The 545658-nt window shown below is 43.4% G+C and overlaps 14 protein-coding genes and 4 long non-coding RNA genes across 42 annotated transcripts; 10 read left to right on the forward strand and 8 right to left on the reverse strand.

Annotated features, from left to right (window-relative positions):
• The first annotated feature begins 25589 nt into the window (after window positions 1–25589).
• On the forward strand, window positions 25590–31379 carry LOC130518928 (zinc finger protein 17-like). Of its 2 annotated transcripts, XM_057021874.1 has the most exons (9): window positions 25590–25867; window positions 26352–26554; window positions 26642–26731; window positions 26923–27015; window positions 27168–27278; window positions 28048–28171; window positions 28253–29270; window positions 29548–29597; window positions 29904–31379. In XM_057021874.1, exons 1-9 carry the CDS (start codon window positions 25834–25836, stop codon window positions 31139–31141), a joined length of 2961 nt encoding a protein of 986 aa, XP_056877854.1. In that variant the 5' UTR covers window positions 25590–25833; the 3' UTR covers window positions 31142–31379. The 2 variants fall into 2 exon arrangements, with proteins under 2 accessions (XP_056877854.1, XP_056877855.1); XM_057021875.1 differs by lacking the exon at window positions 26352–26554.
• On the reverse strand, window positions 31319–33675 carry apex1 (APEX nuclease (multifunctional DNA repair enzyme) 1). Its single transcript, XM_057021895.1, has 5 exons — window positions 33545–33675; window positions 32920–33060; window positions 32681–32847; window positions 32408–32600; window positions 31319–32257 (listed from the first exon to the last, which is right to left on the reverse strand). Exons 2-5 carry the CDS (start codon window positions 32987–32989, stop codon window positions 31743–31745), a joined length of 945 nt encoding a protein of 314 aa, XP_056877875.1. The 5' UTR covers window positions 32990–33060; window positions 33545–33675; the 3' UTR covers window positions 31319–31742.
• A 140-nt stretch (window positions 33676–33815) lies between these two features.
• Window positions 33816–36813, forward strand: osgep (O-sialoglycoprotein endopeptidase). Its single transcript, XM_057021900.1, is given in 12 exon segments — window positions 33816–33966; window positions 34350–34469; window positions 34553–34672; window positions 34974–35149; window positions 35263–35358; window positions 35433–35486; window positions 35569–35646; window positions 35727–35792; window positions 35881–35971; window positions 36264–36339; window positions 36411–36509; window positions 36680–36813. Coding segments are annotated over 11 exon segments (1011 nt in total). The 5' UTR covers window positions 33816–33966; window positions 34350–34354; the 3' UTR covers window positions 36720–36813.
• A 44-nt stretch (window positions 36814–36857) lies between these two features.
• si:ch211-214j24.10 (uncharacterized protein LOC558894 homolog) lies at window positions 36858–40254 on the reverse strand. Its single transcript, XM_057021896.1, has 4 exons — window positions 40103–40254; window positions 37973–38749; window positions 37853–37885; window positions 36858–37694 (listed from the first exon to the last, which is right to left on the reverse strand). The coding sequence occupies exons 1-4, from the start codon at window positions 40116–40118 to the stop codon at window positions 37645–37647; spliced, it is 876 nt and encodes a 291-aa protein (XP_056877876.1). The 5' UTR covers window positions 40119–40254; the 3' UTR covers window positions 36858–37644.
• Window positions 40255–41453: 1199 nt separating this feature from the next.
• Window positions 41454–43020, reverse strand: LOC130518942 (uncharacterized). Its single transcript, XR_008948179.1, has 2 exons — window positions 42828–43020; window positions 41454–42098 (listed from the first exon to the last, which is right to left on the reverse strand). It is a non-coding gene; the product is annotated as an uncharacterized LOC130518942 (long non-coding RNA).
• An 832-nt stretch (window positions 43021–43852) lies between these two features.
• On the reverse strand, window positions 43853–325915 carry nav3 (neuron navigator 3). Of its 9 annotated transcripts, XM_057021866.1 has the most exons (41): window positions 325670–325915; window positions 264006–264095; window positions 251958–252414; window positions 141237–141354; window positions 138936–138988; window positions 123958–124030; window positions 119634–119808; window positions 113409–113477; window positions 106642–106784; window positions 99306–100416; window positions 95806–95921; window positions 89606–89714; window positions 82763–82996; window positions 82449–82568; window positions 71716–71851; window positions 70662–70968; window positions 68526–69249; window positions 67285–67701; window positions 66544–66585; window positions 64994–65151; window positions 64716–64910; window positions 64582–64634; window positions 64158–64181; window positions 63916–63993; window positions 60308–60391; window positions 59177–59288; window positions 58184–58308; window positions 56830–56853; window positions 56262–56428; window positions 55089–55242; window positions 54319–54505; window positions 52479–52576; window positions 52308–52403; window positions 51086–51254; window positions 50764–50999; window positions 48695–48849; window positions 48546–48617; window positions 48200–48396; window positions 47438–47556; window positions 46988–47191; window positions 43853–46844 (listed from the first exon to the last, which is right to left on the reverse strand). In XM_057021866.1, exons 3-41 carry the CDS (start codon window positions 252171–252173, stop codon window positions 46725–46727), a joined length of 6990 nt encoding a protein of 2329 aa, XP_056877846.1. In that variant the 5' UTR covers window positions 252174–252414; window positions 264006–264095; window positions 325670–325915; the 3' UTR covers window positions 43853–46724. The 9 variants fall into 9 exon arrangements, with proteins under 9 accessions (XP_056877846.1, XP_056877847.1, XP_056877844.1 ...); XM_057021867.1 differs by lacking the exons at window positions 264006–264095; window positions 325670–325915 and adding an exon at window positions 261061–261281; XM_057021864.1 differs by lacking the exons at window positions 251958–252414; window positions 264006–264095; window positions 325670–325915 and adding an exon at window positions 178051–178537.
• Window positions 100328–107009, forward strand: LOC130518944 (uncharacterized). The gene is made up of 2 exons (XR_008948181.1): window positions 100328–100467; window positions 100880–107009. It is a non-coding gene; the product is annotated as an uncharacterized LOC130518944 (long non-coding RNA).
• A 14348-nt stretch (window positions 325916–340263) lies between the features above and the next one.
• e2f7 (E2F transcription factor 7) lies at window positions 340264–346427 on the forward strand. 2 transcript variants are annotated; one of them, XM_057021888.1, is made up of 14 exons: window positions 340276–340603; window positions 341066–341158; window positions 341456–341498; window positions 341547–341749; window positions 341839–342001; window positions 342081–342320; window positions 342402–342557; window positions 342635–342778; window positions 342872–343048; window positions 343143–343224; window positions 343837–344125; window positions 344229–344346; window positions 344476–344852; window positions 345035–346427. In XM_057021888.1, exons 2-14 carry the CDS (start codon window positions 341066–341068, stop codon window positions 345179–345181), a joined length of 2232 nt encoding a protein of 743 aa, XP_056877868.1. In that variant the 5' UTR covers window positions 340276–340603; the 3' UTR covers window positions 345182–346427. The 2 variants fall into 2 exon arrangements, with proteins under 2 accessions (XP_056877866.1, XP_056877868.1); XM_057021886.1 differs by having other exon boundaries at window positions 340264–340603; window positions 341456–341749.
• A 386-nt stretch (window positions 346428–346813) lies between these two features.
• On the forward strand, window positions 346814–353804 carry csrp2 (cysteine and glycine-rich protein 2). The gene is made up of 6 exons (XM_057021897.1): window positions 346814–347073; window positions 348812–348933; window positions 349997–350165; window positions 351828–351957; window positions 352931–353024; window positions 353647–353804. Exons 2-6 carry the CDS (start codon window positions 348822–348824, stop codon window positions 353721–353723), a joined length of 582 nt encoding a protein of 193 aa, XP_056877877.1. The 5' UTR covers window positions 346814–347073; window positions 348812–348821; the 3' UTR covers window positions 353724–353804.
• zdhhc17 (zinc finger DHHC-type palmitoyltransferase 17) lies at window positions 353805–371353 on the reverse strand. The gene is made up of 17 exons (XM_057021889.1): window positions 371199–371353; window positions 367148–367251; window positions 365735–365857; window positions 365360–365437; window positions 364762–364906; window positions 363862–363926; window positions 362706–362868; window positions 362470–362595; window positions 361800–361942; window positions 361518–361620; window positions 359144–359266; window positions 358450–358512; window positions 358274–358367; window positions 356732–356815; window positions 356494–356651; window positions 356314–356408; window positions 353805–356217 (listed from the first exon to the last, which is right to left on the reverse strand). Exons 1-17 carry the CDS (start codon window positions 371259–371261, stop codon window positions 356079–356081), a joined length of 1869 nt encoding a protein of 622 aa, XP_056877869.1. The 5' UTR covers window positions 371262–371353; the 3' UTR covers window positions 353805–356078.
• A 5743-nt stretch (window positions 371354–377096) lies between these two features.
• Window positions 377097–422933, forward strand: osbpl8 (oxysterol binding protein-like 8). Of its 10 annotated transcripts, none has more exons than XM_057021876.1 (24): window positions 377097–377438; window positions 388726–388829; window positions 396664–396700; window positions 397665–397835; window positions 411206–411279; window positions 412064–412144; window positions 412494–412595; window positions 413318–413521; window positions 413823–413907; window positions 414435–414600; window positions 414686–414911; window positions 415223–415407; window positions 415629–415710; window positions 415808–415906; window positions 415989–416085; window positions 416182–416280; window positions 416364–416461; window positions 416815–416904; window positions 417052–417188; window positions 417268–417453; window positions 417701–417854; window positions 419748–419850; window positions 419931–420036; window positions 420106–422933. In XM_057021876.1, the coding sequence occupies exons 2-24, from the start codon at window positions 388785–388787 to the stop codon at window positions 420230–420232; spliced, it is 2754 nt and encodes a 917-aa protein (XP_056877856.1). In that variant the 5' UTR covers window positions 377097–377438; window positions 388726–388784; the 3' UTR covers window positions 420233–422933. The 10 variants fall into 10 exon arrangements, with proteins under 10 accessions (XP_056877856.1, XP_056877858.1, XP_056877857.1 ...); XM_057021878.1 differs by having other exon boundaries at window positions 417701–417788; XM_057021877.1 differs by having other exon boundaries at window positions 396670–396700.
• A 15248-nt stretch (window positions 422934–438181) lies between these two features.
• Window positions 438182–441198, reverse strand: LOC130518943 (uncharacterized). Its single transcript, XR_008948180.1, has 2 exons — window positions 439517–441198; window positions 438182–439173 (listed from the first exon to the last, which is right to left on the reverse strand). It is a non-coding gene; the product is annotated as an uncharacterized LOC130518943 (long non-coding RNA).
• On the forward strand, window positions 441176–452798 carry nap1l1 (nucleosome assembly protein 1-like 1). 5 transcript variants are annotated; one of them, XM_057021894.1, is made up of 17 exons: window positions 441176–441331; window positions 443022–443102; window positions 443176–443204; window positions 443519–443613; window positions 444872–444974; window positions 445676–445817; window positions 446548–446628; window positions 446913–447047; window positions 447204–447275; window positions 447355–447494; window positions 447734–447879; window positions 447959–447978; window positions 448816–448938; window positions 449051–449083; window positions 449166–449216; window positions 450199–450235; window positions 451195–452798. In XM_057021894.1, exons 1-16 carry the CDS (start codon window positions 441191–441193, stop codon window positions 450202–450204), a joined length of 1398 nt encoding a protein of 465 aa, XP_056877874.1. In that variant the 5' UTR covers window positions 441176–441190; the 3' UTR covers window positions 450205–450235; window positions 451195–452798. The 5 variants fall into 5 exon arrangements, with proteins under 5 accessions (XP_056877874.1, XP_056877870.1, XP_056877871.1 ...); XM_057021890.1 differs by lacking the exon at window positions 450199–450235; XM_057021891.1 differs by lacking the exon at window positions 450199–450235 and having other exon boundaries at window positions 446919–447047.
• Window positions 452799–453188: 390 nt separating this feature from the next.
• Window positions 453189–456388, forward strand: phlda1 (pleckstrin homology-like domain, family A, member 1). Its single transcript, XM_057021899.1, has 2 exons — window positions 453189–454000; window positions 454948–456388. Exon 1 carries the CDS (start codon window positions 453515–453517, stop codon window positions 453971–453973), a length of 459 nt encoding a protein of 152 aa, XP_056877879.1. The 5' UTR covers window positions 453189–453514; the 3' UTR covers window positions 453974–454000; window positions 454948–456388.
• Window positions 456389–496751: 40363 nt separating this feature from the next.
• On the reverse strand, window positions 496752–499952 carry LOC130519500 (uncharacterized). Its single transcript, XR_008948343.1, has 2 exons — window positions 499447–499952; window positions 496752–497655 (listed from the first exon to the last, which is right to left on the reverse strand). It is a non-coding gene; the product is annotated as an uncharacterized LOC130519500 (long non-coding RNA).
• Window positions 499953–517251: 17299 nt separating this feature from the next.
• On the reverse strand, window positions 517252–528126 carry LOC130519435 (cAMP-regulated D2 protein). 2 transcript variants are annotated; one of them, XM_057022874.1, is made up of 9 exons: window positions 527990–528126; window positions 525463–526130; window positions 524855–525056; window positions 524414–524547; window positions 523824–523951; window positions 522855–522973; window positions 522276–522416; window positions 521695–521867; window positions 517252–518528 (listed from the first exon to the last, which is right to left on the reverse strand). In XM_057022874.1, exons 2-9 carry the CDS (start codon window positions 525931–525933, stop codon window positions 518076–518078), a joined length of 1821 nt encoding a protein of 606 aa, XP_056878854.1. In that variant the 5' UTR covers window positions 525934–526130; window positions 527990–528126; the 3' UTR covers window positions 517252–518075. The 2 variants fall into 2 exon arrangements, with proteins under 2 accessions (XP_056878854.1, XP_056878853.1); XM_057022873.1 differs by lacking the exon at window positions 527990–528126 and having other exon boundaries at window positions 525463–526234.
• Window positions 528127–533646: 5520 nt separating this feature from the next.
• LOC130519470 (uncharacterized) lies at window positions 533647–540069 on the forward strand. Its single transcript, XM_057022926.1, has 19 exons — window positions 533647–533799; window positions 533876–533958; window positions 534042–534102; window positions 534367–534521; window positions 534591–534655; window positions 534721–534814; window positions 534962–535216; window positions 535446–535739; window positions 535925–536173; window positions 536534–536845; window positions 536982–537103; window positions 537586–537802; window positions 537878–538033; window positions 538183–538373; window positions 538454–538605; window positions 538674–538931; window positions 539120–539273; window positions 539616–539745; window positions 539895–540069. Coding segments are annotated over exons 1-19 (3087 nt in total). The 5' UTR covers window positions 533647–533797; the 3' UTR covers window positions 540032–540069.
• A 1102-nt stretch (window positions 540070–541171) lies between these two features.
• Window positions 541172–545639, forward strand: krr1 (KRR1 small subunit processome component homolog). The gene is made up of 8 exons (XM_057023102.1): window positions 541172–541298; window positions 543346–543521; window positions 543617–543751; window positions 543862–543987; window positions 544326–544409; window positions 544806–544862; window positions 545097–545267; window positions 545532–545639. Exons 1-8 carry the CDS (start codon window positions 541223–541225, stop codon window positions 545637–545639), a joined length of 933 nt encoding a protein of 310 aa, XP_056879082.1. The 5' UTR covers window positions 541172–541222.
• The last annotated feature ends 19 nt before the right edge of the window (window positions 545640–545658 follow it).

A 545658-nucleotide genomic window follows, 5' to 3' on the forward strand; every position in this document is an offset into this window, starting at 1 on the left:
TTGCACAAACAGAGCTCAAATTCCACATGAACAGTCGCGCCTTCTTATAGAGACAGAACCAACAACACACCCACTCATAATGTTGCTAATTTCCCTGGTGGACACCCCCTAAAGGGATCAATAAAGTTATCTTGAATCTTGAATCTTGAAGTCAGTTTGAACAACGTGACACTTCTATCACAGGCATGCTAAAACAGGCCAGACAGGTTTGTTTTTATCCCGGTGACAAACGTTGACCTGTGCAAGGAAAATACCCAACAGATTTCAACATATTCCGCTTGTTTGTTCCAGAAATAAACAAGACACAGAGAACTTTTTATTTTTGAAATGACTAATCTTGTCCCTTCGCAAATCGACCTGAGACATTGCGGGGAAATGTCCAAGCAGAGGACAGTGTCCCCTAATGTCAGAGCTTGTTTGTTTTTTGGTTTTTTTGAGACAGTCATGTTTTCATGCTTTTTAGTGCACGTAACTCCCTCTGCCCCTCACAAGCACACAACTGACAACGGAAAAATCCATAACTTTAGTTATTGAGAAAAGGATTTTAATGTTTTGTTAATCAAAGTCTAAATATTTTAATCTTTTTATATGGTAAAAAGCTTGTTTCAATCCATGTCTCATTTGATTCCAATCTAATCATGACATAAAATCATCATCAAACATTATTGTACCAAGAGTACAGATACAATACATATATTTAATATGTAAATATTTTAGATTTTTCAGCTTTCCGGTTACAAAGTTGGAAAGCAAGATGGCAACCTCGGCAAAAGCTGTTCTTGCACTTGCCTCATCCGAATACAAACAACTTCTGGACAAACATGTGGTCCTTCTGCAACTTTCAAACATGGTGGATGAGGTGGAAACACAAAGCGTGGCAATCGTTTTTCTCTCTCCATATTTCATTGTTTACAAAAAGCATCGAAGAGTGAGTGCTATGTTTACTCTTTACTCTCGGGGCAGCCATCTTTGAAAGCCAACTTGGGGGTAGTGATGACTCTCTCTCTCTTTCCAAGAAGGAAATTCGACCTTGGGGGTCTTCCAACTGAATTTTTCAAATTGAGACTCAGAAATTCCGACCTCCGAGCATGAATGGAAGGTGACCCACAATCTTCTAACTTTGTATTACTACTGTACTGTATTGTATTGTACTACCAAGTCAGTAACTAACATCATTTAAGAGACTACTACTCTACACTGATGACAATTACTGTAATCTAATCTCCCTGTAAGTTTCCTTAAACTTTCTGCCTGCCCTTAGTTTCGTGAATAAAGCATCAGAACCATTGGCTTCTTAATGTATTCCGACCAATAGTCCGTCCCAGATCCTGTTAGTCTTACAAACTCAGACCTCTCTTTCCAAATACCTTTTGCCACCTCAACCAGCAGTCCTTTCACTGAGTGTTATCCTTGAACATCGGTCCTTCAGGCTGGATTAAATGCAACCTAAGAAGATCACTGCCACTACTGCCACCCTGGCAAACCTGATGGCACTGCTTAAGCGCCAAGTACGCATGGCACTTCATTCTGTAGGACTGCAGCCCGCTCAGGCATCAACAGCCAATCCTGTGATAATGCCGGAACCGGCTGCAGTCCTGTAATACCTGTACGGCACCCTTTAGTGCATGTCATTGCCTCAATAACTCTGACCAATACACTACAGGCAACATTGTCTCTTTCCTCACAATTCCCTAGTGGTCCAACATTGCCAAATGGCTTACACTTTAACCGGCCTTCTGCTAATCCTTTAGAGTAGTTTACCAACCTGCTTGTAGCTGTGGCCATGGATTCCCCCGACCTTCCCTGCCAGGGACAGAACATACACTCAACAGAACTTGAGTAAATAAAATTTCAAGCAGAACACATGTCTAGTCTTTATCAGACTGATACCCTCCGACCAGCTAGGATCAGCCCAACCCAAAGAGAAGCTACCGATTGTGCATTTCTATGTAGCTCAGAAAGTAAGCAGGGAGCAGTAAACTGTATTTGATTTAGATTTGAAGATTTGAAGCATCAATCACCTCTTTAAATAGTAAATTAGACATGATGTGATTTTCTCACAAACACGCGTAGCAAGAGAAAAACATTGATGTTTCAATGTAAAGAAGATAGGAGCTGAAAGAGGTTAGGAACTACAGTCAAAGTAACTAAAAAAAATCTTTAACTCCATCTGATCCAAATGGCAAACAAAGGGTTAAGAAAATGTTTGGTTATAGGAACAGCAACCAACCCCCTCCGGTAGTGAAAGGGACTTATCTCTCACCTGGGGTCCATTGGCGCTGCAGCATCAACCGATAACGATCTTCTCAAAAATGTGAAGTGCCTTTGACAAATGAATACCTTGCCCCACTCAGACACTAACTCAAACGAAGACGAAAAAGCTCTTTAGAGTAATGGCACTTGGCACCCCACGCTATGCCCCACTTCTTTTCCATAGAGCTGACCTTGCACTCGTGCAAAAGGAGTACTCCCCAGGATTAGCAGCACAGAGGGGAAGTTCCCTAAGAACCCTGCACAATCGTAGGAAAGCCCTACAGGACAAGGTCCAACAACACTATCTGAACAAATCAGGGCAACTCCCACAGAAATTGGATCAACCAACAATATGATGATCATAGGATCTGAGAGATTTTGATTAACAAGGAGTTTGGATCATAAAGCAACCTATTATGCTATGTAACCTTGAATTACTACCGTACTGTACATTCTGACAGACAGCCTATCCTAGATGCTGTTCGTCAGAAGAACTCAGACCCCTCTTTCCAACCACTTTGATTCTTTAACTGGAATCTTCGATAAGCCAATTGATAGTTTTTTTAATCGTCTAAATAACAATGGAAAGGGGCCTGCAGCAAATGTTTAGGCGGAGTTACATAGTAACACCCATTTTGGCCAGTACAGCTTGTAATTGTCTTTGTTATCAGCAAAGGTTTTCAATTCTTGAGAGATTCTTGCCATTCTTTCTTCAAAATGTCTGAGATACCTCAGGCAAATCTTCTTAGAGGTCTTTTGCTGCTGTTTGGATTTGCTTTTCTAGCAATTACAAGTACTCTAATAGTTTTATTAGTCTTTGCTTGAGCTCCACTGTTGCAGTTAACCGTTATTACTGCTTTAGAAATGACTTCATTTCATTACTTGAGTCAGTTGTTTCCTTCAACAGATAAACCAACCAACTCATAGCTTCAATCACACCCTAGATCCAGTTCTGACTTATGGTGTTGAGGTAGAACATGTGTCAGTGTTCCCTCAGAACCCACTCCTGTCAGACCATTCTTTGATCACTTTCACATTTATAATTAAGGATTCTTCTATGCTCAGAGAACAGTCTGACTATAGCAGATGTCTTTCAGATAATGCTGTAGCTAAGTTTAAGGAAGCGATCCCTGTGCTAATAGGGAGAAGCGGTAGACAATTGATGCATGTTGACAATCATATCTTCAAACAGTAGTGAATGATGTTTCACCCTGATGAACACATATTGTCGTAATTCATTTTAACAGGTGGCAGGTTAGCTCTCCCCTCTTTACGGCTGCTTGCTCCACCTCTACAGCTTATGATGGCATCTATGTGGAAAGTTCTGAAGAAGCGAGATGTCCCGAACTACTGGACTTTAGCAGAATATGTCTCTTTGGTGGTGGACGTGGTCCCAGATATGCTCATGCACAAGCACAGACTGCAGCTGCTCCTTGGATTAAGAGCCAGGGTAGCTAGTCGCATATATGTGGCATCATGTTTTTTTCTCATAAAAGAACATTTTATGTATTTTTGTTGCTTTATTTCTCCTCATCAGTATATTCTGGAGTTGTGCCGAAATGACCTGATGGATCGTGACTTGATCTTGTCCCACCTGGAGAAAATCAAATCTTGTCCTCTGGTAAATGTGAGTATCAGAAATCTTGATTTGATTTCACACAAAACAATTCATATAGTTTTCAATGTTTGTGCCTCTTTGATCTGTAAACATACATGGTTTCCAGAATGAAATAACATGTACGACCTTGACAGGGCAATTCTCAAAGTCATAAAGGACGATGTGAAAAGTATTAACCAGTAATCTTATTATGATTAAACCAAAGGTGGATGAACCTGGACCTGACATAGTGGTTAACTTTGTCGAGCTCATCCACTCTCTGCTCAAAGACCCTGAAGCCAGGCAGGAGTTCTTCACGGTAACATTTTGCATATACAGTACATCTGGAAAACCACTTATCCTCAAAAAAAAGACAATTATTTATTTGAAGATCTGTACTGGTAGAAGCTGCAGTACAAATGCCGCGAACCAAGCTAAGATAACACATGTTTGTTTCTTTTGCAGGAGGTTTTCCCTGTTGAATATGGAACTCAGTACGACAATGATTTGCAGACACTGTTTTCTGAGTTCATCTATCGCCTGAATCAGCTGCTGCCAGTTCCTGACATGGAGCAGGTGAGATGAGCCCTTTTCTTACAATTTATCCTCCTACACAAAGTAAGGTTTTGAAGGGAAAGTCCTCCCTTCGTGAATCAAAGTTGCTACTGTAAATCAAGAGTAACATGCTATTATTGAGTTTTATTTTTAAATGTCCTCACTGTCAGAAGGAAAGAACACTTTTACCTGTAGGACTAGAAGAAAAGAGCTCAAGAGGATCTTAAAGGAAAAAATAAATGGTCATGACTTTGAAGCAGGTTTTTGCTCTTTTGTATTATCAAATACGTGATCTTGTACATTTGCAAATCCAGCGTTAGACTTATCAATGATTCAGAGCAACCTCCATTATGCAAGAATCGCTCTGTCCTGTATGAGCGCTGGTGTCTGGATATGGAAAGTGTCACTAACTCAAACGAAGACGAAAAAGCTCTTTAGAGTAATGGCACTTGGCACCCCACGCTATGCCCCACTTCTTTTCCATAGAGCTGACCTTGCACTCGTGCAAAAGGAGTACTCCCCAGGATTAGCAGCACAGAGGGGAAGTTCCCTAAGAACCCTGCACAATCGTAGGAAAGCCCTACAGGACGAGGTCCAACAACACTATCTGAACAAATCAGGGCAACTCCCACAGAAATTGGATCAACCAACAATATGATGATCATAGGATCTGAGAGATTTTGATTAACAAGGAGTTTGGATCATAAAGCAACCTATTATGCTATGTAACCTTGAATTACTACCGTACTGTACATTCTGACAGACAGCCTATCCTAGATGCTGTTCGTCAGAAGAACTCAGACCCCTCTTTCCAACCACTTTGATTCTTTAACTGGAATCTTCGATAAGCCAATTGATAGTTTTTTTAATCGTCTAAATAACAATGGAAAGGGGCCTGCAGCAAATGTTTAGGCGGAGTTACATAGTAACACCCATTTTGGCCAGTACAGCTTGTAATTGTCTTTGTTATCAGCAAAGGTTTTCAATTCTTGAGAGATTCTTGCCATTCTTTCTTCAAAATGTCTGAGATACCTCAGGCAAATCTTCTTAGAGGTCTTTTGCTGCTGTTTGGATTTGCTTTTCTAGCAATTACAAGTACTCTAATAGTTTTATTAGTCTTTGCTTGAGCTCCACTGTTGCAGTTAACCGTTATTACTGCTTTAGAAATGACTTCATTTCATTACTTGAGTCAGTTGTTTCCTTCAACAGATAAACCAACCAACTCATAGCTTCAATCACACCCTAGATCCAGTTCTGACTTATGGTGTTGAGGTAGAACATGTGTCAGTGTTCCCTCAGAACCCACTCCTGTCAGACCATTCTTTGATCACTTTCACATTTATAATTAAGGATTCTTCTATGCTCAGAGAACAGTCTTACTATAGCAGATGTCTTTCAGATAATGCTGTAGCTAAGTTTAAGGAAGCGATCCCTGTGCTAATAGGGAGAAGCGGTAGACAATTGATGCATGTTGACAATCATATCTTCAAACAGTAGTGAATGATGTTTCACCCTGATGAACACATATTGTCGTAATTCATTTTAACAGGTGGCAGGTTAGCTCTCCCCTCTTTACGGCTGCTTGCTCCACCTCTACAGCTTATGATGGCATCTATGTGGAAAGTTCTGAAGAAGCGGGATGTCCCGAACTACTGGACTTTAGCAGAATATGTCTCTTTGGTGGTGGACGTGGTCCCAGATATGCTCATGCACAAGCACAGACTGCAGCTGCTCCTTGGATTAAGAGCCAGGGTAGCTAGTCGCATATATGTGGCATCATGTTTTTTTCTCATAAAAGAACATTTTATGTATTTTTGTTGCTTTATTTCTCCTCATCAGTATATTCTGGAGTTGTGCCGAAATGACCTGATGGATCGTGACTTGATCTTGTCCCACCTGGAGAAAATCAAATCTTGTCCTCTGGTAAATGTGAGTATCAGAAATCTTGATTTGATTTCACACAAAACGATTCATATAGTTTTCAATGTTTGTGCCTCTTTGATCTGTAAACATACATGGTTTCCAGAATGAAATAACATGTACGACCTTGACAGGGCAATTCTCAAAGTCATAAAGGACGATGTGAAAAGTATTAACCAGTAATCTTATTATGATTAAACCAAAGGTGGATGAACCTGGACCTGACATAGTGGTTAACTTTGTCGAGCTCATCCACTCTCTGCTCAAAGACCCTGAAGCCAGGCAGGAGTTCTTCACGGTAACATTTTGCATATACAGTACATCTGGAAAACCACTTATCCTCAAAAAAAAGACAATTATTTATTTGAAGATCTGTACTGGTAGAAGCTGCAGTACAAATGCCGCGAACCAAGCTAAGATAACACATGTTTGTTTCTTTTGCAGGAGGTTTTCCCTGTTGAATATGGAACTCAGTACGACAATGATTTGCAGACACTGTTTTCTGAGTTCATCTATCGCCTGAATCAGCTGCTGCCAGTTCCTGACATGGAGCAGGTGAGATGAGCCCTTTTCTTACAATTTATCCTCCTACACAAAGTAAGGTTTTGAAGGGAAAGTCCTCCCTTCGTGAATCAAAGTTGCTACTGTAAATCAAGAGTAACATGCTATTATTGAGTTTTATTTTTAAATGTCCTCACTGTCAGAAGGAAAGAACACTTTTACCTGTAGGACTAGAAGAAAAGAGCTCAAGAGGATCTTAAAGGAAAAAATAAATGGTCATGACTTTGAAGCAGGTTTTTGCTCTTTTGTATTATCAAATACGTGATCTTGTACATTTGCAAATCCAGCGTTAGACTTATCAATGATTCAGAGCAACCTCCATTATGCAAGAATCGCTCTGTCCTGTATGAGCGCTGGTGTCTGGATATGGAAAGTGTCACTAACTCAAACGAAGACGAAAAAGCTCTTTAGAGTAATGGCACTTGGCACCCCACGCTATGCCCCACTTCTTTTCCATAGAGCTGACCTTGCACTCGTGCAAAAGGAGTACTCCCCAGGATTAGCAGCACAGAGGGGAAGTTCCCTAAGAACCCTGCACAATCGTAGGAAAGCCCTACAGGACAAGGTCCAACAACACTATCTGAACAAATCAGGGCAACTCCCACAGAAATTGGATCAACCAACAATATGATGATCATAGGATCTGAGAGATTTTGATTAACAAGGAGTTTGGATCATAAAGCAACCTATTATGCTATGTAACCTTGAATTACTACCGTACTGTACATTCTGACAGACAGCCTATCCTAGATGCTGTTCGTCAGAAGAACTCAGACCCCTCTTTCCAACCACTTTGATTCTTTAACTGGAATCTTCGATAAGCCAATTGATAGTTTTTTTAATCGTCTAAATAACAATGGAAAGGGGCCTGCAGCAAATGTTTAGGCGGAGTTACATAGTAACACCCATTTTGGCCAGTACAGCTTGTAATTGTCTTTGTTATCAGCAAAGGTTTTCAATTCTTGAGAGATTCTTGCCATTCTTTCTTCAAAATGTCTGAGATACCTCAGGCAAATCTTCTTAGAGGTCTTTTGCTGCTGTTTGGATTTGCTTTTCTAGCAATTACAAGTACTCTAATAGTTTTATTAGTCTTTGCTTGAGCTCCACTGTTGCAGTTAACCGTTATTACTGCTTTAGAAATGACTTCATTTCATTACTTGAGTCAGTTGTTTCCTTCAACAGATAAACCAACCAACTCATAGCTTCAATCACACCCTAGATCCAGTTCTGACTTATGGTGTTGAGGTAGAACATGTGTCAGTGTTCCCTCAGAACCCACTCCTGTCAGACCATTCTTTGATCACTTTCACATTTATAATTAAGGATTCTTCTATGCTCAGAGAACAGTCTTACTATAGCAGATGTCTTTCAGATAATGCTGTAGCTAAGTTTAAGGAAGCGATCCCTGTGCTAATAGGGAGAAGCGGTAGACAATTGATGCATGTTGACAATCATATCTTCAAACAGTAGTGAATGATGTTTCACCCTGATGAACACATATTGTCGTAATTCATTTTAACAGGTGGCAGGTTAGCTCTCCCCTCTTTACGGCTGCTTGCTCCACCTCTACAGCTTATGATGGCATCTATGTGGAAAGTTCTGAAGAAGCGAGATGTCCCGAACTACTGGACTTTAGCAGAATATGTCTCTTTGGTGGTGGACGTGGTCCCAGATATGCTCATGCACAAGCACAGACTGCAGCTGCTCCTTGGATTAAGAGCCAGGGTAGCTAGTCGCATATATGTGGCATCATGTTTTTTTCTCATAAAAGAACATTTTATGTATTTTTGTTGCTTTATTTCTCCTCATCAGTATATTCTGGAGTTGTGCCGAAATGACCTGATGGATCGTGACTTGATCTTGTCCCACCTGGAGAAAATCAAATCTTGTCCTCTGGTAAATGTGAGTATCAGAAATCTTGATTTGATTTCACACAAAACGATTCATATAGTTTTCAATGTTTGTGCCTCTTTGATCTGTAAACATACATGGTTTCCAGAATGAAATAACATGTACGACCTTGACAGGGCAATTCTCAAAGTCATAAAGGACGATGTGAAAAGTATTAACCAGTAATCTTATTATGATTAAACCAAAGGTGGATGAACCTGGACCTGACATAGTGGTTAACTTTGTCGAGCTCATCCACTCTCTGCTCAAAGACCCTGAAGCCAGGCAGGAGTTCTTCACGGTAACATTTTGCATATACAGTACATCTGGAAAACCACTTATCCTCAAAAAAAAGACAATTATTTATTTGAAGATCTGTACTGGTAGAAGCTGCAGTACAAATGCCGCGAACCAAGCTAAGATAACACATGTTTGTTTCTTTTGCAGGAGGTTTTCCCTGTTGAATATGGAACTCAGTACGACAATGATTTGCAGACACTGTTTTCTGAGTTCATCTATCGCCTGAATCAGCTGCTGCCAGTTCCTGACATGGAGCAGGTGAGATGAGCCCTTTTCTTACAATTTATCCTCCTACACAAAGTAAGGTTTTGAAGGGAAAGTCCTCCCTTCGTGAATCAAAGTTGCTACTGTAAATCAAGAGTAACATGCTATTATTGAGTTTTATTTTTAAATGTCCTCACTGTCAGAAGGAAAGAACACTTTTACCTGTAGGACTAGAAGAAAAGAGCTCAAGAGGATCTTAAAGGAAAAAACAAATGGTCATGACTTTGAAGCAGGTTTTTGCTCTTTTGTATTATCAAATACGTGATCTTGTACATTTGCAAATCCAGCGTTAGACTTATCAATGATTCAGAGCAACCTCCATTATGCAAGAATCGCTCTGTCCTGTATGAGCGCTGGTGTCTGGATATGGAAAGTGTCACTAACTCAAACGAAGACGAAAAAGCTCTTTAGAGTAATGGCACTTGGCACCCCACGCTATGCCCCACTTCTTTTCCATAGAGCTGACCTTGCACTCGTGCAAAAGGAGTACTCCCCAGGATTAGCAGCACAGAGGGGAAGTTCCCTAAGAACCCTGCACAATCGTAGGAAAGCCCTACAGGACGAGGTCCAACAACACTATCTGAACAAATCAGGGCAACTCCCACAGAAATTGGATCAACCAACAATATGATGATCATAGGATCTGAGAGATTTTGATTAACAAGGAGTTTGGATCATAAAGCAACCTATTATGCTATGTGTGAGAAGAATTATTGTTGTTATTACTATTATCGTTTCAATGCTATAGTAAGTATAGTAAGTAGATTTAGAATGTTTAATCAAAAAGAATGTATGAGTGTTTGACTCAAGTATTGTAGCTGTTATGTTCCCAGCACTGGGAGGTACCATGTTCAAGGACACGAGGAAGTCGTAGAGATAGGAGGAGAAGGAATCATGAAGTTGTTTTGATACCAATGTTGTGTGAACCAAATAAAAGAGGAGAGCGAGCAGCAGACTGACGGAGTTGAGAGAGGAAGCTTGAACTGCTCGTCAGCTCTCCCTTGCAAGGCCTCCGGTTGTCTGTGTGGTTGATCTGAGTCTAGTAAACGAACAGCGCGGGTGACCAAACATCACCCTCACAAAAATTGGTCCTTCGAGCCGGATCCCAAGACCTGGAGAGGAGCGCCGTGGGACGACCGAACGCCGAAGTCTGTGCACAGCCGGAGTCAAAAGGACGTCCGAAGTGAAAGACCTTTCATCACGAGTTGACGGAAGGCCGGTCTTCGTCCCTCCCAGGGCGACCATCTCCAGTGACGGGAGGAAGGCACTAAAACAACTCAGAAAGAAACCATAGCGACAACGGAGTGAGTATAAGACACAAAAAGCGCTACACAGAAAATACCGCGGTATTGCCTGCCTGGTCATCGGGAGAGAAGCAGAGGCAAGATACACCCGCCTCCTCGGAGGTAGAAGCCTGGTGTATACTCTCCTGATCGAGAACGATTGACTATAAGGCCACGGCAGGGGGGCTGAACTAGATATCCTGTATGGATTGAGGGTTGTTCAGTCGGGAGATCAGGCGTCTCCATTCAAATACATAAAAACTGATGAAATAAAGTGCAAACATGGGCAACCAACATTCCACAAAAGGTGCTGAATTCAAAAACCCAGCATCATGTAAACACATGGAAGACAAATATCCAGGTTCATGCTCATATGTTCAGCTGTGGATGACTAAGTTCGATTGGGATGGTAACTTAGACAGGCCAGGCAATATTATAAAATTAAAAGAAGTTACTATACTAACGGTACTGAAACACAGCAAGTCCTCATGTGCGTTAATGGCAAGAAATGGGGCACTGTTAGAGGAGATTGGGTCCCAGTGGATCCAGCCACTCAACAACCATGGCAGCCTGGCAGCCAAGAACTAAATGACAGACTTGACAGACTGTACGAGCGCATGCGAACTACTTTTACCAGACGAGCTGACTACAGCGCCATTACGGCCACGAGACAAAAGACTGACGAAAGTTTTGAAGACTATAGCATGAGAATGAAAGATGTGTTCCGAAAAATAGTGGAATTCCGTATGCGGAAGAACTAGAAGGTCCCTACCAACAGCAGTTAAAGCAAGCTATACATGGGGGATCAAAATCAGAGATAAAATCATGGGTAGAGAGACAATTAGTTGATTTCGGAACTTGTAACCTAAACCGCTATGAACAACATGCTATGCATGCTGAAAGACAATGCCAAAAAAGTAAGAACCAATCAACAGGCATGTTTTTCAATGCCAACCCTCTCCCAAGCCGAGGCCGCGGACGTGGGCGAGGCCGAGGCGGAAGGGGAGGAGGAGGCAATTCCCGTGAAAATGATCGGTGTCATTATTGTAAAAATTATGGACACTGGGAACGTGATTGCAAAAAGAAACAACGTGACCAGGGATACAATAGAGGACAGCAGCAAGGTTCTAATCCACCTCAACAATGACTAGAACCGGAAAAAGATGTCACAAAAATTAAAACAAATCAGGGCACAAAATTTGACCAATTTGAAAAAGATGACTTAGAAGATGTTTTAGACTTAGAAACCATCTTCCTGTTTGCTGAAGGCAAACCAGAAATACAACTGACCGTGTTAGGTAATTCTTTAACATTCTTAGTAGACACGGGTGCAGGTAAATCAGTAATTAGAGATCCAATAGCCCTGGCACCAACTTCTACACAGATTTTTGTGAGATCAGCAAATGGTCTCATAACTAAAGAAAGAATGTCAGTTCCTGTAGATGTTTGTGACCCTGTAAGTGGAATCACACTTAAAGCTCCTTTCGTGATCTCCACCACATGTCCCGTAAATCTGTTAGGAAGAGATCTTATCTCTCAGCTTCAGTTGATGATTCGTACCACAGCCGAAGGGATGTGGTCTGTAGATAGAATGGTTAATCTGTGGGTAAGAGAAGCAGATGATGTCATTCTTAGGACTAGTGAATTTTTGCAGATCATGGATCTTAGATTATGCGAAAATAACTGCCCCTTTACAAGCATTGATGTATGATAATCCCTTAGCAATGACTGATGTGTTAACTTGGACCCCTGAAGCTGAAGAAGCATTTACACACACAAAGCAGGCCCTTGTAGGTGCTGGAGTGTTAAAGCTGCCAGACTATCAGAAGCCTTTTGAGCAGGTCGTAGATTGCAAAGGTAATTTTATGACTTCAGTTTTGTTGCAAAAACACGGAGATAAGCGGCAGCCAGTGGCCTACTACTCCCACAAGCTAGATCCCGTAGTTTGTGCACTCCCACCATGCGTTAAAGCAGTGGTGGCAGCATCTGAGGCAGTAGAAGCCTCCGCAGGAGTGGTGCTATATCATGAGCTAACTTTGCTAGTTCCACATGCAGTATCAATACTGCTGCTACAAAGTAAGATAGCATTCCTGTCGCCCGCACGTCATCTTTCCTGCATGGCAGTGTTGCTGTCTCAGCCGAATCTGACGATTCGTCGCTGCACGACCTTAAACCCAGCAACGCTGCTACCCACTGCAGAAGAGGGACACCAGCACAACTGCCTGGATGAGGTCTCCACCAAGGTCCTGCCGCGACCAGATCTCAGTGATGTCGCGTTGACTACAGGACAGACACTATTTGTGGATGGATCATCGAGAAAGGATGACTGTGGACGCACTAGAACTGCCTATGCAGTAGTCACAGCAACTGAGGTGGTGGAGGCGAAATCACTTCCCTCCTCCTATTCTGCTCAAGCAGCAGAACTCGTCGCACTCACACGTGCCTGTGAACTAAGCAAAGGACAAGATGTTACCATTTATACAGATAGTCAATATGCTTTTTCCACGCTGTTTGTGTTTGCTCAACAATGGAATTTAAGAGGGATGAAAACGTCGACCGGCAAACCGGTCATGCATGCAGAACTGTTAAAAAAGTTATTAGCTGCAGTACAGCAGCCACGTAAAATAGCTGTATGTAAATGCACTGCACACACTAACAACACAGACGCAGTCTCACAAGGCAATGCCTTTGCTGACAGAGCCGCAAAGGCTGCAGCAAATAACAACACACTTCTTGATAATGAGGAATCATTTACCTTAGAACCTGCAGATAATGATATTCTAAAAGAAATGCAACAAAGTGCTCCAGAAAAAGAAAAGGCCATGTGGAAGAAGCGAGGAGCCAAACTGGATGATAAAGGACTGTTAACCATAGGAAACAAGCCAATCCTTCCCCGGAATATGCATAAATGGGCAGCATTAGTGAGCCATGGGCCATGCCATGTCTCAACAGGAGGGATGGTACAGATGGTTAATGAACATTATTATACTATAGGATTTCATACATACTCAAAAAAGTTTGTCCACAATGTGCTATTTGTGTAAAACACAGCCCACAGGGAGCCCTTAAGGCCCCTGCAGGCACTACACCATTACCAAATCATCCATTTCACACAGTTTTTCTAGATTTTATTCAGCTAACACCATGTGAAGGTAAACAATATTGTCTAGTAGTGTTAGATGGATTTACTAGGTGGGTAGAAATTTTCCCCACAGCAAAAGCAGATGCACTGACAGTAGCAAAAGTTTTATGTAGAGAGATCATTCCCAGGTTTGGCATCCCGAAGGTCATCTGGAGCGACAATGGAAGCCATTTTGTAAATGAGATAGTGAAAACTGTAGGAGTAACTTTGGACATTGATTTGAAGAATCACTGCGCATACCACCCTCAGAGTGCAGGATTGGTTGAAAGAGTCAACGGTACTATTAAGAACAGACTGAAGAAATGTATGGACGAGACAGGAAAGAACTGGATGTTTTGTCTCGACCTGGTGAAATTATGGATGCACATAACACCACACAAGAAAACAGGCATCACACCCTTTGAAGCATTATATGGGCGGCCTTATTGCCTACCATACTTTGCAACAACAAATGAGCTAAAACATGTTGAAGAAACAATAGCAGATTATCTGAAAAAAGTGTTACTTAACCGATGTGTGAATACAGTAAATGTTCTGCCTAGTCCTGTGTCTTCCACAGATTCCACCACCCAGGAACCCATTCAACCGGGCGACTACGTGTGGGTGAAGAAGTTTGTGCGGAAGAGGTGGAACACGCCTAGATGGGAAGGTCCTTATCAAGTACAGCTGACCACAAAGACTGCAGTTCGAGTGGACGGAAAACTGTCGTGGATACACCTTTCACATTGTAAAAAACAGAAAATTCTTCCAGGTGAAGGCGAGGGAGCAGTGGCGGACTCTCCGTAAACGGCTGACGGCCTGTATAGGTCCAGCAACGGCTGAACCCCGTCGGAACCTGTGAAGAGGATCTAAAAGGAAATGAAGTTGTTCTTCCTAATTGTGGTGAGTGCTGTGACGGCAGGACTCGTGAGTTTTGGTCTTTGGAATTTCCGACAGGAGGGAGGTAATCAGGGACAGAAAGATGCTCTGAGACAGGATGAGAGCTACGCGCGCGCTAAACGCACCGTAGTTAGCCACTTAGAACATTCATGGTTAGAACAAAATCCAGAGTCCTCACACACTTACAGTTTGAATACATGGTGGCGCTATGCTAATTTCACAGCTCGGACACAGAATCATTCTCGTTGTTATGTTTGTTCTATGCTACCAGTTTCCGTGCATACACCGCGAGTAACTGCTGAACCGATGACAGGGAGTGTAGGACAGTGCTTCGTCCACATAGGGCTAAGCCGTGACACGAACTTCACACTCAAGTTGTTGGACGGAACGTGGTTCACTCGCAGCAACTGCACCCAAGAGCCACTACGGACAATGACAGGGAAAGCCAACAGATTCAGATTCCCTGTGCTAGGTGCAATAAACCACACATACTGTTATGCACGGAGTGGTGGTAGAGACTTAGGGTCATTACACAAGGATGTCTGTAAAGTTGTTTATACGTCATGCACACTGGGAGTCAATCGTGATGTGAGGTTTAACACTCCAACTGGTCGGCCTTATCGGAGAACGTGTCTACAGCAAAATAAAAGTTCCGAACAGTGTGAACAGGAGTGTATTGATGATCCCCGGCACTTATGTGGTGCATATACCTTAGATGAAGCAACACAGAGGTGTCCAGAAGGTTATAACTGTACATGTAACTATCCCGCTTTCGCGCCAGGAGACAAAGGCACGCAATTAGTGGATAAGGGATGGTGGTTATGTGGACACAATGCGTATGCAGACCTACCAGCAAACTGGTCAGGAGTGTGTGCTCCAGTACATCTCAAGGATCACACAGTCATAATTTATGCTGCTAATGCTAGCTCTGCACCACAGTTGCGTTCCAGGAGAGATTTGAATGACGAGTTCAAACCACATGACTCAGTGTGGGGCACAGATGTACCACGAGAGTTTAAGCATTGGCCAACCGGAAATAAAGTGATCATGACACTCTTTCCGTGGCTAGGAATAGGAAAGAACATATTGAGATTGGAAACAGTTGATTACAGGTTGAAAGTATTTGCTAATTTGACAAAAGTTGCTCTCACAGGAGTCAAGGAAGAAATGACAGCGCTAAGACTGATGACCATGCAGAATAGGATGGCCTTAGATCTCATAACGGCCCCCCAGGGAGGAGTTTGTGCAATGGTAGGAGATTACTGTTGTACGTTCATCCCAGAGAATGATGCGGACGGTCACCTGATAGATAGCGCATTGAGAAATTTAACTAAACTACAGAGAGCTATGATTGATGATGGTAGTCCCCCACCAGACTGGCTTACAGGAATGTTGTCAAGGTGGAGGGAACTGTTGTTCAAGATAGGAATGATGATAGGGATAGTGCTGCTAGTATTAGCCATACTAGCTTGCTGTGTAGTACCTCTTGTTCGGGGTTGCATTGGCCAGCTCGTGGGATCAGCTGTTACTAGTACTTTGCTGCAGGTGGAAGAACGATCTCTACTGGACAACGATGAAGAGGAATCAGAAGAAGAATGGACAAATGTGATGCAAGATGTAAATGAAATGTTTAAGATGTCTTAAGCTGTACCCATGTTGAACTCTGAGTGTAAGAAATGTGTTTCTAGGAAAATGACGTAATGCATTTAAATTTCATGAAATGAAATGATGTAATACTGACAATGAGAATCTAGACGCATTTAACGATAAACAGGAGGGAAATGTGAGAAGAATTATTGTTGTTATTACTATTATCGTTTCAATGCTATAGTAAGTATAGTAAGTAGATTTAGAATGTTTAATCAAAAAGAATGTATGAGTGTTTGACTCAAGTATTGTAGCTGTTATGTTCCCAGCACTGGGAGGTACCATGTTCAAGGACACGAGGAGTCGTCGTAGAGATAGGAGGAGAAGGAATCATGAAGTTGTTTTGATACCAATGTTGTGTGAACCAAATAAAAGAGGAGAGCGAGCAGCAGACTGACGGAGTTGAGAGAGGAAGCTTGAACTGCTCGTCAGCTCTCCCTTGCAAGGCCTCCGGTTGTCTGTGTGGTTGATCTGAGTCTAGTAAACGAACAGCGCGGGTGACCAAACATCACCCTCACATATGTAACCTTGAATTACTACCGTACTGTACATTCTGACAGACAGCCTATCCTAGATGCTGTTCGTCAGAAGAACTCAGACCCCTCTTTCCAACCACTTTGATTCTTTAACTGGAATCTTCGATAAGCCAATTGATAGTTTTTTTAATCGTCTAAATAACAATGGAAAGGGGCCTGCAGCAAATGTTTAGGCGGAGTTACATAGTAACACCCATTTTGGCCAGTACAGCTTGTAATTGTCTTTGTTATCAGCAAAGGTTTTCAATTCTTGAGAGATTCTTGCCATTCTTTCTTCAAAATGTCTGAGATACCTCAGGCAAATCTTCTTAGAGGTCTTTTGCTGCTGTTTGGATTTGCTTTTCTAGCAATTACAAGTACTCTAATAGTTTTATTAGTCTTTGCTTGAGCTCCACTGTTGCAGTTAACCGTTATTACTGCTTTAGAAATGACTTCATTTCATTACTTGAGTCAGTTGTTTCCTTCAACAGATAAACCAACCAACTCATAGCTTCAATCACACCCTAGATCCAGTTCTGACTTATGGTGTTGAGGTAGAACATGTGTCAGTGTTCCCTCAGAACCCACTCCTGTCAGACCATTCTTTGATCACTTTCACATTTATAATTAAGGATTCTTCTATGCTCAGAGAACAGTCTGACTATAGCAGATGTCTTTCAGATAATGCTGTAGCTAAGTTTAAGGAAGCGATCCCTGTGCTAATAGGGAGAAGCGGTAGACAATTGATGCATGTTGACAATCATATCTTCAAACAGTAGTGAATGATGTTTCACCCTGATGAACACATATTGTCGTAATTCATTTTAACAGGTGGCAGGTTAGCTCTCCCCTCTTTACGGCTGCTTGCTCCACCTCTACAGCTTATGATGGCATCTATGTGGAAAGTTCTGAAGAAGCGGGATGTCCCGAACTACTGGACTTTAGCAGAATATGTCTCTTTGGTGGTGGACGTGGTCCCAGATATGCTCATGCACAAGCACAGACTGCAGCTGCTCCTTGGATTAAGAGCCAGGGTAGCTAGTCGCATATATGTGGCATCATGTTTTTTTCTCATAAAAGAACATTTTATGTATTTTTGTTGCTTTATTTCTCCTCATCAGTATATTCTGGAGTTGTGCCGAAATGACCTGATGGATCGTGACTTGATCTTGTCCCACCTGGAGAAAATCAAATCTTGTCCTCTGGTAAATGTGAGTATCAGAAATCTTGATTTGATTTCACACAAAACGATTCATATAGTTTTCAATTTTGTGCCTCTTTGATCTGTAAACATACATGGTTTCCAGAATGAAATAACATGTACGACCTTGACAGGGCAATCTCAAAGTCATAAAGGACGATGTGAAAAGTATTAACCAGTAATCTTATTATGATTAAACCAAAGGTGGATGAACCTGGACCTGACATAGTGGTTAACTTTGTCGAGCTCATCCACTCTCTGCTCAAAGACCCTGAAGCCAGGCAGGAGTTCTTCACGGTAACATTTTGCATATACAGTACATCTGGAAAACCACTTATCCTCAAAAAAAAGACAATTATTTATTTGAAGATCTGTACTGGTAGAAGCTGCAGTACAAATGCCGCGAACCAAGCTAAGATAACACATGTTTGTTTCTTTTGCAGGAGGTTTTCCCTGTTGAATATGGAACTCAGTACGACAATGATTTGCAGACACTGTTTTCTGAGTTCATCTATCGCCTGAATCAGCTGCTGCCAGTTCCTGACATGGAGCAGGTGAGATGAGCCCTTTTCTTACAATTTATCCTCCTACACAAAGTAAGGTTTTGAAGGGAAAGTCGTCCCTTCGTGAATCAAAGTTGCTACTGTAAATCAAGAGTAACATGCTATTATTGAGTTTTTTTTTTAATGTCCTCACTGTCAGAAGGAAAGAACACTTTTACCTGTAGGACTAGAAGAAAAGAGCTCAAGAGGATCTTAAAGGAAAAAACAAATGGTCATGACTTTGAAGCAGGTTTTTGCTCTTTTGTATTATCAAATACGTGATCTTGTACATTTGCAAATCCAGCGTTAGACTTATCAATGATTCAGAGCAACCTCCATTATGCAAGAATCGCTCTGTCCTGTATGAGCGCTGGTGTCTGGATATGGAAAGTGTCACTAACTCAAACGAAGACGAAAAAGCTCTTTAGAGTAATGGCACTTGGCACCCCACGCTATGCCCCACTTCTTTTCCATAGAGCTGACCTTGCACTCGTGCAAAAGGAGTACTCCCCAGGATTAGCAGCACAGAGGGGAAGTTCCCTAAGAACCCTGCACAATCGTAGGAAAGCCCTACAGGACAAGGTCCAACAACACTATCTGAACAAATCAGGGCAACTCCCACAGAAATTGGATCAACCAACAATATGATGATCATAGGATCTGAGAGATTTTGATTAACAAGGAGTTTGGATCATAAAGCAACCTATTATGCTATGTAACCTTGAATTACTACCGTACTGTACATTCTGACAGACAGCCTATCCTAGATGCTGTTCGTCAGAAGAACTCAGACCCCTCTTTCCAACCACTTTGATTCTTTAACTGGAATCTTCGATAAGCCAATTGATAGTTTTTTTAATCGTCTAAATAACAATGGAAAGGGGCCTGCAGCAAATGTTTAGGCGGAGTTACATAGTAACACCCATTTTGGCCAGTACAGCTTGTAATTGTCTTTGTTATCAGCAAAGGTTTTCAATTCTTGAGAGATTCTTGCCATTCTTTCTTCAAAATGTCTGAGATACCTCAGGCAAATCTTCTTAGAGGTCTTTTGCTGCTGTTTGGATTTGCTTTTCTAGCAATTACAAGTACTCTAATAGTTTTATTAGTCTTTGCTTGAGCTCCACTGTTGCAGTTAACCGTTATTACTGCTTTAGAAATGACTTCATTTCATTACTTGAGTCAGTTGTTTCCTTCAACAGATAAACCAACCAACTCATAGCTTCAATCACACCCTAGATCCAGTTCTGACTTATGGTGTTGAGGAGGTAGAACATGTGTCAGTGTTCCCTCAGAACCCACTCCTGTCAGACCATTCTTTGATCACTTTCACATTTATAATTAAGGATTCTTCTATGCTCAGAGAACAGTCTGACTATAGCAGATGTCTTTCAGATAATGCTGTAGCTAAGTTTAAGGAAGCGATCCCTGTGCTAATAGGGAGAAGCGGTAGACAATTGATGCATGTTGACAATCATATCTTCAAACAGTAGTGAATGATGTTTCACCCTGATGAACACATATTGTCGTAATTCATTTTAACAGGTGGCAGGTTAGCTCTCCCCTCTTTACGGCTGCTTGCTCCACCTCTACAGCTTATGATGGCATCTATGTGGAAAGTTCTGAAGAAGCGAGATGTCCCGAACTACTGGACTTTAGCAGAATATGTCTCTTTGGTGGTGGACGTGGTCCCAGATATGCTCATGCACAAGCACAGACTGCAGCTGCTCCTTGGATTAAGAGCCAGGGTAGCTAGTCGCATATATGTGGCATCATGTTTTTTTCTCATAAAAGAACATTTTATGTATTTTTGTTGCTTTATTTCTCCTCATCAGTATATTCTGGAGTTGTGCCGAAATGACCTGATGGATCGTGACTTGATCTTGTCCCACCTGGAGAAAATCAAATCTTGTCCTCTGGTAAATGTGAGTATCAGAAATCTTGATTTGATTTCACACAAAACGATTCATATAGTTTTCAATGTTTGTGCCTCTTTGATCTGTAAACATACATGGTTTCCAGAATGAAATAACATGTACGACCTTGACAGGGCAATTCTCAAAGTCATAAAGGACGATGTGAAAAGTATTAACCAGTAATCTTATTATGATTAAACCAAAGGTGGATGAACCTGGACCTGACATAGTGGTTAACTTTGTCGAGCTCATCCACTCTCTGCTCAAAGACCCTGAAGCCAGGCAGGAGTTCTTCACGGTAACATTTTGCATATACAGTACATCTGGAAAACCACTTATCCTCAAAAAAAAGACAATTATTTATTTGAAGATCTGTACTGGTAGAAGCTGCAGTACAAATGCCGCGAACCAAGCTAAGATAACACATGTTTGTTTCTTTTGCAGGAGGTTTTCCCTGTTGAATATGGAACTCAGTACGACAATGATTTGCAGACCTGTTTTCTGAGTTCATCTATCGCCTGAATCAGCTGCTGCCAGTTCCTGACATGGAGCAGGTGAGATGAGCCCTTTTCTTACAATTTATCCTCCTACACAAAGTAAGGTTTTGAAGGGAAAGTCCTCCCTTCGTGAATCAAAGTTGCTACTGTAAATCAAGAGTAACATGCTATTATTGAGTTTTATTTTTAAATGTCCTCACTGTCAGAAGGAAAGAACACTTTTACCTGTAGGACTAGAAGAAAAGAGCTCAAGAGGATCTTAAAGGAAAAAATAAATGGTCATGACTTTGAAGCAGGTTTTTGCTCTTTTGTATTATCAAATACGTGATCTTGTACATTTGCAAATCCAGCGTTAGACTTATCAATGATTCAGAGCAACCTCCATTATGCAAGAATCGCTCTGTCCTGTATGAGCGCTGGTGTCTGGATATGGAAAGTGTCACTAACTCAAACGAAGACGAAAAAGCTCTTTAGAGTAATGGCACTTGGCACCCCACGCTATGCCCCACTTCTTTTCCATAGAGCTGACCTTGCACTCGTGCAAAAGGAGTACTCCCCAGGATTAGCAGCACAGAGGGGAAGTTCCCTAAGAACCCTGCACAATCGTAGGAAAGCCCTACAGGACGAGGTCCAACAACACTATCTGAACAAATCAGGGCAACTCCCACAGAAATTGGATCAACCAACAATATGATGATCATAGGATCTGAGAGATTTTGATTAACAAGGAGTTTGGATCATAAAGCAACCTATTATGCTATGTAACCTTGAATTACTACCGTACTGTACATTCTGACAGACAGCCTATCCTAGATGCTGTTCGTCAGAAGAACTCAGACCCCTCTTTCCAACCACTTTGATTCTTTAACTGGAATCTTCGATAAGCCAATTGATAGTTTTTTTAATCGTCTAAAAACAATGGAAAGGGGCCTGCAGCAAATGTTTAGGCGGAGTTACATAGTAACACCCATTTTGGCCAGTACAGCTTGTAATTGTCTTTGTTATCAGCAAAGGTTTTCAATTCTTGAGAGATTCTTGCCATTCTTTCTTCAAAATGTCTGAGATACCTCAGGCAAATCTTCTTAGAGGTCTTTTGCTGCTGTTTGGATTTGCTTTTCTAGCAATTACAAGTACTCTAATAGTTTTATTAGTCTTTGCTTGAGCTCCACTGTTGCAGTTAACCGTTATTACTGCTTTAGAAATGACTTCATTTCATTACTTGAGTCAGTTGTTTCCTTCAACAGATAAACCAACCAACTCATAGCTTCAGTCACACCCTAGATCCAGTTCTGACTTATGGTGTTGAGGTAGAACATGTGTCAGTGTTCCCTCAGAACCCACTCCTGTCAGACCATTCTTTGATCACTTTCACATTTATAATTAAGGATTCTTCTATGCTCAGAGAACAGTCTTACTATAGCAGATGTCTTTCAGATAATGCTGTAGCTAAGTTTAAGGAAGCGATCCCTGTGCTAATAGGGAGAAGCGGTAGACAATTGATGCATGTTGACAATCATATCTTCAAACAGTAGTGAATGATGTTTCACCCTGATGAACACATATTGTCGTAATTCATTTTAACAGGTGGCAGGTTAGCTCTCCCCTCTTTACGGCTGCTTGCTCCACCTCTACAGCTTATGATGGCATCTATGTGGAAAGTTCTGAAGAAGCGAGATGTCCCGAACTACTGGACTTTAGCAGAATATGTCTCTTTGGTGGTGGACGTGGTCCCAGATATGCTCATGCACAAGCACAGACTGCAGCTGCTCCTTGGATTAAGAGCCAGGGTAGCTAGTCGCATATATGTGGCATCATGTTTTTTTCTCATAAAAGAACATTTTATGTATTTTTGTTGCTTTATTTCTCCTCATCAGTATATTCTGGAGTTGTGCCGAAATGACCTGATGGATCGTGACTTGATCTTGTCCCACCTGGAGAAAATCAAATCTTGTCCTCTGGTAAATGTGAGTATCAGAAATCTTGATTTGATTTCACACAAAACGATTCATATAGTTTTCAATGTTTGTGCCTCTTTGATCTGTAAACATACATGGTTTCCAGAATGAAATAACATGTACGACCTTGACAGGGCAATTCTCAAAGTCATAAAGGACGATGTGAAAAGTATTAACCAGTAATCTTATTATGATTAAACCAAAGGTGGATGAACCTGGACCTGACATAGTGGTTAACTTTGTCGAGCTCATCCACTCTCTGCTCAAAGACCCTGAAGCCAGGCAGGAGTTCTTCACGGTAACATTTTGCATATACAGTACATCTGGAAAACCACTTATCCTCAAAAAAAAGACAATTATTTATTTGAAGATCTGTACTGGTAGAAGCTGCAGTACAAATGCCGCGAACCAAGCTAAGATAACACATGTTTGTTTCTTTTGCAGGAGGTTTTCCCTGTTGAATATGGAACTCAGTACGACAATGATTTGCAGACACTGTTTTCTGAGTTCATCTATCGCCTGAATCAGCTGCTGCCAGTTCCTGACATGGAGCAGGTGAGATGAGCCCTTTTCTTACAATTTATCCTCCTACACAAAGTAAGGTTTTGAAGGGAAAGTCCTCCCTTCGTGAATCAAAGTTGCTACTGTAAATCAAGAGTAACATGCTATTATTGAGTTTTATTTTTAAATGTCCTCACTGTCAGAAGGAAAGAACACTTTTACCTGTAGGACTAGAAGAAAAGAGCTCAAGAGGATCTTAAAGGAAAAAATAAATGGTCATGACTTTGAAGCAGGTTTTTGCTCTTTTGTATTATCAAATACGTGATCTTGTACATTTGCAAATCCAGCGTTAGACTTATCAATGATTCAGAGCAACCTCCATTATGCAAGAATTGCTCTGTCCTGTATGAGCGCTGGTGTCTGGATATGGAAAGTGTCACTAACTCAAACGAAGACGAAAAAGCTCTTTAGAGTAATGGCACTTGGCACCCCACGCTATGCCCCACTTCTTTTCCATAGAGCTGACCTTGCACTCGTGCAAAAGGAGTACTCCCCAGGATTAGCAGCACAGAGGGGAAGTTCCCTAAGAACCCTGCACAATCGTAGGAAAGCCCTACAGGACAAGGTCCAACAACACTATCTGAACAAATCAGGGCAACTCCCACAGAAATTGGATCAACCAACAATATGATGATCATAGGATCTGAGAGATTTTGATTAACAAGGAGTTTGGATCATAAAGCAACCTATTATGCTATGTAACCTTGAATTACTACCGTACTGTACATTCTGACAGACAGCCTATCCTAGATGCTGTTCGTCAGAAGAACTCAGACCCCTCTTTCCAACCACTTTGATTCTTTAACTGGAATCTTCGATAAGCCAATTGATAGTTTTTTTAATCGTCTAAATAACAATGGAAAGGGGCCTGCAGCAAATGTTTAGGCGGAGTTACATAGTAACACCCATTTTGGCCAGTACAGCTTGTAATTGTCTTTGTTATCAGCAAAGGTTTTCAATTCTTGAGAGATTCTTGCCATTCTTTCTTCAAAATGTCTGAGATACCTCAGGCAAATCTTCTTAGAGGTCTTTTGCTGCTGTTTGGATTTGCTTTTCTAGCAATTACAAGTACTCTAATAGTTTTATTAGTCTTTGCTTGAGCTCCACTGTTGCAGTTAACCGTTATTACTGCTTTAGAAATGACTTCATTTCATTACTTGAGTCAGTTGTTTCCTTCAACAGATAAACCAACCAACTCATAGCTTCAATCACACCCTAGATCCAGTTCTGACTTATGGTGTTGAGGTAGAACATGTGTCAGTGTTCCCTCAGAACCCAGTCCTGTCAGACCATTCTTTGATCACTTTCACATTTATAATTAAGGATTCTTCTATGCTCAGAGAACAGTCTTACTATAGCAGATGTCTTTCAGATAATGCTGTAGCTAAGTTTAAGGAAGTGATCCCTGTGCTGATCCCAGGACCACTGTGTGTTTCCCCAGGGATCAATCATTATAATCTTAGCCCTGCTGAGGTTGACTCTATTGCTGAAGGTGCAGCAACCTCACTGAGAATCACGCTTGATTCTGTTGCCACCCTGAAAAAGAAAATAGTAAATCAGAGGAGGTGTGCCCCCTGGTATAAGTCACATATCAGGACCCTCAAGCAGAAAGTGCGAAGACTGGAATGGAAGTGGTATTCTTGTAAAATAGACAGCTATGATGTAGCCTGGAAAGACTGTCTATTAGTTTACAAAAAGGCCCTCTGTAGGGCTAGAACAGTTTTTTTTTCTTCTTTAATTGACAAAACAAGAACAACCTCACCAATAATCCTCCCAGCTGTGTTTTTATTCATATTCTTATTCTTAGTACAGCTCCCTTTGCTTTTTGCAAAAGGTTTCTGTGATTTTACTTGCATTCGTTCATGAGTGGCAGAACAATATTGGGCTGACTAAACTCGTTCAACCACGTTTTGAGTCTTTGATCAATTTATTTTTCAAATGTTGCTTCCCCCAAACCCATATTTTAATCAGCTACATCATAATCGTACACAGCCATTAAAAAACATTTATAAAACAACAAAATTAACAAACTACACACACTTTGCATCGACCATTTTCACTTAAAAAACACACCCAGGAGGCACCAGAGGGTGGCGCTATCACTCCAAAGACTATAGTCTATCTCAAAGTATAGTAGCGAAGAAAAACTTGTCATACAAACATTTGTCTTATAGAATTTAACAACATATTTTCTGTAACTATGCAGCCTGCACGTTTGATCCCGTGTAGAAATTACAGTTTCTAGTTTTGCGTGGATGAACAATACTAAGGTTTTGTCAACTGTGTGTTTGTAGCAGACGGGCTGACAGCTGCTGAGCCAAAGCTAACCGATTCATTTCCCAACGCTGGTTTGTGACGATGGACTCGGGTGTTTTTGCTGCTCATTCCGGAGGTTTGCTTGCTTTAAAACTAATAACCGATTAAATGAACTTTGAGGAAACTTTTCAATTACCAGCAGCGAAGCTAACGTTGACTTTACTGACTGTAAAGTCTAGTTAGCTATGTCGCTGTGTTTCTCCATCCATCGTCAGCCTACGTTGCAGAACGCCGAGAATGCACATTTTATTATTAATGTCGCGCCCTAATTTATTGGAGAAAACGATAGCTAATTCGTTTTTAGCAACATTGGCGTGGTGTTATTGAACACGCACTCAGTGAGGTTGCATTCAAAGCACTCGACTTGCAGATGGAAGTTGGAGGCTGGACAGATAAAACAGCGAAAATGTCTTTTATATATATATATATATATGTGTGTGTGTGTGTGTCACTAATAGGGAGAAGCGGTAGACAATTGATGCATGTTGACAATCATATCTTCAAACAGTAGTGAATGATGTTTCACCCTATTCACATATTGTCGTAATTCATTTTAACAGGTGGCAGGTTAGCTCTCCCCTCTTTACGGCTGCTTGCTCCACCTCTACAGCTTATGATGGCATCTATGTGGAAAGTTCTGAAGAAGCGAGATGTCCCGAACTACTGGACTTTAGCAGAATATGTCTCTTTGGTGGTGGACGTGGTCCCAGATATGCTCATGCACAAGCACAGACTGCAGCTGCTCCTTGGATTAAGAGCCAGGGTAGCTAGTCGCATATATGTGGCATCATGTTTTTTTCTCATAAAAGAACATTTTATGTATTTTTGTTGCTTTATTTCCCCTCATCAGTATATTCTGGAGTTGTGCCGAAATGACCTGATGGATCGTGACTTGATCTTGTCCCACCTGGAGAAAATCAAATCTTGTCCTCTGGTAAATGTGAGTATCAGAAATCTTGATTCCACGCAAAACGATTCATATAGTTTTCAATGTTTGTGCCTCTTTGATCTGTAAACATACATGGTTTCCAGAATGAAATAACATGTACGACCTTGACAGGGCAATTCTCAAAGTCATAAAGGACAATGTGAAAAGTATTAACCAGTAATCTTTTTGTGATTAAACCAAAGGTGGATGAACCTGGACCTGACATAGTGGTTAACTTTGTCGAGCTCATCCACTCTCTGCTCAAAGATCCTGAAGCCAGGCAGGAGTTCTTCACGGTAACATTTTGCATATACAGTACATCTGGAAAACCACTTATCCTTAAAAAAAAAGACAATTATTTATTTGAAGGTCTGTATTGATAGAAGCTGCAGTACAAATGTTAAGCTAGCTAGCAAGCTAAGATAACACATGTTTGTTTCTTTTGCAGGAGGTTTTCCCTGTTGAATATGGAACTCAGTACGACAATGATTTGCAGACACTGTTTTCTGAGTTCATCTATCGCCTGAATCAGCTGCTGCCAGTTCCTGACATGGAGCAGGTGAGATGAGCCCTTTTCTTACAATTTATCCTCCTACGCAAAGTAAGGTTTTGAAGGGAAAGTCCTCCCTTCGTGAATCAAAGTTGCTACTGTAAATCAAGAGTAACATGCTATTATTGAGTTTTATTTTTAAATGTCCTCACTGTCAGAAGGAAAGAACACTTTTACCTGTAGGACTAGAAGAAAAGAGCTCAAGAGGATCTTAAAGGAAAAAATAAATGGTCATGACTTTGAAGCAGGTTTTTGCTCTTTTGTATTATCAAATACGTGATCTTGTACATTTGCAAATCCAGCGTTAGACTTATCAATGATTCAGAGCAACCTCCATTATGCAAGAATCGCTCTGTCCTGTATGAGCGCTGGTGTCTGGATATGGAAAGTGTCAAAACCGTTAGTGGTGGGAATTCATTCCTGGTTATAAATGGAAGTGGAATTTTCTCATTTTTAAGATTTAAGTTAGTGATCTTCAAATACTGTGCAGCTTAAGCAAATAATGGAGGACTTTGTAGCTACGATATTATAGAAATAAGAAGGAAATATTCAGAATGAAAAAGAAGAAAGATAGAATTTAAATACATTTTCTACACCTTTCTATGAATTAGTCAGGCCTATTTGAGGAAATTAAAATGATCATTAATATTGGTCTTTAAATAGGTGCAAATACTCTTCAGATAAAAGCTGTTGAGGCAAACATCATCACAGCTAAGAACAGTCGTACCTGTAACAGTCAAAATGAACAGTAAAAGAACTGTGTGATTACTCCTTCCAGACAGTTTCCTGGCTTGGAAATGACTGTTCCCCCTTAGGAGACTGTGAGCATTCAGTTTGTGAACCAGCAGATTTGACCAATTTACTCCGGCATCACAAAAATCTAGGACATTTGGAGCAGCATGGTAAGCAAACTAGTTAACCTTGTCTCCCCCCCATCAAGAAGAAACCTAGTGTCAGTAACTCATCATCTCTCTACTGTGCAGTTCCACCTTCCGGCATGGGCGAAGGGATCCTTTCCACCCTCTCCAGCAGACTAACAAAGCCTACGGCACGCTCAGATCCTCAGCAAGGCCTGTCCGATGAGCACGGCGTGTCCTTTGTAGACGACGTAGCAGTTGAGATAATAACGGTAACGGATTACTCGGAGGTTGAGTTAAGCACGAGCGCCGATAAAGAGGACGCGAGGGTAGAAAACAGCGGCGAAGGAAGCGACATAAGCAACAGGGCTGAAGAGACGGCCGCAGCGCTTCCTCGTGAGCAAATCGGGGAAGGAGAAGAAGCAGCTGCACAGAGTTTGATGGACATTACCCTTCCGGGTAGCCAGGACTATTTAGCATCTCCCCAACAAGCTTCCCTGGGGCCCCACGACTGCCTGGATTGCAAAAAGAAGTTCAAGTTTGCGTCGTCGTTGACCGCCCACAGGGTCATCCACACCGGCGAACGCCCTCACCGCTGCAGCAAATGCGGCCGATGCTTCTCCTTCAGGCAGTCCCTCGACCGCCACAGACACACGCACAAAACCGGCCGCAAGTACAGGTGCGCGTGCGGCGAGGCCTTCCGGTCTCTGCCGGCCTGCTCGCAACGCCAGCGGGAACAAGAGGACGCCGGCGTTCCCACGTGTCGGCAGCCGACGCCGGCCAGACGCCCGAAGAGTCCCGCCGATGACGATCCGAATGCAAACAGGTCTTCGGAGAGTCCCGCAGGTCACCAGGAGGTCGCAGGCGGTGGCCGTTCAGGTGAGGTTCCGGGACCGGATGGCGAGCTGTTGGTGAGCAACAGTAGCGAAGGAGGGCTTCGGAATGTCGGGGATCACGTCGCTGAGCACGCCGGCGCGGCCCCTGAACACAACCAAGAAGCCACGCCGGCCAAAGTCCGCACAAGCGGGCGTAAACGCAAACCAACCATGAAGATCCAGGTGCTGAACTTGGAGAAAGGCACTCAAAGATGGAAAAAGAGCGGCAAAACTGGCGGAGCGGAGCTGACGGATTTAACCTCTAGTTGGTGAGATTCTCTGCTCTCTTTAACCACATCCGTGTTTTATCCCTGTAGGATTTATCTCCCGGTTTGTTTGATAAAGTACAGTGTAGTTATTAATATTTTGATCTTGAACTGGATGGCAGGAGATTGATGACATGAGGAAATAGGAACACTTTAATAGGTTAAAAATGCCTTAGTGGAAAAATAAGCGAAATTCAAGACTTAAATCCGAAATATTGTGTTATTTAGAGAAATATTAGTATTGGTGCAAGTTCCTTATTGTCACTTTTGTGTTTAACAGTGCAGAACATTCTTATGGGTCATCCATTGCTTCAACACAGGGTGTTGAAAGTAAGTATTCAGATAAATATTAACAAAGTCGAGCGTAGCAAATGCACCGTATAAAGTTTGGTCCGCTTATTACGGAATCTGCTCGGTAATATTTAATACTAAATAGTTTTAAAGTGGAAACCAACACAGGTTTCCCCACATGCCCTGGAAAACCTGGAAGATTGTTTCCAAACATGGAAAATGAAGGAAAAAAAGTCAAATGTTCTGCTTTTTGCGTTAAAATTTACGCACACGAGTGTATGACGTAACAACGATCGAGTGTACGGTAGTTTTTCATATATTTGAACTCATTTGAATCTTCTTTAGGGTTCTCAGCTGCTTTCTCCTGCCCAAAGTGTTCCCGTCGCTCCCCTGATGGGGTCCAGGTCCCGCAGGACGACGACAAGGTCCACTCTGAGACCGAGGACGAGAAGCTGTCCGTCACAGATGAAAAAGGACGTTTTGGTTGCCCGGACTGTGAGAAGAGCTTCAAGTTCCAGTCCCTCCTCAAAGCGCACCGGCGCATCCACACGGGCGAGCAGCCCTTCCTCTGTCCCCAGTGCGGCTGCAGGTTCTCCTTCAAACAGTCGCTGGAGAGGCACAAGCTGACCCACACGTCCGGCCGCAACTACGATTGTCTCATCTGCGGAGGCTTCTTCAAGTCCCTCCTGGCTCTGAAAGAGCACAGCAGCTCCCACGTGGAGAACGGCGAGTACCTGTGCCGGGAATGCGGCCGGGCGTTTGCATGGAAGTCCGCGCTGGTGAGACACATCAAGACTCACGGAAAGGACGTGGACATGCCGGAGAGTTCCTATAAATGCCCTCATTGCCAGCAGGTTTTCAGCTCCGCCGGCTACCTCAACAAGCACCTCCTGAGCCACAAAGAGCGAACGCACACCTGCAGCTGCGGGAAAAGCTTTAGCTACCGCGCGGCGCTCACGGCGCATCAGCGCACGCATCAAAAAGACCGGCCGCACGTTTGCGCGCAGTGCGGGAAAGGCTTTCTCTACAAGGGCGGCTTGTTGAGCCACATGAAGATCCACTCGGAGGAAAAGCCCTTCATGTGCTCCTTCTGCGGCAAGAGCTTCAAGAGGGAGCGCAACATGAAGAAGCACGAGCGCTGCCACACCAGGGAGAACGTCTTCTGCTGCTCGCAGTGCGACAAGAGCTTCGTTTACAAAGCCACGCTGACCAGACACGAGCTGACGCATTCGGGCGAGAGGCCGTTCCTCTGCTCCGACTGCGGGAAAGGGTTCTTCTCCCACGCCGAGCTCCTGAAGCACGAGCGCTTTCACACGGGTCACAAGCCCTTCCAGTGCCCCCACTGCGGCAAGAAGTTCACCCAGTCCTGCTACCTGACCATCCACCTGCGCTACCACACCGGAGTCAGGCCGTACTCGTGCACGGAGTGCGACAAGCGGTTCCTCAGCGCCAACCGCCTGAAGAGGCACCAGCGGATACACACGGGGGAGAAGCCCTACCTCTGCGTGGAATGCGGCAAAAGCTTCAGGCAGTCGTATAATCTGAAGATGCACCAGCGGACTCACATCGTGAAGCTAACATAATTGAGCCATCTGGAATATTTACCAATTTACCAAGAGAAACCCAGGTGAAAACTGGTAGGATAGAAAATCTGGCGTGAATGCAGCCCTTGGAACAGTATTCGCCCCCCCTTGGATCACGTTGAAAGTTACATTTTGTTGATATTATACGGATTATTTTAATTGAACCAAGCAGAGGAATGTGTTCAGATCTTTAATGTCATTTCAGGTAATGAATAAAATATTGTTTCGCATTTACAAACCTTTTATTGCGGACTTGTTTCCCCGATAGAAAATGGGCTTTAACGTACTGGGGCGGTTACCGGCAGTTCACATTGAAAAAGGAGCTTATACATTTATAGTGTCAGAAATTTGCGCGTGTATCTTGAAGTTTACATAGCAACTTAAGCCAAATACAAACAGCACTATTATTTTCTTGTTTTTTTTTTTTACATTTTTGACCAGTATGAGGGTTTCATGTGAAAACAAACTAGAAAAAAACTGCTTCTGAACCTACTAAAAGAGAAAACAAGGACAGTTTCTTGCATGGTAATAAACCACTCACCTTTACACTTTCACACACACTAAGTGTACTTTTACAGATGGGATACATAAGCGATGACCGCTACACTACGATGTGCAGAGTGATGGGGCAGTGGTCACTTCCCCTCACCTGGTTACGGATCTTACTGTCGCACAGGGCGGGCAACAAACTGCTGGACAGCACGAAGTAGTCGAGTCTCCAGCCCACGTTTTTGTCGCGAGCGTTCATCATGTAGGTCCAGAAGGAGTAGGCGTGGGTCTGCTCGGGGTACAGCTCGCGGAAGCTGTCCACGAAACCGGCTTCCAGCAGCTGGCTGAACCCCTCGCGCTCTTCGGCGGTGAACCCTGCGTTCTTCTTGTTTCCTTTGGGATTCTTCAAATCGATCTCCTGGTGGGCGACGTTGAGGTCGCCACACAGCACGACTGGCTTCTGTATGTCCAGCTCGCTGAGGTACGTCCGAAAGTCAACGTCCCACGTTTTGCGGTAATCCAGGCGCACAAGGCCTCTACCGGAATTGGGCACGTAGACGGTCACCAGGAAGAAGCTGGAAAACTCGGCTGTGATGACACGACCCTCCTTGTCATGCTCCTCTTTGCCTGGAACGTTAATAAAATAACATTTAGATAGATTTTCAGTTGAATACTGAGGATGTCTTTACTCAAAACCATGAAAGGTGAATCAATAGATTAAATATCTGATGGTTGATTTGGAATATTGAGGTTATTTTTACAGTTGTCACCACTCACCAATGCCGTATGTTACTTTGATGGGTTCAGTCTTGGAGAGCATGGCCACACCACTGTAACCCTCCTTGTCATCTGACCCAGCCCAGTACTTAAAAGGGTACTCGGGCATTGAGGTGATATCAGCAGGGAGAGACTTTTCTGCACACTTGGTCTCCTGGAGGCACAAAACATCTGGATTCTCCTCACGAACCCACTGCAAACGACAGCCGTGTATCAGAAAACAGAGGGAAAGAAAGTGCATTTTCGACGCCATCGTATTCTTCCAAAGCCTACATCCAAGCCCTTCTTTTTCACCCAGGCCCTCAGCCCGTCCACGTTCCATGAGGTGATCTTCATGTTGGCATCCCGTCCATCTTTGCTGGTCATTTTATCAGGAGGGTCCTCGTACAGTATCGGGGCCTCTGGTTCCTTTGTCTTCTTGGCTTTCTTTGGAGGAGTTGCTGGACATCAGAGGGACACGGTTACGGTTTGGAAACTCAAAAGTTCAATTGCATCCTAATGTCAGAATCTACCTGAATCTGGGTCGTTCTCTCCAGCAGCGGCAGCCGTCGCTTCATCCTCTGCCTTCTTGCCTCTTCTCATGTTTGAACTGAGCCTGGATGCAAACACACCACGCACACACACAACACGCACACGCAGCAACACAGACGCCGCTGGGGGGGGGGGTAATCAAAATCGAGTAAAAGACAAACGGTGGTTATTCAAGTAATCATTAATGAGTTGACGTTCATGTGAAGACTTTGATATTGTTTAGTGGTGCTTAACAGTGCATAACAACTCTGGCTATGCAAGAGAAATCTAAAAAATTAATAAATACATATATATATACGTATACTTCGTAGTTGGCGAAGTAGGACCACGTATACAAAGTTTAAAGCAGTGACAATGAAAATAATAGTCCAGTTTAAGGTTAAAAACAATAAATAATCGGATATTGGTGATTTAACCATGCTAACGCTAGCTTCCTCTTTGTGACAAAGGAGCAGAGCCAGCACGGCCTGCGCTACAAATGAATTAACTAGCAGCTTCTAATTAGCTACCTATATTTGGTTCATCACTGAATGCAAATGTAAATAAGTGCGCATTTGTTCAACCGACGGTGATGCTTTTTCGAAAAGGAAATGCAAATGGTCTTACTCGCACTGAAAAACAGGATGCAAAAATCAGTCCGTGTAGCTTTAGAGTCACTCCCACAGAAACACTCGCCTCTTAAACAGACTTCAAGCCATGTGGTTGTTAGCTGTGGCTTCTGTCTAGATTTGTGCCGGAATAAAATTCTAAAAATAAAGCCCTTTATTTATATTGATTTTATTTAATTCATAGAAGTATATATTGATTTTAAAATAAATACGTAAGTATTATTGGACCAATTTGTCAAGCAAAATGTTTTTAATTATTTGATTTGCAAACGGGCGTCTCTAAAACTACTAATGTTTGGGACCTCAAAAGCTTCACGTAGTATTAGCGTTACAAAATTTGCTACCGGTGGTAACTTATTAAAAACTATTGTAATTGGGATGAAGATTTATTAGTGTCACCTTTTGAGGAAAGTTGAGAAGGTAAATGCACTCATTTGTGCCACTGTAACATTACTACGAGTTAGTTTTAATGACATGTTCTGTTTGATTCGTTGCACGGCTACAATAGGTTCACCTCACTTATGACCATTTTAACAGTGTGTAGACGATAAATGTTACTGTCTGCTACATATGTTTATGTAGCATGTAGTGGAGTATGATCAATTAAATGTCCCTTCGTTTCATGGGGCATAGAAAGGGCTACTAGTCCAATTTGAAAGGGAAATACTTAATCTCACACTTATTTTACTTCCAATACAACCATCATTTATTGTTTTTGTCATAATTCCCGGTAAACCTCAGGTCTGCCAACGAAGTAAAAAAAGACACGGTTTGTATCAATGTGTATTTACTTGCCTTTTCAGCTGCCATGCCTGTAGTAATCGGTTTTGAGGGCAGTGCCAACAAGATCGGCATTGGAATCATTAGAGATGGCGAAGTGCTCTCCAACCCCAGACGGACCTACATTACCCCTCCTGGTCAAGGCAGGTCCCCGTGATGTGCTAAAAGTAGTCATTTTGGTTTAAAGTCAGACTTGAATGTGTGAAGTTCAGACTTTTTCCTTCAGGGTTCATGCCAAGTGACACTGCCAGGCACCACCGTGCTGTCATACTGACTGTCCTGAAGGAGGCCCTTGAGCAAGCAGGGTTGAAGCCTGCTGACATCGACTGCGTGGCTTACACTAAAGGTAGCATAAGATGCTAGCTCTTATTGTGGTATCTATAACTATTCTCTCCTCTACCTGTCCTCGCCCCCTGCCCATCGGCCTGCCATCAGCAGGAGGGTCCCCCTATATGAGCCTGGTCCTGCTCAAGGTTTCTTCCTGTTAAAGGGGAGTTTTTCCTTGCCTCTGTTGCTTGTTGGGGGTCAGGCTCTAGGATTCTGTAAAGCACCAAGAGACAATTTTGATTGTAAAAGATGCCACATAAATAAAGATAGATCGATTGATAGAGAGAGAACTGCTCTTCACATTTCCTCACACCCTCCAGGTCCAGGGATGGGGGCCCCTCTGGTGACGGTGGCGCTGGTGGCCCGTACAGTCGCGCAGCTTTGGGGCACGCCGCTGCTGGGGGTCAACCACTGCATCGGACACATTGAGATGGGTCGACTCATCACACGCGCCGACAATCCCACAGTGCTTTACGTCAGCGGAGGAAACACACAGGTGTGTCTGAATGTTGAATTTCACCCTGTTTTTTTTCTTTAAATGTAGGTTTTCTCATGCATCTTATAAAGTACAAATATAACAGGACAGATTGTCCACCTATCCCCATGCAGGTTATTGCATATTCACAGAGAAGGTACAGGATATTTGGGGAGACGATTGACATTGCAGTCGGCAACTGTCTGGACAGGTTTGCACGAGTAATCAAGGTGTGTGCCGTTGTCCCATTAAAGCCACAGTCTTTTACTGTGCGTGACCTGTGCGCCTCAACATGTTTTCCCAGATTTCTAATGATCCCAGTCCAGGTTACAACATAGAACAGATGGCTAAAAAGTGAGTGGATCCCACCAAACAGCCTCGGACTGTATTATGTACCTAAACGTATTTTTTAACTGATAAATTCTTGGGTTGGTATTTAGAGGAAGTCATTTGTGGAGCTGCCATACACAGTCAAAGGAATGGACGTCTCCTTTTCTGGTATATTGTCGTATATTGAGGTGAGTGGAACTCTTTAGAGCTCCGTCAAGACAAATTTCTGTCTGAGGCGTTTCTTGACCGGTTTGTCTTTTTTCCACAGGACATGTCTCACAAGATGCTGAGCTCTGGTCAGTGTACAGAGGAGGACCTGTGTTTCTCCCTGCAGGTACCAAGACCCAGCAAGCCTCTCTGATATCGTCCTGCTGCGTCTTTCCTAACCAATCTCCATGTCTTTTGACGTATCCTTTATACAGGAGACCGTGTTCTCTATGCTGGTGGAGATCACCGAGAGGGCCATGGCTCACTGTGGCTCCCAAGAGGTCCTGATCGTCGGGGGTGTTGGATGTAAGTAACCGCCCAAACGCTAACAAGATTCTCGATAGGTCTGAGCTTCTGGTCTATATCTGTTGGAGTATCTTTTAAAACCGGTTCCCCGAGAGAGCGAGCTGATGTGTTACACGGCTTTGCTAACGCAGGTGCTTCACTACTGCACCGACGCCACTAATGATCTACTTTGAGGGTTTTTGAGCTTCACTGCTGTGATGCTCTTTGGATTCACAAGTTTCTCCAAGTGAATCTAAACTGTTTTCCCGGTTTGAGTTTAGCCAGAGGAAAATATGTCTCCTCTGCTCTACAGGTAACCTGCGTCTACAAGAGATGATGGGGGTGATGTGTAAAGAAAGAGGAGCCAAGCTGTTTGCCACAGACGAACGGTAATAATCATCCACCTGGGAAGTGACCCACCTTGATCCCCCACCCAAAATAACCTGTCACTCTGCCACAGGTTTTGCATCGACAACGGAGCGATGATCGCTCAGGCTGGGTGGGAGATGTTTAGATCTGGTCAGATTACAGAGTTGGAGGACTCGTGGATCACACAGAGGTAACGTCCAAATGACCCGTTCGTCCATGCCGACTACACTTGTCAGTGGTGACGTTAACAAAATAGTCTGTGTGTAAGATTTTGGACATCATCAAATGTCAGAAGCAAAGATATTTTTATATAAAAGAACTCTTCATATTATAATAAAGTGTCCGTTTGTGCTGTTACAGGTACAGAACTGATGCTGTGGAGGTGACTTGGAGAGACTGATGGCTTGAATTGACTTTTTTTGCCTTACATTTTGTAAATCTTTGTCCTAAAACTGTACCAAGGAAGCTTTCTTAATAAAACAAGTCAAACATGAGTTTTCTTCCATTAGACTGATAAGGAACCGGCAGGTTTGAAAGGTTGATTCAGCAAAACGTTTATTAAGCAATACTGTTCACTTACATTCCTCCTCTTTCTCCAGTGTAATTTTTTTAAATTCAATAAATTCTTCTCAGAAAGAAAACAAAACAAAAATAACCTAACATGGTGAGATCCCTTGAGTAATATTCACTCAAACAGGAAAGCAAATAAAAACAAAGAACACAGCGTTAAGGTGTGATCTTCACTGTGCCTGACTACACCCCTCTGTAAACTGAAGACAGACTGAAGTCCTCTGCAAATATTAACCATAAAACTCAAACACATGATGGACAGACGGCCTTCTATATGTAATGGAGACGGGGGAGGGGAGACGAGGACGATGTGTCCTTCTGGGGAGGGTTTCCCGTACGTGGGCGTTGGTCACGGTCAAGTTTTATTTAAACAAAGTGCTTGATTGACCACTCAATTACCAGAGGACACAGATTTGATAAAACTGCAGCTTTCAAAAACAGGAAATGTTACATTACAGCTTCTCTGATTAGTTTTAAAAGAAAAGGACCAGCTCTGGACATACAAGCTTAAAAAAAAATGGTGAAATCAGATCGAATTAAGGCAGGTTCTTTTTTTTTTCCCCAAAAGGCATTAAAATAGTCCATTGCTGATTAAGATCTTGAGGGAGTTAGTCCAAAGTGTCTCAGTGTGGCTTTGCATGTAGACAATATCCTGAGTGCAGTGTGTGAAAGGGACTCAAACGTGTCCGTCTTTACATGTGCATGTAGGTGTGTGTTGCGTTTGCACTTTTATTTGCCGTGGGGTCGTCACACTGCTAGGCCGGGTTTTCCTCTGGCTCCTTGTACCAGATCACCTTTGCAGGAACTGCAAAAACAAACATGCATGTTCAAAAACCTACTGAAACACCTCTGTAGTGGTGTCACTCATTCACACTCTTGTATTAAAAACTATATATTTACTGCCATTTCAAAACATGTCTTTCAAAATGTGGCTGAAACCAGCTTCAGTTTTGTAAATCTTACCTTTTTTCTGGTTATTACAGACAGCATTCCATTCTGGGGAGACAGAAAGAGACCATGAGAGACAAGTTGACATCACACCGCATTTAAGCGGGACTTTAAAGGCAAAGCCCCAAAGCTCACCTCTACTGTGATAGCTCAAAGCTTCCACTAGATGGCGACAACTGAGCAACATCTTCTCACTGCTCTCCTCCACTTCTGGCTGTGTGTAGGTGGGGGCGCAACTCGTAGCTTGAACGGGCGTTTCTTCGGGTGTCGCTGCTCGAAGAACTGTGTCGGGCTGTGCCTCTACCTGAGGGTCGGCATCTGTGCTCTGGGTGGCGAGAGGGCCGGGGCTCTCTGCGGATGGTCTTGCCTCGCTGATGAAGCTGAGCCCCCACTGGTTTTGTAGCAGCACGCCGATGGCAGGGCGCTCCTCCGCCAGTATTCCGCTTGCCGTCTTTGCTTTTACCTTAGAGGCGTAGCTAACAGCTGGCTGCAGCTTGGCTGGGCTGTCCTGCACGGGAAAGGCAGGCGGGGGCTTGAGCAAAGACAGACTGTCCTCCACCCACCTATCCTTTTGGGTTCCCTTCTGTGGCCGCTCGTTTACTCGGTTATTCCCCTTCTGACTCTCCCTGTTGACGCTGCGGCCTTTGTGCAGACCCTTGCGCTCCTTTTCCTTGCGGAAGCTGATGGTTTGCGCGTGGCCGCTCCCGACCGTGTTACCGTCGGGCGAGATCTGCCGGGGATTTTTGTCGCCTCCGGAGACGCAGCCTCCACCGCCGCCGCCGCCGCAACTGCCCGAACCAGGAGACAGGCGACGGTTGCGGATGTGTGGCTCTGGGTTGTTGGCTGAAATGAGGACTGCTGCGTCGCACAGCGTATCCGACTCACACACAGTGCTGCTAGCTTCCCAAGTACCTGAGAAAGATTCAGACATCCGGTCATTTATACTTTCCATTGCATTATGGATATTCTATTTAATGTAAAACTTAGAACGCACTTAAAACTAACACTTAAGTAAAAAAAAATATAGAAAAGCCGTTTTCTAGAATTAAGGGAGCACAAGGACATGAACCTACATCATATAGACAAACGTCCCAACATCTGGAGTTCGATTTACCTTCTTAACGCCAATTAAAAAAGGACTTTTTTTGTATGAAAATGACCAGAATTATAATCAAAACTATACCTTTCTTAAAATAAAGTTTTTCATTTTGGACACAACCATTTAGAATCACTATCTAAATGTATAGACAGGGTTGATGTCACATTTTTAAAACACAAATAATTCCGGAAGTGAGACACGCTGTTGTCGCCATTCACGGTTATTAGAGCACCTGTACAGCGGAGTGATATTGTCTGTAAAAAGTCCCAGCGCTGCTGTACTCCATATCAGCACTCCTGGAATGTCTCCGTGTCCAATCAAATGACTTGGTCGGTACTAACTGTTGTGTAACAAACATAAAGCTCGTAATGTCAAAAATAGATTTTAAACTGCTGAATGTGTGCAATAAAACGAGAGTTGTTACTTACTCAATTACCCATAGAAATATATGCCTGTATATATGTACTTGTTTTGTCAGCAAAATCGTTCAGTCTACTGCAAATGTCTTGAAAATGAAGAGTCGACATGTGCTCAGTAGCTTAGGAGACTTAAAATGTGGACATTTTAGCACACGACAGCGAATCGAGGGAATGTAAAGCAATGCAGACGTTCGATACTAATGGCCTGTCCCCTCCTTAGCGCCACAGCTTGAAAGCAGATGGGGTGGTCCATTGAGCCCAAGTCAGCCACCCTTTTTTTTTTTGAGAAATTTCGAGAAGCTGGCCGACGGTATAGCCTCACTGACCTAACGATAAAATGGCTGCTTTATTCGCGCCTCTTAGGATATAATAAAATAATGTGGTCCGCGTGTGACACGGTTCTTTAGGTTTCTGCCACAACCGGTGCTAGCAAACTTTAATTAGCTCTGAACATGATGTAGCGAACTACAGTAGACCACGCTATCAAATAATAGGTCATATCGATTATTCTAGTTCGACAAAATTTCAGTTGTCAAAAGTAGTCGACAAGAAGATGGCGCGTTTGGATAATTTCGTACAATTGATAGCTAGCTAGCATGTTAGCCACACTCAAAGTTTCGTAACCTCCATTCAAAGCGGCGAGCAAGTAGCTATCGATAGAACTAGCACCGTCAGCAAGACAACAATTTAACGCAATGGAAAGTTGAGAATTTCAGCATGATAACTCCAAAAGTTGTACAAACTTACCAGTTTTGATATGCATGTCTTTACAATCAAAGTGACGTGGAAGCTAAACCGTTTAATAACTTTTGTTTACAACGTAACGACGACTGCCTTGATGAGTCTTGTGTGGCCACCCGGAAGCAACACGACAGTGGGGTGGGACAGGAAGTCCTCATGGATAAATCTTCCGGCGGGAAACTTGGATGGTTTTTTTTATCATCCATGTCTCACCCTGAACTGTGCGATTACTGCACGATTGGTGGTGTGTTAAGAGCTGGCTAGCGTTTATTAAAACGACGCATTTTGATATGCAGTAATCTTCGTAAGCTTTGACAGTTTATTCATTCATCTGCTTGTAGCTTTAAATGTGAACATTTGTTCACTTTTAAAAGAAACATCTATTTCCCCCTCCCGATTTAACGGAAATGAAAAAAGGATGTTGTGTGTGTGATGTACTTCTGATTCCAAGTAATGCACCATTGACATGCTCAACACTAGCACAATATCTGTCTTTAACAGAAGCAGACGTGGTAAGCTCTTAAGATATTCGCGCCTCTACTTTGTACCGCCTTGAGTTAAAATGGTATTTATCTTCACTGCAAAAAAGACACATTTTTTCTAAAATAAAGGGAAAAAGAAGTAAACTATAGAAGTAATAGGTATTTTAATTTGTGTGAGCTAGTGTCTTTTAACCTATAAGAACTTGCTGTCACACTTTGAATGCCCTCAGCTCCACCTTATCTAGTTTTATGTTTGACCTTATTTATTTTATGTTTGAACTTATATCCCGGGGGGGGGGGGGGGGGGGGGGGGGAGAAATAAAGATCATGGTGCGGCGATCAGGCGATTGTCATGTGACTGAACAGAAAGCAACTCAAATTGACGGTATCACCTCCATACAAAGGTGATCTCAGGAGCCAATTTGCAAAAGCTTGTTTTTCCTGATGCTAAAGTTTTAACATATGTAAGTTTCAGAGGTTTAATTAGATGCATGTCCTATTTAACCGTTTGTGACCGTATTTCTATATGAAACTAATACAAAAGAAAATAAAATCAAGGGCAATTTTTTTATAGTTGAAATCAGGAATATTTCTAACTCTTTCACCCAATTCAAGAAACATAACCATGCAGATCTTTGATTAAATAGGAATGTTTCCCCTTTTAACCAGCCACCCAGGAGGGCACCCCCATTTGAAACCAGCTGTGCTTAAGGTTTTTCTTTGTGTTTCTGTAAAGCACCGAGCGACAACCATGATTATAAGAGACAATATATAAAGTTGCATTGAGCTGAATAGCATCTGACTGTTGCCTAATCCATTAATAGATAATAATCTAATTAATCTATTAATAGATAATACATTAACATATTTAATACTTTCATAGGTCTGGACAAATCTTTATTAATTCTACATTTCATTTTTCCAATGTGCAAATTAATTTTTCATCTGCTTTCTAAGCTGTTCTTCATCACATTTGAATAAAATTTCCCTGCAGTTGTCATTACAACAAATCATTAGATTGTTAATGAGCAATAAACTTTTTTTAGAATTCAGACTTTTCTCAATCATGTTTGTTCACAAGAGAAAGCAACTGCCACACTTAAAAAAAAACAACTTATCATAACCAGGCTTAAATATCGACATGTTAAACATTTCAAAATAATTAGATATTCAAAAACAAGGAGCAGGTCTGCTCTAATCAGTAACATTCGCAATCATAACACTGTGACTTAGGGCTGTGCTGCCACGATATCATCATATTTCAATTGAAATTCTTTATTTGCCCCCTTCCCAATGTTAATCCTTCCATGCAGGCAGATGTTTCACAGCAGCTGGTGGATCTTTGGGGGAATGTGTTCTGTGGTTCAAAGTTTCACTATTAAATGAGGACGTCATGTATAAGAAGTCGCAAGTCCAACATCAATCATTCGGGACTTCAAACATGATATCCAATAAAGTTGAATCCCGGCATTAAGAGACGCAGGACTCCATTTGTTCTGCTCCAAAGTCTGGTGGATAATCTTTAACAGAAAAAGAGAATTATTTCTCAGGGAGCATATTTTACAGCAATTATAAAACAGAACTATGAGGTGATCAGAAATGAGAAAAACCCAAAAGATGCAGAGTAAAACCCGCTTTCTAATTAAAAGTGTTCAAAAACGTACTAATGAGAAACTAAATATGCAGTTTGTAACGAACACAGAGCATACCCTTATCTTTAGTTAATATTTGAACAGGAGGGGCTACATAAAAAGTACCAAGAGAGATCGCACTTATCGGCTTTGTTGAGTTTATCTAAAGCACAAATTTGCACTTTCAATAGATTAACCAGAGGCTGAAGCTACTGGAGACCCCAAACCTCTTAAAACCGGAGTAACCATTCATTTAACATCTCTAATTACAGAGCCGAATCGTTGGTCATATGCCTAACATTAATCCCACTTCCCTGCCTATAATATATGTATTATCAGAACACCAGTTACACTTAAAGTGATCTTAAGCCATCCAATATGTTATTTGATAATCCACTTTGAGATAGTTATTTGAACCAAAAGTGATCCGTATTTTAAGTCTATCCCTTAATCAGAGGAGGCGCTATCACCCAATCGAGAAACGGGAGGGGGTAGATCGGGGGATTCCTCAGGAATCTACACAGCTGGATCCGATCGATAACCAGCCGATCAAACCGATCGGAGTTCTGTAACTTCCGCCTTCACGCTAACGAGAAAATTCTGCAGTTAGCAACTCACCTTTTCACGGAACAACAAAATAAACGAAGAAAAAAAGCATTATGTCGAACACCAAAAACACCCATAAGTCAAACCAGTACGAGTGTTTGGGTAAAGACACCGAGTCTTCTTTAGGGTGAAACATCCTATGATTGTCTTGCGCTCCGGTCGCGGGCGTTGCCGAGGCTGCCATCTTAGCAAGGACTCCGGCAACTTCCCGGAAGTGCTTTAACCATCTGCCCTTCAAAGTAAAACATCTTTGTAATAAAACCTTAACTTCAGATTAAAAAACAAACAAACAAATAAAAAAACCCAAATGTACTAAATAATGTCTTACTATTTAAAAACACGAGATAATGTCTCTGGTTATTTCATCGATTACATCGACTATTACTGACATTATAAAAATAATCGATTTACTTCCAGAATATAACAGTATGTTTGCAGTCTTTACCCTCAACTTTAGGTTTTCTTACATACCATGACATTAGAAAATTAAATGTTTAATATATTGTTTGAGAAAAGCTAATTTTGATGGATGGTATCACAAAACTTAACATTGGACGAGTCTCTCACTTAATCTAATGTCTGGCTTTGATTGTTTTGTCACATAGTTAAGTGAAAATGAATTAATATCAATATATTGAAGCTCAAGACTCATTTGCTATGAGACCTTCGAGTACTCGGTTGTCTATGACGCCTTACATTTTGGAAGTTAGTCCTTAATTGTACATTTTAGATGTTACCACTTGATGGAACTAGAGATAATTGACTTTTTCCCAGGATACAAAAGTGAAAGTCTTGACGGTTCATCAGTTGCTCTCAGTGGTTTTGGAGTTACTTTGTTATTTCCGACAAAATAGCAAAGGATAATGAAAGTATATAAAGACTTCTGGAACTTCTGGTTTTAACCAAATCTTTATCTCCACATAGAACAAATAACCTGAAGCACGTTCCTCTCTCTCTCTCTCACATACACACACATACACACACACACACACACACACACACACACACACACACACGGTAGCAAAAGCTCAACAGTGTTTGCTTGTGTGACACCAAATACCATTTATTAGGGCTTTACAAAGACTACAAAATCTTTCAGATGAGTTAAATCACTGTCTCTGTCTATTTACATGATATGTTACATATAAATGTACAAAATATAAAACATTTAAAGACAAATGTTTTACCCAAAAAGAAAAAAAAGAAGAAATCCTCTCAAAACAGAGTAAATGCTATATGGTTTCCAACTGAGATGTAACTGCCAAGTGTTGGGTCTTAATCGTCAAGACTATGGGATAAACTGTTAATGCTGTTAACGCTCTGTGAGATTAGGAACAAAGGTGTACAGGAGGAGTGATTTTTTTTCCTTTTCTCTCTTTTAATAAGCATGGTGTAACTGTAGGCAACGCGATACCACGGCCAGAACCTCCTTTATTAGGCAGACACAAGGCTGTGCAGAGCCACCAAAGGCTTGGCTGCAGAGACACCAGTGAAGCTGAACACAGGTAGGATTGTAGAATAGTGTCCTGAGGTTGAGTCAACATGTTATCTTGGTCTTTGATGGGCTCTGACGGACCAGTAGCACCTATTTGTTGTTGGTAGTACAGTACGGTGTCTCGTCAGCTGCGGTGCATCAGACAGTCAAGCCTAACGTGGCAGTAAGCTTGTGTTAAAAAAAAAAAAATCCAAAAAGGAAGTGCTTCAGAGGACCGTCAGGTGTTCTAAAAGACATTCCAGATAGCAGGAGGGTGGAAATACTGAAAAATACTTTTCTTCTTAGTTTGTGATTTTAGTGAGTTAACAGACAGTGCCTTACTGTACACCATACATCTCCTGCACTAGCAAAGCATCCAATCACCACAAGACAGATACCTGCTTCTGACAGCGTGTTGAGTTTTTGCATTTCTTTTTTTTTCTTCTCTCTTCCTGTTTTTAAGTACAATAATTTATTCAGCGGGTTAAGCATATTGTTACACCAACAGGGCAGAATGCATCTTTGATTCACTGTGCAAGACTTAAATATTTACAACCCGACCCCGTCTCAAAGTGTGCAAAACCAACCCACTCAATAAACAAAGGGGAAAAATAAAAGTACAATGGCTTCCGTCCAACACACACAAACACACGTAATGATAAAGATCTCTTCTTAAAGCATCCCCTATTTAAAAAAAACATCAAAACATGCTCCTCAGGCTAGAAAAGAAACAACAACAACAAAAAAAGGTTGTGCTCCTGGTAGTTCAAGTGAGCCCAGCTCAACTGGACAAAAAAAACCCAAACTAACCTAAACGAATACCCAACCTCCGCCAGGTCAGAATTCAAATACAGCGTTGATGCCTTTATGCTAAAACTGCCAGAAATAACAAAAAGAAGCCGCCTCTTGTCATCCGCCATCAACATCTCCGTGTCTCACTACAGACAGGGGGAGCAGATTAGATTGTCTCCCAAACTTGAACACATTTAAGGCAGAGAGAAAGCACCGATATCGTTGTTCCCCTGATCAGCTATGGTTAACACACATTTGAAAATACTTTCAGTTTTCCTTCTCTTTTGTTTTTTTTTGGCAGATTTCACGACAACGCAGATGCTGAATGAGACTATCAAATGTCGGCTTTGTTCAATTCCATACTGCGTCGTTTTTTCTTAAACATTGATTAATGTTGTAAAAACTGAATAAAATCTTTCCAAACAACAAAACAAACCTGAAAAACTGAATAAAACCTTTTTAACTCCTGCTACACCCGTCAAGGCTTGGTTTGTCACACTGTTGCGGTGTGCTATGACAAAGTATCGGATGATTAAAGTTAAAATAATGAAGCCAAAGGACGAATATTTAACTTTCTTTCTTTGTTTTATCATCCGACTTCTATTTTGTTGCTCTTGAACTTTCCAAATGGGTATATTTTTTTCCACAAAAGCACTGGCTGACATGTTAAACCCAAAGCCTGACAGATGTTGTGCACGGCATTCCAGTGAAAATCACGGCCATGCTGGCCCAGAACGTTTCGACAAACTAGTGCATGTCCACATACTCATCACCAAAGTTTACAGCCAAGGTCAAGGAGGAGCAGCCTGTCGTGAACTTTGTTGGAACGTACGAGCTTGCGTGTGCACATTTGGCAGTAAAACAAAGGGAAACATTGGCAGGTGTTTGTCCTCTTCCTCAGTTTGGACACACAAACCATTGTTGTGCTTGTCGGACACGGCAGCAAGTAGCAGCTGAGCTCCATGTGTGATCCTGGAGGCTCAGGTCTAGTGTTGACGCTGAATGTATAGATCACTGTTTATGCTCAGAAAAGGGTGATTCGCTTAAATCACATGGGAGCCGATTAATTTGCCTGTTGTGCTGCTGAAAAAATGAATTCAATACGCTGAGAGCCTACACGATGACCACTAGAGGGCGCAAGATCACCTATAAACCCTTCAGGCAGGATCAACCAATTCGAACCTCTGATTGACTCACACTCTGACCATGTTTAAGTGTGTGTGCTCGTGTGTGTGCCCATGCCTATGTGTATCAATGCTAGAATGTGAAGCACCTCTGTAAACAATAAAAAAAGAATGTCTCCACACACTGTAAACATGTGAAGTTATTTCTGTGGTTAAAATAAAGGTCCAGTTGTGTCACTCTTTCTCTCTGACAACTAAAGCTTAAATAAGGGGATGAATCTGTATCTGAGGCGCAGGTATGAAAAGTTGTATTACAGAATGTGATACATCCTTTAAAACGGCTCGTCAACTTCAGCATGTCTTGACCGCGTTATCATGTAAAACACAATATACTCTGCGTTAATAACCCGCTTCCTTTATAAAAGTGTCACTGGGTGTACCATCTTGCATCACAAAACTTTTCATATTCGGACCAGAAAACAACAGGAGCAAAGGTTGACCAAAGGACCGGGATCCCCGTCATAGCGCCGACTCCAGTGAGGAGTCCAGCTGTTCATCGTGGTGACTGGTGCTGTCGCTGTCGCAGCTCTGTGTGCTCGAGTAGTTCGCTGCCTCCTGCAGGCGTAGCAGCATGTTCATCTAAAAGGACGATCCAACAAGAAAATTTAGAGTTATGTTCGGTTTTTAAATGCAGGTAAATGCAAGAAGGCCTGGGGTTTGAATCCCCTAAGGGACCAGGGGCTTTTCCGAGTGGACTGATTGTGTTATTACATCTTCCTCACCAGGGGGTCTCCTTCTGTGTCGCTCTGAGACACTTGCTTGGACGAGGCTCCCTCTTTGGACGAGCTGTAGCCGTCGTATCCCACGTCCTCCGGCCGCAGCTGGAGCAGCGACTGTCCTTCGCGTTGCAGCGAGGTGGCGTTCCACGGATACGTGTCGTTCACCCACTTGGATGGATCCTCCCAGGCCGCTCTTTTGCCGTACAGCTGCAGGTGTGATGGAGGGAGGATACATATGTCTTTATGAATCAGAGTACCGACTGCACACCAAACTAGATAATTCTATAGAGGAAAATTAACATATGAGAGCCAAATATAGTTAATGTGCAAAACAATTCAGTTTGTAATGTACTGTTGGACTGTTGTCTACACATGGTGTTCATGGATTGGTAGGTTAAAACAGTTATTTCCTTTTTTTCTTTGTTGTAAACCGTTTATATGGTCTGGACTCACCTGCAGGCCTTCCCTGACAGCTTCAAGCAGGTAGGGCACCAGAGAGTAGTTCCACAGGTCAGTGAACCAAACCCTAGACCCCTCCACATCCATAGGACAAGAGAGGAAGAGGCGCGGGCCTGAAGTTACAACAAATATGAGAGAGTCAGCTTTTGATGGGTTAGAGGTAAAGCTAAAATCCATCTGCCATGGTGTGTTTATGTTTGTGTGTTCTTGTATTTGCCACATAATGAGTACCAAACTACTCATTCTACTAGGAAACTGAGGACATTTTTGGTCGGGGGTGCATTTTGGTTGGTCCTCACATTTCCAAAGTGAGACGTGGTTTTAAAGTTGAGGTTAGCACTGGATAAGGGGTCGGGGTTAGTTGGGATTGTTAGGACTAGGGTAGGGTTAGTGGGGTCAGGGTTAAGGTTGCTGGGTTGTGTAATCTCCAGTACGCAGATGCAGTCTTGTAAACCGCTGTGGTTCATACTTAAACATCCATACCCTGAAGTACACACTTTCTCCTATCGCTTTTGCTCTGACTGGCGGAGGTGAAAAGCATTGTGGGATATCTAGCGGTCCCAAGTCCCCACCAGTCATATCTGATACATACTAGATACAATGGGCAGAGCAAGTACACTTCAGGGTACTTGCTCATACTTGGGCGAGAAGTACTGAGAAGTATGCATATTAAGAAACAGCCATCATGTCCATAAAAGTCCTCAGAAAGATAGAAACACACGCGCGTCTGTGTGTGTGTGTGTGTGTGAAACCGACCTATGGTGACATCAGAGGAGCTGTGTGCCTCCAGGAAGCAGTTGAGGTGTTGCCAGGTCTTGGGTATCCAGTCGATGATCTTAATCAGGTCATTGCTGCGCATGTTCTTATTGATCTCCGTCTCTATCAGCTTTCGCCGCAGGAACCGGCCCAGGAAACCTTTGACTGGTTCAGTGTGATTCGTGCACAGCACCCACCTGGAGCAAAAAAACAGTTGCGTTCTTACTTTACTACTTACATTTAAGATTAAATCAAATGTGATTATACTGACTCTAAGGCTTTTTGGTGGCGTATTGTCATTGAATGATTTTCAGGTATTTGGTACAGTCCAAATGACAAAACAAACCTGAAATTGTGGTGCAGCTCGAGGTTAGGAGAGGTAGACACTCCCTGGTTCATGGTCCCTATAACATAAGGGCTAGACAGAGAACACAAGGATGCACGGTCAACCACGGAAATATCATCAGTTTGAAATTCTCGCATTTGCCGTCTCACCATTTGTGGTACTTGCAGTTGAGAAAGCCGTTGAAGATGTCGCTGAGGGAGCCGATGTGGTGGAGGTTGTCCAGGATGACCACTGTGGGGAGCTCTGTGTCTGTCTCTTCTGAGTTGCACTGCTCTGCCAGGCTGGACAAGTACTGACGGAGCTCCTGCAGAGGAAAAACACAACACAGCGTCCGTTAGACAGCGAGAAATTCACCCCAAATGCGTCAAATCTTATCTCATTTTGACATTTGTTTAAAATAAACCATTTTTGCTCTGGATAAACCTTTACATACCGTATTTTCACGACTATAAGGCGCACCTAAAACACTGAGATTCTCTCACAAACCGACGGTGCGCCTTATAATATGGAGCGCCTTGTGTGTGGACTGAGTTCCAAAATCTGCTGTGCGCCTTTGGTGGGTGCACTACGGTAAACGCTCCGCCAATCGATTAGCGGCACACCTACGCGTAAGGATCCCCTAAAATGGCGCCGGTCAAGCAAGACGCGTATGAATGAGGCTTACTTTAAACTGCAGGCCAGCGAATATGCGGCTGAAAATGGCAATCGAGCAATCTTAGTGTTTTCGCTTTATGAGGAGGCGGCATCTCTCCATACGCGCGAGGACAACTGTTGCGCAGCGGCTGCCCGCGGATTACCAGGAGAGGGCGGCCATCTTCCCTAACCCTAACCAGGAGAGGGTGGCCATCTTCCCTAACCCTAACCAGGAGAGGGCGGCCATCTCCCTAACCCTAACCAGGAGAGGGTGTCCATCTTCCCTAACCCTAACCCTAACCAGGAGAGGGCGGCCATCTTCCCTAACCCTAACCAGGAGAGGGTGTCCATCTTCCCTAACCCTAACCAGGAGAGGGCGGCCATCTTCCCTAACCCTAACCCTAACCAGGAGAGGGTGGCCGTCTTCCCTAACCCTAACCAGGAGAGGGCGGCCATCTTCCCTAACCCTAACCCTAACCAGGAGAGGGTGGCCATCTTCCCTAACCCTAACCCTAACCAGAGAGGGCGGCCATCTCCCTAACCCTAACCAGGAGAGGGCGGCCATCTTCCCTAACCCTAACCCTAACCAGGAGAGGGCGGCCATCTTCCCTAACCCTAACCCTAACCAGGAGAGGGCGGCCATCTTCCCTAACCCTAACCAGGAGAGGGCGGCCATCTTCCCTAACCCTAACCAGGAGAGGGTGGCCATCTTCCTAACCCTAACCAGGAGAGGGCGGCCATCTTCCCTAACCCTAACCAGAGAGGGTGGCCATTTTCCTAACCCTAACCAGGAGAGGGTGGCCATCTTCCTAACCCTAACCAGGAGAGGGTGGCCATCTTCCCTAACCCTAACCAGGAGAGGGTGGCCATCTTCCCTAACCCTAACCAGGAGAGGGTGGCCATCTTCCCTAACCCTAACCAGGAGAGGGTGGCCATCTTCCGCACCTACTGCCAACATGGATGAGATCCCTCCGACTTTTAAAATCCCTTTGACCCACAGTAGAGTGGAGAAAAAGGGACCAACACGGTGGCGATACGCACGGGCACGAGAAGTCGTCGTTCACCGTGGTTCTCGGCTGCCACGGAAACGGACAGAGCGCTGGATGACGGAAGGCGAACACTCTTTCACAAAGACTATGAGGCAGCGGCGGGCAAGTTATGCCACCATATGCGGGTGGATTTTAGACGCATGGGCTATGATACCGTCGGTGAGTCCGATTCAGATGATTAAGAAGAGGAATTCGGGATGTTGGACATTGAAATAGCGCAGCTGTTTAATTCAGATACAGAAGATGAAAACTTTGATGGTTTTGTGGCGGGAGAATGAATATTTTGTTCAATAAATGTGTCGAAACTCACTGTTTTACTTCCATTGTCCTTTTTTACTGTATGTTTCAGCATGCGCCTAATAATACGGTGCGCCTTAGTATGTTTTAAATACAGAAATAGCACCCATAACTGAGACTGCGCCTTTTATTACAGTGCACCTTATGGTCATGAAAATACGGTAATAATCTTTTACACCTAGATCCTACTGATTCTCAGCAAGATAAAAACAAAGAGTCGCTCCCATCGGACGTCTTACTTTGCTGGAGTTCTGGTCTACGCTGAAACTGGCCACGTTGTGCTCCGTCACCTCCTGCCCCATCTGGGAAATGATGTACTCCGCCAGTTTGGTGGCCAGGAAGGATTTCCCCGTGCCGCTTGGTCCTGAGAGGATGATACGCCGATGCTCCATCAGGAGGTTGAGGTACCGCTGGACGATGGGTTTGGGGATCAGGGTGTCAAACACCAGGCTGTCGATGCTGTTCTCCTTCACGCCTAGAATGGAGGAAGGAACCGCCTGATGTTAATACATTTTTCTCTTTTGACTCTAGAAGAACCTCCAGGTTTGCACGCCGCGATACCTTTGAGATTGACCCTGATGACGTTATTGTCGCCCACCAGGTAGCCGCAGGGCAGCAGCTCAGGCACCTCAGAGGCGTGCGAGCGGACCACCTCGCCCATTCTGTAGCAGACGATGCTGTCTGAGCTGAGACCCAGGCTAGTGTGAGGATCCACCCGGAACACATACTCCTGCGGGGAAGCAGCAGAGCACACGCAGATAAATATAGGCTACGGTCTTTATTTGTAGCTACATCTTGAGACATATTGTCTGACTGCCCAACACATTTGCGTTAATATTCATCCAATGTACTTTTTAACAAAACTATTTATGTAATAAAGAAAATAATTCCAACCACAAAGATGGTAGATAGATATGCACATAAATAATACATATATGTGATTATTACCGAATCTATCGCCGTCCTTTTATTATTTCAAGTTTAATGGGCACTAGCAACCCCCGGTCAAGAACTTCAGTAGCTTCTCAGTTTGGAAGGTACGGGTCACGGTTCTACTGTCTTCTTTGGTGAGATCATCTAATTTGGTGAAATCATCTAATTTACTAAAGTAGAATGTCAGAAGGTGCTTAAAATGATTATTCCTGCTGATCTCATGGATACGTATCTACTGCTGCAAAAACCTTAGTTTCACAAGAGTGGTCAAAGGAGATATATACATTTAAGTTTTAACATACACATACATATCTAAATCATTTATGCAATACATCACGACAGGCTGTGGTATATGTTCATAATACCACAGCTAAAGGGTGTTCTTTGGCCCAGCTAACGGGCGTTCCACAGCCCAGCTAAGGGGTTCTTCATTGCAATAACTTAGAGATTTAGATTTTCTTGACATTCGTTTTGGCTTGCGTGGATTGTGCACCCACTAAAAACTGTCGGTGTTTCTGAGGAGGCACCAGGAGTAGCTGGGGTGGAGACTGATGGAGATGCTAGGTCTGTATAGTCGTGTTGGCCATAGCGTTCCTGACAGCACCTTCTCTAGGAGTGATGTCAGTTATGGCCTGACCATCCGTCGACACATTCGGGTCACAGTCAAAACCGCAAGATACGCTCATTATACCATGGCTAAGAACAAATCAGATCACCCGAATTCATCTTTCTGTTTTATAATAATACGCCGTTTGATGCTACAGCTCATATCTGGGGTCCACCAATACAGTGAAGGCCAACCCTGACATTGAATTAACAACCAGCAAACAAACAACAAACATCGATTTACCTTAAAGAGGCGGCGGATGACTCCGTCCAGGACGTCCCACTTTGTTTTCCCGCTCACTCCTATAGATCCGATGAGGAACTGTTGGCTCTGTGTGGCCTGAGGAGACAGATGTGATGAGCTCAAGCACAGCTGAAAATGTTGAATATTTACCAAACGTCTTCGCCCGCAAACCTTGGTGGTTTTGGGTCCGCTGCTGATGGCCACCACTATCCTCACGCTCCGACCCTCTTTGCGTAGATTCCCCTCATAGCTGTCGTCTAGGAGAATATCTGAAAAAAAAGGAAAGTTGCAGCTGTTGTTTATGACTTTTTTTTAAATGACCAGGTAATGTCTTTTAGATTTGATCAATATCTTAATATAGAGAAAAATAGAGGCGGGAAAACTATGATAGCGGAAGAGGAAGAGTCAGTAATGACTGAAAGTCACCAGAGAATGAAATGAATGACTCAGTTTTCATCATCCTTTGTGTTGTAAATCAATAAAACCATAGATGAGTTTCCACAGACTCCTGAGAATACTCTGCTCCTCTTACTGTAACCAAGAGCAACATCGAGAAAGCAACACAGAAAACAAGAAACATCACAGAAAACACTCTTTATTGGAATGTTTCCCCCAAATTACTATAGCACTACATCTAAAAAGCTACTTTCACTGAAGCCAATCTGGCATTTCATTCATCTCTCATCTTCCTCTGTACAGAAAAAAAGGCTTTTGGCTCCCTCTAGAGGTGGGCTGCAGGTCATTGCATAAAAAGTGATTTGCGTTAAAAATTTTAAATCCCAGCTTTAAAGTCATCTTCAAATGTAATGTAATGTAATTTCAATTACGTTCTCTTAGCAATCTAAATAATTACATTAGATTACAACTTCATTTTGAGTGAACGCCCTCACTTTTTTCATCAGAATCAACTTCAGTAACTATTTTTACAGGATGCTCACTGATATATTTTTTGATTATTTTACAATTATTTTTTATTTGGTACTTCTTCCCCATTTGTGTAAAATTGTATGTGAGTTCTTGCTACCTTTATACGCAGGGGTTTTTACTATTCGTTGCATTTTAGCAGGAGAACATCACATGATCAGAGAGAGCCAATCACAAGCGTCGGAGGGTTGTTGAAATGAAAAAAACTCTCTGATAAATGCGAACTTTCGTGGATCTTTAAGATGATATTAACGCTGTAACCATGGAAAAGTTCTAAAGGCAATTCAATTACCCATCCCAGTGATGTAACAGTTTACATTAATTTTACGCAAATGTTGTGCTTAAATTACGTAATGCCATTAGATGTAGTTCGTTACTTCCTAAAACTGATGATCAATTTGTAACTGATTAGGTCAAAGCTAAATAAGCCTCCAGAGGTCAGCTTTACATTCATGTCACAAATCAAATGGAAGGATGATGTAAAATATTGGAGGGGAAGTTTCACTTTAGCACGAAAAGGGATGCTAGCAGCTCGATTGTTGTATCACCTGTGACCTTTGGCGATAAATGCTGACACATTTCCCCCCGTGCGTCTGTCAGTTCTTAAGCCCAGACTCCATGATGGGGATATATTTGCATTCAGCTGGCTTCTTATAGCAGAGGCCTCTGTACTGGAGCGATAACGCCACACTGGCCCACTCGTCTTCCCACGTGCCGCTGCTCTTGGCTCATCCCTCCATCAATTAATGATTGCCGGGGCCCTCAGAGAGCGCCGCGGCTTCTACAGTGTGTTAATTACAGGACATCCTCTTTGACTTCTCATATGGAGCAGGCCTGGAGAGATTTGCATCATGTGATGAGTGTTTACCGACAGCTCCGCTGAACAGAACGCGACCATTTCATCATTGCGGTTCCGAACGTAGGACCCACAGATAAAACCGACTCTCTTAAAAGAAGAAGTATCCGAGCCAATCTTATATAAATATAAAATCACGCACTCCCAGTCGGTTCCACTCGCTTCAACCCCTCCGCCCTTCCTGCTCTAACCTCCCCTACACAAGTGCTCCAGAAGTGACGGTGAGCTGACCTGACATGATGGTGTCCGTGATGTTGAGGTTATTCAATGACAGCCCCAGCGACTGACGCGAGGAGGACGAGGATGTGCTGGAGGTCTCGGAGGGCGGCCGGGCCGTCTTGACCGGCGTGGCCGTCGGCGTGGCGTTGCCGCTGGACTTGAGGCGGTCGTTCTCCGCTTTCAGGGTCTCAATTTCATTCTGTTTGTTGGCAAATGAATGAAAATCCAGACTTTAAGCAGTTAACCAATAGCCCCCTCCATTTTGGCTCTCTCCTATTGTAAATCTGAATCAGTGCTATTGGACTAAAGGCTTGTGAGCATCAAGGGAAAGTCTCAGATAAGAAACCTTACATTACTCATCCGTCTGAGGAGACTTTTCGATTCCACATCTACAAAACCCCACTTAACCAAGGCATTTACCGCCCTGTTTGAACATGTGGCCTTTTAAAGATTACGAACCGGCACCAACTCGGAATATTATCGCAACACATCCACGGGATTTATATGAGCCCATCAAATGTGCGGCCGTAGAGATTTTCTTTTTACGACAATCAAACAGCTTGTTTCTCCGCACGCTCCCGCGAAGTCAATTTCAGGTGACACAGCAGTCCGCCTCAGCTGCGGGTGATGAATAGGAATTGTGTTCCAAATCTTGCTAGTTAGCATTTCTAAATATTCATGTGAAATTAGCAATATTATCTGAGTTGAGCTGAAAAGGAACGTCAGAAAAATCAAACACTAGTATGAGCCAAACTGGGACTCATGGGAGGGTATGACCCCACCTGCATGCGGTTCATGGCCTCCCGGATCTGGTCCAGGTGGTGAGCGGAGCTAAGGGCCTCAAGACGGATGTCCGTCAACTTCAGCTCCTTCTCCCGAAGTTCGTTCTTCAGCTGCAGCACGATTTCCGCCTCGGCCTCGGTGCACTCGCACAGCCTGCGGTCGGGATGAAACAGGGAGGAAGGAAGGTGGAGGGGGGGTCACCTCGACAGTTACAGGTCACCAACGCACACACTCTGGAGCTACAAACACAGATTTGCTCAAGGGAGCTAAAGTCCAGAGGGAAAACTGGAGTCGCTGAAGAAAACAGGCAGGTTCGACACGAGAGTGGGTAGGGGCCCGGGGGCCCCGGGACATTTGAGACAGCAACTACTCCCCAATGACTCCTGTCTCTGAAGTTTCCCGCTGTACTTTGCTCATTGACTGTAGCGTTGGCATGCAGAATGGGGGTAGATCACAGCAGGCGTGTGGTCCCGTTACCGAGAAGTCGCCGAGTTCTACAGCAACATCGGAACTCTGCTCAATAAAAACACAAGTGATGGGACACGTCCACATGCCGCCACACATGTGTCCACATGCGTCCACACATGTGTCCACATGCAATCTTTGTGATTGTTGACAAAATGGCCACGTGGTCTTGGTTGTATTTGATGGCAAGCTACATCACAGTGTCACCTAAAACAGCTCCGAAGTGGAAACACAAACCAAATCCAGGGTTATCGTGCGGACAAGAACGCCCGGAAAATGCTGCTTTCAGGCCTTTAGGATGTGAATGCAGGAGCCAATCACAGCAACCCACCCCACTGCAAACGCACTCCGTGGGAGCATGACAACGTGGCGCCTATTACCGAGATCGGTGCTTGTAGATCATGTGACCGTTTTGCTTTTTCTTTGACATCCAAATGGGGGAGGACTTGCTATCGCAAACGCACTTACTAGCGTGTGGACAGCAGGGAGAGGGGGTTAAAAGAAAAAGGAAAAAACACAGAGGTTTGCAAAGGGAGGTGGAGGAATGGTGAGATTTAACAAGACATAAGGGTGGAAAGAAGAAAGAATGAGGAAAAAACCTGGAAAAGTTGTCTCCTTTGGGTTGGATCTGATGCCACATGCAGGCGTGGAGAGAATCACTGGCTCACAGCGAGTGTTTCGGAGTGGGTGCATGCACGGGGACTTACTCTGTGGTGGAAGGAGACGAGCGGAGCGTGGCGACGCTGCCTTGTCTGTTGTCGTGCTGCAGTTTGGGCGAAGACGGCAGCGAATCGGTCATCTCCTCCATCTCGTCGTGAGCCGACTGGGACTTGGTTTTCTTTTTGCTGAACGCCTGCTTGAAGGAGCTGCGCAACTGCAAGACGGATAAGAGAGGAACACGCCCCAGGTCAATATCGCCAGCCTCTACCAAGATAGCAAGTTTCTGGTAGCATCACATCCTGCCAGATCAGGAGGTTACGCCGTGCTGTTTCCAAGCAGTCGTCACTGGTTTGAGTAAAGGGGGGTAAAAAGGAGGCTGCAAGTAGAGGAGGGAAAAAGGGAGAGAGGGAAGGTGATTTATTTTAACTAAAAGAAAATGGGCCAAACAGACGATTGAAATGAGGAAGAAGCTAAGAATAGGGGGAAGGGTGGGGCTGCCGAATCCATGCCGACAGTTTTCCAGTTACGAGGAAGAGCAAGGTGCTCCAAGAGGGGAAGAAAGAGGGTTGGATGGATCACAGCAAACACGCACGAGACACTCTGGGAGCCACTGACCTGAGCCGGGATGGAATCAGCCACCTGGAGACGCAGAACATACCCAAAGTTAAGCCACACAAACCCTCACGCTGGATGTGCAAATCAGGAAAAAAAACGCAGGCGTGATGGGGAGATTGTCAGAAACCCCCAAATCTGCATGAGTTACTTTTATATGGAAGCTTCTTGGTGGGCTACGTGATGATGATGCTCTATAAATGTGAGTTCCCGAGTCCAAATTCTGCAGAGGAGGGGAAAAATCTCCTTCACCATGCCGGGCTAGGCCGTCCATCTCTGTGGCGAGCCATTTAAGTTCAAGGGCAGACGGTTTTTTTGCACTGCAGCACAGGCGACTGGCTGTTTGGCTAAGGCGGGAATGCTAATATGTCATCTGCGAAACTCAAGGGGCTGCGGCAAATAACAGCTCTCCAGCCAGAGACGACGGCGTGCCGCTACTGTGAGGGAAGCGAAGAACGGGGAACACAGAAGAGCGCCGACAATGAGGAAAAGCCACCCGCTTCCGGGATTTGCGGGGCATTTGCGGACAAATTTCACCGCAGAGAGAAAACTCTGAAGGTTGTAAAGAGGACAAAGACACGGTACTCCTGTAAAACTAGCAAAACAAAGTAAGCTAAAAACAAAAAGTAATCCTGTCCTGAGTAAAAGTGTTATATGTGTTTTGTTATGACTGTGTTGTTGTCTTCTAATCTAACGCTGCTGTAGGAAATGTAAATTTCAGAGTGCGCGACAACATTGCTTGACCTTTCTAGTCCTCACTGGTGGATGCTCCTTTAGCTCTGTCTCAGCACAGTAACCTAGCAACTGGGATTATGACTAAAGTCATTCATTAAGATGTATTGTAAACTGGGTTTTATAAAAGCCAGCAACAACATAAAAAGACACAATATGAGTCCTCAACAACATGACCAACACATTTGTAGTGATGATTAAAAAACACAAAAAAAACAGACTATACAGACCTAGCATCTCCAAAAAAAATTAAAAAAAACATCCAGAGTATACATTAGACTAACAAACTAATTATTTCTGAGTTTCTAGCTATTCAATATTTAATGTTAAACGGAATTCCTCCATATTCTTTGATGGCGGCAGCCTTAACAATGGGTAGCAGGGCACTTTTAATCCTTTTGGTGCAGGTTTTATGGGCCTAAACTGCACCTGAATATCTAATATGACTTTGAATCCGCCTACGAACAATGATTAAAAGACTGAGTGAAAAATATAACAGCCTGTCTGCTCGGAAGAAAACAATCATCAACACAAAAAGCAGAGTAACATTTCCTCCTTTTGGTGAGTTTTTTGGACATTGACATTTATAGCAGCATCTGGGGGGAGGGGGGGAGGCTAAACTTACCCAGCTCTTCTTCTTCTTCTTCTTGTCTTCAGCGTCCTTGCCCAGGCTGCCCATGCTGGAGTGACTGGCCGTGCTGTTGATGCTCGACATGCTCTCTGACGAGTGCTGGCGCCTGATACGCAGGTCTGAGGACGAGAGGGAAATCTCTTTCTCAATAGAAGCCGAGCATTTCACGTTAGGTGTTCATCCCAGTTTTCATTGGGATGTTGGAATGAACTCGTTCGCCTTGTTTACTTTGATGCGACCATTTGATATTAGTATTTTATGTTTTTAGGACGATCGTGATTATTTTCATTGTTGCGGCATAAAAATTCCTCTGTATTAATTCGGACGTGTATCGATATGAAACACCGCGAAAACAATCGGCGTCGCAGCCGCAGGGGAGCGCGAGAATAGCACAAAAACTACAAAACCCATGATCCTTTACACTTCTCCTTGCAGGCCTTATGCAGGGAAAAACCTGAAGCTAACAGGGACAACAGGGAGACAGGCGAGGAAATTGAAAAATTCCACAGAGAACTGTGGATTTTCCTGTTTCAGACCGATCTCTAAACTTTGTTCTGTGATTAAAATCAAATTTCCTCCCTATGAGGTGAATACCTGCAGGGACTATTTTCCCCCTTTGTTGCTTGAAAGCCAAAGACACTGGAAGCTTCTATTTGAGTTGTTCCTTGTTTAATACTCCTCCCCCCATCTTTATGTTTTAATACTATGGAGCTTTGTACATTATTACTGTTAACAAGCATTAAAATAAACATCGTACTGTAGGCTAGTTATTGAAGTATTGGAATGTTGGGACATTTTCATATTGCTGCGGTCCTTCTTCATACTTTACACAATGGATCTTTGCAGCACAAAAATAAATCCTCTCTTGGGGCCAATCAGGGTAAATATGTACCCAACAGCTGTGGTCCAGCAAAGGGTTCAAAAGCCTCCTCCGAATATCAGATGCTTTTTGTGTGTTCCAGCATCCCCCGCAGCTCCCTTCATTACCTTTGTGCAGGTGGTCAGGGCCATTCAGCGCCACCTGGATGGCTGTCTGGGCATCCGTGTTCTGTGTCTTCAGCGTTTCTATGGTTTCTCTTAACTCGACCAACTCGGACTCCTGGAGAGCAGAACGTTTGAAAAGTTGATGATACAGCAAAAAAAGAAAAAAGAACAAACCTTGCGGCTAAAATGCGTTGAAAGACGAGCAGCATCATTGGATGCAGACTTGGCAAATTTGGCATGGGCAGAGCTTTTAGGAGAGAAAAGTCTTTTGTTCACACCTATTTTAAGATATTAGTCGGATGGTGGGCCTGAATCCAACCCAGCGCCACCTGCTCCGAAAAGAAAAGCTCTATTCTGTCGAACAAGCACCATCAGATAGACGGAGTCTCCCGTTCTGCCTTGGCAGGAAAACCCGGTCAGAGGGGTTCTACTTTAATTAAAAGTTGGGATGGCCTTGTTTAACAAAGACATCCCCGCAGATCCCGCGCCGCTTTAATTTACAGAGGATTAAAAATCTGCCAAGATTTGTCAGCGCAGTATGTGTGTCTGTTTGGCATTTCCAGACTCCTGTTAGGAGAAAGAGTGCATTGTTTTGGTTTGTTTTATGGATTATATGTGAAAGGGTAGCTCTATCCTGGAGGAGCTGCACTACCTGGGCCAGTTCTGGGGGCTGCAGACGCCGACTCATGCTAGTAGCTTGATATCGGCTCAAGAAAAAAGTAAATCCAGCCAAGAATCGGCCAAACGGGATGATAAAAGGAAATATTCCCTGGGTTAGGGTGAGGGTTACCTCTACCACAGAGGTTGCCTTGCTAATTCCTCCTTTCTTGCACAATCACAAGTCCTACTGAACAATCATTATCGTTATGTAACCGGTAAAGTTAGCAAAACAATAATCACTGTGTTCCCGACTTGAACGGGTAACAATTATGCGCTCCCATTTTTATATACGTATTTTAGCAGCGTAGTTTGAGCAGGTGGAATAACTTTACAAGTCGGCTGTAACTTGCAGATAAAATATCCATTCCGCCTCTGACATTCGGATGATTGCTTTCCCCAGTTTCCCGTTTCTAATCACTGCTTCCCGACTTCATATGCGATGCGTTTCAGGTTCTGGACAGGAAGCTGCGGTACCTTTTGTTCGGCGGTCATGGTGAGGCTCTGCAGCCGACACGTCATGTTACTCAGGCTCTTCTCAAAGGCCGCCACGAGGTGAGCCTGCAAACACACAAAATTCCCTATGGTCAACTCGAAAAGAGCGGAATTTCCAATTAAAAGCACAAAAACACACCATTTAAAAGAAATAAAGAGTGTTAGATAAAGAGAGTGTGCGCTGCATGATGGAGATAACTCAGAACTTTTGTTTTGAGGATCATAGAAGGCTCTTTCTGTGGTACTGATGAGTCCCTGCATCCTCAAATACTTTAACACACACTACAAACACACACACACAAACACACAAGCCTTTGCTTCTTCAAGGACACATTGTCTGTGTTCAGAAATTGATTTTTGGACCAGGCACATTTTGGAAGTCACCATTATTGGTTTTACGCCAAGCGTCTAACGGGAAAAATAGAAGCAACAAAAGCCTCTGAAGTGCTAAAAGACACTCAAGCGTCATGGACGGATCAAAAGGTACTTCCCTCCCTGGCTTCATCTGTCGCCTGGAGAGACACAGCAACAGGCAGGAGGAGGACAAATGCTTGGAGACGTCCCACCATCTGTGCTGCTGAACCTGTCAGTCATTGGTCGTATGGCTATATGTGGTTGTCTCTGCTCGACACACACCCATAGATACGTTACACAACGTGACTTTGCGGAAATTTGGCGAATTTGTCTCCACATGTGCAATAACACAGATTTGTCCTGACACACAGACACACACGTCCTCATATTTGGATTTTCGGGTGGACCTTTAATGACATAATACATTACCCAGCTCCCTCCGTTCACCCTAACCGTCCCAACTAGCCTGCTAACACTAACACAATTCAAACCTCAGCCTTAAAATCAGGTTTTAACCTTCAAATGGCTCGATGAAGTTGCAAAGACAAGCCAAATGACCCAACTTCGCAGAAATGTCCACACTTTGCTAGAATGACTATATTGGCACTAGCAAATACAGAGACACATACGTGTCCTGGTACTTCTATCTTTGTGAGGACTTCAGTAGACATGTGCATTCAGCAGCCCCTTACCCGAACCCTAATCCTCACAATGCCATTCTTAACCCTAAGAATGTGGTGCTCAATATTGGGCAATTACAAGAACACACACACACACACACACACGCACATACATACGCACAAACTGTCTATTCAGCTCTATATTCCTTGACAAATCAGCAAAGGTCTTGACCTTCAGAAATGCCAACTGTTCGAACTCATCTGTTTTGCTCCGTGTCTCTTTCCAAATCCACCTGTTGGCTTTGACTCGATGCCCTCTCACCGCCCACCTGTCTGCTCGGCAGGAGGGGGTTAGTCAGGATAAAAGTGCCCCATTGTTGACCCATCTGGGTGGCTGCTGGTGCTTGGACAACGAGCCCCGTCTTTTATAAACAGATTTTCCTGATCCTGGGGTCTTGGCTAGAGGTTGTCGGTGGACTAAACCAGTAGACCAGACGGCACATGCTGCTGTGTTTTTACAATGGCGGAGCGGCTTAGAAGGAGGGGATGTGTGTTTCTGTGCTCTGTGCCCGTCCTCTCCTTCTCCTTCTCCTTCTCCTTCTCCTCTCCTCTCCTCTCCTCTCCTCTCCTCCTCTCCTCTCCTCTCCTCTCTCCTCTCCTCTCCTCTCCTCTCCTCTCCTCTCCTCTCTCTCTCTCTCTACCCAGCCCCCCCATCAGCAGGAGGGTCCCCCTACATGAGCCTGGTTCTGCTCAAGGTTTCTTCCTGTTAAAGGGGACTTTTTCCTTGCCACTGTAGCTTGTCTGGGGTCAGGCCCTGGGATTCTGGAAAGCGCCTTGAAACAATTCTGATTGTAAAAGACACTATATAAATAAAGATTTGATTTGATAAAAAAGGGAATATTTTCCGCTTTTCCAGCCGATGCCATCCAAGGCAGGACCTTAATAAGGAACGGGTACAAGTGCAATAAAGAAACACTGACTTCGATGTGTGTAGGTGTTGACATAATGAAGCGATATCATGGTGTTAAGTGGTTGACTGTAGGAGAAGAACGTGCGAGCCTGTCGACCCACATATGTGCTCACAGCTCCGCTGAACGTCGGTGCTGGGAGCACATATGGGTTTTGTGTAACTGGTAACATATGGCTTGGCACAGCGTAATGCTAGAGACCGTTAGCTTATTCCGCTGTTGTTTTGATGTCCAGCGGCCCCCATTAAAGGCCAGTGAGCATCAAGAATAGAGGCAGAGAGATGATAATCTCCTGTATCTTGGCTTTTGTAAGGCTTGAAGCTGTGAGACTAATAGTATGAATGTTGAAATTTCATAGTTTGGTTTGTCTAGAGGCTGAATCTTGGAAGAATCCCCTGCGCTTTCAATGGTATTTAAATTCCTGAATAAACACGATTTACATATGAATGCAGTGGGACCTCTACTTATGAACGTCTCTACATGCGGAATTTTCAGGTTATGAAACGTCTCAACGGGAAAATATTTCCTCTTGTTACGAAAGAAATTTCAGGATACGAAAGGCAAAAATACTCTACTGCTGCTACTGGCAGCTCGCGGAGTTTAGCAAACGCAAACATGCTTGTAGCTGCTCTGCCATTGGCTATTGCCTAGCATCTTCCTGTAATCCCACTGGCTAGGAGGGATATGTACAGGTACGTGTGTATCCCAGCGTCTTCTTTGTTGAACTTTTATTCGCTATGGACCCCAGGAAAGTGATGGAGAAAAGAGAAAAAGAAGAAAAGAAGAAGAAGAAGAGAGCTTTTATGTCCATACAAACGAAGCAAGAAATAATAGAAAAGCATGAAAAAGGGATGCGTTTGGTTGACCTCGCCAAAGAATATGGCCGTAACCGGGATTTATTGTGGGTGTTCGAATGTTTGTCCATTAGATGGCGGTGTTACCACAAGTGTTAATGTTCGTTGCTAGTAATGACGGCTAATGTAAGATTAGCCTGTAATAAAGTTCATTTTGTTCCTGGAGAAGCCTTGCACTGAATTCCTACATTTATTGTGCGGTAATCTAATTGTAACATGTATTTGTTACATGTTTTGATGCATTTTTATGATTGATAAAAAAAATTATGTACGAATTTTTGGGGGCTTGGTACGGATTAGGGCGTTTACATGGAAAACGCGTCCCTACTTACGTAATTTTCAGGTTACGAAACAACTTCCGGAACCAATTAATTTTGTAAGTAGAGGCCCCACTGTAATTCTAATTTCATTCTTATTAGTTGTCTCTGATGCGTAAGGACATCTTGTAAAAGGAAATATGGTAGTGAAGGTTGATATATATGTTAAACTGGCCTCAATTGATAGGTTTGTTTCTCTCTGTTTCACTCACACATGATGCGCCTGAGTCTGGATTTAGAAATCTTCATCTCCCTCTTCCCCTTCCACTATGTCCAACAACCTCTGCTTGATTCTACCAATTCAGCTAAATTCACAAGAGGCTCACCTTCCTCAAACAGACACAAGGTGGCTTTAGACGGAGGTATTAACGCAGGTATCAAAGGTTTATTTTCCCTCAGAGGTGTGATAAGAAGCCCTCCTCAACACCGCTCTCATGCAGCATGTTGTCATGCAAATTAAGAAGTAAACAAACTCACGTTAGCCGTCAGCTGTGACGTCAGAGTGGCCACCTTCTCCTGAGAGGCATCCAGTTCCCGACGGAGTTTTCTGATTTGCTGGTAGTAAGATGGAAAAAAACAACGGGTGAATGCACCAATGAAGAGAGATAAGACCTTGAAAACGTGATATGTAACGATCTAACAGTCTAAATATTGTTTTCCAACTCCAAGCTGCGTTAAATCATGAGGAAAGTGCTGCAGACGGGAAAAGAGGAACTGACCTCTGAGTGGGCTTTCTCCTCAGTCTGAAAGGGAGCGAAAGCACAAGTAATTAGAAATGCCATTTATATATTTACAGGATTATTCTAATACAAATTTCAATAATGTGTTATCCCCTAAGTAAAAATACGATATTGGTAGCGCAGAATTTTAAAATTAAATGAACTAACAGATCACTTGATAATGGTTAAAATTAGTTTGTTTCAGTAAGAAAAAACCTAAAAGTATTAATCTGACTTTTAGGAAACTCTTTTATTCCTGTCTTTGATCTGGTCGTATATCTTTCTGATGCTAATCTGCCGCCCAGCTGAAGATAAGAACTACAATCAGGTCTCCGATATAAGAAATCCAGCACTTGTCCAGGGTCGACCTCTGGGTAAAACTTTAACTTGAAGAATGGAAGTTGAGAAAATTTGAGCCGGTTACCGCTGAGTACAACGAAGACGTGCTGGAGACCAGCGACAGTGAAGAGCCGTGGACTGGAAACGTAGAGGAGAGAAATGGGTGTCACACAGGTGGTCAGTCACGCCACAAACCAAACATTCAGGGATTCCCTCCACCTTCGTCAGTGCTGTCCCTGAAGGAACCGGATCGGCTGATGGCTCGCGGCCGTTCTTCCAGCGAGTTGGCGCTGCCCCCCAGTGGGTGACCTTCGCCGTAGAGGTCGAAGGAGTCCTGGGCAGGGATGCTGTTGGAGCGGCTCATGCTGCCGCTGCCTGGCGGCAGGTTGTACTGGTTGATGTTAGTGGGACTCACTGGGACAAAAAGATGTCGACGGCGGCGTCATTACTTATTTGCGCAGGATCGAATTTGAGCTAAAGAATTAGCGAAGCCTTACGGAGGTTGGAGTAGTGGTACTTTCCCGCGTTGGTGCAGGAGGCTCCAGGAGGAGACAGCGGGGACTGGCTGCCTGTGTCCTGAAGGCCTCCTGTTGAGTGAGACCTCAGCCACTCTTTTCCTTCCTCGTGGGACGCCTGTCGAGACGAAGGAGGGTACCTGGAATCCCAAAAAGTGGCGGTCAAAGGTCAAAAGCATTCATGTTTTGCGATGATTCGATCGATGCAAGAAGAGTGGATGTTAAAAAACGGACGCATGCAGCCACGCAATAGAGATGTCCACATGCATTTTTGTCTGCGTGCACACTTGCGCACAGCTTCAGGGCAATGCTGCCAAGCGCTCTGACTCTGCCGCTCACCTCCCTTCTCCCCACTTTAGTGTGGCTCAGCAGCAGAAAGCTCCTTATCGCAGGCGCGACAATCAGCCATATTTAATCCTCTGAAGATTATAATTGAGTTTCCACTCATCCCTTTTCACCACCATCTTCCTTCCAATGGCCCCATTACTACGCTTGTCACATCTGACCCTGCCCCCCCCCTCATCCCCCATGCCTGTTGACATGCTCTCCAGCAAGGACTGGGTGTTTGAACGGGTCTTTACTGGTGCGACACAACAGCATTCATTCCCCAGATGATGTTGAGTGGGAATAAACTGGAAAATCCACTCGTGCCTCCCAAACATCTGTGAGCTATTGACAAAACTAAAAGGGTCACTTCATGATGACGCACGAGAGTGGGGGGACACAGAAATCCTCTGATCATGTGAGGGATTCATACTGCAGTTTTTATTTACAGTTTAATCCTGGGACTTTATTTTTGCTATTACATGTGATGAATGACACTATTCAGGACATTTATAGACCCCAAATAGGAAGTTGCCCCTGGTGGACGGCTGCAGTAAGTGTTACTACGCCTCTTTTTTATGTTAAAAAATAGTGATAATTGCTAAATATTGGTCAATGTAATCAATGCAGAAATGTCATCTGGTGGCATGATGGCTGCATGACATTCACAAACATTTATTCAGCTGTAGATCAGTGGTTCCCAACCTCGCCGGACACGCTGCTCGGGATGATGATGAGGAAGGTCTGCACCTCCCGGGTCATTCATGGCCACACAATTAGCAGCAACAAAAGCCAAAGTAGTGCTAAAAGTTTTGCTTGGAGTCCCTCCTCCATACGTACCGCAGATCTAAAAATAGTGACGTCCCACATGGGGATCAACCAACCACTGCACACGGCTGTAGCTAGGCACTGGTGCAAGTTGCTAAGATTTAGCAGTGGTCTTAATTATTTTAAATTTAAGAGATGCTTAACTGCATCTTTAGATGTAGTCTGATTTCTATATCTGTTTTAGTAAAGTGGCTAAAGTTATCCATTTCTCTTCCTTGCAAACGGCCTCCAGGTTGGGAAACACCACTACAGAAGGTGAAGCAGCATGCTGCTCATGCTAATATTGAAAATGCAACGATGTACATGCAAACGCATTAATGATGCGGGTGGATCAACCAAAAACGGTCTGTTTCTTTTCACTTTGAGAATGCGTGCTGTACCTTAGCCCCTTTTTGGGAAGCGTGTTTCTGTCGAGAGGCATGCTGTTAAAATACAGAGGACGAGTGAATTAAATGAACGACAGAATCTTTTTTCGCTTGTTTGCTTTCCCTGATAACATGAGATGAGGTCCGGCCCCGCGTTGCAATGACACGGACACAGACGACGATGAAAGCAACGCATCACAGTACAACGGACGACAACACAGGAAAGACTGGAATTGATTGTTTCATTTTTGAGACAAACAGCTAGTGAGGCAAAATAAACTCGTGTCCTATCCTGCTCTCTGTGATGGACTGCATGCACACTGTGCAGACGGAACGATGAAAACTGATCAAATGAGTGTCTCATATGAATATACTTCTTTTCTGGCAGGACTTTGACGGCTTTAAATGTGAGATGAAGTGAAGACTGGTTGAGATAATCAACTATTTGTGGTAAAGTTGGCCAGTCGTAAAAAAAAAAAAAAAAACTGAAAAAGGACCTGGGCTAGACTACAGTATATGCTGGGATGTACTAACAACATTTTATGAATAAATGACTAAACCATGCCAGAAAAAGTTATTTAAATCCAACCAAACTGCGTATTGATAACTGATTATCATCTGTCCTGTCAATATAATAATCCGTAAAGCTTTAAAAGTCGTGTGTCTAATCTTCGAAAGCAGGGATGTAATCTTTGTCTCTGATCTCAAATGAAACAATGAATATGTTTTTCGCCCAATCGTAATCCAGTTACTCACCCCTCAGACAGGGTGGACTTGACACTGCCGGTTCGTGTGACTTTGGGCCCATGGTGGCCCAGTGGCAGATCAATAGACTCAGAGCTGGTGTGCAGACTGGTCATGCTTTGGCAGCTGAGCGTGTCCTTACTGCCCGCTGATGAGCTACACACGGGCCACGGCCGAGCGTTGGACGGCAAAGAGAGGCCAGAGGCTGGGCTGGAGGCTGGGGAGTCAGTGCACAGGTCTGGGGTTTTGCCATATAGCGGGCTGCTGCCACCGCTCAGGCCGCCCAGGCTCCCCGTGCCAGAAGAGGGTGAATCCAGACTGGCCTGCCTCGCCAGTGTGCCATGGGGGCTACCCAGAATTGAGGGGCACTTGCCAGAGTCGGGTGTACCCGGAGAGCTGGCCTTGCTGCTGGCTTTGGTGCCAAACAATCTGGGGGTAGAGAGGTGGGTGCAGTCATTCAGAAACGCTCGAAAGGATAATTATGAGCAGTCTGCATGATCGCTACTGGACGATGAAATTTGGCGGTTTCGGGAAGGAAAAGCAGATGACACTGAGATTATTCCGCATGAAACATTGGTCACAACATCGAGGAAAGGATGGATCAGTGTGGCACAGAGAGAAAGAGTTCTACAAACATCCCTACAAGAGCTCGTTATGACTTTCCAGCACAGCACACCCCTGGTTTTTCCGATTTCGCCCTTAAAAAAACGCCCCAAACTTCTTAAAAAACCCGACTCTGCTTCCCATTGTGCCTGTCCCACTCTGAGTGAGTCAGTCTGATTGTAGGTGGCGCCGTCTTTAAGGCACGGAGATGAAATGAGCTGGTTTGACAGACTGGATCTATGGACATGCCTGTCATGAGCATCCTTCTAACGAGTCAGAGACCATACAGACAAATCTTCCTGTGGGAGCTTTGAATATCTAGATGACAGAGGCCTTCTTAAAGACCCGTTCGTGGGGGGTCTGGAGAGTCGCCTTCATTAGCTTAACACTGACGAAGACTAAAAACATCACAGTCGACGATATTAATGTAAAGTTTGGAGTTTAGATTATATCAGATCATTACAGGATCGTTGGAGTTGAACGCTTCCTGAAAAAAATAGGTGAATAAAGCTGACAATTCCTGGAGGGACTGACCCACTTTCTGTGTAAATACATAAATAAAAAGGTGATGAAATGTCGGACTCACAGAGAAACAGACATCGTGAAAGACAAGGACAAGGGAGAAGCTGCAGCTGGCTTGTGGGTCTGACCTGCGGAACGTTGGAGAAGCGATGTCCGGATACTTGGAACCTGGCTGCCTGAGGCCTGATTGGCTGGCCGAGCTGGAAGTGGGACTGGACTTTGGGGAGGTAGACAGTCCCCCTGCTGGATCCTGGTCAGTCACTGACACTTTTTCCTTGTCGGTCTGGTTGATGGTAATAGGACTGGAGCGGTCTGAGATTTTCCCGTCTCTACGTTTTGCGCCCGCTTGTGTTGCCGCTCCGCCCGCCGACTTGCCGCTGACATTTGAATCGATGCTGCTGGAGCTAGAACGATGTCCGCTGCGGGCTGCCGCCGCCCCGCTGGAGGATTTAGCCGGTCTGGGTAAAGAGCGGTACTGTAGAGTCACCTTAGAGCCACTGCAGCTGAGCAGGACACCGTCGTCTTGTGGTTGCGATCCATCCAGGCTGGTCTTGCGTACGGCAGCAACGCCTGTGCCTTTTCCGATGGCGGCGGAGGATTTGGGGGCTTTACCGAGGGTGGCCGAGCCACTGGTCAGAGTTGCACCACTGGAGGTGATTAGGGCGCCAGTGGGACCCGGAATCTTCTTGTATCCAAAAGAACCAGCGGCCGGTGGGCGTGCAATGCCAGAGGGGGGTTTCTTACCTTCGTCTCCACTGCTCTTGCCGGCATCTGAGGGTGAGCGCTGGATGCCTGCTGAACTTTTGGAAGGTACCTTGACCTTCTCTGAAGCCTTGGCATCATCAGTTTTACCTGGCAATTTGCATAAGCACACGATTAGCATAAACACAAAAGCATACTCTTGGGTCATTGCCCATTTTTATCACCTACTGTGATGGAAAAAAGCCAGGTAAAAGCATGTTGAATCCCCAAAGCAGCTTGATCACTTTATCTACTACAAGGCGCTGAATTTGCCAAGTGGAGTGAATATTTAAATACTTTAAAATTTGAAATCATGTCTCTGGAATCCAATATTTGATACACATGTATTGTCGGTTGGGACAGTTATGCAGTGACGAGCTGTCAGGGCCAGCAAGGCCTTCCCTGCTGGCCTAAGCATACTTGTCATAAATATATCAAAAAAAATATTCATCCTAGTCTGTTCTCTTCATGTCATTTTAAACCCACTTGCATGTTATGGTAGCCTTCTTATCCAATCATATTTCGTATTTCATTTTTAGCTTCTGCTTTCAAGGTCAATGAAATCATCATAACAGGCTCCTGTGCACTGAAGGGACACAGTTGTGATAGCCAATTAGATCTCCAAGAACTTGTAGGAACCTGAAAGGTGCAGCTCTGCGGATTATCTGAACTAAACCCGGAGATCTGTTAGCATCCAATAGCTATCGCTGTGTTTTTAAACCCACGATGGCTGAAGGAGAGGAGATAGATTGGGTTGCAGATACTCCACTGCTTCTTTTGAGATGTCAATCTTGACAGTAAAGTGTGTTCAAACTTATGCCAGAAACACGACTGGACAGGCGCGGTTCTCAGCATTAGCCGCCATATCCAAGGAAAAGAACGTACGGATGGAATTATTTTCCAATTATTTTCCTTTATTTTCCACTTTTGACAGTCCAAATGGTTTCTCTTAATTGTGAATGTTAACCTTTGGCTTTTGAATGCTAGCTTATTCTAAGGTGAGCTAATGTGCAGTGGGACTCTATATTGTGTCATATTGATCAGTGAGTCAATCAATCTTTATTTATATAGCGTCTGTTACAATCAAAATTGTTTCTAGGTGCTTTACAGAATGATGGAGTGAAGAGGTGTATTAGTGGTAGGACTATGCAGGACGTCACTGAAGGCACGGACATGAAAGGCACGGCCCGCTACTGTAATTATGCAAGCCTATCAAAATAGATCGCAGTTACCTGTCAGAGGATAATAATTATACATCTGGTGACTAGCTTGTATATCACGCACCTGGCAGAGTTTCTCCTAAAGTTTAACCAAACCAACCAAACTCCGATAGAGTTCTGACGATAATTTATTGATGCATTAAACTACTGGCTAGAGTTTAAATGAAATATTTGATATGACTGTTCATTTACATTGTTTTTTTTATCCTTTTTGATTTATATAAAAAAAAGCCTAATTATACAGTTTATTTCGAATGATCATGTTTGTTTACGTGTGAGAAATATGCCGTTGTGTTGGTCTACCTGTTGTTTTAAGAGCTGCAGAGGTGCCTTTTGACCTTGGGGGCGTGATGCCCACCTGGGCCGTCATGCCCCTCCTCCAGGAGCCCGTCTGAGACATCTGGGCCAGCGCAGCAGCCTTCTGACCGGTCTCCTCATACTGGCACTGAGCTTGAGAGGACGAGGAAGAGGAAGACTTCCAGCGAGAGGAGCCGCTGCTGGGATCCATGCCGGTGTCCAGCTCCTCCTCCACTTTCTTTAGATCCTGAGCTCCTGCCCAGCTGCTGCTCACCTCTGGTTCCGCATGTTTGGACCTGCTTCCTTTCTGGACCTGGAGAAAATTGGCAGCGGACATCGTAAAGAAGGACACAAAAAAGGAGGTGCCAAAAAAAAATCTCAACCCATCTAAAATGCAACAGAGATTTCACCAATACCTAAATGCAGTCTTGATGCCCAGAAACAACACTTATCCCGCCTAATCATCTACAGCTAGTCGGAGAAGCAACAGAACCTTAGAAAAGAACCCTATCTTTGGAGTTGGCCATGTCCACATCTCCTCTTTTTGGATGCATATGAACACACCCTCCCACACACACGCACACACACGTGCAGCAGTAATAAACTAGCCTACCTTGACAGATGGCCTGTCTCCCTAGAAACACCAGAGACTCTAAAGAGCTCCGTCTGTTGAGTATTTCATGAGGGGCCAAAGAAAGTTGGCAAACTGAAGCATCAGCCTGTTCGAGCTAAGCGCTGGCCTTCGGTCTGTAGCTGCGGTCTGACACACAGACGGCTCTAGATTTCATGCTAAATCAACAACACATTTCCATCTTCAGACTTCTGGTGAAGCATCGGCGACAATACCAACAGCTTATGTTGTGTTTCAACATGGTGGTATTGTGATGGCGTTGGGAGGTAAACACTAACTCTCCTGAGGTTTCCAGCCTCCATTGATAAGTACATTTTATTCCTCCAAAAAGAGCTGAAAGTGAACTGCATCTGTAAGAGCCCCTAAACAGGTGCAATGCCATTCAAAATGACATAAAGGACGCTAATTGCTAGCTACTTAGGTTCTTACCTGAGCGCCTCCTCCTCCTCCTCTGCTTTTTCGCGAGGAGCCACCGGCCGAATACACCGGTGTGTTCAGATCATCGGTGCTGATGTTGTCCAACGTGTCGCTCAGCCCACTGCTCACCGAGCTGCTGTCGTCCCAGCTAAAGAGACAAATAAGGAAGAAGACAGGTCGGTAAGGACCACAACTGCTACTATGGTACCCACAGTCTCCAACCTCTGATGTGCTCTGCTCTGTCCAGGATCATTCGTCACTATTATCAGAGTCTGCATAAGTCTTTACAAGTCGCTGATGGGGCCCAGAAATAAAGAGCACAATGTCTATTTCTTCCAGCTCAGGCGCCAGACGTGCGGATCATTTGTAATTACCAAATTCGTCTCATCAAACAGCCCTGCTCCTTTTTCAAGGCCCAATAAGACACGCGGGTATTTGAGTTCCATCCGAAAGAAAAAGAAGTTGTGGCTCATTAATCTGTGAACTTCTCATTAACACCGCCTACGTGTGTGCAGACGAATAAAAGGATCATCATTAGCCCATCGTTAGCTAGCTATTTCAAAAGGGTGACAGACACTGAAAAGCTGCCTTTAATGCTTATATTCAAAAGCATTTTAAATAGTGTCAATACAGCAGAATTAGAGTAAACTCGCAAGATGTTGCCCTAATCAACAAACCCCCCAATTACTGAACACAAGAAATCACCTTTAGTGGTAAAATGAATGGCTTCTTCTTGCACTAAACACTCCATTCTCCCACGACAGTTAGCCAAACCCAAAGAGGTTCACATACAGTAGAGCTCAGGCAGACATCGGTTTCCATGCCAACATTCAAACCTCTGTTTGCTTTTGTGTGTGGAAGACTCCACATTGAAATCACATTACAAATCTGATCAAGCATCCTCCACATGCCTGTTTAAACAGGGAAAGGCAGCGAGTTAAGGAAGTCATTTCTGGCTCCCCATCAATAATTAAAGGTGGCCCGAGACGAAACCAGAAAGCCGGCAGAAAAATGAGAGAATAATGAGTGACACGGACAGAGGACATGTCTCCCTCTGCTGATGGCGTCTACGATGAGTCTATTTTTATGGCTGTAAAAGCTCAGTAATACATTTAATGCGAAGCAAACACCCCGTAACCCAGTTGTCCACTGGCTCGGTGCAGAATAGATTTTCTCCCGACGGATTTGAAATGAGAAACATTTATCTCGCAGTCATCCTCGGACTCGAACTTCGGGACGTGCTCGGCTATCGTGCCTCTGTAATTTCACTGCCTCAATCTGTCATTTCAAGGCTTCATTTTCTCTTGTTTGAAAAGCCGTTGAAGAAAGAAAATAAAACAGCGCCACAGTTTTCAAAAGGCCAAATGAGTCATGAAAGTAAATGAATAGCAGCCAAGCTGTCAATCACGGATTTCCAATTACAAATCTTCAAACAGGCTCTTCATGAAAATCAAACAGAGGGTTTAAGAGGGTTCTGGACACAGAGCTTCTGCTAACAGGGCCAATGAAATGGCTCTTAAATCTGCCCGGCTGGCTTCCTGCTCATCTTCCTCTCTCATCTACGCTTAAGCCCGTCCTTGATGACTCCGCCCGGTTCTTCCTTTTTGATGTAAAGTCGTCTCCACCCACCACTGACACCAACTCAGAACCTTCTCAGACTGTCGGGGTCAACTGTCGGTCACCTGATTGACTTGAGGAGAAGGGAACTACTGTGAAGGCTCCTCAGGCCCGATGGGGCCAAGATCGAGGCTCCCAAAAACAACAGCCGAAAGAGGGACTCATTTAAATCATTTTTCCTTTTGGAATGGAGATAAATCCTACTGGAGAACCTAAAATGGTGCATGTTTGTCAGTTCAAATAAGGGAAAAGAATAGTCTGGCTAGTCCCACAGGCTGAGGAAGCCAGAGCAGATGGCTTCGAAGGAGCTCACTGGCTTCCAGTTTTTGTTTAAACATAAACATAATGAGGAGCAGAGACGCGCTGTTCCTCTCAGGGTGGCCTCCATCACACAACAATGGAATAAGCCTGAACTGTGCGTGATGTGCTAAGAATGCTTTGTCGGTATTTCTTGCTCACTCAATCGACTAAATTCATTGAGTCAGGATGAGAACTGGAGTCCCTGATCACGGCCTTTGGCAGTGAATCCATTTCTCTGAACGTAAGAAAAGTCCCATTAATAGCTGGAGAGATGTTGCGTAATGGAGGAAAAAAGATGACTTGCGAAACGAAAACATCGCCGAGATTCTTTTTGTTATCTGTAAGAATGGGAACACAGGAACCCAATCATGTTCAATCTTACTTCCTTAACAACTGAGTTGTGGATAGAACATTATGTCGCTAATCTACACCGTGGCCTGAACTCTTGGTATCAGCTGTTATCAGCCTCTTTCTGTCAACACAAGTTTTCAGGAAAACCAAATAACATTATTTAATCTGAAGGATATCAGCCTCACTGGTTTGTTGTGCTCTCCTGTAACCATGCCAACCATTAGCTATTGATGAGGCAAAGTGAAAACATTCCAAAACAACAGGTAGATCAGATTTGGTCTGGAGATGCAACTCTTTCGTTATGATTATTAGAATGAACACGGATATTTTTCCTACTGCTTAATCAATATGACGCACTCGCTGAATGTGTGTTTGTTTGTCTACTACAGTGCCCTTAATGCTCAACTTAATTATTAATTCATAATTAGAGTCAGGCAAACGTCTCAGGCGCGAGCGCAAAGGATGTTGGGATACAGCTCGGTTAGGGAGCACCGGTTAAACGCCACATTTAACGATATATCATCTAATAAATTGAGGGCACAAAATAGGGTACAGGAACCCCGACTTAGTGTCCAGACACCCCTACAAAATGGTGTACACCCTAGTTAGTGCACTATATAGGAAATAGGGGTGAGTTGGAAGGGGGCGGCGGGGTCGGGCTGTAAATATATCTGCTTTTTTTCTTTTTTCCTGTAGCGACCGCCGAAGATCGTGTGAGCCACAGAGTTTGCCAGGATAACGGATTGATAAAAACATAACGATATTCAGCCCGTTACAGTCAGCCTCCTGAGAACCTGCCTGACTGTAACGGGCTGAATATTTCATCACCCAATCCCTCCCCCCGCCCACCCTCCTTGGGCCAACTCTGACTGCTCTGACAGGACAGAACAGAAGGCTCTTCCCTTTGGAACCTGCGCACTTTCTCACGCGCGTCGCAGCCGCGGTGGGGGAGGAGGAGGAGGACGGGAGAATCCTTAAAAGCGGCACAGCTGAACTCGCTAACCCGACAGCGAGTCGCGCTTTTGTGACATAACGTCTTAAATTAACAATGAGCAACAATGTGCAGGGCAGAAAGACCCTGAAAACGGCTGCGGCGGACCGCCTGTCCCATCTCGTCCAAGCCTGTCCCATCTCTTCCAAGCCTGTCCCATCTCGTCCAAGCCTGTCCCATCTCGTCCAAACCTGTCCCATCTCTTCCAAGCCTGTCCCATCTCGTCCAAACCACCCAGCATTTCCACCAGTTCAGGCAACGATGTCCCAAATATACCTTCTTATCACTTCTTTGGAGCTCAGCCAGCGAGAACACGTAGGAGACACTGTGCTAAAAAAGTATGACCTGTTTTTCAAAATACCGGACCTGCTGGAGTTCTGTTCATCGGTGGCGATGCTGAGGTGACGCCAACCAAGCATCTCTACCCTAATTAAAGAGCCACAAAGGTAGAGACTGAAGCCATGCAGGAAGACCAGGATGTGCTGCTGTAGCTTCACTCAAGCATGCAAACATTACAGCAGCTCATGAAGTATTCAATATATCTTTTTTACTGGCCCAGAGGAGAAAATACCATTAGCAGCACAAAGAAAGAAGCCAAGACAAGCTCATGAAGGGAAAGGCACTTTTCTTGATAGGATTGATGAATGTTATTTTTTGGGGGCTGTGTGGAGCTAAAGTGAATTTAGAACAAGTAGAAGGGCCACTGGACTCACTCTGTTTCATAACAACAGAAGGACAACGTCACACTTTTTTTAGCCAGTTGAACCAATGAGCATGAATACATGGTGTGAAATGGTGCTATCATCTTCCTTGCTGCATCCAAGGGCATATTAAAGACATTTCTTTGATAAATCTTTAAGAACACCTTTTACCTGAATCACGGATCGCCCCAAGGGGTCACGAATATTAAAGAAAATGTCCCAAAACAAAATAGACGCTCTTCAAATTCCAGATATGAAAGCATGTAATTAGCCAGGCCTTAAATGAGTCTGATGAGGTCATGCCAAACATCCTCTCACTTTTCTTCTGTTGCCTTTTTTCTGGACTGCTGATGAACATCTCTCACAAATCTGTCAGAAAGCAGATTCCCACTCCAACAAAGTATCAGCGCTCATCTGTTGCCAGAAGGACACCCGAGCTGGAAGACGCCGTCAACTCACCTCGTTGGGGGCGGCCGCCGCGAGTCGTCTCGTCGTGGGAGAGTTGATCTTTCCTACGCCGCCTAAACGCCACAGATGGCAAGACCTCACTCAGATGAGAAACGAGTGCTGATGCTGCGAGAGGCGACGGGAGCCGAATGGAAAAGGGAGACAAAGCAAGAAAGGACTACCACGCTCTTCCACTTTCACCTCCTGCTGTTGCCTCGGCTGGCTCCCGCCTCCCCTCCCTGCGCCCCCCCCCCCTCCTCCCCTCCTCACCAGGACTGGCCCGTTAGTCCTTGGAGAGGCAATCAGACTTTCTGTCAGCGGAGGGGCCACAAAGGGTTAATTAAAGGAGGATGACAAAGCAGAATGGAGCCAAATCAAGGAGGTTAGCTGGACGCGAGCCGGCGGCGTCTGTTCACAACTCTTCTGACTGGAAGTGATCTCATGCATATTATGCGATGTGCTCGGAAATGCTCCTGTTGGGACATCATTCATGACTCTCGGGCACTGAAAGATGACGGCAAAGACCGTTTTCATGCTAATGAAAGCAGCGACTAATAGACAACCAAACAAAATAAGGCATCCCTTTACAAAAAGAAACTCTTTTGCGTCCTCAGAAGAAAGAAAAATAAAATGAATTCCAGTCGTCAGTGACTCCTGAATCCAATACAGCTCAGCTCAACACAATTAAAGGAAGCAGAGTGACCTTGCAGGGACGGGCTGCTTGTTGCCAAGCAGTGACAAGCGTCTGATAAAGACGCTTCATACTGCAGTGCAGTTGAAGATGACAACACAGTCTTGTGCTGCCAAATCGCAGCTAAAACCAGCAGCCAGTCCAGGAAAGTGCCAGCGGCCCCACCCAAACACCTCCACTGTGTCCTTAAAGGATGAATTGGGGACCGGTCATTCGAAAAACTCCTCATATGGTGAATTATTTCACAAATAATCCAACATTGCTTCTAATTTGTTGCTTTTCTGAACAGTAATAAAACTATACAAGGTTGATGCAGATGTCTAAATGTTAAATGCGGCCCTAATTTGATTACAGGACTCGCCATTTAACCAGATTACATTTTCATAATCCGCAACAGATCAGACTCTGTGGCCGTAAAGTGAATTAGCAATGACAGGAACTTTGCTGATTTTTATCTTCACAAGCTCATTGAGAGCTCAGGCAGGATGGAATCGCAGCTTTGGAGCGTTGCAGCTGAGCGTAGAAGTGCAGCTTTTAGACACTTTTAGCGTTTGAATAATGGCTCTGAATATTTAGACCAATGCATTAGTTTCCTTTTCAATACAGTGCGTTGTTGTTTTTTTCTAAAATTAAGAACATTCACAGCCACTATGGAATCTTGTTTCCACCACAACAATAATAGTCTTTAAGGGAAGTTTTAAGGGATGATTGGGAATTACAAAAGACAGAAAATCATAATTCTGAGACAAAATTCAAAAGTATGAAATGAGAACTCTTAACCATGAGATAAGAGGGTCATAATTATGAGATATTGGACAGCACAACAAATATACCAGCTCTTCATTTTGACATTTTATTTCTTAATTATGACTTGTTAGTCTCATAATTATTACTTTTGATCTCAAATTAGATTTTAGCTCATAATTTCTAATTTTCGTGTCATGATTGTTACTTTTTCCCTCATAGTTTTGACTCTTTATATTAATAATTATAATAATATATAATAATATTTATGACTTTTCATCTCATAATTTTGAGTTTGTATCTAATCATTGACTTTTTATTTGACAATTATGACTTTATCTCATAATTTCAACGTATTGCCTAATAATGATTTTCTATGTCATAGTTTTGACAGTTTTTCATATACAATTATATTTTATTGTATATATAATGGAGACTTCTCTTTTGTTTTTTAATTGTGACTTTTATTTTGTTGCAGAACCTGCGGAAATGTTACAAATCTCTCCTGCAGACACTTTAATGTTTTTTACAAGAAGAAACCAAGAATTAGAGTGCCCAATAAAACAAGGTAAATGTAATGCTTTTATTTTGTACTTGTTTTATAGCGTTTTATTTTATTTCATCTTATTCCATCACCATAATACACAATTTGCTCATAAAACACAGACGATTTAGTGATGAAAATGAATTTGCCATCCAAGTAAACACTCAGTGACACAGGTTGTGCATCAGCGGCTCAACATTCTGAAAGGACAATTTGAAGTGGGCTAACTTATTCAATTAAAAGTTTGAAATCACTGGAATGCTGTGAAACCAGATCTATTGGGAGTGTTGGAGGTAATGACGGGAGTCCGACACAACAGTATATCACTGCACCGTTAATAGCTGCGCTCACCTTCTCTGTATCTCAAACAACCTTTTTCCTTTCCATAAGTATCATTAAAACAAAACAAAATGAACCAAATAACCCACAAACTGAAGACAAAACAGCCCACAAGACTGTTATTTTAACTGTGGCTGAAGGATGGAGAAGGGAGCAAGACAATAACAGCATTTCTGACTGCAGATGCCAAAATAGGCTGTCGTAATCCTTTATGAGGGGAAATTCCTCTGTTTTAAAAAAAAAAAATAAATAGAAAAGGCACGAACGCCGAGTCAGGGCAGCAGACAATGGGTGACAGATTTTCAGAAACTGGATGAAGCTTTATTTTCTTTTCTTACGTTCCAGACACTTTAGCACAATTTGATGTTTTCAGCTGGAATTAATGGAATTAGATTTAATTCAGACAAAGTCTCGTAAAAACGAGTTGATAATGTCGAGTCAATAATGACTCATGTGGACTAATCGATGGAACGCATGTCTTCATCCTCGCATGCAACAATCATGGAAGGGTTGCACATCCTGAATGATCAATGATCATGTGAAAAAATAGCTTTTTTGATTGTGAAAATTCAGTTGATTTATAAGGGTCTTTGAATCCCCAGGTGTAGATCAATAATTCATTTTAGAGGGGAAGTGCATGAGGTCATTCCATTAAAGCCGTTTATTAGTCAACTGACACACACGACGCAGTGCGAGAATGAATTTAATGTGTTCAAAGATGGTGTCTGACCTTCTTAATTCTTAAATGTGACCCTATTTCTGGTTAAGTCAAGTGTCTGTTGACAGGAGCGCTGACTCGGGCTACAAAACGGAGGGATGATGTCTGTTTATTTCATCACTGCTCGTTCTAAAACAGGTCTCCTCTCCACTGAGGACAGTAATTAATTAGGACGGCAACCCTCCTCAGGATGGGATCAGAAACATTAATGATAAACAGGGCAGCAGCAACAGAAACACCACAGATTAAGAGCAAAATCTGACTCCCAGCAAACAGGAGACATCGTCAGACGCCTAATTAGCTGAAGAAAAACATCTACATGCGAGCACCTGAATAAGTGAGGGACGCGCACATGAATCAGCTGGGTTCTGAAGCCAGTGAGTCCTCTTCTCCTAATTACCAGCAAACTCATCCTTCAGATGGTACGACTGAGGACAAACTCCAGAGAGAAGGGAGGGAGGACTGAGAAGTGCCCGGAAGCTTCAGAACGCTACGACGGGATGGTTGCTGTCAGGTGCGTTTCCCTGCTAAGTGGCGCCTCCGGCAGAGATGAACTGCGCAGGAACCTTATATAACGCCCGGATTTGTCATTGACAGCCCAAACCTTCTCCTCCAAATCTTCTTGCTGCTTACAGCAGCACTGATGAGCCACGCGGCTTCGACTGTCAACACTCTGCAGAGTGATGGCAACACACAGACACACACACGCTTAAATTTCAGTTGGGGGGCAACAATTCACACACCCAAAGTTGTCTTCAATCCCCCAAAGCCTCAAATAACAAAAAATCGCAGAGCCAGCTGCCGTCCTCCAGCCTTCAAGACACGAGTCTGACAGAAAAACAGAGGGCACCCGCACACACACACACACATACACCCACGCACACACACACACACACACACACACACACACACACACACACACAACGCTAAAAGCAAGGCCCTGTTACTTATTCATGCCTCAGCTCAGAATGCCTGCCGGTGTCAAAACACTCTCCTTGGGCATTTTTTTGCTTGACAGCGAAGCCGTGAGCGTGCACTCATCCATGTTGCAAGACAGGAAGGTATTTTTAGAGAGGAGCTTTTAGCCAAGGTGAAATTCACTATTGTTTGGAAATGATCTTAAACGGGATCTAAGCTTCGGTACTTAAGTTGTGGGGAGAAGATGGTCAGCTAAGGTGGTCCTTCCGGTTATTTTTTTGTTTCCATGTACTATGAAGACAAATATTGGACTAATTTTGGTTTGGAAAGCTTAATTTCAAAAGCGTGGACTCCATTAGCTGTTTATTGAGAGCCCAAAGCCTTTTTTCCACGTCATAGTTGCTGTCAGCTCCGTTCTGCCTCCGCATGGGTGCGCAACGTTATAATTTGCTTGTTATGTCTCTGTTTGTCATAAATGCGACACATTTTACAACTAGCAGCAATAAGACAACAAGCCACGGACACAAATGTGACACGGTGTGAAGGTTTCCAACCACGCTAAGAGACGTTGTGTCACTGTTACACATGCTAGCATGTCAGAAAAAGATTTTAAGAAGAACATTTTACAAGATTGAGCTTTTCTAATCATTTGCAGTACACATAACTCTAATTTGGGCCAGGAGATTGCTGACCTGCTGTCTTATCGGAAGCTCCAAACAACGATTCTGGTATTTTTGGAGGCAACAGCGTGGAGATACGGCACCGATGACATTTTTAATTGCAAAAAAAAAAAAAAGCCAGAGCACTCTCAGTCTGCAGAGTATTGACATTTCACGCTGCTCTTCATGGAATCTTCCGTGAAAATTGCTTTTGTAGCTGCTGTTTCAGAATACAATTCCACCATGAGACAAGCATTTTCTGCTGGAATGGGCAGAGCTGATTGGTTCAAAATGGCATCTATCTGAAGCTCGAGCGCTGCAGCAGTTAGATGCAACATCCTGGATTATCTATAATGACACAGCACAGCCACACTGTACCAGTGGAACAGTGTCTACAGAATCGCTTCAATGTCAGTTGGAAGTCTCTGACTGGTCATGTCAACAATTCCCTCTTCTTTCTCTCTAAACTGGCAAAACTACTCATTTATTTTCAAGAATCCTCATAAGTCAAACAAACTGTATAGAATCACTCCGGAATTTCATTTTTAGTCAGACTTTTAGTCGATTTTTATGAGCTCTAGTCCTCTCTACTGAGTATTTCTGCAGAATTACTTATTTGCTGGAGTCATTTTTTCCACTGTTAAATACATATTTCTCAGTATAAATAAAAACCCCTGGCTGATGTGGCACTTTAAAGAGTGGCATTTCTAGAAATTTTTTCAAAGTCAGTGAACATTTTGTTGTGTTGGGCCTCACCTAAGACCTATTTTGTTTGGAGCCAGGGGTGCTGTGCTGGAAAAAAAATAGTGGGAACCAATTATTGAAGGGAGATCCTTTCCTGAGGAAAGACATGCAGCCATGGCAGAAGTGTAAAGCCCGAGAGCAATCTCTTCGGAAATGACTTCCTCTACTAAGCTTTGTTGTATGTCAGTGGGAAGTGACAGCTTGGCCTCTGACAATCACACAGCAACGGGGAAGGGGGGGAGGGCATTAAACCGGTGTATTTTTTGTGCATGTGTGGCTTCAAACAAGTGGGAATGGAGGGAGGAAAACAGCAAGAAGAAGGTTGCAAAGTTCAGGTGTGGATCCATGGGAGCTTTTGCCTGCAGGTGTCTTAAGGAGAATCGGGCTTCAATATTTCCCGTCAACCCCTGAGGCACACCCCAGAGGTCTATATTTGCCCCCAAACAATTGTTTGGATTTATGTCCAGGTGAGGCGAGTCAGGTAAAATATTTAAATACAGAGGTCCTGAATGCCCAGGCTCGGCAAATGAGACAGTCAGATTCACAGGTTTCATTGTTATTCTTATCCTATCAGTTCCTTCCCCCAAGCAAAGTCTGACAGGTAGATTGACAGGGGGCCAGGGGAATTGCCCATCCTCAACTCCAAGTCAGGGCTGGCGTATGTTGACGCTTCGCCAGCCGCAGATTGGATTAGCCCTGCTCCAGGATAACCGGCCTGGCTTACTGTCGTGACAAACCTGACGAGCCCACGACCCAGAGACATCAGATCAGCTGCTTAACAACTGTACACACACACTCAGCAGCAGGAAGCTGAATAATGCAACCCCCCCCACTATATTAAATACGGTTAAAACCAAAAGCACTTTCCAAATGTTCTCCACAAGCAGATACAAATGTGTATATTTTAATTCCTACAAGGCAGTTCTCACTTATCAAAGACACACAAGGCGAGCAGATGCGTCTGACAGGCTTCATCCCTACCTGTCGATGTCACCCGGCACTTCCTTGCTCCCTCTCTGGGATATTTCCCGAGAAGATGCCGCATCTGAAGCCCGGCCCGTGTTCCTTGCATACAGATGGAGGCTGCTGTCTGTTAGGTACCTGCGGAGAATCAATCAGCCAGATTACAGTTGGAGCTGTGCAGTATCTTTATACTCTAATGAGTGAAAGGAAACATATAACATAATTGTTAAATGCGCAATTTTGACTGTGATAGCTTTTTTTTCCTCCCCTAAAAAAGTAATAGCATCATCCCAACCTGGACTTAAACTAGTGAGTTAGTGCTATTTACTAACCTGGAGGGGTCCGAGTGGCCGCTGTAACGCCCTGCGGTCGTACCGGAGCCCGTTGTGCTTCCTCTTGGCGGTGCATAGCTGCTGGGCATCGAGGGAGCGTCGCCTGCTTGGAGGCGGGGAGTTTGGGATTGCCCGAGGCGCCACGCCATAGGAGAGGACCGTGTGGTTAAGGCAGGTAGGCCTCTCCCATTGACCTCAGTGGTCACTGTGGTGTCAAAAGTTGTTTCTAGTGTACTGAGGAGACAGAAAAACCCTGATCAGAAAGCCATTTTCGGACATTGATGGCAGTTTCTTAAAACTCAGAGGAGGGGGGATCGCAGCAAAATGCCTCTAATGGACGGAACCCGCTGAAGCCATCATATCAAGAGCCCTTGTGTGTGAAGGGCGGATCATCCAAGTGAAAGGACACATCAGGCAATAAGTAGAGAGCTGTCTACATGAGCTGAGTGCCACTCTTTTCCCATCACTACAAGGTTCCTGAAAATAGGAGTAACACATGTTTTGTGCAGTTTTTGTGCTTCTTTCACTCTCGTATCGATCCAGAGGTGTTGCCGACCTCTGACCCAACTAACCCTCCTAAATCTTATATTGAGATATTATTATAATTAATGTATTTGCATGATGTGTGTCTATTTACTCCTCCTCCTCTACCCAGCCCCCCCATCAGCAGGAGGGTCCCCCCATATGAGCCTGGTCCTGCTCAAGGTTTCTTCCTGTTAAAGGGGACTTTTTTGTGCCACTGTAGCTTGTTGGGGGTCAGGCCCTGGGATTCTGGAAAGACAATTTTGATTGTAGACGCTATATAAATAAAGATGATTTAGAATAAACAGGAGTATGTGCATGTGTGTGTGTGTTTGTGTATACAGTTTTATCCAGTGTAGTTTTTATTACGTATCAAAAAAGCCACACACACACACACACACACACACACACACACACACACACACACACCACACACACACACACACACACACACACACAGAACCTGTCTTGAGCTCTCTCTGCTGGGAAAAGTGTGCATTGCATCCAAATAGACCCGTCACCTCAACCTCGGCCTTAACGCTGCCCGTCACAAAAAGCATTAAAGTATTTAAACGTATATTTTTAGAGGGAGAGATGCAACCGTTGAGCTGGTGGACCAGATGGTGGCACGGTTGCACCGGACTTCATTCAAAGGCAACACAAACGACACCTCAAAGCAGCGTCTTTCGGCACGGGGGAGAGGAAGGTGTGAGGTCGCCGTGTGTGCTGATCTCAGGAGGTGTTGACAGAAATGTGTTGTGAATATTGTTGGCATCAGTGCCCCTCTCATGTGGGCATCAGTGTTCTGCCCTTTGTCACCCAGCTCTCTCCCTCTGGTAGAAACCCACTAAGAGAGAGAGAGAAGCTAAAATATATCCCACTCAACAATCCAGTTAATAATTGAAAACAAAAATGTTCTATTTATCAGGGAAGTGATCACAGTTCTGAAATAGAGAGCTCATTTTATTACGATATAAAAATGAAATCATTTAACCAGCACTTTACAATGTAGCTGCTAAATCAGCTTATTTTTATCTGCATACAGCAGAGACAAAAAGACAAGAGAGGGGGAGAGAGAGACATGTGTGTAGGTGTGGAGATAAATGAGCAGGCAAACTGAGGGCTACATCAGCAAGCACAGCAAAGGCTTTGAAACAGGTCCAACAAACTAGGCATGCACTAGCATAGAGTTCGTTACAATAGACTCCAGAAAACATGATGATAGGATAGTGGATTGAATAGACAGAATTACCAATCAGTAGCATCACAAATAATGAGTATTTTGGCGTTTCCCACTTAATTTGCTCTTTTTTAGGACGCTGTCACCATTAGAGGATACGGAATCATACCAAAGCCAAAGCTGGGGGCACAGGAAGAAAACAATCCAAGTCGACCATGTGATTTCAACATATATTTTTGTTAATCTTTCATTCTTTTGACTGCTTTATCCCTTTTGGGGTCACGAGGAGGATTCATGTACCCATCCCAGTTGCGTGTGAGTGAAGGCAGGGTACAACCCTAAGGCTTCCTGTTTAAATTATTCATATTCAGCAATACATTTCATCATTTTAAATCAATTATAATAATAAGTGAATTCATTTCAACCAGATAAATCATTCATCCACTGAAATGACTGAAAATTGACTTGGCTTGTGAATAATAGTGTCAAGCATTTTCATATATTATATGAAAATGTATAAATGACACCTGTAGTTAGAATTATAATTAAATCCAAAATGAAACCCCTTGAAGAAAAGGAGTTAACTCAGAACTGCTGTTCTGAAACAAACCTCAAATTGCAATTATATTTTAAAGTGTAAATGATCTTAAATTAAGAATGTTGTGTTTAACATGCTTTTAAAGTAATCAGTGCAGAAAATAAATGTCAGGGAAACTTGAGTCGTTTGAAATCAGATCACTTGAATTTAACCTTGCTTGCTAGCCGATAACCGTTTTGCGTTTATATTTGTTGATGCCAAAAGAATCACCCTTCAGTTTGTATTGAGGATGCAGGTGATTTCACTAAAACACGTAAAAGGGAGCAGTTTGGAGTAATTGCCCGTCACTCTCACTGTCCAGCTTCAATTTAAAGCTTCTCCGCTCCACTGACGCCACATCTATTGTTCACACACGCACTCACGTGCACATGGAGACCAGAATGATCAGCCGAGTCATTTCCCATCAACCAATGAGAACGGATCTCCTCAAGATGGATCAGTGATGAATCGTGTCCGTTATCGAAGATCTAAACATGTCTGGACGGAAGCCTTATGAGCCTTTTAATGCTGGTTCCCACTGATTTTGGAGCTGAATCATGTTAAGATCAGATCGTTTCCTTGTCAAATCATTTTGAAATCGCACTGTATCGCGAACGGAAGCGGATCGCATCGTGTCGTGAGGGGGCTTTGGCGCATCCTCAACGTATTGTATCGAGATGCGTATCCAATCGGCCTCGGTGGAAACGCACAAACAGGCCCAACAACCTGCCACATCCGAGGGAACGAAAAAAGGATCCAGCCTCCTTCCCTGTCTTCCAAATGTAAACACCAGATAAACAAACCTGAACGGAGCTATTTTGTTCAAAATGTCATCTGGCAGCTGCTGCATCCCCCGAGGATCAGACAGGTTCCCCTCAGGCCCCAGTGGGCGGGAACAGCAGCGCACACTTTTCCCTTTTTGGTTTGTTGCTGCATGTTTGCCCTTGAACATTTCGTCTCAGGCATGCACACACATGGACACACACACACGTGGCCTTTCCTTCTCTTCTAAAATGTCAATCAATACTTACTCTCATTGTCTGGGCAGATGAGAAAAGACTAGAGTGAAGTTTAATGTGTATTTTGATCAATATGGTTTGTCTGTGAACTCCCAAATCATCCAGGCGTCAGAAGAATATTGTTTCCACGACAGCTGAGTGGAAGCCGAAAGGTCGTGTCGGTGGCGTTTAGGTGGAAGTCTAGTTTATAAATCTTTTTTTACTGGTGATAATAAGATCAAGGATATTCATTTGATTCCCATCTTTTCTAAACTGTAATTTTTACAGAAGCCAAGAGCGGCCATGTATTTGTTTTGGGAATTTTACTGCGGTTTTCTCGCGATTACTGCTTTTTATTTCCTTATCTTGGGGTAACAAAGTCGTTTTTCTCGTGATAGTACATTAATTTATTTTGTTATCTCGGGGTAACAAAGTCTGTTATCTCGTGATGAAGCATTAATTTATCTCGTCCTCAGATGCCTCTGTCTGGAAAGACTGTATATAAAGTTTAGTTTAACTTCCTGGTGGGCTACAGCTACAGAAGGGGACGGCCAGGCTGAAATTGAGGCGACCAAATGGACCGAACCGTCAGAGTTGCTCATTATCCCTTGAAAACTAAATATTCTGTTATATCTAGATAGCCAAATAATTTGATAATAATGATAATTTGAAATCCTGAGATAAAGAAAGAATAAATTATTGCGAAGAAAAAAAGGACTGCTATCCTGAGACAATGAAATAATAAGTCTTTATTACAAAAAACAGTCTGAGATGTAATTCTGAGATGATTAAATAATAATTCCTTATTATGAAAAAAAGAGAACATTCTTATTTAAGATAATGAAACGAGCTTCTGTTGCACAACAATAGTAAAATATAAAGTAGAATTTACCACTGCCTTGCAGCTACACGATGCTACTTTGGAATTTAAAACACCGAGTATGTTTCTTAAAGGTTGGAACAGCGATTGTTTTGCAGAAAAGAATAATTATTCACTTACAGGAGATCTTTCCTCCCACACTGTTAGCAGCTTACCTCACGACAGGATGGTGAGAGACTCTGTGGACCACCTACTGTCCATAAAAGCTCAGACAAACATACAATCCATAAACCTGCTCCCCAATTTAGCATTCCCACCAATTAGTGGGCAGGAGCTGGTAAAGGGGCGGGGCCAGACGGCTCGGTTGTTATTATTGTTTCAACAACAGCGACGTCACGTCGTCAATGCAACCTTTAAACGGCACCTACTGGAACCTACTGCGTCGATATCAAAGCGATATCAATATCTATGTTCTGCTGACTTACTGGACGGAAGCCAGCGAAGAGGATGTAGCCCGTTCAGGAATACAGTGGAATAACCTGACTCCAGACCGCCGAGAAAAAGACAGTGATGAATATGAGGGTCATGTCTGCTTGAGCGTAACAGTGATTAATTACTTAAGGTGCTTCAAAGCTTCATGGTGATTAAAGGCGTTTCTTATCCAAGGGAACGATTAGGATGGTCTGGCCGGGCTTTTGTCATGGTAGAATTGGTATGCACACTCTGATGGGCCTCCTTCAGCATTCCGACTATCAACATAACGGGCACGCTCGCTCCAACGACTGCTATTTTCACCATAAAAATGGACCTCCAAACAGTCTACCGCCAGCTACAATTTACAGGTTCACACAAATGCGTGTGTCACATATGAGGTCGAGGACTTATCTTATGTAGGGCTTATCAAATTAACTGCAGCAGTCACGCAGTGGTGCTGTATTGATCGGGCCTGGCTGAGACTCCTCAGAGGAATAAAAGAGGTAGAAAACAAACACAAACACGCAGGCGGCCATCTGTCATGGCTGTCAATTGCCCGGCCGCCATCTTCCTCCGCAAATGGGGCAGAATAGAGTGAAAGGCAAGAGGGACAAACATGGAGGCATTGCCCAGGAAGCAAAACCCAACCAAGGGGGTCTGTTTTGTTCGGTTCTCAGGGTGTTGGGCCAAGCGTCCATCAGTTGCAGAACATTAATATAAATGTTTGGTAATCAAAAGAAAGTATATGTTAATAAAAGCAATGCAATCTCTTTAAATCTGAATGATTTTTGTGGGTTCATGTCATATCAAGTCCCTTTCTGATTAGGTTTTATCACATTCTGCCATCAATGGTAACACAAATTGTAACCCTGAGACAGTGGGACAGTGGATTGAGGACAAGAAAGACCAAAGTCGGTCAGTTTATTTTATAATTCAGCTAACTTAATGAAATACAACCCTCTTTTTGAGATCTTGTATTTCAATATTTTAGAACTTGAGGTTAATTAGCACGGGCTCTGAGGAGGAGAGAGCCTGCGTTTGTGTTATTTGACTCAATCTGACTAAACACAGTTAAGTAATCACACACTGTGTGTAACAGGGCCGTTGTGTTATAATGCGTTATAAAGCATTTATAATTACACAAAATATGGTCTGTTACATGCTCAGCTGTCAGAAATACAGCATTTCCGGTCTTTAGTGGCGGGTTTGGGAGCTCCGGCCCGCATTTCTTCTTCTGTGGTGCCCCTATAAAAGTGATGGCGATCCCTCCGCCTCCCCCCTTTTGCACATCACTCTCATGGGAGAGGTGCGTGTCTCATTTTCCATCACATCAGTTCAGATTAGTTACGTTTGGTTCTGTGTTAATCCGCTTACGTATTCTGATTGATTGTTTAATGTGTTTATTTATTCATGTTAGAAATACAACAATGGAAACATACCAGTACATAAACATGATGTTTAGACAGTGTTGACCGCTAGCTTACCCGCTATGACGAGTCGCGCTAATGTTCGTCTTCCCGCCTTCTCTGTCTTTAGGAACTGGAGCGGGCTGTTAACTGTCGACCAACGTTATTATTTGTTGCTGCCAGGTATGTGACTAGTTTTCTGCCCTTTTTTCACATTACTCTCATGGGAGAGGAACTGGAGCGGGCTGCTAACTGTCGACCAACGTTATTATTTGTTGCTGCCAGAATAAAAGAAAGTCCTGGAGTCCTCCGAGAGTCTCTCATTCAACACAACGGAGCGTTCCACCAGTTACATCTGCACGTGGGAAAGTTGGTACTTACAATAAGAACAAAAAAAAAAAAGAACTGGCAGAAAACCAATTTCCCGGGCATCAGACATGAACAGTGTCTGAGTGAAGCTGAGGAGTGTTTGCTGTGAAACAGGTGGGGCTTGAAGCTTTGAAAGCAAGCTTGCAGCACCAATTATACATAACACAAAGTGATGCTGATCTAATGCCAGTACAACTAAAAATAACAAGGAAAAAGGTGCCGGAAACAGATCACAACATTCACATTTGGCCTTAATTTTTTAAAAAGAAAAAGATTCTAAAGTCTAAAGTTATTGATGAGGCCTTCAAAAACCTCCGAAATAAATAATCCTCGAATCTCACTACTGTGGAACAGAAATAAGAGGTTTGTTATGGAGGTTTTTTTTAAACGTTAAAGAGCTTATGGTGATTCCAAAAGCTTAAAAAAAATAGCTTATTTCAAACTGTCAGCATTAAAATGATCAGTTTACATAAGTAACAGGGCTTGTTTGTGCTTACCTGTGGCTGATCTGTGTCCCCCGGAGACTGGACATCGTCTCTTCCAGGTTCTGCCTCAGGTCAGCGATGTTCTTCACTGTCCTCATGCGTCTCGTCTCCGGATCCTCTCCTGGAAACGCGAATTTGACATTATTTACTGATGCGTTTTGATCTGCGCTCTTGAACAGCGGAAGCGACATCTGACATCCGGCATTTTACTGCACGTCTCCATGGGGACAGAGAAGGATCACGGTGACATCCGACCCTCAGTCCCAGCGTTGACAATCGGAAACTCGTACGACGAATTAGCTTGTCAGCTTGCAGCACTTGCAGATTGTGGATACAATGGCTAATGTGAAAGTGACATTTTTTCCTCGGGGGGCCGATGTAGAATGTCGTGCCGTGACGCCACGCTCTCGGTCACGGAGTTAAAGCACATTCTGTCAGAATATCCACGTTTCTTTGTCAGGCATGTCAGAAAATGTTGCCACTTCAGACCGCCATCTCCAACCCTGCTGCCCAGTAAATGAGTGGAGTGTTTTCCTCCCATTCCTCCCGTTATTTAACATTGCGCAATCAAAATATTATGAACAAGTAACAAAAGTAGCAGCTTGTGTATTTCCATCAAGTTTGCCAAGTGTGCCCACATACCTACAGGATGCTAATCAGGATAGCGTATTCATTATTAGCCTAGAAAATGAATGGATGAAAACCTCTTTTCAAATGACAAAAGCCTCACATCAAGTCTCACATAAAATAAAGAAAATGTGCTATGAGGACTGTGAGGTACCCTCAGGGCTCATCTCAGTGAGCTAATGGCGATAACGTCTATCAGCATCAGGAAATGGAGGCCGTTCAAAAGAAATATTTCCCGTAGGTTCTCCCAATTTTAAAAAAAAATCCAAATGTCAAGTGCAACACAACTGGCATCAGGACAACGAGCAGGGATTACAGAGTCCAAGTCTGATGACGGCGTTTGCGGAAAAAAAAATCCATCTCTGAAATTAAGTCAAGAAATGACCTCAATTATCCCGAATCATGCAATATAATGACCTAACAGCACTCTGCTATAATTGAGGTCCTATTTGGTCATTACAAAACAAACCGACTGCGGCGGGTGTTAACATTTGACCCCGAGTCACATGGCCCACTGTGACCGGTAATTAGAGATAAATAAGAGACATATGATCTTTTTTTTTCTCCCTGCCACATGCACTGTAATTCCAGCACTGAGCAGATAAAGCTGGAAAATATTTATGGCGAGCAGGCCTCTGTTGAGGATGATAATAGTGTGTCAACAAGTTTTATTGTACATGGAAATGATGGATTCTCGGGGTTAAAATTGTACAATGACATTAAAATGGTCATAAATGTTTTTTTTGTGTGCGTCAACCCTTTCAAAATTTAACGCCTAATCACAACCCCGCACTGAAGTCTTGGGGAGATCTCGCCGCCTGACAGGTGCGACATTAAATAGCAGCCCAAAGCTGTGTTTTATGTCGCCGTGCACATGTGAGCAATTCACCAAGGTGAACAAATAGAAGCTACATGTCCGTTTGGAGGGTTCGAGTACATCTTTTAAATGCCTCTGACACAGCCATGAATGCACACAGATATAAAAATGCCTGCACCCTGTGCAGAGTGTGTGTGTGCACATTCACACACAGCGAAAGGTGTAATAATAAGATATTGATCATGCTGGTTGTGTGACTCAGGCAAGCGAGGGAGGTGCATGTAATAAAAGCCTTTTCAGTAGGTGAGCCACTGGTTTTCCATCATCTGTGTCTCAAGATGTTCCTTCCCTGTTGCCTATCTGCCCTGGCCTGCTCAAAGTAGATCAACAGTAATCTCCAAACACCTCCCTGCTGTGTATTCATTACTCATTTAGCTTTTTCTGCAGGCAGAACAATCATCACCGCAGTCACAACATGAGAGGGCAGCTGTCTTATCTGTGACATCTTCTCATCATAGCCAGGTAGCACACCTGCACCGGTTGATCCAGAAGCACACAGGATTCTCTCAGAAGAGGTGATGGTTTAGGATTGGAGAAATTCACACAAAAGGGAAATATTAATGCCGAGTAATCTGTACTTTGGCCCGAAGAACCATTTTAGCTAGCTAAATAGTGCACTTAAGAAATATAATTCCTCTTTAAAAGATTTAAAGAAAAAACTGAAAGCTTTTTCAGACCAGACACATTTAACCTTTAACCCCTGAGCAGACACAACTGCGGTTGTCATGGCGTTGTTATGTTGCAGGCCATTAATATTCAGACTATTTATGTCTACGGTCCACCTCACATGCATGCTGACTTACGTGGGCGAGGTTGTGCGTGCAGCACCTGCTCCAGGTCGCCCAGCATGGTAAGGATCACCTCCTTATCCAGCTGAGCTTTCCCCTCACGAGGCCCCCCCCCTGAAACTTCCTCTTCTGCCCAGTATCCACCCTCCTTTTCCGTTCCTCCTTGCTTTCCGCCTCCCCTGCTGGCGGCTGTGTTCGGGTCATCGCCGGCTCCTTTCTCCTCCTTGGTTGAGCGTGCCGAATCGGCCCGTGAGTGGCCGCCGTAAGAAGCGCGCTGTGGTCGGCCGCCTGCGCCTGTGCATCGCCACGGGACCGGGATGAGGGAATGTTCTGACTGTGAGAGCACCTTGGTGAGGGAGAGCGAGAGGGATTGGGCTCTGGTTCCTCTCATACCGCCACCCCTCATGATGGCTTCCTTCCTGGGGCTACTCTGCAGGCTACCTCCCGCCCGTGGGGTAGACGGGGAGTACGAGTTCTGTGGTTGTGGTAGGCACGGCGCCGCCTTATCAAGTTCGAAGGAGTAAACCCGCTGTTCTCCATCGCTTAGCAGGGTCAGGTTGGTGAGCGAGCGCTGCTTGATCCGCAGGTTGAGGTTGTCTGGGAGAGGCTGGGGAGGCCGCCGGGCTGGGCTGCCCCCCTGATAAACTGAGAACTCCGCTCCCCTCTTCATCGCTGCCCACCTGCCTGTCCCCCGCTCGCGTCTCTGCTTACCTTTTTGGTTCAGAGGGCGAGTCCGTGAATCCGAGAGGATCTAACTGTCTCTGACTCACATCTTGGCTGTCACTGAGAGAGCAGATGGAGGGAAGAGGGATGCAGAGAAATGTGTCCCACGCCTCCGGACCGAAGTCCAGGTCTCAGAGGGCTGGAGGACGACGAGCAGAGAGAGAAGCTCCCTCTCAGGCATGCAGGTAGAGAACAGGGTCATCCTTCATCCAGCATATCCAGGTACCCACAAAAAAGCCCCACTTATTTTCTCCCCCCTCTCCTGTCTGTGTGCTTTTTGGTCCGTCTTCTTTGCTCCGCTCTGCTCCTCCACCACAGTGCGAGGCGTGGACAAACAAGTCGTCACATCTCCTCTCCTTCCCCTTCGCACCTCCTTTATCTCATCCCTATTAAATGCCAGTCTCTTCCCATCCACAGTTATCTCTCCCCCTTCGCCTTCTGTCTCTCCTTTAATTACCACCTATGCCGCCACGCTCCCGCTGCCTCCCTCTGACGCTCCGTCACTCCTCGTAGCGGAGAATGAGCGGGTGTTGAAGCCAGCAGCACACTCGCTCTGCTGCTTCACTCCAGCATGCTGCCTGCAGCTCTCTCTCTCTCTCTCTCCCTCTCTCTCCCCCAGCTTCCCTCTCTCTTTTTCTAAATCCTCCTCTTTCTTTTCAATTTCTGTTTACCTCCCTTTGCCTGCCTGCCATTTCTCTTTTCCCCCCTCGCGCTGCCCGCCGCTCCCTCACAGTGTGACAGTGAGTTGGTTGGATGGTGGACCTGTGCGCTCGCACACGCTGCTGCACTGCTGGCCACCCAGCTTAATTAAACGCTATCTTCGGGAGCCCCCAGCTTATCGCGGACCACCACAGAACCATCAACACGTGCTTCAAACGACCCGCCATTAGTCGCCGCACTCATTTTTCTTTCCCAGCCCTGGCTTCTAGAAGCTAGCAACCAATGAAATCCTCAATTAACAACATAGGCATCATCCATCTGGCGCGATCACTTGTTGCAAATTACCCAGGAAAGTTAAAGTGAGTGATCCCATCGCTGCAAATATCCCCAAGAGCGGGATTATCGCTCAGACGCAACTTTATGTTTGCAAGTCTTCAGTCTCGTTTTCACAAGCTTTAATTGTCCTAGAAGCCCTTTATTGCAGCATTTTATTGCTGGTAGGGTCTCCCCTAGTCCACGGTAAAGACTTAACCCTAAAGCATGTGGTATTCCCACTACAATAGCCCTACTAAAAAGAAGAGGGTGGCATTTGTTCCTACACTCCACTACTCATTGGCTTCTCTTCCGAGGAAAACAAGCGACGTGAAACGCGTCGGACCCCAAACAAAGGGAAGGGTCACCGCGGCCGCCTAATTTTATCCTTCAAATGATGGGCTTCGGTTAAGCCACAGCCAGACCAAAATGCCTGGAATGTCACCGCGGACCCGGCATCCTAAACATACAGTCACAAGTTGTTCTCGACGCTGCACTTTGACATCTTACTTTTCATTCGTGCGTGATTTATAACCTAAACATGAGTCCTTTTTATCCACTTATTTCACACAAATGATAAACAGTCAAATATAGTCAAACAGCGCATAGAAGGGTTAATACTTCAGAGATTCTGGCTGACAAATGTTAGCAGACATCGGGATTCTTTCAAATTTGCATTTGTAAATGGCAAGAACCAGCTGAAAGGCTGGACTTGATCTGTGCTGTGGCAGTGCTGGTGTGCTTCCTGGTCCAACCTCTCCGATCCCTGCCAGTAAATTCAGTTTGTGGGCGTAAGCTCTTTTAAAATGGTCAAATGTCCCAAGATTCAACCTCCCAACTGCCCATTAAAGAACAAGGGAACATCTTCCCTCTTTGTAAACAAACCCTTGTGGCAATCCTTCTGGGATAGGACGATGTGCTCAACGATACAACATACATTAAATATATGCAAGAAAATGTACATCTACATCTGCCATTGTCTCTTATAATTCCATGTAAAGCCCATCTGGATATGGCACAAACATGTCAAATACTGGTATGACAGGATAATAAAAGTCTCCATAAAATATTCAAACAGTTTTTCACTTCTGCTCTTGTAAACTGGAGATGATGTACATGGATTGATGTTGCCCATGACTGGTCACACCCCAGACATGAGAGTGTAACAGATGATGACAGCCTGCAGCGGTGTAAACACGAGCCACAGACGCTCCCTGTGTCATGCTGTCAGTGCTGACCTTTTCACTCTGCTGCATCCAACCAGCGCTCAACAGTTCATGCCAACTGGATTACAGCGGTGTCATTGTGTATTCCTAAAGCATGTGATATTATTTGATTGTCTAATTATTACTTTTCTATTAGAATTTTCTACTACAGGCATGTCCAAAGTCCGGCCCGGGGGCCAATCATGGCCCGCGGTAAGATTTCATACGGCCGCAACTTCAGTCTTACGATGTATTATTTATGGCCCGCTGGCACTAACAGAATAAATAAATCACTAAAATGTAATTCCTCCTTTCTTGTAGATCTTGTAAAAGACAAGAGCAAAATTTACTTGTTTTAAACTCAAATGATAACAGACAACTTTGCATTATATTTATCAAACTCATGGAAATTTAAGGTATTCCATACAGTTCAGTGTTCAATGTTATCTGACTCTCCAGATATGAATTAAAGGCAGAATTGTGTTTTTAGAGTTGTTCACGTCTGCCTGAGTGGCTTATATTTGGTTACACTGCCATTTGAAAAATAAAGAGAATTGTGACAATGAAAATTGTTTTCTAATAGTGTACATTTGCATGTAACTTTTCTGGTTAAAAAAAACATCAGAAGGATCTACTGGCCCCCGGGCATCTTCACGTTATCAAATCTGGCCCTCTTTGCAAAAGGTTTGGACACCCCTGTTCTACTAACAATGGAAGAACGAAAACGCAGCTCATCAAGGATGTAGCGCAGGGATAGGCAGATCCAGTCCTGGAGGACTTGATTCAAGCTGGGCTTTCTGTCCTGCAGGTACATTACATTTCACCTGGGTGACAGCAGTCTGTGCCAGGTTGGACACAAAACCTGCCTTGAATCCAGCCCTTGGATTTGCCCATCACTGTAGCGCATTCATGTAGTATATTAACTAGTTTTCAAGTCTGTATGGCTCAATGGCTACAGGAAAGAAATATTAGAGCATACAGCATGTCTGAAATCTTGCATGAAAACCAACCGGTGAATACCTGAGATCTCCTCCAGGCACTGTTTGGCTGTCTTGCTGTACACAAACTCTCCCTTGGTGGGGCTGAGGCAGGGGTCGACTGGGGCCACCGTGGTGCAGTCGTTTTCCGAGAACGTCCTGGAGCCACAGAGAACAAAGAACACACATGGTCGGTTATGAAAGCAGGCTCAGGAATAAGTTCCATTCAGACTGCAGAGGTTGGCCCCTTGTTCCATCTATATCATGTCAGAAATAGCAACAGATCTAATATAGTTGAATTAATATATACAATTTATTGCGCTACAAGAAGAGGTGGTTTTTGTAACAAATAATAAATAATGTGGACTCTAATTGGGAATTGAATTTGATTGTATCTCCGATATTTATTCCACTCACTGTCTGCGGTATTTGTGCGATAATGGTACTTTAATTCCACCTTAAAATGTGTTCACACGTCAATCATCCAGGTCAGATTTGTGAGAGTTAAGGTTTTAATGAGGATTGTGTGTACAAACTGGCATAAGTCTACACTGCCTACAATAAGAGAGAAGAAACTTTATAATTGGCTATTATTGTGGGCAGCCTACATGTAACCACAATTCTATAAAATTAGAAAAACACATAAAATAACTTTTAATAGTGAAAGTCCAATTATATATTATGAAAGTGAATGATATATTTTTAATAAACATCTTCATGTTCATATTATAGTTTTTGAAGCTGTAAAAATGTTGCCGGGGTAAAGTGGAATGTAGGTTTACAGAGTCTGTGCGACAGTAGGATTTCACCTCCCCTACTTTATTTTGTATTTCTGTAACATCGAAGTAGAAAAATCTGGATTTTAGGTCAGTAACATGTTCAGACAGATGGATGCCAGGGTACCCAATTCCAGTCCTTAAGGGCTGCATGCAGTCCAGGATTTCCATCTTACATTTCTGCCAAGGAACTTTGGCTACAAGGTAAATTTGACTACCTGGTAGGACAAAATCTGGACCGGATTTCAGCACCCTTGCTCTATGGCAGGGGTGGGCAAATCCAGTCCTCGAGGTCCGTATCCAAGCCAGACTTTCTGCCCTACAGGTAAACACTTTCACCTGGGGTTCCATTTACCTTGGTGAAAGCGGTTTCTCCCTGGTAGGATGCAAAACCTGGATTCAAGCCTTGATGGACTGGACTTGCCCATCAGAGGAGGTCAGATCCATTCCTCAAGGGTTGAATTCAAGCCGGGATTTGCATCCTACCAGGCAGGAAATGCTTCCACCAAGGTAAATGAAACCCAGGTGAAAGTGTTTACCTGTAGGACAGTCTGGCTTGGATACGGCCCTCGAGGACTGGATTTGCCCAACCCTGCTCTATGGGGATGAGGTGGGACAGTCTTAGAAGTGTCGTGAGAGTAAAAATGGTGCGATAGCGAGCCTCAACCTCAAGCTGCGTCCTGCTGTACCCCTTCCTTATCTCAAGAAAGGACAGAGCCAAACAAACGTGACATCAGTCCTAACGTGCATGTATGCAAAAAAAAAGACAGCTAATGATGCAAATTAACACAGTGAAAACAGGGACAGAAGAACACAAAAAGCAGGAACGAACCCTTTTAAGCATAAATGGAGAGAATGCCCGAAACAGTGAATGTAGAATTAACAAATGCAGAAATGTAAGCTAGAGTCTGGTGTTCCGTCCACATGCGTAACACACGCTGCAGGAAGCTGCACCACCTGCAGAGCTGCAGATAAATACACTCCCTTCCGCAGTGGCGGCAGCATCAGCCTGGGACTTCAGCTACAGTGAAAAAGAGCGTCTCTCGCCGAGCGTGCACGTGGCTGCTGTGGCGATAAACTTGTAAACGCATTTTGCTACTCATTCTTCCCTGCTGTGAATTTGTGACTTGATAACAGCGACCTCCATTCACCCCAAATTTCTACCAGATGCAGCATCCTGACTCTATGCCACAGTTTCAGTTGGGCCCCATAATGCATCAGCTTCTTATTTTGTAGATATATATTCCATTAAAAAAAACAAAAACACAATCACCATTTAACAAATGACTGGATTCATTATAGATTCACGTACGGTATTTGTCTGTCTAGCTTAAAACCAAATCCCACTTGTTCCGCATTCAGAAGCAGAATGTAAGCTGCTCCTGACAGATTTGGCGAAGGTGCTGCAGGCAGAAGCTGTCACACGTCCAAGGAGCAGGCAGATCTGGAGAATCTGTGGTGTAACAACGTCAAACTAGAGAAGTTGTCCGAAATAGGTGGATGACACAGGAGTCATTCCAACGAATCTCAGAGGTCAAAGTGTGGAAACTTTTTTCATCCCAGTTCACTATTGTGTTTACAATTTGGCTCAAGGCTCAGAAGGACACGCATTTGTTTCAAGAACCACATAAATCCAATCTGGAGTAAGTCCTTCCATGGCTATCAAGAAATGGAAAAGAAAGGGAGGCAAAAAAGCCAAATTAAGTGGAAAATGATGGTGTGTAACAAGAGTACTGCCTTCAGTGTTGACTGGTGAGCACGGCTAGAGTAGAAGGCTAGAAACAAGCTTTATTGGCAGATAGCCAGATATCAAATGTGCATAAATCAACACTAAAGAGTGCTTGGAGACCAATAAAACACCGCCGTTCTTTAAATAATCTCACAGACTCTCTCTGAGGTATCTGCACCTCGTTGAGGTTTATGCTAATCGTTCTGCTACACTTGATGGATTTCCTGAACAGAAAGGGAGAACTGACTGTACAGGTTGATGCATCAGAATTTCATTTCTTTTTCACTTCTACCATGATAATAACCCCTTATGTCATTTAGTTCTCAGGTTGGGTTCATAGATTTTAATATCTGGCTTATCTCACAGGCTAAACTGGTTAAAATTTAAGAAGGAAAATCAGTGTGGCTACATGTTTTAATTTACTCATTGGTGTTTGCACAGGCTGTGTGTATTTACACTCTCTCGGTATTCTATTACTCGCTATCTTTCTGGCCATAACCGATAGTGCCAGAACTTACGACCTGTTGGATATTGGACTGACATGCTGACTGAGCACAAAGGATGAGGTAAAATGCGAGGGGGGGAAAAAGGAGGGATGAGGGATTAAGTCTTGTTTAATCGGCTTCCTAACTTCATCTGAGAGAAGTCAGCTGCTTCTTTTTCATTTTTTTTTCTTTTTTACTGGATTACCTTTGTTCTTGTAAGAGGCGATCAGCCCGCTGGGCAGATTCACCCATTTCCTGTGGCTCAACCACTGATGGATAAGGAGGAAGAGGTTTCTCAATGCTGAATAGTCACAGAGATTCTAAGAGAACAGTTAAATATAATTGTAGCAAATTGCAGCCCTTAATTTGCCCAACAATGACTGCGAAGTGACGTGGGGTGAGCAAAAGGGTGTGAGAGTACATGTGTATGTATATGGGTGTAAGTGAGTGAATAAAGTGGTCAAAGAATCAACGACTACATGTAAACAGCAATCAGTGTCACCAATGCAGAATGAGGTCAAGGTTTATTTCACTAGCAACCCGCAGTTCTCACCTGTACATGAAGGGGGCGACGGTCGCCGTGTTAGGGTGGTTGTGCTGCTGCTGCTGAGGAAGTTGAACTACTCCATTCCCTCCTGGTGCTGCTCCTCCCACTCCACCTCCTCCTCCCAGCATTCCAGTCGACCCAGATAAGGCAGAGGTACTGGTGGAGGAAGTCATGCTGGTCCTTTTAGCCTCAGAGCCTCCCACAGAACGCTGCACGTAGAAGCTGCTGCTCGGACCTCCTCCTTTGCTCAGCTTGGGCCCCTCGCCACCTCGCATATTGCCGCTGCTGTTTAAGGCAACCTGGCTCTGACCCTGCGACTGATTTTGAGACTTGCTCGTTGTAGTAGAAGGGGGTTTAAGTCCAGGTTTGGGGATTCCACTGGAAACCGAGGAACTGCCATCTTTCTTTGTGGATGACAGCTTCCCTCCTTTGGGGATGAGGCTGGCGATTTTGGACGATTTCTTGGTGGGGTCAGGATATGCGTCACGCTCCTCTTTGGATGGTTCGCTCTCTTTTGATTTCCCCGATCTGCCTTTCTCCTCTTTGTCTTTGGACGTTGGCCTATTGCCATTGGATGCTTTTGAATATGAAGAGGAAGAAGATGAAGCCTTGGTTGGGGCAGTGACAGATGATCCGGGGGTCTTTGTAGGCATCTGCTTGGAAGTAGCACTGCTACTGACGCTGCCACACACTGACCCCATCGGCGGCAGTCCGTCCTCCCCACACTCCGACAGGTCGTCCTCCTCCTGCAGAGCCATCTCTGCCACAGAGGGCGACGCTCGCGAGGCCGATCGAGGGTTAATCAGACGAAACTTGTCCAGCATCGACCTCTGTGGCCCAGCGCCGCCCAGCATCCCTTTGGAGCCATCGCCACCGTGCTGCAGGAAGCCTTCAGAGGCTGGGTTGGACTGACTTTGGGAGGGGGTATGCGTGGGGCTGGCCAGCATCGATGATGTGGCGCTGTGCTTGAGGTTCATGGATTTGCTGCGCCAGGACTTGCTGGCATTGGGGGACGGGATGGCAGAGGCCAGCTGCTGCCCACTGAGGCTGGTGGTTACTGTTCCACCAGTACCACTTCCATTCATTCCTCCAGCTGCTGGGAGGCCCCTTGCTGCTTCTGAAAAAGCAATGACATAATAAATGCTCTGTCACAGCTGAGGCCTAAAAGGTAACATCAAAAACACAAACATGGAAGACTTCATGTCAAAATGTATCAAACTTTCAGTTCTTTTGGATGAATTCCAGAAGGTTAAAAAGCATCTCTTTTGGCACCAGGTAGGCATCAAACTCTAAAACAAAACTCAGGCCTCGAGGGTTGCAATTCAGCCAGGTTTTTTGACCTACCAGGGAGACCACTCCCTCACATGAAGCCATTTGCTGCCTGGGAGGACACAAAGCCCGGCTGTATTGTGGTCTTCGAAGACTGGATTCTGATATTCTGGATATCTGATATAAATCTTCTGTGGCTTTGAAAAGACCAGTACTTAATCCTGATTGGGCAAATATAACCATGTGGTGTCTCAAAGAGGTTGAAGTGTATTCTAACAACCTATTCCGACCTTCTCTCTGTTGATTTATAGGCATCACTGGCTGTGAACTGGGGATCATCAACCTAGTCCTATGAGGCCCAAATCCCAAACTGGGATCTCTGGGATGGTCAGAAAACCCTACTGGACCTTAGAAGGACTGGGTTACTGTAGACAACAGGTCACCATGGTGCCTTCACAACAACAGCTGGTTCAACATTCGCTCATGTAAATAGAGCATGTGAAGTTCGGAAAAGTAAACTTTTACATTCCAAAAAAATGTGCCGAGCTCCGAAAATACCTGTGGAATTGAAGCTGCTTAGAAGTGTAGAAACAGTGTGTGTCTGATCCAGGGAATTCTCCACTGTGACTGGTCGAGAAAAACGGCGTTTCAGGTAGATTTTAGTGTCTCGGGCTCAAACCAAAAACTGCTGAAATAATTTCTAGCATGTCCGGAGGTGCGAGGACCGTGGTAATATGTTCAATATTTTCCAGAACATGTCCCTTTAACAGTTGTGTTTCCTCGCCGGTCCTAAAGCTGCCCTGTGATGCAGCGCAAAGCTGGTTATTTCTGCCAGGTTTTCAATCAAAGCTTCCAAGGAAATTCAACATACTGAGCCAAACCTCACACACACGTGCACGTACGCACACACATCATTGTACTTCTATCTATGTGAGGACTTTCATAAGCATGAGGCATTCCCCATCCTACCCTAACCATCCAAACTAAACTTTTAACCCTAACCTAATCCTGCACCTAACATAAACTCAATCCTAGCCTCAACCTTATAACCACGTCTTAACCTTCAGGCCTTTGAAGTTTTGAGGACTGGCCAAATGTCCTCACGTTGCTAGTAGAATGAGTATTTTGGTCCTCGGTATGTAGCATGTACAACAACACACACACATAGCCCCCCCCCCCCCCCCCCACACACACACACACACTTCCTCAAACATTCCTTTGAAGTTGTGAGGATCAGCCAAAATGTCCTCACTTTGCTAGTAGAATGAGTATTTTGGTACTCGGTATGTTGCTAGTATAAGAACACACACACACACACACACACACACACACACACGCTATCAATCATGTCTATAAAACAAATGCTTTAGCATCCGCTGCTGGCTGTTGACCCTTGCACACCTTGCTTTTCCTGGCTGATACTTCCACCATCAATACTCTTCTCTTCCCTCTTTCCTCTCAATCTCCCTTACTCTCTCTCTTTCTCACACACACACACACACACCACACACACACACACACACACACACACACACACGAGACAGTTCTAGCAGAGTTCGCGTTAGAGAACACATGTAAGAGGAAACCAACACAGCAGAAAATGAGTGGAAGGGAGGGAGAATCCAAAACTCAGAGATGTGAGAGCAAAGTGAGGAAGGGAGGAACAGTGACAGCATTTGGCTTTGCATCATTAGCCAGAGTGTTCGGCTGTCATTTAGGGGTCGGCTGGCTGCGAGTCACCCCAGGCTTCATTTTAAATCGCCTTCAGAAAGACGATACGAGAGGGTTCAACTTTGGACAACATTTTCGCCAGCTTTGAAATCTCTGAGCCGCGTGTGAGACAAGGACTCTGGCGGGCTGTGCCACATAAAAGACTAACAAAACAATGTAGCGATGGCTCGGAGAGTCCAAAAAACTCCATATGTCTCAATCAAGGTAGTTACTATTTAGTGCTTTTTTTTAGCCGTAAACGCCTGCTAGGCTGCTTCTGTGCCACTTCAGGTAGTTATTATTTTATGGCTGTGTTTTATGTCTGTGGATGTGTAAAATGATTGTAGTTTAAGTGGCATAATAAACATCTTGGCAAAGTCACTTCGGGAAACACATCCAACAGAACCAGCTGAATCCTCTGTTGCAAAACCATCCATCCATCCATCCATCCATCCATCCATCCATCCATCCATCCATCCATCCATCCACCATCCATCCATCCATCCATCCATCATCCATCCATCCATCCATCCATCCATCCATCCATCCTCCATCCATCCATCCATCCATCCATCCATCCATCCTCTACCGCTTATCCGGGGTCGGGTCGCGGGGGCAGCAGCCTAAGCAGAGAAGCCCAGACTTCCCTCTCCCCAGCTACTTCTTCCAGCTCATCCGGGGGGATCCCCAGGCGTTCCCAGACCAGTCGAGAGACATAGTCTCTCCAACGTGTCCTGGGTCTTCCCGGGAGTCTCCTACCGGAGGGACATGCCCTGAACACCTCACCAGGGAGGCGCCCAGGGGGCATCCTAACTAGATGCCCAAGCCATCTCATCTGGCTCCTCTCAACGTGGAGGAGCAGCGGCTCTACTCCGAGCTCCTCCCTGATGGCAGAGCTTCTCACCCTATCTCTAAGGGAGAGCCCAGCCACCCTACGGAGGAAGCTCATTTCGGCCGCTTGTACCCGTGATCTTGTTCTTTCGGTCATTACCCAAAGCTCATGACCATAGGTGAGGGTAGGAACGAAGATCGACCGGTAAATCGTTGCAAAATGAGCAAAATGTTGCAAAACCTCAACTTGTTAAATGGGCGAAAACTCTTAAGACGGAAGCCATATTAACAAGTGATGCTCAACACTGCTATAATATGGATATTTGGGTAACTTGGGAAACATCAGCAATGGTTTGGAAGCCATTTATGAGTCCTCCGCTCCGGCAGGTATGTGTCAGATTTATGATGCCGTCTCCTTATGTAAATGGTCTTTTACTCCCGTTGACATCTACAAATGATCCATCCAAGCCTGTAGCTGTGTAAATGTGGCGACGGCGAGCGCGCTGATATGAGCTGAAGAGTTGGTGCAATCGATGGAACATCAGCTTGTCGCGGGGGGAATAGTGGGGAAGCAAATGAGTTTCTGTGCTTGTGCGCTGATGTGGTACGGAGGGATGTGAATCGTGGTGCGACAGACAAAAGCTCCCCTAGTGTTTTCGCCTGTCCTCTGTATCACCCTCTGTATCATCTTTAGCGATAGCGGCGCGGCCCTGCAGCGGTGTGCTGATGAGAATTAAAGACATTAGAAGCAGTTATTTGATATTTTATGTATGTGTCTTCCCAATTAAATCTGTCCTTAAACCCACCGCCGCCGTTCCCCCAGAGGCAGTCATGCAGGGCCGCTACACTTTTCAACGTGCAGGTACTTGTTGTTGCCATGGCGACATGATTCTGTCCCCCCCCCACTTCCTGTGGACTGGCTAACTTAAACGAACATACAGTTGTATTTATCTTGGACGGTGATAGGTCTTCTTTACCTTTCGGAAATATTTTTATTTTTACTCACAGTTCCAATTTTGCTAACAGGAATCAATAGTTTGGCACTTGAATTTAGTTAAAGCTGGTGCAAACAATTTATTCATGACAGGTTGGGTCATCTATTCATATTTCCTTTTTATAAAAGAAAGGAATGGCAGCATGAGTAATTCAACTTTGTATTTGTGTGTTTGTGTGCGCTCGCTCAAATTAGCACGCTAAAAGCAACAGAGCACTTACGGAGTACCAATAATCTTAAAAAAAACACATGGGAAAACTGAGTGGTTGCTAATCTTCTACTCACCACGTAAAAAAAAAAAGAACACCTAAAATTAATGCTATCAGCACATAATGACCACCGTCACCATCTAACCCTTACGGCACGAGACGGAGTAACTACGGTTTATTTTGAAAAAGCAAACAGCATGGTGGAAAAGGTCAAAAGGTATTTTTACCAAGAAGAAGCCAAACTATAAAGCAGCCAAAAAAGAAGCATGCGTGCGTCCTGAGCCAAACACTTCCTGTATTCTTTTGGCGTCTGCCTGGGCTGCTGCCTGCTGCTGCCCAGAAGCTCCTGACGGTACTGCTGACATTTGCAAGACCCGACTTCTCTTGTCGTTGCTTCTACTTTCGACAAGAGCATCCTGTCATCTCTCCTGCAGTGAATCTCCAACACCTGCTGTCTCGTCTCCGCAATTTCAGGTTTTTCAGCAGGCAGCAGTTGCCCTGTTTCGATGCTACAGAAGTGGAAGAATTCCCCTTAAAGGTTTTTTTTACCCCCTTTTTCTGGTTTTCCCACCAGGACAACCGCTCTGATTTTCAGTTATCATCATAGTGTTCCTTTCCTTGATTAAATTTATTAATTTTGACCTATTTTACAAAGTATAACAGGCCTGATGAGGTTGTACCCAACTAACAACACTTTGATAAAATCTCAGTTAATTAGTTAAAATCTTGCCTGAGACACAGTCCAGATTGTTTTTGTTTAATCATTCCATCTTCCTATAAGATATGGGGTGCCACATGGTGCTAACCATGGTCCTTTAAGTTTTATTGTATTCTTAAACTATAAAAGCCTTTCATCCTTTATATTTCAATTTCAACTCGTTGCCTTTGACACTTGTTTCACTCCAGGTTTCACTCCGCTCAGGGTCTTTTCCCAAATTTATGGAATAAAAAAATAAGAAATGTATGATATTCTCAGATTTTGGTTACTTTACACATTTATTTACAACTACCGTATTTTCTGGACTATATGTCGCTCCGGAGTTTAAGTCGCACTAGCCAAAAAATGCATAATAAAGAAAAAAAATAGATATATAAGTCGCACTGGACTATAAATTGCATTTTGGGGGAAAATTTATTTGATAAAATCCGAGACCAAGAACATACATTTCACCTTGAAAGGCAATTAGCAACCATTAGCATGGATTAGCAATAGGGTTACGGTATGCTAACGTAACACATTCAGCTACATGACCCACAACGAACTGAGTACGTGTCTGCTTTGTTAACGTAACATATTAACAGTTATTCAGATAACTATAGCATAAAGAACATCCGAGCAAGTTTACCAAACAATCAAGTCTAACTCCATAGACGAAGCACCGCTTCTTCTTCTGCGTCGCTAAAGGAACTCGTTCCTCAGGTACACGCCTAGAGCGCCCTCTTGTGCTTGTCAGTGTGAAAATAACAAACATGAAATTCTGTAATAATGTATTTATTTAACATATAAGTCGCTCCGGAGTACAAGTCGCACCCCCTGACAAACCATGAAAAAAAGTGCGACTTATAGTCCGGAAAATACGGTATACATCAAGATTACTTTTGTGACTTCATCATGCTAACTCATCAACACTACAGCCCCCTACATTCTCCTAGGTTACAGTTTACTGTGCCAAAAATTCAGATCAATCCCATAACAAAGAAGAAACCTCAACCAAAGCTAACAAACCGACTCCAACCTGTCTTTGCTTCAATATAGTATTTAAATTTCCCACAGGCTGTGGGCAGAAGTGTCTTCCAACATTGCACAGTGAACATATTGGATGAACTGAAAAAAGTTCCTGCTTTCTCGGTGTGTTTTGAAATCGTTGTGGGCTGAAATGTTTCATACTTGCTATTAATCATCTTTATTAATTTTTTTCTGCATGTGTTATAATGAAAATGAAACAAGTCTGATTAAAAACAGATAACCAGGATGATGATAATTATATACATTGTGTTACATATAAATGGTTGATTGCATTATAATAAATAAATAAATAAACACCATCCAATCACTACAATGTGAGCCAACAGGTCAAATCTAACTCTGATTGTCAGACCCACAATTATGTCAATTCATTTAATTGTGCTTGAGAGAGCAGCTTTAATCAGCACCTCTGTTCTCTCGCTAGGAAACGAGTCTGCATCTACTAATTGTCGTCTGTTATAATTCACATGAACCTGGCATGATTCGGCACCCTGGGTGACGCAGATTCATGTGTCTGAGAAGGTGCTGCCACCCAGTGGTTGGGAGGCAGACTCCATCCCGCGATATGAAGGCAGCTCTCACCTCTGTCGTTGCCGCTAGCATACTGCAGAGGCTTGTTCTTGTCGATGCTGTTGAAGCTCTGGCTGCGGCGGTTGAGATTGGACGACCCCGGGCTCCTGGAGACCCCGCTGCCTGCAGCAGAGACTCTGGAGGGGCCTGGTAACCTGGAGGAAAAACAACCATTATCAGGATATTTCTGACCAGGAAACACGGCAGCTTGTTCACTGCTATAAGTTTTAATCAATTAATTGCTCCCTTAATGCTGAAGTAAATCAGGCAAAGGCTGATTAGAGAATTTTGAAGCAGTCTTCTTACTACTTCTTACTATAACATTCTTTATTCTGTATATAATACATGTGGAAGGTAATAAAATGAATCTATGAAGTCTGCTCCTTCTGTCATCCCTTGTTCTACCTCCCACATGTACAACACACACATTGCCAAGGTTATCTCCGCTGTAGAGAAACAACTGCCAGACGTGTCTGTCTGCTTCACACACACACACACACACACACACACGCACTACTTATTTTCACATAATCTCTTTCATTTGTCAAAAGCTGCCGGTGTGAAATGTGGATTTGCTCTGCTGCAGCTGGAGAACTTTTCCACACCTCCCGAGAGGATGTTGGAAGAATGATCTCATCGGGATCCTGCTGCTGTTGTTTTTTGTGGGATGCACTTTAACACGCGCGCTGTCACCCGGAGAATGGACGGGGAACTGCACGTCTGCAGTGTATCTGCCTCCCTTGCTACCATTTGAATTCAATTTGAGGTAGCGAATGCTGCAAGATTACAAAAAAGATCAATAACGTTGAAAATAACTTTGTAAACTGAGCAGGTGTCGTCCAAGAAATCGCATCATTAAAGGTAACAGAGCTGTTTCCACACGCATGGTGAACAAGGTCGCTCATAAATGCAAGTTTTTTCAGCTCCCTTGGAAAATAGAGCTATCCTCCATCGCCTTTGCTCGATTGTGAGGAAACATGGATGTCAGGAACTATATAAATATGCTTGTAAAGAGAATGATTTGAAAATAAAAAAGGTAACTTGAGGAAGTGTGCCAGAGGGAGAAGTTGTTCCATAAAGCTCAGACTCCATGTTATATTTTAACAAAGGAGTCAAACTACACACCCGTGTACGAAGCCTCGTCAAACACTGCCACCTAGCGAGCAAGCAGTGTAACTACACCAAATCAGCTAATGCTCAGTTTCCTCTTCCTGAATGATCTGATTTATTTGTGTTCAATCAAAAATCACGTCAGTTTTTCTTGCATATTACAGCTGATTCATTACAGAAACAACAGATAAACAAGGTGATTTGGAAAAGATTAAAAGTTTGTAAAAGTAAATGAAAAGCATGAATATTAAAGTTTATGTATCAGCTGTGGTTGCAGCCCCGACTCCAAAAATATTGAAGAACAAAGGAAAGGCTGAGAAAATGGAATGAAAAGGAAAAGAATGAATTAGGGGGCAAATAGTGAAGGTGCAAACCCAGAGGAAAGAAAATGAGAGGTAAACACAGAGGAAATGAGGGTTAGATTGTAATTCCAATGGAAATCAGAGGGAGGCTCTTTTATCATCACATTCTTTCATCTCTCAAAATACATGTTTGATAAAGCATCAGCAGAATGGGGCTGCAGAGGGAGACAGAAGCTGCGGACGGGGATGTTAATCTCGCATAGACCCTGCAGACGAGAGGCGCAGCACAATAACACTTCTGAGGCTTTTGCTCGCTGCTTTTTCAAAAAGGTTTGATTATGTTGCTCACGATGGCTGGGGTGTCTTTACATTTTCTTATTTCCATAAAAATGCAAATGCTGGTACTTATTTGGGGGCAAATGCAAAACTTTTAGTCAGGAAACAGTTTTATCTTGAATCTTGTAACATTTATCGTTTGTTTTATCTATATAAAGGCATAAATGTTATCGTAAATATACTTTTCATGCATAGTTGTGCGTATATGGAGGCCTATGTACAATGATTATGTGCTTTTACGCACAAACATTTATTTTAATGCCTTTCTATACTACTGAGACACTTTAAACCAACTGATATTAGCTTAAAATGGAGATTTTGCTTTTGAGCCATTCATTTAAGTGAACTTCTCACTGAAGAGAGCTTGAGACGTTAACGTTTATCTGGTTCGTGCAGCCATTTCTCTGAATATCAGATAGATCAATCAATCAATCTTTATTTATATAGCGTCTTCAGAATTGTTTCAAGGCGCTTTCCAGAATCCCAGGGCCTAACCCCAGACAAGCAACAGTGGCAAGGAAAAACTCCCCTTTAACAGGAAGAAACCTTGAGCAGGACCAGGCTCATGTAGGGGGACCCTCCTGCTGATGGCCGGCTGGGTAGAGAGAGAGAGAGGAGAGGAGAGGAGAGGAGAGGGAGGAGAGGAGAGGAGAGGAGAGGAGAGGAGAGGAGAGGAAACCATGACCCAGTGGGGTGACAGAGGCCTGTCAGGTGATCATGTTTCCGGACCCCGGCAGCCTTGGCCTATAGCAGCACAGCTAAGATGCTAACCTAATGATTAGGCTCCCTAAGTATGATAATTTGCCTGTCTATGGTAGTAACTGGAACTACAGAATTAGTAACAATAAGCTTTTTCAAAGAGGTAGGTTTTAAGTCTGATCTTAAAAGTAGCGATGGAGTCAGCCTCCCGTACCTGGACAGGGAGCTGGTTCCATAGCAGGGGGCCTGGTAGCTAAATGCTCGGCCCCCCATTCTACTCCTAGAAACTCTGGGAACCACAAGTAGACCAGCATTCTGAGAGCGGAGCGGTCTATTGGGCTGGTAAGGTGTCCCTAGCTCCTCCAGGTAGGCTGGAGCTAGGCCTCTGAGGACCTTGTAGGTCAGAAGAAGAATTTTAAAAATTATTCTAAATTTAACGGGCAGCCAATGAAGCGACACCATTACAGGAGTTATGTGATCTCTCTTATCAATACCTGTCAGAACTCTGGCTGCAGCATTTTGGATCAACTGGAGGCTTCTTAAAGAGTTGTTTGGACACCCTGATAATAAAGAATTACAATAGTCCAGCCTGGAAGTAACAAATGCATGAACTAACTTTTCAGCATCATGCCACGTCAGCAGCTTCCTGATCTTTGTGATGTTCCTCAGGTGAAAAAAGGCACTTCTAGAGACTAATTTAATGTGTGAGTTGAAGGAGAGGTTTTGATCAAAAGTTACTCCTAGATTCCTCACAGAGAGACTAGATGTTAATGAGATACCATCTAGAGTGATCATGTTATCTAATCTATCCCTGAGAGGTTCAGGACCAAACACCATGACCTCAGTTTTCCTGAGTTCAGGAGGAGGAAATTTGAAGACATCCAGGACTTTATGTCTTTAAGACAGGTCTGGAGCTTCACTAACTTCTCTGTCTCTTCGGGTTTCATGGATAAATAAAGCTGGGTGTCATCAGCATAACAATGAAAATGTATCCCATGCTGCTGAATAATGTTTCCTAGGGAAAGCATGTACAAGGTGAAGAGGATTGGTCCAAGTACAGAACCTTGAGGAACTCCATGGCTAACCCTACTGTATGAGGAGGGAACACCATGGACATGAGCAAACTGGTATCTATCAGATAAGTATGATCTAAACCAGTCTAGTGCTGTCCCTTTAATCCCAATCACATGTTCCAGTCTCTGTAACAGGATGCTGTGATCAACTGTATCAAAAGCAGCACTGAGATCCAGCAGAACCAGCATAGAGACCAGTCCATGATCTGAAACTATGAGAAGATCATTAGTAACTTTAAGAAGTGCTGTTTCTGTGCTGTGGTGAGCTCTAAAGCCTGACTGAAACATCTCAAACAGGCTGTTCCTCTGCAGGTGCTGCAGTAACTGAGTCACCACCACCTTCTCTAGAACTTTAGCGATAAAAGGAAGGTTGGATATCGGCCTATAGTTTGCTAACACATCGGGATCCAGTGATGGTTTTTTAAGCAACGGTTTAATCACTGCCACCTTGTAGGACTGGGGTACATAACCTGACACTAAAGAACAATTGATCTGGTCCAGGATAGAACTGCCTATCAATGGTAAAACATCCTTCAACAGGTGTGTTGGGATGGGATCTAAAAGACACGTGGTGGTCTTGGATTTCTGAATTAGCGATGACGCCTCAGAAAAATATATAGGGCTGAAGGAGTTTAAGGGCTCGTTGGAGAACCTGTATGTTCCCACAGTCAGCACATCTGGTGATGGTCCAGTTGTTGGGCTGGTGATGGCCAGTTGTTAGCTTTTTCTCTGAGAGCTAGAACTTTATCAGTGAAGAAGCTTGTGAAGTCTTCACCACTAAGGGAAGAAGGGATACGTGGATCTAAAACACTGTGACTCTTGGTTAATTTGGCCACAGTGCTGAAAAGAAACCTGGGGTTGCTCTTATTTTCCTCAATTAAAGAAGAAAAATAAGCTGTTCTAGCCCTACAGAGGGCCTTTTTATAAACTACCAGACAGTCTTTCCAGGCTACATGATAGCTGTCTATTTTACAAGAATGCCACTTCCTTTCTAGTCTTCACACTTTCTGCTTGAGGGTCCTAATGAGTGAATTATACCAGGGGGCACACATCTCCTCGCTGGCCAGATTGGGGAGGGGACCAGAGAATGCTACGGAGTCCGACATTGTTTTTGCGTAGTTACACACCGACTCTATGTTAATTTTGGTGACCTCCGACTAACGAAGCCAGGTGTCGTTGGCTCCAACGTGAATAAAAACTTACGTTTACGTCTCGCTAGCAGCCATAAATTTGCTTCTGTGTCGCCCGCTCTGGCCCCCGGAATGTACTTGACTATGGGCGCTGGAGTCGGCTTCACGTAGCACAAAACAGAGTCGCCAGTTACCAGGGTCGGTTTCACAGCAGGTGTGTCGCAGAGTGGGGAAAAACGGTTAGCCACGGGAAGCGGGTGGTGGTGCACCGTGGGCCTTTGTTTTGGGCTACGCTTCCTGTGAACCGTCACCCAGCCGCCCTGGCTAGCCGGCTGCTCGGCTGCTGCCGGGGGACCGCTAGCTGAAGCTACGCTAGGCGGCTCCGCAGCAGCTAGCTTCTCCTGGCTACCTGACGCAACTCCAGCTAACTCTAAGCTGCGGAACCGCATCTCAAGCTCACTAAGTCTAGCCTCCATAGCTGTTAATAAACTACACTTTCTGCACCTATTCCCTTCACTAAAGGAGGCACTATTGTATTTTCCGGACTATAAGTCGCACTTTTTTTCCATAGTTTGTCGGGGGGTGCGACTTGTACTCCGGAGTGACTTATATAAATACATTATTACAGAATTTCACATGTTCGTTATTTTCACACTGACGACCACAAGAGGGTGCTCTAGGCACGTGTACCTGAGGAACGAGTTCCTTTAGCGACGTAGAAGAAGAAGCGGTGCTTCGTCTATGGAGTTAGACTTGATTGTTTGGTAAACTTGCTCGGATGTTCTTTATGCTATAGTTATCTGAATAACTTTTAATATGTTACGTTAACAAAGCAAACATTTACTCAGTTCATTGTGGGTCATGTAGCTGAATTTGTTACGTGAGCATACCGTAACCCTATTGCTAATCCATGCTAATGGATTGCTAATTGCCTTTCAAGATGAAATGTATGTTCTTGGTCTCGGATTTTATCAAATAAATTTCCCCCCAAAATGCGACTTATAGTCCAGTGCGACTTATATATCTGTTTTTCTTCTTTATTATGCATTTTTTGGCTAGTGCGACTTAAACTCCGGAGCGACATATAGTCCAGAAAATACGGTAAACATTTCACACACTGAACAGGCAAAGACACCAGGTGAAACAGACGGTGAGGCCATGCTAATGCTAATAGTCGGCGGAGCCCTGTATTTGTTTAATATGGGTTGTTTCGCACTGTTGTTATCAGGTGACTAGAATGTCCCAAGTGTTCAAATTTTAAGTAAAGTGAATACAACACACCGTGCACAGTGCAACCAACGAACGATTGAGAAGACAGGAAGTGACGCAATACGTTACCGGAACACCAAACCATGTTGCATATAGAATATGTAACATCTGATCCAGTCTTGCAGCAATTAACCATATTTATATGAAGAGCAGATAAATCATGTGTACGTGGAGCTAAACTGTAAATGGGGCTCCAGAAAGAGAAAAATGCAGTAAAACTCTGACGCCCCCGAAGACGTTATTGTCCATTCAGACACCAGCAGAGCGCCAGACACACGTCAATACTTTTCCTGCTTTAGAACTTTGCTTCGGGAACAGAAGAGACAATATAAAGCGGGTTAAAAATAACTCCATTGGCCGGGGATTAAACGCCAGATTCACATATGTGACTGTGAGTCAGACGGCAACAAAGCCAGAGTGACCCTCACATCGGAGAAGACGTGGGTTGCTTGTGTGTTTCTTCGTATCTAGAGTACGAGAGTGAAATTTCTGCAAAGCCGCGGAGGTCAGGTGGGCCGTCAGCGGTCTAAAAGGGCAGATTACCACCCGTGGGGCCGGGGCATTTTGGCCATCGCTCAGCGGCAGCGAGGGAGGAATTATTACGGCTTCAGACCAAGTCTAAGCTGAAATAAATGCAGCGAGCGTCAGACAGTTGAACTCTGGGCGTGTGTGGCCACGAAATGTAGGTATATATATAAGCTCACCACCAAATCAGGTTGGGTTACTCTGAATTCTTAACAGGTTCTTTACAAATTTGACTTATTACAACTGAGACAAACTTCTGAAACCTCCTTGTTCTCATTTAAATCAGCTATTGAGCTCTTCCTATAGGACAACATATATCTATCTGCTATATTTACCTTGTGTTTTTCTTCTGTGGTGACCCTATTCCACTGTGGCCCGGAGGACTTGCATATCTTGCTGTGAGACTGAGGGGACAAGCAGAGAAGAGGACAGACAAACTGTTAACACGGGCGGGGGAGAAACTCGCGCAGCAGCAGCCTGCTGGGAATTTTTGGAATCCATGCTTTAATGTAATAAAGTAAGTGAGAGGATGCATTCAGTCAGCCGAGAGGAGGGAAGAATGAGTTCATTAAGAAGAGGAGAGGAGCTGTCCAGTAACCCGCCTGGATGTCTCACATGATGCCCCGCAACATGTTCATCAGCACATGCTTATGACTCAGCTAACAATGGTGGCTAATCCAGTTAAAGCAGGAGGGTCTGAGGAATTTACACCACCGGTGGTGTTGCAGGAAAGGCACGAAAACACACATTTACACACACACATGCATACACAGAAGAGGAGGAAGAGCAGCACCAGTCAGAGTTTTTAGGGGCAGTGAGTCACTGGCAGAGGCAGGAAATAACGCCTTGTGTCAGACCAGACCTCTGCAGTCATGGCTGACAGGAAGTAGTTAAAGCTGCAATTTATGGAAAAGCCTTTAATCTTCATGTATACGGCACGTAAACAATGGAAGGTCGATTGCCCCGGCACGGATGTTGTTTATTCTTGTAAGTGTTCTGACCGTAATGTCCGCGATGACTTCAAGCCAGGGGCGTGTAGCTCGCTGGCTGCTATAAACTCAACTAGCTGCTATTTACAGTTAGCCTCTATTATATACACATAAGGTTAAAACAGTACTCGGAATTGGAGGAGGACTTTTTTTTCTAGTGAAAAACATACTGGACGCATCAGAACAATCCAGGACTGTATGGGCAAAAAGGGGCTTTTAGAATTGTCAGTAGTCCCTCAGCTAGCATGACGCTAGCAATGAATTGCGAATGTTGTGACCGTATCTGCAGTTCTCTCTGTTACAAGAAGTAATTGAGACAAAAATAAAGACATTAAAATGTGTAAATATAGTGCTCAGGTCAGCTACTCGGCCAACATGTTCCTCTTATCTTAAAAAAGACCACACAATTACAGACATATACGCGATATATACATCACATATGCGAGATTCCCATCAATAATGAGCTCATACCTTTTCTGGGCTGAGAAGAGGTCAAAAGATGTCCAGTTTGGATGCCCAGAACTGTTAATCTCTCCAACTCTGCTCAGCAAAGAAACATCGCGCTTCAGCTAAAGGACAGAGGACGCTACAAAACATCCTCGGCTTTTATGCCAACCGGACACAACTTGTTCTCTGTTTTAAGATCGTGGGCCGAGGGTTTGGCATCTCCGACTGAGAAGAGACGCACAGCGTGGACACTTCAGCTTCTGTCTGCATTTTATTTCCCTCCAAATTACAACAGCAGGTCTCAAGCTGCCGTGCTCAGTCTGACATGAAAACGACTTTTTGTTTCGCCACACAGCGCACATTGTAAATTGTATCGCACAATCGCATTATCGACAGGTAAAAAAAGACGAGCAATGGAGGCCTTAGTAACACAGCACACCATCGTTTTAATCAGCGACTCCGCTTTTTAAAGGACTCGGTTGTCTTCAACGGACACATAATGAAACCCAGCCTGTAGATGAACCCAGCCTCCCTCTGGGGAGTCCAGGTCACTTCTAAACACCTGCAACGAAGTCCATTTCTAATTGACCTTGGAGCAGGTCATGTTGATATGCTAACGAGCCGCGGAGGCGAGTCCTGGCAGTTTCCAACGAGGAAGCGTCAATGTACCGTGTTATTAATGAGGGCTGTGATACACGACACGCTGGTTAATGATGTTTGGCAACTAAATCTGCTCTTTAGTTGCACACCTCCACACACGCGCGACACACACACTACATTACTGGTGGGTTCTGTGCTCTGCTAAATGACCTAAATGGCAGCAGGCGCGCAGAAATGACAAATCTTGAAGTGCGATTAATGGCGCCTGTCACACACTATGGTCTGTTTTTATAGTCTTCAGAACAAATATCAAGTGGCAACCTTCCATATGTGCATATAAACCAAGAGGCATTAAAGACGGCTGGAGGACGTATAAACTGATCATGTAAATTTTATATGACAATGGAAAACATCCAATTTATATAGTACAGTGAAACACAAAGAGTGTTTATTTAATCCAGATGACATCACACACACACACACACACACGCACACACACACATGCACACACACACACACACACACATTCTCATATTTCTATTTTTGTGGTGACTTCCATTAACATAATATGTTACCCAGCATCTTAACTATAACCATTCCAAGTAACCTCCTAACCTAAACCTAAGCCTGACCTCGATCTGACAACCACCTCTCCCTTCAAACAGTCCTTTAGAGTTGTTATGAACAGATAAAATGGCCCCACATTGCAAAACTGTCCTCACTTTGTTCGTAGACTGAGTACTGGGGTACTCAATATGTAGCAAATACAAGGACACACACAAATACGCACAGATGTATAGCAGCAGGATCTATGAGGAGAAGAAGGACGGGTATGCTCTGTCACTTTTGATCTGAGCCAGCATACATCACCAAGGTCTGTGATTAACAGTCTGCAACACGTGCGTCCCATATTGGAGGCCATCACGAGCCCATTAAGCGTCTGTAATATCAGTTCCACCTCCTCTGTAGCTGCAGCTTCAAATTCACAGGCAAGCTGATGATTTTACATCTGTAGTGGCGGTTGCCGGGGCAATGGGTTCAGCGCGATTCCTTCCAGTTGTCAACAGCACACAGCCATATGTGGCCGGGGGAATGTCATAAACGGATTATTTCTAGATCACAGCTCAGGAGGACAACCATATAGAAAAATATCAGATAAATACCAACTAAACCATCAAAAATTCCTTTCTGCATTTGCTCTTTTATCTTTATCAAGCATAAATTGCCCCTATCAAAGCCTTTAAACTGCATGCACAATCAAATCGGTTTGAGGATTTAACTAAGGAACAGGACAAGCAGGACAGAAGCATTTACCAGTTCATGATGCCACTGACACTACTCCATTCTCCTCATATGTGAACAAGGAAAAGAATCCAAACACGGTGCCTTGATGCTACACAAACACACAGAGCACACACTAAAACTCTACCCAGTGGACGAGTTGGGCTTTGCCAGGCTGCTGGCCGTCCCGCCTGTCAAACGGCTCCTCCTGTCACGAGAGACAGCGGTGGGCAGCCGTGACGGGCGCCAAACCGCGGGGTCAAGTTGTCCCCGGGACATGTTGAGCTAAAGAGGGAGGGTTCGCTTCGCCCTGCCAGGCCCGAGCCTCGAGCCTTCTACACTGGAAGCCTCGCGTGGCTCCAGGCGGTCCTGATCTGGCTGGTGGGGAGTTCCCCCAGACACACACACACACACACACACACACACACACTGGGTCAGCAGGTGCTTTCTATAGAAAGCTCTGCGCAGCTCACCAAATGTGTGTAGTTGAACCCTAACCCCAACCCCTAACCCGAATTATATTACTTTAAAGGCTGAATTTTACTTATTTTTTAATCTCGCCTTGTTTGACTGTAAGTTTTCCAGACCTGCTAAATCTGTAAACTTCAGTACAGCCAGGCAAGACAGGCAAACACACTACAGCAGATTTAGGGCTGTAGTACTGACCCCCTGCTGGGTGTTTTCACAGAAAGCTCAACCCAGGAGGGTGAAGCATTTTTTAGAGTGTGAGTGATGATGCTCCACTGCCACAGGGTGTAATTTTTAAAAGAGGTGCTCGCTAATGACAATAGGACACCACCCAAACTAGATTTTGACACAAAGCAGCCAAGTTTGGTGGCTGGCTCTAGGTTTTTTTTAAAGGAAGTCTGGGGAATTTCGGCTGCAGTGAAGCCAGAGTCATTTACAGCCGCAAAACCATCAATTTCTGTCGCATTACAAATGACCATCATCATAATATCGACGTTGTGCCATCCTGCCGCAAAAGGTGTGTGTTCATTTGCATAATGATGGGAGGGAAACATGTTTTATTGTGGCCGAGGAGATGAAAAAGAGTGGCTCCATGTTGGAAAATGATGGCACGAAAAACTCCAGATGAAAGAAGACTTTGAAAATGTGTTTGAGATCAAATTGGTTTAAAATAATTACTGTTGAAACTAATGATTTTATCCTTTCATCTCACACCCACACACACACACACATTCTTATCCGTCTATCTTTGTGGTGACTTCCATGGGCATGATGCATTAGCCAGCTCGTGACCTCACCCCAACCCACCCAACTAACCCACCAAACCTAACCTTAACCTAAAGTCAAAGCCAACCTGGAGCTTAAAACCACGTCTTATCCCTTAAACACTCCTTTGAAGTTCTGAGGACTAGCCGGAGTGTCCTCACTTCCCAAAAATGTCCTCACTTTGCTAGAAGAATGCGGATTGTGCTACTCAGTAGGTTGAACGTACAAGAACAGACACACACACAAACACACACAGCCAGCAGCAGCAGTGCACTCAGAGTTCAAACACGCTTCCGACCTCACGATTCCTGCCGACACCGACTCGTCTCTGTCAATGAGCCCATCAAATATATATTTTCTTAATCCCACCCCTGATTTTTTTCCACCCCTGGAAATGTTCAAATTCATTCTCCACACCTTTTCCAGACATCCATGAATCAGAGCAAAGGAGGTGGGGAGTGCATCCCCCCCCCCCCCAAAAAAAAACCCCTCACACAGATTAATGGCCTTCTTTATCACTGACAGACACGGATTGATCCTCTGACCTCGGCCACGGCCTTCAGCATTCAGACATGATTAACTTATCAGCCCAAAGGAGGTAGACGATGGTTGGCCGGGCAACCATGAGGACAGACCATCCATTTAGAAGGAAGCGAGCCTCTTCTCGGAGGCGGTCTCACTGTGGCGTGAAACTTATATTTTTTGGAAAGAAACGTCATTGGACGCTTATATTTTATGAAGGGTAAATTGTGCCTCTTTTACTTTTCTAATGATTTATCAACATCTTGTGTGTGTTAATCTGGCATGTTTGTAACTTTAGACCCATGTGTCTTGATGCGTTTGAGTGCCTTTTTCCACCTGTTGTGTTGGGAGGCAGTGTGGGAATGGGAGGCAGCTGTGGCCTTAATAACCTCTAACATACACACACACAGGCATGCACACACGTACACACATGCACACAAACACACACCGTTGCTACCAACTCCTAACTCAAATGAGCGGAGAACGTCTAAAAAAATCGACTATATCGTCTTACTCGTGGAAGCTCTCTTCAAGTACCGCGACTAACTGCTCTTATTGTGCCGATTTTCCGCTCATCCACTCTCACACACACCCGCTCACACACGGAGCGCGGCCGTGCCGAAAGCTGAGCTGCTCAAAGGGAATGCCGCTCATGTGTGGCATGTCAGGCCCTTCTTAGATGTCCCTCTAAAGCATGTCCCATCTATTTACATCACATGGGCGGGGCTCATTTGTTTATACTACATGCTAGCTGCCTGCACACCAACATGGCTGCTCTACGACACTGTGGCTCAAATTAGCCAGCGCCCTGGTTATAAATGCAAATGTTAACATTGCGCTACAAATCTGACATTTGGTTGGAGATTCGGGTGTCGAGTTCACATTGTAAGAAAGGAAAATAACCCAACAAAAAAAACGTATTTATCTCTCATTAGAATCATAAAACAACAAGGAATCACAAGCCTGCTTATGATTTTGGGACAATATTAAGTAAAATACTAGGTTTTCGGTATTCCTAAACTTGATTTAGTGAGCGAACTCAGCCCCCACCTCAATGTGTTCTTAACTTAATTGAACTAAACAGGTGACATCATTGGAGACTGCCACAATGTCCCAAAGCTGATGTACATTTTGCAAAAAAAAAAAAATCATGAAGATCTTTACTCTTTTTACATTATTTTTGGACACTATAGTAGTGGATACAGTATGATACATAAAGTGCGTGTGTGCATGTGTCCATGCTTGCTATAATAAATCCAGCGGTTACATTCCTGGAGGACCTTGAAACTTTGACAAGTCAAACAGCAAAATCAGCATTTATTTATCCATGACCCAAACGACCTCACGGAGCAAAGCTTTTAATTAGAAACAGTTTGTTTTCAGCTCCATTACAGCGCGAATGCTAAATGCCTTGTCAATTCAAGATGACCTTTGCCCGACACCCAGACCAGCTCCAATCTAATGACGCACAACTTCAGTGGAACCTACCTGGACTGCATTTCTTGTGTTTTGAGGCTGCTGGCGGACGACGTGGAGCTGCTGGTTTGCTGGCTGAGCTCCACCAGGGACTGGTAGTACTGCTGCTGCTGCTGCTGCTGCTGTTTGTAACGTGACAGGATGAAAAAGAGACCCAGGATGCTCTTCAAGTTGCCATTCCTGATCTCTGGAGGGACGAAGCAGAAAGAAACTGTCAGTGTCTGCTTGTGCTTACAACTAGAACCTTGCTATCTCCTCATATTATCTAGTTCTTTTGTAAAACATTATCTGGACTTTTATATTTATATATATTCTGTTTCTTCTCCGGGTCAAGGAGGAGATCCTGCCCCAAGTGGAGGAGTTCAAGTACCTCGGGGTCTTGTTCACGAGTGAGGGAAGAATGGAGCAGGAGATCGACAGGCGGATCGGTGCGGCGTCCGCATTAATGCGGACTCTGCACCGGTCCATAGTGGTGAACAGAGAGCTGAGCCGAAAGGCAAAGCTCTCAATTTACCGGTCGATCTTCGTTCCTAGCCTCACCTATGGTCATGAGCTTTGGGTAATGACCAGAAGAACAAGATCACGGGTACAAGCGGCTGAAATGAGCTTCCTCCATAGGGTGGCTGGGCTCTCCCTTAGAGATAGGGTGAGAAGCTCTGCCATCCGGGAGGAACTCGGAGTAGAGTCGCTGCTCCTCCGCGTTGAGAGGAGCCAGATGAGATGGCTTGGTCATCTAGTCAGGATGCCCCCTGGACGCCTCCCTGGTGAGGTGTTCAGGGCATGTCCCTCCGGTAGGAGACTCCCGGGAAGACCCAGGATACGTTGGAGAGACTATGTCTCTCGACTGGTCTGGGAACGCCTGGGGATCCCCCCGGATGAGCTGGAAGAAGTAGCTGGGGAGAGGGAAGTCTGGGCTTCTCTTCTGAGGCTGCTGCCCCCGCGACCTGACCCCGGATAAGTAGAGGATGGATGTATGTTTCTTCTTGACTACTTTATACCTTCTACGTATAGATGGATGTTGCTAGGGCCTATCCTAGCTGCATGTGGGCAAAGGCAGGGTACACCCCTAGATAAATCGTCAGCTCATCCAGGGCCCCATGTGAGCATTTGGAGGTTTGATATCTTGCTCAAAGGTACTATAAAAGTGTCCCGACCCCTCCCCCAACTACAAGAACACCTCCAAAGTTTTGTCCGCACCCAGGCTTGAACTGATACCCCTCAGCTTCTCAGCTCAGACTGAGCTACCAGCCGCCCGGTGCGTATTGATAAATATATAAAGCAACCTGCAGTGGAGTGGTGGGAAAACTTTTAACAAATGCCTCACTCATGCCGTTTTTCACACAGTTAAGTGTTGAATCAGCAGAGGAGGAAGAATTGATTGCCGTGGTCAATGCACCCATCACTGAAAATGAACCTTCCTATCAAACCTTCTGTGAGCAGGAAGGTCACCAATGGCTGATAAAGAGGTTTTGCTGCTTCATTTTTCAATCTAGCGAGCCTGTAATACTTTCCCCAGACAGCCACAGCTAAGCTGTTTGGCAACTGTAAAAGCTTAAGAAGATGAAACAGCAAAGTGTTGTACTTTTCTTTTCTTTTTTTCTGCCTCTGAGCCTGAGGGGGGGCCTGTGAGCCGTATGGAACAACAGCATTGTCTGCTCTTTAGGGGGCAAAGACATTGCTCAAATAAAGAGCTGCTGACAGCTCAAATAACGTGGGCACAACGAGGATCGGGCCGGCGTGAAGCTCGTATTAGCAATCTCGGCAGCTATCTTTTTTCCTTTTTTGAAGATTTGTCGCTAAATTCATTAAGTACACAGCTGAGAGGGCCGACCATTCGGACGCTTCCAGGCAAAGACACGCTCATTGTTTACCAATTTTCTGCTCGAATGCCCAAAACTACTGAAAAAACACATCGTGCGGCACACTAATAAAGAGATGAAAAAGATAAATATAAAAGATAGACGATAAAGTACAGAGCATTCAGGGCAGTGATTCAGATTTTCTGGTCAATGTTGTGTTTCTACACATCAAATAATCTAGAAAGCAGTAGCCTGATGTGAAAACATATATGAATATGTTAGTTTGAATAAAATGCCTCTACATTTCGTTCTATATATCGGCGATATGATCAAGCAAAAGACAGCTGGATTGTGGGACATCGTCAAAGCCGCCCTCAGACATTTCCATCGGCGTCGCACAGCCGTTTCATCCGTTAAAAGCGAGAGGCCTTTGGTGCCGTGAAGCAGCGTGGAGGGTAACGGTTTCTCCTTGGCTCAGGCTCAATGAAAACATGCCTTTGCTTCTCGAGGCCCTTTCAAGTGGCTGACATGGTTTAACTTGATGTGTTTTCTCCTTACTTGAGGAGGTTCGTTCGTGAGGGGCACAGGACGTTGGAGTTACTTTCCCCCCCCCTTCAGCTTTTTGATAGAAAACCAAAAGCTTAGCCATTAACGGCCTTGGTCAAAGGGCTTCGTTCAAAGGAGCTAATGAAATCGGAGCTAGTTTACACCTACTCTGATCAGGATTTATTGCGGTGAACAGGTCAAACCCTGGGTTACCCAACAGGATTGTAAAGAGATCGAATTCAGCTAAGAACTTACAATAAACAATAAAATAGAAGAAGCTTTAAGGACTTGTCAAATTCTCAGCTTCAGCACCGTTCCTTTGGAGACATATACTCATTTTAATGGCTATACTGTTATCGGTGCCACACACACACACACACACACACACACACACAACACACACACACACACACACACACACACACACACACACACACCTATGACACAGCTGTGAATGATCTTGTCCTAAACAACACGTGCTGTCGTTGCCCCTTCAGTATTTCTGTTCTTCTTTGATTTAACTGGTCACTTATTTTAAACCCCTGATCACACTTAAGTGAACCTTCACAGCCACAACCACAGATTGCCTTAGCAACCGGACTATATGTGTCCGTGACCACGTCGAGTTGGATCTCACAGGTGGAACAACTTGAACCCCTATAGCTCTTTTATAGATTTACATAGTGGACATGCTGTCTTCCATTTCCAGTGATGGGCTTTTATTGGATTTCAGGGAATGAGTAACTCCTGATCAATCCATTTCACAGCCGTTGTGGTTCACACAATCACACACAATTAAACTCTTTATGTTAACATTAAAAAAATGTCCTTTACAGCAAATGTGGGATCATAACTCTCAACTTAATGTGCTTTTCCGGAACTTCAGTTTCCAGCCTCCCATCAGAGGGATGCAATGGGACTGTTAGCGAGGTTATTAGGGAAAAGGGAATGAACCACAACGGGGCATAAAACCTCAAACATTTGGGTAAAAAACCCTTCTAATAATAAAGAAATCTGGCCTCATTTAACAGGTGAGAGGGCAGCGACCAAATGTACCTGACACACAACACATTAGGTGCATCAAGAAATAGGTTGGCAAAAGCAAAAGGAGTAAAACTGAAGGGTGTATTAACACAGAGGGCCAACGCTGGTAAATAAAGTCACCCGAAAGCCCCGACATTTTCAAGGCCCAGTTTGAAATTCCAGGCCTGCTGAGTCACTTTGCTGTATTTAGCTGCAGGGAGGGAGGAGTGAAGAATATAGAGCTGTCGGTCAGTGGGTTAGCCTATTCCTGCCGCCTCGGAGTTCAAGGACACACATGTCTCTTTTATGTTTAAAGACAAAAACAACGTGGGGTCTGGGCAAAGACAGGTCCGCGAGAACTGCCGAGGGCGCCTTCTGCTCGGGTGATTGACAAACAGTGAAATGTTGGCAAGTTGAGTTTGGGGTTCAGCTCATCAATAATGGTTCCAGTAGGGTTCTATGAACTTGGACCATTTTTACAGAAATATTGTATATCCTGATATGTTTAGGTTGAAACTAAAGCATAATTTCAGCTCTGACGTTACAGTTTTTGCTCTTTTTTCAGTCTCACTCAGATTGGAGGGCTGTGAAATAGCTGCACACTGGGCAGTTTGAAGGCGAACCCTGCTCTGGAGGCCTCATCCTCCTACAATCCCTTTGATACTCTAATGATGACCTATGCTGCCATCGTGAAAGAGATGGAGAAACCGTGCGCCCTGCCATGACACCACTGCGGTAAATTCCATTGCCGTGAAGTCTAAAAGTTCTGTGAAAATGGGCTTTCGCTGTTTTTTGAAGATACTTGGTGCCGTTAAGAAGTGGAAAGCTACCCACAGAAGGTCTCAGTGGTACCAAAATGGATTTTCCAGAGATCAGAAACACAACAGGAGGATCCTTCCGCTGCTCCACCGATTTATTCAATTAAGAGCTTGATCAGGAATTTAACTTACACTCTTTGTTCTTCTTACCTTCTGCTGAAAGCCCTTGAACGTTCACTCCTCTGGCATCCAGGAAACTCAGGCAGGCGTCCACATTTTCGATCTGGCGAGGAGACAACCGACAGTTAGACACAAAGGACAGACGGAGTAAAAAAAAAAAAAAGTGCGGATGGTACTTAACATTCGCTGCGCCTAAATGTCCCGGGCCAGAGGGCTCGGGAGGGGTGAGAATGATCAGCGTTATTACGCATAAAGCACGTCATTGTGTGGTCATGGCCAATGACCTCTGCTCAACCCTGGCATCCAGCCTCGCGACATACTGAATGCAGTGTATCGCCACCTACACACCCCAGGGTGCAGTCCGCCTTGGCACGTCACCAGCACGCTAACACTGCATATCCAACGACACAGTTGCGAGTTCTTATAATATTTACACATTCCACTTTAAGGCCCAAGCAACCGCCACTAATACAGGCTGAGCATAACCTTCGGAAAAATCACAGAGGTCGTCGTCATAAGGGGATTTTTGCTATCACGCCAGCCGGCCTCCAATGCCCCTTAGGAGCTCTGTTACGCCAGGGTCAAAGGTCAGGGTGTTCAACCTCATCATAGGCCAGAAAAATAGCAGACCAGGAAACTCAGCGCAACGTCCAGGAAGACATCATGATTCATGAGCTGCTATTCGCCCAAGCTCCCTTTTCTCTTTGCTCATAGTCACTGTCCTTGTATCTACTTATTAGTGGGAGGAAGCTTTCAAAGAATTAGAATAGTGACTAACGTCAGCACAAGCACCATGAAGACACGTGCCTCCCTTTCTTCTTTTACTCCTACTCACATGAACAGCAGTGAATTGACCTTTGTGTACTCATCACTTTTCAATTTTTCCTACTGAGAGACTTTAAAAAACTGTCCAACAGAACTTTTCTTGTCGAAATAAGCGTCACAGTTCTGACAATGCTCTCCAAGAAATGTCTTAATAAAGTGATTAAAGAAACATCGCTGGTTAAAAGACCGTTTTTTGCCACCACGCTAATCCAAACACGTATGTTTTAGCTGCGGTTTTGCTTTTTTCTCCAAACAGACCGAATAAAAGCTGTTGGGTCAGTTACGTTACTTATTTCCAGGTTGATAATTGAGGTCCAGGCTCTGGTGTTGTCGAGCTACGGCTAATTTTACGCCCAGAAAAAGGTAAAGTAGAGCTTGTAGGTGAAGATGACAAAAATATTTGATAGCCACATCGTAATATTTAATATTGTACGTATGTGGAATATGATCATAATACATGAAAATAGCAACTGAGCTGTTTATGCTTCATCAACGAGGAATTTACTTCTGCTACGAAACTTGGGTTTCCATGGATGTAGCATAGAATAATTGAATGAGGTGGAATAATTGCATTTTGCATTTTAACACTTCAATTTTGGGCCAGGGTTTGAAATGAAGTAGCACGCTGACTATTTTTGTCGTTAGGGTCAAACATGCCCTGACAGGAAACGCTACGAACAAATGCTCCTAAGCTAGCAGCACTTTAAATTACAAGACGCACGGAGGCCAGAGGTGGAACATTTGCGGCTCAAGGAGAGCGTCTGAAACTTCTTAAGTGGAGAAAGGGGTGGAGGAATCTGAATTTAAATAGTCTGCTGGAATCTGCTGAATAGCGGGTACTTGTTCTCCGCTATGCTGCTTAATTGCTAATCAGCAGCCAGACGGGGGAGCAGGAATGTCAGTTAATCCGATACTGTTTGATTTTAATGGTAAATTACGGAGTTGCATTAGATGCTTGTTCTTAATAAAGCTCCCTCAGTTAGCCACTGCTGACTTTCTCGTCACTCCCTGATAGTTTATCAAAGTGGGGGTCTGTGCGACACTCACACACAGTTTCTCCATCTGCCTGACACCACAGGGATCCCTACAGCGAGCACCAAATGCCCTTAAATGTGGTCCGCGCTGACATTTGCGTCAGGCAGGCTGCAAATATAGAACCACGTGTGTGCTTGGTTACAAGCTTGTTTGTCCCAGATAAGGTCTCTGAAGTTTGTACGCGGGGAATTTATGGTACACGTGCAGATGATAACGGAACATTTTTAAAATTAAGAGATGGGGTTGGAACGTGTCTTTCCAACAGTTTTAATGTGTTTGAAGGTTCTAACAGAAGAAATGCACTCATTCATATCACATATGAATCCTGTTCCAGCTTCTTGAAAACCTCCAAAATTTCTGAGGCTGTCAGCTCAAACCGCTGTTTGTTTTTTGTCGGCCTGAACTCCAAAACGATGTAAACAAGTGGAATGACGACTGGAGGTGTTGATGACGCTCGGGGCATTAATGTTCCGCAGGCTTCTGGCGATGTTAAACTGCTCGTTTGGTCAGAGGGTTGGCTTTTGTGGCATCCTGCAGCGGCTTCTCCGGAGAAACCGACATCGTTTCGTTTTCCTACGCAGGCTGGCATCAGAGAGATCCACAAAAGCCATTAAAAGCAATTTGGAAAAGGGAATTTTGATGAGGTACGCTCGAGAAATACTTAAAGCGGGGGAAAAAGTTGCGCATTTCGAGAAGTGACAGGCGAACACATGTGCAGCATACGCGGTGGCCGGAAACTCGCCACAAAGCATGAAGCAATAATTAAGGGGAGCAGCTAAATTTCTATAATATTCGGCTTCATTCAGGAGTTTATTTACAAACAGAACATTATGCTGCCCTTCAAAGAGACCAGCATACAGAAAAAGGTCAGATTTCTATTTCCAAGGTCAAAGATGCGGCTCCCCCAATGTCTGGTGAGAGTATTCTACATATGTGAAGACTTCAAAATTAAATTGTCTTCAAAGCGCTTCCATATGCTAACATAGTGCGATGCGAATTTTTCGCGTTTTTCTGTTTATATGTTTAAACCATTTTAAAAAACAGGAAATGCGGTTCATAAAACTGTCACACTGCATGACAAAGTACAAAGAACTGTTGTGGTGGGGGGGTGGGGAGGGGTTACCACAACAGTTCTCTATACGTTGTTTGCTCTTCCATGTGTATCCGGTACTTCCCAGTAAAACTCTGGTATCTACAAGCTAAATGCTACGACATTGCAGTAATGGCTACTTTGCTGTTATAGGAAATCTTAGAGAACATTATAGGATGCATGATAAATGATGTATATGATATATTTCTCTGTATCCATCTACATGTATTGTCATCTAGCTGTGAACTGACGTGCTGACCTCTGACCCCGCTGACCGATTCAACTCTTATAATGACAGTCTGTAGTTTATGTAGTTGCATAATCTATGCCTAGTCTCTCCTCTACCCGTCCTCACCCCTTCTCCTCCCTCTCTACCCAATAGTAATAGACACTAAATAAAGATTGATTGATTGATATAACAGGACTGTGGGACCCTTATTACCCTTCAATGAACAGAAATCCAAATTTTAAACACCTCTGGTCATTTTTAAGATTTGCCGTCTTACCTGCTAGCAACAAAAACTACTTATTTTGAAAGACACGCATCACACACATGCAGCCATATTTCCTTCCTTTGACCAGCTGTCTGAGACCCATCCAGAATGGGTCCGCGAACCACTTTTGGGTCATGAGCCACCAGTTGAGAAACACTGTGATATAATATGAATTATGTTTTATAATCGCTCTAATCTTTTGAGATTCTTGCATCTGCAACTGTAGGAACATAAAAATATAAATCATTGAGCAGTCAGAGACAAGAAAAACAGACTTCCTAACTTTTAAATACAGTAAAGATATCACCCCGAGGTGTTTCTGTTAAAAGAATTTGATTGATATGTTGCTCTTTGTTTACGTTGGATGTGTGTCTGATAACTTATTACAGCAGCACTTTCACAACATATTTCAACACTTTTCCACACTAAAGAGAATAAATTAAAAAGAGAGACTTGGTGAGCCAAAGGAATGAGGCGCCGGCTACGTCTGCACGCTTGCAATTTAGCGATCTTCACGTTCCTCCAGACCTGTGAAAATTGCGCTGGGTCACGTTGAGGTAGTGGATGATATATGAGGGCTGCAAATGGAAAGTGTTATCCACAGGATTCAGCCTACAAATACAAATGGGCCGACACCTTAATTACCGCTTCCCCCGAAGACAGAAAACAATCTCCTTCAAGACGAGCCTGGAAAAGCCAGCGTTAGCGCTTTACAGCACATTAGCAAAGCTCAATAATTGAAGGGTTTTAACCCAAAATGTTAGATATCCACTGGAAAGTAGATGCCACCTTAAATCCCTCAGGCTGTATTAAAAATCATATGACTCACGCTTCACATCTATTTTGACTTCCCTGGAGATGACTCAGCCGTTCTCTTTAAAAGCTCTAACTTTCAGACCTAGCAGTGATCTTCCGACGGCTTCTCCCTGTTCAACTGGAGTTCTTTTTCGCCACTTTTTAATGAATCTGCTCGCTCAGAGTCGGGCTTTGGGCTTCAAATGGTGGTTATTTGTATCTAAGCGGCCTTTGTAGCATTGCACAAGCAGCAAAGAGTTTAGAGGCTTTTTCCTTGTTAAGATCAGAATCAAAGTCAGCCGATGAATCCCGGGAACCCAAACAGATCCGAACCCTTCGTGTATAAAACGCGGCGTTGTCATTTTAAGCCCTTCTAAAACTGATCAAAATCAACACGCTAAAGCTATCTAAAACAAGCTTTGCCTCAGATGTGTCCCAAACTAATTTTTTTCTTTAATTCAGTGCTGAACATGAAGCAGACAAACGCGGCGTTTAAGTTTCTATTACTCTTTCTTGGCACTTGTGGCCTGATGATACAGAGCTCATCACTCACTGCGAATCGTCGCACAACTGGAAAGCTTTTCACAGCCAGAATGTACTTTATTAATCATTTCTGCTCGGCTGCTTTGAAACGCAAACATTTCCGCGCTGACAGAGCCAAGTCCCTCTGCAGGACTGCGATCGAGCGGCCTCCCAAAGGGTTTTTGAAACAGGAGGTGAGAAGTGTTCGCATTGAACAGGCGGAGGGAGCCAGAATCCGAATCACCTCTGTATCAACCCCCCTCTTTGCTTTTTTGACACTCTCACGGGTCCAAAACAATCAAATTCCTTGCTCGCCGCGTCCAGAGCAGACGAAGGCTGACGGGCGTTGAATCGGAGCGGATAAAATTGGACAAAGCTTCAGGGCAGCTGATAGGCAGAAGAACTGCCAGGTTCATCATCTCAAAGCCCAGAGAAGAGAGTTTGGTCCCTCCAGTGTCAGCTAAAGGAACATTTTGTGAGTTTATTGATCATATCAGTGGATGGCAGCATCCTGACTGACAACAGAGGTTCTCTGCTTCTCAAAATCGATGAAGGAGAAGTTAATATTTACTTCCAGAGGGAGCCACACCCTGAACATCCAAGCTCTGTTCATCTCCCTTATATTTCCCCTATTCTATCCCCCCGCCCAATATTTACAGCAGCGAATGACTTGAAGAGTTTCTGTAAAGATCCCCACGCCAACACATGTAGGAGGCAGAGACAGGCTGAGAGGAGAAAGGATAATAACTCTCGTCACTCATCTCTGGGTTAATCACTTTTTTAAAATAAAGTCGGATCTCATTATTGGGCTGCTTGACGATGCCATCTACAAACATTCATATCTTGCTCTGGAGTTCTCCCAGCTGGGATTTTTTCTTTTCCTCTTTTTGTTTCTTTTTCTCTTCATGAAGTTTTTTTTTTGCTTGTAGCCTCCTGACTCCCAGTAGTTCAGTAAACCTGAATATCTCCCACCCACAGTATAATACTGCATTAACTCCCTTTGCCCACTCCCAAATGTAAATGGGTGGGGCTTGGTGCCTGTCACTTCCTCATTCTGGAGGAAGTTAAACTCATTCTTATGTTGGCTTTTTGATATTTTTCTCTACGATTAACTGTTTTTTTCCTTGTAGTCAGGAGGTTAAACATTTTTACGAGTGACATCATTTCCCTTTTTGAACAAACTGAAAGGCTTTAAACGGGATTCACTATGTGAAAGAATATTATATTGAAGAAGTTTCTGCAAAAATGGAGATACAAGTTTTGAAATAGTTGCTTGATTTGTGTGCCACCCTACTTTCACAGTAAAAATATGAATGCATAACAAGAATAATAATAGCTGCAATACTTCTAAAATATACAATAATTCAAAACGTCTGTACGACATCAGGGAAGAGAATATCCTACTTTCACATAGGTGAAAAAAAAGAATATTTTTGTCCTCAACCAGTCCAAGTCCTGGGGGGCCACAAACCAGCCGGGATTTCTCTCCTACACATTGTCTTCCCAGTAGGATGGAAAACCCGGCTGGATTAGACCCTCTAAGACTTGGTCTGGATATCCTCCTTCAGAGCAACACGGGATGGTGACACAGATGTTTACTTGTCAAGGTTTTTATCGATATCCAGGCAGAGGCGCACTGATACACCAAACACTTTTATAAGAAGGGGATTCTGAATGAGACCAATGAGAGAAATCTTGTGTAGTTAGGTAGGTGGGTCAGGCTCCAAAATATGCTTTATTTAAAAACACAATTCTAATCATGAGATTTTGTTATTAACCTTTACGTCACAGTGATCTAAGGATAGCGGCGCTGAACGGGGTTGTGAATCAATGTTAAAATTGCTTTTAATCGAGCGTCGGAGGGCTTCGACCCGCCGACACACTGTTCTGCATGTTCCGCATATCGCCAACATGATGGACAGTGCTGTGACCAAGGGGTGACAAATTCAGCTGTCAGTCCTCTCCGAGCCTCTCGAAAGGGTCGGAGAGGTTACGAGCTGCCGACTGCTACGCAACCGGGCTCAAATCCCGCTGACTAGCGATGATGCATTTTGCAGGGTGAGAAATACTCAACTGACGTGCTTCCCATTGCTTGGGCTCGGTGACAAGGTTGATACTTGTTAATGAAGGCCTGAACCAGTCTGCTTTGATGCTATTTGTCAGAAAAATCGGCAGTAGAGACAATGAGTATATTCAATCACACGCATGATGGTAACGTTGAAAAATAAGCTTACTCAGCATGCATTCAGACACTAATAAAAACGCTAAGCCTTGCTATATTTCACAAAGCTAATACTTGCAGGACTCATTGTGAAGCATTTCTCAACATGGCTACTCCATTACACCGTTGCTCTCGATCATGTGACTGTGCACAACACACAGCTGTGATAAAATTACTTGAATTTGCCGCATGGCTCTTTTTTTTATTGTCCAATCCTCTCTCTCTCTGTGACCGATAAAAGACTGCTACAGGTTTTACAGCAGCTTTTCCCAGATGCTAAACATCTAAGTTCCCTCCACAGCAACGCTTGGTTAAAGGTGATAAATCAGCGATGGAGGATGTTGGTGTCATTTATATTTTCTTTCCACCCCCCCTAATTGTAACATCCCATTGTGTACATTGTCCTTTTGCTATTAATAATTTACTGGTTGGCGTGTCTTGGTACGTTGAACTGCCTGTTTTAGTGTCTAAAAATAAGTCACGCCAAATATTGTTTTCATTCTACTGTGTCATACAAATCTCTACTGTTCAGACAGTGAGTGATTGTGGTCCTAGGCGATCACGAGCCACCGCGTCACGCTGTGGGTGGCTGCGGACGGTGCCAGCGGCTCATGTTTATGAAGGAAAGCAGAGCTAACCCTTGCCAAGAAGGTCTTCTCATGAATGGGTTGCTTATGAACTCTCAGGTGAGAGTAAACACTGACAAGAAAGGTGTCAGATGACATGGAAGGAAGAGAATCCTGTTGATTCCATAATAAGGGGAGGTTTGGGAAAGGTGGCTGTTTTTTTTTTATTTTCTGGACTATATGTCGCTCCGGAGTTTAAGTTGCACTAGCCAAAAAATCCATAATAAAGAAGAAAAATAGATATATAAGTCACACTGGACTATAAGTCGCATTTTGGGGGAAAATTTATTTGATAAAATCTGAGACCAAGAACATACATTTCATCTTGAAAGGCAATTAGCATGGATTAGCAATAGGGTTACGGTATGCTAACATAACAAATTCAGCTACATGACCCACAACGAACTGAGTACGTGTCTGCTTTGTTAACGTAACATATAACAGTTATTCAGATAACTATAGCATAAAGAAAATCCGAGCAAGTTTACCAAACAATCAAGTCTAACTCCATAGACAAAGCGCCGCTTCTTCTTCTGCGTCGCTAAAGGAACTCGTTCCTCAGGCACACACGCCTAGAGCGCCCTCTTGTGATTGTCAGTGTGAAAATAACAAACATGTGAAATTCTGTAATAATGTATTTATTTAAGTCGCTCCGGAGTACAAGTCGCACCCCCTGACAAACTATGAAAAAAAAGTGTGAATTATATTCCGGAAAATACGGTAGGTACCTGCAATTGGTGTATCAGAGGCAAACACGTCAAGCCTGAAGAGGGTGCTTGAGTTCTAGACTGCATCGTCTATAGTAAACCCCTGAACAGAACATCTGTTGATGCCATTCACTTATAATGACTTATTAAAAGCTTCCAATTGAGCTAAAAGCGAGCCTGTAACGACGCCCCGGGTGCTCTTTTCACGCTGTTAAACGAGCTAGCATGTGACGGAGACAACCTGTGCACCAGAACACACACCTTGCGCAGTAAAACAGAAAAAAAAGAAATGCTGACGCCTGCATAAGGACAGAGATGATGGCCTCAGAGGACATATCCGAAGAGTTTGAAGGGTGAAGGGAGTGAACCAGGAGCAGTGAAGGGTTCTGAGCATTTGAGCAGAAGTTCTGTGCAAGCTCTCGGTGCTCATTTTTGACACCCTCATCTGGGGGCCCTTTCACCACATATTGAAGTATTAAATATTAAAAATGCTGACACATTTCTTTCAAGACTGAATCTAATGAAGATTTTATGAAAGAACATGGAATCGGATTAGAAAAAAAGCAAAAAAATTACTACATTTCTCTTTTAGTGTATTAAAAAACTCATCCTTTATGCTTTAAAAGTGGTACTGATAGCTGTTAGCATATACTTGTTTCATAAGGTATCAGAACCCTTAAATAGACATGCAGCACTTCTTCAAATTTACATTTTGTTTCAATTTTAAATCATATGTTATCAAACCCACCCTTAAAAGAAACTGGGTAAATCTAATAATCAAGACAAATTGATTATTATTATTATTATTATGACCCTTGTCATTAGACATGAGTAATTTCAATGATTCCTAAAACAATGAAGGGTAACTATTCAGGGCCCAAACAAGTGGACTCCTGTCACAATTCATCAATATGTTTTATTCCTAAGTAAACAAAAGCACAAGAATTTCTGTGCTGGGGTCACGCTGTAAAAAATGCAGTGATCCATCAGCTAGCGGCTAACATGTTTGGCAGAAGTTATTGTATAGAGAAGTATGTCTTTAAGGCCATATATGGTTTGATCTATAGATAACTTTACTATCACCAAGACAAGATGAATTAAATTCCTTATATAGCATCAGCTGCAGTCTGACCTGGCCATCTGCTTCTGTCTCTGTCCGCTTTAAACCACTTTTTGCTCGTGCACAATGACAGCAGGGATGCTTTGGAGGACTAGAGTTCCATCTATTTAATGGCAGAATTCTGGGGCAAACGACTCTCATGATGGTGGCTTGTCGGGCCAGCTGATGTTTTTAAATACGTGCCACCACAAATACCGGGTCAAGAGCTCGCGTCGAGATAACAATTAAAAGGAAGGGGTTCATGACGGCCTGAGCTGGCGATGAAATGCAAGGCCTGTGAAGATTATGCTGAGAGCTCCATGCCATTTGTCCTCCTGTCAGGCTGCTGTGCAGACCGCCAACAGATGGAGACCAGATGAAACTGGTGGACTTTTATAGTCTCCAAGAAACCCTAGACTCAATTAGGCCTCACAGGCAGCAAATCCAAACATTTATAGGGCCAAAGAACGGACCCGTTTGACTTTTCTGGTGTCAGTGGAAACAACTTAATGGTGTCCTTCTGAAAATAGTAGTGATAAGGTTTTTGTTGGTTTTGGTAGTGTTTTGCAATTCTTAATGGGAAGGCGCTGGAATTTTCATTTGTCTAAAAATGATAAAGTCCACATCAGCGATGGGTTTTACTGTTGAGGAATCACTCATATCAACCCTAAACTCTTTCCTACTGCCGACAATCAAACACGCAGAGCAGGGGTTCTCAACTGGTCTCACTCTGGGACACACATTTTCCCGTTAGTCATTAATTGCGACCCACTTTCAGGGTTTTGGCCCCTTTTTACGTTCAATGAACAGAAATCCACATTTTAAATTTCCCCAGGTTATATTTACACTTTGCCATCTTACCTCCTAACAACAGAAACTTGAAGTGAGTGCCAATCCAATGATAGCTACCATGGCTATGGCTAGGTGGCTACAGGTGTCTGATGTGTGCATTTTAACTTTTTTTTCTTTTTTTAAATAAAAAGAATCAACGGTGCATTAAATATTACTTACATTTTTGACCAGATGTTGGCGACCCCTCCAGAAGGAGTGGGCGACCCATTTTTGATCCCCGACCCACCAGTTGAGAACCACTGTGATAAAATACGTAACATGTTTCTAATTTTTAATGTCTTGTGAGATTCTGTAACTGTAGGGAAATAAAATTCTAAATAATTGAGCAGTCAAAGACACAACTGACTTTCTAAGTTTTAAATACAGTCATCAAATCATCTTGAGGTGTTCCCGTTAAAAGAATTTGATTGAGTTTTGCACTCAGTTTACGTTGGACATGTGTCTGTTAACTCATGACAGTAACATCAGATGCACATCAAATGTTATTTGCTTATTGACCAGCTGTCTGCGACCCCTCCAGAAGGAGTGGGCGACCATTTTTTGGATCACGACCCGCCATTATAGAACCACTGATGTATAGGATTATATCACACATACAGGTGAAAACTCTCAGCGTACATCAAACTGGGTTCACGGATTGATCTACCACAGCCTCACACAGATGAAAAGCAGCGACAGAGGGCTCTGCTCATGATTGGTTTTAATGTCATCTCTCCTTCTGCTGGCAGATGTTGAATCCCCGCATTTTGACAAGTGTTTTGACAAGAAATCCTCCTGCCGAAGCCACTCAAAGCTACAGATCCACCCCAATATGAATAAATGCATGAAAATGAAAGTGCACAGTCATGTGTATTGCTAGGGAAACGATCCGCAGTTGGCTAATGATGTCTGACTCTAATGAGGAGGATTAGCGTTTGTGAGGCATCGAGATTTTCTGCTGAATGGACCTCTTCAGTCATCATCAGCCTGCTGTTCTCCTGTCTGAGCGCCATTCCTCAGAGAAATGAATAAAAACGAACATTCGCATTTCTTAGAAGTCTGAGTTTGCATATATATCTCACCACCACTGCACGTTTGCAGGAAACAGCCAGTAAGGGTGAGAGATTATCACTATTACTGTTGAAACTGATATGGCAGACATCATTGTTGAAATGTGTCTGTTTAAATCATTGAGAAAAATATTACAAGTATATGAAATGAAAATCTTTGTGTTTTCATACCATTTTTCTAAGTAAGGAAGTAATTTTTTTTCATATAGCACTTTTCACGGATAAAATCACAAAGTGTTTTTTTTAGGACACAATATTCTGATTAAGAAAGGTAAAATAAATGTCAGACCACAAAAGTCAACCTGAAGCTGATTTAAAGAATAATGCTTTAATCTGATATTTTTTAAAAATTCTGTAGACGGTGAGACTTTTTGTGTTTTGAGATGTCTTAAATGGTGATGCAGAGAAATTGATCCTAACGAATATCAAAGACACAGAGGTTCCTGATGGGACCCAAAGCCCCAGCAAAATCAATATGTCTTTTTTAGTATTTGAAATCAACGGTGGACAAAGAGTTTTGTAGATTTCACAGCTTACTTATCTAAGATTCAAATAAGGAACGAAATAAGCTGACTACTGTCTGCACAGAAGTGATAGGACACATTTCTTGTTTTAGATTATTAGTCTTTTAAGAGGGAAGAGACATCATCTTGAAACTCAGCAATGCAGTTTTGTTCTCTCGAGGGGACAACAGGGCCAAGACAACTTAATTCAGGAAAAACCACTTTTTTCTGGGTGTCCAGAGGACAAAACATAAATAGAAAGGGTCCCAACAATGAACCTTGAGGTACACCACATGATAAGACATCTGTCTCTGACAATATATCAGACAGAGGCGGTTTTTCAGAGGCAGCAACTTTGGCCTCATCACACCGAAGACCTACAGAAGCAGTGTCCCGGTGCACAGACTCCGTCCCTGACAGAGATTTTGACAGAATCAAAGTCAACTCTTTCATAGATTGCTTCACCTTTGCCTCGACCTCGAGAGACTAGCCTCAACAAAGAGAATGTGGCTGCCGCATCTAAAAAGAGGCAAGGTCAGGAACCAGGAGCGGATTAGCCAGCCATTATTGTTGGGACAAAAATATAAATCAGAACCAGGGGACGGTACCACAATCAGGCAAAAATTTGAACTGCATTAACAGGAGATGCTGCCTGGGTGTCAGACTTTACATAAAGACTGAGGTCAGACTCTTTCATTTTATGATCACTATGGGAGCAAACCAAAGGGGGAAACAAGAAGCCATTCTTCTCTTCCTTGGAGTCCAAGAAGCCTTGTGATAAACAAATAATGTGTTTCTTGTTCCAAAAGCATGGAATGAACACAAGAACCGGCTGATGTTGACAGATGTTTATGAAAAAGGCTACTGTTAGAATTACTGTTCAAGACAGGCACGGTTCTGCTGGATTAATCAGGAGGAAATGATATTTTCCTCAGATGTCTCGGGTCTTCTCTTTTGGACTAAAGCAGGCCTTGTGAATGCAGATCGGCCCGCAGATGCTGTTGCCGTTACGGTTCGGGTCTCCACGGCTTCCAGCAGCTGCTCACTTGGCCTCCGTCCATTCACCTGACCAGCAGCGGCGGCCGCACAATGGTCATTTCAGACCCTGAACGCGCAGAAATACGTGTGGGGGGGGGGAGTAAAAGACACATCCGCCCCCCCTCTGTTTACAGATGTTGCCTCTGTGATGACCACAGCCGCCGATGGTCCAGGTGGCAAGTGGTCTGTGGCAGCCTTCCTAAATCTTACAGCTTGTGTTATCAGCAGGCAGCCAAAAGTTTGAAAAAAGGGCAGTTTTATCCACAACTGACAGCGTTTCAGATTGAAACTTTAACACAACAGCCGCATGTTCAAGGATCCACCTTAAACTCGGGGAGTCGTTCTGTCTATTTAATCCAGCCAAGGGTAAACAAAAATCGACATTAACGCCTCTGAGTTCTGGTTTGTGTTCACTCTTAATAAATGAACAGAGAGCTGTGAACATGAGCTCAGTGCCTGATGTCATCCCGCATTATCACTGATGAAAAAAAAAAAGTTCTCTGAACGAACTGAATGACCTTCTGGATCATAAATACAACGTTGCAAATCCGTTACATGCCCATTAATCCTGCACACTCCTGCTATTGTATCTACAACCAAAGCTGTCAGTGCTCCGTTGCTGAAGTGGCTTCTTTGTTGGGTTGTACAGATGTGATGTGATCTGATTTCACATTTACCAGCAGCAAAATCCACATTTTCAGTAGGTTTTCCTACTGTTGTACATGAATGTGCGTATGTTAAATAGAACAACATTGGTTTTAATGTTCTACAGAATCATTTTATGTCTTTTAAGCCGGGATTCCCACAGTGGTCGTACTGTATTTTACAGCCGCTGCGTGGTTGTAGGCTGTTTCCTTCCCCTGGTGCCCACACTGTGAGCAACTGTGCTTCCTCTAACTTCAGATTCCCAAGCTGGTCAGACGTTCCTCGTCCAAGCAGGTGCAGGATCAATGGGCTTAGTAAGTAATTAAGACAAAGAACTGACTGCACACACACACACACACGCACATTTCCCTGCAATATCAGGCCAGATGCTTGTTTGGAGCTTGCTGCGGATCAGCAGTTTCAGGTCAAAATCTGAACCGGCTAACTAAATCTGAACGAATGTCCAGAAACTCCATTCGCGTTTGTCTTTATTTTCCTCTTTGCTGAGATGGAAAGCTGAAACAGCTGTTTTTTTTGCACGTATTTCCAGTTTGTAATGCAGAAGTCGACGCTACAGCCAGCGACAGCTTAAACAGAAAGATGCAAGCGGAGGACACACACTTTGAGGACCAAAGGCATTCCTCATCCGCTGAGCCGCACTATGAAAGTGTGCCAAATGGAGCTAAATAGCTTTAGTCACTTTTTAAAAGCGGGAGGGCAGATGCCGGGGCAAACAGTTAGTCAGCTCTCGTTAAAGCGAGGAGTAATTACCTCGCAGTGACGACAATCAGCAGTTATACGGCCCGTCATCTCATTAACACAGAGGAAAACGGCAGCGGCGGCACCTCTTAAACTAAAATATGGACTCGAATCATAATAGGAATTTATATTTTGAGGTGTTTTGAAAATGTCTGCAATCATCGTCATTATTTGTAATAAGCAGCAATAAGGATTTGTTTAGGTGCCTTGAACAACAAGAAAAGTCATGAGTGATTATAATGTGCAATAGTTTATTTCAACACCTTTATGTCACTAAAACTAAAAAAAGGTACATTATATATTAATGTTGCTGCTCCACCTGTTGCAGCTGTGCAATATGTGATCATACAATATTGTCCAGGAGCTTTAAGGGTTTTTTAAAAAGAAGTTCTGTGAAAAAATACAGTAAATATACACTGTATTCATTTTGAGCAACTCTGCAAGCTTGAACAATGTAAAAAAAAGAACTCCGAAAGCAGTACAAATTACTAACTCAACTGTAGGAAAGTTTTCTAAAAAATCATTTTAACATCACATCTTTAAAAAAGTCAGAATCATGCTATAGATTAGCCTCACAGGTGGCACCTGTACTATATAAATATAATATAATGTACTCTTAACTGTGGCCAAAAATACACTGTAAGGATGTAAACAAACTTCATAATCATATTTTCTCTCGTAAAACTGTGTGTTGTGTTGTGCTGTGCTGTGCTATGCAATGATGGACAAAGTCAAAAGTGACACTTACCATTTGCGACTGGCTCCGTGGGCTGCCATTGATATCCTCCACCTTCTCATTCGCTGTGTGAAAACACAAATGAAGACTTTTACCATCCTTCCTCGCTCAATAGCACCAAGCTTACGCAAGGGCTTGAATCCAGGTACGCAAATCCAGCAACAGCTCTCATGTGAGGTTAGTAAAGAGTATGTCAGCCATGAGAGTGCTTGTGTTCATGTGTATGTGGGTGTGTGTGTGAGTGCTGAGGTGCAGAGGGAGGCAGGAAAAGTCTGGGAAGTAAAGCTGCCTAATTCGTCAGCTGCCGCAAGAGAATTACTGACAGACCAGCTTGGCCTCATTGTCTGTTTTGGTGAGCTGGGAGGGTAAAGTTTCAACCCAAAACACACACACACACACACACACACTTACAGAAAGAGAGGGAGTGAGAGAAAGAAAGAGATTTCATCAAACCAACTGCATCAATGAGAATGGGAGTGTGTACAATACAGGGAAATGTGTGTGTGTGTTTGTGTGTGAAGTTACATTCACAACAGCCTCTGCCCAGCCATTTTAACCCGTGCCGGCTATAATTATGAAATAGTCATTGAACAAAATGTGTTGAATAAAAAAAACCAAATTTTCTCAGCTAGCAAAACAAAATAACTGCCACTTCCTCCCAAAATGACAACTGCTCCCTGTTGTCGCAGTGTCTGCATATGTCATTTGATTACTATTTTGAGATTATTGGCAATTTTTAGCGAACAAATTAGCAATATAGTTATGACATCAACATTTTAGTGCATGACAGCTTGTAAAAGATTAAAGTACTCATTAGCAAAGTTTGAAATGTTCTTGTATCCACCATTAAAAAGTGGCCACCATTGTGTTGATGAGGACACAAACCAAATGTTACTGAGGTTATTATCGGCGATTTTTATGTTCATTCGTCATAGCTGGAGTCACATGACCGTAATGTGTTGTCGCCTAAAAGTGGTGGGAGCAAATTCATGACAGAACAAAAATAAGTGCGGAGGAGACCCAGAAACACTGCTGACGATAAAGCGAGCGAGAAAGAGAAGACAGGAAGAAGAAGAAGGGAGACGAAAAAGAATCAAAGACATTACAGAGGACAGCGAGATGGACAGAATGGGAGATGGATAGAGAAAGAGGAGGGGAAACCCTCTGAGGTCCAGGGTGACCCCCCCTCCTCCCCCAGGGTGTCACAGACATGGATCTGTGTTGCCGCAGCAGTTAGCCCGGCACCCCAAAAAACAACAGCGTGCTGCTGAGATTTGGCCCAAATACTCGGCGAGACTGACGATCAGCTTCGACTGCAACTCCCCGCTACAGAGAGCAATATGTGTGTGTGTGTTTGGGTGGCCGCTCGCAGACAGCATGAATTATAGACAAACACGGCATTTTATTCTCTCTGATAACACTCAGATTTATTCAACAGTGCTGTCTAAACATTTCCTCCCGACGCTCGGTTACACCTGAAGTGCCGTGTCTTGCTGTTTCCAAAGAAGAGGAGATTTTCTGCTTTGTCATAAAAATTATGCAGATCACGGCTGAACGGGCCGAAGGCGTGAAGTCGATGACTTAAGCATAAACACAAACAGGAGGGAAAGAGACAGAATGGAAGATACAGCAGGAGATAACACAGATCCACGGTGGCGTGTGTGGATATCTGTCTTTCTATTCCTGTGGGGTCCGGGAACCTGTTCTGCTTGAACTGTTGTTGTGGATATGGATTAGGGGAAATTATGCTGCATAATTTTAAGGGTGTCAGTTAAAAGACCCCACAAATATCATTGCACAGACCTGCATGTGTACATATGTGCATGTATCTGTATAGGTGTGTGTGTTCTTATACATGTTACTGTATGCATTGCGTAGACAGAAAGGCATTCTACTAGCCAAATGAGAACATTTTTGGGAAGTGAGAACATTTTGGTTAACCCTTACAACTTAAAAGGGCTGGTTGAAGGTTAAGACTTGAGATTGTGGTTGAGGTTACAGCTGGGTTTACATTTCGGCTAGGGTTAAGTTTAGGAGTTAGTTGGGGTTAGGGTTAGGGATAGGGGTTAGTTGGAGTTAGGTTTAGGAGGTTGGGATTCGGGTTAGGTGTTATTTGGGATGGCTAGGATTAGGGGTTTGTTGGGATGGTTAGCGTCAGGTGTTAGTTGGGATGGTCAGGGTTAGGGGTTAATTGAGGTGGTTAAGGGTTAATTGGGATGGTTAGGGTTAGGAACTGGAGAATGAATTATACCTATTAAAGTCCTCACAAAAAAAGTAATAGTAGGATTTCTCTGTATGTATGTGTAAACCTACCTATGATCTGGATGATCTGAGCCAGCAGGACTCCATCAGTGACGTCCTGGCTCAGGTCCTTGATGAGACGTGGACAGCCAGATTTTGCCAGGTAATGATTAGCCCAGTCAGTGTAAATCTGTAAGGACAGAACACCGTTAAGTGAGTGCGCAAGGAGCGGAGATAAACAACATTAAGTTTCAAACTATAGACACTTTGAGTGTTTTCGGTAATATTTTGTTAAATGTAATCTCTGTGTTCTCCAATCATTGTCCAAATTTCTTCGGTTCTGCCCTTGAGGGTTGACTTAGTCTTGTACTCATCTTCTAACCTCCCATCTCACCAAACAGGTGCCGACTTTTCCTCGACGCCGCTTGTCCCCGGAGCGCGGTGCTCTGTCTCTCAGTAATGTGGTAAATGTCCGGCCCCGACAGCGCTATCCAAACACTCAAGCTGTCTGCACATCTCGACTGCCCAAACACAAATATTTCATCCCGCTTTTGGCGCTCACGGGCAGAACCACGCTGTTCACAGCCCCTCTCCATGGTAATCGTAAAAGAACCCGGCAAACACTTCTGTGCAGCATAGACACTTTGGTGTCTTCAATGAAATCAAAAAAAGTTTCCTTTTTTTATTGGGCATGTATGGCATGGCTTCTTTTTTTATTACCACGAGGCATAAATGGAGCTGAAAATCCAGCAAATTCCTTTAGTAAGTCCCTGGGATGACTCAAAAACCAACAAGAGGAGTATTTCTGCAGAAGCCGGACCAGTGTTGATGAATATGACAAAAGTAGCCACGACTGAGACAGTGGTAACAGGTGGTTGACTCTCAAACCTCTGGATCCGAAGCAGAAAGGGCAGCGTGCTGCACGATCTTTATTTGCACTTAATCTCTTAACAGCCGCTTTGTCTTTCATTAGAACGAGAGGTTGGACACAGGCAACGCTTTGTCTGTCAGGTGACAGACTGATCTTGACAGCTGCTGCCGTTCCTACGGCTCCACGGAGGAAAGATGGGAATCGCATTTGGCCGCCGAATGCTGGGCCCGACCGTCACGGGCCCGTCCGGAAACAAAGGGGTTTTCTCTTCTAGACCAGAGGTCCAAGTCCTGCAATCGTGATGAAGGCAAATCTACGGCGGTGGAAAATTATTTCCGACACCTTTAAGTTTTATGTAACTGGTGTAGTTTTCCCCCTTTTTCCTCAGGTAACTAAATCTCTCATAGTGTACCTGAGAAACCTCAGCAGGAGCTAGAACAGCAATTTGCCCCCTCCCGCTTTGCAGAGGCTGCAGTTGATGAGTTTCTACGGATAGATATGGAGAAACCTCTGTCTCCCAGTTAGGCCTGAGCTAAGATTCTGGTCCACAGATGAAACATAAACACCCCAAATACTAAACCTGCTGTCTGAGACTGTTGTCATTATCCAGAGTTAACAAGCCTGAAGTACTTTAATGATAATTCAGATTGAAGACCTTCTATGAGGTTTTGCAAAGAATGCCTTAATGTCTAAAAGTACACTAAAGCTATAAAGTTCATATTAGAGTAGTAATTGTATTTTTTTTCTTGTGGTTTGTGTCTGGATTTTCTTAGTATAACGCAGCGATCCTGTCATCATTGCAATTCTTTCCCCCAAGGAATTCCCTCATAAAAAAAAAAACTATTTTCCCCTCATTTACCTCACATGCTGGTCTCTATTAAAACTTTTTCTTTCCCGCTCTTTTCTTTTTTTCTTGGAAGTGAAATGTTTGCTCCTTTAAAGATGCCGCCTCCTTTTTCTTTTTTGTTGGGGGAGAGACCTTGTGGTTTCCGTCTGTGATTTTTGCCATGATGAGAAGGGAAAAAAAACAAAACAGGGCCTTTTCTTGCAAAACAGGGCACATACGCACAAGTGAACACACACATTTTAAAAAACAATAAATAAATAAAAATACGCACCACAAAGACGAGCCACATCCCATCGGGGGCAAGTAAACAAACAGGAGATGAAGATGGAAGTGTGTGTTGCTCATGTTGACAATGAAAGTCAGATGAGCCAGCAGGAAGTATTATCGAGGCTTGAGCCTCAAAGTGCTGGATGACTGAGTTCCTCAGACACCAGGTACAAAGGGGAGCGAGTCGGTAGCCATTATTCATTACCTACAACTGCTTCTTTACTGTTCAAAACAGAGCAGCGATACAAAAACAACCCCCAAAACAATGGAAGCGGGTGGCAGAGAACTCCCTTTGTGCTATTCATATGTTACTGAACTGCATGTAAAAAGAGTTTTGTTTTGAGGATATCTTTGTCCTCTGCCAGCTCCTTGAGAGGACTGAATGCTCTAACAAGCCAGGGACTTATAATGTTGGGGTTGATGCCCCATGAGTTACTGTCTGCCACATACAGTCTGTCCTAAATCACAGTAAAGGGTCCACTGGTACTGGATCATTAAACAAGTTCATGGTTTTGACTCCTGATGGCCTACAAACTCAGAGAAGTTGTAAAGGTCCAGTACTTTCAGGGTTGGGTGGCAAAACGGCCACCTTTGTGATCCAGACCTGCTCCAGAAGGCCACACCAAAAAAGTATTAAGCTAACTGATCAACTGCAAGGGTCCTTTACCTCTCCCACTGGGATAGGCTCTAGCCCCTCCTGTGACCCCGTAAGGTAAAAACAATAGAAAATGGATGGATGGTGAGGGTGATCCAACACAAACTGAATCTCAGAGATTTTTTTGGTGATTTCAGTTTGTGCTTCCCAACTCTCCTCTAGCTGAAATATATAAAAGTAGATGAGGTGGATAGCAACGTGGAAAAATTCTCTTCAGGTGAAATTCTAGCTAGGACAGCCATCTGCCTTGACATCTGTTCCACTTCCAATGGGGATATGAATGGAATACAAACACACATCTCCGGGACCAAACGCCATCCATCCAGCCCAGAGGTCAAACGCGTATTTGCGTTTGATTTGTAGAGGCTTTTATTTGCCAAGGTGAGACGCTTCAACTTCAGCAACTGCTGATAATCAGAGGAAAGTAAACTCGAGCGTTGTGGACAGCTCCGCTCTGTCTGCAAATATTTGTCTTGCCGAGAGTCAGAAATGCTCCGCATGTGAATTTAAAATTGAACAAATATGCCTCTTCGTGGAAGTTTCTTCAGATTAAGAGGCGTTATTTTGCCCAGGAAATGCTCCAATCTCTGTTTTTTTGATTCAGTAATGCTGAGTCACAGTTGTGGTCCTATTTTTCTCCTTTATGTACTTATAATAGGAAGCAAAATTCTACTCTAATCATGAATGTTGTTAGTATATATTCTTCTGTGCAAGGTATATACAGTATATATATATATATATATATATATATATACTTTTCTAATTGAGAGACCAGCTAGGGGAAGGTTTCAAACACCCTAAAGGCACTAAAGTCACAAAAGCGTAAGGGGTGAGATATTTTAGGCTCCATCGTTAGAGCCAGAAAACCCAAATCTTCCTGTTTCTCATCCCGAGTTGGCCTCAAAGGTTGGAAGCCAACCCAAGACCTCCGTTGCCCCTCGACTCTGACAAAACAACCACACAGGAAACGTGCCCGGAGATTCCCGCCTCCTGTCCGAGAGGGAACACAGACTCTTCCTCTCGCTCCTCTGACTTGAGCCTGTCAGGCGTCCGCGCAACCTCGTGCTACCGTGAGCGATAAAGCCACCTCCACTAGTACCGCCTGAGACAACTGACATCATATGGGATGTAGGCAGATGCGCACATGCACGCATGCACACACACACACACACACACACACACACACACACACACATGCAAATACAAGCATATTCGCCTGTGTACTTATACTTACCCCCTACTCCTCACTATTTCTTTTTATCCGTCAGACTGCATCAGTCAGCACATGTCCAGTCTCTATAATGATGCTACCCTCACCGATGTCACCACAACTAGCTCTCCTTTCACACTCTCGCCTCTTCCTCTCTCTCTCCCTCTCTGCTCCGCAGGTCTCTCCACTCGGCACAGGAGATCCCAGAAACACCCCTCTCACCACGGAGCAGCAAAACTGCCTTCAACAGTACTGATCACAATGCAGTGACTACAGCTACGCAGGTATTATTGGCAGAAGCTGCAGTTTTGCTGCTCAGCCTCTGGGGGGAGCCGGGTAAAGGCAGAGAAATGACATGCTGGAGAGAGAGAACTTATCACATTTGTCAATGGAGTTTAGCCTGACCGAATGTTCATATATGATCTCTTTATTCAGGGAGACATTCCCACATTTAATAAATAAAGAGCTTGCATCAAGGCAGTTTCAGCATATGCAGGAGTTTGGCCGTGTAATGTTTAAAACAGGTTAGTTCTAAGAGGAAAAAAAGAAGGTGAATAATTAAATGTAAAGTTGCATTTGACTGTCCAGCAGTGAAGGAGCTGTGGTGTGACCAAGTATCTTTCTGAAGACAACCAAGGATAGCGAAAAGGAATGATGGAGACATAGAAAGGAAGGGTGAAAATCCTATAGAAATATAGTTGAACCAAACCAAATGTTTGTAGCAACTTTGCTTGATAAAGAAATATCAAGGAATTTAGAGAACAGCGTCGTAGACCAGTGTAAAAACTCTATGGGTAAAGTGTAATTAGGTTGAAATTTAATGTGAAATATGATGTTGATTTTAAATATTAGGTCAATCTAATTTCTGTGATTCCATTAAGGTTTTTTTCATGCGCAAATAGAAAATGAAAATAAAAGTTGAAATCACGGAAGCTCACTTAATGAAGCGAGGCTGTCCAGCCTTTCGGTCAGTAAAAAAATGAATCTCAAAGCTGCTCAAGTCTGGTGAAGAAAAGGTCCAAAAGAAAGATCACCACTGCAGTTAAACCTAGAATAACTCAGCAGACGCGACGGTCGACTGAATTACCGAAGCACCTGGAAGCCATTTCCATGATATAATGTCTGACACATCTGTATACCCCATGAAAGCATCATTATCTAGTCCTGGACTAGAAAGGCCTCCTTCAAATTCACCTAATCCTGAGGTAATAGAGGCAAGGCGGTTTTCCAGCATGGCTGTACTCCAACACCCAAGAGAGGAGGTTTATCGCCACGGTTCGCACACTTGTGGCCTGGTGCCGGTAATGTTTATGTGACAGTGTTTTTCACAACAGGTTTAAGAGTAACAAATGGACTGAAGACCGGGGAGCTTGCTTGTTGTACTGCCAAGGGTCAGTCAGAGGAACACTTGTATAAGTGTGGGTTTATGTGTACTACATAAGGAGTACCGAATTACTCATTCTACTAGCAAATGAGGACATTTTAGCAGGGTCAGGACATTTTGGCTGGTCCTCACAAATTCAAAGTACTGCTTCAGGGTAAAGACATGTTTTCAAGGTTGAGGTTTGAATTGGGTTTAGGTTAGGGGTTAGTTGGGAAGGTTAGCATAGTGTATTATGTCTTGGAAATCCCCCTCTAAGACACAACTGCAAGTGTGTGTTGAGGGGTTGTTTAGAGGTCTATTTAGCTGTGTATAGGAGAATGATAAGGCAGCAGAGCAGCAAATACTAATAAAAACAAAAAGCCGGTGGAAAACAAAATTTAGAAATAAAAGAGGAATCACAATACAGGAGACTCAAAATAAAGCTATTAAAAACCCATCAAAACACTCAGTGGCTTCCACAGCCAAAACTACTCAACATTTCCAGACAGGCAAATTGAGTACGCATCATTCTTGATTTGGTTATTATTTTAGACGAAAAGTGATTAAAAGACGCTTTGCAGCCCCATCCAAGACATTACATACACACAGGCGGCTCACCAATAGTCAGAGACAAAGGTGAACATGAACAATTTTCCTAACTCCTCTTGGAAAGTTCAACCGTCCAAGGCAGGTAACGACCAAATGACTGCAGAAATTCCTAAAAACTGAAGCGTTCTCTGGTCATTCTCTCACACTGGGATCTCCGGGGAAACTTTGAAAAGAAAATGACATAATTGGCCAACTAGCGGAGACAATCTTGCATTGGACCCACTCGTTCGTGTCACTGATCTGTTGACCCGGAGGACAACAAGTGATGTGGGGAGGACCAGTCCGAAAACACATCCAAATCAAACTCGAGCGAAGGGAAAATCTTAAATCTACATATGAAAAATTACAAATGTGTTTGCTGATAGTTCACATTTACCAGAAGGGGATCACACTTTTCCCTAACCCCCTCTCCTATCATGGTGATTTATAGTACTGTCCAGGATGTGCTCGAATTTCCCCTAGATCTATGTAGAACTTCATACAGCTCAGCTGGGGTGTACCCCCATGTGCTGCATAGTCAAATTCAGCAGCTGACTCATGTTTGGAGGAGGGAAATCCATCAGGCTATGCGAGGAAGTGGATTTAAGCAACCCCCCCCCCTCCTCCCAAACACACATCCTAAAACACAAACACCCTTTCCTTCCTCTACCAGCAACCTTGACCTCAAACCAGAAGATGAGGATTTACACCACCTCACAGCCCGGGGGGTCATTTAGCCTGCAAGGCTGTAAATCCCTGCGCTGAGGTGGTGAAAGCTTCAATCATGTAGTAAACTATAAAAGGCTTTGCAAACGTCACCATTTATCATATCTCATAAGAGAATAATGGAATTTAAGAAGGAAAAACTGATCTGGAAAGGAGAAGGATTTCTGCATAGTCAATGTTCTGCATTTAAGGAACCTAAATGATCTGAACCAAACCCAGGTTTTCAACCAAGTACCAAAGAATTTGTCCATTAGAACAACAAAACGATCCAAGCCTATGACAATATTTATGATGTAGATGGTTTGTCATAGCATGCTAACCTGTTGTAATCTGTCATTGGAGGTCAGGCTACCACATGATGACCTTCAGTTCAGACATGTCTTACAACACATGTACAACAGACTATATTGAATTCCAGCCAGTTGGGTAGTTTAAAAAAACTCCTACAACGGCTCCTTGAGAAGCTGTGCTAATTAGCTAGTCCAGAGGATGAGCTGTGCCAGGTTGAAATTAACATGAAGTCCACAGCATCACCTTACTGTTCCACTAACTTCCCCTATGAAAGGTGGTGGGATAGAGGTTATAACAAGCATCTGGGGGCTTCGGGCTGACACTTGCCTATTTCTGGACCCAACCACGCTCCGATCCTTCCTCGTCTGCAGCTTCCATCCACTCGAATACTGCTAATTAGGGGCGGCAAATGGGTTACCGTGTCATCAGCAACCCCCCCCCCCCCCCTTCTGTGTGAGACACACTGCCAGAAACATACAATCGCAGATGCCCCACAAACAGATCCATATCATCCCACAGAGGATTTGAATTATTTCCAGACACCCCCCCCCCCCCCAAAAAAAAAAAAGAAGCAAAAACAGGAGGACATTACCCATGCTGGTGTGACTCACTGGCCAGGACAGATTAGTCAGACTTTCTCACACCATCTGATCATGTTTCAGTACAGGGGAGGGAGGGGGCTTCAAACCACAAACACTTTCACTGAGAGCTGGACAGATGTACCTGACACCATAGCGATAGCCAGATTATCCTGTTTCCATTAAAGCAACATATGATAAAATACAACCGTTGAGGTGAGTCATCAGGGGGACTTTGTAGATGGGGGGGTTAAAAAGTTTTTAAAACTGTAGATACACACCTGGAGAGTTAAGCTGGCTGGAAACACGCTCTCCAAAACCCCCAAAACCCATCGGCAGCCCAAAAAATGCTACACTTTACTCAGGTATCAGTGTGCAAATCCATTCAAATGACCATTTGTATGCAGAGCGCGACACACGTCTGTTTGGTTTCCATCAGGACAGCCATCTGCTTGCTGAGAAACAAACTGAAGTAGCTCACCAGATTAATGGCCTTTTGATACCGGGCCGTCCAGACCGGCGGGAGCCAATGCCAGTTTCTATTAACGAGACGCGAGGACGGGACACATGGGGATGGCTACAGCGATGCTACACCCTTTTACTTGATCGACTGTTTTATACTGTCCCCGCCATCTTGAAAAGACATAAGCCCCTTCTCAAATAAAATGACAGCGAGTAAAAACGTGCCAACTCCTGCAGCCTGCTAGCGTCCGCACCTGAAGATCAAACTCTGAGACGCGTGGAGCACGAGCAGATGTTCTGCTGGACGGTCCTGGAAGGCTGTCAACTGTCGATCCGCACAGGGACCGGCAGAGGGACCCATCCCTCCTTAACCCAAGCCCTTCATCCTACGGCACATTTATCTTTAGTGGGGCTGCAGGAAGCTGAAAAGCCATCAGAGGTCAGTAAGAATAAACTTAGTGATTCATTCAAGCGTCATCCGTGAATCACTGTTTGAGAGTGAAAGCCAGAGAGGTCGGACACTTCAAACGCACCATGGCCTTGGCTCTTTAGTTAGTAATGATGTACTGTATACTTCCCTGTAACTTACAGCTCAGACCGCCCCCAACCAGCCAGAAAAGGATATATACAGTAGGTGAATAAATAGGACCAGAATGCCTGAAGTTCCCGCAAAAAGGGTCTTAAAACTCACTTTTCTAAAGGATTTTAGAGGGAAAAAACACTGCAGACTGTTGATGCAATGTGCATACGCACCTCCCGACCAGAAGAAAATAGGAATAAAAGAACTCGACACAGAGTCGACACAAAGCTTCACCAATGTTTACAGGATCGTGCAAACAGACGACCAAGAGATCAGGTCCTAATATGGGAAATGTTGGATCCCATGTGCTGCGTTAATATTCGACAGGTCCCTCACAACTATTAGAAATTTATTTGAGTTTGTATCCAAGCCAAACCGAACGGATTAACGACATGTGGCATTTATTTCAAGCAACAGTTGTTACACAGACTAAATGACTCCGGTAATCCATGGAAATGACCTTTTTGATTGAGACGGCATGTTAGAACCCGCCAATAATTTAGGATGCGGAGTTTACATAATCAGCTCGAGCCCGCAGTTATTCCTAATAAATAACCACATCTGCTGTGTAATTCGATGTCTTCCACGTGTCCCCGGCCACAGATTTGCAACGGGTGCTCTGTTTCGGAGGAGAGAGCCTCGGTGGGTGCCACGCTCGCACGTCTCGGCACCGATGACAGAACTACTGCAAGAGGTGTGCGTTAAGGACCACAGAAGAATCCACAGATTGGAAGGACAGCCGACTAAACTTTATCTAATGGTGTCGCTCAGATGGATGCCAGGAAGCGTTCAGGAGCTTAAACCTGTACATTCAAACGGGTCGGTGCTTTAACAATGCCAGAATAAAGGCAGCAACAAAAAGAATCACAGAAACAGCTCTAAACCAACGGTGTCCACACACCCCGAGATTAAACACTCTTCCAGGGACCACTGGGCTGCCAGTTCTGTACTGGCACCAGTAGAGGGACCTGCAGACCAGAAAAAAACCAGGTGTTTAACATTAACGGCTTCTTCCATTGTAACTTGAGAGTTCCTTATTTGTTCTAACGCCATCCTTCCTACTTCATGTTCATCAAACATGACAGCAGCAGCGTTTAACGCAAGTTGCAGACATTCAAGAGACTCTCAGACCTCTGTCTCGATCTCCATCACACCATCATAATTTAAACCATTCATATCCTTTACAACGATATCATTACTGCACTTATGACCACTTAACGGTGAACTCAACATCACCTCCTCTTTAGGGATTCCAGCAACAGTCAGCTCACGCAACAAGTGGTCAAAGCGTTGTGCCGACACATTGCGAAATGATGGGATTAATAATGATGCGGTTAGCTTGGCTGGTCGTTAGCCATCAGCCCTGATGTTTACTGTAAATGTAGCGTAGATGGGCTCCACATCTGTGGCCAGGGGTCTGTGACTGAGCCCTGAATCACCAATGACTCCTGCTGAGTCACTATAAGTGTTTTTACCAAGCGTTTGCCCTCAGTAGACTGCGAGGCGCTTGTTCCTCCAGCCTCCTGTTTTCATCTCCTGTCACGTCTGTCCTGGCTTTCATGAGACTGACTGAGCCTTCGCGCCTTTTGATGACTCAGTTCGCATTAGAGGCTGTCAATCAGTTAGTAAGGGATGCTGTTTCCATCACCAGAACTGCAAATTAAAATCTAAATGTATAAAAAGCCTGCACAAAGTGATTAAAAACCAAAAGGAATCAAAACGGAGATTACATAACATGACTTTGTGTTTAATTTTTGTTCTGTCCTCTTCCTCTGAGCTGTCTGAGCGTGCTGCAGCACGCAGCTGTTACAACAAAGGTCAAAGCTCAGGCGCTTTGCGCTCTGTCAGGATTTCCTTCACCTGCTTTTCGACAAGAAGTGACCCGAGAAGTGGCGTCAGCCAAATGGGACGCGGGCCCGTCTTGATAGATGAATGGAGACAGGACACAGCAAGAAACACACATGTCTGCCTGTGTTGTCCCAGACTGCAGATGCACACATACTAATGGACGCACACGCTCTCCTAGCCACCGCACACAGCTGCAAAATCTGCATTTTTAAGATTTCTATTTAAAAGAGAGAGAGAGAGAGAGAGAGAGAGAGAGAGAGTTGTACTTGTACATTGAACACCAAAATATGAATTTTACTAGCAAAGTGAGGACATTTTTGGGAAGTGAGGCTAGTCCTCACAAAATAAAAAAGGCCTGTTTGAAGGTTAAGGTGTAGTGTTAAAATGTGATGGTTAATGTTAGGGTTAGAGTAGGGAGCTGGATAAAGCATTATGTCTATGAAAGTCCTAACAAAGATTGTACAAGGATGTGTGTGTGAGAGAGAAACAGAGATAGAGAGTGTGAGGGTGCGGGAGAACAGGCACAGTTGAAGAACAATAGCCACTTCAAAACCTCAGCAACAGCAAACACATTGATAATATTAAAAGCATTAGAACAGTACTAAGCTATGAGCTAAGATAGTTGTAAAATTGCATGCTTTATTTCATCCATGGCAGAAAAACAGCTAAGACGTAATCGTCCTGTGTGTATCCTTGTCTGTGCTGTAGTTGAGCCTGTTTAGCTTAACTGTCCTGTCAGTTGAAAGCTGACAGTATTGATTATTCAAGGTTTATCCTGGGATATTGGATATGTTCACATGATCAGATGGAACTTACAGCACCAGACAATGACCAAGAGCAAAAAGTAAAAGATGTAAAATTGTTTCAGAGCTGAAAACACCTGCTGTAAGACAGTGAACCTGCAGAGTTCGGTCAGATTGACGAATGGTTTGGACTTTCCAATTTCCCGACACTTCCTCCTGACTTCTATTGTTTGGCAAAAAAAACCCCAACATGGCGCTTGCAGCGTTTACGCGACACTTGGGCCCGCCAGTTGATACGAGCGACTGCCAATTTGCTCGCATGCAACTTTGTAACGAGAAAGAAAATCATTTGTGGAGAGACTTGCCAAGACCCATGAAGGGACAGAGCCTTTTTTCACTCTGTCCATTAAACCCCGTGTCAGCTAGACAGCTGCAGAGAAATCGGACACATTATATTTGTGATTAGCGTGCTTACTTGAGATCTCCATCACGGGACTGAAAAAACTCACGCAAAAAACTTGGCATTAGCATTGCCACTCCCCTCTGTGGCTGCCTATTAGCTTCCCTAATTACCACTGATCTTCTTAGGGGGCAATAAGATAGGACTTCTGGGTGAGGGAGGCTGTGATCAGGTTACACGAGCCCGGCGGGCTGACAGCGTTATTTATGAGCCATGACCAAAGGATTTAGAGTGAGTGAGCAGTCTTGGTCCACGGGCAGGGGGTCGCGGGCCGAGACGACACAGCTCAAACGCTCATGAGGATGACAGGCAACTGAGATGCCCTGAGGTTAGGGTGGGTCTGTGGTGAGCAAGGAGAAGGACAGGAAAACTTTTGAGCATCTGGCTGAAATGGACATCGGTTTTTCCAGTTTATTTGCCCTGCGTCTAGACCAGCAGGACCCAATAAAATGTCTGGATATTCCAGATCAGAGACTAACTTATTCCAAAAGCACTGATGAAAGGGCGTACTGTGAGATCTCTGCTGGCCAAACCATCATCAACGCTGCACCGGCTTCAGGAGAACAAGGGACACTGTGTACAAGTTTGGCACCTTGTGGCAGACGCGGAGATGGATCTGCAAGTGAGGCAACTTGCATCTTTTCTGCCCCTTGGGGTAGATTTGAAAGCTGGCCTCAGCACAGCAGACAATCATCATCCTTCAAATAGCTTCCATTAAGTAGGGTAATTAGGAGTCTTGAACAGTGAAGAAGAAAAAATATCAGCTTCCTGACTCTTTTCCAAAGGATAAATACATAAATTAAACATCAGATTTCTGGTCCAGGCGATCAAAGACGACCAAAAAGTGTTTGATGTAGGCCGAGGCTGAAATGTGCATATTCAAAAGGAACCATAGTCGGGAACCGATGAGTGGTACATCACATTCTGGCCCTCTATTTGATAATCTCCTACCCACTGATCAAAAGGCCAATCGGACAGCAGCTCTCAACACCCCCCTCTAAATTGATACCACACTGCACTTTAAAATGCAGAGACACCATGAGCAGTATCTGAATGTATAGTGAGGCTTCTTCCTTTGGGAACAGGGAAAATACTTGAGTTTTATCAGTGGCTTGGCGGTAGAGGGAGCATCGAAGTCAGTTACACACTGGGAGCAAAAGTTGGTTTGGCAATCAGAGCAAACAGAGGCTGGTGGGCACCATCTCAGTTAGGCAAGTTTTCCTGGATGAAAAAGGGGGATGTTTTGGTCTCAGCTTTGGTCCACAAACACCGGTTTATTCCGAGCTTTTTCGTGCTGTCAGTGGAAAGGGTCGTCGTGAATGCTCAATGCTCAAATCTGAAGAACCTCAACTCGACGAACTCCATTTCGCACACTAACTTTTTGCCAAAGCCAAAAACCACCTCAGTTGTCCCAAAGTTCCTTTTTTCTATATTGCCATGCAAAAAAAGCCAACAACTCAACACATTTCCCCTCTTTTTGTGACATTAGGACCCGAGCAATCTGTTTTCCTACTCATTTCTAACCTTCCCATGGTTAAGCTAAACCAACATCACTGCAAGCCAAATGAAGACAGCAATTACATGCACGCGCCTGCCGGCACACTATTGCTCTACCGGCAGAGTCAGCGTGGCTGTGCTCAATACTGATTGATCTCTTTTTAGTTATTTAGCTGAGAGAGAATAAACAAAAACCCAAGAGGCGCGCAGCTTCTCCAACCACAGACTGACTAAGCAATCTGATTTCACCAGTACGCCGCAGTGTGATCAGACGACTCCGGCGCTTTGCAGACAATAACGGGTGGCCCTTTCGATGTCATACTTTCAGTGCCATTTTCACGGCGTCGATGTATTTTTTGCTGAAAACCGTTTACGGCATAAAACAACTCTCGACATTTCCAGTATGTTGAAATGCAGCAGAAAACCTTAACTAAGATGAATCAGGCGAATAAAAGCCACTTTTCAGTCGGGCCCGTGTTCAGAGCAACATGAAAAGCCACTCTAGATTGTTTTCTTGCGAGATTTTAGATACCGGTTATGTAAAGTTCAGTATTTGCATGTGGGCGAGGGAGCGCAATCACGGACGAGAAATCAAAAGAGCAGATCAGTGATGGCTCGGTTGTGATTCGACATGTTCACTCATTTGTTTTCATGTACCTCTCTTCTGCCTGGTCAAATGTTACATAAGTAGAATGGCCTTGGGGATGAAACACTTCCTGAAGTGCAAGAAAAAATGAGGATTAGGAATTAGTATAATAGGGAAATGTGCTGGAAAAACAGCTTGGTGAGGAAGGGAAGTGATAGAGAGCTAAGGAGAGACGGCCCCAGCGTGTGTTAAGTAATCAGTAAAGTGCTGTAGTGAATAACAAGTGCCTGCAGTCCTCTGGACGAAGAGGAATACTCTCATAGTCAACTTTGGAGCGCTGCTCAAAGGTGCACATGGATTAAAAAAAAAAAAATCAGTAGCTCATCGAGCTGTCTGAAGCCTTCAGAGAAATCCTGCGATGAACAGATCGAAGGAAATGAGTTTATCAGTGTTCGGTGTTTGGAACATAATCTCTGTGATGAAGGTCTTCACTGCGGGGGAGGGAGGCTTTGATTTGTGCTGTGACCTTTTCACTGAGCTCTCACCAACAAATCCACCTTAAGAAACATGTTATCTCCATAGATGACAGGGACGTGTCATTGTTGCAGGGATGGATGGCAGACGAGGGCTTAGTGGAGCCCCGCGGACTTATTTTGTAGTGGTTTAGGTTTTCTCGGCAGGTACGGTCTTGCCTTTTCCAGTTTTGTTTTCCAGGTTCTCGAAATGTTGTATTATTGACCACAGAACCAGGGCAACCGAGGCTGACAAATGATCACAACTGGCAAAGATAATTGTGTTTGAACAAAACATACACAGATAAATCCAGTTTTTTTTTTTATCGAGCTCTTTTGCAATGCCGATCCTACTCGCGCACACTGTGCTGCCTTAAAATAACATTATGAACTTCGGAACCTTTATTACTTCCAAATTCAAACATTCATTAACTTGTCCAGGCCAAGAAAAACAAGCAGTCTGATACACTGCAGACACATAAACTGATTATAACAGTCAGTTGATATCTAGGCTCTAAAATATAATGAGCCAGCAAGGTTGTGGTGACATTTGGGCTCCTTCCATCTGCTAGACTCAGTAAATGTGCAGTTAAGCCAATAAGGACACATCTGTCAATAGAAAAGTCATTAAACAAATGTCTAATAAAAACACGCAGTAGATGTATCAATTCATGATCCAAAATTCTTGATGGGGAATCTTTTGATAATATTCACCTTAAAACATAATCAAAAATGAATGGGCTGCTGGGGTGATTGAAAACAGACTGTCGCATTATAGCCATGCCATAATTCCTCCATCACGTCTGATGCTGATGTTCTGTACCCTCCTCCCTTTTCGCAACTGTCTCATTTGGTTTCTCTGACTCCACCAATTTCTCGTAACCGTCTGCCATTTCCTTTATCCCTAGTCAAGGCTGAATCCTCCTCTATCGCTCCATCCCCACCGGAGCCTGAATTTCCAGGCAATCGCAAAATTTCGCGAGCTACGGAGAGATGATGAGAGAATCAGATGCTTTCTCAGGTAACCTTTGAGCAAACAAAAGTTCACAGCCAGGAGATGGTCCCTGTCTCCCTATTCTATTCTATTCACCCCAACATTTTCTTATTGTTATCATCACTGTCACAATGCAAAAGCAGAACAAATTGAGTAAAATTGATTTTGATTTGGGGGGGATGGGGGCAATATTAGAAATCCGCGGTTATGCCTGATTTACTTTCATAATAAAATGTAGCTGCCCCATGGTCCCACAAACAATACTGCCACAAGCTGATAGCAATTCATTTTTATTTATGGATATATTTTCAGCAGAGGCAAACCTCGGCTGCAGCTGCATTTGACATATAAATATACTGTACATATAACACAGGCAGTTTGCTGGGAGGCTGTAGTGCAGAGCGCTTTTCAGTATGGACGGCAAGATCCACTAGGAATTGTAGCCCAAACCACATAAATCAGCGAGCAGTATGGATTTCTCAAAATGAAAACCACCTTTCCTGTAAAAATCCGGACATACGAGAGAAAAGAGAACAACTTTAGGGTGCATTTTATTGCCGATTCGCAAGTTCGGACCATTAGGAGATCTGAGAGATATAGGTTAACGGCAGCAAATTTAAAAATGTGACAAAAATGTAACCACTTATGTCAACATGTGAGACTAAAGTCATGCAGGGTCTGGCTTGGGCACCTGACCATAGAATGTACAAAACCACCATCACCACCACCACCGAAAAAAGCTTGATTAATTCAAATTCAGATCTGCACAGTGTCAAACTGAGTGGTTTAATCATTATCTCCATGGATACTCAGTTTTGTTTTCCAATAAAACTCGAAATTATTTTTCTTTTCTTGAGGTCCCTTCTTCTTCTTCTTCTTGACTAACCAAATTTGAATGGCAGCCATCATCCACAAAGGTCAATAAAGTCATTTGACTGTTATATTTTTGGCCTTGAAAATATCACCAAGCCAGACTATTTTAACTCCCTTTGATGGGGATATGAAAGCAAGAGAAAAATCTAGTTTTGCAAAACCATGATGACTTCTTGAGTGGGCAACCCCCTAATTACCACTAAAGCCAAAATTGTTCCACAGTGGCTTTGAGGCCACGTGACGTCAAAGCGTCCATTGCTCCCAAAAAACGAGAGTAAATCAACATTGCCAGTAAAAAAAAGTCATTTTCACCAATAAAAAAAAATTGCTACAGTCTACCCAGATGAAGTGTTTGGAATGTTTGGGCCCCTGAAATTTAAGACCCTGGGCAGCTTGATTTTTGTGGTACATTTTACTAATACTGAAGGACCCCCCCCCCCCCCTGGTAAACTGAAAGGGATATTATAGAGAGCCATGGGGGAGTATTAACTAAACAAATATGGCTATGATTGAACAGTGTCCCTGCGAGAAGCAGCATCTGGCACTTGAACACCCTTCAGTTCCTGTCGCCTCCTTCAATATATCAATTTAATACTGATTCTGCTTGTAATACTCATTATTGGTCTAAATATCGTGCCTACATGAGGAAATGTAGGCACACCTGCCCTCTCATATTGTGCCACATTTCTCAGCATGCCCCCGAAAAGCATCACTGCGAGGAGCGTGCATCACCTCCTGCTCCTGCAATCTTTAACTATTGATGATCGCTCCAACAGAGGTGAGCTCAGGTCGGGCAGGTAAACACAACCTCACCTTCTGTACACAGAAGGTGCGGTATGGTTCTTATTTGTGGAGAGCATTTCTTCCCCTGCAGCAGGATTTGGTTTTGTTAGATTATTAAATTGGTTGCTGTGGAATCAGTGGCTGCTGGGTGCTCAAATGGGGGTCTAGCAGTCCTAGCTAAAGTGCAAATGAATAGGACTCCTAATGCTAAAGTGACAATCAAGTATCTAAAAATTGCTGTCAATCAAAAAGCGACTCAGCCTTTTGACTGATCCTACAGTCATGCTGAAGCCAGGGTGAGGCCAAGGCCACCACTCTATTCACCCCCGGAGACGCTGAGCGTCCAGGGGCAGGACAAAATAATTGCATTTAGGCAATGAAAAGAGCTGTTCTATGCAGTCCCACTGAGGTGGTTGGACACTCAGGTTCTACGGGGCAAAATTAAAATTAATCGAGTCATCAATCGACTGAAGGAACTGAACTCGTCTTTGGCGCATTTGCACGGCGGATTCTCGTTTCAAGCCCTGATGCAGACAAAATGGGGGAGTCGCCGAAGTCCCAGAAATAGCACATATTTTTCCCAATCCATCTTTGCCATTTTAGGGAAAACTGAGCTTGCAGTCTTAGAATCACTGCTGTACAAAATGGAAAATTATGTATAAAATAAATGAATTTATTGCAGAAGCAACAGCAAAGCACAAATGATTGAGTGCACCAGACCAGGCCCACAGTGATGGAAATATGGATAAAACCCATCTTTTACATCTAAAGACATTGAAAAATATGTGTTTGGCATTGAACTCTCCGAGCCAGCAGAAGCAGGAAGCCACTGAAGAAAGAAAATGTGTCATTCTCAATCTGTAAATCATCCATTGGTTTTATTGTGGACAATTTTCCTTGATATTAGATCCCCACAGTGTAGTTTTTCAGTTGATGGAGCCAGTCTTTGTTGCACAATACAAAAACATCTCTGAGAGCCAATCAGTTGTCAGGTTTGTCTGACTGCAGCTCCAGATCCATCAGTCCAGCCATCACTCTGTTTGTATATGAGCATTTCTGAAAGCTTCTTCTAGCCAGGCAAGCGTGTAGTCCTCAGGGCTCGACCTTCGGCCCTGACTATTTGTCAAACAAACTAGCAGTGGCGGAGAGGCCCCTCTCTCACCTTACCGCGAGCACCGGAGGAATGTGGCAGCCGGCACATCGGAATGTTGCGCAACAGTGCAGCACATCAAAAGCTGATATGGTCAATTACTTCCGTAAAGCCTTAAATTGCTGAGGGAGAGTGAAAGTGCTGGGCTTTGAAGAGTAACTTACAGACAGTCCCAGCGCTAATGTTCAGTCACAAAAGGAATTACACAACAAAGGATGGACTGATCAATCCATCAATAACAAATAAGGTGGAATGAAGGAGACAGGCTGGGAAAAAGAGCATCACAACAAACGGATTTCTCTCCAGTCTGTTGCTCTGCAGTGATTTCTTTTGCTTCCTGCGATTTAATCTATGAAGAAAAGCTGCTTTCTACCAACTTCAATGTATGTAATATCTGCAGGGAAATACTGATCAATACCAATACAAACAAATACAATAAAAGATAAATCAGACTCATGTCTCCGATCCAAGGCAACCCCCCTGCAGTCAGAGAATTCGGTGATGTTCTTCCCCCCCCTAGTTTCACTCTCAAATCAAATCAAATCAATCTTTATTTATATAGCCTCTGTTACAATCAAAATTGTCTCGAGGCGCTTTCCAGAATCCCAGGGCCTGACCCCCAACAAACAACAGTGGCAAGAAAAAACTCCCTTTTAACAGGAAGAAACCTTGAGCAGGACCAGGCTCATGTAGGGGGACCCTCCTGCTGATGGCTGATTGGGTAGAGAGAGAGGAGAAGGGGGAGGACAGGTAGAGGAGAGAATAGGCAGAGATCAGGGAAGTACAATAATTAAAACAACTGCTATATAACTGCTGGTGTAAGAGTTGAGTCGGTCAGCAGGGTCGAAGGTTAACTCTCAGTTAAACTCTCAGTTTAATTAAATTAACATGAAAACAGCCTGGAAGGAGGTACCGCCGGAGTTGGATTTTCTGTTACCATTGCCTTATCCTCATGATTCACATGCTGCCAGTTTCTTGAAACATGGGGCCACAGTGCTATTCCGCTTCCAGTCAGGTGATATGATGGGTCAGTCTAGCTGTTATTGGAAGAGAAATACAAATAACCGCACAACCTTTTCAGCAGTATCAGCAATTAGCATCGCATCATTTCTTTGAGCAGCACAAATTTTTTACGGTAGAAATGACATTGATGACTCCAGAAATGTTGGATGATATTCATTGGGTCGACTTCTATAGCTGTAATAAATTGTCTCACTTGTTTGTTACAGCCAGAACCTACAAGCTATTTGGCTGTCACCTTTTTAATCTTGGCACCTTGTTTTTGTTTGATTTCAGCGCCCTGAAAATGTGACAAGAGCTGCTGCAGCAGGCGGTCTTTGTCACCGTGCGGCGTTTGATATCCTGATTGTGTGAAGGAGGGTTGATTTCAAAAGGGTGTTGAAGGTTTGGCAAGATACTCTGTGGAGCACAGACGAAGGAGTCTGTGTCACGAATGGCAAGGTTTCTTAGCAGAAAATGACATTAATTTAATCAGCATTAAAGGAAAAGTTAACGCCTGAACCAAGTACTCATGTGACAGTCAATAGAATCCTTATTTCTTGCATAAAACGATTTGCTTTGTAAAAGCTGCATAAGGCCCTTTTTTTGAGTTTGTCATGAGGAGCAAATCACAAGCTGGCCAGTATCCAGCGGCCAGTAAACCCAGTTAACCTCAAAGCCTTCCAAAACATCTTGTGATCACTGCTAAACACAATTAAAGGCGAATGACGTGCGTAAAATCATTAAAATAACTAGGGAGGGGAAACCATGAGCTGGAAACAATCATTCAAAAAAATGAGAATATGGCATTCACGCATTTCCTTTTCACACAGAACAAGCGGAGTGGAAGCAGTAGCTTGCATGTTTGTTACACATCATTAGCCAACCAATTACAGATAAATTTCAACAAATACCAGAGGACTAATCTTTCATGTCACTGATAAGCTCTGGTATCTCTTATCTCCTCAATGTTACATCAGAGATACACCTCCTATTACCTGTCATTACATTATCACAGCTTCAATAAAGCTGTTAATCTGTTACAAACCAGACCCGACTAATTGAATCGAGAGCATGATTGCAATCTAGTCAGTGTGTTAGAGGATTAACGGGCTCTGTCACCAAGGTAACCTGAGGGGAGGAGGACAGAAGTTGCTATACTTGAGTCAGCTGTGTAAAGACTGTGGAGCATCCCCACTAAATATCCCCACGGTAACGCTCCCTTCCTGCGGCTCTGAGAGCCATCGCTCATTCCTCTCAATCTGCGTCGAGCAGGAAATGAGACCAGATGTAAAAGATGACAGTTCGATGACTTCAGGCTTCCGGTTGCCAGGCAATGTCAGCTCGTATCTCTAATGCAAACTATAAGTTTGAATTTGACAGTGGCAGCTCGTGGCTCGCTCTGTTGCTTTGCAAGGCTTTCATATCCTCTTTATTATTCTGTTGTTTCCTTCCCCGATTTGCCATCCCCGACCCCTTTCAGCTTTCATCTCCCCCGTTCGTGATTTCCTTCCTTTGCGCCTATGTTCGGGGCGGTTTGAAAAGCAAAGCGTCCTCCCCTGCAGCAGCTGCCGGCAGCCACTGTGTGCCAAAGACCTTGAAATGTAAAAAAAGAACTTTGCCACAGACAAATGCAGCCTGTTGTGCTGGGGTTGTCTTGTTGAGTCCAAAATGAATCACTCTTCCATAGGGAGCTGCTAGCGCAGGTGTGCATTACTCTTGTCCCAGCTACTTTTGATTTCAGTGTGATAGCTGTCCCATTACAAACATTGCACTTTTTAACCCAGTTGGTTCAAGCCCATACTATAAGAAGCACCTTGAACCCAGAACCCTCCACTTCTCAGCCTAGTCCCCTACAGACTGGAAGTTCCCCTTCAGAGCACCATCGAGGGGACCTTGAGCAAGGTACTGAACCCCTAAATGCTCATCTAGGAGCCCTGGAGGAGCTGGTGACTCATTCAGGGACAAAGGATAAGGAGCTCAAGATAAAATTTACTTGATGAACGTTAAAGTTTCTATTTAAGTATTTGTGTTCATTCCTGGATGGAAGAGGAGTGCCATCCATATTTATGGAAAACCTTTGTGTAGAAAGTTTAAAAACACAGATAGCATTATGACAGGTATAAAATGAATGGTGAAAACAAGAAATTGAAAGCCTGTATTTTCAAAAACATTGCTTCCTCTCCAGGTTGCTGGGCAACAACTTTTTAAGTTACTCTAGAACTTGTAACACATATGTTCATTAATCCGTCTTCCATAATATTGGCTATCAAAACTATTTCCTGAGTAAATTCCTTCTGATTAAACAAAATTTGCAGCCTATTCAGAAATGTTATTCTTATGTTCAACAATATAAACAAAGAAAGACAAAAAAGAAAGATGACCATCTCTGGCTGATACCGACATGATGGTTAACATTCAACCTTTGACCCGGCGCAGTCCGTCTCCCCCTGAGCCGTTCTCCATCTCTGTCTTGTTAGAAGTATGCGCATCTCAAGAACAGAGTCCCAAAGGGTTTCAATCTCTGACTTCCATCTTAAAGTTTGACAGCCCAAGTGCATCATGGGAAATTGCATAACAGCTGGAGTTGGAGGCCCACATGTGAGGGGGGGGGGAGTAGCACAAGACAAGGATATTAAAGGTTTACCAAGAACCTGCTATATGTTTAAACATAGTTTTTTTTTTTTACAAATGCATTGAAGCAAAAAGGAAAGTTGATAAAAAGTTAAAAGAGACTTTGATTCTTTCAGCTTTTAATGACCACTGTTGCCACCAGGGGTTCATATTTGAAGATCACCACAGCACACCTGGTCACTACTGAATGGGACGATTGTGCAAACGTGTTTACTGTTACATTATTGCCTTATCGCCTTGGGAACCGGGACAAAGATAGGGCCCAAAGTTGGACAGGATGTGCAGTCTAATAATCGTGTTCACGTGGAATCGAATTTATTAACATTAAGCTGCCTTTATGGTTCAGACTGGCAAAACACGCCAAAGATATCGGGGGATTACCGGAATTCTGTATCCCTTCATCACATTCATTCGGGGCATTTCTCATCCAGATGCACATGATACCGAATTAGGGAGTTTCCAAAATGCCAAAAGGGTGCGGAGGTCTTGGGTGTGACCATCATGGTGGGTGCTTTGGTAAATGATCGCAGCCATCTGTTTCAAATGTTAAACATTGAACTTCTGCCCGACAGACTCCTCACTGAAGAAAACACGTTGTCGACAGAAAACATTTTTTGGGGTTTCTGTTATAGACACCCTTGGAAAAACGACTTCAAAGTGATGTGACAGGTGGTGGGCTTGTGAGGGGGGGTGCATGTCATGGGCTGACAGGTATGGATGGGTCACTTATTATCAAAAGGTTTCCAGTTGAACACGCAGGTGTCTGAGGAACCCAAGCCGATCACTGGAGGAGACTACAGAGGACGAGACTCAGGGAGGAATGTCAACATGGACAGCTTCACACACACGCACACACACACACACACACAAACATTACTATATTTCTAGGCCTAACCCAAGTCCCTCTCTAACCCTAATCGAAACCCAATCCTAACCTCAGCCTTAAAACCACGTCTCAACCCTCAAACAGTCCTTTGAAACTGTGAAGACCAGCCACTTATAAGTAAAGTGTCAATTGTTATACTCATTTGTACTGAATTTTCAGATGCTACAAATGGTCCGACTGTATTCAACAGGGTTATTCTGGCGCACACCATCGTTATTTGTTTCCTTTCACATGTGCACAGACACAACAGATGGAAATGACACAGTTCTATATCTCATTTCACTTGTTAGCGTGCAGGTAGCTTCAGCTGCTTCTTTTGCTTTTGTAAGATATCTTATTTCGCTCAGACACGCACACACACACACACACACACACACACACACACACACACACAGAGCATGTCTTAAAGCTAAAGAATTGTATTTCATCCGCACACACACCCACCCCAGACTCCTCTGAAGAAAAAAATAAATATATGTGCCAACTTTGGAGGCCTGAAGCTGTCAAACTGTTGCTTTAAACCGATACATTAAGCAGTTTTCTGTCTGTCACCGCTGACGCTCTAGACGTTAGATACACAGTCCTCAAAGGAAGATATTAGAAAAAGAGTTTCTTTCCACTGTGAAGCTGGAGAAATACACTTCCCGCCTTCCTTTCTCGACGAGGTTATCTTTTAAGGCACATCGCTCAGTGAAGTTCTCTGCATGGGACAGATAGAGACCGGACAGACCAGATCCTCCAGCCTCGTCACGTCCTCCTGCCGCAACAAGTCTCAGCCTCACAAACATCAAAGCGGCGTGTAGCTCCATCAGTTAAGGGGAGCTACTGAAGTGAAGCGACGTCGTTTCCAGATGTGAACGATGCAGGAACACGAGCAGCTACACTTTTAATCTTGAGTGTTGGTGGGAGATGAAGGCTGTGGGAGTCATGCTTCTTTTCACTTGCTGATGAAGCAACACTATCAGCGGCAGAGGCCTGAAAAGTTCCCCAGAGCCATTAAGACATGTTTAAGAAGTCGTGCTTCTCGGTTACCTATAATAACTCATTGTGCTTCGAGGAATGCGCGCTTATCTGGAAAAGGCCACATTTATTTCTGTTCCAACTGGACACAGTAGAGACTGATAAGAAATCATAGAAAAACAAAAAAAGATTCAAAGCCAGATGTCTGATTGCAATTTGCTATGTCACAAAATAATGTATTAATTTAATAAGAGTATAATGAAATATGCTGAAACTTTTCAGTTTCAGTGATCAGGGTGGTATTTTTTATTACTTTTTACTTATTCATTTGGCCTCAAGTATATGATGATGGAAATAATTCAAATAAAACACACATGGATGCACTGAAGGCCTGAAATATATTATTGATACTATAATAGCATTTTTATTGAAGAAATTTGCTCCCTGTGGCAGTTATAGAACATTCTCCTGTTCTCAGTGGTTCATTTCTGGGGGTAGACTATTGCTATTATTTTGGTTGGAGTCAGAACCACAAAAGCAAGAAACAAGCTGTCGTAAAGTCAAATTACTCCTTGAAGTTCTGGGGTAATTCCTCATTTAACAGAAAAATTGACCTCAATTACACTGCAGTAAATAGTTTCTTTGATTGCGTAATTTGCATCTTAATTGCCGCGTACATTTACCGAGTATTAAGAATGATGCGCAATGATTCACATAACAGCTATAAATTCATCTGCTCTCACGGCCTTGTCTTTACAAGGCACTTTGGTTTATATGTTTTAATGGGACTTTCTTTTATTATTTCTTCATTAAACCTTGTAACAATGTTACTCTCTGAGAACTGAACTATAAACCAAGCCGAAACTAATCCCAGAGCTGTGCAAATAATTGATTTTTCTCCATCCAAAATATCCGCTAACATGCAATTTAAGTCCTCTCGTACATTCCCACTATAAAAACTGACCACTGAAGCAGTGACTTCAGCCTCACCGCTCCCACCCGGAATTCACAAACCATGAAGAAATGTGAGGGAAAAACTGTGGTCTCCATTAACCGCCGCTTAATGAAATGCCTGGATAGAGTCTAACACAGCTCTAGCGTCCTCACGACTGTGACATCTGTCAGGCAAAGGCCTCCACTGAACTCTATCTGATGCTGGATGTGACATTCCTCCTCATCCCTTCAACTTTATACAAGACTCATTAACTCCCACCTGCTCACCAGGCCCGTGTTGTGTTCTGCTCTCTTATTGGGTGCAGATTTTTATCAATTTTGCAGCTGAATGCAACATATTTGAGTAAAAATAGCATTTTGTTCCTGCCTGTGTGATTTAGGTGGATGAGAGTTTGTGCTACTTCCAGGTTTCTAGTAAAGTTACTGGTTGAAAATCAGAAGTTTTGCTCATGGATGAAGAGGAATGACAAGGTGCGTTGACAAGCAGCCGGACACAGAACTTGTTCACTGTTTACAAGGACCACTGTGGGGGTCCGAGGCCCCTGGCAGCTGACCGGTGTAAACCCTCGCTCTCAGCTGACCCAGGCGACCACCCGTGCGTTTTATAACCTCTCTCGACTTGTGCAGTGTTGTAAAACTACAAATGCTTAAAAATATAGACAATATGCGGCTACACGTTCAGGCTCTGACTGATTCTTTCAGATTGCTTCTGCTAATTTTGTTGGCAAAATTCAATATTGCAATTAGCAGAATTTGTTCCGCTGCATCACAACTCAATTAAAACTTCCAAAAGTGGCTTTTTAATTCTTGACCCTATTTTCTGTCCAGATTATTGTGTTTGCTTTGACTCAGATACTTACTGATTTAGATGCTAAGTAATAAAGTGACTAGTGGAATGTACAAAGGACTTTAAAAGGACATTGTTATTAAATACTTGAGCCACAGTACAATCGTACATGTCTTATTTGGGCACAGTTTAATAATAAGGTATACATTAATCCTGCCAACTTGGAGGGCCAATACCTTGCTCAAAAGCATTTAAAAGCTTTTCATTCTCAGCGCTCCACCTCATATGAAAACCTCTTTGTTTCCGTGACTCTCCGCGCCATCTTTTCCCCCCAAGACTTCAGTGGCAAAACGCAGGGACGAGCTGTGGAAAGCGCCCAAGTGACGGTGACGACATGATGGAAACTGAAGTTGGAGTTCAGGACAAACAAAATGGGTATAAAAAAGCCATTTTTACAGTAAATGAGAGTTCATTTTATTAGGTGCCATGTAAGAAAAATGGAGACGCCTACTCAGACGGTTGCTAATGACATCCTGCAAAGGGCATATAATAACATTCAGGAGTATGCACTGGTGGATCCTCCTTATGACTCTTCTAGTGAGGACAGATGGAGAAAAGTCCTGATGCAGGAGTTGCACAAGTCCACATGTCAGAAAGCATCAATAAATATGTTCAAGTATTTAAACAAATTTCCTTTAATTACACCCTTCCTGACCTCGGGATGTCATTCCGACCCCTTCAGGGCTCGTGTTGAAACAACCGCAGATGTAATTCCTCGCATTTGGCACCCATTTCCGTCTGGCACGCTATTACACAGCGCACCACTCGACATGCACGGCTCACCAACTCGGCTGCCACCTCCAAGGCAAACATACTTTAATGCCGTGTGGCTAATGCGCCAGCCCGGAACGTTAGCTAAAGTGTCTTGTGCTGAGCAGACAGAGTGCAGCCACTAAGTAAACTGGCTGCTCTCTTAGCTCCGTGTTTAGGCTTGGCAGATTTGAGGACAATGGTGGAAAATGTACCCATAATTCCCTCCTAACGTTCCCCTCATGGCCTGATGCGTCGACTGTCTGCTGACAAAATGACTCATTTGGTATTAAAGCATGCCTCTTTCCACCTTCTTGGTGGTGACAGAATCCTCTGAAGTTAACTTAATAATGTATTAAGGCAGTTTTATCCTAGGCGGTTTAGGTTAAGTGTGGAAAACAAAACACACCGAACTTCGGCAGTAAGTGAAATAACTTCATTAAACTTTTAGTTTCACACACGGGCAGAGATTGCGTCCAAAGAAAATGTCCATAACTGACCAAAAGTGATCAGTTTTTCCCCCGCTGCTCACGGTCCTGAGCTGTTTCCATTGCTCTATTTAGAACAGATGAAAGGTTTATAAGAGCGCGTGCAGTACAAGGTCGGCCGTTGCGGCCAAATCTTGAAAATGTCAGCTTCCTGGAACGGAGAGATTACGTTTAATCATTACACTGTAGTAACACTTTCCGCCTTTCATGCATGTGCGAAATAATTGTGGCGCTAGTGAAGCTGTCCTGGCTGAGATGTTAATGCAATGAGTCAAGTCATATTTCCTTGGAACTCTTTTGAGAGCCTGAAGGTACCAATGATAACAATAGATGTGCCGTTACGGAGCTGCCAGGTGCTGTTGCCCTGTAACTGTTAGTTTACTAAAAGTTCATGACATAACCTGTAGGTTTTATTCAACACATGTCGGTATTGTTAAATCCATTAGCGGGATGCTGCTGAGCATAGGTTTTAAATTATATTACACGCTATGCTGATACGCCAAAAGCAGCAGAAGCTTCCCAGAGTGGGGTTAAAGTGAGCTTATAAGCGCAGCTTTGCTATTAGTCTCATGGCTGAGGTTTGTGCCCTGAAATGAATCCAAGAGCAATTTATCACTGCAGAAAGACCAAAAAATAGGTTTTAATTAATATTAAGCCCTCGATCCAACGTGCAAAAGTAACATGGTTCAATGGGCTCCATCATCACCTCAAACAAGTGAGCAAGTCAGTCCTGCTTAGCAGCCTATAATCTGAGAGGCAGAGCGGAAGTCCACGTAGGAAAGGAATGCAGCTGCTCCGAGGGTGACCCAGATATCAGTCATGGTCTGCAGGTTTCTTACATGTTACCTCAAATGCCCTCGAATATCTCTGACTGAGACTGACCAGCGGACACTGAGAAGGGGCCCTAAAATAAACCCTTGCTCTTCCTCATCATTATCCAACATCTATGTGCAGCAAAAAAAAAGTCATGTGGAGAACCCACATATCCTGTTAAACAGCATAGTCAAGAAAATAGCAGACACACTTTCCCTGCCCTCCCCCAGGTCAGTGAAGGTGTTTATAACATTTTAAATAAACATTTTGTATTTTTTGTGGTCCTCTCTTCTCCTCTCCTCTCCTCTCCTCCTCTCCTCTCCTCTCCTCTCCTCTCCTCTCCTCTCCTCTCCTCTCCTCTCCTCTCCTCTCCCCTCCCCTCTCCTCTCCTCCTCTCCTCTCCTCTCCTCCTCCTCTCCTCCTCTCCTCCTCTCCTCTCCTCTCCTGTCCTCTCCTCTCCTCCTCTCCTCTCCTCCTCCTCTCCTCCTCTCCTCTCCTCTCCTCCTCCTCTCCTCTCCTCCTCCTCTCCTCTCCTCTCCTCTTCCTCTCCTCTCCTCTCCTCTCTCCTCTCTCCTCTCCTCTCTCCTCCTCTCCTCCTCCTCTCCTCTCCTCTCCTCTCCTTCCTCTCCTCTCCTCTCCTGTCCTCTCCTCTCCTCTCTCTCTCCTCTCCTCTCCTTCCTCTCCTCTCCTCTCTCTCCTCTCCTCTCCTCTCCTTCCTCTCCTCTCCTTCCTCTCCTCTCCTCTCCTCTCTCCTCTCCTCTCCTCTCCTCTCCTCTCCTCTCTCTCTACCCAGCCAGCCATCAGCAGGAGGGTCCCCCTACATGAGCATGGTCCTGCTCAAGGTTTCTTCCTGTTAAAGGGGAGTTTTTTCTTGCCACTGTCTCTTGTTGGGGGTCAGGCCCTGGGATTCTGGAAAGCGCCTCGAAACAATTTTGATTGTAACAGACGCGACATGAATTGAGAAAATTTGAGTTGATTTAACCATCCATCCTACATCAGCATTAGCTAAAGCTATAAACCTTTTCATATACATAGTTCTTTTTTGCCTACACAATCTCTCCCCTCTAACCGCTGCAACTCGAGCCACCTCCTGGACTGATGGCTGCTGTCAAGTTGGCAGGAATATAAATCAGCTGTCTGAAATGCGCAGCGAACGACAGGCTGACGTCTCCTGATCTCCGAAATCCTACTCAGAACCATCCAGATGTTTCTGCGTGATGCAGCCACGCATCGCGGCTCAGTCTAATTGCAGGATGCTTCACATGAGTGGCTCCCAAATATCCCTGGAAATTTCACATGAACTTGGAAAAAAAGACGATCATATGGAGGATAACATGCACTAAATAGCTGGACCCCGTTGACCCTTTGACCTGTGTGGATTTACCGGCATAAAATGGATACTGCTGTGTATCCCTAATAGGAAACAGCTGGTCCAGATTGTAATCACTTTTGAAAGGCTAGATTTCCTTGAACACATCTTTAACTGTTGGGTTCTGAGTCGCTTACCTACAGATGTGCTGCTTCTGTGATGAGAGGAGTTCAGGTCCCTCCAAACGCTGAGGAAACACAATTTTTATTCAAGTCATCTTAAGATCGTCCCTGTGAGCTTTTCTGACCCTTCCAGCCTGTTGCACCACTCAGCTTATTCCAAGGTACCTCGCATACGGTAAACCTCTCCATATGAATCATATCCTCTTGACTCACTCTAATTGCAATCAGGTCATCTTTTTAATCCCCCCTCCTCGTTCAATCTTCCCCATATTTTCCACCCTCTCTGTTATTGACTTCACATCATCGGTTTTGCTACAGACAATCAAATACCAAGATCACAGGTATTATGGAGACTACAGCAGTGACCACTGTCTGCCAAGTTCAAGGGTCAAATCCAATACCGACCTTTAGTTCATTCAGTCCATTCGCAGTCGACAACATTATTATACATCTAAGGCCTTTAAAACTGGTACTCAATTTCTTTCTTGACCACTTTATCCCTTTAGAGTCAGGGGAGGGTGCTGGAGCCTCTTCTAGCTGCATATGGGCAAAGGTAGGGTACACCCCTGAGTCACGTTTGTAGGGTTCGGTACCTTGCTCAAGGGTACCTCAGCGGTGATCTGAAGGTGTCCTGGCCCCTCCCATTACATCCTGTGGAGTTCTGTCCGGATCGGGGCTTGAACTGGGAATCCCCAGCGAAGTCACTTACAGATTGAGCTGCTGCCACCAAACCTCCGATACAAAATTTTTCCTTCTGTCTAAAGAGGCAGATGGGTTTGGTTAGATTAGCCATCCGCCAATGGAAAACGTGCACATGGACTCAGGTAAGTGGCACCAGGAACATCTTGTCCTGTCATTAGGACTCAAATAATCGCATCTCCAGTCCAAGACGGACTGATGATTTGTCATCATTATGGGATTGTGCGGAAACATGTTGGCTCTTTTGCAAAAAGGAACTCTGGAATAAGTCAAACCTCCATACAGAAACCCTCATCCTGAAGCCATGACCATTCTTCTTTTTTTTTTGAGGAGGGGGGGTTGCTTTTGGTCTAAAATGAATGACATTAAATAGAATAGGGGTCATTAATGTGGATTACAGAAAAAAACAAGTTGTAACAAACATCTTCTTACAGTGACAACAATCAAGGCTGTTGGGCTGGGAGAGGAAATGAGTAGAACCTCAAAAGGGGTCTCAGAGGAAAGAGGAACAACAAAATGCAAGCGCGTCCAAAAAAGCAGGAATGAGCGGCCACGTGGGAGCAACAAAAACATCTTCCAGTAAATAAAAAAGTCCAGTGTGATTTATCCTGTGAGAAAATGTACGAGTCCGAACAGCAGAGCATTATCAGCCAGGAGGGGAGTGAAGCAGAAGACAGAGGGACAATGGGTGGAATTGGACTTTAGCACGCTATCTCTGGAGTTAAGGCTGTTCAGACGGAGAATTTAAGTCTTATTAAAGACACAAACTGTCTAAATTTGCTGGACATTTATTGATGTAGCAGATTTCATTTGCATCAAACGGGAGAAATAATGCGACAGGAAAAATTAAATAAGAGGAAAATCTAGTTCCACAGTGTCACATCCAAGGGACACAGTCAGAAAAGTGTTGAGTGATAGATCACGCTGTGGATTAAAACTGCATTTATTTACCTTCTCAGAAAGAAAGGAAACAATATCACCCAGATTAAAGCAGAACAAGAACCCACTAGCATTCATACTCCTTCTGTTCCAAACACCAGCATTAAGATGCAACCACCATTTCTCCTTCTTTATAATTTATTCCTATTGTAAAATCCCTCATTGAATTTCATTTTTATTGATGCATATTAGCAGACGTAGACACAGAGCCACAAGTCTCTTTGCAATAGGTCATTTCACACTCAATTTGCTGCTACCAAAAGGCCACGGACACATCAAATGCTGCCACAAAGCTGCACAGACAGGCCGGCGGTCAGAGGGGTTACGCGCCACTGAGTGAGCCTCGGGCCTCCGCATTAGGATCAATGTGTCTGACACGACCTGCGTGATCTACGATCCCTTGGAGCCATCTCGCAGCCTGCCCGGTGTCTGGCCAATGCAAAGCTAAATGATGTCTGTCTTTGTGTTTCAGTATTGAAATCTCAACTTTCCAAAGCGCTGTAAAATTTTACATTCGTACAAGAAAAACGGCCGTGAGGTTCCATTCATGATGCGCGTAGATGTCTTTAAGTTATTAAAGGGTAAAAAAAATACATTTACCACCTGTTGTAAATGACCTCTTTGTTGAGACGGCTCTCTGGTGCTAAAGTTAATTCAAATGCATGCCCACCTAAAATACAAATAAAAGCAATAAATTAATGATCAGTAGAAGGAGGAAGAGAAGAACCTTAAGAATAAGCTATGGTTGTGTTCTGCTTTTAAACCTTTACGACCCTGCGCACGGGGATACTACAACTTAGGCTGCACCTGGTTACAAAAAAAGGATTAGCTCCCAAAGGAGGTGATTTGTGTCATGTTCCAGTCCTTTGTGCTTGCTGTAGCAACCTCTAAGCCATTAGCGTATCATCAGCATTTTTGTACATTTTGTTTAAATTCACAGTTACAACGAAGAGCTAACACCTTCACAACGCTCTAATGATGTCGGCAGTAGTGGGTCTACTGCTGCTGCTATGTAAGCTGTGAGTCAAAACCAGGGATCCGGACTCAAAACATCATCCATTCGTCCTGCATACCTAAAGGCAACACACATCCATGGAGGGATGGTCCTTGTTAACACGTGCTGTGGAATATGCTAGGAAGTTTTCTCCTGTGTCCGGGATTAGCTGGACTCTTTTGACATTGCTTGCAAATACTCCAGATGTTTCCCTGAAGGTGGATCAGAGTGCAAAGAATCAGATGTTGAAAAAAGGTGATTGTAGAGCTGGGGAACAAATAAAAGACAGAGGAGTCACCCGTCTCTAGCATTTCTTGATTGAAGTGGAAAGGTTATCGGTAACAGCTGGAACGGGAGATCTGGGCCAGGTGAGTGTCACTGCTCTCCTGCTGCTTTTGTAATTATGAATATCACAGAGGGGGAGAGAGAGAAAAGGATGATGAGGGGAAAAAGAATGCAAACGAGGGGTCGGTGGAAAATACCAGCAACTGCTTTGCAGGCAGTGGAAACGTAAGAAAGAGCTCAACAGGGAGAGAAAGAGAAGAGGAAGCTAGACTGAGAACTCAGGTGAGGAATGCTGGGAATGGGAGAAGTGACAGGAGGCCGAGCGGAAAAACCGAGAGCTGGGGATGACGAGAAGAGAGGAATGACTGAGAACACAGGGGCGAGAGAAGACGGTGCAGGAGAACGGGTGACCGGGAAAAGCCCTCCCCCGCCCCCCACTAGGGATTGACAAATATAATTTATAGACAATATCTTCAAGGTTTGGAAAAACTCCTCAAGTCTCGAGACCTTTTGCAGTATTTGTGCCCAGTTTTGGACTTTTGATTATTATTTTCATCAGTGATTACCACACTGGTGAGGGTGCTCTTGCCTAATATTTGTTTGCAGGGGTAAAATAAATAATCTCCATAAAGTGTGTACAGAGAGGGAAACCAAAAATCTGTTAGCATTTGACGAGCAGTGATTTAAGGGAACAATCTGGCTGCAGCGTGTTTATTAGAATTATTCATCTCCTGAAGTATTGATATTTGTTTTTGTGTCTTTTGGGACATAGCACAAATGAAACGTTTCGGATTTCAACCCTCTAAGCTTTCTCCTTTTTTAGACACATCTTGCAGCAGCTTCTTCGGCATAAAACACCCCAGACACGCGCGCTGTAACGTACAACATATAAAACGTGCTTCTGTCTGTAATGAATGCTCCTCTTCCTCCTCTGCGCTGGAGCTTCGTCTTTTATGGCACTAACGGACACGTGAAGCCTCCGTCTCTTGGATCGCTTAGCGGGACTACCTTTGAACTTGCGCAAGGCCCGGAGCGTGTGTGTGTGTGTGTGTGTGTGAGTGTGCATGCAGCAGCCTCTGCAGGAGAGCCGGTTTACTTTGTACCACACAAAGAGACAGTTTCCTGCATCCAATCAGGCCTGTCGAGTTAAAAAAAACATCCGAGGAGGGAAGCAAATAATATGATGTGGCAATAACAATGAGCAATGAGACACTTTGTTCATGTTAATCTCAGTTATTTGTTGAATGACGGAGCCTCGGGCTGGTATTTACTGAAATCACCATGTAATCAAATCAACGTCAATACAATACCAGACTATATAACAGAGAAACAACCATTAAAATAATTTGCTGATTCATGCTTAAGGTAAACATCTGTCCAGAGTCAGCAGCTATCCAGAGATTTTTGTGCACGGAATTCTTTTGCAAGGGTCTTTTTTTCCACCGTGTTTTCGAGTCAACGGCGTGGCTGTACGTCCACGGGTATTTTTAACCAGTGTGGCTGTAACGTAAACACCAGCGGGTTCTCCCTCCAAGGCTGCCAACAGAGTGAAATGCAATCAAATACATCGGGGGGCAGAGCATTGGGAAGCATAATATTGTCTCAGATACTCAGTTTTGACCCAGGGGGGGTCACTGAGCAATCAAATGAATTGTGAAGGAATTTTGCAGACTAAAGCAAATAATAACATTAGCTTCCTTTTAGTGGATCTTTTGTGCTTCAAAGATCACATGATCATGACCGTGCAGTGCATATTTTCTATTTTCCTTTCTCACATCTGCTTACTCTCACATCAAGTTAAGGTTTGATATCTTTATTGCGGCTTGCCTCAGAAACACCCCGGGGCACTTCACAGTACGTCCTAAAAAGCACTTCCTGAGCTGGCTGGCTGGAAGAAGTGCAAATATAGCAGCGAGGCTCTTCCTGCTCGTTAGCGTTCACACCTCCCTCGCGACAGCAGCGTCCCTTCCAGATATGGAGCGCGACGCGCAGCCAGTGGGACCACCCATGGCCGGGACGCCGCTCAGACGCACGTGTGCAATCCATCCTGATCTGTCCAACGGAACAGGTCGGCCCGCTCTCTGTGTTCTCTCAGCGCTGTCAGACCAGAGTGTCTGGTTTGTGGGTGAGGAGGTGCACAAGAGAGGAAGTGATCAGACCGTAGCACCTTCTTGGTGCGTGCTGACTCGCAGCATTGGTGGTACTGGGAATATACAACACATCAGTACCGGGAGATTAGGCCACTAAATTAAAAAGCAATCATAGAATTGAATAGGAAACTATAACAGACCTGATACCACAGCAACCAGAGAGGATCAGGGTACTAAACAAGTAAATAGGATGAACCACGGGATAGAATTCTTGGCCCCAGACCTACATACAGACCACTTAAAGATTCCGCTGTTGGACTTCTGCAGACAATCATCTGCTGCCATAGTAATAGTACTTCATGTATACTTGGCACACAACGCACATTTTCCACTCTGAGATGAGACGTCGTTCCGATATTATTATTACAAACAATATATATCACTGTCGAACAGCATGAACAAGTTCATTATTCTTAATGGAAGTGAGAACGCAATCAAGTAATGGCCTGAGCAGAACACTCGGAAGAATCCGGTTCACTTTTACTGGTCCTTTTCTTTAAAAAAAAGTTCTATGAGATCATTCAGGAACTCCGAGAGATAAATCCTGAGGATAAGAAAGCCTATGAAGACCCCCACCCCCTTTCCCGAACAAGAGGAATCATGAAGTTGTAGCAAAACGGTCCCGAAGAGAGCGCGAGGCCAAGAGGCCCACCCAGAGCAAGAGACATGAGGAAGCAGAGATATGTTTACATTTTGCTTACTCACTCACAGTCACCGGACCCTGACATTATTCCCCGAAGCCTCTCCAGCGTCGAAACCGCCGATGCTCGCATCCAAAAGAAACCAGCAACGCACCGAATAACTGAACCAGTGTACACAATAAAAACACGCACACATAGAAGGATCAACAGGATGTTTTTGGCTCTCTAAGTGAGCGAGTGTGCCTGGTGCTTGTCGATGTGTTTAAAAAAAAGAATTAAAAAACAGAAAACAAAAAAAAAACCCAACAACACTCTTTTCTTGAAGAGCGACATTCCAGGATGACAATTCACTGACAACTAAACCTCACAAAAATAGAAGAAACAACCCCCCCGGCTTGTGTACACAATCAGCCACTCCTGAGAGGAAGACACCAAAACCGGTCTGACATGGGTTGACAACAGCGCCAACACAACCTGAGCATGTAAACGCTGAATCAACCAATCAGTCAAATCAATCAAAAGACCCTGACCCACCCTTAAATTCTGTCGGTTGTGTCTCCGTTGTTTACGGGAGATCTGCTTCTCAAAAAAGAGGGAAGGATTGACAGGTGATGCTTTCCCTGTATACCCACACCTCGGATAAAACCTGTGCACACTTGCATTAATCCAGGCAGACTAGAGGTTCGGCAAAGGATTATCTAGCGCAAAACCCACACAGACAGGATAAATACGGCCGAGATTAATGATTCAACTGGTTTTGAATGGCTTCCAAACCCAACTGGGTCTGGGCTCAGTTGTACCCCAATAAGGATAACTTCCTGCACAGTGCTGCGTCATCCTGGAAGTCCAGGCTACATCTGCTAAATACAAGCTTTCTTAATCAAATCACAATGGAAGAACCTGAAGCATGCGCTGCAGATTGGACTGTACCGGAACAGAATCTCAGTCGGATTAGTCACCCGGGAACTTTTCTCCACAGGTTAAACAAATTCGAAATATTCTTTTACCTGAGCTTCTTAACAAAGCAGGTAGCAAGCACCTTATACAAAGGTATCTCTTCAACTCACCGAGTTTGTTTGACCCCAGAGAAACAAGTCGACACACGCCAGCAGTATTGTATATTGGGGGGGGGGTGCATGTGCACAAACAAGCATGAAGTCACAGTCATGCACTGCACATATGCATACAGACACACGGACAAAAGGCCTTGCTAGATAATAATGCTACAAACTAAAAAAAAGGAGTGTCAATCTGAAGGAGTAATGACATCATTTTCTCTCCCTTTTTTCCCCTTTGAAACTCCGTCAGCCCATAATCTCCTTCGGGACAACACAACAACATTAGGCAGACTAACCCTTCCTTCAATACCACCATTTCGTTACCCACACTGACAGGCTAGGGCAGGAAAGACGGTTCTGCTCGTCCTCCACATGGACGTAGCCTTGGTGAGGATGTTTGGCGATACTATAAAGAGACTTTAGGTCTCTCAAACAAACAAAAACGTATGTCACAACAATCCAATCAAGTTTTAAAATCCAGCTGCATAAGCATGCTGAACCGGGAAGCCGGTTCATCAGCGGGTCAATAACGCAACACCCTGCAGGTGCTTTGGACTCACACTGTGAGGATTTAGAGGCAGGAGAGCACAGACCCGCACTTTGATGTCTCCTGCCAACATTTCCTGTAGGTCACATGGAAGACCAGCAGCTTTGTTTAGTCGTCGGGAAGTTTTGTAACGGCAGAAGAGGAGGTGGGGGGGGGAGGGTCGACCGGCCAAACAGGAAAGATTCAGTTTGCTCGGTCTGACACTCATGGATGTGGGATGGGCCACTCGAGCTATTTGGCGGGGACTTTCAAAATCTCCCTCCTCCTCGGGAACGTGTGCGCGGTATTGGGATCGGGCGGAAGAAGCAGACATTTCTGAAAAAAAGAAGGATCTTGGAAAGCCAGAGATCAATATGGGGAACCGCTCAGCTATATTCTTGTTGTGTCTGTTAAGCCATTTGCAACATTTCAACGCTGTTAAGGTTATTACGGGTGCGCTCTGGGAATGAGGAGGCGGTGCTGCTAATACGTTTGAAATCTTACCCTCCAAGGGAGACAAGCAGGGGAAAATAGCATGCACGAGACAGGGATGTCCACCGCTCTGAAGAGAAGGGCCGGATCGTCCCGGAACCTCACAACACACAGCCGAACCGCTAACCTCCCATTTACTGGGACTAACACACGCATACCCTCCAATTAGAGACAGCTTTGGCATGAGGTAATACACCGACAGTAGAGGGTGACTCATCTACTTCCCTCTGAAGTTGATGATGAACAAACTGCAGCATCATCCCACCGTAGCTTACGTGAGTCATCGCACGTGTTTTACAGAGCCGGTCAGACACCTGCTGGCATCGAGCTGGGTTAGTCTGGAAGAGCTCACACCTGCGGAGCATCAGAAGAACCGAGCGACGTCTCTCCACTCACCTTGCAGATCCTGCTCTCCTCTGTCTTAGCTCGGGACTTCCCATCAGGCTTCCTCTCCTGCTGGAACTCGGACTTGATCGACAGCTGGCACGACAGCCTCGGATCGCCCTCACTTGCCCTGAGCTCCTGCTGCTGGGCCATGAAGCCCTGTGAGGTGGCTGCTCTGACTGCGCTGGGGATGGGGAGAGCGGTATGCACTGGCTTGGTGCCCACAGCGGACGGTGGCCTTAGCTTAGAGGCTACGCCAACCACCGGCATGGTACTTCCCAGGCAAAAAAGTATATAATAACAATGATAAAACAGAAGAATGATAAAGGTCTAAAAAGTACTGAGAGGAAAGGGGAAACAAAGGTGCAGGAACTCCTGCTGAGTTCCAGAGTAGGACCGGAAGGGAAAAAAGAAAAAGGAAAAGAAAAGGAACTAAAAACAGCAGTTGCCTCTCAGACCGAGAGGGAAACAACTGTGCTCATTCTGTAGCCTACAGCAAGCAGGACTCATAGAAACTGAGAATGCTTCTCCTTCCTCACATTCACTCCCACCTCCTTCCCCTCCCACAAGCGACACTCCTCCCTTCCTCTCTCTCTCGCTCTCTCTCTCTTCCACTGTCAAGTGTAGACCAAAGTCGGCCAAAAACTGTTCGAGGGGGCGTTGACCTCCTCTGAAAGGTATAACTGCCACTCTGGAAAACTGTGATTACTAAGGCCAGACAGACGGAGCATGAGGAGGAGCGCGCAAGTGTGTGTGCACATATATTATAGGCATTTTGGGGATACAAATGTGATTGTCACCTTGTGGTTAACATATGCAGCCAGAACGCAAATCCCTACAACATGAGTAAGCAGAGATCCTTTAAGATTGACACAAGGATAGAAAGAGGTCAGGGTAAGACAAGTAGAGAAAAAAAGGGAAATCTTATGAAAAAAACAGGAAGAAAAATCCTCCATCAAAGCTCCATCAGATACACTTCATACACACAATTTACATGTGTTACACAATGTTGGAGAAATGGATTTGTACTGGATTTTGTTCAGATTTTCTTACTCCCACAATGAATCTGTATCACAGTTGCATGTTTTGTTTATTTTTTTTATGATTTTTATGGCACAAGTAGCAGGTTTTTTTTTCCTGTTGGGGGAATGTGACGCAATGAGGATTAGCCTCTGTCAAAATCAGACTCACTGTGTGGAGCTTGTGGGTCAGCAACAACTCTTTGATGTGTTACACTGATTACGGTGAGGATTAGCTCTGCTTGCCACAGACAGCACGGCCATCACATGCTAAAACATTCTGAAATTCGTAGCTGGACTTGAAGCTAACAAGATTTATCAGATTTTCATAAATGAGACTGACCACCAGGTGGCGTTTTTTTATTTTAAATTTCAAATCGTTCCAATTTATTTGTTTAGAGGTCATGTTACAACTTCCCTTATAATATGATTTTCTGGAAGCTAGCTTTTTGAACTCATTAGATTCAATCCATAAAAGTTGATATCACTAATGTTCAATGACAACATATAAAGATTAACAGCATGGATTGAAGGGGTGAAAGTGAATGGTTTTTAATGATTCTCTCCATTAATAATGTCTCTTAGGAACAATTTTCTAATCCTTAGAATCTAAAAAAAAAATCCCACATTTAAAAGTCTTGAACAATTTTGTGTGTAATTATCTGTAGAAGTCTCCTTCTCGTAATTATCTAATTCAATTTATCAAAACAACCAATTGCCTTAATTCGTGCAAATGAAATGTAAGGAAGGTCGGGTAGAAATAAAAGCTCAACAGCAAGAAAGACTTTGGTCTGTGAACGCAACACAACTCAGCACCAGGAACTGTCTGTGTTCTATCAGGATACCTGCGGCTTGGTGAGAACCAGATGAGCCAACGTGCATTTGGATTGCATTAGGCAGACATAATATGACATGTTTTTCTTCTTCTCTATAGGTCTCCCCGTATGTGTCAGACATTGGGGGGTGGGGGGTCATATGGAAAGTCTGCATCTGGTTCAGTTTAGAGAGATGTGTTGAAATCAGAGGGACAGAGTGCTGCGTCAGGGTAAACCGGAACCTTTTTTTCCCCTTTTTTACAGTATTGTCAAAAATAAACAGAGTAGAGGTGGGAGGCAAATCAAAACACGACACTTCTCTCCTTCTCTCACAAGTCCGCTCGTAACGGAAAGATCAGAGCGACAGAAAATACCACCTTCTGGTCTGTAAGCTGAGCCAAAACTTACCCTTTTATAGGAGGGTTCAAGTTAGGGCAAGTCTGTATAAATGAGATTGTTATGAAATGGTTATTTTATCCATTAGTACTTCATTTCCCCCCAATTTCATATTTCGGATTAAATTCCCACGACGGTCATTTGTGTTGTTGGGGGGGGGGGGGTCTTACTTGTGCAGAATAGCAGCAACTCTTCAAGCATGTTTTTAATCATGCGCTATCATGACAAAACCTGCAACTACAGGATTGCGCGTGAATGAACGGTTAATGATCTGACTTTGACTGCTGCCTGCTGAGCTGTACGAATCGAAGCATATTGGCCAATGACCAACTTCCCAACGCTGTCTGGAATTGTTAGGAAATCCACCTCTGATGAGGCTGCATCTCTGGGGAACGTAGCTGGAATAAGCTAACAGCAAAAACTCTGAGAAATCGTCAGACACCTTCTCACCTCCCTTCCTCCTCCCTTGTTGCTTCCTAGTCAGGTTACACTGCAAATAATTGCCTCCTGGAGGTAGAAAAAAGACTACCGCTGGCCTTATTTAACAGTATAGAAATCCCCCAAAGTCGACACCAGAGAAGTCGACTTCAGGTTCAATTCCATCAGCAAAAATCAAGTCGGGCAGCTCTGCACCCTGATGCTTGGCCACCACTTTTCTTGAGGTATTTCAACAGCCGGATCGTTGCGCTTGATATGTGTGGAGAGAGGGCGGCGACAACGATATCAGATGTTATCTTGAGGAAAACATTGATAAAAGAAGATTGAATATTCACTGATTTGGAGGTGTGTTCATCTTTGAGTGGTATTTCAAAATACGTGGGAGTCACGCGGCAAGGCAATCCCTCAAGCTGCGGTGAGTTGGAATCGGACAAATACATTAATAAAAATAAAATCGCAGACAAAGCTAGCAAATAATTTCGGGAAACGCTCTCACCTTTTTCCACAATGAGTACATACTTGTCTGTGCTTTGAAGTACATGCAGCCATTTGTGCCGCTTCCACGATTCGAGGTGAAATGCATCGTGGGAGTCCGCACGAGTGACACCCGATGCATTCTTAAGAATAAGGGTGGAGCAAATACACTTCCAGGAAAGTTGGAGCTTACTTGGCAGGTTCGGGACTAAGAACTGGAACCGAACTTTGGTAGGCGATTGATGACAAAAGCGCTAGGAAGCAACAACTGAGGAGTACGCACATTTAAAAATGGCAACAGTCTGCAAACTGGCACAAAATGGCGTCGGTGTTGGAATCTGCGTATCTATAATTTTATCTTATTTTTTAGAGCAGCTATGCGTCTGCGTGCCATCGCAGCTCTTCGCCGTAACGCTAACTGCCTTCAGTGTTGTCCGACGGCCATTGAATCTCACACAAGTGATGAAAAGGTGAAAAGGCTCCTGTGGTTAAAATACTGGCCCTTCCATTTTCTTCTCTTAAAGTACATTATTCTCAAAGTCTCCTCTCAGCTTGTGGTTTTACCTTCCAAAATTCTTTTTTTTTTTTTGAGGTTGAGGGTTAGGCTAGGGTTATTAAAGCAGCTTATAGATGCAGAGAGGCCCAGACCAAAGCAGCTCTGGAGTCATGGCGAAGACAAGAGCTACTTCACACCATCTGAAGACATCCTGCTGCTAAATGCTTTACTTTGGTGCAAAATATGCTTTTGCCACATTTGAAACCCTCCCGTGAGGATTGTGCGAAGCTGTGTCTCAAAGGTTTCTTTTGCTGGAGTTGCAGAAAGAGTTCCACTAAATATACAGTGAGCAGCTGATTCCAGCTTATGCGAGGCAGGCGGCGAAGGTGGCTTGCCGACCACTTTCACGCAGCTAAATAAGAGCATTGTGTGCATAAGACGCAGCGGCCACGTTCTGCTTTTCCAAGGAGCTTCGGCTATGATGAGAAGTCTCCTTCTGTGCTCGTTACCGTCCAGCCTGCATGTAGCTGCAGACTTTAGGACATTCTGTTTATGAGGATGTGAATTATTACCAGTTGCAGTTGTGATTTAGTTGTTTTTTTTTAAATAAAAGGCACCTAAATATAGTATTATTCTAGTTTTTGGTGTTTAGTATTCAATAGTAAAATTGCTAACAATAGCATGAGTGAATTGATTTAAAAGGAAAAGAAAATGATCATTTCTCAAAGGAAATTAAAATGTTTTTGACTGAATCATTGCTTTCAAATTTAGTGTTTAAGGAATACTTATTTGTGAATTCACTTTTTTTTTTACAATGGATATGTTGTTCAGAACTGACCTGCCTAGTTTGCCTAGTTTTTTTTTTATGGCTCCTAATGTGCGTGTGTGAGTGTGTGTGATGCCAAAAAGGTGGAAGGTGTTGACCCCTCTTATCAGCACTACCCTGGTATGTTTATTTTCGCAGCAAACCCACAACCGCAGTGCTGACGTCATGTGACACAGCGGTATCTTTCATGTAAAAACACACACACACACACTCTCTCTCTCATACACACACACACGAATCTTCCTGACTTTCATGGACATAATGCATTACCTAGCTCCCTAACCCTACCAGCTAACCCCCTGACCCCATCCTAAACCCAGTTCTAACCTCAACATTAAAACCAAGTCTTTCCCTCCAACAGTCCTTTAAATTTGTGGGGCCCACGCACGCACACACACACACGCAAACACACACACACAGAGGAGCCACAGGGAGCTGGTTAGATCATCACACCTGGTCCTGCCAGCCCTCTGAATGCTATCAGTCAACCACATGTCAGACAACATGGAAAGTAAAACAAACACGCTTGTCCTGCACAACAGCGATACGAGACCGTACCACCTCTGCGTGCTCGGTGAACACAGGCATGTTCCATTAACATACATCAAGCGCGACCGGGAGGACACAAACATATTCCGCTTTCATCCTCTCGGCAGATTCCTGACACTCAGTCAACCCCCAGGTTCTTCGTGGTCAACAACCCACACAACAACAAGCATTCAACCAAAAACACTGCAGCATCATGGGAAATCTCTGCTCACTTGGTTCCTTATCTTTGGGTCTGACTACAAAATTATGTCAGTTGATATATATATTTTATTATCTATTACATATAACCCAAATGGTGGCTGGCAACCTGTAGTAATGTTGGATTTCAGATTTAAAGATTAATTAAGTGTGTACGATCAGAAACTATGGTATTCAACGTCCTTATTTTCATGCTCAATGAACATAAAGTACTACAACAAACAGTACTACAAACCACAATGCAGTGATTTTGGTGGTTTTTGAAGAAACATCCAACTTACCTTCATTTACAACCATTCGGTTTTTCAAAATAAAAGCACCCATCAAGAAAAATCTGGATTTGTGAAACACAAGCAACTGCTAACAAACGTCACAATCGTCTCATTCTTTTGCTGTTTAACATTTTCTCTCTCATTCCCATGCTGATATGTTTACTTACTGAAGATATTTGATCGCCAACGGCCTCTTGTCTTCAGTGGTTTTAATGCCTTTTTCGTCGCTCAGGATAATTTCTTTACTTCTTGTTAACCAGCTGCTTATTCCTCCCTACAACTGATGTATTTACTCAATCACTCAATAACTCGAATGCCTCGTCTTCACATTCACGCACGAGTGCATTTATTCCCAGACTCTTCCACTTAGATATGCTGCAACAAAATCAAAGTCACCTCACCACTGTTCCAAGCGGAATAATACAAAACTTGTGTGTCTGGCTGCAGAATTAGGGCAACAATGTCGAGAGATGTCAAGAGCTCTGTGTGTGTGAGCGTGTGTGTGTGCGTGTGTGAGAGTGAGAGAGAAAACTGAAAACAAAGCACATCATTCTTGGAATGGAATAAAAAGATGGAACAAACAAGGAAGAAGCGAGCCGAGAATGATGACAGCACATCAGGTTATTGAGAGGCTTCACGAACTGGAAATTTTTCTTCAATACTATATTTAAAAGGAGCCTTTCTGCTCACTTTCACTGCAAATCCATCACTTTATTCTCTGTCAAAGAGCTCCCGAGTTTGCGTCAAAAAAGATGAAGGTGGGGGGGTGAAAAAGCAAAACATCAAATTACACCAGCTAACAAGCTGGAATCCTTGTGGTCGATTTTGGCGTAATACAAACGGCCACATTCCTTTCCCTCGTGATTTGCATCTCTCCGTCTCCCATCTTTAAAAGAAGTGTGCGCAAAGCAGATCCTGGATTTCACAGCTGGGGCTGATAAAGTCACGGCGTGCTGAACGGGACTCTTCCCTCTAAAACAATAAGCAGCAGAGGGAAGGTCGAGGCGATTGAGCCGCTGCTCGAGGGCGGGCAGCACCCCACATTCTTCTGCCATAGAAAAAATGGCACTTGTATATAAAAAAAAACCTGAAATCATTTAATCAAACTGTCACACAATCGATCACTGAGGATATAATACAACAGAACATGAAGAGGCCGGGGTCGTAAACCTCTAGTTTTTTACTATGTGTCAGTAATAAAACGGGATCATATTTAATTGATCATCCCCCTCATCTATCTTCTGCTAACAACCCCTGTGCTGTGTTGTGGCTCTCACTGGATTCCAACTTGGGAAGGTTTTTTCTTTCCATACGACCACGTGATTTTTCTATCTTTTCTTATTCCAATAAGTCGTTGGTACGCCACTATTCAGCTAGCTGTTAAAACGTGTTTTTATCTTACAGTTTAATCAACAGTTTCTGGTTTTCGGTACAGGAAGTGTGTGTGTGGGGGGGGGTCGACCCCCTCTAAAGTGTGGAAATTGCAACCACGGACATGGGTGAATTCCCATTCTGAGCCGGCCTTCACTTTAGAAGCCGTGATCAGGTTTCTCAGATTCTTGCCATTTACTGTAAATGACTGATGGGGATCCCAGGTCTCGATGGCTGTCGTGTGTTTATCTTGTTCAGAGCCTCCCTCCATCCCTCACCAGAGACTCATCCTATGGGATGTATCCCATGCACGCACACGTAGACCTACACACACCTGCTTGTTAGACCTCACAAGCTCAGCACTGCTGCAGGAGGCAGCAGGGAACAATATGTTCCTCTCGACTGAGCCCTGAGGGTTTGGCACAGACGAGATGGTGAAAACTAAGCAAAATGTGACACCGAAGACTTTCTTCAACCCCTAAAATAAGGTTTAAAAGGATTTCTAAAGGCTGGTTGAGCAAAAGCAGTTCCACTAAATTCAAGTTACTGACTTTAGCTAGAAATGCTAATGTGCCATTAAAACAAATGCACGTATATCATTATAAGAAACAAAACCATTATAAGAAACAAAACAAAACCCAGTTGTTTGCTCATCGGTGTCGTCCACGGTTGGCCTGAGGTTCTCTTGGTGTCTCATTAGTGCTGAGGCTCATATAACGTCCCCTTTAACGCCATCTGAGCGCAGGCGCGTGATTAAAGAGCTCGACGTTGCCTGACGGCCATACTTCTAGACGTTGGCGCACAGTCAACAGGCCCAGATGTGTTATAACTGTAAACATGTGCCTGTGGGCTCTGATATATGGAGCGCAGATATATTCGCGTTTACGAACGGTTGCATTGATATTTCACAACAAGGCTCCCAAACCCAGCAGACGGAGCCGCCTGTTGACTGTACAGCATGTTTAGGTTCAACTCAACAACACCGGCCTGTAAAAAGAGGCCTTTAAAAACAGCCCACAGCTGTACTGTAATGCCCCCCCCCCCCTCTTGTAAACTGCACACAGTTATTACATAAGTCAGAGAAATAAAAACAGCCGGCGGGCCTCTTCGCCCGTGCTCTGATTTACGATGACGTCGCACACCGGCTCTGCGAAGGGTCCCCCTCCGCGGCCGTGCGAGTGCGTCCACCTACGACTGCATGTGTGCGTGCCAAGACGTCGTTGGAGGCTGGAGTTCCTCCCCTCTGACACAATTGTGTCGGCTGTACATCCTGTTGACTGGGAGCGCGTCGAAGCAGATGGGACTTATGCGCTCTCGTTAATCTTTGTGGTTCTTTTTGGGTTCGTGACTCATTTACCAAACAAGTTAATTCAAGTGATTTAATCTTGATTTGTAGTTGTTTGTATAGCCAGTATAGGACACTTGTATATTATACTGAGTATTTGCTTTTCAAAATGTTCTCTCTATTATGTATTTTACAACACAACCAGGCAATATCATATATTTATTTTTTTTTTTTTTACACACAAAACAGCTTTACAGATTGTGCAGGTTAATTCTTTATGAAATACATTAACAGATTTGAAAAAGTATTGCACAGAGAACCCGTCAGATGTCTTTAGAGAAGACAAATAATGGGCAAATTAATCTAGGTTTAATCCAAAACTTGAAGTCATTTAAAAAAGCGGTGTTAGGACAATGGTCTGATCACCATGACAACATAATCACCTCTCAATAAAGGCCGTTGTGTCCATGGCTGCAGACCCCAAAGAAAAGCAGCTGAGTGCTATCTTTACATTCAAAAAACACATTTCAAATTCTGAAAGTAAGTCATCCTTTATAGAGATCGTGTGTTCTTGTGCCGTTCCTCTGTAACCTGGGATGTCCTGTCCTGTTTTGGCTTGTCTGTACAAACGGCAAACCTTCCAGGCAGTGACCTCTGACCTTATTTTCAGAGACATTATGTCGCTGTTGTTCCTGCTCATCGATAATGTTGTCATTTTGTTCTCCCTCTCTTGTTTATGGCTCTAACAATGTATGAGAGGCCTTTGTGCTTCACCCTTCACCTCACTGTCCTCACTGGAGAAATTGTTTTTGCTTCTGGAAGGGTTCAGGGTTCAGGCCTGAGTTTTTAGATGCGTTCACGTTTTCTCCTAGAGATGTTTCCTCCTCCAGGAGAGTCCAGACAGTTTGGATTTTCTCTTGAATTCTAGTAAATATAACAGGAAGTGAGCCCTCCACCTGGGAAATTTAATTTGTATGGATCAACAATGATTTTAATGGCCCCAAAAATGTCTTTAATTGCTTTGGCAATACCCATAAAATCCCAGTTCAGTTGGGAATCCAGTTGAATTCATGCCAAAACCACACAAATGAACTGAATGTAATGGTCACCATTCACAAAAATAAAAGATTTTCAAACGGCGGGACGTTCATGTCGTGCAGTTTTGCCTCCTCAACAGGTGGATGAACGTCAACTGGACATAAAACCGAGGAAAAAAGGACATAGCTGTACGAAGAGGATCAGTCAACCAAGATGATTTGATCAGCAACTGATTCTCTTTAAACACCTACATCATCTTTGTTACCATATTTATGTCCAGTCAACTTGCTCCGCCGCCTGGTGTGGAGGCCAAACTACACGGCACTTGGGGGGATAAATCAAAATTCATGTGACTTTAAGCACTTTGTTTTGTCCTTGTATATTTTTGTTTTGCTTTTTTATGTATTATTTTGAATGATGTTTTAGATTTGAAAACCATGTTTTATATTCGCAAAACATTCGGTTTATTAACAAGGTTTTGACATGATAGTAACTCAATTTTGGTCAATTTTAAAAATAGCCAATTTCTGTAGCAAGAGCCAATTTCTGAAGGAAGAGCTTTAGAAATTTGGAGTCAGTGCAGTAAAAATTACAGAAACCATCATTAAATGTTCAGTGTATAAAATCCTAACTTGACCTATAGTGCTAAATGATAAGAAATGAGAGTCGTCTGGGAGTGTTTATATGTTTGCAAGAGATACCAGCTTTAATTAGGCTTCGTTATGTCCAATTTTTTTTCAAAACAGCATTTCCACACATGCTATTATGTAGAACCCTTGTCAAGAATGCAGATCAGAACTTTACAATCTTACAGACACATGCAAAAGTCACATGGAACACAAGTGCTGTGGTTAAAGAGCTAAATCGACTTAGAAATCATACCCCAGAGTAACCATACTTTATTTTGGTCCTACAGGGGAAGTAAATCAAATCAAATAAGAGCCATCAAGCTACAGCTATGCCAAAAAATGTCTATTTTATTCTCTTTACTGGGTGGTTGCCTGCAGACAAATAGTCAGTCGAACTCTCCATGTGCAGCTTTGGGTCGAAAGTCTTCCTTTTTTTTATCAACCATCATATTGTAACTACTAGAAATGTTGCAGTTTATTGAACATCACATAATTAGGCTGTCACCTTAACACATTTTGCTTTGAAAACTTTTTCCCTGTAAAGCCTCATTAGCATAGAAAAAGAGGACAGGATCAATGCTCAACTCAAACATTTCCTATTGTCTTCAGATTAGCAATCAGGTAGCTACAATGCTTCACAGAAACAGCAGCTGACCAACATTAGCTTCTTGTTTCTCTGATATACTCCATCACATGATTATGTACACTATACTCTAGTGATGCTGAGATTTAAACCCCTTTATGCCTATAGGCCCAATGTATACATCAAAAAGCTAAAGGGACTAAAGATCAATTTTGTTGTTGTAAATACTCTGAAGAAAACCAAGCTCAGGCATTGAGTAGCCTAGCTAACAGCATTCCAGCATAGCTAGTCAGCAAAAACACCTTCACCCCCACGTGCATATTGTCCAGTTAAGGTCTTCTCTGTGCCCAGGCAGGCTGCCACAGGCTGGCAGGCCCCAAGCTGTCTGTTCAGGGGAGTTAATCTCACTCTGTAGGCCTGACAGGACGTAGTGTGTGAGCTTCCTGCTTCTGACACTCCATCACCCGTGGGTGGGCACTGGCGCGTGGGCAGCAGGCTATAAAAGGCCAGAGGGACTCAGATCTATGCCCCCTCCAAAGCCTCTTAACACTATGTTTGGACTGTCAGTTTGGAGAGCCTGTGGATCTTTTCGAGTGCGTTTGCCCAAAGGCAGAGCGACCAGACTTTACTCTCGTCACAGAACCGTGACCAGTGTTACAACTGCTGCCATAAAACCACTCCAGCCAGCTGGAACTTCACCTTAGAGGAAATTCAAAAGTGCAGCCAGATAAAGTAACACGAATAATTAACAAGATTTAATCAAAAAAAGTTTGCACTTCAAGATACTATAGTGAAATGGTATTACAAGAAGCAAACACATGTATTCCCACAAATATTAAATGCCTTCATTCCCTGAAGTCCTATACTTTCCTTCAAACTGCAGTTTATATTAGTAGAAAACTAAAAATGTCAAGTACAAGTACCTTCAAACTTCAAACATTTTGTGAGTTTCTTTTGTGAAATTGTAATGGTTGCAAATGCAGCCAGCAGCTGTTAGCGTCACATTCAGAGCAGATATTTCTGTTCAATTTAACACAGCTGCTTAAAAATGAGGAGTCGTTTATTTTGTTGCCTGTAAATTCCACAGAGACAGCAGCGGAAGAAGCGGAGCATTACATCGCTGACTTGCGGAGTGACTGACGCTGCTGTAGGGCTGACCTGAGGGAACAGATAATTCCTCCTTAGTACCTGAAGTGCACACTATCTCTACATCAGCGGACCTTGGTTCAGATAAATCTGTCTGTAAATGCTTCTGAAGAGCTATGTGATGATGATGATGATGATGATGATGATGATGATGTCTGTGACTGACCCACAGACTTCTTATAATCCCCTTATTGATCAATAATTGGGAACTTTGTTGCCTGTAGATGCTGTACAACTAAATCCAGAATAACCACACAAGTGACCATTTCAGACCACAACAACCAAAGTTCATTTTGGTTATTTTGATCCCAAAGTGCATCACACATGTTTGTTGCAACCACGAAGTTTTATTGTATATTGTCTTGAAGAGCGCAACAAATGCAACAGCCTTCTCATCCATATTAAAAGACAACTGGTCTCCAAACATGAATTCAAACAGAACAGATGTTGCTTTGCTAACTGACATTGAGAGAAATGATTTGTATATAAGGAGTCCCGAGTGGATCACATGAATCATGAGAGCGATGATGTTCAGCCATCCGCTGGTCCTCTACTGTGATAATCATCTCTTCTTCTTTTAGTTCTATTCTAGAATCTCTGGCTTCTTTCAGCTTTGATACAACATATTTAAGCTCAGCCATGCATGCACCACACCCCAACACTAATTTAAAGCAGACTACCTCCAAAATGTTTCTTATTCTACCATGAAAATAGCTTTTGTGGCTAAAATATAATAAGGGCTCAACTTTTATTTTGAGAAGTGAATAAAATGTTTCTTACATTTTTGACAAAAGACAAAACAGTGTAGATATACAACAGGTATTGTTACACCTGATTTGATATCTACAAATGTTCTGCAGCCACATGTTTTAATATCCCATCCATTGCTGCTTTGTGGAGGGCAGCAGTGGCGCATAACAGGACACTTTTCGTATAGTAACAGCATTACTGGGGTCTTGAAATTAGGGTTTAGAGGGCTACAATTAATGATGATGATCTTATTGATTCCACATGACCTCTGTTGAGAATGTTCATTGCAGCTCTGAGGAAAATCTTGAAGAGGGGTCTGTCATTTAGAACTACTGGAACTAAAAGGAAGCTTAGGGTGACTGAGCAAGGCATCAATAAGTTGTTAAACTATTTTGGAATAAAGATGAATCATAAAGCATTAGGACAATGGTTCTCAACTGGTGGGGCGCGATCCAAAAGTGGGTCACAGACCCATTCTGGATGGGTCACGCACAGCTGGCCAAAAAAGGTAAATAATATTAAATGCACCTCTGATGGTAGCCTTTTTTCTTTAAATAATATTTTGAAACACAATGCATGTTTGTGTTGCTAGGAGGAAAATGCAAATATGACCCTGGGGCGTTTAAAATGTGAATTTTCATTCGGTGAGGGTTATAAGGGACAGAAACCCCAAAATGGGCTGTGACTTAAAGACCATGGCAACATGTGGGTCCCAGAGTGAAACCAGTTGAGGACCCCTTCATTAGGTCCTCCCAAAATTCAATTAAAGCATCAAACTCATTAAAACATCAAACTCAATTAGGTGTATACTTATATGCTGTGAGCATTCTGAATGTGAATTTAAGTATTATATCACAATCATAAAAATTAATGAATTCAAATTTTACAAGGTGTTCCAATAAATGGACGGGGTGCAGCCAAAGTAGCCAAAAAAAGAAAATCAGAATAAATGTAAGTCAAAAACACTAATAAGCTTATTTACAGTAACTTCCTGCCACACTCCTGGATTTTACAGCAATGCTGAAGGGGCATTAGTGGCCGTCGAAAATTCAAAACGTTACGAGATGAGCTACTCGAATAAACGTTAAACATCTACAAATCAACATTTTGAGCAACACGACTGCAGCAAGTCAAGCTGCATGGAAGAAATCTAGGATGAAAGTATGTAAAAAGAGTCTGAGTTAATATTAAGTTGCAGTGTGGATTTTTTTCTCCGGCTGTGGAATTAAAAGCTTCGACATTCTCAAAGCTGAGTCATGGGCAGTCGGGAGTGACTGATGATATACCCAGACAACCGAGCGAGAGAGAGAGAGATTTTTGTGTGTGTCACATGTATTTATGTCTATATTTGTGCAGTTGTACACAATCTTTTATGTCTTTTTGTCGGCGCTCTAACAGTTTATAACCTTTCATGGATTTGGAACGACTCTGCACTGTCATGGAAAAGGAAAAATGGAACCAGATCCAGGCAGTTATGGAGCGGGAGTCACATTCTCTCATAATTCGTGGAGAAGGATCTGTTTTATTACCCGCTTTGAGAGCAATGCTGCCGATCCACCAGCAGACGTTTGTCAAGTTTAACGTCATCTATCGTCAGCACAAAGAGCCGACAGAAGTTTTGCATAGTCAAATATTTCTCCAGGCCGAAGCAACCGGCCCCGTTTTCCTTTTTTTCCCCCTTCTCTCATTAGATGTGCGATTTAATGAGCTACCCTCATGTGTGCTAAACAGGCCAAAAGGATGGTGTAATATCTCTTTATGGAAAGTAGCGAGATCACTCCGCCGATCGAACCCTGAAATTACCATAAACATGATGAGGAAGAGAAAGCAGGGTAAAAAAAAGAGGCATATTTTGCTGCGTATATTCCGGGCCAGGAATGCCAATTGCATAAACAATTCCTGCAGTGGTGAGATTGGGGCATTAGTCTTTCTGTGGCTGGTGCAAAGGGACGGGAAACAAGCAACCGCCCTGCCCATGAAAAATGAGCAAGAGAAGCCAATTAGGGAACATAAGTCATGCTTGATGGAGAGACCGCAGGATGAAAAGTGAGGTGAGGAGGTGTGTGGGAATACCGGCGGATTGAGAAGCTGTCAATTAGATTTAAAAAATAAACCTCTTGTTAGATTGATAATGCCTGTCCTCTTTAAATGAGTTTTTTTTTCCGACATAGGCCAGATCAGATCATCACTGTAAGGATGGGAAGGGATGGGGGGGATCCCGCTGCCACTAGAGCCACTGTGAAATGGGTCTAATACCCATGCGGACAGAAAGAATAAACACTATTGGCCCGAAGCAGCAAGACGATCTGACCATTTGAAAAAACCAAAAGCGGGGGGGATGTTCGGAGCACACCTAGTTATTATGGTAATAGCCATCTCAGACTGACGTACGTAATGGTTGTGGTGAAAACAGCAGCAAAGTGGACGAGGTCGCGGAGTGCGTTCGGGGGTCTTGGATCGTTCCGCGTCCCAGCGTGACCTTTCGCTTCTCCGCTAATGAGTCTGTTTTTGCTCCGGTTCGCGCCATTCCTTCCTGTGCAGCCGGGTGTTTTTTTCAAGTGTTTTTATGAGAATTCTGTTGTTTTACCTGAGCTGCCCGAGTCTTACGTCATTACCACAGCCCTCAATAACAATGCCACCGTTAGTAACTGTTCCAAACACCATGACAGCCACTGACTGAGCCGTTGAGAAATGAACAATTATAACATATCTAATTGGACAAGTCTGGAATGCCTCATAATGAATTGTGTGCTTTACACAACTGAAATCAGCCAGTTTGGCAGCTACAGAAGTGACAATAAAAAGCTCTCTCTGGCGCTGCAGCAGCAGTTGTCTGGACACGACATGCGGGAATAAAGGCGAGCCTCTTGGGTCTGTGTTAGGAGTACTCAGTAGTCTGCCGAGTTGTTGTGCACAACGGGACAGTTGCTCAGGGACAGGGGGAGCTACAGGGAGGTCCACGCACCACTGCCGCTGGCTGTAAAAGTTACTCTGTACTCTTCTTCTATCGGTGCCCATGAAGTAAGAAAACAACCTCCATCTGAAACAAATACGTTTGCTTGCTTACAGGGCGTTCTGGATACTTTCAGAGTTCAGGTGATCTCTAAGGTTTTTTTGACAATGGCCAAGGTTTCTATTAATGGAGCCTACCTCATTTGGTGGGTGAGGCGTACGGGTTGTCCAGGAATTGGGAATTAGCAGAAGATAACCTATAAACAAGTGTACAGCCAGATTTCTATCAAAACAGACAGCACTTGATACACAGAGAGCAGGTGAGACACACTGGTGACTTCAGTTCATCTACATCAGTCCTAGCTCATCAAATAAGGTTTGGTTACACCACAGAACCAATGAGATGATAGATACAGAACACTGGTGGCTCCTCCTGCATTGATATTCAAAGGAGTTAGCAATAAATAAACATGTGCATGTGAATTGCAATTACAGTGTTCATTTGTTATCTTTAACTTTGTCTCGTGCTCTACAGGCGAAACAAGAGAAATTCGTTATCATAATGGAATAAGATGCCTCAGAAGGGGGCATCAGCAGCAGACAGACTGAGAGCCGAGTAAATGGATTAGTCTCATTCGAACGATTATGGATCAGCCAACATTATTCCAGAAAGCATTGTCAGGAAATAATAAAAACGAGACACATCGTCTATGTCATTAGTCCTGCAGCGTGTCTGACTGTGATTATAGCCCATATTCTGCTTCGCTGGTTATGCAGCCTAATTCTAATCTGGGAGGCATCTCTATGCAGGGCGAGGTTCTACAGTAATGAGCCCAAAACAAATTAACCAGTCACTTTGCTTCAGTGCGCTCTCCTCTCCTCCTCTCACTCTTCATTTAAAATCTTATCACACGCAAAGAAAATGTGTGTTTTTTCCCCTTATCATCTTAAGCAATTACGAGTGACTGGTGGGAGGTGATGAGAATGACCTTTGTACAACAGTGTGGGGAGAGGTGCTTTTTCTGTAATCTCACTATGGACAGTTAAAAGGACAAAGAAGTCACATTTTAAATTCATAAATCACTCGGCTGTAAAACCCATTATTTTATGCATCTGGGCCTCCTTGTGTGTGTGTGTGTGTGTGTGTGTCTGTGTGTGTGTTTGTGTACGTGTGGAAGCATCAGTTTGGTTGCTTGCATCTGTAAAGATGTTTAAGGTTTCTTTTTGACAGAAAAATGATGAGCCTGGTGAGAAGAATTAAATTATTGAACTTCAGGAATTCAAGAGGATATTTCATCAGAGATTCTGTCACTCATGGAGACGTAATTAAAAAGTAAGTGCGCTCACCCCAGCTCTGTAGAAACAAAACCCTGCAGTGTATAATTGGGCCTCTGAGAGCTGTTGAGAAGTTTAAAGGTATAAGAGTGGAACCAAGTAAATCCATCCATCCATCCATCCATCCATCCATCCATCCATCCATCCATCCATCCATCCATCCATCCATCCATTCATTAATCCATCCATGCATCCATCGATCCACCCACCCATCCATCCATCATCCATCCACCCACCCATCCATCCATCCATCCACCCACCATCCATCCATCCATCCATCCATCCATCCATCATCCATCCATCCATCCATCCATCCATCCATCCATCCATCCATCCATCCATCCATCCACCATCCATCCATCCATCCATCCATCCATCCATCCATCCATCCATCCATCCATCCATCCATTCCATCCACCATCCATCCATCCATCCATCCATCACAGAAGGTGCTGGACTCTATCCCAGTAGTCACTGGGTGAGAGCTGGAGATAGACTTAGTAGAGTCCAACAGTACATCGCCGCGAACACACGCACGCACGCACACACACACACACACATCTTTGTGATTTTCAGTGAGTGAGTTTTTAGAGTCTTCAGTCAACCTAAAGTGGATGCTTTTGATCTGTGGGAGGAAACCGGAGTTACCGGAGGAAACCCGCAAATGCACAGGAAGAACGTCCACAGAAAGGCCCGAGACAGAACCCTTCAAGGTTAATAAACTTGACCTGCTCATTTATTTACTGAAAGTTAAGATTGGGTGTTTTAATTCTCCAGGTAGAAATTGATCAATGATTTCATTGTACACGACCGTAATCACTTCAGGACGTTGGGGGGAAAATGGAAAATGGTTTTCAGTCAATTTTTAAAACCAAAATTCCCTGAAAGCTGTCTGTTCAAAACCCCCACCGCATTCTCTAAATATGTGTCCCCAAAAGGACTTGACATCAGCAGGAACGGGGATGCAGATGCTTTGAAATGACAGACGCTTCACTCGCGCCTCTCAGCAAATCCCTATGCACAGCCGACAGAGCTTCATGTGGAGTTTCTTCCTCTTTGGCTCTGCCCAACACCGAGTATCTTATAATGACCGGTTTTGGCCGACTTGTATATGATTGTGATTATGGTTCTGCCGGGACGCTGCTCTGAGCCCATGTGCCAGCTCGAATAATGTCCATGCTGCTCGAATGCCAGCGCATGAGAGAAGGCTTGCAATTCAGCTCAGCAGTAAATGATGTTTCTTTGGCCCAGCTTCTTCTGAAAATGTACATTTTAACATTGTCAGGCCTTGGCTGACAGGCATCTTTAGAACTGTGTAATTAGATACTACTAAATTATAGGAAAATTATGGTTTTATATAATGCCAGACCTATTTTCGTAGTTTTTCTTCATTTTCACCAGTCCAGTCAGCCAGTGCACGAGGCAAAGGAGGTCTCCCTCACACAAAACCTTGGTGACAATAAAAAAAGCCATCTGATTTATAATTCAGCTTTATGCTCCAAATTCACATTTGAGCTTATTTCAAAGGGCAAAAACACACATGCTAAAGTTCCAACGCAACCACTGATGTTGCAAATAGATGCAACAGGCTGGGTTGAGATGTGTTTGCTGCGCTCGGACTTCTCAGGAGGCAAGCTTGGAAAATTGGGATGTGAAAAAACGCTAACACCACCAATATCCAGCTTTTGAGCCGAATCAGCATTCAGTCAAATGACCCTGCAAAATAGTTTTATCGGCTGATGAGTCTTCTTCTCTATTAAAAAGAAAGGGTGAAGGGTGAACAGACTCCTTTTGGTGTGACAGTGTTTAAAAAAAACAGTTTCTTAAAAAACGACACCAGAAAAGTTGAGCAAGGCACTCGAACGTGAAACTTTTAGGGCTTACGTGAGTGTAACCACAGTAAATTATCGGCGTATTTCACCGCCGTCAGGCACAGGCGGGTAAAATGTTTCACTTCAACTCGGTGCAGAGTGGGAAGGCGCGTGAAAGAAACGCGGGTTAGCAAAGAGGTAGAAGGGTTTTGAAGGTAAGGAGGAGAATATGGACAGAAATGATATGATTGAGTGAAAGGGGAATGGGAGAAACGGCAGAAACGGCTATCTTCCTCGCTCGTCCACATGAGCCGCACAGCACATCCACTCTCTCTCACGTGGAGCCTAGTCAGCTTTAAACACACCAGCAAGAATCTCTTTTTTCCCCTGTAGCCCCCCCCAAAAAATATCGCCATGCTTCACAGTCTCTCCCATTCTCTAATGTTTTCTTCATTGAGTCCGCTCTGAAGAACAGACGGCGCGATGGACACTCCATCTCTCCTGACCTTTCATGCTCCACTTTTACTGCACTCAGGTTGTTGAGGATGTGGATAAGAGTGTTGGCGGGACTCGCAGTAATGAAGAAGGAAAGAAGAGATCTATGAACATCTCCAGAGTCCACGTGACTTCATTCTTAAGTGCCAGCGGAGATATCTGGTGGCAGCGATTCGGTATTAAATTAAACCAAATCGAAGCACCCAGAGGTGCAGAGTTATCGCAGTTAACAGAACTGTAAATACATGTAAAAGTCTGAGCGGAAATAAAACTAAATAAAACAAATCTGGAGACAGAGAAGAGCAAGAGTGCGAGAATCGGGTCTACAATGACCTCTCACCTCTGGTTTAAGGATGTGAAGAGCTTTTGGTGTCTTTGTACTGCGCGAATGAAAAGAACTGCGCAAATGTTCATTATAAGTTACTGTGCTGTAGAGTCTAAATGCTAAAGCTATAGCTTCCTACATTGACTTTAACGCGGATTAACTGGGACCTCCTGGTATAAAGGTTTGAGGGTGGCACATCATATATCAGTCTGCAATAAAAGTCTGCAGGTAATAAAAGAGGGTTTGGTGAGGTGGGTAAATGATATTTATATTTGCAGTGAGTAAAACTACAAATATAAAAATGGAACTATTCAAAAAGACCTTTGATTTTGGCTTTATTATATTAGTAAATCGCCTCGATTTTTGACATTTTTACACAACTACAGTGTAAAAACATCAGTGTCTGGGGCTGTGTGTGTGTTCTTGTACTACTTCTTGTACATAATGAGTATCAAATAACGTTTAGCTACTAAAGTGAGGACATTTTTGGGAAGTGGGATATATTGCTGGTCCCCACAACCTTAAGGACTATTCGAGGGTTATGACATTGGTTAGAATTGGCTTTAGGTTAGGGTTAGGGAGTTAGTTGGGTTGGTGGTAGGGTTAGAATTAGAGAAGGGAGAGGGGAATGTGATGTCTATGAAAGTCCCAGCAAAGATAGAAATATGAAATTTGGGAGAATTTGTGTGTGTGTGTGTGGGTGTGTGTTTTAGTGAACCTCAGCTCAAATGACTCATGCTAGTCAAACAGTACAAGCATCAAGCGAGAGTGCTGTTTGTGTGTGTGTGTGTGTTGAAGGTGTGCAGCATTCACACCAGCAGAGCTGATCAGAGCGGAGGAAGTCAGACTGATAAGTGAGGCCTTGAAAGAGCTTAACACGACTCGGCGAAGACAGACACGCTGATAGAAAAGGGAGGCAAAAAGAAGCATGCGATAGAAATAAAGAGAATAAAGAGTCAGCGGCAATCCACAAGAGTCACAGCGATTTTTTTGAACCCATATCAGCTTGATAGCAGTTTCAGGTCACACAGGCCAATAAGATAAATGCAGCCGTTTATGTTGCTAATGTTGCGTTTAAGTTACAGGAAAAAGAGGAAGAATGAGGGTTTAACGGCGGGGGCGTTGAATCAATCCCACTCTGAAATGAAAACTTAAGAGACTGCCAGAAACAGAGATCGCAGAGTGATGGAGACACATACAGACCCGGCCCGAATGAGGAATTAGGTCAGGGCCCTTTTGAAATATTATTTTACCACTGGCAGGAGGTGCTGCAGCGGCAGAGATGAAGATGAGTTACATAATAATGGCGCTCTGCAAAGCAAGTCAAACTTTATGTTAATGACAGTGAGAAAGGCCTGATGAAGGAGAGGGAATGGGTAAAGGGATATGTTGACGACATCTACAAACCGACCACTGCAAGCTAAATCCATTTGTAATATACTTCAAGTGTGCATTCTGTCAAATCCCATCGAGGCTTGGAGAGGATGAAGCAGAGGAGGAAGCCGAGGTGCGTGACTGGAAGATGCAGCTTAAGGGCGAGTTTATCTCGTGGTAAAACAAAAGCCGCTCGTGCACGTTTGAGTGTTCCTCCCTCCCTTATCTGTCAGGAGCCTCAGAGAACTCCGAGAGGTTGAACCTTTCGCGCTTGTATTGCGACTGTATTGAGTTTCATCACTGCACAGGAGGCTGGAATTAAATAAGGACTTTGCTGCAACTCAGCCGTCCACCATGTCTTTGTTTTAGGTCAGGCATGTCCAAAGTCCGGCCCGGGGGCCAATCACGGCCCGTGGTAAGATTTCATACGGCCCACAACTTCAGTTTTACAATGTATTATTTATGGCCCGCTGGCACTAACAGAATAAATAAATCACTAAAATGTAATTCCTCCTTTCTTGTAGATCTTGTAAAAGACAAGAGCAAAATTTACTTGTTTTAATCTTGAATGATAACAGACAACTTTGCATTAGATTTATCAAACTGGAAATTTAAGGTATTCCATACAGTTCAGTGTTCAATGTTATCTGACTCTCCAGATATGAATTAAAGGCAGAATTGTGTTTTTAGAGTTGTTCACGTCTGCCTGAGTGGCTTATATTTGGTTACACTGCCATTTGAAAAATAAAGAGAATTGTGACAATGAAAATTGTACATTTGCATGTAACTTTTCTGGTTAAAAAAACATCAGAAGGATCTACTGGCCCCCGGGCATCTTCACGTTATCAAATCTGGCCCTCTTTGCAAAAAGTTTGGACACCCCTGTTTTAGGTCATCATCGTGGAGAATCCTCCGACTGACAACTGATAGCTGTCTCCTCCGCTCGTTTTGTCGCTTAGGCTCTGCGGTTGTTTCGAGGAGGGGCGGAAGTTCTCAAACTGGTGGAAACTGCCACAATTGGGGCACAACCCGTTTATCCATTCCCAGAGACAAATCTGATTGTGTGACCCCCGCCAAGTCCAACTTGATGAGGAGATAATCACCTCCACAGAGACACACCCTCTTTATAGTTGCATTTAGCTGTCATTATAGCACTGTTATAGCAAAAGCTACTGGAAACAAAGAGCACATTAATTGTATGTGTGAACCAGGATTGATTTATTATTAACTGACTTTGCATTTTGCTGGTAAAATGACTTAATTTAGTAATATAAATGGTTTACAGTGTTAAAGTGTACAGTATTATACCATTTGTTTTTAGCTAACATAACCTTGGTCTTGCCTTGATCATGAGTGGCACATGTGAAACAGTTACAATACACCTAGGCGAACCACCCCACCACCTTGCACCCCCAAACAACGTCCTGAAACACACATCAAAGAAGAAAAAAAAATCACTTTTATGCTAGCTAAAGAGCGACTCTTACGGTACTAGCAGTACAGACATGTTTGCCACAGAGAGCTTGTTTCTCAAGACCAGAGCCGCACAGGCCTGAACAGCCGGCAGCAGCCGGTGCCGAGGAGATCAAGTCGTGCTAGTTTATGTGGGAATAACAAAGAGTGGTGTTTCCTGATGAAAGCCGCTTTCACGGCGTTCCCTCTTCATACAGTAGGGTTAACCATGGAGTTCCACAAGGTTCTGTACTTGGACCTTTTCACCTTGTACACTCTACCCTTGGGTAGCATTTTTCAGCACCATGGAATAAATTTTCATTGCTAGGCTAATGACAACTCAGCTATATTTATCTATCTACAGGTATCGCTGCCTTCATAGCTGTATGCTGATCTACTGACCTCTGACCCCGCTGACCCACTCAACTCTTATACCAACAGTTTCTTATAATTAATGTATTTCCCTGATCTCTGGCTATTCTCCCCTCTACCTTTCTTCCCCCCTCTCCTCTCTCTCTACCCAGCCGGCCATCAGCAGGAGGGTCCCCCTACATGAGCCTGGTCCTGCTCAAAGTTTCTTCCTGTTAAAGGGGAGTTTTTCCTTGCCACTGTTGCTTGTTGAGGGTCAGGCCCTGGGATTCTGTAAAGCACCTATAGACAATTGGGGGCTGCAGGATCGGTGTAGCATGGGGGTCAGAGCTGGGGATTAATAAGACTACTGCGATTTCACACACACTCCTGCTTCCTTTGCAGCCCGGTGTGCAAAGATTTATAGCAGATTTGGGGAGCATGTAGCCGAACTGTTGTTTTTATTATTTTTGGGCATGATGGGAGATGTGGTTCAGGAAGGAGTGGATAGTCATTTCCACTCAGCAGCACACAGCGAAGTGCTGAATCAGACTCGCAAAAAAACCGGGGGAAGCAGGAGATCCAAGCATAATAAACTCAATCTCTTCATGCCTTCTTGTGTGCATTCCTGGACACTGATTTTGTGCAGATTGCAGCCGTCTCTGTATACATCGTGCTGCTAATTTTTCGTTAAGCTTAAGTCCAAGTATAATTAAACTGAGCACAAAAATAAAGAAGGCCGGCAATCCTGGGAAAAGAATCAAAGCTGCTTTCAAGAAAGGCATAAAATTCTAGCTGACAGGACTCACTGGGGAACCTTCAGGAAACTACATACAAGAGAAAGGCAAGTCCAGTGTTTATACTAAATTAGCTTGGAAATGGGGGGAATAAGCACATCATCAGTCATACTCAGGCCTCCTGATGTGATTCTGTCTGGGACTCACCTGCTTTGCATGGAGATCTGCCTTGGAGGGCGGGTTAGGGCTGGCAGCAGGGGTCGCCGAGATGCTGCGGCTGACCCCGTGCAGCGTGGCCCGCAAGGACGCCAGCCACTTCATGGCGGTAATAAAGTCAAGCCTGATGTGCTATAAATAAAAGAGATCCAGTTGGAAGAAAGTAGAGTCGAACAAAACTGGAGGTGCCCAGATGTGCATCCGCTGCTCAGGATTCTACGGTTAAAACATATCAAAATGGTCCACCCGATGTGATCTATGGTCGCAAAAAAAACACACGCAAGGGCTATAAAACCCTGACAGAAATCTAACAGGCGACACTAATCCAGAAGTGGACACACACTCAGTCCACCCCCACCCGCTTGCTTACCCCTGACATACAATCCTTTCCCCACCACTGTGTCACCATCTGTCACTTTCCCTGTGTCCTCCCTCGCGCTTCAGCTACACCAGATCGCTCCGGGCGTGAGCGCACGCCCACCTGAACGGTGATCGGGGGACGGATGGAGTCACTCCATCTCTACTGGATCCTCTACTGGATGGAATGACAGACAGACAGAAGGACTGAGCTGTGCAACCAAAAAAAATCGATAATGATCAGTTTATGGTTGGATGGAGGATTTACATCCACTTTGTTGAAATTAGCTTCTACGCTGATGTCTTTGTTTACCAAAGCAACATTTTCTACGTCCTACTTCTACTCCCCACATTTCAACTATTCAAAAATAAAAAACAAACAAAATAAATTATGCTAAAGCAAGTAAAAATATGCATTTCCACACAAATCCAGTCAGATTTTTGTGACAGTCTTTACAAAGAAAAGGTTTTACAATAAAGGATGTTCCTTTGAAACAAAAATATAAAAAAAATAGTATCAAAAATACGCTCCACACAAGGAAATAGTTGCCAAAATTGAATCAAACTTTCAACAACCACCAAACAACAAAATTTAGTTGCTTTCATTCGCACGTGATCGGTTGAAAGAACTTTTACTTGAAGAAACCCTGGTGATAATCAAGGACGGGTGTTTGTGTCAGGGACACACTTTTCATCAGTATCAAAGTCGCATTCCAGTCCTGAAAGTGGATGTTCCTGTTTCTGAAATGACAACGGGGAAAAGTGCTTGCGGTAACAAATATCAGAACTGTACATTTTGAAAGCCAATAATCCCCTGCTGGTCCTCACGAGCGGCCGGGTGGTATTATTCCTGGCTGGAAGACGCTCTCCAGATGAAACTTAGAAAGGGAGAGTGAGTGGAACCAGTTGAGCCTCCCTGGCTGGGGGAGACGTTGGCATCTGTCTCTGTCTGCGATACTGGTGTGAATATGGCCACGGATTTAATTCATCTCCTAATCCCTCATCTCAGGGCGGCCGTTGCATATGGCACCATGTTGTTAATGGAAACACCGTGATGGTGAGGAGAGATAATGCAGGAATGAGGACACAAGCGACAGTCTATTGGTGACTAATAAATAAACTTTTATCCATCTGACCATTTATGTGCACATCTGGTGAGAGACCAGATTAGTCTAATGTCCCCTGAGACTTTTCCAGTGACAAAGACAGAGGGATATACTGAAATGGGGCCAATGGACATGAAACTCCCCCAACCTGTTTAGTAAAATGCCGAGATGCTTGAATGGCTGTAAAAAGAAACAAAAAACACACACCTCTAAACAACAGTAAAAAGACTTTATGGCAAGCATTTATGGTTAAGAGGCCGTGACATAATCAAGGATAAAATTGATGTCTTTCAGATGGACGGACAGACAAAAGAAGAGAAAAGAAAAGAGAGGAATATAGAGAAAGTCATGTAATAGCCTCTGCAGAGATGCAGCTGTTCAGACCTTAAAGAGAAGCGCAACAGGGTGACTGCAGCACCAGGAAAACAGGATATTTACACCTGGTGTGAATGAGACTGACATACGTCAGCGCTGGGGCTGACAGATTCCTTAAAAACACGACGGGCCTCTATATTATTCTGTTTTACTAGTGTTGGAGGCCCCAGAAGCCTTAGCATCAGACTCAAAGATACTGCTCCTTCAAAGAAAACACTTTTCACCAAACTGTCCAGGCTACAGAGCAGATGACCCTAACCCTCGACATCATTCCCTCCCTCCCCACTTCCCTCTCTCCTCTAGTTAGAATGATAAAGGGAGGAGGACCCAGGGATGAACCTGGGCTCAAATACTGTCCAAAATCACAAACTGATGGCTCACCTTGGCCTTTCGAACCAATTAGGCAAATGGGTCTAGATGTTTGGGCAATGCAAAGAAATGGAAAGAGAAGAAAGATTGGAGTAATGACTGTTTGAAGGGCAAGCTTTGGAAGATCTCCACATTCTTTCCAGTTCCCACAGTGCCGATTCTGTGCCCCGGCGGATGAAAGAAGCCGTCTATACATAAGGAGGTCCCTAAGCGAGGGAGGGCATTAAAAAGGGCTTTTCCAGAGGGGGTATGAACATCTTTCAAAAGTCAGTCAGCAGCATTTAATACAGCAAATGGAAAAATAATATGGACTCTTCAAACTGTGGCTGATTTAAATATTATATTTAGCGTCCTGAAGTGAGAAAGACAAACTGAGGTAATTGTCTATTAGCCACTGGCTCTGGATCAGGTCCCAGTAAACCTGTTTGGTGGCTAATTGTGCTTGTTTTATATGTCCAGGGTTTGTTGTTGTAGAAACGTCCGGAACAACCTGTTGCCTCTTTCCTATGTGCTCCAAACACTCCTTTAAAACCTGTGCTTGAAAATGTTTAAGGGGTACGTTTACAACGGCTGTTATCCTGCACGCAAAGGTACACAAGAAGACCTTAAGAGAACTTAAAAAAAAGAAGGGTTGACTTTGAGGAGAGGTCTTTTTCAGCTCTGATTTTGGTGCAGTGCAGCATGGCCAGGGTTGGGATGGCCTCTCTCATCCTCTGCCAGTGGATCCAGGGGGCAGATGGCACTAGGGGTGTTTTTGGAGGGCTTTACTGGCCCGGCAACAGCTTTTTGGAAGAACCGCATTGTAAACAATTACAGAGCAAAACGGGGGTGGTGTTGGTGGTGTGTGTGTGTGTGTGGGGGGGGGGGGGGTTGGCAATAATGGTGAAAAACGAGGATACTACTGCCGGTAGCTCAGTCTGTAGGGGACTGAGCTGAGAAGCGGAGTCATCTCTGTTTCGTCCCAGTGTGGACAAAACTTCAGAGGTGTTCTGGTAGCTGTGGGGATGTGCCAGGACCCCTTCAGAGCGCTGACCCCCAAATGCTGACATAGGGCCCTGGGGTTTACCCTGTCTTCGCCCATATGCAGCTGGGATAAGCTCCAGCATCCTCCCCGTGATGGTTCCTCCTGGGGGGGTGGCATTGCATATGGAAAATTTAATATTAAAGGGGAAAATGGCACAGATCCAGTTCTGTAAATCAGATTATTTACCAGTTCCATTCATAATCAAGTCAAAGAAAACCTAAATGCAACTGTAGAACGCATTGGGTCAGGAAGCAGTAAAGTCCCAAGAATCCTACCTCTGGTGCGACAAGATCGCCACGAGGTATCCGTCAAGCTTAGATTCTTCTTCTTGTATTCATGCTGCAGCATACCAGCTGGATCAGTGCGGAGCTGCAGGTTAAATAAGCTGGCCCGTCGCCAGGCTGGTTGCCAGTTAATCCAGCAAACACTGGTTGCGCACAGACATGCTGCAGCAGCAGCACGTAAGAAATGCTGCTCGATTTACTGGGTCCACATTCCCTGAATACACAGAACTTATGAGAGTAGGGGGAAAAAAACACTGATTCCTTTCATCTCCTAAAGTGGTTGCTGAGCACAACATGTTCCCAGAATAGATTTTTGGTAATGACTCCTCATGCTGCCTGAATAATTTATCCCTTCTTTTCCCTTGAGTAAGACTGAGAAGCCGTTGCCAAAAATAAAATCTCGAGTAAATACGAGCTCTTCGTGCGTGTGTTTAAAACGAGAGGACGCCTGGGCGTTACAGGTTCACAACATGGCACGATGCTTTTGGCCACCTGATTTTTGATACAGTGAGCAAGGAGGCCACAAGGTGCCCGAGTGGTCCAGGCGTGTTTGTCCTCTCTGCGTGCACTGGCAGGCATCTTAAAGCCTGGATGAAGCGAAACAAGCCGGAGTTAATCGCATTCATAAACAAAGGCGGGTTTAGAGTTGGAGCTGGAGGCGACGCGTCGGGAGGCAGCACAAAGATGACGTCGAAACCCCAGAAGAACAACGCCGCATTGTTTCACTGCCAAGTCAAAGGGATACAACCGGTATTAACACCTGGATGGTTTATGACAGTAAAGCTGTGAAGGCGGCATGTTGTCAAACAGGTCTGACTTCTCGCCCCATAGTGCTGCAGATTCTTTTTAAAGGTGCAGCGGAAGCGCAGTCTGGAGCAAAGATCATCAAGAGCTAATACAGAATACCTTTTTGTGTCATTTCACAATCCTAGAAAACGAAGCGAGACAAAGTTTCAGAAGTGTTTCCTGTTGCAGAGCAGCGTCATAGGTGCTTCTGTCGGTGAACTATGACCTCAGTTACGAGGTCAAATCTAGGAAGAACATTTTTGGATATCATTTATTTCCTTTTTTTCTGCCCTAAGGAAATCTATTTTTGTCAAGGAACTAACTTCAGTGTTGGAATGATGCTTAACTGGGTGCTATCTTGCCTATATGTAGCCTCCAGGATGATAAATTCTGGTCAGAAATGGTGTGTGATCACAGGGTGATTGGTCACTGGACATTCTTTGCTCACTGGATCTTTTCTAGATGTTTGATTTCACAGAAAGGTGTACGTGTAATCGGTACTGGCTGGCTGTCATCGGGTGAAAACACAATTGGAAGCTAATAGTTATGCTCATTGCAGCAATTTAGCAGAAACAACATCATTTTTAGCTGTTTTACCGCTTTTAAGGGGTTAAAAAAAGGAGAAAGAAACTGGCTGGCCAGACAAATCTAATTCTTGCCAGCCGCAGAACCACATATGAGTTGGGAGAATGTAAATAACTTAATCTTTTTTCCCCCACTGTGCTGTGAGAGAGCAGTGACAGCTAGTACCTGCAATGGGACAAAATGAGCTGCAATGTGAGCGGCCGCCCCATCTCACAATATCAGTAACTCAATCCTCTCCTTGGGCTATTGTTAAAAAGCATTCCTATCTCATATTCTGAGACTCTCTTGGGTCGCAGAGTCTAACCACAACCATGCAAAATGCAATCTACCCATAAAATTTGCAAACAGAAGCCCCCCCCCCCCACAAACACAAACGTAAGCAAGCATGTGTGGTCCTTATTCAATTTCCTATGCACGTTGATTTTTTTCCCCCTTAAGGTAAAGCGCACATCTGCAAACGTGAACGCATTTTTAATTGACTCAAGTGGCTTTTGCGGGACAAACAAGTGCTCCGATTACCCAAGAGTTCAAGCTGCGAGCCACACATGGTCGGGATTGAAGCGAGCGACAATCGGCCTGAGTCAGCACACGCATTTTGTTTTAGAAGCGAGTGCGCATCCAGACTTAATGAAGTCATCGCTCCATCCTGCCGCTGAGGTTTTTTGCCGCTGTTGATCGCAGCAGAAATCACTCATTGCTGTCCAAACATGATTTCGTTCTCCTGCTGACACAAGGAAGAAAAGCCTCGTCATTTAGTTTATTAGCACTCGCTCCTGTGCTGTTCATGCAGCTCTGGGAGGCGAAGGGGTGCCAATTCAGTAATGAGGAACAAAAGCGGCACATCTGCTGTGGCTTTGGCCAAAGAGCACCGTGGCGGCCTCAAAAAACAATCTCCAAACTTTTATAAGAACCATAAAAAGACCTCAGTCACTGCTGGGACAGAAAGTAAAGGGGGGATCATAATAATAATAATCTGAGTAAACAGAATCTGCTGGCTGTTTAGAAACTTGCTGGAATGGAAAGTCGACAGTTTGGAGGCAAACACGAGGCATCCGATGGTGGGGTCGACGACTGGGAATATAGAACTTAGAATTCATTCAGCTCAGGAAGCCGAGCGTGCACTGTTATTATATCTCTGGTATCTACGGCCCTGGAAAGGCGGAACGCGGCCAAGCTAATAGAAAGTCTTGGCACTTTGAACAGACTGACATGGCATCATATAAAATCCTGGAGATGTGGCCTTCTTTAATCAGAAGAGTCCAATAAAATAGAGCAGCAGCAGTCGCAGAGATCATATCCTGTCAGTTCAGACTAGGACAAGGAAGCGTACGCAACACTCGCTCAAATGTCAAGATGAAACATGTCACGTTTCCTGTATAGCAATTCGAATTTATGGAAAAACACTGAGTTTACAGTCAGATGTGGGGTCATAACTTCTGCGCTGCGGGCTGCAACCAACAGCTAGACAGCGTATTTTACTGCCATTCGCCATTCACTCGGCATTTCCAGTCTGAGAAACAGGAAATCTCCATCTATCAGAGCTCAAAGAAGATGGTCGGAGGAAACACGTGGGCAATCCACATTCTTCTCTGTCGGCAGTCATCTGTTCACGCAGAGTTTACTGGCTGCTTTAGCACTTTTCTGAAATTGTCAGTCTGCTTTTTGCTGTCCCTCCACAAGGAGGCAAAATGCTGAAAATAATACATTTTTTTCTATTTTAAAACAGCTTACAGACCAGAAGGTGTCGCTTTGACAGTGAAATCTATGTGAAATGCCTGCTATGAAGATGGTGTCAATAAGGACTACTAAACACTACAATCACGCTCTAAAACACCCAAAACCAACTTTTATTTTACATAAAACATTTTGTACATGATCATAGACTTTTATATTAAACTGTGGATCATAAAAGGCAGTGATATATGCTAACTATACCATAGCTAAAGGGTGTTGTTTGGCCTGAAACAAAGTGGTTATAAAATGGCTACCAATAATTTCATTGTTCAATGAGAATATACAATGTCAACTATTTTTTCAATAATTGCACCAAGGGGACAAGAAAGCAAAGAAAGAAAACACAGAGAAATTTTTGGGATTGGTTAGCACTTTGCTAGCTATTCTACTGAACATTTTATTGTACTTGCCAACAGCAGGTTATGAAAAAGATGGAGATTTTCTGGGGTATTGTTTGGAATGGCCTACTCGCAACCGCCCCGCCCCCATATAACCTTATACCACAAATTAATCACAACAGTATAACCAAAATGACTTCCGCTTTAAAGCCATAACTACAATAAAGTGTGCTACAATGTACTTTAAAATGTGTGTTAAAAGCAAAAAAGGTTTTATGGATTGCGTAGCCACAAATATTTGCATAGGTGTTGCTGAAGAAGCCTCAGGAGTAGCTGAGTGGAGGATATTTTTAATGCAGTGACCAAGGAAGATGATCGGTCCATACGGTTTGCCTGTAGTATAGCATTAACGGCCATAAAAGTCTCTCAGAGTGCTCTTTATTGTGGCACGAATCTTTAGGATGCTATATATTCAGAGCTGGCCACTGCCAAACTGGCGTCTTCGAAGCGTTCACACTTAACGACCCAGGCTCGACTGTCTTACCCCTATCTGGGGGAGGAGAGCAAAAACCAGTTGGCGACCGGCTGAAAATCATGTAGTGTGAACAAGGCATTAGGCTAGCATTACTTTAAGTTAGGCCTTTGCTGTTTTTGTTTCTCAGATGTGGAGGGATTTGTTACACACATCTATTTACACAGTGTAGATGCTTGATGCTGTTCTGATGGAAATAGACTACAAGTAACTTTGGAATTCGATCATCCATGAGCAGAGTGCATTGAACAGAAAAAAGCAAAAAAGAAATTGCTGTAATTAGAGTAACTTTAGCTGGTGCTTGGAAGAGTTGGGCTAGCCTGTCAGTCCTGCTGCAGCATGGGGGAAAAACTGTATCATGGCTTTAGAGGTATAGATATTCTTTAGGTTTTAAATAATTAACAACTATCACAGAGTTAAAATCTGGAATTATTTTAATAACATTTGTTGTGCATGTTATAATAGTAGGTTTGAGTAATTATGTGCAGCCACAGAATTTACAATGTCATATAAAAGTTAAGCTTCAATAATTAACCCCCCCACCCAAAAAAAATAAATAATCATGTTTGGCAGTTTAAAGAAGCCTACAGCCTCACTGGGAAAACTCCCACCACCCAAACAGCTCCTCAAATTAAGACGGGGCATGACATGAAAGGGTTTGGTTTGGCAGCGCAGCAGGCGAGCCCAAGAGCTGGGAAACAGAGCTCGGTCCCGGCACACTACCACACCAAACCTCACGCTACATTACAGGAACAACGGGGCCCGCGGCAAAAAAAAATCCAATCCTGTGAACGGCTCAGCGCCATCCTTCATCCCTGCTTCAGACTGGATCACCGACTGTTTCAAGTCACAGTGACAAGGCTCACGATCTTCATTATACTTCAGGAAACTGCAAAAAGAATTCATTCTAGGAGAGAATTTGTAAGAATAGTTCTTGTTTTCTCACTACTAATGACAGTAACCAACTGTTGTTAATCACCATGCAGCTTTATGGTTGGATTTCACTCCTGGAAGGGTTGATCTTGCGCTCCCAAATATACCCGACCATTTATATAATCCAGGTAATGTTTTAAGTTTTACAGTCAACCATCTCTCTGCTTGTCCATGTAGGTTTTCATTCATCTAGATCATACATTTTAATCCATAAAGGTCTAGAGTAGAAAAGCCTCTCACCCAAAAGAGCTAAAGGGCAGAATCCCCATCATAAGGGAGTGGTTTTCTTTAATAAATGTCATTAATGCTTGTTGGCTAGGTAGAGGTCCATCAAAACTAATTGAAGGGGTTGTCCATGAGGTCAATAGGGTCACACGTCCCAGGAGAGGGCGGAATGATTACACCTAGGTCTGGAAGGGTGTTTACCTATTTACGGAGAGAACTCGGCCCTGTGCTATACTGTAGATTTCTTTCAGATGTAGATTTTGCCTTTGGTAGGAACATTTTCAGCCTGGCAACTGATATGATTCAGGGCACCCAGCTTATGTTGTTGAGGGTGGCGCGAAAGTAGATATTGTTCGGTGGGGGTTGGCTTGCTGTACACTTCCACCTCCAGACTTCTGTCTTCCTCTTTGCATACTGCACAGTCAAAGGAGGCCAGAGAATTGTCTTTCACCTCCTCAAGAGTGAACTTGATGTAGTAGTCCACATTGTTGGTGTGGGCTCTAAACACCCCAATACCTTCTTTTTGATAAATGCCCAGGTGTCATCCACAAATCAGTACCAAAGTCTGGGAGATGTCACTCTAAAGGTTTTTAAATCCATCTTTTATTGTTCCCCCATATATAGGTTGGCTAATATTGGGGATACCAGCAAACCTATGGCACGGCCATATTGCTGCCTGTAGTAGTTTCACCTGTAGAGGAAGAAGGTGGCTTTTAGGCAAAGGTCCGAGGCTGGTTATGTTGGGTAGTGTGGGGTCCAATAGGCATTGTTTATGGATTTGTTGCTTCTGATGTAGGAAGAGTGAAGTAGTATCACAGGAGCCCATGCTTCTTTGCAAAATCCTGGGAGTTCTTGATGTGGTGTGATGTGGTGTCTTGCCTCAGCGGAGGAAGGATAGCGGCCAGGAGATTTGCCAAAGTGGCTGTGACCGAGTTGAAGCTGCTGCTGATGGATATCAGTGGGACCTTATAATATACAGCACATACTGTATATATTATACTCACATATTTATACAAAATTCATATCCTATGAATAAGCTAACAGTTTTATTGTGTGTATTTATTCAGTAGTATCCAAAAATATCATCTGAAATCATCCGAACGTTCACTCTGCTCTATATTTTCCAAGTCCTATTTTCGTACCATATTGGGCGATGTTCCCAGCAAGATATTATAACTGATGGGCATTTCACCGGGAAATTTTTACAGTGACGAGGAACAATTCGAAGAGCACACAAGAGTGAGTGGGAGGCAGTCCAGCAGGGCTGTTACATCATTTGATTTCAGGAATCGTAATGAAATATTTTTCCAATATCTAAAAATTGACATCAATCCTAATCAGTCGGATTTAATCGAGTGTATGGGCACGGTTGCATAAACAGTTTGGATAAGTTAAACACTGCTATCGACTTGACTTATTCAACAGGCATGTTCAGCACCGTGCTGCTTCTTCCTCCCATAAACATCTGAAGGACGTTCCTTCATGTGCGTACTCTTAGGTTCTTGTGTTCTTGTGCGCCTGTGAAACGTCGTCGGGCACGTTTCCAATTCGAAGTTTGCAAACTGCCAGGTCTGGTCCAAGTTTCCCAAAAGAGAAATTGCTCTGTTATCATGTAACACACATCAGACGTGAACTCGGCCAGTGGGAGTAGCACTAGTGGTAGAAAGTGTGAACTTCAGATAACCAAGTATGACCTGCAGATTTTATATAACGGGGACAAGACAAAGCTTAATACCTGACTTTCACCCTCTATGAATCACAGCTACTGAGCTGAAACCACAATTTTATGACAGAACTGAGAAAGCTGCAGATATTAGTTGCCTAGAACTGGGAATTGAACCCTGGGCCCTCAGATTAAAAGTCTGATGCTCTACCCTCTGAGCTAGCGAGACTTGCAGTTGCCTGAATCACGATCAATTGTTCAGTATCCACAGGTGATACCTGCTCAACATCTAAACATATTTTGTATATTTCTATGCAGGTGGATGATGGACAGCTTTTACCTACATTTTTGATTGTGTTCCATCGTTGGGTGGCGACTGACGTCGTTGTGGCCGTTTTAAGCAAAGAGCTCCTTTCTTCCTCTCAAAATCAGCTCAGAATTGAAAGGGTTTTACATACGTATCAGCGCTAAAATCGATACAACCCACTTCAGGGGTGTTGAGAAAAGCCCAGAGACAAATGAAACCTGTCAGCAGCGCAGGACGCTCGTATTTCATCCAATTGGCTCGCGCGTTACTGCTGATGTGCAGATGTCGCTGAATGACTCAGCTCTGTTCGCCCACTGTGAGGGTTTTAATGGCACTTAATTGGACATAATGTTATACCACAAACCAAATTTAAAAAGTTATGTCATGTCTTTAAATTTAGATGTGGCTGATTTTGCCTGTGCGCTCCTTCTGACTCAAATTCACCTGACTCAGGATCTTTTCCTCCTGCCTCCCTACTGGGCCTCAGCTCTGCCATGTGGCTTTTGGCTTTCTCCTTTGGGTTTGTCCTGTGGAATGTCGACGTTCATTACAGACCATATCCTGTAATTTTCCAATGGTTAAAATGCCTTCCGGAACAATGAGTTAAATTACTGAGCAGCCCAGTGAGTCCTGAATTCTCCACAATTGGCCTGTCATGTAAAACCAGTCCCACTGTAGCTTTTATCGGTTTACGTCTTGTCAACAGTCTCTCGATTTCCACAAAAAAATTGCTTAACTCGCCTGTCAGAAACACAACCTGAGTAGTGTGCAGAGATGGCAAAGGTACCACGGTAAGTTTATCTGAAGCTAATGGGTCTGCTGCTCATTTTTTTTTGTCTGTATATGTTGAGCTGCTTTACTAATCTGCTGTTTGGATGCGGTCCGTTTTTTTTCCTAATGAAGGGATGTGAAAATGTCAAAGAAACACTGAGCAGACGTCTTTGTGACGGGGTAAGAGCGGAGGGAAACACTGATAGGAGGAAAAGGGGAAAAAATAATGAATGCGGTGAGTAATAAAACAGCGTTTTTGTCCCAATTTGGTCTCCTTATCATCTTACAACCAGAAGTATGAATGGAGAGCAAACATCTACTTTTAATCAACTACAGTGAAAAAGAAATATTACAACTACTCAGTGATAATTTACATTCGTCGTACTGTAAATGAGACAACATAACAGTCCGCAGCTGCAAATCAGTTCACTTTTCCCCTCATAAATGTTATTTATTACATCTGTGGTCTGTTAAAATGTCTTATGTAACAAGACTGAATGTACAAATTGGACGTAAACATCAGCTATGGGCTGAAAGAGAGAAGACCGCTGTCCTGTTAAGGTCAAAGAGATCTGAGTCAATATGACAAACACTGATGTGTAGAATGTTAGCGTAAAAAGTACGTTTATGGGGAAATTAACACCTCATGAAAATAATTAACACCTCATGATATGAAATAAACTGACTGTTGACGACTGTGATTGAGGAGCATTATAAAAGGCTTAACTTTGAACCATTTTATAAGCTGTAGTTGTTTCAAATTCATCTATTTTAGTTAGAAATATAAATGCGTTAAATTATATGTGCGTACTTCACCATATGTCGTTAAAGCAAAACTCTGGACTGAAAATACTTATAATGCATTTTAAATTGCAGCTCAACTCACATCTCTCCTGTTTAAGGGGAGAAAAAAGAAATCAAATGTGATTTATATCGAGAAAACTGTCAACAAATAGCAAGCTAGCTTCATGGTGAGTGTGAAGAAGGCCAGGTGGTGGCACATGCCAACTGGGCATAAATGCTGCAAAACAGAAGATGTTGATGTTCAAAGAGGATTGAACCAAGATGAGTAACAGGTGTTGTTAGGGCCTGCTCATTTCTGGAGTTTGGATAACGGGGTATTTTTCAGTACTAATGACGTTAAGCTTTTCCCGTCTTCATGATAAGACAAAGTCCAAATGATCACAGGAGTTCAGAAGAGTCAAATCCTTTATTCCCTAAAAACAGTGATGGGGAGCACCAAGGAAGAATAAAAAAAACAGTGCTTGTTTCTGTGTTTTTATACCTTAAAACTTCCCTCACACTTTTACTCTTCTAACTTTACTTAATTCATATTTATTGGTGGATTAATTTGGCCTGATCTCATCATAAACCTTTTCTATTGGTGTCAAAAGCTAACGTTTTCCCCATGTATGTCCCTTCCTTTCCTAGTCTCGGATTTATTGGTGTCTTAGATGCCAAGCTTTTTAAAAAAATAAATAAATGAATAAAAAACAGGTGCACATTACTGAAGCGTAGTCAGAAGCATTTCTTCCAATTATTCCTTTAGCCTGTATCCAAAAGTCATTAAAGCTGACACTGTTCCAATCATTTTCTACTAAATTCACAACTATTAGACATAAATGAATATATAAATCAGATACTTTAAGCTGAGGGAAAAAACTCCACTACACTAACTTTGGACTCATTGATTTGTGTTTTGCATTTGTATTTCTTTTTTAAATGTATCATTTTGTGAATGGTGTTTTATATTTGCAAAAGACAAAAGGAAAAACGCATTTGGGTTATTTGCAAGGTTACAGAATGTATTTGCAAAGTGTAGCTGATCACATGACACTCTGTCCATGTTCAAGTCAGTGGATGAACTTAACTGTTGATGAATTATTAAAATGATGAGTCCAAGTTGTTCTTGGACTCTTTAAATAAGTTCTCTGATGCCTCCCAGACTAATGTGAAAGCTGCTAGCTGCTATTTCAGAAGATGCTGTCTGATCTCCCAAAACAAACGTGTGTACATCCGTTGCTGTAGCAACATTGGTACAGTTACTAGCCTAACTGGTACTACCAGTTAAACAGCTACAACAATGGCTAGTTAACTGCTAAAGAGCTTTAAGAGCCAAAACAACTCATCTAGCACAGCCTGGTGCATTGGGGATTTGCCAGGTTCTCTGCTCTTCCACAGCATTTCTATGTGAAGAATCCAGACATTGGCAGACCACGTTAAACATTCTTGTAGACATTTCTCAAATCTCTTCCCCGAAAAACAGTTTCCATCTAGGGTTAGGGTTAGGGTTAGTTTTTCTGACCTGCAGTTACAAATGTTGGCCACCGTTTTACTTTACACTTTTTAAGACCAGTAAACAGCAGCCTTGTCGTGATCTCCCTCCAGTTGCTGGGAATGGACAGCTGGGAGTGAGACCTCTGTTCAGTTTACAGCTACGTCATGTCACATGAAGGAGTGAGCTCTGGGGAGTTTGGAGGCTCGATTCTTTTATAATCACATTACAGTTACAAATCACTTTACGGTTTTGGACTGAAACACAAATCAAGCGCACCTTTCCACCTCATTTGACCTGATTCGTGGGACATGACGACACATGACTTATGTAAAACTGTATATGCTTTGACTTAGAACAAAAATTTGACTTGATTTCAGTCAGACCAGCATGTGTAAATGGATTTTTTTTAGTTTGCTACTGTGTGTAATATAAAGCAAACTAATAACTGCTGTTAGAAAAGCAAGTCTTAAGGTGCTCTGCAACCCTCATACCCTCATTGTATGTTATTAATGTGTATTTTTACCATTTTTGCCTCGCCTGCCTCCACCTCCTTATGAAAAGGACTGATGCAGGATGGGAGCTAACGCACTTTAACGCTTACGTCACCCTCCAACGTCACGTCAGGCCCTGTGGTCAGCCGCTTGACACCCAGATGCTCTAGTAGCAATAATGAGACGGCAGCTTCTCTTGTGGTTCTGCTGTTTGCTGTTGTGTTTACACAAGTGTGAAAGCTGTGTAAATATCAGAGAACAAATGCTGCTCAGCAGCGGGCTTCGCATAGAAGGATAAAAAACATAGAGACAAAAAATGCTGTCAAATTGACTCTGACAGTGGCCACAGGCCTTTAACGGTGTCAGTTCCTGATGCTCCCTACAACATAGAGACAGGAAAACAAGTTAGTTCTTGTCTCCTGTCACCATGAAACTGCCCTCCTGTGTTCCCAGAACATCACAGTCTACTTTCAGGAACCTCGGTCCCACCCTGTGCCGCACACACAGGTCCTTAAACATCATGTGTGTTGCTGTACACTCACCTGCACATTCAGCATATACTGTAATTATTCAGAAATGATTCTATGTCTTTAAATAACCAGAAACCAATCTAGTATAAAGTGAGAAACCAAGGTGTTCACCTCTTGTGTTGTCGTGTCGCTTCCAGTTAAAACCACATGTTCCCATTTTCTCTCGATTGTTACTGATGGCCAACATAATGTTTGTTGCTGTATTTCATTTCCAGCATGTGTGTTCAGATGGGACGCAGCAAAGTGATTGTATTTCTCCTCTGATATAACTATATAGCTCAGCACGGCCCCGAAAGTAAAACATGTTCAAATCGATGTTTTGCTTTTGTTCTGGGGGGGAATTTAAAAGCATTTATTAAAAAGTGCCCCTTAAAGTTTCTCAATACACTAGCTAATGATTTTCTGACTATTTTTAAATGTGGTTCCTGAAACGCGGTGCTTTCTCCTGTCACGTGCGCACCAAATGGGAGAAGCCTGCAGCCAATTTAGATCTTGACCTACATTCTCAACCTTCGCATCACTTTGATGAGTCGGGTCTTATTTAGGGGAAAAACCTCCAGATGTGAATCAGTGACGGATGGATTTCAATCATAAATGTTCACGCTCTCCCGGCTGCAACTGGCTAAAGAGGGGTTTAATGCAATCCTCTGTGTGTGTGTGTGTCTTTTGGACAAAAAAAGACGGTCAGAACTAAAATTGCCAGAACATCTGTCAAACAACAGAGATCTGTGGCAGTGGGATGTCCCCACACGTCTCGCGACCCTCACCCAGGCTGAACCCTGACCCTCTTTAGACCTCCCCCTTGTGGTCACCACAAAGATTAGGTCAGTTGGTGGCGTGTGCTGGCCCCGTTCAGCCGAAGTGATTACAATAATCCACGAACTGCTGTACGCCCGGACCCTGTGGGTTACTTAGGGGGTTTCATCTGCATCAACTAGTCTGTTGTCATAGAATTAATTTCTTTCAATGTTTCAGCCCTCAGTTTTACATCTGCCCAAACTCTGGTATAACTGGTATGGCTACCCTTGCAACAAAAACACACAAAACTGCTGCTGGCACCATAATTAAGTGCATCGTCTGGAGAAAAATCACCCGTGTCAGGCCTCACAAGTATAGCAAGTGTCATGTCCACTTGGCTCCGAATGACCACAACATAAACGGGGAGACCACGCACTTTTAAGGATTTTAACAAAAAGGGATTTATTGAATAAGTAAAGTGAAAAGTCAGAGGTAAAGGTGAAAGCGTGAGGTGCAACAGGGTATAACAGAATCCAACGAGGGTAATCCCAACGAGGCTTTAGCAACGGGACTGGCACACTCAAGTGGACGCGTTCCGCAGGGTTTCCAGTTTCGCCCGGCCGCAGCTGACCCTCGGCCCGATCAGCCCCATCTCCGTCCCCGAACACGGGTTTTAAACCATCACCTGGCTCATCCGGTTAATGAGCCACACCTGGAGTGGTGGCCTCCCAAACAGCTCCAGACAGCTCCATCTGCAGGCCAAACACAACACCAGACCAGGCGCAGCCAAAAACACCATTTCCAAATATTAACCCAGACGTGAGGCCACCTAGTGGGCCGTCACACAAGTAACACAGCATAGCCTTGTGGAAATGTTGAACGTAAAACCCATGTTTTCAAGTTCTCCCGCTAAAATCAGTCCACTCCTCAAACCTCTGATAATGACACACACGTACCTGACAGAACCTTTGACAAAGGAAACGGAACGCCAATCACATTCCAATTTTGTTTTATCGTGCAGAGGCTGTAACATCTGTAGGAACCCTCACAAGTGGTGTTTCCAGCGAGCGGCTCGGCCTTCTCGCTTGTTCAGTGGCTCGAACCGTTTAAAAGTCGGGCCGCGGTGGCGTTCCTCGTGCAATTTTCACTTCCAACGACTGAAGCCGAGCAGCTCCTTAAAAGGCGCTAATCCACACCGGAGTATAAATAGCAGGAATAGTCAAGAGGTGTTTGTGTGGGTTAAATATCAGAATATCCAGAACGGCTTCCGTGTTCTATGTGTGACATTTTCCTTTGCTTGACCTCATCTGGTGACTTTGTTGATATGGACATATTGGACATTTACAGTATGTTTAATTTTAAAAAACCCGCTGATGAAATGGATAAAATGAGCAACAAATTAAATGAAATACATGGTTTCAGATGAAAATACAGCTGCTGGCCATCTCTGGCTCAGCTTTTTTTTCCCCCACAGCTGTGCAGTTAGCGGGGGAGGATGATCGGGTGCAGAGGGAGAATATATGTTCAATGGAGAGGAACGGTCTGGGAAATGAACGTCAGGCAGGTGAAGAGAAGAGCCTGGCAGAAGAATTAAAGTCTCATCCCAGAGCTTAAAGGGGAGATAATTGCAGAAATGCGGAGCGGAGACCGGTTACCCCTCTTAAAGTCTCTTCTGGACCGCAAGAAAGGTTGTTGCTCTGGTTTTAGCTTCTTTTTTTCAATCATCTCACACGGTTGCTGGCAACAGTAAAGACCTTAACGTACATTTCACACCTCAAATCATCAGACACCCCAGTCGCAGACATCAAATTAAAACGCTATTCTATTATTGTGGTTGCCAAAGGATGAAAAAGAATCATTCTCCAGTCCCATTTTCTCTCCGAACCCAATCTGGGATCATCTGGATTACACCACAAAATCCCTTTCCCCCCCAAAAAAAACGTACCTTGTATTTCTTCCAGCTTACACTGCCAATATCAGTAACAATCTGAGTGAGGAGATAATCCGCCCCCTTCTCTGGGGTCCCTCTCAGGCAGACAGCGCCACAGACGCGGATCACTGCTCGCTGAGCGGCGTGCGCATTCAATCTGGATTCCAAATGACTGGAAGTTTATCTCCTTGCCACTTCATCCTGGTACACCTCACTGAATTATCTCACCTTTCAAGGCACGTCCCAACCCACTGGAAGATAATAAAACCAAATTTCCAAATTAATTTCCTCTCCATCTGTTTTTTTTTCTCCTCTGTTCTGTGCTCCTTCATGCATCTCCCCCCATTTTTTTGTCTCGCCTCGAATCCAATTAACTAACTAGACCTTCAAGCAGTGAATACTAATAAACCCCGCTGGAAGAGTGCAGGATGGGGAGCAAACACGATCCGGAGAGGATCTTGTTTTTTGTCTGTTTGCCATCGCCGTATCAGACCAGGATCATGGGGGGAGGGGGGGTGTTCGGTGTGGGTGATGTTATCTCATCTGTTAAAGCGGTCCGGACGCTCGAGCGTGTCGAATTTCAACACTGGGACGATAGACATCAACGTTGGGGGCCCCACAAGCTGACTACACACAGTGACTCAGAACTAGAACGCACAGAATACCACAAGCAGCTAGCGTACGCCCTGAGGTGGTGGCGGCAGCAGTGGTGGCGGCGGCGGCGGCGGCAGCACCTCGAGTGCGCACTGCAGCGACTCAAAAGAGGAAAACAAACAATCTTGTTGAAGACACTATCAATTTCCTCTGCTCTTCTCCTGAACACTAGTAAAAGTGTCACCCTGACAGAAGCACCTGCCCGTTAACGCTACACTTGACTCATCTAATAAAGGAGTTCCAGTTTTAACAGGCCGCCAATACTAGAAAAGCTGCAATTATTCGAGAAAAACAGAAACTCAGGCCTCCATTGTGAGCACTGCCATTTGGGTCGCTGTTCAGGCCGGACATAGCTGAGCTCTGATTGGATTTGTGAGAATGTAATTGATGGCTAGATGCCTGCTGGGAGGGAAATGTCAAGAGGAGACGTCCCCCCTCCCCTGAGTGTGAAGATCCCCAGCAAATGAGGAGGTTTATTTTCTTTTTCTCGGAATCAAAGCCAAACCCTGAGCGCAAGGATTGCGAGGGGAGAATCTCGGGTTTCCCAAACACCAAGATGCAAACGGAGATTTAGAGCGAGAGATTCTGAGGATAATGGCTTCCTACAGGAGGAACAAAGGCTCCTTCACACACCTTTTGGATGTCAGCGTCGCGCTGGTGATGAGAACTTAAGTAACATCATAGGCGAGGACTAGGTGACAAAGCGATGAAGACACTAGCAAAAAGATCGGAAAACGCCAAAAATATTTCTAACCCATGCCTTTTTTTCCATATCACATCTGGGGCAGAAGCAGCTCCACCCTGAAACACTGGTGGAAGGAAGTGATTATTGATTTGGGTAATGAGTTTACCCAACCTGGCACCCAGCAAAGGGTGTCTACTGGTCCAAAAACAGGCACCTGAGAAGTTCAGAGGGCTCCAGTTTTATTTTATTTTATTTTATTTTTCAGCATTGCTTGGCGCTCCTTAGATTTGATTGAAGAAAAAGCTCAAGATATTTTGCAATAATCATGTCTATAAAGGAACCTTGTGGTTTCATTCTCGCTTTAGTGCTTTTAATGGAATCCATTAAAAATTAGCAGAGGTTAAGTGTTTTAGTACAAACAAATGAAATTAAATGATGGGGGATCTAGAAGTGTTTCTACGGCAACAATATAGCTTTATTGAGCCGTTCCCTCTGTGGGGATACCTGTCAGGGTAAGTTTCTTGGCAGACTGCTGTCTTTCATTTTATTGAGTGGTGGACAAATTCTTTAAGACAAATTCTGGTCTGCTCTGATGTGTCTACTTTAGACCATGGACCTATTGGAGCGGTTTGTCGTACCGTAACCAATTACGAGACATCAACATCCCCGAGAAGCAGGTTTTTTGTGGGAATGTGTTCTCTTTCGTGCTGTTATTCATCTGCCCAGTGGCAGTGTTACTGAACCACACTGCCAATAAGGGAGACGATCAGCAAATGCTCTTGGTGAACGGCGCGGAGTCTCAAGCAAACCAAAGAAACAGATTGAAAATGGCAGCGCTGGTTCAGTCTGGGGCACGTGCCCCAAACAGACAGCAATTCTCTTTGAGCATGGAGGTTTTTCCAGACCTGCATTTGACCTCAAACCTGGAGCTAAAGATTGAAAGTTGTGCACTGCAGGTCTCCTTTGAGCAGGGGGTCTTTGTTTAATGTTTTTAATGATCTTAAATGTTAAATCATTTATTATCATAAGATGCCTAAATGCTAAATGTTGCCTAAAAAGGTTCTGTTATCACAAATGGATAGATTATGTTGAGATTTGAAGTCGTCAAATCCTCAGGTGAACAGGGACAAGGAAATGGCAGCAAAGAAATTGTCTCCTGTGTTGAAGACAGGACAGTTGCAGGGTGAAAAACGAACAACATCAGGGTCAAAGGAGTTGAAAAATCACAGCACTCCGGTTCTCAGATGGACAGACTAAAGATTACAAGATCCCCTCTGGCGCTGTTTGAACACAGTGGCTCTCAGCCAGCGTGAGCCAATATAAAATCACTGTGGAGGATGAAATGAAGAAGAAAAGAAAAGACAGAAAAGAGCAGCTGGGAAGGAAGTGTTCTCGCGTCTGTGTTTTATCCTGTATAGTGACAGGGTGAGGGGAGAGGAAAGATGAAGCAGGGGTGAACAGAGATAGGGTCAATCGAAAACAGGCCCCGGGCTTCCATCTAAATTTTTAAAAAAACAAAAAAAACAACAAACTTGTAACCCTTTTTATCACAAACATGAAACTATGTTTCCCCCCCCCCCCCCCACATGCCTCTAAATGGAAACCAGCTGGGAAGAAATAGGCCAAAAAGTCAGGACAGCAGCAGTAATATTGAGTCTGTTACTTGACGTGTTGTCATATGTTGCCCCAGAGTGGTCTATGCCCAAGTCGCGGAGGTGGGATAGACTGGTCTGAGCTGTCCCGCCTCCGAGCTGCACTCAGAGGTGGGACAGCTGGGACATAAAGGACTCTTATTACCACCTTATTAGTGGTGAATGTAGAATGGCATACATAACTCTGGTGCTGCTCTCAATAATTGGACCTCAGTTGAATTGCAAGGCACCAAAATGCTTTGTGAAATGACACAAGGAACACTACGTGTGTGTGTGTGTGTGTGTGTGTGTGTGTGTGTGTGTGTGTGAGATTTGTGCACTTTATGTTAGAACAGGGACGGCTGGCTGTCCAGTGCTTCAGAAGGACAAATATAGTAGGGCAGCATGGGAAAGGCATGAATGGCAGCCAAATAGAGAGAGAGGGAGAGAAAAAGGGAGAGAGAGAAGAGTTGAACAAGTGCACGTCAAAGCCATAGAGGGTCGCATGTCGTCTGCTGGTGTCACTGTGCATCACATAGCACCAGTGGCTTAAACACACAGACAGGAGAGGTCACTGCCACCGTATAAAAAGACTAGATTGTAAGCCACTTTTGGCGCCGCTCAGCAGCTTTAAAAACTTGTTTTAAAAATCTGAGAGTCAAATAATAAAAGCTGTGTGTCGAAACTCCCCTGAAGCATTTTCCCCCTTTCGCCAAGGCGCGATAAAAGTACCCCGACTGCGCGCTCTGCGGTCAGACCGAAAGAAACCGGATAAGCAGAAGCTCTGGGGGGGCAGCGTGTGGGTTCTGAAACTGGGTCTTTTACGAGGTGTGGAATGGGTCGAGCCTGCACCGGCCAAAGTGATACACCCATTCCACCAACCACCATGTTTTCCCAGCAGCACCCCCAACAAAATCTAAATTAAACTAAAAATCAAACCAAAGTGAATTACGATTAAGAGTTATGAGCAATGGAGGCTTCCCAAATTTCCCTTTAAGCTAAAGTAAACTAAATGGCTATTCAGAATATTTATGGAAATGACAGGAAATAAAAGTTTATTTTAATCCTCTAAGACAACCTGTCTCATCTCACGGAACAGACAGGTTTTCTTGGTTTTTCTTTCACCCGGGATCCCGCGTTTCTTGGAGGGAGCCTGGTTGGACCAAAAACCCGGCTTGACTGTATCCCCTCAAGGACTGGGTTTGGGCGACCCTGCTCTAAACTATCGGTCATCAATCTGGTCTTAAGTCTTGTTGGGTTTTCTGTCCAACCAGGTTGACCACAACTTTCACAAAGGATTCTGGGATTCCAGGTAAAAGGTAGCATTCCAGGTAGGAGACAAAAGCCGGCTGGGTTGCTGACCCCGACTCTAAAGTGATCTTTTTACAAAGTATAGGGGCTCAGAGTAGGCGTCTTGAAGAAGAAACAGCCATAAACATCTGGATAGCCACCTGGATATTTCACAGATATGTCTTCAGATAGAAGAAAATCAGTCTGAGGTGATGGTGTGATGGTGCTTATACAAGTCATAATTAATTTTGGGAGGGAAAAGCCATCCAAAGATAGTTTTAAATTGCCTCATAATAACTAATAGAAGGAATTAACCCCAAAATATGTTTTAATAACCTCTGCTACCTTCAAATTTAGAATAACCCCAGGGATGTAATAGCTCTACCCGCCAACAGATGGCAGTGTTCGGTCTGTGATGCTGAGGGGAAGAGAGGCAACAGCAACAGAGCAGCCCCCTGCAAAGTAGGAGGAAGCACTAATCATGGATCTAACCTTGGGAGCTGATAGTTAGTTAAGCTGCAAATGAGCTGTCGTGCCAGAGGTTGGGCGGAGACACGGTGTCTCCCCACTGAACAGGAGATTAACATCATTTTACATTTATATTACAGGCATTTAGCAGATGCTCTGTGTAGCAGTATGGAAAGACCCTTCTTTTTGTCAGTGCTTCATGCAAGAAAACCTTCCTATACTTTATATTTCACCAAGAAAGACTGTGAAAGAAGGAGTGTAAGGCCAGAGAGGAAAAGCGAGGTGAGGGAAGCAAGAACGAAAGATACTGCAGATTAAGAATTCCATGGAAAAAGTCTTCAGCAGTCCGCCACCATGATGAATGATGGGAACTGATGTTGCACTGGAAATCAATTTTTAAGGATCACATCTGTTTGACAGGAAATAAGAGAGAAGAACGCACAACAAGGAAGAGCTGACAAATTATCTTTAGAAAACTCACCTTCAGAGCAGCGCATGAAGAGATTCCTGGTTGTTCTTTAAGGCCTTTTCTACATCGGTCATTAAATAACTGCACTTTTACAACACTATTAATGTATGTATGAGACATGGAAACATATAGTATTCACCGAGGCCTGATTATAAGCTAAGAACTGAGCAGAGTGTGATGAAAAGGTGAACTGTCAATCATCTACTAAAGCAACGGTAAATATGTGGAATGTTGATTCACTGAAGCAACTGAATCATTATACCGCTGATAATTAAGGAGTTGAGTCTTATTTCCATATCACCAGGAACTGACATTGTGGGTTGGGAGCTGGCCTGAGCCATAAACCCAAAGTATCGGATTTACAGCATCCAGCAATGTCATATTTGACAACCTGGGAATGAAAATCAACTGTGGTATTATACCTTTAATGGGGACAATCAGCGGGAATACAGGATGCTAGCCTGCACTTTAGTCCCATGCAATCAGTTCCTGGAGTCCTGTATGTGATATATAAGCACGGTTAAACCTCAGAGGTCGCTCTCACTCAGTAGAAATTCCAGAACCGGGTCATTTCATGGGTGTTGGGTTACCTCGCATTTTATCAACATCGCCCACTCGCCATATACTGAACATTGATCGTAAATATTTGCCTAACCGCAGTCCAGCCGTGATAAATTTGCCCGGTAATTCACCTGCCGGGTGCCAAAACCACACAGTCAAAGCTTGGCACAGAAATATGACAGAAAGCTTTTGATGAGTTTCTCAGCAGATCTTTCAGTTTGAGGAATTCCGGACCCCGGTCATAAGTGTTCGAAAGTGGAAACAGTGCTTGAAAGGGATTGAAAAATATGGAAGATTGATGCTTCAGTTGTCTCCCTGCAAGAAACAAGTCTACAAAACCAAATTCACTTTCTGCATATTCAAACATGTGTTTAAGATCATTTAGATCGAATCAAAGTGTCAAACAATATCATGAGTCACCACTAAAAAGTCATTATTTCCTTTAAAAGTTTTATAACGAAGAAAGATGTGATTTGTGTCAGGTTATTCACAAGCAATTTGCTCAATATGCCACTACAGAAATTTTTAAAAGTCAATATTCATATTGAGTTTGAGTGCTAGTATATAAATATACTTATTAATATAAAATAATAAACTAAATTAAATGTAACTTTAAATATATGTCATCAGTTACAATAAAGACTTTACTGAAATCCAGAGCCTGCCCCAAACAAGCAATAGTGGCGGGAAATACTCCCTTTTAACAGGAAGAAACCGTGAGCAGGACCAGTGGTGGGACCCTCCTGCTGATGGACAGCCGGGAAAAATACACGGAGAGAGTAGTCAGAAAGAGAATAGTCAGGGAGTATAGCGAGCGTCACGTGGTGGAGAATAGTCAGAAAGTTCCATTTACCTTAGAGGTGGGATGGACATTGGGAATGACGTTGCAGCCGAATTATCAGCATTCCAGTTCCCAAATCAGAAAACAAGACGGCAGTGTCTATAAAAGCTATTCTCCCCCTTGTTGTTGTTTAGCTCTTTTTAGAACGGCCTGCATTGTAGATCGCATGTGCCTAATGAAAAATGTCAATTACATGTTACAATTATCTACCCGTATTTTCTGGACTATATGTCGCTCCGGAGTTTAAGTCGCACTGGCCAAAAAATGCATAATAAAGAAGAAAAATAGATATATAAGTCGCACTGGACTATAAGTCAAATTTTGGGGGGAAATTTATTTGATAAAATCCGAGACCAAGAACATACATTTCATCTTGAAAGGCAATTAGGATGGATTAGCAATAGCGTTATGGTATGCTAACATAACAAATTCAGCTACATGACCCACAACGAACTGAGTACTGTCTGCTTTGTTAACGTAACATATTAACAGTTATTCAGATAACTATAGCATAAAGAACATCCGAGCAAGTTTACCAAACAATCCATAGACGAAGCACCGCTTTTTCTTCTGCGTTGCTAAAGGAACTCATTCCTCAGGTACACACGCCTAGAGCGCCCTCTTGTGGTCGTCAGTGTGAAAATAACGAACATGTGAAATTCTGTAATAATGTATTTATTTAACATATAAGTCGGTCTGGAGTACAAGTCGCACCCCCTGACAAACTATGAAAAAAAGTGCGACTTATAGTCTGGAAAATACGGCATACGCTGAACAAAACTGATTTAGTGCAACGAGCTAGTCATATGTGCTAATAAATGGAATATTACACCAGCGTTTACATTGTTATAACATGCAGGCCAGGAATCATTGACCGGGTGGGGGGTTGTGAGGATCCTCCAGAGGTGGAAAGCCAACCTCGTGGGCATTGCAGTTGAAATGGCTGATGTGAAACTCAACTTCAATATGGGCCCATCGTCTGCGTGCACGATGACTTTGCAGCCTTTAGGTCACAACCCGGCTGCATCGGTATCGTTAATTCCATTTCCAGCAGAGCACATGTGGGCCACGGGCTGTCATCCGCCCGACGCAGATCTACAGACACTTTAGTGGGTCTGTCTCAAAGCGAGAGAGAGTCGGTGGAGTGGAGCTCAGGTTCCCATTTGCGTTAGAGAATGGAAACACGCTGAAGGAATTGTGAGAAAGCATGGTAGAGATCAAAACCTCTCTACATTTAACACAATAAATAACCAAAGATCTGAAAGATGGGAGGGGAGGAAGGGGAGGGGAGATATTGCCTGTGTTTATCCCAGCTGTGTTACTTCCAAGATTTTGAAATATTGAGTGACAAATCTAAGAAAACTTGGTCTTCCCGGAATCTACTGAAACCCTTCATCAGCTCTCTGCCTCCGAGTTGGAAAAGTAAGGTGGTAATCATTATGACTCAGGCTGCAGAGTGGTTGTTGCTGCAGGAGTGTCAACAAAATATAACTTATTGACCTCCGCTTTTCAAAGAAAAACCAATAGCCCCATTCCAGCAGACTGGTAGGAGAATTGGAATTCTTCTGGGAAAGGAAAAACCAGGCCACTCAGGGTGACCACCTCTACCAACTGGCTTTGCTGAGGCTTCCTTAATGAGCTGCCTGTCGGAGCTTTTACCAGGAATCAGGAACCTTTGGAGAAATTCTGTTCCTCTGAAATTCAGCCCTGATTGTGTTCACTGGAAAAGCTTATGCTTAAACATCTTAACAAGCCATGGTGAACTGACACGATGTTTTTTTTAAAAAAAGAAAAGAAAAGTTCCAGGAGCCCTAATGGATAAGAGAACTGTCTAAGATGTATCGCTTGCTAAAGTGATCCAGTCAATGGGCTCCAACGATCTTAATGACCCTCAGTTAATTAATTATGCTAGTCTTTGTTTTTGCTAGAAACATTAGAATGTACTCGCAGCCTCCATGATGTAGGATAGATAGAGCATAATCCGGTTGTTTTTGTCCCGATTTTCCACCCTCTCGACCAAGGACAGCCCGGTTATTTTGTATCTCGTAAGATTAACCTGTGGTCTGAGGTGTGTTAAGAATAATTTCATCCCGATAACTGCCTCCGAAGGGAAAACCGGGAAAGCCGATGACTCCCGTTTTAGGACTGGATGAATTGTGAGGTGGATACGGAATGTATTGGGGAGCGAGCTGACGGGAACAACGAAGCAGGCGTAAATAAAAACAAGCATGTTCCTGCTGCCTCCAGGTTTTACCTCCACAGTTTATTTTATTTTTGAAACCATCCCATCATTCCCTCTTTTTATTGGTAGATAACAGGTCATAAAGGGGCATTTCTGGCTTGAATGATGACGTTCTTGATCGGGACACAATCTTTATGTGTGATATGATGTCTAGAGATTATCAGAAGACACCACACACAGTGCCACCAAATACGCTCAAGGCTGATTTTTTTTTTTTAATCTTCATATTTGGGGTGTGTAACTGATGAAAAAATATCTTAAGATTTGGAAAATCTTTGTGTGTTTGCTCCGCTTATAGCGCTGTTAATGAAACAGTCTGGTCAAAACCAAATCTGAATAGCTTAGGTACGGTTCACCGATAATGACTCTGCACCACAAAGCTCACAACCAGTTTTCGGTTTTCCGGTTTTCGTCTGCGTCCTGCTGAGGCAGAACATCACACAGCAAGCGGGTTCAGTGGCTCCTCGGGTGCATCCCTTAACTCAAAAGGTAGAACAGAAAGGACAGAGAGGTGCCGGTGAGGATAGAAGGAAAGAGAGTTTGAAGTGGCGAAGAGTTTTCCAGTTGCGGCCAGATGTGAGCCTGTGGCTGCTTCTCCTCCTTTGGCTGCTGTGGTCAGAGTCTATTAAGGACACATAAGAGAGACGGATGGCCGCTGACAAGCTGAGGAAAAGAACCAAGGCCACGTTCCAAAGTTTGTGACCTCTCCCTTCGCAACAGCAGGTCTTTGTGTTGCCTGATTTGATGGGCACGGCTCCTTCTTCCACTGTTCTCATCCAGCTTTCAGGTTCTGTCTGACATTACTGAGATGTAAGGTCAAGAATATACAGAGCTGACTTGATAGGGTTAGGGTCTGGGTTCAGGGTTCGGGGTTTTGCCCCATGCTGGGGCATTAGCTTTTGACTGCTAATGCTTTCGGGCGCTGTAAAGCCGCACCGCTTCCTGGGTTGTGTATTCTGAGACTCGCTTTACCATGTGCTTGTTTGTGTTTCTGGGTGTGTGTGAGTTTAGGTTTGGGTAAATGAGTATGTGGAAAGTGCTGAAACGGGTGTTCCGCCGACGGTGGCTTGAAGACAGCGGAGACAAAAATGTTCTGCAAAGCAAAAAAAAATAACCGAGAATTAGATGATGAAGTCTTGCGTAAATGTCGGGGTGTTAGCGGAAAGACGAGAGAAATAACGGACAAGCACAGGGGACTGTGTTGGATCGTGGCTGAAGCTAACTTGCGTGGATTCTGAATTCATCACCAACGGGACAGCCTTTCCGCTTCCAATCCTGCTAGCTTCCGACTTCCTGGAAAACCTAAAATCCTGCCTCAGGGGTAATCAACAGACCGCCGCACCACGTGATGCTTGGCACCGTCGTTTGCCGGCTGGCGCTGCCAATCTGGACCCCGGCACAGGAACCACCACGAGAAAGAACCCACCCGCTGCGAGGGACAGATGGACGCCACGGAGCTGGCGTGCTCCTTGGGTTCATTGATTCATGTTGCCCTCATTATATTATTCACAACAGAACAGCAATGAATCAGCTCATTCATAAGATTTATATATATATTTAGCACCAGGATGTAAAACTAAGCATATTTGTCAACTTGGTGTTCAGTGAATGCACCACCTGAAGAAACCAGTGTGGTAGCGGAGTCACTGCTACAACGAGAATTCAGTCCAGATTGCATCACGTACAAGATAGAGGAATATTCCTGTCCAGCGCTGACAGAGAGACACTCAACACACAAGGTGGCTGGGTTCACGTCCCGCGAATGGGCCGCAAGCCAAGAGACACAACCTTTTCCAGATATGAAAGATAAGAAGAGCTCGCTAAATCAGAAAGGATCTCATCTTGAAACAATGACGAGATGCTCGCAGACGATGCAGACATTCAAAAGCGAGCGTTGTCAAACGCATAAAGCCGAACATAAATCTCCATAACAACCAAGGTTCAATAGCAGATATCAGTTGCGCAACGAATGGCAAGCAGAGTGACAAAACACCGCAGATAACGTCTGAATTCCGGGGCGTGTAGAGCGGCACCGCAGGAGCTGCAAAATGATCCTACCAAAGAGACCCGGGGCCGTATAGATCAAGTGTTCTCTCCATTAAAGGGAGTTAAGACGACAGACGAGAACAAAGTGCAACTCTTATCTGCCCACTTCACCTTCATCAACACAAGAAAATGAAGAATGGCTTTTTTTTTTTTTTTAGGAAAAGTGGTGGGAGGTGCAGGCGAGGAGGAAATGTCCCATGGCAGCCTCACCCCCCCCACACACCACCCCCCCCCCCGCCCCTGTGATTTATCCACATCTCCTGTCTGCAGAGCTATTAAGAGCGAGCCAATGTTTCCACATTGTCTTATTGCCCTGTCTAATGCCTCCTCCAACACAGCTTTTAGGTATCTCCACTTTGCAAAGCCCCTGACCACCATGAAAAGACTGTCAGATGAAATTTGCAGCTACCAGGCAGGGTGACACCCCCCCCCCCCCCCCCCACACACACACACACCACACACACACACACACACACACCCTTGCAGAGAGACATGACACACAACTATGAATGCGTTGTAAATAAATGACCACACTTGAACGATGATTTTTCCAAGTATATCGTATCCTCTGAGTCTGGTCGTGCACGGTGGTGCACAAGTCATTCTTTACCCCCCCCCCCGCAAACAGCAGTTTTCTTTAGTTTAGTGAAGAGTGCTTCGAGCGTTGACATCACATCAGTAACGCTCCTCATCTGTCGCGCTGACTCTGTAGAACTGCGTAAATGTCTGCCACGTTAAATCAATCGTGCCGGAGCTGCCCAGGACTTCATCTCAACGGCTGCTCGCCGGTGGTGGCGAGCGTCTGCGGGGGAGCACCGCTGCCCCTCTGCGACCCCGCTTGATTGAAATTGATTCAGGTTTTGACAACGTTTACAAAGGTGGGGCAGAGCGTCGTGGGTGGAATGGAATGTTGAACAGCATTTGGTGGTGACAACAAAGGCTCACTGGTCAGATATCCACATCAATTATATCTGACAGCTCTGTGCTACCGCTAGAAATAATCATGATGGAGGCCAACAAGTCTGGAAGTCTGATCCTGCATCATAATTAGATTTGTGAAAACGAAATCTGAATGATCAGTGACCATGATTAGCTTAAGAAAATGCTTTACCCTTAAATCTACGAACATGATGGCAGGAACACACTTTCTTGTGTAGACATGAATCCAACAACATGAATCCTCCTCTCCTCTCCTCTCCTCTCCTCTCCTCTCCTCTCCTCTCCTCTCCTCTCCTCTCTCCTCTCCTCTCCTCTCCTCTCCTCTCCTCTCCTCTCCTCTCCTCCACCCCCAGCCTGCCATCAGAAGGAGGACCTCCCTATAGGAGCCTGGTCTCTTCCTGTTAAAGGGGAGTTTTTTCTTGCCACAGTATCTTGTTGGGGGTCAGACTCTGGGATTCTGTAAAGCACCAAGAGACCAATTTTGATTGTAATAGATGCTTCACTTCACACTGGAGAATTTTGTGGAGTTTTATGCTAACTGTTGCTCACTCCTAAGTCAAATGGAGATCAGGGGTTCACCCCAACAGCTTCGCAACATTTCTTAAGATGTGTGCTTACCGTGGTTTAAAAGCTTCCAAGTACGCTCCAGTTTTCCCAAAAGTGTAATTGCACCACCCGTTTTATCATTTATAGGACAGATGAGAGTTAGGTGGACTCAGGACAGCTACCCACAATGCATTTCAGCCCATCCAGCAACAGCAGGAGCAATGACGTATACATACGTACTTCAAACTACCAAGAGTGAGAACCGAGGTGGAGCTAAGTGTTTCAGATGAGAGGCAGGAAATACACCCTCACCAGTCCGCCGCAGGGATCGGGCAACGTGCACTCACGCACGGATACCTGAGGGCAATTTAACGCAATGAGTGAGAGAAACCAGAGCAGGCAAAGGAAAAACCACACAGACACTGGAGGAACATGGAACCTCCACATTAAAAGCCCCTGAAATAGAACCCAGACACCATAAAGAAAAGTTTGATGAGGCTGGAGAGCACAATATATCACAGGCAATCAACTGGGTGAAGATCTGCTGACCATGGAAAGTCCTACCATGTGGTTTGGATTATTTCCATACAGCGTAACCTTCCGCCCCCGGTATCGGCACTAATATAATGTGCTGTGACACCATTCAGTGGTGTCTTTATGTTGGCTCCTCACGTGTAGCTGAGCAGTTTGCAGAAGCAGAGAAGTATCCGTTTAAATCTGTATGGTTTCTACAACCAAAGCTATTAAACTGTCCATTTTTAAACCCTTGTGGTATTTTACTCAGAGGCTCTTTGCTACATTAGCAGTAGCCCGCGACACGTAGGAGACCTTTGGCAAATTCTCACTCAAACGAAAGCCTCGCGGCCTTGAAAATAATCCTGGGAAAGAAGGGGTAAAAAAAAAAAAAATCAATGCGTGGTGAGCGATTGGACCAACTTCTACCTCGAGAAGATACGACCCACCGTATCATGTAACGAATGAATGGTTTGGGCTGATTTCGAAGGATTTGGACTTGTTTTTGAATGATAAAACACAGATGACGCGCTGGTCGGACTTGCTGTTGCCCTGCGACCACACACAATGGAAACGCGCATCTCGGTAGACGCTAAAAATCCGTGGCGACGGATTGTTTTTATTAAAACAAGATGGAGAAAAACTCTATGGATGGGAGGAACTGACATTTTCATGTGAGTAAACGCCTGTTTTGTATAAAAAAGCCTCCTTTTGCTCACAGTTTGATGCCCATTAATGCAGTGGGGCTAAATTTGGTGTCACATGACCACATCTGTGCTTAATCAAACATTACCATCCAGGTTTATTGTCTTACACAAATATACGGCATTCAATTCCAATATTCATACACAATCATCGAGGAGCTTTTCTACCTCTCAAATGTTCTAAGCATTTAATAAACAAACGTTTCTTCCTTCAAACTGGTCCTCTTGGATAAATGTCACATATTTTGAGGTGCAGTTTAAAGTCTGACACGTTGAAGGTAATTGCACTCCTTGGCTCAGCCCCAAAGTCCGTAATGTAATTCCATACATGAGCTGGGATGTGTTGCCAAAGACGGATGGGACACAAAAGGACGAGAGTGTGAGACGCTAATAGGAGGAGAAAGGGGCTCGTTGGGGTTAAAGTGTGGCGCTCGCCTCGCTTTGGCTCCGTCTCTTCGGATCAAGTGACGCAGACAGCGCAGGAACCAGAGGACGCAACGATCCTGTCAGAGATGCTAACGTCCATCCGATGTAAGAGGGAAGGCTGTGACGACAACGAAACGCTTTGGCAGGAAAAGACATTCAACGAAGTATAAACGTGACCTAAAGAAGTTAGGAAACAGAGCAGTTAAAAGCACAGGTCGAGCCTTCCACGCCCTTAGATTCACTTTTGTGTTGTTGTCGATCAAAGTGAGTTTGACCTTGAACTCAAGGCCAAGCACAAGACGCATCACCAACAGTTAGTGTGTGACAGAGTAATTAAGAGTGAGGGCAGGAGTGTGTTCACCGCCGCAGCATCCTTTAACCTTGACGAGCCGAGCTACTAATGAACTGCGCTAAGGAGAAGACTAGCAATTACACCTGCCGTCCTGGGATCAAACCAAGAACACACACACAAACACACGGAACCACATTCAGGAGCGTTTGTGTGTTTAAGCTGTCACAGAACCAGGACGCTCAGCGGATACTGAGGGGAAATTTGACGTGAAGGAGGCAACGTTAACCCTGCCGGAGACAAGACAGTTATGTTTAAAAGGGATTTATGTATATTGATCGGTGGAAGGTTCAACTTCGGGTCGACTGGTAAACAAAAAGCCAGTAAGACTTTTTTTAAAAAAAATTAAAATCCTGCCAAGAAAGTGACTTTTTCCCCAATACAGATGATAAGATCATCATTAAAATCCTCTTAGAATTGTTTTGATGCACATTGTTATTTATTTCTGTTGGTAGCGCCACTAAACAGCGCCGAGGGTCCCCTCATTACTCACATGGGTGACTCCGGTATGCTGCCGTGCTAAACGGGACCCTTTCATGTTCACAAGCCACCTCCATCTGCCTCACATCCACAGACGACTTTAGTCAAAATTCTTGTGCTATTTTGTGTCCTAATACTAGCCAGAGACAGTAAAAGAGCCAGCTAATATGCGGCGCCGCAGTATCCCCTCACATACACACACGTCTACCCTAGTCCCGACCCTAATCCCAACTACCTTCCTCCGTTTCATGAATTTTAATGAAGCTACAAGCATGGCATTAACCTTTTCATACAGCTAGCAGACGTCAGATCCTCTCATGTATGACCTGTGATCCATCCCGCCACTAGTTAATTTGGCCTGGCAGAGGGAGGACCCCCCCCGCTGATGGGTGCGAGGTGAACCACCAACCGTGAGACAGGTCCCTAGACGCCCACATGGAGATTAAACACTCACACCGGCAGAGAAGATTTGCCCTGACGTGCTTGAAATAACAAGACCTGCTTTTTGCCCCAAACCGCTTTGTGACGGTCAAGCTAACGACCACGTAGCATCGCAACGCAGCTTCATTAATCGGAGCAAAAACACCTCAGGGGAAGCCGAGGTAAGCTGAAGCTGAATGGCTTTGTTACTGTGGATGAAAAAACACCAGGAAAGTAGCAAAGGTTCACACATACATAAAAATCTTCAAGAATAGTCGCACCAAATGGAAAAAGAAAACAAAAAGGCAAGTTTGGGTCAATGAATTCAAGATGGCCTTTTTAGAAGAATTTCTGGAACACGAAGTCGGACTGTCAAGGACACTTTGCTCTGAGATGAATTAATTAAACCCACAGAGAATCAAAGCCAGGAAGGAAATTCACTTTCTCTTTAGAAAGTTAAAGTCATTGAAACTTGTGTTCGGCGAGACAATGACTGCTGCTTAAAAAGCTCCTGGGAACAAATGATGGCAGATTGGTCTCACTGAGTCTGTCGGTGTCGCCGTTGTGGCTAAATATGCAAACGCAGCAAGATTTGCAAACCATTCCCCAGCTGGCTGTGCACCCGCGCTTATTGTAGTTTATGTTGTTTTATTAGATGTGATAAATACCTAATTACACAGCAATCAGCTGTATCGTTATTACATAATATTTAAAAGAATCCCCAGAAGAAATCCTTATTTTTGCGGTCATTTCGGATATTGTCTGGGATTTCTACATTTCTGGTCTGTTTTGCTTTACATAATTAATCATTGATTTATAATTCAAATCCCTTCCATTGTTTTTGTTCTCTTCTGTATAATCTACATATTAGCATATTGCTAACAGGCTACTGCTTTCAATGCAAAAGAGGGTTGTGATGATTGATTGATTTGCTTCAATATCAACAAAGTTGATAAGAAAAATCGAAACTGCGGACATGAAACGGAGATTCGATTGAAATAAATCCGACGCTAATGTGTGATGCGAACACGCAGGCTCATTAACAGGGAGCGTTTGTCCCTTGCGGAAGGGCGACAGCGGTGTTTGGAGCGTAACCATGGCTACAGGTGACAGTGCAGCTGGAAAATCAATCTTCTTTTTCCTTCTTGCCTGATTTTGGGAGAAAGGGGCTCTTTCTACTAGAAGCTGGGACCACTCGTTCATGACAGAGGAAAGGAAAGTGGAAAGCAGCTCATTCTGATTGTGAGAAGCTATAGTGGCACCTTTTGACAATTCCACAGCATCTGCTGATCTTATGACACAGTATGCGTTTTAGAGAGAACCCGAGAGACCAGAACACGGTGGTAAGAGGGTCCAAATGAGTTTTATTGCGGGGGGCAACACAAAGACAGACAGTCCTCCTGGACTGCGGGTAGCTCAGGAGTAAGGATCCGCACTTCGTGGGGTCCAACGAAGAGTCCTCTGACTCGGGAGTCCGACTCGGCACACTCACCGGCCCAGCAGACGGCATGAAGACGACGAGCGCGCTGTGGAGACCCAGAAGACAGACAGTGCAGGGAGTACGGGTGAGTCCTCAACAGAAGCAGGACTGCCGAGAACTCAGGAACAGGAACAGTCCTCCAAGACTGCAGGGAGCCCGGGTGAGTCCTCGAACCAGGACCCAGGAACCGGGCTCGGCATGCTCAGCGGTCCAGCAGACGGCATGGAGACCTTGAGCGTGCCGGGAAACAAACAGGACAGCAACAAAGACAACAGAACTCTCCGGCACCGATAGGCCGGCGCTCCCTCCTTAAGTAGGCAGCCAGGTGGCAATCGCCCACAGGTGCAGGCAATGAAGCTCCCTAGCGCCCCCTGGAGGAAAAAATCAGACACCACCCTGGACCCCAACACATACAGAATAATGATATAAACAAGTTATTATAGATACACGTCTGCTTCTTTATCTGAATTAGTCCCTTTAAAGTTGACCTGCAGCCTGTCTGAAAACCTCCACAGCACAGATACAGTTGAAAAAACAACAGCTTTACTTTGACCTTCTTAGATATAATAGACTTCAGCTGAACCGATTCTTTCATTCGGGAGCAAAATGGATTTTGAACGGTCAAATGAACAATCAAAGGTCGGCAGCGACCAACGTGAGGCAACGCCGTCTAAAGAGCAGATCACAAAAAGAAAGAGCCCGCCACAAGATGCCCTTTGAGGAGGGAAAACAAGGCGACACATCAGTGGCGGGATGACCGAGTCTGTCCGATAAGTAGCTGACTGACATTTGAACTCATCTACAAAGCGAGATGTCGATTTCCAAGAAGTAAAAGGGGGGGCATTCGCTAGCCTCGCAGCTGCTAGCCCCTTATCGCCATGTTTTCCAACCTGTCATCGTAGGTTCGAGCGACCGCAAAGAAGTTTTTTTTTCCTCCCCTCAACAGTTTATTCCACAAGAAGCGTTTGATGAAAACAATCAGCGACACCTCCGATGATTAAAAGCGCTACTTAAACTCTCGATCGGGAAGGACTTTGACGCCCAATTCTCCACACAAACATAGCTGAGGACTGGGAGGAAGGCGGAGGCAGAAGAGCGGACGCTGATGCGACCGAACAAGTGTCAAGCGGCATTTTAGTGAGGGCGTCGGCCAGAGTGAAGCTGAAAAGTGAAACTGACTGACATTCCACTCGCCTTCCCATTACGCTGCTTGCCCGCCTGTGGCTAATGACACTGAACACCTCAGTGACCTGCAGTGATCCTCCGCAACTGTCACGAGCATTTGGTTAGGTGCACAGAAGCTACACAGAATTCTGGAGGTGCGTTTCATAAAAAGCAAAGAGTTGATCGACATCCATTTGAAATGAAAAAGTTTCGGCTTTCTGCGCTTCAACGCCGCCGTTGCAGTTACACTGATTGGCCACACGGCGAACGGCGCATGCCGATCAGTGCCGCAGAGCCTTAAGGGGATTTTTTTGACGAAGTGTTGGAGTGTCATTGGCGCCGAAAAAAACATTACATGCTGCATTTGTCGCTAACATCATCAGTTTAATATGAATTAAGCAGAGAGGAATATCACCCATCACTGACTGGGAAACAGGACAAATAATAGCTCATCAAACATTAAGTGCTTTTCTCCTTGCCTTATCTATGCAAGTCCTGTCTAACTCGTAATGATTTACCGTTTAAATTAATCAAATAAGTGAGGGTTTTCAGTGCTTTTAGCCAGAGAAGAAAAATCATTGAAAACAAAGATTGTCAACAGAAATACAGACCTAACACTCCCGAGAGAAGTCCAGATTCATTTGTGTTTGCAGTTCGAGGGGAAAAAAAGGGGCTGAAATGTTGGACAAAATTGAAATGTCCCTTCACCGGGTCAAAGGTCACATGAAGTTCAAATGATCATATTCACTGATAAATGTGATTGGCCTTCCAATATTTCAGAGACATCACCGAGCGAACAAGGTTTTTATCATGTTTTAGAAGGATTACAAGGACACGAAGACACCGCTCACAGCATCACGGCCGAGTGTGCGCATGAATTCCACGCTCGCCGTCGTTTCCCTCGAAGCTCTTGCGAAGTCAGACGCTGTACGATTTTCACTGCGGCTGCCAGAGGTGATGGTGCGTCAGAGCGTTTCTCAGAATGATGGATTCCTGCATCTCTCCTCCCACTTCTCTGGCAAACAACCACACAGGCAGCAGAGATCGACGGAACGATACGAGCCTTCGCTCTCTGTCTCCCTTTCTTTTTCCGACTTTACCCCCCCCGGCTCATCTTCCCACTGCACTCGATGGGTGGGAGGCAGAGACATTCGGGCCATTAGTCTGTTCTTAGTCACACTGTAAAAATTGATTGCAAGCGGAGACAAATTAAGGGGGGGAACCGATATATCTCCACAGCATTCGTCCCTGTGGCGAGCCAGGAGGCTTTGGAACCGTTCAATTTCCAATGAGATAAATGGACACGGAGGGGAAGAATAAATATTAGAGATCTGGTCCAACAGTCCTCCCAAGTTAAAAAGCTGCTGTCTTTTCAAAGATATCGCAAAAGGGGGACGTTTTCAGTCCGCGCGGTCACATTCGTGGGGAGGATGTTACCCAAATCTACTTCAAAACCAAAAGAAAACATCTTCTCACAGCAGGTCACGCTGGTTCATTGACGAAATATGTGATTTACAACCTGATATTTGAGAAGGATTTGATTTACGCAGCAGCTTTAAAGCAATTTTGCGACCAACAAACTCACTGAACCCTGCCGATACTGCAAACAGCAGGCTAGGAGGGTGGTGGTCTCTCTCTCGCTCTGCGTGTATGTGTGTGTGTGCGTGTGTGTAGGAGAGAGAGAGAGACTGTTTGTTGCTGAAGAAACAAATGCGGTACGTGCTTATTTGTGCAAGAAACAGGAAGAGAACACTACTGACACCTCACTCCATCACATGAGCTACGAAAATCTCGATATCTTGAATCAAATCTTGAAAAACAGTCCACAAAAGCAGTGGTCAACAATGCAATTAGGTTAACCTCATGTGGTATATTTTAGGGTTAGAGTTAGCTAGGGTTAGTAGGTTTAGGGTTTGCTAGGGTTAGTTAGGGTTAGAGTTAGCTAGGGTTAGCTGGGTTTAGGGTTAGCTAGGGTTAGCTAGGTTTAGGGTTTGCTAGGGTTAGTTAGGGTTAGGGTTAGCTAGGGTTAGGGTTAGGGTTAGCTAGGGTTAAGCCATTTTAGGGTTAGCTAAAACAGAATGTTTTGCTGTAGTTCTGTATTACAACAAGCCCAAATCAGTGTAGATGGAAAATGTTGTGCTTCAAAAGACTGTGAGGAATTGAATGAGATTCAAACAAACAACCTGGAGGCAGAAGTGACAGAAACAAAACCAACAAACCCAGATGAGCCCCTAAACCTGATGACAAAATGGTAAAATCCAAGTTCACGCTCTCTCCTCACACATGTTGAAAGGCTGCTCCATATGTCCAATCCCTCTTTATGGGTGACATTCAACCACGGAGCAGCAAGTGTGTATAAATAAGCTCTGCGGTAACTGTAGCTGTTGTTTAGAATTCAAAATGCATCCCTGCTTCGCTCTTGCACCCATCTTCATGGACATTCTGCCTGAAGCTACTTCACACAAACGCAAGCTAAACCGCAAACGAGGCGAAGGTTAACGTCGGTGAGAACGAGCGCAAAGCAGCAGAGACCGTGCCCAGATGTTGTTCCTTTGAAACATCTGTTTGAACTTAGCTTTGCGGATAGTTAAAGTTAACGCCATGACTAACACTCAAGTCAAACTTTCCACAATTTTTGTTTCCTCCGCTTCGGTTCAGGCTGGTGTCAAGAAGGCTCAATTATGACCAAAGGATTTAAAGTTGAGCCCGATGCGTCTCATGAATAAGAAAATGGATTAAAAACCTGTGTAAAGTATCGAGCCACGCAACCTTGGAACCTTAACAGGAAAACAGTCGGCAACCTTCGTGACCCAGGATGCTTTAAGAAGTATAAGCACCAGCCATGTGAATGTCTCGTGTTTGACGACCATTCAGAGTCTGGACAGATGAATTTCTATTCCCCTTGCTGGCCTCTCATCTAGTCAAGAAACACTAAAGTCGTTTTTCTGAAGACTCAGAGACAGACGTCCTGAGAGGCGGAACTAGAAACACCGCGTGTCCATTAGAAGTGTGATGACTACAGACTGCGACAAAGAGGATTATCCCACCACAGCCCAAGGTAAATATTAGAACAGTCGGGACAAACTCATCATTTCGACAAATAAAGTATTTAACGCTAATAAAAGACGGCATCGGATCCACATCGATATACAAACCCCAAATCTACGTGATTAATACTGTGTTAAACAATACAATGACCTTATTGTTTAATCATCTCAGAGGGCTACACAACTCTAAATGTTATCGAGCTTTGTGTGGTGGAACAGTTGCTGTTACAGTGGAACATAAACGGAGAGGTTTAGACCTCAAAGAAGGAGTGCAACGCAGCTAAATGAGAGCGGAATACGTAGTAAACGGTCTAATAAAGGATCAAATTGAGGTTTATTGCGACCGTTAGCACACGTCAATTGTGGAAATGAGCGTCCACCGGCAGAGGAAATTGAATGAAACGTTTCTCCCTGTTGTTATTGTAGCTATGAAATAAATAAATAGATCTACAGCAGCCAGATCTACATGAGCGTAAAGAGTACAAAGTGTTTCATTTGAGTGACAGATCAGAAAAGACAAATTTACAAATAGACGGGTCAAGGCAAAGATTTCGTTTGCATGCTAATCGGGGACAATCCCCTTCTAGGCGATAGAGAAAACAACGGCTGCATTTTTCCGGGGTTCTTCTCATTCCAAATGTGGGCACATCAGCGGTGAATTGAAGCTAATCATGCTAAATGTATCCCAGCAGCTGCAGCTGCCTTCACTTGGGGTTTGTACAAATTCCCTGCTATGTTTTTTCCGTCTGTGGCTCTTTTTTTTTGGACCTGTCTTTGCAATTATCCTCACAGCTTAGTGGCCGCCTGTGTCCGTCTGCCAATACACAGGTGACACAAGTGTTGGAAAAGCTAATGAGGTGTCCTGAAAGTCCAAAACGCAACTCTCTGACTGGCCTCTGCGACTGGGGCACATCTGCCAGACATGCTAGTGATGTGTTTAACACTCGTGTCCATGTCCTGCATGTCGGGTTCAATTCCCAGATCTGCTCAGGACGGGGACTTCATTGGGTTTTAGAACTCAGGTAGTCTTAATGTAAGAGAAGTGAAACGTCTCCAAGAATTTAACCAAAAATCACACTTTGATGACTTCTAACAATTTGTCTCTGTGAGTGTGTTTCCATACGCGTCTAAGTTGGACAACACTTCTCGATCGAGCGGCATGGCTAATTTATACAACCGGACTTCCTGTTTAAAGAGTTTCCTTTAGGTGGACTAGTCAATCCCTGTTTTCCTATGTTGTTCTTGGGTGGACCTTTTAAGTCGCACCACAAACAATCCAGGAAGTTAGCCATAGCGGTAGCCGCCACCGCTAAATCAAAAATACTTCGCCGTGGTTTGCTAGATTTCTACCCGGCGCGACCACAAACAGCATAATGTTTGTGGTCAAGCACCCCGAGCTATCTGGGGGCGTTAGTCCAACTATCGAGTTCTCTGGTCTGATTTTAATCAAGTTAAGGTGTAGTTTTGTAATCAAACCAAGGCAGGAATTTGGTTTTTGTCCATGTAGCTAGACGCACTTTGTGATGTCTTGGTACGTGCTATTCTCAGCACCCTCTTAAAGTGGGAGATAATTCGTTACTCTTCCAGCTGACTTCAGGTTTGTCTCCCGCCATAGGAGAGCATGCTGGGAAGTGGGTCACTGTCTGCCACCTCTGCCTCCCACACATATGCTTCACCAGCACCGTCTACCCTCGGGAAGAAGCACGGCGTCCCACCAAAGAGCCGAGACGGCGCCGGTGCAAGGGGCCTTACAGCAGAGTTCCCTGCGGTGGTCAGCAGGAGAGGTTCAGCTCAACGACACGAGCACTGCTTGACAACCGTCGCGCTTCCCTGCAAGAAGGCATTTGTGATGAGGATTGCTAGCGGAGTCGATTGAGAGGGGAGGTAACGAGCGGGGGGAGGGGAGGGGGGTCTCTGTTTTAAACAATCGGGCATTTTCCAAGATGGAAGAAAGGAAAATCGGAGGATCAATTTAAGGGTTCCCCGGAGACAGTTCACAGACTACAGAGACAATGTGCTGGATTAAAGGTGACAGTGGCCTTGTTTGTTGAGCTGAGGGCTAAAAGAAAATCAATGGCAGTCAACAGCCTGGACACTTTTCACAGCGATCCCCCTGAAACTGTAGTCGAGCATTTTAACCTTGCACCCCTGACACCCTTAAGGCAACTTCCCAACTTAAGTCGGTATTGACTTGTTATTCTGTTATTCCGTCAGCGTTCTTTCAACAAGCGTTCATCTTATTTCCCGGAACGTCGCGGTCCTCATCTAACGTCACCGCGTTGCATTTTTTTTCCTCCTGCATCCGACAATACGAGTTGTTTACTCAGGCGAAACGGTGCAACGACGCGGCAGTAATGGGCCAGAAAATGAAATGGATTCAGAAACATTCAAGGAGGGTTTTTTGCTATTTTTTGTGTACCGTATTTTCTGGACTATATGTCGCTCCGGGGTTTAAGTCGCACTAGCCAAAAAAATGCATAATAAAGAAGAAAAATAGATATATAAGTCGCACTGGACTATAAGTCGCATTTTGGGGGAAAATTTATTTGATAAAATCCGAGACCAAGAACATACATTTTATCTTGAAAGGCAATTTAAAGTAATAATGGATTAGCAATAGGGATACGGTATGCTAACGTAACAAATTCAGCTACATGACCCACAACGAACTGAGTACGTGTCTGCTTTGTTAACGTAACATATTAACAGTTATTCAGGTAACTATAGCATAAAGAACATCCGAGCAAGTTTACCAAACAATCTAACTCCACAGACGAAGCACCGCTTCTTCTTCTGCATCGTTAAGGAACCTGTTCCTCAGGTACACACGCCTAGAGCGCCCTCTTGTGGTTGTCATTGTGAAAATAACAAACATGTGAAATTCTGTAATAACGTATTTATTTTACATATAAGTCGCTCCGGAGTACAAGTCGCACCCCCTGACAAAATATGAAAGAAAGTGCGACTTATAGTCCGGAAAATACGGTACTTTCCTCCCAATAATTATGTTTACATTTCAATGCTGGATGAGGACACAATAAAGATTTGCCATTAGCTTAATAGGTTTGTGGAAAATGTGGACTAGTTGTCAGCAGAAGCAGGCTGCAGGGGAAAGATCTGGAGATATGAAAACAATCTGTTCTGAATCTGTTGAATAATGCAGCCCGTAGCTGTCAGAGTCAGATTATTATTGTCACCGCATATGGTTTTGTTGATCTGTCAACTATTATTTTCGACAAAATAACACACTGCGCCACTGAAAAGCACTTGAAAAGCACAACTCTCGATAGTATTCTCCAATAAAGCAGCATTTCGGAGGTTACGGTACAGGCTTATTGCCTCGTGATTCATTACAATTGGCCCGTCTTACGTGAGAGGTAAATTGGTTAAATTGGATATGACAGGCGTGATTCTGTTAAAGTCATTCCCTGCTGTGCTCACTCTGATGCGGCTAGCGCTAAAGGGTTCCACCTTTCGCCCGTTGAATCTCCTCAAACAAGTCTTCCAAAAATGGAAAGTATTTCCAGAATGCTTCAGAGTGCAGAGGCCGCTGTAGGAGCGCCTCAGAGATGACCTCCTCCACCTGTCTTTCCCATTCGGCAGTCTGTCGGGAATCTTGTTCATGACCTGGGAACAACACTGATGTGAGCAGCTCGTAGCGCAGTTTTAATGTCCTGACAGACGTCTGAGCGGAAACGAGTTGGATTATAATTAAAAATACTGACAACGCTAACACGCGTGTGCATTTTAAGTAAAGATCACGACAGAATTAATGACACGCGGTTGGGAAACAGATGCTGGGAGACATTGGTTTCCGTATATTACCTGGGGACTATTCATCACACGCATGTTGTCTCTCTGTGTGGTAGAGCTACTAAGCAGTGGTTTACTTTAAAAAATAAAAATACAATTGCAGCTGGGATTATTTTCTCTTTTTTTTGCTCCGCTTTCACATCTCCAAAATGCAGCCAGATGTTGGATGTGTCAGGCATGAAGTTGGGCCTGACCTGACGCCAACTGGCATGTCGGAGGGGAGTGCTCAGTTTAGTAGGAAAAAAAGGGGGGGAAAACAGCTTTAGTATGTGGGCAAAGGAGTTTTATTGCTGTGAACTACCTGTTAACCAGGAAATCACAGAGTGCTGGTCCTACTGCTGGGGTTTTAGGAAATTGTCTATTCAGCCATCTATCTCTTTCTGGAGCTGACCGCTGTACCCTGAATTAGTCACCAGCTGTGTGACAGGAACTATGTGAACTATGTGGTACCTCGTGGTGCTCTGGAGGTGTTTCCATAGCACTTGAACTGAGAAACCTCCTCTTCTCAGCCCAGTCGCCTATAGACATGGCATGACAGTCAATAGGGGACTAGAGTCTGAGCTACTGGCTGAGCTACAGGCTGAGCTACTGGATGAGCTACAAGCTGAGCTACTGGCTGAGCTACAGGCTGAGCTACAGGCTGAGCTACAGGCTGAGCTACTGGCTGAGCTACAGGCTGAGCTACAGGTTGAGCTACTGGATGAGCTACAAGCTGAGCTACTGGCTGAGCTACTGGCTGAGCTACAAGTTGAGCTACAGGCTGAGCTACAGGCTGAGCGACAGGATGAGCTACTGGCTGAGCTACAAGCTGAGCTACAGGCTAAGCTACAAGTTGAGCTATAGGCTGAGCTACAGGCTGAGCTACAACCTGAGCTACAAGTGAGCTACAAGCTGAGCTACTGGCTGAGCTACAGGCTGAGCTACAAGTTGAGCTACAGGCTGAGCTACTGGCTGAGCTACAGGCTGAGCTACAAGTTGAGCTACAGGCTGAGCTACAGGCTGAGCTACTGGCTGAGCTACAGGCTGAGCTACAGGCTAAGCTACAAGTTGAGCTACAGGCTAAGCTACAAGTTGAGCTACAAGCTGAGCTACAGGCTGAGCTACAAGTTGAGCTACAAGCTGAGCTACAAGTTGAGCTACAAGCTGAGCTACTGGCTGAGCTACAGGCTGAGCTACAGGCTGAGCTACAGACTCAGCCAGTAGTACAGATTAACACTAGTGGGAAATTTGGTGTTTCCAATCATTCAAACATGCTTGTTTCCCATCTGTGGGAGGAAACTGGGGTGCCTAGTTTATCGTCTTTAACGAGCCTTCATCTAATAAAATCTGTGAAGTTAGTTGGGACACTCACTGAGATGCACGAAAGGGCCAAAAGAAATGACGCTGTTACTGTGGGAAACAAATATCATTTTGTCCAGCACCCACCCGTGAATAATGTTGATTTTCTTTCAGAGATTGTAGCTGCAGCCCGTGTCGAGCCAGACATGAAATAACATTAGTCTTACAGAGGAGAAACACATCTAGGCAAAAATGGAAAATTTGCTCTGACAATAAGGGACATCACGGGACATAATCCGGACATTCACCTTGTTGTGAGTTCTAGGTTTGATTGACGGTGCTAATCTATGAGGAATTTGAATGTTCGTCCTGTGATGGGTGTCTTCCTCCCAGTCTAATAACATTCCCGTTATGTTGACTTGACGCTGGATTGTCTCCGGGCATAGCGTGTGTGAGACCTGTCCAGGGTTTATTCCAACCTAAAATAGAAACTAAAGGGATACAGTCCAGTAACCTCTGCGGGTAAGTGGCGACTACCATATGGATATTAAGTCATTCAACAATATTTCAGCTAGACCAGCTGCAGAAGAAGACAGGGAAAACCTAAAGGAAGACAAAAAGACAGCAGCTAAGGCCCCCAAAAAGGTAATAAAACCCACCGAGAATGAGCTAAATTGAGCTAAACTGTTATAACGGTCGCATCAACATGTCTGTCCCTCATTAATAATGTCGAAATGATTTGTCATCTGAAATTGGCACGGCCGCATACAGCAACAAGTCCACCACCGAACACCATGAGGGTTACAGAACACTCTCTAAACAGCCAATGGGCGATAAGGACAAACGGACGACCCCGCCATTCCTCCCAGTATACAGGCCGTATCGGTGTCAAGGCAGCAGTGGGGTGCAGACAGCGCATCTTCATTAGCCTCTCGGCAGCGTCGCAGGGTTCAGTCCTCTCACCGTGCCCTGACTCACTTTTTTCCGCTTCCCACTCAACCCTCTTTTCTCTCCTCCAGTCTCCAGCTGGCGTAATTCAGTTCTCTCCCTCTCTGCCTTTGTCTCTCTCTCTCTCTGGAGGGCACCTCTGTCTCTCTCGCTAACCTCTTTCTTCGTCTTTCCTTCAATCACCCTCCGTGTGACCGGAACGCCACCGCTCGTCTGTTGCCTCTGAGGCTTTTTCTTTTTCATATTTTTGGACAAGGCTCCATTTTTTGACATGTTTCCTCTCAACTCGAATCAGATGGCGCGTTTCCGCGGATGTGAAAAAGCGCGTCTTTGTCGTAAAAACCTGCATCTAAAATGGGGAAAGCAGAACGTCCTAAAATGTAAACCGACTCCAGGGCCTGTCCTCGCAGACGTGTCGCTAAACTGGGTGTCATCGTGTACCGTCCCATCTTTCAGGATCCGTCTCGCTCCCGCCTTTATTCATCTGTTTGCTAACATCCAGTTAGCAAAACACTGTCTGCGTTGCTGCGGCTCTTTCAAAAACAGCAGCAATCCCCATCTTCTTGTCAAAATCACTTAACCACGACTGAAACATCCCTCAGCTGAGAAACTGCACTGAAATTAAAGATGAGAGCCATCACTTTGGTCCAGGAAGCTTCTTTTATTTTCTCTTTTCGTTTTTTGGTTTTTTTTCAACAAGGCCAAATTTGCGGTTTCTGTGATCATGTCAGCCATGTTGTTAAGGAAATACTTATTATGTGGTTGGGTGCAGGCCTTGTTTTCTTACGACCTTGAGGGTTCTTCTGAGAGGACGGACCACAGCAACTGCCTCGGGACCGGAGTAAACCCAGCTAGGCTGTGAACTTCCTCTGCCTCATCTACAGGTCAGTTTCCCAGAGACACAGGATGTCCACATCCACCACGGCGGCCTCTTATTTATTTGTTTTCAATGCAATTGCTGTCTCTCAGCTAAAAGCCACACATGGCAGCGATACCAACTATTGCGCAATCACACATAAATTTAATGTGCAGTAATACAAGAACTTAAATGTTTCCCCTTTGTAAACAAGGCTAACCTACTACAGTCGGTCAGATGGGTCATTTGGGTTCAACTGGCAAAAGGATAAACTGCTGTGTTACAATAAGAACATATTTTCATGTAACTTAAAGCAAATAAAACCTGAAAAGTCAGCGCAGGACAAAAAACGATTCATCAGTATTAAAGTTAATATCAAAACTGTCTCTAATTTTTTGCATCCAGCATGTTTAACATGCGGTGACTTGGCCAGAATAAACAAAAACAATGTTTTAATTGTAATATTAAACAGAGCCTATAACTAAGCAGAAACTTGTGGTGATATACATTTATGTGAAAATATGGAATATTTTCTTGGTGTTTTTCGGCCCGTCTTCAGCCACAATATTCACAATATTGCTCTGGCTAAATATTAGAGAAATATTAGTATAGAACTAAATGAATATCTAATGTAATAACAAATTGGTCTATGCCTTTGTCCAAAGTAAAAAGCAACTTGCGCCAATTCAGTCTCTGGCTAATCAATCGCGTGCTTAATTTACACTTTCTAGAGTCGTTATTCCCTTTTGAATAAACAGGAGGAAGTTGGGAAACATTGGAATTTTCATTATTTGGCGTGAAGCAGAAATCAGCGTTTTCTTCACATCAGTAGGAACGAGAGGAAATGAACTCATGGCAGGAGGACAGATGGGGACGTAACACATCAGATGTCATCCTGATATTAATAAATGCCGCTCAGGATGATCACATTTCCAAGAGATGAATCCAGTTTAGTCAACTGCTTTCTTTTTCCCTGGCGTTCGACCACAAAACAAATCAATGGCGTTTAATCGCACTGTGAAGGAGCCTTGAGCGTGAGCCAAAGCTTCAGAGTGTAAATTAAACAAAACAGAGAGACCTGCTGAATTGTAGCGCCCGGAGGACGTAATCTGTACGGCTGGATACACAAGCCGCAGATGGAGGCTAAACGTAGCACCGAGTGATACTTTGCTTCCATCACGTGGGTGGTGGGAGCCTGCGTCAGTCACGAGCGAGCACCTGTGTCGGAAAGCCCTCCGGCGCCGTTGCCCGGCTGTCGTGACAATCCTGTTATCTGCCATTAAGGTTCAGGAGGCGGTATACGAGGGGGGGGGGGGGGTCGTACGGCCTGAATAGTGATGCGCTAGGAGGAAATACAGCACATCTCTGGTGCGTTCACGCCGCCGCAGCTTCAAAAGAGCCTCCAACATGCTGTGAATTAAGCATGCATAATGTATGACAACCTCGCTGCAACAATGCACGCATGTAGAATTCACCCACGCCCATAGGTGCCCCCCACCCCCCACCCCACTAAATCAAAAGCATCAGGCAGAACACGCGAGAAACCATCTGCGGGGACACGTTGACACAAGAAGGAGATGTTTTCCCCCTTTTGCAGCCTGAAACAATGACGTTACGCCACTTCAGCAGATGGAAAACACCTAAATAAATGACTTGATCGGCCACAAACGACACTTCTTGGTTCAAGGTTTTGTTTTTAAATGATCGGCTTCCTACTTTTTGCTCCTCCTACCCGTTATTACAAATGGACTGCAGGCGGCTACGGTGAGGAACATTTTACTGACGTAATTATAATATCTATTAGACAATATTTTAGCAACATCAGTTAGCGTTAATGGCCAGGCCAGCCTTGTGTAGCAGGACATAGAGACACCATTAACAGCATAATAAAGGACATAAAGTTAAAGGTACAGACAAGGTGATGCTCGTTACGGAGCGATGAGGGATTCCATATGTGCACGAGGATCTGTTTGTGGCCTTGTCTTATTTATGATGGTAATATTCCAGGATGTTAACCTGTGTAGGGTTTTGCATGTATAAATGATTTAGGTGGTGGGTTATGTTAGCATGCAGCATAGGTCAGGGCAATCCATCACCTTGCATCTGATTTTAGCCACATCCTAGAGCTTCAACCCTGGAAAGCCTGAACCCTAAAATGATTGCCAGAAAAATCCGAGGGTCTCTGGTGCTCTTCTCCAGGGCTGATGCTAGGCTTTAGCTGCAATGAACCGTAGATATATTGGCTTTGGGAGCAACAGAAGCATTTTTATGGGACCCTCTCTACCCAGAGCATATCATACATTTTAACAGGCTGAGGTCTATAATTAAAAATCAGGACCAACAACCAGAGGAGTTACAGGAAGTGAACAGGAAGACTTAAAAAAATGAATACATACCGTCCAACAGGAAGATAACAGCAGAACAATTATACTTACAGAGTAGCACATTTAAAAAGTTCTCATATTTGAATGTCTTGACAACATTTTAATGGCATCTCAAAGGAACAACAGGGTGGTCAGGGTCAGGATCTATTTTGAGCCCGGGAGAAGAAGCACCAAGGCCAGAGCAGCAGACGCCATGATTCAGACCACGGTACAAAAAAAATGAGTCTAGGATGATAGTCCCCAATGCTTCTGGAACAGAAAACACTATAAATATCCAGATGGAGAGCCCTGAAGGAGCACCTGGAGAACTCCAGCTGGACAACCCCAAATAGTATATCAGTAAGGAGGGGGTCTAGATAGCTGCAGAAGAAGTCTTGTAATTCAACTAGAGCTCCCGGTGAATGTGTGTGGACAAGAATTCCCGCACAAGGGGGAATCAATAATGCGTATTGTTTTCCTTTTACTCTGAAGAAACTTTTCTTTTGTTGCTGAATGTAGGCGTTTGCAGTTCTGCACAGCAGGGGGTGCATCTGCATAGGAACCTGCCAGGTAAATGATTTAATCACCATATGTCGCACATTCTCACCAACTGTAAACAAATCCTCTGATCCCAGCGACACCTGCTGATCTGTTATGAAATTATTCGCCGCTCTTCCAGTTACCATCACATATGGACGTCCACGGGGGGGAGGAGCCACTTTTCTTTCAAACATCTCCTGACAGGCCTCTGTCACCCCACTGGGAAATGGTCTCCTCTTCCCTCCTCTCCTCTCCTCTCTCTCTCCTCTCCTCCTCTCCTCTCCTCTCCTCTCCTCTCCTACCTATTCTCTCCTCTCCTCTCCTCTCCTCTCCTCTCCTCTCCTCTCCTCTCCTCTCCTCTCCTACCTATTCTCTCCTCTCTCTCTCCTCTCCTCTCCTCTCCTCTCCTCTCCTCTCCTCTCCTCCTCTCCTCTCCTACCTATTCTCTCCTCTCCTCTCCTCTCCTCTCCTCTCCTCCTCTCCTCTCCTCTCCTCTCCTCTCTCTCTCCTCTCCTCTCTACCCAGCCCCCCATCAGCAGGAGGGTCCCCCTACATGAGCCTGGTCCTGCTCAAGGTTTCTTCCTGTTAAAGGGGAGTTGTTCCTTGCCACTGTTGCTTGTCTGGGGTCAGGCCCTGGGATTCTGGAAAGCGCCTTGAAACAATTTTGATTGTAAAAGACGCTATATAAATAAAGATTGATTTGATTTGATTTGATTTGACATCTACAAAACAGAATCCCAGCGGCCAGCTCCGTAGGATAAGAACACCGCCTCAGTAAAACAACCGTTGGCAGAAATGGTTCGTTTGACACAGAAAACTGACTGGTTTGATTGGCTGGTCAGAGTGCTTCCTGGAGATGCCTTAGCAACACAACCCTGACCATTAACCACCAATCGCTACCAGCTAATATTCCCACAGGATCAGGTTAGCCGTCCAGTCATAATCACTCTCTGCTTGATCATTCACAGCAGTGGAGGTGAAAATGAGCAGCCGGATTCACGTGGGACTGGGGAATAAAGGAGATGAAGAGGTGTGGGAGGATTTTTTTTCCTTCTTCCAAGCATTTAATGATGTAAAATATCTACCCCTGGGTAGTTTTAGGGAGAGGCTAAACATTCAAACAGCAACTGCACGCTTAAACATGCCTGTGTGGTGTGAAATCTAACTGCCAGGTTTGTCAGCTGTGGGTTTGCTGAATTGTGAGTCAGAGAGATTATAATTGTAAACAGCCTCAGAACTAATCTAATCTTCAATCCCAAATAACGGAACCGAGGCAGATTCACTCTTTAGTTTCATTTCACCCTGTGGTCTGTTAGCTTGGGTCAGCATCACCCTATGAAATAGCTGATAACTGGACTTTAGGGATAATGTTCACGCAGTTACAGAAATCCTTCCAAAATGAATTCAGAAAGAAGAAAATGAACAATAATATCAACATTTGTTTGGTACTGCAGTGACCACTTTGGTAGTCAAACCGAGCTAAATCAAGTCCCTCATACGATGAATATTTCATCCTGAAATCTTTTCAAGAAAAATCAGCTTCCATTCTGTAGCAACAACAGAAAAACCCGCTGGTATGAATATGGCCCCATTTTGGCCTGCGATCTATATGAAAGCCGCAGACATTTGACTGCACAGAGAAGGAATATTTCATTTAATGGCGAATTATCTTCTCATTTGTTGGAGTGCACACAGATACTGTTATCTATTAGATGTTCCATTAAAGCTCTGGAAACATTCAAACATTGATTGGGATGGAAAAGACCTTTCCTTTTGTTATTGCCTGGCTGCACATGCAGCCGCCACATTTGTAACTGGAAATGAAAGAAGGAAAAAAGATGGTACTAGGGCTTAAAAGGGAAAATATAAAAGTGAAACGATCTTTTTATGTGCTGCCGATGTCAGTCCTGATATACAATGCTGCTCTTTTACCTGGGCAATAATTGCACTCATCAAAACCACTTCATTAGACGAATCAGGTCAGAGGTAGAGACGAAGAGTGTGTGTGAGTGAGAGAAAGAGAGAGAGCGAGAGAGAGAGAGAGAGTCCGGGAGTATTTATTCAGTGTGATTCAGTCTCTGATTGCATTGAGGCACTGGCATACGAAGTAGGCCGGTTTGTGAGCTTCTATTTACCATCGATCCAATCATTACTGCTATTTATAAATGTGTCCCCTGTGAGGGCACAGCACCATATTTGTTTAGACTGAGCATTAGCCTCGGCTAGGCCATCTTTCTCTACTCAAAGGGTGCTCTCCATCGAGGTACACTGTGATACTGCGTAGGACAATTCTACAGTCAATCTGTTGACATAGTAGGGTTAGGTTAGCCTTACTCCCAACCAATTTACTATACCTTTAGCTAAAGGATGCATAAAAAAGGTAGTAGAAGGCCAATCGAGAGCAGCTACAGGGCCCAAATTCAAACCAGGCAGCTAATTAATCCAGTATTCAAAGGATATCCAAAGAAAATTCGTCCTACCTTTTTCTGGTCCTCGAGCTTTTGACTGGTCGATTTCTTGCCATGCTTGCTGGCTTCTGCTACATCCATCCCTGGTCCGGGTAAAGAATAACTCCAGCGGAAACTCAGAGGAAAGAAAAAAAAAAAAAGCTGAAGGGGATCCGGGTGGCTACAGTTTGCCGATGAGGGCCTGCGTCCGGCTCGTGCCTTTATCCGGACACAGGTGATCCATGGCATGCGGAGGTTTCCACAATTGTTTTTGAAGTATTGGTGGTGCTTGGAAAGTTTCCCAGGAGCTAGTCTGAGGCAAAACAGGCAGCAAAAACTAGCATGAGAACCTCTTTGATGAAATTCATTCAATGATGGCCACTGGGAACGCTGGTGAGGGCTTCCAATTTACGGGATGTGCTGCTGCACATCATAGGACTATTAAACTACTTCTTCTCTGGTCCGAGCACATGCGCACTTCCCTCCTCATCTGGAGATAAAGAAAAGACATAACTTTATTGAAATGCCCCCCCAAAAAAACAATGAGGGTTATGATTTGAGCTCTACAATTAACACAACAGTTCTTTGTCTCTGGAAAAAAGTCAATATTCCCTTTGGTGCCGCTCTGTACAAATGGTGGAGGGGATCTGCATTTCAAAGTTAATGTTGCCATGGTGCTCTGAAAGCAAGCGGGAAGGAGAAGCTTCCTTCTACTTCATGCCGTTTGATTTTTGGGGGGGGTTGTTGTCCGCCTTTTTTTCTTCTACAAACTGATTTTTCACCAAAAAAAAGGGGGGAACATTTGAGTCATGCTGAGGTTGGGCAAACGTGCATCCTGCGAAGAGTCCAAGCATGGAAATTACCACAAGATGAGTGCTTGGTTCCTCGGTGGACTCTGCCAGGGTTCAAAATGTCTTTTCGGTTTACTTATATCATCTGTAACACAACATCTGTCATTTCAGAAGCTTCTAATGTGCATTTGATGGCTTGTTTCTCAATGAAAATCAAAGCAGCGCCCCCTCCTGAATGTAGAAAAACAGAGCATCAAACACACTCAGTGTCAACGCAATCAATATTCTCAGCTTTGAAAGTCGTTTGGCTGAACAGCCACTAAAATAATCCTTGGAGGCTGTTAGAAAAGCCATCTGGGACACCCCCCTCCACCTCCAGACAGCCTGCTTTTATGGCTTCCCCTAACACTAGTCACATGTTAGCAGTTTCCATTGTCCCAGAACACTTAGCCAGCGTCACAGCGCCATGTAACACAGCAACACTGTCAGTTACTTAAGGGCAATCATGTCATGTGCTGCCAATTCAGAAACGGTTCTTAGGAGACCTAATGAATCAAGCCCGGTGACTGTTAGCTGCCAGCTATCGTGTGTGAAGAGGAGACATTTTTACAGCCGTAGAAATGAAGGAAGTGCTCTCTGAAGACTAGAAGACAGTTTTGAAACCGGTGTTAATGCCACATTCTAGAAATGCTGACTTTGCTCAGCTCTATTGCTCCTGGATTTTCCCTCAGTAGTGGGATAATAGTGCTTTATGAATTCATGCATAGTGCATGATTGCTAATTTATGCCCCTTGTCCTGTTGCATATTTCAAAAGAAATTACAGTGGAAAGCTTGGTTCATTTTGTCCCGCAAGGAAGTGCTATTCTGGCACTTTGACTCAAGACAGTCTCCAATTTTAAGCTACAGGAGTCAAAGGTTATTCCCCATCTGTTCATTTCCTGACAGGCAGCAGCAGGGAGAGAGCGTCCTTACCCAGGTGCAAACACGCACTGAAGCAACAAAACAAAGGTGCAACTCCGCTGCACTCACAGTTAAATCCCATATAACTCATTTGGGCAAAAATGGGAAAATAAATGGTAAGGCAAATTAAATGCGTTGATTCATTGTTGAGATATACAATGACTGTTCAATGCTTGTTTATTCTATAGTGATCCTGTGAGCTGTCGGGAGAAATACAGCTTTAAAAATACCTAAAAGACAACAAATCAGCAAAACAATGGGGTAAGAGGGGTGTTTCCTCCTGTTGTGATGCATAAACCTTAAACACAGCTAAAGAGACGTGTATCATGACAATCAGGCCTGTGTAAAGACAATTTGTGTGTGTGTGTGGGGGGGGGGGGGGATGGGGGGGGAAGGGGGGGCAACTTTTAACAAAACACAACCTCAGTCATTCATGGTTGCCCTGAATATTTGACTGTGGGAGCTCACTGGCCACAATATAAACTAGTAAGGGATTTTTATGGATTTTATACAAGGGATTTAATGTTAAAAGCTTAAAACTGCAACATGAAATTGCAAATGCAGTCCATTCTAAGCAAATGAACCTTTAATTATTGCTGTCATAACTGGGCAGAGAACCGGTTCTCAGGAGCAGAAGGTGGCTATATTCTTGCAAGACGTGTTTGTCCTGTCGCAGTTCAAGCTTCAAATTTACGAGAGGCACCTGCTGCCTTTGCGCTGGGCGCGCAGGTGAATCTGCTTCCTGTCTTCGCCACCGTTTCCCCACAACCAGTGGCCTTTCGCTGCCGCTTTATATTCAACGGGTGTCCGTCATTCGTGAAGTGGTCAATAAAGTTTGATTCACAAGACCTGGGGTGGGCGACTCCACACGGCTGCTTTAATTCCAGGAGATGTAAATGACGGCCCAAGATCCGACCTGATTTCCTCAGGGATTGCAGAGAGGCTGAGGGAAAGGGGGGGGGGTCGGTGTAAATTATCACTTCAATAGGTCAGAGGTGAAAGATAAATGATGCCCTTGCATCACATTAAAATACCATCATGGCCTTACAGCATTAGTTGGACATAAACCTCTTTTTAATCAGCCTCAGTGGGGATTAATTCCAATCAAGCAAACATGACCCTGTCAGTATTCCATTGTTTATTTTCAAAAACAAATATGCATGTATGAGGAGGGACGTATACTGGAGGTGCTGGGAAAGGGCTGACAGATATATTCTGAAGAACTGGGACAGTAGCAGGAGCCCTACCAGCCTCTGTGTGGCGCCCCGGAAGAACCATTAATTATCCAGATATCCAATAAAGGCAATAAGGATTTCTACTCTTCAATGATGGAGAAAACCTTCTGCAAAGATGATATTCTGTTAGCATGCAAAAATGACACTTTTGTAACATTTACAGCAAATGGATATTAAAGAGTACCGTAGAATATATATATATAAATCTCTTCCTCGCCCTCCTGGGCGGTGCCTCCTTCCTTCAGACTCAGGTCCTCTACCAGAGGCCTGGGAGTCTGAGGGTTCTGCACAGGATCTTAGCTGTTCCCAGGACTGCGCTCTTCTGGACAGAGATCTCTGATGTGGTTCCTGGTATCTGTTGGAGCCATCTACTTAGCTTGGGTGTTACTGCCCCTAGTGTCCCAATCACCACTGGGACCAATGTTGTCTTCATGCCCCACATTCTCTCCATCTCCTCCTTCAGCCCTTGGTACTTCTCCAGCTTCTCGTGTTCCTTATGCGACTGGACTGGACTGGTTTACGCCACTGACTTTGGTGCGGAAGGTTGTCGGTTCGAATCCAGGTGAGCCCTTAGGCAAGGCTCCTTACGCATATATGCCTACACCTCGGTATGAGCGGAACATTAACTGAGTCATACCGGCTCGGTGGAACCCCACAACCTCACTGACTAAGAAGCGGCTCTTAGCTCATTGTTCAAATATATATATATATATATATATATATATATATATATATAAACATCAGTTCTGGTATATGGAACATGACTTTTGCTGAATACTCAAGTACCGTATTTTCCGGACTATAAGTCGCACTTTTTTTCATATTTTGTCAGGGGGTGCGACTTGTACTCTGGAGCAACTTATATGTTAAATAAATACATTATTACACAATTTCACATGTTCGTTATTTTCACACTGACAACCACAAGAGAGCGCTCTAGGCGCGTGTACCTGTGGAACGAGTTCCTTTATTGACGCAGAAGAGGAAGCAGCGCTTCGTCTATGGAGTTAGACTTGATTGTTTGGTAAACTTGCTCGGATGTTCTTTATGCTATGTTATCTGAATAACTGTTAATATGTTACGTTAACAAAGCAGACACGTACTCAGTTCATGTCGCTGAATTTGTTACGTTAGCATACCGTAGCCCTATTGCTAATCCATTATTATTTTACATTGCCTTTCAAGATGAAATGTATGTTCTTGGTCTCGGATTTTATCAAATAAATTTTCCCCCAAAATGCGACTTATAGCCCAAAATGCGACTTATATATCTATTTTTCTTCTTTATTATGCATTTTTTGGCTAGTGCAACTTAAACTCCGGAGCGACATATAGTCCAGAAAATACGGTACCTTTACTACATCCTCTACAGCACAAATGTATTGTACATATATTACACCAGTGACTTCACTGTGTTTACATCAAAGCTATGGAAAAACATATGGGACAATAATAGAGGTAAATATTCAAAACTGTTAACAGCGTGCAAAGTATAGATTGTTAAATGATCGCACATATGCCTGTCAAATGTGTGTGTGCACCCAGGAAGTGTGTAGATTTGATTGCGACTTTGCTGCTGGGTAAATTCAGGATGAATGTCTTGAGTGATTATGAGTAATTATCTTTCCAAGCAATTGGGTACAATTGTGACATAAACATCGACAGAACTTTTGAATCTTGATTTTATTTTGCGATAGCACATAGGTGTTAAGAGGATAGGAAGTACAAGAGTAAGAGTAAAGAGTAAATAGCTCCTCCAGACCCGCCCACCCGAAACCCATTCCTCAACCTGACCAGCTGTGCCTGCATTCTCTGGCTGGTTCTCGATCCACAGTGTGGAGACACAGACTTGTGAATTTGTGGAGTTCATACTTTGAAATCCACACCTTCCCCCACTGCTGCTGCTCCTGTAAGCCAAGGTGCAGTGCATTGTGGGATACCTAGCTGTCCACACAATTAAGATGAAATGTATACTTGATAAATGGGGCGGAGCGAGTACACTTCAGGGAAACTTGGAAGATACCTCGCAGGTTGGAACTGTGGTTGATGATGTTTCACATGTGCACAAGAAGGAAAAGAACCAAGAAGTATGACTGACAAATGTGATGAGACTGTTAGTGTTAAAAAAAAACCTGATCAATGGTGACGATGGTACAGAGAATGAATGAATGTGTCACAGCCCCATTCCCCCAGGTCCCTCCTGTCCCTCTGCCCCAGTAATTTGCCTGAAGAACGGACTTTTTCCTGTTTCCTTGTCTGCCTGAGTTCCTGTTTGCCTGTGTACTAACAAAGGGTCACTACCAACGGTTCCAGCCTTCCAGAGTGCTGCTTTTGGGTCCAAATTGCACCTGTCCCAGAATGGATGGATGGATTCTGTCTATGTTTTGATCGATTAACAGCTTGCATGAATCTAATAAAAATCAACCGGCATAAATCAGAATTAAATTTCTTTCTGAATGACCCCATTGGATTTAAAATGTTCAGGTGATGCAGTTTTAATTCAATCGGCATTGATTCCTACTTCATCCAAAATATTAAGGTCCCGTAAACATGGCTATTGTCTGTGAAACGTGGCGTAATGACTAAGGCCGGGCCAATGCATCTGGATTGTCGCCTGGTGTTGGGCTTCATAAAAACCTCCACGAGGATCATTTTAAGGCAGGACCTGGTCTCCGTGTGTCCCACAACAGAATATCATACTTCATGTAGTTCCTAATGAAATCCAAGCGCCCAAGTGCAACGATCCCCATTTTCATGAATCATTCTCTGACCACTGAAGCTATGACTGGAAAAAACACCATTTCTAAGATAAATAACCCCGCTCTGTCTTAACCCTCTGACCCTTCCAAGCACTCCGTCATCTTCCCCTATCATCTTGCTGGGACACAGCCACATCCATCCTGGTCGTCTCCTGTAGCCCCCCCACCCCTCACCCCCCTTTCTGAGAATAGTTTAATCTTTTTGACAAAGATGGAACTCTGCGTATGAAAGCAAAAAGCAAAACCCCTATTCCACCCATCAAGCTGCATTACTACCTAATTACACTTAGATTACATTCATGCGCTTCCATGCTGCCAAACTCCACCCTACCCCCCCCACCCCACCCCCCCGCATGTGCCAAACCCATTCTCCGCTGTCGGCTGTGCCTGTACCAAGAATTATGGAGGCGCGTAATCTTGTGATATTGTGTCGGGATTAACATGAAATCTCATTATGGCTTGGTGAATCACAGAGAAGGGGAGGGTGGCAGAGGATCGGGCCAACGGGAGGGGGGGGGGGGTGTTACATCTTTGTTCACTTTTTTCTGCCAGCTTCTTAAGCTGTTAAAGAAAGAAAGAGACATGGGAAGATAGGGCTGCAACATCTCAATTAGCCATGATGCCATTGTGGATGGGGGGATCTGTTATGCACAGAGGTGTGGTGGCTGGTTCGCCACAAGGGCCTGTTGAACACACACAGAAGGTCTGGACAAAACCAAACAGGTTAGTCAGATTTGTCCAGGCGCATTTTATGACCGACACATCTGTGAAGGTTGCCGTTGCTTAAGTGATTTATTGGCGCCACTGAACCGCACCAAAACGCTCCTCGCCCTGTTAAATAAAACAAGTAGTCAGGCTACATAACATTTCCAACATGTGAATCCCACAGGGACGGCTTCTGGGGAGGACTTGGGGTGGTGGTGGTGGGAACGGGGGGGTTGGGGGAGGTTGTAGAGACACTTTTTTTTCCCAGTTAAGCCTACATGATTCCCTGTGCTCCGACTTCCAAAAATGAACACACACATCAAACAAAAACAATCACACATTCAAACAGAAACATGAGACACATGCACACGTTCTGCGCAGATTTCCCCTCCCCCAATGGTGCGTGAAGCCTCGGGAGCCCCGACGAAATCGCGCCGAGACCCCGACAAGAGTGTTGCAATTCACGGGTGGGGGAAAATGCATACATTCTTTTTGGGAGGGGGGTGTAAATTAATACAGTTAAATATAGCTTTTCTGAGGAAACTATAGAAATAAACTTGAATATATTGGAAATGCTCAGACTGTTGCTTTATAGCAAAAAGCTTCCAGGTATGTGCAGGTTTTTGCAGATTTCCATTCATATCCTTTAACATTTGCGTGCAGAATTGGTCACATGTCTCAGGCGTGTTCCTAACTCTTGCACCGTGATGGCCAGGATATCCTTGGATAGCTCTGTGATCCAGAAGATGTCTGAATGGCACCTGAGATGGACTGAATTGAAAAATGCTGACTGTGCAGTATTTTGGGGTCAAATCCTGTAGACGGTGGATATCACAGTGACACTAAAGCAAAGCCAAAGGCTCGCTGAGGGTACAGCAAGGAGTTCTGGCTCTTCTGACTACCCATCGACCTATTGAAATGAACAAACTAGGAGCTGTGAGTACATCTTCTGCATCCAGCCTGTTTCAGCTGGATTCCAAGGTGGGTGAACATCAAGATCCGCCTGTCACTTATCCCTTCAGCCATCCTGACAGTTATTATATTCCTCATCCTTTATGCAGAATTTGTGCCTACGTACAGTACGCTGAGACCCGTCTGCTAAGCGTTTGGAACAGAGCTGATAGTAGCCATTCATGATTTCAAACAGGCTCTGTTTTATTTTCTAGGAAGTTTGAATAATTCTATATGATATTTATCTGGTCATTAGTTCGTAACACCCGGCTGGCATCCTCAAATGTCTGCTCCACTTTTTAAATTTCAACAAAGTATTTTTTGCGTCAGAATCCACTGGAATTCCTAAGCGCCTCTGTTCAGTTTCTCCCTGAAACACTTGATTTCGTCGGCACGATCATCCCACCGAATGCTTTAGCGGGCGGGGGGATGGGAGGGGGGGTTGCTGAGCGCGGAGCAGACACGGCACATCGGCTACTCCAGGAGTGTTCCAAGATTTTAAAAATGCGACCGTTCAGGGTCTAACAACAGCCTCCCGGGATGGTTCTTGCACATACTTGGCTCACTAGCTGTACATTGATAGTGGTTAAAAGATAAGAAACAGCTTTTTTTATATCCCAGTATAGTGGACAGCATCAATTGATGGAAATTTTACATTTTATAAATTCTCTTGTTCATTTTTATGAATAGTATTAGATCTTAGGAAATATGAATTGTGTTAATTAGTGATTTAAATTAGTAAAATCACAACTTATGGGTGATTAGTTGCATATAAGTCTTGGGCAGAAGGGGTTGTTGCTCATATATACTTTTAGCTCTAATAAACTCCTGGATTTGAGATTCGATCTGGAAACTTGACTTCGACTCGCAGCGGTGTGTCTGTCCATCGTTAATGTTATGGATCACAGACTTGTGTGTGAATGGAGACACTGAGAGAGTCCGCAGAATTCTCTCTGGGGTGTCCAGAATCCTGCAGTGACAGGTGGGGGTGAGGTGTGGTTATGGACAAGAAGCAGGAGAAGACCCTTCAAGACTCCCAGATTCCATTAGCCGGCCTGTGATGAACTGCTCCGCTACCAACACACATACACACATATACACAAAGATGGGACACATCCTCCCCCATCCCACAGCCTCGCCTCTTCATCCCCCACCTCTTCCCCGAGACACTTCGCACCCTCCGTCAGTCGCCATCGATCATACAAGACCTCCTCAGATGAAGGCTCAAAAAACACACGCATACACTGTAACCATACAACCGGCAACGGCACACACGTGTGCAACTCTTTTACTCACTTGCTTGTACGTACACACACACTCCCAGCAACTCTACACCTCTTTCATCTGAAACCAAAAGCCCTCGCAGCACAGAGGAAATCCATTTGGGCCAAAATTAGCATCATGAGATCTACCTGATAGGCAGCAACTTGCACTCATCCCAGCAAAACAAAGACACATGCAGGGTCGTCTGCCTCTGCCCCCGTCCCCCTGCTGTCTTTAAAGGCCGCCGCTAATTTCCCTGCATTCCTGATCAATGCAGGAAAAGGAAGATCATTAATGAGCCAGGGTGAACCAGCACAACGTGGGGGATCAGTCTAATTAAGGACACATCAAAACAAACACCAAAAAAAAAAAAAAAAACTCCGTCAACTTTAGCATGACGCCAACACGTGCGTATCCATGCGGCTTATTTCAGTCAACAAGTCAGAGGAATGAATCCAAAGTGCGGCTCACCTGTACTTTCCCAGTTACTTCGAAAGAGAACTCCCCCAATCCTTGGGCAAAGATCCACAGAGAATAGAACCAAACACCTGCAGCCACAGCCACCTGCGCATCCAACTTGTTAACCCTTGTTGAGTCTCCTCCTGTGCCGGCGCGCGCGAGAGAGAGGAGGCGTCGCAGTCGTAGTATCGCTGCTAGGATGACGTGGGAGAGATGGAGGGAGGAGGGAAGCAGCACTGGTGCCTGGCGTCATTGGAGAAGCCGCATTCTGTGTGTCGGCATGCTCAGAGCAAGGGAACGGAGAAGGTGATAAAGCAAAAGAAAAGGAGGATGGGAGCCCCCTCCCACCTCGCCGCTGAGCCACGTCTCCCACACACGCGCACTCCTTCCCTCGTCCTACTACAGATTGCCCGCACTGATGAAATTTTAATGGTTCTCTTAGGAAGAATAATGAACATGCTACTCCCCGGAGTTGTGTGTATGTCTGTAAGAGGGTTTTCTACACCACACACACCTACAAAAGCATGTAATATACATGCACGCGTGCATGCAACTGCAAAGAGTGTATGTGTGTTTTTTTCTTGAACACAGCTCAGCATACTCCCACTCACACACTGCCTGCAATCCTGCACGGATTCACTCACACACCCTACCTTTCCCCATCTCACACACCCCCACCTCCCCCAGCACATGCGCGCGCGGGTGCAAAACAGCCTGACATCCAACTTCAAACCTCAGTAATGACAGACAGTCGCACGGGGAAGACAGGACGAGGAAAGTAAACACAGAGATCCAACACATCCTCAAAATGCTCTCATGGTGCGCACTCGCATCCGTGCGCACGGTTGCATAGCGGCGGACACACATGAGCACACACCCCAATGAAGTGGAACAAAGAGCACAGAGGCGGCATGTGGAGACACCAGTAGGAACACCGGGATGGGAGCAGAACGCTGGGAAAAAAAGATTCTTCAAAGCACCTTCAGTGGGCTGCAGTAGGGTAGAGTCGGAATCACGGAAATTCCAAATATGAAGAAGGTAACACTGATCTGGTGCATCTGAAAAGCTTCTGAATGCTCTGGCAGACATTGGGGGGGTGTGGGGTTACGCTTTCAATGGCTGTGGTGTCACATAAATGTCAGTAACTGCAATTCACTCATTTTATACCTATATTTCAAACAGGGTCACGCGAATTTCCTCGTGGCTTGTTTTGGCACGTAGCAGTTGTTGGTTTAAATTGCATAAACGCCACAGCACGGCAGAATATGAGATATTGAAATGAGTTTCAGGAGTGTGTGGGTGTGGCGCAGCCTGATCAGATAGATGGTAACCATGGCAACACTGTGTTTGTTGTGCAGAACTGTGTGTCAGTCAGAATGAAGGCCCTTCATGGCAGAGAAAAGGAATAGAGATTAAACCCATAAACGACACCCTTTTTGCAGATGAAGGCAGCAAACGTGGAGGACAAACTAGGTTATTCAATTTAGATGAATTCCATCCACGGCGGGTTCGTGATCGACTGAATTCTCACACAGCTCACCGGTGCCTGGGAAGCCGGTGCTACAGATAAGTCAGAAAAGTACAGAAAATGAGCAACGGTTGCTGTTTCTAGCTTATCGTTTCATACGTTGGGATAGATTTGCTGTAATGCACCCTAACTGTTTTTGTTTTTCCAGCGGCCTTGTGTTTGGGAATGGCTCATTTGGCAGACTCGGCTTGCTAGGAACTCCAGTTCATTCACTGCGCCGATAACCTCTGAGTCACAATAACGTGACGTTGGATGTTAATGAAGCCAATAATGTACAACTAAAGAGTCATAGAAAGAGTGCAGAAGTAGCTCATAATAGGCCTCCGGGCTAGTCCAGACTCAAGCTCAGGCTAGAAAACACCATCGGATCAGTTTGATCTGATGACATCCTGTAAAGTGATTCTGCCTCTCGCTGATGGTGCTGATCTCAAAGTCAAGAGCAACGACCTATCAGCAATGCAAATGTGCGCAAGAGCATCTCCTGTATGTCACAAGGGTGAGGAAAGAGGTACACATAATTACTGTGGTGAATAAAAGTATGTGCAATTCAAAAAACTGTATTGATTTAAGGTTCTGATTAACATTAAAGACATTTAATATAATGTTTTATCTACAGCTGCATGACTGTTTACTACAGTGATGTCATGCATTTGGATTAAAACTGCTGACAAATCAACAAGTGCGTTAACAAGCACGCAGGGAAATCGAATTCCTGCCGTAGTTCGATTACGTCAAATGCATTTGGACGAAGTAGCTCAAAACCCGAAATGGGGATTTATTTTTAAAAGACTGGCTACATCCTGCGCGAGACCGTTGCAATATACATTCCTCACGTGCTCATGGTAGCTCTCAGACGCGGCATTATTGACACATAAACTCGTTCATCTCGTTGATTTAGCTGTGGCTGATACCTCGCTACTTCTTTATTGATTGTGGTGACGTGTAAAACCAAGTAAATTAGTGCCAATTGACGCCGTACGTTCGGGGACAGCTTGGCCCCTCCCATAATCTGACTACCGCAAACACCTTTGCAGACAGAAAGTCCGGTTGCGTACATGCCGGTAAGTGTACTCCGATTTTCGTTGCGCCTCTTTATTTGCCAATGTTTTCGTTTCATTAAGTAGTTTTTAAAAAATGAAAACGAACAATTTCCTGCTTCTCGCGTCTGACGCCGATACCTGATAAACAGGCAAAAATTTCATCATTTTTTTAGAGGAAATGTACTGGGATGATTAAAAAAAAAAGATTTTTAAAAAGGCCATTTCCCCCCAACGCTGATATTATTTTAGCCCTAAAACACTGGTGTTGAGGTTTTGATAAATGCGGATCCTTGATAAATCTGTGCATTTGATCCCTGGTCAAGAGTCAGGACACCATTTAAAGTAAACTACAGGTGAACAAAACAGGAGCAAAAGGCAGTTGTACCTACATCAATCGAGGATTCCTGAAGTTACATCAACGTTTTCCCACTGACCGGGTATCTGTAATCATCTCAGCAGGCGCCACTGCTCCAAGGATCCTGCAAAGGTGTGATACACAAGACAAGGTAAATGAAAAACAAGCATTCGATTTGCTTGAGTTTTAGGGGGGTTCGTTCTTTGTAGATAGGCAGCTCAAGAGTTTCAAACTGCAGAGGCAGAACATTATTTCTTCATCCAGTTAGACGGTAAACCCCTACCTCCCGCAGCTCCCAGCTTTTCCCCCCCAACAATCCCCCGGGAATTCTATCACTCTGTGACCGAAGGTTTATCCAATCCAGGAGGGCTTAAAAGCAACGAAGGTTTGACAGCTAAAAAAGTTAATTTTCTGCGTTCTCGTAGCGGATGTTCCACACCAAGGTGTTGCATCTTCCCTTCTCGCCGTTCTGAAACCACATTTACTTTGTAAGAATTATTCACCTCTATCCCGCCACTTTCAAACGATTTTTTTTGGCCTTTTTCTTTGGCAAAGCAAGGATAAAATATGTTGATTATTGGAGGAGCCCGTTCAAGACCTGACAGTGATGATGGGAATCCAAGGGAGAGGTGGGGAAAACGAAGACTGGCTAGGTTAAAGGTGTCAGGATACCTAGGAACCACTTGGAAATGTCTCCACGATACAAAGAAATGGAGGATTTGTGTTAATTTGGTCCGATTCCTCCTGAGATTAAAAATGAAAACTGAGGCCTTAGGGCAAAAAAAAAACACAATTTCCTAAATGGATGCTATAACTAATGCCAATGTTGTGCCAAAAATCTTTGGCTAACTAGAGAAATTATTGTAAGAAATTTAAAAAAAACATCAGATCAACTCTGACCAATTTAATCCAGATGCTGGATGGGATCCTTTCCATTACCGCTGCTGGCAACATACCAACTTTCTCATTAGTGTCCACGGTGGGAATATTTCAAAGTGGTGCTAAAGGGAACCTGCACATGAGATGAGTCAGGTACTGTTTGATAAGGCTTTTTTTTTAAAAAAACAAAAAACAAAAAACAAATTCTTATTATTAAGTGAGAGCACAAAATGGTTCTTTTTTTTACTTTTCAAGTAAATCCAAAGGCACTTTAAACACGCCAATGTCTTTTCTGGGCTTTCAAAAAGGCAAGAGGCAAGAGGTTTGGTTATTGCACCATTTATGAGCATGACCATGTGCTCTTCCAAACAAACAAACAAAATCTCTTCCTCGCCCTCCTGGGCGGTGCCTCCTTCCTTCAAACTCGGGTCCTCTACCAGAGGCCTGGGAGTCTGAGGGTTCTGCACAGGATCTTAGCTGTTCCTAGGACTGCGCTCTTCTGGACAGAGATCTCTGATGTGGTTCCTGCTATCTGTTGGAGCCATCTACTCAGGTTGGGTGTTACTGCCCCTAGTGTCCCGATCACCACTGGGACCACTGTTGCCTTCATGCCCCACATTCTCTCTATCTCCTCCTTCAGCCCTTGGTACTTCTCCAGCTTCTCGTGTTCCTTCTTCCTGATGTTGCTATCACTTGGGATTGCTACATCTATCACCACCACTGTCTTCCGGTGTGTTATATATATATATATATATAAGATATATATATCTACACACATACATACTGATATACATATTTGGATACACCTAGTGGCTGACATTCAGGGTTGAACCCTGCCATGTGTAGCTGGGACAGACTTCAACAACCTCCCCGTGACCCCTGATAGGGATAAAGCTGTCAAGAAAAAGAATCTTTTGATAGGTGTCTTTTCACCTCATGTAGCTTGACATGTCTAGATATGTGTAGCTGATCTATTTATTTATATATTTTTGCTACCTGTGCTTTTCTTATTTTTCACTTAATGCTGCAATTGTGTCATTTGTGTGATGTTCCAGGTGTATATTGTGCTGTGATTAAAGGTTATCTTAAGATCCAGAACTCTGATGCAAAGTCTTACTTATTTGCATGGCATTATTTTGCTTTTTAATGTATTTCAGTGAGTGAAAAATGGGTCAAATGTCATTCTAAAACACTGAAAAACAGCAATGCTTGGGCTCGGTAGAAAACTAAAGATCATTACCAACTCAACCATGATTTTGCATATAGCTGCACAACAGAGTAGCCTGTGTGGAAAAATAAGATTCTTCGGAGTGGAAAATTGCCCTGTGACAGGCTCCGCCTCCAGTAATCACCTGCTTTACATCCATTTAGAATTCACAGATGAAAAAGATGTCAAACAAAGATGAACTGGAATACTGGTGGGTGTGTTCGTGTCAGCTAATATTCCCAACATTAAGCACTGGAAGCTTATCGCTGGGATCTCTGGAGGGTGGCAGGACTGAGAGTCAATGGCAACACAATCCTTGGAAATTGTACTCTGGAATGCTCTGATATGATTTCACATATATGAAGCCATCTTCTTTTATGAAGGTGGTTTATTCAGTGCTGGATGGTTTCCTAAACTCATCATCAAACGCTGCTGCCGATGGATTCCTTTTTTTAAAAGGACGGACTTGGGACGTGCGTGACCTCTGGTCTTCTTCTTTAATCACTAGTAATATCCTCCGAGGCTGCGGCGCTCTCCAGCTAAAGGTGGATATCCGCTGGGAGATGGAGATGAGAGTGACAGCTTGTGTAACAGGCTCAGTGGTTCTTCTCTGTGCACCGGAGTCTTGTAACAGGTTTTAATGGATTTTTTTTTTTTTAAAGGGCATGTCCAGTGAGTGTGCATACGCTGGCCTACACAGCAGAGGTTCAAGGGTCAAGAATTTTGGTGAGACGCTTCATCTTTCAGTGGTGGACCTTTTTTACACGTACATTTACACAACACACTCCAGGGGGAAACTGCCTCCAGCTGCTGTTCAGCCTGGCAGGCTGCCCAGGCGCCGCCCTCAACGACAACCAGTCAGTCCTTCTTATATCAGCAAACTAGCTAAGCTAACGCTAGCAGCAACTTGCAGTTGATGCTTGTCAAGCATTGACTAAAAAGTTTCTAAACAACTAACAAGTAGGCTAATTGTATTTCTATGCCTGAGATTCTGCTATAGCACTGCTTTTAGTATTGGTAAGCTATAATGTCAGAAAAACTAGCTCTACGAGAAGGACTGACTAGAGACTAATCCTTTGCAGGTTGGTGAGAAAACGAATGATGATATATTGTGTGTGTGTGTGTGTGTGTGTGTATATATATTAATTTTCCAAATCAAGCTCTCGTTTTGCAATAGTTGATGGAATTGAATAGCTGAAATATTCACAATATAGCAATAATGTTTGCTCTTTAGCTCGCTTAGCAGGTTCGTATTTCAAACGATTTGTTGTGCTGTAGCACGTGATTTGATTGGTTGTCTGGTGTTTGGGCAGCCTCCCAGGCTGGAGGCTGAAGGCCGACACAACATATAATTAAAATCCTTTCTTTCAGACTGTGTACAAAATCAAAACAATGAAGGAAAGAGTCTTCCTTCATGGAGCAAAGGTGTTTATTAAAACACTCCTGTCGGATTTCATTTTAGTATCAAATCACACATTGTTTATGCATGTTTTAGTCTGAGACATTTCCTATCTACTCTAAACCTCTAAATAAATACTAAAGTTCATTTTAGAGCTGTGCAGGGCAGCACAGGGGTCTGCTGAGACAATAACGACTGGTCACAATGGTGCAATAACCAAATCCATTAATAACAATATCATGGGTGTGATGAAGGCTATACCCTGATAATGGGCAGGCGTGAGTAGAAAGCTAGTGATTGAATACTCAGCTTAAACCCCACCTAAACAACCCCCACCCGCCAGTGCCCCTCTCGCACCAGTCCCCGTTGTCTTCTCACGTCTCATTTTCTCCTGATCCATCTTGATGACATAAGCATAAGCTGCCGTCGAGGTTAGGGGCCCTGTGGAGAATTAGTGGCTTGAGGAGGATGGATTTCTGTTCTTACCATCAACCTGGCTGCTTTTGAGCTCATATTAATGTTGTAATATGATCAGGAAACATGCACTCATTGTTTGCAGTCATCAGGCCGAAATTGTTAAAAAATGTTATTAAAATCCATGTTTGACATAATTTTGTTAATATTCTAATTGGCATTTTCTCGGTTTTCATGCATCAGTTCCAAATGAATGAGTTTAACGTGCACAACGGCAACAGGAAGTTAGAAGCAAGGCTCAAGTCTGTTTAAATGTTGGATTTTGTATATATTTTGGTCTCAGTTTACGTTGGAACAGTGCTAAAATAATGTCTTTTGTCTGTAGCTAAAGCTAATGCGTTTACTAGCAAAAGCGGGTTCCAATAATGAGGGCGTTCAGTCTGATTTAATAAATAAGCATGGTTTTGGTATGTGTAAATATTCCAGCTTTGAAAGCTTGTTAATAACCCTGTTTATGTAAAGGATTAATTTGTTCTTTTCATCTGTTGCAATCAAAACTGTTTCTGGGGGCTTTACAGAAACCCAGAGCCTGACCGCAACTAGCAACGGTGGCAGGAAAAACTCTTCAACTTGGATGTCTCCCCTTTCAGAAAGGCCCTCATGGGATCATTATCTATGTTCAATGTGAGAAAATACCGTAATGCATAAATTCATGTGCATGAGGTAAATTGTCTCCCATGGTGAGGAAACGATCACCAGGTTGAGCTCGCTGTTAGAGCGAGACAGGCCAGATTGCCTCATTTGTGCTTCTTTCCACAATGGCAGCCCAAAACAACAGCGGGGGGAGATTAAATTATGAGTGAGATTATTTGAGGTAATGAAGAGGTAAATGGAAAAGTGACTGTGCCTTTAAGAGATTATGACAATTAACAGAAGATGGGTTTCATTACATACCAGAGAAAATAACTAAATGTACCAGAATGCATTAGTAGGGGGGTGATTTCCTATGAAACAAAATTGAGCTATCTATTCAAGCCCCTGTTTTTAATGATCAGGCAAATGAGCTTGATGTTGCATTAAAGAATCACATCAGAAAGTGTTGACAAGAAACTAATTAGACAAGCGATCACAGTCATGGGGGGAGGGGGGGGGGGTGTTGTCCCAGAGCAACCGCAGTAAATAAGACAAGCTAATAAAAGCAACATCAAGAGGATTAGCACCATTATGAATAATTGAAGACACGCCTTAAATACCTTCTGGTAGGCTGATCTCGTTGGGCGCCGTCCAAGCCATTCAGCGCGGCACCATTATGCCTCTAACTCCCAGGTGTGTGCTTAAAAATCCCCATGATTCAGGAGCTTTAAGGGCCCAGTCCAGGCCTTTGCTTTTGAGCCACCCGTGGCGTTGTTGTGCTACAACAGTCGCACTCCGTTTGGCATGTTGGAGAATGATTCTGTCCTTGACGGCACTGTAATTGTAACGTGGCCTTAAATGTCCCTAAATATGAATGAACTGTTTCCTGTTTGGCCTGAAGCGACATCCATCACTTCAAATCAATGCCATCGTCCTCACCCCACATGGATCCATTGCAATCCGGCTCCGAACCCACGTCTGAACAAATCCGCTGGCTGCCGCTATGAAGCTGTTAGTACCAGTGTTGTATCTTAGCATTACAGGGAACGCCAGCGAAGGTGTGTCAGTCCGCCTGTCGTGGAAAATGAACAGCCCAGGGGTCGCTCGATGCAAATTCAATTTCAGCGAAGAGTGAATTCACTTTACCGGGGCGCTCTAATTAAATTGCCATGCCTCTTCGTCTATTCTGAATTACACGCCAACACCATGCAAATGCAGAAAAACCAACACCAGATGCAGGTTTGAAAGCGCGACGGCGTCTGGCTCGTCTGACAAAAGGCAGCCCGCGAACCTGAGGCGAGATGAGATTAAACACAACGTCCACAGAGGTAATTTGGTTTCACAGCTCTGCCTACAACTCAAACAACTCCATCATCATCATCATCATCATCATCATCATCTGTGTGTTGTAAACCCCCGACCGCTCCCTGCACGCGCCGTACAAATTGCAGAAATGTGGCTCCACTGTGCAATTTCCACGGCCAGCAGCGCGGCTCTTTCCAACACAAAAGCAAAGGGATCCCATTCTGCCTAACCTTGGGAGGAAACAGGGCGGGTGGGGTGGGGTGGGGGGGTTAAAAGGGGAACCTATGGCATTTAGAAGCTGCGAACCTGTCGATGTGTCGCATCAGGGTTGAGGATTGAAGTGAATTACGGCGTCGCCACCCACAGATCGCAGCTTTGACGGTGGGGGAGGTGGGGCTGGGGGGAGGGGCCGAGGTGAAGGTGAGGAGGTGTGGCAGATGGGGGGGGGGGGTCTAACAGACAGCTGCTGTGTCTGTGGAAAAGGACAGGAATTCATATACTCTATTTTCTGGACTATATGTCGCTCCGGAGTCGCACTAGCCAAAAAATGCATAATAAAGGAGAAAAATGGATACATAAGTCGCACTGGACTATAAGTCACATTTTGGGGGAAAATTTATTTGATAAAATCCGAGATCAATAACATACATTTCATCTTGAAAGACAATTTAAAATAATAATGGATTAGCAATAGGGTTACGGTATGCTAATGTAACAAATTCAGCTACATGATCCACAACGAACTGAGTACGTGTCTGCTTTGTTAAGGTAACATATTAACAGTTATTCAGATAACTATAGCATAAAGAACATCCGAGCAAGTTTACCAAACAATCAAGTCTAGCTCCATAAACGAAGCGCCGCCTCTTCTTCTGCGTCGCTAAAGGAACTCATTCCTCAGGTACACACGCCTAGAGCGCCCCCTTGTGGTTGTCAGTGTGAAAATAACGAACATGTGAAATTCTGTAATAATGTATTTAACATATAAGTCGCTCCGGAGTACAAGTCGCACCCCCTGACAAACTATGAAAAAAAGTGTGACTTATAGTCCGGAAAATACGGTAGTTTCCTCCCAATAATTATGTTTACATTTCAATGCTGGATGAGGACACAATAAAGATTTGCCATTAGCTTAATAGGTTTGTGGAAAATGTGGACTAGTTGTCAGCAGAAGCAGGCTGCAGGGGAAAGATACATATAAGTTGCTCCAGAGTACAACTCACACCCCCTGACAAACTATGAAAAAAGGTGCGACTCATAGTCCGAAAAATATGGTACGTGTCATATTCAAAATTATGAGAAAACAGTGAGCACGGAGGTGATATTCTAACAGCTGAGCAACAAACCCCTTTACAACTGCTCCACATAGATGACAGGTATCCAGGACTGTGGAACATTCCTATTTCTTAAAAAAAAACATCTTTTTTTGGGGGGGGGGACTTAATTAAATACTCTTTTCTAACAGACTATCTAATGCGTGATGTTATATTTCATTGATTATTTGGACATTTTGAAGACTGTGAGAATATGGAAGACCACAGAAGCTCACCGTCTGCTTTAATACACCTGCGGATTGAAATATTTTTCACATTTATTTAGACAACTCATCAAACAAGAGTGATGAATCACAAAATATCTGCCTCAAGGTGACTCATGCAAGTCATTTTCTCCCCCCCCTGCAGAAGGTTTACAGATAGATCTTTATAGATTTTACCGGTGAGGCAGCTTGTCAGATGCATGTTGTTACCCTCACTATGCTTTAAATCTCTCCTCGACCCAGCAACAACAACACCCCCACCGCACACACGCACACACACACACACACACACACACACACACACACACACACCACACACACACACACGCGCAGAAAAGCATTTTCAATATTCATGTTGAGTTGGTTTCTCTAAAGCCGGCAACGGGAGTTCACCAGGGTGGGGCTGGGGCTCACATCAGTAGCAGTTGAGCAGATGGGGGTGGGGGTGGGGGTGGGGGGTCGCATGTGTGAGTACTCCCGATGACGACATGTTTAAAAATAGTGGCTGTGTCATGTGAAATGGGTCTCCCTACGGCACAGAAGGGGGCGATCAATCGAGCGGTGGGGGGAAGGGGAAGGGGTGGGGGGGCAACTCTTCACTCCCGACTGGAGTAAGGTTGTCAAAACCCATCAACTGTCTTCAAGGCGTCCCCCGTCTGGTGCTTCTCCGAGCTGCTGCTCCAAGTCCACGTGGCGGTTTTGCATTTCTGATCAGTGGCGCTGAGTCGACGCGATGCGGCGTCTCGGAATCATTATTTCCTTTTTGAAAAGGCGGAACAAACGCATCTGCTGCATTTGTCATCGCGACTCCAGTCGATCAGGTCCAACCGCCGTCTTCCTGACACCGACAAGGCGCTCCGAAGAACAACAGGATGCGGTGATGAGTCACTTTATTTTGCGTCAGCAGCGACTGGTTAGCCTGGGCGGCGTCGCGTTGCTAACAGAGTTTCACTGGCTCTCCTGTGGCTTGGTGGACACAGCTAGCACCATTAATAACAGTCCTGAAATGCGCTCCAGCACTTGAAAGTTGAACTCTGGTTGCCATACGTGCACGCAATTGTGGTTGAGTCCGAACTTTGATAATAAATCTATACGGATGAAACCAACACCGTTTGGCAAACTGGCCTCGGTTATTATCTAGTCACCTCTGATGGACCTGTAAATGGTCCAATCAGGTACCGAAGCTGGATTCACTGTGGGAAATTTTATGCTGCGGTTGCTCGATTGATGAAGAGCATTAATGTAAACATGGTCCTTAAGACACAGATGGAAAAATCGGATGTCCTGATTGAAACATTCGGTTATTCTCTCCATCTGTGGGAAATCTCCAGCCACCTCTGTTTTTATTGCGATGCAGGCTTCGAAGCTAAGAAATAGACAATAATTCTCGGTTTTATTGGGGCCATTAGGACAACTGTTGCACACAGGACGTATGGAATGTATTGATTCAACATAACTAAGGAAAACTTTTCAGCCAATTATGCCATTTTTTCAAAAACAAATTCAATAAAATAGGTTTAAAAAAAATGATACATACCACAGTGGTTAAAATAATATTAACAATAATTCCCAATACTTCTTTAAAAACCTGTATGAAGCAGAGGATTTGGAACAGTGCCAGTGGGATCTAGAGACCAAAAACACTGACCAGAAATGTAAATTGGTGGTCTGGTAGCACGGGCCAAGAGCCCCGTCAGCTGCGCTCCTACAAACAGTAATAACTCTCTACAATCACTGCATAATCATATGCTTGAGGTCCAGTTAACTCTGCATGTAATACTGCTCCTGCTTCCCTGAGTCTTTTAACAGAGGTGGTGAGCTGCAGCACAGAAGAGACCTGTAATGTGGTCGGGGTCCACAAAACCGTCACACTGGGTCATTATCCTCCATTAACGTCCCAATTACACACCTTTATTCGCATTATAAAGCTGGCAGATATGAGCTGTAACCTTTGTCTGAGGGAGCACTCTGGCCGCTCCCTAGCCCCCTCCTCAGTAATTTAAAACCGCAACCTTGAACCCCGGCACGCCGATTTCCACATCTCTCTAATAGCGGGTGAAGCCTATATCACCGTTACCTGACCTAAAATGTACATACATGTGTTAAAACTTGCAGAAGGAAGTATTTGCTTTAAACTACAAATATTGGATTTGAGTGCTTGTACATGCATGTAAGACAATCAAATTCCTCCGTTATTCCAATTTGGACAGCTTAGCTCGACTGAAATCGGCCCAGAGAAGTCTGAATGAAGTCGGCCTAACACCCCCAGATATCTTGGTTCTGAGTTGATTTACAAGAGAACACTCTACTGTGCCTGATAGCAACCAGTAAGAACCTAAAATGGGAATTCATTTTTGGAACGAGGCAGAGACCACCACGATGCTGATTCACGGACAACTTTACTGATGTAAGCTGGCTCATTGTTGCTGTTGGCTGCTACTTCGCTAGCTAACTTTTTGATGGATTGTTGTGGTGCGAAGTAAAAGATCAACCAGTCTGGCCAAAGAACAACAGGGGTGGGGGCGGGTTGGAGACCTGACTCTGCCCATAATAATAACTACTGTAAACTGGTTTGTGGACAGAAATCTGGTTGCAGTCCGACTGGGATGCGAATGGAAAATGCACTTAATGTCAACCCACAAAAATGCTCATGCTAATATATTGGGCAAACTTGTTAATTAAAGTCAGTTAATGAGATTGTTTTTCAAGCATAGCCACAGATGAACACAGATGTAATTGATCTGCTTTACCTCATTTGGGGGGTCGGGTTAGGATTAGGGCAGAGGTAGGCAAATCCAGTCCTCGCGGGCCAGATTCAAGCCAGACTTTCTGTCCTACAGGTAAACACTTTCACCTGGGGTTCCATTTACCTTGGAGAAAGCAGTTTCTCCCTGGTAGGATCCAAGACCTGGCTGGATTCCAGCCTTCATGGATTGGACTTGCCCATCAGAGGTCAAATCCAGTCCTCGAGGGTTGAATTCAATATGGGATTTGCGTCCTACCAGGCAGGAAATGTTTTCACCAAGGTAAATGGAACCCCAGGTGAACGTGTTTACCTGTAGCACAGTCTGGCTTGAATCTGGCCCTCAAGGACTGGAATTGCCCACCCCTGGATTAGGGTTAAGACCTCATGGAGGTATATTCTAAATCTATCCTTTCCCTCTTTGAAGGGCCTGTCGGAAGCTTTCCAGCTCCTGTGCGGTACAACAGCAAGTTTAGATGATGACGCATTTGAAGCAGAAACAGAATCAAAAACCCAAAAAAGAAGAGAAATGCGAAATAATAGTACAAGTTTAGGAATCACAATGTTTATCAGTTTGTATATAGCAGTAAGCAAATGTTTGGGCACCTCTGGTCAAAATCTGTGTCAATGCAAATATTTAATTACCATATTTTCACAACCACAAGGCGCACCGTATTATAGGGCGCACCTTCAATTAACGGCCTATTTTAGAAATATTTGCATACACAGGGCGCACCGTGTTATAAGGCGCATAGCATAGAAACTGCGTAGTGCCTGTGGTTTCATGACGCATTCACTAGATCGAGCTGCGCTAAAAGGAATGTCAATAAAACAGTCAGATAAGTCAGTCAAACTTTATTAATAGAATACAAACCGGCGTTCTCACAACTCCATTCACTCCCAAAATGAATAAACAGAATGAATAAATATTATTTTTCCCGAGTGACGTAGTGTTTTCGCGTAACACAGTTCGTTTAATAACAGCGAGTTATAACGGGCAGTGCAACATTTTTACCACAAGTGGATAGTGGAGTTTAATAGATCTTCGATTTAGTGCAACATTTTTATCACGTAGTACCGTTGCGGTAAATCAAACGTTAGTGCAAACACAATATACGGTAACTCGAACTCTCGAAGTAGTGCAAAGCGATAGCAATAGCAATATAACAATAGCAATATAACAACGTTGTTCAAACGGTAATGTCCATATTCACAGTATGATCAGCCTTGTTCAGTTGTAAACACACAAAAGAAACACGTAAAGCTCACTTTATCAGTTCATTCCTCATCCAGGAATCCCTCGAATTCCTCTTCTTCGGTGTCCGAATTGAACAGTTGTGCGAATACGGCGTCCAACATGGCCGGCTCCGTCTCGTCAAAGAAGTCATCAGGGTCGGTGTCGCTGGTGTTGTCTGGCATTTCAGTGACAATCCCTGCCTTCCTGAAAGCTCGGACCACGGTTGAGACTGACATATCAGCCCAGGCATTTACGATCCACTGGCAGATAGTGACGTATGTCGCTCGGCGCTGTCTTCCCGTCTTGGTGAACGTGTGTTCGCCGTTCGTCATCCACCGCTCCCACGCAGTTCACAGTCTAGCTTTGAATGCCCCGTTGACACCAATATCTAGCGGCTGGAGTTCCTTTGTTAATCCACTTCTTGCTTTGTTTCCTCGGAAGCTCCGTTGAGTCTTCTTTACCTGGCGCAGGTCGTCTTGTTGCTTCCTCCACTTCCGCACCATTGATTCGTTCACGTTAAATTCTCTTGCCGCTGCTCTATTTCCATGTTCAACTGCGTGACTGATAGCCTTCAGTTTGAACTCTACGTCGTAAGCGTGTCTCTTGCAAGGAGCCATTTTGGGGTCTTTACAGACAGAAATGGTTTGGGACTGAACTAGAATTCCTATTTATCGCTCTTACTGCTGTTACCTCGGCCACGCCTACTGACTACGGTAGCCGCAATTAACCAATATTACCGTAATCCATACAAAAGGCGCTCCGGGTTAAAAGGCGCACCGTAGATTTTTTAGAAAATTCTAGGCTTTTAGGTGCGCCTTATAGTCGTGAAAATACGGTAGGTGGAAGCTGAAATGATCTCCATAAGGCATAAAGGTATAAAGTTTCAACATTTCATTCCATCATATTCTGGAAGCAAGCTAACACCATCTGTGAAAAGAAAAATAAACGTACTGAAGAGACGTAAGATGAGGTTTTGCAGAGGCCTTCACAGGTTCCTGGGTCAAACATCATTGAAAATCTGTGGATAGCACTTAAAACAGCAGTGCTTGAAAAACCCAATGAGATGCACATCAAACATCAGGACCAGTTTGAGTTGTAACCCCTTCAGTCCAAAGTGGAGTTCAGGAAGCTTCCCTCCCAACATGTGCCTTTCATCCACCCGCCAATGTTCCAATAATTAAGCCGGTCAGTAAAACATTATTAGAAACAGGTGGTGAATTCATAAAAACTGGGAAAGAACGTGTTGCCGGGGTCGATGAAACTGTTGATGCAAACACATTTCCAGCTTCAGAGGTGAACTCGGCAGCTTATTGAGAGTGTAAACGGGTGAGTAACAATCACGAAATAAATAAAGATGAATGAAAGCAAGCCTTCCCAACACTCTCCCCCAGTCTGGCACGTTTTCCCCATCCCCCCCCTTCAAAAAACTGCTTTACGTGTGCGAAGCGTGCACGTCGAGCGCAGTGATGAAAGAGGCAGAAATACAGAGCGGAGGGACACGGGTGGCCTTGTGCACACTTCCAATTCTGCAGGATCATCGTTACAACTGTACCCCACCCCACCCCACACACACACGTGCACACAGACACACACATGTCTGCAGCACCCCAATGTGGCAACAATAGGAGGAGATGCTTTATTTCATGGGCCATTTTCTAACAGCACAGCAGTAATGAGGAACAACATTAACATTTTGCTGACACATGTCCCCCCCTCTCCCCTTCCTCATAGGGCATTAATTTCCAGTTTACTGCATGTGGCTTTTGGTGTTCCAGTGAGCTATAAGTCAAGTTTCATGCACCCAATACACTCCACGCCCTAATGGGAGGAGGGGGAGTTACTGGGCAAATCGAGGAGCGTTCTTCATTCTTCATTTCATTGTGCTTCAAATATAAATGTCTTCTTCAATCACAATCACAGTCAACAAGCTGATTTGCCACAACAAAACAGTGGATAAAACACACACACCCCCAAGCACACATATCTGCCTTTTTACTGTATATTTAAAGATTGGTGTACAGTCCTTTCCTAATTAAAGAACAATGTTCTTCACACTGTTTTAAACTATTGGAAAAGAACTGGACTCAGAGCGAGGTTCTAGATTCTAGAATCTAGAAGAAGTACTGGCTGTTTTGGTAAGAGGAAGCCCCTTCACGTCGTACCTCCAATAAAAAATGGATGAAACCAGGCCAGCGTAAGAGTAATTGGTTCCCCTGTGGCCGAATCGCGTTGCTTCAAATTCCACCAAAATTTGCAGCCACGCCGACGCGCTGCAGCCACAGTGGGAAAACCTCCCTAAAAGGTGGTTAAGCTTCCTCAGTTTTCCATCCTTTCACACATACGAGCGGATTTTTCTGTCAGACGCCGACATTCCATCAGCTCAAAGGCTGCTAACGGCTAAGCGGAGTGATGGCCTCATGGCTGGTCTGACAGCTAGCATCTGCACGTGTGCGAGCGCTCTTCCCATCACTGCGAATTCCATTTAAGCCTTTTTTTTCGCGTGAAAAAGGGGGTCGAGTGAATCCATTACGTGCTCCATCTCTTGTTGTGGTTTAATTACGCTGACAGACAGGGAATCAACAGAAATGTGCACGTCGGCACTCTGACAAATGGCCTCAACTGTAATTGCTTGCAAATTACAGGACGTGAGCATCAATATTGGCACAGAAGAGCTGTTGGGGCTCAGAGGCAACGTATGAGAGGGCTATCAGGGCTTTCCAGATGAAGAGCATCGAGTTGCTTAACAAACATTTACTCGTTGCACATTCATCGCAAGATAATCGTTTTAAAGAATATTAATTCTAATTTCTGTGCCGCGTCTTTCACAGCAGGGCAGCCGAACTGTTCGTTGCTGTGAGGAGTAATCCGATCTGGATTTGTTGGGTTGTTTTCAAATAAGTGTCAAAAGTCAGTTATTTTCCATTGGAGGATAATGGATGAAAAGTATCACTTGTGTTGTCGCGATCGATGAGTTTATTCGTTAATTCGTCCACCTTGCTGTGAAGGGCGCATTAAAGATCAGCCAAGATTCCTTCATTCATCATGATCATCAGCAGGCAAATCCATAAACATACAGGAAATAAAACACTTTGTGGGGAGTGAAAATGAAGCCTTGCGTAAATAAATGCCTTGCATTGAACCGCTAATGCATAAGATTCTAGTAAGTGATGCCGACTGGTGTAATATTGTCAAATACAATACCAGTTTTTTTAAAAACACATCAATCCTTTTATCCCACTTAAATTTTTCATCATTCCGATGTAAACGCTGTGGATTTATTGGATGTAAAAGATGTCTCTTAGCATCGATCTAAGTAATTGCAGAGAGAAATCAGGGTTTAGGATTTGTCTCACAAAAATTATTACGACCATTATCATCACAAAATGAATGACCAAGGCAACAATGAGAGCAGCAGCCTTTAAACCGTTTCCGTGCTTATCAATAAAAAATTAAGTCAAACCACCAAGACCACCGATCAACAGTCTCTGACCCGAAAATATGGAAACATGTTGACTGCATTGAAACAATGAACTAAATAACTTTATAAGAAAGGGAATAGTAAGAAAAGGCAGAAACACACTGTCTATTATCAGGTGTACCACAGAGATGTGAACGCTGTGCTCTTCTTTTCTCATTCTACCCTAGCAGGTGCGTTGTAAAAGTAATACAGATAAAAACAGCGTTCCAATATGCAAATTACATAAAATGATAAATGATGATGATAGATGATAAATGAATGCTAAATGAATTCTAAATGAATGCTAAATGAATTCTCCAACCTTAATACTAATGTCACCAAAACAAAACAATTCCTGGGGATCCAGATACCCAGCAGTCATAAATAGACATTACTGACAGTAATTGACATTAGTCAATTACAAAGGAAAGAAACATCAAACGATAACAAGGAGTTCCTCAAAAACACTTTCTTTAACACTGACAAGATTGATTATTTTGTGAAAGCACTATTTCATTACTATATGCAAACACCAATTCTTCCTTGGACGATGAAGAATGGAATTATTCGTTGGCAAAAAACAGCCGTAAAAGCTCTTTTTCGACATCTCTGAAATGTAGCTGTACTCTTTATTGAAGTGGAGATAGGTGATCAGCTTTGTGGAGGTCCCATTAAGACTGACGTGTGTTAATGGGGAGGGGCAGCTCTATACTGTGAGCTCCTGGTGTGCAGCCATATTGGTCCCCAGCCCGCCTGCACTGGGCGTGAATGGGGTATGTCAAGCACATTTCACATATTTGGAGAGACTGAAATGTATTTAATCAATTTGCAAATGTTCCGCGGCACTCTGCATGACGTCTCCGTGGACACAGCCCAAAATGACTGTTGCTGTATGTACTGAAGTGACGAATACTCATGCTGAGTCCAGTCTGTTTATGCATTTGAAATCATTTTCACAAACAAACACATGCCCCAGGAAGTGATGAACTGGAGATTGTTTTCATTGCTTAATGTTACAGTAAAGTCCCAATACAAAAGAACTACAAAAAACTTGTAAAAAACAACAACAATCTGTTTAGGCCCTATTTTTGGATTAGCTGGAACCAAAGGGAATGCTTAATAAGATGATGTACTCAAAAAAAGAGGTTTGTAAAATATACACGTAATATTTTAAAGGTCACCGGTGTCAGATCACGGACATCACCCATAAGGAAGCATGACGTGAGACCCAGGAGAGCACAGCGCTGACACGCAACAGCAGTGCGCTGACACGCTGGTTGCAGTCGATGTGCGTGTCCGGTCATAAGGGCGTTTCCAGGCTTGTTAGGGATAAAATTGGAAACACAGCAGCATCTTCCCCCAACATCTCTCTAGAAACGATGTTTCTGTTAAACCCCCGAGTCAACAGAAGAATCATCAAAGCGATTCATGACTTTCATTTATTCTAAGCTTGATTTGTGAATTTGAGGTGAAAAGAAAATCAACAAAGGTGACGCTATCCTCCAGTTGCCAATGTTTAAACCTCCATCCATTGGTTGTAGCTCTGGAAAAATGATTTGTGCGAACAAGAAAAAGTTGTTTTTCAATTTTTTGCCTCTATTCCATCGATGTAGTTTTCTCTAAATTGATTAAAACATGAGTTTAATACATGAAATCAGTACTAACTTAATAAATGAATGGTGTATTAGGCAAGAGTGCAGGAAGGTGGGTGCTGTCGGGCGCTCCAGCACATCCTGCTAGCAACAGATGGCGCTGTACGTTAAACTGCCCGTGCCGATTTTTCTCTAAGTTGTAGCTTTTCAGTTTCTTTACATTCATTTATACTCTGCAACAATGGAATATAATACATTATCAACATTAAATAGGTAAGGTAATGAAAAACACTCAACAAATATGTGCTGCCACCTAAAACGAATCTAAAACTACGTTTTTTAGAATCTGTACAAAAGAGTCGCTTTTAGGTGACCTCCTCGATTATGCTATTGGTCCGAAATTTGGCAGTAGCAGCAATGACGAAAAGAGTTGCCCTTCAAAGTGCAAAGGTCCAAAGAGCGTACTCATGAAGTTCGCGAGACTGTACCTGCCTTCCGTGCATTTAGAACAAGCCAAAACCTACCGAACCCACGCTCGCGAAAAAGACATTATCCTAACTAACTAGGCCACCTCAAAATATTCGACCAATCCCGTTAACACAGTCACACCAGCATTAAGAAAGCTGCTTCATAATGAGCAATGGGTAGTTTTGCCTTTCTAGTCACTGTTTTCATTTTTCAACTCCTTCAGAGCTTTTTCGTAACGTATATGTATGATTCGAACAACTGGTGATACTTAAGGACTTTCCCAGTGGAGCGGCTGTTCGAGATTAATCCTTCGTGTTCTGTGTTTGCCTGGGGCCTCCTCTCTGTTGAGTCCCCAGTTGATTGACAGAAAACTGCTGATTAGATCATAGTAGATATCGCGACATATCCAGAGCTGCTATCTGAAATTATTGTAGGCTTTCTGCTCCCAGAAGATTAAATAAAACACCTCGCTGAGAACCAGGAGTGTGCACCCCTCCTCTCCTAGTAGGACCCTGATAGTTCATGTATTTTGATAAGATGTAGCAGCACAGAGAAACACATCAATAAGCTTAATAAAGTTAGTTATGCCACTTGGCAGTGCTATACCTTGACGCTAGCCGGTGGAGAGGAGCACTGATGTTTGTTATCCTTTTTTTCATTTATAAATGCACAAAATAGCCATTTCATACATTTTAGCTCAACATGTCACAGTTAATCTGTGCATCCAGTATTTCAAATATGTTAGATCCAAAAGATGAATACAGCATTTAGAATATGGTGGTAGGCAGGAGGTCAACGTTTAACACAGGGAAGTACTTGAAGGACACGTTGGTTTAGAGGTAAAAGAGCAGCAAAGAGGAGGTTATCAGTTGAAAGATGGAAAAGAGTCGATGTGTAAAGACCTGATCTACTTCTTCAAGATCAAGCAGAGGGTCAAATAGACTTTTGACAGGCTGGAAAATGCTTTTCTCACCTGAGAGGCTTCTCCAGTTCTGACTTGGTGCGAGATGAAACCCTTTCTTTCTTCAAACTATCTGTCTTCTCTGCCTCAAACTCATGTTGGCTCATCTGAGTTGAGTTACACGCTTGTAGAGCACGTGTTCCGACTCTCCAATGTATGGATCTGTGCATTCTTCTGCTATGGACAGCAAATAGAACATCGCTCCACTGTTGCCTTGGAGTTTTGACACACATCTTATCACATTTTCTAGTAGGCCTTGATGAGATTTTTGGACAGACGCAAAACATAGGGGATGGCGATATATTGGTGGTTAAGGGTTCTGTTAAATAGACAGTCCAGAACTTGATGTATTCATCCACGATCGTCATATGGGCTGTGATTTGTGTTTTAAGTCTTTTCCAGATGTTCGTTTCAAGGTACTATTAGCCTTCTACACTTTTCCACAGGTTCAGTCAGCCTCATGGATGAGAGGAAAGCCTCTCCATCCTGCTTTCAACAGTCCAGTTGACCCTGTGCTGCACCTTGATGGACTACTACTACTGCAGAATATTTAACAAAAATATGATTTTCCAGTAGCATTTGCTAATTTGGCAGGTTGGTAGATTTCATGTTAAGCCCTGGAAAGTGTGGTGTTTTGCAGGCTTTCTTGTGGTTTAGTACTTGAAGTCCAAGGAGGCTGTCCTTCAGCCTAGTATAGATTTAATATCTTTAGTTCTTTAATTTGGGTATAAGGAATTAAATTCTAAATCACCTTAAATCTGTTTATCTTCTTGTAATTCTTTACATCTTTTGCTATATCAGGCAGATATCGTCAGTTACATTTTTACAAGTGGGATCCCTTTTTCTAGTTATTCAGGCATCATTTTACATTAATAAAACATTTCCTTTCAACCAAAATTATAAATCCGGTTAGTTACATCTGCCAGCATCTAGTCCTGTCAATGTTTGTAAGCAAGTAAATACTCATAGATAAAATATCCCTCACATTCTGTTTTATTGTACATTTAATGAGTAAAACTAAAGGTGTTTCATGTTTAGACTAACAATGATAAATTTTGACTTGTGCATTGACAATTTTCTTGTCACACTGACAGCAATAAGCAGAAAAACAGAGAGAAACAAGCTGCCCTTTTCTGTTCAGCGTGAAAGACTAATGACATATTTACATGGATAAAGGGAAAAACAAGCCATTAAATAAACAACAATTTCACAGACAGCAAAGAGGAAATGGAAAAGAGGAAGATAATTTTTATATATACACATACATACATACACATACACCCACACAAACACACACACCTAAAAGCTCAAGACAGCGGCCAACAGATACGCCCTTAAATATAAGAAAACATTCACTGGCTTTTATATTTAATGGCTTCCTGATGCAATTGTGCATAGCCGTGTCAAAGCAGACTGTAGCAGTAAAATGTCATAAAAGCAATTCTTATTTATCAGTGTCTCCGGCATTATTGCCATACGGGTAATTTATAGGCAATTACCGTGTGTTGTGCACCCACGATGAAGAAATCCAAGGTCGCCGAGGCTGTGACATGAATCACAACTGTGCGACGGCAGAGCAAAGGTAAAACAGAGCAGCGAGCAGGTGAGGCGGGCTGTTAACATGTGATGGATGAGCAGAAGAAGGGAGGTGAAGTAAGAGACAAAACTGAAAGCATGCAGCAGATCGACAAAAGAAATACACAGAAATTCAGGCAAAAACAAGTAGAACATGTAGAAATGTGTTTTTACTCTACTGTAAAATTCTGTCAAAATTAAATAAAATCAAGGTGGCAAATAGTGCATCTGTGAATAGATTTAAAAATAATAATAGTCACCTTAGATGTGGATGCAGGAAGTTAGAAATTATACATCAAAAATATGATTAGGTGACAAATACAGTATGTTCAAGCAGCAAAAAAACAGCTGCGGATTTGATGGATCTGATGTTGTCAGCCGTGGCGGCGCTGAGCTAATCCATACAAGCCGCAGCTGATCGGAACGATGATGTGTTCGTCATGACGTAAAGACAGTCTAAAGTCTGTAGCAATCCAAACGCCAGTGGTCAATAGTGCTGGTCAGCGCCAGTGAGGCAGCCGAGGTCAATCAATACAATGTTCTCCATCACATTGGCTTAGTGGGGAGTGCTTGAAGTCATTTAAAAAGAGTTGGATGCAATTATTTTAAAGGTTGAGTCACATGAGACGAACGCACACTACTACAGACTAATCAAGTATCGTCAACATATAACAAATAAGGCAACGCTGCTTTAGGTATGTTCATTTATAAAAGCTGCTGAATAAGCTATGAATTATTCCAGATTGACATTTTATGGCGTAAATATGTATTTATTTATATAACTGTACTATATATAACTTTAAAAACAAAATACTCAAAATGTCCAGTAAGTTCGTAGTCAAGCAGCAGAGCACTCTGTGGCAGAAAGAAAGAGCTGTGATGGACGAGACAGAGCTGAGGGCCCGTCAGGGGCGTAGCGTTCCATTAGCTTAGCCCTGATGTACCGCTGGACACACTTCCATACATTCACTCTTTCTGAAAGCGTCACTCAAAGGTGAAGGAAGCCATGTGTGCCACCTCTTTCAGCCGCTACCTGTGTTCGTTTTGACAGAGGTAGAAAGTAAAAGCCAAAGAACAAGACGTGAGGACGCATTTTCTGTTTAGATTTGTGGCTCCAAAAGTTAGATTTTGCTCAGGATTCCTTTTAAGTCTCTGTTTACATGTTTAGTGTAAATCATTTTATTAAGTTGGCGCAGATGAATGTCCTCCAAGTGGAAATTTCCAGACAAAGTCTTGGGAATATTTTGTATTTCAGCGTCTGCGGCCAAAAAACATCCAAAGAAAGAATTCTTGGCTTAAGAAAATTCAACTGGACTTCCTTTAGTTTATTGAAGATGTTTCTTATCCAAGAGGCTTCTTCACTTCTAAACAAACTGGTGGGAATCCCAGAGTTACATATACTGTGTTGATTTACTAAAAGCTGCTGTTAGTGGTCGTTAGTCGGAAATTTATATTATTGAAGGGGTGCAGATGATCGTGGTCATCATGTAATGTTGGGAGGGGGAGGGATCCCAGGTGAGCCAGCCTTCTTCTCCGACCAGAACATGGCCACATCCACAAAAGCACATTTCCCCTAAATTATTCCATATTAACGGACAACTTGGTGAATGTCTTTACAGCAGTTCTGCAGTCTTATTATAAAATACAAGAACTGCGCTTGTAAGTTGGATCCTTTTGAACCATTGTATGGCTCAATCTACCGCTAGCAGCTAAAGTCCAGAGATGTCCTTGAACATGCCTGACCTTCCATGTCTTCATCCTTCACTGGCAGCAAATCAGCAAGGATAATTCCGTCTCAGCTGCCCACCATAAGAGAAGACAAATCTCCCAGGCAGAATATAGTCATCACTTTTTATTCCGGCAGATGACAAAAGGAGAGAAGCTTTGCTGGTACAGCGGTGGCTGTTGGTTGCATTTAAGGATGCGGGAGAGTATTCTGTTATACGGTCCTGATCCTCAGGGAGTTTGAGGATGAATTTCAGAGAAAGAGAAAATGTCAGAGCAGAAACAGAAAGAGGATAAAAGATGATGAAAGTCTGATAAAAGAGATGAAAGCATATATGGAGGCATGGAGGGAATACCTGTAGGAGATGGAAAAATAAAGTTCTGACAGGGAGAATGACGCTCACGGGAGCAGCAGGTCTGGTTAGCAGCAGAGAAGTCAATTTGAGGTTATCACGGATCTACGCGAGTCCCTGACTGAACTAATCAGGCGCAGCCTGCTGGAAGCACGCCAAGTCATTCGGGCCCCTATTGACGCTTAACTTTGCGTCACAGGTCCAGTTCACAAACACACATCTACCTCAGATATATCACTACCTCCAGGAGCTCATGTGTTTAATGAGTTAACATTTGCGCCATAGCTACTGAAATGTTTTAAAAGGAACCTTGCAAAGACAGCCAGAAAGCCAGCTCTTTAGAGGGCTTGAATAGCATATAGGAGACTGTGGAGGAATCCGATATGAAGATTGACATAAAGAAGATGAAGATCAAGAGGACACCAGGAGAGGAGATCTCAATATTTTGTAACGGGAAGCAGCTCGAGCATCTGTCGAGACGGCTATACCACATCCAAACGATGCCTTTTCAAAATGGAAAGGATGGTTGATATGAACCAGTAGAAGTCATAAAGGCAGTGGTCTGGAGCACCCAGTCGTATGGGGGCTAAATCCTATGCTGTAGACAGAATGGAAAGAAGAAGAGAAGAATGGAAAGATGGAATATGTGGTTGTGGAGGCAGCTGTTGTGGTGTCAGAACTGAGGAAGTACTGACTGGTGGGAGAGGCGCACTCACACACAGATATCATCAATAAGAGGACCTGCATTGGGCTCACACTGAGCCATGGGAGTCTCCCAGTGGATGTAAAAATAAGGAATATAGAGGGAATAAGTCCGCACGGAATGTTAGACAGGCTGAAGAATGGTGCTCCCTACACTTCTGTCAAATGGCGAGCCATGGAAGGGAAGATATAAGGAACCTGAACCTGCCCTAAGGCAGAGCGCTAGGCAGAGGTCCATCTTATCTACTTTAGTCATAAATTTGGATATGTTTAATAACTACAGGGGCCTATTCCTGGTGTGATTATCAAATCCTAAATCTGTAGTAATGTTCTCAAAATTGAAGTAGTGCCTCCACCCTTCTGAAAATTAACAACATACATGCAAAGTTGACTACATATATCCCCCAGTTCAAACAGCACTGATGTTGAAATACTGGAAGAACTGAAACCACTGTAGTCCCCATGCTGAGCCACTAGTTGGCGTTTGTTTTTTTTGTACCTGTTTTGGTGTAAACGGAAAGAAGCTTAACGTTTTCACCCCCCCAAACATTCTCGGGTGGGTTATTTTACTCCTGAGAAATAGGTCTTTTGATTTGGAAGCTAAAGGCATCGGCCAAAATTTTGGTTTATGCGTAAAATAATGATATAAATAAAACCACTAATGTTGTTTTGTTTGTTAAAGGTTTGTTAGTCTAAAGTCTAAAGTTAGTACCCTGTCATGAGGGGGTTATCCTTTATGACACATGTTCACTGACAATTTTGAAAAACAAAGAGGCTGCATAAGTGGTTTGCTTTTTAATCTATTAATGAGCATTTCCTTCCTGAGGTTTCCTGCGGTAAACCCATTACAGGGATTAGCCTGTAAATCCTGGAAAGTGACATCAGGAAGACTGTTTGCATGTTTACAATGACTTGACCCCGGATAAAGGGAAGATAAAGGATTAATGGATGGAGACATGAGTGACTGCTGGCTTAGATAAAAGTGACACGACGTGGTTGATGCCTGACACTACAGAGAGACCGTTTCGTTACAATAGTGATGGGCGGCGGGCGGGGGGGGGGGGGGGGGAGAGATATGTGTCAATCATCCTGTATACATGACCAAAGAGGTAGTTTATTGAACAGTGACCTGGCAGCCAGAACGAGGATAAAGACAGATCGCTCAGTTTAAAAATGAGGCATCAGAGAGGAAAAAAATCTAGACACAGACGCCAGGATCCAGACAGGCAACAAGAAAAACAAAGCCAATTTAAAAAAAGACAGTTTCAGAGACAATAAGGGTATCAGGGATGAGAAGAAGATGGAACGAGGGTAGGCTGGAAGAGCCAGACTGAGGAAGGGAAACTGAAAAGACAGAGGCGAAAGCGGGACAAAGAAGAGAACAAAGAAAAAGGGAACAACCACAGACAAAAACCAGAAGAAAGGTTGAGCAGATGTCCAGATAAGATAACAGCTCATGAACAGATGTATCACACAGATGTGGCAGCAGCCAGTCTCAACTGGTCAAATCCCAGTGTCTCTGAGACCCTGATTTACTCGGGCAGTTACGATAAAAGAAAGTGAGCAGAGTTGGGGGGGTAGCTAAAACGGGGTGCACACAATGATAATGGGCTGTTTTTGCCTCAATTTTCTGCCCATCCTGACCAAGGACAGCAAACACCCGATTATTTTATGGCTTATAAGATTATTCCCAAAGTCTGGGGTGTGTTAAGGCTGAATTTGTCCTGATAATTGGCTCCAAAAAGGGTTGGGGCGACAATCAGAACCTTCATGTGCGTAGGGAAAGTACAATGACTCCAGAGTATAGACTCAGTGAATTGAAACGGGATGTGTCCAATCAGGAAGAAGGTATAAATGTGAAAGTTTCATTTTAAAAAGAGCCCCATCACCGCCATCATTCCCTCGTCTTGCATGCGCTCTTCCATGTTGTGTGTTGTGTTGTTTCAAGGTTTCTTCTGCATTTGTGTTAGATTACGTAATCTCGCGAAACGTCTGGCTTGGGAGATGAGATTCTACAGTGCTTCAGGCTGTAGGGGACTCATTTAAGCCCTGGTTCTGGTCGTAGGGGTAGGGGCCAGAACACCTTCAGAGCACCAAGAGTACCCTTGACCAAGGTAGCGAACCCCCAAATGCTCACACAGGGCTGAAGAATAGCATGACCCCAAAAGGGATAAAGCGGTCAAGTAGAAGAAGAGCAGTGGTAAACACCACCACATGACAGAATGTGACGAAGTCCATGCGAAGGGAAGCAGCGCCAGTCTGGCAGCGATCCCGGAGGATGCGGCGCTGTCGAGACGGTCGCGATTTCCAGCAGCCAGACGGTGACTGAGGGGAGGAGGGAAAAGAGGGGAGGCTGCAGGGACAGAAGTGTCAGGCCAACATCCAAACAAGCACAAAGGTGAACGTCAGAGCAACCAGCTGCGATTGAAACCACCTGCAGCAAGAAGAGAGCCGGGCGGTCTGAAATTAAGTCGCTTCAACAAGAAAAAGCTGTGATGGGCGATTTTTTGTCGTTTTGCACTTTACAAGGTAGGTTTTTTCCAATGGGCTCAGCAGCTTCGCTCCAGTACAATGACTTTGCCAAACAGGGGGATCGCATTCTGATAACTCTGCATTTAACGGTCGAAATAAGTCAAATGTAAAACCTGCACTGCGCAACGATTTAGCGCACAGAGAGAATCCACCAGAACCGACAGTGAACCAAGTGTTTGGCAGGATTGCAGCATTTAAAGAGGGATGTAGAGCGTGATGGAAGACTGGTGAAGACAAATGCAGCAGTAAAGCAGAGACAGTGATGCTGTCGATAAGACACTATTGTTTTGCAGCGGTGGGGCGGGGGTGGGGGGGTGGGTAATTTGGTGCACTGCATCTGCAGGCAAGCGGCGTTCATGCTCGACTGGAGAAGTTGGATGACTTCACCATTTCCTCTCGTTTCCCTGGTAGGTGCAGACATGCGCGCACGGATACACACACACCTACAGTAGTGCACATGACACCATGTGGGAAGGATGACTTCACTCTCACATTGGGCAGGATGACTTCATTCTATCCTCCGACTTTATTTTAGTCTTAAAGTTCTAAGATTCAAGTTTAACTTTTAATGAAAGCAGTGTGACATCAGGTTCATCTAACGTGAGTCACGGCGGGATGAGATCCCTGTCCTACTCCTACAAGCACAGACACGGTGTCTGTATCAAAATCAACATGATCTTAACGTGGCTGATGGAAAAATCCAATACCGATAACCTCCAAGTTAGAACAACATGACTTGTGAAGGGATGTGAGGATAGTCGGGCTCGTTTCCAGATGTTTCAGTCTTCATCAAGACTGGGAGGATGACCCACATATGTTGATTTAACTGTAAAACCATTTTTCCAACAAATCTGAATACGTGGAACATTTAAGCAGCATTGTCAAATGCTAATGTCCTGGAACGACGACTGAATCACTGAAATTTGACCTGTGGGTAAAAACGCTACAACTCTGAGTCATTCATGACTTATTTATGAGACTTTTATGGGGGACGCGTGATCCTGGGAGACAATGTGGCGTCACTGTTCACAAGTCAACAACATCCTCAATGCATTCAAATATTATAGGAATTATACTTTATTATATACCTGTATGGTAAAGTAGTAAAAATACACTTCATGTTGTAAAATTATGTTCATTTATGTCATGCACAGTTTGTAATTTAAGTATGTAATTTAAGTGAATTTCTTTAAAATAAATTTTTGATCATAATGGTGAAGCCCAAATGTTTTTAATGTCTTGCAGCTCTGGAGCTCCCTGACATCTTAGATAATGCATCAAAGCCAAGACAGGAGATAAAACAGCAAAAATAACCCTCTATTTTCTACATAAATGTAGGCTCTTATCTCTTCAGAAAATATTCCTGACCATTTCAAACAGGTCAGGGTCGGTGCTTCAAAGTGTGCACGGTATGAATCCTAAAAAGAGGTTGGTCCTTTTAAGACTCTAAAATATTTCATATGATACTTTTTTCCACAGTTGCAGGAGTAACTGATAAAGCTTTTCATTGTTTCATAGAACATTCATTTGTAATTATGGACTTTTGTTCACATTCAAGCTGGATTTTCTGTGTTTTGGCTCCATTCAGACAAAATATCAACCCATTTAAATTTATATATGTTGAATTCAGTGGGTAAACAGCCAAAAATGCATCATGAAGCCAGCTAATTAAGCAATTTAGGTCTAAGTTCCTTTCAAGGTCTGATGTAACATGCGCATCATCTAGAATCTTTTTTATATATATTTCAATTAAATTGCAGGGAAAAACCCCTCTTAAATACAGCTGACTATGTAAATAAAGTAGCAACATGAAAGTCATATAGAGCAGACTGGCAGAAAAATGTGCTGCCTCAAGGTTTTCTTAAGCACTTTTATCTAAATAAACTTATTTTGAGTCCTAATCTGGACTCTTTTATGACCCACCAGTCAACTTTTGAGTTTTAGCAGTGATATTAAAAACCTAAACTGTCACCAGTTCCCTTTAAATTATACATGTAACTTAATACATGTGACCTGGTTTAATTTAAAAAAAAAAAAAAAAACCTATGAATGAACTGTCTCTTTAGCATTAACAGGGGAGCAAATCTTGTGAAAATCCATCCACTGACTACAAAAAAATAGTAATAAATACTTGGGGGCTCATTTTTATTTTATTTAAAATGTTAATCCTCTTAAATGCATGCATACATGTACAGCATGTACATAAAAACGTAGGTGGGGAGCTATAGCGGCGAAACACATTAGTTCGTAGTCTTGGAAATTCTGAATTACTTTAGTCCTCATGAGGATTGAAGCAATGAAGCTGTGAGCGACCTGGCTGCTTTTTATTGACTCACAATGCAGATAAGCAGCCATCACGGCAGCTGCTGCCCAGAGAGCCGGCAACAGCCGTACCTCATCCAGACGATAAGGGAATTACAGGGTAGACGTTTTCTGCGCAGTTTGTCAACACGAGTCCAATTCGGGTCTCATCATCTATCAGACGTGGTGAATAAATTGGGATTCGTGAGAGACACAAGAGGTTGAACATGAGTGCACTTTGGACTCCTCAGCGGAGCTCAATTATTTCTCCAAGGCTGTGACATTTCAGTCCACCGTGGAGCCAGGGGTTCGTATCAAGCAGACGCAGGAGGATCGGATCCCCTGACACAGTGTTCGGCCCCTTACATAAACGACCTTACCGTCCCAGATTCCACCTCCTAATAATTCCTTGTAACTCTTGGCAGTAGAGGGTCTTGGTAATGGAGACAATGGTGGGTAGCAATAGCCACAATCCCCAACTCAGGCCTAGAGAGGCGAAATTGACTTGATATAGAGTTTGCCGGTTAGATCCTGAGCACACGCAGTCTGCGTTTGGTATTTTAATGTGAATAAATGGTTATTTCGCCACATATGATTGTATATTTAGAAAGAGTAAAGCACTGTAAGAAAAAATGATCAGAGTTGCAATTGATATTGTCCATTTACCATTTTACCACTTTGACTGTCCGCATTTCACTGCCAGGTGTTTGTATATTAGAGACTTGGATGTCCTTATCTCACAAGGGATGATCATATATTCCCAGTTTAGCCCTTTTAACGATGGGTTTGTGCTCACAGATGTGATCTCGGATCAGAATAAGGCTCTTCAGACCAGTTAGAAGATTTGCTTCTGCAATCAATCATCTCCACGGTGATGACACAGACCTTTTTTTATCAATGTGAAAAGAGAAATGAATAAACACGATGATAGTATTTTCTGGGGTGATGCAACTCACTTCTGGGTTTGCTTCTTCAGTTTTCTTACTGAGTAAAAGTGGGCGGCATGACAGACTCTGACAGAAACACTATTTTTTTAAACAAAAAGAGAGCAATTCAAACTGAGGTAAACCAAATTGAAGGGCAGTTTGAAATGGGGCATATAATAGAATTAAGTGTTTATCACAGCTTTGTCCAGCAGATCCCAGCCTTCAAAAGTGGGAAGAAGGGGGGGAAGATGATAAAAATAAAACATTTAAGAAAAGATATTACACCACTGGCATGCTCGTCCATTTATATTTGCTGCAGAAATACCCCCTTTTCGCTCTAAAGGATCAATAATAACAGTCTTATCTCAGCCCTCTCATCAGCATCACTCCAGTCTTCCAGCTGGAGGCATTTCAGCACATAACACCGCTGTCACTTCCACAGCATTGGCACTCTTCCACATCCCTCATAAAAACACAAAGCTCTGCACTGTTTGACCTTTGCTCCTGCCTGGAGGGAGGAACTTGATTTGTTGTGGAGGGGAGGAAGGGAGCTGAGGCAATAAAGAAGAAAGAAAAGAACGGCCGGTTTGATGGGACAGGGCAACGAGGTGTAGATGTTCCCTTAAGAATGGAAGTGTCAGCACATCAGAGGCCTTAAAGCAGCGTGAATGGGGAGTAATCTGGCATTCGCTTCCTCTCTAGGAGATCACACACACGCCTCCAGCTCTACCTCGAGGTCCGATGTCCAATTCGATCAAACCGTGCTGTAGAGAGCAGATCGCGGCAACATGATTTCCTTTGTTTGTGAAGATGACAGCTGCTTCCTTGATCAATAAAGTTGAGTTATTACCTCTGGAAAATGTGGCAAATGGCAGATGAATAATCAATATAAGGATTGTTATATTTATTGTTTGGTCATCTTCAGATGCAGTTCAGTTCAGTTCAGTTTGTAAATCAAAAGATTTTCAATTACTGAAATAAAAAAGTTTAGTTTTGAATTATAAAAGAAAATATATTGGTTAATTTTATATAGTAACGGATTAAGTAACCAATCTTGATTTTAATTTTTTTTTTTAATGCTTAATTGGATTTATTTTTTTCACTGTCATATTTTTTTTTTATTTAATCAGGCAAAAATTGCTAAGTGCATTCTCTCACTTTTTGGTATCACTTCTTGGTTTTCATGCTCTTGTGAAACGTCATTGATCGCTGCCAAAGTACCCAACATGACTCGCCTGGACTTGGGCAGCTTGGCATCCCACAGTCCTCCTGATCTCACTGGAGCTTCAATCAACCTAATTATTTAATATCTGTAAATGACTTTGATAATGCTCCTCTGAGGACACAATAAATGCGTCCATTAACACGGCCGGTGTTCACAATCATCGAAAGCGTTTAGCACAATCAGCCAGTCACCAGGAAACGCTTCCAAAAGCCTTGGGCTGTCTGCTAAGTGCTCCTTATCAGCCAATACTCTCTGAGCATTTGTATTCGAGGCGCGCCACGTGTGTTTCACTTTGTGCACTGTCCAACGGCTTCATGTTTAATGCATGTGTCAGAATCAGTCCTTTGCTGCGAAGGGGCTTGATTCTCTGCCAACAACAAAAAAGCCCATCAGTCGGGTCCTCGGAGCAACATCCCAGTACGGCCCATCAAAGTGTGTGCCGTTCACGCAGCAAGACGCCGTCACTGATCTGACATTGTCCTGTGGAGAGGAGCAAATATCGCAATATGGTATCTCTGATCTCCCGAAGTACCACAACACTGACAGAAACCAGGCAAATTGTCGAAAAAAAAACTTTCGAAAGGCTATTTGTAAGAAATATAAAGACAGATACAGGGCCACTAGATAGGTTTCTATAATAGAGGGTTCTATACAGTGGTTTTCAACTGGTGGGTTGGGACCCAAAAGTGGGTCACAGACCTGTTCTGGAAGGGTCATGGACAGCTGGACAAAAAAAAAAAAATTTAATACATATTTGCTGTGAGACATGTCCTATTTTTTTTAACAATAACTTGTGTTGAAAGGAACAACTTCAACATGTGCAGCCGCCGAGGCAACTAATGGTAACTGGTAGCAACTGTTTGATTGATGCTTAGCTCAAGTTTGTGTTGCTAGGAGGTAAGATGGCAACGCTTAAATATGACCAGGGGTAGTTAAAATGTGTATTTTTGGTCTTTGAAGTTCGTAAGGGACAGAAACCACAAAAGGTGGCAACATAATGACCATTGGAAAATGTGGGTCCCACAGTGAGACCAGTTGAGAGCCCGTGTACTGGGCTGAGCATAGCAACAAGACAAAAGGTAGTTAAACTGCATCAGCAAGGTTTCGCCTAGATAAATGTTTCAAAGCCAGCTGGTGTTTCAAGACGTGCTGTTCAAGCTCTTTTCCTCAAGCTCAAAGAAACGGGCAACAGTGAGGATTGCAGACACAGTGGACAACCAAGAAAACTACAGTAAGTGCAGCAGATGAAACACACATCAAGTTTATCTTGCTATGAAATCGGAAGATGTCCAGCAGTGCCATCAGCTCAGAACTGCATTTTGTTGCTCAGTACCTATACATGTGCAATAACAATAAAGTTAATCTAAAAAAACAAAAACTGGCAGAAACCAGTGGGACACAGGTGCAACCATCTACTGTCCAGAGAAGTCTTCCAAGAAGTGGTCTTCATGGAGGAGTTGTGGCCAGAGTCCTAAACCCTACATGGAAACAAGGCCAAGTGACTGCACTAAAACATAACAACAGCTATTGATAAGTCAAAAATTTAAATATTTGGCTGTAAAAGATGGCAGTTTCTTTTTTCTTAGAATGGTTGGAGAATGGTACAATGATGAGTTTCTTCAGGCAACACTGATGCAAGGCCATCCACAGAAGATCTGTGGTTAGTTCTCCAAGATGTTTGGAAAAACTTACTAGACGAGTTCCTTCAAAAACTGCGGGTAGTAGAATCAACTCTGCCTTGAAGACAAAAGGTAAACTGATTTAATTTAGCTTTGTCCTCTGTCCATTCAATGCATTTTGTTAACTGATTAAAAGAAACAAGCACTTCCACTTGAAAGCATTCTTAGACCCTAAAACCATTGCACAGTTTTTCGTGTTATCAGATGCTTGTATGTTCAAGACACACCTACTGGAATGTTTCTGTCAGCCCTCACTGGATTCATCTGAACCATTTCTTGCTTAAATTGAAGGAATATCAATTTAAGCCAAATGGGACATTTCATAAAGGTTCTATCTTGGTGAAGATTATGAGCAATAATGGATGATTGTGTTTATACCAGTAAGCTGATCATTTGTACATTGTGTAAAACGGCAAACCTCAACAGTAGTGTAGGCTTTAGAGCAAAACGGGGGGCAATTTCTGAAGCGTCTCAAAGGAAATTAGGGGTTTGAAGGTCTATAGACTTTTCTTCCTGCATGTATTAATGAACTGTGTACACATGAAAAAATAAGAACCTTCTGTCATTTGTGTTGAACAAACTTGAACTTCCAAGTGCACAGTGAAAATTGCTTTTCATCAACGAAAACAGGGAACCTTGAGGCAGGAGCAGCTCTGAGCACGCGTCAACAGGCACATGGTGTTAAAAGAGAAGTGCTGACAGAGTAGCTTTGACCATGAAACGTTTCCAAAGATCTTTCAAAATCAAAACCAGGAATTAGTTTGAAGTCTCAAAAACAAGAAACAAAAAGGGGAAAATCAAAGTCGCTGAGATGTGGTCAGCCTTAAAAGTGACCACAAATGGAATGGGAGAAGACGGACATGCGGGGCCTGGGCCAAGTGAAGTAGGAATAACCGGGGGGGTTGGCAGCAAAACGAACACGAGGCGGCGTCAGCAGGTGAGGAAGAGTGGAGGAAGTGAACGGGAGAGATGCCTGCTGATAAAGTACCACATACACATACATGAACATGAACATGCACCTGCACATAAAAGGTTCCTAGGGCAAAACACGCGCAGCTCTGAGGACACGAGTAATAAAAACAAGTACCCTTAGGAGCCGTCCATATCGAGGTTTATCTCAATCCATCACTTCAGGAAGTGCTGCCATGGAGAAACTAGCTGACCGCGGAAGCGCGGGAATCTCCTGGAATTCCGGGACGTCCTTCAGTCTCATCGCGGGTCGATATATAGTTTGATGAGAGTGGCCCCTCATGACGAGGGGCAGCTAACAGCTAATTAACAGCTTAAGACATGGCAAGACAGGATGGCAGGTTAAGGAGGCAAGAAATGAGCTATAGCCACAACTAAAATGCATCGAAGTTTAGCATCGATGCAGCAAACGGCGTAATTCAATGACCTAAGGTCTTCTGTGGTTATGCTATCAGACAACAGCCAAAGATGCAGCATTTGTGCTGTGTGTCGATATTTGCTGAATGTCAGTAGTAGTGCCTTGGTTGAAAGGAGGCCAGTCCAATCGTAAAGAACGCTGGCCTACTTCAGAAACCAACCTCCCCTCATTGACTGTGTTCGATAGAGACACCACTATTACCATAACCGTCATCCACTTCTGACCCCTTTCTTGCTAAAACGATCACCTGGATGTCAAAAAAGACGCAAAAAGGCTCCATGATGAATGAGCATGTGGTGCCTTCAGGGAACAAGCAGCCATTTTCCTCTCATAGAGAGTGCAGAAAGCCACACTAACAAACAAGCAGCACCAGAGAGAAGTATGATGAATGGGGATCCATAAACAGAAAAATAAAAGTCTCTTCTACTACAGGCAGCCCAACATTCTGTGACTCTGGATTCTCATGAGCAAAGTTTCCAAAATATCAATTATGCTTTTTCATCTCGTCACGACCATTTGATGTGAGTATGAGGGGAAACTCCAAAGCTTAATTCACTCTGGCTATGCTAATTTCTACCCAGAATAAATGCATAGGCCCTTTCTACGTGTTTCAGTAAAATACTGAGCGTGCTGATGCTCCGATGCTAAAAAAATCAACCTACGTAGATCTGCCTGCAGTGATGTAAATTAAGGGCGTCTTTTCACAAATGACTCCTCTCTTTGAATTCCAATAGTACTTTTCTTGAATATTGTATGTGTGTGATGTGGCACCTTCTACTATCAGTACACCTTCCATGTTTTGTCTGCACTGGGGCTCAAACCAAGAACCAACCACTCGTCAGCCTAGTTATATATGTGTGTGTGTTTGTGTGTGTGGGTGTGGGTGTGTGTGTGGGTGTGTGTGTGTGTCATTCGCTTCTTTTTTGCTTCGTGTTTGGTTGGTTTTAATTTTGATTTGCAATTGTGCATTTATGTCAGAAATAAACATTATGGTAAAAAAACTGGTTTGGAGGGTTGTCTTCTTTCTGGATTTCTATCTTTCAAACAAGGTAACTCCTACAAGTTACAGTCTGTGTAAGTTTCTTGGATATTCAGTGGACAGAAAGCCTGGCAATCTTACTGTCGTGCAATCAGAATCCAATTCTTGTTGTTTTCTAGGAATTAGAGCCAATTCTGGTGCTGGTGAAAGTCATCGGCAGCCCAACAACAACAACACACACTCTTGGACATCTCAGGGGCCTTGGTAACATCTCCCAATCAAGATTAAATTAGGTCCCACATTGCATCAGTGAGTAATTTATGTACAGAAGATGAGAATCTGTAGCCACACTCTTCATCAGCAGTGTGAGTTTACACAAAAAATGAACAGCCCTAAAAATGTAACATTTAGTTAAATAAAATGAGTATTGCGTCATCATTAACTGGAACTCTTCAGTATTTTCAAATACTCACATACAGATATTGATCACTGTTGCTATGGAAGCACAATTTCTGGTTCCCGTTTTTGCAGAACTTCTTGCTCTCAGCTTGATTTTACTAAATTCACAGTGATCTGAGAGACTGGATTATCAACCCTGACAAAATAATAACCCTGATTTGCCATTTTCAATTTGGGTTGAAGAGAAACGCAGTCAATCGGCGCATTTGCTCTTAAGCTAGCAGAAGAAAGTCTGATAAATGACAAAAAAAAAATCAGTAACAGTAACTTTAATGGTTTCATCCAGCTTTCTTTGATTAGCAAAAAGCTAGATTGTGTTTCCTAGTAGAGCTATCAATCAAATATTCTAAAGGCAACCATCCTGTTGCTCTATTAGCATTTTGTTACTGGATTAAAGAATCAGTCACTTTGATAAAGCAGCTGTGTCTCCATGCTAAACTAATCAATGTTGCATTTCCTGTACTTGAAGGTGCTTTCATATAGGACAGTCCAGTAGACATAATTTTAAAGCACGCCAACCTACCAATATCAAACCCTATTCATCTACTGGTCAGGCCCAAATACTGAAACATATCCCCTTCAAATGATAATATAAGGTTATCGGCACAATATATAGTCCACCGAGTAAATAAGACAAGCACCTGTACCTTCTTACTACTTTACTTCTGTTGACAACGTTTTCTAATGTCTTCTAGTCTGCGTTTTCAGATCCGAGCTAGTTTGCTTTGTGTCCCTTCTCAGGTGCTATGTCCATGCACCAAGAAACTACAGCTGTGTAAAAAAAAACACCCTCTATTCCCTAAATAGTGCACAAACTAGAATATATTCAAGTAGAGGTATCCGAATATTAAGTGAGGATCGCTGCATCCTATTTATTTAACTTAATATATCCCGCAATGCACTGGGGAAAGTATTTTAACATGGACGCTCCATAACCAAGCATTATAACCCATCATCCTTTGCGGTTATACGACAAGATAGACATGAAGTAAATCTTAATAATTAATTTACTTAACTTTGGGCCTGAAAATTTCACTATGTAGCACTTTTCACTATGTACCAACTAGGGTAGACATGCTACTCTAGTTACAGTACAACATCAAGCAAGAAACAGAGTCTGTTTGCCTTCACTGTAGATGAACCAAGAGCATTAACACACATGAACTTGATTCCGGCCACTTTGTCAGGTCCACCTTGTAAGCAAAAGGTTGAACCCACGTTTGCCTACAGAACTACCTTAATTCTTCATGACATGATTTCAACAAGGTGTTGGAAACATTCCACAGAGATTTTGGTCTATATTGACATGATGATCCCAAAGGTGCTCCAGTGACTGTGGAGGCCACTGGAGTACACTGAACTCCTCTGACCTCTCACCTCAACAAGACGTTTTTGTACACACAACTCCCACTAACAGGATATTTTCTCCTTCTGAGACTATTCTCTGTAAACCCCAGAGATGGTTGTGCGCGAAAATCCCAGTAGATCAGCAGATTCCGAAATACTCAGACCAGCCCGTCTGGCACCAACAGTTAGACACTTAAATCCTCTTTCTTACCTATAATAATTAGCTATTTGTGTTAATGAGCAACTGAACAGGGGTATCTAATAAAGTGGCCGGTGAGAAAATGGAACGTGTAATTACTAAAAAAAATCATTGGCCCATTCCTCTTCATTGTGTGGTTTGAAACTCTAGTAAGAAGCTCTAAAACCAACTGTCATGACAAATGCTCTAATACAAACAAGAAAACACTGTTGCCTTTGTTGTCCGAGGCTGCCGTACTTACATAAGGCTGGAGCGCACACAGAGAGAAAATCACATGCTGTTGCCATTAATGAATCATCATCAATAAATTGTTCAGTTCAATAAAGTCTCCTGTAAGGTTGCCTGAGGACACTGTAGCCACAAAATAAAGCTTTTTCCTCCTTCAGAGCCCAGGTTTCAGCTCTCTGTGCTCTTTTGTTAGCTCATTTGTCCTGCAGTATGTATACTATTATCTTCCTCTGCAATTACTTTACCACTGGCAGTGATATTAAAATGAGGATTACACTAGGGTGGGGGAAGGACAAAGGCAGATAATAAGCATATGGAATTGCTGAGGAAACCAGTCAGACCAGCAGGGGGTTAAACAATTAGCTAATCAGCTGCCTGAATAAACATGTCTTTATGTGTTTGTTTCTGCCGATGTTCTCAGGCGAGGATAAAAAAAAAACAGTGTTGGTGCCAAGTCAGTTGCAAGTCTGAAGGCAGCGAGGCTAGAAACAAGTGCAACAGCTGCAACTCTGCGCTTACGTAACTGCAAAAGTGCCAGCAAGCCTATTCTGAGAAACTGAAAACACAATTCCTACTCAGGGCTCCTGTCTTCCGAGGATAGATTCATTTCAGAAAAAAACAACAACAAAAAAAAAACGGAGACGCTGCTTCAAACGCTTCCACCAAGAAGCGGCATGACAGTTCCCATAAGTCTGGAGGGGAGAACGAAACAAAAACTTCTGCTACCATCATCACTGGCGCAAATCCCCATTCAAATTCCAGCACTACGGAGGAGGAAAGTGTCGAAGATACTTTTCAGGACTCGGAAAACAGCAGCAGCGGAGAGCGTCGGCCCTTTATTAGCCAGCAGGCAGGGAGCCACGGACACATTAATCAGTCTGTGTGCAGCATCAGAACCCAACTGTCTGTGGCCCGTGGACATTGGGGAACCAGGATTTCTGCTATGCTGAACTGTGTGTTTGCCCAATTTGTTACCAAAGATGGTTCACAGCATGAGATGCTTTGTTTTTACACATTTTTCCTATAGAACTGCAAAAGTTAGGACAATCGTAACATGTATGAGGAAAAACGATGGACGTCGAGGATTACAGCGCTGCTGACTGGTACATGAGGCACAACACTCCCATGACGTCCTTTGATGGGCCCATGTCCCTGTGCTGGTGAGCACCAGATGGCCTATATTCCTCCAGCCCTTGTGGAGGAAGGGGCCAGCCATCAATGCTGGCTCCAAGGCGGGGCCCCCTGCAGGATACGCTGATGACAGAGTGTCATTGCTGTAGAAGTCAATAGTGTCTTGACAGGCACAGAAGACAAAAGTGTGAAAGGAGTTGACAATATGCATATGGGAGTACAAAACTTGCATTTTCCTCAACATCTCTTCTTGAAACTGTATCATCTAGAACAACAATGGACTAGAAATAAAGTGCGAAATGAGTGGTGAAGTTTGAAACAGCCTTTAGGACTGTTGTGAAGACTTTCGGACTTAAAAGCCCCCCCACTGCAGAAATGCACAAAATTGAATTAAACAAAATATTTGTTTGATCCCACATTGAGGGTAAAGAAAAGTGTAAAGCAGAAAACTCGAACACCGAGGGAAAAATGAAACTTTACGATGGCATGTGATTCATTTACAAATGCAACAGCTAAGCTAAGGGAGAAGACAACAACTGCGCAGAGAAGGGATGCAGCTGTCACTGGCGCAAGGAGATGGTTCCCAAACTAATGTTCGCCGTAGTTGTTATAGTGAGATTAGGCTGCTTGGACACGTAAGTAAAGATTTTTTATTCACACGAAAAGCTGCTGTGCCTCTTGAGGGCAAACAGAACCAATATGCATCAGGGGCATGAGATGCTGCTGTTGTTGTTAGCGATCCGATTAGCTACAACTGATACAACAATTTAAATAAGTGTATATTTGAAGTGCAAATCTAACACACATTTTTTATATGCTGCATCTTTAACTTATAGTGTGTTTATGCATCATAACTGATAAGCTAAATTGGTGTTTTTGGTGAGGCACGGTGAATGTCCAAATTTTCCTTTGAAGACCTGGGACTCATTTGTGCCTGCTTAAATTAGCTTCCTTAATTTACACATATATTAAGCCTCTGTGAACTTGGATTCTTGACTTAGCGGTGATTGTATTAAGCTTCTGACTGAGCGTGTGTGGTCAGGCTTACTATGAGGTTATATTCCTTAATTAAAGATGTACCCTGGGGTTTCTCCCATAAGTACAAGTTACGTTTATATTCATGCTTAATTGCCAAAATGTTCCAGATGTGTCACTTAAGCACCAAGAAAGCTATATTATGGATTTGTTTTAGTTTTACTAGACGCGTTTATCACTGACTTTGACATTATTTATTAAGTGCATTGTGCATTTCTGACAACACGACACTTATCTCTTATTCACAGCTGCTATAAAAACACTCCAAACTGAAACAAACACCTGCTAAATGTAAACCTGCCACAAATTAAGCCATAAGCCAAGGGAGTTCTTATTGTGAACCTTCTCATGGGTCAGAAATGAGGGTCAGATCATCCAAACATTGATACCGGCACTATAAAAGCTTTTTGTTCGGTGCTCAAGGTCACTGCTTCGGCGGGGTAGATAGCGCTATTCCTCACTTTTGAGAGCTAATCGTAATCTGTCACCATGTTCTTGTCTGATAACGGCCTCCCCTCCTGTGTAGAGGCAGACATAACATCCCACCACCACCTCCCTCCACTCCAGACCTCATAAACGCTGCTCCGTTTGCCTGCAGCCACATCCCATGAACCGGCCTCTGGCGGAGATCCACCCAGCCCAATAAAGGCGTATCTCCCCACCTGCGGTGCTTCTGCTGGGAGGGGATGTGCGATAATCCTCAATAGAAGAACCGCACAATGGGCGGTGAACAGATATGTAGCCTCTGAGGTGTCCGACATAGATGTCCCACAGATGTTTCGATCTACAGAACAATGGTGACCAGCTTGTATGAGACCAATAATTATAAAGACGTACACTGAGAAGTTCTAGCAATTTAAATGTCATCTGTTCCAAAAAGCTGACGTACAAAGAGGTGTTATTTATGATGATGGTGGATCCTGTTAGATTAAAAATGATTTGATTTGTGCCTTTTAATCGCGGCTCAGAGGTCACCTATGGTGACCTTTACACTCTGTAGCCACTTACTCTTCCCCCTTCCTGTCTTTTTAGGAACATTTACCCCAGCGCTGGCCTATGTCCCAGAGGGCCATGCTTGTTTGTTATCACGGCGGTAAACCACCACCACCCGCCCTCCTTGCCCTCGCCTCTCGCTTTGTTGACCCGCCGCTCCAGCGTCCATTCGTCTGCCGGAGAGAGAAGGGCAGGGCGGGGATTATGCAGCCCTCCAGGCAGCTGTAAAAGATGTCACGGCGCTTCAGTGGACAGAGGCTTGATGTAAGGATGAGAGGGCGAATTGATCTGCTTGGAATTTGAGGGGGGGAGAAAACTAAAGGAGCGATAGCCGCTGTCTTTTCATGTACTGCAGAGGAGATTAGGGCTTAAGCTCTGACTTGTTGGATGGAAAAAAAAATCTCAGGGGGACCAGAAGGGGATTGAGGAGGAGGAGGAGGAGGAAGGAAGCAGTCAAACAAGGCCACTCTGCGAAGCCCTTTTCTCACTCACTTGTACTCCCTTGTGTGAAAATATGAAAATCCAATTAGTGCTCCAGTTCAGCCCATCCACGTCTCCTGACTGTCTGTCAAACCTGCGGGTAAACTGCTCTCAAATCAAGTCCGCTCGTGTCTACCGAGGATGATTCAAAGCATATTGTCAGTTGAAATTTACAAAAACCTTTATCGTACTATGACTTCCTATGTAGACATGGTTTGGTAAATAAGAATACATTTGATGAGGTAAGGTAAAATAAATGTGATGGGAAATAATACTTCAACTGTCTAAGAATTAGCCTTTTTCTCTCTCGACGTTCCACTGTGGTGTTTGCATACCCACTTTGGGTTGTCATGGTAACAAAAATTGTAATTTCACAGCTTAGAGAAGGAAAAGATCTTGAAACTGTAACATTTTCATTACAGCATTCCAAACAAACAGCCATCAATCAAGGTTTAAAAGGTGAAATATATCTTGATATTACCCATTTGCGACAGCTGATTTTGTGAGGTATGATGGTTGCAATACTGAGCAATGTGTCAAAAGGCGTCATGAGTAGAAAAACCAATAGAAAAAACAAAGTTGTTGAGTTGCGTAGCAGTCAGGTACTCCCAGAAGATAAATAAAGCCATAGCAAAGCTACAATAAAGATATTTTTTGACCTTGTTAAGCAAATTAGGGATTGTTCATGCCATATCCCTTATATTGTGGTGTTAGCATTGAGCAAATGGCGACTACAGACTGCAGCATAAGTCTTGGCTTGTTTAGAAAGTTAAACAAGATGCAAGCTGCTTTTGAAGTTGGTGCAAAACCTCTTCCTTAAATTTGACTGTTCCAAAAGTAGATGCGTTTTAATCTATCCAATCTCGACTCTTGGTGACTTCATTTTCAACAGTCCTTGTTCAAGAAAAGGAAGAAAGATGAAGATGTATTCTTATGTCTTCTGCATGGAATATATTCCACTTTAAGTTGTATTTTAAGATGTGAAACACCTGAAGTCACCCATTTGTTCAGGAGAGAGAGCTCCTCCTCAACTAATTTGGTAGCAAAGAAGAGCCTCGGCCTCATGCATAAATGCAAAGCAAATTTGAAGAAATTCCGAGCACGACCACAAGCATTTTGTCCCACTTAGATTTCAGGCATAATCTTTTTAAAAGAGTCATGCTCACTCCAACAGACACATAAACCAAATTTAGCAAGGCTATTTGCTATCTTTTATCCGTCCCCTTCGTTTTTACATCCCACTGTATACCGACACAGTCAGGAAGATACTGCAATCAACAGTTTTCCAGAGAGTTCTGGTGCAATCAGACCGATCTATGAGAGCAGCAGTGCAGTATTGATGCTCCTTGGCAAGACTCCAGCCCTGCGAACAGCCTGTAGCTGAAAGGCAACCCAACCGTACCATCCTGCTGGATAGTGCCAAGCCTCAACAGTGTATGAAAACACTCTATGGAGCCAAGAAAAGGATTCTATCATTTCAAAAAATCAACTGCTCGGGCTGTATTTAAGCACAAAGGAACAGCACTGCTGCATCCATCACACGCTTCCGAGGTAAATGAACGGGAATTAAAAGCTCGCAACATCCTCTCATCATTCTTTGCCACACAGTCCTTCAGCCATGAACAAAGTGACTCTATCAACTGAGAGAGAGAGAACGCCATGATGGCACAATGTAGTGGAACATCAGACTCAGCATCAGACAGACTGGGAGAGATATGAACTGAAGTTCCAGTCGTTTCACAAAGGCCAGCCATTCATTGATCATATATGCACATGTGGACTCTGGTTTGAACCCTTAGCAGCACTGAACTTCCTTCTTCCATCTTCCACTGATCTTCCATCCACGCAACAATGGAGGCGTGTCCATTTCTGGTGCCTCTTGTTAGCGTTTCCTGACAAGAGCAGGTAAGCTCCAGCTGCAGGTGAGGGGCAGGGAAATGATGGGAGGTCCACGTTTACAGATGTTTTTGGCACCGCTCTAGGTGTTTTCTGTGGGGGGTTTTTTCCTCATTGAGGTCCAAAGGCACGAATAATTGTGTTACATGCTGTCAAATGTTGCTTTCCCCCACCCCGGCCCCGTCAATATGAAACAAACTCAAATCTATAAATACATGTGAGCACATGAGCGAGTGAGATCGATGCCAATTCCAGCAAAAATCTCAGCAGGAGTCCAGCCAATGAGCCCTTTAACCCCCCCACCCCGCTCGTCTGATTAATGACCCCTGTCCTTGATGAGCGTCAACCTTACAGGCGATTGGGGGTGAACGGTTACCAAGTGGCTGATTTGGTGGGGGGTCAAGACAGGCACTAGGGGAGCTGCCCAAGGTGTCATCTGGGAGGTGTCAGGTGATTTTAAATGTGTAGCACAGCGATTAGACTTGGCATCATTCAAGCACATGTTCAAGACCCAAGGCTACAGCGCCGCCTCCGCTTTCACAGCAGGACTCCACTTCACCTAGCTGATAGCCACTCTCTAGTTGAAAGCTGGAAGTGGATAAGGTCAGAAAAGGTTTCATTCAGGAATCATTGCAGCTTTACTGGGGGGAAAACTCCCACTGTATCTCAACTATTCATACAAATGACCTTCCGGGTACAAATTAGCAGAGTGGAGTACAACAGAGAGCTTCTAATTCAATTTGTGGAATTTTGGCTACCCCTTCATTTCCCAAATTTAAATCTGGCTGTGAATGTTTGAGCCAGTATTTCATGACCGAAAAGCCCAGACTGATTAGATAAAATGTCCATTCTTCTAATGACAGCGAGCCTCTTCCTTCAGGGAGTGTCGGCTAAAGTCTGTAACAAGATGAGCGGTTCAAACCAATAACCTAAAGGAGGATATATCGGCATGGTCAGCAACAAATTTTGCCAGCCTGCAGCCTCACACCTCGCCTGCTGTTTCCTAATTTCGTCGCAAATATTAGACAGCCCCACCATTACACCACTGGAGCATGCTGGGAAAGAATGACAGCTCTCCATCCCAATTTAGCCCGTTTGCGTTTGCACCAGCTGCAGCATCCCATCCGCCCGTGTGATCTGAAAACCTTGGCAGCGGAGCCACCCGCGCTGATAAATGACTCCCTGCCCATCCGCGCCCGCCCTTTATCTGCTAACCGCCACCGCTGCTGCTCGTTTCGTGCGACGCGTTTGGCAGCAAAGCGGCTTTTCTTCGGCGGCGTAAATCACTGGCAACATTCGATGTGCTCCAGCCAAGCGTGGGGAGAAAGCCAGAGGAACAGGTGTGGGGAGAGACAAAACAGAGTGGAATTGGGGAAGTTATGAGGTAGCAAATGAACGACAAGCATTACAAAGACAAGCAGTAATGACAATATTACTGATCCCATTTCGGGTTATCAAGGCGGCTTCTGGAGGCTTTGGTCGGCGGAAAGTCCAATCGCCAATGAAACATGAAAGTTGGAGCTGTTCCGCCCTGTGGTGTGTGGGCCAAAGAAATGTTTCACCAGTTTGATACCATGTTGGTGCAACTCTAAAGTGGGACATGAGGATAATCGAGCTGTTTTTGTTCTGAGTCCCCCCCCCCCACCTCGACCAAAATGGCAAACGCCCGATTATTTTGGGGTATTTTGTGATTGAATAAGCCCCAGTTAACGGCTCTGAAAATGGTCGGCCCAACAATCGTGAAAATTAAACTTGTTCAATATTTACGAGCCAAAACCTTCACGTGGGTGGGGGGAGGCGGCGCCTCCCGAGTCAAGACTCTGTGATTTGTCGTGTGGAGCAGAGCGTAGCCAATCAGGAAGCGAGCTGAGTGAGGAAGAAGAAGGCAGGCGTAAATAAAAACAGACACGTTCGCCGGGGCAAGATTCTTTATGTGTGTGCTGTTCTGTATTGAGGTTATCACAGAGGACCATCAAAACTGCTCAATACTCAATTTTTTGTCTTTATTTGTGGGGAAAAACATTTCTTACGTTTTGGGAAATCCTTATATTAACATTACTGGTTTCCAGTATGAACTTCTAAATATCTGTAAGAATCCCTGCTTTACGTGTATACTTATTATTTGACTGCACATTAGCTAGTGCGATTAGCATCAAGTATCAAAGCTTCAGATCTAAACTGCTGCCAAGCTTACCTAAACATGGTCAATAGTTGTGATATATAACATCTATTAAATGTTTATTATTACATGGTAATTATCTTTATTGTAACAGGTTATAGCCATTTGGGTTTGACCTTTCCTTTGCGCAGCACAGACACGTGTCAAAACATTTCTACGACACTGATGTCAAGGCCAGTTTTCTTGGGAAAGGCGGCTGTGCGACGTCCGTGACACATCTTCCTTATAACCGCCCGCTTGTCTGTTTTCTTTTAGCCCATCACCGCGCGTCGTGATGAATGTGGCTCCCTCATCGGCGCAGGCGACGCCCATGTTTAGAGGCACAGCCTCGAGTTAGTTATCACACTTTGGGGCTGACCCATCATTGGTTACAACTGTGCACACAGCCCACGTAGATGAGCACGCCATATGAAGGGTCACTATTAGCAGGAAGTGGTTAGCCTTCAGCTCTAACCACAGGTAGAGATTCTGCTTTAACCTTCTCAGGACAAAATGGGTTTTCAATGGCCACGCGAGGCCATAAAATCGTAGGGATAAACGTACGATAGCTGGTGCGATACCTCCTGATACCTCCTTTAAAAAAAACCCTCAGAATTCATGAGTTCAGTAGAAATGAACGGAAAAACTCGCTGAAACCTAAGACCAGCAAAGTCCCGGCAACGTCACAGTTGAGAGGATGATGTCTTCCAAGCATAATACTTCACGTTGGCTGAATTTAATGTCAGCGTTGAGGCTACTGCGGTGCATTACCAACACACAAGCTTCCAATCTCAGCAGAAGCGTGCTGAGAAATCCATTAAAAGCTTCTCTACAGCCACAGACATTAGAGAGATGTTTAGTGGAAAAGCCCGCAGAGGACTGTAAACGTCCTTGGAGGTTTAAAAAAAAGCGGAATAAAGGACATGAAGTGAAGAAAGCCGGAATCTACTTAGGTTTTGCTGGCAGCTTTGTAATGTGTAATATTCCTTGTATTGGCATAGATTCTTTTTTAGTAAATAATTTGTAGTGGTTTTAGAGCTTCGACAGAAAAGGATCCAGCTCACTAAACTGGTGCGGAAGAACAGCAGAGAGAGGAAAAATACTTTGAACTGGATTATTTCTTTTTAGCTAGCGTGACGGTCATAATGGGGATAGAAACATTGAGACATACTAAAAGTACTCGGCGCTCAGTAGTCTCCAAATACCTCACGCAACTTCCATTCAAAGTTTAAACAATGAGGTTAGAAATACGTGTCGGATAGTGATTCATCCTAATGACCAAAAAACCCCGATTTGCCGTGTAACATGGCTTTTATTACAATTGTATCCCCACAGAGACGTAGAGTATGAAAGGGAAACGCTAATAGAAAACTGAAAAGAGCTGTTTTTGGTAATTATATATACATATGCATACTTGCAAAAATTAACCCATTCTCTTTTCTGTTACATAGATCACGCTTAATGTAATTTCAGGGTATTAACACCGTGTTGCTGGAATACTGGCGCACCATATCGCTGCTAAATGGTTTCCATTACTCATAATCCCATGATATGTCTGGAGCATGACGAGGTAACAAGCTCCTCTGCCGCGGCGTCATCCTCCGGCGAAGCAGCGAAGCAGCCTGCAAAGCACTGAGGGTGAATAATTTAAGGCTGAGACGATCATCATAATCATCTCTGGAACATGTCCAAATTAGCTCTTATTCATCAAAATTACTGATCTTCATCATCTGCGCTAAGATTCACCATGAAAAAAAGATGTAAAAATCACTTCACATGAGTGTGATTCTAATAAAATGCTCTTTGGCTATGATTTAATGTTAGATCATTATATTGTTACATTATCTGCGAGAACCTTTAGCTTATTCTTTTAAAGGAAGCACGGATGCTAGGGTGTGTTAGCGCCATGGTTTCATCTAAATACATTAAATGACAGTTTGTACATATCCAAGTAGGGATGAACAGAAAAAAGGGATGCTGAGAAGGAGGCAAACCAAAAATCTTGGAAAGCGCTAGCTTGGCAAACACTTTAGCCTTAGCCTCAAGCCTCTTGTGTTGATGACAACAACACAAAAAAAGAATAAAATCATTTTATGCTCACAGTTAAGCCTCCAGATTTTCCCAAGCAGCTTACCTAAGGCCTGTGAATCACACACACACACACACACACTTCCTGCTTTTTTTGGGGGGGGGTCGGGTTAACATTTGTGCCTCTGCTGAATAAATCTCAGCAGATTGTGTCCGGTGTGAAAATCAACTTGAAAGTAAAATGACATTAAAATTCTAGGAGACAAATGTGGATTAATTCACAAGGACAAGAGGATAACAAAGGCGTGCAGGGCTGCCAACCCATGTGGCTCTGGAGTTGTTGATCTGCTGTTCATCATCTTAATAAGCACCAAAAATAAATTTCAGGGGGGGTTTTTGTCTTATGGAGGAGGACTGAAAACATTATTGGGTAGCAGACCAACCAGTGAACACTGAAACTCTCCTAACTGTCAGAAGGAGGAAGAAGAAGAAGAAAATTGAACAAGAAATTAAAGACAAACAGCAACATTGCTCGTTGATGTGATTTTGGAGTCCTTGGAATCCATGGTGTTGAACCACTGTGTCACAACTGTGTGTTGACAAATGTCAATAGGTCAATTAAAACAAGTTAAACCTAATTATCTTATTCACTCCTTGTGGTTGGCTGCTGTGCAGGTCATAACCTGGATGGGGTTTTTTGTTGTTGGTTGTTTTTTTTAATCTGCAAAATGATCGTTTACAGCTGGTTAAATGTGTATATGAGCTGACATGAGGATGTGATTTACTTGGCCTGGAATTAACAAACTGTTGGTACCAACACAACACAAGGCTGCAGAATAACAGAATAAATCAAGATAGTCTCTCAAATAAAACTTTATGCATTTCCTATGCTGTATGTCCTATAGTAAGTATGTGCAGTGCTGACTGAAATGCTTGATTCAGTTTAGATCTGTGCCATATTTCCTGGTTTTGGGTTCGGGATTCACCTTCATCACTTAGATCATTGTAGATTGATACTCTGTAAAATGGGGATGTATTTTTAGGAAGAACTTATATTTTGAAGCAGGATTTTGGACATATATTGGCAGCTTTAGAGCTCTAATATACATGTAGTCATCAAGCTTTGAAAAAGCTTATTGTTACTAATTCTGTAGTTCCATTTACTATCATAAACAGACAAATTATCACACTTAGGGGGTCGTCTAATCATTAGGTCAGATCTTAGTTATGCTGCTATAGGCCAAGGCTGCCGGGGTCCAGAAACATGATCACCTGACAGGCCTCTGTCACCCCACTGGGTCATGGTTTCCTCTCCTCTCCTCTCCTCTCCTCTCCTCTCCTCTCCTCTCCTCTCCTCTCCTCTCCTCCTCTCCTCTCCTCTCCTCTCCTCCCCTCCCCTCCCCTCCCCTCCCCTCCCCTCCTCTCCTCTCCTCTCCTCTCCTCTCCTCTCCTCTCCTCTCCTCTCCTCTCCTCTCCTCTCCTCTCCTCTCTCTTTACCCAGCCCCCCCATCAGCAGGAGGGTCCCCCAACATGAGCCTGGTCCTGCTCAAGGTTTCTTCCTGTTAAAGGGGAGTTTCTCCTTGCCACTGTTGCTTGTCTGGGGTTAGGCCCTGGGATTCTGGAAAGCGCCTTGAAACAATTTTGATTGTAAAAGACGCTTTTTAAATAAAGATTGATTGATTTGATTTGAAGTATTCAGGGGTGCATCAGCGTCACTGACGAGGCTTTTCGGAGGTGTTGAAGCCCTGGAACAGTCGTCTGTAGGTCTAGGTTGCAGCGACTGGTCACAAAAGAGTGGCCACAATTCATGTTTTTCCATTAAGGAAAAATGACCGGGGTGAGCTGAGTGAATGGAACCAGCACAAATTGCCTCCCCACCTCCGCCCATACATGCCAACCACTCCCAGGGCTGCCTTATAAATCACGCTCTGCGATGGCTGACGAGTGCTATGTGGCCACATTTACAAAGCATCCTGTCACATATGCTGTTCCTGCCCAACTTGCCAACGTGCACTGGGGCTCGGCCAGCGCGGTTGCAGACCTGGGGTCAGTACAAATTGCTTTTCTTGGAGTGTTTGCCAGATGAGGACCGTGGCTAATCAGCAATGATGCACAAAGGCGTAGGCGGTCGACGCCGACCAAAACAGTCTCCGAACAAGTAAAAGAATACAGTGTAGCACTGAATGGCAAAACATTTAAAGGGAAATGAGTTTGTTTTGCTTTTATAGTAATGACGTGGGAGGCCAAGCAAGTGGCAATCTGGTGTTTCTGCTGGGTTTTGCCTCCTGTCCCTGGCTTGCTAACTCAAACATAGCCTTTTTTTTAATTTAAAGTAAGCAGAGGTGTAGATAGAAAGTGGATATGCATTATGAACAATGCTGAAAGGTGGTGTATACAAATCTTATTGTTGTTAATGGCAAGAGGCTAACAGACATGCTCGCTTAGCTAGAGCTAAGGCAGCAAGTCTGTCAGCATAGCTTAGTGGGACTAAATAAGGAAAGCTAACATGTTAAAATGCTAAATGGATTTTTTTAATTTAATTTTTTCCTGATGGTCAATTCCAAATTCACCTCTTGGATTTTGCCTGAGCTAGTTTTGTTTCTATTCATTTAGTTGGTGTAAAGCTGAAGTGGAACTTTGGATTTTGGAATGTCACAGGTGCTGCTCTTTTCTAAACTCTTTGTACCATCCCTTCATCCATCTTCTGCCACTTATCCTGGGTCAGGTCGAGCAACATAATCCCTCCGGCGTGTCCCAGGGTCTCCGCCCAGTGGGGCGTGCACAGAAAGCCTCATCAGGTAGACATCTAGGAGGCATCCTATAACCAGATGGCTCCTCTGGGTGGGGAGGATCTGCTCTGGCCCCTCCTTGATTAACCAGCTTCTCACCAGAGAGCCAAGATATGCTGAGGAATCTTTGGTCGTTTGTACCTGTGATCTAGTTCTTTTAATCACCACCATGGCCACAGGTGGGGGTAGCACCATAGATCAGCTGTTAAATGCTAGCCATGCAGTTCAGCTCCTTCTCAGACAGATGCGACGCCCGGATCACTGCCTGTGGATCTCCTTCCTCGCTGACTCGTGAGACCCCCTAGAAATACTGAAACTCCTCCACTCTGCTCGAGCCATCCCAGGCAGAGAAGGCTCCCCCCCCCCCATCCTGAAACGGGATTTCTGAGGTGATGAGGCAGCAGCAGCTGACTTTGAATTGTGATCTTTCCTAATGAAAACAGTGTATCTGTGCGCTCAGATGCACACGTGCTAAAACATCTGCTGCTGCCTTTGTCGACCAAACATTTTCCCATCTTAATGTGAAGAGACACTTGAGAATCCTTATTAAAAAATCATCTGCTCAGCATAAATGTGGTGAGTTTAAAGAAATGATCCCATGAGCCGGGTATCACTTCAAATTCAGTGCTAAATCGAGCACCGTGAAGGGTAAAAACACCATCGTGCAGCCAGAATATCACAGTCTGTATCCATGACAGACCTTATTAATAAGCTGAACCCCCACTAGCTCGCACTCGCTCTCTCCTGTTACGAAACTCCATTAAATGTCATTAATGAAAAATGTAAGAGTACATGAAAGCTGAAAGTTATCGACCGCTAACGTGAGTGACAGTTGTTACCACCTTAATACAGTATTTATCAAAGCAGTGTCATTAGGCCGTTGTTCTTACTCTATATCAAGGTTAATGAAGAGACTGTGTCCTTGATGTAGGCCGCGGGGTCGCTGACTGATCTCCCTGGTGGATGTTTAGGCACAGTAGCTTCAATTACGGGTTAGCGACATAAGTTGAACCTCCGGGTGCCCAATATTGATATAACTCATGAGTGGATGACTGCAAACAGGAATTAAACGTGCAATTGGAAAAAAGTCGGAAACTAAAGTGGAACCAGGGGACAGATCCATGCGGCGATGATTCATGGGGGAGAAGAATGTGGAGGCTAACATGGGGTCACAGATTCTACAGCTGTGGGCAAGCTAAGCTGTCCAAACGCTACAATTACATGGTTAGCGCAAAAGAAAGTTCTTTGGGATAATTAGCGTCCCTCCATCAAAATGCAGGACTTTCCTAAAGGGTGATTTATGCTGAGTATGTTATTTATAACCTAGCAGCACATTACTGTAAACACTCCACTGTGTTTAACCGAGCTGCAGATTTTCTGTGTTCCTCACAAAACGCAGACGACCTCAAATTCAGGTCTGCTGACAAGATGACTGATGAATCAAACCATCGGATGTGAACAAATTCTTGTTTGTGCTTCACCTCAATGTATTTTCCCTTCTTGACAAGTTCTTTGGCAAGATGGGATTGCGCACAATTCCCTCCCCCCTCTTCCCGGCACAGGGACAGCAAAGGAATGACATTTGGAATCACTCCAACAGAAAACGGAGCGCATTTTCGGCAAGAAGCGGCTTCAAGCTGCTGAACACAAAAGGTTTCTGCAGAAGGTTTCTGGCAACATTTGTTTCAGACGTGTGCAGATGAAGCCGTTTTACTCAAATGAGGAAATCAAAAAGCACAGCTGAGGTATTTCCTTTACATGGAGTGTAATTGCTCCTCCACCCGTCAATACTAGATCTAGAATCTAGAAGTCACTTCTCTGTTCTCCTTTTCTGTTCCCTTTACATCTTTTATTCCCTTTACGTTTGCCTGTTCCTAAGAGCTCATGTCCAGGCCGACGGTCCACTACTGGCCACATTTTTTTGGGAGGAAAAGTTTCTTTCCATTTTCAGGGCTTCCTGTGTGATGATTGAGGGGGTGCTGAGCTACAGGTACACCACAGCTACAGGTACACCACAGCTGAGCTTGCAGAGTAGCTGCAGCTCATACGTAGAAGAAGAACCAAAGCAGCAATGCCGGATCCAAGGGACCTGTTGGTGCTTTCCGCTATTTTGATCATTGCAGCAGTTGGAAGTGTAAAACCAGCATCTGAACCAGCCGAGACGTATTTGTGACGTATCTGCTGCAAATGAGGCGACTATGACGAGCGGTAGCGCCAAGGAACCACCACCACCACCTACTGGTCTGGCATGTGCAATACGTCATCATCTGCACAGGCGTCTGTTTCTTTACAGATTCGGAAAGTGTCGTCAGGGAAACGGGCCTTAAAAGTCAGTCCGGTGTACTGTGCACCAAGGGAAAAACATGTCAGTCGGAGCAGAGTTTCGTCAATTCTTTGTGGCGTTCTTAGGGGAATCCAGACAAGTTTTAATGGTTAAACAAAGATATTTAGATTATTGTAAGTTTTTTTTTTTTTCTACAATTTTGATTGTAGCAGACACTATTTAAGTAAAGTTGAATTGAGGACAGAATGTCCCATCCGTTGCTGACATGGTCTTAGGAAGTACGTACTCGGACGTCTTCATTTCTGCCATTGCTGCTGCTGCTGCTAGTTGAAGTGACTCGCGTACTTCCCTGCCCCGAGACTGAAGCACCTGATCAAATGGGTGGAGCAAGTAAACTTCTGGGAAGCTTGGGGCAAACCTTGCAGTTTGCGAACTTTACATTTTTGCATGTCAAAAGAACACGAGAACGGAATTGAGCTCCAAAGCTTCTACATCATACGTGTCAAACTCTGGCCCGTGGGCCAAATTTGGACTGCAATGTAATTATCTTTGGCCCGCGAAGCAATACCAATTGACTATTAGTGCTGGCCCGGTATTATCGCTTCAAGTGCATGTGCCAATACTACAAATACCAGAATGCTCTGCTGGTATTTTGGTGTGAAAATCCACACTCCACATCAGTTGGTGGTGTTAATGCAGCAATTTGTGGCTTGCCAACCACCAAGAAAGAGGAAGTAGTCATAGCGACCTTATATGCTAATGCTAATTCTGGCACTGCACTACCCCTCTGAAAAAATATTAAAAGAAAGGCAGAAAATAAGACCTTTCTGAACAGGTAGGAGGCAGAAAATCTGTTTAAATATGTAAAAGACGGACCTGTCTGTCTTGTATGTGGAGCCAATGTGCATTACAAGGAGAACAACACCAGATGATGCTATAAAACACAACACCAAGACAAGCACAAGCACCTGGAAATGACTCAAAGGTGCCAGAAAGTAGAAGAGATAAAAAGGCATTAGATTTACATTAAATTTCAATGGCAAACAATTACTGTTGAAATTTAAAAGAGAAGAAATGAATGCCAGTGATGTGTTTCTTTATTTTAATTTCGATTTTGCATGTGTGCAATAATAAATTATATATTGTATTGTGTTAAGCTTTGCTTGTTCCATGTTCAGTTGTTGAACAAAACTAGTTTGGGTCCATATCAAAAGGTTCCCTGTTATAGCTGGAGGAAGATTTTTTTCAATAAATATCAATGTTGGTCCATGACTTTGTCCCAGTTTTGAATTTTGGCCCATTGGGTATTTGAGTTTGACACCTCTGTTCTACACCGACAGTGTATGAACATGTATAAATGGTTAGTCCTAATTAGAAAGTAGCATCTTGTCAAAATGTTACTCAACCAACTATAGCCAACACAAGGTTTAGATAAATAGACAGCAATAAAGAAGGCTAAAAGCTAATAAAGGGAAGGTTCAAGCACAGCTTCAGTCTTAACCTGAACTTTATGGAAGCAAACAGCAGCGAAGAGTGGACCACATAGGAGTACAACAGTTATGCCTGAAATCAAATGATTAAGGGTTTAGAATGCTAACAGTAAGGGGATTCCCACGGTATGCTAGCCATGCACAATGGTGACCATGACAATGAATGGCAACACAATGTGATTGTGAGGTCATTGTACCAGAAGATGGCAGCACCGTACAAAACTATGTGCAAATTTTCTGTTTCTACCTCAAGCAGAACGTAGCTAAAGTAGCATACGCTTTTTTCCCCCAATATTTTTACATCTATTGACTCTTGTGTTTAAAGTTTATCTTTAAAACATGGGAGGACAGGGGAAAAAACACAACTGCCTGGCATGAAAGGCTGCGGTGACAGACAACTGTAATGGAAAGTATCTTACTCAACCACCTGACCTCAACTCAACAACTTATAAAGAAAAAAAAAAGACAGAACCAAGATGCAAGTGTGCTTCTTCCAGAAACCGCTGAAGGCAGAACCACAGAGGTTCGGGGAGCCAAGAGTTTGACGACATCAGCAACTTCACGTTCTTGTGCATGACTCAGCGGTTTGGTCATCACCTGCCTGCCAGTAGTGTTTGTCTTGGCTGCACGCGAATGGCATCGCTGAAATATCCAATATGAAGCTTAAGCTACCGCGTCTCTGCTTGGAGCAAAGGATTGATCTCAGCGTTCAGAAACTCCAGCCGCGCGTGCAAGTGCGTTTGGTAAAAGCCCTGGAAGAGGGAGCAAGGAAGTCAAGGAGATTTACAGACCCTTGCCGTTTGAGTTCAGTATGCAATTCTAACCTCAAGATAAGTCACTTTTACATTAAATGAAATAACTTCCACGCCCACATTCAGCCAATAACTATTAGGCGGAGATTAAATGCAGTAGGAAACCGGAATTTCCTGCTCTTCCAAGATGGTTTTCCAGCACATATTCCCTGTAAACCTCAGGTTGACGTTCTAAACACGGAGTCTCCGAGCAACAGGTCAGCGATATAGCTTCACAAATGTAGCAGAACTACAGCCGGAAAAACAGTGGCAGATAAAACACAAGGATAAATATCATTTCTTACAAATGTATCCATTTTAACGGCCTGATGAGCAGCTGAGCAGCACAAATGGAGAGATTTTACAGCCTCTAAGACTTTGCTGTGAACTCCCTGGCTAAAGATGCTAATCAGGAGATTTTGAAGTGCTGGCAGATCTCTAATATTACCCCCTCGCCTCTCTTGTGTGCTCTTCATTTGTGCCCCTGTGGTGGATTAGACAAAAACCGCAGTGTAGTTTAGGCTAAAACATCTCATTACTGCTTTATTATCTTTTGTTAGAGTTCACAGGACTGGAAATCAATCTAAAAGGCCAAAAGTTTATAGGTAACATTTTCAGAAAATGTTTTCTGTATTACATTATAATGACGCTAATAAAAACAAAATCTCAAGCCTTAAAAACATGTTTTTTTACCATCTAGTTGATGAAAACAACCCGGAGCATCTCATTTAATTCATTTTCAGGCTAAGAATGCAATAAATCATGTGGAGTAAAGGACACCTTGAGTGCATTTAAGGCATTATGGGAAAGATTCGATCTACTGGACACCGAGTCAGGTGACCCACAAGACCGCACAGTGATGTCATAGGGTCGTAACCTAGCCCAAAGAAATGCCCGGGAGCATTTAGATCAGGGGTCGGCAACCCAAAATGTTGGAAGAGCCATATTGAACCAAAAAAACAATAAACAAATCTGTCCGCAAGAAATTAAAAGCCTTATATAAGGCAACACATGCTGTAAGTGTCTATATTAGCTATATTAGCCTACTTTCCAAATAATAAGTAGGCTAGAAATACATAATGAGCATTCATGATTGAATATTTATTTTCCCTGCAGCACATCCTGAAGAGAATGACGCACCACGTGGCCACTCGGCTGTACGATGGTGCTTTAACTTCCATTACAATGAGATGTTGAAATAAATATTTGTTATACGCATTTATACAGCATTGGAAAACTTTAAGAATGTTTGTCACGTTTTTTCATCCAACAGAAATTATATTAAAACAATTACCATTTTCATATTTTTGAAAAAGCTCCAGGGAGCCGCTAGGGCGGCGCCAAAGAGCCGCATGCGGCTCCAGATCCAGTAAAGACAGCGGTACAGTGCCTCCATATGCCACATAAACTAGCTCCCAAAACCTTAAAAATACAATTCTGAGAAGTACTCACTCTTCTTCAACCTTCTCCACGACAGCCTCTCATATCCAGGCACCCGTCCAGTTGGTACGAGGTGTGTTTGTGTCCAGTCAGTCAAGTCGCAAACAGAGCAGAGGAGTCTGACCGCCGTGAGCGTCGCACGATGAGGGCCCAGTAACAGATGCTGGGTCGGTAATTGGATGGGATGCTTTGGTCTAGGTGCCAGTTGGAGAGGAAGGGGTTTGCCGTCAGGACGTCAGCGACACCAGAAATCACCGGGGACTTTGCTACCGATGAGAGACGGGACTGGTCCGGGAGCGCCGGCGGCTTCGCTGGATTTCTCCCGCAAGTTTAATTGATTTTCGAGTCGCAGCCAATGTAGCTGCAACTTATTTACACAGAAATGATCCAGAGCTGTCATAAAAGATTGAACAGTTAAAGGTGGCAGACACGCTTTGGTCGTGTCGTCCGCTGGATTAATAATTGACGAGGATGGAGCTCACTGGTTTGTTTTCCTCCGTTAGTGGGTCACTGTCATCCTCCCGATGTTGGAATTTACAGTTGTGCACAACAGAATGCACGTGGTCTCTCCACAATACATTTTCTTACATCACTTTAGCCTCCCAACAATAATAGTACAATAATATATGGTAAGTGTGCCGCTTATAATGCCTCCTCTAACGCCACCATTATGACCACTTGATATGATTGTGTCTCATTATTTCCTGGTGAAGCTAGGTTCCTGGTGCAGCTTAGTTCCTGGGGCAGCTTAATTCCTGGTGCAGCTAGGTTCCCGATGAAGCTAGGGCTGTTTCCGAAACCACACACTCGTTCCCTATTCACTACTCACTGCATGGGGGACATGGATTGAGTGAACTACGCAGTGCACTCAATTTAAAGTTAGTATTCGGACAGCGGCTTTGACGCTTTAGTATGAAATGTGAAACAAACAGCGGACAATACGTACATTTGTAAGTCATCTCTCCTTGTTTACCCGCCATTGATAGATTATCACGTGATACCGTAAAGGCTGATGGGATATATTTTCCGTGTTAGGGTGCATCGGTTGTACACTACTTTTCGCAGTGCATTGTGGGATACATTGAGTGCACTACATAGTGTACAGCGATGCTCACTAACATTTCGGACACTATTTCAAAATGGCGTCCACACTATTGAGTGCACTATGTAGGGTATAGGGGGTGGTTTCGGAAACAGCCTAGGTTCCTGGTGCAGCTTAGTTCCTCGTGCAGCTTAATTCCTGGTGCAGCTAGGTTCCTGGTGAAGCTAGGTTCCTGGTGAAGCTTAGTTCCTGGTGCAGCTTAATTCCTGGTGCAGCTAGGTTCCTGGTGAAGCTAGGTTCCTGGTGAAGCTAGGTTCCTGATGCGATACTGTGTTCAGGTTTTTTTTAAGATGCAAATGCGGATGCAAGGAACTCCTGTCTGACTTGTGATCAGGAGCCGCCAGAGAGAATTCTTCCATGCTGTAGAACACTGTCAAATGTAAATGAGGCCTATTAATTTCCTAGATACAGTCCACATGTACGCGTGTTAGAGAAGCAGGAAGATAGCAACAACTCCTCAGGGACACCCGACAAACATGCTCGACTCTGCAGCTGGAACATGTTTGTAGCAAAGAGGAGAAAGTCTCAGTGGTGGCGGCGGGGGGGGGGGGTTAGGTGCTCCTGCGCATCTGACTTCACCTTTAAAATTCCTCGTTACTTCACCATCACTCTTTTAATTGAGGTGGAGGCTTTTCTAGGATACTGCAGGCGTCTGGCAGAGGTCTGTCTTCATCTCTCTGCGGTTAGCACTCAGTGTGCCTGCTTCAGCACTTGCCTTCCCACTATAAAGATCATTAAACCGCCGCACCATTCATCATTTCTGATACGCTCCGAATAGGGAGCGCACGGGGGGGGGGGAAGGAGCTATGTTTTTTTTTTATGAGTCGCTTTTTTCTGTTTCATGCACGTTCATTTGAATGCCAAACTCAGCTCAAAATGAATAAAGAGACGAATGAGCCTGAGGTAAGTAAGAGCCACGTGCAAACTTTCCCCCCCGACTGCGTCATATCCAAACAGTTTGGTGATAAATCTTGTAACAAATAACATAAAAATGCAGATCGGTGCCACGCTGCGCAGCACAGCAGGGGTTCCATGCTAACACATTAGCTCCAGTCAGGACTCGAACCATGCGGCAGCTCTAGTGAGATTGTGTGTGTTGTAAAGCGACACAAAAATCGGTTTCACTGGGAATTTACTGGGATTCAGAACTTGGACGACAGTGTTCTTCATTTTCATTTAGAAGTTCAGAAATGTCACGAACGGTGCAGTTGAGGCCAAAACCCAGGATTCACCTGGATCTAAGAAAAAACAAATCAAAATCATCGCCTGATTGAGGCGAACAGCTACAGCTTCTTTAAACATTTGCCATCAAATTGGATCTTGGACTGTGAGACATTTGTCAATATATGATCTTGGACAATAACAGAAAAATAACAGGACAAATTTTACCTCCTAGATTGAGAACTTCCGCAAGAACCTCCAAACTGAGTCGGTGTGCGTTAACGACCGATGCTGCTGGTAAAAAACCCCATTAGCCTCCTCCGGACCAGCGAAAGCTCAGATATCACCGCAGTGCTGCTGGAATCGCAAGATGGATGATAACAAAATAAAAGATAGGCTTCTTCTACCAACACGTCTGATGTCCTTTAGATCAGGCATCATGTCAGATGTCACAATGACAGACGAACAACTCCATGAATGTTCTATAATTGATCAACTTTACTGAGGCCTGCCACTGAATTCACAAATCGATGGCTCACTACAGCATATTACCGTTTTTTCTGGACTATAAGTCGCACTTTTTTTCATAGTTTGTCAGGGGGTGCGACTTGTACTCCGGAGCGACTTATATGTTAAATAAATACATTATTACAGAATTTCACATGTTGGTTATTTTCACACTGACAACAAGAGGGCGCTCTAGGCGTGTGTACCTGAGTTCCTTTAGTGACGCAGAAGAGGAAGCGGTGCTTCATCTATAGAGTTAGACTTTATTGCTTGGTAAACTTGCTCGGATGTTCTTTATGCTATAGTTATCTGAATAACTGTTAATATGTTACCTTAACAAAGCAGACAGTACTCAGTTCGTTGTGGGTCATGTACCTGAATTTGTTACGTTAGCATACTGTAACCCTATTGCTAATCCATTATTATTTTAAATTGCCTTTCAAGATGAAATGTATGTTCTTTGTCTGGGATTTTATCAAATAAATTTTCCCCCAAAATGCGACTTATAGTCCACTGCGACTTATATATCTATTTTTCTTCCTTATTATGCATTTTTTGGCTAGTGCAACTTAAACTCCGGAGCGACATATAGTCCATATTTGACTAAAAATGCCTCCGTAAAAGAGCCGTCGCCTGCTTCCGTCGAAAACGAGCCTCCATTTCTCAACGACGGACAAGGGAGGGGAAAAAAAACGGCTGTGATTTTTAGCGCAAGTCGTCACAGCGACGATCCTGCCAATTGGGTTGGACTCTGCTGAAAAATCTGTCAGGAAGAATCCCACTTTGGCTGATTTGAATAGCAGGGCTCCTGGTTTTCCAGCATTACTGAACAGGCAAAGCTTCAAAAGGGGACAAGAGCGTCTTGTCTGTTTGCAGGGTCGTCTGTCTGTTACAGCCGTTTACGCCCCCCCAGCTTTGAGATCTGACTCAGAGTTGGAGGATTTCGCTTTCCTTTCAACATAACATCCGAAGTTGTATCAAATGTGAGTGAAAGGAAAATATAAACATGATGATAGCAACTATCAAACCCTTTAGGGAGGATGAATGGTGCTAGTTTTTGGCTAACACTAAAATAGTTCTAAATCATCTAAATGTCTAAACAATTCAAGCAACCATCTTTGAAAACAAGGAAAAACTGTGTGCTGTTCATTTTATGGTTCAACAGCAAGCTGCTAACGACAACCATGAGAGTAACGGAACCCCAACAAAACAAACGTAACATACAGTAGTGTTCTTGGTTGATTCTGGGCCAACTCTTGACATTTTAGTCCAAGTTTTTCAGTTTCAGCTTATTTTGTTGTAAAAATTTAAGAGTGACCGCCTTCTGTGAGTTGAAACCAACTACAATGGAATTTTGTGATTGACTGAGGGCTGATGATATTTTCAAAAGTAGCGGCTGTCGACTGCAATCTGTGGCGAGTCGGTTGGCCTGGGAGAATGGCTGCTAAAACTGGTACAGCTCTGGACCGCCAAGGTCCTGAATGATGGGAGGAGACACTGGAGACGAGTTGTCGAAGGAGATGTCTGTGGCAGAAGCAGCCTCGCTAGTAGTACCGACAGTCGCTGGAAAACCCGTTTTCTAGCATAAGTGTTGTTGTGTGTTTATGAGTTTTATTTTTTGTGTGTGTTTTGACAAGTGTGAGTGTCGTGGTGGGGGCTATTGTAGAGCCAGTGGGCGTGTCCTAACTGCTCCAGGAGCCCCACCCATAAGCAAAGCTAATGTAATATGTCTAAAGATAAAATTCAACATCAGCTTCTTTAATTGCTAAATACATTTATTATATATATGCTGCCTCACAGATATTCTCATGTGTTGCGCAATGTCCAGTTTTCAAATTGAATCCATATAAGAAAAATAAATAAATGTGGTTTTAATTAGGATTTACAAAACTTTCAGAGATAGGAACGAAGTGAGATGGCTCACTTCTCACTTTTTTTTTATCTACCATTTACTTCATCAGCTTTCTTTTTTTTAAAAAAAAAGAAACACTTCATGACATAACCCACAAATTATCCACTTTTTAATGTCGTGGCATCAAATCCTCCTTTTTCCATCTACGTCAAATAGTAACAACACCTAGCTGTGTATTGACATGTTAAGGAATTACAAAAATCTCACTAAAATTATAACAAAAAAATCTCCATCTCCGGCTTTTGCATTGTTTTGAATCATCCTATTTGACAACATTGCGACATGCCAGTTGACACCAGTTATAAAAATCTTACATCATGGACGCCACAAGACGCGTGTTAGCTAAATCTAGAGTACCGTAGTAAAGATACAACTGGGAGCATTACTGGTCGAGACTGATTACAGCAAGAGCTTTGGAGGCTCGAATCGCCCCAGCTTTAATGAATTTGCCATCAGAAATAGCTCAAATTTACCGCATGCATACAATATTCCATGCTAATGAGTTATATGATCAGTAGCCAATATCTGCGTGGTCTAATATAAACACGCTCGTGTTACAGAGAAGAGTCTGACAGCACACATATATCCATGTAATTACGCATGGCCTTGTGTCAGAGACAAAGTTTTCTATCATGGAATCACAGTTTTCTATTTCCAGGATGAGTGATTTCAGCAAAATCAGGGCCAAAAGGCTCCATTAAAGCTCCTGTTCAGAATATAAATACCCACCCTTCAATCCTGCCTTCTGTTTTGCTCACTATGGAGGAAAACACAACATGAAGTCGCTCTGAAACAGGAGGAGAACCCCATAACTCACTTGTCAGAGGAGCAGCTCATTTTAATTAACGACCGCTCGTCACGCTGGAGCACTCAGCCGCTACTCCTGGTTCCTCTGGGAAACGGGCCCAGATCTTAGCGACAAGTTCACTCAGCATCCTCAAACAGCAGCTTCTTAAGCCGTCTGCCCTGAGCCCCCACTAGATGACAACCCCCCCAGCCCCAGCCACACTCCCCATCACCTATTCTCTCTGTGTGGAGACAAAACCGCCCCTCTCCAGGCCCGTCGCTCTGCGTTTATCACATCCGGCTTCAGTCTTCTGTCCTTCTTTATGGTAACTCTCTGAGAACAGTGTAGAGAGTCAGAGGAAAGTGTGAACAGTTGAACCACACTGCTAATATTGTGTCTCCAGGTATGACTTTGGCTTCAATAAACCAAATGGGATTTGCCCCATAAAGTGACAATAGCGCTAATCTGCGCTGATGGGCAAACATGTCGCTGCCTCTCGCGAAGGCTGTTAAACCATCGTTGACAGATTGAATCCGGCACTTGGAATGAAATCTCTGCGCCGATCACTGATCTCAAAACGTTAGCCTCCCCCCCCCCCCTCCCGATTCTATGCAGACGTGACCCCGAGGGCTCCCAGGACATTGGAGTGAAAGGAATGAGACCAAAAAAAGATGGGACTCGGGAGACGGGAAGGCTGGAAAGTTCCAACGCCCAGAAACATCCGCGCGGTAAGTAGACGGGATGGAGAGCGGCGCCAAATGATAGATTTAATGAGGGTACGGGAGAAAAGGGGGGGGTGGCAGCGGGGACTGACTGGAGGTAGAGTCAGGAGCTGAGAGGACAAGGAGGGCTGGACGGTGAGGACAAGGAGGGGTGGAGCGTCAGGACAAGGAGGGCTGGACGGTGAGGACAAGGAGGGCTGGACGGTGAGGACAAGGAGGGGTGGAGGGTCAGGACAAGGAGGGGTGGACGGTGAGGACAAGGAGGGCTGGACGGTGAGGACGCGGAGTTCAACGGGCACAACAGCTTTGCCTGTTCAGCGTGGCAGCGGACAGTCAAAGAACCCCTCTGCTTTTTGTTTTCTTACATCACTTCCTCTCACGCCCTGTGACCCCAACACTGGCCCAAATGGAGCAAGTCTTGGTCCCGACAAGCCGCCTCATTGGATACCTAAATCTCCTGGGTTGACCCCTTTCCTGATCCCAACCACCCCAAACAAGAGTGCAGAGTTCTAGCACCCCATCACAATTGTCGCCTACCCCCTTAGAGAAGCTCTCTGTCCTCGCACTCTTCCTGTGGGACAGGACGCCAGATGCCGCAGCAACACACTCATTACTCAAGCAGGGGAATAACTGGTGCATCTGACTTGGGTGTGTAATCCAATTAGGGCAATAAAGGAGTCGTAATTATCTGGAACAAAAACAGGGAGGGAAACACGATTTTCCCCTCGAGGCAGCGAATCTCATCGTGTCGAATATTTGGATACGATATACATTACAGCCATATTCCAAATTCGTTATTTCCCCCGTGATTTCCAACCTTAAGTGACATCAGCACATCTATCGGCTTATCCGAAACCCAATTTTGTAATTTGTTGCAGGATTTATAATATGGATTTTTTGACTTTTACCGGCTCCTTATAAGATGACTCTTCACAGTTCCAGACAAAAATCGATGCTGCGTGCCAGAAAATCGATTTGGCCATCTATTATTAAAAAAAAATAAATAAAAGGTTCCAGGCATTCATGAAAGCGGACTGTCTGCGAAGGATACTAAATGGATCAAGATGAGACCTAACACACATCTGTCCCTGATAGCACTCCGACGTGCGCCCCTCTGGTACATCTGAGATCATGAAGAGCAGAATCAGGGGCAGCTTAAAGAGTCTGCAGCTTTGCATAAAGTTTTATAGCATAAACTGGTGGAGGCAGTATAGAGTCCATATCAGCATCCCGATGGAAAGTTTCCAATGCTGGAAGCTTTTCCTGAAAGGTGCCAGTGAATGGAAGTCGCTGCATCTTCCAAAAAATGCCACAGCACCGACTGGAGAAGTCTACGTACGTGCATGACAGCATCTTTAGAACTGATAAAACGCCCGTGTTGGTCTCCTGACAGCACCTTGCGAGAGAAGTGATTTGTTTCTTTACGCCCACGTTCATTCATCCGGAGCAGGTGCGTGGATACAGAACAATCCGCGCTATTTTCCCCACAAAAAGCAGCCCAGGGACACGTCTCTCCTGCTAAATTGGTGGTAAATTGTCTTACCTGGCGTGTACAGCAGCTGAGGAGGGGAGGACCTCTGTCTCTTTTCCGCAGCTTTTTTTTTTTTTATCCATGCACTGAATCCAGCGCACTGAAGAGGCTTTTAGAAGCGGGGGTCCAGCGTCGGAAAATGTAGTTTTGGGTCTTCTTAAAGGTTGACTGAGAGGACGGTTGTGAGCTCGGGCGTCTGCGGGAGAGGAGGCTGCCTTCGCGCTGAGAGGAAAGCGACAGCAGCCCTGCACATCTCCGAGCGTCAAGCCCGTTTGTGCGCTCAGAGCGTGGGGGTGTAGCTGCGGGGCCGCACCGCCAGATGGCGCTACGGTACACCAAATCCCCTCTGAGAGCGGGGACGCTACTGGGATCCGGAGAACTGGGAACCACAGAGAAGGGCGATCCTTGACTTGTCCTGCCCAGCAACAAGAGTCAGGCAAACAGTAAGGGGGGGTCAGAAAATCTTACGAGCTGCGTTGATCACGTGACTGGGATGCCGCTTAAATTGTGTATATACTGTATGTGTGTATGTGTGTGTGTGTGTGTGTGTGTGTGGGGGGGGGGGGTCTTTGTAAATCGGTGATGTGTTGATTGATTGATTGATTGATTGATTGATTGATTGATTGATTGATTGATTGATTGATTAACCCAGTACTCCCTAGACAATTTACTTGTGTTGAAACAGATGCAAGATTAATCTGCTCTTTTTAAGCTTTCACAGGTAAAACATGTGACAAATCATAAAGGCTTTGTTTGAAGGAGGAAGACCAACATGTCATTGGCACGTGCGAGAACAGCAGGTACGTACTCTGGAACTTTATTTATCATTACCTTTTCTGTGAAGCAGATGTTAACTATCCTGCTGTGGTTGGTTGCTCACAGAGTTCTTCCCATGCACCATCAGAGGAGATTATAGCCCCTGACGCACCTGACCTGAGTTCAGATCCAGCTTGGTTACGTTTGCTGCAGGTCCTCCCTTCTTTTTTCCTTATTTTCCCTGTTTCTAGCCAGCAAAAGCTGGGGACAAAAGCCCCAAAATGGTTTTCAAAAGCAGCTATTTAGGTGTAAAATCCTTAGAAACTTGCAGGCTTTTGTGCAGGGCGCTCTTTTAAAACAATAAATCTTGCCTGAAGTCCTTCGGCCGCCCTCCAGATTCCCCGTGCAGCTTTAAAGCAACATTAAACTTTCATATTTTGCAATGACATTTGCAGGGACTAGAGAGGAACCAATGAGGGAATAAATAAAACATGGAAAAGTCAAGATTTCCGAGGCATTGTGTTTAAGGGCAACAACTTCCCTTTTTTTAAAGATATGAAACATTATAATAACAATAGAATTATTTTCATTTTCTACAACCCGAGACTGTTTAAACAGTTAAGTGGCTCCAAGCTGTAATAAATTAATGTTTTTGTTAATGTTCGTGGATCAGCGTGGGGTTTGAGCTCAAATTTGCATAATGGAGCCTTTGAGTGTCATAAATATAACTAAAGTTCTGTTAATACTTTTGTATTGTAGCCATTAAAGTACTCCTCTTGAAAATGAATAAAACAATAAATTCTCATCTTCTCCACCATTTTACCCTTTTCGGGGTCACAATGGGTGAGGGCAGATCCACCCCTGGATGAGTCCCCAGTTCATCACAGAGCCCTATATGAGCATTTGGGGGTTCAGTACCTTGCTCAAGGGTACCTTGGCAGTGCTCTGAAGGTGTTCTGGCACTTTTCCCTACTACTAGAACACCTTCCATGTTTTGTCTGCCCTGGGGCTTGAATCAAGAACCCTCCGTTTCTCAGCCCAGTTCCCAACAGACTGAGCTCCCACCGACCAGTAAACCAATAAATTGTGACATTTTATCATCGAGTTTTTTCAAATTCAATACTCAACACTCGCTGTTCCTCATAACATCATAATCCGGTTTTGTGATCCCTCGATCGTCTTGTTGGTTTCTATAGAAACCGCCATCAGATATATTCAAAAGATGGAGGGATTGTGGGTTTTCAACAAGATTTCCCCACATCTACTGCTGAGTGCAGAGGTCACACGCAGCATTAATGCAAACATTCCTGCCCGTTGCCCTCTGTCACACGTGCACGCACACTCACACGCCTGTGCTGATTCCAATCGCTCTCGTCCACGTCGTCAAACCTGCCGAACATGAGTGTAATTTGGGTAATGTTTTCTCTTTCTTTCTCTCTCCCTCCCTCTGAATGTGTGTGTGTGTGTGTGTGTGTGTGTGTGTGTGTGTGTAAATTTGACTGATTGCCTGGCAACCATTCTTGTCATTTCAAGTCCAGTCACGATGCAATCAATCAATCACCACTAAAAAACAATCAAGTGATCATTAATTTTTTTTCCACTATAGATTAGCATCCAAAGGTCAACATAAAGTCACAGTTTTATCAAACATATCTATTATTTATGCGTCACTGCATTATTTGTGCTCGCCCATGCGCGTTTGAACCCCAGAGCGCACAAACACGAGGTAGCAACAGTTTGCAGAATGTAACGTGCCAAGGACAGGCAGACGCTGTTGTCTTGACAACACAGAGGAAAACAGATTAAAATTGATATTTTATAAGCTGTAAAGAAACACTAAAGACTCCCAAAATGTCCAGAAAATATCAAAGAATCAGAATTGTGTGTAATTTAAAACCTTGTGTTGTAAAACACCCTGTAAACAGGCATATTAACCAAGCTGATCATAGTAGGAACTTAAAAAAGATGAATTACATTAGACACTAGGCACGTCAGAGCTGGAGCACCGTCGTTCTGAAGGTCAAAGGAAAGGACTGAAACAAATCTTCTCCGCATGAATAATTACAGACAGAAGTCTGTTGCGAACAGCCTAAACATGGATCATTATAGGGTGTCGCGTGAAGGACAGAAATCCAGTTTGTCTTTTGCTCGTTAACTCAAAACTGTTTCCAAATGAGATCCATGTAATTGTGCACATATCTACAGCTGCACATACTTGCAGTTATTTCTATCCTGTTCAATTCTATGATAAAGTCTCTTCATTACGCAATACAAATCATCCCTCTCTCTCCTTCTGTGTCCCTCTCCGTCAGTCTTAATGCAGCTCGTCCTGGTCCAAGAAGGACATTCGTCGAACGCTGATGGAGGGAATTCTGGAGAGCTACTGGGAATACAGGAGGTCTCCTGGAGTCTGACACACAAATGAAGGTCAAACTGTGTCTCTGAGAATTACACAAACCCCAGCAACCATAAAGATACTGCAATTAGAAATGAAAGTGAAAGTCTGAAATGCTTTTGATTCATTTTTCTGCGCTGTATATTAGAAATCCTGCTGATAAGCGATGGATAAGCGCTTTTCCAGATATATAAATGTACTTAAAAGTGATGTATCATTTGGATTTACGTTCCCTATACAATATTGAAAGGTGATTCATCAATATTTAGTATGTGGCTTCACCTCTAAAAGAACAACAACAAGTCAAACATAGAAACACTTACTGTAAATACACCAGCTTGATGTTCAGTAGCACTTAATGAAAGAGAAAAAGAAAATAACTTCATTGTACCACCAAACATTTACGGGACTGTAAACTTTGTTTCTTTTGACACTGGTGACTACAGTTTAGGGGGGGTTTAAAGTTTCCTCTAAACATTTACATGCAGGAGACCAAATAGAATAATCTCTACTCCGTGATATATATTTTTTATCATTTAATAGCCTCTTCCACATATCCGGCGTGTTGGCTTATCTCCTCTGACATTAATCACAGCATCATTCTGAGTTCTGCCTTGAGCACCTATGGATTATGGACGGGTCACCTCCAGACATGGTGATAAATGCTAATCAAGCTACGGGAATGCTAACGGCAAAACCAAAATACAGTGGTGTCTGGGAGATATGCACGTGTGGAAAACTCGATAAATCACAGTTCTTAGCTCAGATCTTCATATGATGCATTTTAAAGTTGTTTCATCAGATCTGGGTGATATTACAACCTTCTAAGTGACTGTTTTTGAGTAACTGTTGGTAGTAATTACCATCCATCCCTCATCCATCCCTCATCCATCCTTATCCATCCCTCATCCATCCCTCATCCATCATCCATCCCTCATCCATCCCTCATCCATCCCTCATCCCTCATCCATCATCCATCCATCATCCATCCTGCAACAAAAACAGTGGCCGGCAGTAAATCTTATGTCTTCAATGTTTTCTTAAGCAAACACACACAAAAATAAATGAACACCAGTTAGTAACTCCAATGTTATATCAGTTTCCTAGTTTTTAGTTCCTAGTCTTTAAAACTGAACTCAAGAACAAAGTTATCTTTTCGCTTTTATTTATATTTCACTTGTGTAGTTTTTGAGAGCGCTTGAAGCAGCGCCCTCCCTTTAGTAGAGGGCGCCCTAGGCGACCACCGTGGGTATCTAGATGCCAAGATCCGGTCCTAACTTGATATACTGAAGAAGAAGCCAGTTCATCAGATCCAAATTGCGCCACTACAGTTTTTGCTTGCACTGCACGGGACTGGTTTAAACTCCGTCACTGAATTGTCTTGGATGCCCCTTTTACCAAGAAAGATGCAAACGAGACATAACAAAATTGTCCTTAAATGCACAGATGGCGTAAAAAACAGGCTATTGTATTGCTACCTGCAGACAACAAAACACCAGAGAGAGATGATGAAGGTCTAGTTCATGGAATAATAAAAACCAAGGCTACATATCTGAGCCAATGAGCAAACAGGAAACCGGACGGGCGACACGAACCACAGAAATGACTTGCAGAAATGACTCCCTGAGTTTCTAACAGATTGATCTGTGGCTCCATTTTCCTCTCTCCTGAGGTCATTTTGCAAACCTATTTGTTCAATTATTTACAAAAGAATCGTTTGATGTGGTCGGAGGCTACATGTGCTCGCAGGGAATCACTAGGTGTGATGGCTAGGGTGAGTTTTCTGAGATTATCAAAGATTTTAGGTTCTGACACGGCTGCATGATAATCCAACCACGCACCGAAAATGCACAAACGACAAAGGTCACGACCTTTGGCCCTGGTGCAGTGTGGAGTTTGGCCCCTGTTTGCTTTTTACAGCTCTATCTCAATTTATTACGGTTACAATTTTATAACGGCTGACTTACAGCTCCAAACCAGGAGGTCAGGCTGTAAAGCAAGTGCAGAGGGTTCAGGTTTAGAGCCGAGATATATTTCATAGCCAAAGCGCCATTGTTTGTATGCGCTGACTGAATGTTTAAGAAAAGCAAACAAACATTATGGCCAGATTTTAGCTATCCCTGATGGGTGTGTGTGAATATGCATGTGAGCCGTAATAGCTGGGTCCTCCTGCCATAAACTACACTGTATCGCCTCCTAATGTGTTTCATCCCTCCCGTCCTTGTCCCACGTCACTATAAGTCAGCTCTTGTTCCTTCTCGCCTCTGAAGTTTGCCTCTAAATAACCAGCGAAAGACTTACGCCCTGTTTATTAATACTAAGCAATGCATTTTTGCAAACTGCTGAGCAGGCACGAGGCGACAGGTTGTCGGAATTTTAATGAGATCATAACGTATTAGCGGGTCTGCTGTGGAGCTTCGGAATCAGCTCCCCGGCACACAGATCAGTCGGAGCTCTGCTCTCCCTGCCCACAAAAATAAATCGATGCGCTGAAACTGACAGGCGGTCGGTCAAAGATCACGTCGCTTCCCGGTACGGGAGGCTGTTTTCCTAAGGGAGTTCAGATGATGGAAGGGGCCTACGCACCTCAGGAATCCCTCAGGACCCCTGAGGATGGCGTGCACCTGTATTCACAGAGGTCATTTAAAGGTCAAAGGTTTTACTGGGCTCAGTAAGTGCGTTTCCAATCACATCTCAATCAGACTACAATTCAATTGGTTCATTTAATTGGACTTCCTGTCCACAAAGCAGTTTACAGTAGTCTGGTTATGGGAGGACCCCCCCTGTGCTGTTTTACATCACATGACAATAATCCACAGGGAAGCTAGCCAGCGAGGAAGCAGCAACAGCTAAATCAATAGTTTGTCATAAACTCTTCCTCAAATCGGCATTGCATCATTCCGTAAATACTTTGCCCCGGTTCGCTGGGTTCCTACCAGATGCTACCATACAGGAGACTCTTTTTAAACAACCTGGTGGGATCCTTCTGCTTCCAGGCCAGCGAAATATAAGCAAAATGTAGCTGATGCACAGATCACAATTTGATTTGATCAAAGGGGCTAGCTTGTCATCCACTGTAAGACATGTAAAGTCACTTAATGTGACCACGTGTTGTTTTACACATTTTTATTGTCTATTATTTTGTATACTATGTTAAGTGTTATTTATGATTTGCATACATCTCCTGCCAAGCAGACTCTGGCTGCAAGCAATGCCATCAAGGAATTTGCGGCAGCATTAAGTCGTCTGTAATCAGAGATTTCCAGGATTGCCCCCATGCGGAACTCCTGTGACCCGGATGACTCCAAACCACGGCCCTTGTTCTCCGATCCCAAGTCCTGTTTGGGCCTCCGAGGTCTGGCGCGATCTGCTCTCCTGGTCCTGGACCGGGAAGGCTGTTTCTGCTGGATGCTAACGGGGCAGGCGTTGACGAATTCCCGGATATCCTCCTCCATTGCCGGCCACTAAAAACCTCTGCCTCAGACGACCCACCGTCCAGCGCACTCCGAGGTGGCAGGCCAGCCGAGATGCCTGGGCCCACTCCATGACCTCCGTCTTGACTGGGTCAGGCACAAAGAGCCGGTTGCTGGGGCAGGTGCTTGGTTCACTGGCGGCCGGGAACTAAGAAGGGAGCTCGTTATGGTCCTGATTTGTCACAGGTCCGCGGGGCAAACTAGGACTCAGGGGGGGGTTGCCCACAGCTGTGACAATCAACAGCATTATCCCTCATCTCACCACCAGCTAAGCCATTGCCCATGATGAAAGAAATACCTGGCAGTGGGAGAGAGCTCCGACCACCACATCCCAGGTGACCCCCACTCTGGAAGACAGATGGAGGCTGCGTAGCGCCACCTGGGCAAGAGTCATTTCAAACCCACTAACCAACACAGGTTCCAGTAGTGCTGCTGTCAGAAAGAAGCTGGACACCATACAGCAAAAAGAGCTGTGCTGCTCCTGTATCCCTCAGTATGCCCACTGGCACATGATTGACCAATACGGAGACACTGTCTGTCACCAAGGGACTATAATCAGCATCAACTTCACTTTTTTCACATATCAGTAGTAATCACAGAACCAGTTGTGATCATAATTGTCTCATAAACACACATAAACCCAGGGCCTGACCACCAAACAAGCAACAGTGACAAGAAAAGCTTGTTTTTAACAGGAAAAAACCCTTGAGCAGGACCAGGCTCATGTGGGAGGACCCTCCTCCTGGTGAATATTACACAAGAGAAAGGTGTAAAGCCCACAACACCTTATTTATAGGGCACCAGACTTATCAACCCTCCAGAATCCTCTTAATCTGTTTGATCAGACACATTCTGTGGATGATTCAGCGAGAGCGTCGGTCTGCATCTGTGGTGAGACGCCTGCCTCATCTCATTGATGACGTACGTGAGCAGAGATTAGAGTTCAGGCATGTTTAAGGGAACCTGCTTCATATGCCACGCCTCCCAGCAGGGGGGACAGTGTGGAGTCAGCGCCAAGTCGGCACTGTAGGGCGACGGTGGCGCCAACATGAAAGAGGCAGCGGTTATTAACGCCTGTTTCCAATTCTCCACATCAAAATTCAGGTCAGCGCTTTGGCACAAAATTAGCTCCAGTGCAATGAAAAGTGCAGGTCTGTCACAGAGGAGAGAAACATCAAGAGATTAAAGCAGTGCTCCCAAAACTGAAGGATTCTGGCTGAATATCGCTGCTCCCCGGCGCACATAAAACTATATTACTGCTACTGTAGCAGAATCCGCCTCGAGAATTAAGTAAACTTAAGAATCTCACGTTTTAGGTATTTAACAGTGTGAGGGTGAAGTTTTGATCACCCGCGCTGTTCGTTCACCAGACTCAGAGTAACCACGCAAACAACAAGAGTGCCTTGCAAGGGGGGCCGAACAGCAGTTCAAGCTTCCTCTGTCAACTCCGTTCATCTGCTGCTCGCTCACCTCTTTTATTGGTGCAAACAGAATGGGTGTCCAAACAAGATCTCATATCTCATTGCCTTCTGACCTCTCCACCCATCTTAACGAACTTCTCTAATCTTGACCAACAGGATACATCTGGGTGCTGGGCTTGGTTGTAAGCAGCATCAGTACTTTTGAATTCTCATGTTCTTCTTCTCCTGTCAACATTCCTCAATTCTTCTCACAACAGCTGTTGCCAAACAAGAATTCTGAATATTTTTGAGGTTGACGGAAAATGCACTTAAATCAATCAATCAGTCAATCTTTATTTATATAGTGTCTTTTTCGATCAAAATTGTTTCTAGGCGCAGAATCCCAGGGCCTGACCCCTGATAAGCAACAGTGGCAAGGAAAAACTCCCCTTACAGGAAGAAAGAAACCTTGAGCAGGACCAGCTCATATAGGGGGGACCTCCTGCTGATGGCAGGCTGGGTAGAGAGGAGGAGAGGAGAGGAGAGGAGGAGGAGAGGAGAGGAGAGGAGAGGAGAGGAGAGGAGAGGAGAGGAGAGGAGAGGAGAGGAGAGGAGAGAGGGGAGGGGAGGGGAGAGGGAGGAGAGGAGAGGAGAGGAGAGGAGAGGAGAGGAGAGGAGGAGAGAGGGTAGAGGAGAGAATAGGTAGGAGAGGAGAGGTAGAGGAGACGAGACGAGACGAGGGTAGAGGAGAGAATAGGTAGGAGAGGAGAGGTAAAGGAGACGAGACGAGACGAGACGGAGACGAGACGAGACGGACGAGACGAGACGAGAGCAGAGGTAGAGGAGAGAATAGGCACACATACTCCACAGAGTACATACAGAAAGAAAATTCAAATTTATTTGTGCCATCATGCCCTCCAAACAGACAACAGTAGTAAGGAAAAGGAAGCGCAGGGGGAGGATAGAAAGAAGAGAGGAAAGACACATATCATACATCTAAATACAGTAATAATGCATGATTTAAAAATCAAAAACAAAAGCTTTATCAGCCTTATCTCATGCCGGGGAGTCCTGTGATTTTGACTGGATCTTATTCAATGACGCATCATTTTCATTAATAATAATTAAAATATTCCATTTTAAAAAAGAAAACAAGCTTTAGCTTCTCGGGATAGTGACATCATTCAGAGTCTTCCAGTGCTTTTTGTCGGCTCTCTGTTTTAGCAACACGGAGGGTTCAGTTTGTCCCATACTGAGGCTGAGGCTGATGCAGCTGCTGCCTTTAACATTAACTTCTAATGACATCCCGTAGGGGTGTACATGTACAAAATGACTTGATTACAGTCATTTGGGTCCATCTAAGTTGCTATTTTCCTGTCTGAGTGCACAGTAAAATGAGGGTCATCACAATCAGCACTTTTGGCTTTTCCTCCTCACAGCACATATGTGGCCTCCAACAAGCACCTCCACTACACCAGGTTCTGAGGGGAATGTAAGACAGTCAGAGGTGAGACAGAAAACTCCAAAACCAGCCTTTCTACTTCTGATGGATTCATCAGTTCGTCAAAATGTGGCCCCTGGAGGACAAAGTTGATGTTTGTTTCCGCTGATCCTTATTTCTGAGCCAACATATCATTTCTTTTGATGCCATAATTTTAGCAACTGGAGTGTGTTTCAGTCCCGAGGAAAGCTGCTTTGTTTACAGCTGCTGACAACGAGGCTGTGGATGAAATGACGCACTTTTCTGTTTTGAAATGCTGAAGCCATTGTAGGAACAAAGACCTCTATCGGCAATTTGTCCGTTATTATCATTATTATCAGTCATAGAAACACATCAGACAGCCAAACAACTGAGCATACATGAATGTTTCTCCATATTTCTATACCTACTTCCATTTTAGGTGTATTTGTTTTGAGAATCATTCCTAAACCCCACTAGCATTGAAAATCTTGATAGATAAAGAAGCTAAAGCTGTGGTTGCTCAATCTTGGCTGAGAAGCGGAGGGTTCCAGGTTCAAGCCCCGGTGTGGACAAATCTTGGGAGTTGTGCCGGGACACCTTCAGAGCACTGCTGAGGTACCCTTGAGCAAGGTACCCAGCCTCAAACCACTCCCGTTGGGCCCTGCAATGAGCTGGAAACTCTGCTTCTCTGTTCCCGGCCTTTGCCCATATGCAGCTGGGATAGGCTCCAGCATCCTCCCTGTGACCCCAAAAGGACCAAAGCAGTCAAGAAAGATAAAGATGACTATAAACCTATTTTAATTCTAGAGAATTTTGCTTCAGAACTGCAACTTTTGCCATTTCTGTCCTTCAGGATACAGTTGCAAAGCAAAGAATGATGCTCAGAGTCCTATCCTGAATCCCACAGGGGGTCCAGATTCATCTTAATTAGAGAGGTTTGTCTGGGATGAAAAAATTGTGCAGTTGAGGGTTTAACCCTTGTTTTCACAATGAATGTAGGCAACCTCTGTGGCGATCTGATGGTCGATTAGTCACAAGGGTTTAGTCCTCATGACCTCTGACCAGCCCCACAGACCAGCAGAGGTCAGTCAACATAGCGACTGACGAGCACAGTAGTGGTGAAGTTTTGCTTCGTGAATTTATTCTTTTGGAGCTTTTTCTTTGAGGAGATTAGGCAGTAGACTCCTAAAGAAAAGATCTTTTCATCCTTTCATCTACTCGGTTAGTAAATAGATGGACTTGTGCCCCATTATAGTTTTCTATCCTTTTAAGTGATAGCTTTTATTACATGACAGCTTAGCCTTGGATAAAAAAAACATTTTATTAACCTTCAGGTCTATCACATTGCGTTAGATCTACCTTTCATTCTTCAAAAAAATGTAAGAATTTTCCACATTGTCAGGAAAACAAAGATAAACCTTGACTGGTGTAGATGAAACCCTACCCAACAGACCTCAGAAAACCGTGCCTTAAATGAAACAATGGTGAAGAAATACTTCAGAAATGGATAATTTTATGTAGAGTAAATCAACATCCAATTGAATTTGTTGGTTAAGAAAGCTCGGTTATGTTTTGCCCATCTCTTCAAGTCCTTTTCACTTCTCTCTCAGATACTAGGAAAATCATTTTGTAACAGCTTTCCATTTTGATCAATAAGTTATTATCACATTATATCGTATAATTTATTCAATATGAAAATGTTGTCACTATTATACACTTACGTGCATGACGACAACTTGTGATGCATGAATATTATCACTATTGGTCTTCTTTAATGAAGTAGAATTTCTTTCAACCAATTCAAGTAATTTTCATATGATATAATATTTATTGCAAAATACATATATCACTTTTTCTACTTTCTTTTAGTTTTATATCTTTTTTTCTTCATAGCATGACTGCATAATGGCGCCAGTAAAAATGTTTCATAGTCCTGAATGACACAATTCATCATTCTTACATTTTTAAAATGGTTTTAAGGATTTTTAAATCATTAAATAGCTGCAGTTATACCACTGACCACTAAGGGGTAGTGTAATACTCCTAATGCCCTGCTAGTGGCACGTGCGGAGATGTTACAGTTACACTGTATTCCAAAAGTATTTGGCCACCTGCCTTGACTCACATATGAACTTAAGTGCCATCCCATTCCTAACCCATAGGGTTCAATATGAAGTGGCCCACCTTTTGCAGCTGTTACAGCTTCAACTCTTCTGGGAAGGCTACGGTTAGCGCATTGGTGAGGTCACACACTGATGTTGGTGGAGAAGGCCTGGCTCTCAGTCTCCGCTCTAATTCATCCCAAAGGTGTTGTATCGGGATCCGGTCAGGACTCTGTGCAGGCCAGTCACGTTCATCCACATCAGACTCTGTCATCATGTTTTTATGGACCTTGCTTTGTGCACTGGTGCACAGTCATGCTGGAAGAGGAAGAAGCCTCCTCCAAACTGTTCCCACAAGGTTGGGAGCATGGAATTGTCCAAAATGTTTTGGTATCCTGGAGCATTCAACGTTCCTTTCACTGGAACTAAAGGGCCAAGCCCAACTCCTGAAAAACAACCCCACACCATAATTCCTCCTCCACCAGATTTCACACTCGGCACAATGCAGTCGGAAATGGATGGAAAAGATGGAAAAGCGTGATTCATCACTCCAGAGAAGGCGTCTCACTGCTCTAGAGTCCAGTGGCGACGTGCTTTACACCACTGCACCCGACGCGTTGCATTGGTGATGTATGGCTTAGATGCAGCTGCTTGGCCACGGACACCCATTCCATGAAGCTCTCTGCGTACTGTACGTGGGCTCATTTGAAGGTCACGTGAAGTTTGGAGCTCTGTAGCAACTGACTGTGCAGAAAGTCGGCGACCTCTTTGCACGATGTGCTTCAGCATCCGCTGACCCCTCTGTCAGTTTACCTGGCCGACCACTTCCTGGCTGAGTTGCTGTTGTTCCCAAACTCTTCCATTTTCTTATAATAAAGCCAACAGTTGACTTTGGAATATTTAGGAGCAAGGAAATTTCAGGGCTGGATTTGTTGCATCCTATGACAGTTCCACGCCGCTCCTGAGAGCGGCCCATTCTTTCACAAATGTCTGTAGAAATTCTCCAGGCCTAAGTGTTTGGTTTTATACACCTGTGGCCGGGCCAAGTGATTAGGACACCTGATTCGGATCATTTGGATGGGTGGTCAAATACTTTTGGCAATATAGTGTATATACTGTACAAATTAGGATTTTTGAAAAATCATTCAACTATGTTACTTCAAGGTATGGGTTTATGTTTTAGTTATTACTGCTCTTGCAGCTCAGCAGGTGAAAACAAGGATATCAGCATAGCACATTCACCATTTATCTTTTTTATTTTCTGAAATTTTAGGACTGCGGCTTCTGATTTGTTCTATAATGTGTCATAATTCCTTGTGTCAGATCTAATATTATCTTGGCAATACATACAAACTCAGATTAAAAACACACACCTTTCTATTGGCTGAAGTAGAAAACAAACACTCATTAGTATCTTAGGACTCAGCCAACCTTTAACCAACCAATCAGAGTTGAGCTGTGAACAATACACTGGTATTACTGGTGCAGTGGGAGCTGAAGGGGAGGAGGGGGACCCAAACAGTTTTAGATGACTCTCACAGCTTAAGGGCAAGTCCCAACTTGTCTGACTGACAACACAGCAATCAGCTCAGACCCAGCAGTTTCTGACTGCTTTGTCTGTCATATAGTGATATTATAGGTAAATTGTCCCATATTGTTTCCTGTAAGGTTTGTTTTGCTGTATGATTCTTCAACAATTTCCCAGAATCCCTTGTTTTACCAACTCAATAGTGCAGTGCATAGAACTAATCACCAAACGGCAAACAAAAATTCCAAATTCAAAAAACAAAAATCCCAAATAACTTGTCTGCATGCATGATCTTGATTTAACCGACCAAATACATTTTACTTTATTTAAATGAACTAATCTCTCCATGATTCTCATTATAATTACAGTTTGAGTCAACAAAAATCCCATTTTGATCTATGTAGGGTAATATTATACTAATGATTGCTATAAGTTACATTCTCACTTGTTCAAATTCACAATATAATACCAAAAAATGCTTAAGGCATGTTGGAATATCTCTATCTTGTGATGAAAGTATACCTGCTTCAGGCAATTGTGTGCTACTAATAACAACCGATAAATCTGTAGACACTCCACGCAGATAAGGTCCCCCAGTAGCGGCGTGACGTCATGGTTATAGCCCGCATGCTGGACTCCAACAGTGTCATTAAAATGTAATGCCCTAATTAACATGTCAAATGTAATAGCTTGAACCAAGAAAAACAGGTTTCATGAATAATTGGGATAAAGACTGAAGAAAAAAACACACATTAACATCAAACCTTTGCAATAATACCTTACTTCGAAACAAAATGTGACCAGGTTAAGTTTCAGATTCATTTAGCGAAACTTTGGGGAGTATTTCTGGGTTGCATTTTAATATGGTAGGGGGTAGCTTTGTGTATTGAAGTTTGGCACCCTGCTTGCATTCAGGGCGGGACAATGTCTGTGAGAAAGGGGGCTACTTCTCCCTCCACAACTTTTTCGCGCTATGTCCCAGGTAAAATTAGCGCCGTTTGTAATATCCCCTCCACCTCCCCTCTTTTTCTCTCAGGCGCCGGATAAATTAGGGCCGACGACGGAGACAATAGCCTAGTTGATCAAATTAATGATAAGGATGAATAGTGGGTTTCTTAGTAACTATACTTAGAAACTTTAAAGCTTTGGCGCGACTGAGTTGGGGAGCGACTCTCAGCTGGACTACAAAGATCGTTTACAAATGCTGACATCTCCTCAGTTGGACATAAAGCTGAATAAATCCAGACTTCACTTTGATTCCAATGGACTAACGGAAGCCATTCTCTTTGTTTTTCATGTGTCTATGAAATAACTCGTTTATCAGGTCAAAAATCACTAAATATTTTTTGGCTACATAAAGATCCACCCATCTAAAAATGGAAATGATCTCAGAGTGAGATGTCTTGCTTTTTTTCCGTTCATTTGGCTCGGACACTGCGCGCCGGTTGCCCCGCCAACACAACTGGAGAGGCGTGGCCGTTGTCTGTGCGCATTGGTCGAAGCAAGCGCACGTACGCATAAACGGCCGCTCTGATTGGCTGGGCTGGGTGCGTCCCAGTTCACGTGAACGGTGATTGGCTGAAGGAAACCCGACGGCAGAGAGCGCCAGAAAACAAGCTTGAGCGGGGTGCTGGAATCTACTGGGGACGGTCACACAGTTTTTATTAGCTGGACAGTCATTTTAGGACGTTGTGGATACAAGCTAAGGAGGTCTACCTGCTTATTTTATCGACGGGATCAAATTAATATGTCGATCAGAAGTTAGCGGCCGTCACTAAACCCGGAAGCGAATTAATTCAATATAATTCCTTCATTCGACCCCAGACTAAGGTGAGTCTTTCCCTCCAGTTGCTTTTCCTGCTCATTAACTGACCTGGTAACGTTAACCAAGTAGCTAATAAAGCTCAACTGGCAACAAATTACCTGCATTAACATCACAATTATTTTTCGGTTATTCAAAAACTCCAGTCCTTATATGATATCTTATGATAGCGACGAGCCTCGATATAACGGTGTTACACTACATGAATTAAAGCTTTTAGCTATTAGCATTAACCAAAAGTTGCAAAACTAATGTCTGTTAACCGGGAATGAACCCACCAGAAAAAAAAGAGCGATCATTAGGATACAAGCATTAGCTTGCTACGAGCTAATTAGCTGACGTTCATAGCGCTAAACTGATCTTTGCTTCCAGATTCCTGAACGTCAACACTCAATCCCGCTGAGGCACCATTAACGGGCCTGGTTCTGATTTTTAAACACTTGTACTTTCTGTACCCTTTCCCCCCGCAGATGGAAGTTGAATGTTTGTCACTCAAAGACCTCACAAGCCCAAGGAAAAGTTTCCAGGTCCACCTGGAGGAGGAAGATGGGTCCGAACAAAAGGTGAGTTGACCCCCTGCTTGTTGCCTGGTTACAATCTAGTTGTAGGGCTCCATAGTAGTGTTGTGTGTTCTGAACAAATATAGTGGCCAAGGCCTGAAGTAGAGCACGACACCGGAGAAAATATGGGTGTGTGAGCACCTTATTTCTTTAATAAACCTATTACCCTACCCTATTTGGGGTATAAGATGCAGCAGTTTGTAACAATTTCAACAATCCATTAAGTGTGTTTCATTTTCAATCAGGCCAAGATTAGCACGTGATTGAGACCAGGGTTGAATAAGCTTGTCTTCACCACAGGAAAACATCTGCAGAGAGCGGAGGCGATCGTCGCCGATGAAATCCGAGGCCGCCCCCTCGCCAATGCCGATGACCAGGAGGGGCGGCGCCCCCGACGCCAGCCACGTCACGCCCGTTAAACACCAGCCTCTGCCGGAACCGTGGACGCCGACGGCGAATCTGAAGATGCTGATCAGCGTCGCCAGCCCAGACATCCGGGAGAGGGAGAAGAAGAAGGTGCTGTTCACGCTGCGGGAAAACGATGGGGACACGGCGACGCGTGCAGATTTCGCAGAGGTGGAAGAACCCGCCCAGGTATTCGGACGGTTTTCTCTTACCAATTTCAAATTTTGACCAAACACATCTAGATGGCGCAGATGGTACCGTCCTGTTTGTCTGCCCAGTTTGAGGCTGAGGAAGAAGAGGAGGAGGACGCAGAGAAAAAGCCGAGCAGGAAGCAGAAGAGCCTGGGCCTGCTGTGCCAAAAGTTCCTCGCCCTCTACCCCGATTACCCACCCCCACACAGCCCCATCTGGATCTCACTGGACGAGGTGGCGACCAATCTCGGTAAGATCCGCCAACGCGACTGAAACCATACCCTACACGACATCCGGGTCATTTTCTTTTCACTCCCCCGAATCGTCAGGAGTGGAGCGTCGGCGCATCTACGACATCGTCAACGTGCTGGAGTCTCTCATGATTGTGGGGCGAATAGCGAAGAACTGCTACACCTGGTATGGTCGCCAGCGCCTGGAGGGCACGCTGGAGGAGCTGCAGCAGAGGGGGCGGAAGCAGGGCTACCACCTTCACATGGAGCTGGGGCTCGAGGCCACGGAGGGAAGCCTCGGGCGCGAGGACGACGGAGCGGAGGGAGACTCCGGTAACGGTGAGGAGCTTTTCAGGCGCAGTGCCGTACTAAACTAATAACTGTGGTTTTGACCAAGGAAGCTTCTTTTTCCACTCGTAGCTGCTGGCAACAGGAAAGACAAGTCTCTGCGGATCATGAGCCAGAAGTTTGTCATGCTGTTCCTGGTCTCCAAAACACAGACAGTCACCTTGGACACAGCGGCCAAAGTCCTCATCGAGGACAGTCAGGACTCCTCCAGCCACAGCAAGTACAAAAGTAAGGCCGGTTGAGGATGTTGAAGGCTTCTACGTGACACACGGAGAGAGTTTTAAGCATCCGTTTCTTGTCTGCAGCTAAGGTGCGACGGTTATACGACATCGCAAACGTGCTGACCAGCCTGAACCTCATAAAGAAGGTCCACGTCCGCGAGGAGAGGGGCAGGAAGCCGGCCTTCAAATGGCTCGGTCCGGTCGAATTCACCCGCTCTGCGACTGCGGGTGGGGGTTCAAAGTGAACTTTGTTCAAACGGTGACCCCCCCTCACAACTGTGACTCGCGCTAACTCAAAACACGTCTGCCTTTTATCAATAGGCAGCACCGTCGGCGTGGCAACAATCGCCCTACCGGTGGCCGCGCAGCCGTCTGCAGAAAAGGACCCCAGGAAAGCCAAGATAACCCGGCATGCCTCTTTCAACAGCGCGCCCGCGCCCGCGTCCGTCCAGCGGCAGGTCAACTCTGCGCCGTGCAGCCCGAGACCAGAGATGAGATGTGAGCCAACGCCATCACCGAATATTCCGTCGCCCCGACAGCTCGTCAGCCTTTCAGACTGTGGACTAATTACCTTTCTCTCCTTGTGATGCAGCTCTACTCAACCAAGCTGTGGATTACTCCAGGAGGACCAGTCACGGGACCGTATGTGCACCGCCGTTTGGAAACGGCACCGAGTGAGTTTAAACTGATGAGAGAAGCCACTAGACCAGGGGTGGGCAAACATTTTGATTCGTGGGCCACAATGGGTTCTAACATTTGACAAAGGGGCCGGACCAGGAGCACATGGATGGATGGAGTGCTTTGGTAACCTCACCTCATTGGAGAAAAAATACACATCTTGGGATATGGAGAAAACATGTGCTTTAATTTCAAATGAAAATGAAGAGAAGCATTACAACAAAATATCTGACTTTGGAATGAGTCTTAAAACTTACTTAAAATCAAATGAATAAAATGTGCCTTTTTAATAAAAATTAATAACCATTTCTATTTTAAAGCGCTGAAAGTTCTGTTATCCTTCAGGATATCACCATCACTCTCCTCCTGACTGTCTTTTTTCTAGTGGGAAAACACCAGAATTGCAGTGAAAATATAACATTAACAAGGTTTATTCATTTAATTTTTCAAGTTTGACGGGCCGGATTAAAACATTTAAACGGCCGCGTGTGGGCCCCCGGGCCGTAGTTTGCCCATGCCTGCACTAGACAAAATATTGCACTGATGATCTGTTTTCGCACTAATTGCATGAGCTTCCCAGCCTCTAAAATGTTGCGCCTCTTCTGCAGGATCTGCCCCACGGCCACCCTGCAGACACCCTCCCGCGGCGGCAGTAATCCCACCCTGTTGGTGCCCGCCCTCCATGGCGAGCACCCCCTCCTTGCATCCTCCGCGCCCCATTGCCTGGCCTATCTGCCGGCCCTGTCCCAGGCTTCTGTGGTCATGCTTTACAGGCAGGATCGGGCAGCAGAAGGCCAGAGGTCACCCAGTGTGGACTGTGGGAAGAGGAAGAGGGCGGATGAAGAGGAGGCACTGGTGAGCAAGAGGCACCCATCTGGGGCGAAGGAATGTGATATGGTGAGGAATAACTGGGTATTTGACTAGAAATAGTAATGAAGCAGTAATGGCACACAAACAAACACGGGAAGGTCCTTTTTATTCACACCGTTTGTCCCTGTAGAATAAAGCTGAAGGAGAAGAATGTTCCCAGACCACTTCTGCAAGGGAGAGGGGTCCAAGTGAGGGTCCAGGAGAGCTCCCACAAACATCACACTACCTCTATATACCAAACAATGCAGGTATGTGCTCAACTGGGGGATGCCAAATAGTGCATTAGTGCAATTAAAACAAATCCTCCGAACGGTGAAGGTGAGGTCAAATCTTCATCTAAACTGCAATGCCTCTGCTGTCCTCGCCATCTCCCACAGGTCTAAATGGTGTGAATCTTCTCATCCCTGCTGGGCAGCCGCCAGCTGGTATGGGACTTAATCCCACCCTGGCGGTGCCCTACGTCGTGCTGCCCTCCGCAGCACTGTCGCACTACCCTCTGGTGGCCGGAGGGCTGCCCCAGCAGCTCTCTGATGCCCAGAACTCCCACAACAAACTGAGCTTCAGTCTGCCCAGCGTGATGCCACCCTTCATGGTGGGTGCGGTGCCTTACAACATAGCAGCCGGATCCGAGAGGTCGTCGGTGCCATCGCCAGCCACTCCAGAACACAGCAGGGTTCAGGGCTCACTGACAGGAACTCCCAATTCCCCCTCTGGCCCTCATCAGACTGTCAACATTAGCACACCAGAGCCACTGGTAGGGAGATTTCCATTAACTGCAAACACATTTATTGATTATTGTACCAGTAATAATTACTCATCTTCATTTAAAAATAAGACAATAATTGACTCAAAAATGTAATGAATGAAAACTCTCCTGGGGCTCATGATGCACCAGTTAGCCCCGTCTTACAACCTTTTCTTTACCTTTTCCCACAGACTCCAAACGACGCGACGTCATCTTTTTCTAAGGCCTTCTTTCGAACGCCAGGCACGCTGGGAAGTGCAGCCGTCACTGTGCCTGCAGCCAGGAAAAGAGGCTCGGCCCAGAGGAGACTGGACGTGGGTCATCCACCAACTAGCTAGACTAACACGTCTTCTTACCACTCAGGTGTCTGAATACGGTTTCAACCTGTTGGTGTTTTAACAGTGTAGATGAATTGCATGAGCACATTGATCCAAGATGAAATACAACCCTGTCCAAAGAAAGAACTTTCAAGAATAAATTTTCTCAAACGTGTTTTTTGTAAATCAAAGATATCACAATTGGTCCCTGGTTCTTTAATGGCAAATTACATTTCGAGTTGAAGTGAACCTTTTATTGGGCGTTTTTATCCCATGTGGCTCAGTTACGGGACTTGATACTTGAGTTTAGAACAAGTGATACAGTGTTGTTGTGAGGCAGCGCCCTCCTGTGGTAGAATTTGGTAACAGCTTTTTGTGTTTCAGGCCTAATCAATCTTGCCAAAATCCCTTTTTTTTCTGTGGTATAGCCCATTTCCTATTTATATTTTAAATAATATATGTCGATTACAGGGACTGTAATGGCTTTTAGCACTAAGTGACAAATATTTGCCACATATGTGAAGTGATTGTCTTTAGATTCCTCTTTTCAGATCTGCTTGCATCAAGGTGTCATAATCTTTTCTACTTATCTTCAGAAAAAATTCTGTCTCGGTTTATTTGGATGTGACTGAGGAGAAAATCACAAAAGCCTTAAAATGTTTACAACCAGCAGAGTATGTTTAGGGACTGTACTTATCAGGAGGACAAATGTTACTGGTGCTGTTTGTTTTCAGAGTATCTGTGACCATCGTGCTAAATGGTTAAGCTAATCCGTTAGCTCTGAGACTAAAAGACAATGTGATGATGCTCTCAGGTACTTGAATACTTTGGTAAAAGTGGATTTTGGAAATTTCACAGTACTGTAAAAATATTTGTTGATTCCCTAATTTATCTGTTGAAAGTAACTTCTGTGCTGTATGTTGTAGCAGAATGATCCCAGTTTTAGCTGGAAGACTCCCAGTAGGACCAGTCTTCTATCAGCTGGTGCAGTTGGGTTTCGGTGCCTTATTTGACATGTATTTGGACAGTTTTCAGGTTTCCCTGTAGTCTATCCTGAGAAGCTGCACTGATCCTCCACTGTGACCAGACTCTTGTGTACGTGAGGAATGTTAAATGTTGCTTCACTGTTAAAATAATGAATGTTACACTGTTAGTTTTAGTAGATTTCCATGTTGATCTCACATTTTATAGTTACAAGTTAAATTACTTTTCTTTTGGAAGTCTCACACACACCCACATTTAATTAAAAATGGACAATGCTGACTGACCTGAGTGTTTGTTGTATCCCTTGAGTTATGTGGTTCCAGAAATATAGATCACTTATTTGACATGATCATAAATGAATGGTGAATTTCCACACCAAGAAAATAAGAGCATAGATATTGGATTCTGAAATAATGGCAATGCTTTACGATTAAAAAGTTATTTTACAGATTTTAAAAATCTGGTTGCTAGAATGTGTATTGTTATTGTAAATTTTGGAAGTTAAGTGTGTTTTATGAAACGTGTAGTATAGAGCCTTTCTGGAATGTTCTAATGACATTACATATTAATTACGCCATTGCACGTGTAACGTGTAAGCAGAAAAAACGTTATGTGACGCGAGAGTAAATTGTGTAAGTTGAATGTTTATTGGCAAGTGTCTGCACTTTGGTCAGAATGTCTTTTAACCCCACACACACTCACTCACTCACACACACACACACTCCTTTTCTCACCCTCACAATTATTTCCGACAGCCCGGAAGGCAACAATGCTGTGTTCACGCCCCCTCGGAAGGAGGGGTTTCTCCTTCATATCCACGTATTTTCTAACTTTGCTGAATTGTTTCAGACTATAGTTTGCTGTCGCCGCTAAAGGGGAACTTCTATTGCGCTGGAATTGAACCCGCCTGTTTTGATCTAAACACCAAGGTAACGTTTTAAAAAATTCTAAAGAAATGTAATAACATTTAAATAAAAAGCTAGGGCATGGATGTGAATATTAGACTGGTGTGTGACGTACGATAGGTGATGCGCACATTGTTGCTTTTACAGTTACTTTCTACAATTTGACGTAGTTATTCTAAATGATAATAAAGAGCATATATTTTGTAATTTTATAGTCAACGTTGATTTCGAGTAGTTGTTAATTCTTTTTTGTGCGCGTATTAGTCGAAACTGGGTTAAACGCTTTCGGTCGTCATGCTAAATAGTCACACTAACGCGTAAAACACCAACGAAACCATGAAATATTCTTAAACAACAACCGTATATACAGTATATTGTTAACATATGTAATGTGGCAACAACAGGTGGCAAATAAAAGCCTCAGTAATCGCGCAAGAACGCTAGCAATGAGAGATATAAGTAAAGTTTTCAGACGAGCTAACTTTACAACCGTAAGCGAATCGAATTTTTTACCTTTACATTCAGGTAACATCATGCCACATGGTTCCCAGTTTTATGAAGTTTATCTGATCAATATTTGCCTTCAGTATTGAAACACTGCCTTCATGATGAAAGATTACTGAAAACCGGCTCCCTGTGTTAGAACATAAGTGATCTAAAAATAACAAAGTTAAACCATGAACTTCTAATCGCACTATTATGCACAGAGTTCTGCGTTGTGGCCCTTGGCTCCCTGTTACACTCAGTCTGTTCCACACTCTCTAATCCAGCTGGAGGGAAGTTTTACAGCCTGCAAGATTAATAGCTTTGTGCCTTTTCATTTTCAGGTTATTAAAAAAGCTCACATTTCTTTTCGCCTCAAATTTGTGTGGCGTGGAATGTCACATGAGATGACATCTTCTGAGAGGAAACACACTGTTATTATGTGCACGTGTGTGTGTGTGTGTGTGTGTGTGTGTGTGTGTGTGTGTGTGTGTGTGTCAGAGAGCAAGTTCTGGCATCATGTGGCGTCTGTGTGATAACATGTTTGTTTCAGTGAGACTCACGCTCTCCGATGGATTCCATCCTGATACATTCCTTTGGGTATTAGTCCATATGGTTGTTTAGGTCAACATCTTTGGCGTCGATATATAAGCTGGGATTTGGCTTCGATCTGAAAAGTGTTGTGACACCATATAAAGTCAGATTTCTAAAATGTAAGGGTGAATTAAGAGACGTGCATGAGATTTGTAAGCTGCAGCCTGAGTGAGAACTTTGCTGCACGGAGGAACTCACAAGGACACACAACTGCAGTTCCTCCAGTAGGAACTGGTGTGCGTGAAAACAAATAGAAAAGGGAAAAGGGTGTGGTCAGTCGTGCTCAGTTTCATTGTCGTCTTTCGACCTGAAAATTCCAGTGTCAGTACTTTGAGTTGTTCGATCAATACCATCCGGACTAAAGTGCAGCTTCTCTTTAGCCGATAAACAATAAAGTCTCATACTAGATTATTTTGAAATACTACATTATTACAATTATAAATAGACACTACTATTAGTAGCTGACAACAATGGCCAAATAGCTCAAAGCATTGATTTAGTAGTTGAAAATGATGACCTAAAAAAACCTGCAATATTCTGACCAAATTCCCCTAAAACTGTGATTGACATACTCCCGTAAAAAATGAATAAGTGCCTTAATGTGGAGGAGGAGTCCGGCATGGTGACGAAGATCCGTTTGCAATGAGCTTTTCCGGTGTGATACTATTTTCCTGCCTGTCCTTAGAAAAACAACAATGCCAAACTGGGGAGGGGGCAACAAGTGTGGAGCGTGCCAAGGGACCGTTTACCATGCCGAGGAAGTGCAGTGTGACGGCAAGTTCTTCCACAAAAAGTGCTTTCTCTGCAGTAAGTACAGCTGGAAAACCACCTCTGGATGGACTCTCAGGAATTATAAAAGTTTTGTTGAAGCTCACCATCTGAATTTACTTATAGACTCAAGGTCACCCAACATCATAAACTACGGGCACAGTTCATATGGGGGAGTTTAAGGGATGGATGGCCCAAAACAGGCCATCCATTTGAGATCACTCTTCAAAACTGTGCAGCATGTTGATAATCTCATATTGAAGAAACCTTCAGGAAGAGATAATAATCCATTTTATGAACAGTGCGTTCACCCATGTTGATGTTTTCCTGAAGATACTCTTGCTGGAGGATCCTGACACAATCTTGTGGCGTCTGTGTATAAAACAGAGGATCAAATAGAGAGAACTCAATAAAAGAGATGACTGGTGGGCTCAGTTTTTCCCCGCTTTCAAGCGGAGCTGTTGTTGACGTTTCTCTGACTGGCCGCCTGTTATTGTCTTCACACTGGGTTACTGTCGGTGCTTGATAGGTGGGCGACTGGTCCCGCTCCCCAACCCTCCTTCAAATGTCACCGACAATGATCTGTAGAGAGGAGGATTACACAACCAGTGGAGCCGCAAAAAACCAGTTTGTGTATCTCCTCACAAAGGCATGCTTGTGGGGGGGACTCCATGTCCTGAGGTCTTTTGGTTTTCCATTTTCTAAAAGGTCTTCGCAGAAATGTCACACAGATCACAAACAGACAGCATTCTTTGTACTGTGACACCGAGACGCGTCCTTGAAGTACATTTTGCCATCTCCAACGGGAGCGTACGGCACCAGGGAGACGTTAATAGGCAAATCTGTCCGGTCGGTTCCATGAAACCAGGCAGAGCAGATCAGCGTCTAAAGAATTCAGATGATCTCAACAGCCAGCGATGAACTTATAAATATTTAAACAGCCAGACGTATTTCAGCTTCAAACATATCACATTCTTTCTCTTTGACTCTGACTATGAACAGAAATAGTGCTGAGAGCTGAAGCAGGGCCACCACTGGAAATCTCACTTCCCTTAGCTTGTGCCAGGAGAGACATTTGTAACGCTGCCGTATGTGTCCTCAGTGGTCTGCAGGAAGGGCTTGGACAGCACCACAGTGGCTATTCACGACACTGAGATCTACTGCAAGTCCTGCTATGGGAAGAAGTACGGCCCCAAGGGCTATGGCTATGGTCAGGGGGCCGGGACGCTCAACATGGACAAAGGAGAGCGCCTGGGGATCAAACACGAAGAGTAAGTGTTCATGTCCCGTCACTGTCCAAGACAACAGCGAAGGTGTTTGGTGCATGTGCTCCCAATGCCATGTCACCAAGCGAACGTTGGTACAGCGGGACCTCTACTTACAAAATTAATTGGTTCTGGAAGTTGTTTCGTAACCTGAAAATTACGTAAGTAGAGATACGTTTTCCATGTAAATCCCCTAATCCGTTCCAAGCCCCCAATAATTCGGACATAATTTTTTTTATAAATCATAAAAATGCATCAAAACATTATAGATGGCGGTTGCCTTTTCCCAAATGATAGCCCCGGTCACTGTGTCACCAGCGATCTCTTTCTCCTTTATCCACACGAGTATCAACCTTTCCATCTCATCATTCACGGCCGACCTCCTCTTCGAAATGACAGAGTCCTTTGGAAGGAGTCGCAGCTTTTAGGGCTTCCTTTTGTTTTCGATCGTCAATATATTACGGCCATATTCTGTGGCGAGATCAACCAAACGCATCCCTTTTTCATGCTTTTCTATTATTTCTATTTCTATTATTTCGTTTGTATGGACAAAAAACCTCTCTTCTTCTTTTTCACTTTTCTCCATCACTTTCCTGGGGTCCATAGCGAATAAAAGTTAAACGAAGACGACGCTGGGATACACACAAACTTGTACAGATTGACGTCCCTCCTAGCCAATGGGATGACAGGACGATGCTAGGCGATAGCCAATGGCAGAGCAGCTACAAGCAGTTTACATTTGCTAAACTCCGCGAGCTGCGAGTAGCAGCGGTAGCGTATTTTTGCCTTTCGTATCCTGAAATTTCTTTCGTAACAAGAGGAAATATTTTCCCGTTGAGACGTGTCGTAACCTGAAAATTCCGCATGTAGAGACGTTCGTAAGTAGGGGTATTGTCGTTTTGGTGGCCGCTGTCTCGAGGCTTGTGCTGCCTTCCACCCCAGCGTGAAACTGCTTCCAGATGCTGGGATGATGCACAACAAATCCACTGAAGACGGATCCAATTAGACACAGCAGAATCGAGAACCACAAATTGCTTTCAGTTCGACTGGATTCCGGAACATCTCAGAGTTGAAGCTTTACAAAGGGCATCTTGGGAGATGTGAGCGAGAGAGGCCGTTTGTGTGCAGGGGGGTTCTTGCAGTGGGGCGAGCGAATTCAGAAGCAAATCAGGTGTGCAAATACAGATGTTTTCCAGTAGTTTATTCTTATTCCTAACTCTCTAAAAGCTTCACTTTGTGTTTTTCATTGTCACCAACACACCTACAGAAATAGTCAGGTGACTCCTCTTATGAAAGAGTTTTTTTATCCAACCAACAGGCCCCCCCTTTCTATCATCAGCCACAAAGGGCTTCTTTCAGGGGCCTCTGAGGCCGGCTATCACCCTTCAATTAGTGGACAGCGGAGTAGGTTACAGCAGGTTTACTTCTGCTCTCATTCCGGATCAGGGAACATTTTTATGTTATGCAACTGTGATATTTTCTGACTGATAGTTGCTGCTGGTTCAGTTCCTTCCATACCTAACAGGAAGTGTTACTTTTGTTTTTTTTCTGGCGGGTATTTCAGAGAGCAAACCGTATCTGAAGACAGGTATCTGTTATAAAGTATCAAAAAGAGCAAACTCCTCCATTTTCTTCTATAATACGCCATATGCTTTGTTTTTCTTTCAGGCCACAGACTCATAAAAGCACTACCAACCCCAACCCATCCAAATTTGCACAGAAGTTCGGGGGCGCCGAGAAATGTTCTCGCTGCGAGAAGTCTGTCTACGCAGCGGAGAGGATCGTGGCGGCGGGCAAGGTAGCAGAAGCCGTCGAGTCACTCATTCCATCATCCCTCCTTAGTATCATGCATATATTTGTTGTTACAAATGCAAACAACAGCAGAAATGACGCTTACACTAACAACTTTGTGCACAAAGATCCCACACACAGAGACCTTTGGGATTTTCCTCCATGAGTAAGATTGACAGATTTTATTGGAGTGTTACGCAGACTCATAAAAGTGACACTATCTGCACTGCATTCTGGGTCCAATTCTTTTTTTGGAAAAAAGCCCAGTTTTCCTTGTACACCATTACATCAGCCAGGATTTACGGCCTCGGTGAGGGTCCGACGCTGCGGCCGAGTTGTAAAAGTTAGGAGTCTTGGCGAGAAAACGGATTTGTTTTTCACCATGGCAACGCTGGCAGCGTGCAGCCACGTCACCTGTGGCGCTGCCGTCGTATTTGCGGAGGCTGAAAGAATGAAGCCATGCGGTGGTCAGTGGGGGCAAATAAGCAAAAACATGAGTGGTGTTGTGTTTGTGTGCTACCCGGGGTCTCACAGGTGTGCGTGACTGAATTTGGTACAAAGAAGGTGTTAAATCCTTCTTGACTGAAGCCGTGATGGGTTATTACTAGCTGCTGTCAGTAGAAGACCCTTCCAGCTGATGTTGACATGCAGGAAAAACACCAGCACTTTGCCTCCTGAAAAAAAAAAAAAGATGTGTCCTGTTGTTTCCCCACCTCTGATCCCATTTATCTACGTCCTGATCACCGTCATGTCTAGATGCTTTCGAATGTAAGAACCTCAAACTTCACTGGTAGAATCCCGCTAGGCTACGGGTGCCCAGATCCGGTCATCGAGGGCCGGGCTTTCTGTCGTACCAGGCAGAAAATTCAGAACCAGTAGGACAGAAAACCCTTCTCGGCCGCGGCTCTCAGGGACTGGATCTAGGCACCTCTTCTCTAGGTAATAAAACTCTAATGATAAAAACTCTCCCCCCCCCACAGCCGTGGCATAACTTCTGCTTCAACTGTTTGAAATGTGGCAAGCGCCTGGACTCGACTACTGTGGCTGACAAAGACGGAGAAATCTACTGCAAAGGTGGGCTGAAACACTCGAGGTGAAGTCTTGACATTTAAGAATGGAGGACCGTCGCTATTTTCCAGATGATTTTATTGTCTCCGGAAAATCGAATTGATATTTTAAACGTGTCGCCGGAAGATAGAAGGACGACGCTGAATCCTTTTTTTTAAAAACACTATCTTTTACCTCCGTAAATGCTGTCAACAGACCCCCGCCTTCACATGACTAAAGGTGTTTTTAAAGCAAGCCGCCAGGGACGAGTGAGCTTATGTTCAATTACACACGTTGACGTGACACATGCACACACGCAGGTGTTTCATATTCAGCTGCGCTCGCGTCTAAGCTGTCGAGTCGCGTGCAAACACCAGATGTTAACAGGAACGACCGATTCCCCGCCAAAATAAACCTGACATGTTCGTTTCATCCGCTTCAAACGGCGTTGGTTAGCTACCTTATGTCAAGGAGTAGAAATCTTTTTTTGTTGTGCGATTTCCACATGTAGTTTTGTGTTGGTAAGAAGAAAAATGAGGGAATAGAAGGTGTACTTGTGTGTGTAGTGTTTTAATCAAGCCGGATTTATGTATTCATGGCTGTTTGCAAATAAGAGTCATTAAAATCAATCTTTCGTTTGCCTCTGCAGCTTGTTACGGCAAGAACTTTGGGCCTAAAGGCTTCGGTTACGGCCAAGGAGCCGGCGCTCTGGTTCACACTGAGTGAAGACAGAACCCCTGATCGTTCATGTTTCATTTCCTTCTGTAAAACCTTTTCATGGTGGAACAATTAAACATTAAGAAACCATTTGCTCAGATGTGACTGGATTTTTTTTATTAAAGCCATTAAAACTGAACCATGCCCATATGTTTACATCTGAAGTGGTGTTACAGTGACGTCTGAAGGTGGGCAGAGAGGCACTGGAGATGATTATGTGCTTTGCCTTTTTTTTTTTCCTAAAAGAATGCTGTGAAATGAGGGTGGAGACACAAAAGACTTGTTGGAAGAACTACTGAAGACAAGTCATTTAAAAGTCATCCTGGATGAGCTGAGCTGTGCCCTGAAAGGCAATGTTGGAAAACCATGGTTCCTGGTACTGATATGAACCTAAACCTAGCTGCTGAGGAGGGGGACAATGCCGCGTGAGCCAGATGAGGAAATGATGTGGGATGAAGACATAACTGTCCCCTTACACCGATGCAAACATGAGGCCCGGACCGTTCGGAGGCGTCGCCGTTATATAACCTCCCTCTACTCCTTAAAACTATTGCATGACCACGTTCCAGCTTTTAGAAAAAAACAACAGAAAATTGGCTTCTGCCTTAGTTCTCTAGTATCTTTGCTTTACAATTTGTACATCCAGTGGTATAACAAACCCAGCGCTATATGACAGACATTAAAAAAAGTCCACAAGCATGAACATTCAAATATATTACACACTTGCACGGGGGGTGGGGGGGCGACGGAGAATCCAGCCCACTGAAGAGAAGACTTCCACAAAACACACTGGATCTAAGAAAGGGTTTGGAAAGAAAACGGAACGCTATGCAGAAAAGTTGGAAATACATAACATTCACTATATACAGACACGTGGCTTCGCTGGGGCTGTCACCATGGCGACAGCGGGGGTGAAGAGAAGAGCCCAGCGGCCCCCAGCATCGTACATGCAGTGGCGGTTTGTATTTAGGAGGTTAAAATGCATATAGACAGCAGTGTGGGACATCACGAAAAGCGACAGTCATACGCTCTGAGTACAGTCCGTGTGAGTATCTTTCCTTTAGAAGTAACGTCCCAAATTAAATTAAATTATTAAAAATTCCGAGGAGCACCGTCAACTAACACTGAAGGAAAGAAACGGTTACAGACAAACACGTTTATGTACAGATGCACATTCTCTACACTTGAGTCCATCCTGCTGCCCCGCGTTCGTTTGGTGGGGGCAGACAGGAAGTGATGTCTGATAGGCCCCTCCTCTTCCTCTGTAAACAATGGAAGCATCAGTGTGAAGTGGCGCTGCTGGGTCCTCGCGGTCAGTAACGAACGAAACGAAAAGAAATCCAAGCGATAAAAGAATCAGTGCAATGTTGTAGGCAGACAAGACAAAATAAGACTTAATAAAAAAAAGCACGGAACGAACCTTCCTTGTAAACTAATGCGCCCTGCTGCTGCTTTTTCAAAAAGTTTCCTTTTATAAATACACCTGCTGCTCTTTAAGATCTACAGCAAGACTTCTGAACCACCGTTAAAAAAAACATAATCGGCTAAAACCCAAGAATGATGGAGCTAGTAGATAATAACTTTCATCTATAAATAATTTTAAAATAAATACTCCTGTATCACATTGTCTGTGGTATCATTTCTCAAGCAGAGTGCTGGAGGACTCCCAACCGATCTATTTAATACTGCAAACCAGACGATTCCTGCTCATTACCGTCAAAAAAAAAATCCTCCATCCTCCTCCACCTTTCCTCTGACGGGTCGACGAGTCCTCGCTAGCTCTAATTTCATCGTGGTGCAAAATAAAGAGGATAAAACAACATTCCCTTATCTCTATCACATGTGGAAACGCATTTATATTAAAATAAAGATTTAAAAAAAAAAAAAATCCTTCTGCTTCCTTGTCCACCGTAGTTCTTGAACCATACAGTCAAATAACATATAGGGCACATCAACAGGGACGCCATAAATAGGGGGAAAAGAGCGATATTGCCACTTCCTGGCGCTGCCGGCTCTGCAGCGTTGTCTCTTAAAGTCAAGAGCTTTGAGTTCGGGAACTCCTCTCTTCTCCACTTTAGCCTGGCAGCAACGCAGCGTCCCAAAGGCTCGAGAAGAGGCGCGGTGGAGGCTTCCAACTGCACAGTAGTGTCGTCTAATGATGGACTAACTGGAATAAATGTGGTGGCACGAGAGGGCGGGGCATCGGTGAAATGACCACATGCTTGTCCTAATTTTCATTTAAAGTCGTTTGATCGGTGATGGCAGGATGGCCGAAAGTGGGAGGGTGGTAAGAAGCGCTCCTGGGAAAAGCGTTGCTCCGATATGAACTTGGTGTGCGAGAAGGAGGGGGGGGGACTTCTTCCTCTACACCAGCTGGTAGCCTGAGCCAGACGTCTGGTCATATTCTATTGTGTACTGTGTGGTCCAGTCTACCGTCACGGGCCGGAACAGGCCGCAACAGCGGATCTCAAAGAAATCTGCAAGGTTCCTGAAACAACCGTGGCTGGAGAACAGGAGGGGGAGAAGGAGGTGAGACTAGTAGAATTTACTGAAGGTTAATTTAGGATTCAGTTGATGTAAACAAGAGAAGAGCATTTACTTGAAGGGGCTTTCGATCGACGTGGCCGTGACTTTAAAGTGCTTGTATCTCCGGGCGTTCATCCTTTCATTCGTGGTGATTCCCAAAGCGGCGATCTAAGCGAGGGGAAGGTTAAAGTCGGTTAACTTTGGGAATCGGAAATGAGTTTGTTCTGTTGCAAATATTCTTTGGGATCCAAACCTGGTAGAGCTGACACATGATGAGCACCGCCACCCACATGAAATGAAAGACGCTGTTGAGGAACATCCACAACATCCATGGAGAGCAGGAGGCGATCTGGGTCAGGTAAAGCCAGAAACCATCCTTGGCATAACTGGTGGAGCAGTGGATCCTCCAGTCTGAGCACGGCAGGAGAAAAGGAAATCAAAGAGGTACCGACAGACGAGCGAAGAGCAAAGGAATGAAGAGCTCTACTTACAGCAAATGCAGCCGTACATCATCCAGCAGATCATGCAGAGCAGGAAAAATAGGTAACCCATGAAGTAGCGATGGTTGCCGCTTCCTGTGAGGGGAAAAAACAATCATACCATTTTGTCAACATCTGATATTTGTTCAGAATGCACAAATAGTGTTAAGGCACACTGGAAATACTGGATTTATGAGTGGAGGGGGTCTAAATCGGAGTGTTCCCGGTTCAAACCCCGGTGCAGACAAAATACAGAAGGTGCTCTGGTAGTAGGGGACTGCCTGGACACCTTCAGAGCACTGCCAAGGTACCCTTGAGCATGGTACCGGACCCCCCAAATGCCCCGAATGTCCTGCAGTGAGCCGTCTTCAACCATTGACAGCTGGGATCCAGTACCCTTGCCATGACCCCGAAAAGGATAAGCAGCAGTTGAGAAAGAAAGGATATCTATATCAATTCTTAGAAGGGAAAACAAGTGAGGCCATATCGTTCTTTTTGCTCCATTGTAATTCCTTCCTAAATTTATACTGGTCTAGACTAAAGCTCAAACCAGAAACAGTGTAAAAGTCCTAAAGTATCCATTTGTTTCCTGCCCATTTAACATAATACAACAGGCCGTCTGGCCTTCTTCCGTCTCCAGTTCACACCTCACGTGATCCTTAACACCACCACATTTCCTCACGGCAGCCATTAACAGTCTCACTCCTTTGGTTCTTTGTGTCATTTTCAGGTTATTTTGATTACGTTCAAGGTTAAATAAAGAAATATATACCGCCCCCCCCTATTTGAATGTAAGTCTATTTTAATGCAACAGAAGATGACCAGATTTGGGAATTACAGTGGGACCTCTACTTAAGAATGTCTCTACTTACGAACGTCAGGTTACGACACGTCTCAACGGGAAAATATTTCCTCTTGTTACGAAAGAAATTTCAAGATACGAAAGGCAAGAATAACGCTACCGCTGCTACTCGCAGATCGCGGAGTTTAGCATATGCAAACTTGCTAGTAGCTGCTCTGCCATTGGCTATCGCCGAGAATCTTCCTGTCATCCCATTGGCTAGGAGGGACGTCAATCTGTACAAGTTTGTGTGTATCCCAGCGTCTTCTTCGTTTAACTTTTATTCGCTATGGACCCCAGGAAAGTGATGGAGAAAAGTGAAAAAGAAGAAGAAGAGAGGTTTTTGTCCATACAAACGAAGCGGTGTTTCCACAAGTGTTAACGTTTGTTGCTAGTAATGACGGCTAATGTAAGATTAGCCTGTAATTAAGTTCATTTTGTTCCTGGAGAAGCCTTGCACTAAATTCCTACATTTATTGTGCGGTAATCTAATTGTAACATGTATTTGTTACATGTTTTGATGCATTTTTATGATTTATAAAAAAATTATTTTCGAATTTTTTTACGGATTAGGGCATTTACATGGAAAACGCGTCTCTACTTACGTAATTTTAAGGTTACGAAACAATTTCCGGAACCAATTAATTTAGTAAGTAGAGGCCCCACTGTAATTATTTATTCTAATTGAAGTGTGGGGAATAAAAGGCTCATACCAACACAGTTGCCCACCCAGGGACAGTGGTGGTCAAACTTGGCGATGCAGCGGTTGCACACAGCGCAGTGTTTGGACCTGATGGGTTTCCGTATCTGCGTGGGTCATAAAAAGCAAAGAAACGTTGCCTCACTGTTGCTAATATCCAGCGTTTGTATCAGTGTCTGTGTAGTTTACCAAGCAGGTGCTGCAGAATATGCTCAGATCTAGACTCCCCGTCTCTGCCAGCTCCACAATGGTCTGAAACAAGATACAAAAAGAGGATTTTGGATAAACTAGACGTATTCCTTGTGGTTTGTTTGGCAGAGTAACAAAAGATCTACAGACGATGTAAAAGGCGGTTGGGATTTCCGGCTGAATGATCACACTGGAGGCCTGAACGATTCAATAAACCCAAACAAAAGCTCCTCTGAAATTGACAGTTTCACCGAACCCGGTGGTTTTTAGTTTGGGGGTTAAAAAAAGAAAAAGAAAAAAGAAGTCAGCCATAATTATTTGATTTCATCGGTGCAATACTTGGATCTCTACACAACCCAAATAAACATCACGGTCCCGTTTAGTCCCACAGTCCCGGCTCTCTCAGAGGGAACAAGAGGTGGAAGTAGATCCTCTCTGGGAAAAGGAAAGCTTTGAAGCAGTGCTAACAATGTAGAGTAAATTTAGTTGCTCACTGATGACAGGATAAGAATGAGAGCCCCTGTTGTTCTCTGTGAAAGGATGATAATGATGGATACTGAGGCTGAAAGCAGAGACGAGTGGCAGCAGGCCAAATCATCAACTTCATGAATGAACGGTTTTTAGAATACAAGAAGAGGAAAATAGATCAATCTGTGTAAAACCCTATTAGGTCTATTTTGCATTTTGCTTATACCTTTTTCTTCTGCTCCTCGGACGCTTTGATGATCCCCGGGTCAGATTTCCAGGACTTGCCGAAGTTGTAGAACAGGGCCAGGGAGTTTATCAGGAAGGGCAGGTGGACAGTGGCAAAAGGCAGATGTGCAGCTGGGTTAAGGAATGCAGAACTCATTTTCAAGCGACCCTGTGATTAGGTTCCTTTAAATAAAAGCTCTGACTAAACTGTACACACAGAGGGACCCACAGACCCAAGAGATGGCCCCTGAATTCAAACACAACATTGCTGAGAAACCCCTCATATCACCGATATCATTACTAGCTGAATAAAACCCTTTACCGCTTTCCAATCTCAAACTCAAACGTCCTGTCGGATGACAGCAGCTCCCCGAGGCCTCCTGGTAAAATCTATACTGTGCGCAGCGTGTAGGTATGCGCGTGTCAGCTGAATCTCCTGGGAAAGAAGCCAAGATACACAGAGCAGCTTGGACACACGCAGCCTGGGCATCGCGTTAAAAGAATGACTTCAATGAATGAAGTGTTAAACTATCGGGAAAGCATCTGTCTTTATGGTTTATCTACATGGAAATGACATTATCCTGACTAATCGATTGTGAAACCACTTCAGTATCTCAGAGGTTTGATAAATGCAGAGATGAAGGCGCTCATCAATGCTGGGATTCAAAGCTGATGATGGTCTCCAACTCTCATTAACGCTCAAGTATCTAAAGATCCGAAAATTAAATTAAAATTCCATCAGCACAGACATCAGCTAATGGTGGTAAGAGGCTGGAAACGGTGCTCAGCTGAGAAGTCTGCTGTGTTTTTTATGTCTTTCTGACATCATTCTGCTACTTTCAGAAGCTTCCTGCTGGTGACGCATTCAGGAGCAGAGCCTAAAATGGAAAAATATGCTAGCCAGCTCAACTTGATCTAAATCCACCCACATGGAGGATAAACAGACAGAAAGAGGGAAAACTGTTACAATGATAATGGTCGATAAAATCTCAACTGGATGTTAAAAGGTAAAACAAATATTGGAGGTGAACATCGACGACACAAGCCAATATGGGAATTCTATTAGTAATGATCAGATTTCTTTCTTGATTCTAAAAGCATTCTGACAAAAAAAAATTAACCACAAAAACAGGAAAAGTTGAAATTAAATGGGAATGTCTGGTTTTGTAGTTATTCGGATCACCGGATTCTTTAAACCAGATGTTGGACCCATTTAGCCGACAAAAATTAAATATTTATATTCAGGTACTTAAATCCAAGTTCAACAAATGTTCACAAAAACTGCAATCCCTCAAAAGGTGGAATTCCAGCAACCCATGCTGGGCCTCCATTTATGTAACTAAGCAGAATCGTTCTCTGAAAGGAGAACTGAGCCATTCCTCTCTTTGACATTACAAGCTGTGAAACACAAAGGAGGACATTAGCAGTGGGTTCAAACATACATACAAGATTAGAAAGATTATAAAAAAGCCTTTCATAAGTGGTGCTTTGGCAAAAAGCCTAAAAATGTCTTGTAAATGTAGGAAAGAGTCATCTGTGATAAGTGTAAGGTGATAAAACTGCACCAGGGACATTAAAAAATGACACCAAATCTCTTTCTTCTGTTATCTATCCAAACTATCCAGGTCTTGAATTTTGAAAATAACATGAAATTGCATGAAACGTTGGAAAAGGAACATAGTGTAACCACAGTTTCCTGTAAATAATCATATATGTAAGGCAGGACAAGATTTAGAGCAGTTCCACAACAATAGGGATGCTTCTTACTGCTGATGGGCAGCAGATGAAAAGAGCAACTTCTCATCTCAAGCAAGTGCGTATTTACTTGCAAACCCCAGCACAGGGAACAGGTAACATCCACCTATGGCAGGAGGAATGACTGCACCCATCAACTTTACAATAAAATGCAATAAAGGACAGTTTGCCTTTTCAAAATCCAGAGATCAAAGACATTTTTCGCCCAACCACATGAGAAGAGCATTGAAGCATGAACTGAAATGGCTTCCGCAAACAGGAATGTCCCCTCCTGCAATTAGCAGCTCCAGAACAGAAAAGTTCCATGAACCACGAAACGAGGAAAACACTTAACAGAGGCTCACTGAAGTCGTGTTGCTGCTTTTTCTGTTTCACCTATAAGCTGCTGGAAGCCATACCCCCTTACCGAACAGGAACTGAAGTCAGACTATAATCTTAGTGCACTGGGATGAGCGTCACTGCATCTAGTTCTCTTCACAGTTACTGGAGAATAAAAAGTCCTTTTTTCACAAAAAACAATCAGTCAATTCGACCCTGTAAACTTAAACTAGTAATAAAGTTCCTTATTCATCGACTACAAATGCACAAACCTGTACAGTTGAAAAAAAATATCAAAGGATATCATTCCAGAACCAGTAGAACCAGGTGGTGTACATCCAAAACTTGGTGGCCAGGTAGATGCCCAGTGGGAGAGCGCTGTGCATGGAGTGGTCAAAGAAAGCCCTGCAGAGAGGCAAACGCAGGTTTGAACATACAAGCGTGTCAGTGCAGCAAGAAATCCGCACCTGAAAACATCTCTACCTGGTCACAAAGCCATTATCAAAAGTTTTAGAGTTGTTTTTTTTTACTCAAATATGGCTTTAATGTATAGCAAGTGACCCTTGCAGAAAATTGGGACATACTTGGAGAGGAACTGCACTGTGATCCACATGCCAGCGTACATGAGGCCCTTGATTAGCCAGGAGTCAATGTCCAAATCAGCAATGAAGCCCACCAACCAGATGACCACAAAAGGAGTGCCGAGCATCACTTTCTGTCTGAACTCCTGCAGCGACGGGAGGGAATCGGGAGGAAAACCAAAATACAGGAGATAACGTGAGAAGGGGTGGAAAAAGACAAAGGCAATATGATTCTGCTTCATTAGAGTACACTTTCTTGCTGATTCAGTCCAAATTAAAATTGTATTATATATATGTATAAAATATAAGGTTTGTATAATATAAACAAAACCAGATAAATATCATGAGATGGACATTTTGTATGTGATTTATACTACACACTGCATGTTCAGCCACTTCCTGTCAAACTGTGTGAACACTTGGAACAGAGCCAACAGAGCTCACGGTTTTTGAGTGGAGCGTAAACAACACCAGACATGCTACGACTTTGCCACGGGGTCAGAGTTGACCGCAGAGCAGGCTGGGCTTGTCAGAACAGGTTTATGTCAACTGAAACCAAATGGTGTGGAGCTGTGAATACAGCCTCAGTCCTCAGAGAGACCTCAAGAACACTAATTGTGAGTGTGCATCCGGAAAACGATGCTGCCCTCCTAGCCCGAGTTCTATTCTGTACCTTGTCCATCTTTAGTCTTTTCAGATATGATGGGCTGTCATAGCCTTTGGCCTGTCGTGCTTCCTGTAAGTGATTGATCATCCAGACGTTCTTCCTTTGTTTCGCGAGATCCAGCGGTGTCTCGCCCTGAAGAAAACCCATCAAAGCATTCAGAGCTACAATTCCAGCATTCCCAACGCCACGCCTTTTATTGCCTAGAGTCCACCCGGTCACTGAAGCCATGGGAAGGCGGCTACCTTAATGTTCTGCGCATCAACGTTGGCATTGGCGTCCAACAGCAGACTGATGACCGTGGTGTTGCCGGCCAGCACAGCCCAGTGTAGCGCCGTGTTCTTGTGATATTTGTCACCCAGGTTGACGGACACGTTGAAGGTCAGTAGAAGGCGGGTGGGGTCCACGCTGTCGCAGACAGGAAGATTAAGTCAAGGCAAAGCACACTGCCAGTCTAAAAGGACCTTCAGTCTTTATCACGTCAGAAATGAACAGATCCTGACCTCAGTAGCTATGACACCAAACAGCAACTATAATTAGAGTTCATTTATGTTTTATTTTCTTCCAACAACAGTGACATCTTCAGATATCTCAAAGGCGTTCGTTATATGTAACTACTGTAAACATATTCGTGCTTAAACCGACACATTCACCCCCACCCTCGGGACAATCTGCAGTTTCCACTCATCCTAATGTGCATGTTTTTGGATTGCGGAAAGAAACCGCAGCAGATGGAAAACAAAACAAAACACTGGATCTCACTTGCTGACATTTTGGTGCCCAAATTTTTTTGTACTGACTTGAAAATTCTTGTTAAACACACAGCTGTTAAATCTGCAACCTCCTGTGTTCCGATCATCAGTGCCGCGTCGGCATGATCGTCACATTACTGCGAAACCAGCGCGCATTAGCAGGCACAGATTGCGTTTACAGATGAGAAATGACCCACTCAAACTTGAATAACTATGATTTACTGTTATTTGAGAGCTTCACGCTGTCTTTAAAAGCGGCCTGTCATTATGAGTAATTACATTTAACCAAGTCCCTTTTCATGCTACCCTTTGTAGATGATCCAGTTGATTTAAACCTCCTCATAAAAAGTTAAATAGAACTTAGCTCTGCAAACTGCTTCAAGTGAAATATTCAAGAGGCACAGCAGCAATCCTAGGACTTGTCTTTCTGTTATAAGATAAATGTTGTGAGGTGGGGTGTGTGTGTGTCTGCGCATGTGAACATTTGTGTTTATAGTCGGCAGAAACATGCCCTAGCTTGTAGAATTAAAGCACACCTGCACCAATTGTCAGACTTTTCCTGCAGCCAGGAACAAACACCATTTCCTCATAAATCTGAAGCTAAATGAGCATATTTATGTTCAGTCAAACAAATTACAAGCACACACACCTGTGTGTCCTGTAAGCTGCCCACATCAGAGGAGTCATGCCATTCTGATCCATCATGTCGACATCCTAGAAGAGAAAAACATACGATAAGAGAACTGTAGGAAAAGTAGTGATTTCCTGGTGGAACCCCTGGTGGACCGCCGTGGTACTGCAATGGGCGGTGAGAAGCGTGCTTAAATATGCTTTAAATCCTTGCTTATTTATGTTTTTAATTCCTGCAAAAGATTAATGACATTATTATTCTACTGATAACTAAAGTTAACAAGATGGGGTCACCTTATTTGTTGACCGCTCACATTAGTAAGAGAGGGTAAAATGAAGCATCAACCTGCAACCTGTCTGTGAATTATGCTCTAAGGCGCAAAAAAATAAAAATAAAAGAGGCCTTGAAACCGCAGAACCTGCATCGCCATCTAGAAAATCAACACAGACTTTATTCATCCAAGCCTTGAGACTTTTTAAAAATTAAACAGAGAGCATCTGAGCCAAAGAAAATCAATGAAACCATGTGTGACTGGAAGGAAAACCATAAAAGCACTGGAGGCATCACACAGAGTAGAAAAACAGATAGAATGGGAAGCCACACACCATTGGGAAAGACTTAATTTTGGTGTGGGGGCAGCAAAGATTTTTCACATTTTAAATTGGGCCATGGTGTTCTGAAGTTTGAGTAAAGCAGGTCTAAAGCAGGAACAAGTAGCCGGAGAGCTCCCCCTAGTGGACGAAATGGGTCTGAGCGCTTTGAAGGCAGTCAAGCTTCTACAACCATTGTTTTTATTTCATTGAACAATGGGGGAAAAGATAAGAGCCACAAAATAGTTCAAGTTTACATTGAATGTGCTCTTTAAACCCTTAAAGTGATACTTATAATCCGCTGTAATGCTACTCTGCTAATGCCCACCTGTCCCTTGGCGATGAGGTAGGCCACAATGGAGGTGTGGCCAAACTGGGCGGCGAGATGAACGCAGCTGCACCCCTCGCCGTCGATCAAAGACGGGTCTGCTCCATATTTCATTAGCTGCACCACCATAGATAGATGGCCTTGTCTGGGAGATGAGAGAAAACAAATAATTTTAATATGCCGCTTCTGTTCAATTTGACCGAATTTACACTTAGAATTGGCAGTTACATCGACCAACAGCGGGACACGATCCGCTTCCTGGTTTCGACACTGGTGTTTCACCGTTCTACTACACAAACAAGCTTATTGTCTGTGCTGAAACCAGAGCAGACAAACATAGCATCTCCCTGCCATAGCAGCATGTAACAGGCACTATATAAACAAAGATTGATTGATTGCTTGCTTAGAAATGGAGGTGAGGGGTTAAAGGTCAATGGGGGCGTGCCAGGAGGAGGAGCAAGTCCTGGAGACCTCTGCTGTACCCGAGAACCAGTCAGTGCAGATGCCTTTTGTAAACGCTATCAATAATTCAGGATGAAATGAACCTTGTTAAAAACAACTGCTAAATGCAGAGAAGAGCTAAGAGTTTGTAGGTTACCTGGTGGCCCAGTGCAGTGGTGTGGAGTTCAGATCCCCTCCCAGCTGGTCCACAATTGCTCCTTTTGATATGTAGTACCTGCACACACAACAAAGACTGATGAATATGTTCTGAGAATGCCAACTGGATTTTCTGGAGTGGCTGTTCAGCAACTAGTAAGTCACTAATTTGAACTGGCACTGAATAAAACTGGCCTAAATAAGCAACAGTAAACCAGAAACCTTTCCCCACACAGAATAAGACAGGTTAAACAATCGTTTTTGTGTGGAAAAACTGTTGATAGCGAGCATGCTAAAACTTTCCCCAGCTTTTTAAAACCACTGCTTAAACGGTAAGATATTCGACGAGGCCGTTTGGGGTCGTTCGTGGACTCACTTGACCAGGTCTACCCTGTTGTTGATGGCAGCCCAGTGGAGGAGCGTTACGTTTTCCTTGTCTGGCTGCCGGACGTCGAAGCCTGCCTCCACCAACTCTCGGCAGCGTTCGAAGATGCCATACCTGCGAAGGTAAAGATGACCCATGGATTTAGGAGTATATTGACCATCGTACTGCTGCACACATGCTATTCAATCCAATTCCGTTACAATAATGGTCTCTAGGTGCTTTACAGAAACACAGAGCTTGACCCCCAAACAAGTAACAGTAGCTGGAAAAACAGGAATAAACCTTGAGCAGAACCAGGCACATATGGGGGGGACTCTCCTTCTGAGGGCCATGTGTGTATTATTATTATCATCAATAGATTCGATTCGATTAGATTCAACTTTATTGTCATTACACATGTCACAAGTACAAGGCAACAAAATGCAGTTAGCATCCAACCAGAAGTGCTTAAGTAGCGAATAAAACTGTGATGGGTATATACAATATATACACGCAATGATATATGTTTATGATATCAATCTATATGTTTGTATTTACAGAGTTCACAGATATGTAAAGGGTATATTACAATAGATTATAATATTACAGACTACAACATTATTGGTATTCTGTTTATTTATTATTATTATTACAACTGCTCAGCTAAGACCAAAAAAAATTAATGTAAAAAATAAAAATAAAAAATGAAATGAACTGTAAATGTTTTCAGCATACACAACCTGATCTGATCTGATCTGACTGGCACACATACACACACACACACACACGCACACATGCACACACGCACACACACGTTCCCAATCAGACCAGATGGCAAATATTCCGGTTGGTGCAATGCCCATTTTCTTATTCCTGGTCTGATCCCAATACCTGAATTTGGATATATGCTAACACTGATACTATTCTCATTCAATAAGTTTGTGTGCTTTAGTATCAATATTAGAATTATTGATTTTATAGAGGCTGTAATAAACTCCTCTATATGTGTGTTTCTATGCATCGACATCCCAAAGGGCAATTTGAGGTAAGTGTGAGGTCAGAAATGAAAGTAAGAAAACAGGAAATCCAGTGAACAGATCAAATCCAACCCTAAAAACAAATCCAAGTGATTCCTGATGACCTTTTTCTACCCCCTGGATAAGTATTGTGGTTTTTAATGATATCGTATATCGTGATGGGGCTTGCGCCTCTTGGGAATGACTTGTAAACATTGCACGTTGTTGTCTTGTACGCACAGCCGACATGTTGTGTGGAAAGGTTTGCTAGCCCCAGAGCTGCTCAATGCTAGAATTCTCTTGTGGAGTCGTTTCAGCTAACAATGTTAAAGTACAGACGTAAGTTGTGGAGCGGAAATTTCCAATCGGATTGGCTCCATCGCTAGTGAAAACCAAACCGTCCACTCACTGTGTGGCTTTGACGATGTCCCACGTGCTGTAGTCATCCACATGGCTCTTGCGGCTCACGATCTCATTGTAGCCGTGGTTGTAATGACTCTGGGGTTTGATTTCCTGGAGAGTGGAGAAAAGAGACCTGTTAAATATGACATTGGTCAAGAGTTGAAACACAGAAAAGGTGTTAATCGTTAAGAGAAAAATCCAGTCAGGGAGTTTTTTGGATGGATTACAACAGTGTTTTTCCACCTTTATTATATATAAACCTGTAGCTATAAACTGCAGACAGGCTCAGCTACCGGCACTCTAGAAGATTCTATCCCTCACACAAATGTACAGATGGCTACTGACATTCAATTAGCTCCCATAGTAACATCAAGAGAACCACAATTAACCCCATTACCCAGTGACAAAGGCACGATCTGTACAACCCAGAACACGCTTTGCCAGTTCTTGATGTTGGCTGTGAGCTTAACCTGCAGCGCAGCATGGAAAACAAGCTCAAAATGACTGTCAACACAAACAAACAAACCTGTTTTGTTGATCGTAAAGGAAGAATTATGTCATTTTAACTAGGTCACAGGGTAATATTCACATTCTTAAATACATTATATGCTGAAAGATAACAAACAAAAAAATGGAAATTGCATTTTTTTTCCAAAATTTTTTTTTTTTAAAAATTCAAAATGTTCCAAATCTGTGTAGCTCCCAAACACCTCGACAGATCTATATTTAGAAAACGAATGAATGTAAATCAAATTAACGAGGGTGTAAAAGATGGCTATTTCTCATTGTTCCAGTATTTTTAAGTGTGAAAGCTGTGAAATGTGTTTTTTGGCCTTTAAATTTGATTCTACCACTCAATGTAGCCCCTCTTTCATTCTCTTCTGCACTGATTTAATACTTAACTTTAATAACTGTTAAGATAGCTGCATTTTGGTTGATCCTAAATTGAACACCACTTTCCTTCTGATGCACACTCCCGTAACAGAGAAAATGCATTTAATCTATTCCAAGATTGATTTTTAGTCAGGAAACACAGATGCTCACTGAGGCGGCAGCCTGTTTTCCCCTCTTTGGAACCGGCCAGTTAGACATATGGCAAATCATCACTCCCTGAGAGGCTGATGGTCACATGGTGTAATGCTGAACATGTCCAAAAGGCCGATTCTGAAAGCGTTTTACCACGGAAGACTTGGGATTTGGAGATGCGATCGCAACATCTCGATAAAACAGCCTTTCTGCTTAATCAATATCATTAGCCTTGGTGTGTTCTGCCTCCTGATGGCTGTTGGCTATAATCTGATCTACCATTTCCAGAGGCTAATTTGATTATCAGGGAACATTTGACGTTCAAGGGTCAGCACAAAGCACTAGGCTTTACACGATCAGGAGTTTTGAGGTGATCACCGATTAGTGAGTTTAAATAAACTGAGGAACTATCCCGATCCGCTCACATGAGGGAGCAACATAGCTACAGTATATACATAACTTGTTTATTTGCTCTATACACTTGTGTATTGCTTGTGTATTGACTGAGATGACATTTTCCCCGTAACAAGTAGTAAATAACACGTATACTGCACATTCCACAGTGTTCATATGTTGCTATTCCACATATTTAAGATAAAAACAACCATTTATACAATGAGATGTAACCCTAACCCTAACCCTAATTTGTTGTGTTTGTTTAGAGAAAAATCAGGTCTCATTGGTTTCAGTGTGTTTGTGTTGTTTTGTTTTTACATCTTTGTGGCGTTTACGTGTTTAGCACGTCACTATGTGATGGACAATAAAGTTTTTTGAAACATGAATCATTGGCTAGCAACATCGTCAGTACCAAACAATAGGCATCCAGAATCTATGAAACTGGAGCATCTGCAAAATGCTTCAAAATGATGTCAATTAGACATTCAACACGTTAAAGTAGAATCACGCTACGCTCATAATGCTCAGCGTGACGCTCCAGACAGCACGTTGCATCCGGCTACAAATGAAGATGCTAACAGCGCAGCCTTTCTCAGGCAGGTACAAAAGGCAAAATACGAGCTTTGTTTTTGTATTAGCTAAATGCTAATTGATAGTTTGAAAACGTTACAATGAGTCAGTTGCACTCATTCAGTTTTTAATCAAAATTTTAGACTCAACATATAATGAAATATATAGAAATCTGTAATTTAAAAGTTTTAGACCTCATAATTATCAGTATTCTGATCCATGCCGAGGTCTCTCACTCAGGCTGCTCGATGACATCCAGACAAACTGGAGAGGAAATCATTAACAATTCAGCAAAACTGATCAATAGATGGGAATTATATTTATAATGATAAGGGGTTGTCTATATTTCAAATCCAGGGGAATTTTCTTTAAGAAAAGAACAGCCTGGGTCAGTCAATCAACACCAGATTCATAACATACCTAAGAAGAATACCGCCTTATCAACAGACCTTATAAATCCAACTAACATAAGGTTGATATAGATCAACTGTGCAGTAGCTGCTGTCCAACTTAGCATGATAAGAGCCGGAAAATATGGATCAAAATACATAACTAGATGAAAGACCGTTATAATATTGTAGATCTCCCTGAAGTTGCAATTTCAATACTGTTGATAAATGATCCAGCAAATTAAAAATAAGCCTACAGGGGAGGGTTGCACGCTATAGCACGCTTAAAAAGGACAACAAAAACACTGCAGAAAATGCCTTTAATGGCACTAAAATCTGACTGGAATATATTACAGCTCTCAGAAATTATTTAAAGGGGTTTTGCTCGAGCAGAGGTGGAGCAGGTGAAGGGATGACAGGGCAGAGATGCTTCTCCACAGTTTCCAGACGATACAAAAATACAGGCCAATACCTGCATAAAGTAGAATACTTTGTCATTATGCAACAGCTTGCAAAATGAAATCCCGAGGCCAGAGGGAGGCTACACCGCCACTGTTGATTAACCTAACCTGTATGTTTTAGATAAAGAAGCCACAGAGACTATTGCTATCCTTGACCAGATGACAAATGTAGACATAAAATGCAGAAAATTACATTTATGTGCCTACCTAAAACAGACATTAAACATGTATATCTGAGTATTTGCTGACTAGGTCATATTTTTGGCATCAAAAGTCCACCCTAAATGTCCACACTTCCTTATAAGATACACATAATTAAATCTAAGTAAATCTAAAGAAGCGCACAAAAGAGGGAGTGTACTCTAAAATAAAAATTTAAAAAGAGTTACTGGATTGGTGTGAAATACAAATTAGCTAAAATTGTTATAGACAGCTACAAACAATGTAAAAACTTCCATGTCAGTTTAATGTTTAGCTGTCAACGTAGTTACATTGTCATGCCTCCATCTTTGTTGAATATACATCGTTAACTTTAAGAACATAAGTTGTACTTTCTCGGAAATCATAATACTTTATGGCTTTTAGATAAGACAATTAAATGAGCTTAATAAAAAAAAGGGGAGAGATAAACGTTAGTGACCATCCCAACACATCACCGTGGAAACGCTGCAGGCTAGCTCTGTTTGGTTCGGGCTTGCTACTTATTTTCAATTTAACCGGTGTGGTGTTAAGGAAAAGGAAGTATTTTATTAAAACCGATACTTTTAAGACGGAACGTACAGCAAAATATACGCACATATAGTTGACACCATCGCTGCAGTTGGAGCATGTAGTTCCATCAGGGGTTTCACAAAGCTAACACCGAATGACTGAGGATTAGGCATGAGTCTGACATTTTCAGTTACACGCGGAAACAAATTTTACAGTCTAGTTCCATATTAGTAATAGGACACCACCTCCTTTAAGATAACCAATAATATCGACGGATGTCCATCTCTCAATTGTGATGCAGCAAGAGGATGGGACCAGCGTTAGCTACTTTAGCATCGCTAGCTTGCCGACACCCCCCTCCCCCCCCACCGGTGGTTTTGCAGGGGGCATCGCTGTTTCCATAAACCAGCTGCAAAACCGCTCCATTATACGCGCGCCACCTGCGTTCACGCATTTTGCGATTATTTGCGTGTGTGGCGGAAGACCTTGAGATGAATGGTTTTACCTCAGGGTGGAGAATAGGGACGCAGCCAGCTTCTTTCTCATATTCCTCCATAGCGTCGACCATCTTGGTGGTGGTGTTCGCTAAGCATTGTGGGAAAGGGGAGGCTGCGCTGGGAGAAACAAACAGAGGAGGGGGAGGCGGAGGAGGGGGGAGGAAGAATAGAAGGAGGAAAAGGAAGAGAGGGCGGCCGAAAATGCAGATTTCGCATGTGTCAAGTCACGCTGCGTGTTGCACAATAATAACAGCAATGGGGCTATGGCCATAAAAACCGATTTACAAGATCTGTGTGGAAACCAATTTACAATCGGTTTTATGATCACGTGATTGAGTGTATTCAAGTAATTTGAGAGGTGCTTACACCGTAAGCCATATTTTAATTAATTAAATAATAATGACCGTAATTTCCGGACTATAAACCGCTACTTTTTTCCTACACTTTAAACACTGCGGCTTAATCTACGGTGCGGCTTATTTATGTTTTTTTTTCGTGGCGCACTATCACAACTATTGTGAATCAGTCATTTTTACTAACCCTCATCAACGTGGAAAATACTAGAAGAAAAGCATATGATGCAGCTTTTAAGTTAAAAGTTATCACTCTGGCGGTTGAAGAAGGAAATTGTGTAATCTTGGCATAAATTATGGTAATAAATGGTGAGAAGGTGGAGACGCCCGCCTGAAGAACTGATCCAAAGCAAAAAGACGACCAAAGCTTTTAGGCGTAAACATCGCAGGTGGCCCGAGCTTGAAACCCTCACCACAACACACAGAGAGCAGGCGGCCGCGGTGTTTCCGCGGTACAAATCAGACTGAAGGCAAAAGCAATCGCCACCGCGATGAAAATAGAAGATTTTAGAGGTGGGCCATCGGGGAGTTTTAGATTGTTCATTGTTTGAGTAAAAAAGCATAAACAACGTAATTTGTGTGTAGCTGATACAAACGTATACTGTATTTCAAGGTAGCTGCATTACAGACACCATTAGAAAAAAAAACATTTACCGGTACAATATATTTGTTTATGCTGCTAAGCAGATTAAATTAAAAGAAAAGTTAAAATCCTGACGTGATAAAATTTGGATTTAAGGTCTCTGTATAAACATACAAGTGAAAAGAGTGGCTGTTGTTTCTTACCTGTCTGTCAGTGACTTGTCTCTTACGCTAATAAAAACATCTACCGGTACTGAATGTTTTCGATCTAATTTTTCATATTATTACGTGGGATACCTGCGGCTTAAAACCCTGTGCGGCTTGTATAAGTACAAAATTGATTTTCTTTCTAAAATTAGATTATGCGGCTTTTAATCAGGTGCGCTCTGTAGTCCAGAAATTACGGTATGTCAAAACACTTCAGAAAGAATCAACCTGAAATTTTTAAACGGTCTCCCATAAAAAGAGACAACTTACCGACTGTACAATTAGAGACAAAGCATTTCACTAAACTTTATCAGGTAGAATGTATAATATTTTGAAGGTTTAGTATTTAAAACCAGACACTGAATGAGTGCCTGACGTGCAAATATGAGGATGAGTATATAAAACAACCACTGCTCAAATAATCTGTCAATACTCCATTTAATGTTTTATGTTTACCGTGACATTCGATACCCTTCATTTCATGGTAAACATAAAACATTGATTACAATAAAATAACAGTCAATAATGTATCATCATAGAGAGCTGGTGGAGTACTTTTTAGGCTACAAACTGTCTCAGAGAAACTACCCATCTTCTCTGCTGAGACCAAATGATGGCGATGGAGGGGCTGAAGGAGAACAGAGGAGCCCTGCAGTTTCAAACAGCTTGCTGGTGAGAAGGAACAAGAGTGCTGGCATAATGGCAGTGAAGGCAGCGAAGGCCGAAGATTTTGGGAGGCTCTTTGCCCAAACATTCGGCGACTTCTCCCCACAGATCAAGATCACATCTTATCAAAACTTTCAGAACGTGATGGATGAGACTTTCTCTGACAGAGTCACCTGGGGATGAATTGTGGGACTATTTGCCTTTGGTGGGGTCCTGTGTGTGGAGTGTGTTGAGAAGGATGAAGGAAACCTGGTTTGCCACATTGCGGATGGGATTTACCTGGATGAGCATATTAACCTGTGGATCTAGAGTCAAGGAGGATGGATGAGTATTCAGGAGTGTGACTCAAAATACATCACTGTTTAAGATGAAATGTGACATTTGTCAACCCCATTACCACAATGAGTATGCTGAGTAATGGCCATGAGATTATTAGCCCAAAATGATTCATCTGACAACTTGAAAGTGTTTCCTCAAGCCAAAACAAAAGATGTGAGGAATAGTATGTATAAGCTGCATTTTAAAAAGAATCAAAAGAAAAAAAAAAACAAATGACTCATTCTCCACCTCACACGTTTTCCAAGATAACGCTATATTTATACTATATTTAATTCCCCTTTAAAAATTAGCATACTTCTACTCACATTATGCAAAATGAGTGGCCATTGTTGTGGATTTGCTTTCCGCAGAATCCAAGAAATAAATCACGATCACATGTTGCTTCATCACATCGGGATTTAAAATGACATAGCAGTTTTTCCCTGCAGTAGCCAGGAGGTTGGGTTCAATTGGTTTATCCAGAAAAATTTAGTTTCCTTGTCTTTTCTGTTTATTCATAGTTTCGTCTTCAGCATGAAACAACGTTTTCCAATGTCCCTTCCATTGATTACAGAGGACAGATCTATGTATTATTAACCCTTCTTCTGTCAGCCGTCCCCTTCAACACAAAGCTCCTTTAGTTAGCATTCTTCATGCTAATGCTAATACTGCCTCCTCATTGATGGATAAAGAAGACGAACCAGACGACTCATTCATCGATTTACTGATTACTTATATTTTAAGTTGTGTGACTGAAATAGTTGCTATTTTAAACTCTGTCGCTAAATCTTTGTCTATGTTGCAGGATTGCTTTGCTAAGAAATTTGGGAAAGACGCAGCAGCAGAGGGGAGGATGAACCTTAGATGGATGCTGGGTGGGATGGCGCTCTGAATTGAATTTTTGGTCATCATTAAGCAATGTTGAAACCACTTCACCCAGTTCACCACCAACCAACCAACCAACCAACCAACCAACCATCCTCTCCTCTCCTCTCCTCTCCTCTCCTCTCCTCTCCTCTCCTCTCCTCTCCTCTCCTCTACCCCTCTCCTACCCTCTCCTCTCCTCTCATCACCTCTCCTCTACCTGTCCTCCCCCTTCTCCTCTCTCTCTACCCAGCTGGCCATCAGCAGGAGGGTCCCCCTACATGAGCCTGGTCCTGCTCAAGGTTTCTTCCTGTTAAAGCGTTGCTCCTTTGTTCGTCTGTCCTGGAGTTTAAGGCAGGCTTTAAAAAAATGCTCAGATAAAATACTTAAAATACACAATAAAATTGTCTTAAAGTATTTTTTAATGCCTCAAATTTTTCTGTACAGGAAATGAAGAAAATATACCTTGAAAACAATTTTAAATTGTGTATTGTACCTCATATTAATAAGGCGTCACTTTATTTTACATCTTTAAACATGTAATTTATCAGAAAACTTAAATCTTAAACTTTTTCATATGAACAAGTTGAGTTGATTAACCTAAATAAATTAGTTATTTTTAATTTAATATTTCTGAATATTTGTTTTTTATTTTAATTTATTTTTCTTTCAAATTCAACAGCCGGAGAATTGGTTTGGATTGTTAAAAAAAAACAATTTTAAAAAATGCTGATTGTTTAAGACGCTACAGACAAAGTGCATTCTGGGATTTGTGGTGTGTACACCACTGCATGAAAGACATGAACGCCAAGAGTTGCTCAGAATTGTAACAAATAATTGTAAAGCAGTATTTTTACATTTGCACATGTACAGTACATCGAACTCACAAATACACTGGAAGATGAGAGTAGACCTCATTTGATCATGCAAACTTAAAAGTAATGTTAACTAAAATAAAGGTTCTATTTTAATTCTAACAGACACTATTTAAAGCAGGAATTGTGCTACACTGTTAGTGGACCTGATTTCTTTTATGAATTTTCAAAAAAAATCTTTCATCTTTGTTGCGTTAACGTCATTACAGCTGAGATGGAAGGTCCTTTTGTGGCACTGTGCTCTGCTGCTGGCCAGAAAAGATGGAAAGTGTAGGGCAACATTAGACCAGTACAGGGCAGTGACAGAGGCAGGGACATCCTCAAAGGCCATTAATGATTACTAAAGTCAGTATTAAAGGTGAATTTGAAACCCTGAGAAAGAGCATTGAACAGCAACCTATTGTACAGTATGATGTAGTTTTTCACCAATTACTTCATTACTTTTTAACCGTTACGTTCCAAAAAACCAGCACTTTACGCAAAAGGAGACACCCTCCAGCTTCACACTGAATCTATTTCTTGGCCGCTAGATGGCGCGCTTTGTTCATATAGATCAGAGGTGTCAAACTCAAATACCCAGTGGGCCAAAATTCAAAACTGGGACAAGGTCACGGACCAACATTGATATTGAAATATTGATATTAGCTATAACACGGAACTTTTTGATATGGACCCAAACTAGTTTTGCTCATCAACTGAACATGGAACAAGCAAAGCTTAATACAATACAATATATAATTTATTATTGCACCCATGCAAAATCGAAATTCAATTAAAAAAAACACCTCATGGCATTCATTTCTTCTCTTTTAAATTTCAACAGCAATCTTTTTCCATTGTAAGTTAATGTGATGCCTTTTCATCTCTTCTACTTTCTGGTGCCTTTGAGTCATTTTCAGGTGCTTGTGCTTGTCTTGGTGTTGCATTATATAGCGTCATCTGTTGTTGTTCTCCTTGTAATGCACATTGGCTCCACATACAAGACAGACAGGTCCGTCTTTTATATATCTAAACAGATTTTCTGCCTCCTACCTGTTCAGAAAGGTCCTATTTTCTGCCTTTCCTTTAATAATTTTTCAGAGGGGTAGTGCAGTGCCAGAATTAGCATTAGCATATAAGGTTGCTATGACTATTTCCTCTCTCTTGGTGGTTGGCAAGCCACAAATTGGTGCATTACCAACACCAACTGATGTGGCGTGTGGATTTTCACACCAAAACGCCAGCAGAGAATTGCTTCGCGGGCCAAATAGAATTACATTGCGGTCCAAATTTGGCCCACGGGCCAGAGTTTGACACCTATATTATAGATGCTTAAGTAGGAGGGCTCATGTGATTCATGTGATGCTGCATGTTTTAATCATGTCCGTAACATCACACATGGACAGGTTTAACTGCGGTAAATACACGTTTTTGCACACCTAGTTCACAATTACCGCATTATCAGTTTCTCACCGAGAAGAGATCAACCAACCGGAATTACAATATGTTCTCTTAACAGGTCACTAAATCATCACACGTTTCTGTCCTGCCTGTAAGTCGAGGCGATCACCTTGCAGAAATAACAGAAGGTTGCGGTTATAGTGGTAAGTTAGCCCAGTTTAAAAATCAAAGAAAGGATATGAATTGGATAGCCTTCAAAATAAAACAAGGTCGTTAAAGCTAAAAGAGAAAAGATAAATTAACCAATACAAACCCATAAAGAAAATATACTAAATCTTTGAATACTGTCACAGCAAACAATAAATACACTATGACAGACTATTTGGGAATACTTGGTAACATAAAATGTATGAATGATTACTAAATGGATGTATGTTCCTGTTTTGGATTGTTTGTTTTGCATGTTTACATTGTTTTTATTGATGGATTACTTTTTTCCTATACATTTTCTTGGTGAATGATGAACAAAATGTAGCCATCTCCGGACATTCAAAGCGATAAATCTAGCCCTAACCCTTCCGTTATACCCAAAACGCTTTTGTATTGAAAATTGTAACCGGAAACGGAAAACATCTGATTAATGTGACGCTTGTCCTGCGACGACAGTATATGCAGCTGACAGAAGCGCGCAGGCGGGCTAGTCGCTATCAAGTTCTGTGAATGTCGACGCTGTGGTCCACTGTGAACATAATTGCACTTATCGGGAAGTGAGTTTTAAGTATACAAACTTCACCAAATGACCAAATTGAAAACGCCGACCTGAGGAAGGCGCGGGCTAACGTCACATTTAGTAGGATGCGCAGAAAGAGACACTAAAACGTCGTCAGCTAACAGTTAGCAGACAGAACATCGTTCAGGGGAACTGACGGAATATACCCCACCACCCTCGTCCTGAATCAGCCACACAACCTTCGCTGCCCAGGAGACCGCCAAGAAAGCAGAGGTAAGCTTTAATACAACACCAAGGCTCTTATGTTAATGGTAAATAAAAACGCAGCTAGCATCTTGGCTGTGTAGTCGAACTGACGAGCGCTCGGGACAGAGCGTACTATTATGTAATAAACCGGGATCCGCTTCCAGACGCTTTCTATACATCCCAGCCACTTCAGGCTGCAAGGCCATTCCTAGAAACAGGCAATGATCGAGTCGTAGCTTATATCTTTAGGGCTGCATTTAAGTACGGAAGTGCGGGATGGAAATGAATGCTGGTTCTATGCACAACTGCAGCGAATATTTCGCTCCATAGTGGTCAACACGACCACTGGCTTGTGAAAATGGTTTTTAATCACTATTGTTCAGTAACGTATGAGCATGTGAGTTGTGTTGCAACTTTTCTCCAGGAATATATTTGTCAGACAATAGTTTAGAGTCCCAGGCAGAAGTTTCAGTAGATGTCCACCACCAGCCGTGTGATATAATGTCTTATGTGACATTGTGGATGCTAGGATTTAACACTGCCATGAACTGGAAAATAGAGGCCAGCATGATTGTTAGTAGGTTTATTTATTGAAATGTGCCAAAAAAAGAATAGGGAACGCTGTGGCATTTTGAGATTGTCCAATCTTTCCAAATTCCTTATCCCTTTTCCAGAAACAGACTACGCTCCAAATTTATGTGTTGGTCATTTATCAGCGTATCTGCTCCCACTCACCTGCTTTATTTACATCTTTTCCACTTATTTGCATGGAAAGTCCGCACTTTCCACCCAAGCTTGCCACCGCGACCAGACTGAGTTCAGGGCTGTAAAAGCAAACAGCCAATTTGGCATCCAAATGTTTCTCTCTTTTACTGCAGATGTCTGGCCGACAGGCACACTTAGGCACACACAGTTTGTCATTTGGGACAGGAAACATTTCATTCTGACTGAATTAAAACAGGAAATGGAATCAGGAAAAAAAATGCATTCGTTCTATTGCCAACAGGCCATTACAATTTGGCACGCACTAGCCAACAAACCAAAAATGACATTTACAGTTTTTCATTTCAAGGATGATTTTTCTAAATAATAAAACACTGTGGGCAGTTTCTGAACAGTCAAATAATCACCCAGGCAGAATATTCATTAAACCTGCTGTACGGTATCAGTGTTGCTGGGCTCATGTGAAGGAGACGGACTGTTTGACATTTATTAATGCCTCATATTCCAAAATGATTTACTGTAAATTCTGGACTACAGAGTGCACCTGACTAAAAGCCGCATAATCTAAAAGTTCTTTATGATGGCGTCTCCACCTTCTTGCCATTGATTACCGTGATTTATGCCAAGATTACGCACGGCAGCTCGATTTCCTTCTTCAACCGCCAGAGTGATCGGTTTTAACTTAAAAATTGCATCATATGCTTTTCTTCTAGTATTTTCCACGTTGATTAGGGTTATTAAAAATGATTGATTCACAATAGTTGTGATAGTTCGCCACGAAAAAAAACCATAAAGAAGCCGCACCGTAGAATAAGCCGCAGTGTTTAAACTGTAGGTTGTCTGTGTAGATTCTCAATCATCGAGGTCATTGTATCCAAGGTAGTTTTCTATGTCAGCTGGGCTGGGTTTCTTCTCTTGAAGACGTTTCGCCTTCTATCCAGAAGGCTTCTTCAGTTCTGAAATCGCTGGGGAGAGAGCTTGAAAATATATAGCCCCTGTGGACCATCTGCATGCTAATGATCTGGGTGGTCACCTGGGTGTCTCCCCTTTGTCTGCTGGATCATATGATGGTGAGTCACTGGGTCTCCTGGAATGGTGTGAATGTTTGTTTTGCTGTTGGAAGGAGTGGAGGACTGCATTGTACGTGGGTGATAGGAAGTGCCTCAGGCCACCACCTCTGTTTAAGGAGGGTTTTTCCAATTTGACATGGATAGCTTCCTTGACACCCCTTTCAAACCAGCGGTCTTCTCTGGCCAGTATCCGTACTTGGCTGTCCTCAAGTGTAAGTGGACTGCTGAATCCTGGCCCGAAGAGGTGGCGCGTCTGTGTTGTGCCCTTCTTCTGTGGAGAGATTTAAAGTGTAGGAAAAAAGTAGCGGCTTATAGTCCGGAAGTTACGGTAAGTGGAAAGTATATTTTTGCTTTCCTGAAAACGAGAGAAAAAATATCCCACAATCCACTGGGTTATTTTGATGTATGCAGAAAATTGCAAGAGCGGACAAACAAAACTTTTCATGTGTGTGTCAGAATTTTTCATATGGCCTGTTTTCAAAGCCACGAAGTCTGTCCTTTGCGTTTCGTGTTTGCTCAAGCAGGAGAAAGACGAATCAGGGATGATACAGTATTGACCATGTTTGATTCTGCATTTATTTCTATGTCGATAGCTCACTAGACATGGAACCTCCTGTTTTAGTGTTTTCACACTATCACACTATTACTAAATGGAATTCTGGAAATACATATTTTTGCATTTTTTTTAGCTCCCTCAGCAATAACTAAAATTATTTACTGGACTCAACATGGAGACTTTATCCATTGTTGCCTCTGCTGCCGTGCTGTAGCTGCCTTAAATAACACGCCACTTTCCCTCCACACCCTGAACAGGCCATTGTGTCTGAGCTCGTGGGTTGGCTCATGAAAGCCCAGCTGAGACAGTCGATGCGATCCTTTGACCGCACCTCTGATTCTGGTCCGTTCAGCTGCACCGCAGGAGGATTCAACACTACCTCGTGTTGGTTTTGTGTGAGCCGCAAAGTTACCCACAAGCCACCTCTGCAGAGAAGGAAAAACATTTCCTTTTGTTCTTTTAGAGAAAAAAAATGAACAGGTATAATGTAGGAGGATACTTGCTTTCTTTTCTGTTTTGTAACTGGGATTTTAAAGGGAATTATATTTTTTGATTCCAATGAGAGCAAGGAAATATATTTTAGATGAGTTATTTTGCTTTAATTAGACCAGGGACTCACTCCTAGAGGGAAGTAACTAGCTGTGATTTCCAGACAAAGCGTATGCCTATGATCCGACATTCCTTGGTGATCCAGTCTGATTGCTGGTCTGGGCACCACTGAATTAGACGTATCATGACCATAATAAGCAGCCAACCACTCTGATTTGTTTCTGCAGTCCATCAACAGTAATCTCACAAGGCAGTTGGTGAATAACCAATCAAGATGATTTCCAGAACTTGCAACTGTGTTGATGAACACACTCGTGAAGATTGAAGTCAATCTTGTAATTCTGATTAAACCATAACTGATCCTTAACTGTTCAATGCCAAGAACAGACTACTGTTTTCTGTTCCACGGCGGTCACTGTGTCAGATCACTCTTCCACTGTGTTCAAAATCACCCCATCATACCCTATAAACAGCACGCAATATCATGGGCTCTGATTTTTTTGGGGCTTTCTGAGCGTTCAGTGTCTTCCCGGTCACTTCCATCAGCTCCTCCGGGGGGACCCCCAGCTGCTCCCAAGCCAGGCGAGAGATGTAATCTCTCCACCTGGTCCTGGGCCGGCCACAAGGCCCCCTCCCAGTGGACCATGTCCGAAACACCTCTAAAGGGAAGCGTCCGGAAGGCATCCTAGCCAGATGCCCGAGCCACCCTAACTGACTCCTCTCGATGTGGAGAAGCAGCGGTTCTACTCCGAGTTCCTCCCGCATGTCCGAGCTTCTCACCCTATCTCTAAGGCTGAGCCCGGCCACCCTGCGGAGGAAACTCATTTCAGCCGCTTGTATCCGCGATCTCGTTCTTTCGGTCATCACCCAGCGCTGATGGCCATAGGTGAGGATTGGGACGTAGATCGACCGGTAAATCGAGAGCTTTGCCTTCCGGCTCAGCTCCTTCTTCACCACGACAGGTCAGTTAAGCGCCCGCATCACTGCTGACGCCGCTCCGATCCGCCTGTCGATCTCACGTTCCATCCTACCCTCACTCGTGAACAAGATCTCAAGATACTTGAACTCCTCCACCTGGGGCAGGACCTCCTCCCCAACCCGGAGAAGGCACTTGACCTTTTTCCGAGCGAGAACCATGGACTCTGACTTGGAGGTGCTGATCCGCATCCCTGCCGCTTCACACTCGGTCGCGAACCGTCCGTTTATTTAATGTACTCAATGTATCCTATAGCACAATTGTGAAAATTGGTGTACATCTGATCCCTAACAAATCATACAAGGAGCTAGACATAGATTTATTTATTGTTAAATATTAAGAAAAAGATGTTAGTCAACAACAGTGTGATCAGGGGCAGGAAGCTAGCGGATCAAGGGGAGATGCCAACAATTTACAACAATAAGGAACTTGCATAAGATCACATAGTGCACCATTAACCTGATATTCAAGTGCTGTGGGCCAGATCCAAACTTTAGACCAAGACTAAAGCAATTATTGTACTGAGTTTGCATCTGTTTTAAAGAAAAAGATGTATTTCAGTCATGAGTGTAGAATGCTTTGAGAGACATCCTCTTTTTCTTGAGCTCCTACTCAAAGAGGTACTGGTTTCAGCATCTGGGTGCTGCATTCCTCTTGTTCCAGAAATCATCCCAGTTCCTCAAGTAATAACCCTCTCGAAGAGCTTTGAGCTGAGAGGACGACAGTAATGCAAGCTCACATCCTTGGCTCATTTGTATTCTTTCTGTACAGCGACTGTAATGAAAGAAAAATAAGTTGTCTCTTGTCTTATGTGTTTGTATGCCTTCTTTTCAAAATGAACTAGTTTAAATGACACTTGGGGTGAGGTTTAGGAAGGATAAGACTATTTAGAGCTTTCTACAAATATCTGTGTCCTAAAAAAATACTTTGAAGTATTTTTGGAGCAACATTAGAACTTTTTGCTTTTTTATTGCCGTGCACAAGGCCACAGTTTATTTTACATTGTTTTCTAATATAAGGGAGGTGGGGTACAAACACTGTGTCCTTGCTAGCAATCTGTTGGATCTGGTTTAGTGCAAGCCTTCACCACCAGAGGCACCTGGATCTTTTCTCTCTCTCCTGGTGGAAAAGATGTTTGAGCCTTTGCTCTTTTAGTCCCTTCACTTCTTCCACATGACATCCACCAGCAGCCCACCCATCGATTGGTTTGCAAGTTTCTCTGGATGTTCTTCTGATGTATTCAGACATAGGAATTGCCTGGAGTTAGGACCAGTGATCCATCAAGGAGCGCTCTCTGCCACTGTGCAGCCAACACTTGCTGCCCTGCAGCTGTAGCCCACATCTCACTGAACATGGAGGAACAACCTATGTCATGATGTCATCTCTGTCTGTCTGTCTCCCCTCCTCTCTTTTCTCTCTCTTTCACCTTCTCGCACTGACCGGTTGTGTTTTCGCTGCTGGCGCTGCATGAGGTAGGTCCTTCAATCACCTCCCTGCGCGTTCTTGCACCTGTGCATGCTATAGCTCTTGTCATCTCTCAGTCTATCCATCCAATCTCACAGATACAAAAATATTACATTCATAGCTTTGCGGTACAATATTTCAGTGAGCTTGTCTTGACTGCCCAGAGTGAAAGAGACTGTAATCCAAATGCTGGGATGAGAAAGCGAATAATTTTTCTGTCCTCTGACTGATCATGAGATCATGAGGTAATTGTTATGGAGGTTGTTTCCTGCATTTCTTTCTCCTTGTGCCTATTTTTAAAGGTCACACATCTTGCGACCTTTGTTGTCATCCCTTCTGTGCCTGCAAAATCTAGAATATGAAACATTGTGCTTTCAAAATCTTGAACATTGTCTCTGTTTTCTGTCATTCAAATGTAAAATTACGCTTAACCCAAATGGAGTGTGCAGATCTGTTTTGGAGTAAACAGTCATATTTTTCTGTTGTCTTACAAAGTCAAACTGCTGTATAATTTCAATCTCATGGATGCTGATTGAACCCCCAGAAGTCACTACAATCTCCTTAATATCACAGGAGTTCATATCCTCCTCCCTATCCACCTCATCACAGTCTTATCAGCACGCATGTATGTGCAGAAGCACACGGCCCTAGCTGTGGATGGCCCTCTTGTTCTCTCCCTCTTACCAGAATCACCATTTTATATAATATCCTGTTGGTCTGATTTAAGATATTAAAGAACCTAGACTGAAAGTATGATAACTTGGTTGCAATATCTTGTTTTCAGCTGTTTGTTCTATATAATTTTTAGTAAGATTCTGTGTAAACCACAAGATACATATACCGTATTTTCCGGACTATAAGTCGCACCTTTTTTCATAGTTTATGAGGGGGTGCGACTTGTACTCCGGAGTGACTTAAAAAAATACATTAGTACAAAATTTCACATGTTCGTTATTTTCACAAACAAAGCAAAGCAGATGCGTACCGTATTTTCACAACCATAAGGCGCGCCGTATTATAGGGCGCACCTTCAATTAACAGCCTATTTTAGAAATATTTTCATACACAGGGCGCACCGTGTTATAAGGCGCATAGCATAGAAACTGCGTAGTGCCTGTGGTTTCATGACGCGTTCACTAGATCGAGCTGCGCTAAAAGGAATGTCAATAAAACAGCCAGATAAGTCAGTCAAACTTTATTAATAGAATACAAACCGTCGTTCTCACAACTCTATTCACTCCCAAAACGAATAAACAGCTGTTTTATTATTTTTCCCGAGTGACGTAGTGTTTTCGCGTAACACAGTTCGTTTAATAACAGCGAGTTATAACAGGCAGTGCAACATTTTTATCACAAGTGGATAGTGGAGTTTAATAAATCTTCGATTTAGTGCAACATTTTTATCACGTAGTGGAAACACGTAAAATAATTAGTCTGATACTGTTGCGGTAAATCAAACGTTAGTGCAAACACAATATACGGTAACTCGAACTCTCGAAGTAGTGCAAAGCGATAGCAATATAACAACGTTGTTCAAACGGTAATGTCCATATTCACAGTATGACCAGCCTTGTTAAGTTGTAAACACACAAAAGAAACACATAAAGCTCACTTTATCAGTTCATTCCTCATCCAGGAATCCCTCGAATACTTCTTCTTCGGTGTCCGAATTGAACAGTTGTGCGAATACGGCGTCCAACATGGCCGGCTCCGTCTCGTCAAAGTCGTCATCAGGGTCGGTGTCGCTGGTGTTGTCTGGCATTTCAGTGACAATCCCTGCCTTCCTGAAAGCTCGGACCACGGTCGATGCCCAGGCGTTTACGATCCACTGGCAGATAGTGACGTATGACGCTCGGTGCTGTCTCCCCGTCTTGGTGAACGTTCGCCGTTCGTCATCCACCGGTCCCACGCAGTTCGCAGTCTAGTTTTGAATGCCCCGTTGACACCAATATCTAGCGGCTGCAGTTCCTTTGTTAATCCACTTCTTGCTTTGTTTCCTCGGAAGCTCCGTTGAGTCTTCTTTACCTGGCGCAGGTCGTCTTGTTGCTTCCTCCACTTCCGCACCATTGATTCGTTCACGTTAAATTCTCTTGCCGCTGCTCTATTTCCGTGTTCAACTGCGTGACTGATAGCCTTCAGTTTGAACTCTGCGTCATAAGCGCGTCTCTTGCAAGGAGCCATTTTGGGGTCTTTACAGACAGAAATGGTTTGGGACTGAATTTACTGCTGTTACCTCGGCCACGCCTACTGACTACGGTAGCCGCGATTAACCAATATTACCGTAATCCATACAAAAGGCGCTCCGGGTTAAAAGGCGCACCGTAGATTTTTTAGAAAATTCTAGGCTTTTAGGTGCGCCTTATAGTCGTGAAAATACGGTACTTAGTTCGTTGTGGGTCATAAAGCTGAATTTGTTACGTTAGCATACCGTAACCCTATTGCTAATCCATGCTAATTGCCTTTCAAGATGAAATGTATGTTCTTGGTCTCGGTTTTAATCAAATACATTTTCCCCCAAAATGCGACTTATAGTCCAGTGCGACTTATATATCTATTTTTCTTCTTTATTGTGCATTTTTTGGCTAGTGCGGCTTAAACTCCGGAGCGACATATAGTCCAGGAAATATGGTATAGCCAAGAAAACCCCAAGTCAATCCCATAGAGCCATATTTAATTAGTCAGTTTACTTGACCCTACCATCATGCAAACACTTAAATTAGACCTGTTCCATGTGTAATTTCTGCTTTATGATGTCTGCTGAAGGTTCCTCATTAAAAATCCATACATTTATTTGGGAGCCTGAAAGGAGTGATTGCTTTTCTGGAGTTTAATTGTCTGTCATCAGACAAACGATCCGCCTCATTTACATTCCGTGTGTCGTGAGACTTTTGCTGCGTTTGATGAAATCCTGCATCATTTTAGGTTGATGCAGTAGAGGCCTTGTTCAGAATTCTGTCAACAGTTTCAGAGTGACAATGAAGGACAGAAGTGTTTTGTTGGTTCTAAAGTACATCTCCCATCATTTGAAATGACAACATCACTACAATCAGCTTAGGGTCCAGATGTGATTACTGTCCATGTGTGTCCACCTGTGTGCTGTGCTATAATCTGAAAACAATCAGCATCAAGTCACTTTTGCACTGTCAAAACAACACCAACAAGCAGTCCAAACAAATAATTCTGTTTTTTCTGTCCATGCTCACTTTTGTAATAAAATATTTTAAATCTGATTAATCTGACTATCAACACCAGCATCTCTGATGGAAGCCCAGTTATAATTGATGTCAGGGAATTGTAACTGTTCTTGATACTCCTCCCATTAGCTTATCAGCCAACTCCAATAAATGCATATTGATTCAGATTGATTCGCCACTGCCAAGGTACAGATTTAGGATACTCTGTCCATTTGCCCTCTGTCTCTGAGGGTGATGCACACACTACTGTGGTTCTGCTAAACAGATTGTTAAATGCATGTTAGGGCTCAAAGCGTTAGTAAGTGTGGGAGGGAGACAATATGATGACAATGTATTGTTCCTGAGGAAATGGCCGGTCCATATTTTTTTGTGTTAAGGGCTTTAAAATTGTGACTTTAAAGATTGTCAATTAGCAAAATTAGCATTTTAATACTTAAATAAATGAAAATGAGTACACAACAGAGACTTATACAAGATTGCGATTGAAGAATCTGTAGAAGCAAATAATCATTTTTTTAAACAACTTTGACTTATTCTATACCTGTCAGGTGCTATTTTACATATGTTATTTAAAGCCAGGCAGTATGAATAAGAGTTGGAGGTGTGACATAATCCTTCACATATTAAATAATATTAAAACATTTAATCTGTGGTTTAAAAAGCAATCCCATGCACATCTCAGCTTTAAGACCAAATCACTCACTTCAACCTGGTCAGGAAAAAATATCCATTTAACACACACAGGGCTGGATGTATAGATAAATAGTACCAATTTTAAGCTTTGTCATTTTACATTGAGGTGTTATATTTTAACCTTTATTTATTCAACTCAGAAATTAAATAACATGCTGTGGTGAGCTACAATGAGGAAATGGGAAGACTGGTGCGCCTGTAAAGGCAGCCCTAATGCGATATGCTGGGTCTGCTATTGCTGTTTAATCTTTTGCAAACAGTCTCTTTTTATTGCTGCTGGAATGGAAAAATAAACTAATTCAACCTGCCTTTGACTGTCATCTCACTGTTTGGTTTACACTCCCACAATGCTTTATTTCACCAGCAGTGATTCACCCTAACAGGGTGCACACCAAACCTTTTAAGCAGTAAGTCTTTGCAATGAAACAGCAATCAGAAAACAAGTAATTTCTCCAATAGTGATATCATCTTTATCAACCCCTGTTTGCGAGGCAATTACCAGCAATGAAAAATAATCTCCTTCTTAAAGGTTATTTAAAAAACCCAAAAACTCATTTGTGGCTTTAGGGCTTTATTTCTGTTTTGTTTTTGTGGACAAGTAATGAGCCTATTGGGGTCATGTTTGTGGACAGATATCCATCACAATATTCACTCTGACATACGCATCTTTGTTTGTTTGGTTTAGGTACAAAACTTTATCTTGTAGTACCGTAATTTCCGGACTATAAGCCGCTACTTTTTTCCTACACTTTAAACACTGCGGCTTGTTCTACGGTGCGGCTTATTTATGTAATTTTTCTATCAGCCGCAAGGGGCGCTCGAGCAGAAAAGGTAAGAGAGATGGGTGGAATATATGTGTAGAGGAAGACGCAAGTTTAGTGTAACTTCGCGCTTTGTGTATGAATAAAATTAGCATAAACAGACCCTCATCATGGAAAATGCAAGAAGAAATTTTACCGGGATGTTTTTTTAACCAGCCCTGTTAGTGTTAATGCCGTATTGCTGCTGTGTTACTGCCGCGTCACAGGCACTGTTTGAAAAGAAAAGCAAAGGTAGTGTAGCGTGTTGGGGAGGGTCAGTGTGGGAATTTCCCAGCATGCTTTGTGGCAGTGTGTCTGTGGGTTCAGGTTGGTGTTAACCCTGTTTTTGTTCGTTGTAAATCTGGTTGTTGATGTATTTAATTACTGTTTTAATTACTGTTTGTACCTGCACACCATAAACCAGGTTATGTGTGTGATTGAAGACCTCCCTTCGTTGACGTGTCTTTCGTTGAGTGTAAAGTGGAGTTTTAAGCTGGCAGAAGTCTGCGTCTGAGTTCCTCCGCGACCTGTGTTTCAATGCGGCTTATAGACAGGTGCGGCTGGTATAAGTACAAAATTGATATTCTTTCTAAAATTAGATTATGCGGCTATTAATCAGGTGCGCTCTATAGTCCGGAAATTCACTTTTTTGGATAATGAGTAACTGTTGTACATTTTTTTGTATTACAAGGGAACATTTGGGTCTCAGCTCCTCTCATTGCCAAATGACATATCCAGTTTTTATTAATGTAAACCTTTTTTACCTTTTACCTTTATGTGCTCTATATCTGTTTATTGTTGGTTTTAAAATTCATGAGAATGTCATAAGTCATCCTAATGAGACCCCCGCTGTCCCGTGTCATTCATCAGACAGGTGGCATCCAGCAGAGACCTTCCCTCGGTAGATAAAGGTTAAAAACGCTATCGCCTTCCACTGTGGAAATGTACCCTCTGGTTGGAGATAATTTCCTATATTCATCGAAACAAATTCCAAAACTGAGCCGGCGTAAATATCAACCTGTGCGTTATCAAGGAGCTGGAGCTGCTTTTATTTTGTTCTTCGGTTGGGAAAATGCTAGGGGGAGAAAAATTGTCTCCGAGTCTTACAGACATATGAGAGAAATCATTTGTTTTTGTGATCGATGGGTGCATTTAAAATAACCACCCCACTGTAGTTTTAAGGCCATTTAGACAACAACTCCCGACGGCAAATTACAGCCTAAGAGAAACGAAAATGATCACTGTGGATGTTTTAATAAAGGGTGTGTTGGTTGTCTTCTTCTCAACAGATATGCAGGCGACAGAGCAGCAGTAAAAGGTGTGGCTCTGGATTACTGGTAACTCAACCATGGAGTCCTCCTCTGAATCCCAGCAGGAGCCTGACAAGACTTTGGTGAGTATTGTGCACTCATACAGTTTATTATTCCAAATTTAATTGCCCCTCAACTTCACTGCTCTTGTTTCCTGTTGGCGTCAGTGAAAGCATGTTGCTGAAGTTCACTTTTGAACCTTAATGATTAGGTTATTGTGTTAATGCTACTAACCTGCCACAGGCCAGACTCTGCTGCAAGCATTGGAACTTCTTTGTGAATAAATGCCTGTGTGTGTGTGTGTGTGTGTTTGTACTTGCTACTTAGCAAAGTGAGGCCATTTTTTGGAAGTAAGGCCATTTTGGCTCATCCTAACTACTTCAAAAGACTGTTTGACAGTTAACATGTTTTAGGTTTTTAGAATTGGGTTTAGGTTAGGATGAGGGAGTTAGTTGCGATGGTTCAGTTTGTGTGTGTAACTTGCAGACTGTTAAAGGAATACCCAGAATCCTTATTCTAAAATGATCTTTCATGTGCAGGAGGGGAAGGAAACAGCTAACAAAATACGTTTAAATTTTGGTGATGTTGGTGATGTGGCTGGGCGCGGTTATCTTGTCGCAGCAGTAGGTGCGGAAGATGGCCACCCTCTCCTGGTTAGGGTTAGGGTTAGGGAAGATGGCCACCTCTCCTGGTTAGGGTTAGGGTTAGGGAAGATGGCCACCCTCTCCTGGTTAGGGTTAGGGTTAGGGAAGATGGCCGCCCTCTCCTGGTTAGGGTTAGGGTTAGGGAAGATGGCCACCCTCTCCTGGTTAGGGTTAGGGTTAGGGAAGATGGCCGCCCTCTCCTGGTTAGGGTTAGGGTTAGGGAAGCTGGCCACCCTCTCCTGGTAATCCGCGGGCAGCCGCTGCGCAACAGTTGTCCTTGCGCGTATGGAGAGATGCCGCCTCCTCATAAAGCGAAAACACTAAGATTGCTCGATTGCCATTTTCAGCCGCATATTCGATGGCCTGCAGTTTAAAGTAAGCCTCATTCATACGCGTATCGCTTGACTGGCGCCATTTTAGTCCCCTAGTCCCCTTTAGTCCTTACACGTAGGTGTGCCGCTAATTGATTGGCAGAGCGTTTACCGTAGTGCACCTACCAAAGGCGCACAGCAGATTTTGGAACTCAGTCCACACACAAGGCGCTCCATATTATAAGGTGCACCGTCGATTTTTGAGAAAATCTCAGTGTTTTAGGTGAGCCTTATAGTCGTGAAAATACGGTACTGTATTTCTTCTTAGGTCAGCACGGCGCATTCACACAATAGCTCCTGAATGCACATAATGTATAAAGTGGAAACTTCTGGGACCCTCAGCAGTTTATCTCTCTGAGAGGAAACTGTTTGTAGTTCAAGACTTCACCGTCATATTTGTTTGATGAATTCCTGTACCTTGGTTGCGTGGAAGAAGCGGCATGACTGAGACCCCCATTTTCACAAAACTTACAGGCACATGATGGATTTTTTCATATGTCAGCTTTGATTCAACCTTTTCTATGGGGATCAGTAGGGAAATAACAACTGCAGACAACAGGAGTCATAAAAGCGCTGGCTGCTGGTTCACTATGAAAGGAATCAATTCAAGTTAACATATTTTTGAGTCACTTCAATTGGGTGTAGGTGCAGTTTTCAACCTTAATTACTATCATTTTTGTTGGTATCTTAATGACTGGTCAACATATTCAGTGTATAATGGACCTACGTTACAGAAACTGCACTCTCAACAGATATGTGGTAAAACATAAACTGGTAAGCATGAATTCCATTCTTCTGATTGTTCCTGATTCATGCAGGAGTGTCCTCTTTACTGCACTTTACTCGGGAAAAGTCTCAAGAAAATCCACAGTCAAAGAAAAGAAAGAACCAACAAGTGAATAAAAATTAGTTTATTTTGTTAAATCAGACGTCCATAGTTATAGATGAAGGATCCCAAACTGAAATGCTACACGGACACAGGAATGCTGCTTTTCCCCTTGCATTCACATTCTCACCATCACAAGTCAGGAGCTACTTCTGAAAACACCCCCACTTCTGTTTCCATCCCACCACCATTCATTCTGCTGTCATTTTCCTTGTTCTTACGGCATTGAAAGAGTTGGTGACCTGCTGTTTAGAAAGAAAAGGCGCATTATTACCCTACAATAGCTAGGAGGTAAGAGAAGACAGTCTGTGATTAGATCATCAGTGCCTGAATGGATATGAGCTGCTTAAATAAGAGAAAGAAAATTTTGGTGGCTGTTGAATTGTCAAGGCATTGCAATTTTTGCAGTGACTTTACATTTATTGCCTGTGGTTTCACTGAAAAATCCACATTATCCATTATCCAAAGCAGGTTTTAGCTAAAAGACTTGACAAAAACATGTTGTGTTAATGTTTTACCCAGCATATTATTGAGAAATTATGTCTGATGATTAACAATCACTCATGAAGCAGAAGGAAAAACAGCGACAGGTTAGCAGCTATCTGTCATTGCGTGGTGTTTGTCATGCTGGTGCTATTGTAATACCACTGAGCATAGATGATTAGCAACCTCCCCGTTACATCATTGCACTGGATGAGTGTTAATAATTGCAGGAGGGGAATATTTCATCAACATGGTATAATAAGATGTGGGAGGCTGCTGAAATCCATTGGTGAAAAATAGCTTCAGGCTACTTTGTTGAAGTAAGAAATTGAAGCCTTGACCATAAATGAGGGGTCTTTCGTTCTCAAGATAAACCAAATAAGGTCAAAGTAAACAGAGGCCACCATTGATATTTTTTAAACCTGGATCGTAATTGTGGCCTCTTGATTTGAATGATTGTGAAAAATTCTGTCCCTTTTTTTTGTCCCTTCTAAACACACAGCTATTTCTGTGCTGAATTTCTTTACTATTTCAAGAAAAGATATTATTCTATGCTATGCCACTATACTGGTTTACTTGTCAGATGGTGAAATGTAGAGGCTCTATTTTTGTCAGAATACTTGATTAAAGAGAAAAAGTGAAGATATAAAAACAAACCAAATGAGGAAGAGGACAGAAAAGCATCCTCTGATACCACCTACCGTAAATTCCGGACTATAAGCCGCTACTTTTTTCTACACTTTAAACACTGCGGCTTATTCTACGGTGCGGCTTATTTATGTTTTTTTTCGTGGCGCACTATCACTACTATTGTGAATCAGTCATTTTTACTAACCCTCATCAACGTGGAAAATACTAGAAGAAAAGCATATGATGCAGCTTTTAAGTTAAAAGCGATCACTCTGGCGGTTGAGGAAGGAAATCGAGCTGCCGCACGTAGTCTTGGCATACATTACGGTAATCAATGGCGAGAAGGTGGAGACGCCATCATAAAGAACTGATCCAAAGCAAAAAGACGTCCAAAGCTTTTAGGCGTAAACATCGCAGGTGGCCCGAGCTTGAGAACGTTCTGAAAGACTGGGTCAACACACAGAGAGCAGGCGGCCGCGGTGTTTCCGCTGTACAAATCAGACGGAAGGCAAAAGCAATCGCCACCGCGATGAAAATAGAAGATTTTAGAGGTGGGCCATCGGGGGGGTTTTAGATTGTTCATTGTTTGAGTAAAAAAGCATAAACAACGTAATTTGTGTGGAGCTGATACAAACGTATATTTCAAGGTAGCTGCACTACAGACACCGTTAGAAAAAAAAAGCATTTACCGCTACAATATATTTGTTTATGTTGCTAAGCGGATTAAATTAAAAGAAAAGTAAAAAAAACCCTGACGTGATAAAAATTGGATTTAAGGTCTCTGTATAAACATACAAGTGAAAAGAGTGGCTGTTGTTTCTTACCTGTTTGTTGGTGTCACTCGTTGTCAGTGACTCGTCTCTTACGGTAATAAAAACATATACCGGTACTGAATGTTTTGATCTAATTTTTCATATTATTACGTGGAATACCTGTGGCTTAAAATGCGGTGCGGCTTGTATAAGTACAAAATTGATTTTCTTTCTAAAATTAGATTATGCGGCTTTTAATCAGGTGCGCTCTGTAGTCCAGAATGTACGGTAATTAAAAGGAAACAAATATCTATGATGTAATAAATTACCCAAAAACAACATTAACCTTTAGTTCTGTAATTAAGGAGAGAGGTGGAATTATTTAAAAGGGTGGGAGTGGAATAGAGGCCTGAAATCTTTTCCAACATCCCTCCTTGTTTCCTCCTGTTAATGTTTAGTGTGTGTGTGTGTGTTTATATGTGAAGGACAGCCAAGGCTGAGCAGTGCTCTCTGTTACACTGGGTTGAGTATGTGTGACTAACAACAGACAGCCACAGCAAGCTCACCTCCGACAGCTGACTGACACGCACTACATGTTTCCTCTGAACGCCGTTAGAACGGGAAACGGACCCAGTGGGCGGGTGTGAAAACGTGTTGAAGTTCACTGCGACAGTGTCACTTTGGACAGAAATCTCTCTATTTGGAGGCATTTCACGACGCTGAAAAGCAATTGGAAAATAACCACGTGGCTCTGCTGTGAGTAAGCGTTTTAAAAAATCTCTAGATGTTGTGAATGAAAGTGGATTGTTTTCTATTCTTGATTTAAATGAAGGTCAACGCTCACAAAACACACAAGATGCTGCTTGTGTCAGCCTGGGTTGGTGTTGCGTTGTTCGTTATTTCCTAAGAGACGTCTCTGCATGAGTTTGCACTAGTTGAACTCCAGTTGATATGAATCACATCACATCAAGGCAAACATGTGCCTGTGGGTTCTTGCTTAAGCTACATAGCGAGTAACAGAATATGCATTTTGGGGAAGTAAGGATACTTTGGCTGTTTAACAGTTAAGATTTGAATTTTCTACTTGAAAACCACGTTTAAACTGCAAATGTGCGAGTGGGAATGTTTAATGGCCACAGTCCACAACACTCAATGTTCATGGTTCATGAAAGTGAGGACAAATTGATTTGGTAGAACTGTTACGCAACTGTTTTCCAGAAATAGATTGTTTTTTTATTTTTTGTTTTTTTACTGGTTTGCCACAAAGAAGGTGGGGATCTTAACAAGAGCCCAGTGGTGCAGGCAGCAATGCTGCAGTGACTGAAGTCAGAACCAAGTTCTGTTGTTGCTTCTAATAGACAGATTCAGAGAGACAGATAATTCAGATTAAATTTTCATTCAGTGTGAATTCTGGACTCCAAGGACATCCGCAGCTCTGACAGACCTTTCCTGCACTAGTGAGGTGATTCACACTATGAAAGACTGCTTTACTTTTGGCTGACTTTGACCAATCTCTACACTTCAGAATGAGCTGTTGGTAATAAAACTGCTGTGAATCGATGTCATTGGCATCTGTTCAAACAATAAAGGAGGCGACTGTAAATAAATATGTTTTTGTTCGTATGTGAAGAACAATACAACCCCTTTAGCATACAAAGGGTAGTGAATGTATGTATGTACCTAAATGAATGTAATAAATGTGTTGTTGGTTTAGCAGAGGTAATATGTTGTGAAATTAAAGCAATGATTTATGGCTATACTGTCCAAGTGCATGCCAGACTGGACACGGTTCAGTTTCAGCAGTGATATAATCACTGTTCTGACCCTTATACAATTAATATAGCATTTTACCGATTAATAAAATGGACTAACCTTACCATAAAATAGAATGGGGCGGTGGGGGGAAATACCACAATGTGATTCAGGTCTTCAGCTGCAGTCTTTGCATAGCACACCAGACGATAATCTTTAAATAGAAAGGGAAGATGTGAACTATGGTCATCATTTCAGCCTTTGCTCTCGGTCACATTTCCCAGCAGGATATATCATAAAAGGTGCTCTTCATAAAACCTTCTGTTGTCTGCTTCTAAAAGGAATCTGGGTCAGGAATCTGCTGCAAGTGAGGTTTAAACATTATGTAATATGTCATGGCTTTTTAGCCTCTGCAGATGCACCTCATCTTTTTAGTGCTAGAGAGAGCTGCTGATGCCTAGTTTAGGTCTTGGAACCCACAGACTGCCCTTCTGGCACCTTCCCCTTTAACAAGAACACTGTCCATGCTTTGTCTGGCCTGGGGCTTGAGCCAAGAACCTTCCGCTTCTCAGCCCAGCTCCCAACAGATCGAGCCATCACCGCCCGCCCACATATTGAGATATAGTACCAATAGCAACCTTTAACAATGTCATACAATTATGAGTTTAACCAAATAAAGAAATGCAGTTATTGTTCAAATTCTGTACACTTTTGACCAAAAATTGTAAGATAATACAATTCTATTTCAATATTTCTAAAAACTAACTCTGACATTTTCAGTTCACTTTTTTTTTTAGTTTCCTTTGCGTCCACACTCTGTAACATCATCTACACAAAAGCTGCTAATTAAAAGTACTTTAATGTTTGTGGAGCACTTTGTCATGTTTGACTAAATAAAATACACAATCACTATGTAATTAATTGAAAGGTCACACTTTTCCAAGTGCTTGAAGGGCTTTATTGAAAACAGTAGTTGGATTTGTTTAAAGCTGACAACTTCGACATTTGTCAAGAACAAACTTGACAACCCTGGCTAACATGTTCCTCATTCTAGAGAATTCTTGTGTGGACCATTATCAGTCTGTGGTTGTTGTGATGGAAGCAGTATTATAAAAGTAAAATCCTGTCTGGGAAGTGATATTAAAAGAAGCCTACCAGACGGAATGGGCTTTCTGTTGCCCTTTTGACCTCAAGCTGGTGTTTTGCAACTTAACCTTGCCTGTCGTGCTACTTTCTCACCCCGATAAAATGAGCTGAACTAAGATTAAAGTAGAAAACAACTGCTCGTTGCCTCATCACAGAGCCTCATTAAAAGACCTCTGATAATCAGTGATAGTTTCTTAATCCACTGCCCATATTGTAGTAAGCAGCTCTTGGGGAGGTTTATCCTCTCAAACAGTGGCTCCAAAGGGTTCTACCCAATCAGCAATTTGATTCCCTCTTGATGATTAACTGACCAATATCCAATCAGTAGCATTGTTCTCTTAGTTTTACTGATCTTCCTCCCACCATGTTTGGTCAGACCGGAGATTAGGACAATCTACTTTCTTCCAGGAATGTCTGACGTCAGTTTTCCACCATTGCGGCCATACGGGTCGCTATCGCGTTGATTCGAGTCGTGTAAAATAAGCTGGACAACGTAAGCCTTTGAGCTCCGTGTTGGACATTTAACTTTTCTTAGGCCTGAGACATAATCATGAATGCATCTGAGGTAGAGGTTGATGTTGCTCTGCTCCTTACTGTTGGGGGGTGAGGGGGTATGACCGGTAGAGGTCAGGGCTGTCAAACTTATTTTTGGCCAAAGGCCACATAGTGCATCAATTTGGCCTTAAATGTGCTGGGCTACTAATAAAATGTCATAATAATCTTATTTTATTATCTTAATTTTCTTAATGAATTCAAATGTAAAATTCAAAATTCTGCGTGTGTGTGTGTGTTTGTGTGTGTGTGTGTGTGGTGAACACTTCACTCATCCCTTTTAAATAGTATGTTATGGAAAAAAAAAAATGTATCCCCAAACTGTTCATTTGTGCACATATGTCTGTTCACATTTTGGTTGCACTAACGTCTGTTATTTTTCTTTTGTTTTCTGTCTTATCTCCCCCCATTTTTTTATTTGATTCTTTTTTTGAATGTGATGTCGTGGCTTTGGCTTCTCCCTTCCCTCCACCACCACCACCACCACCGCTGCCGCCGCCGCCGCCGCTGTTGCCGCTATTGATGTGTTGTCCCTCACCCCGCTGCACACATCTGGTCTTCAATACAACATGGTGCCCGTCCCTCTTCCCCTGCCCTCATCTTCATCCAAAATCTCTGTTTCACCCTTTTCTTTTTTCAATCCCTGCTACTGTTTCTTTTTTCTTCCTCTTGTACTTTTTCTCCATCCTTGTCCCTGATAGCACCAGGCAGAGTTGAGAGAGCACCATGCCACCTCCGGTAAGCAAGTAATCCTTCAGAGGAAGAGCTTGAAGCAGGGATGGGCAACTCCAGTCCTTGAGGGTGGATCCAAGCCGAGTTTTCTGTCCTACATGTAGGCAATGCTTTCACCTGGGGTTCCACCTCCCTTGGTGAAAGCAGTTTATGTCTGGTATGACACAAAATCCTGATTCCTGACCACAAGGAGTGGCGTTGCCCATTCCTGGCCTAAAGTGTAGTCTGCAGGCTAAGATTTACGGGATAGGGGAAAAATTATATCCTCGTTTTATTAAAACTGTAAATCAACTTTTGCTAAGACTATTTATTCAGATTTATTATTTTCTCTTCCAGTTCTTTTGTTTTTTTTTAAAGATTGGAACCCACCTTTCTGGGTTTGAGTTATTTTTTTACACTTTTATTAAAGCTGTATAGAATCATTTTCTTGATGGTTTCCCACTTCTGCTGTGGGAATTCAAAACAAAACATTTACATAATATTCTCATAATGCTATATGTGTTTGGATATGTTTCAGGATATTATTAGATAGGTAGTTTATCACATATAACCATATTGCTGTATTCTCACATTATGGTATTATATGCAGTCTGAGTAATGATACTCATAAACACAATATGATGGTTATTATTTTTCCCTAGAGTGTGTATCTTAATAAATAATTAGTCAGGTTTAGGATCTCCATTTAATAACAATTCTTAGTACTTTTTACTTTTTCATTATTGTACTTTCAAGGCAACAAGTAGGTATTTATTCACACAGTTTGAGTGCACATGACTTGTAAACAACTCAAGATGTCACTTTTAGTGATGTAATTTCTTGATTGTCCCTTGCCAAACAAAGTGTGCCTTCCTTGCATGGAATATGCCTCCCTGCTTCATTTTTTACTCTCATCATAATTGGATGAAAAACTCTGATGTGTCTAAAGGAAAATATGACTCTCTTTCTCATGTCTTTTGTCTTCCCGCAGCTGCTGTAGCGTCTTGTGATGACATCATCCCTCTGACCCCCAGCAGGATGAGCCAGCGCCAGGTGAAGGAGCGGGACAAGGAGAGGGAGAAGGAGGCAGGCCTCCAAACACCCAACAGGGAGCACGTCACCTCTCCCGCCACCCTCAGTCCAGGAGTCAGCTACAGTCACGGTGAGAAGCATTTCATATTATCAAGGTTGTCACGCCTTCGTTTTAACTTGTTTTGAAGATTCTTGCAAATTTAAATGAAGCTACGTTGACCGGACACAAGACGCATCATAGCAATCTCCTCACAAATGTATACACGGACTCAAAAACAATAAACACACTCGTGCAAGGCTTTCAACCTCTTGCTTCCATTCATGTTTCTACCATATATTCCGGACTATAAGTTGCACTTTTTTCATAGTTTGTCAGGGGGTGCAACTTGTACTCCGGAGCGACTTATATGTTAAATAAATACATTATTACAGAATTTCACATGTTCGTTATTTTCACACTGACAACCACAAGAGGGCGCTCTAGGCATGTGTACCTGAGGAACAAGTTCCTTTAGTGACGCAGAAGAAGAAGCAGCGCTTCGTTTATGGAGTTAGACTAAACTTGCTCGGATGTTCTTCATGCTATAGTGAATAACTGTTAATATGTTACGTTAACAAAGCAGACACGTACTCAGTTCGTTGTGGGTCATGTAGCAGAATTTGTTACGTTAGCATACCGTAACCCTATTGCTAATCCATGCTAATTGCCTTTCAAGATGAAATGCATGTTCTTGAATTTCACTTGAATTACTTGCTACTCCTTACTACTCTATATTCTAGCATTTACTCGGACTTAATCATTACAACGGACTGTCATAGGTTATGGTGGGTTACTGTAATGGAAATAAAAATAGTTCTGGAGATTTCATTTGGTGTTTCATGTGATATTTGAAGTTCCCTCCAAATCATGAATAGATGGCAGTTGTGGCATTGCAGAAGGTAAACAGTATGGTGATTTATTTTATTATAAATATCTTGATGAATTTTGTCCCTCCTTATATATTGAAGACTAAAGCACTGAGATCTGCAGTCAACACTGTCCCTGATGGATTTTGGTTCATTTTTGATCCATGCCCATCTCATCCGGGTTTCACAGAATAACAAGGACCTATGCTCACTTCATGAATTATTCAGTTGGGTTTTTTTTTTTTTAGCAATCCCTCATTTTGGTTTTTGCATTTTATGGCATTTCATTTATCACTGTACATGCAGTAAAAAAATGTACTGGAATCAGGCAGAATAGACTGATACTCAATTTAGCTTTGCATGGTTTAAAAGGAGTTAATCTTCTTTTGTATTTCATTGAACCTTTTGATACATCGCAAGGAACAAATCAAATGGGATGAATAGCTGCCAAGAAATAAGCTCAAGGTTAAATTTCACTAGTCTTGCGTTGCTCGACCATCTTTTTGTTTTACTGCAGCACCTCCTTGTGGATAAAGATGTCGTTTGTACCGAGGAAGGACATTTCTGTTCATCTATTTTCTCTGAAAATTATTATAGTGCTACTTCCTTGCTGTATTTAATACCAAACAATATGTCAAAACAAAATATTTGACTAGAATTTGGAAATATGGCAAGAAAATGATTCTACGTCCTACATACAAGGTCACATATTTTGAGGCTGTGCAATAACTGTATAAAAATGTGTTGTGATGACTGTTACTAAACACTTTTGTGACAGTAATTTAATTGAAAATCATCATTAAAAAGATTTATTGAATAATGAAGGTTTTTCACAAATATTACAATCAATTGAAAATTTAGCTCTTATACATGATACTGAAAATGAAATATCTCACCATCACGTTAGAGCATACTTGGATTACTAGCTGCCAACCCTGTAAAAACAGCAGTAGAAAATGATGAATTGCTCACATCTAAATCAGCTCAGTTGAAAAATCAGGGAAGTTGCTGCCTAATTCAACCAGAAGAGGGCGGAAGCACAACATGAAAAACAGCAGTAGAGCTACACCAGAGAGAGAAAGTGAGACTTTATTGCAGCGGTCACCAACCTTTTTAAAGCTGAGGGCTACCTTAAGATTCCCAAATGGCTCGAGGGCTACCAGCTCAAAACATATGTATAAACAAATCAAGAAATCCAAAGCACACAATATTCACACAAAAGACCAATAATCATAACTTTAGGACAAGTACTTGTAAATGAATGTATTTATGTTTCGTTGTCAAAGTGACATTTATTTTTTGCAAATGAACATGTCACAATTTCATTCAACAAAAAACAGAACTCAAATTGTTTTTCCCAATACATGAGATTGTGTCAACTCCAACTTTGAATCTGATTTAATCAATGATCAATTGACCAGGTGACATGGTGTTTTACTAAAACACTGTTCAGCCTTGTCTGTCAGTAAGTGAGAAACCTGCCATTCCATATTGTCCACTAGTTTGCTGTATCCTGGTGTGTAGTTTGTCACTGCCACCCTCAGTGACTCCTGTAGATGTGAATCAGTTAGGCGTGATCGGTGTTTATTTTTTATAAAGTTCATATTGGAAAAGGGTGATTCACAGAGATATGTGGATCTGAAAAGACAAGCAACCTTCATAGCTGCTGTGCAGATAGATTTGTACTTTTCCAGGCTACTGCTTTAAGGTTCAGGTCATTTTGCAAAGTTCTTGTTTCCATTTCCACCTGCCCTGCATCCAAGGTGAAGGTTGTACTTAGGTTCTCAGCTGTGCCTGTAATGTCCACTGACATAAAGGGATTTGATGAATGACACACATGGCTCAATTTGCTCAAAATCACAAAACCTGCTCTCAAACTCTTTCATCACTCTGTTAATCACTTGGCAGTATTTTTCTACAGCTTTATCAAAAGCCATAGATGCAGAATTGCCTTAATTCTTTGTGGCATAATTTCAACAAGGTGTGGAAATTGTTGAGGAAATTTCCCCCTGATTTTGGTCCATATTGACATGATAGCGTTTGCTGCAGATTAGCACCACATCCTAAAGGTGCTGTATTGGATTTAGATCTGGTGACTGGCCACTGGACTCCAGAGAACTCATTTCTCATGTTTCAGAAACCAGTTTGAGATGATCTGAGCTTTGTGGCATGGTGCATTATCCTGCTGTAGCCCATCTTGGAATTTTGATGTGGTGTTTGTTCAGGAATGGTGTTCTTGTTTCCTTGGTTATAATGAATGGTTATTTGAGTTACTGTTGCCTTTTCTGTCTTCTAAAATAGTCTGCCCATTCTCCTCTCACCTCTGTTGAGCTTTATTTGGAGGACACATTATCACCAAATATGTTCGGTTTTCCTTCAAAATGTCTTGATAAACTCGGGAATTAAGTTTTCTGTCGACGTCAGCAGGCCCTGAGGCCCCAAACCATGTCCCCTCCCTTATTTCACAGTTGGGATGAGGTGTTCATCTTGGTGCCATTTGTTCCTCACACATAGCGTTGTGTGTTACTTCCGCACAACTCAATTTAGTCTTCATCTGTCAACAGAATATTTTGCCAGTATTGCTGTGGAACATCAAGTGCTCTTTTGCTAACTTCAAACATGCAGCGATGGTGTTTTTTGGACTGCAGCCGCTTCAACTGTGGTCTCCTCCCATGAATTCTTCTTTAATGTTTTGCTTCTTGTAGATTTGTGAACCAAAATGTGCTGAAATGTCTCCATTTGTAAACAATCTGTCTGACCGTGGACACCTGAACATCAAGGCCTTGAGAGATATTTTTGTAAACCTGTCGAACTTCAGACAAGTCAACACTTGTTGATCGTGGGTCTTCTGAGAGCTCTTTTGTATGAGGCAATGTTTCGATCTGGTGTGTGTGTTTTATAGGGCAGGGCACTTTTACACCAACGCCTTCAATCTCTTTGTATTGTTTAGACCAGACGTGCTCACACTTTTTTAGCATACGAGCTACTTACAAAATGACCAAGTCAAAATGATCTACCCAGCACAAAAATGCAAAACATCTAATTATTTTCAAATGTATTGAGGATTCTTTGTATGTACAATGTATGTTGATGTACCTTGCATAACCCAATGAGCCAATATTGCAAAACACACATAATAATTAACTATGAACATTTTTTGTAATTGCCTGAGTTTACTTTGATGACTTGCACTGAATTGAATCAGCCAGAGATGCACAGTCCGGCCAGTAGCTGCTGACAGCCAGCCTCAAGCACACTTCCAAATGTTCATCAGTCATAGTGGAACGGTATTTGGACTTACAGTAATAATCTTCATTAGACCGGCAGATGAGGCAAACGCACTTCGAAATCGACATCGTGAAAAAAAGGCCACCTCCGATTCCGTATGAAAGTGATTTGGTTTTGTCTTCTTACTTGGTCCCGCTCCCTCATTCATTTTGATGACCATAAGCTTTAGCGATGGCTTAAAATCAGAGGTAATTCGCTGATTAGCTTAGCACTTAGCGCCTTTGTTTGCCTGAAGTTCAAAATTCAGTTGTCATCTAACTGGCTGCCCTGTATATCAATCAAGTGATGGGATGAATGATAGGCTGATATTTTTTATGTCACGCCGCGTTCGACCGGTAGATCGCGATCGATGTAATGAGCACCCCAGGTTTAGACTGCAGGTTGGCTGACGTCTGGCTCCGATTAGTTCTTGAAGAAGTCATTAGCCTAGCGGTTCACATACTTTGTCCACCATGTACTTGTTTACATGTCATGTTCAATAGATACATGATAACATACTTTTTGTCCATTGTTAGTTTAAGCAGACTGCGCTTTTGACCTAGATGAAGATCAGAACACGTTTTATGACCAATTTATGCAGAAATCCGTGTAGTCCAAAAGGTGTCACGTAGTTTTTCTTGCAACTGTAAGTGTGGGAATTCACCTTTGCTCAATATTAGTTTTGCACAGTGGAGAAAAAAATGGATTATGCACATGTTATCTTTCTTTATGATGCAATTTGTCAATGTTGGAAAGAATATGAGGCAAAAATGAATGCAAAGCCTGTTTGTGCAGAGCATAGTGAGTGACAGAAGGCAATGAGTTTACATGAAATCTAAGAGTGAGAGAGCAGGTGGGGTCGTGGATTTAAGATCAGCCTCAGGGATTATGCTCCATCAGTTGGGGTTAACAACATGGGGCCGGTCTTCTATACATGCTCAGCCACTGTCAGTCCAGAGTTCCTCCACCCACGCTCCAATCCAATGAGTGGCTGAGCCCTTGGAGGTTTAAGACAGACAAGTCTTGAGGGTTCACATACGGTTTTTAGCTCAGGAACAGTATGGGGACAGGTGACAATGACAGAATATGTTAGCTTTGAAGCCACAGTGCTGCATGGATTGTCTCAGAAATGGATCTAAAACAAGGCTGATTTTAACAAGATTTATTGATTAGAAAGCTGTCAGTGCCTTACCTTGGTCACTGCCCCTTTTAGCCAAAGGAATCTCAAGGTATGATGCAAAGTGTCTGACAAGCTCATGTTGATTAGTGGATCAGATAGTGCTCTGATCTGTGCTGTCTTTTGTGGCGTGCCGGTGTGTGTGCATAGCAAGGTGCGTCTTATGTGGACAGAATGAACATCACACCAATGCAACATTATCTTCTCTCACAATTGTTATCATTCCGACGTTATCATTCCGAACGACAGGCCAAGTAAAGAAATCCAACATTTAGATGCCTGTTGGCCAGTGATCAGAAAGCCACTTTGTTGCCAAGCTAATCCCAGGCTTACAGGGTCTCCTAGCAATAATACAAATATAGATACGTCTGCCTGTTTGTTGACCTACTGTCTGAACTTCCCAATACACTTTGTATGAATTTCACATCAAGGTGTCAGAGGTGTTGCTGCTTGCACGCTGTTGTGTTGCAGTTTGCCTGCAATGCAGCAAATTAAAAATGCTTGGATGAGTGAGGATATAGAGAGCTAAAATTGTTTCAGTCTGTCTAGCGAGCGCTCTTTATTTTACACTTGTTACATTGAATTCAATAGGAAGATTAATGTCCTTATATTGTGCAGTCAAGTTTTGCTCCCAGTCATTAAGGTGTATCATAAAAAAACCCAAGAGAAATAGGACTGAGGTTTTCAATTAGTCTTTGCCTTTCAGTGTTTTCTGCAAATGTTCCGATAAAAATAAATTATCTATATATGAAGCCAATTTTCAGATATTTTTGGTTTGCTTTTGAACACTGGCAGCAACATGTCTGGTTTTGTCTTTATCAGCATGCATTATGCAGCATTTGCCTCAAACCTTTTAAAAAAACTGAGGCTTTTAAGAGGGTCATTTTTCTTACTGTGCTCCATGTTATTCTCTAAATGGATGTTTGAAAGGCTGACTTTCACTTTTCATTATTTAAAAAGCTTTAATACTATTAGGCTCGTTTGTACTAAAAATAAACATGCATGGCAGCACTGTTGTTTTTTTCTAAACTTTTGGTGATGGCTAGTAAATATTGCCATTATTTAAGTTACTGACATCATACCTAATCACAACAGGATAAACCGTTTAGTTTCAGGTGCACCACATATTCAATGATTACTATATATCACATAAGGAAGGATAGAACACCATATTAAAGTAACACTTTTAAACTGCTTTAATGGTAGATATACAGCGAACAAACAGACTACTTGATTTATCGCAGCCATTAGTAAAGTGATAAATGTTTCCATTGTAACGTACACATATTTTAGGGCCAGTAGCAGCAGGTGAAGGGTGCATGAAAATGAGCTTTTCATCAACTTCGTGGCACAATTGTTCCTAAAAATACAGCTGGATTAGCAATGTTGAGATTACAGTATCTCTGGGTACACAGTGTTTAGCACACAGCTTCCACCACTGAAGCTCTTTGACATGTGACAGATGAAAGACTAAATGTGCTTTTGTCTCAGTCAGGTGTATGTTTGCTGCATTACAAAGGCATTGGTGTGATGCATTTCCTTCTGTCCTCTATAGTGTTTTCCTTTAAGTTGTGTTTGTTTTTAATAAATGCAGAGCTTTCGGAGGTTGCGTGCTGTTTTCCTTGAGGAAAATAAGAAAAAGTTCCTAATCACCTTATACACATCTCCCACTTTATTGATTAGGCATCTTTGTCTCGCCACAAAGCCGTAAATCAAATGTGTTGCTGCACAGCAGCATTTGCAGTAAAATGAGTGAAAAGCTTTGATGTGTTTCCCTGGCATTGCAAATGTAGAGAGAGAAAATAAGAGCTACGATATGTTGAAGCTAAGCTCCATCTCTCCTTTCCAGCAATAGGAGAGGGTGTAGGAGGGGCGCAGCTTTTTCGTTATTAAGCACTGTCAGGCTGCTGCTGTTCCCATACACGCGCACACACACAGCAGAGTGTCAGTGTGTGTGAGGGAGGAAGGCAGCAGTCGGTTGAAGGAGGTGTAGAGGGAAGAGCAGACTGCTTCATTGCTCGCTGTCTGAGGCGCTCTGTTTGTCTGTGCACGCTTTAGTCAGTCTATTCGTCCTGCTCACTCGCTGCGTGGGACAGATCTCCGACCTTCTACCCTTGAGTGAGTTTGCTGAGGACTCCCCAGTCCTTCCCCTTCTTTCCTGCCACACACCAAGGGAGCTCCCGCTGTCCCCATGATGAAGGAGGAGGGTCTCCTGAGTCGCCGGCGTTTCTCTACATGTGGTGGGACGGCATCCCTTCGACCTCCACACCCAGATGGGCGCAAACTTATCCGCAATGCCTCCTTTGGTGGTTATAATGAGCTGTCACCCCTCTCGCTGCCAGGTGGGTGTTTGCTGGTGCAGATCAATGGTGTTTTGAAGCTCTCCGTGGTGAAGAAATTGTTATTTTTCATTGATATTAAGATGCAAAACTGACTTCTAATCTCTTCATAGTGTCTGGGTGAATTTGTCTTTGTGAATTTAGTTTCTGTAATTCTGAATTTAGTTTCTCCAAGTGCTGAACAGGAACAAACCTTAAAAAAATGCCCAGATGAATACATTGAACATCAAAGAACAACTTTGTCTCTGCTCTTCAGCTAGCAAGAACGTTCTGTTTTTCCAGGGAAGATTTATATTTCTATGTTTATTTTTAATATTTTCCACTGCAGCTTTTTAGTTGACTTGTGTTCTTAAGTGATAACTTTCAACTCCTGGAGTGAGCCACCGATTTAAGTTCTTTTTATCATATATTCCGTAAACAGAATTTATTTTCCTCCGTTTTTGTCTTTTTGCATTTACTTTAATGCATCATTCTTACAGAGATATACCCCACTAAAGGTCTTTGTCACCCACAAAGCAACACTGCATGGAAGCGTAACCTAGCATAGAAAGCAAATTTTCTATTACTGAACCCTTGGTGGGGCAGAACACATCACATGTCAGTGACACTGTAGAAAGACTAAGTAACCAATTTGCAAAAATAAAACAAAAACTAAAGTGCTGTACACAGAATTGCTACTATCTGATTTATTTTGCTGTGTCATCTCACAGTACTGAGGGTTTTTTGGCAGCACTTGCTTCAAGGGCTGAACCCTGCCACTATCATGATTTATGTACTGTGTACTATGTTGCCCATTCAACAGGCAGAATCAATCTAATGATGGAAAATGATGCCTCCATCACCGTGCAGGAATAATCCTTTTCAGAAATATGCCGAATCCTGTGGAACATTTAGGATTAAAGCACTTTTCGACTCATTTTTAAACCCATACCTTGGTGATGTTTCCTTTGTTTGTCCTGCCACCAAAGGACACCACTCTGGGGGCAGACAGCTGACAGGCCCTGGAGCTTTGACAGTGGATGTTCTCTGACTATTTCACCTTTGCCTATGATGTGACTGTTTCTAACCTTTAGTTATCCTGGACGTGCTGACTTTGCAGAGAATGAAGCTCCTGCTACACGTTGATGCAGTTACACTGATGACCTAGAACATTAGCCCAGCTGTTTGCCTTGCTCAAGGATATCTGTGCAGCAGTTGTTAATGGAGAGCAAATTGTTTCCTCCCACCCTTCTGTGTCTGGGGATTCAGGCTACAAGACCGTTTCTTCTCTGTTTTTGATGTTGCACCTCCTCCAGCAATGCAAATAACTACAAATGTGAAATGTTGTCTGAGTCATGTTGTTTTTTTTCTTCACAATCACTCCCAATCCTGCTTTTCTTCCCATCTTTTAGCTGCTCTGCCAACAGCTTTCAGACAGGCTGGTGGAGGCAGGTGGTACACGCAGGTTGCACTTACGCACCATTATTCCTCCATCTATTACTTTTACGTCAGTGTCTATATTTTGCTCCTTTGTTGGTCTGACAGAGTTGGCACAATCGTTCATGGTCTTTAGTCAGAGTTTGCTCTGAGGCTCATAACATCTTCAGTGACGTGTTATATGAGTGTTTGGTGACTCAGATTTGGGATGGGGCGGCTGTGCTTGGGCCAAAACAATTTGTCTCTAGTCTTTAAATATCATTTGTAAGGCAGCCTGATTGGTTCAAGGTGGACAATTCCTCTTATTGGCCAATAAATGAGACACAACTGCCATCTTTCTTGTGATGTCTTCATCACTATAACAAGGACCATTTTATATAACACTGAACACATCTTTTGTGTTTTATTATTTTATCATCTTTTTATAATCCAGAATGTTAACCTGGATTTGAGTGGGGGACGAGGAGGAGGAGGAGAATTTCATACCACTTTCTTTCTGTCAGTACCAGTATGACAAGTGACAATTTTCTCTAGAACCTTTTTGTTGTATATTTTTCACAGGATCTTAAAATTATTGAAGGAAAAGCTTTCAAAGGGACCATGTCTCTATATTCAAACAAAAGAACATCACTGAATGGTACTCTTGAATCCAGCTATAAATAGAACACAAAACAGGAGCTGCGCTAATTTAGCTGCCCAAACGCATCCTAGCACATCATGTCTGTTATGTTCTCGGGTTCTAATGTGAGTTCTTATGTCGTCACGTTCCCCCTAAAATAAAATTGAAGACTCTGCACAAAGTAGACCACTTCAGCTTTACCGGTGTGCCGCCTTTACAGGTAAATGGTTTTAAAGGCCAACTTTGAGGCATGAAAGGTAAAATGGTCAAGGACCAGGAACAGTTTGATCTCAGCTGAACTCTTTAAACCACATTTTTAAAGACTTTATACAAACAAACTGTAATAAGATAAGATCATTTCAAGTTATTGATTATTTGCTTGACATAATGGATGTCTTGTAATGAGCAGCTGAATCCATGCTCTGTGCACTGTTGCTTCCTCTGTTGCCAGAGACCAAGGAAAATTGATTTGGAGCTTGAAAATGGGGCAGTAAAAGCTAATAAGAGCGCGTAACCAGAGCAACCCTTGCGCTCAATAATTAGATGGATTCATGGATCATCTAGAGGTCAACATGACTTGGCAACCTACGTGTGGGATAATTCAGTGAGTATTTATATGTTCTAGCACTAAGGGTACACCTTTTATAAATTTAAAGGTAAACTATGCCATCTTGCATGACATGACTTTGTTGAAGTCTGAAGTCAATCTCCCCCTTCCCCCCAGTGTTTCCGTAACCCTCATAATGGAGCTGTGCTCTGCTAATATCGCTAAGATGGCTGAGCTAACTCCAACAGCTAACTCCAACTGCTTGTGGAGTAAATTTGTAGTTATATCTGCACGGGCATCACCCCCTCCCCCAAACATCATGCTGGTAATTTGCTGGAACGGGTTTGTTATGTTTCTGTACAACCTGTCCCCCTTTTTGATGTTCACAGCCCCCGTGTTGTCTCCAGAGACCAAGCTTTTTCACAGGTTATCCAGGGGGCAGGAAGCTAGCAGGGGAGATGCTGACAGTTTGATGAAAATTCAAAAAAATTAAATCATTCAAGAGCGCATGCACCTTATCTGTTAAAAAACATAGACTCAATGTTCAACATCGTATTTTTAATCGGCCCACCAGATATATTTATCTTTAGTGAACATATTCACATCATACCTCATAGAACTCTTTCCATTAATCAGGTTTCAGTTTCAAGACATTTCATCATAATCATCCATCCATCCATCATCTGCTCCTTTATCCATTAGTGGTGTGCAGGGCTGCAGTGCTCACTTCTGGTGTTCTTCTTGCTGCTATCCTCTTTGTTTTGCTTTGTCAGCTCACGTTGTCACTATCGTCACTTATGTACTCTATATGTTACCGTTTTAACAGGCAAAATTATTCTCATAATAAAAAAGTGATGCCTCTATCACCATAAAGGAGTAATCCTTTTTCAGAAATATGCAAAATCCCACGGAACATTTAGGATTAAAGCACTTTTGGAATTATTTTTAAGCCCATACCTTGGTGATATTTTCTTTGTTTGTAGTGCTGAAAAGGACACAGCTCTGGGGGCAGATGGCTGACAGGCCCTGGAGCTTTGAGAGTGGATGTCCATCATCGTCCTTGTCCATTAGCAGTGTTACAGGGGTGCTGGAGCCTATTCTAGTCCATCATTCACACTCGCAATCACACCTAAAGTCAATTTTATGTACCGGTAATCAATTCATCCATCCCCCAAAAACGTCCCAGGTAAAAGAATAAGACATCCATGTTGACTTTGGACTTACTTTGCCAACTGTTGTTGTTAAGCCTGTTGAGACATGAGCAGTTCTTTACATTCTCATTTCAAAATCACACGCATGTTTCTCTTCACTTCTCTTCATCACGTCTCCTCTTGTATCTTTATTTCAGGGGGCAGTGGTGGAGTGCCTTGGGTAAATTAGCCGGTATTCAGTTTGTGAGGCAGTGCATGAATGTGGATAGACATTTCCTGTCGTGGTGCACGGCTCTTCCTCTCTTTCTGTCATGTATGAGTGAATTCACTGCAGCGCTCATCTTTTATAGAAAGGCCTTTAGTCAGGCTGCACTGCAGATTCTACAACGTCAAATGACTCTAGTTCACTATCTCATTTAGTGCACAGGTTTATGCCGTTTATACTACAAAACCGGGAAAATATAAGGGGTCTTTGACTCATTTAAATGTTTTCATCACCATTCATTTCAAGGATATAGTGAGAGGGTTTCTAATCTTAACTAATTTCCTGTATACCTGCCATCACATTAATAGTGTAAAGAATGAAATATTACTATATTAACGAACACCACTATCACTCTACTTTTGACTCAAAAGTCTCCATTTGAAGCGAAAGCTCTATGTTTCATGAAAGATCTCATTAAAGCTGAGAGTTCATTTAATTCAGAATATAAAACGGATGAGAGAAGTAAATCCTGTATTAAGTCAAGTAATGATGTATTTGATGGGTTGCTAATGGATGTAGGAGTGTCATGTGAATGGCCCCATTGTTTTAGTCATGATGGAAGCTCTTGGTTATTTAAATAGAAAGCAGCTTACATTCATTAACGAAAACAAAAGACATGGATGATGTTTTATTCCTTATTTTAAATGCTTAATGAAGAAAATGTTTGTTCTTTTGGAAAAGGAGCTATAATGTCAATTAATAGATCCTTTTTTCTTATTTAAAATCCTCAAACTTGCCATCATGTTGCTTAAGCCAGTCTTACTTGATTCTGGCTCAGCTACGCAGATCTGTGACGTCCAGTTCAGTTCCCCCCGGTGTTTTGTGATCGAGTGGGGTGATTAGTAGAGCACCCTCTTGGTGGTGGATGTAGCGGATGAGACGCCTTTGTTTTCCAGTTGGAGTTGGCATTGAGATGAGCTGTCAAATGGGCACAGATGGTTTGATGGGACTATATATTCCAGACTATTCAGTATATTCCACAAAAACAACATCCATAATAAAACAGAGACGATAGAGACATTTGCTTGACCTTATTGGAGCCCATTTATATTTCAACACTAAGTTGCTCTGATTTTTCATGTAGTTTCTGGTTACCGTTGGCCAGCCTTGTGTCCAATGGTAACCTGCGTACAGTTTGTCACAGAGGGCAAGGTTTTTCATGCTCTTGATGCATCTAATTTATTATTCAGAGCAATCGATCTACCACAAATATCCAGGAATGTCAATGGACAGTAGAGCAAATACATAATTTGTTCAATACTTGGTGAGCTTAACTTTAGATTTTAGTCATTTTGCAGATGCTGACCATGCAACTGAGATCTATGTGAATAAAACACTACCATAATTATTTACCTTATTAACAAAAGCTAGGGAGCTAAATGATAAATAACTCATCTTGTGAATAATCCTGCTGCGGCGGCACGCTGGCTGCCTGTGGATTGGAGAATATAAAATATTTACAGGTGTTAAATGAGACGTGTTGGGGGTTATAAAGTGGATAAATTGGAGCTATGAAATAGAGGTTTCAACTATAGAACTTCCTTTGACTTGTTATGGAACTGTCCCTATTTCATGCCAGTGCCCCCTGAAGACTTACATAATTAAATGTGGCCAAAGATTACAGAATTTCAACCTATATCTGACTGCCTGACTTTAACAAGCTGTGACTGACAGAATCTCCTGCTCTTTGCTAATTAGCATGATATTACTTTAGTCGATTTCTTCTCTTCGCTGATATTTTTGAGATTTTTATGTAGTTTGACCAATTAATCATTAGGAACACAAAGATATTCATCAGTGGTCTGTGTTACAGGTTTTGAGCGAGGAAAGGAGGATCTCTTGTCTCTGCCTTTGAAAGAAGACTCCCATTCCATATCTAAGAGCAAGGTAAGGAGAAAAAGTACTCCTCTGGGAATTACCAAAGGTTTCCTTCCCAGTCTAGCCTCAGGCAGGAGATATCCTAGTTCGAGCTGAATCAAACATATTGTGGTCACTTAGTGCTTCAAAAGCTTTCAAATGAGCCCAGCATGGAGGAAACCTGCCAGGATTTCCTGGTCGAGGTCCACAGCAAATGGAAGTGGGAGTCAGATTCCTAACCCATTTGCATTGCACTCTTTTTACGATATCCGTTTTTTGCTCTATAGATAGATGAATAGTTATCTGAGGTGTTTGCTGTCGGTTATAATCTCACTAATGTATCTGCAGTAAGGGCTGTTTATTTATTTAGCTAAAGCTGTTCTGTGAAAGAAGAGGCAGGGTGGTGGGAGTACAGTTCAGGATCAGCCTTTATCACCTTCACAGGACTACAAAAGCTTTCTGAACAGAATGCTTTGGTTCTTCCAATCTTGGGTTTTAATCCTTTCCCGTCTGAGGTTAAGTAGCACTGTTTTAAGATCCTTACACATTGTAGTCTGGCTTTAAAAAGTGGCACATTGCTCTGTCATTTGAGCTGCAGGGAAAAATCTGACCACAATTTTTTTTTTTAATTGAAAGGAGCTCTATTTAACAGCCTGCATAGTCTACATTAGAAAGCAGCAGTAAAATAAGCTTAAGCCCACTCATTTGGAGACAGAATTCTTTAGAATTATGTTTTTTAGCAGTGCTTAATCACATTTATTTTATATTTGATAGGTTAGCATTTAATATCACTTCCTCCTCTCTTTATTAACAGTCTGAAACAAAGTTGTACAATGGCTCAGACAAGGATGTGTCAGCTTCTGGTGGCAAGCTCACCAAAAAGGAGTCTCTCAAGGTAACTGCTTTATTAAATTACCTCTTAAAAATGGCTGATTTCATTCTTGTTCTTAATATCCGGCCACATTTGGATTGATCTGTGAAGCTTCTGCAAAACAGCACTATGAAACAGTGTAGATTATGCAACACCTTTCTTCATCAAGATCCACAGTCCACAGACGCGCAACCCAATTTTCTATAAAAAAAAATTCTAATCAGAAGTAACAGGAAATTATAAAAAGGCAATCAGAACAATCACAGGGTAGTTGTGGATAAACACACTAATAACCCTTTAGGAATGTGCCCAATAAACTATGTATTAGAGCTCTGATGACAGCACTGTTCGCCTCCATCTTTGCTCTTCAAAGGTGCAGAAGAAAAACTACAGAGAGGAGAAGAAGAGGGCTACCAAAGAGCTGCTCAGCACCATCACTGACCCCTCTGTCATTGTCATGGCTGACTGGTTAAAGGTAGGAAGGAGTTTGTTCCTTTTCCCAGTTTTCAGTAGAGAAAATCGAATGACTGATGGGAAGATGTCCTCCTCTTCAACACTAAGCGGCGTATGCTTTTTTTCCTTTTTTCGGCAAGTTAATATGACTTTCTGGTTGATATATTATGTCAGGTACAAAACAGCCAGAGTCACGCAGCATTTTGAACAACAGAAATATGGACAATCCTACAGCTTTTTTCATCTCGGACGTAATGTAGCTTGAAATATTGCCCAGATAAGATGCCGTGAGGTTGACAAGAACGGCTTTCTTGGATGTTTTTTCTTCCAGCAGAGGAGTATACGCACCGGCTAATGCGTTTACATGCACATACGTCATCCAGCTACAGGCGCATCAAGGAAACAATTTGTTTTTGTAAACTTCACTGACAGAATTCATATTCAGTGTTGGATCAACCAGTGGTTGACACTGGTGTAGGTATTAAGGAGAACCATACTTTTACTGTATGCTTTGGAATGTATGTATTTTACTCTTTATTGAATTTAAAATAATGTTATTTCACAGACCACAGACCATTGACCATAATCTCACCTAAGTTTTGAGCACAAGTAAAGATATTTTTAGCTAAATAGGTGATAAAATAATGTAAAATTGGTGATCAAAAGTACCTCATTATCTTCTTTTTCCTGTTGCGTTGACTAGTCCAACCCATAACTCCAAGCAATCGTCTATATTTGACACAGATCCGTGGAACTCTCAAAAGCTGGACCAAGTTGTGGTGTGTGCTGAAACCAGGGGTCCTGCTCATCTATAAAACCCACAAAAATGGCCAGTGGGTGGGAACAGTGCTGCTCAATGCCTGCGAGCTCATTGAGAGGCCCTCAAAGAAGGATGGCTTCTGCTTCAAGCTCTTTCACCCACTGGAGCAGTCCATCTGGGCTGTCAAGGTGACAACACGCAGCAACCCCCATGATTAGTGTGGCGTGGGAGCGCATGTTGGGAGGAGTAAAAAAAACCTTTCCATATTTGACAGGGCACATGTTCAGTTTATTCTAATTCTTTCATCTTAGTTCAATCACCCACTTTTCTATTGTAAATAGGTATCCATCGCTAAGTGCCTATTGCATGTATTATGTATTACATTTGTTTTTATGTTATGAAAAGGCTTGAATCACAATCTAGCAAATTGCACAGGATCTTACAAAATGCAACAAATAAAAAAAAAAACAATGTTTTTTGTGTCCTCAGGGTCCCAAAGGAGAAGCTGTTGGCTCCATCACACAGCCGTTGCCTAGTAGCCACCTCATTTTCCGGGCTGCCTCTGAATCTGATGGTAAGAGACCACCTGCCAATCACACTATAGATATTCATGTCAGTATTTACTTTTTGCAGTAAGGATAGAACCATAATTTAGTTTTAGCTTCTCATCTTGGCTAGATTTGGGTTTGTTGGAGACTATATCAGTGTTTATTGGCTAAAAATTTAGAAATTCCAGCCAAAGTGACTGAATGACTCTACAAAGTGATACATATTGATGTTGTTTCTATTTGGGTTTTGGATTCCTGAAAGTTCTGTTGGGAAAAAGTTCATCATTTTAAATCTCACTAATAGAATTATTACAGTTATATCACATAAGGGGGTGGGGAGTGTGTGTTACCCTGTGCCTCTGTCCTTGGTGCTGAAAAATCCAGCCTTTTCCACCCGGAGTCTCTTTCCATGGTTCTGGAACTCCCCAGTAATGCTTTTTCCTCATCTTTTAAGGACCATTTCTGTCCCATTCTTCTCTGAAAACTTGAAATAAATGTATGAAATACACCCTTGCTGTTTTCATTTCTATCACCGTTTTTTTTTTTTTGTTAGGTCGGTGCTGGATGGATGCATTAGAGTTGGCCCTAAAGTGCTCCAGCCTCCTGAAGAGGACCATGATTCGGGAGGGGAAAGAGGACGCGAGCACAGCAACCATCGGCGGAGACCACTCTATTAATTTCTACAGCCTTCTCCGAGCTCACAACATCCATGGATTTCAGTAAGTTGGACCCAAACCCAAGCAGCAGCTCCCTCCATTGTGGTCACCAAGTCCCATTTCACCACCTAATATGCCCTTCCTGCAGGTTCAACGACACCGACCACCTGAAAGACCCGGACTTGTACTCTGACAAGTCGGACAGGGAGGGTGAACAGGACCACGAAGAGTCTGACCCAGAAGGCCTGGAAAAGAGTGAGGAGAGTGACAGTGACACTTCAGAGCGTCAGGATGATTCGTACATAGACATGGACCCCAACGAACATCTGCGGGAAACCCCATACATGGAACAGTCACATGAAGAACTTGGAGAGGTAGAACCGTCACATTTTTGATTTAGTGAGCTGTAAAATGGAGAGGCTCTGATAACAGCCCATGTGTGAGAGTGTGAAAGTACTTGAGCACATTTTCTGTCTGATGTTGACAGCTCATTAAACTCCTACGGAAGTTGGGACTACATTTTCACAGTTAGAAGATTTCACACTTTTGCAAGCCAGAAGAGAAAACTTTTTATAAATAGGAATGTCGGCATGTTGCATGTGCACATTTTTAGTCGCGTGTTGCATTTTGATATCTGTATATGCTAATACAGGATGGCTTTGATTGTCTTTGTTTCATTCTCAAGGCTGGAGAAGCTGCACAGACCGAGACGGTATCAGAGGAAAACAAATCTCTGATCTGGACTCTGCTGAAGCAGGTCAGACCCGGCATGGATCTGTCCAAAGTGGTACTGCCCACCTTCATCCTTGAGCCCAGGTCCTTCCTGGACAAACTGTCGGATTACTACTATCATGCAGATTTCCTGTCAGAGTAAGAATGTCCCCATAAATCTAGTAAAAACATGCTTGGAATAAAGAAGTGACAGTGTTAGACAACATATATACCGGTACGCGCAATGTGTCTTGTAATTACATTTGTATAATTATCTCTTGTGAGAGTGATGGTTTTGTTGAACTTAGTGCTCATTATTATAATAAGCACTAATAAGTATAAACTAAAGTATAAATTATAAAAATGTATTTACTTCTCAGGGCTGCAATTGAGGAAAATGCCTTCAACCGCATGAAGAAGGTGGTGAAGTGGTACATCTCTGGATTTTACAAAAAACCAAAGGTCAGTAGAATCAGCTGTGTATTTTTAGGGGCTTTGATGTATTTTGTTTAGTGCAGGAACATTGTTATATTATACATAATCTCACGTTGATCCACAGGGATTGAAGAAGCCTTACAATCCCATTATAGGAGAGACATTTCGCTGCATGTGGCTTCACCAAAAGACCAACAGCAAAACTTTCTACATTGGTGAACAGGTATCAACAACATTAAGCACAGAAGTATCAATAAAAGAGATTGTTCGGAAAAACATCTGTGATATGAGGTGTTTTTCCGCAGGTATCCCATCATCCTCCAGTGTCGGCATTCTACGTCAGCAACAGGAAGGATGGGTTCTGCCTCAGTGGCAGCATCCTTGCCAAATCCAAATTCTATGGTATTGACACACATGTATCGATGAGTCTTTTACAGCGCTGAAGGTTGCTGCAAGTCAATGACAAAACCTGTCCTCTGACTGCTGACTATCCCCTAGGAAACTCCCTGTCCGCCATATTAGATGGAGAGGCGCGCCTCACGTTTCTCAACCGAGGAGAGGACTATGTGATGAACATGCCCTACGCTCACTGCAAAGGTCGGCGTATCCTGCTCGTACACACCCGGGCCACTCACAAGCAGCACTGACTTCTCGTCCTTACACTTTTTTTGTCACCACAGGCATCCTGTATGGCACCATGACCCTGGAACTGGGTGGTCAGATTACCATCGCCTGTGAGAAAACAGGCTACAGTGCTCAGCTGGAGTTCAGACTGAAGGTACAGCTTTGTTTTGTTGTTGAAATAAAGGCTACAGCTTTTGTTATGTATCACCTTTGTTCGTATCTGGCAGCACCGGTCGTCTCTGTTGTGCGATTTTCGACCAACAAAATCTAGATTGCGATTTTTCAGTGGAAATATGTTGCGTCAAACTTCACTTGTTATCGTTTTTCCTGTTCATTAGCCACAGCACACGAGCCAAAGCTATTTATTACCAACAGATGAATACAAAGTAGAACATGAAATTATACAGCTCACTGTCATTACTGCAGAGAGAGTGGTAAAATTGTGCGCTTGGAATCCATCTCCATTTGAATTGTCAGCCCTGCTTAACTCCCTTGTGTCTCCTCAAGCCCTTCCTTGGCAGCAGTGACAGCGTTAATCTGATCTCTGGGAAGATCAAACTGGGAAAGGAAGTGCTGGCTACACTTGAAGGACACTGGGTAAGACTGGACTGCGCATACACTGACTTGTCACCAACACACAGACACAATGTGTGTGATATGGAAAGTTTGAACCGTGGTTTCTAAATAAAGTTGAATGTAGGAACGTGGTTATATTATGTGGCTTGTTTGGGGTTCCTCTCACAGGACAGTGAGATCTTCATCAACGATAAAAAGACAGGGACGGTGGACACCTTCTGGAACCCTACGCCAGAGCTGAGACAGAGCCGACTGACCCGCTGCACCGTCCCACCAGAGGAGCAGGGCGAGTTTGAATCAGAACGGTGGGCTTTTTTTTTTTTTTATTCTTTTTGTGGTCTGATATCATTTTACTGGTTATAATTTTTACTGTGTCACCATCAGACTGTGGCAGCATGTGACCCGGGCCATCAACAACAAGGACCAGACCGAGGCCACCAATGAGAAGTTCGTCCTGGAGGAAGTTCAGAGGAAGTCTGCGCGGGAGAGGAAGGCCAAATGTGAGGAGTGGATCCCTGCCCTGTTTGAGCAAGACCCGATCACTGGGGAGTGGCATTACAGATATGCTGAGTGAGTGAAGAAAATACTGGAACCTAGTCTTGATTTATATAAAGCAAATGTGACGTGCATGAAAAAAGATCCTATGATTTATTTCCCAACCTGCCAAGGTAGCAGAGAAACGGTGGCGCCGCCTGGTGTTAATTTAGGCTAATTACACGTGTGCGCCCTAACCTATATTTTTCCCCCTTTTCCAACCAAATAGTCACTCTGATTCATGTATATATTTTCCATGCACACCCACTGTGTCTCCCCCCAGTACGAGGCCATGGGATCCACTCAATGATCTGATCCAGTTTGAGAAAGATGGCTGTATACAGACCAAGGTCCGACACCGCACCCCTATGGTACGTTCTGGCAGTCTTATTAGTCTGAGTAACCAGGGGCCGCGGAGGGACAATTGCAAGTACCAGGTAGGTCACCCGGGTCAAACCCCCCCCCCCCTCTCATCTTTTCACAAAGAAAAAGCCACTCATCCCCTCAACCGCCTTCCATGCCGCTCCTGCTGCAGTGTCATCACCGTCGCCTCGTCTCACTGCTGCCATTACCGCTGCCGCTTCTGCTCCTCTTTTGGTTTGGCTCTGTTTACTGAAACCTGCTCTTCTGTCCTAGTACGGAAGATGTGACTAAAGAACCCATTCATCTCCTTCCTTTATCTCATCAGGACACATCTTCCTGTTGCCTCTCGAGCTTTTGTGATTGCAAAGATTAGAAATCATATTAAAGGGAATCACTTTCTGAAGTGTCGTGCTTTCTAAGGAACATTGGGTCCAATTTCCACTATAATTTGTCATGAATTGATAGAATAATAAGCCTGGAAGGGATTCAGTGTCATTCTTCACATGATTAAAGATCAAAAGTTATCCCTCAATTGTAGAAAGCAGAAGAACAGCTGCATCCATCACATCATTTTTACCACTGCCTGTCTGGCCCCGCATGTCCTCCATGCAGTCTTCTGTCCTCGTCTTCATTTTCTCTGGTTCAACTTGTATTGAGCAGCTCTTAGCTTTTTTTCTGTTCTGTGTGTTGAATGTACCCAGCTGCTGAGTGCCTGAGCTGCTAATGTTCTAATCTCTCAGATATGGTTCCACTTTTGGACTATTAAGTGTAGCACAAATCTTCAATGAGACAAATTAATTTTTCTGCATTTTCAATCAGACCAGGTCTAAAATAGCAGCACACCAAAAGAAAGAACTGTAAAAGTGATTCAGCACACTTGGTGGTTTGGGTTCATTTGGCTGGTTCAATGTTTTAAATGATGGCTAAATATGTTCATGTAGTGCCCAAGGGGTGGGGCGCACATTAATATGTGCCAATATTATGTGGATAGATGTACATCAAGAATTAGTATTTTTTTGCATACATTAAAAAGGTGAATGCGACTTTTGTTCTCGAATAAAAACATTACCTGTTCAGTCCACTAGATGTTTTTTTCCATTTTCCAGGGCAAGATTATTTAAGGCAAAAGTCCCCAAATGTTTTCCTGTGAGGGCCGCATAACTTTTTCCTTCTCTGATAAGGGGCCGGGGTCAGTTTGTAACAGAAAAAGTGTGAGCATTGCAGGAGTTCCTAAACGTAAAAATGTATTGTTTTCAAGAAAGCACAATCAAATAACCCTTTCTGCATTCTTCACAGAACAAAAGTCAGAAAATAATTAATAACCAATTAACCATCTCTACTAACTAATAGTTAATCATGAAAATAGTTCATAACCCTAACATTTTATTGGAAAAGTCCAACTTTATTATCAAACACAAATACACATATATAAAAAAAAAATCAAAATGCTTTCTGGTATTGTTTAAGGGGCCGGACCAAATGTGGAGGCGGGCCGTATCCGGCCCACGGGCCATAGTTTGGGGACCACTGATTTGAGGAGTGTCGGTTAAATATTATTCTTTTTCAGTTCAATGTGCTTCAAACTGTTTATCTGATTTAAAATTGACAATGTAACTTTCAAATAACCTGGTTGAAGAGCCTGCACAATCTTTATGCAAGTCACATTGTGTATAAATTAAAATATATACGTATATTAAATACATTAATTAAACTTATTTAACAGAAGTAAACAGACTTGGAAGTTTAGCTTAAGAGAGGATTATCTTAACAGGATGAAAAAATGTTTCATTTGGAGACATTGCAGTTGAAATATCCAAAAAAATGTAATATCAAGACAAAAATATGGTGATTCTGGTGAGTCCCACCCCTATTGTGTACTGAAAAGTGGTTGGTGTGTGTGAACAAGAATGTTCATAATCTGGAAACAGATGAAATATGTGGGTCTGTGGGTGTGTGTGTGTGTGTAGGTAACGGTGCCAAAGAGGAAACACAAAAGTGACAAGCCGAAGAGCCCAGAAAGTGGCTGTTCATCACCTGAACCAGACCACCAGGACTCCTCTGGCAGTGAACGTGAGCTGAGTTGCTACACGTTAAACATTTGAGGGTTATTTTGTTCATATTTAACCCTAAATTGCACACTTTCGTTGCAGGACACAAAAGCAAACACAACAACCGTCTAAGGAAAAAAGGAACGGACCTCAGTGAACTTCAAAGTGCCATTGAATCTATAAAGAAGACGCAGGAGGACATCAACAGGTGGGAACGGTGCAGCTAGGGCATCATGTGACCACGTGTTTGTCATATCTGACGTGGGTGTGCTTGCAGGATCGTCAGCGTGCTGCGGGGTCAAACCATGAGTCGAGCAGAGGGCGGCTTCCTGCAACAGCGCGACTTTGTCCTCATTGTTTTCCTGGTCCTCCTTCAGGTCCTCATTAACTATGTCTTCAAGTAGCATCCACGTTCACACTTCAACCGCCATTCCCCGCCGTCAGGCAGTGGCGTGTTTCAGCAGCCTGCGACACGCCCGTGAAAGCGCGGTCTTCCTGCACGGAGGCTGCAGTTTGTTTTTAACCGGGTCCATTCCCAAACTCTGGGAAAGTCCTTCGATTTCCAAAAGAGACCATCGGGGCTCCGATATTTACCGTGCTGAAGTCTCAACTGCCACTCTGGATCCGATTCGCCTTGATATCCGAGGCACAAACAGCTGCCATTTTGTTTTGTTTTTTTAAAAACTGATCTTTGTGGTTTTATTTTGAGCGAAAGCACTCCAGCGTTCAACATTTCACCTCAAATGATGGGGAGCTTTTGGACGTGGAGACGACTTAGCAACAATAAGGAAGAAAGAACGTTATTTTATTTTGCTGGCTTTTCCTCTCTGAGCAGAAGCGGTCCATCCTTTGTGACTTTTATTGTTATTTTTATGTTTCATAATGACCAGGGTGTCCACATAAGGAGACAAATGAAGAAAACTAAAAGCTAATTTCTTCATTTTTAAATACAAGGTCATTGTTTCAAGAGGGAAAGTGCAGTATGTTTACTGTGGGTAGCATGTACAGAGGTGAGGGATAGCGAGAACATGTACAATTTTGTCTTAAAGCTTAAATGCACTGGAAACATCCACCATATGTTCATCGGCTCTGCATTTTATCATCAACGTCCGTTTACACATGCGCTATAAGCGGGTTTGCAGCATCACGAGGTTAAAAAAAAGGCTTTTTAAGCTTCAGCGCCCATCATATTTTAAAAATAACTTCAAAAACTGCAGAGAGCTTCAGGGCATATTGAAGGAGTAGAACTTATCTTTCTTGCTAATAGTCAAGCTTCATCCTGCTCATATACTTTCACATGGTTAGCTTAGCTTATTTCAGGTTACATCTGGTCAACAGTATAATCCAAAACACAGGGACAGAAACTCTAAAAGGTTAATTGTAAGTTATTTCTTGTCACCACAGAATATTTGCCCTGCTCTTCTCAAACTTCAACCTTGTTAGATGTTTTTGACATATTTAGGCTAAGCTGACCCGCTGCCGTCTTTAACTGTATATTCCCTATACAGACAGAGAAATGTCTCGGACTGGCTGTAAGAAAAAGTCTTGAATTAGACGTCGGAATAGTCCGCGTAGATTTAGAACTATACAAAGTGTTTTTGAGTGGCTGAGTTACAGGAAGTTAAGAAAATCCGAAAAAGCCATGAGAAAACCATTCGATTCTCTGTGACTGTGAGTACAGATATTGTTCCTGGTGTCTTTGCTCCTTAGACGTTCATCGAGAAATCTAGACTAGAAATGTACCGTAAGTAGGTTAATACATAAACCTTTTTAATCACTGTAAGAAACCATTCCAGATATATATGTATATATATGTGTGTTTATATACACACACACACACACACACACATAGCAGCTAAACTCTGTGTGTCATGGAAAAAACCTGCCCTTTGCTCTTTAATATCAGGAGGAGTAGTTCCTTCGCAATTCGCCTGTGGGTATCTCGACGTCCAGGTTTCACCAACTCCTACACTGTGCGCACGTTTCTGCATCTGTACCAATGCTTTAAATGTTCGGAACAATCTGGTGTCATGCTTTTCTCATTAGTCTCTATTTCCCCCCGTTTTTTCTTTTAACTGTTGTAAAACTACAAATCAGGACTTTACCCTGTTTCCATCCCATCGGTGATGACTGTCGGTCTAATTGTAACGTTTTTTGTGACCTTCAAGGACCAGTTTTATTATGGGCGTCATCCATGGGGGGGGGGGGGGCAGATGTTTTAGCCACTCAGTATCCATGCCTGTCACGTTAGCCTTGTGTGCGTTTACAGATCCGAATGCCTCCGCTGTCAGCAGACCATCGAGCGATGAAAACTTTAGACTGCTAACGCAGGTATTAAGACAAAACTTAGTACAATTGTCGGGAGGCAGCTGCACCTCGATACTTTACTCGGCTGGCCCGCGTTACCTGTACCTGTATTTTTGTGTCTCCTCATTGCCTCACTTGTTTATTTTGACTATTGTAGAGGATCCCGATAGTAGAATGTGGAACATAAGTAAATACCAGTGCCTTGTGACGTCGGACTGGGTGGGGATGTGAGGGGGTTGGCGTGGAGGCAGTGAGCTCGGGGCAGTGACCAAACGAGGGGCAGATTTAAGCGCCGCCCGGTACTGAACACAAACACCCAGAGAGAAACAACCAGTTTGGAACGAGTTGGACCTGATCTGCACAGCTCACTGCCACACTCAGCTCTCGCCCACCCTTTCTTAAGCGTCGCCATAGTAACTCCCGTTTGTGGATCACTTTCCTTCAATAGAAAGGGAAGTCGCCGTCCCTCACTCATTCTCTCGCGGCATTTCACAGGGAATAAATCTCACTGTTAAAGTCTGTTAACATTTTATTTATTTTTTTAATATGATGCTTTATGTTCATTCCTTCCTGCTGGTACGATTTGATCACTCTTTTTTTTTTTTCATGCTGATTTTAAAGCCACATTTGTTTTTATTGACCAAGTCAAACATTTGTTTGTGCAAAATACCAATGGCCACTTCATCATCACATACGTGTCCCTGTTTCTCTGAGTACCTAAACATATATACAGTATCTCCATGGAATATATGACGTGGTTACATGTAACATAAAGCAGAATAAAATCAAATGACATAATTGCGTCTTCGTCTTCATGTTTGGTGTTATTTGTTTTTAAAAATGAAAACGTGAGTGTGATGAGTACATTGAATTGTTGCGAGGTTTTTTAAAGTTAAGGTGGATCCAAATGTCGTCAACTGAACGCTCAGATGTCATTTCGTAAAAAAAATTATTGGACATTTAGTTGAAATGTTTGAAGGACTAAATAAGTTTATAAGCTGCAGATACGATCACTTGGTCACCGGAGGGCGCCAGAGAGCAGCCGACAGCTTCGCTCTGATGGAATGCGGAAGTAAACAAAAGCCTGCATTCTTGCCGAGGGCCAATCGAAGGGCTCTGCTGTCCCCTACCGGTGAAACCTAAACACTACAAATCCCTACAGATAGTCGTGCCAAATGAGGGCATCCCCTTATCATCTAATGTATAATTTGATCATTTTCAAGGTTTCTGTCTTTGCAGCAGACAAGAATACTTCGTCTGCCATGATTTCCTAAATCCCAGACCACTGTTTAATCAAGGAGTTCATATACTGGGCGAGAGACTAAAGCTGCAGATGTCAAGCTTTTTTTTTGTGTCGCTAACAGTCCAATTGTATTATTCCTCCAGTTAAATCATATCAGTTAACTGGTACCGAACAACCTCACCTTTGACACAGAGTAGACGATGCGGTAATACTGCCACCAGACGGCGCTTCTGTCATTTATTTACTGAACTTCTATTTGACCAGGTCGACATTAGATCTTTTGAGAGGGGGACCCGACCTGACCAAGAAGCTGGACTGGCGCACCGCAATAAAAGCAACTGACATAACAACACAAACAATTCATCGTTCAAATATAGCCTATATACAGGAGCTTAAGAAAAATTTACGTACGACTGTTTTCCTGGCAAAAACAACAAAACAGTTTTTGTTCCAATAATAGAATCCCAGCAGGTCCCAGCAGGTACTTTTTTTGGGTGAAAATGTTCAAACCTAGAAAGTTATTTTGGTTTGGTTTTGTTCATCCACTCAATACGAGGCGCATTCGGTTTTCATTCCAATTACTTTAAGTTTTGATATGCTGCATTTATTCTAGTCCTGTCCGTCCCCAGGTACACGCTGGTCACATATAGATAAGTATGGCCGAAAACATTATACAGTGGGACCTCTACTTACGTGAGTAGAGACGCGTTTTCCATGTAAATGCCCTAATCCGTTTCAAGTCCCCAAAAATTCGGACATAATTTTTTTAATAAATCATAAAAATGCATCAAAACATGTAACAAATACATGTTACAATTAGATTACCGCACAATAAATGTAGGAATTCAGTGCAAGGCTTCTCCAGGAACAAAATGAACTTTATTCCAGGCTAATCTTACATTAGCCGTCATTACTAGCAACGAATATTAACACTAACACATCTAATGGACAAACATACGAACACCCACAATAAATAAAAGTTAAACAAAGGCGACGCTGGGATACACACAAACCTGTACAGATTGACGTCCCTCCTAGCCAATGGGATTACAGGAAAATGCTAGGCGACAGCCAATGGCAGAGCAGCTACAAGCAGTTTAGCAGCGGGAGCGTATTTTTGCCTTTCGTATCCTGAAATTTCTTTCATAACAAGAGGAAATATTTTCCCGTTGAGACGTTTCGTAACCTGAAAATTTCGCATGTAGAGACGTTCGTAAGTAGAAGTCCCACTGTACAGACAAATAAAGCATCTGTGTTTAACTCAAAATTTCCGAGAGGAGACCAGTTGCAGACCTACTCTGTCAGGCCTCCGCCATGGACAGACTGGAAAGTGAAGTGCCTTTGTTGTCCTCTAGGTGGCGGTAATTCACTCAAAGCCAAGTTATTTGAAAAAAGAAATTAACGATGTAACACTTTCATTGTCAACCAATCAATGTAAAACCCAATCTAAAGAATTAATTATTACTCCTCAGATGTTTATAGATGACTCCGTTCAACAGATATTGTTAGCATTTCATTCCACTATAAAACATGAACAATATAGAATTATGAATGTCATGTATGTGGATGTAGGCACCTTTTTTAAGTTTATTGTTTCCAAAAGAACCTTCCTGATACCATATACACTTAAAAATAATAATAATAAATGTTAGCATAGGACAACATTTACAACAAGATTTATATTTCTTTGATCAAATTAAACAAATGCATTTGTTTAAAGGTTTATTTTAGGGCAAAGTTTCACTGTGGCTCGAACAATTTTGGAACTATTCATATGCAGAGAATCACAGAGGGACAATATTATGTATTATGATGCCACATTATGTCATTCTAAGCATCTGGTCACATGTATCAACCGATCGCTGCTTACCCATCTTCTTCCTGCTTCTCCTCCAATCACAGCCATTCTCCTCCTCCTTGAAAGAAGGGGGAAAAATTAGATTAGGTTCATCCTGATGCTGAATGGGTGAATGTCACTGTTGCTAGGATACATCATACCACAGGGAGGGGCAGACTGGAGATAGCCTACATCTTATTTTGAGGGTGGGGGGAGACAACGATGCGCGATGTGACTGAAGGTAAAACCAAAGATCAGAGGGCGGCGACAACGTGGTGCCGTGATATGAAGAAAAGGGAAATGAGAAGTTGGCGTGAGCACGAGGGAACCACCTCACACTCTGTTTACCATTATGTAACCTTCTCCTCGGCATCGCCATCAGGACGGTGTTGCCTTACGTGACCCCGCTTTGCATCATGGGCAAAGGCAACTGAGATCACCGTGCGGGGGAAAAAAGAAAAAGGCACCTCATTTGCATAATCATGACTCTGATACGTGTAGCTACACGCTGTGTATTCAGATGCAGACCTTGTGCTTCAAGAGATCTCGCAACATTTATTTATTTATGGGATCGGGCTGATGAATATTTATAGCAGCTACTCCAGTGAAGCCGATAAAAGTGTCTGGAAACAAAAGGGATATTTGAAGGATGGAGGGGGGGAAATGGGTGCAAATTAAATCACAGCGGATCATTCAATGATGGTGCTGACTTAAGACCAGTAGCCCTGACCTAATGGGAAATATGCGTGCAAAGGGGATTAAAAAAATAAAAAAAAGTTAGGAAAAATGCAACTAATTCTAGCAAAATGACCAATTTTCAATATTTTCAATTCAGGATGCCCCTCCCAGGGACTATTGGGATTAACTCTCATTTTATAAATGGAGTTGGACAGCTGGTAAATGAACAGAAATAGAGATGGGATTCCTTTCGTTCCCACAGCGCACGTGCACACATCCGCAAACCACCCAACAAACTGGTTTTCCTCCGCTCCCGCAGGTGTAACCATGACCGACTGGCGCCCAGGAGGCCCGTCGCTCTTCTTCCTCCCTATTTTGTTCGTATTCTCCCACCGGCCCAGATTATCGAGGCGCCCCTTCGCTGTTTCACGGGCTCTTCTGCTCAACTCACACAGGAACAGCAAATAAATAAAATGGCAGATTTCTCAATGCACGTGTAAGGGGGGCGAGGGTGGTCTCGCATCCTGACTTTAATTCCTGCGCGACGCCTCGCTTGAAAAGTCTTTGCCCACTTTGGCAGCTGGACGTGTCAATGGGCTTAAATAGGTTAACACACATAAAATGAGGTAATCCGCATTGCTGGCGGCGCAGCGGGGTTGGCGAGGTTGCGGCGGGCGCTGCTGGCTCAGCACTGGGTTTATCCCCCCGTGGAATCAGCAGAGCATAAAAGAAGTGCTGCAGCGAGCCGCTCTCATTCACGGCAGGATTAGCCCAGCGTTTAGCGGTATGTGCTCTTATTATGACTTCCCTTTATTCCACCCCGCTCTCAGCCACCCGCGCCAGCGCTGACATGAATACTGTATAAACGGCGCTGCCCCCACCCCCAACCCCACCCCCCACTATCACCTGGACCGCAGAGAAACATGAGTGTGGTTGTAGATTCTCTGATTATTTCTAACGTACTTGTGTGATTGTTTCCGCTGTGCTGTATTTGGCCCAGTGGGTTTTTCGTTTTTACCCTTCCTATTGTCCAGATTGGCAGAGCTGGGGCTATTTTTAGAAAGAGGTATCACATGGGGAAGGGGGAACCCCTACAAGTACAGCTGCCTGCTCTGCATAGTATAAATCCAGACTCCGGGGGGCTTTTCTCAGCCTTTTCTGGGTGTCGAACAGTGCAGCGTCTCCCGTTCCCATTGTTCGTTCTGCAGGACGACCTTTGACCTATCTGTTCTCTCTCCGCATTGTCTACAGGCGACCTGGGTTTTCTGTCCTGCCAGGTGGATAAAGGCTTCCTCCGAGTTAGGTGGTATCCCAGACCAAAGCCATGTCTACCTGCTAAGATGGGATAGAAAACCCGGCTCGTCTGCGACCCTCGAGGACTGGATTTGGCCACCCCTGATCTACAGGTTTTGCAGACCCCTATAGTTGCCCCTATAGTTGCTGACCTATGACCCCAGCGACCCACTCTGTTTTAGCTCTGTGTCCACCCTGGGGTCAGACTCTGGGTTTCTTTAAAGCGACGAAGAAGTCTTGACTGTGTCCGAAGCGAAATACATGTTGATGAATTTATTTGAATTAATTTGTGATGATGTAATCATCGGTGATTTGCTTCCATATACTTGGGCAACACTGAGGTGAGTACAGGTTAAAATAGTAGATGGTGGCGGATCCTCGGAAGATTGCTTTGCATGTGTATGTGTGGATTGAGGACCACACTCATGATTCTCCCGGCATGTGAGCGCAATCGTGCAGCCGAAGGGGGGAAAGATAAATCTTTAAGGAGCTGCTGTCATGATGACATCACAGGGTTGGGTTTTTCTTTTGATGTGTGTGTGCATGCCTGCCTGTGTTTGAGTGCCTTTAATTGCAGTGGTGTGTGTGTGTGTGTGTGTGTGGGCAGGGGGGGATCAGCTGTTGTCCGATCGAGGAGATTCTCCTGCTCAGAAGGGAAGTGATGTAATCCAGCTTTTGTCAGATGACCTCTAACCTCTCAGGCAAAAGTCCGATATCGTCGCTCGTCAACCTGCAGCTGTTTCTCAGCGCAGGTGGGTGAATAAGATGGTTTTTCTGTGTCTTCAGTGAATATTATAGCGCAGAACTAGCATGGACATTTAAATCGACCTTCTGCCAAATGAAAATAAACTATTCCTTTTTTTAATGTGTAAAAGAGAATCAGCAAATGGCATCATCTCAACACTGACAAACTCTGACTTCTGTCTGGTTTTGTATGTAAAATCTAAGGTTTTTAAATAGTTTTTCACCTCGTTTTGCATGAATAAAGTTAACTTAAACTATCCATCCTCTACCGCTTATCTGGGGTCAGGTCGCGTGGCATCAGCCTAAGGAGAGAAGCCCAGACTTCCCTCTCCCCAGCTACTTCTTCCAGCTCATCCGGAGGGATCCCCAGGCGTTCCCACACCAGTCGAGAGACATAGTCTCTCCAACGTGTCCTGGGTCTTCCCGGGGGTCTCCTACCGGAGGGACATGCCCTGAACACCTCACCAGGGAGGCGTCCAGGGGCCATCCTGACTAGATGCCTAAGCCACCTCATCTGGCTCCTCTCAATGTGGAGGAGCAGCGGCTCTACTCCGACCTCCTCCCGGATGGCAGAGCTTCTCACCCTATCTCTAAGGGAGAGCCCAGCCACCCTACGGAGGAAGCTCATTTCAGCCGCTTGTACCTGTGATCTTGTTCTTTTGGTCATTACCCAAAGCTCATGACCATAGGTGAGGGTAGGAACGAAGATCGACCGGTAAATTGAGAGCTTCGTCTTTTGGCTCAGCTCTCTTCACCACTACACCACCTGTCGATCTCCTGCTCCATTCTTTCCTCACTCGTGTACAAGACCCCGAGGTACTTGAACTCCTCCACTTGGGGCAGGATCTGTCTCCTTCTCCTTGACCCGGAGAAGGCACCCCACCTTTTTCCGGTTGAGAACCATGGCCTCGGATTTGGAGGTGCTGATTTTCATCCCAGCCGCTTCACACGCGGCGGCGAACTGATCCAGTTATCTTTGGAGGTCATGGGCCGATGATGCCAACAGGACCACATCATCTGCAAAGAGCAGAGACCCGATCCTGAGGTCACCAAACCGGACCCCCTAAACACCACGACTGCACCTAGAAATTCTGTCCATAAAAGTTATGAACAGAATCGGTGACAAAGGGCAGCCCTGGCGGAGGCCAACCCTCACCGGAAACGAGTTCGACTTACTGCCAGCAATGCGGACCAAACTCTGACACCGATCAGACAGGGAGCGGACGGCCCGTATCAGGAAGCCCGACACCCCATACTCTCGGAGAACCCCCCACAGGACCCCCCAAGGGACATGGTCAAATGCCTTCTCCAAGTCCACAAAACACATGTGGACTGGTTGGGCAAACTCCCATGCACCCTCGAAGACCCTGCTGAGGGTGTAGAGCTGGTCCACTGTTCCACACCCAGGACGAAAACCACAGTGCTCCTCCTGAATCCGAGGTTCGACTATCCGGCGGACCCTCCTCTCCAGTACCCCTGAATAGACCTTACCAGGGAGGCTGAGGAGTGTGATCCCCCTATAGTTGGAACACACCCTCCGGTCCCCCTTCTTAAAAAGAGGGACTACCACCCCGGTCTGCCAATCCAGTGGCACTGCCCCCGATGTCCACGCGATGTTGCAGAGTCGAGTCAACCACGACAGCCCTACAACATCCAGAGCCTTAAGGAACTCCGGGCGGATCTCATCCACCCCCGGGGCCTTGCCACCGAGGAGTTTTTTTGACTACCTCGGCAACTTCAGCCCCGGAGATATGAGAGCCTATCCCCAGGTCCCCAGGCCCTGCTTCCTCATTGGAAGGCGCGTTGGTGGGATTGAGGAGGTCCTCGAAGTATTACTTCCACCGACCCACAACATCCCGAGTTAAGGTCAGCAGCACACCATCACCACTATACAGTGTTGACAGTGCACTGCTTCCCCTTCCTCAGACGCTGGATGGTGGTCCAGAACCTTTTCGAGGCCGTCCGAAAGTCGTTCTCCATGGCCTCACCGAACTCTTCCCATGCCTGCGTCCTTGCCTAGGCAACAGCCGTAGCTGCACTCTGCTTAGCCTGCCGGTACCTATCTGCTGTCTCAGGAGTCCCAAAGCCTAGTAAGGCCCGATACAACTCCTTCTTCAGCCTGACGGCATCCCTCACCGCTGGTGTCCACCAGCGGGTTCGGGTATTGTCGCCATGACAGGCACCAACCACCTTGCGACCACAGCACTGGTCAGCCGCCTCAACAATGGAGGCACGGAACATGGTCCACTCGGACTCAATGTCCCCTGCCTCCCCCGGGACATGGTCAAAGCTCTCCCAGAGGTGTGAGTTGAAGCTCCTTCTGACGGGAAACTGCTGGGTCTGTCCAGCATCCTTCCCCACCATCGGAGCCAACTCACCACCAGGTGGTGATCAGTTGACAGCTCCGCCCCTCTCTTCACCCAAGTGTCCAGCCGCAAATCTGATGACACAACCACAAAGTCAATAATTGATCAGCGGCCTAAGGTGTCCTGGTGCCAAGTGCACATGTGGACGCCTTAATGCCTGGACAAGGTGTTTGTTATGGACAATCTGAGACAAGCACAGAAGTCCAATAACAAAACACCATTCAGGTTCAGATCAGGGGGGCTGTTCTTCCCAATCACACCTCTCCAGGTCACACTGTCATTGCCAACGTGAGCATTGAAGTCACCCAGGAGGACGAGGGAGCCCCCAGAAGGAGCACTCTCCAGCACTCCCTCTAAGGACTCCAAAAAGGGTGGATACGCTGAACTGCTGTTTGGACCATAGGCACAAACAACAGTCAGGATCCGTCCCCCCACCCGAAGGCAAAGGGAGGCTACCCTCTCATCCACCGGGGTAAACTCCAATATACAGGCAGTGAGCTGGGGAGCAACAAGAATTGCCACCCCTGCCCGTCGCCTCTCATTCTCCAGAGTGGTAGAAAGTCCAACCCCTCTCGAGAAGACTGGTTCCAGAGCTCTTGCTGTGCGTCGAGGTGAGGCTGACTATGTCTAGTCGGAACTTCTCAACCTCACGCACCAGCTCAGGCTCCTTTCCCACCAGAGAGGTGACATTCCATGTCCCTAGAGCCAGTTTATGCAGCCGGGGATCAGACCGCCAAGGTCCCTGCCTTCGGCCGCTACCCATCACACAATGCACCCGACCCTCTTGGCCCCTCCTGCAGGTGGTGAGCCCACGGGAAGGGGGTCCCATGTTGCCTCTTCGGGCTGTGAAGGAGTAACTTAAACTAGAAATAGAAAACAATTATGTGGTGAAATTGCTGTTTTTATCAGTTATGCTTATATATACATTTATATATTTTTTAATCATTATCATTATTTGCCCGTTCAACAACCATATTAGATCAAATATGAACACAAAGATTTGGACTTTGGGTCCATGGGGGCAACAATTTTAATGATGGAAGAACCTGAGTTTCTAATTAAAATTAGATTAGAGGTCATAAAATCTCCTCTCTTTAAAAAACAAACAAAAATGGACCTTGTAAAGAGAACAAAGCCCTTGTTTTTTTTGGTGCTGATTCTGGATGGTCATCCAGGCTCCCCTCACAGCCGCTATTTTAGCTTCAACCAATCAAAACTTTTCGTTGGCTGACTGATCTGACCTTCAGCACCATCCCGAAAAGCAATATAAGCGCATCCAGCCGATGTAATATTACAGTGTTGTTTTTTTAAAAAAAAATCATCCTCTGAGGTCCATGAAAACATGCTTTAAATAATTATTCAGCAGTTATTGTTTATTCAGCAATAAGAATGAGGCGTTCATGGACCAGAGCAGAAGCAGTTTTTCCATCTTCTCGGCATTCTTTACATGCTCTGACTTCAAATTCAATTTGCCTCTTGTAATCGTCCTCATTCTTGGAACCATTACACCCCCCCCCCCCCCAAAAAAAGTGTCTTTTGTGTTTCTGACATCTCTGATTTTGAACATACCACCATGATTTTCCAGAATATGTATGAACTGGTGACCTTCCCGGGAACGGCCTCATTCTTATTCCGCTCGGGCAACGACGGGAGAATCGCACCAGCAACCGTTCTGGCTCAGGATGAGAGATTAATCGGAGTTTACATTTTCGTCTCGGCTCCACCTCAGGTTTGGTCTCGTCAATGAACTCCGTGAATTCTCTTCCACACTGTTGCTGAGGCTTCTCCCCTTGTCGCCTCTTTGTTCCACCCCTGATGGCTCCATTTGCATGTGCTGTGCCTGAGACTGATGAAACAATAGCCGAGGAGGAGAAGCGATGTTTCGAGAGTGACAGGCTGCCGTGGAAGGAAGTCAGATGATGACTCAGGGGTTTCTGACGCCCCTGGTTGCCAGCCCGCCTGTCTGGTGATACCGCAGACAATCTGCTATTGTCATTGTCTTAGCAGACACCTCTGGCGCTCTCAGCTCGGTCTAGTCGAGACAAAAATGTCTCTTCAAGGGTCTTAATTTCAGAAGAGATTTTCAACCAAGGTGCACTGAGCGGAATTAGTTCTACTCACTGGCTTCAAGTTTCCTTTTCATCGATTCAAAGCCACAGCAATTAAATGCGTCAGAGCTTCCCTGTTGCTTCAACAAATGAACCCCAAATAAGCCCAATAAACAAACTGTGCAAGCACGTTCCGCAAATGTATCCCCAAACGAAGGAAACGCAGCCACTCACCCGACACTTGAACGCCGGTTGTGACGCGTTTGAGTTGATCAGGAATATTGGAGGATTCATTTACTGATTTGGCCTCCACGTATCCTCCTGTGTGTTTGGCGCATTTCAGCATCTTGTAGCTTCAAAAAAAGTCTCCTGGGAGAAAGAAAAATCCTCATATTGACTGAATGACCTTTTGATTTTCTTTTAAGGTGGCTACAGCATCACCTGGTCTTCATAGCAAACAATGTGTCACATCTCACTGGGATGTTTGTGAGAGTTTGTACTCAATTTTGCCCTGTTTTTACCTTGTTTGTGGTCAAAATTGTGAGGAGAAACATCAAATCAAACATAGGTGAGATGAGGATAATCAAGGAAGCAAACATGCCTGCACTCTTCCAAGCTGGTGACTTGTTGAAATATGGAAAGATCTTATTCTACATTTCTTATGGAAACGAAATTGCTTGTTTCACCCCAGAAACACAATACAAAATATCATAATTTAGACTTTAAGGCCACTCACATTATGCAATATAACACAATATGCAGGTTTTACTCTCAAATAAAGACATTTTTTGAGCTTAGTTGTATGTGGTGGCAGTGCCCTTCAGACACAGTTGTATTATTAGGTGGGAGATTCATTAAAAAAGGACACATTTGGCAATAACAGGAGTGTTTTTAATTGCCAAAAGTGATGCTTTGATAGCTCAATATCCCTCGGCAACAGACTTCAGTTGTAATTAATTGTAAAAATGTTCATAAATTAGTTTGTTTTTAAAAATGAAGCAATTGACCAGACTTGAAGCCTATGTGTCCTCAATGTGCGTATAACATGAAAAATGTGCTTGGAACAACGAAGAATCCACAGCTAAGGTCGACCACTGATGCGCTGTTGCTGGAGCAGCACATTAACGTCATCAGAAATGATGGTAACCTGTACCAATCGCGCGGTTCTGGTTGGACCCGGCACCAGCTGTGAATACAGCTAATTTCTCATTTTTCTCATGCACAACATATATGTGAAAACAGTGACTCCTGTTTTTGTTTTTCCAATTCAAGGCCGGCCTGGGGTCCACGCTGCTGTTACATAACTCCATTGTTGGCTGTGTATTTTATTAAGTTGTCCCTCATGGTTGTAACTGACCTGCAGCCTGCAGGATTTGCAGCATTATTGTGGACGGCAGTGCAGGAGCTCACTGAAGGCCGTAGTCAGCCGACTGCATGTCTGCCAACAGCCTCTGACAATGACCTCAGTGGGACCAAACCAGCCGATCAGGCAATTTCATTGAACTTGAGGATTAGCGTCCGCTCGTGGCCGGTTTGTTACCCATGTTGACAACTGTCACGCCTAGATTTAGCATTACGATGTTGCGGAAAGTGAATTAATTACTTGTAATGGCTCATTGAGATGGGGGGATATACTCTATTAAATTTTGTTAGATTCTACTTTAAGCTCAGCGTTAGCGTGGTAATAATATCTAATCTCAGATGAAAAGCTACGTTGGTGCTTTTATGTCTGCTGATATGATGTCATCATTTTGGCACCCAGGTTGGAGCTGATTCCATTCGCATTGGAGACGATGCACATCCAAACGCACATCCACCCCCCCAACCGCATGGGAGTGAATTAAAATGTGGATCCGCTGTGATATTAAAGCGACTTTATGTGGAATAGTGACAGTGGCACTGGGGCAGCGGGAGCGATGCTGCAGAGTCGCTCCTCTGTGTGGTAATGCTGCCTGAAGCATTGGCAATGGTGAACAGGATTAAAGAGCAGCTTGACATTGCACAAAAAAAAAAAAAAAAAGCAGAGCTTTGCAGGAGATGTTTTGACTGTGGAACTATTTTTGCACGCTGTCAAACCTCCTCCAGAGAAAGAGAGAGAGAGTGAGAGAGAGAGTTTTTAATGATAAGCACCGTTCTTTTATAGTGATCCCTGTGTTCTCCCTTTCTTTTGCTTATTGAAATGTGTCAGGAGGATGCGTTTCCTTTTCTAGCTGTCATTAGCAGACTGATGGAGGCAGATCTGTCACTCTGGAACAAGGTTTCTGTGGGCGAGCTACATCCAGTTTCAGGCTTGGGAATAAATCTGGTGTCAGTAATGGAAATCTTCATAATGGACCTCATCAACAAGACTAAGTGCGCGCTTGGCGGAGGTACAAAACAGATAATATACCTTGTCCACTGGCATTCTTCCATTTAAGCATGCTTCGCTTTAGTGAAGTTTATTTATTCCATTACGTTGAAGCAAAAAAATGTTAAAGCAGCGTTTGTCGACGCGGGTCACAATCGGATAGATGACAATGCAGAGCTTCCCAAGTCGTCCTTGGTCGCCCTCTGACCTTGTGAACACGGCTTTCTGGTTTATGTTTTCCATGAATTTAAGTGAACAGGAAAGACCAAACATTAGCAGTTTGACAGGCAGGAAGAGAGACTTGCTGACAGGGGGGGGGGGGGGGGGGGGGGAGCTGAGTCAGAAGGTGATGCTCTCACTTTACCAATCAATTTGCATTCCGACCCCCATCTGTGGCATGAGGAGTGTTAAAAGAACCAGATTGTGCCGCTTTCAAAGGTCTCATTTCCACTTCTCCTTAGCTAAAATGGTGTGTTGACCCTCAGGATGACTCACAGCAGCTCTGACACCCAGCTCTCATCCTGGCATGAATAGGTGGATGGAAAACACAATACACATGGAGGCATATGCCTTTACACATACAGTCCATTTAGAACCAGGTTTCCTCGGTCAGTCCTGTTGCCTGAATCAGACTGGAGTGTTGCATCATGTTGTGATGCAACATCAGAATGATAGATGAGAGCACAGCTTAAAGCCGTGCAGCGAATGAGGCGAAACGATCAGGCCTGTTAAGGATTAATCACGTCTCTTATGTAAGCCGACGGGGGCCGTCGCCTCCCGCTGTGTGTCCACCCAGATGTCACACGGATTGTGGTCACGTGCTGGTGCGTACAGCTGTGTGTCGGCTGAGGACGTGCAATGACCAAGTCATGCTTACACGTTTTGCAGCGGTGCTTTGTGACAACAGATCCCATCTGGTGCAGAGTGTGTGTGTTGTAGAAAACAATCCCCCCCCACCCGGCTTACAACAGTCATGGTTTTGCTGGCCATTCATAGCAGCGAGGGAGTTGCCTGCAGCGGCCAAAGATGTTAGGATGTGTGAGGACAAACGCTGTCTTCAAGGAGAACCTCTTCGGTTCATAAATCTCATGCAGAGGGCAGCAGTCGCTCCTTGTTACAGTTGCTGGAAGTGGTCTGGCTGCAGGAGTGCTGCGTCATGTCTGTGTGTACATCCATGTGCAGGGCACCAAATCACAGCTTTATAAGCACAGTGTTCTTTCTTTCTTTCTTTTTCTTGACTGCTGAATCCCTTCAGTGGTTGCAGGACAGTGCTGGAGCCAGCTGCATATAGGCACAGGACCCCTCATCCTGGGCAGAGCCAGGGTTCGATGCCTCGATCACAGGTACCTTGGCACCACTACGAAGGTGTCTTGAAACCTCCCCCTACTATCAGATCACCCCCGATGTTCTGTCCGCCATGGGGCCTGAACAAAGAACACTCCAATTCTCAACTCAGCCCCCCTACAGACTGAGTTACTACTGCACATTAATCAGTGTAAAAGTAGTAAATGTTAAAAAATGATCAGAACAACAACAACAATGCTTGGGTTCCTGAAGGCATCCATGTGTTTCCTAAGGGAATGTTGGGATGGGAGATGTTCACAGCTCTCAAGGTGACTGGAAATCATTGGGAAGCACTTAACCACACTCTTATGGCAACTTCGTGTTTAAAACTTACTTTCTTGCATAAATGTCTGGAGGGTGCACCAACTGTTTGAGAAATGACTCATCTAATTGGTGTTTGATTATAGAAAAAGGCTGTTTTAGATGATTGGGCTCGGAGTTTAAGTTTCATCTTGCTTTTCAGTGGACATGTCTTCACAGTTAGGAGGAAAAAACACTATTTGTACAACTTTGCTAATGAGATTAACTGGTTGCCACAGCTCTGAAAGCTGATTTTGTTAACTACAGTTCAACAACGTGTTTGAGCAATTTGTTCGTGATGTGGAAAATTGGCCAGGCTAATAAAACTTTGGACATTTAATTAGGTTACATTTCTTTTCATATCCGAGCTGCTTCCAACCCTCGCTCTATTTGTAGAACGTGGGGTTTTCAAGTCATATTCCATCCCTAATATTTAGAACCAACCCCATACTTTCATGATTAGGATATAACATTTTAGATATATCCTATTATTGCTGGCAGCAAGGAGCTCGGAACAGAGAAAAACAACACAGCATTATATATAATCCAAGAAAGAGCCTTAAAAGAAATCAGGGTAGGACCCATTAATATTTAAAGTTGGCACTTCAGTTGGCCGTCTCTCCTTACAGCTTCTAGATGTTGTCGCCTCTTTGCAGCTGATGTCAGTGTTTTTATCCTGCAGAGCCAAATGGGAAAAAGCCTGAACCAACAGGGCAGTTTGAGGGTTAATATATCTCTGACCAAGACAAAATTTACTTTGAGAGGTCTTTCTTCTGGCTTTGTTTTCTACAGAAACAGGAAAGGTGGATGAATTTAGTGGAAAAATGTTGCATGTTGCATTAAAAACACACGCGCCTCAGTCTCCCTTCACTCAGTACCCTGTGTTCTGATTGGCTGCAGTGTTTCCGCATCCTGATATAAGAGTTGTTAGGATAGACCACTCTGAGTTGCTAAGTTTGTTAGCATTTAACCAATAAACACAGATTTAGCGATTTTTTTTCAATTTGCCAAACCTTTTTCATATGTGAGAAAAGTTTACAAATGCCACATATACAGAGAAACATCGGCATTGACATCAGCAATATATTTATGATCACTGTAATTGAAGATATTGGGACTTGTGTATAATCTGTCCATGGAGGAAGGTATTGATGGTAATAGGTGTTTCCAGGTGTACAGATGTCTCCATAGAGAGCTCTGGACGACCCAGCCTTCAGGTCTTGATGGACCATATCGAGGACCAGAACGACTAGAGAAGAAAAAGCCAGTCATATGTGCAATCATGTGACACCAATGTATAGATAAATTCCCTTTTAAACATAATTGTTGCAGGTTTTTGGGTTTTCGCTGTCCGCTCACGAGACATGCCGTCTAACAGTTTGTGAGGAACAGTTTCCTCCCAAATGGAACAATCGTGTTTATGCCAAATAAAATGATAATAATTTAAAAAAAACAACCTTCAAGGTCTAGCAGCGCATCAGCTGGACCTTTGAAAGTAACTCGCTTCAAGGTTTCTTCCTGTTAAAGGGAGTTTTTCCTTGCCACTATTGCTTGTTGGGGGTCAGGCCCTGGGATTCTGGAAAGCACCAAGAGACCAATTTTGATTGCAAAAGATTCTATATTAATAAAGATAGATAGATAGATAGATAGATAGATAGATAGATAGATAGATAGATAGATAGATAGATAGATAGATAGATAGATAGGTTGATTGATTGCAGTGTTCATCCACAACTGAAACCTGCAGGAAAATGATTAAACGACTAACCTGGAACGAGTCACGAGTCTGCAACCGACAACTGGGAGGTGTTGACATAATAGATCACTCAAAGAAACGGGAGTACAGTTGACTTATTGTAGCAACAGTGCAAGTTTTTATTGTATTGATGTGGTCTTCTGCATGTAAACCGCTAAATTCTTGCACGTTAGTGCCGGGATTTTCCACTTGTAGTCAGCCATAACTGGAAGGCCGACACAGATGCTGGATAGTCTATTTGCGGTTTGGCCATCAGTGATCTCTTTAAACAGCCTTTTGCTTAATGAGTTAATGTTACATTAATGATAATGTTACAGTCTTGAGAATGAACAATGTTAAACGCTTAAACGGAGAAACATATCAGCACAGGCTCTGACTTTTAAGGTGTCAATCAGCTGAGTGTTGCCACGAATGTGACGCGCCACCCCGCACGGTGCAATAACCTCTGTTTTTCTATTTTTGCTTCCCACATTGATCTCGTTGGAGCCGGTTGTTTTGTCTGCACTTGACTGAAAATTGCAGAGGTGGTATTTCTTCCTCCCACAGCACTTTCTGAGGCTGAACGCTCTGGCCGGACCCTCAAGAGTCACACCCATTAGCATTTGATGGTTCCATTAATCAGACCATTTAGGCATCCCGGCATAGCGGAGAGGAGGCGCTGTGTGTCAATCTGCACACCCACAAGATGCATTCTCCCAGTTCTGTTGGATGTCTACTCCTGGAGGCTACACAGGCTGGACTGGTGAACATCATAAAGCCTGATGAGTTATTCTTAAACTCTTAGTTTGACAATTTTAAGGGTTTATTGGTGAATGCATTTGTAGGTTACACAAAAGTGGATCTTGTCACATCTGGAACCCAGATTAGATTTAAGGATGAATCATAATTATCTCCAGAACCACAACTATGCTACAATTATATGAACACAAAGCTAAATGAGCCTCTGACTGCTGCTGAAATAACAGGCACTTCTGCTCTCCATTCCGGCCCTCCTCCAGTGCCAGGAAGAGATCAGGGAACATCATCAGAAAACCTGGACCGAGTGTGTTCCCCTCCTCCCCTCCAGGGAGTGCTACATAGCCCTGTGGACAGAAAACAAAAAACAGGTGCTCCTTGCTGATACAACAATTTACAAAATGTATTTATATTGTGTATTTTGCATATTATTTACATGTATTATTCAATTTTGGAACTGTAATTGCACATTTGTGTGTGTTTAGCATGTTCAGATATTGGTCAACATCTATTCTGTCCACTTTTATGAGGGAAAAAATGATGGAACCCCCCCCAAAGTACTATTTGATGCTAAACTTTAGAACTTGAGTGTCACTGCATTATCATTCAGGTTTGGCTCCAATGTGCACTTGAACGCACCCTCCAAATGTTGTTATGCGCCCTCTTTGTTGAAATAATCAACTGACAAACCTGTTGGTCGGACTTTCCTCTGGCAGGCTCATGTTTCTGACACTCTCTGTAACACAAAAAGTACTATATTTACCTCAGTTAAGAGTGTTAGTTAGGAGAGTTAAGAGAGTGTAGTTAATTACATTCCACCATAAAAGTTACAGACTTCATTTAAATAAGTTCCTGGAAAGCAAAGTGGGAAATTTCCACTTTTAGAAGGAGGTAGTGAAAAAAAGAATTGAAATATAAAGAACGTCTCTCTTGCAAGGGGTCTCGTTTTGAACAAAGTGTTGCCTCCGTCTTCTGGGTCGGCAGTTGTCCACACAGTGTCTGCAGAAACATGCATCTGTCAATAATGCAAAGGAAGCTTTAATTTTCAGCTTCAGTGCCTTTACATTAACCTTCCAAGGTGCGCCTCCCATCCTGCCGCAGTCGGGTTACAGCCAGTAACCCAACAATGCGCGACTATAATACTGCAAAGACCAGATAGTTGTGTGCAAATCACCTGGGTTGTGGTTAGCCCGGCTCATTTAGCAATGTCAACTTTAGATACTGTATATAGAGAATAATTGCTGTCTTATTGTGGATGGTGCTGTAATACTTCACAAGTGACCAGCAGGCTAAGCATCAAGGCCTCACTATATACTGCTTCTTCAGCACTTGCACCAGATCTTGTTGATATCTGAGTTAGCCTGTCCAATAAAGAGATATCTGGTTACCTAAATACAGGTGTGATTTTTGCTGCGACATCCTAAGCAAAAATAAGATTCTTACATACAAACCTGTCTAATGATTTGATTTTGTTTTGCTGTAAGGGGGGCATTAATCACCCCAAAAGGTTTTGTTTTTTTTGTCAATACTTTGGTGGATTCAGGATTTAGATGCTCGGATCGCATCACAAACTTACAGCACATTAGTCTGTGTAAAATATAGTTTTCTTCTTCACTGTCTGTGTGAATCTGTCTGTGGCTGTCATGACTCAGGAGAATATTCCCTCCTGGTTTCTTATATGGAAGGCCTATGTTGGAAGGATCTCTATTATGGGAAAGTGTTAGATGACAGATGACCTTTGGATTTGTGCTGATGTGTCTCAGAGTGAGTTGATACCGAGCATCCAGTGTTAGTAATACTCAGACCGGTGCTGGCTGATGCATGAATCACAGAAACTCTGACAGTCTTTGCCTCTGGCAGCTTTCCTCATGAAGGACAAGGGAATTTTGCCCGAGGAAACTGTTGCAGGATTCTGCCACAAGCTGCTAAACTGGTCCTTTACAGACTTTCCAATGATTCATTCATCAAACAGTGTCGCCATTTTCTCTTAAAATCCAAAGGATGTGGCACATAGGGTGGGAAGATGCAATTTCCAGGATGCGTAAAGACGCATAAGATGCAACCTAGGAAAGAATTAAATGACCAAAACTACCCTGGTTAAACACATTCATTCTGCTACCCTACTTAGGTGTAATAGCGATGAATGCCTCCACTTGCAAACAATTTGTGTGAGACATTGCACTTCCCTGTATGATCCATATTGTCACTCATATAAAATGGCTGTAAAACATCCTTGTGTCTCGTGTTTTCTTTGATACAAGCGTGCATTTTGGCGAACGTCCCTGCTGCTGCTGCTGCTGGAGAGTATCTTCTTCGGGGCCACGCCCACTCTCAGCGTTGCCTCGACGACTGCCGGTTTACGTGATGACGTTGGATGTATATGAGCGCGAGCGGCGGGATCTGTCTCTCCTTTTACCGCCATCAGAGCGGAGCCTCGTTCTTCCCCGGGACCGTCTCACTGCGCAGAGCCGCTTCATCGATCCAGCCGCCGCGCATACAGCGAAGGTAAAGCGGGATTACAGAAGGGAAAAATACCCCCATACCAACCGTTTAAACCCGTTTGAAGCTGCCAGCCGAGAAATGGCACATCCGCCGAGCCAAAAAAGGGCGTCAAAGGAAGAGTATTCGTCTCTGCTAACGCTAACGGGTGCAGCCATTGAGGCTGCCGCCACCATGATGCTTGTTAACGTCAGACGCGATTAAAAGACGAAACAACAAAACTGTGCGCCGCTTTTCGACAGGTTGGAAAAATAGACCCCCAACGACGGTCGTTTTAATTTACACGTCATGGAATAATCCCCATTATGATCCACGTTTGTTGTCACGTGTCTTCGGACATTATCCTTGTTTTTTTTTTGTTTTTTTAAAACCACCTTCACGTTCTGTTTGGTTAATGCTAGTTTGGATGGGGGTAGCTGGGCAGTTGATGGACTCGGGAGTGAACACGTTTAAACTCTCGGCACTACTTTCCCAACTGGCCCACATTTAGTGGCTCCAGCAGCGTGTCAGGCTGTTCCTCCCACTGGCTCAGCCACAGCGGTGCGCATCGGCTGGCTAGCATCACACGGGCTAGCTCAACTAGCCGGGAAACAGTGGGGCAGTGCGGTATCAAGACCATGGAGGCCGGCTAAAGTTAGCCTCTTTAAACTAGCCTTGGGGCATCATGAGCGGCGCAGGAGATCGGACATTTTTTGGGGGGTGGGGGTGGGGGGCATAAACCGAGTAGTTTCAACAGGTTGTCTCGCTCACTCGGCTGGAATATGGCTACAGACAGACAGACAGACATCCACCCACACGGGGGCTTTTGTGTCAGACCTGAGCAGGCAACACGTGGTCACACCGGAGGATTAGTTGAAAGGAAAAGGTCGTTTGGGCCAGAATATTGTCACATACCTGATTGTCTCTTCGCTATTATTGGCTGGCTTGTTGTGTTTAAACGCCGGAAACATACTTTATCATTCATCTCAATCATAGTTGCCACTGTATCCATTTCATCTTGACCATAAAATGATGACATCATGGTTTAGTGTGATGGTCTGTTCCAGACCACAGCTGTAAATCCATAATGGGATGATGGTATGAAACCAGATTGACAAAAGGCTCATAACTAAAGGTGCACAATCAGTCATCACAGATCTGAGCTCTATGAACTGTCACATCAACACCCTTTAATCTCGCTGGATTTGCTGGATGGAGGCCAGCAAATGTAACCGGATGACAGTTTTGTGTTGACTTTGCTGCAAATACTTTCCTGCTAAGGTAAATTATATCAGGCCGATGGAAAGGTATCTCAAGACCTCTTTGCTGGACATGAAAAGTGCAGGGTTCCCCCCTCAGATTTATAGAGATCTTTAGCTGGTGCCTGCATTTCTATTCGAGTCACAGATGCAAAGATTAGTTACCAGCCCAGTATTGCCCAAAAGGGATCAACTGGAAACTGTTTTGCTTTCTAACATGGCTTTAAATATATAAAAAAAATTGAAAGCTAACACCACTTTCTCCACCGTCACTAGTCAATTTGCCTTTACAGTCATCAAGGTGATTTTAGTATTTAGATTATAAAAATTGGAGAAGACATTTTAAAACTGATAAAACGAAGGTCAGGGTCTTGCACAGTTTAACTTTATTTTAAATGATCGGGTGTTAGGAGGACTTTGTGATTGCATACTGCCAATTAGACCTTGCTCTATTGCAGGAGTGTAGACCACACACACCCATTGACAGCCAACTTGGTGGAAGGCAAAAAGCCCAGATCATCCTCAAATCATTCCTGGAGGTGAGTTATGTCTGTTTTTTTGTAGTTCTAGTGACACATTCTTCTGGATATTCACTTTCTTTTCTCTCTGCAGCATCACCTGGAAATGGCAGACATTGACAAGTAAGTTTTTATTCAAACCTTTGCCTATTTTTTGTTGCGACTATTACTTGGGGTTAAAAGGGAGAATCCCAAATGTAATGTCGGTGTGTGGTTAGATAAAAATTCTAATAAAGGCAAAGGACATTGCAACTTCGTCCACTTTTAGACAGATGCTGCATCTACTCATAATTATAAGAACTTGATTTAATAACATCTCCAGGTAAATCTTTCCTGATGGTATGTGCTCAGATTTAATGTTTTATTTATAATAAGATGGTATTCCTGGTGTCATCATTTGAAGTGTGATGATGAGTTGGTTATTTCTTGTCTCGTGGGAGCAGCAAAGATCAGGCTGAGATGGACCCGGCTGACATGGAAGATGTAGAAGACGTGGAAGAGGAGGAGACGGGAGAAGATGTAAACAGCAAAGGTTGGTCTTGATATGTTACATAAAATACATTAAACACACGTAAAGGTGAGGGTAACCAATTCAATTACCAGAGAATACATAGTTTTCAGGAGGGAACGTTCCGAATCCCTCGGCTTGATTTGGAATTGATCCATTTGCATGAAGCAGCTTTAAATGGTTTATTTTGGGGTCTCTAGATCATTTGAATGGTTCAGTTTATTATATTGCTGTACTCTAACTCACAGGACAAATATAGCTACTGCTGTGCTTCATCTTTTTATAGTTTACCTGGACGGTTTTGTCAAAGAAAACTTAAAAGCATTGCGACCCTTTGAAGGCTTGCTTGAAGCACTGAAACCACTGGAAGTGTATTTTCAACTTTTGGAGGACTTGTGAGATATAGATGACCAGTTTGGTTAGAAATGGCTAAAATCAAGCAAACGACCGGTGGAAAAACCTTTGCGCATCAGATGTGTGATGAAACGGATATCATTGATGGGGGTATTTGATATTTATTTGTAGCTTTGCAATATCCAGTATCTTATCTCAGTAAGCAATATTTGGCACATTTAACCCTAAAAAAAATCTGCATGAATAAAACATCAATTATAGAGTTGCATAATTCGGTAATCTTTAGGAGAGTATTTAAATGAGCATGCCCTGTGGTGGCTGAATGACTGATTCATCCGAAAATAACCGTTTATTATCAAGCACGCAACTTGTATATTTATTAGATCGCTGCTCTGTTCTCACTGGAAACATTGCAAGCAAAGTGCCCTGGATGTGCCAACCGAGAGGAGCGACTTTCCAATCTCTTTAATCTCATTACTGCCTGCGGCATTTCGACTTGGCTTTGATCGTCGGGAGCAGCGTGCCAGCCCCACCGCCTGACTACAGCCGGAGCACCTTTTCAACGTCCATATTAGCCAGTGTTTCATTCACTGTATGGAGTGGATGGGAACATGTTGGTGCCATTTACCATCGTGGCTCAGCGGTTGGCACAGATGACATGGCGAGAACATCCTTGGATAGAATCTTGGGGTGTTTACCAGACAATTCTCCCCCCTCCCTCTGAGAGATGCTTCTTCTCTCAGCCTCTGGATCTGCTACCGAGGCATATCAGTGACAATTTGCAGTGAACTACAGAGGTCAAATTCTTTTAGAACATCGTATGTGTAGATGTGTAGGAGATATTGTATCCAGCTTTTCCTTTGTACTCAAGGTTTGTTTCTTATTTCCCTTTGAGCCTCAGTGAAAGTGTGTGTGTGTGTGTCCTCAGCACGCCAACTGACCGCACAGATGATGCAGAACCCCCAGATCCTGGCTGCGCTGCAGGAGAGACTGGACGGATTGAACGGCTCTCCATCGGGGTACATGGAGAGGTGAGCAATCCATCTCTTAGTTTTTTCACCCTTGTTTGATAAAAGTAATAGGGGATGCACCAGTTCAGACTGTAACTTTCCAATGGGATTATTTCAAGGGAAAAAAATCCAAACATTCACATTACGCTAAAAAGAAAGTTGTCTGCAAACTCGTTCGGTTCAGATTCAGCATTGAGATGACAAACAGTTTCTCCTCTTAACACCAATGTGGAAGCAGCATGTGTAAAAGGAGCTCACCGCTGCTGCGAGGCCGCTTCAGCTTCCACTCCTCAGCAGAAACCACCAGTCAACAGCTCCTTGATCGGGCTGCCAATTGTTCGACAAGTGCCATTAAAGTCACCAGTAGGGCTCCAGCAGCAGCAGCCAAAACATGCATTCCATCGCCAGGATACTCCCAGGATTTTAATTTACCACACTGCCGGGAGATTCGGGGAGCAGATCAACATTTAAAAGGTCGTGCTTTCTTGCACAATGTGAACCCCAGTTTGTGCCGTGCTGGTAGGAATAAAATGACAGTAAAGAGCTCCACAGGTTCTCAAAAGTATATTTTTGTCCAACTGCAACTATGTTAACTATGTTAACTTGCTGAGGACTCGGGATTAGTGTTGGTAACTACACTAAAACATTCCTAATGTGCGAATTAAAGAGACCTTTTATGATCCAAATATCTCTTGATCTTTGAGTGTCTTTGTCTTCCACAGTTTACCAAAGGTTGTAAAGCGACGTGTGAATGCCCTCAAGAACCTGCAGGTTAAATGTGCCCACATTGAAGCAAAGTTCTATGAAGAGGTCCATGAACTGGAACGAAAGTATGCAGCTCTCTACCAGCCCCTTTTTGACAAAGTACGTCATTTACACACATCGTTGTCTAAAAAGAAATGTTGCGCAATATTGACGGCTAAACTAATGTGCCGCAAGCAAGGGGAGGGAGAATAGTCTGGGTTATGGTGATTAAACTAGTAACCAAACAATTTCCTGAGCTTGAAAAGCATGTTTTCCCCACCTTCAGAGCCACTAAACCAGCTCCCACTTTTATATCGATCTGTTGTCTTTTGAAGTAGTTGTGATAAGAGGATTCCTGTAATTTGGGAGAAAGATGTGCCTGCATCACATTCACTTAAGCCCTTGTGCAGATTATTTCCCTGGATGTTTTTGGCTCCAGTGATCCAAGTGGATTATGTGTCATTAATATGGGATTTAGAAAAGCTTTAACATTAATAATTTTAACTTGGAGGCTGCGGTGGTCTTATTTTGTGGACGCGTTTAAAGCCTGCGATGAAGACGGGCCGATGGAAGTTTCGCACGCACAGATACCAATGCTGAGTTTGGGGGGGGGGGGGCGTGAGTCAGCAGTCCTGTCGTCGTTCAGCGGGGGAGGCTGTATCACTTAAATGTCAAGTCTGATTGACTGTTGAGATGAATCTTGACTGATGGGGCTATTTTTAGGTCGCTTATGTCACAGTTTTAAGCCTCATTTGCATGTTTACAGTGTTTAGAATATGAACAGATGTTGCTTGTTTTGGCAGTGATGATATATGATGGGCTTTTTCCTGCCTTTTTACCCCCCCCCCAGAGAAGTGACATCGTGAAAGCCACATATGAGCCCACGGATGAGGAATGTGAATGGAAGGCAGATGAGGAGCAGGAACTGACAGTAAGTATGCAGATAGACGTGACGGAAGGACCCCGAAAGATTGTCGTCTTTTTACAGACGCCGTTCAGAGTATTGAATTTATTTCTTAAAGGAGCACTCATCCACACTTGACGCTGACGTTTATCATACTATTAACGACTTGAGAATTCTGATAAGCATCAGCGTCATGTGTGAATTCTCTATTTATTTTTTAAATACTCTACCAGTCAGTACGTGTTTGACTGTTTTCCTTCTGTTCACGCGCTTCGATCAAGCATGATTTTGATGAGCAAATGTCATTACTGAACCAGGATGAAATGAAAGAGAAGGCCAAGGTGGAAGATGAGAAGAAAGATGAGGAGAAGGAGGACCCCAAAGGCATCCCTGAGTTCTGGTTAACGGTTTTCAAAAACGTGGACCTTCTCAGCGACATGTTGCAGGTGTGTCTCTACGGGATGAGGGAGGCTGCAGCCAACAAACCGATTTGCTTCCACCTGCTGGACAAGTGATGTCTAGCACTGAGCTGTTTAAATATTCAGCAGGAAGTGGAAACTGGAACAGTTGTGTCTCAACCTTAACGTGTTTCTGCTCTACAGGAACACGATGAACCCATCCTCAAACATTTACAAGACATTAAAGTATACTTTTCAGATCCAGGACAGCCAATGGTGAGTGATCACAGTTCATCCAAATGCTTTTTTTTTCCCTTTTTAAGCTCTAATTTTTGTCATTTGGTTTGATCTCCAGAGCTTCACATTAGAGTTCCACTTTGAGGCCAATGAATTCTTCACAAACACAGTTTTGACAAAAACCTACAAGATGAGATCGGAACCTGATGAGAGTGACCCTTTCTCCTTTGACGGCCCAGAAATCATGAGCTGTACAGGGTGAGTGCAGCAGACTGTCAAGTTTTGAGGGTAATACTCGAGCATGGTGCATGTTTGTCTGTCCTAAATATGCAGAGGATATGGGATGCCTGTATTTATGTAACGCAAATGTCACCTGTACACCAGCTGTATTATGAGCAATATCGGAGGAAATGCAAATGTCACGGCTACAGCGCAACCTCGTTACGTTCTAATTGATGCTGTCAGACCCACAAACGAAATGCTTGCTTTTGCCGCAGCTGCACAATCGATTGGGTAAAGGGCAAGAACGTCACATTGAAAACAATCAAGAAGAAACAGAAGCACAAGGGCCGCGGCACTGTGAGGACCGTCACCAAGACGGTTCCCAACGACTCCTTCTTCAACTTTTTCACCCCGCCAGAGGGTAAAATATTAGACATCCCATAAAGTCATCTGTTGCCTTTGTTTTTCCCCCGCTCTAACTTTGTCTTCTCTCCTTTTAGTTCCAGAAAACGGAGAGTTGGTGAGTCCTTGCATATAGTTTGATGCTTTCTACACATACTTATGCCTGTTATGCATCACTATCTGTAGATGAGAGTAAAATTGTAATTACCGTATTTTCCAAGGCCGCACCTGTATTTAAGCCGCATAATCTAATTTTAGATAGAAAATCAATTTTTTACTTATACAAACCTGTCTATAGGCCGCATAGAATCACAGGTCGCGGAAGAACTCGGATGCAGACTTCTGCCAGCTTATTCTGTAGTTCAACGCATCAACGAAGGGAGGTCTTCAGCCACACACATAACCTGGTTTATGGTGTGCAGGTGCAAACAGTAATTAAATACATCAACAACCAGAACTCAATAAATAGAACACTAACATTGAAAGTTGCAAAAGAACATTTACAACGAACAAAAACAGGGTTAACACCAACCTGAACCCACAGCCACACTGCCACAAAGCATGCTGGGAAATTCCCGCACTGACCCTCCCCAACACGCTACACTACCTTTGCTTTTTTTTTTTTTTTTTTCCAAACAGTGCCTGCAGTAACTTTTCTGCTCGAGCGCCCCCTAGTGGCCAATAGAAAAAATACATAAATAAGCCGCACCGTAGAGTAAGCCGGTGTTTAAAGTGTAGGGAAAAAGTAGCGGCTTATAGTCCGGAAAATACGGTAATCAAGGAGTTATTTCCTTTATGATGAGGTTTAGGGTCAGTTTAAACAGAAAAAACCAGACCTTTCCAAATTGAATGCATCATGATTTAATATCAATGACTACATGATGTGAGGCTAAAGAAGTGAATCCTTGAATATAATTTTAGACAAGCAGTAAAAACCTATTTGGCTTGTCTTCAGGACGAAGACTCGGAGGCCGTCCTCGCCGCAGACTTTGAAATCGGCCACTTCATCCGTGAGCGCATTGTACCTCGGGCTGTACTCTACTTTACAGGAGAGGCCATCGAGGACGACGACGACGACGTAAGTGTCGAAACCCGGATTTGAAACGAAACTTGGACTGTAATTATTGGGCATATTTGTGTCCATTCCCTTTTTAAAACATGGACTAATCCTGAATTGACTCTTGTTCTAGTATGAAGAGGAGGCAGAGGAGGTCGATGATGAGGTAAGGCTGATCCAGATCAAGGCTTGTGTTTGTAGTTGTCACGGAGACCCTGCTTACCCTGAACCACGTGCTGTCCACTCAGGAAGGCGAGGAGGAGGCCGATGAGGAAAATGACCCCGACTATGATCCCAAGGTAACTCCGCCCCTCTTCCTCTCACCCGTCAGGCTCGTTTATTCTCAGTAGCTCTAGTTTTTTTCCTCAAACCTCCCACGGAACACAAGTCTGTTATGGTTACAGATGTTTTGCACCTTCGGGTGTTTAACAGCCGTTTAAAAGATGTTAATAAGCCAAAGCGTGAAAACTTGCTGATAATGACACATTCTTGAAGAGTCATAAACTAAGTTCTTATGTTATTGGCTAAATGTGATTAGCTCACAGGGGTGGTATTGTTAGCATACAGGATGCAGACTGTCGGATGCATTTCATATCCACTTTTTGGGTTTCTTTACCTCTTTTCAGTTTTTAATTTTAACCATTTTCCAAATTATTTTGGGTTGAGGAAATAATTGCCGTTTGTGTAAAGGAGGAAGTCCAACCACAGACGAAATTTAGGAACTGTCAGTACTGCCGTCTTGTTGCTCACCACAATCACCCAATGTTCTCACACACACACACACACACTTAAAATACAGTTCCTCCTTTACACCCTGCCTAAAAGGCGCAGGGTGGTGACTTTTTTAATCTCTGGTGCTATAATGGTGACCTTCTGACCTGTTCTGACACTGTTAAATACTCATTCGATGGCCCACTGGAGCATCTTTATTCTTAGTTGCTCTCCTAAACGATGCGTGAAGCCTGGCCTCAACTAAACATACTAACACCGGTGCATCGTTCTGAAGGAACATGTTCAAATGGTGGTTTGACTTGGTCCATGTTTTAGTGACATCCCTGAGTCCCAGACAGCCCAACTAAAGAACACTTAATTGCTTTGTGCTGCTGGTTTTTCATGTACTTCACCTTTGACATCACACGGCGATAAACAAGCATGTTCTTTGCTTCTTTGCTAAAGCAAACTGTGCTACTTAAAGTTTTTTTTGTTTTGTAGTCATTATTGTTCATCTCCAGTCACTTTTGGCATCCTTTGTCAGCTACTCTTTAAATTTTTCCTCACTAGGTTTAAGTGGTGACAGTAGAAAAATAACCCTATCCTGGTAGGTACAGCTTGTGAATTGTCAGCCTACTACCATCACCCCCCCCCCTCCGCTGTCAGTTTTGTTTAGCTTTTCTTTCTTCCTGATTTTCCATCATCGCTCTCTTTCCACCCCCTTTCACCGCCCTGCCGCACCGTCCTGAGTTACTAACCATGGTTTGTTGTGTGCGTGTATTTTGATTTAATCGTAACCTATAGTGACTTCTGCATTTGCACCTGTATGTTGAAGCTAGAACATGTTTATTTTCTTCCCACGTCGGACACATCCTCTACAAAACATGAGTTAGGCTTTTAAGGGTTTGATTTGTTTGCCATAATTTTTGTGTATCGTTTCTGGATGGTTTTATTTATTTATTTATTTTCGTACACATTGGTCCAGTCCTCATTTCTTAGATTGAAGTTGCCTCTAGCATTTACATTAGCTTTTTTTTATCCCTATACAGGTGAATTTAATGCTGGGATAGTTGCTTTGTTGGGTTATTCTTTTGTTTTGTTTTTTTGAGGGGGTGGGGGGGTATAATTTCTTTGGGGCATCATGATTCTCAGCATTCAAGGTGTTGAACGTGTGTATCACCGTCTCAGTTTACAATGAGTGTTTTAGAAATGATTGCAAAAATGGGCATCACTTTTTATCCCAGCATTAAATCCTCTATAAATATTCCCATAAAGAGGACCAGGTTGTGAAGCCAGGTTTTTTTTAATGCTAAAATAATTGACATTGCTGTTTTATGCAGATTAGACTATTTGAATGTCACAGGACAAAAGTTTGACCATCAAGACGAGTAGCAAACTAGTTCAGCGTATGTGCACCAACTCGGCTTTAGTTCTGGTTTAACAGATTTCAACTGTTAGGCAGTTTGTAGATTTGCAGCCCGGAGAAAGCCGAACACCAGTTCTGCTCTGTAGCTCTGGCGTTGATGACCCTCGCCGACGTTCTCTTGCCCCTGTGGTTTCTTGCAGAAGGAGGCGGGCCCCCCGGCTGAGTGTAAGCAGCAGTGAAACCTGGCCCGGCTGACTCGAGGATCAACTGCACTGTAACGGCTTCTCAAATTAAAAACGACAAAAGATGATTAAAATAGATACTTACGGCCTTATGTTTTGTATTTTTCTTGGTAGACAGAATTTTCAAGATTTTTGTTACAAGAATTCTCTGGTATTATACTGGGAGGTATGTGACTCGATATACATAGTATTTTACTAGACCTGTTTTCTTCTCTTCTGTACAGTAGATAGACAGGACAACGACCCTCCCCTCAAAAGCATGGACATTTCTTCACTGCTAAAACTAGTTTGGGTTCTTGTGAAGTCTTTTGTTGTATTTGCTCTTAGACAACAGCTGTGGTTTAGACTGCCTGATAACATTGATTTAGACCCACCGCCCCCTCACCCTTGCCCCCCCCCTTCCAACCAAAGTTTAATTTTAGTCAGTCTTTGCCTATTTAAATTGTTTCCTTTAAGCACTTGTTAAAACAAATCAACTGTAGCAATTTGAACCCAGAGTTGGGTGAACGTGCATCAGGGTGTCGAGTCCAGGTTTATCCAATCATGCTGGGCAAATGATGTGTTTGGGTCCCTCCTGCACCACATGTGCTGGACTAGTTTCCACTCTTGATACATTCCAGAAAGCAGCCTGGCTGGCGCCATCGCTGAGACCCTCTCAAAGGGAGGCGACATCTCTTGAACTAGATGGATTAGGACAAATTTTCACTCCCAGGTCTTGGAAAACAGCCTGGTCGAGTCTTAAACATTCCAAAGGATTCTTCGGAGCACGCTGGCGGGACGGCCGGTTGAAGGCCGCCCCTTTAACCCGTGCTTCAGGGTCCTTGTAGGCTCTTGATGGTTTGTCATGGAGCGCGGAGTCCTGTTATCTGTTCGCTTTCGACCTTTGACCTTTGCTCTGTGGGGAATTCATATTGTGCAGTACCTTTCTGATCCCGGGAAGGGGGGCTTTATTTTTATTTGTATTTTTTTTGGCATAGCAAGGTTGGGCAGATGTAGCACAGCGAGGACGAGCCAGGTGTTGGAAGCGTCTGAGGTCGCCGGGTCATGTCATTTATCTCTTGCGTCACCATTTACAGGCCTCAGCCCAACTTCCCAGTCTTGCTTTGATTTTATCACTGTGACAGAACGAGGTGAAGAAGGATAAGGCTGCCGTTTTGGGCCCGTAACCCACCACAAACACCCCCCCCCACACACACACACACACACACACACACACTCACTCCTGATCAACTTTATTAAGTATTCAGAAGGCCACAATCACGACGGCAATATTTAATGGGGGGATGAGGGAATCTGTAGCCTGCTGCCCTCCCCATCTGTCCTTAATGCCTTTAGTTGTGAAAGCAGCTCCGTGTTGGTCGTGATGGACGCAGCGTGTCCACAGCGGAAAGCCAGGGTACTTCTCATCATGCCGGAGGTATTCACACGTTCATGGGAAAAGGATATCAAGCGGTTTGTCTGGTCCCTCTGAACAGCTGTTGTCAAGGCAAAGTGCTATGCTACAAAATACTAATGTACTCAATAACTACATGTGTGTTCATGAATAAATTGGTTAAAGATGAGGAGCCTGTTTGGTATTTATTACAAGTGCGTTCAAAAATATATTCGCAAACACTAAAGACATCACGGTTCTGAGAGGTCGAAACTGGTGATTGCTCGGTGACTGATGGAGGGTTCCTAATTATTCCCTCGGCTGGAAAACGGTTTATTCCGTCAGCTCAAACTGAGTTGCAGAATCGCGCATCGCAAACGCTTATCACGCAAAATTGTGTAGTTGCCGCTAGAGGGAGCCATTGCAGTGTTTAAAAACCATTTCTTTTTAAAAAATGACCAAAGAAACGTTCAGATATACTGGGAACTCGGCTATCAGTAAATGCGAGTACACCTTGAGGGTGTGCATGTGGAAAATTGGACATATGTCTCATTATAAAGACACTTTACAGGCCGGCTGTTAAATAATCGAATGGTTTAAATGAGCGCGGAGAGTCCTGTAAGAGCATTAATCTATGGACACCACAGCCTACCGTAGTGTGCGCGTTAAACTTAATTATATATCTAATATCTGACGTATCAAAACAGGCAGCCATGCTTCCAGTGTCTTGGAAGGGGCGGCGCGGGTCTCCAACAAACCCCTCCTCCACAAACCCTCCACACATTCTGTGCAGGGGTGACAGTCGCACGGACGCGCATCCTTCAGTCAAACCCCCCAGTCTTTCCGGTGCAGAGACGTTTGGTTATCCACAGAAACATTCAGGAGGGGGGAAGGGACCCGGCGAATATGTTGGAAAACGGCAGAAAGGTGTTCAAGGAGGGTCTCCTGGAGAAGCGGAGCGACGGGCTGCTGCAGCTCTGGAAGAAGAAGCACTGCGTCCTGACCGAGGATGGCGTGCTTCTGCTGCCGCCGAAGCAGCATGACCAGCCGCATCACCACCCCCAGCAGCACGGGGGGAGCGTGGACAGGGTGAAGGAGCTGCACTTCGCCAACATGAAGACGGTGGACTGCGTGGAGCGGAAGGGCAAGTACGTCTACTTCACGGTCGTCATGACGGAAGGCAAAGAGATCGACTTCAGATGTCCGCAGGACGAGGGCTGGAACGCGGAGATCACCTTGCAGATGGTCCAGTACAAGAACCGACAGGCGATCCTGGCCGTCAAGTCCACCAGGCAGAAGCAGCAGCTGCTGGTTGTGCAGATGCCCGGACAGAAGACGCTCCGCAGCGCGCCCAACGTGGCGTGACCCGCGGACAGCTGCGCGCACCCGGCGGTAAGAGCCCCTGAAGACAGGGCGAGAATGATGGAGGGGGGTCTCTAGAGCCGTGGACCACCTGGTCTGCCCGTTGATCACCAGAGAATCGATTTTTATTGCGTTTTCTGAATGTGTGAGCTAATGACATCACCAATCAAACGCCGACTGAATATCCCAGAACGGGACAGATGGATTTATTTATTTTGCTTTAAGAGCTTGAGTCCCAGACAGGTTTGTTATTTTAGTAAAGGAGGAGCATCCTCCTACAATAAAGGATGGTTTTACGCCTAAAGACCATCGTGGACTTCGAATCCCAATCATGAAATCGAGCCGCGCAACGAAAGAGACGCGATATTACGCGCGGGGATGCGCCCGCAACCCAAATGGGTTCCCACTCGGTGCACGTCTGACACTTGAACCTGCCCTGTAGCGCAGTCTCAGAAGCATGTCACCAAAGATAAGTGTCTGCAAGAACACCCAAGCAGCTCCCGCGGCACGTTCGCGTGCACGTGTCTCGGATTTGGTGACCCAATCAGTCAGTGTCGCTTTAAATCCCGCTGCTGCATCCAAGCAGACATTATCCCGGGGTTTAATTGGATGCTTTTCTGTCATATCATCATTTCTTGCCACGCTAAGGACTTTTAATGCAACGATACAATCAAACATTTCCACGTTTACAAAAAGAAACGCTTAAAAATCTCTCCTACATGTGATCCTGGGACCATCTATTTCATTCACGGACCAATCAAACCGATTGCGTAAATGCACCAGTTCTGAGGTTTACTCCCTTTAGAAGAGAAAATATACTGCTAAAGTGTATATTAATCATTCCATTTATTTTAAATGACCTGTTTTAATTGATACTTTTTAACTTCCACTGGGCCAAAATGGACCTGAGCCTGTTTTTAACCTTTTCTCTTAAACGGCTGACGTCACAGATTCTGTCCACCTGCTTGTGTCTGCAGGTTAACCGAACCATCCGCTGAAGGTGGAACGCTACACCAGGCGACAAGAACACCCCCCCCCACCTTACTCCGACCAATTACCATCCTCCAAGATGACTCCCTGTCCAGACCAGCCCCCACCCCTCCTCTCATCACCTTTTCAATGCAGAGACTTGTTACTCGAGAGACTGAGGGACAAAAAGCATGCGAGAACAATGGGCTCATCCCTTATTTATTACCTGTATATATATATAAATATATATATTTTTTTCTATAACAAATGTGCTTTTGATGAATGATCTCTGTGGTCTTTGTTGGACTGGATTTTCGCTCCGAGGTTCATAAACTGCACCCTCTGGGAATCAGTGCATACATCCTGCTCCGGTTGCTATAGGTTAGTCTCTACGAATCAACACCCCTGTGTCATTTTCAATCGAACCAAAGAATCATTTTGTTGTCACGTGGTGTTGAAGCTCTGAATATTCTGTAAGAGGATAGACGTATGATGAGATTCCCACACAGCCCGATCCCGACATGGTTAATGGTTTGTATATGAGGCATTTTGCAGTGTTTTGCTTTCCTTTTTTTCGGGAAGGGGGGGGAGGGGGGGAGGCTGAATGCCAGTAAGATGCTAACTTGTCGACCTTGTTTGGTTCAGATTGCAGATTTATGAATGTTTTCAGGAGCAGAGCGGCTTCAAATGGCTGTATTTCAGGCCAAACCAGTTTGAGATAATTAGTGGGGAACCTTCGAGTTCACAACTACAAAGAGCAGTTTTTAAAATGCTAACGGTTCGCCGAACATTCGACCAATCAATTGGACACAAGCTTCGCGAGATCGTTCGTTATTCCCTGTCTGGAAGCCTTGGTTATCCCAGATGTTGGCGAGTCCAGGCATTTTGGGGACAAGTCTTCCTTGTTTTGACAGATGTCACCTTAAAACAGCGATCCTGTCCAAATGAGCAGCCATTATGTCACATGAGAATCATAATTGTTTGATTTCTTTTATTACAGTTATTCATTTTGCTTGGTTAAAAAGTTAGCTATTTTTAGCTAGCTAGTTGAATGTGGCTAGGTAGTAAACAGCTAGCTAAAAATGCTGACTTAACTCTCCCCACGCATCTGCAAACCGCTGGACAGACTTTTGTGCAGTTCTTCGCAAGGGAAAGGAAACATTTCATTTCGCTCTTCCTGGAAAGTGTCCCCCCCCCCCCCCCCCAAAGGTATCGCCTCTAAAGCAACACATGCCGTCATGTTGTTGTCATCTCCCACACTGGGTAACAGCTCTACCCTTTACCTAATGCAACTGGGGTGATGTTTGTCTCACATGCCTTCCTGTTACCATCATTTACACACAGTTATAGCTCCGTCCTTTATAGCCACTGTCTGATTTCTTCTTTCAGTGTAAGATATATTTTCATACCTCGAGAAGATACATTCCATTAAAATAAAATAAAAACAAAGGTGTTTGCTGTGGTTTCTTGTCAGCCCCTCCCATTCCATCCCCCCTGCCGAGGCTGGGCTGGGCCAGTTTAAATGACCTTTGTGACTCCGCTGCTGCGTCTGCTCGCACTCCTGAACCCTTCACCCCGCATTTCCTGCTCTAAAAGTAGACGCCACGTGGAGAGTTGGGTTTCACCGCCCAGTTGTTGCTGCTCAGATGAGCCGCCAGCCCATAATGTCAGTGCTCGCGCCGACCAAAGCTCAGATAATTCAATTAAACACCCCACACATGACGCCATCCATTCTGACACGTGAACGGTTCAGCGACACCAGAGAGGAGCGCTGTGATGGCAGACAGCAGCTCTCGCCGCTGAGAAGGTCCTCTGAATCGCTGACACCCGATTTGCTGCACCTGAAATGCCTTTTTTGGGGACGGATACAAATGTGGGTTTATGTTATTACATAACCCAACAAGCAAAACAACGCAGAGGAAAGACACTGGTTGACTGGTCCTGGTCAAGGTTTCTTCCTGTTAAAAGGGAGTTTCTCCTACAGACATTTATGTTTTTAGCTGATGCTGTTGGAACTCCACATGAAAAAAAGCGGCAGGAAATTATCAGAACTTAAGCTGAACAGAAATTTGAGTTCAAAACATCCTGCTTGTTGGAAGAGCAACTAGACTGTATTAATCCGCAAGACGACCGTCTGGACAAAGGACAAGTAGTTATAATGGATAAGTAGTTATAATGGATAAGTAGTTATAATAAATAAAGTTTGTGATGATAGCTTTATAACTACTTTGTATTTGGTTGCGAGTAAAATCCAGTATCGTACACCGACACTTGCAAAAAATTGTGATTTAAAATCACTGCCACCTGCCAGGATTCGTAGCTTTGCCTCCTTTGTTGCGGTCAGACTTGGGGTAGTCAACAGTTGTTGAGTTTATTTTTATTCACAACATAGTCATACAGCGATTAAAGTTGAAAGGCAGAGGATAAACAAGAGAAAAAATGACTCTAAATCAGCAGAATTCCTCCTGTGAGTTGCCAGGATTGGTTCATCAAATTCCTCTTCAGGTACCCTCTTCAGGTACTCGCGTATTATTTTGTAAAAGGTTATTTTTTGAACGATCAAAGCATATTAAAAATGCATGGACACATTCACAAGATATAAAATAAGGTTTTTTTTTCCTACAAGGGGGTCTAAAAACATGAGACAAGTCCATGGTAACAGGATTCAGCATTAAAATAGGGCTACTTCCTCTCTATTTTTTACGCTTCGGGGTGCTAGCGCGCTAAAATTAGCCTGCAGATGAGGACATGAACCAATGACCAGCTGTCCTTCAAACAGGACATTAGAAACCTCCATCTCCCAAACTCGGAATGTAGGTTGACCCACAATGAATTCGTCACCATCGTGTCTCTCTTTCATTTGGAGGAAGATTGAGGAGCAGGTGCACCACACTTCCTGTGAGGCCCTGACCCGGCAGGTTGGTCCCAGTGATCCCGGTCCGACCTGTCACCTAATGACGATGTCAAGCTGTCAGTTTTGGGCTCGTGCAATCACCTACCTTTCAGACAGCGCTACAAAATTCTGGAAATATTCTGAAATAAGGGTGGGACCCCTGGACTGCAAAGGGTTCCTGGTTCAAGCCCCAATGTGGACAAAAGATGGAAGGTGTTCTGGTATTAGTGGGAGGTGCCAGGGCACCTTGGGAGCACTGCTGGGGCACCCTTGAGCAAGGTACCGAACCCCCCCAAATGCTCACATAGGGCCCTGCATTGGCTAGCTGAATGACTCCCTGAACCAAAAATGAGATAGAGGTCAAAAGTACAAAAGAAAAAACGCCTCAGAGTAACTGTCATCACTGAACTTGTTTCTGGAACTGTGAGGGTGTTTACGCGCTCCATAATCCTTCATATCGGTGTTAATTTGTGCGCTGGATGGACAGATCCCGTCCAGTGTCTTGCTGGTTTACTGTTTTGCTTGTTCACCAAGTTGTTCAAACCCTTTAATGGTTGAACATTTAGAGATGACGATTGCACAGGTGATTAGCTTATAAAACCTCCGCCGTGCCCGTAGAACATCACTCAGGTACAGCTGAAGCAGCTGTTCCAGTGGCAGTGTGGCTTCGCGCCTCTTTCAGATGGAGAAGCGAAGAGCGAAGGAGCGAAGACCACCAGATTTCAACACACTCGCGGTATTGTTTTCTCTAACATCGCGTGGGCGTGCGATATGGGAGTGAGATGGGTTCTTTCTGTAGCAATATTAACAGGAGGGGAATTATGAGGGGTAGGGAGGAGCCAGAAGGAGGAGGGGAGGACAGGAAAAAACAGGCAAAACAAAAAAAAAACGGTAAAAAATAAACGTCGAAAAGAGGCAGACGCTAACAGTTGGACACTTCCTGCACTAAAGGATCATGAATCATCCGATTTGAACTCTTCAGAATGACTAAAGTGCTACGCTTTGTATAATTAGCCATTAGCAGCCTGTGCTAATGAGATATAAAACCTAGAATTATTGAGCCATCTGCTTAACTTTACATAAAATGCATTTTGTATTTCTAATGTTTCCTCCCGCAGGAAGAGAAACTGCAATAATCAGCAGATAAAGCTGGATATCGGAGGTAGATGCTAGCTGCCCTTTTTGGAGTCCACATGGAGCTTTTTAGGTGGCATTTCAGTCATCCGAGACAGAACGTGAACAAGGTTGTGATTCGCTCTTGGAGAGTGCTCGACTGCTTCACTGGCTTGTTTTGCACTTTGGTTTGTATTTTTAGATTCAGCGGTGCATTTTAGATGTCACAGCCACAGTCTTTGAGTTGGACGGAGAACAAACTCAAGCTAACTAACATGCTGTAATTTACAGTATGTCATAAAAATCGTGATCAAGAGTAGTTTTTTCAAGCGCCAGCTAACTCTGTGTGTGTGTGTGTGTGTGGTGGTGGGGGGTGTATGTGTGTGTGTATGTAGGAGGATAAAAGGGCATGGATGTAGGGGAGCCAACCAACCACCCCCTTCAACACACACACACACACACACACACACACACACACACACACACACACACAGTGAGCTGGCTCAGCTGAGGTTGGGGACCGGAGCACAAATGTCACCTTGGTCCCAGCTGCAGACATTCAGCAGACTCTGACTGACGATCACACACAGAGCTGCGACTGGCTTCCAGAGCAGCTCCATTATCACCGCCAGTTGAACCAGTTTGGCTCTTGTCACTGACAACTTTTCTGCTTTCAGACGGATGGTGCTCAGTGGAGTCCAACGGCTGATTGTGACCTTCATGCGCCAAAGGCAAACAAATGAACATTGGTGTCAGTTTTATTTTTCGGAGTTTACAAGCTGAAATACTCTCATAAACATTCCACCGCAGCACATTTATTTTACATGGCCACACTGTCCGGCGCCATCTCCGTCCAGCTGCCACTAAAAGAGCACGTTTAATGTTGAGTTCAGAACAATCAGATGATATCATCTGCATATAATCGTTAAAAAGGGGGAAAAAGTAGTCCATGTGCCTGCAGGATTGTTGTCTAAAAGAGCAAAAAAAGGTTGAGTAACAAACTTTGATGCTAGCTAGAATTTTTAGCTAACTCAGGTGGTTTGTATCAATCCGAATTCTGGATGAAACCAACTGTAATTTCCAAAAATGTCAAAGTATTACTTCGCTAGTTCTCATTTCTGGTACTGTTAGTGTTGAGCTTTCAGACCATTGAACCAAAGGTCACACTGTTCAGCCCGGCTTTTCTGTTTCGCTGGCATCCAGGCTGTGTTTAAGAGTCAGATTCTTTTAAAAAAAAATGTTTGAGTGCTCAAAAAAAATTCAATATTGGAGCATAGAAGTGAATTTCGTATAAACCCAGATCTGCTTTTTAAACCAGAATAATGAGTTGATTATTCACCACGGGAAAACAGTTGCATTGGCATTTTAACCGACTAGCGTTACACTCCCTGGAAATAAGCTTATTTTCTGCAAATGTTGACAGAACAGAATCAGTGTAAAGTTCAGTGTGGCGGTTTTAATTGTTTCGTAAAGCAGCTGCGACAAGAAAAGTCTCATCATCAGCTCAAAAGCGCCACATTTATTATGCAGCTACACAAGTCTTATTTAGGACATCTTCATAGGAATCCAATCATCAATAATAAATGGCCTGGCCTTGTTTCAGAAGAGGCTGTTCTAATGTTGATCACAGCGGTTGTAGCCTGAAAGCTAATTTACAAAACACTAATTCTGCTGGATGTACTGATGTGCTGCTCCGTGTGGACATGAACAGCTTTCTCCTGCAGAGATTTATTTACCAATGTGTGAAGTTGTCCTATTTCTTTCTTTGTCTTTTTCCCCCGCCACCTGTCTTCACTCTGTGATGTTGTCCTTCACCAGCGCGGCTACAAACAGTCGAGGTAGAAACTGAAGCTAATTACGATCAAATAACAAATCATAGACATCTTGAGATATTAGCAGCTGGTGCTGATATGATATTTTAATCCATTCATTTTGAATTTAGGCAAAGCACACAATCCTGTTTTCAGACTATGGCTCACTGCTCATTTAGCAAATCACTCCTGACTTTAATAAGTGGATTTCATTAGAAAGCCTGAATTCCAAATGAGGCTTTTGCGGGGAGGTATGTAGGTTACATGCTGTGTGTGGTAGACTTCCACCAATAGACTTAATTGGTGGTAATTTAATCAGATTTGTTTAGATTTGTGTTTGTAATGATTCATTACCAGTGTTAGCTGTAGCATTTGTAATGCGGTTTTTGTCTTAGTTTAAACAGGGGGATGCTAACAGCTTCTTGTAAGGTTTTGGACTCAAAACTGCTACAGAGATATTTTTGCTAGTTTTCTTTAGATTCATTTATTGAAGATTGTGAAGCAAGTGTTTCTTCTCCACATCCAGAGCATCTTTTCAGCAGTTGTTTAAGGGATGTGGGAAGATCCTTCACACCACCACTCAATATGCCACCGAAAGGGTTTTTGGTTCCAGCCCCAGCAGACAAAGCATGAAAGATGTTCTGGTAGTACAGTAAGGTGCCATAAAACCTTCAGAGCACTTCAGAGGTACCCTTGAGCAAGGTACTGAACCCTCAAATGCTCATATAGGGCCCTGCGATGAACTGGCATCCAGGGGTGGACTTGCCTTCACACATTGTGTCTCCTCTCCGTGACCCTTAAAGGGGTTAAGTGGCTAAGAAGACGGGATGAGACGGGTGAAAATAGGGCATATAACAGAATCTCAGGAAACCTTGGACCCACCCTTGGAACCCGTTCAGGCCCGGTCCATCAAAAGATTTGTTCAGTACCACATCTGGCTTGTGTCCTAAACCCTCCACTATGTTTACCTGCTATTATGCAATAGCACATAATGAGAGCGTAACGGCCTATAAATGTGACGACAGCCTGGAGACCAACTCAAAGTGGCAGAGCTGCAGCGAGCCGCGCCAATAAACCGATAAAATGAGCCAGAATAAGTGTTTGATTCAGCTGAGGGGAGCACAATTCCAAAACGAGAGTGTTTAGTCTTCGGCGTGATCTTCCTCTGCCGCCGCCGCGTGTGGCTGCGCCATACAGTCAGTGCCAATTTTCTGCTTAGACGGACTCCGTTTCCATTTTATTTCTCCATTCATATGGTGGAGAGGGCTGCGACTCGCCATCCGACCGTTCATTGCAATTAAAGGCTTAATGACACACTTTGGTTCGGCCTGTCTGCCGCAGAGTTTACTGCCAGAATTAACCAATTAGCGTGGTGGGGAAGGCGTCATGGAAACTGGGCAAAATCCCACCGTTTGAGTTTAGTGAGCTGATTTAAAGTGGTGGACGCTGGCAACATTTCAATTCACACAGTGGATCTGCTGCCCGGAACGTTCAGACGGGTTAGCGTGTTGAACCTGGGCGAAATGTGTATTTACCTGCCTGGGAGCCAGAACGTTAGGAAGTGTGTGTGTGTGTGTGTGTGGGGGGGGGGGGGGTTACAGGGAAGCTGGAGGATGTCATAAAGATGTGATTAAGTGATGGATTATAGGGTGACATTAAGAAAAGAGCCTCTCGCACCATTTTCACCTTTCCACGCGTCACAGGTGCACACCTCCGCATTCATGAGGGTCTCCCGGCTGCCTGCCATCACTCTGGAGTGTTCTCCCAAAGGCGTGCGTGAATGGGAACGTCCTTCACTGCCACGCTGCCTGGCAAGTAAAGCTCGCTCCGTGCGCGTGCGCGCGCGCACGTGCACGCAGGCGTGTGTTAATGCAGAGAGGGGTCAAAATGAAATATAGAGGAAAATTGGGAGAAAATTGTACGGGTGATAGAAAGGATGAGAGGGCTGGGAGGGGGATGTAGAGAGAAACAAACACACAGGATGAAGGTGGAGACTTCACCCAGCAGGATTGAGCAGAGCAAATATGTGCAGACTGAAACGTCCGAATCTTCCTTAATCCTCAGTCTTTCTTAGTCTCACACTTTGAGTAAAAATACTGAACAAAATCATGACACTTGTATTCATTGAGAGTGAAGTGCTGTGTTTTGCAGTGAAAAAAATAATCTTTTGTTATTACTTTTTACCCATATCCCACATGTTAAACAGCTCAGAAGAAGATTCATACTTACTTTCATGTAGAAATTATAAATATTTAATCCTTCTGCCCAGCATTTACATTTACCCGTTTGGGAGAGGAGAGGAGAGGAGAGGGAGGGGAGGGGAGGAGAGGAGAGGAGGGGGGAGGAGAGGAGGGGAGGGGAGGGGGAGGGGGGAGGGGGAGAGGAGGGGAGGGGAGGGGAGGGGAGGAGAGGAGGGGAGAGGAGGGGGGGGAGAGGAGAGGAGAGGGGAGGAGAGGAGAGGAGAGAGGAGAGGAGGGGGAGGAGAGGAGGAGGGGAGAGGAGGGGGGGAGGGGAGGAGAGGAGAGGAGAGGAGGGGAGGGGAAAGGGGGGAGGGGAGGGGAGGGGAGGGAGGAGAGGAGGAGGGGAGGAGAGGAGGAGAGGAGAGGAGAGAGGAGGGGAGGGGGAGAGGAGGAGAGGAGGGGGGGGAGAGGGGGGAGGGGAGGAGAGGGGGAGAGGAGGGGGGAGGGGAGGAGAGGAGAGGAGAGGAGGGGAGAGAGGAGGGGAGGGGAGGGGAGAGAGGAGGGGGGAGGGGAGGAGAGAGGGGGGGGAGGGGAGGAGGGGAGAGGAGAGGAGGGGAGGAGAGGAGGGGAGAGAGGAGGGGAGGGGGAGAGGAGAGGAGAGGAGGGGAGAGGAGAGGAGAGGAGAGGAGGCATCAGTCAGTATATGATCCAGCCAAATTCAGTGCAGATTTATAGAACTGCTGTTCATGGAGATGTGACCTCATCACAAAAAGAAACGACATACTGACTGTCAACTATGATCTGGAAAAGATTTTTTTGAAATAAAAAAGAAGCCTCATGATGTCCTGGTATCCTTTAATCCCAGCAGAGCCACAGTGACTATGAATCGCGTGTGAAAGGATGTGTCGAAGTCGGTATAAATGAATGAGTTTTATTTTTCATTATCACCAAGACTAAACTTTCCTTTCCATCTTTCATCTGCAGAGGTGCAGCAAAACATCACATTAGCCTAAAGCTAGGTGCACTGATCCGCAAATATGTTTGATTTCCTCGTTTGAACTGTGTCAGGTGGCCCTTCAGTCCTGGAAATTTGGTTTTGGTGATTACTGTAAGGAGGAGACTGTTTATTATTTTAAGCTATTTGACTTTGTTGCCCTGTTTATATCGTCAACATCTTATCATGAGGGCCTACGTGACCTGCAGCTGACACAGGAATATTTCCCATCGTGGACCTCAGTTCCAAAGCTCTGGAAACACTGTCGCTAAGCTGTTGGTGTACTCACATTTGTCTAAGCACCAATTATCTTTAATGCAATGTATTATTCTCTGAGAGAGCAGATGAGGTAGACCAAAACCTACAGATTAACACTGGAAATGACAGCGAAATCAATTTATTCTTTTTGAATCCTGCTTTGAATGCTGGCTAGACTGGTCTCCACTTGAGCTACACAACAAAGGCTTTGAAATAAAGAAATGAGGCTACAAGTGTTCTACTCAGCCCACATCTTTGTCACTTGTCACAACACCTTCCCATGTGGAGCTGAGTCGCACAGACTTGGCGCTAGTAGAAATAGTGGTGACGAGAAGACGAGGGCTGGAGAAAGAGCGCTAAAGGGAAATGTATCATGAGGTACTTCCTTTTACAACACAGAAGCAAACAAACACATATTAACCTGTGGGTGCCCGCTCTGGACTCAACGTGTGTTATTAGAGATAATCAGCATTCCCAGATTATCATCCAGATCAAATCAAATCAATTCATCTTTATTTATATAGCGTCTGTTACGATCAAAATTGGTCTCTAGGTGCATTACAGAGACCCAGGGCCTGACCCCCAACAAGATACTGTGTCAACAAAATACTCCCCTTTAACAGGAAGAAACCCTGAGCGGTACCAGAACCAGGCTCATATGAGGGGATGGCTGATGAGGAGGGGAGGAGAGGAGAGGAGAGGAGAGGAGAGGAGAGGAGAGGAGAGGAGAGGAGAGGAGAGGAGAGGAGAGGAGAGGAGGAGAGGAGAGGAGAGGAGAGGAGAGGAGAGTGAAGCTCAGGAACTGAAATTCAATATTGAAGCTTTGAAGAGAATATCAGCTTTATGAAGAAGCAACAGCTCTGAAAGTCAGTCACAGCCTGGCTAACATGCCACCATATGATCTCCTTCACAGAACCAAGTATGTCACATCCAGACAGGCAAGAAGAATCTTCTAGCGCACTCTGAAATGAAGCCCGGCGACACTGAGCCCCGCTCTGCCAAGACCACCCATTTACTCTCTATTATTACCCTCTGCTGGGTGGTTGGGGTTGGAGCCTGGCTCATCTCATGTCAGACAGTACTGGCAGGCTGCATCAGGACAGGTCACCAGTTCATCACCCCGCTGACACAGCCAGACTGGGGGGACATTTCGGAGACGCCAAACAATCTAATGTGACCGTGGAAACGGCAGGAGGAAGCCTTCTAATCTTGAGCAGCAGACAGCAACACAATCATGTGTGTTTCACAACATGACCTTTTTTTTTTTTAAAGCTACTTAAAAAATACAGTTGTCAGCTGAATGATGCCTCAAACTGATAGTTCATGAAGCATTTCTCTACACCTTGGAGATGTTCATTTAGAGCTTGCGCTTTATCAGCCAAGTGCTGACTTTCATGATTTCTCAGATGTAAAATGTGAAATATTCCTTTTACCTTTCCTTGTACTCCTCCGTGAACCATCACCTTATCGTGGTGGAGGAGTTTGCGTACCCTAATGAGCCTGGGAGCTATGCTGTCTGGGGCAGTTTGCCCCTGGTAGGGTCTCCCAAGGCAGATTGGTCCTTGGTGAAGGGCCAGACAAAGAATGGTTCAAGACCTATCATGGAACATCTAAAAGAGAAGCCGCGTACCCAGCCCGGAGGGTTACCGGGGCCCCACCCTGGAGCCAGGCCTGGGGCTGGGGCTTGATGGTGAGCGCCTGGTGGCCGAACCAGCTATGTGGACACTCCCACTTCCGTGGACCCACCACCCGCAGGAGGAGCATGAAGGGTCCGGTTGCAGTGTGGATTCGGCGGCGGACCAAGGCGGGGGCCTTGGCGGTCCGATCCTTGGTTATGGAAATTGGCTTTTGGAACATGGAACGTCACCTCTCTGGCGGGGAAAGAGCTGGAGCTCTTGGGGGAGGTTGAGCGTTACCGACTAGATATGGTCGGACTCACCTCCACACATAGCGTCGGCTCAGGAACCCAAGTCCTTGAGGGGGGTTGGACACTCTTCTACGCTGGAGTTGCTCAGGGTGAGAGACGGAGAGCGGTGGTGGGCTTTTTGCTTGCCCCCAGACTCTCTAGTTCGACGTTGGGGTTCTCGCGGTCGAGCGAAAGGGTTGCTTCCCTGCGCCTGTCTGTTTGTTTTGTCTGAGTGACCGTCGTGTGAGTGTGTCTGTTCATCTCCCTCGTTGTGTGTTGGTGTTCTGTGGTTCCTGGAGGGCCACTCCTGCTCTGTGTTCTCTGGAGGGCCGCTCCTGCTCCGTGTTTCCTGGAGGGCCGCTACTGCTCCGTGTTCCCTGGAGGGCCGCTCCTGCTCCCCGTGCCCTGGAGGGCCACTCCTGCTCCGTGTTCCCTGGAGGGCCGCTCCTGCTCCGTGGGTCCTGGAGGGCCGTCATGAACCCCGTCACGTAACACTCTCTGCTGCTTCCATAGAACCCTCATCCAACAACAATAACATATTTAACACTATCGAGGTAGTCTCTGTTCCACAGTTAAAAGTTCACCAAGCACAGAGCAGGGGAGCGGTCAATCACCATAATCTTATTAAAATTATTACCAAAGCACAAGTTGGAGAAACTAATATCACAATTAAATGTGGATTATTAAATATTAGATCTCTTTTGTGCAAATCCCTGTTAGTGCACGACCTGATAGCGGATCATCACATTGATTTATTTTGTCTAACTGAGACCTGGTTTCAGGAGGAGGAGTATGTTAGCTTAAATGAATCTACTCCTCCTACCCATCTTAATTATCATATTCCTTGTGTTACTGGTCGAGGAGGGGGAGTGGCAGCAATCTATCACTCCAAGTTATTAATATAATCCTAGGCCAAAACATGGTTCCAGTCCATTTGAAAGCCTGACTCTTGGCATCACCCATCTGAACCGGAGGACAGAAAAACCACTTTTGTTTGTAGTTGTATATCGGCCCCCTGCTGGACCACATTCAGAGTACCCGTCTGAGTTCTCTGATTTCTTATCTGACTTGGTCCTGAGAACAGATAAAGTCATTATTATTGAAAACTTTAACATCCATGTACATTTTATAAATGACAGCTTTAGAAATGGCTTCATTTCATTACTTGAGTCCGATGCAGCAACCTCACTGAGAATTACGCTTGATTCTGTTGCCCCCCTGAAAAAGAAAATACAGGAGGTGCTTTTAGCCTGGAAAGACTGTCTGGCAGTTTACAAAAAGGCCCTCCGTAAGGCTAGAATAGCTTATTTTTCTTCTTTAATTGAAGAGAACAAAAATAACCCCAGGATTCTTTTCAGCACTGTGGCCAAATTAACCAAGAGTCACAGTGTTTTAGATCCACGTATCCCTTCTTCCCTTAGTGGTGAAGATTTCACGAGCTTCTTCACTGATAACGTTCTAGCTCTCAGAGAAAAAGCTAACCAGGCCATCCCAACAACTGGACCCTCACCAGATGTGGTGACTGTGGGAACATACAGGGTCTCCAATGAGCCCTTAAACTCCTTCACCCCTATATATTTTCTGAGGCGTCTTCATAAATCCAAGTCCACCACGTGTCTTTTAGATCCCATCCCAACACACCTGTTGAAGGAGGAGAGGAGAAGAGAGGAGAGGAGAGGAGAGGAGAGGAGAGGAGAGGAGAGGAGAGGCATAGAGCAAATACATACAAAAATACATTATATTGAATATTGAATAAGCTGCCGGTTGAGTGGGTCAGATACCAGTTTGCTCATGTCCATGGTGTTCCCTCCTCATACAGTAGGGTTAGCATTGGAGTTCCACAAGGTTCTGTACTTGGACCAATCCTTTTCACCGTGTACATGCTTCCCCTAGGAAACATTATTCAGCAGCATGGGATACATTTTCATTGTTATGCTGATGACGCTATATTTATCCATGAAACCAGAGGAGACAGAGTTAGTGAAGCTTCAGACCTGTCTTAAAGACATAAAGTCTTAAAGACATAAAGTCTTTAAGACAGGTCTGGGGACCACAAGTAAACCAGCATTCTGAGAGCGGAGCGGTCTATTGGGATGAAAAGGTGTCACTAGCTCCTCCAGGTAGGATGGAGCTAGGCATCATGCCGCGTCAGTAGTTTCCTGATCTTTGCAATGTTTCTCAGGTGAAAAAAGGCACTTCTAGAGACAATTTTAATGTGTGAGTTAAAGGACAGATTTTGGTCAAAAGTTTCTCCAAGATTCCTCACAGAGAGACTAGATGCTAAGAAGATACCATCTAGAGTGATAACGTGATCTAATGTATCCCTGAGAGGTTCAGGACCAAACACCATGACCTCAGTTTTTCCTGAGTTAAGGAGGAGGGAATTTGAAGACATCCAAGACTTTGTGTCTTTAAGACAGGTCTGAAGCTTCTCTGTCTCCTCTGGTTTCATGGATAGATAAAGCTGAGTGTCCTCAGCATAACAATGAAAATATCACGAGAGGTGTTCAATATTCATTGCATTTTTACCGATATATAACGATATTGTCATCCAAGGTAGTTTTCTTCAGCCTTCTTGATAGAAGGGGAAACATCAAACAAAGAGAAGAAAAACAGTCCAGTTGACACAGAAAACTACCTTGGATAACTATGACCTGGATGATTGAGAATCTACACAGACAACGATATTGTCCTTTGATATTGAACTCTTTCATTCCAGTATGGATCAAATGTCTGTATATGTGACGTTTCTGCCAAATCATGAACATCATATATCCCCCACTGTGATGTTAGCGCAACATTCTGTAAACTTTTGCCAATAAAACTACATTGATGTGTTACTTAGACATAAACATAAATATCTGTAAAAGTATACATCGCATCTCTCGCATTTTGACATTTTGAGTGAGAAGAGAAGCAGCTGAAGATTTTGATGTGTAAAATGTGCATGTTGTACAAAAATTGTGTTGTCAATAAAAGTAAAAATCCATATCAATCATTTCTGATATTGCAATTTCATTCCAAGATCGGCTGACGATGTCAGACATCTCTAGTTTAAAAAAGGTATTTACAAACTCCATAAGGAGAAAACATTTTCTCTATTATTATGAAGTGTGCATAGTTAAAAGCAGGCACATAGACAGGGAAACATATTCCTGTAGTCATGCCGTCCCCAAACACAGGCCCACGCACAGGTGATTATGGTGTCTGCCAGTGATAACAGTAGTGGGGCAGCTGAACCTACAAAAACCACCTCCCAGTTCCCTCAAGGTCACAGACAGATGAGCAGTGGCGCAGACATCTGTGTCTCAGCCAATTGCAGGTCTCCCTTTGCTCATGTGAAAAAGCTCAGTTCCTCTTTTGCAGGAGATAACAGTGTTGTTATCTTTCCACAGATGCCAAACAGCAGTTTAAAACAATGCAAACGGACAACAGGGAATCACTTCGCAGGAAAAACAGTCTGCCAGGACCAGTTTGGCAGCTAACAATTGTGTGTGGGTGTGTGGGTGTGTGTTTATTTTCAGTGCTTTTAACAATTTCTGATCGATGGGGGGAGTTTACCGTGGGAGTTATGATTTAACTAAATGCTCATTGTGATCTGACCCCATTTTCTTATGGGGCATTTAACAGAATAGAAATGTCTTTTCACAGCGGCCACCCTGGTAACATATTTATGATCCTTGGAGAGTTGTCTTTTTTCACTGTGAATGATAAACAGAGTCTTGAGTCAAGACTCTTGACTGAAGCCACTCTGTTATGGTCAGGACTGGCTGTCACCAGAAGGAAATGGTAAAGTCTGAACAGAAGACACAACAGTTGCTGCCATGTTGCTCACATCAGTGTGACAAATGACTTGTTTGCAGACAGGAACTACATGAGATGATGTACAAGTGCACTGTTAACCAAGTGCAGTTGACAACCAACCAACCAACCAACCAACCAACCAACCAACAACCAACCAACCAACCAACCAACCAACCAACCAACCAACAGTTTCCCAAACTCAACAATTACACAGAAAACTGAAGCCCAAATGGTTCTGCACATGTTTGGAGACACTGCATTCTTTAGCTATTTTTGCCCAGCAGATGATCACATGCAATAACACAGGACCCATTATTATTATTATTATTATTATTATTATTATTATTATTATTATTATTATTATTATTATTATTATTATTATTAGTAGTAGTAGTAGTAGTAGTAGTAGTACTTGTGGTATAAGAACTATTAAATACATTTTTGAGATGGGACTTCTTTGAAAGCCATAATCCCCTGGAGATCTCCTGTTGAGATCAGTGGAGCCTCCACAAATATCCCAGTGTGCACCAGTTCATGGTAATTAAGCCACATGCTGGTCTTCTGTCAGCTGACCTTTAAGATTGTCACTTGGCACATGACCACTTCATTCAAATCTGTGAATTTCCTCTGTGGAAGTCCTGTTTTAAAGAAGAAAAACCTTAAAATTGATAGGATACAATCTTACAGAATCTTATTTTGAAATATCAAATTCAAGGGTCATGTAAATGCCACCATTTTAAATCACTTGTGGGACAGAAAATGTTTATACATTTATATAAAGGCTAATATAATAAGTATTTTTAAAACAGTTTTTTTGTAAATCTGAGAGCTCAGAGTAACTGATGAACACACACACACACACACTCACACACTCACACACTCACACTTTAAAGCAGATGTGGGTCATATATATAGCACATTCTATAATTTGCTGATATCTTCTAGCTGCTGGCAACTCATGGGAAAAAAGCAAAGCAGATCACGTCTCAGATCTTTCTGACAAAGGATTTCTTACAGGTTGAGAAATAATCAATGTAGACTAGTGTTGCATGATGGGATGTCGTGTCTTTGTTGCTTCTGTAAGTAAAAACCAACCACAGACTCGCTTTAATCTATTTCACTGCACCACTAAAATGTTTTTTTTATTTATTGTTCTCCTCTAATGTGGGATCTCCTCTAAAAGAATATAGCAAACCAGCACAAAAGCCAGTTTGCTAATTAGATCCCCCATCCACTGAATGTCTAATCTAATCAGACCTTAGCAACTGTTACCAAGCAAGGCACTCATATTGTGAGAGTTTGATTAGGAGCTCAGCACAAATGCGGTTTAAAATAACATCACATTTCGGCCAAGGTCCTTGTCAAACCACTCCATATTCTAAACAGGAAAGATGTCACCCCACCTTCCCGACCGCCCTGATTGATGCTGGGATACAGATCACAGCCAAGAGAAACACATAAACCCAAACACATGAAACTCTGAGGGCTAACGGGTCTGACTTATAATTGTCCCCTCCTTCGTTTGTCTAATATCAAGGATTAAAGACGCGACCTGTGTTTGATTGCATGTTAATGAGAGCGCTTGGTTGTAATTCTACATTATGTCCCAACCTTTTACCCTGTTTTCTTCTGTCTTTTGACTTAACCTCAGTAACTTCAACCCTAACAGTTTATATGTGACAAACACTTGATGTGTGTCCACTCCAAAAATATTTCTTTATGTTTTAACCATCTTTTTTCACAAGCACGTTGCTACGTCCCTGTACGAGACACTCCACTTTCCTGTACTTTTCCATGACTAATGGTTTCTATGGTAACATCGGGGAGGAGGATGAGGCTTGGGCTTGACAGAGCATTGTCAGGCAGACAGCACAGGGGGTGGCTGAGGACCTCACGGGGAACGAGAACACCCACGGGGAGGAGAAGGCAGCAAAAACAGTGGCAGAGTGGCGGAAGAGTTCAGCAGAAACAATATCTGGCATGACTGACTCAGTGATTCAGCTTCTTTTCTCCTCTAACTATTCCTAGTTATGTAATATCAGCTATATGTGGTTAGTTATTGATTTGAGGAAAGATAGAGAATACAATCCACTCACCTTTTTTTCACACTCAGTTCTGTTTTAGTGATTACAGAGTGTAGATCAGATGCTCTTTGTATCCACAAAGCAGCCTTGGTTATTCAACATTATCAAAGCAATTTGGATTATACTTCATACACGGACCAATCAATAGCTGATCAAACATTAATAATGTCATTTATATGGAGGAACAAACATGATTTATGCAGAACTAAGTAACTGCCAGACTTTCAGTAGTTTCAGATTTATTTATTTCTGTGTTCCTCTTATCGCAGAGGTCCACTGTTAGGCCCCTAATCAAGTCGCTGCTGTCTACAGTTCGTTTATAGGATTCTGATGGCATTTTTTTTTTTTTTTTTACGAGCTAATGCTCATCATTTAAGGTCACTAGCAAATGATGTAGAGAAAAAGCTCCTCTTTTGTTTTGCTGATGTATTAATATAGGGGCACCTCTTAGTACAAGACTTCACAAAGGGTGTGACCTGATACCAAAGCTACAAAGCTATGATACTCACCTAAATTTTTCTGGTTGTATGTTTTCTTGACTTGTTCACAAACACACCTGGTCCTTTGCACCTACTTCCATCCCCCTTCCTTGGAGAACTTCAACATGAGCAGGAAGAGATGGCAGCATGTGATGAGTGAGCCATTGGGCAGTTGTCAGAGAGGAGATCTGAATCTCGTGCGATTAGATCATAGAGCGATCACACACACACACACACACACACACACACACACACACACACACACACACACACACACACACACACACACACGTATAGCTTTGATACACTGAGAAGAAAGGCAGCAGAAGGCAGTCATGGCCATTTCCTCTGTAGCTGAGTGGGCTAATTGGGAAGTATGGCAGTTAATCTGCTGCACAGCTCTGGTTGCTCTCTGCACATGCAGTCTGGCCTGTGTGTGTGTGTGTGTGTGTGTGTGTGTGTGCGTGCGTGCGTGCGTGCGTGCGTGTGTGTGTGTAATTTTTTTGTATTTTCACTCCAGCTGCGTCTGTCCATCATAACCATCCAGACATCCATGCTGACTGCAGAGCTTTGTGTGGCTGCAGGTAGGGAGGGTTTGTATGTGTGTGGGCGGACATGAGAGGGGAGGGGGGGCACATCTAAAAGAATCCATTTACAGCCTGAGCATTTGGTGAGAAAATATCCCCGAGCTGGGGCACTAAAATTCAGGGTAAGACACTCTGCTGACAGTCCAGGAGTGTCAGATAGGTCACAAATAAGAGGTCACTTCCCCAAACCTGTGGACAAACAGCAAACATCTGTTTTATAGTCTCCGTTGGACGGATCTTGTTTAAAGATCCATCATTGAGTCACTGTTATTTGCACATTGTTCAACAGAGACAATGTCCAATCACTGGTCACTACTTCTGTCACATGTGACTCACAATGCACCTTTTCGGAATAGAGCCACAGCATCAAACTGGGCTGTGGTTGGTTTGCTTTTTCAACAGTTTCTATCATAATTCATGTTATTATGTAACAAATGTAGAAGAACCAGCCAAATGCTACCAAGGAATTTGTAGAGACACACTGGTTTGGGCTTTGCAGGGTTCACAAAGTAAACGCATGTTCGTACTGACACAAGTATAAACGCTTCGTACAGCAAACATTAGGATAGGACAAGGATCGTTATGCTGTATCAAAAATGCTATGATGATGTAAGTTTTAAATTAGTAATTGTTATATTTTATTTACATTATGGGGCAGCAACTTATTATTATCTCTAGTGTCTTAATGTGCAGTCCAAATGGACAAATATGTGCTGCTCAAACCTTTTTAATCATTCCAGTCCATGTAAAGACAGGTCCGCTACACCAGCGGTCCCCAACCTTTTTATCACTGCGGACTAGTCAGCGCTTGACAATTTTACTGCGGCCCGGGGGGGTTGAACTGCCGGATAAGTGTGCCCACAAAGACTCACAAGCACTGCTCTCTCCTACTCGCTAGGATAATGTTTAAACATCCCTTCAAAATAAGCTATAAATAAGCTACAAAGACGAATATAAAGAACATTTTATTTTCATGAAAATTTTAACTCACCATAGCAACAAATCAATGGGAGCCCTGCGCTTGTTTCTCTGCAACGAGATGGTCCCATCTGTGAGTGATGGGAGACAATGACACCTGAAGTGTGTTGCGTATGCCCAGTCTCAATGGCCCAGTCTACTCCATTGTTTTGTTTTAGTTGCTGTCACCGCAGAAAATCCCGCTTCACACAGATAGAATGTCGGAAATGGCAACCGGGTTTTCAGTGCTGTGGTGGCGATTTCAGGGTATTCTGCCATGACTTTAATCCAGAATACTGGAGCACCAGGTACGATGCTCTCAGTGCATTCACATTTACTGATGTGGTGGCCCTTCTTCTGCCCATATCATGTTCCTGTTTTTTTTTCTTTCAAAATACCCCAGGGGCTTGTCTTTTAAACTAGGGTGCTGGGTCTCCAAGTGGCGAAGTAGTTTTGAAAAATTCATTGCCTCATTAGTGAGCCGGCCGGCGCAAATTATGCAGAGTGGGCTTGGTATGCGGGAATCACCTACTGGGTTAAATCCATTTTTTCAGTAGAACTCATGAAATTGTCTGTTAAAAGCTTTCTTTTTCTTGGAAGAGGGCTCTTCTCCTGTCTCTTGATTGGGGCTTTTCTTTTTCGCAATTTTTTTAAAAGACACCTGTTTCTTACTCATTTTGCTCGCTTGTGGGTTCAATTGTGGCACTTAAGACGTAACTAAGAGAATCTGGTCATTTCCCAAAATGTTTTTCGAAATAAAAGATCATTCAGACTCAGCTAATGCATAAAATATTTAATTATTTCTTGTGCAGCCCGGTACCAAGTGATCCACGGACCGGTACCGGTCCGCGGCCCGGTGATTGGGGACCACTGCGCTACACCACTGTGACCCCCCCTCCCCAAGTGAAGTTGAAGTTAGGTAGTAAAACCAGAATATGAATTTCTGAAGACAGAAGGCAGCTGTTTATAAATGGAAGCCTGCTTTGATGCCGACCACTGTCTTCACTGTAGGTCTAACTTTAGTCACAAGCTTCAGATGAGGCAACTAAAGAAGTGAAATCCAAGCCAAACACTGGCCCACACAGCAGAGCACGCAGAAGACCGATGTGTCAGGTGTGACCGTGAAGAACGAGACGACAGCACAAAACCTTTTTCATGAGACAACTGTCCCAAAAATTTGCAGGATGACATATAAAAGGAAGTGCTGATGGCACTACACGGCCATAATGAAAGCACACACTGAATCACCCCATCAGTCATCAAATGTTCCTTTTGATCGATCAGGAAGTATGAAGGCCAGCAGTTGCTTTATCGCCCACATTCATTTCTTATCAGAATCAGAGCAGCAATAAAAGAGCAATTTTGACTGTGGCAAAATTACAGGTGAGATGGTGACTTATGAGGACGTGGTTACTGCCCTGAGGCAGGTTTGGGGATGACTGCAAGGAGAAGGTGGGAGTTATTCTTTCCCCCAGGAAAAGAGGTGGGGGTGAGGGGAAGCTGTATTTCCTGCTCAGGGTCAAAGGGCGTCTTCAGAGAATGATGTGACAGCAACAGATGGTGCTGGAAGTGTGTAAGTGCATTTATGATGCGCTGAAACGGGCGCTCACCAGCTGCACATTGAAACTGAAATGGTGACCAAATTTAAAGGGAAGAATCCTTGTTCATCCTTCCATCATGAATTTACTGGATGAATTTTCAAAAAGTCTTAATAATTATGGAGATAAGTAACATGTTTGTGTGGCACCGATTTAACATGTTGAGAAACTCAGGTTTCAAGACTGCGAGGTGCTAATTTATGAGATGAATTCCCACCAATACATCTGCCTGACTCCATCACAAGCAGAGCTCAGGTATCAGTCAGGTTTTGGCCCATTTTTATCACACTGAGCAACTTTGAAATAAAAAAATAAAAAAATAACCAAAAAGATCAGACGAACATGACAAGAACTAAATATAAGCAATAATATTTGGTGATTTTACTTTGGTCCCATGTAATAGCTTTCAATGCTAGGATTGATTTTCTGAGATCCCAGATCACTGATACATCACCCAGTCTCATCATATATTTGACTTACTGTACATTTATTGTTCAGGCCAGTCACAACAAAGGAACTCAGTGTTTAAATGGGAAGTATTCAGCAGTTCCTTCAAATGCCTACGGGCCCATTATTTGCTTATTTTGTGGAAATACACAGAAGAAACCTATAAATGCAACATGCAGGTTTATGTTCAGCATATGTAATAATCCATGGAATTCTTATTAAGTTCAAGGGTTTTTTGGGGCTAGCTTTGCTAGCTTTAAAAGAATTCTGTCCCTATTTTGTCATGATTTTGGGTTAGGGTTCAGGACACATCTGCCAATAGCTGCCATCACTCCATTTACCCTTTGTGGTTCTCCAATAGGCTTTTTGATTCCTAAATTTGTGTAGACATTAGAGTTTCTCTTGGGGCAAAGGCATCAAACAATGGCCGCCGTTGTTTAAACTGCGCAATATGGCTTTTATTCACAAGTGCTGAAGGTCAATAGAACAGCAGCTCTTGTCTACTCTGCAGTTTTTACAGGGCTAAACCATCCTTTCCTCTCCGATACAATCAAGGATTATAAATAACTAGAAACAGAAACTGATCCCAGAGTAAAACTTCCAGTCAGAGTTTAATTACAGAAAGGAAGGGCATCTAATTGAGTAGGCAAGATATCAAAATAGGGTAGGAGAGTATTAAAGAAAAGATTCAGCTGGTTGATCTGCTGCAGTTTTAATGACCCTAATTTGTCATTTGTACAAGTAATAAACCAAAGATATTCACACCAACATATAGAGCTATATGACTTGATAATGCCTTTTAAATAACTGCCTTCACTGCAGGTTGAACACAAATATTGGAAACCCTCTGGTTTGCACACATTAGCATATGTGTTAGCATGTTAGCACAAACCTCAATTCTATCTGTCAAATATGGTTTCAGTTATTTTAGGTAGTTCTCAACATGCTGATGCATGTCCAGGCTTTCTTTTATTTGATCCAATGGCAGATTATGCCTGCTGTCAGGGATGAGGCTTGAATTCTAAGTGTATGGTAGCCATGGTTATTTATAACACAGGTTACCAGGGCTTGTACTTCATGCAGTGGGAAAACCTTGCATTTTCTTATTTTATATTTGCACCTGGAAATATGAATAAAGGAAAATTTGTCTTATCTTATTGATTTTTTTTTTGTATTTAAAGGAGTGACCTTGACATAATGTAAACAGATGATGAAGACTGTGATATATTATAGCATTAATATTAACATATTCACTAATATTCAGATTCAGATTCAGATCCTTTATTGTCCCACACGGGGAAATTTACAGTGCAACAACAGCAACAAGAGCACTCAGAGAAAAATAAGATAAAATCAAATAGAACAGGATTTGGAATAAACAAAGAGGATGTATATTTACAATAATCCAGATAAATGGATACTCGGCGTCTGTGTACCTGTACATAGTACAGAGGGTGAATACAATATACATATCAGAATATATAATATTCAGATTGTGTTAGCGGGTGTTATGTTTTTGTGCAGTCTGACAGCAGCTGGCAGGAAAGATCTGCGATACCTCTCCTTCACACAGCGAGGGTGGAGCAGCCGCTCACTGAAGGAGCTGCCCAGTGCTGTCATATAATATCGCTATAATGTTTGTTGTTGTTTTCTTGACCACTATATTGGATCTGATCCCAGCTACATATGGGTGAAGGCAGGGTACTCTACTGAATGAGTCACCAGCTCATCCAGGGCCCAATGTAGGCATGTGGGTGGTCGGTACCTTGCTTTGCCTTTCTTCAACGCTGAGGCGCCCTCTTCGGAAGGTGTTCACACTGTGTGAAAAGCAAGTCAATAAAAACAATTAAACTATTGACCTGGGTTATACATCTTAATTAAGGATTACATGGAAAGGAATGAACTGTGTGAAAAATATCCCTGTAGCTTTTAATCAAACAAAACTATCTTATGTCGGAAGCTATCAAATTTTAGGCACGACAGCGTTATTGCTAATAAATGCTTGTAAGTGTTGAATTTAAATCTGAATTTAACTATCATTTTAAATAGTCTGCACTTGTGATTACAGAACATAGAAGGAAAACCGGCTAAATTCATCTGCGCTGACATTTGTGAATCTGGCAGTAAGTGATCCAGTACCAACACTTGTGCTCTATCTACAGTATTCCATCACTTCTGAAGCCTGGGTCTTTGTCTCTCATCCCTCACTGCTGGCCCATCATTTCTCTGACAAATGAGGGTTTAACCAAATGGTTCTGAGTATATTGAAAAAAGGAAACTTAGTTTATTAAGTATCATTGTAAGTATCAATGGGCCAGATTCACCAATATGTTCTTAAGAATCTTCTTAGATTCTTTCTTAAGTTGTTCTTAAGAAGTTTCTTAAGAAAACCCTACGTCGGATTCATCAACGCGTTCGTAAACCCCAGAATTGTTCGCAGCTGTGTTCTTAGATTGATGAATGCCATCTGTTCGTAAGTTGAAAGCGCGTGCCAGGTGAGTCTAATTAACATACGATTAGCATAAGTCACCACCCACTAATGCCCATAAAGGAACTGCAGCAGGACCCTGTAGACAGAGCAAAAAGCAGCAAAATGCCCAAAGCTTGCCTCTCCACGCCTGATTTCTGACGCCGTGTTGAACAATCAAGAAAGGATGGCTAACACGCTTGATAAAATTGCCTCAACCCTGATGACTATAGCCAACACGCTTAAAGAAATCAACGAGAATGTAAAAAAAAATAAGAATGTAAAAAAAATAAACGTTTAAAAGCTGTGCTCGGATTGTGACAATAACGCATTTTATTCACAAACGGGCAATTAATCGCGCTCAAACATGAACCGCGTGACTGCAGTCTGGCCCCATCATTGCGTCAGGACGCACATCCTCACGGGGTTGTGGCTCTGTGTCCAAACACATCCAGCGCCCCTTTAAAATACCGATAAATATGACAGAATTATCATTGTAATATTGAATTTTATTGAACTGCACAAGAGAAGAAAACACAACCATGCCAACATGTCGGCACTGAAATGTGCGCAAGAGTACTCCTGAGTGTTCGTAGGATTTGTTCTTACCTACGCATAAATCCAGGATAAGAAGAAATTGGTAAGGTCTATTCAGGGGTACTGGGGAGGAGGGTCCGCCGGATAGTCGAACCTCGGATTCAGGAGGAGCAATGTGGTTTTCGTCCTGGGCGTGGAACAGTGGACCAGCTCTACACCCTCAGCAGGGTCTTCGAGGGTGCATGGGAGTTTGCCCAACCAGTCCACATGTGTTTTGTGGACTTGGAGAAAGCATTCGACCGTGTCCCTCGGGGGGTCCTGTGGGGGGTCCTCCGAGAGTATGGGGTGTCGGGCCCGCTGATACGGGCTGTCCGCTCCCTGTACGATCGGTGTCAGAGTTTGGTCCGAATTGCTGGCAGTAAGTCGAACTCGTTTCCGGTGAGGGTTGGCCTCCGCCAGGGCTGCCCTTTGTCACCGATTCTGTTCATAATTTTTATGGACAGAATTTCTAGGTGCAGTCATGGTGTTGAGGGGATCCGGTTTGGTGACCTCAGGATCGCGTCTCTGCTTTTTGCGGATGATGTGGTCCTGTTGGCTTCATCGGCCCGTGACCTCCAACTATCACTGGATCGGTTCGCCGCCGCCTGTGAAGCGGCTGGGATGAGAATCAGCACCTCCAAATCCGAGGCCATGGTTCTCGACCGGAAAAAGGTGGAGTGCCTTCTCCGGGTAAAGGAGGAGATCCTGCCCCAAGTGGAGGAGTTCAAGTACCTCGGGGTCTTGTTCACGAGTGGGGGAAGAATGGAGCGGGAGATCGACAGGCGGATCGGTGCGGCGTCCGCAGTAATGCGGACTCTGCACCGGTCCGTTGTGGTGAAGAGAGAGCTGAGCCGAAAGGCGAAGCTCTCGATTTACCGGTCGATCTTCGTTCCTACCCTCACCTATGGTCATGAGCTTTGGGTAACGACCGAAAGAACAAGATCACGGGTACAAGCGGCTGAAATGAGCTTCCTCCGTAGGGTGGCTGGGCTCTCCCTTAGAGATAGGGTGAGAAGCTCTGCCATCCGGGAGGAGCTCGGAGTAGAGTCGCTGCTCCTCCGCGTTGAGAGGAGCCAGATGGGGTGGCTCGGGCATCTAGTCAGGATGCCCCCTGGACGCCTCCCTGGTGAGGTGTTCAGGGCATGTCCCTCCGGTAAGAGACCCCCGGGGAGACCCAGGACACGTTGGAGAGACTATGTCTCTCGACTGGCCTGGGAACGCCTGGGGATCCCTCCGGATGAGCTGGAGGAGGTGGCTGGGGAGAGGGAAGTCTGGGCTTCTCTCCTTAGGCTGCTGCCCCCGCGACCCGACCCCGGATAAGCGGCAGAGAATGGATGGATGGATGGATTCAGATTCAGATCCTTTATTGTCCCACACGGGGAAATTTACAGTGCAACAACAGCAACAAGAGCACTCAGAGAAAAATAAGATAAAATCAAATAGAACAGGATTTGGAATAAACAAAGAGGATGTATATTTACAATAATCCAGATAAATGGATACTCGGCGTCTGTGTACCTGTACATAGTACAGAGGGTGAATACAATATACATATCAGAATATATAATATTCAGATTGTGTTAGCGGGTGTTATGTTTATTGTGCAGTCTGACAGCAGCTGGCAGGAAAGATCTGCGATACCTCTCCTCACACAGCGAGGGTGGAGCAGCCGCTCACTGAAGGAGCTGCCCAGTGCTGTCATATAATATCGCTATAATGTTTGTTGTTGTTTTCTTGACCACTATATTGGAACTGATCCCAGCTACATATGGGTGAAGGCAGGGTACTCTACTGAATGAGTCACCAGCTCATCCAGGGCCCAATGTAGGCATGTGGGTGGTCGGTACCTTGCTTTGCCTTTCTTCAATGCTGTGGCGCCCTCTTCGGAAGGTGTTCACACTGTGTGAAAAGCAAGTCAATAAAAACAATTAAACTATTGACCTGGGTTATACATCTTAATTAAGGATTACATGGAAAGGAATGAACTGTGTGTGAAAAAATCCCTGTAGCTTTTAATCAAAAAACTATCTTATGTCGGAAGCTATCAAATTTTAGGCACGACAGCGTTATTGCTAATAAATGCTTTACTGTAAGTGTTGAATTTAAATCTGAATTTAACTATCATTTTAAATAGTCTGCACTTGTGATTACAGAACATAGAAGGAAAACCGGCTAAATTCATCTGCGCTGACATTTGTGAATCTGGCAGTAAGTGATCCAGTACCAAACTTGTGCTCTATCTACAGTATTCCATCACTTCTGAAGCCTGGGTCTTTGTCTCTCATCCCTCACTGCTGGCCCATCATTTCTCTGACAAATGAGGGTTTAACCAAGTGGTTCTGAGTATATTGAAAAAAGGAAACTTAGTTTATTAAGTATCATTGTAAGTATCAATGGGCCAGATTCACCAATATGTTCTTAAGAATCTTCTTAGATTCTTTCTTAAGTTGTTCTTAAGAAGTTTCTTAAGAAAACCCTACGTCGGATTCATCAACGCGTTCGTAAACCCCAGAATTGTTCGCAGCTGTGTTCTTAGATTGATGAATGCCATCTGTTCGTAAGTTGAAAGCGCGTGCCAGGTGAGTCTAATTAACATACGATTAGCATAAGTCACCACCCACTAATGCCCATAAAAGGAACTGCAGCAGGACCCTGTAGACAGAGCAAAAAGCAGCAAAATGCCCAAAGCTTGCCTCTCCACGCCTGATTTCTGACGCCGTGTTGAACAATCAAGAAAGGATGGCTAACACGCTTGATAAAATTGCCTCAACCCTGATGACTATAGCCAACACGCTTAAAGAAATCAACGAGAATGTAAAAAAAAATAGAATGTAAAAAAAATAAACGTTTAAAAGCTGTGCTCGGATTGTGACAATAACGCATTTTATTCACAAACGGGCAATTAATCGCGCTCAAACATGAACCGCGTGCCTGCAGTCTGGCCCCATCATTGCGTCAGGACGCACATCCTCACGGGGTTGTGGCTCTGTGTCCAAACACATCCAGCGCCCCTTTAAAATACCGATAAATATGACAGAATTATCATTGTAATATTGAATTTTATTGAACTGCACAAGAGAAGAAAACACAACCATACCAACATGTTGGCACTGAAATGTGCGCAAGAGTACTCCTGAGTGTTCGTAGGATTTGTTCTTACCTACGAATAAATCCAGGATAAGAAGAAATTGGTGAATGCCACAATCTTCGTCAACTGTTCGTAAGTGGGACTTAAGAACAAATTTGTTCGTAAGAACGCTTCGTGAATCTGGCCCAATGTTTGGAATCCTCTTTCATGCCTTCATAACCTCCCACCTGGATTACTGCAATCTTATCCTGTCTGGGGTTCCCAGCAAAGCCTTAGATAATTCAAGAATGAATTATGCATCTAGAGTTCTCAGCGGCACTAAGGCATCACACCAACCCCAACCCTCCTCTACATCCACTACATTCGAGTCAATTCCAGCAGCTCCTTTGGTTCACCTACAAAACGTTCCACGCTCTTGCTTCATGTTATCGCCCAAATCTCCACAACCTATACTCCTCATCCCAGACTCCTCTGTCCACTGACACCAGCCATCACCCTTCACACCCATCTCTGAAAGCTCGGAAACAGATATTTGAGTATCACAGCCCTAACCCTTCTGGAACATTACATCTGAATGTTCCAGAAGGGTTAAGGTCCTTAGAGTTAATATTACAAAAGAGTCAAAAATATAACTTCATGGGGATTTCAGGGGTTAATCATTAACATTTTGAGGCATGAATATACCCAGCAGGGCAGATTTTCTTACCACGTGGGTCCGTTTGTATTCGTGATTATTCATAGAGAATCGTGCCGTGGAGTGTGTGTGGGTGTGTATCACAGGAGTATATTTAAATTCGGGGCATGATTTCGTTTGTAGATTCAGATTCTGTTGCACTGCACTGCTCTGTGCTTTGGACAGAAATCCCTCTAACACAGTGCGCATACTGATCAAATCTAATAACATCCTCGTTCCCAGTGCCATCGAAGCTTGTCGGCTGTGAGGGGACCCATGGCGAACCTAGAGGACTTGGCAGGTGATGCTGCATAGCAGTTGCTGTCCACGTGGGCACAAAATGTTTTCTCTGCTCACACTGGGACGAATTTGACAAGGGCCCCCGGATAATTGGATTGATGTTAGAATGTGTGGCCATCAGCTTCTTTTTTTATTCCTCAGACTCTCTCATTAGAACTGGAAGGAGGTCTTTAATTATTTTCACTGCCAGCTAATTAACGATGAAAGCATGTTGTGAATAAAAAGAAATGAAATGTTCGACCCAGTATGTATGATGCACTGTGGATTTTCAAGGTCACAGAAAGCTAGGAAGGGTTTATTTTTCTTTACTGCAGACTGTTTTACCCAGACTACATGCAAGTCAGCAACTGTGCGTCAGGATTTATCTTTCTCACCTGACATTGAAATATGTCTTTTGCATCACAGGCAAATGCAGTGTGGTTGTTTCATTCTAAACCTGGACAGACTTTAGTTTTGCATATTTGCAGTCATGCTCAAGTTTTCACTGATAGCTCTGCTGCAAAGAAATCCCTTTGCAAACACCCCCTTCCCTAAACTCCTATATTCCCACAGTGAATCAATTTACCAGAGACTGTCACATTCAAATCCAAGTCCATAGTCTCATCCGTTTAGATTAATCCTCTCAGCGCTATCACTAAAATCTCATCTCCACAGCTCTGCTTTTATCCAATCTGCTCTTTATAATAAAACCCCCTTCGCTTTGGGTCCATAATTAGTGAGCATAACTAATAAATTAGTGCTCATGGTATGAATGGATTATAATTTCTTCTGTGCATGAGAGGATGGTGCTCAGCTATAGAAGCCTTACAGATTGGACTTTGCTTTACCAGACTGGGAAATCATTCAAGTTATTTACAAATAAGGTTGTTGTTCAATCACCTTGGCTGAATTTCTATTGTTTATTCTGCCTGCATCTCAAAAGTCTCCACTGTTCAATTTATCTCTGCGCTGCTCCAAAAACTCACGTTTGGACAAGGTCAAAGTCAAATGTGTTTCGGCTCTCCACAGGTGTGTTTATGCAGGCTATTATCTGCGGTTGTGCGGTTGGCTCTGTATCCCGGCATTGGTGGTTGTACTTGTCAGAATGTATTCAGCTATGGTTTGAAGTGAAGCTCGCTTTTTGACCCATTTCTCGGTGTGCGGTTGATGGCGTGCTGTAGACGAGCTTTGTTGTCCCCGTTGCTCTGAAGGGAGTCATCATACTGTTTGCTTTCGGCAGCAGCTGCTCATAAAGACACTTTTCTTGCATCTAGTTATTAGATATCTCTAATAGTACAAAGTAATGGGTCCAAAAGCCATATTTTTGTTAGCAAGAATTTTTGAGTCACACAAAATGATTCACTGAAGCAGCAGCAACTAAAATTTCTGTGGCATTAAAAGGACCTTTTGAAGATTTGTGAAAAACTCCTGTGTTGGTTATAGTGTCATAAACCAGGATGCTTCTTTTGAGTTAAATGCAGGAGATGTCTGCTGTAGATGCACAGTCAGTTGGCAGCTGTGCATTGTTGCTAAGAGACAACACAGATCAATGGTCAATGTGCGCAACTGGAGGCGCTTGATCCTCAAAACAGAGCTTACCCGAACATTTACGGTGATGACACCAGGCAAAAGGTTTTTTGGAGTTTTATGTGCACTGAAACACGATTCCCCAGTGTGTTCCAGGTATGAAATGAACTTGAGAGAGTTGTGACACAGAATCATTATCAAGATCTGCGCTGTTGCGTTTAAGTCCAAATTGATTTAATGGTTGGTGCTGTTAAATGTCACGCTGTCAGTGTGTGAAGTTGGTTCGATGTGTTTTTGTGTGTGTGTGTGTTCCTGGAATATACCTCCAAAACAAGTTTTAATGATTTATGGCTTATAAGTTAATTCTGCCCCCTGGGTGGGCAGTTGCACAGCCAATCAGGATCTCAGTTTTATGCAAAATGCTGAAAACAGAATGTGTTTGATGCACAAAAAGAGCCTTTTATCCATGCAAATTTGGAGATAAATCCAGGGAAGATTTATCGCTATCGGCAGCAACGGATGATTCAAAGAAACTGTCCCAAAGGCAACTGTAGAATAAAGACTCACAGATTAATATATATGGTAGGAGAATAGGTGGAACGCGACCTCTGACCTCAACCAAACTCATGCATGGCAAAGCTTTTTATGATACGACAAAAGCTCCTTAATACTTAAAATACATCAGTGGGAAAGCACAAGCTACTGTGACCCATTCAGGGAAGAAGTATAATTACTGACAATTTTGAGACCAATGTAAACAGCGTGAAAAAATGTTAGCAGAGTAACAATTAGGAATAATTAGTTAATTTGATGAGCAGGAATCACAGAATTTTGTCTCAGGTTTTTGGTAAAGAGCAGTCTGCTGCATGGACTTGACTGGTTTTTAGGACACTAACCTCTCTGTGCTCAGCCATCTTCCAGCAAAGCGTGAAATTGTGAAATGGCTAATGACATTTTCTTTTTGCATAATGGTGTCTCTTGAAACAGAGCGTTCAGGAGACACCATTGGAGCTCGTGTGTGTGTGTGTGGTTGGGTAGGGTGACAGAGCATGCCCGAGGACACCCATTTAAAATTTTCCAATTTCACTTATACAGACTGCCAAATGTGTTTAATGTGGGTTAAAAATGGAATTTGATGGTTAACTACAGTCTTCAATGCTACATTTCGCCTTTGTCCTTGACATCAATTTACAAAACATGGTAGGTGGTTGATCTTACAATGGACACCTTACAGGGATGCCTGAATTCAGGTCATGAGGGTCGCAGTCCAGTCGGGATTTCTGTACTACTGGCTAGACGAGTTCCTCTGGAGAAAGTGTTTTCTGCCTGATTGGACGGAAAACCTGGCTGACTGCGGCCCTCGAAGGCTGAATTTGGGCACCCGTGCATTAACATGCAAGGCAGGAGTATTTATGTACAATAAACTAACAGCACCAAAAATAATAAAATTAAATCATTGTAAGTTTCATAATGTTTGAGTACATTTAAGGGAGTGAGTGATTTCCTGAACAGGCCTACATTAACCTGCTTTATTCATATAAAGACAGAATATTAGCACATGCAAAATCTTTTTTTTTTCCCAAATAATTAAAGGCTTCAGAGGATGAGCCAGACCACATGAGCAGTGGAAGTGATGAGTGCATTCACAGTTGACATTTCACAAGAGCTCTGCAAAGTGTGACTTTTGTTATTTTTTTTCTTGTTCTATCATTTTCAGCTCTGTATGCCCAGGTGTGTGTCTCCCCTGCCATCAACTGATACAGTCCATCCATCCATCCATCCATCCATCCATCCATCCATCCATCCATCCATCCATCCATCCATCCATCCATCCAAAACTGCTTATCCCTTAATGGGGTCCCAGCTGCTTCAGGCAAGAGGTGGGGGTAGCGCACCATGAGCTGAGTCGTTAAACATGCTCACAGCTGTAATAGAATAGTAAGAATCTTTACGATTTAAATGTCTACACACACCACGACAGAAGGCAGAACTACGACGTAGCTAGATTTTTCTTTTTCTTGAGCCACTCAGGTCAAGTATTAAAGTATCTCAAGTATCTCCTGTATTATAGTACTGTATATTTTAAAGTCAAGCATTGTATTTTGTAGCTCTTATTGACAGAGTATGAAAATGGGCTTTCCTGAGTGCTTCTAGTTCTTTATTCTTGAATTTTTCACAGATCACTATTTTGGCGGTCACTGGCAAATCTAGAGATGTAACCAGAGGCGCTCCTGTCGGCAGATAAATATCACACCAATCTTTCTGTCTGACTCAATTGTACAGATCAAGTCACAATTTGCCATCTTTATGGTCAAAGAACAGAAGGACAAAGACACAGGCAGCCTTGTTTGATGCCATCTTTGAAGTCAAACTGACATAATAAAAGCAAAACAAGATTCCACTAAAACTTCATTAACATTTTTTAAAAGAACAATAGGAACCTCTTGTGTTTCTAGAGTTAGCTCTGTATGCTATGGAAGAGCAGCATGGTGCCAGCATAGCACACAGCCTTGGTCATTGTTTAGTATTGACAGTCAGCTTAATGTCCAACAATACGGTTTTTCATTCGATTTACAAATTGCATAGACATTAGTTACACATTCTACTATTTGTGCTCCACGCACGAGAGCTCACACACAGTGTTCATTGTCAGTTAGACTGTGATTTGTGAAGTGTAAGTGAACAGAGGCAGTAAAGTATTGCACAGTCAACATCATAAAAAGGGAAGTCTATAAAAGTTTCATTCACTGGCATAATTAACTGCTGCTATTCCTGTCCCAGTGTGTGACTGTCCGTGTGTGTGTGTCGTACATATTTATATACAGGAATCAAAATGTGACTGTGGGATTTGTTTGTCAGTTTCAGTTCCAGCATTCAATCTCAATGCTGTGCCAGAAAATATGTGTGTATGTGTGTTTATATGTCTGTGCACACATCACCCTCACAGAGAATGGGACCGTTGTTCAGGAGTGTTTTCGGGGTCATTCTTGGCCTTGCCTCGGGCCATGTCAGCCAACTCAAAGAGGAGCGTCTCTTCACACGAATAATAATTAGCGTATTCAGTGCCAGCTTACAAAGAATCAGACCATCTGGATTTGGTCCTTCCAGCCTCCCAGTCCCTGCTGTCCGTCGTGTGTCAGTCTGATGTGTTCCAGCCTTCAACCACGTGCTTTTAATTGATGTTAGAGCTCGTTCCCCATTACAGAACAATAAAATCTCTGACAAACCGGAGATGAGCTGCACTGAGAAAAGATCAGTCTTTGTGCTTGAGCACTTCACAGCACAACCAGAAGTCTTTTTATGTCGAACCTTTCTTTTTTTTCCCTCCACAACTTGGAACTTTAGAGAATTGTAACACACAACCCACAATATTGTTGTACATGGTGTGGACATTGCTGCTGGCTTTAATTGTACCCATTTGAGTCACATTAAAGGTTGTACAAAAGATGAGGATTACCGCTTTGAAAGGCTCCAAAATGCAGCTAAACGAACACAAAGTTTAGAAATTCGATTTGTGTTTCAACTTCATAAAAATACTATTTGAGGTCACAGTAATTAATGACCCAACTGCTATAGTACACCAGCTATCCTAAATTATAAATATGTTTCAATTATAATGAGAAAGGATGTAGAAAGGCAACAATATTAACAGGTATAGTGACATTAAAATCAGAGGTTTGTTTAATTCAGTTCAACACAATAGAGCTTTATATACCAAGTATCCGTGACAGACATAATGGTCTCTAAGCACTTTACCCAGAGCTTGACTCTCAAACAAGCAAGAAAGGAAGAAACCTTAAGAAGGACCGAGTTCAAATAGGTGGGGTGCCCTGATGATCAACGCTGATTAAGGGGGAGAAGGCGAGACAGGGCATGGGGAGGTCAGAGGTCAGTAGGAGAATGTGCAACTATAGTGTTGGTGACACCTGTAGAGAAACGCAGCAGGGGGAAAAAAATAAAAATGAATTTATTAATTTTCTGAATCAATGTCTTTTGCATTTAATGTCCAGATTATCACAGTCGCCCTCTGGTTTGTGTTTTCTCTTAAGGGCATCAGTATAATTCCAGAATATCTGAAGAATATATATAAGTAAATGCATTGTTTCCTCCACTATGGATTCTCTATATACCACATTTAAAACAGCAGGCAGCCTTGGAAAGCATAAAGCATGAAGTTGAATTAGAAGGGAAAAGGTGTTGAGTTGCTATCATTGTCAGCATTCTGCAAAGGAGCTGGAGCTCATTTCCTGTTAAATAAAATCTTCCTGCCTTATGTTCTTGTCAAACTGTCCGCCAGCATGAGCAGCAATAAATTAGCAGAAGCTAAGCCTGTCTACTGAATTCCTACTGTGTTGCTCCATTAACTGAATCCCTCTGCTGAAATCCTCAATCTCCTCTCTCCATCAGGGAAGTGGGAGGTGACAGGTGCAGAGGCCACGCCTAAAAAAGGTGGATTCTGTGCAGCCGTTGCAATATGATGGTGCTCAGAAGGTCGTGAATAGGACGCAAAAATGAAAATATGCAGAAGGCATGTGAATATTTGTTTGTGTTGTATTAGAAATTAATTAGCTCCATCTACCGTACAATCTTATTGAAAGGATGTTTGAGAACTAATGATTATAATCTTTCTATTATTTATGATATATTCACATTTTCCATTATTTTCATTCGCAGAATTGATGTGTTTTGTAAATGTAAATGCAGAAATATGGCATGAACATGAATCTGTTTTAAAAAGATGCAAAATAAATTTTAAGATTGAGATTAATATTACCAAATTGGATTTGATTAGAATTTGTTATATAGTTGTATGCAGTATACAGCTGATATAGATATTTTTATGTGGATATTTGCATAGCATGTACATATGTATGTTTGTGTGTATGTGTGTGTACTTATGTATAAGAATGTACATTTTGACTAAATTGAATCGTACATTCATTATATACTAAATATTTTGTAGTGTATATGTGTTTAATATATTTCTGTGGTTTTATGTTTTATGTTTTTGGTGTATATTTGTATAATATGGTATATATGGTAATACCAAATATATTGTTGTATGAAGCAGATGTTTCTTTTTATTTTTGTTCTTGTTATACACATTCAAAATAAAAATAAAGGTATCCCTACACAGGCAATGCAGATAGATTATAGATACGAGAAGGTTTGATTTTTCTGAGAGCCGCTGAATTGGAAAACAATAAGCAATATTAACAGAAAGGTTGCATTGTCAGACATCAATATATTGAAGGAATACATATTTCCTTTTGTGGCATAACTGAATAGGCACAGGGGTTCATGTCATTTCACTTTGTTGCTACATATAAATTATACATGTAAACCACACAAAGGACTGAAATCTGTTGCAGTTTCAGCTCCTATTGTTTGAAAAAAGTTGGCAAATCAACAAAACTGGATGTTCCCAGTGGGGTATAAATCCAATCACATAGTCAATGATTGCAGTGTGATGGCCAGATTTAATAAAGTCTGAGAGTGTCTCTGGCAAAGGAAAGGGACAGATGATGCAGCTACGGGAACCAGCAGAGAGTAGAGTTTTTAGAGTAGAGCGAAGTAGGTCTGAACTGCAGAAGAGTTCAAAGCTCTTTATTGAAAGCATTTCCGTAAGGCTGCCTCAGTGACCTGCTCAAAGATTGCAGGTGGCCCGACTGAATGAGCTGAAAACTTAAACAATACAAACATTTCATTGGAAAAAATCAACCTGTAGCAGAAATGCCAGATCAAATTGCATCTCTTATCTATAGCCTCAGGTGGAAAAGTCACTGTTATCTGCCCTGTTCTGTGCTTGGTATGATTTTTTTCTTTGAGACGTTACAAACCGGTCTCCATATCTAGATCCAGCATCCAAAATGTTATTACTGTCAGCTAGGTCCTGTGCTGACCTCGGCCGTAAAAAACGTTGAGAATTCCAATATGTAAAGAGGTAAAAGATAGTAAATCATCAGACTGCCAAGAAGAGTGAGGGAAACTTTGCTTCAATCAATCAATCAATCAATCAATCAATCATCTATCTATCTATCTATCTATCTATCTATCTATCTATCTATCTATCTATCTATCTATCTATCTATCTATCTATCTATCTATCTATCTATCTATCTATCTATCATCAATCTTTATTTATATAGTGTCTGTTACAATCAGAATTGTTTCTAGGTGCTTTACAGAATCCCAGGGCCTAACCCCCAACAAGCAACAGTGGCAAGGAAAAACTCCCCTTTAACAGGTAGAAACCTTGAGCAGGACCAGGCTCATGTAGGGGCACCCTCCTGCTGATGGGGGGCTGGGTAGAGAGAGAGGAGAGGAGAGGAGAGGAGAGGAGAGGAGAGGAGAGGAGAGGAGAAGGAGAGGGAGAGGAGAGGAGAGGAGAGGGAGGAGGACAGGTAGAGGATAGAATAGGTAGGAGAGGAGAGGAGAGGAGAGAGGAGAGGAGAGGAGAGGGAGAGGGAGAGGGAAGAGGGAAGAGGAGAGGAGAGGAGAGGAGAGGAGAGGAGAGGAAACCATGACCCAGTGGGGTGACAGAGGCCTGTCAGATGATCGTGTTTCTGGACCCCGGCAGCCTTGGCCTATAGCAGCATAACTAAAATGTTAACATAATAATTAGACGACCTCCTACTTATGATATTTTGTCTGTCTAGGATAGTAAATGGAACTACAGAATTACTGACAATAAGCTTTTTCAAAGAGGTAGGTTTTAAGTCTAATCTTAAAAATAGAGATGGAGTCAGCCTCCCGTACCTGGACAGGGAGCTGGTTCCATAGCAGGGGGGCCGAGTAGCTAAATGCTCGGCCCCCCATTCTACCTCTAGAGACTCTGGGAACCACAAGTAGACCAGCATTCTGAGAGCGGAGCGGTCTATTGGGCTGGTAAGGTGTCACTAGCTCCTCCAGGTAGGATGGAGCTAGGCCTCTGAGGACCTTATAGGTCAGAAGAAGAATTGTGAAAATTATTCTAAATTTGTGGCAATTCTCGTTGCTCCCCAGCTCAGTGCCTGTATATTGGAGTTTACCCTGGTGGATGAGAGGGTAGCCTCCCTTCGCCGTTGGGTGGGGGGGCGGATCCTGCCTATGGCCCAAACAGCAGTTCAGCGTATTGTTAGAGTTGAAACAGAGCAACCCAGTAAAACCCTGGGCGAGTCAACAAAAGACACAAACACAGGTACCTTGTGAGGGAGAGCGAGCAACAGTTCACTCTGGAGCACCCTCCATCGCTCTGCTGCTCCTCTGCAAACCTCCTTCCTTTATTCACATCAGCTCATTATCCATGTGGAATTTTCACCTCCTCCCAAGATGCTTTTAGGGTTTCAGTTAACAATCTCACAGTAAATCTGGTGCTACTAAATACTAAATAGTGTACTAAATCAAGAGAGGTGAAAAACACTCTTCTTCTTCATGCACTTAGGTGCTAAACATACAAATGCATTTAAATGATAACAATATAATAATTATTCTCACATTTCCCTCCTGTTTATCGTTAAATGCATCTAGATTCTCATTATCCATAATACATCTTTTCACTTTTATGAACTTTAAATGTATTACTTCATTTTCCTAGACAATACATTTCTTACACTCAGAGTTCAATGTGGGTGCAACTTAAGACATTTCAAACAGTTCTTTGACATCATGCAGTGCATTAGCCCAATCTTCTTGTGAATCCACTTCTTCTCATTCATCCAGTAGAGGTTCCATCTGCAGCAAAGCACTGATAACAGCCGAACCCACAAGCCGATCAATGCAACCCCGAACAAGAGGTACTACGCAACAAGCTAATATGGCTAATACTATCAGTACTATCCCTATTACTGCCCCTATCTTGAACAACAGTTCCCTCCATCTTAAAATCATGCTAGTAAACCAGTCTAATGGGGGACTGCCGTCGTCAATCATTGCCTTCTGTAATTTATCTATTACGTGGCCATCTGCATCATTTTCTGGGACAAATGTGCAACAGTAATCTCCTACCATTGTGCAAACTCCTCCTCTGGATGCTGTGAATAGATCTAAGGCCATCCTATTCTGCATAGTCATTAGTCTCAGCGCAGTCAGTTCTTCTTTAACTCCTGTAAGAGCAACCTTTGTCAAATTAGTAAACGCTTTCAGTCTATAATCAACCGTTTCTAATCTTGATATGTTCTTTGCCACACCTGCCCAAGGAAACAGACTGAGAGCAACCTTTTCTCCCTCTGTCCAGTGTTTAAACTCTTGCGGCACATCTGTTCCCCACACTGAGTCATGTGGTTTGAAATCTATATTTAAATCTCTCCTGGAATGCAACTGTGGAGCAGTTCTAGCATTAGTAACATAAATTATGACTGTGTGATCATTGAAGTGGACTGGAGTGCACACTCCTGACCAGTTTGCTGGTAGGTGAGCATACGCGTTGTGTCCACAAAGCCACCAACCGTTGTTGATCAAATACGTGCCATTCTGTCCTGGTGCACCTTGTGAATAAGTGCAAGTGCAATTATAGCCACTTGGGCATGATTGTGTAGTCTTATTAAACATATAGGAATCACATTGACGATCTTGAACACATTCTTCATTACAGGCTGTGTAATTGTAGTTGGTTCACCTTAGACAGGATGGTCGGTAAATCAGCGTCGCACTTTGTTTCCAGTCTGGATCTTTTGTTACCTTGCAGGGTGTATAGACGATCCTGCAAGTGTCAGCATGTAGCGATCCTAGTTGTGTCTGACCTTCTTGCGCATAACAGTATGTGTGATTACCCATAATCTGCACGGGGATTTTGTATTTCTCAATCTTTTCCGCCATTTCTCTCAGGGGTTCTTGAGTGCAATTTTTACGCATGTACAGTGTTCCATTGATTAATCAAATCCCATGCACTCCCCTTTTGCCCACTCCTACGTGAACAAAACAACGCCCTTCAGGTCCTTCATTGGTTTGGTGGTTACCCATGGGGTGTGTACGGAGACCGGTAGCATTGAGCAAACATAGCAATTTGAATGGTTTTGGGTGTGCGCCGTGAAGTTAGCATAGCGCCACCACGTGTTTAAGTATGTTTCTCTACTTACTTACTTACGTTTTAAGTAGTTGACTACGGTACGAGTGCCACAGCACTCACCACAACCAGGAAGAACAACTTCATTTCTTTTTCTCCTCTTCTCAGGTTCCTACGGGGTTCAGCCGTTGCTGGACCTATACAGGCCATCAGCCGTTTACGGACAAACCATCACTTCTCCCTCGTTTTCACCTGGAAGTGTCCGTTGTTTTTTACAGTGGGAAAGATGTACCCACGAGGACCGTTCCGCTATCCGCACCGCTGTAGGTGTCTTCAGCAGGATCTGGAACGGACCTTCCCAGCGTGGGTCACTCCACTTGGCTCTTCGAATGCGCTTCACCCACACATGATCTCCCACATCAACGCTGTTATCATCTTCCTGGGGAGGCAAAGGAATATCTGGCAGAGTATTCATTCTTTGAACATCTTTTGCTTGCAGCATTTTTCTCATGTAATCTGCAACTGTTATTTCTACTTCATCCATGCATCTTCTCAACCTTGACTTAATTGTGCCATTTGCTCTCTCTACGAGGCCTGCACTCTGTGGATGATATGAGCAATGATTCTTTAAAGTAATGTTAAATATTTGTCCTACCCTGTCAATTATTTCAACACTGACATGTTGCGAGGTTGTGAAAGCCACTCTTTGTTTCAGCGTGACCTTCCACACTCTGGGGTTGTACCATCTATCTGGACCCTCCTGTTTCCAATCACTCAAGGCTGACCACATTCTTACTTGACATCCTAATTGCCTCCACATCCCATCCTTTGGCTTAGATACTGATATACAGTATGTGTAACTGAGCCTGGAATGTGATACAAAGCTGGCAGGCAGCTTACCGTTATCACTGCAGTTTCAACATGAACATAGACATCTTGTGCCACGCCCGTAACCGTCTTTGGCAGCTGAGCAAACTTCTTGTCATACTTTGGATTTGGCAGTCCACCATAACGGGTCTATAATATTCACATCTTCTGACAGTCTTGCTTTATTTACGACTCCATTTGCTGATCTCAGTGTGTGTTTGATATCGTGATGTGCGGAACAGCATCTTTTACAATTGTCTTTCCTGCCCCAGTATCCACAAGAAACTATAACAAAACTCCTTCAACTTCCAACTGAATTTCTGGTCTTTACACTAAAAATCTCCTCAAGATTCACTTCTACCTCCTCTTCATCTAGTCATGTGTCCCATGGATGAGACTTATCCTCCCCCTTATTCTCTCTTCTCTGTCTTTCCTCATCTGCCTTCTTTTTCCTGCAATCTCTTGCCCAGTGGCCTGGCTTGCGACAATAATGACAACTATCATCTGTACTCTGTCCACTTTGACCTCTTCCTCTGCAGCGGCCTCTGCCTCTTTGTTCATAGTAACATGGTTCGACTTCTAGAAATATTTCACTACTTTTCTTTCCCTTTTTCTTATTTATGTGCCTTTCGGCGTGTATAGCATGTGTGGCAGGGTGTGGCCTGCCCTCCGCACAGGTGCCATATGGAGGTAATGCCTTAATTGGTGGGCGGGGAGAAAAGGTTTATATAAGGCACTGCCTCCAGCTGGCTTTACTTGTTTTCCCCCTTCAACGAAGGTACGGTGTGGTTGCAGCTTATCTGGGCTGTTCGACCAACTGAACCTGTTTCCCAGAATGAGCATGCTGTCTGGCAGCCAAGGTAAAAGCACGGCATGCTAACGCATATTTCCTCCCGAACCCTCCCGAGTTAAGGAAAAGGAAATTTGAAGACATCAAAGACTTTATGTCTTTAGGACAGGTCTGGAGCTTCACTAACTGCTCTTTCTCTTCTGGTTTCATGGATAGATATAGCTGAGTGTCATCAGCATAACAATAAAAATTGCTTGTGTGTCAAGTGATGTACTCTCCTTTAATGCACTCCCAAACTGTTTCATACTATAAACCTCTGTATAACCACTGTGTAATGATATATTTTAATTGTAGCGACGTGCATTTAGAGCCCTTCTTTACTCATTAGCAGTCTACAATGTGTGATTTGAAACCGTGTGGAACTGTGGAGCTGTTCCATTTTAATCCAGTGAAAAGCAGGGAATAAATACTCTACCAGCACAGTAGTAAAACAAATTTCTTTTCAAACACCGGTTGTGAATGCTGAAGAAATGTGGGTCGAATCCCAACAGCATACGATGCTCTCTGCTTTGAAAATGTGCTGGTGCATTTAAACTTCATCAGAGGCGCCGCCGTCAGGCTCCCAGCCAAGCGCATACGCCGTCACTTGACCTTGAATGGTTGAATAAATATTAGGAAAGAAAATATACTTTCTATCTAAAAAATCTCCAGTCTGTCACAAAAACCGAGTGCTGTTGATGATCTTAAGCCCCATGACTGTCTCTGAATGGTTGAAACTGCTGACACACGGACCTTTCAGCGAGTAGATAAAACTGAATCAACGTGACAGTGATGCTGTTTTATGGTGCCAATAAGATTCTCCCTCTATCCATGCCAGAGGAGCTCAGAAACTCGGTAATAGACTCTGGCGGCACTTGAAAAAACAGGGGACACTTGTTCCGGAAACTGTAAATTCTTTGAGCGGGATTGTGTCTGTGTGCGTTGTGTGTGATTTTGCATCAAAGGATTGCATCCTACATTCTGCCCTAAAAACATAATTTATTTCTTTTAAGATATATTATAAATAAGGGATTGGTATGAAATCTTGCACCAGTGCTTCCATTTCCCAGGGGCCTCGAGTATAACGCTAGTTGTATTAAGACTGCTTCATTGGTGCATGTTAGTGGACCAATGAACTGCTGAGTCGTGTTTACTTCAATTTATCCATCAACGATAGAACAGAAGCAACTCCTTCCTTCTTTGAAAGTCATACATCCTCGCTCCCTTATAGTGGAACAACCTCCCGAGCTCCGTCAGAGCAGAAGCAAACCTCTCTCCTTCAAACCCCTGCTCTCCTCACAGCACTTATCTTTCTCTCTTCCTCTCCTCTCACTTCCTCTCGAGTTCCTGTTTATATCCCCTCTCCAGAGCTCTGCACTGTTTGTTGCGGTAATAGCACATGTACTCAGTAGTTTAGGACTGGAAGGTAGCATTTTTATTTACGTAGGTTGCTATTGCAGCTTGATTGTTTCTCTCACTTGGAGGTTGCTCTGGATAAAGCGGCAGGAAGCTGAACAGAGGCAGACCAGGGTGATAGCTGTCTACAAGCACTTCTTTGCTCTGTTGAGGTAGTGTGAGCCAGCATGTTTTCTAGGGGGTGGGCTGAGGGCAGCTGATGTTCTTCTCAGCAGTCCTGGTCACCTTCTGTGAAGCCCTCCGATCAGCAGCATAGGAGACAGCAAACCAAACAGCAACACAGTACACCAATACTCCACGTGGTTCCTCCACAGTAAATGGAGTCTCTGCTGCACCTTTTTGATGAGTGCTGATGTGTTGACAGTCCAGGTGAGGTCCTCAGTGATACAGGTGCCAGGGAACTTGAAGGATCACACTCTTTCTATATGTGCTGTTGATGGAAAAAAGAGGCATGAGCCTCTCTCTTCCTCCTGAAATCAATGACCATCTTCACGGTGTTCAGTTTCAGGTTGTCCTTGATGCACAACCCTGCCAGCTCCTGTATGCAACCTTGTGATCAGGCACAACACTGTGGTGTCATCAGCAAACTTGATCAGCCAATTGCTTTTGCATGCAGATCGATCATTTGTGGATGTTATTACTCCTGTTTGTACCTCAGATCGTTGGCTTTTTCCCAAAGTAAAAGTGCATCTTGTTAGGTCTCGTTTTTCTCTGGGACCAAAAAACAGGCAAAATGCAGTGGGAAAACGTCCAAAGCAACTTCTTTATTAAAAGATCAATTCGACAGTCCTCCTGTACCACAAGGGAAGCTCTCGTCCAGTTTTCCGGGGCGCACAGAGAGAGTCAGGTCAGGGAGTCAGGTCCTGCGTGTTCCTCACTCCAGCAGGGTGGCGTGGAGACCTCGAATGAGCAGAGAGAAGCGTTGCGAGTTTCAAACAATCAACGAAGCAACAGGAGTCAGATCTACCATGATAAGCAACAATAACTCTCCGACGCTGGCAGACAGGTGCTCCGTCCTTAAATACATGGCTGATGGAGACTGCAGTAGGTGCGCCTGCAGCGCCAGCTGTAACAAATTACAGGCTCCTCCACACCCCCTGCAGGAGAAGGCATGCAACACACAACCTGGAACCCTGGACAACAGCACATTTGGCTGAAATGAAAAGTCTTTACCAATGAATCCTCGCTATTATTTAGAGTCAAAATGCTGCATTCATTCACAGACATCTCTCATATTGATGGGACAGTCCATCTTCCACTCCTCACCGGTTGCAATGGGCCGTGGGCAGTGGCTTAGACACCGAGATCCCAAAGTCAAGCAGCTAAGATGAGTGTACTCTGAGCCCTGTGCTCTGTCTGAGAGATAGATGGCATTAGCTGGCCCCAAGAGCAGGCTGAGGTCATAATTCTTCAAAAGAATTTTCTGTTGAAGTGCTGAATATGTTTTATTGCTCTTTCAGGGAAGCTGACGACATGCCTGACTGCTCCTGTCCTTGTTAAAAACGCTGTTGTCATGCAACCCCAAGTGAGATCAAGACCCCTTAAAAAATAGTTCGACCTCATCAGAGCAACTGCCTGTATGACTCCCATGCGCCACTTAATTTTGAGACTGTGAAAAGCTTGATCCACACATAAACAGCAAGATTACCTTTTACAACGAATCTAGAGATGATAAAAAAGTGCTTTTTGTGTAAATATCTATAAATATTTCTGTATATGTGGGTAGTCTGGTTCTATTTTATTATTTTTAAGTCAAACTCATGCATGTCTGCCCATTACTCACCTTTTATAAGAGGCAGGAAAATATATTTTTAGTCTCTTTGAGCATTAATAAGCAATCATCTGCAGTGGTTGGAAGTTCCTTTGATATTGTTACAGTCTCTGTGAAGAGCAGCCAAATGATCCTGGGTGGGGGTGTGGGGGAATGACCTATTGGTCTGAAGTCTAATTTTCACTTTCCTGCTCAGGTGCTGTGCGGTTCACGTCCGTCCGTCCGTCCGTCCATAGTATGTTTATCTGTGGCCATTTGACACCTAAATGCTTTATTCCTTCGTCCTCCTGAACTGTTGCTTATGTGTGTTTCATGTGCAGTGGCCTTTCCCCGTGTCTAAATACGGATTTGTTTTTAATCTGAGCCTTTTCCTTTCAACATGTGTAATCGATTTATAGGCAGGAGATCAATGGAGCCTTACTCCTCAAAAATGTTTTTCAATGCATAAATATTGATTTTCACCCACTAATTTGGGGTTATTTTAATGTGCCCTTACTTGACTGCTTGTTTGAAGGATTTTTAACCAATCCACGGACGGACGGACGGACGGACAGACAGCGTGTCATAAATTGCACTTTAATATTAATCTCAACTAAATGCATACACATTAAAATAGTTTTTTGAACACATAGAACAATAATTTAGACTTCACACTGTTAAAATCCAACCATTTAATCCTCTAATCTTCAATCCTGATGATCTCAATTACCACTGAAGTACAAAACATGAATTCTTTATTTAATGCTTTGCTGTGACCTATACTGATCCGCGATGCGTTCAGAAACCTCATGGCCATGTTGCATGTGGTTGCCATGGAAATCAGAACCCTCAGAGGTTGCTGAGAAGCCTTTGTTTTATTAAGCGGCTGCAAGGGATTGCAACACACACGTGGGCGTCCTGGAATGAAGAATTTTACTCACCAAGCATCCTGTCACAGTGATTTTTGTTTTTGGGAAAACGGAAGCAAATTGTTGTGTGAGAATTCCCTGTAGTCGGTACTTTTCATGGACACAGACACAGCAGTCATCACATCTCAGTCCTCCAGCATTAAATACATTTGTGGAAAAAGCAGATGGCTGCCGAAGGCTGGTGCCTGCAGTGTTAAGCCTGCACTTTGAAAACCCGGAGCCCTGCGCCGCTAAAGCCAGACTTTTGTCTCTGCCTGTCAATAACGCTTTTGTCTCCCTCGCATAAAAAGAAAAGAAAGCATTTGCCTTTGTTGTGCCGTGCATTTGTTTCATGTTATCTGTTCTGCAGAAAAGACTTTGTCAAGACTGTTCCGTCAAGAAGAATTAGCATTTGTGTTATGAAGATTTTTTTTTTTTTAATCAATGCTCACTTGATGTTACAAAGGCTTTGGGGTATTTACTAAATGAATGCAGAAAGCTTGCTCAGGTGTATTTTCATTCTCTTTAAGTACTCTCACAGAAATTCCAGCTTTAGTATTGGTTGAAATAAAGGAAGTCAGCTTTTCTTTCAAATTGTGATGCTAAATGCAACGAAAGCGCAATTGTTTTTGTTGTATAACATTCATACTACTAGTGCTAATAAGAGTTCAAAAAATAAATTCATGAAAAATGAAACTGAACCAGAGTCCTGAAATATCACTCAGACAGAGGCCGATTTAATCTGCAGCCATTATAGCCTCCACAATCATCTCCACCACCGCCTATATTCGAACCAATCCCATCAGCTTTTATATAAAGTAAAGTGATGCAATACAAAACAGACCAGCCAAAAGGTTTATCTCTTGATGTCTGCCCTACATTTTAGCATTCCAGTTCATTTATTTATTTTATGTCTGATCGTTGCCGATTTCACATGAAATACAGAGCTGTGAAGCAACAGAGATGCACAAACTGCAGCGCAGTGTCACAGCTGCGGGCAATCATGCCTGAGGGTTGCCTCGCCCCGCACACCTGTTGTGCATCAGGACTCTAATGAACGCTCATCTTAAACCCCGGAGGCACACCTGCTCTCTGCCAGATCGTTATTCGTTCCCGATGACTTTCCAGTGTATTCCTGTTTGCCTGCCTGCCCGGTTCCGACCTTGCCTGTTCCTGACCATTCTGTTCTGCTGCTGCTCCCCGGTGAATCCTGTCTGTTGTCTGTGTCCGACAATAAAGCGGTGTTCAGCCAATCTCGTGTGTTGCATTTGGGTTCTCGTCTGGTTCCTGACAGTGCAGGATATACTAGAAATTTAAAAAAAAACCATTATGATTATTTCGTTCTTTCCACATAAAAGCAGAGAGCAACAACAGATGACAAGCTTTTTCATGATTCAAACTCATGAAATAGGATGTACAGTGTCTCTCTTCCAAACAAGAAGGAACTCGTAAACACCACAACACCTCAAGGTCAGCTTTCAATAAAGAAGAAAAACAACAAACACAACTAACATTCTTACATAATGAATTCAGAATGAACAAGTAAACATGTGTCCACTGGACTCTAAATGAATGAAGCAAGTAATATGTTTGATTGCCTTGAACAATTTCTCCCCTTCTTGTAAAGCCATAACATGTGGATGTCAGTATGGCTGACAGTCTGCTTTGTTTACCATCTCAGTACCTGGAGAGGACATTCAATCAACACCACATAAATAAATCACAATAACCACCCAACAACAATAATTGTCAGGTTGTAAGCTTAGCAAGTGACTGGATGATGATATTAGATGGCAAATTTTCGACTAATTAACAATGAAGTATGTAAGTGCAGGATTTTTTATTTATTTATTTATTTCTTTACAAATTATACTTCCCAATAAAAGCAAATCACTTGGGTTTGTCATCAAGTATTCAGATTTGACGCTAAAGAGAAAATCCTCCCACATGACCTTGAGTTTGATGTCTTAATCCTTTTTATATCTTGAAAAAATCCATTAGTTGATTGATTGATCGTTTTATTTTGAACATGCAAGTGCAAATAAAGACAATCCAATAAATGTGAGAGATCGATACTAAGTAAGAACAGACAAATTGTTCCAAATTGTTGCGTTTTTTGTGTGTAATGTACCAACAAGGGGTAGGGCGAGGTCAGCGGTAAAACAATCGCTGTGGATGTGCCACCCTCTGTCCTTAAACTGTTAAACAATATGATATGACAAAAATACTTTTGGACCGTTTAGCCTGAATAAGATTAATGTGAGATTTCCAGAAAATTGTTATCATCTATCATTACCCCAGGAATTTTAATTTCATGGACCTGTTCAATGTCACCACCCTCAATATGCATTAAGTCTATTGTTACGAACTACCATGAATTTGGTGGAGCTTGTTGACATCAAACCAACCAATTTTATTCTTCACTAATTTCTGATGGGATTTTTGTCCAGAAGCTGCTGTAAATTCTCGCCACACCCCAGAACATCTGCAAACAATATGAAGTTTAATATGTCCTGCATGTATCATTGATCTATAGGATGACTGATGATATTCCTTGATGAATAAAAGGATCAAACCCTGTTCAGGTACCATGCTGTCTGCAGTTGGTGTGTTCCCTGGCTGCATCCTCACCCTGCATCTTTAGTTGAAGGCCAGAGCTGAGGTGACATATTGCTATGCACGCAGCACAACTCGGTTTTTAATTAAGTGCAACTGCAATGGAACGTGGCGTGCATTTAAACCCGAGTCTACCACATCCCCTCAACTCTTGTCGTCTGCGTAAGAATGACGCAATCAGTGCAATTTTATGATCCGGTGAATGTAATTACTGGACCTGTCAGCGCTCAGGGCATCTGAAGGCTATGATGTATGTACTGTGCAGACAGGGCTGCATCCCTGTCACAGCAGCACTTAAAGTCATATGGCAATGCTGGATATGATGTAAGTGATTAATATATGTTGTAAATATTAACATACAGGGTATAGAGGCTGCGAGCTAGTATTTGACTGATCACTAGTTATCTATAGATTCATTCATAAATAAGAATACATAAATACACTGTTGTTGAGTATAGTATTTCATTTTGGTGGACAGGGCAGACATTATTTATCTATTTTCCTTAATTGTTTTTTGATTCTATCATTGCGCATAAAGAGTACTTGCTAAAGTTACTAATGATATTCTCATAGATCCAGACATTCTGTAAATGGAAAGACCTTTTTAATCTTATACATGCTTCCCTGGCATAAACTTTCAATCCAATGGTGAAAAATGAAACTTACATTAAGTATTTATCAACGAAAACAGAGGGAGCAGTTAGTAAAACTTCAGGCTCGTCTTAAAGACATAAAGTCTTGGTTGACCTTAAATGAACTTCTTCCTTATTTAGAGTCAACTGTGATCATTTTATTTGGTCTTGTTTAACAGGTGTGTAAGAGCTTTTTTAATTTGTGGAAAAACTACTTCCTGCATTTGTTGCCTGCAGTTACAGATTAATTCAGTGGAAGTACCATTTTTAATCACTGCATTGGTTTGCACATTCCATCAAACCTTCTTTCCTTTGGATCTGCGATTCCTTATATCTCACTTCTAGATTATTTTAAGCTATCTGGATAAGTTGACAAAATTTGGGGGTGGAAAATGATTATATTTGTACAGTTCATCTGGGATTCTGAGATGAAGAATTAGAAGAGAAACAGAGGATTTACACTTCATATGGAACCTTTAGTAATCCAAAATTGTACACCTTTTTCTAACCTTTTCTAACCTTTCTTAACCTTTCCAGTGAGCTTTAGGTGTCTGGTACAAAGGACAGTTAAATACATTAGTAATGGGGGCGTATTGTGTGATCTTACTGTATATATAGAAAATGGCTGGATGGATGTTTTGGATTTTTTTGTCATCTTACATCTATTTTCTTATCAGATTTGGGTTAGAGTCACTTTTCCTTGCTTCTGTTTTTGGTCATTTAGAACAATTAAAAATCAACTGCAACTGGATTACATCTGTTGCTCATGTAACACGAGGGTTCATGGGTGGTTGATGGATCACGCTTTTTAAAAACAGACAGGGTGGAGATGGATTTCTTTTAACATTGCTTTACTTCCAATAAGTTCAGTGGCACTGACCAATTACAAGACAGCATTTAAACAGGATTTAAAGAACCTAAATTAGCTGTTTGTAAGTGAACCAACATGAATATGTGAATATGTAAATAATCATTCTGCAAACATAGAGTAAATATGAACCTTACACACACAATGCTATAGATAAAATTTATGATATATAATATATACCGCTCTTAACCAAGGTAGTTTTCTTTGTCAACCGGACTGTGTTTCTTCTCTTTGAAGACGTTTTGCCTTCTATCCAGAAGGCTTCTTCAGTTCTGAACTTGCTGGGGTGAGAGCTTGAAAATATAGCCCCTGTGAACCATCTGCATGCTAATGATCTGGGTGGTGACCTGAGGGTTGTTGGCAGGGTCGCTGGCAGGGTTGTCCACCTAGTTTCTGTTGAGGTGTCTCCCCTTTGTCTGCTGGCTCACATGGCGGTGAGTCACCAGGTCTCCTGGAATGGTGTGAATGTTTGGTTTGTTGGTGGAAGGAGTGGAGGACTGCATTGTATGTGGGTGATAGGAAGTGCCTTAGCCCACCATCTCTGTTTAAGGATAACGATGACCTGGATGATTGGGAATCTACACAGACATACCGCTCTTAACATTTTCCCACTAGTACACTGTCCCAAACCTTATCAGTATTTGAGAGGGTTGAGGAATTAAATAACAAGGTAATGGAGAAGGGGTGGTTGAAGAAGTATTGGTGACTTACCTGAGATCATTATCCTCTATGTGTTAAGATTACGATTGCTATTATAGCGCTTTGAAGTTTTCATCGTAATACCATTCAAAGCCTCAGCAAAAATCACTCATGGAAAAAGTTCCCTTCAGCTCTACAGATGTGGGGCATAAACATAGATATGATTTAAAATGTTAAAAAGCAAGAAGGATTCATCAGTATTTAAAGCTTTTTGAGCTGCTGTGAGAGGCTTTGTCACAGTAATGGTTGCTGTCTGAGGTGCTTTGAATTCAGATGTGATCAGGTAGCTGTGATGTGTAAAAGGTGCTATGCAGCTGTTGAAGTCCTATTTCCCCTCAGGCGTGCAGGCAGAGCAGGTGGCGACAAGACAGATGAGTCTATTGTTGATTGTTTGATGAAGAAACTTAATATTTTCTCTGCTGGAGGGTTTTTTTGGCCTTAGCTTACTTTCACATTTCTCCCTGTACTTGAATTGTTTCTAATTTAGAAAATATGCTCCCTAATTAAAGGAAATACTTGAATCACACATCCTAGATAGCATTTAATAAAGCATTCCAGTTGAAACCAATCATTTCAGAGTGTAATTAGTTGAACTCAAAATAATACAATCAGTGGAAACACAAATCAAAGTGGGAAAGTAAGAACACAGGCCTGCCCATCCTCCGTGAATTTATTTTCTTCCAAATGGCCGAGGTTTTCTGGATACAAATAAAAATGTAGTTCATCCTGCAATAAGCATATGCTTGTCTCAGAGATTAGCCCTGCCAGTCAGTCTACAGTATGCACAGATGCTACAGTGAAACTGTGAATGGCTCATTCAAACACTGGTTCCTTTAATGGATCTGTGGCAATTCTGGAGGACTCTTCAGAGGAGCTGCACTTAGGCTGAGTAAACTTGGAATCCTTTAATTTGGAGCTATTGTAGTGCAACAGCAGCCTCAGTAATTGCAGCACCAGTAGTTTATCTAAATCTGAGCAGGGGTCCTGATGTAGACAATTGCACTTTGAAGGGCAGCAGGGCGGTGAAGTGGTTAATGCTGTCACGTCGAATCCTCAAGATACTGGTTGAATGCTTGAATCTGTATTCACAAATAAAACTAATATAACACTCCAAACCAGAAGAATTCACTGAGTCCCTGGCAAAAAAGACATCGACAGGCAGTTTTTACTTGGAGGGGTGCTTGTGTGTTTGTGAATGTGTTCAGGTGATGTGGCCGAGTAAGTGTGGTGTGCCTGTGTGAGTGATGGCGGTGCAGGTGACATGAGGGCCCATGCTAGAACAAGCTTGTTGGTGTGAGGGCTGCTGAGTAGACCAGCAGGTGTTTGTGTGTAGACGGATGGAGTGATAGATGGTGGAGGAACAGGGGAGTGTGTGTAATGAACTGGGGAGTGGGGGAGGGGACGAGGATGATAGCCGGTGTTGGCATGTGTCGCCATGCATCAGTGCAGGATGCTGCAAGTGTAAGGGGTAGAGGAGAGCACCGAGCAGAAGCTCTGCACCCCACAGCTGCATCTCCACACTCCCAACCAGCTGGGCAGCCTACTTCTCCTGATTTTAAATTAATTTCTTAATGAAAAATGGCTTCCCGAAGGACCAGAAACATCTTAGTGTGATGCATGCCCATATGGATGGCTGCAGACAGGGTGGTGACTGAAGGCTTGAATGATGGAGGGGGGGAGCCTTACACTTAGCTGCAGCCATGACAGGTGGATGCACTGGGGCACACAAGCACAAGTATCCACACCATTTTCTAAAGGAGGAACTCCATCCTACTCAATGTTGGGTTTTGTGAGGGGGCTTCTTTTTTTCTTTTTGGATCATTTCACATCCCCCAATGACAAAAAGCATGGCATCGAGTGGGAGAAAAAAATTCCATAGAACACATTTCTTCCATTCACACCCCTTTCTGGAAAACACTACCTGTAAGTGTGATACACCCACCTCACTACCCTTGCCAATGGTGAATGTTGTGTAAAATACATTTGTTAGTTAAACTGCAAATAAAAGGAGAAAAATGCAGAAAATAAGCCATGCATAAAACATTAAATTCAAAATCATTTACATCGGCTGGTTCTCGTGTCTTGCGAGCATTCTCAAAGTGCAGACTTTCTGTGATTTAAGATGCATGCAAGACAAAGATAAATACAACAGCTCCCCTGATAAGGGTCATTTAATGTCAGAGAGCATTTCAGTCATTTATGCCCTGAAATCATTCTGGAGTAAACACAAGTCAGAGCAAAACAGAGACAATTCCTGTCCTCAAAAAACTCAGCTGGCCTTTCCTACACATGCTCCCCATGTAGCTCTCAGCATCTATCAAAACACATCACATTCTCCTTTATTGGAGCTACACGGCGTTGATATCCTTATTCTGTCATTTCCTTGTGGTGCCCTTACCCAGGGCATCATGCAACCAGGCAGTGTGTGTGTGTGTGTGTGTGTGTGTGTGTGTGTGTGTGTGTGTGTGTGTGACTTATCAGGGAAAGGCTGACAAAGGCTGAAAGGTATCCTAATTTTGGTTTCTTTGGCAGCATATCGAAAAATTATTATTATTATTAACATTTATGTTTGTAAGAAATGTGTTTTGAAATAGAGCTTGGCAGGAATTTTCTATGCATTCTATGTATTTTTGTGAGTTTTAAGTCTTTCTTTCTGCTGGTGGTGGAAGGAGTGTGAGCGGGAGAGGGAGCGAGAGATTGTTTTCTTATTTCTGTCCTTTTCTGTGTGAGTGTGAATGTTAGTGAATATAATTTATTTATAGTGGCGTTTTGTAATTTTAGTTTAGTTTAGCGAGTGCGTGTGTGAGTTTGTGGGGCGGCCGACCGCGAGCGGCCGTCATGGCGGCCAACGCCGGCTTAACCGGGTTGAGCCGGAGACACGGGGTGAAGGTGGGAGCGGGCTCCATGCTCAGTGTGGAGGAGGTGGCTCTGGCTGTGGGCCAGGAAATCGGCCACAGCTCGGTGAAATCCGCTGCCTGCATGAACAGGGCGGTGGTGCTGTTCCTGGAGAAGGTGGAACAGGCCAACAGGTTGGTGGAGACGGGGATCACCGGGGGAGCAGTTCGTCCAGGTGACTCCGCTGACGCAGCCGTCGGCATTGATTACTTTGTCCAACGTGCCGCCGTTCATCAGCGATGAGTTCCTGGCGAAAGAACTGTCCCAACATGGGAAACTGGTGTCCCCTATTAGAAAATTACTGTCGGGCTGCAGGTCCCCATTGTTGAGACACGTAGTAGACAGGTACATATGATCTTAAACAACAGGGCAGAGGAGTTCAACTATCGTTTTGTTGTCCGCGTAGACGATTTTGATTATATTGGCATGAATGCTGATTACTTAAACAGTGCTGATATTTAATTTTTTTCCAAACTGTGTTCTATGAAAAGGGGATCTGATTTGTTTGGTGAAAGATTACAACAGTTGTGTTTAATAAAACCATGGAAAGCCAAAATATATTCATCTCACAGAAGCTCTGCAGTAGCTCCTCTGCAGCTCTCAGCTCTATCTCCTCTGGGACTCCACATGATCTTCCCTTCATCATTGCCGATTGTCCAAATCATTTTGCTTTTATGGACTTTATTTAGATGTGCAAGGGCTGCATATGTATTCAGCATATTACAACAGCAGCATTATTCTAAATTCTGTAAACATTTTAAGAGGCAATTGCAAATGTTATTATGGTGAAGCAGCAGCATATAGGTGGAGAGGGGTGGTTGCCAGTCACTTCTAACAAGATAATCTTGTTGCTCTTGATTTATACTTAATAGTTTTTTTTGTAAATCCAACTAAAAAAGCTTTCATCTGATGAGTGCAAACTACAGTTATTGTTGTTGAGTACCGTATTTTCACGACTATAAGGCGCACCTAAAACACTGAGATTTTCTCAAAAATTGGCGGTGCACCTTATAATATGGAGCGCCTTGTTATTGGACTGAGTTCCAAAATCTGCTGTGTGCATTTGGTGGGTGCACTACAGTAAACGCTCCGCCCATCGATTAGTGGCACACCTATGTGTAAGGACTCCCTAAAATGGCCCCGGTCAAGCCACACGCGTATGAGGCTTACTTTAAACTGCAGGCCATCGAATATGCGGCTGAAAATGGCAATTGAGCAGCTGCAAGACATTTTAATGTAAATGAGTCCATGGTCAGAAAGTGGAGAAAACAAGAGAGTGAACTGCACCAAGTGAGGAAGACGAAGCTGAGTTTCTGCGGGAACAAAGCAAGGTGGCCTGAGCTGGAAGACCGAGTGGAACAGTTGGTTGTGGAACAGCGAACAACTGGAAGGGGCGTCTCTACTGTCACCATTCGACAAAAGGCCAAAGCGATTGCTGAGGAAATGGACATTGAGCACTTCCAAGGAGGTCCGTCTTGATGTTTTCGCTTTATGAGGCGGCATCTCTCCATATGCGTGAGGACAACTGTTGCGCAGTGGCTGCCCGCAGATCACCAGGAGAGGGCGGCCATCTTCCGCACCTACTGCCGCGACAAGATAACCGCGCCCAGCCACATCTATGAGGCAGCGGCAGGCGAGTTATGCCACCATATGCGGGTGGATTGTAGACGCATGGGCTATGATACCGTCTTCATGTATTGGAAGAGCTTTCACAAAATCAACGCTGAACCGGAACCGCTCGGTGAGTCCGATTCAGATTATTAAGAAGAGGAATTCGGGATGTTGGACATTGAAATAGCGCAGCTGTTTAATTCAGATACAGAAGATGAATGTTTTGATGGGGGACACCAGTTTTTTGAAGATGATGGTTTTGTGGCGGAAGAATGAATATTTTGTTCAATAAATGTGTCGAAACTCACCGTTTTACTTCCATTGTCATTTTTTACTGTATGTTTCAGCATGCGCCTAATAATACGGTGCGCCTTATGTATGTTTTAAATACAGATATAGCACCTGTAACTGAGACTGCGCCTTTTATTACAGTGCGTCTTATGGTTGTGAAAATACGGTATTTACTAAGATCATGTGCATTGATGTTTCTGATTGCACTTTATCTCTGAGTAAGATAATGTAGGGTTGTCATTTATTGTTATTTATTGCATGTACTGATATTCAAATTTCTATTCACCTTCTCTTGCAACTGCTGTTTGGGAGGATGACAGGCATAATCATAACTTGTGCCTCTTCACGGATATTTGCAGGTAATTTTTTATTCAACCTGATGGAGCAGGTAGCAGCTGTTCTAGCAATGTAGTAAAAATCCTCGCTGCTCCAGGGGCATAGAGACGTGCTAATTTCACATAAAAACGGAAATGGCCTAATAAACTAATTTTATTTCAGGGTGTATAAAACTTGTGGCCAGTGGAACTACATCTGAGCAGTGAAGTTAGCACAAGGGGCAGGTGGGTTCAGGGGCAGATTACCGGTAATACATTTACCAAACCCAGCTCAATGAGTCAGCTGCCTTGAGTATCACACTCTGTGGCTGTGCGCACTTAGCATTTGAATATGAGTACAATTATTGATACATGATGGCTAATGAAAAGTGACACTGACACTGAGGACTTTGACCTTGTACCACTGTATTGATCTAGTCCATCATCAACTCAGTATGTCTTGATACTATAATAAAACTTTCTCTTTACAATGATGCAAATAAAGTCTATTTATATAGAATTCTTCCACCGTCTTTGAAAACAGAAAGGACAAGCACAGGAAGCTACCTGCTCAGTAATAATAATGTATTAACAAGCAGAGCTGCCCCTCCCTATACACATAACACACTGTGCATAGGACTCCACGATCCATGGGCACCCCCATTTTTCGCACATGGAGAACAAATTCAGCCTGAGCCCAGAGCTGAAGAAAACATGAGTAATCTAATACTGCAAGCGTTGCTGCGATGATTAAAAGCTATAGCCATGCTAGCGGTCTCCTTACCCGAATGAGGTAGCACTAAACTGCACTAAGCTTATATTTTTGGCACTATAGATCATTTTGATGTTTCCAATTGATTAAAACTAGGTAGAAGGAATGACAGCAGAGGACTGTTGTGACTTTATCAACAACCTGTCAATGCATATGTCTATGCTAACGTAGAAGTTTTGGGCTTCTTGTATGGAGGTTAAATGTCACCATCTCTTGGCAAATGGAATCAAAATTTGGGTTCATGAAAAGAATCCGTGGGGACAAGGAGCCTCTACAAGATACACAGGATATAAAAGGTGATAACACCAACATAAAAATGGTAATAGAATGAAAAATAGCAAATGTGCACAATACTGAAATGTGCATCTATGGTGAGTGAGGAGGCTGAGTCAGGGGTTTCATTTTAAACTGGGTAAAATATAAATAAATTCTGTGGAGTCCTTTTTTTTTTCTCAGCTCTATGGAGTTCTGAATGGACACAGTTTCCATGGTGTCCAGAGACAGCGAACAATTCATTAATTATCTAATATAACAGGTTTAAATGCACCTGGATTCTATTGCTTTACTTATGAGCTTTTGTGAAATGCATTTTTATTAGTTTAGTCGCAAATGAGGACGCAGGTCTGCATATGGGCAAAATGCAATTCCTAAACCCAACCAAATCTTTTGATATTCAGCCCAAACTGTTTTAAAATCATGAAACACAGTAGCGCCAATCAAATTGTTCTGTACCACACTGAGCCATCACTGTTGTGATACAAATGCCTTTTCTTGTATGTTTATATGTAAAGTGAGTGAAATGACCCTGACTATTGTTCCCACCTACATACTCTCATCTGTGTAAGACCCTGCTCAGACTTACAGTATTTTTGGGATTTATAACAAAATTGCGCTGTGGTCTACCTTCTGATTTTACACTCAATCTCCAAATTTAGGGATGAAGTAAGAAACAAAATCTCTGGCTGCTGCTTCCTCACTGCAAGGTAAAGAGAATTAGGGCAAGGCCCAGATCTTCTTAAAAAAGCAATTAATATGCACAGTTACTGTATCATAGGAATAAAACACATTATAATGTATCCTTTGCCGTCTTAATTGCCATTTGCTTTTACAGGCTTGGTGAGCATCAGGGCATATGGTGCAATAAACTGTATCTGTGATCATATGGATATAGAGATGTCAGACTTTAGAGGATTCTGGCAACCCTGCCACTGAAATCTGAATAAATGTATAATAATGCAGTCCCAGTGAGACCTAAATTAAGTCCTAAACTACATAAAAATTATGCATGTCTTCATCCAGCATGAACATGTTAATAATGCCCTGCTTTAGTGAAAATTTCCATGGTTGCATGACTAGTTGTTGCTTTTAAGATTATATTGGCTGCCTTGTTTTGGAGTTTCAACAGTGGTAGTTTCAGAGAGATTAGGTAAATGTGTCTTGGAAAACAACCCAGGAACCCATCCTGGAAATGTGGAGGAATATAGATTAAATGCATAATTCATGTCATTTTCGTCCTCTATGTTTGAGAATTCTGCGTGAATCTGGCAACATTTAATTGGCACAGAGATTGGAAAAAAAAACTGTCCAAATTGTAATTTTTTTCCAAAATACAGCTCTCATTAATGTCACTGTAGTGTTAATATCTTGAATGTATGTACTGTACCTAAAAATCTATTATTCCTTATTCAAATTCATTTTATTTAATGTATATAAAAATAGGGCTGAGAAGTGGAGGGATCGTTGTTCAAACCCTGGAACTTGATCTGTTAGTAGGGGGAGGCTATCTTCAGAGCACTGCGGAGGTACCCATGAATAAAGTACTAGAGCCCAAAATACTCACATGGGGCTGAGATGCTGGTGTACCTTCGCCCATGAGCAGCTGGGATAGGCTAAAGCACCCCCCAAGGCCTCCCAAGGGATAAAGCGGTTAAAAAAGGGAAACAATACTTTAATACTAATACAATAATACAGCGGTAACTGCAAACAGAATGCGATTCATCAGCTAGTCTTCCGTCCACAGTGTTAAAGTTAAGCAATAAACAAGAGCAATTCTTATCTTACTTCTCTTCTCAGTGAGTGCCGGCTAAAGATCAGCGTGCACTTTTCATTTGTAGCTAAGAGCTACAGCTATGGAACTCAACAAGGAGAGAAGAATGTGGGTCATTAAAGATGAGGAAACAGGCTCATTAATGTTTAAACCCTGAGCTGGCTCATGTCGTTACTCCAGTTCAATATGGGGGGGGGGGCACAGATGACTATTGTGCATTTAGAAGGGATGTCATTATTTTTTCTGTCCGACTGTTAAAAACGTAGGGGGAAAGGCTCTGTGTCTGTCTTGGATCAAATTCAGTGATCAGCAAGTCTAATAAACTGTTCTACTAGTGGTTTTGACTGTTTTGAATGTTTGTGTCCTTTTTATTTAATCATAGGTACTCTACTAAATCATGCAGACCAGATTTTTGTAGCAAGGATCGTAGATTTAGAGACACAACAGAAAACCACGAAATTAATTTAAAAAGAAATGTTCATCTGACAAGACCAAAATGACACACTTGGTTGTTTGATAGTATTCATGTGAAAATTCGTAATTGCTATCGGACTCCGTCCATACTATTGCCACGGGAGTTTACTAACGTCATCGCCATCACCGTTTATATTCCTCTGACCGGTAAAGCGGACTCGGCCTGTGACGTCATCCACTCTGTCACGGCTGACCTGCAGACTAAACATCCCGGAGCCTTATCCTCATCACAGGGGACTTCAATCATGCCTCCCTTAAGTCCACTCTCCCCACATTCCACCAGTATGTCCAGTGCAGCACGAGAGACAGGAAGACTTTGGATCTACTGTATGCTAATATCACCAATGCATACACCTCCACTGCACTCCCTCCGCTAGGCAAGTCCGATCATAATCTCGTGCTGCTCTCCCCATCATACACACCTGTGGTTCAGCAGCAACCAGTCACTGTGAGGACTGTTATGAAATGGTCTGATGGTGCTATGGACTGTCTGCGGGATGCCCTGGAGACCACCAACTGGTCTGCTCTCTGTGAACCACATGGTGAGGACCTGGATGGACTGACAGACTGTGTTTCCGACTACATCAAGTTCTGCACTGAGAACTCCGTCCCCACCAAGAAGGTACGCTGTTACCCAAACAACAAACCATGGGTGACAAGTGACCTGAAGGCCCTTTTGAATAAGAAGAAGAGGGCCTTCACTGCTGGGGACCCGGCTGAGCTCAGGAGTGTTCAGAAGGAACTGAAACGCAGTCTGAAGGAGAGCAAGGACGCCTACAGGAAGAAGCTGGAGGAGAGACTGGAGAGGAACCAGACCAGGGATGTTTGGAGTGGGATGAGGACGATCACTGGCTTCCAGAAGAAAGGAATACGCTCAGCTGATGGGAACGTGGACCAAGCCAATGAGTTGAACCAGTTTTTCAACAGGTTTGACTCTAGCTCCCCCTCCCCCAGCTGTCCCAATATTCCTCTGGATAACAATGGGTCCCCTTCACACCTCCCAGAGCCCCTAACACCTCTGCCAACTTCTTCCCCCTCCCCCCTGCTGACACCCTACATGGATCCCAGCATGTCACCCATCCCCCCGACAGGACTATCCTTCACGTCTGGCCAGGTGAGGAGAGAGCTGGAGAGGCTCAACCAGAGAAAGGCTGCCGGACCGGACGGCATCAGCCCACGAGTGCTGAGGAACTGCTCCAGGCAGCTGTGTGGAATACTGCAGCACCTGTTCAACCAGAGCCTTCATCTTCAGAGGATCCCAGTGCTTTGGAAGACATCCTGCCTGGTCCCGGTGCCAAAGAAGACCCATCCTGTGGCACCGAGTGACTACAGGCCAATAGCACTGACCTCCCACATTATGAAGGTCATGGAGCGGCTGGTGCTGTCACACCTCAGACCTCTGGTGAGCCCCTTTCAGGACCCTCTGCAGTTTGCCTATCAGCCCAAGGTGGGGTTGATGACGCAGTGATATACCTGCTGCAGAGGGCTTACTCCTCCTTGGACAGACTAAACACCACAGTGCGGGTCATGTTCTTCGACTTCTCTTCTGCCTTCAATACCATCCAGCCAAGACTGCTGAGGGCGAAGTTGGAGAAGATGCAGATGGATGCTCCCCTTGTTTCTTGGATCGAGGACTACCTGACAGGTCGGCCACAGTTTGTGAGACTGCGGAGCTGTGTGTCCGACCCCCTGATGAGCAACACAGGAGCTCCTCAAGGAACTGTGCTCTCCCCATTCCTGTTCACCACCTACACAGCCGACTTCCAGTACCACTCTGAGACATGTCATCTCCAGAAGTACTCGGATGACACAGTCATAGTCGGGTGTGTGGAGAATGGACAGGAGGATGAATACAGGGACCTTGTGGAGAGTTTTGTCAGGTGGAGCAGGGAGAACCTTCTGCAGCTCAACGTGACCAAGACGAAGGAGATGGTGGTGGATTTCAGAAAAAGCAAGTCCCCACCCTCCCCAGTCTGCATCAGTGGGAAAGAAGTGGAACTAGTCCCATCTTACAGGTTCCTGGGTGTTCAGCTGGACAATAAACTGGAGTGGTCCACAAACACCGATGCTGTTTACAAGAAGGCCATGAGCAGACTCTATTTCCTCAGGAGACTCAGGTCCTTCAGTGTTTGCAGCAGGATGCTCCACATGTTCTACCAGTCTGTCATGGCTAGCACCATCTTCTTTGCTGCAGTGTGCTGGGGAGCAGGCATTAAAGCAAAGGATGCCAACAGACTCAACAAACTCATCAAAAAGGCAGGGTCTGTTGTTGTGTGTAGACTTGATAACTTGGACGAGGTGGTGAGGGACAGGATGGTGTTGAAACTGCGGAAACTGCGGACATCATGGACAGTCCCTCCCACCCCTCCATAACACAGTGGACAAACTGAGAAGCAGCTTCAGCAACAGACTCCTGCAGCCTCGCTGCTCTAAGGAACGGTACAGGAAGTCATTCCTGCCGTCCGCCATTAAACTCTATAATTCACTCAAACCAACTCAACAATAATTGTGTAATGTTTATGCCGTAATTTTATTTCTAATTTATTCTATATTTATGTATATGCTTATAATGCTTATAATATGTATATATTATATTATGTTTATATTATATATATGCTTATAATATATGCTGTATGTATATATGCTTATAACATTCTAATCTTATCTGTATTTTTTTTTTCTCTCTCTTTACTCTGCATACGCTGCTACTATAACTCAATTTCCCCACGGGGATGAATAAAGTCCATCTTAATCTAATTGTGAGACTTACTATAGTCGGTGTTATCACAAACAAAGGAAAGCAAAGACGTTAGGAGTGAAGGCAAGTATACTATCCTGATGTTTCTTTTACCTTTACGGTGCTTTAATGTGCTCATCTCATTGTCGGCTGATTTTAATTGCAGGGACAGACACTATAATCAGCTCAAGCAGTAAGGTGTCCAAGCAAAGACAGCAGCTGAGCTTCACTGTGTTTTTCTGCCACAAGAGGTAATCAAGTGTAATTTTAATAGACAACAGGGGTTTTAGGGTGGAAGGAGAGAGTGGGAGTACACAGTGAGGACTCTGAATCTGGTCCAGTGCTGTCAGCCATGCAGCCATTTTAGTCAGTGCAGCCGCAGCATGGTCCAAGCATTGAAAATGTCCCCACTGTGGGCCAAATAAAGAATTATCTTATCCGATCTTACCTAGCCATTGATACTAGATGTGGGGGAAAAACAAGCCTCTGCCCAGATAATAAGTTATAGCACGCAACATGTCAGTTCTCCACCAATCGGCTCATCTGTAAACAGACTTTAAAGAGGCATCATCTGGCTGATTGTTTAGGTCAGAGGTGTCAAACTCAAATATCCAATGGGCCAAAATTCAAAACTGGGACAAAGTCATGGGCCAACATTGGTATTTATTGAAAAAAATCTTCCTCCAGCTGTAACAGGGAACCTTTTGATATGGACCCAAACTAGTTTTGCTCAACAACTGAACATGGAAAAGCAAAGTTTAACACAATACAATTTATTATTGCACACATACAAAATCGAAATTCAAATTTAAAAAACATCACTGGCATTCATTTCTTCTCTTTTAAATTTCAACAGCAATCTTTTGCCATTGTAAGTTAATGTAATGCCTTTTCATCTCTTCTACTTTTTGGCACCTTTGAGTCAAGCCAGGTGCTTGTGCTTGTCTTGGTTTTGCATTTTATAGCGTCATCTGCTGTTCTCCTTGTAATGCACATTGGCTCCACATACAACACAGACAGGTCCGTCTTTTACATATCTAAACAGATATTCTGCCTCCTACCTGTTCTGCCTTTCCTTTAATCATTTTTCAGAGGGGTATAGCATTAGCAGATAAGGTCGCTAAGACTACTTCCTCTTTCTTGGTGGTTGGCAAGCCACAAATTGGTGCATTACGACCACCAACTGATGTAGAGTGTGAATTTTCACACCAAAACACCAGCAGAGCATTCTGGTATTAGCACATGCGCTTTGAGCGATAATACCAGCAGGCCAGCTCTAATAGTCAATTGGTATGGCTTCGTGGGCCAAATCTAATCACATCACGGCAAATTTGGCCCACGGGCCAGAGTTTGACACCAATGGTTTAGGTCACATACAGGCCAGTGCTATTTTCTTGTTTGTCTTCCTCTGCATGGCTGGTAGCTGCTACTAAACTGCACATATTTTTGATCCACAAATTAGACCAAACAGCACAAAGGTTGCACACAAATTCATTGTATGGAAAATGTCAATGCAGCCTACCTTTAAAGAAACTACACAGCACATGAAGATTGACTGCCCTGTTGTGAGAGCATTTGTCTTTAACGGGCCATCAGGTTCTCTTCACATAATGTACATTTTTATGATTCAGAAGATCATTTGCATCCACATTACCGATTGTCAGGATTTTTCTTTTAAGCTCATATTCAATACTGAACATCTCATAGATTACCTGCAAAATTGGTATTTTAAATTTGATTAGAATGAGAAAAATGGCCACACAGTGTAATGTATGACCTTGTACACCACTCATGATTCGGCCAAGTGCTTAAATCAAAGTAAACCAAACCTCCGACCTCTTGTTTGAAGCCATTTTACGTTTCATCTGGAAGGATTAGTCAGTTCTACAATTGAACGTAACTCATCTTTATTCAAAAAGCATCTGTCACAGTCAAGATTTCATCTAGGTGTTTTACAGACAGAAAGCCTGACCCCCTCCAATAAGCAACAGCAGAAAGGAAACACTTCCATTTCATCAGGAGAAATCTTGAGCAGAATATATTATACATATGTAATTTAATGATTGATTATCCAAGCCCATCCCCCCTTCTTTAGTTTTGCACCCTAATTAAAATTACTTTATCATTTGATGTATGCGTCTATCCATCCTTCCCCCTGCATTATTTCCCCTTCTCCACCTCCTCACCCAGTTGGCCATCAACAGTAGGTCCCTCTCATATGAGTCTGGTTCCACTCAAGAGTTTAAAAAGGGAGGTTTTCCTCCTGTTAAGTGTTTTCCTTGCCACTGTGCAAATTTGATTTGATTTTTATTTTTTTTAAAAGCAGGAAAGTCACAGAACCACATAAGGTGTGTAATGTGAAACACAAAAGCAGAAATAAAGAATCAAATGATCTTGCTGTAGCATTTACATACATAAAGAAAAGCAATGAAGAGAGACAACTGCATCAGATAGTTAATGCAACATACAAACGTCTATATAACAGGTGAGCAGTGGTTGACATATCACTAACAAATTATGACTGAATGCTGATAAATTGAGCAGGTGCAAATAGTGTGTGGGTTGAGCCTTTTCCTTTTAAAACAATTGGGAGGTTTTAAAAGACATGACTGTTACAGAGCAACAGAAGCTGCTTGGTATTTATGTAACAGAAACACTGAAAACACCACATCGTTTCCCCAAAGCTCCCCCATAATTCCCATCCCCTTAGTAGATGCCCAATTTGTCCCAGAAGTCACACACATCGCTCCTGGTTTCCATTTGGGCATGCATATGCACGGTCAGGTTCATGACCAGCCAGCCGCCGCTGTTAAGATAACGCGGCCAAGCAGGCAGACGTTGTTCTCGGCAGAAAGTCGTCTGCTGGGCACGCGAGGAAGGGTCACCGTTGTGAGCAAAGGTGCCCCAGTAGCACAACATTCGATTGGACAGCAGCTTCTCTGGTAGCGACAAGGTGAAGTTTGTCACCGGGGCAGAGTCAAAGACAAAAGGGAGCTCGGCGCCGTGGCAGACATGCTGGTAGCAGTAGGTTAAACCCGACCATACCCTTGGATCTGACATCACGTGGTCAAACACATACATCCAGACCTTGCTGCCGGCTGACGTGCCAGAACGTGCCGACTTCCTAGCTGGACATAAGAAGATGTAGTCTGTAACGATCTGGAGAGAGTAAAAGGAAAGGACAACTTGTGAGAAATGGAATGAATTTATTGTGGCAATTTCCATAATTGATCCGATTTTTGCATTTGGGGTCCCCAGAGGACTTTACAAGTGGCGCATTAACTACAGCAATACTCAGTTGCTCACCACCGAATTTACTGAAATCAATGCAGTCTCACCACATTGTGCTAAAAATCCCCCAAATGAACAACGTTCATGAGAATATTCGTGTGTTTTAAATTAGTTATCAATACAATGGGGGTGGTGGGAGCTCATTCTCTTGGGAAGTGGGCTGAGAAGCAGAGGGTTCTTGGTTCGAGCCCCAGCAGGTAAAACATGGAAGGTGTTCTGGTAGTAGAGGGAGGTGCCAGAACACCTTCAGAGCACTGCCAAGGTACCCTTGACCAAGGTACTGAGCTCCCAAATGCTCATATAGGGCCCTGCGATGAACTGGGGACTCATCCGGGGTGGACCTGCCTTCACCCATAGTGGATCCTCCCCATGACCCAGATAAGGAAAAAGTGATTAAGACGACAAGATCAATACAATGATCTTCTTACCAGAGCATTCATGTAAAGATGTTATTTCTTACAAAATAGATGTCTAATCTTTTAAGTGTTTCCTTTTGTTTTTGTTTTTTTTTTAAAGAATTTCAGAGTATTGCCATGGTGCAAAGTTGAGAAATGTAATTTTGAAAGATTTTTTTTCTTAGAGGGGGGTTGGGGGTGATTCCAGGGCTCATTTGCTGGAGTTATTTTTCATTTTGTGTTTTTCCAAGGCAGATGTGACTCACCATGCCGTCGGGGTTTTACATAAGATGCTCTTGCCTTCTCACAGATATATCCATTTCACCTATCACTAAATACATATTAAATGTCAAACCTGTGAGCATTTTTAAGGCTTCTTAAACAAATGGACCTTTCTTTGTGATATGTAAGCATTACATCTCTCTATAGTCCTTTAAACTGTGTAAATTGTATACAACACAATCCAGTTTTTTTTTTTTTTAAGATTTTTGTCCAGCATCATTTAGAGAAATGAAAATACAAACAAAATAAATCTGAAATTTGGCATGAGAGGAAGCAAAAGGAAAATGAAGGTAGACGGTCCGTCTTCTGTTACCTGGAAACCAGTTTGTCATGTTCAGCAATACTTGTGCCCACACAATCCCATTTGTGACATCTCAAACTAATCAAGGCAATAGTGGGAAGGTGATGGAGACACACAGATCCGCTCCTCCTCACTTCAACATTTGTTGCAATGAAATTTTACAATCAAGAGGAACTGAATATTAAATGATAACTTTGTTCTGACTAAAATGATTAATATCCCACAACGAAAAATGGGGGGCTAACATCACCCTATCCAGATCCTTAAAAACATGAAAAGGCAAGCTTGGACTGCATCACAGCTAAGGATGTAAAGCAGATTATCAGCAATTGTTTTATTCTTTTTTCAGATATGACTGATGATACCAGTATATCTCTCAGGAAATTAGCACACCTGAAGCTTTAACAGCTACAAATTAGTGAAATTAGTCCTTCACTTCATAACTGAACCAAAATGATGTTATTTGTATTAAATACCTGCACATAGGTTGCTGATTTTGAGGAAGGGGACATGAATCACTGCATTTGAATTGATACCATTTTGTCCTTCCCCGCATCTCATCACACGGATGCTTTCCTTCCTCTGAGCGAGCAGATTCACATTTGTAAAGACCCTTCTGTAATCTCAGCTTCAACATAAACATGTCAGTGCTTCCAGTAAAGGGATTACAGGTTAAATCAATACCCTCCTTATATAGTTGTAAAGAAATTGTTATCTTTTTCTCTATAATCCTAAACCTTAAATGACAAAATGGAATTGGTCAAAATATTACCATAAGAGTGCAATCATGACCTCATAGGTCAGTTCTTGTTGAACTTTACATTATATTTGGACCCATCCTTCAGTTTCTGACCATTTGTGTTGCGTTTTAACACAAATGGTCAGTGCGTTATTGATAGTTAAACATCCTTTTTTCCCCCCAGTGCTGTTGCTCCCTCAATTTCTCAGTTTTTCCCCTTACCACTGAAATGTTTACCATTATCCTAAATGGATATTTTCACCTTCGGAGAATCCTTCTGTGCCAAATGTAAGGCACAAAAATATCCTACCAAGTTCCAAAAAGCACGAGACATGACCAAAGACGCCCTCACATCAAGAACCATCTGCGACAGACTCTGCAGCCGTCCCTCGCTACACAGGCGAAGTGTGCGTCTGTGTCTCTGTGGGTGTCTGACACATAGTCAGACACTATGATTGTGATTTCACTGACTCTCACTGTGAACTGTGACTGAATGCTAAATATGTCCAGGAGTGTCACCTCCTGACTCCCCTGTAGGTCCCCAAAGCTCCACAGACTTTGTATTGAAATCAGAGAGAACGGTGCTGTGTCATGGTGAACCACACCAGCTCTCAAAATAGAAAAGCTTCAGTGTAATGAAATCTGTAACTTGTCCATAGTCTCCACTGTCCCCACAAATATCAGTAACATAGGAATTGCTTCCCACTGTGACTGATGGGCTCGATCTGACCACCATCTCCCGACTAAAGTTGGTCCACATACTGACACATGTCAATGAAGGAAGACAAATGACTAAAGGGTCCATTTTAGAGTCAAGACCCCAGGAAAGTTGGAGCTAGGGCTCCCTCTGATGGCAACTTCTGGGTAAAAAGGGAACGGTATCGTTACATCCACAAGTATCTTACGCAAAGAGGGACACGTGAGAACTATCAGTCAGTTATGCAGCAGTTCAAAGCATTTTAAGTAAATAAAATCACATCACACCTACAGATAACTTTTAATCAACCTGCATGTTGTTGAACTGAGGAAACAGGAGTAGAGAAAACCCCCAGGCAAACCTTACACAAATAGATTTCTTTGTAATGTTTTGTTTCATAAGAACACACATTCAGTAAAACACAACCAATTGGACAGAGAATAAAACATGCCAGTAAAACTTGGCCAGAGATCTAGAAATATGAAAGTAGTTAAGAGAATACTACAAAAGCCAATTTTAAATCTGCGTCATAACCGTAATTGTATGCAGGTATTTTCTACAGCTTTTGGCTCTATCACCATCACAAAGACAGTGTGAAATTGTTTTGGAAGCCTTCCTACCTGAGCTAGCATCCCTCTGTGGTCTGCCTCCCTGTACAGGGGCAGATATTTACGCAGGATCCCAATAGCATGTTGTTTAAAGATGGCCGTGATGTATACAGTGCTCTCCACTGCAGAGACGGGCTTGTGGAAGACGCTGTACACAAAGATCAGCCCCTCTTCTGAGGTCGTACCTGCCGGGAAAAAAGGAAACACAGGGTTCACAAAGGGGTGGAAAGATGAAAGCGGACGTGTCGCAAAGCATCTGTGGGTGGCAGGCCAGGTATTAAATGCGACAGTGTAATTACAGTAAATAAGCAAACAGTTCATGGATTATTATAATAAATATGAAATATTAAAATGAAAAATATAAAATACTATGAAACAATGTTAATAAACTGATCAAAAGCTGTCTAATATCTTATAACAGGTATCTCGAAATCCGGGTGGACCAACAATGTATAGTGTAGTGTATATAATGTAATAGAAAATTTATCTGGGTTATAATGTATGGCGATTTTTTTACTTTCTAAATTTAAATGTCTTAAATTATTTATTGAACTTTTTAATGAGGTCATTTTATTGATTTTGGTGTGTCTTACCCAACAAAACCGACTTCTCTTTCTGCCAGTGGCCCTTCTGGAAAGCAGTGACAGTTTGCTCTTTTATCAAGTCACCATCGATATATGGACCCCACGTCTCAAAAACCTCCAGGAACTTAAAAGGGTTCACAATTTTGGAACCTGAAACCCATCAGTAAAACACATCACTTAAATGGGAAGAATTTTACAGTCAAAACTCAATCAGACATTCCCAATTGATTCAGGTCACATTTGTGTGAATGTGCAAGATTAGTTATGTGTAATTGGTCAACTGGTCTCACTCTGGAATCTACAGTTTCCTGTGATCATTAAGTCGCAACCCACGTTTGGGGTTTCTGATTCTCCTCAATGAATGAAAATTCAAATTTTAAATAAACCATATTTACGCCTTGCCATCTTTCCTCGTAGCAACACAAAGTTGAAGTAAGCATCAATCAAATAGTAGTTACCATGGCTACACATAGGCTGCTGAAATTACTGTCACAAAAATGTTTTTTCCCCTGTATCTTTTGCGAATAACATAATGTTACTTATGATATCACATAGTGAAAAGTTCTGCGAGTGTTGATGGCGTCCTACTTGTTTTCATCTGTGCATTAAGGACAGCCTGAGGAGTGAGAGACAGCAGACAGACAATGTTGTTCACAGAGCAGTTGGTCTCCTTAGCAAAATCTTTTCCCAGCTTCAGGGCATCATGTCTGTGAAAAGGAAGATGGGAAATGAAACTGCAGTGTGGAAAAAGACTGTTGGGGGAGCATTGCAGCGAGGTCAGAATAAAGAAACGGTTCACCGAAAAACTGCACTGAACAAAAATAATCAAGATAATATTACAGTAAATAGACAACACAATGGTAGATAATTACAAATACCCAGATTTACCAAGAGGTGCCAAGGTAATAGCAAAACCAATGAAAAATATGCAGAAAATGTAATTATTACATAAACAAGTATAATCTTCCTTTAGTTAGGCCAAATTGGCTAGTTTAAATGGAACATACAGATTTCCTGAACTAATTATACTGGGATGCAGGTCAAATTGACTGATTACAGTAGAGTGGGACTGGGCCGTACTGGGCCAAAGAGAAGAAATGGACTGGTTCTAGATTTGGATTATACTGGGGAAGACAATTTTTGTTGTTTGGTCTGACAGCTGTTTTTAACTCATTTTAGGTGCGGAATCCAAAACTGAACTGAGTTTTTCCTCCATCACATCAAGTTTTTGAACAACAGGATCCCCTATAGTTCAAAGTACCCCCTATAGGATATTGATAGTACTGACCTATTGGGAGCTGCGCGCGCACACACACACCCCTCACCCTACTCTCAATTGTGACTGCACAAACAAGTTCCCACTCAGCTGTAGATGAGTCCAATCCTAATCAGCAGGCAGGTCTTTCTACAGCTAATCAGTGGAATTTTGCTTATCTGCAGAGCAACCTGTGGTGAAAAAAACTTGACGTATTTTGGAACCAGCATAAAATTCTAACTGAAGAGAATTCTTTTTCCCAAACTGTTCCCCAGTGTTAAGAGTCCAAGCTGGTTCCTCACCTGCTCTTCAGAGGGATGGAGAATGGCACACTCTGCAGCATAGCCTGTTTAAACAGAAGTTTACTGCTCTGGATCATCAGGTGGAGACACACTGACTGAGCACCCGCACTCTCTCCGAATACTGTAACCTGACAATAAATGCAATGAGGAAGACAATGTTAGCCATATTGCTATTGTGGGGAAGTCCCTGTGAAGGCTCTTTATTGCTTCTGTAAAAATAAGCTTACATGTAATCATCACAGGGGAGTAAACTCAGGAACCAGGTCATGTGCTATGACCTACTTTATATACCGTACTTTAGATGTGTCTCTGCATCAACAGACCGACTTTACATGATCAACTCCTCATGAAGCTGGTCCCAGGAGCAGGCATGACACATTTTAGAACTAAATTGAAATGTTTCGGCTCCTTCACATTATTGATAATTACATGTAGTCACCAGCCAAAACTCCTCAGCTGTATCTTTTATTTTAAAGATGAAAATCTAACATTTACATGACAAGGAGACACGCAGCTATTTTATCCTGTCAGTCCTGTTGATGGATCCTTTTGCACACTAGCTTAACTACTGTTTTTGTGCGTTTGCTTGCCTTGCTAGGATCACCTCCAAACACAGCAATGTTCCGCTGAACCCAAACCAGAGCCGCTTGCTGGTCCAAGATCCCATAATTCCCTACAGCAGAGGTGTGAGCATCTTTTCCAGAGACAAGGAAACCAAAGGCACCTTAAACCATAAATCAGGTCAGAGGATTAGACATAATAGATTCTGGCAGAGCATTTGTTTCCTCTTCGTTCTTCATTACCATCATTCTCATCTGCTGCACCCTCTTCTGCTTTCAGTCTCGGCCAGTCAAAATAATCTCACACCCCCACCCACACACTATTATTTAACTGGAGATTATTGCTTTTCTTATTCTGATCCCGAAACTGGAGATGCACTTATGTACAAAATATAGAGCAGGCACAATAACATTAAATTTGCTCGCTTTGTTACAACTAATCAACCAGCACATTTTCCCCAACCCTCTTACCTAATCGATACTCCATGCTCACAACAACGGTGTGTGTGAAGTTGCTGATGAAGCGTCCGTCATACAGCGGCTTGGAGGCAGAACCGGCGATGAAATCCCCACCGTGGATCCACACCATGACGGGTAGAAGGCTCTGCAAGGGGGCGTTGAAGTCCACGTCCAGAGGGACAAAGACGTTGAGGTAGAGACAGTCCTCACTGACCTTTTATTTGGGGACATTTCAGGAAACGAGAGGTGTAACTTGTATTTTTTTTTTTTTTTTTATAAAGAGGTACATTATGTAGATTACACGGATTATAGTTAGAGATACAGTTGCTGCTTTGTAAGAAGATTATTCTAGGTATGTTTAAGGCCAAGTCTGTTTAACTGAGTGGAATTCCTTGGCCTGTTCCTGAGCCGTTTTTGAAATGTACCAGTATCATCAATGGCACTGATGTGCTGGTTTGCAGGTATGATTGGGGTTCAGATCAAGAGTTGCACATCAATGCTGTTCAGGTTAGAATCTTAGCTTAGTTATGGGGTTAACTGTTGTCATACAATGGGAAACTTCACACTGGAATTATCACTGAAACGTAAACATGTATAAAAGGAGATGAATTGTTCCTTACAGTCCGAGAACACTCTGCTGCAACCGGTCCACTGCAGGCCTGCATGCATGCTGCCCTGGGGAAGGAGGCATCGTAAACTTCTTTCCAAGGCGTCACCGGTCTGGGGGGCTTCCAGCGGTATGCCCCGACAGGTGGGTCTGCATATGGAATTCCATAGAATACCTGTGCTTTATCCACTGTTACTCCCTTCATCTTGCCATCTTTTGTTAACACCATGGGACCAGGAGCCTCATTTGCATCTCGCCTGGACAGTGAGTTCTTGGTTTGCTCTAAGATTGGGATAAACTCTGGGGGTCTCAGCCTCTTCTGGGAGTTTATCTCAAAGTCTTCATTTGCCAGATATGGCTCATCTCTCACCAGCAGTCCAGGCTGGAATCGTCTCAGAATGCTGACAAAGTCGTCATTTTTCATCCTCTCTCCAAAGGTGAATCCTAGTGCGCATAAAAGCAGCAAGCAGTGCCGTCTTTCCATACTGGGTTTGAATGCTCAAACTTCCCAAGAAGCTGTCGAATGGTCCAGTTCTAAAATTCACAGCCCCCACAAAAAAGCCACGGTCTAAACCCCTCCATGGGCTGGTCACCCTTGTGACTCTGATTTCGTTAGTTGCTTGTTAGGATTTCCAAGACAAAAGCAGCAGTGTGTGAGTGCTGAATAGTGTCCAGTAGACCCTAAATGGCAAGAAACAGACACTGTGATGCAGGACAACTAATACGGGACACATCGTCGTCCCTTTACCTAATGGAATCACAAAGTCTCAAGCAGAGAGTAAATGATGAGTCACTTATTTCATCTCTTATTCTGTTCTTTCAGTGACTTCTATTTGGTCTTCTTGAATCATGTCTTTTCGTCACACTGTCACATGACAAGTCTGTAAAAAAAACAATTCAATAAATTTGGGCATGGCTCATTTTCAGCTTTATTTTTCCTCCTCCTAGGTATCACGACACCATGAAAACTAAAGCTAGGGTCAAACAGAGGCTGTGTGAGGCTTATTCTCACATGATATGAACAAACACTTCTGTTCTTTTAAACTTCTTGTAAAAGATAATTGCAAATGGAGCAAACTGCAATTACCTTGTCAAACCAGAGGCAGTTCACGTGACCACACTTTCAAATGAAAACCTCAAATAAAGTTCTGTGTCTTCTAATGCTTACTTAACATGCATTTGTGACACAGGAAACAAAAGCAGTCCTGGGGGGGGGGGGGGCAACAGAAACTCTTGGGAGATCGGCTATTTTTTGTGTGTCTGTTGGACTGTGAGCGTTCTGGGGATACAGTGTTTGGTGAGCTCTGCCACAATTCTGCTGCCATTAACAATCCACTAGGCATTTGCTCTCAGTTCATAAAGTGCATGCTTATGTTATGTGACAGATTTCCTTGCTTAACCATCTGCATTTCCTCTATAAGATCTCTGGGAGCTATCTTCACCAGAAGCAAACCAACTTTTCTCCTTTCTCCAAGTGTTATTAGCTCCACTGATTTAGCCATTTATAGCAAGCTGTAGCTCCACTACCATTTAACACAGTACGCCACTTAGGAAATCGCTGCAGTCTCGCCAGGAAATTCTCATCTTTGATTACACTAATCTGCAGTGCCTGCATTGTGTTTGGTGGGACAATCTCTCTTCCCCAGAGGAACCTCAGTAGAGTGAAGCAGTTTGAATTGCTCAAGTCAGTGTGATCTTCAACGTGATACCACCGTTTTGTATAAGTTGTTTACCTAATTCTGAATGAACTTCATAAATCAGATTTAGATCATGAACTCTACTAGCACACTCACAGTTAAGAAGCGACTCTAAAATTGCTCTGTTGTTGGAGATAACCTGCAGTTTCCACTTTACATGCCCAGTGACTCCCCAGTCCGATGGCTATGTCTAAATTATTATCAATGCAGTTGGCTGCAGCGAGATACTCTTTTACGTTCTCACCTACTAAAAACATCAGGCCATAATTTGCATTTCTTGGAGAGGATGCAGGACCAAATAGGTGGACTCGGCACTCTGCTTATACCTCCATTTTCCTACCAAAGAAAATGCAAAGTTTCTGTCATCTCATCAAAACATCCAACTGAGATTTAACCAATGAAACAGTTTTCTTATCTCTCATGAGCTGCTTGAGATGAGATCAAGCGGTTTTCTTTTTTTCATTTTACACTCCATCTCAATTGATTCAATTTTATCCATAGCCTTTTCAGTGGGGAATCTAACAGTCGAATCAGCATTTGCAGCGGTAATTCTGAATACACAAACGATCGATCACACGTACTCCAATACAAAACCTGCAATATCCACACCTATAGCGTGTAATCACAACTTCATGGATTCCCGCGCTGAGCAGCAAACTGCATCGCAAGTCCTATCGTCATCAATCAACACATAGTCAACACGCCAATTTCCATTCAGCGGCAACCAGTTCAAACTCTTTTGTAACAACTCCAAACCAACTTAGTTTGTCTAATGTTACTCACAATGTTACACGACCATCAAACCATTTCGTCGCTGAGAGACTAAGTGGGGAAAATTCTTACCTAAATTCTTGGACGCGCTGGTTAGTCAGTGAAAATAAATCATTTCCCGCTCATCAAAAGCGCCACTCCCGCCGCCATTTTCTCAATCTCATAAATTACCCAGGTGAGTGCTGATTTTACCACCTGGCTGACGCAACTTCATGTGACCCGCATTACCGTTCGTAACCAAAAACCCTAAACAAAATTATTTGGCGCCTACTTGGCGATTGTTTTGGTAAGAAACGCCTTTTCACAGACAACAATTCAATTAGTCATTTTATGTTTACTCCAAGGCTACAGCGACTATAATTTCCATATGTCATATATAACACTGGACTAGCAATTTACATGTATTCTGAGACTACTACTACTGCTAATAACAACAACAGCAATAACAACAATTATAGTAATAACAATAACAGTAATACTACCACTAATAATTGTTGAGCGGAGTGCCTTGCGGTGGAGATTCAAACTCTCAGATAACAGAATTATCTTTAGCCTCCTCTAGGCATATTTAATCAATCAGACAGGGAGATGCAATGAGCTGCCGCTCTGTTTCACAACTATACCGGAACAGGTACATAGGTAGTGACGTCATGTTCATGACGCACCGTGAACATTACCCTCTGCAGGACACAATGAGTAAGGACGCACACATATCACATTTAACACCCCCACTAGACCTTTGCTTATTGTGATACACTCAGTGGTAGAAAATAAACAAAAATATTCTCCCTTTGGTCTTCAGTGCAAAAGTAAATAAAAACATATTGGCACATTCTTCTTGTACTTTATGTGCCAAACAAATACTGTGCAAACTTATGGAGTTTTAGCTTTGTGGCTGGTTTTGTCATCAAGTCAGCAACCATGTTGTCAGTGGAACAATACTTTAAACAGATCCTCCCACTATTCACAGTTTCACGAATGAAATGATATTTTATATCAATATGTTTACACCTTTGCCGGTTAACTGGGTTCCTGGCCAGTGCAATTGCTCCTTGGTTGTCATCGAACACCTTGGTTTGGGCATACTGATATTTATCAATTCCCTTGAGTAGTTGTTGTAAGTACATACACTCCTGTATAGCTGAGGCTAAGGCCATATATTCTGCCTCACAGGTAGATAGTGCTACTGTTGGTTGTTTTCTGCTCTTCCATGAAATGAGAGAGCTTTTCTGACTGAGACTGGCACAGTAACCTGTGGTGCTACGTCGGTCTGTGACATCCGCTGCCCAGTCAGCATCACTATGGACCATTAGACCTAGTGCCTCCGTGTCATCCTTTTTGAAACACAATCCATGGTTTGTTGTACCCTTTAAATACCTGAACACGTGCTTCACAGTGTTCCAGTGCTCTTCACTTGGCTCTGAGAAATGCTGGGAAAGTTTGCTGACCACGAAATTTAAATCTGGTCGAGTGCATGTTGCCAGATAGATCAAACTTCCCACTGCCTCTCTATACACCCTTGGATTCTCCAATTTCTTAGCACCATCAGTGTATTCAAGTTTAGACTCACATGGGGTCTCTCGAGGCTTACAATCTTGCATACCAAACTTTGATAGGATCTTGTTGGCATACCTCTCTTGTGTCATTGTGACTTGACCATCTGATTGTTTAAAATCTATTCCCAGAAAATTGTTCAGTTTCCCCAGGTCTTTCATTTTAAATCTCTCAGTGAACATCATTTTGACACTTTTCACAACTTCTTCAGTGTTTGCAGCGATAATCAGATCATCAACCCATACGATCAGAATCACTTTTTCATCTTGTTTTTCCCTTGTGTACAGACAGTTGTCAGCAGGATTTTGTTCGAAACCATTTTCAGTAAGATATGCATGTAACAGAGTATTCCAGTTCCTGCCTGACTGCTTAAGACCATACAGTGACTTCTGTAATTTGCATACCAGTTTTTCTCCTGATTTGGACTTTTTCTCATAACCTTCAGGCTGTTCCAAATAGACCTCACAATCAATGGGTGCGTGCAGGTATGCGGTTTTCACATCCATTTGATGTAAAACTAAATCTTCCTGCACTGCCTTTTGCAACACAACTCGAACAGTGGTCATGTCAGCTGTAGGCGAGAAAGTTTCCTCATAGTCGATACCTTGTTTTTGGCTATAACCTTTTGCAACAAATCTGGCCTTATACTTGTCAGACCCATCAGTATCACTCTTGAGGGTATACACCCATCTACCCCCCACTGCCTTTTTGCCTGGTGGCAACTGGGTGATTTTGAATGTGTTATTCTCCTCAAGTGACTGAATTTCATCATTCATTGCATTTATCCATTGCTGTGACTTGGTAGACCTTATAGCATCTTGGTAGTTTTGTGGTATGTCACAGACAGCTCTATAACAGGAGTCCACACATGTTACCAGTTTGTCTACTGTATCCTCAGTCTCATAATCTTGCAAGCACACTGGCTTTCTCCTAGTTCTAGGTGGATTCTTCCTAGTTACATGCTCAGTGCTTGGCAGTTCAACTTCAAAAACATCACCTTGAACACTTTGACTTGATGCATTTCCCATTTTGTCATCATCATTTTCCATAATGTCAAGTACCTTGGGGTACACCTCTCTGTCATGACATTCGATGTGTGGCCCGTGTGTCTGCATTTCTTTGTCATTGTCTGTCTTGTTTGTGAATTTTACCAGCCTGTGCTTTTGAACCTTTTCAGTGTCTTTATAGTACACAAGATAAGATGGGCTATTCTTATCGTAACCAATAAAAAGACCCTGCACACTTCCAATAAAAAGACCCTGCACACTTCCATTTTCCCTTTCTCTTGTGGATTGTAGGCAAAACACATAGATCCAAATTTTTGAAGTTTTGACATGCTTGGTTTCGTGCCTGTTAGCATTTCATACGGTGTTTTCTTTGTGCGTCTACTGTAACACCGGTTCCTTATGTAGGCTGCTGTCTGTACAGCATAATTCCATAGCTTGTCTGGTAACTTGCTGTCTAACAGCATACATCTGCCCATCTCATAGAGAGTTCTCCACCCCCTCTCAGCCGTGCCATTTTGGTGAGGCGAGTATGGTGCGGATGTCTTGTGCCTAATGCCATTTGAATGGTGGTCAGGGATGTGTACAGGTTAAGAATTCTAGGCTTGCTCTTTCCAGAATAGTGCTCCCTCAAAATTTTGAGAGCTTTCCTTCCATCTTCAGCAGCTTCATGTCTAATCAAAGACAGGCTCTTATCATCGAGTGCATTCACTAATTGAGCATAGCAGTCTGCGTTCTTCCCTGGGTCTGCAACTAATGCATCGTCATCCGTGGGCACTCGCAGTATGGTGTCTTTTAGCTTAAGAATGTGTAGACGGCTAAGGAATCTTGTCTCCCACAGATCATACTTATCTTCAGTTCCGTCAAATATGATCTGCTGGGGCGTTCCTGCTGTGGCCATTTTAACGTTCTCTTTCCAAAGTTAACTTTATCTCCAAAAATTTGGGCTGCGCAGCTTGTAGAATGTCCGTGTCCTCACTGTCTTTAGTTTCCACGTGAGACTCTCGGCGCCGTCTTCACTCAAACCAAGCTAGTAGTTTCTCTTGGCTAACAGTTAATTTCTTCTGTTACCTTACTCGTTGCTCTAGCCTGCGTTCCTGGGCCCATAACCTGTTGAGCGGAGTGCCTTGCGGTGGAGATTCAAACTCTCAGATAACAGAATTATCTTTAGCCTCCTCTAGGCATATTTAATCAATCAGACAGGGAGATGCAATGAGCTGCCGCTCTGTTTCACAACTATACCGGAACAGGTACATAGGTAGTGGCGTCATGTTCATGACGCACCGTGAACATTACCCTCTGCAGGACACAATGAGTAAGGATGCACATATATCACATTTAACAATAATAATAACAACAACAATAATAATAAGAGCCTTGGTAGCTCAGTTTGTTGGGAACTGGGCGGAGAAGAAATGGGTTCTTGGTTTGAGCCCCAGTGCATACAAAACATAGTAGTAGGGGAAGGTTTCAGAGCACTGCCAAGATGCCCTTGAGCAAGGTACCGAACCCTAAACGCTCATATAGGGCCCTGCGATGAGCTGACAACTCATCCAGGGGTGGACCCTATACATTTGCCCATTGCGTACCCTCCCCGTGACTCTGAAAGGGATAAAGTGGTTGAGAAGAGGAGATGATAATAATAATGATGCAACTTACTATAATGATTATTCTTCTTGACATACATTTTTCTGTTTTTTGTGGCAGTTGCCAAACAGTTTGAAGGTGCAAGAACTGGAGTGTGGAGCAGAATTTTTTAGTTTTGCAGGTCTAAATCCTACTACGAAGCCTTGTCACACCCTAAATGCAATATACTCTGATATTCTCTTCAATAACTCTGTAAAAATAAATGGTACCTTATTTCGTTTAAGTTTTGCTTTTATTGTGAATCTCTGTGCCTGGTGCCTTTGATGAGACACTGGACATGTTTCACCTTTTCACACAAACTACACTGTTCACAATTTCTTGTATCATGAAAAAAAAAGTGCCATTTAATCCCGTAGGCCCCAGTCTCATTCATGATATGAGGGCTTCCTCCTTGTTGCTCGTTTGGCATTCTCTCAGTTCTCCTACATTCTTTTTAATGTTATAAAACTGTCACCCTTTACCCTCTCTGTACCAATGCTTCTGCCATTTGCTCATCTTGTATCCAGTGCAATGCCCTAGAGATGGCTAATAACTCACCTGTATATACCGATATATTGTCATTCTTTTATTTAGTCCCATTTGTAACTCTGGAACTACTAAGCATAACTTACCATGTTTTGCCCTGATTTGGATACAGCTGTGTATACTTTAATAAACTGGATTTATTTTATTTTTTTACTTCATTTGCACTTTTTCCATTTATCTTTTTCCAATAAACTAAACTCAGTACTTGCATCTTCCAGTATCCAAGGTGGGATGGCACAGAGCGAGACTGTCTCACATCAGCAATCCTATTCTCTCTAATCCGGCCTTCAATTGTCCACCCAAAACCATGTGTCTTTCTTTTTTTCCCCTTCTCTTGGCATGATTTTAAAATCATCTGAGTTGGAAGATTTTTTTCCTCACCCTAAAAATCATATATCCTATGAAGATCTTGTCAGGGAGAGTCTGATCTTTAAATTCTACCATCACTGATATAATGTCTACCATTTCAAAATGACTTAAGGCATTTGATTTTATGGACTGTTCCCCCATAATACCGAAGATATCTCTTCTCCTGATTTGAATTTCATTATCATTTTAAATTCTTCTCTCGTGTTTTTTTCCCACACATCTTTTCTTTCTTCACCATCAGTACTATAGCATTTTGTAGATGTCACTCTCATACCACTACTCTTTTGCACTCGTCTTCCCCTGACTGAACTGCTTTCCATATTTCCACATCTTCAACAGCAGACCCTCCACCACTACTTGCCATTCTACGCCAGTCACAACCCAGACTATGCCACAGACCATAAGTAACCACCCAATAGTCCTTCCACTTTCTCCTCTGCAACCAGCTTTCCGATCGTGCAACGTAAAGTAAACTTTTACAGAGCTTCAGCCAAAAAGTTTGCTCATCCTCTTTCCTTCCTGCCGCTGCTGACACCCGGAAGTGTCTTCTCATACGTGGTTGGACGGTGTTCAGGGATAGGGACCTGGTCAAGAAACTAATTCAAATGAGAAGCAGCTGAGGATGGCGTTAAAACGAAGTGGGACGCCCCCTGAGTCATAAACAGGCGCTCGTGCTCAAAGCGCAGCACACACCTGTTAGTCATTAGGAGTTGGTCGATTTCAGTCAGTCGTTGATTTGTTTCAACATAACACGATTTATTCTGCTGGAAACACAAAGAAAATGTAAGAAAATGTATTTATTTTGCACGCGAGCAGTTGTATTCGAAACGAATGAAGTAATCGCCTTTGAACCTTTTAGGAACTCCTTCAAGATTTCGTTAATTGTCGTCGTTCTGTGGCCTCAGGTAGTAGCCGCCCAACCAGACCCTTCTCTGTCGTTTGGTAAGTAGTGCAGTATATTCTATTACACCGATGTAAAGATTTTTATACTAAGCTTTTTTTTGTTGTTGTTTATTTTGATGCAGAGGCTTTTGACGACATCTCCTTCTCGCTGTGCTGGATGAGCAAAGGTGACGTTCTGGACAGGTAGGTCAGAGAGAGGGAGAGATGTTATTTTGATGTATTTGTATTAAATGTTACCAGTAGTCGTGGTTAATCCCAGGCTGTTCTATTACCGGTACAATTATCAGTTGTGTAAATTTATCTGACAAATCGAGAGCAGTTGTAAATGAATATAAAAGCTAACTACCAATACTGTATTGTATTAACTCAATGATTTCTGGCATTTCAATGTGTTGAAACATTTATTTTAACATTTGAGGTATATGAATTTCTTATACATTCTTTTAGAGAAAATGCGAGCGTTTGGCTCAATGGTGTAGCTCTGACGTCTGTCCGAAAGCTCGGTAAAGTGAGCTCCCTGACTGTGTCTCCTGGTGTGGAAAACACGCTAACCCTTCAGTACCGAGGCTCTGCCCAGTCATGGACTTTAAAAATTACGCCTGGTAAACCATTATTTTGATGTCTTTTTCTTTAACTGAGCCAAACTGTAATAAGATAATGTCTCTTGTCAGGTACAACACTGACTAAAGTTAGAGGAGATCAAAAACCACAGCAGCAGCCATTAAGTGACACTAAGGTACAAATATGTTCAGATTGTTGGAGGGTCATGTTGGCTCGTTTTACTGTTTCTGTTGTCTTTAGGGCTTCCAGGATATATTAAGCCCTGATGAGGTTTTTGCCTGTGAAAACGGGACACTATTTTTCCACCAAGATGAAAACTTCTTCCTCGCCTTTGGTAATTCATCTGCTTCTTGTATTAATGTTTTCCTTTTAATTGGTTTAAGTTTGATCTGTAAATGTGCATTAAGGGAATAGCTGATTAACAGAACTACCACAGATGCTGTTCTTTGTATTTCCAAGACCTTGATTGATGCCATTTCAGGTTACACGGCACGTCTCACTGTGGTGCTCCAGTTCAGCTCTTCATCTATGTTAATGGTGTCCTGGACAGAGAAAGATGAAACTGTCAGCAGAACTACCCTGTACCAATCTGAGCTGGACAGCTACACCAATCTCGGCATGGATACAACCACTAACAATCACTACAGCTTCACAGCTCTGGAGTCCTGCAGCTCCTATGTAGTCTGTGTGGAGATTGCAGGGACGCAGTCTTTAACCTGCCTTGCTGCAGTCACTGGTTAGTGCTAATTGATCACCACTCCTTGTACTGGTCTTGATGTGCCTTCTTGCACAGATCTGCAGATAGTGGACCTGCTGGGTTGTTGCCCTCATCTGGGTCTACCCGGTCTCTCCAATTGTTTATGTCCATGCTGGGATATATATGGCAAACCTATGGGGTGTTTGACCTAATGTATTAAACACCTAAACATGTGGAACTCTGTTAAATATATTATCCCCCCCATCAGATCCAGATATTCCACAAGACTTAAAAGTGTTGTCCTGGAACGGCACTACCATATCTCTGGTCTGGGCTCCACCGGAGAACAAAAAGTATTCCCTCTTCCTCGTTAGTGCCTTCTACCTAAATGGAACCGATCACGTGACGGAGGAGGTCCACCTATGGCACACAGAAGAGAGCCTGGTTTTTGTCTTGTCCGACCTCCACCCCTGTAGCCGGGTGAGGTTTGGACTCCAAACTGTGTGTGAAAAAGGAATAGAATCCCAATATAGTGAGATGGTCCATAACGATGGAAACTCCCGTAAGTACAACTCGGTTACTGATCAGTGTTATGTCAAGTGCAGTAGTTTTAATGAAATTTATACAAGTGGAATTCAAATTTGGATTTTTAGTTGAAACCAATAAAACAATTTTTCAAATATTTGAAATTTAAAAGTACACTAAAAGGGAATGTGATGTATAATGCGATCCCTTTGTGCTCCTCAGTTTACTCCAGTGTTGAGGCTTTATGTCAGACATCATATGGCCCCAACAACTACACTCTGACCTGGGAAGTGAGGAACACATCGTCCGTCTCAAAGTTCCGAGTGTACCACGAGGGGGCGCTACAGGGAACAACCCACTTTACCAACTACACAGTGGATGGGCTGTTGCCATGTCAAGAATACCAGGCCAAGGTGGAGGCGCTGTGTGGAGATGTGGTTATGAATGTCCAGACAGTGGCAACACACACAGGTAGCGTGGAAATATAGTTTGACAGTTCATGCTACGAACACCATAAGTTTGTTAATATGGAACATTGTTACTCCCCCCCCCACCTCAAAAAGGGACTCCACTCAAATCCTTTTTCATAAAACATAGTTTGTCTAGTTTAAGCATCAAATGATTAAATTAGAATTTTTATGGAAATGTTTCACTGATTTACAATGGAACATCAGCATCAATGCACTTAACAGCTGGTATCCAAATTGCAAATTATTGCATAGCAATTTAGCCTAGAATATTGAGTAATCTTCAGTAATGGTTAAATGCACAGCAACTTCAGTTCATGCTTGTTTATCCATATCTGTATTGTCTTGGTGTTTCTGTATACAGGACTTCATGGTGTGTCTGACCTCAAGTATCGCTCAAATGACTCCACTGCCATGTGGGTGTCCAGTGGAGAACACCCAGGGATCGCCTTTCTTTACGAGCTCTCTCTATTGAATGGCACCACTTTGCATAAGAGCCAGGTGACTGACACAGAAGTGCATCTCCCAGGACTAGATGACAGTAAAAGCTACCTCCTTGATGTGTGGGAGCAATGTGAGGGACAGTGGGAGTCGGAACGTGCTCAGCTCTGTATTGAAGGAGCTAATTCATCACTGATGATGTTCCTAAGGGCTGTTGGACCTATTCTAGATCAAGGTCAGTGTATCCATAGTTTGGTTCAACTGTTATCAAACAAACCTGAGCAGCTTGTCATTTAACTTAATGCCAAACTTATAAAATGTCAGATTTTTGTTTTTGCTAAAATCCTATGTTTTGTTTCTTCTCTTGGTAGAGCTGCAATTAAATTTTTCCAGATTTGGTCTTACTGTGGTTGTACCCTGGTCACTACCTCAAGATTTGCAAGATAATGCATCAGAGCCAAGACATACAATGAAGGAGATTATCAGAGAAAAGGTGGGCAAAATTTCACTGGCTCTCAAACTGAGCTTAACATTTTGAGAATCTCCTCCTGTTTTGTTTTTTTTTTGTTTTTTTTTGTTTTTTTTAAAACTACAATCCACATATCAGATTTGAGTCTTTTCATTGTCACTGTTGATCATTTAGCTTTAACTTTTTTTTAAATCACTTTTAAATTGGGGATAGATTTGTTCATGTCAGTTGATACATTGATATACTGGCTAATATTTGAATAGGAAGTTTCTTTTACTTCCAACAGATTCACTTTCTCTCAAATTCTATGTCAAAACATGTTAATTATCAGCCTCATGCTAAAGTGAATGGATGAAATATTATAAACCAAATCACAAATGCAACATTTGTCATAACCTTCACTGTCCAAGTGCGCCAGCCATAAATCATGACGCATCTTAAATAACTTCACTTGGCGTTTTTCCTTCTGAAAGTTCTAATTATTTATACACATCCTTTTTCTTCAGCTGCAGAGTCTTTTGCAAGGCTTTAAGCAGTCAGTCCATGTTGAGGTGTCCAGTGTTGAGCCTGCAGCCCACCCGAACAAAACGGAGATTGTGTTCATGACTTTTGACGTGTCCCAAACGGAACATTTGCTGCTACCTGCTGCTGAGCAGCTGAAATATATTCGCTTGCGGAATGAAAGCAACATCAAGATTACAGATTCGAGCATTTACTGGGACAGTGAGTATCGGTGAATCTTAAAGTCCGGAAGCTTTTATGGGGGGAATTATCCCGCCATTGTGATTTGATTCTCAGTTCCAGATCTGTGTGCCTCATCCAAGCATGCTTTGTGTCCACCTAACTCTTTGTGCGTCAACACTCTGGGCTACTACACATGTGTGTGCCAACATGGATATTATGACGTGAGGTTTTTTATGCAACCACAGGTACTTCAGCATCCTGTCTGCAATGGTAGGAAAATCACTTGGACTTTTTTTTTTTTTTTTTTTTTAACATTCAAATGTAAACAATGTGTTCCAGCTTTAACTTGGCCATATATTGTGAAAGATCTGTTTTTTCTTCAACTGAGTCATCCTTTAATTACTCTTGTTCTAAACCAGAAAAAGGCCTTTTCAGCCAGTGTCTGCATAATATGGTTGCTGGCGGTATAGCAAAGGCCTACTTGATGTCTCGTCTTGGTGGAAAGGTTAATGTAAAGTTGAATGAAGGACAGTGCAAGGTGCAAGAGCAGGACATGTTCTATTACTTCAGAACTTCACAAAAGACATCTAAATGTGGAACTAAGAGACAAGTGAGTTACCTTTCAGACCTGCTGTAAATTTCTCCCATTTCCTCAATACCACCATGTCTCCTGTCTTTATTGACGTCTAGGTCAACAGGACCCACATCGAGTTCCAGAATATGCTCTCTGTGTCCTTGCGCAAAACGAAAATCATCCGCCGGCGGGATTTTAAAATCATCTGGAAGTGCGTCTACCCTCGACATTACACTCGCAACACTGGCGTCAGTGTGGGCACGGACTGGTGAGACTGTTTCTCTGCTCGAGAGTCTGTAGTTTGGTGGTACATGAAACAAGGTTCTTTGATTGTAGGCTCTCCACCTTATCCCTGGTGGAGTTCTCCTCCTCACTCCAGCTGGGGCTGATCATGACGCTGTACACCAATGATTCTTACATGCACCAGTACACCAGTGTCGTACAACTGGAAAGTGAAGACGTGCTGTTTTTCCAAGTGGCATTGCAAACCAACAACACGTTTGCCTCAGATGTTCTCCTGCAGGTGGATTCCTGCTGGGCCACTGAGAGCAGACACCCGGATGATGCAGTCCAAGGCATCCTGCTTCAGGATGGGTTCGTGAACCATTTTATTCACTGCAAAATTGGATTTCAAATGTCTTTTTTAAAGCACTTTTTGATACACTGTTCTACACCAAAATCAAACAACCAGTGGTCATTTTTTAATTTAATTATTTCTGTGCAATTTACCTTAATTCCAACTCATGTGTCTAGAATATAAGGCGACATTGATTTATTTCCAGTTGTCCCATTGATGAGACATTCCAGTGGCTCTCTGTTAATGGTGGTGCCCAGAGGAGCAGATTCTCTGTTGAGATGTTCACCATGCCTCAGGGGTTGCCCCTCTACATTCACTGTCTGGCCAACATATGTGGACCCGATGAAGAATGTTCGAAGGTAATCTGACGCTTACTTGTGTATAATTGAGCCATTTGCAACTCTGGTGCTGAATATGCTCCACTGATATTGAAAATCTGATCTATCCATGTGACTTCATCAAGGTGTGCTTTGAATGTTGAAAGGTGCTAGATGATGATGATCATAGGCATGTTTGGGATATGAGTTCTTTAATGGCTTATCTATAACATGATGGTTTTAAGAAGTTCTGATATCTGTAAACTGGCCTCAACTTTCATAATTCTGCTCTGGGGAAAAATGTGGAGTGATTTTAAACACCTTACCAAACTGAGCTTTTGCAGGGGTTTGATAGAACTGAGCTGTAATTGAGTGCTGTAACAGGATTGTAGCAGCCACAGTCGTGCTAAGAGGTCAGTACTGCATGCTAACGGGAGGAGGAAACTAGGCGCTGTGGTTTCTGCTGGGCCTGTGCTGGTCAACGCAAGAGTCCAAGAGTCCAAATCTTCCTTTTGTAAGTTGCTTAATGAGTAATGATCCCCGATTTATTCATTTGGTCAGATGTCTTCAAAATACATTGCTTTTTTTATTGCTAAAGAACTTGTCATTTGTTTCTGAGGAATGTGGATGTTGTCAGACATATCTTGTCCAATCTGTCTACAGGGACGGAACACATGAGGATGATCTTCACTGTTGCAGGATTGATAGGATTTTTAATTGTAACTGTTCTCTCAGTGACTGCATCCAAAGCAATCATGACTTATTATGAACGTCTACGTCTTAAAGTGTTTTATCAATGAAAGAAAAATCACAATTAAAAAATTAACTCCTTAAAACACTTTTGCTCACTGGCTTTTTTTTTTTTTTCAGTGCTCATGAATTCTTAAAGGTTGTATAAATCCTGAGTTCCAATGATCACCGCAGTTCATTTTCTCTGCTGTAATCAGTGGGATGTAACCTACCATACCAAAACAAGCTGGCGCTTCAGATGTAAAAACTATTCAATGTGCTGGTGGCCACACATCAATATTCATGTGCCCAGAACACCAATAGGCTGTAGTACTCATGCCAGGCCAGTAGTTGGTGGTATTGAGAGATGTCTATATTTACAGAAGCACATGATAATTGAACATTTAAAACTCTAGAAATGCATTTTGTTTCACTTATATTGCAAAGATTAGGAAATTATTCACCCTGCATGATGCTTAAAAATAAGTCCATGCATTTTTTACTTCCAGGCTGGACTACTGTAATTCATTATCCGGATGTCCAAACAACTCTTTAAGAAGCCTCCAGTTGATCCAAAATGCTGCCGCTAGGGTTCTGACAGGTGTTGATGAGAGATCACATAACTCCTACTGGCTTCTCTTCATTGGCTGCCCATCAAATCTAGACTCATTAAAAAAAATCTTCAGACCTGCAAGGTCCTCAGAGGCCTAGCTCCATCCTACCTGGAGGAGCTAGTGACACCTTATAATCCTAATACACCACTCTGGTCTCAGAATACTGGTTGTGGTCCCCAGAGTCTCTAGAAACATGATCACCTGACGGGCCTCTGTTACCCTGCTGGTTGATACGTAGCTTCCTCCCCTCCTCTCTCCTCTCCCTTCCCCTCCTCCTCCTCACCTAATAGATCAGTGATCTTGTGTAGTTTTTCTGCTTCTCTCCCCTTTCTCTGTATCCATCTACATGTATCGTTGCCTTCATAGCTGTGCGCTGACCTCTGACCCTGTTGACCCACTCAACTTTTATACCAGTGCATATTTACCTATAAATAATTTCATATTTTCATAAATTGTAATTTTGTATTCGAGTGAAGTGAATAAAATGGATTTCCGACGCGTGTGTTTTAAAAGTGGTTAATAATGCTTAATCTTTTAACAGTGCATATGTTCGTAAGGACCATAGAACTTGTAATGACACTGGGGGCAGTCTTGCGCCCCAAGCTTACGGCCTTTCCGGTAGCATACGTCACTTCCGCTCTTACAATCATGGCGTCTTCCACGACGGGAGATGGTGTGACACAGGCGCAAACGGCGAAAAAATTGAAAAAGACAACAAATGAAGGTTAGTTCCTGACAAAACATAGCTAATGCCATAAATGGAATAGCGCTGACCTGTTGACTGTGACGCAAATATGGAGTTTTATGGGGTAATTGGCTTGTTTACATGTCAGCTGCACGACGCGCAGAAAAACGGCTTTAGCATGTGGTTGTGTTACAGCAGATCATTGAGATGTGTTGGCTCCGTCTTTATAAGAATATTGTTTTTTAATAGGAAGCAAGCTAAATTTGAGTGTATTTTGTTCCAATATTGTTAGCTGCTCGTTATGCTTTAAAAAGGAATGGGGGAAAAAACCGATTTAGATGCGTCTGCAGTGTAAATTTCCCCCGTACACGATGGTTTAGAACAGGGGTGCCAAACTTATTTTAGCTCGGGGCCAAATGGAGGAAAATCAATTCCTAAGCGGGGCGGACCGGTCAAATTATGGTTTATAATTTAAAAACAACTTAAGATTGTTTTCTTTGTTTTAATACTATCCAAAATAGGACAAACACAACATCACTATTAATTATAAAACACTTCAAGTTTTTTGAAAATTCTGAGGACAAAGAAAACACAGTGCCTCGGTGATTCAGACAATAGATACAAATAATAGAATAAGTGCAAGAACCCGAGTCACAAATCAAGAATAGGTCAAATTTACAAATAAATTAAAAACGCTAGCACCTCAGTATAACAACAAATTCACATAAAGCTGGAGACTGTTAATCATAAATCATTTCAAGTTATTTGAAAAGTCTGAGGACAAAAAACACATAAACACACAATCCTCAGTGATTCACAGACCTGATTCACAGATCACAGAACTATATGATGGTGTTTCATGCAGCACTTTAAGTTGGGTTGCATTGTTTATTTGACTCCTGATACCTGGTATCTTTTAGCTTTTACCAGTGCATCGATATCAGGTATCACATTGTGAGTAACAGCCAACAGGATGTGATTAGAGTGGCTGTGCGTGAGCCTTGAGTGCAGCTTTGTTTTTTTAATGCTCATTCCAGAGAAAATATGCTCACTAAGATATGTGGTTCCAAGCATGGACAACAGTTTTGCAGCTAGGGCTGTCAAGTTGGCAAGAGGTTCTGATAGAATGTGTCCAAGCCAGCTGCGGCAATTCACGGGAGTCACGGTGAATGGAGAGCAAAAAACTCTGTAATCTTTCTCCTGTTCACCATGAATCTGAAAACGTTGCTCAAACTCCTATAACAGTCCCGTTACTTTATCTTTGAACCGCTTTATGTCTGCGACACGTTGGGTCGCTCACACGTTTCAGACAGGGGAAGTGAGCTGCATCATCGTTAGCAATGACCTAGCTAGCTTTCACCGCAGCGTCACTGTCCTATCTTCAGACCTGAAACACTTCATCCACCTTCTCTTTTCTACGCTGTCCTTGAAAGTTGTCATATTTTTCGACATGAAGACTCACATAGTGGCCACGGAGGTTATATTAGCACTGCAACATGCTGTGAACACACCAGACATGCGGCTTTCCCATTCACTTCCATGAAAAATAGGAGGATGACCATTTTTCTTGGAACACTGCACTCTGTGTCCACTTTTTTTTGACAGCAACATATTGGGGCAATTAGGATGACAAAGCATATAATGCTAGAATTAGATGCTGTAATAAAGAACGGGCAAAACACAAAGTATAAACAAGCCCCAGTATAAACAATTTGCATGTTTAACACAATTGCTATTGCGCCATCGAGTGGACACAATTAGAACAGCAGTTTATTGAGAAGTTGCACATAATTTTTATACTTCACATAATCATCTCTCGGCCGGATTAAACCAATTTGCGGGCCTGATTTGGCCCACGGGCTGTATGCTTGACACCCCTGGTTTAGAAGTTTAAAGAAACAAAAATAAAGCATATTTACTCCAGAATGATACACATTTCATCCAATGAAGAAATTGCTGCTTGTGGTACATTTGGTTAAAAAGTGAAATCTTGCTAATATTTGTAAAATGTACCTCTATAAAACAGAAAGTTAAACCAGGCATAAACCCCATCATAACAGCCTTCTGAAATGTCTCTTATGTGAAGTGAATGAGTCTGAATTGCTGACTGTTCCTGATGGATGGAAAGAGCCTTCTTTCACCAGAGAGGACAACCTGCATGGTCTGCTGGAGGAGAGCAGCTTTGCTACCCTCTTCCCCAAATATAGAGAAGCATATCTGAAAGAATGCTGGCCACTGGTGGAGAAAGCGTTGGCCGATGTCGTAAGTCTCTTTGGAATCATAATTGTAATGGTGTCGTAAGGTTCACGTTTGGATGGAATGTGGTCGCATCTAACGTAGAATATTGAACCCGTCAGCACATTAAAGCGACGATGGACCTGATTGAAGGCAGCATGACTGTTCATACCACCAGGAAAACATTTGACCCTTATGCTATCATCAGGGCCAGAGATCTCATCAAACTGCTGGCCCGCAGTGTCCCATTTGAACAGGTGATCATCTCCATTTCCAGAACACATTCCGTGGTTTCTGCCGAAAATGACGAGGATGACGACGCACTTGCAGACCATTCAGTTTCTTGTGTTTGTGTTTATTTGTTCAGGCAGTACGGATATTACAGGATGACATTGCATGTGACATTATCAAAATTGGGACCCTGGTGAGAAACAAGGAGCGGTTCGTCAAGAGAAGGCAGAGACTGATCGGCCCCAAAGGCTCGACCCTAAAAGTGAGTTCCACGGGTGGTTATTGGATGACTTGGTACAACAATGCCCCAGGAAAGAAAGGAGGAAAGCCAGCTATGATCTTTCCTAATCCTATAACTATGACCATAACTAACTACTATTACATTTTTTTGTAAACTATAAAAATACAAAAAGCAGATCGAGGAAGGTCTGTGTTGAACTTTCTGCCCCCGTATGAGATTCCATGACATCAAGAAATATTTAGGATGGACAAATTCCTGTGCATGTTGTAAATATCACCAGGGGACTGTGGTGCTTCCTATTAAGACATTTGTTCCCTTTGTTTTAATTTCTTTTGGGAACTCTGATTTTTGTTGTACAGGCTTTGGAGTTGCTGACCAACTGCTATGTGATGGTGCAGGGAAACACTGTGTCAGCTTTGGGATCCTTCAGTGGCCTGAAAGAGGTGAGATCCCCACAGCAGAAAGAGCTTTATTTGCTACGATTAACAGTGTGATTAAATCTGAGGAGACTTTATCGCATTGTTAATCCTGGCAATAAAATAGTCTCCTTGGGGAAGATTAGAGGAACCAACAACTAGGAGATGAAACTGACATTTCAGCTTTTGTTTGTTGGCTCAGCCAGTAATAACCTCGTTAACGCTACAAAATCATTCAAGTTATAGACACTTTATTATTTGTGGTAATAGACCATGTATTTAAATATTTTCTGATTTTCTCTTGTATTCTTTTTTGAAGAAACTTAGCCAACTTTACCTCCCAAATAAAGATTTGATCTTGGAATATTCCCATCTGGTTTTATCAGTTACATTTGATCACCAGCGCTTCTCTCTCCTGTTCAGGTCCGCAAAGTTGTGATGGACACGATGAAGAACATTCATCCCATCTATAACATCAAGGTAACTGCTGAGAAAAAAGAAAGAGCCCAACTGGAATATTCCTGCTGTATTTATGCCCCATGAAGATGTTTTCCATCCTTGTTCTTGACCTTCTGATCGAAAATCAATCTCTCTGGGATTGAATGCAAAGGGTTGCGCAACCTGGAGCTGAGGGCGTAGAGGAGGAGCCAAAGCAAAAAAAAAAGAACAAAAGAAAAGCTTGAAATATAGTTTATCATTTACATTTTTCCTCAGACACTAATGATCAAACGGGAGCTGGCCAAAGACCCGGAACTGCGGACGCAGAACTGGGAACGGTTCCTGCCCAAGTTCCGACGCAAAAACTTGGCCAAGCGGCGTGAGCCGAAGAAGAAGGCCGTGAAGAAGGAGTACACGCCATTCCCTCCATCACAACCAGAGAGCAAGGCATGCTGGGAAATCCTTTTTACATATTTTCAGCAAATCAATTCATCTCGTGGATCTATAGATTTCCTAATATTATGGTTGTCTGTAATCTGTAACCAGTGCTAGTTTTAGCACTGGTTGCTAAAACTAGCATATTGGATTTTTCTGAAATCCCAGTTAAACCTCCACAATCAGTTCCCTAATCAGGGCATTTAAACACCCCAGGAGTGCACGAGTGGACCCAGATGTTAGTTTTGGAGGTGTAATTCTGGCTCTTCTCTGCAGGTGGACCAGGAGCTGGCCACAGGAGAGTTCTTCTTGCGTGAAAGTGTGAAAAAGAGGAAGAAAATGGAAGCAATCAAGGTGTGTAATGAATGCTTTTTTCCTTTGTGACGTCTTCAGTGTAAGAAGC

Source organism: Takifugu flavidus, chromosome 22 (assembly GCF_003711565.1).
Source record: "Takifugu flavidus isolate HTHZ2018 chromosome 22, ASM371156v2, whole genome shotgun sequence".
Lineage (NCBI taxonomy): Eukaryota > Metazoa > Chordata > Actinopteri > Tetraodontiformes > Tetraodontidae > Takifugu > Takifugu flavidus.

Bases quoted from the DNA above. Each gene is read 5' to 3' on its own strand.
- csrp2 (XM_057021897.1), top strand. From the start codon at position 348,822: ATGCCAAACTGGGGAGGGGGCAACAAGTGTGGAGCGTGCCAAGGGACC. The intron at 350,166-351,827 runs GTAAGTGTTCAT...TTTTTCTTTCAG, and splicing joins CTGGGGATCAAACACGAAGA to GCCACAGACTCATAAAAGCA. The intron at 353,025-353,646 runs GTGGGCTGAAAC...TTGCCTCTGCAG, and splicing joins CGGAGAAATCTACTGCAAAG to CTTGTTACGGCAAGAACTTT.
- nap1l1 (XM_057021890.1), top strand. From the start codon at position 441,191: ATGACGTTGGATGTATATGAGCGCGAGCGGCGGGATCTGTCTCTCCTT. The intron at 447,048-447,203 runs GTGTGTCTCTAC...TCTGCTCTACAG, and splicing joins TTCTCAGCGACATGTTGCAG to GAACACGATGAACCCATCCT. The intron at 447,276-447,354 runs GTGAGTGATCAC...TTTGATCTCCAG, and splicing joins CAGATCCAGGACAGCCAATG to AGCTTCACATTAGAGTTCCA.
- si:ch211-214j24.10 (XM_057021896.1), bottom strand. The intron at 37,886-37,972 runs GTGAGCTTTGGG...CTGTCTCCCCAG, and splicing joins TTTGAGCTATCACAGTAGAG to AATGGAATGCTGTCTGTAAT. The intron at 37,695-37,852 runs GTAAGATTTACA...TTGTTTTTGCAG, and splicing joins CTGTAATAACCAGAAAAAAG to TTCCTGCAAAGGTGATCTGG.
- zdhhc17 (XM_057021889.1), bottom strand. From the start codon at position 371,261: ATGGTCGACGCTATGGAGGAATATGAGAAAGAAGCTGGCTGCGTCCCT. The intron at 364,907-365,359 runs GTAACCTACAAA...CTCATCTCCCAG, and splicing joins CCACTGCACTGGGCCACCAG to ACAAGGCCATCTATCTATGG. The intron at 361,621-361,799 runs GTATGTCCCAAT...GCCTCTCTGCAG, and splicing joins ACAGTGCAGTTCCTCTCCAA to GGCTTTCTTTGACCACTCCA.
- LOC130519470 (XM_057022926.1), top strand. The intron at 533,959-534,041 runs GTAAGTAGTGCA...ATTTTGATGCAG, and splicing joins AGACCCTTCTCTGTCGTTTG to AGGCTTTTGACGACATCTCC. The intron at 538,374-538,453 runs GTGAGTTACCTT...ATTGACGTCTAG, and splicing joins AATGTGGAACTAAGAGACAA to GTCAACAGGACCCACATCGA.
- e2f7 (XM_057021886.1), top strand. From the start codon at position 341,066: ATGGAAGTTGAATGTTTGTCACTCAAAGACCTCACAAGCCCAAGGAAA. The intron at 342,002-342,080 runs GTAAGATCCGCC...CCGAATCGTCAG, and splicing joins CGAGGTGGCGACCAATCTCG to GAGTGGAGCGTCGGCGCATC. The intron at 342,779-342,871 runs GTGGGGGTTCAA...TTTTATCAATAG, and splicing joins CACCCGCTCTGCGACTGCGG to GCAGCACCGTCGGCGTGGCA.
- krr1 (XM_057023102.1), top strand. From the start codon at position 541,223: ATGGCGTCTTCCACGACGGGAGATGGTGTGACACAGGCGCAAACGGCG. The intron at 541,299-543,345 runs GTTAGTTCCTGA...TCTTATGTGAAG, and splicing joins GAAAAAGACAACAAATGAAG to TGAATGAGTCTGAATTGCTG. The intron at 543,522-543,616 runs GTAAGTCTCTTT...TGAACCCGTCAG, and splicing joins AGAAAGCGTTGGCCGATGTC to CACATTAAAGCGACGATGGA.
- osbpl8 (XM_057021876.1), top strand. From the start codon at position 388,785: ATGGAGTCCTCCTCTGAATCCCAGCAGGAGCCTGACAAGACTTTG. The intron at 415,408-415,628 runs GTAAGAATGTCC...TTTACTTCTCAG, and splicing joins CATGCAGATTTCCTGTCAGA to GGCTGCAATTGAGGAAAATG. The intron at 415,711-415,807 runs GTCAGTAGAATC...GTTGATCCACAG, and splicing joins GATTTTACAAAAAACCAAAG to GGATTGAAGAAGCCTTACAA.
- nav3 (XM_057021864.1), bottom strand. From the start codon at position 178,308: ATGCCGGTGGTTGGCGTAGCCTCTAAGCTAAGGCCACCGTCCGCTGTG. The intron at 52,577-54,318 runs GTCAGCTCACCG...CTTTTTTTTCAG, and splicing joins CACGGACACCATCATGTCAG to ATATTCTCCTAGACGACAGC. The intron at 51,000-51,085 runs GTATCGCGGCGT...CCTCCATTCTAG, and splicing joins CATCAGGGTCAATCTCAAAG to GCGTGAAGGAGAACAGCATC.
- LOC130519435 (XM_057022874.1), bottom strand. From the start codon at position 525,933: ATGGAAAGACGGCACTGCTTGCTGCTTTTATGCGCACTAGGATTCACC. The intron at 522,417-522,854 runs GTAGGACGCCAT...GATGGGTTTCAG, and splicing joins TAATGCACAGATGAAAACAA to GTTCCAAAATTGTGAACCCT. The intron at 518,529-521,694 runs GTAGGAAGGCTT...TACTCTCTCCAG, and splicing joins ACAGAGGGATGCTAGCTCAG to ATCGTTACAGACTACATCTT.
- apex1 (XM_057021895.1), bottom strand. From the start codon at position 32,989: ATGAGAAGAGGCAAGAAGGCAGAGGATGAAGCGACGGCTGCCGCTGCT. The intron at 32,848-32,919 runs GTAGATTCTGAC...TCTGATGTCCAG, and splicing joins AGAGAACGACCCAGATTCAG to CAACTCCTCCAAAGAAAGCC. The intron at 32,601-32,680 runs GTAGGCTTTGGA...TGTCGTTTGCAG, and splicing joins TGAAAAAGAAGGGCTTGGAT to TGGGTTCGTGAGGAGAATCC.
- phlda1 (XM_057021899.1), top strand. From the start codon at position 453,515: ATGTTGGAAAACGGCAGAAAGGTGTTCAAGGAGGGTCTCCTGGAGAAG.
- LOC130518928 (XM_057021874.1), top strand. From the start codon at position 25,834: ATGGACTCGGGTGTTTTTGCTGCTCATTCCGGAG. The intron at 25,868-26,351 runs GTTTGCTTGCTT...TCATTTTAACAG, and splicing joins TTTTGCTGCTCATTCCGGAG to GTGGCAGGTTAGCTCTCCCC. The intron at 29,598-29,903 runs GTAAGTATTCAG...AATCTTCTTTAG, and splicing joins TTCAACACAGGGTGTTGAAA to GGTTCTCAGCTGCTTTCTCC.